Source organism: Schistocerca serialis, chromosome 4, assembly GCF_023864345.2.
Source record: "Schistocerca serialis cubense isolate TAMUIC-IGC-003099 chromosome 4, iqSchSeri2.2, whole genome shotgun sequence".
Lineage (NCBI taxonomy): Eukaryota > Metazoa > Arthropoda > Insecta > Orthoptera > Acrididae > Schistocerca > Schistocerca serialis.
Window position 1 is genome coordinate 22,964,396 of NC_064641.1, and position 576,716 is coordinate 23,541,111.

General features: G+C 43.6%; 1 protein-coding gene and 3 non-coding genes across 4 annotated transcripts; all 4 read left to right on the forward strand.

The window, feature by feature from the left end:
* Positions 1-63,683: 63,683 nt before the first annotated feature.
* LOC126473840 (proton channel OtopLc-like) lies at positions 63,684-318,688 on the forward strand. Its single transcript, XM_050101167.1, is given in 13 exon segments — positions 63,684-63,810; positions 84,240-84,347; positions 96,467-96,581; positions 147,725-147,807; positions 201,553-201,592; positions 207,657-207,846; positions 240,370-240,530; positions 245,946-246,111; positions 282,784-283,031; positions 299,863-299,877; positions 305,621-305,872; positions 312,363-312,497; positions 317,514-318,688. Coding segments are annotated over 12 exon segments (1,848 nt in total). The 5' UTR covers positions 63,684-63,810; positions 84,240-84,258; the 3' UTR covers positions 317,868-318,688.
* Trnat-ugu (transfer RNA threonine (anticodon UGU)) lies at positions 181,039-181,112 on the forward strand. The gene has a single exon. It is a non-coding gene; the product is annotated as a tRNA-Thr (tRNA).
* Trnat-ugu (transfer RNA threonine (anticodon UGU)) lies at positions 278,086-278,160 on the forward strand. The gene has a single exon. It is a non-coding gene; the product is annotated as a tRNA-Thr (tRNA).
* On the forward strand, positions 278,525-278,599 carry Trnat-ugu (transfer RNA threonine (anticodon UGU)). Its single transcript has one exon. It is a non-coding gene; the product is annotated as a tRNA-Thr (tRNA).
* Positions 318,689-576,716: the final 258,028 nt, after the last annotated feature.

Here is a 576,716-nt window from a genome sequence, read left to right on the forward strand (position 1 = left end):
GTCGTCACACGGTGACCCTGGCAGCAATCCACATACGCAGAGGTGTGTTGGTGCATATCAGAGTATGGTGCAGCGAGTAATGGTGCTAATGGTGACTGTGTGTTGAAAATGGCTCAGAGAACTCATATTGATCACGTTATGAGGGGTAGACTACTAGGGCGACTGGAGGCTGGTCAAACACAGCAGGTCGTATCACAGGTCCTCCGTGTGCCACAAAGTGTGATCTAAAGATTATGGCAACGATTCCAGCAGATAGGAAACGTGTCCAGGCGCTACAGTACGGGACGTCCATAGTGTACAACACCACAAGAAGACCGATATCTCACCATCAGTGCCCGTGTACGGCCACGGAGTACTGCAGGTAGCCTTGCTCGGGACCTTACCGCAGCCACTGGAACACTTGTCTCCAAACAGACAGTCTACAGACGAATGAATAGACATGGTTTATTGGTCCGGAGACCTGCATGGTGCATTCCACTGACCCCTGGTCACAGAAGAGCCCGTAAAGCCTGGCGTCAAAAGCACAGTACATGGTCATTGGAACAGTGGTCCCAGGTTATGTTCACGGACGAGTCCAGGTATAGTCTGAACAGTGATTCTCGTCAGGTTTTCATCTGGCGTGTACTAGGAACCAGACACCAACCCCTTAATGTCCTTGAAAGGGACCTGTATGGAGGTCGTGGTTTGATGGTGTGGGGTGGGATTATGATTGGTGCACGTACACCCCTGCATGTCTTTGGCAGAGGAACTGTAACAGGTCAGGTGTATCGGGACGTCATTTTGCACCAGTATGTCCGCCATTTCAGGGGAGCAGTGGGTCCCACCTTCCTCCTGATGGATGATATCGCAAGGCCCCACCGAGCTGCCATCGTGAAGGAGTACCTTGAAACAGGAGATATCAGGCGAATGGAGTGGCCTGCCTGTTCTCCAGACCTAAACCCCATCGAGCACGTCTGGGATGCTCTCGGTCGACGCATCGCTGCACGTCTTCAAACCCGTAGGTCACTTCAGGAGCTGAGACAGGCGTTTTGTAGCACATGTGTTTCGGGACGATTTTCTCAACTTAACAGCAATACCGTGGAAAAAAATGGCTCTGAGCACTATGGGACTTAACATCTATGGTCATCAGTCCCCTAGAACTTACAACTACTTAAACCTAACTAACCTAAGGACAGCACACAACACCCAGCCATCACGAGGCAGAGAAAATCCCTGACCCCGCCGGGAATCGAACCCGGGAACCCGGGCGTGGGATACCGTGGACTAACAGGTCTGTGTCGTGTGTGTTCCCTATGTGTCTATGCTATTAGCACCAGTTTCGTGTAGTGCCACGTTGTCTGGCATCACATTCTGCAATTATTCTTAATTTATGAGCATGAGTATAGATTGTCACAAAATGGTAGGGAATATAAGGATTCAGAGTCTCGGGATGGTATCATTGCATAAAATGTTTTCGGGTTTACACCCTCGTCAAGTGCTTAAAATGCAACGAGCCTGGCCATTGCCAGGTGGAATGACTGCTGACGGGTTGCTGGTACGCTGTTACATAATCTAGCTGCCGGCTGTGACGTCACTGGTGCTCACGACTTGGCCGTATGTAGGCGTGCGTTTCCTGCACGTTCGATGCTCCCGTCGAAACTTGCGATCGCCGGATTCAGCCCCGCGCAGAGCTAAAGGATGCTGTCTCTATTGAGGGTGTTGGCGGTGATTTTCATTTAGGTAGCTGTTTTATTTATACTGTCCCAGCAGAGGTTAGTGCGAGCTGCAACAGAGGTGTCATCAAATTTGATCCGATGACTGATTCTAGAGCACGCCAGTTCGCTCGTGCGAGATTGGCTCGCGCTCACTCCTGAGCAGTGAGAGACCGACCGGCACCTGGCACGAAATGGTAGGGGAAGGGTTAGTGGAGAGGAAGGGAGTAGGAATCGAAAGAAGGTAGCTCAAAACGAGAATCTACTGTCAAAGAGTCAATTCTATGGCACCTAGTATTAGTTCTACGGAGATGTGTCGCTTCACGATAGCTAATTTATACCTTTTATGACAAATTCATTTTCTGAGACTGTCGCATTGATGAGGAATGACAATCTTCTTCTTCTTCCGTTACTGCCTCTCTAGATCCATGGGTAGCCCCTTCGTTGATTACATTTCCCTCCTCTTCTCCAAGAACCTCTTCATTCTTTCTCTTCTTCTCTCCCGCTGTTCTTCAGAGATCTTCAGTGTCCTTTTCTCGTGTCGGCTTCACTGGTGACACTCTAATCTTTTCCTGTATTCTTCTCTGTCGTTGATCTCCGGCATATTGGTCGGTGTATATTTGTGCCACTAATTTTCCTTTCCTTCGACCTTGATCCCCAATTCCAACCAGTCCTTCCGAAGTTCAACAATCCACTTGGTTCCTGTCTTTCCCTTCGTCCACCCTGTTGTTTCCCACACTCTCTTCGTCATTCTGTCCATACTCATCCTAACTACATGTCCAGCAAACCTTGCCCTTATGAGTCTGATTTCCCCGGATATTGTTCTCATCTTCCAGTACAATTCTTCCCTAGGTCTTCGCATCCACCTCCCTCCACCTCGTTTGGGACCCAGTATTTTTCTCTCTTCTATCTCTAGTTGTTCTGCCCCATTTCTTCCTAGTTTCATCGTCTCAGCAGCATATAATACTGCATTCCTCACTGTTGCCTTGTAGTGGCTTATCTTTGCCTCTGTGGATATATTCTTCTTATTGTATATCTGTCTCGTCACATAGAAGGCTGACATCTTCTTTATCCTCTGTTATTCCCTCCTTGCTCCTGTTCCTTCCTGTTATAAATTCTCCCAGGTATTTAAATTTGTCCACAATTTGCACAGTGCCTTCCGGTGTTTCCCAGTCTGCAGTGGTGTTTAATGTCTTCGTCTTGTTATAGACGATCTTCAGTCCCACCTTTCTGGCTACCTTAGTTAAGTTGTCGAGTTGCATGTCTTTGCGTCTTCTTCCGTCTCTGACAATAAAATACAACCTACATTTCTTTTGGTGGCGAAGAATACGGGGCAGCTAAGTATGAAACATGACATTTCTTTCGACTAATGGAGCCTTCTGATGAATGTCACTTTGGACGAAGATTCAGTTGACATCAACTTGTGTTTCGTAGCTATTTTATTCGTTCTACAAACACAGAAACACTCATTGTGGATGAAAACTACTTATTTTCGCCTTTTTTTTTCCTAAAGCACCAATCTTTGGTACCACTTTCTGAGCACTGCTATCTCTAATATAAGAATTTAACTGTTGTTTCTACGTGAACTTCTTTGGGCCGATTTCTCTCTCTTCACTACACAAAAAAGTGGCTAGTTCATAGATCTAGAACAAAAAACTGAAATAACTGCAGCTGAAAAGTTGTGACGTCGTGAAAATTTATGTGTATATTTAAATGGTGTCTGTTCTCCGGGACATGTCCTACAGAGCAGACACCTCTTGTGGTGAAGCGGCTGGTGCATACATTTACGTGAAATAGAGAGTACGGAAAGAAACGAGAGAGGTCGGTGAGAATTCACGACTTCCAGCCGCACAGGGCATTGTGGTATTGGAATGGCGAAAGTTGAAAATTTGTGCCAGAACGGGACTCGAACTCTCATTTACTTCTTCTCATGAGCAGCTGGATTAACCGCTTCGGCCACCCAGAGACTATCATTGACCGACTACTTATCGCACAGTGCAATGTAGCGTTCCTCGTCTATTAACCTCTACTCGCAAGTTGTTGATTTCTGTGGGAGTTGGGACGATATTAATGCATCCGCCCTGAAACAAATGTCAAGGAGCTGTCACGCTCTTACAGAAAAGCCTATATTTGAGTGGTGTTTGTCCGTCGGACACGTCAGCGCTCGTGCTCTCCTAGCCGCCTCCTGAACAGTCTTTTTATAGGGAATCATGAGCTAAAATGGATTTCTCGGGGTACTGTAGTCGATAAAAACCTTTTACGCTCCTTCGTGCGTTGTTCTACAAAGCGCACTGTCTGTCCAATGTAAGACTGGCCACACTCGCAAGGTATCATGTAGATCCTAGGTGTTCAGAGACCTGCGGCATCTTCAATTGGTCTCAATAATTGCTGGATTTTTGGGGGCCTGAAGATCGATTTTCTGTTATCTTCCCAGCAGGAGGCTTATCCTGCCTGATACAGAGCTACAGCAAGGCAAAAAACAAGTTTTTTTTCCCCGCTCCTCTCGATGGTCTTACTATGATTCTTGCTTGACAACACTTTATTTATTAGGTGAACGTTGCAGCCGTCGTTTCTAAAGACGTTGCTTAGGTGGCTCCGCTCATGGGGCAGGCTATCGGCATTTGATATCGTTCCTTGCACGATGTACCAATCTTCACAAAACGGCGCACTTCTGTGACGGGTGATGATGGCTGACGGGGAGCAAGTAGGTAACGGTCTGAGTAGGTTATGTGCGGCCTCTGTGACCAAGGCGTCCATTACGTTTTCGGCGGACGAGGACGTCGAAGAAGGGCAATGCATCGTGTTCTTCTTCGTTGATAGTGAACTGTACGAGGTGCATTCAAGTTCTAAGGCCTCCGATTTTTTTTCTCCGGACCGGAAAGAGATAGAAACATGCGCATTGTTCTAAAATGAGGCCGCATTCATTATCAATACGTCCCAGAGATGGCAGCACCGTACGGCAGATGGAATTTTACCGCCAGCGGCGAGAATGAGAACTGTTTTAAATACTTAAAATGGCGACGGTTTCCTTACTTGAACAGCGTGCAATCATTCGTTTTCTGAATTTGCGTGGTGTGAAACCAATTGAAATTCATCGACAGTTGAAGGAGACATGTGGTGATGGAGTTATGGATGTGTCGAAAGTGCGTTCGTGGGTGCGACAGTTTAATGAAGGCAGAACATCGTGTGACAACAAGCCGAAACAACCTCGGGCTCGCACAAGCCAGTCTGACGACATGATCGAAAAAGTGGAGAGAATTGTTTTGGGGGATCGCCGAATGACTGTTGAACAGATCGCCTCCAGAGTTGGCATTTCTGTGGGTTCTGTGCACACAATCCTGCATGACGACCTGAAAATGCAAAAAGTGTCATCCAGGTGGGTGCCATGAAAGCTGACGGCTGACAACCACACGGCTGCCCGTGTGGCATGTTGCCGAGCAATGTTGACGCGCAACGACAGCACAAATGGGACTTTCTTTTCGTCGGTTGTGACAATGGATGAGACGTGGATGCCATTTTTCAATCCAGAAACAAAGCGCCAGTCAGCTCAATGGAAGCACACAGATTCACCGCCACCAAAAAAATTTCGGGTAACCGTCAGTGCTGAAAAAATGATGGTGTCCATGTTCTGGGACAGCGAGGGCGTAATCCTTACCCATTGCGTTCCAAAGGGCACTACGGTAACAGGTGCATCCTACGAAAATGTTTTGAACAACAAATTCCTTCCTGCACTGCAACAAAAACGTCCGGGAAGGGCTGCGCGTGTGCTGTTTCACCAAGACAATGCACCCGCACATCGAGCTAACGTTACGCAACAGTTTCTTCGTGATAACAACTTTGAAGTGATTCCTCATGCTCCCTACTCACCTGACCTGGCTCCTAGTGACTTTTGGCTTTTTCCAACAATGAAAGACACTCTCCGTGGCCGCACATTCACCAGCCGTGCTGCTATTGCCTCAGCGATTTTCCAGTGGTCAAAACAGACTACTAAAGAAGCCTTCGCCGCTGCCATTGAATCATGGCGTCAGCGTTGTGAAAAATGTGTACGTCTGCAGGGCGATTACGTCGAGAAGTAACGCCAGTTTCATCGATTTCGGATGAGTAGTTAATTAGAAAAAAAATCGGAGGCCTTAGAACTTGAATGCACCTCGTATTTCACTGTTAATGCTATTAAGACGTTACAAAAACTCGTTACGTTTTTCAAATCCGTAGGGCGAAATGGCGAACGTTTCGTCAACGTATCTGAAGAAATAACTGGGCTTTCATGGGGTGGTTTCTAAAGCAATGTTCTCGAAAATCTCCATATAGCAGTTTGCTACAGCTGCAGCTAGCGGGCTTCCTATAGCAACGCCGTCCGTATGTTCGTAATACTGGCCGTTGAGACATAAAAAAAAGACGTAAGAATTTAGTCGATTTTATCAGCCGAATTAACCGGCTTCGACAAAGTGAGATTACGATCAGTTTTGATGTTGTGGTGCTGTTTACGAATGCGTCTATCAAAGAATCTTTAGTCCTAGTACCCCAGTTCTTTGGAAGTGACGTGGTCGAGCTATTTAGGCGTGCTCTTACATCACCTTGTTTCCTATACAACGGCCAGTATTAGGATCAGACGGATGGCGTTGCTATGGGAAACCCGTCTGAATGTAAGTTAGCGAAAATAGCATATCGATATATTTACTCCAGCCAGACATACTTTGGCTGGCCTCTTCTGTTAGCTACCTTACCATGTACATACGGAGCCACTTTAAGATGTGTATGGAAATAGAAACAACCTACCGATAACGTCGAAAGGAATGTAAAAGCTAAACACAGTTTTCACGGAAAGCAATTTTTAGGCAGACTTTTAGTCTGCAGTCTTAGCTGGTTACGTAAACGTCGCAGCCGGATTTTGTGTATTATTCAATAGGCTCGTAAAACTTGGAAAGTCGATTTCTCGAAAATGCTCGCGGCGGCTCTGTGCTAGAGCTGCATTCGTTAGTGTGACTGAGTACTACAATCTGCCGAAAAAAGCGAAAAATCGGTGACGCGACGGATGCATGCTTCCTTTGTTACTGGAGAAGGATGGGCATAGCAGTAATGAACCTCATTGACATTGTAATAAGTACATTTTTCAAAATGAAACTTTACTGCTAGTTGGGTGCAACGCTATTATTTACACTTTCGTTAAGACTTTGCCTGCCGTCCATGTAAACCGCCCGCATCTCGTGGTCGTGCGGTAGCGTTCTCGCTTCCCACGCCCGGGTTCCCGGGTTCGATTCCCGGCGGGGTCAGGGATTTTCTCTGCCTCGTGATGGCTGGGTGTTGTGTGCTGTCCTTAGGTTAGTTAGGTTTAAGTAGTTCTAAGTTCTAGGGGACTTATGACCACAGCAGTTGAGTCCCATAGTGCTCAGAGCCATTTTTTCCATGTAAACCTACTCGTTTCTTAGAATGGCAATCCTTTTAGTGGATTTTCAGTACCTTCTATGAATATGACTAAGACAACATCGAACTTTGATCGTAACGTTTCATGAAAGCCTTAAACTACTTCTACTGGATTACTTATTTACAGCTTCTTTTAATGATTAGTATAATCTTGTTGCTTTCAGTGAACGTTAGGTTAAGGAAAAAATTTAAGTTTCTTGAATTCATAATATTTCTTTGTTACCATTGTCATCCAAATAAGTTACTATTCTTTCAGTACTTGAAAACTAACATGACAAAACATTAGTTATTATACATTTATACATAGTACAATTTGTTTGACGCGATACACTCTGAAATGTGGCTATTTTGCGCTTACTTTAGTTTCTGGAACTATAAAAAAATGTTATATAGTTCGAAAATGAATGAAAAGCTTCTGAAAATTACAGAAATAATTGTTCCAACAATCGTTACATGAAATGAAAATGAGATATATTCACTTAAAATTCGGCACAATTATTCTCACGCAACGTCAGGATCATGATATGAAACGTCGATATCGTCATTATCACTTTCAACAAAATCTTGTTCAAATTTACGTAAAATTTCGTCGTTCCTAAGAGAAAATGATGCCACGCGTTCAATATATGTATGTACTAAACGATCAACTGCTGCCCTCAAGCAACTTGATTCCATACAACAAACATAACCTACTGGTAGGTTTAGAAACTACTTTTGTGCGACCTAGCAACATTTTTTTAGAAAATACTTATCCTTCACTACGCAATAAAAGCTATTTCGTATTTAAAAGCGGGAAAAATCTCACCCGGTCAAATGACGGGATAATGAGTGTACCGAAATTTTCACGTCCCGTCAAAGGACTGTATTGGCAGACTGACCGAAAAGTGTTCGTTATGCGAGCATAAGACTTCATCTACATAATGACAGGCAGTCATAAAAAATTTAAAACCAGATAAATTACTCTTGTCTTCAGTATTAGCAGATATCGCTCACCTTTCAGAACATTTCCAAGAACACCGCCTCCAATACAAACACAAAATGAGTTTTTTCCTTTTTTTCTTTTGGTCCTGGAATACCTTAAGTGTTAAGCAGTATAGGCGATGAGATGGAGGCCTGTGGTAACTATACATGTAATTTTACAGTATCATTGAAGTGCCCCTACCTTGTGGTTATATGCAGCTGGCAACTTTTTTTCCAAAACCACTCATGAGATTTTCATGTTCTCTCGCTCGTTACATACTGAGTATTAGTTCTACAGAAAAAATGAGTGGGACCTTCTGTGTACGAAATTTAACGTAGTTATATATTGTACTGGGATACGTTTTCGATATAGGCCGTGATTTTCGAAATATTCAAGAAAAATTCACGAAACTGATTTTGAAACGAGTTTTCCTTGAATAACTCGAAAACAGTGGTCGCTAGAGAAAACGTATCCTAGAACAAACTTCAAGTACAGTAGAGTCCCGTTAATCCGAACTAATTGGGACCGGACCTTGTTCGGATTACCGATTTATTCGGATTAGCGGGAATTACGATGATGAGTTTCTAGAATGAAGTATACCAAGCAGATAAGTAAGTACACCAGGGTAACAAATGGGAACAAGTGTGGGAACAATGGCTCACTCTCACTCCCTGCCCTTGTTGTTGTGCATTGTTGAGACCTTTGTAGTGTCCGAGGCCAGTGAACTGCCAGTTGGCTCGCAAAGCACTTGGTTATGTTGGTTATCGATCGCTGGCAGGCGTGACAGTTGTATTGTATTCGTTCAGGTGTGGTGGTGTACGTATTTTCGTCATGAGTAAAAACATACAACGCTAACTCTCACAGAAAAACTGAATGCTTTGAAGCGGATAGACATTGGTGAGAATGTATCTAAACTGGCAAAGCAACCATTTGTGATTGGAAGAAGAACCAAGTGAAGCTTGAACAGTCCTGTGCAACGTCTTCGGGAAAAACACTCGAAATTCGACAGACTCTGAAACAGTCCCGGTACGGTTAAGTGGATGAAGCTCTTTTCCTTTGGTGTACGCAGGAAAGAGAAAGGGGAACTCCTTTGAGTGGAGAACTGATTCAGGAGAAGGCTGTTTACCTGAACAAGTTAACGAATAGTGATGAGTCTTTTAGTACAGGTTGGAATCCGTCACCTAACAATTACTGGAGAGGAGCTTTCTTCTGACCGTAGTGCAGCGAAGGAATACTTGGATGAAAACGGCTCTGAGCACTATGGGACTTAACATCTATACTTGGATGAGTTTGAAAGAATAATAAGAGAGGGAAAGTGTTCTCCCCAACAAATTTATATCGCTGACGAGTCTGGCCTTAATTTTAGGGCATTGCCAACAAAAAGCCTGGCATCAAAAGCAGAAGACCGTGCTCCTGGTTTTAAAATGTGCAAAGATCGTGTGACTTTATTAGCGTGTGGCAAGGCTGCTGGTAATCACAAGCTGCCTTTAATGCTGATCGGCAAATCTGCTGGGCCCAGAGCTTTTGAAAACTGCAACATGAAGTCCCTGCCCGTGTATTATCGCAACCAAACAAAATCATGGGTGGATGGTAAGCTGTTCAAAGAAAGGTTTCACGGCCATTTTGTTCCCTCTGTTCGACGGTTTTCCAAGGAAACTTATTTGCTTCCCAGTGCAATCCTTTTGATTGATAACGCTCCATGTCACCCGAGCACTGAGGAATTATGTGATGTAGAAATTGTGCAGAGGTTTTTTCCGCCGAATATTACACCACTCCTACAGCCGATGGACCAGGGCGTAATGCAAACATTAAAACTGATTGACAGAAAACAATTTTTAAGCATGCTGATCCAAGATGGATGTTGTTTATTGGGCCGCTGAGGCATGGCAGAATATTTCAGAAAATACTCTGAGAAAATTGTGGAGAAATCTGTGGACATGTTTTGAATTTCAGGACAACCTAGTTGAAAATGAAGAGGAAGATCTTCTACAAATGATACAGACAATCCCTGGATGTGAAGAAGCTAGTGAAGGAGACGTAGATGAGTGGATGGCAGCAGATGGGGCATGTGTGGAGAACCTTACTGACGCTGATTTAGTTGCTGCTGTGACTCGAGACCAGGAAGAAGTGGACTGCTGTGACAATGAGCCTGAAAGCGACAAGTCCTTGACCTCGGGCTACGTTATTTGGAGCAACAGCCCACCGCTACACCTGCTGATTTGATGTTTATGAGACGATGGGGCAACTATGCGCCATATAACAGACTTTATTCATTACGCCGGAAACAAAAAAGGCTGAGTTTTCGGCATCTAAAAAGTAGGGATAAAATGTCCGCTGTATTTTACTAAATTTGGCAGCTTTTCTTTCATTGTTACGCATTTTTTAAACCTAAAGTTTTGTTGTCAGTTTTTCTAATACATGTTTACTGTACTATGTAAATTAAAATAGTGTGTATGTACAGCAGTTTACCGCACAGTTTTCCATACTTAGACTAACAATTTTCATTTTCTGATTAACCGAACGTTCGTGTTATCGGGGTTCGGATTAGCGGGGACTCTGCTGTATATTAAATTTCCTACAAAAAAGATCCTCTTCATTTTTTTCTGTTGCACTAATAGTTTGCACGTAGCGAGCGAGAGAATATGAAAATCTCGTTCGTGATTTTTGGAGGCGTTGCGGGTTGCATAAAACCAGTAGCTAGGGGCAACTGAATCGCACTGTATGTATACGTAGATTCCTCGCGTGAGTTGAGAGGTGTGGTCCAACGACTGGCACAAATCTGTTTACTATTTTAGAAATCTATAAGAATTCTGCTGATGAACTGATCTCTGCAGCCAAAGAAAGGTAACCGCAAGTTCCGTGGAACGGACGCTGGAGTGCGAGATCATTAATGTGTGTTGCTTTGCAGAGGGACGGCGCGCTACCTGCTGTGCTGAGTGTGTGTGTTGCGGATGTTGAGCAACTGGCGCCGGCCGGCTGTGCTGTTGCAGCTGCCCCTGCCCGCTGTGGCGCGGCGTGCACGTGGTGAGGCTGGAGGGCCGCTGCGTGCAGGCGTGGCCGTGGTCCCCGTCGCTGCACTGCCTCTGGCGCCGAGTCACCGTCCTCAAGATTCTCGGCCGGTGTGTAGGCGCGCGCCCTCTCTGGCTAACGGCGCGGAAGGTGCTCCGGGACACGACAAAAGTCGCGCAAACTCGTGGGTCCTCCTGATCAATCCAGTAGGAAGCTTCAGGCGTCTTCAGTCCGGTAGTTATCTTACTAGATACATGATGGGGATTGACTCCACCAGCAGACGTGGTGAACGAAAGGGTGGATGTAGCAGGGTCGACAGATTGGTAGCGCTAGGGTAGAATACTATACAACTGGCAGAAGTAAAGCTGTGACGACGGGGCGTCAGTCGTGCTTGGGTAGCTCAGTTGGTAAAGCACTTGCCCGCGAAAGGCACAGGTCCCGAGTTCGAGTCTCGGTTCGGCACACTGTTTTAATCTGTCAGGAAGTTTCACTACCCAACACTGTCTCCTATCAGATGAGGACAGTAACCTGTAGCGTGGAACCTTAGGCCAACTGTCGGTGTATAACCGAAACGTACGTCCTTTTCGCTCCAACCCCGCAGTAGCTTAAATTTTTGTCAGCAAGCTTTGGCAACGAACACTGTTAAATCACCTTTTGCAGCAGAAGTGGAGAAGGGACAGGTTAACACATTTCTTAAGCGATCCACGAATAACCAAATGAAACCATGTGGTTCCAGAGACCTTTCCAAGTCTGAAACATCTATGACGTGTATATGCACACTGAAGGGACGAATGAAGCCGGCCGTGGTGGCCGAGCGGTTCTAGGCGCTACAGTCTGGAACTGCGCGACCGCTACCGTCGCAGGTTTGAATCCTGCCACTGGCATCTGCGTGATGTCCTTAGGTTGGTTAGGCTTAAGTAGTTCTAAGTCTAGGGGACTGATGACCTCAGAAGTTAAGTCCCATAGTACTCAGACACATTTGGACGAATGAAAAGGAGTACAAAGGTTGTTGGGTTGTTGTTTCGGGAAAGAGACCAGACAGCGAGGTCATCGGTCTCATCGGATTAGGGAAGGACAGGGAAGGAAGTCGGCCGTGCCCGTTCAAAGGAACCATCCCAGCATTTGCGTGGAGCGATTTCGGGAAATCTCGGAAAACCTAAATCAGGATGGCCAGATGCGTGATTGAACCGTCGTTCTCCCGAATGCGAGTCCAGTGCGCTAGCCACTGCGCCACCTCGCTCGCTGTGTACAAAGGCCAGGATTCGAACTCAGTTCTTGCTCATTAGGCAGGTACGCTAACCACTACGCCACCCTGGGGCAGTGGCTTTGCAAAACCCTTGGGAAGTCTCCCCCCCCCCCAAAACCAAATTCCCATTCACACCTAAGCCCATTTGGTATTCCCTCTAAACTCAATCCAGCAATAGTTAACGTGTCGCTGGAACGAGCATTAGAAAAAGAAAATAGTTAAATCGTAGGGAAAATAAGAAAAGGTGACCCCAAGGGGACATCATTCTAAAATCGTCTAACATAGCATCTGGCCTCGACAATGGCCTCTGTTCGTGGACGAACAGTGCCCGTAAGTTTCTTCAGTTATGCCATACACAACTGAAGCCATCATTGGTGATACGACAACGTAGAGCTATTGAAATGGGATGTTGTTAATTAGTACATTCCTTCCGCTATTCCAAATACACTCGTGCTCATAAATTACCGATAATTGCAGAATGTGGTGCCACACAACGTGGCACTACACAAAACTGGCGCTGATAGCATAGGCACATAGGGAACACAAATGACACAGGTCTGTAAGACCACGGTATTGGTGATAAGTTGAGAAGACCGTCCCGAAACACATGTTCTACAAAACGTTACTGTTTCCTGCGCATGTACCCCAACATCGATATGGGATTGATCATCATGCACACGTACACAGGCCGCACAACGGGTTGGTACACTCTGGATCAGGTGGTCGAGCAGCTGCTGGGGTATAGCCTCCCACTCTTGCACCAGTGCCTGTTGGAGCTCCTGAAGTGTCGTAGGGGTTTGAAGACGTGCAGCGATACGTCGACCGAGAGCATCCCAGACGTGCTCGATGGGGTTTAGGTCTGGAGAACAGGCAGGCCACTAAATTCGCCTGATATCTTCTGTTTCAATGTACTCCTCCAAGATGGCAGGTCGGTGGGGCCGTGCGTTACCATCCATCAGGAGGAAGGTGGAACCCACTGCACCCCTGAAAACGCCGACATACTGGTGCGAAATCACGTCCCGATACACCTGACCTGTTACAGTTCCTCTGTCAAAGACATGCAGGGGTGTACGTGCACCAATCATAATCCCACCCCACACAATCGAACCACGACCTCTGTACAGGTCCCTTTCAAGGACATTAAGGGGTTGGTATGTGGTTCTTGGTTCACGCTAGATGAAAACCCGGCGAGAATCAGTGTTCAGACTATACCTGGACTCGTCCGTGAACATAACCTGGGACCACTGTTCCAATTAGCATGTGCTGTGTTCTGGACACCAAGCTTTACGGGCTCTCCTGTGACCAAGGGTCAGTGGAATGCACCTTGCAGGTCTCTGGGCGAATAAACCATATCTGTTCAGTCGTCTGTAGACTGTGCGTCTGAAGACAACTGTTCCAGTGGCTGCGGTAAGGTCGCGAGCAAGGCTACCTGCAGTACTCCGTGGCCACCTGCGGGCACTGATGGTGAGATATCGGTCTTCTTGTGGTGTTGTACACTGTGGACGACCCGTACTGTAGCAACCGGACACTTTTTCTGTCTGCTGGAATCGTTGCCACTTTGTGGCACACGGAGGGCCCGTGCTACGAACTTCTGTGTTTGACCAGCCTCCAGTCGCCCTAGTATTCTACCACTCATAAGGTCCTCAATGTGTGTTCTCTGAGCCATTTTGAACACACAGTCACCATTAGCACCTCTGAAAACGTCTGGAATGCGTGACACTCATCTCCCGTTTCTGTTTGTTGCAATCTTTTTCACGGCCACTGTTCTTCGCCATGTCACATGGTTGCGACTGGTACATCACTGTTTGTAAACACGCTCAACAGTATGCGTTGGTCGTCTTCATCCTCTTCGTGGTCATGGACACTCCCATTTCTGCCATTGTGTCACGCCTCCACGTTAACCCATCTAACTGCGTTGATTCTGTACAACCGACTGTTACGTGCATACCAATTCACTGCAGTGAATTGCGTCAGTGGTGAATGGTCACGTGGTCGCCTAGCATCGGTTCTGCGACGTCTACAGCGCTGCAAAGCGACGATGTTGCTTTTGAGGCTGTCAGTGTTTTTTCTGGAGAGCAAAGTGTTTTCAGACGAAGAGCAGAATATCCATAAAAGATTATAGAATATGAGGTATGTAAATTTACGAACAGATGAAGAGATTAGCACAGTATAAGAAACACGGAATATTACATCACTCCAGCAGAAAAGACTGACAATTTAAACCCTGGAAGTTATACGAATTAGGGTCAGCGGTCTCTAAAACATCGTCTTCGTCATCATCATAATCATCATTGCCATCAGCCATTTTACATCAGCTGTCGGATACAGGCAATTACTATAGACTTTCCCACGTGTTAACGTCTTTATACGCATTTAAGTTGCCTGTGCAACTCTCTCTCTCTCTCTCTCTCTCTCTCTCTCTCTCTCTCTCTCTCTCTCTCTCCTGTAATAAAATAGAGGACTTTCTCGGTCCACACACTAATCTATTCGTCTGGTTACCAATTCTGCCCATATCCATTTCGTTTTCATTACATTTTTGATGTATGACAGTACAATCTACTCCAGTCCCTATTGTTTTGTATTTCCTAGAATTTTCCAGCATGAATGTATCCGTAGATGGGCAAACAGCCCTCGGATTTCTAACGCGAAAACCATTTAAAAACTATGTCGTACCGCGTTAAGGGAAAACTGGCAATGCACACCGACTAAAGATTCTGCTAACGCACACTTGAATATTATTATTGAAAGTAATATTTAGCTTACCAAAAACACTGCAGGACAAACCTATTCTTCCGTTTAATTATTTTGTTGTCTGTTCACCCGTAGTCTTCAACTGTCTTACGTACAAAAACTCTTAATGTGATTGAATGATATATCCTGATCTTTAATTTGCACTATCTTCTTTTCGAAGTTTTCATTGAACATTATTCCACTAGCGTTACAATTGGCCACTTTTAAAACTGCAGTGCTGCTTTCTGCCATAAGTTGTTTACGTTTACACGTATCATCGAGAAGAGTTTTTCAAATATCTTCCATTAACATGTGATACTTCCTTCTATTCAAGTTGAGTGATTTCAAAACTTCGTTTGGAGTTGTTGAGAATAGCTTTCTTTACATCTATTCTCCTAACGTGACCCTCTTCAGTTCTGATTCAAGCCATATCATTGACATACGTATTCATCGGTATATTCTACGTACGTTCATTTCAGGTTTCCTAAGTAATCCCATTTAATATTATTTTATTACTTTGCGTTCAAAATAAAAAATAGAAAAACTTATGCCTTGGGAAGAAATACGATCAGGGCTGAGCAGATTCCACTGTTACAGCTGGTGTTATATCGGATCAGGTGGTCCATCAACACCTATAACCCAAAAAAGGTACAGATCATGATCGTGTTGTAGGAGTTGTGGCCCATTTTGCAAATAATTGTGTAAAATTTTATTTAAAGTAATCGAGCAATGCATGAACGTGGTATTCATCTGCTCTGAACACCATAAAAACCAACGTTCAGAGCATTAATAACTCTTTTTCCTATCGAACTGACCATATCCCGATATTGTGACGACGCCATATGAACAACGTTTTCCCTATGTACCATCGACCTTCATAGCAAAGTTTGCTAATGCATGTTTGTAGAATGACGCTCAACATGGAGATCGCCGGTTCGAATCTTCGTGCTCGAAGAAATTGTCTCCGCCAGTATTCGGCCGTCGGACGTGATGGCGCACAATTCCTGATCATTAGACTTTACACCATATTCTGTCGTAAGTCATCCAACATGTTCGCAGCGTCTAATAAAGTTATGGCATGTGACAGGAGAAATGTTCAAATAGTGATCAAGGACGAAGGTTGCCGATCAGCATAACTGGGAGGTGGGAGAAATTGGTCTCTTCGACTTACGAAAGGTGCTTCAATGACACAACAAAAACCTAAAGCATGACCACACATTTCGCAAGCAGACGTAACACACTTCAACTGGTTCACAGAACATACCCGTATCTTTACAGGCGTCCGTCATAGTTTCCGGGAGACAGTGTCGAAAGATAAAAGTTTTTGCTGAACATGCTGAACTCTGAAAACAAAGCTATAGCAGAGTGAGATAAACAAGTAGACCGGCTTAGTGGACCAGTCGCACGTGTTTCGCTGAAAAATCGAAAACATGCTGATAAGAAATCCAAGAAAAATGAAATAACACCAGAGAGAAGGCACGAAGGAAATACTACAGTAACGAAGCTTTCTGTAGACAAAATGAAACAATCAATATAGATAAATTATTACATCACGTAGCACGAGTACATTTCACCTCTGTCGAATATTTTGCTGTTAACTTTTTTCAAGATCTAGAGAGAATCAGCAAGATTTTTTCCAGTCTCAGAACGTTCGCAGCTCTGTAGAAGGGAAGTCTTATTGGGAATTCACTTGAAGGTGAAAAGATGGCGAGGAAGCAACAGAGGGAGAGGCGTAAAAATACTTTGATTTAAAAGTAGCGGAGGTAATTTTAAAAGGGTAACAGAGTTACTACACGTCTTATTAACATACTACTATAATCGTACTGAAATCGGCTAAAATATTTATATATTTTAAACGGTTTCAATTTCAACAATTACCTTTTCATGTAGATTACAGTCAATCATTTTGTTAGATACAGGACCAGAAGATGTCTCATCTTCTAGACTTCTGGAGAGCGCATTATATGTTGGGGCAAAGTCAACTGTACTGGAATGACATCCCACAAGAAAAGTAAAAATAATATAATACAGTCGAAGCCTGTCACACACTATAGAGATCTTTCTGTGATATTTGCACAGCGTACGTGCCGAACTGTTACCTCATTTATTATGTTCAATAGTATCACTTTGTTCCATCCGTCGTCTAATGGATCTGACATTTTATCAGTATGGTGCTATGTAGACGTTAAGAAACTAGATGGAGGAGTAGAATCTGTGTGTATTATTGAGTGGTACTAGGGATGGCGTAAAAACCTTAAATCTGTAAACATCGCAGAGGCTATCTTAGTTTAGAAAATGCGGAGCAGTTATTGGAAGAGAGAGGCAGTTAAAGCACACAAAGGGTGGAGTTACGCCTCAAAGGTCGTAGAAAACTGCGATGACGGTGTGGTAGAGTCTCATTTGCGACTATGAGCAGTGTCTGGTTTCACAAGCAGTTCAATACGCCATCTGGTTCAGTGACTCCCGTTAGCCACGGAACAAGTGAAGGAGATACTTCTTTTGTCACATTCTAAGAAAATGTGGCGTGTTCCCATTATTTCTGAATGCGAACGTCAAACGATATACTCATCAATTATCAAAGATGATGAAAAGAAATGCGCAAAGTACGAAAGAAGGCCTATATTTACCGATGGAATCATTTCAGTTGATAATAGGAGACAATAAGGCATAGTAAGTCGTGTTTTAAGGCAATTTGGAGCTGCATTCAGGTATGATTCTTTGATGTTTTAACGATAAATTCGATATCGGTATACAGAGATGACACTTCAGGTTTGAGTCGAAATTTCCCCTAACACAATATAGATTGCAGCCTTCTACATAATTACTCTCAGAAACTTGTTAGCTGGGACAGGGGAAAGGGAGAAGCTAGGGTAATTTTTAAATTTATTATTTACACTCACACTGCAAGTCCGAAGGTATTTCCTGCCGTATCAATAGTGTATTTTCATTTGCTGTTTGAATCACGTTACAATGTCTCTGAGCACCTTCCGTTACAAATTTTTTATGCTTTATAGAAATAAGTTTGCTAACCAAGTTTATTTTTAGCAATAGATCTTAGTCCGCCTTGGTAGTTCTAGTATTAATTAGTTCCTTGCAAAGTAGGTAAGAGAGTGACATTTGTGCATAGTACAGTAGTGTGCAACACTGCCATTTCCTAGATGCTAATGCCGTAATTCACAAATAGTTTTTATCGCAAGGCTAACGTAATTGGCCGTACTGACTGATACATCCATCACAAATCTAATCCTTGGAAGAACGGGTGTTGTGCTTTATTTCAAAGCCACGGAACATTTTTAGTCCATGTGACTATGCTCTGCTACAAACGACAAGTGCAGTTTCTTAATTTGTTATTTCAAAATTTAACATCTCAAGGCCTTAAATATAATTATACAGGGTGTAACAAAAATGTACGGTATAAATTGCAGCACACATTCCTCACAGATAGACAGTGAAATTATGTTATGGGAACATGAGTCTGGGAACGCTTTGTTCCCGTCTTACTAATCATTTTCTCATGGGAAACACAAGGAACAGAACTTAACCAGCATTTTACATGCAGCTCTTTCTCACAGGAGATGTCCAATATGCTCTCCGTGGGCATGCAAGAGCGTGCCGCCTTAGTGAATCTCGCATGCGCTGATTTATCCCTGGAGTATTATGTTGGCTTCGCAGCCTTACATAATGGGGCGCGGACACGGAACATCTTGTACTGGGGTTCCGTGCACCAGAGCTTTAAAATGCCCCCACAAATAAAAGTCCAGTGGGTTTAGGGCCGGAGAGCGTGGAGGCCAGGCAAATTGGTCCATCTCTGCCCATCCATGCGTCAGCGAATCTGTTATTCGGAAGCCGATGGACCTTAACACTAAAATGACGAGGTACTCCATCGTGCATGAAATACAAAAAATGGTTCAAATGGCTCTGAGCACTATGGGACTTAACATCTGTGGTCATCAGTCCCCTAGAACTTAGAACTACTTAAACCTAACTAACCTAAGGACATCACACACATCCATGCCCGAGGCAGAATTCGAACCTGCGACCGTAGCAGTCGCGCGGTTCCGGACTGAGCGTCTAGAACCGCGACACCACCGCGGCCGGCCATGAAATACATGTTTTGTCGCACAGCTAAAGGCATATCTGATAAAATATCAGGTAGAACATTCTCTACGTAATTGTGATAGCTCTGGCGATGAGCTTGGGTGGAAGAAAGTGAGGCCAAACAGTCACCAACAATGCTGGCCCAAACATTGGCAGAAAGTCTTTGCTGATGAATTGCCTCAACAGTTGCGTGAGACTTGACGCCTGCCGATACATACCGATTGTGAAAAGTTACAACCTGATCTCGTTGAAACGACGCCTCATCTGTGAACAGAACCGTTGCACTAAAACAAGGGTGACCGTCGTCGTCGTCTCAGCGGCGGCGGCGGCGGCGGCGGCTGGTACTGGTATCCGAGTTTTCATTTCTCTCCTGAGATTTCCTTTGTCACGGTTCAGGCGTGGAAGTGTCGTTGATGGCTTAGCAATCCAATCCTAGCGTGGAACAGGCGGCCAGAGACGTTACAGCTGATGGAAGGTGGGCTGAGCCTGGAGGAGTTTACGTCTCCGGCGTTTGTCATCCTCCATCCTTCGACGTTCCAGCTCAAAGTTTTGAAGAGCATTTGAGGTAACTGAGAGCCAGCGACTTCGATCTTCTGCTGTTGTGGACCAGTTACTCGGATCGATGTTCAAGTTTTTCAGATTTTTCTTGTACTGATCCTTATAACGTTTGAGAGGGGCACCTCGTGGCCTTTTACCTGTGCCCTCTTCGCTGTACAGCATTTGGCGTGGAAGTCTGTCATTTTTCATCCACTGGACATGTCCGAGTTGATGCCCCATGATAAGAGCTTCCATGGTTCAAATGGCTCTGGGCACTATGGGACTCAACTTCTGAGGTCATTAGTCCCCTAGAACTTAGAACTAGTTACACCTAACTAACCTAAGGACATCACAAACATCCATGCCCGAGGCAGGATTCGAACCTGGGACCGTAGCGGTCTTGCGGTTCCAGACTGCAGCGCCTTTAACCGCACGGCCACTTCAGCCGGTGAGCTTCCATGCTATACTTGTTTTCTACGATCCAGAAAATGCCTTTGACACAGTTCCCAGAGAAGCCATGTGGATGGTCTTAAAACGCTTCGGCTGCCCTGAACATTTTGTTGACTTGATTGAAGCTCTCCACGATGATATAACTGGACAGGTCCTCTCCCAGAATGAAACAACTGGTGAATTCCCAATATCAAGTGGGTTTAAACAAGGATGCGTTCTTGCACCAATGTTATTTGCATTGTATGTGGCAGCTATGCTTTACGAGACATCCGTAAACAATGCAGGAATAGAACTAAAGTACAGGTTGGATGGAGGATTATTCAACCAGTGCAGACTCCATTCAAAAAGGTTCACCAGTACCACTCGTGTGACAGAGCTGCAGTACGCTGATGACAATGCTTCAGCAGCTCATTCACCTGCAGAGTTGCAGCTGTCAGTTGATTCCTTCAGCAGGGCGTACGAACGATTTGGTCTCTCCGTCAATATTCCAAAGACAAAGGTGATGGCGCAGCCAACTCCTGGCTCCTCCGTTCCTGACTTGAGCATATCCATTTATGATACACCCTTGGAACAAGTGGACCATTTCCTCTACCTAGGAAGCATACTGTCATCTAACTGCTCATCTGCAAAAGATGTGGAGAATAGATTACGTGCTGCCCATGTAGCATTTGGACGTCTTACAAAGTGTGTCTTCCTGAATAAAGACCTAACACTGTACACCAAACTGATGGTGTACAAAGCTGTAGTCATTTCTACCCTGCTATATGGTCGCGAAACCTGGACGTTATATTGCTGTGACCTGAAGAAACTAGAACGCTTCAACCAACAGAAGCTAAAATATATCATGAACCTGAAATGGGATGACTTCATATCCAACACGGCTGTTCTTGAGAAAGCAAAACAAGGGTGATACTTCGCTGAATAAACCATTCGCAGAATAATACGCGTGCAGGAAAAATCAGATAGTGCCTGCACACGCTGTAATCTCTATGCATACAGCTGGCCCTCGCCCGCATCTCGTGGTCGTGCGGTAGCGTTCTCGCTTCCCACGCCCGGGTTCCCGGGTTCGATTCCCGGCGGGGTCAGGGATTTTCTCTGCCTTGTGATGGCTGGGTGTTGTGTGCTGTCCTTAGGTTAATTAGGTTTAAGTAGTTCTAAGTTCTAGGGGACTGATGACCATAGATGTTAAGTCCCATAGTGCTTAGAGCCATTTGAACCAGCTGGCCCTCGCGTAACACTCGCCAGACGGTCGTGTGACTAACATTTCGCATTGCAGCTACACGTCTTGAACTAGCACTGGGGTCGTCGTCAAGTGCACGAAGAACTTCCGCCTTCCGATGAGGTTCGTCCTGAAAATATCTCCCGGTACTAGCGTAGAGCGTTATCACCATTGCTGTCAGCTAATTCACACATCAAAACGGGCATCTGCCATCTCTCAGTTTGTGTACACTGCCATTGCACGAGCCAAGTCTGTGATTAACTATACATAATAACCCGTGTGGCTGCGACGGTCGTACGGATCGCTCGAAAATTTGATAATACTGTCAGTGACCTAGCCGGCCTTGTGACCGAGCGGTTCTAGGCGCTTCAGTTTGGAACCGCGCGACCGCTACGGTCGTAGGTTCGAATCCTGCCTCGGGCATGGATGTTTGTGATGTCCTAGGTTATGTAGCTTTAAGTAGTTCTAAGTTCAAGCGGACCGATGACCTCAGATGCTAAGTCCCATACTGCTCAGAGCCATTTGAACCATTTTTGCCAGTGACCTAAGTCCCATGGTGACAGAGACATGTAAAACAAAACACTGGCGGTGCGAAACGTAACCAGACGTCACCAAGAGTGCATGTGCCCCATGATTCCAAAGTGCTGTTCTTGTATGTTTCCCATGATTGACGAGTTTGGAGAAAGTGAGTTGTAACATGGAAATAAATTGTTTCCAGACCCATGCTCACATAATATAATTTCTTCGTCTACATATGAGGCATATGGACTGAAATTTGTGACGTACATTTTAGTTGCACTCTGTATTTACGAGATATAAAGAAGGCTAGTGGAAGATAGATGATACATTATCTTGCAATGTTAACTTCCAGATCGAGACTCGAAATTAGCACCAAAATTTTCTTGACGACCGCGAACAGTCAGAATGTTTTAAAATTGGGTGATTCACTCTCTGTGCCTATTTTGCGGCTGTACCTTGCTTGTGTTTTTACTAATCTTACTTGCGTAAAATGTTTGTTAACAGATATATTTTAACAGCTGCTGACTGCTTTACTTCGTGCGCAACTGCCTCACCAGATCTGTATATCTCAAATTCGGCAGTTCCGTGTTACCTGGTTTAACTACTGCGACCTTTTTAGTACTGAAAGCAACGCTGCACTCTCTGTTCTGGAATTCTGTAGCAACATCGAAACAGTTTGATTTCCGTATCGATAGTTTGTCGGATACAGGTGCGGTGCGGTGCTGCGCTTCCACCTCGTTGAGCAGAACTTAAACTGTTTCAGGCTGCGACCCTAAATTCTCGCTGGTCTGTTTCAGGTCGAGTGGTCAGGTCTCGCAATCGCCACTGCCTCACGTCGCCGTGGTGACTCATTATGCTTCTCAATATTTTCTGAATACCTTGCAGGTGGCACAGCATAATAGCGTGTACGGTGCGAGAGACATCGACGAATCGTTCCGCCGAGTTTTAATTCATTTTCCATTCTGTTGCATTCTCCAAGTTATTTTACACAAAACAGAATATATTAAGCCATTTCAGTTGCAGAGGAACGTGGTCCAGTAATCAATTTTTCTTTGCATGTTTACTACTTTAAGTAAAGGGAAAAAGACAATTGTACTAAAGTTGTCTTCATGCTTGCGTTTGATCGGAGACTGCGCGCCAGCGTGTATTATAAGCAACTGACGGAAAAACATACGAAAAACTTATTACCGCTCTGGAAAAAGTAGGTACCATTGGCATAAAAACACAGGAAACTGGACTGAAACTCTGCAGTTTCCTCCATGATGAAACCCCGTTAGCGATCAGTGATTTATGCTACTGGACAAGTAAATGACGTGACGTATATATCCGAAGGATTTAATCTTCAGTATACGATCGAATCCTTTTGACATAGTACATAAACAATATTTTGACCACAAACTGAGTTGTCATCAGTACTGTGGGATTTCTCATTTTTTTTCTCTCTTCAGGGCTTCCCCATTACTACTCTGAACAAATAGATTCGTAACTGCTTTGCTCTCGATATGTCGAATCCTCCCAGCTGTTTCTCTCTCTCTCTCTCGCTCTCTCTCTCTCTCTAAAGGTTCCCCACTGCTCCACAGTGACTTAATATGTAGAGGATTCCTCAGTGGTTCGACCTCTAAATCACAGGCTTACCAATGCTTCGAACAACATTTAGAGGACCAAGCGCGAAGATGGAGTTGTCACCACAAGAGACTCGCATTTTGGAAGACAGGTCAAATTTCTATATGGCCATCCAGTGCAGGTTTTCCGTAGTTAAGGTAAACGACTGAACAGTTCCCATGCGAAGACCAAGGCCAGTCTCTCTGATTATCCTTTCACAAATCAGAATACATGATCCACCTCTACACACCCCGTAGTAGACAGGATTTTAAACTCTAAACTTCCTTTTTGCATGCAGGGGCTTCTCCACTGCTCCACACTCATTTCACATGGCCGCGCGGGATTAGCCGAGCGGTCTGAGGGGCTGCAATCATGGACTGTGCGGCTGATCCCGTCGGAGGTTAGAGTCCTTCCTCGGGCAGGGGTGTGTGTGTGTTTGTCCTTAGAATAATGTAGGTTAAGTAGTGTGTAAGCTTAGGGACTGATGACCTTAGCAATTAAGTCCCATAAGATTTCACACACAGTTGAACATTTTTCTTCACTTCACATGTGTGGGTGCCCCATTCTTTCACCCTCGTTTCATATCCGCGAAATTTCCCATGCTACGACCCAATTCCGTATCTATGACCTTCTACATGCTTTACGCTTACTTCACATGTGTGGTCTTCCCAAGTGCTTCGCCTTCCAAACTCTTGGGCTTCCCTTCTGCTTCCAGGTCATTAAGTATCTGTGGAATTCCCCATTATTTCGTCCTTAATCAAAGTGCTTGGACTTTGCAAATATTCTGCACTCATACTATATTCGTTGTCTTTCCTCTTGCTTGCCCTCTACATCCATGGTTTTCGCCTCTGCTTCCGATTCTATCTGGACCTTCCCACTGTTTCACCCGCAGTCTACACTTTTCGGCTTCAGCACTTCTTCACTCTCATTGTATCCGCGAAGTTCGCGTTGATTCGGACTCTAAATCCAGTGCTCCCCGAGCTGCGAGATTCAAGCACACCTTACGTTGGCCTTACACCTCCTGTCGTTACAAGTGGCAGTTATGCTTCAGATTCCACATAATGCCTTCTGGCATCAGTGCATTAGCACACAGGATGTTACTACGGCTGTTGGCGGAATATTATACATATCTGGCATAGAAATTCGTCCACTTGGCAGTGAACACGCAATACATTAAATGCTTCTAGAAATTAAGAATAATTACTTGTAGTAGTTGTTGTTCTTGTTGCTGTTGTTGTGGTCTTCAGTCCGGAGACAGGTTTGATGCAGCTCTCCATCGTAATCTATCCTGTGCAAGCTTCTTCATCTCCCAGTACCTACTGCAACCTACATCCTTCTGAATCTGCTTACTCTATTCATCTCTTGGTCTCCCTCTGCGATTCTTACCCTCCACGCTGCCCTCCAATACTAAATTGGTGATCCCTTGATGTCTCAGAACATGTCCTACCAACCGATCCCTTCTTCTAGTCAAGTTGTGCCACAAATTTCTCTCCTCCCCAATTCTATTTAATACCTCCTCATTAGTTATGTGATCTACCCATCTAATCTTCAGCATTCTTCTGTAGCACAACATTTCGAAAGCTTCTACGCTCTTCTTGTCTAAACTATTTATCGTCCAAGCTTTACTTCCATACATGGCCACACAAGCTCTTCTCCCCAATTCTATTCAATACCTCCTCCTTAGTTATGTGATATACCCATCTAATCTTCAGCATTCTTCTGTAGCACAACATTTCGAAACCTTCTATGCTCTTCTTGTCTAAACTATTTATCGTCCAAGCTTTACTTCATGGCTACACTCCATACAAATACTTCCAGAATCGACTCCCTGACACTTAAATCTATACAAGATGTTAACAAATTTCTCTTCTTCAGAAACGCTTTCCTTGCCATTCCCATTCTACATTTTATATCCTCTCTACTTCGACCATCATCAGTTATTTTGCTCCCAAATAGCAAAACTCGTTTACTACTTTAAGTGTCTCATTTCCTAATCTAATTCCCTCAGCATCACCCGTCTTAATTAGACTACATTCCATTATCCTCGGTTTACCCTTGTTGATGTTCATCTTACATCCTCAACGATTATTTCAAGTAATTCTACAGAATTTCTTTGGATTTTCGCAAAGAATTTAGTTGTTTCCTGATGATGGCCGAAGAAGCCGAACCCCGGTTCCTAACCAAATAAATATAATTTTGCAAACCATTAGGAAGTGTTTCCTGTTTAATAGTGCTATCATATTCTTCAGGCACCGATGAAAATTTCAATCAATTATTTTAGTTTTATTGACATGGCGATCTGCGTAACTTTGATATCTGTACGTCTGTTGGTAGTGTGTTCTAGGTGAGGGATTTGTGTCCAGAATTAACTGAAAAGGAAGTGATGTGAGAAAGCATACTTGATGGAATTGGGACGGGCCAAGAAGTCGTATGTAAGGTGGTGGAGACGTGTAAGAGTGTAGGTATGCAAGAACTGGTTGTGTTAAAGTCCTAATTTGGAAACAGAAGAGACACAGTACCTTACATGCGATTGCAGGCTTTCTCGGCGTATCTACATGACTACTCTGCAATTCACATTTAAGTGCTTGGCAGAGGGTTCGTCGAACCACAATCATACTATCTCTCTACCATTCCACTCCCGAACAGCGCGCGGGAAAAACAAACACCTGATTTCTCTTATTTTATTTTGATGATCATTCCTACCTATGTAGGTTGGGCTCAACAAAATATTTTCTCATTCGGAAGAGAAAGTTGGTGACTGAAAACCGTCTTTGCTGTAATGACTTCTATCCCAATTCGCGTATCGTATCTGCCACACTCTCTCACCTACTGCGTGATAATACAAAACGAGCTGCCCTTTTTTGCACCCTTTCGATGTCCTCCGTCAATCCCACCTGGTAAGCATCCCACACCGCGCAGCAATATTCTAACAGAGGACGAACGAGTGTAGTGTAAGCTGTCTCTTTAGTCGACATGTTGCATCTTCTAAGTGTCCTGCCAATGAAACGCAACCTTTGGCTCGCCTTCCCCACAATATTATCTATGTGGTCTTTCCAACTGAAGTTGTTCGTAATTTTAACACCCAGGTAGTTAGTTGTATTGACAGCCTTGAGAATTGTACTATATATCGAGTAATCGAATTCCAACGGATTTCTTTTGGAACTCATGTCGATCACCCCACACTTTTCGTTATTTAGCGTCAACTGCCACCTGCCACACCATACAGCAATCCTTTCTAAATCGCTTTGCAACTGATACTGGTCTTCGGATGACCTTACTAGACGGTAAATTACAGCATCATCTGCGAACAACCTAAGAGAACTGCTCAGATTGTCACCCAGGTCATTTATATAGATCAGGAACAGCAGAGGTCCCAGGACGCTTCCCTGGGGAACACCTGATATCACTTCAGTTTTACTCGATGATTTGCCGTCTATTACTACGAACTGCGACCTTCCTGACAGGAAATCACGAATCCAGGAGCACAACTGAGACGATACCCCATAGGCCCGCAGCTCGATTAGAAGTCGCTTGTGAGGAACAGTGTCAAAAGCTTCCCGGAAATCTAGAAATACGGAATCAGCTTGAGATCCCCTGTCGATAGCGGCCATTACTTCGTGGGAATAAAGAGCTAGCTGCGTTGCACGAGAGCGATGTTTTCTATGAAATCTTCACGGGTTATCAGCCGAATGGCGTCCTCTTCTTGTCGCAACGTTTCAATGGATTGCGTCCAAGATGCTACTACAGGCGGGTGTAAAATGAATGTGTGCAACGGAGAATAATAAACGCTAAAATGAAGATTTGACTCTGTCTGACTAGCCCCTGAAGCAGCTCTTACGACCTCTTACTTCTATGAATTACAACCTAAACATAAATGAATGATGAAGGCAGCTACTCCTACTAAATGGTAAACGTGGTTCCTGCTTATATATATTTGTTGTTGATTAAAAAAAAACCTTTATGTCGAAAAGTTTACATGTCGTAAGTAAAATTACTAACAAATTGCCCAACTCTGCCCGTTATTATGACTGCACGATCTAGTGTCAATAACGCGAAATGGCTGACATCATGTACGTACCAAACACTAGAAGACACTACTTTCAAAGCCGATCTACGGTGGCGTGGCACTTCAGTGGAAATGAACTAACGTCACCACAGCTGTTTAGCTTTTATAGCCCTAATAAGCCGAAGCAATTTGCGATATCACCGTGTGTACTGCGTCTGGTGCGTCGAAGTGATGGTTCTCGTACTCGGCTGCGACGATGGAAGAACTCCAGCCACAAAGAAACTATTTCAAACACTAGGACGGTAGAAGGCGGTCCTCTGACTAATATACTCTAATACTGTCTTCTCCTCTGTGTGTTCTACAGACGAGAAAGGCAACTCCTAGCCACGAGGACGGAGTTCAGATAACGTCTCCACGTAAGTATAGGCAGAGCAAGTGCTCTCAATTACTGAACGCTGCGTAGTCAACGACGACTTCCAACGCAGACGTGAAGTCCAGAACCGTATAGGTTCACAACAGTACAGTTCCTGTTGTAACTACACTCCTGGAAATTGAAATAAGAACACCGTGAATTCATTGTCCCAGGAAGGGGAAACTTTATTGACACATTCCTGGCGTCAGATACATCACATGATCACACTGACAGAACCACAGGCACATAGACACAGGCAACAGAGCATGCACAATGTCGGCACTAGTACAGTGTATATCCACCTTTCGCAGCAGTGCAGGCTGCTATTCTCCCATGGAGACGACCGTAGAGATGCTGGATGTAGTCCTGTGGAACGGCTTGCCATGCCATTTCCACCTGGCGCCTCAGTTGGACCAGCGTTCGTGCTGGACGTGCAGACCGCGTGAGACGACGCTTCATCCAGTCCCAAACATGCTCAATGGGGGACAGATCCGGAGATCTTGCTGGCCAGGGTAGTTGACTTACACCTTCTAGAGCACGTTGGGTGGCACGGGATACATGCGGACGTGCATTGTCCTGTTGGAACAGCAAGTTCCCTTGCCGGTCTAGGAATGGTAGAACGATGGGTTCGATGACGGTTTGGATGTACCGTGCACTATTCAGTGTCCCCTCGGCGATCACCAGTGGTGTACGGCCAGTGTAGGAGATCGCTCCCCACACCATGATGCCGGGTGTTGGCCCTGTGTGCCTCGGTCGTATGCAGTCCTGATTGTGGCGCTCACCTGCACGGCGCCAAACACGCACACGACCATCATTGGCACCAAGGCAGAAGCGACTCTCATCGCTGAAGACGACACGTCTCCATTCGTCCCTCCATTCACGCCTGTCGCGACACCACTGGAGGCGGGCTGCACGATGTTGGGGCGTGAGCGGAAGACGGCCTAACGGTGTGCGGGACCGTAGCCCAGCTTCATGGAGACGGTTGCGAATGGTCCTCGCCGATACCCCAGGAGCAACAGTGTCCCTAATTTGCTGGGAAGTGGCGGTGCGGTCCCCTACGGCACTGCGTAGGATCCTACGGTCTTGGCGTGCATCCGTGCGTCGCTGCGGTCCGGTCCCAGGTCGACGGGCACGTGCACCTTCCGCCGACCACTGGCGACAACATCGATGTACTGTGGAGACCTCACGCCCCACGTGTTGAGCAATTCGGCGGTACGTCCACCCGGCCTCCCGCATGCCCACTATACGCCCTCGCTCAAAGTCCGTCAACTGCAGATACGGTTCACGTCCACGCTGTCGCGGCATGCTACCAGTGTTAAAGACTGCGATGGAGCTCCGTATGCCACGGAAAACTGGCTGACACTGACGGCGGCGGTGCACAAATGCTGCGCAGCTAGCGCCATTCGACGGCCAACACCGCGGTTCCTGGTGTTTCCGCTGTGCCGTGCGTGTGATCATTGCTTGTACAGCCCTCTCGCAGTGTCCGGAGCAAGTATGGTGGGTCTGACACACCGGTGTCAATGTGTTCTTTTTTCCATTTCCAGGAGTGTATAAACTCTCCTGAGAGCAAAGACGTCAAGTCTGTCTGTACCAACAAAGCTGATACCGAGCGACAGTCAAACACGGACGCTCACAACGGAAGGCCCCCGTCTCTGCAACGCTGGCTTCCCAGCAAGGCTCGGCTTCCCACCATCGTAATTCCGAAAACGAATCAAATTCCCGAAACCACGGAATATTCTCCCTCTCTATAGATTCTTCCGAACGCCGACCAACCATATTTTAGTCTTTTGTCATCCAGCGCGGAAAGTTTGCGAGGAAAAACCTATACTATTACAATGGTACGCTTCTGTGTAAAAATCCTTGGAAATAACCCAGCCTGCGTGGTTCCCGAGGTGTCGCTTTCTCGTTGCTCTCAGCGGCGTCCAAGATTTCCGTAGATACGAAGTATAATCCTTCCCGTCTGGGTACAGCCGGTCCGTCGCGACTATATTGTGCCCCTGCGCTCAGGTGTCCCAACGTCCTTCTAGCTACATCCTGTTTTTAAGCAGGACCAACACACCTGTGTGGACCTTCCACCCAGGTCCTGAGTTCCGGCTGCTGTTTCATTTCCACTGGCGTTCCAGCTTCTACTAGTATAGCCAATCATTCATTACGCCATTCTGATGATGGAGGCACTCCTTCACCTTTCACGCAATAAGAGTTAACAATTATTTACAAGGCGTAACTGATCATGTCAGTCTCCTTTATATATTAATATATACGATGTACAACCTATCACGTGATACCTAATTGTTTTTGTTTTGGTTGGCAGGAGAGCCAACACCGTGTTACTAGATGAGGCCGAAAGGCACGGGTTTTAGCTCACGCAGGCTGGCGTGAGGTCTGGAACAGGACAAGGAAATTAGAATTTAGAAAAACGGACGTAGCTGGTGGAATACTTAACTTCAATCCGTTAATGAAGAACGTCGGTCTTGACGGTACATGATTCACAATATCAATAGTAACTGATAATGGCGCCTTGCTAGGTCGTAGCAAATGACGTAGCTGAAGGCTATGCTAAACTATCGTCTCGGCAAATGAGAGCGTATTTTGTCAGTGAACCATCGCTAGCAAAGTCGGATGTACAACTGGGGCGAGTGCTAGGAAGTCTCTCTAGACCTGCCGTGTGGCGGCGCTCGGTCTGCAATCACTGTTAGTGGCGACACGCGGGTCCGACGTATACTGACGGACCGCGGCCGATTTAAAGGCTACCACCTAGCAAGTGTTGTGTCTGGCGGTGACACCACAGTTTTTGTAGATGACGGGAAAGTACGTGGATGAGTTCTTGTAAGGTGCGAAATTATAGCCACCTTACATGCGTATCCATCGTCTTGAGGCCTGAAGATGATAGATACGCAATCCATTGAAACGTTGCGACTAGAAGACGACGCCACTCGGCTGATAAACCGTAAAGATTTCGGAGTAGGTTACAGTTCATAGGATGGGTAAAGTGAAGTCGTAGGGCACGGTTGGCTGGAAGACTCCGAAGAGCAGGTTCAGCACCCTAAATGGAAACGTTTTCCCTATTTTCCGTGACCCCAGGCACGTTTCCATGGCGAAACTCAAGTGCCGTGCGTGTAACTGTATCTATTATGTGACAGTAATTGTGTGTGTGTAGTGTAGTGTCGTGATGGTGTTGAATGATGATGAGAAAGAGGAGAGGATGAAACACAGTGTCGGCACAAAGCCATCTCATCTTTAGTAACACAAAGGGGACCCGTGAGCTGAGCGCCACGATCAAACGGACAGCGTCAAATACCCCCACTTCACGGTAGGCTGCGGAGGGATTCGGAATTCAGTGCAGGACCTCTCGTCTCCCTGCCGGCAAAGTAATGGATAGGTATCAGAAATGGTGCCAAGGTTTGCGTGTGGAAGGCGCCAGGAAAAGGGCATTGAGCGTGTGGCGATATAAAGAGTGTGGAGCGTGTTGACGAGTGGTGTGGCATCGGGCTAGAGACCTCGTGGCTGGCGCAGCATCTCGGCTAGCCTCTGCCGTGCTCTGCTGGGCTCTGCCACTGGGTGACGTGTTGCGGCAGCCCCACGGCCAGGCTGACCGCCCACAGACGGCTAAATTGAGGGGACAGCCGCCAGCCGGCCGGCCACAGCGGACGCTCGCCATTTAGTGACAGCTGGCGGACACACACTGGCCGCTGGGAGGCGCGGGGGCGCAGCCGCTCCACAGCCAGTGTCCCCGCCGCTGTCTGTTGGAGATGAGAAGAGAGCAAGGGACAGGTTGAGAGCTGACCGGTGTCTAATGTTTCATCTTAAGGTAGCAATGTTAAGAATTTGCACGAAGCTGTTTTCCCGGCAGGGCTGTTTCATTACGCATCAGGCGATATAATGTGGCGACAACAGTTAACCTGCGGAATATACACTGAGGTAACAAAACTCGTTTGCATTCGGCTGATTCATGTGAAAGTAAACAATCTCCTAGGACTCAAACCCAGAAAGGTAAAAATCAGCGTTCGATTCTCAGTTTGTCAAAAAGTATTATTTTGCCTGCAAATTTAACTGACATAATTTGTTTCCACTATACAGAGTGGTCTTTTGATCGTGACTGGGCGAAATATCTCACGAAATAAGCGTCAAACGAAAAAACTACAGAGAACGAAACTTGTCTAGCTTGAAGGGGCAGACCAGATGGCGCTATGGTTGGCCCGCTAGATGGCGCTGCCATAGGTCAAACGGATATCAACTACGTTTTTTTTTTCAAAATAGGAACCCCCGTTTTTATTACGCATTCGTGTAGTACGTAAAGAAATATGAATGTTTTAGTTGACCCACTTTTTTCCCTTTGTGATAGATGGCGCTGTATTAGTCACAAACATATGGCCCACGGTTTTAGACGAACAGTTAGTAACAGGTAGGTTTTTTAAATCAAAATAAAGAAAGTAGGTACGTTCCAACACTTTATTTTGGTTGTTCCACTGTGATACATGAACCTTCGTGAACTTACCATTTCTGAGAACGCATGCTGTTACTGAGTGATTACCTGTGAATACCACATTAATGCAATAAATGCTCAAAATGATGTCCGTCAACTTTAATGCGTTTGGCAATAAGTGTGACGACATTCCTCTCAACAGCGAGTAGTTCGCCTTCCGTAATGTTCGCACATGCACTGACAATGCGCTGACACATGTTGTCAGGCGTTGTCGGTGGATCACGATAGCAAATATCCTTCAAGTTTCCCCGCAGAAAGAAATCCGGGGACGTCAGATCCGGTGAACGTGCGGTCCATGGTATGGTGCTTCGACGACCAATCCACCTGTCATGAAATATGCTATTCAATACCGCTTCAACCGCTTACGAGCTATGTGCCGGACATCCATCATGTTGGAAGAACATCGCCATTCTGTCATGCAGTGAAACATTTTCTAGTAACATCGGTTGAACATGACGTAGGAAATCAGTATACAATGCACCATATAGATTGCCATGGGGGCCAATTATTCTTCCTCCCATAACGCCGCACCATACATTAACCCGCCAAGGTCGCTGATGTTCCACTTGTCGCAGCCATAGTGGATTTTCCATAGCCCAATAGTGCATATTACGCCAGCTTACGTTACAGCTGTTGGTGAATGACGCTTCGTCGCTAAATAGAACGCGTGCAAAAAATCTCTCACCGTCCTGTAATTTCTCTTGTCCCCAGTGGCAGAACTGTACACGACGTTCAAAGTCGTCGCCATGCAGTTCCTGGTGCATAGAAATATAGTACGGATGCAATAGATGTTGATTTAGCATTGTCAACACCGACGTTTTTGGGATTCCCGATTCTCGCGCAATTTGTCTGCTGCTGATGTGCGGATTAGCCGCGACAGCAGCTAAAACACCTACTTGGGCATCATCATTTGTTGCAGGTCGTGGTTGACATGTGGCTGAACACTTGCTGTTTCCTTAGATAACGTAACTATTCGGCGAACGGTCCGGACTCTTGGATGATGTCGTCCAGGATACCGAGCAGCATTAATAGCACACGCCCGTGGCTATTTTGATCACAATAACCATACATCAACACGATACTGGTCTTTCCGCAATTGGTAAACGGTCCATTTTAACACGGGTAATGTATCACGAAGCAAATACCGTCCGCACTGGCGGAATGTTACGTGATACCACGTACTTACACGTTTGTGACTATTACAGCGCCATCTATCACAAAGCGAAAAAAGTGGTCCAACTAAAACATTCATATTTCTTTACGTACTACACGAATATGTAATAAAAAATGGGGGTTCCTATTTTAAAAAAACGCAGTTGATACCCGTTTGACCTATGGCAGCGCCATCTAGCGTCCAACCGTAGCGCCATCTGGTTTCCCCCTTCAAGCTAGACAAGTTTCGTTGTTTGTAGTTTTTTCGTTTGATGCTTATTTCGTGAGATATTTGGCCTGGTCACTATCAATGGACCACCTTGTGTATGCTCCTGAAGATACGGTACAAATGATACTCTATGGAAAAGAGTTGGCTATAAGTTGTTTTCTACTTTACATTAATCATATTGACTGCACTGTAAAATAACGAAAAATTTTTTGTACTAATATAGAAGAAATCCAAACTGGATGAGTTTGCTAAAACGTACGTCTAATTTATGAAGAAATATACAAGACGTTAAAATCATAACCAATCGCTAACAAAAAAAAAGTGAATTTTAATGAAACAAAGAAATTGGCGTGGTTTAGAATGGATACAGCACAACAGACAATATGAACGAAATTGTATAAAGAAACAATGAGTATAAATTAGCGTTTGACCTGGGATTCGTCGATTTTATGAATCTTCTTGACTCAATCAAATCTGTACTAAAACAAAGTACTGATTCATCTGTGTTAGCGATACACTGAAACAGAAGCATAACAGATAAAAAGCAAGCGTTCAGTGCATAGTGCTGTGGAATGTGGAAAAAACCGTAAATTGGTGTTCATAACAAGAACAACAACACCAAAAATGCAACAGGAGAGTAATATGTAAGAAACTGTCCACGCAACCTGCCACTGATGATGCCTTGCAGAAAATAAAGGCGAAACGCGTATGGCACTAAAATTGTGTTTTATTCAGTTGCTGTCAGACGGTCCATAAGTGAAAATTATCAATATACCGTAGATAAAAAATTACTCATCTCCGGGAGACGTCACGCTACTACGGTGAAACTCCGCCGCTAGTCTTCCTAATGGCCTCAGTTTGACAACCGAGCACTGGGTCCCGGGTTCGATTGCCGGCGGCATTAGGGATGTCTACCTGCGTCGAGATGACTGGGTGTTTTTGTCCTCATCATTTCATCATCATTCATGAAATTGGCGAGACCAGACTGAGGAAAGGTTGGCAATTTGTACGGGCGGTGATAACGGAGCAGTTGAGCGCCCCAAAAGCCAAACATCATCAAATTAGAAGGAAGGTCAGCGTTGACCGTAATATTGATGATTTATTGATAGCAAAATCGATTTTTCAATCACATAGTGATCATCTTCAGTGTTGTGGTGTACAAATTAAACTCATAGGCCCTGGTATCGAGTTGTTATCAGTAACCAAAGCCTATGAAACGTTGTCGTGAGTTATTGTGATAGTATCTTAGCTTTGGTTACTGATAATAACTCGATACCAGTGCCTATGAGTTTAATTTGTACACCACAACACTGAAGATGATCACCATGTGATTGAAAAATCGATTTTGCTATCAATAAATCATCAGTATTACGACCAACGCTGACCTTCCTTCTAATTTCACGTATATGATCGTTGTGCACACAGCACTCCATGGAGTCGCTAGTCAACCAAACATCGTCATCATCATCAGTCTGACGAGGAAGAGACCGCACGGATTTCTTCACGTATTCCATAAAAAGTTGTTCAAATGGCTCTGAGCACTATGGGACTTAACATCTGAGGTCATCAGTCCCCTAGAACTTAGAACTACTTAAACCTAACTAACCTAAGGACATCACACACATCCATGCCCGAGGCAGGATTCGAACCTGCGACCGTAGTGGTCGCGCGGTTCCAGACTGAAGCGCCTAGAGCCGCTCGGCCACCGCGGCCGGCAATGTATTCCATACCCAGCTGAAACTGCTCGCTGATACCTTCACCAGGGAAGATGAATGGAATATTCCAGAATTTGAAACACGAACAGCTGCTAGCATGAGTTTCTTAGAAGTAGATACCTTAGGGGTTGCGAAGCAACTCAAATCACTTGATACGGGCAAGTCTTCAGGTCCAGATTGTATACCGATTACGTTCCTTTCAGATTACGCTGATACAATAGCTCCCTACTTAGCAATCATATACAACCGCTCGCTCACCGATAGATCTGTACCTACAGATTGGAAAATTGCGCAGGTCGCACCAGTGTTTAAGAAGGGTAGTAGGAGTAATCCATCGAACTACAGACCTATATCATTGACGTCGGTTTGCAGTAGGGTTTTGGAGCATATATTGTATTCAAATATTATGAATCACCTCGAAGAGAACGATCTATTGATACGTAATCAGCATGGTTTCAGAAAACATCGTTCTTGTGCAACACAGCTAGCTCTTTATTCGCACGAAGTAATGGCCGCTATCGACAGGGGATCTCAAGTTGATTCCGTATTTCTAGATTTCCGGAAAGCTTTTGACACCGTTCGTCACAAGCGACTTCTAATCAAGCTGCGGGCCTATGGGGTATCGTCTCAGTTGTGCGACTGGATTCGTAATTTCCTGTCAGGAAGGTCGCGGTTCGTAGTAATAGACGGCAAATCATCGAGTAAAACTGAACTGATATCAGGTGTTGCCCAGGGAAGCGTCCTGGGACCTCTGCTCTTCCTGATCTATATAAATGACCTGGGTGACAATCTGAGCAGTTCTCTTAGGTTGTTCGCAGATAATGCTGTAATTTACCGTCTAGTAGGGTCAACCGAAGACCAGTATCAGTTGCAAAGCGATTTAGAAAAGTTTGCTGTATGGTGTGGCAGGTGGCAGTTGACGCTAAATAACGAAAAGTGTGATGTGATCCACATGAGTTCCAAAAGAAATCCGTTGGAATTCGATTACTCAATAGATAGTAAAATTCTCAAGGCTGTCAATTCAACTAAGTACCTGGGTGTTAAAATTACGAACAACTTCAGTTGGAAAGACCACATAGATAATATTGTGGGGAAGGCGAGCCAAAGGTTGCGCTTCATTGGCAGGACACTTAGAAAATGCAACAAGTCCACTAAAGAGACAGCTTACACTACACTCGTTCGTCCTCTGTTAGAATATTGCTGCGCGGTGTGGGATCCTTACCAGGTGGGATTGACGGAGGACATCGAAAGGGTGCAAAAAAGGGCAGCTCGTTTTGTATTATCACGTAGTAGGGAAGTGAGTGTGGCAGATATGATACGCGAATTGGGGTGGAAGTCATTACAGCAAAGACGTTTTGCGTCGCGGCGAGATCTATTTACGAAATTTCAGTCACCAACTTTCTGTTCCGAATGCGAAAATATTTTGTTCAGCCCAACCTACATAGGTAGGAATGATCATGAAAATAAAATAAGAGAAATCAGAGCTCGAACAGAAAGGTTTAGGTGTTCGTTTTTCCCGCGCGCTGTTCGGGAGTGGAATGGTAGGGAGATAGTATGATTTTGGTTCGACGAACCCTCTGCCAAGCACTTAAATGTGAATTGCAGTGTAGTCATGCAGATGTAGATGATTACACTCTGGTGATAAAAACCATGGGACAGCGATATGTACGCATAGATAAGGCGCTAGTACGGCGTACACAAAGTACAAAAGGGTAGTGTAGTGGTGGAGCTGACAATTTTACTCAGGTGATTCATGTGCAAAGGTTTCCGACGTGGTTATGGCCGCACGACCGGAGTTAACAGAGTTTGTACGCGGAACGGTACTTGTAGCTAGACGCATGGCACAATCGATATCGGAAATCGTTAGGGAATTCAATACTCCGAGTGTACCAAGTTTCAGACATTGTCACCGCGGACACGGCAGTGGCCGACGACCATCACTTACCGACCGAGAGCAGCGGCGTTTGCTTAGAGTTGCCAGTGCTAACAGACAAACAGCACTGCTTGAAATGACCGCAAAAATCAATCTGGGACAGTGCGGTGAAGTGTGGCTGTAATGGGCTATGGCAGCAGACCACCTAAGCCTTTGCTAACAGCACAATATCGCCTGCAGCGCCTCTCTTGGGCTTTTGGTCATATCGGTTGGACCCTAGACGACTGGAAAACGATGGACTGGTCAGGTAAGTCCGGATTTCAGGTGGCAGGAGCTGATGATAGGATTCGAGTATGATGCAGACCCCACGATGCCAGGACTTTAGTTGTCAATAAGGCACTGTGCAAGCCGTTGGTAGGTCCATAACGGTGTGGACTATGTTCACATCGAATGGACTGGGTTCTCTGGTCCACCTGAAGCGATCATTGACTAGAAATGGCTATGTTCGGCGGGTTGGAGACAATTTATGGGCTTTATGTTCCCTAATAATGATGGAATTTCTATGGATGACAATGTTCCATGTCATCGTTCCAAAATCGTTCGTGATTGGTTTGAAGAACATTCTGGACAATTCGAGCGAATGATTTGGCCACCCAACTCACTCGGTATGAATGGTATCTAATATTTATGAGATATAATCGTGAGGTCAGTTCGTGTACAAAATCCTGCACGGCTAACACTTTCGCAATTACGAACGTCTATAGAGGCAGTATGATTCACCATTTCCGCAGGGGTCTTTCAACGACTTGCTGGGTCCAAGCCATGCCATGCCGTGCTGCTGCAGTGCGCCGGGCAAAATGAGGTCCGAGACGATATTAGGAGGCAGCCCATGACTTTTGTCACATAAAGCGTAAATCGCAACGAGAACGATTATCTACTCCGGAAAATGAATTATACGAGTAGAACATGCACCGAATACTTTTTAGTGTTGGTGTCGTCCTTATGGGAACTGTCCATAATATGCATAAGTGAGAGGTGTTTGCGTAATTTACAATATTTATTTCTGACGGACATGGACTAATTTCCGTGAATACAAACAAAGGGCTATTAACTGAACATCTGGTAGGGAACAGTATGGAAATAAGGATGGCTCTACTGCTGCTGTTACCGCCACTTTTCCTATGGAGTGTGCCAAAACATTTGTAGAGACTGAAACAGTTACACAGGGGATGGGAGCATGGTATCACCTGCTGCAGGGTGCGAGCATGTTTAAACACGTTGTGAAACAAAAACAAAGGGAGTCGCGGGAAAAAAAGCAATCACATGTGTACACAATTTGTTAGAAATTCGCTCTATTAAAGAAAATAACTTTTTCAAGACGAACAAGTGCGCATTGTTGGTATTAATCAACACAATAAAAATCCATTAAGTGAAATACAATACAAGTGCATTGTATTGGCACGGACACCTCTGGAATGAGTGGATAGCGCAGTCCACATGGGCATAGCACTCAAACCTATTCACAAAATCTATGTGCCGGCTGCAGTCAGAATGGAAAAGCAAAATGAAGTAATTTACTCTTCATAACCATAACATCGTAAATAATAAGAAGCTCTTCCAAGTGAGCGCAGCGGATTGTAATAGCAATGAGATCCCCGACCGAAAAGCACGTAATTATCTCGATAGCTGCAGCTAGAATGTAGACACCGCGCTTAAAGAAAAACAGGGCTTCTAAAGAAACATTAGCTCAGACTCCAAAAGTATTGACAGACAGGAGAGAAGTGCAGAAATTTGACTACCGTGAATTGAACTCCTGCTGCAAAGCATCTGATTGAATGAATATATCGAAAGAGTACGTCTGAGACATGTCACAAGTGTGACTACCTACTAGTCCAGAGAACTACGCAAGCTATTTCTATCACCACAGTTAATGTTCACTAAATGATGTTCCATGAACGCTACAGTGTCCATACATGTAGACATCTGAGAGTCTCGTTGGAAATGAAAGAGCAGTGTCACGTTAATGTGTTAATAAACGAGGCAAAAAAGGAGACCCATTTTAAGATAAAGTCCAACTCTTTCACAGTTCGACATATAGTTGCGACTTAAGCATCAGCAAAATTCTCTCTCTCATAGGAGGTAGTTTGTGCTGTGGTCCGCATTCGAACTTTATATGTGGGTGTCCCACACTTGGCAGTAGTAGCTGACTCAGCAGCTCCTGGAAGGCAAGGATAGTCTAGCTGAAATGGAACCAACCGTAGTAAAAGACATCTGTGTTCATCTTCAATCAATGCAAAGTTTTAAACGTTCCTTCTCGCTCGTGTCTCTTGCCCTATACCAATCCGACTACTTTAAAAACAGCCTCACATCCGGCCATTAGACTGGAAGACGAGCGCCGCAAACATTCGGTACACCGTCTCTAAACTGTTTGTAGTATCTCCTCCATCAAATCAAATCATCAATCAAATCTGGACAACAATCTGAAGTTAAAAACGAATCAAGACACACAAAAATAAACCACAAGTTTCCACTGGAACAAATGGTATTTCTTTTCTTCCGCGAGACTTGACGAGCACCGCCTCATTGTTATCAAACACTTTTCTTCGACTAGCTGATATCTCCACGTTATAATGTGAGATATTTCTGATTTCATCCAGTATAAATGGACCTGAAAGCTTGCGACTGTGAAAACAATAGGTTTGTTTATAAATAACTCATTTGCCACCAGTCACGCTTTTCTTTATTTAATTTTTCGCACGACGCGTTTCGGGAAATGATTTCCATTTTCATGTGCGTTTTTTGTGTTTGTTATATCATTCCTATGTGATATTGTCGATGTGTGAGATTCTGCTTCATTTCGTTGACTTTACAGCAATGTATAAGAAAACACGCGATTTTTAGTTTGTTGTCGATCTTTTTATGAAGTTAGTGGCGAAATTTAGAAGAATTTGTACTTACAGTTTCCTGACGGTCCATTTGTGCAGAGTTTCACACACACTAAACATCACACACAACTTTTTGTACACTTTAAAACATCGAAAACATTTTGCATAAACAAAACAATGACACAGATGTTCTTACATGTAGTAGGCAGAGATGACATTATAGGACTTCCACAAAGTATGATATGCTTTTGTACAGAGGTCTCCATAATAAATAAAGGACATAAAAGGGATTTGCTAGAAGATCTAGAGGTATATTCACATTACAGAAAATATGAAGATAAAATATTAAACGAAAATCTTCAAAGTGAATTAGTGATTTTCTTCAGTTGTTTCGATAGTACACTTACGTAAATAAAAAAGTAACACATAGAAATAAGCACAGTTGTCAAACAGACATAAGTAAATTATGTTCCAAATTGTTATGGTAAATAACCTCTGTACAGAAGCATAGCATACTCTGTGGAAGACCTATAATGTCATCTCTCTTGACTACTTGGAGGAACATCTGTGTAACTGTTTTCTTTTATACAAAATGTTTTCGATGTTTAAAAGTGTACAAGTTGTGTGTGATGTTTAGTGTGTGGGAGACTGCACAAATGGACCATAAGGAAACTGTTAGTAAAAATTCTTCTAAATTTCGCCACCAACTTCACAAAAAGATCGACAACCAACTAAAAATCGCGTGTTTTCTTATACATTGCAGTAAAGTCAACGAAATGAAGCAGAATCTCACACATCGACAATATCACATAGGAATGACATAATAAACACAAAAAACCCACTTGAAAAGCGGAATCATTTCCCGAAACTCGTCGTGCGAAAAATAAAATAAAGAAAATCGTGACTGGTAGCACATGAGTTATTTGTAAACAAACCTATTATGAGATATCTGCCCACCTAGGAAATGCTCATTCACTGAGTCGTTGCCTTTTCCACAAAGAAGGTGGAAAACGATCTTACTCATCATGGATGATCACTCACATCCAACTTCATGCACTAATCAACTTTTAAAACCTCAGTTCCACTTCACGGGGCCATCTACTCCTGTCCTACCCTCGCGATGGCTGCCATTTTACTTGTGAGTTTCGCGAACTCGTAATGACTCTACGAAATTATTAAACAGTTAAGTCTTTCAGCCAGCCTAAATAAGGAGCAGTACGTAGGCATCTTCATTTTTCTGCAACGGGTGTCGGAAAACACCGTTAGTCGTGGGAAATCACAAACATTTCAGGCAGCGATGTAGGCTCCGACCGCAACCCATTTAGGAGGATTAGAAAAAGACCGGCTCCTTAACTGCACGGTGGAAAACACCACCTTCCCCCCTCTAGAAACTGCATCTGGGGGGACCGAGCGAGGTGGCGCAGTAGTTAGCGCATTGGACTCTCATTCGGAAGGACAACGGTTCAAACCCGCGTCCGGCCATATTGATTTAGGTATTCCGTGATTTTCCTATATGGCTTCAGGCAAATGCCGGGATGGTTCCTTTGAAAGCGCACGGCCGACTTTCTTCGCCGTCCTTACATAGTCCTCCGATGGGACCGATGACCTCGCTGTTTGGTCCCCTCCCCCACATCAACCAACCAACCAGCCAACCAACCAGCCTCTGGGGGACACAATAGTCACCCGACAGGAATGGCCATAGAATGAAATATTACGAGCTGGCAGCTTTAAAATACTAGAACTGGCAGAAATCTAGCTCGCAGGTAACTCAATTCATTATTTTTAACAGCACAATTTCAGACGTATAGCGTTGAGTAATAGTGTTCTGCATTTCCTCAGATACCCTGCATTTCGCCCTGCATGCATTTCTGGCCTCGTGACTGAGAACACCAGTGAAATAACCATTAAAAGCTGTCCACTACGGTGAAAATCACGCACCACAGGGCTAAAAAATACGTACTGTTCTGCTACTCCTTCATAACGAACCAAGTTACAGGAATGGAAATCATGCCAATTGACGTCCCCCTGTTAGGGAGACATTTGCTTCACATACGCTGCCTGACAAAGGAAAAATGAAGCACTCGGATGCGAAGGAGAAAAAGAAATTTTATGGGTTGAGTGGATATGTGCCGTTATTTCAATGATTACAAAATGGTCAAATTTACAGAGAACTTCAGAATAGGAGCGGACTTATTCGTACGATGTTCCTGCCGCTCTGGCCTGAATTTATGCAATACTTCAGATGGAACGGATGTCATAAGGGCGTGGTATCCTCTCGTGAGGCGATTTGGCCCAGAAGTGTTGTAACTGGTCTTTGATATCCTTGCATGGAGTTGACCTTCTATTGGGAACAGATACGGGGATCTTTCCGGCCACGGGAATACCTCAGCGTCATGCAGACGGCTCCTAGAGAGACGGTGTCGCGAATGTACGAGGGCTATATTGTTGCGAAATTGCAGCGCGACTCTTTCGCATGACAGGTAACACATGAGGATGCAGAATGTATGTGCTGTAACACTGTGCCGTCACAGTTCCCTCGTTCACTACCAGCCATAACCTGAAATCATACCCAATGGTTCCCCACACCATGACACAGGTGTCCTTCTCCAAAACATCGGGAAAACCGCATCTTTCCCTGAATTGCCACCATTCTCGCCGACGATGGTCATCCGGGACAGTGCAGAACTCTGCAGTAGAACTTTTACACAATAATATAATCTAAATCAGTGGAAGAGAACTATTTAATGCACAGAAGTTCACTCTGGACTGCTGTAGCTAATAGTTTATAGATCAGGCTCTCGTACTGAATAACATTTTGACATTTTTACTGTGCGACGATCATCCGTTAACAGCCGGCCGGTGTGGCCGAGTGGTTCTAGACGCTACAGTCTGGAACCGCGCGACCGCTACGGTCGCATGTTCGAATCCTGCCTCGGGCATGGATGTGTGTGATGTCCTTAGGTTAGTTAGGTTTACGTAGTTCTAAGTTCTAAGGGGCTGATGACCTCAGAAGTTAAATCCCATAGTGCTCAGAGACATTTGAACCATCTGTTAATATTGGGGCATAGAACGGCGGCAACTAAAAGTCGATTAGAGTTGGCGATGAACTGCGACAGGAGCTGTGCTGGCAATGAACTGTAGCTCTGAAATCTCCAAAGATTCGTACTGTGCCAATCGGTTTTAGAACTTTCACGACTGACGTTGCCCATTGCCTACTGGTAATGGATTCTATAATACCACACTATCCTAGGCGATCTAGTTCCTCTTTTGCTTTATACTTTAACGCAAAGAGAATATTGCGAACTTTGCAGGACTTTGGCACTGTGTTAGGTGTAAGCGTGCTGTGTACATTGTAATCTCTAATACTACTTATTGCTTCTGAAAAAACTATTATAATATTTTGGCAAAACTTTTTGCAAATTTTTACTGGAACATTAGTGTGAATCTGTCCGCTGCTTTATGAGCTGTGAAGCCTGCCATATCGAAAGGATCAAGGGCCAGAAAATTTCTTGCTTTCTGTGAACAGACAACTTGTAACGTTTTTCAAATAAATAAAGAGAAAACTTTACGATTATGTTTAATGAATGTATGAACTGTAGAATGGATACAGCACTCGGAATATCGTGTAGCGTGTTGTAATTGCACGTGGTGTACTTACTCTGTATTATTGTTAGCAAAACTTAATACTAATCTATGAACAATGCAACTTCCAGTACCAATAAAGAAATACAGTCACTGCAAAAAACATTCAGCGCCTTAGACACTGAATCATCTGGCCCTGTTCAAAACTGATAACTTTGGTCGCTGCGCTCATAACAATAAATTAAATCGCCTTACCTTTAAAGCAGCGATGGATTAACGCGATATTTTCTGTCTCTCATGAAAAACAAAACTTGCTAGGTACAGGGTCAGCGAAGTGCAATGCTCGTCATAATACTGGGGATATGCAAATAAAATTCTTTTGGCTGATAAACGAGAACATTTAAGAAAATCAACTCCTTTAAAAAAGATATGATGTGGACAGGGAGGCGGTACCGATTGTGGTGAATTACTAACACTGATTTTTTTTTTTTTTTTTTTTTTTTTAAGTGAAATTCTGTTGGAAGTTAACTTAATCTTTTCAAAAACATCTGACAATTGAAGTTAGGTTACTCACAATTGATTCACCAACAATGAGATTTAAACAGCAAGTATTATCTAACTTCGCCGGCCAGTGTGGCCGAGCGGTTCTAGGCGCTACAGTCTGGAGCCGCGCGACCGCTACGGCCGCAGGTTCAGATCCTGCCTCGGGCATGGGTGTGTGTGATGTCGTTAGGTTAGTTAGGTTTAAGTAGTTCTACGTTCTAGGGGACTGATGATATCAGAAGTTAAGTCCCATAGTGCTCAGAGGCATTTGAACCATTACCTAACGCCACTAATCCAACATAAATGCAAATCATCAAATTACATGTAGCTTTGTTAACAAGTCTTAGAAGCATTACAAAAGTGAAATATCTAAGTAGCCATTTTATCAAAACTGTTTACGTGCATTCTGGGGTTACTCAACAATTACAAATTATCAGCCACCTCATCTATACTAAAGCACTGGCAGAAACAGAAATCATAATTATTTAACGTCTATACCTTGCTAGCATGAAGACGTCTGCTTCCATGTTCAACAATACTGAAATACCTAAATTAATGTAAGAGTTGGTGGCTTCACACTGCACTCCACAAAAACTGCCTACTCCATCGTGTATCCCTCACAGACAGCTAGCTACCTACAATTGTGCGCCCAGCGTTCACTTACTCCAACACTAGCAGTATCTCTGGGTCTGCGATATAAAGGCTATCAAAGACATACATTGTTTAAAAAAACACACTCAGGTGCCACATACAAATGTGCTCCAGTATACTCCTTTCAAACAGTAATTCTGGCTTATTTGGTAAATTACTTGTAACCAAAATCGTAAACATGGATGAGAATCAGCAACTGTGTAAATCTCAAGAGTTTGAAAAAATCAGCCAACCAGTTGCAAAACAAAGGTTTATTATCCCTTGACCTAGGTTTCGATATTTCTAAAAATATTTACTTCCGAAGGAGTGGGCCTTGTTACATCACTTAATGGCACATTTGAATAAATGAAGCCAAGCAGCTCATGTATAAAATTGACAAAAACAAGAATTATCCCAAGCCATAGCAGCCAGATCACATTTAGCGTACTTCGGAATTAATGCCCACTGGTAAATGTCCACTAGCAGAGGCTCTTGTCAACATAAAATAATAATAGGTGTGTGAGGATAAAATATTTGCGTGAGTTAAGTGTACATCATGCCACAGACAAAGAAACTGACATTTGCTGGATTTTGCTGGCCGCTGTTGCTAAATAGCGAAGTATGAAATTCATTTAATTCTGGCCAATTCGATTCCTTGTACGCCTGTACTTAAGTAAAGAACTCACGAGCGTGTGTCAATTTGGAATTATAATGGCAATTCATTACCTCTGAGTGTCACAGATATAGCTTTGTCATTTACAGAAAAAAAGAGGATTCACTTTGCTTCTTGCCCATGAGATTTTATTGACCGGATCATGTTCGTCGTGAACATCAACAGAATTTTTATTATGAGTCACTTTTGTGTGCCTCCCTCACTACATTGCCTGATGTGCTTTGTTTTGCACACTTTGGATTTGCAATCAGACTTTTTACAGTAAGTGTGGGGTGTATTGTAAAATAGTGTGCCGGCCGGGTTAGCCGAGTGCTTCTAGGTGCTACAATCTGAAACCGCTCGACCTCTCCGGTCGCAGGTTCGAATCCTGCCGTGGGCATGGATGTGTGTGATGTCCTTAGGTTAGTTAGGTTTAAGTAGTTCTAAGTTCTAGGGGACTGATGACCTCAGAAGTTAAGGCCCATAGTGCTCAGAGCCATTTGAACCGTTTGCAGAATAGTGTCTTCATGCCTGTGGTTAACCCTCCAGCCTACAAATGATCTTAATTTCCCTCCATTGGATCTATTTACTACCTGTTGTTTGTCTCTGCTTCCCTGTGACATATGCGGATGTCCACGCACATGGCTTGACAATGCCGGCCGCTTATGCATCGTAAAAACAGAAGCGTCTTTCCACTGAAGCGCCTATGCTGTTTCGAGCGTTTGCTCATGTGCTCAGATTAAAGACAAACAGTGTTCCAATGACAGATTCGTTAAACTAAGCAGGTCTTCTTTCTATGTATCATCGTGTGAGTGCATCATAAGCATGCCACGAATGAGAGAATCAGCATAAGACTTTTCATATTGTCGTTTTCACACTGAAACTTGTAGCCTGTAGATAAACCGTGTAACTGTGCTATCCTCACTTTGTAACGTTGATTTGGTTACTTACAGCTTAGAAAAACTTTATGCCTGATTGCCATACCATGTACGATTTCAAAATTTTGGAATATCAGAGTCACTGAATCTATTTCAGTACACAGTGTTTGGTCTAATATGAATACATCAGGCCCATATTTTTCAATAACAAGTGTTCTGCGCCCAACATAACGTGATTCTTCGTGTGTGATAAAATGTTCGTCATAAAATGAAGTTAGGCTTCAGTTTTCCGGTCGAAAAACCAGAAATGGTTGCGGCAGCATCTGAAAATTTCCTTGGGCAGTTTCCTTTTCTGCTTAAAGTTTTGAGAGTCTTGTTACCAGTAGTTTTTCTATAATAGACGACTCCTGGAGAAGCGGCATCATCGGCTGCAGTACATGGGCTTTGAGCCATTTTTGAGAAATAAAGTCACAGCAGTATACGAAATTTTTAGAAATCTTCCTGAAAAGAAAACGGAGTTAGCAGTCCACAAATATTAAAGAACAATTCTAAATTAAGTGCAAGTCAGTTTAATCTGTTGCCCCAAAAATTGTCCTTATGCCTTTGCAGTCGCTAAATATGTTGTTTGCCTTTTAGTAGCCGTCAATTATATGTAGAATTGGCGGAAATCTTTTGAAAATCCTAGGTCGTACTCGTCGCCAGTTTTGTGCTGTAATTCCCGCGAATACTTGGTGCCGGTTTTATGTTGTAATTCCCATGAATATTCGTCGCCATTTTGAACGTTGTATTCACTAAAAGAAGTCTGATGCCCAAGATACACGGCAGGGAGAAGCGAAGCCCATGCCACAGAGAAGTATTTGCTGTACGAAGGTAGGTTGCCTGTACACTTCCAACTGGTGTGATCACACAACGGTTATGTCTGTAAGACAAGTTATGTGGGCAGCAACGAAATTTTTGGATAACGCATAAATATGTCGTCATTTACGCCCACCATCGTGGTAGCGACTGTTCGGAACTTCATGGCGCCAAGGCTGAAGACAGCCTGGCTGGTACTGCCCTCTGTAGCTATCGCTGTGTATCTTGTGTCAATTTGATCACAGCAGAAACATCTTTTTTGTTTCACGATGTAGTTTTTCCTTTTTTAGTTGTAGAAGTTCTGTAAGGTCTTCTATTTCCTGCTCACTTGAATCTTCGTATATACAAATCTCTAGCCACTTTACAGGTTGCTAGATATCGATATCATATTCTTGAAATCTAAGATCCCTAAGTTCGTATTTAGTTTTCGAGAATAACGTAGTCTAATAAGTTCATCAGACAAAATGTCAGCTGCATCCTTAACAAAGGGACTGTAGCTAGTGTATAATTGATGCCTGGCAGTCATATGATACCAGTATTTTACTGTGAAGAAAGTCGCAGCAGTGAAGGGATCTGTCTAAACAAGTCGGTTGTATGGAATGAGTGGTTCAATATGCAAACTACAGCATGACAGAAAGAGGCTGTCAGGTTTGGATACAACATGAATGAAGTTGCCTGTTATGTTGGTGATCAATCCAGAGTGTCCAACGAATCTAGAACGAATGGAACAGCACTGGCAACAAACATGGTGTAACAAGCTTGGTAGTAGACGAGTATCATGCCTTGTCAATGAGAACTGTTTCAAACCCTACAGGAATTGCTACATTCGGTGAATCCATTTGCATCTGAATCAGTTTGCGAGCGAACACTGACGGCCTGCGAAAAGGTGAATCATTTTTCCCAGCTATGTGACTTGGAAATGAGCACGCACCACCTTACTGCTAGTCAGACCGTGGCTAGCTGCAGTCGTGATTCGATCTTGCCTTCCTAGACACAATGAGGTAGACAGGTGTGTGATAGATTAAGGATGGAAGAGGGTAGCACAACTCTACTTAAATGAGAGTCACTACAGTCTCAATAAAATACGTGTATTTTGGTAAAGACCCAAAAACATATTAACAATGAAGCTCGTAAAGTTGAACTAGGTAAAAAGACACTGAAATAAGTAGGTAAAGAGTCTAATCATACTAAAAGATTAGTAACATGAATCTGTGCTGAAAGAATTTGAAGAAGAAGAAGAAGAAGAAGAAGAAGAAGAATAAGAAGAAGAAGAAGCTGAATTTATGTGGCCGCACACCCGAAATTAAAGGAGCTGTGCTGAGAAAGTTTCAAAAACCTGCATGAAGTTAGCAATATCAACTTCGGTTAGTAAACATGCCCTCCCAGGGGAAAGACATTTTCCGAGGGCAGGGGTTCGCAGTCATCTTTAGACCATGCATATAAACCCACATCTGCAGCCACTTCAGTATCGGTCCGTTCCACGACTTTGATGAAATGCTTCTCTAAGCACAGGGAGGCTAGCCCACATGCTGCATCTGTACTAGACGTTTCGCCCACTCCTCCAGATGGCTCTGAGCACTATGGGACTTAACTTCTGAGGTCATCAGTCCCCTAGAACGTATAACTACTTAAAGCTAACTAACCTAAGGACATCACACACATCCATGCCCGAAGCAGGATTCGAACCTGCGACTGTAGCGGTCGCTAGCGGCTCCAGACTGTAGCGCCTAGAACCGCTCGGCCACTCTGGCCGGCCCCACTCCTCCACTTGATACTGTCTTACCGAGACCACCACCAGTTACTGTGGCAGTGTTGTTGCAGAAATAGTATCTACACTGTCTACATCAGAAGCTCATCCAAATTCTGAGTCTTCTCCGTGCTCTTGTGTAATATCTTCGTAGCATTTCATTAGATAATCAGCCAGAACGTCATTTGCTGTAGGACATGAAGTCATTCTTGTCGTTCTAAATAAATGCTCATGAACGTCAAAAGCGGTATTACACACATTAGAGAACACTTTGTGCAACTCTTTGTCGTAATAAATCCAAGCAAATGGGTTTTACCATCCGTTATGCTATGACCTGCCCGACGGTTTCTTGACACTTCTTGCTGATGTACTGCAGCAAATGGCAGAAGACACATTCTCGGGTTTCTTATTTTTTGGCTGAATCTGGTTTCCGCTGTTGTCGGTGTTAGTATTATCCACGACAAATGTATCACGAATTTCTCCATAGCTTTGCAAAAACAGACATAATGTCTGATGGGATAACCGCAATCACTGTTTTTTCCAATGTTCATTATAACCCGTCTTGATTGCAAAAAATGTTTAATCACTTGACCGGTTTCGGTTCATCTACTACCATCTTCAGATCTGTAATTTCGGTTACAGGAGTAACCCGTCCATATACAACCACCTTCACATGTGATTAAACATTTTTTGCAATCAAGACGGGTTATAAATAACATTTATCCATAGCGATTAGGAAATTGTTCGAATTCGAAAGTACGTATAGAAACAAACTCAATATTGCATTTCAGCATTCCACACGCATCCAGTAATCGCGCAATGTTTGAATACTGCGAAAATTTTTCCCTGTGAAGAGCTTTTGCTCCACGCGTCCTGTCAGTAAACCCTCTTCTTTGCACCACCTATTAATGGCTAACACCCCTTCAGTCTACAATATAAGCTCCCGCGTCCTTCAAAGCCATTGTCTCGACAAAAACAAGAAGAAAAAGATGACAATCCCGATTACGTGAAAATTTCACAGAAATCTTAAACGACACCGCTGTTATCTTAAAAACTAATGAGGTAGTCTGTTACAATCGGCTTCCTCGCATCTCGGATTATTCTTTATTATTGCTCAATATTGGCAATCAGATATTTCAAAAAACTTGTTGACGAATGGAGTGGGCGTATTGCAGCGTCTCACTTGTAAAGAAACATGAAAGTTGAAAAGACGAGACTCTACTCACAGTATAGAGCGACTGTTATTCTGGGGAGTGCCTTTGACTTGACGAGAGAAAGGCGGGGAACCAGGGGAGTGTGTTGCTTGGTTGCCTATGCACAAAGACATCTGAAACGCACTGATATGTTATAGAGGCCGGAAATTTTAACTTCCATCTTAGTGTTTTAATAGTTCATTACTTTTTGATAAAGGCAGGTGAGAAATATTTATTTTATTTTATTACACTAAAAATTTACTGTGTGTGGCGCACCGACAAGATTACGTATGTGGTTGTTCGAGCCTCGGCGCATCCACGGAGTCGGTGCGCATGCCCACAGTACGAAATGAATGCGGGCACGAGATACTGCTGACTGACTGCTATTGGCTGCCGCATCACGTGACGTATCCACGTTTCTGCGCATCCAGACGTCACCCGCCAGGCTATACTGTCTCCTGAGGGAAACTATCTTTTTCAGTTCAATACGCTTACCCAAAAGGACTTCATTAAATGGGATATTTGTGTACACTTCTACACTGAAGAGCCAAAGAAACTGATACAGCAGCCTCATATCGTATAGGGCCCCCCGCGCCCACAGATGTGCTGCAACGCGAAGTGGCATGGACTCGACTGATGTCTGAATTTTAACTGACTTTTAACTGACACCATAAATCCTGCAGGGCTGTCCATAAATCAGTAAGAGTACGAGGGGCTGGAGATCTCATCTGAACAGCACGTTACAAGGCATTGCAAATATGCTCAGTAATGTTCATATCTAGGGCACTTCGTGGACAGTGAAAGTGTTTAAACTCAGAAGAGTGTTCCCGGAGCCACCCTGTAGACATTCCGGACGTGTGGAGTGTCGCATTGTCTTGTTGGAATTGTCCAAGTGCGTCGGAGTGCATAATGGACATGAATGGATGCAGGTGATCAGACAGAATGCTTACGAGCGTGTCACCTGTCAGAATCGTGTCTAGACGTACTAAGGGTCAAATATCTCCAACTGCACACGCCTTACACCATTACACCACAAGCTTAAACAGTCCACTGCTGATATGCATGGTCCATGGACCCATGTGGTTTGTCTCCATACCTGTACACATCCATCCGCTCGATACAACTTGAAACGAGACTCGTCCGACCAGGCAAAACGTTTCCAGTCATCAACAGAGCAATGTCGGTGTTGACGGGCCCAGATGAGGCGTAAAGCTTTGTGTTGTGGAGTCGTCAAGGGTGCACGAGTAGGCCTTCGTCTCCGAAAGCCCATATCGATGATGTTTTGTTGAATGGTTCGCACACTGACACTTGTTGACGGCCTCTGAGTCTGTTTAGGTTACACGAACATCCTCAGACAATGTTCCGGCGTTACAGGCCCAGCATTGAAATCAGCTGCAATTTGCAGAAGGGTTGCACTTACGTCACATCCAGCGATTCGGTTCAGTCGTCGTTGGTCCCATTCTTACGGGATTTTTTCCGGCCGCAGCGATGTGGGAGATTTGATGTTTTAATGGATTCCTGATATTCACGGTACATTCGTGAAATGGTCGAAGGGGGAATCCCCACGTCATCGCTACGTCGGAGATGCTGTGTTCCATCGCCCGTGCGGAGACTATAACAGCACGTTCAAACTCTATTAAATCTTGATAACCTGCCATTATAGCAGCAGTAACCGATCTAACAATTGCGTCAGACGCTCGTTGTTTTATACTGAGTAGTCTATTGATAGTAACCGGACCAAATATCTCACGAAATTAGCGTCAAACGAAAAAACTACAAAGAACGAAACTTGTCTAACTTGGCACTATGGTTAGCCCGCTAGATGGCGCTGCCATACGTCAAACGGATATCAACTGCATTTTTTAAATAGTAACCCCCATTTTTATTACATATTCGTGTAGTACGGAAAGAAATATTAATGTTTTAGTTGGACCACTTTTTTCGCTTTGTGATAGATGGCGCTGCAACAGTCATAAACCTATGAGTACGTGGTATCACGTAACATTCCGCCAGTGCGGACGGTATTTGCTTCGTGATACATTACCCGTGTTAAAATGGACCGTTTACCAATTGCGGAAAAGGTCGATATCGTGTTGATGTATGGCTATTGTGATCAAAATGCGCAACGGGCGTGTGCTATGTATGCTGCTCGGTATCCTGGACGACATCATCCAAGTGTCCGGACCGCTCGCCGGATAGTTACGTTATTTAAGGAAAGAGGAAGTGGTCAGCCACATGTGAAACGTCAGCCACGACCTACAACAAATTATGATGCTCAAGTAGGTGTTTTAGCTGCTGTCGCTGCTAATCCGCACATCAGTAGCAGGCAAACTGCGCGAGAATCGGGAATCTCAAAAGCGTCGGCGTTGAGAATGCTACATCAGCATCGATGGCACCCGTACCATATTTCTATGCACCAGAAATTGCATGGCGACGACTTTGAACGTCGTGTACAGTTCTGCCACTGAGCACAAGAGAAATTACGGGACGATGACAGATTTTTTTGCACGTGTTCTATTTTCCGACGAAGCGTCATTCACCGACACCTCTAACGTAAACTGGCATAATATGCACTATTGGGCAACGGAAAATCCACGATGACTCCGACAAGCGGAAGATCAGCGACCTCGGCGGGTTAATGTATGGTGCAGCATTATGGGAGGAAGGGTAATTGTCCCCATTTTACCGATGGCAATCTAAATGGTGCAATGTATGCTGATTTCCTACGTAATGTTCTACCGATGTTACTACAAGATATTTCACTGAATGACAGAATGGCGATGTACTTACAACATGATGGATGTCCGGCACATAGCTCACGTGCGGTTGAAGCGGTATTGAATAGCATATTTCATGACAGGTGGATTGTCAGGGTCAGGGCAGACACACACGGAACGTGCGAGCTGCCTCCGCGGGCTGCGTGCTCGCTCGCTGGAGAGGTGGGGGCGTCAGCAGCTGTCAGCACGGCGGCGGTCGATGCCTGCGTCGCCTGCCTCGCGCCGCCGCTGACGCGTCCCATTGTCGGCGTCGCCCTCGAACGATGCGTGTGACGTCACGAGGCGGCGTCCTCTCGGCCCGACTGACGTTTCCTGCTGGCCGCAGGCGCTCCACTCTGATAGGTCGCCTCTCTGACCGCTATTCTCGGCTGTGGCCACCAACCTGAAACTTCCAGCCGGTGTGCGATAAAGCCAGTAGCAAACGTCCCTTTTATGCCTCACTTCGCAAAAAAACAAACTGTGCATCCTCATATGGCGACTCTTAACGATTAAAGATCCACTAGCATACGAGACATCGGAACTACTACTCAAACAGTCCCTTCAATACGATCCACGTACTTCGTTGGTTGTACACTACTGGCCATTAAAATTGCTACACCACGAAGATGACGTGCTACAGACGCGAAATTTAACCAACAGGAAGAAGATGCTGTGATATGCAAATCATTAGCTTTTCAGAGCATTCACAGAAGGTTGGCGCCGGTGGCGACACCAACATCATGCTGACATGATGAAAGTTTCCAACCGATTTCTCATACACAAACAGCAGCCGACCGGCGTTGCCTGGTGAAACGTTGTTGTGATGTCGCGTGTAAGGAGGAGAAATGCGTACCATCGCGTTTCCGACTTTGATAAAGGTCGGATTGTAGCGTATCGCGAATGCGGTTTATCGTATCGCGACACTGCTGCTCGGGTTGGTCGACATCCAATGACTGTTAGCAGAATATGGAATCGGTGGGTTCAGGAGGGTAATACGGAACGCCGTGCTGGATCCCAACGGCTTCGTATCATTAGCAGTCGAGATGACAGACATCTTATCCACATGGCTGCAACGGATCGTGCAGCCACGTCTCGATCCCTGAGTCAACAGATGGGGACGTTTGCATGACAACAACCATCTGCACGAACATTTCGACGACATTTGCAGCAGCATGGTCTATCAGCTCGGAGACCACGGCTGCGGTTACCCTTGACGCTGCATCACAGACAGGAGCGCCTGCGATGGTGTACTCAACGGCGAAACTGGGTGCACGGATGGCAAAACGTCATTTTTTCGGATGAATCCAGGTTCTGTTTGCAGCATCGTGATGGTCGCATCCGTGTTTGGCGACATCGCGGTGAACGCACATTGGAAGCGTGTATTCGTCATCGTCATACTGGCGTATCACCCGGCGTGATGGCATGGGGTGCCATTGGTTACACGTCTCGGTCACCTCTTGTTCGCATTGACGGCCCTTTGAACAGTGGACGTTACATTTCAGATGTGCTACGACCCGTGGCTCTACCCTTCATTCGATCCCTGCGAAACCCTACATTTCAGCAGGATAATGCACGACCGCATGTTGCAGGTCCTGTACGAGCTTTCCTGGATACAGAAAATGTTCGACTGCTGCCCTGGCCAGCACATTCTCCAGATCTCTCACCAATTGAAAACGTCTGGTCACTGGTGGCCGAGCAACTGGCTCGTCACAATACGCCAGTCACTACTCTTGATGAACTGTGGTATCGTGTTGAAGCTGCATGGGCAGCTGTACCTGTACACGCCTTCCAAGCTCTGTTTGACTCAATGGCCAGGCGTATCAAGGCCGTTATTACGGCCAGAGGTGGTTGTTCTGGGTACTGATTTCTCAGGATCTATGCACCCAAACTGCATGAAAATGTAATTATATGTCACTTCTAGTATAATATATTTGTCCAGTGAATACCCGTTTATCATCTGCATTTCTTCTTGGTGTAGCAATTTTAATCGCCAGTACTGTACAAAGGGAAGAAATCTGAAGACTATAGTACATGAAAGGAAGAGTAAGTCAATGAGGATGATATGGTAGATACGAAACAGCGAGGACGACTCCACAGAACACTAAATCACTCCAGGCAAATGCTGGGATGTTTCCTTTGAAAGGGCACGGCCGACTTCCTTCCCTAATCCGATGAGACCGATGACCTCGCTGTTTGGTCTCTTCCCCCAAACAACCCAACCATATGCACAGAACACTGAATGACCCAAGTCGAAACAAGGCACCTAAGTCTACGACTATCTCTCACAGTTACTTAGATCCTTGAGAGAGCTAACCATGTCAAAACTATTCCACATCCTATGCGTGACATGAGTCAGTCGAAGTACTCCCACACTTCCAGAAGAACGTAATAACCTCAATTCCAAGTGCTGGTACCTGTGGATACTAACGAATCTTCAGTTACGAGGCCGGTGGCCTGTTAGAGCAAATCTCCTCATCGGCCGCATGAAGGAAAAAAAAAAATCCTTTTTGCGATACGATGGAGTAGGTCACCTGTGAAGTCTACGATATCATTGGCAATAGCGAGATCTCCTAATATGATGACGCATACGGTAGGCGGATTCAAATGGTTGAATAATTTGAAACCCAGTAGGTACATTCACTGTAGATTGCTGTTTCAATTCCTAGTTGAATTAGGGGCAAACAGCTTCCTCGGTAAGCATCTGGATGAGCTCGACTTCCTCTGATTTTGGTCATTTCGCGAGACGTATGTGTAGTGTATGAGGGTGTAATACTCGTATTTTACTTGACGTCTCTTGAGAAGTTTATTCTGGGTCTCTTAGCGGTAAACGTAGCTGCCTCTGTGGTAGAAACTACCACCGAAATTAGATAAGCTTTTCCGTGACCCGCCAGCGTTTGCTAAGCGAAACCGTAGTAGGGACGAACAGTACTGGTTCGACTCTTGTCTGCATCTTACACTAACCGTGCCTGGTAAGTATCTCAGACGGACAAGGCATATTCATCTATAGAGTCTTCTGTAGATTATCTGTGTTATCTATGAGTCTGGCATCTGCATAATCTTTTCCTGTAAATTAGTTTCATGTAGTCATTTCGCTTTAGATCTCTCAAACGAATCCTCAGAGATATTTTACGATTTCTCACTTTTTGCTGTGCCTGATCGCAATTCATGTAACCGAAGCATAATGGGTCGTTCCACCCAGTCATGTGCAATACGTTACGTCTGTTTATTTTCAGCGTTAACTGCTAGAGCTGGACTTCGTGTAGTTTCCTACAACAACCTGTCGCTTCGATAATAGCGTAAGCCACGAACAGCCATGAAGAGGTTCTGATGTTATCCACTAGAACATTTAATCACTCGCTGTCCATAATGGCCTGGAATGGCAAATGACAGAAGGCGGAAATACTGAATTCAGTGTTCCGAAATTGTTCCACCGCCGAACATGGTAATGCTATTCCTCTTCTTAATCGTTGCACGAACGGCGAAATGGCAGATATTGAGATAAGTGATCGCAGAACAGAAAGTAAATTAAAACAGGCTCGATAGTGGAAAGACACGTGGACCGGATGAGATACCAGTGATATCCTACGGAGATTTTTCGTAAGAACGTGGCCTCTGCTAGCAGCAGTTTATCGTAGATCGCTGTAGCAACGAAGGGTACATACCAATTGGAAAAAAAGTACACATAATTTCCGTTAATTAGAAAGATCGTGTAGCCAACGGCCTTACCTCAATGGTAACACCAGTTCCCGTCAGATCACCGAAGTTAAGTGCTGTCGGGCTGGGCTAGCTCTTGGATTGGTGACCATCCGGTCTGCCGAGCGCTGTTGGCAAGCGGGGTGCACTCAGTCCTTGTGAGGCAAACTGAGGAGCTACTTGACTGAGAAGTAGCGGCTCCGGTCTCGGAAACTGACCTACGGCCGGGAGAGCGGTGTGCTGACCACATGCCCCAACATATCCGCATCCAGTGACGCCTGTGGGCTGAGGATGACACGGCGGCCAGTCGGTACCGTTGGGCCTTCCAAGGCCAGTTCGGAGTTTAGTTTTTAGAAAGATAGTCGAACTAATGTACTTGATTGTACAGGGTTATTACAAATGATTGAAGCGATTTCACAGCTCTACAATAACTTTATTATTTGAGATATTTTCACAATGCTTTGCACACACATACAAAAACTCAAAAAGTTTTTTTAGGCATTCACAAATGTTCGATATGTGCCCCTTTAGTGATTCGGCAGACATCAAGCCGATAATCAAGTTCCTCCCACACTCGGCGCAGCATGTCCCCATCTATGTGTTGGAAAGCATCGTTGATGCGAGCTCGCAATTCTGGCGCGTTTCTTGGTAGAGGAGGTTTAAACACTGAATCTTTCACATAACCCCACAGAAAGAAATGGCATGAGGTTAAGTCGGGAGAGCGTGGAAGCCATGACATGAATTGCTGATCATGATCTCCACCCCGACCGATCCATCGGTTTTCCAATCTCCTGTTTAAGAAATGCCGAACATCACGATGGAAGTGCGGTGGAGCACCATCCCGTTGAAAGATGAAGTCGGCGCTGTCGGTCTCCAGTTGTGGCATGAGCCAATTTTCGAGCATGTCCAGATACACGTGTCCTGTAACGTTTTTTTCGCAGAAGAAAAAGGGGCCGTGAACTTTAAACCGTGAGATTGCACAAAACACGTTAACTTTTGGTGAATTGCGAATTTGCTGCGCGAATGCGTGAGGATTCTCTACCGCCCAGATTCGCACATTGTGTCTGTTCACTTCACCATTAAGAAAAAATGTTGCTTCATCACTGAAAACAAGTTTCGCACTGAACGCATCCTCTTCCATGAGCTGTTGCAACCGCGCCGAAAGTTCAAAGCGTTTGACTTTGTCATCGGGTGTCAGGGCTTGTAGCAATTGTAAACGGTGAGGCTTCTGCTTTAGCCTTTTCCGTAAGATTTTCCAAACCGTCGGCTATGGTACGTTTAGCTCCCTGCTTGCTTTATTCGTCGACTTCTGCGGGCTACGCGTGAAACTTGCCCGCACGCGTTCAACCGTTTCTTCGCTCACTGCAGGCCGACCCATTGATTTCCCCTTACAGAGGCATCCAGAAGCTTTAAACTGCGCATACCATCGCCGAATGGAGTTAGCAGTTGGTGGATCTTTGTTGAACTTCGTCTTGAAGTGTCGTTGCGCTGTTATGACTGACTGATGTGAGTGCATTTCAAGCACGACACACGCTTTCTCGGCTCTTGTCGCCATTTTGTCTCACTGCGCTCTCGAGCGCTCTAGCGGCAGAAACCTGAAGTGCGGCTTTAGACGAACAAAACTTTGAGTTTTTCTACGTATATGTAGTGTGTCGTGACCATATGTCAATGAATGGAGCTACAGTGAAATTATGAAATCGCTTCAGTCATTTGTAATAGTCCTGTAGATCTATATTGCTAATGTTAACCTGTGGTGGAATTGCGGAACACGTTATATGATCGCGCGTTCGACATTTTTGAGAACGAAAAGCTCCTCTGTTATAAATCGACGTGGATTCTACAAACAGAGATGTTGTGAAACTCAGCTCGCCCCGTTCGTCCCTGGGATACTCCGCGCCGTAGACAGTGGCTTCTAGGCTGATGCCGTGGTCCTTGACTTTAGAAAGGTATTCGATACAGTTTTAGACTGTCGTCAGATGAACAAAATATGAGCTTACCTAGTATCGGATCAGGCTGCTTATTGGATTCGGGACTTAGAACGCAACATTCCGTTCTACACACAAGAAGATCGACAGACATAAAGGTAAAGGGAACTGCCCATCAGTTACGTTATTGACCTAGTGGGTAACTCGGAGGCTTCTTGGTTCTATTGGCGAACGATGCTGTTGTCTATAGGAACATCGTAACGTGAGAAGACTGTAGTGAAATGCAGAAAAGCTTGTGGATGATCGATGATTGCAAGCACTCGCAGTTAACCCTGAATTTGAATAAAGGAAAGGTGTTCCTCATAAATAGGTTATGGCATCCATAACTTCCCGATTACGCCACAGACAAAAAAGGGGAACAGCAGTGTAAACAGTAAGAATAGTAAAATACCTAGTAGCAACCTCATGGAGCGATCTAAATTTGAATGCACTTTATTTTACAGGTCCCTCTCGATCACACAAACTTTTACACTTTAGTATTACCGGTTTCGGCTATTGTGACCTTCAGATCGTAAAATATTCTGATGTAGTATCAACGTCAAACTAAACATATAGGTACACAGTAAGTGCTCAGACTTTGTCTTCAATTGATACATTTGAATGATCACATTAAACTACTTGCTGATAGAGCAGATGCCAAATTGGGATTCATTGGACGAATCTTAAGGAAATTTAATTCATCGACGAAAGTAGTAGTTTAGAAAACAATAGTTTGTGTTGTGGACTGGCAAGACAGCCAATCCACAGTGACGGGTAACCGAAAGGCACGCGCTTAAACTCACGCAGGCTGGCGTGAGGTCTGAAACAGGATACGTAATGAATGCTATAAAGAAAAGTACGTAGCTGCTGGAATACTTAACTTTAATCCACAATTGGTGAACATTGGTCTTGTTACTGTACATGCTTCATTAGATACATAGCAAAGGATAAATGGCGCCTTGCTAGGTCGTAGCAATTGACTTAGCTGAAGGCTATGCTAACTATCGTCTCGGCAAATGAGAGCGTAATTCTCAGTGAACCTTTCCTAGCAACGTCGTCCGTACAACTGGGGCGAGTGCCAGTACGTCTCTCTAGACCTGCCGTGTGGCGGCGCTCGGTCTGCTATCACTGATAGTGGCGACACGCGGGTCCGACGTATACTAGCGGACCGCGGCCGATTTAAAGGCTACCACCTAGCAAGTGTGGTGTCTGGCGGTGACACCACAGTTTGACCTATTCTTCAGCACTGTTCATTAGTCTGCGGCACTGAGAGAGAGAGAGAAACCAACCAGAAGCGGCACGTTTCGTTACGGGATTCTTTATTCGAAGCGTTACGGAGACGCGCAACAAACTCTAACGCGCTACAAAAGACGCGTAATGCGTTACAGTGACGTTCACTGCTGAAATACAGAGAGCGCACGTTCGTGTAAGAGTCGGACAAACTAATAACTACTGACTTACACGTCTCATTAAATAACCACAACTAGAAAACTGAAGAAATGCATTTTTTTATGTGTGTATTCCACCAGAGCGACAATTTTTTTATTTATTTTATAGTTACGCACCAGTTTAGAGCACATTTTATTTTTAAGAAGCAACTGTACTAAACGAAGCCATCATGAATGATATACAGGGTGACTCTGTGATAATCTTACAAACTTTAAGGGACTATGGAGAACGGTGAATGTGTCAATTTGAGGTAAAGGACCCTGGTCCGCTAACGACAGAGTCGAAAGTTGTAAGCGAAAATCGGTTTGACACCTCTGACAGCTGACTTCTGCTATTGCAAGCTTTTTGCTTTCCATATTTTGGGAGGACGTATGGTCCAAAACAAGAAAAAAAAATCCTGGAAACGTGGGATCTAAAGCGCACACCTTAAGAACGGTGAGCACTTGCTCATACATGCTACTGTGAAACGTACCATTTGCACTGAACAGGGGGTCGTAGCTTTTAAGGTACCAATTTTAGAGCCTAAATTGATACAATTACCCTTCTCGGTCATTCCTGAAAGGTCGTAAAATGATGATGGAATTACTCGGGGTCACGGGGCCATTAAGTATGATAATATTTTTCTCATACATAGATATTTCAGACCAAAAGACAGCTCTAAATTTTACATTAATTACACGCAATCAGACTACATCTTTGGCATACAAACAGAACAGTAGTACGGTAGTTGTGCAGTTACATGATCGATATGACAAAGAGAAATGTCGGAGTTCGTAAATAATGTGAACGCATCCGTAAATGTAAGTAAGTATTGCCTAGAAAAGCAACAAATGTATACTTTAGTACTAGATGTTTGTTTATAATGGTTTGATTTTAAACATTTACAGCTTAAAAATAAAGCACGCTCTAAACTGGTAACCCAAAAATCAAATGACACCAAAAAGAACGAATTACAGGTCTGGTGGAATGAAAACGTAACACACAGCGCTTTTATACATTTATTGAAGCTGTGGAACAATATACAGGGTGGTCCATTGATCGTGACCGGGCCAAATATCTCACGGAAATAAGCGTCAAACGAAAAAACTACAAAGAACGAAACTTGTCTAGCTTGAAGGGGGAAACCAGATGGCGCTATGGTTGGCCCGCTAGATGGCGCTGCCATAAGTCAAACGGATATCAACTGCGTTTGTTAAAATAAGAACCCACATTTGTATTACATATTCGTGTAGTACGTAAAGAAATGTGAATGTTTTAGTTGGACCACTTTTTTCGCTTTGTGATAGATGGCGCTGTAATAGTCACAAACACATGGCTCACAATTTTAGACGAACAGTTTGTAACAGGTAGATTTTTTAAATTAAAATACAGAACGTAGGTACGTTTGAACATTTTATTTCGGTTGTTCCAATGTGATACATGTACCTTTGTGAACTTATCATTTCTGAGAACGCATGGTGTTACAGCGTGATTACCTGTAAATACCGCATTAATGCAATAAATGCTCAAAATGATGTCCGTCAACCTCAGTGCCTTTGACAGCACGTCTAACGACATTCCTCTCAACAGCGAGTAGTTCGCCTTCCGTAATGTTGGCAGACGAGTTGACAATGCGCTGACGCATGTTGTCAGACGTTGTCGGTGGATCACGATAGCAAATATCCTTCAACTTACCCCACAGAAAGATATCCGGGGACGTCAGATCCGGCGAAGGTGCGGGCCACGGTATGGTGCTTCGACGACCTATCCACCTGTCATGAAATATGCTATTCAATACCGCTTCAACCGCACGTGAGCTATGTGCCGGACATCCATCATGTTGGAAGTACATTGCCATTCTGTCATGCAGTGAAACATCTTGTAGTAACATCGGTAGAACAAAACGTAGGAAATCAGCATACACTGCACCATTTAGATTGCCATCGATAAAGTAGGGGCCAATTATCCTTCCTCGCAAAATGCCGCACCATACATTAACTCGCCAAGGTCGCTGATGTTCCACTTGTCGCCGCCATCGTGGATTTTCCGTTGCCCAATAGTGCATATTATGCCGGTTTACGTTATCGCTGTTGGTGAATGACGCTTAGTCGCAAAATGGAACGCGTGCAAAAAATCTGTCATCGTCCAATAATTTCTCTTGCGCCCAGTGGCAGAACTGTACACGACGTTCAAAGTCGTCGCCATGCAATTCCTGGTGCATAGAAATATGGTACGGGTGCAGTCGATGTTGATGTAGCATTCTCAACACTTACGTTTTTGAAATTCCCGATTCTCGCTCAGTTTCTCTGCTACTGATGTGCGGATTAGCCGCGACAGCAGCTGAAACACCTACTTGCGCATCATTATTTGTTGCAGGTCGTAGTTGACGTTTCACATGTGGCTGAACACTTCCTGTTTCCTTAAATAACATAAGTATCCGGCTAACGGTCCGGACACTTATATGATGTCGTCCAGGATACCGAGCAGCATACATATGCATCACGAAGTAAATACCGTCCGCACTGGCGGAATGTTGCGTGATACCACGTACTTATACGTTTGTGACTATTACAGCGCCATCTATCACAAAGCGAAAAAAGTGGTCCAACTAAAACATTCATATTTCTTTACGTACTACACGACTATGTAATAAAAAATAGGGGTTCCTATTTTAAAAAAAACGCAGTTGCTATCCGTTTGACCTATGGCAGCGTCATCTAGCGGGCCAACCGTAGCGCCATCTGATTTCCCCCTTCAAGCTAGACAAGTTTCGTTCTTTGTAGTTTTTTCGTTTGATGCTTATTTCATGAGGTATTCGGCCCGGTTACTATGAGTGGACCACCCCGTATACCATAAATATTAAAAATATCTGAGAAACTCAAGCTTATATCGATATTCATCGACAATCATTGTTCTAGCGTTCCTTTCGTGTATGGTGCAGGGAAGAGGGGAAAGTATAGCGGCAGCAGACGTGACACCGCTACGCACTGTGAAGTACTTCCTGAGTGGCAGTTGCAGATGAAATCTGAGATTGTCAAGTTGGAGCACGCGATCTATTTTGAAAAATACATACATTGACGGTTTACCTGTTTCGGCTGCGATGAGTCATCATCAGGACCAGGATCCCGTCACGAAAGTAATAAATAGGGTACGTAGTCACGTAGCACCCATCATGGTTGTTTAAAATAAGCCTTTGAGTGACCACGTTGGGCGATACGTGACTACGTGAAGTGTAACTTTTGTAACGAGATCCTGGTTCTGATGATGAGTCATAATGGACGAAACCAGAAGACGTTCACAAGGCCACTAAATGTGACAAAGATATTTGTGAATGAAAAAAAAGGTAAATGTAGTAGAGTGCCGTGGTTGGAGCTGCACGTGATTACAGTGGGGGTGTTGCTGTTGTTGTTGCAGCGGGTGGCCGGGCGGCGCGACGTGCGCCGTGGTGGGCGGCGTGGGCGTGCCGGAGGCGCCGCAGCTGCCGTCGCCGGCGTCGCAGAGCGCCGTGCTCGTCAGCGCGGAGAGCCTGTCCCAGTCGCAGTCGTCGCCGTCTCGTCAGCTGACGGCGCTCAACCGCAGCCTCTCCTCGGGCGCGGCCTCCCCCACCCACCAGGCGCCCGCCATCCCCGTCAAGAACTCGTCGCCCTCCGGGTGGGTACCTCGGTAGTGCGGACCATTTACCGTCACTGCACGGACAACACCGTAGAGACAGACAGCATTAGTAGTGGTAGCATGTCAGGCAACAGCGCCACGGGCGAACGCGTGCTGGCGTAGAATAAGGAGTAAATATAAAGTACTGAACTGATCTAATGATTTTCTTGCAAGATGCTCCTCCTCAGCACGTATAATTTGTCTCTTTGTTAGATATGCTTATACAGGGCGTTCCATCGATCCTGACCAGCCGAAAGATCTTTAGGTTCAGAATCAAAATAAAAAGAACTTGACAGTCTCTTCGGGTTTGCTGCCGGATCCTAAAATCAACTTGACTCGATATTTCGGCGATCCAACTGGTCGCCACCTTCAGGAAAATATTGAGTCAAGTTGATTTTAGGATCTGGCAGCAAACCCGAAGAGCCTTTCAAGACTTATTACGCCGGGAAAGCCTACGTAATCAAAATAAAAAGGAGTCTGCATAAAGCAAATGTCGTTCAGCCACCATCGAGACAATGACCAGCTTGATTGCTTTTCTTGCAACTTCGTCCACTAGCAAGATATGAACAACAGTAATCTACTTCCTCTCCACTGGTGTTAGAAAATCTTCCTCAACATAACACTAAAAATTTAGAAAACATCGCTAATGTTAAAACCAGCTTGTTAGTTCTCACAGGATATACTGCAGACCATGGTGAAGGGCGAGAAGCTGATACCATATTCCTAGATTTCTGAAAAGCGTTTGACACAATGCCCCCCAGACCCCCCACCACTCCCGGCGACTGTTAGTGGATGTTCGTTTTTATCCCGCCTGGATACGCAGCGCGTGGGTCTGTTCCTGTTTTTTTCCCCTTTATTGTGATTTCATTCCCTTGCCCCAAATGGGCAGGGGAGGGCTGTCAGCGGCACAATCCGCCGCTCTTCAGCCAAGTGACGTGACAACTAAGACAAGAATAAAATGTTACATATAAGGCAATAAAAAAGGGGAACATAAATAGAGTAAGGGGAGATAATGGAGGTAAAAATACACTGACATGGAGACGTTCATGGGGGGACAAATAAAAAAAACTCATCATAAAGTTAAAGAAACACAGTTGGCGATTCTTAAAACAGAAAGAAGACACTGAATGCACATGCACATGCAGAGGTTAAAAGTTGGCCACAGTATTAAAAACACTCCGGAACAACACACTTAAAACCCACTTGGAGCACACATGGGGAAGTATAAAATTGCCAGGTGGGACCTGCCAAGGGAGAGGCCAGAGAGGATAGAAAAGGAGGGGAGAGCAAGGGGCAGCAGGGGAGGTGGCGGGATGAAGAGAGTAGGGGCGTCAGTGGGAGAGGCAGTAGACTGGTGGGGCAGGAGATGAAGAGGGAAGACAAGGCAGGAGGGAGTGCAGAGACACTGAAGGGGAGCACAAGAGGGAGGGGCGGAGTAGGAGGGGGAAGCCGATCAGGAGAAGGGAGGGGGAGGAGAGGGAGCCATGAGGAGGAGGAGGCAGGAAGATGGGGTTAGAGGTGGTAGGAAGGGCAGATGTCAGGACGAAGCTTATCATCCAGGAGGGGTAGACAGTGGAAGTTGTGTTGGGAAAGGAGGTGGTGGGTGTGGAGATGGAGAGAGGGTCTAACATTCTGTGTGGTTTCTGCGACTGTTCTAAGTCGTGTCTCCCTACCACTTTCATGCAACGACCCTCTGAGGGTGTTTTTTAGGGAATTGACTGGTTTGAACCTGGGACCTGTTGCTGGTAAGGAGATGCCAGACCACCCATGACATGCAGAGTTCAGAAGAGTTCAGTGAGACTAGCGATAATCAAATACTTAATGATTTCAGCGTCAGCTCCACTGCACTCCCTGTAAAAGAATCTTAATACTAACTAAATTTAGTGGAAGGGGTTCAAGGCTTTCCTATTTTTGGTTTAGTTCCTATTTTTAGTTATTTTTAGTTTAGTAGTCGAAAAAGCAGTTAAGTTTACCATTGGAATTTTTATTCTACTCACAAAACATTGTTTATAAATTGTACTATTCATAAAAAGGGAATGTTTTAATACAGGATGATAAAAACTGCGTTCAACAAAAATGTGAACGAATATTCCCTGAATGGGTTTCCAAGTTCCACAATGGGTCGAAGGATGACCTATGCCGTATCACATCTATAATCTAGGTTTAAATTAAGTTTCACAAAAGAGAAAACTATCAAAATGGTCTACAGTGACCCTCAATTATCTTTAATTACTTATTTAACTTGTCGTAAATTACAGTGGCTGATGTGGCTTCTGAGTAACTATACAGGGTGATTCAAAAAGAATACCACAACTTTAAAAATGTGTATTTAATGAAAGAAACATAATATAACCTTCTGTTATACATCATTACAAAGAGTATTTAAAAAGGTTTTTTTTCACTCAAAAACAATTTCAGAGATGTTCAATATGGCCCCCTCCAGACACTCGAGCAATATCAACCCGATACTCCAACTCGTTCCACACTCTCTGTAGCATATCAGGCGTAACAGTTTGGATAGCTGCTGTTATTTCTCGTTTCAAATCATCAATGGTGGCTGGGAGAGGTGGCCGAAACACCATATCCTTAACATACCCCCATAAGAAAAAATCGCAGGGGGTAAGATCAGGGCTTCTTGGAGGCCAGTGATGAAGTGCTCTGTCACGGGCTGCCTGGCGGCCGATCCATCGCCTTGGGTAGTTGACGTTCAGGTTTCATAACTAACCTTTTTCGTAGGACTCTCCATACAGTTGATTGTGGAATTTGCAGCTCTCTGCTAGCTCTGCGAGTCAATTTTCCTGGGCTGCGAACAAATGCTTGCTGGATGCGTGCTACATTTTCATCACTCGTTCTCTGCCGTCCAGAACTTTTCCCTTTGCACAAACACCCATTCTCTATAAACTGTTTATACCAACGTTTAATACACCACCTATCAGGAGGTTTAACACCATACTTCGTTCGAAATGCACGCTGAACAACTGTCGTCGATTCACTTCTGCCGTACTCAATAACACAAAAAGCTTTCTGTTGAGCGGTCGCCATCTTAGCATCAACTGACGCTGACGCTGATGCTTAGTCAACAGCGTCTCAAGCGAACAAATGTACAACTAAATGAAACTTTATAGCTCCCTTAATTCGCCGACAGATAGTGCTTAGCTCTGCCTTTTGTCGTTGCAGAGTTTTAAATTCCTAAAGTTGTGGTATTCTTTTTGAATCACCCTGTATAACAGAAAAATCATCACATTTCAAATTTTAACTTACGTAGCAAATGTGAATACCATGAGCTTTAATTGACGATCGATACTAGTATTCCGTAAAAAGGGGATGTAACAGATGAGACTTCTGCAGTTCTCAGTGAAGCCTTATGGCGGCACTGCGTGCGTTCATTACCATGTCGGTGTTTAGGCAGCGTCAGGGGGCGGCGGGCGAAGCAGCTCCACACACCTCGCCGTCTCGGAAGCAACTCTCTCCTAACTTCTCCTTACTGCAATTTACCGAAGTTGGTTTTAAAAAAGCTATCTGGCTGTGTTTTCAACTGACCAGTCAGGGTCTCAATGTTAACCTTAAGCTCCGCCTACAAAAATTCTGTATATCCAATGAGAAACGTTATACTTTTCGTCGTGGCGCAATGTTTTTAACGTTTGCAACGTAACAGAGACGCGAAGAAATCTCACGCTAAAACTTGCAGCTGGTGTGGCCCTTTTAGTGTTATCGTAAGATCTATACTGTTCTTCTGGAGGGCTCTAGCTTTTAACATGGGCTGGGGGGTGGTTTCGGCGGTCAGCTGGCGACGTGGGTGTCCGTCCCTTATCGTAGGGCCTCCTAGCCTACACGATTCTGCTCTCAGCTCTGTTCTTGTTTCTCCCCTCGGAACTGCGTCTGTTTCATGGTGGGGAGGTATGACATGCATTTAGGCGTTCTTGTGATAGTCTGTGGTATTCCATTTGCTCACTCGTTGATCGTATTACTTTGGATAATTTAATGTCAGGAGTTATTCGGAACTATGTGACATACTGTCGGATTTGCTATCATGTCACGGTTTTCATGGAAGGTGTTGGATTTGCCTGACACCTTACAAGGGTGGGACACAGCGGCAAAGGCGCAGCAACGGGTTGGGGGTGGAGAGGAAGAGAGACACCAGGGGGTGAGGGGATCAAGGCGGCGGACAATATATAGTGTGCGGATGTGTTCAAGGAAAAGGAGAAGGTGGGGGAAGGGGATGAGGTCGTAGAGGATGCGCGTGGGGGATGGAAGGCGGACGCGGAAGGCGAGGCAGAGCGCGTGGCGTTCGAGGATTTGGAGGGCTTTATAGAACCGGGGAGGGGCGGAAACCCAAGCTTTTTTTTTTGTCATCGGTCTACTGACTGGTTTGATGGGGCCCGCCACGAATTCCTTTCCTGTGCTAACCTCTTCATCTCACAGTAGCACATGCAACCTACGTCCTCAATTATTTGTTTGACGTATTCCAATCTCTGTCTTCCTCTACAGTTTTTGCCCTCTATAGCTCCCTCTAGTACCACGGAAGTCATTCCCTCATGTCTTAGCAGATGTCCTATCATCCTGTCCCTTCTCCTTATCAGTGTTTTCCACATATTCCTTTCCTCTCCGATTCTGCGTAGAACCTCCTCATTCCTTACCTTATCAGTCCACCTAATTTTCAACATTCGTCTATAGCACCACATCTCAAATGCTTCGATTCTCTTCTGTTCCGGTTTTCCCACAGTCCATGTTTCACTACCATACAATGCTGTACTCCAGACGTACATCCTCAGAAATTTCTTCCTCAAATTAAGGCCGGTATTTGATATTAGTAGACTTCTCTTGGCCAGAAATCCCTTTCTTGCCATAGCGAGTCTGCTTTTGATGTCTTCCTTGCTCCGTCCGTCATTGGCTATTTTACTCCCTAGGTAGCAGAATTCCTTAACTTCATTGACTTCGTGACCATCAATCCTGATGTTAAGTTTCGCGCTGTTCTCATTTCTACTACTTCTCATTACCTTCGTCTTTCTCCGATTTACTCTCAAACCACACTGTGTACTCATTACACTGTTCATTCCGTTCAGCGTATCATTTAATTCTTCTTCACTTTCACTCAGCATAGCAATGTCATCAGCGAATCGTATCATTGATATCCTTTCACCTTGTATTTTAATTCCACTCCTGAACCTTTCTTTTATTTCCATCATTGCTTCCTCGATGTACAGATTGAAGAGTAGGGGCGAAAGGCTACAGCCTTGTCTTACACCCTTCTTAATACGAGCACTTCGTTCTTGATCGTCCACTCTTATTATTCTCTCCTGGTTGTTGCACATATTGTATATGACCCGTCTCTCCCTATAACTTACCCCTACTTTTTTCAGAATCTCGAACAGCTTGCACCATTTTATATTGTCGAACGCTTTTTCCAGGTCGACAAATCCTATGAAAGTCTTGATTTTTCTTTAGCCTTGCTTCCATTATTAGCCGTAACGTCAGAATTGCCTCTCTCGTCCCTTTACTTTTCCTAAAACCAAACTGATCGTCACCTAGCGCATTCTCAATTTTCTTTTCCATTCTTCTGTATATTATTCTTGTAAGCAGCTTCGATGCATGAGCTGTTAAGGTGATTGTGCGATAATTCTCGCACTTGCCAGCTCTTGCCGTCTTCGGAATTTTCCGAAAGTCAGATGGTATGTCGCCAGACTCATATATTCTACACACCAACGTGAATAGTCGTTTTGTTGCCACTTCCCCCAGCTACGCTGGTATAACAGAGTATGGGGCGGATCAAGGATTTGTAGGTGTGAAGGATGGTAGAAGGATGCAGACCCCACGTCCGGCCGGACAGGAGTTTCAGGAGGCGGAGGCGGTTGTGAGCTTTGTGTTGGATGGTAAGGAGATGGGGAGTCCAGGTGAGGTGGCGGTCGAGGGTGATGTGCTCCTGTGAACTGCTTCTGTAATATAGCTTGAGAGTGAAGGAAGCGAGTAGGAGCAGGAGAAGTGAAGCACTTCGGTACTGCATTTAACTTTATCCATTTTACTAAAGTTAAAAACACAAGTAAATAAATGCATACATAACTTTGGCTAGGACGAGTGCATAGGTGTGAGGCCGTAGTCCATGTCGGATCAAAGTCTCAATAGCAAGCTGGCGCAGTCGGTAGTAGGAGCGATGTTTGCGGGCCGACTGCTCTTGATGAAATGGGCGGAAATCAAGACGGCACTCGCTGAGCTCCACAGCGTCGGCCAGAGGGCTCTGTGGTCGGCGTAGTCAGTCTTCTCTCGTAGTGCCAACTTACGAGAGCGTGCACCTACGTTGTGGATCGTTAACCATCGACGCCACAGTTCGAGCATTCGGAATAGGTTCGGAGGTACGGTAGTCGCTCAAAGATTTATTAAGTAACAGAAACCACAGAAAGCTTTTTACAATGTTGACTGGAATACTCTCTTTCAAATTATGAAGGTGGCAGGGGTAAAATACAGGGAGCGAAAGGCTATTTACAATTTGTACAGAAACCAGATGGCATTTATAAGAGTCGAGGGGCATGAAAGGGAAGCAGCGGCTGGGAAGGGAGTGAGAAAGGGTTGTAGCCTATCCCCGATGTTATTCAATCTGTATATTCAGCAAGCAGTAAAGGGAACAAAAGAAAAATTCGGATTAGGTATTAAAATCCGTGGAGAAGAAATAAAAACTTTGAGGTTCGCCGATGACATTGTAATTCTGTCAGAGGCAGCAAAGGACTTCGAAGAGCAGTTGAACGGAGTGGACAGTGTCTTGAAAGGAGGATATAAGATGAACACCAACAAAAGCAAAACGAGGATAATGGAATGTAGTCGAATTAAATCGGGTGATGCTGAGGGAATTAGATTATGGAATGAGACACTTAAAGCAGTAAAGGAGTTTTGCTATTTAGGGAGCAAATTAACTGATGATGGTCGAAGTAGAGAGGATATAAAATGTAGACTGGCAATGGCAAGGAAATCGTTTCTGAAGAAGAGAAATTTGTTAACATCGAGTATAGATTTAAGTGTCAGGAAGTCGTTTCTGAAAGTATTTGTATGGTGTGTAGCCATGTATGGATGTGAAACATGGACGATAAATAGTTTGGAGAAGAAGAGAATAGAAGGTTTCGAAATATGGTGCTACAGAAGAATGCTGAAGATTAGATGGGTAGATCACATAACTAATGAGGAGGTATTGAATAGGATTGGGGAGAAGAGAAATTTGTGACACAACTTGACTGGAAGAAGGGATCGCTTGGTAGGGAATATTCTGAGGCATCAAGGGATCACCAATGTAGTATTGGAGGGCGCCGTGGAGGGTAAAAATTGTAGAGGGAGACCAAGAGATGAATACACTAAACAGATTCAGAAGGACGTAGGTTGCAGTAAGTACTGGGAAATGAAGCTTGCACAGGACAGAGTAGCATGGAGAGCTGCATCAAACCAGTCTCAGGACTGAAGACCACAACAACAGAAACCACTACGTAGTCCTGGATGGCGAGTGCTCGTCAGAGACACCGGTAAGTGTCGTCATTGTGTGACTGTAGGAACACACAAGATCTTTTAGAATTTCTGTTTGGTGTGTTCAAAGGCAGCTTGCACTAATGTAGAAAAATGTAAGTTAATGTAGATTACATCAGTAGGAAAAACAATCAATAATCTTAGAAAACAGTATTAATGTTATGTTCCTTGACACAGTAACTACGGTTAGATAAGTGGCGTACCGGTACAAAACGATATGAAATGGAACGTCCAAGTAAGGTCAGTAGCAGGGAAGACTTATACCAAATGCCGAGATGGTTCCTTCCCCATCCTCCCTCAGTCTGATCTTTTGCTCCGTGTCTGATGACCTCGTTATCGACGGAGCGTCAGACTCTCATCTTCCTTCCTTGAGTGACTGTCCACTCCGGCAAGAGGATCATTCACACTACCCTGAGTTCCTTCACTCTGCACTGGTACACAGTCAACTCAGTCATTTGTGTTACGATCTTAATAGCGTCATATTTACTTCTACGGTACCCTGTGATACGCTTCGGAACAGGTTTTAACTTGAAGAAGTTGTTTAGGGAACAAAAACTGTAGAATGCTATTTGAAAACGACGTATTGCTGTTCATATCTTCGTAACGACCAAACATACATCAAAGACAACAATGCTGGTAAAAGTCCTCCTGGTAGCTGAACAACATTTCATTGACTTTTTTTTATTTTTATAAGGACAATATGAATTGTATGAATATCAAGAGCTCAGATAGCAACCCTGTTCTAAGCAAAGAAGGGAAGGCAGAAAGGTGGAAGGAGTATATAGAGGGTTTATACAAGGGCGATGTACTTGAGGACAATACTATGGAAATGGAAGAGGATGTAGATGAAGATGAAATGGCAGATATGATACTGCGTGAAGAGTTTGACAGAGCACTGAAAGACCTGAGTCGAAACAAGGCCCCAGGAGTAGACAACATTCCATTAGAACTACTGACGGCCTTGGGAGAGCCAGTCCTGACAAAACTCTACCATCTGGTGAGCAAGATGTATGAGACAGGCGAGATGCCCTCAGACTTCAAGAAGAATATAATAATTCCAATCCCAAAGAAAGCAGGTGTTGACAGATTTGAAAATTATCGAACTATCAGTTTAATAAGTCAAAGCTGCAAACTACTAACGCCAATTCTTTACTACGAATGGAAAAACTGGTAGAAGCGGACCTCGGGGAAGATCAGTTTGGATTCCGCAGAAATGTTGGAACACGTGAGGCAATACTAACCTTACGACTTATCTTAGAAGAAAGGTTAAGGAAAGGCAAAACTACGTTTCTAGCATTTGCAGACTTACAGAAAGCTTTTGACAATGTTGACTGGAATACTCTCTTTCACATTATGAAGGTGGCAGGGGTAAAATACAGGGAGCGAAAGGCTATTTACAATTTGTACAGAAACCAGATGGCAGTTATAAGAGTCGAGGGGCATGAAAGGGAAGCAGTGGTTGGGAAGGGAGTGAGACAGGGTTGTAGCCTCTCCCCGATGTTATTCAATCTGTATATTGAGCAAGCAGTAAAGGAAACAAAAGAAAAATTCGGAGTAGGTATTAAAATTCATGGAGAAGAAATACAAATACTGAGGTTTGTCAATGACATTGTAATTGTGTCAGAGACATCAAAGTACTTGGAAGAGCAGTTGAATGGAATGGACAGTGTCTTGAAAGGAGGATATAAGATGAACATCAACAAAAGCAAAACGAGGATAATGGAATGTAGTCAAATTAAATCGGGTGATGCTGAGGGGATTAGATTAGTAAATGAGACACTTAAAGCAGTAAAGGAGTTTTGCTATTTAGGGAGCAAAATAACTGATGATGGTCGAAGTAGAGAGGATATAAAATGTAGATTGGCAATGGCAAGGAAATCGTTTCTGAAGAAGAGAAATTTGTTAACATCGCGTATAGATTTAAGTGTCAGGAAGTCGTTTCTGAAAGTATTTGTATGGAGTGTAGCCATGTATGGAAGTGAAACATGGACGATAACTAGTATGGACAAGAAGAGAATAGAAGCTTTCGAAATGTGGTGCTACAGAAGAATGCTGAAGATAAGGTGGGTAGATCACGTAACTAATGAGGAGGTATTGAATAAAATTGGGGAGAAGAGAAATTTGTGGAGTAACTTGACTAGAAGAAGGGATCGGTTGGTAGAACATGTTCTAAGGCATCGAGGGATCACCAATTTAGTATTGGAGGGCAGCGTGAAGGGTAAAAATCGTAGAGGAAGACCAAGAGATGAATACACTAAGCAGATTCAGAAGGATGTAGGTTGCAGTAGGTACTGGGAGATGAAGACGCTTGCACAGGATAGAGTAGCATGGAGAGCTGCATCAAACCAGTCTCAGGACTGAAGACCACAACAACAACAACAACAACAACAATGTCGTTAGGAGCGGTCAAGATAAATAAGACATCGTATGTACAACTTTGTTGAAACGTGATACCAGATTCTGTGGACCATCTTCTGGCACTGGGGAAAAGGTCGTTTTAGCATCTAGTTCTCTGCTGTATTAGTAGTAGTTGCCTTAATATTAAGTAGGCTAACACCAGTGTTTGTTACATGGCAAAAAGTATGATTCAAATGCCTCTCAGCCCCATGGGACTTAACATCTGAGGTCATCAGTCCCCCAGAACTTAGAACTACTTAAACCTAACTAACCTAAAAACATCACACACATCCTTGCCCAAGGCAGGATTCGAACCTGCGACCGTAGCGGTCGCGCGGTTCCACACTGAAGCGCCTAGAACCGCTCGGCCAAACCGGCCGGCGCAAAAGGTATGTTCGGCTACTTAAGTTAATATCAGACTACTATGTTTAATACAGTAGAAAGCAAGATGTTAAAACAGCAATCTTTGTAGTGCCAGAATCTGGCTCACATATACGGAAACTAGTATGATATTACAATAAAGTTTTACAGCAGCTGATGAAATATATTAAGATTTTTTTTTTTTTTTTAATTCTGTATTAATGTACAAATGGAAGTGAGCGTTGTGGGACGGGAGTCCCCCATTCGGGGAAGTTCGGCCGCCGAGGCAAAGTATTTATTGCATTCGACGCCACATTGGGCGACTTGCGCTTCGGAGATGGGGATGAAATGATGATAACACAACACCCAGTCCCTGAGCGGAGGAAATATTGTGCCCCAACCAGGAATCGAACCCGGGTCCCTTGGCGATTAATGTACAGATAAATCGCCACAGGTCATGTATTATGTGACTTACAAATAGTTTCGTCCCACTCACCGCCGGCCGTTGTGGCCGAGCGGTTCTAGGCGCTTCAGTCTGGAACCGCGCGACCGCTACGTTCGCAGGTCAGAATTCTGCCGCGGGCATGGATGTGTGTGATGTCCTTAGGTTAGTTAGGTTTAAGTAGTTCTAAGTTTTAGGGGACTGATGATCTCAGAAGTTAAGTCCCATAGTACTCAGAGCCATTTGAACCATTTTCCCACTCAACACAAATGCCAACCAAAATTAATGTGAGCTGTTCTGGCAGATGCTCTACATTTCTGTCGTGATGTCACATTATTGTAGTAAAACTAAAAAATAAATCCTGTGACACAAGACCATAACTACAATGATCGTTGCATTTTAGATACACAGGGTGGTCCATTGATCGTGACCGGGCCAAATATCTCACGAAATAAGCGTCAAACGAAAAAACTAAAAGAACGAAACTTGTCTAGCTTGAAGGGGGAAACCAGATGGCGCTATGGTTGTCCCGCTAGATGGAGCTGCCATAGATCAAACGGATATCAACTGCGTTTTTTTTTTAAATAGGAACTCCTATTTTTATTACATATTCGTGTACTACGTAAAGAAATATGAATGTTTTAGTTGGCCCACTTTTTTCGCTTTGTGATACATGGCGCTGTAGTAGTAACAAACATATGGCTCACAATTTTAGACTAACAGTTGGTAACAGGTAGGTTATTTAAATTAAAATACAGAACGTATGTACCTTTGAACATTTTATTTCTGTTGTTCCAATGTGATACATGTACCTTTGTGAACTTAGCATTTCTGAGAACGCATGCTGTTACAGCGTGATTACCTGTAAATACCACATTAATGCAATAAATGCTCAAAACGATGTCCGTCAACCTCAATGCATTTGGCAATACGTGTAACGACATTGCTCTCAGCAGCGAGTACTTCGCCTTCCGTAATGTTTGCACATGCACTGACAATGCGCTGACGCATGTTATCGGTGGATCACGATAGCAAATATCCTTCAACTTTCCCTACAGAAAGAAATCCGGGGACGTAATATCCGGTGAACGTGCGGGCCATAGTATGGTGCTTCGACGACCAATCCACCTGTAATGAAAAATGCTATTCAATACCGCTTCAACCGCACGCGAGCTATGTGCCGGACATCCATCATGTTGTAAGTACATCGCCATTCTGTTATGCAGTGTACATCCTGTAGTAACATCGGTAGAACATTACGTAGGAAATCAGCATACATAGCACCATTTAGATTGCCATCGATAGAATGGGGGCCAATTATCCTTCCTCCCATAATGCCACACCGTACATTAACCCTCCAAGGTGGCTGATGTTGCACTTTCCGCAGCCATCGCGGATTCTCTGTTGCCCAGTAGTGCATATTATGCCGGTTTACGTTACCGCTGTTGGTGAATGACGCTTCGTCGCTAAATAGAACGCGTGCAAAAGATCTGTCATCGTCCCGTAATTTCTCTTGTGCCCAGTGGCAGAACTGTACACGACGCTCAAAGTCGTCGCAATGCAATTCCTGGTGATTAGAAATATGGTACGGGTGCAGTCGATGTTGATGTAGGATTCTCAACACCGACGTTTTTGAGATTCCCGATTCTTGCGCAATTTGTCTGCTACTGATGTGCGGATTAGCCGCGACAGCAGTTAAAACACCTACTTGGGCATCATCATTTGTTGCAGGTCGTAGTTGACGTTTCACATGTGGCTGAACACTTCCTGTTTCCTTAAATAACATAAGTATCCGGCTAACGGTCCGGACACTTGGATGATGTCGTCCAGGATACCGAGCAGCATACATAGCACACGCCCGTTGGGCAGTTTGATCAATAACAGCCATACATCAACACGATATCGACCTTTTCCACTATTGGTAAACGGTCCATTTTAACACGGGTAATGTATCACGAAGCAAATACCGTTCGCACTGGCGGAATGTTACGTGATACCACGTACTTATACGTTTGTGACTATTACAGCGCCATCTATCACAAAGCAAAAAAAGTGGTCCAACTAAAACCTTCATATTTCTTTAAGTACTACACGAATATGTAATAAAAAGTGGGGGTTCCTATTTAAAAAAAACGAGGTTGATATCTGTTCGACCTATGGCAGCCCACGCGGCTGCTACGGTCGCAGGTTTGAATCCTGCCTCGGACATGGATGTGTGTGGTGTTCTTAGGTTAGATAGGTTCCAGTAATTCTGAAGACCTCAGATGTTAAGTCCCATAGTGCTCAGAGCCATTTGAACCTATGGCAGCGCCATCTAGCGGGCCAACCATAGCGCCATCTGGTTTCCCCCTTCAAATTAGACGAGTTCCGTTCTTCGTAGTTTTTTTTGTTTGATGCTTATTTCGTGAGATATTCGACCCGGTCACTATCAAGGGACCACCCTATATATATATATATATATATATATATATATATATATATATATATATATATATATATATATATACACGATTCAGTTTCAAACAATTAAATTATAGCTAGGGATATGACACGTGAATGGTCATTGTCACGAGAGTAACGAAAAGGTATAAATTACTTAGTAAGATTCTACTGTAACAGAAATGTAGAAATAGAGGACAGCACAAAATTTTCTGTACATCTGATGGAAAAATTCACTGGTGGCGATTAAAATCGCAAAATCAGGAAGGATAGAAAATAACGAAATTTTACTTACTGCAGCTATGCAGTATACTACGATGACGTACGATTAGTTCTTTATGTCGTTTGCGAGTGTAAGGAGTGGGAAATTCAGTACACAGAGCTGCCACGTCTGTCACCAACATTGGGTCTTACGCATCTGGGCATCGCGTAGAATTTAGTTCTGCTAACAAATACGAAATTCTTTCCCTTTCCAACTCTGTGTCAGAGTTCATCAATCATAGTAGCTGCCTTTTGGTGGTATGCAAGTTTCTCCGAAGCCTGTGTCCAGTTGTTTTCAGTTAGTGAAAAATCTGGAGAACTTCCCATCCAACATCCCCTGCATCGAAGTAAGTCAAGACAACACGAGAAACATGTCGTCACCCGTTATATTGTTGAAAGATACGTCACAGAGATCTCCAAATTAGAGCACAGCCACCGATCTTACTTTTCTACTTACCAGCTGTTCGAACCATCAGATCCAGTGCAATCTGGCAACGTTAGTTCTTCTCGGAACATCTGTACACTCACACGATCATCTCGATGCTACTCGTAGAACGAAGACTCTTGTGTAAAAGACTCTGAGCCCAGTGCAGTCATAGAGCACACCACCGTTTCCGCAACTCTCTGCTCACCGATGTGGCTGTACCATCCTGCAAGGCCGAACGAACAAAATGTGTTTCCTCTCGGGCGCTACTCGCGTGGAGACATTAAGCTCCTGCGTTACTTTCTGTATGGTCGTCCTAAAACCATCGACTTCATATCTGCACCAGAGTCGTGTGTCCCAGACCAATGCAAGCAACGACAGCGCAGAGCGTTAAACTGTGCTACCGACAGGGCACGATTCTGGCCCTGGCGAATGCTGACTCATGCTTGTTGACGTCTCACCTCATTTCATGAGGCACAACACCATCTTCTCACAAAAAATGAACATTCTAATGCCATTTCTGAATGAAAATCCTACTCTGTTATCTTTGCCCCTACACAGAATGTAGACGGCATTAACTCTTGGCCACTTACTGCGTTTACACTGGAATGAAAATCCTTGCATAGACAAGCATGCAGCAGACTTCATGCCAGTTTGACGATCGTTGTACTCCACGTTTTACATCGTTGCAATTTTAATGATCATGAGTATTGATGCACTCGATCATAATGTTCTTCCTGCAATTATCTCGGGTAGGATGCAGGCTCTTAACCTGCTCTGCATAAGCTTCTACACTGAGCTACTTAATTTTTCATTAACTCAATAAAAACAGTTTTACGGCAGTTTACTGAATGCATAAATACCTGGACTAACCACCACCACCATCATGACCATCATCAATTTGGCACCCGCTGCTGAATTGAAGCCTTTCCTAAATGTCTCCTCACCTTAAACTCTTCCGCTCTATGTACCCATGTTGGTTTCCTATATTTTTAATTTCATCCATTCACCACCTGTAAGGTCATCGTTTCCGTTTTCTCTTGAATATTGCAGTACAATATCTTTATCAGAAGTATCTGGGTACCTATTAGTGGACATTAATATGGGGTATGTCCACCCTTCGCCGTTATGACGGCACGAAATTTACTGCTGGGAACACTTCTGATGAGATGTCTGAATGTCTGTGGAGGAACGCAGTGTAATGATGATTCTGTAGGTCCCCGAACTGTTCCTCTGCAGTTTGCAGCACACAGTGCTTTAAACTGTGTTCGTTGTTGTTGTTGTGGTCTTCAGTCCTGAGACTGGTTTGATGCAGCTCTCCATGCTACTCTATCCTGTGCAAGCTTCTTCATCTCCCAGTACCTACTGCAACCTACATCCTTCTGAATCTGCTTAGTGTATTCATGTCTTGGTCTCCCTCTACGATTTTTACCCTCCACGCTGCCCTCCAATGCTAAATTTGTGATCCCTTGATGCCTCAGAACATGTCCTACCAACCGATCCCTTCTTCCAGTCAAGTTGAGCCACAAACTTCTCTTCTCCCCAATCCTATTCAACACCTCCTCATTAGTTATGTGATCTACCCATCTAATCTTCAGCATTCTTCTGTAGCACCACATTTCGAAAGCTTCTATTCTCTTCTTGTCCAAACTAGTTATCGTCCATGTTTCACTTCCATACATGGCTACACTCCATACAAATACTTTCAGAAACGACTTCCTGACACTTAAATCTATACTCGATGTTAACAAATTTCTCTTCTTCAGAAACGCTTTCCTTGCCATTGACAGTCTACATTTTATATCCTCTCTACTTCGACCATCATCAGTTATTTTACTCCCTAAATAGCAAAACTCCTTTACTACTTTAAGTGTCTCATTTCCTAATCTAATTCCCTCAGCATCACCCGATTTAATTTGACTACATCCCATTATCCTCGTTTTGCTTTTGTTGATGTTCATCTTATATCCTCCTTTCAAGACACTGTCCATTCCCTTCAACTGCTCTTCCAAGTCCTTTGCTGCCTCTGACAGAATTACAATGTCATCGGCGAACCTCAAAGTTTTTACTGCTTCTCCATGAATTTTAATACCTAATCCGAATTGTTCTTTTGCTTCCTTTACTGCTTGCTCAATATACAGATTGAATAACATCGGGGAGAGGCTACAACCCAGTCTCACTCCTTTCCCAACCACTGCTTCCCTTTCATGCCCCTCGACTCTTATAACTGCCATCTGGTTTCTGTACAAATTGTAAATAGCCTTTCGCTCCCTGTATTTTACCCCTACCACTTTCAGAATTTGAAAGAGAGTATTCCAGTTAACATTGTCAAAAGCTTTCTGTAAGTCTACAAATGCTAGAAACGTAGGTTTGCCTTTTCTTAACCTTTCTTCTAAGATAAGTCGTAAGGTTAGTATTGCCTCACGTGTTCAAACATTTCTGCGGAATCCAAACTGATCTTCCCCGAGGTCCGCTTCTACCAGTTTTTCCATTCGTATCCTTCCTTATGTAGCGTTTCCTGAATTGTAATAAGGGAACCGCACTCTAATCAAGAAAAATACACTCATGCTCTGACACCACCTCCTCCATATTTCCGTCGGCACTACACATGATGGCAGGTGACGTTCTCGAGGTATTCGCCAAACCCTAACCTGTACATCGGATGGCCGCAGAGTAAAGCACGACTCATCACTCATCTCCAAACATCCACTGTCCAGTGGCATCGCGAGGTGTCCAAGCCTTTCTCACTCTTCAATTTATTCCATTTGCTGCCCCTTCAACCGTTCTATCCAAGTACAGTAAATGCAAAAGCTGATCACCTGGCTCTGTAGGTTCTTTGTTAATGTCCACTATTTTCTTTTCCCTGTGTCCATTGTATACTGTTGTAGCCATAATGTCTCATTTCTGACACATCTATTTTCTTCCCAATTCGATTCAGCAAATCTTCGTTAATTATCCGATCTACCTATCAAAGCTGCACAAGCTTTCTGTAGCTCCACATTTCGAAAGCTGTTATTTTTTCTTTGTCTTTATTGTTTATCATCCATATTTCACTTTCACTCCAGATAAATACTGTCAGAAAATACTTACTAACACTTAAAGCCATATTAAATGTTAAATTATATTCTATTTTTCGGAAATGTTTTTCTTGCTATTGCCAGTCTGCGATGTTATAACGTCTCCACTTTGCCCATCGTCAGTTATCGCGCTGCCAAAATTGCTAAACTCAGTTACTTCCTGTAGTTTCTCATTGCCTTGTATAATTCACACTTTAGCAGTCCGTTTTGCATCCTACACCACGCAAGTAACGAGCAGCCCTTAGTGGCTCGCCATCACAGTTTTCTTTATCTTAAATGTCTTTGTGCCTAATGCCCTTTTGGCATATTTATTATTTTATAAATGACATATAAGTACTGCCAGTCTTTAACGATGATTCCGTACTTATACCCTATCATACGTTTTTAGTCATAATTCTGTGACCATGTTATAGAATATAGACCATTCTCTGTTTTAAATTCTGAGGAAGACACTCCTAGCAGTGTTGAAACCAGGTTAATTTGTTAAAAATAGTGACCGAGGGCTGTTTTTTTTTTTTTTCAGTTGTAACTATTCACAGTCTCTGAACGTGAAGCCATGTATTTTTTTTTTAATTTTGTTGTTCATCTTACAACAGATTTTCTATAGAGTATTATTCCTTTCGGCTAATCTTCCACATCCTTTGACTCTCTGAAAGAACTACAATGTCATTGACAAACCTTCTTATTTCTGAACTTTATTCTCCTTTCCAAATATTTCTTTGGCCTCGTTTACTGCCTACTCGTTGTACATACTGAATAACGTGGCTTATAGGATACAACGTCATCTCACTCCCCTCTCAGTGCCTGCCTCCCTTCCACGTCTTTCGATTCGTAATTGCAACCTGGTTTCTGTGCCATTTGCAGATAATATTTTCCTTTCTGTATTTAATCCTTTCCATCTTATGAATTTTCAAGAATATATACCAATCAATATCATAGAAAGCATTCTTTAAATTTGTTGTTGTTGATGTTGTTGTCTTCAGTCCAGAGAGTGGTTTGATGGAGCTCTCCATGCTGCTCTATCCTGTGCAAGCTTCTTCATCTCCCAGTACCTACTGCAACCTACATCCTTCTGAATCTGCTTAGTGTATTCATCTCTTGGTCTCCCTCTACGATTTTTACCCTCCACGCTGCCCTCCAATGCTAAATTGGTGATCCCTTGATGCCTCAGAACATGTCCTGCCAACCGATCCCTTCTTCTAGTCAAGTTGTGCCACAAACTCCTCTTCTCCCCAATTCTATTCAATACATCCTCATTAGTTATGTAATCTACCCATCTCATCTTCAGCATTCTTCTGTAGCACCACATTTCAAAGGTTCTATTCTCTTCTTGTCTAATCTATTTATCGTCCATGTTTCACTTCCATACATGCCTACACTCCATACAAATACTTTCAGAAACGACTTCCTGACGCTTAAATCAATACTCGATGTCAACAAATTTTTCTTCTTCAGAAACGCTTTCCTTGCCGTTGCCAGCCTACATTTTATATCCTCTCTACTTCGACCATCATCAGTTATTTTAGTCCCCAAATAGCAAAACTCCTTTACTACTGTAAGTGTCTCATTTGCTAATATAATTCCCTCAGCATCACCCGACTTAATTCTACTAGATGCAATTATCCTCGTTTTGCTTTTGTTGATATTCATCTTATATACTCCTTTCATGACACTGTCCATTCCGTTCAACTGCTCTTCCAAGTCCTTTGCTGTCTCTGACATAATTACAATGTCATCGCCGAACCTGAAAGTTTTTATTTCTTGCCCATGGATTTCAATACCTACTACGAACTTTTCTTTTGTTTCCTTTATTGCTTGCTCAATATACAGACTTCATAGCATCGGGGAGAGGCTACAATCCTGTCTCACTCCCTTCCCAACCACTGCTTCTCTTTCATGCCCCTCGACTCTTATAACTGCCATCTGGTTTCTATACAAATTGTAAATAGCCGCCGGCCGCGGTGGTGTAGCGGTTCTAGGCGCTCAGTCCGGAACCGCGAGACTGCTACGGTCGCAGGTTCGAATCCTGCCTCGGGCATGGATGTGTGTGATGTCCTTAGGTTAGTTAGGTTTAAGTAGTTCTAAGTTCTATGGGACTGATGACCACAGATGTTAAGTCCCATAGTGCTCAGAGCCATTTTTTTTTGTAAATAGCCTTTCGCTCCCTGTATTTTATCCCTGCCACCTTCTTTATTAAATTTACAGGTGGTGTAATCAGTAGAAATTAAAATTTTTGTCCATGCCCCCCCCCCCCCTCCCTCTAGAACAGGGGCGGGCAAACGTTGCACGCGGCTCACGAGCACACAGCGCTGCACGTGTGCTGCTCGTGTGCAGGCGTCGACCGGGGCTGTGGCGACAGCCGGCAGGTTGTGGCAGTGCAGTACCAGGCTAAGCTGTGGACGTTGAAGCGAAGGGACCACTACGTAGTGAACGTTGTATTTCAAGAACCGGAAAATGCAGAGTGAATCAAGGAAACTGAGGATTGGAGATTTGCTATCTTTTAAAAAGGAATGGGAGAAGCATTTTTTTCTCTGTGCAAAAACGTGAAAATTGGAAATGTATAATATGTGACATTATTCTGGCTGGTCAACGGAAGTTTAATATTGAACGCCATTATAATAAATTTCAGTATGTTGCCGTTCTTGGTGCAATAGAAGAGGAACTTCTCAAGCGATTTGGGGATATATCTTACTTATCCCAAGGTTTTGAATAGTTCTCGAGACAATCTGCTGTTTCTATAGATGATATTCATCCCAGTTTGCAAATGGAATTAATAGATCTACAGCGAAATTCTCGTCTGAGAGACAAGTTCCTTTTGGCAAGACGTGTAACAGATTTTTATCACGACTTTCCACAGCAAGAGTTTCCTCGTCTCCATCGTGAAGCCATAAAGATAATGTCAATGTTTGGCTCGACATACGTTTGTGAGAGATTTTTTTCTGTTATGAAAGTCTCGGTTAAGAGCAAACATCAGTAATGAAAATTTGCGTAACTGTTTGCGTTCGTCTGTATGTAGAAATTTTGTTGCAGACGTTAAACGTATTGTAAACTCCACCTGTGATAATTAAAATAAAACGTATCGTAGGTAATAGGTACTCTTTCAAACCACGATTACTTTCAAGCACTCCTACTAACCTTATTCTTTCATTCAATAACGCAGGCCAGGAAACAAGACGCATTACAAAGGGAGAAGCGGTGCGACGGTATGGCGGGGAGGGGAGAGAAGCGGGTGGCCAGCTTGCCCCTGTGTGCGCGCAGAACACCTGTTAACTGCACTCGTGCATGTGCACCGCACACGTGCAGAATTCCTGCCCGCCACTGCTCTAGAATTTAAAGGGCGCGCGCGCGCGCGCGCGCGCGCGCGCGCACACACACACACACACACACACACACACGCACACACACACACACACACACACACACACACAACACTGCAGTGTTGTGGACTGGACGAGGTGTGCAGTGATTGGCTGGCTGGCTTTTAGCTCTAGGATGTGTCTGAGCGGCGCGCTCGCTGGCCTTGTTGCAGGTTGCCCTCGCCCACCACGATGATGTCCCCGGTCCTCTACAGCACGGCGGCGCTGAAGAGGCCCTCCAGGATCGACCAGCTGCAGGGCGAGTGGCGCCAGATGGGCACGTGAGTACTCCACTACCTCCCTACCACAAGAAATACTGCCAATAGCGCCCCGATGCCGCTCACATCCCAGCCCGCAACACCCAAACAGTTATTCTGATACACCTTTTCTTTTCACAAAATGTTCTGTTGCATCCTGAAATCACAAACATCTCTGTGCGCACTATTAATCTTGTCACAACTGTTACAGACAACTTCCTTACAGATCTTTCACTACTACTGCTATTCCTTCTTAACTCCGATACTTACAAGGGAACCTCCCCATCGCATCCCCCTCAGATTTAGTTACAAACTGACACAGTGGATAGGCCTTGAAAAACTGAACACAGATCAATCGAGAAAACAGGAAGAAGTTGTTTGGAACTATGAAAAAATAAGCAAAATATATAAACTGAGTAGTCCATGTGCAAGATAGGCAACATCAAGGACAATGACAGCTGATGAGCGCCGTGGTCTCGTGGTTAGAGTGAGCAACTGCAAAACGAAAGGTCCGTGGTTCGACTCCTCCCTCGAGCGAAAATTTTACTTTCTTTATTTTCACAAAGTTACGATCTGTCCGTTCATTCATTGACGTCTCTGTTCACTGTAATAAGTTTAGTGTCTGTGTTTTGCGACCGCACCGCAAAACCGTGCGATTAGTAGTCGAAAGGACGTGCCTGTCCAATGGAAACCGAAAACATTTGATCGCAAGGTCATAGGTCAACCGATTCCTCCACAGGAAAACACGTCTGATATATTCTTTACGACACTGGTGACGGCATGTGCGTCACATGACAGGAATATGTTGTCGACCCACCTAACCTGCACACTTGGCGAATGGGTAAAAAGATTCTTCTACCTTGCCCGATTTAGGTTTTCTTGTGGATGTGATAATCACTCCAAAAAAAGTGATGAAAACATAAGAGTTTGTCACATAAACTGCATCAAGTGAATGCAACAGTTTCACAGTCGCACAGTTTTCCCTGTGCTCTGTCAAAATATATGTGTTTTACGTTTTCAAATGTTTCCGTGTGTAGACCGTCAAATCCTGCATATGTCCAAGCAAATCTGAACATGTCCTGGAATTTTGGAGAGCGAAGTTGATAATGTGTGAATGCCTGAAGTTTGATAATTGTCTGAAAATAAAAAATTAAAATTTTCACCCGATACAGGATTTGAACCAAGGACCTGTCGTTCTATAGCTGCTCACGCTAACCACGGGACCACGGCGCTCGTAAGCTAACACTATCCTTGATGTTGCCTACCTTGCGCATGGACTACTCAGTTTGTATATTTTGCTTATTTTTTTCATAGTTCCACACAACTTCTTCCTGTTTTCTCGATTGATCCGTCTTCAGTTTTTCAAGGCCTATCCCTGTGCCAACTTATAACTAAATCTGAGGGGGGTGCGATGGGGAGGTTCCCTTGTTAGGAAGTTAATATTTAAGTAACCACAGAAACTCTCACGGCGAATTTGTTGTATAAAGTGGTCACTCTAGCCGAGCGGTCTTGGGCGCTGCAGTCATGGACTGTGCGGCTGGTCCCGGCGGAGGTTCGAGTTCTCCCTCGGGCATGGGTGAGTGTGTTTGTCCTTAGGATAATTTAGGTTAGGTAGTGTGTAAGCTTGGGGACTGATGACCTTAGCAGTTAAGTCCCATAAGACTTCACACACAATTGAACATTTTAACTACTGTAAACATGCGTGATTCTGACAATTTGCGACGTTGCCTTCGCCAGGAAAGCAGCCGACTCTAGAAGAAATAAGGGGTGTAGTACAGTGGTAAACGACACTCCGACATCTGTAAGATTGCGTTATACAGGATGTTTCAAAAAGACAACATCACGAAGATGTGCTACAGACGAGAAATTTAACCAACAAGAAGAAGATGCTGTGATATGCGAATGATTAGCTTTTCAGAGCATTCACCAAAGGTTGACGCCGGTGGCGACACCTACAACGTGCTGACATAAGGAAAGTTACCAACCGATTTCTCATACACAAACAGCAGTTGACCGGCGTTGCCCGGTGAAACGTTGTTGTGATGCCTCGTGTAAGGAGAAGAAATGCGTACCGTCACGTTTACGACATTGATAAAGGTCTGATTGTGGCCTATCGCGATTGCGGTTTATCGTATCGCGACATTGCTGCTCGCGTTGGTCGAGATCCAATGACTGTTAGCAGAATATAGAATCGGTGGGTTCAGGAGGGTAATACGGAGCGCCGTGCTGGATCCCAACGGCCTCGTTTCACTAGCAATCGAGATGACAGGCATCTCATCCGCATGGCTTTAATGGATCGTGCAGCCACGTCTCGATCCCTGAGTCAACAGATGGGCACGTTTGCAAGACAACAACCATTTGCACCAACTGTTCGACGACGTTTGCAGCAGCATGAACTATCAGCTCGGAGAGCACGGCTGCGGTTACCCTTGACGCTGCATCACAGACAGGAGCGCCTGTGATGGTGTACTCTACGACGAACCGGGGTCCACGAATGGCAAAACATCACTTTTTCTGATGAATCCAGGGTTTGTCTACAGCATCATGATGGTTGCAAACGTGTTTGGCGCCATCGCGGTGAACGCACATTGGAAGTTTGTATTCGTCATCGCCATACAGGCGTCTCACCCGGCGTGATGGTATGGGGTGCCATTGGTTACACGTCTCGGTCACCTCTTGTTCGCATTGACGGCACTTTGAACAGTGGACATTACATTTCAGATGTGTGACGACCCGTAGCTCTACCCTTCATTTGATCCCTGCGAAACCCTACATTTCAGCAGGATAATGCACGACCGCATGTTGCAGGTCCAGTACGGGCCTTTCTGGATAGAGAAAATGTTCGACTGATGGCCTGGCCAGCACATTCTCCAGACCTGTCACCAACTGAAAGCTTTTAGCCAATGGTTGCCGAGCAACTGGGTCGTCACAATACGCCAGTCACTACTCTTGATGAACTGTGGTATCGTGTTGAAGCTGCATGGGCAGCTGTACCTGTACACGCCATCCAAGCTCTGTTTGACTCAATGCCCAGGCGTATCAGGGCCGTTATTATGGACAGAGGTGGTTGTTCTGGGTACTGATTTCTCAGGATCTATGCACCCAGATTGCGTGAAAACGTAATCACATGTCAGTTCTAGTAAAATATATGTCCAATGAATACCCGTTTATCATCTGAATTTCTTCTTGGTGTAGCAATTTTAATGGCCAATAGTGTAATATTGTGCAAATTACCTATCGCTGCGCCTCGGATCGGATATTGGAGAAACAAATACATAGTCTAGTTTATATTAACAGCCGCTAGATATAGTTGTCTTCTGTTCTGCTTGCTAACCTTCATATGTTTAAAATGCCTACTCCGCAGTAGAAATTATTTTGTGTTCTCCAGTTTGCGAAGTGCAATTCCGTGGTTACAGTGAAATGACGTTTCAGGTTGAGGTATCCAACCGATCCTCCGAATGGGTTGAACATTCTCAGATGGTATCGAGAGTTTCTAGGTACAGCAAGTGTATGGAAAGGAAAGAGTCCTGACCGCCCTCGTGTTCCTGAAGAAAATGTTGCACGAATTCAAACTGCCTTCCAACGTACTCCTTCAAAATTAGCTCGTCTTGCCAGTCGGGAGTTACAGCTACCTACAGCATGTTTTGAGATGTCGGTTGGTTATGAAGCCGTGCAAGCTATAGCTATTACAAGTTCTGCGTCCTGATGACAAACGCAAACGTGTGGCATTTCGTAACGAGATTCTTGACGATGCTAACACTTTCGCACAACGCATCATGTTCAGTGACGAAGCGACTTTCCAATTTAGTGGTCAGGCAAAAAAACACAATGTTCGAATTTGGGGCCTGCAGAACCCACATGCAGCCATTGAGCATGTACAAGATTCGGCCGAAGTGAATGTCTTTTGTGTGATAGCCCCATCATCTGTTTAGAGTCCATTCTTCTTTGGTGGAAACAGGGTTAACGGTCAGCCGCATCTCGCTATGTTACAAAACTGGTTGCTTCCGAGGCTGCACGAAGACAAGTTCATTTTTCAACAAGACGGGGCACCCCGTCACTGGAGTTGCCAAGAGCGGGAATATCTGCATGAAACTCTACCGGACAGTTGGATTGGTCGTCAAGGGGCTGGGCGACTTAGCATGTCTCAGCTGGGCTCCACGGTCGCCGGATTTGACACCCTTTGACTTCTTCCTGTGGTGTTTCGTTAAAGACCAGCACTCCGACAGAACGTGGAAAGTTGAAGAACCGAATCCGTACTGCCGTAACATCAGTGACGAAGGACATGCTTGCCAGAGTATGGGGGAGGGGTGGGGGGGAATTTGAATATCGATGTGATATTGTTCGTGTCACTGATGGAGAACATATTAAACATCCGTAATCTGAACTTGAGAGGTTCGTTAATATGTGTGGGAAGTTTCATATTCGTATGTCTTAAAGTTTAATAAATATTTGCATTCGAAATACGTATATTCTTTTTGAAACACAATGTACTTCGACCACCAGCGCTTTCCTGACAAAGACAATAGTGATTATTGTCGAAAGCGAGAAATTTTTATTGTGAATTAACCCTTTTACTACCAATTTTTTTTTGGAGGGGAAGACCTAAATGTGTAGCTATATTCATTAGTGTCTTAGTAAGAAGTAACAATATTTCCCGGATTTCGGAGACAACTGTGCAAAAACCACGAAACCTATAAAAAGAGTCTCATATCAGTGGCTAGAACATCTTTGCAAGTTTATAACTCACATTACAGGTTTTCATTGTCGGCACCATATGTTACGCGGAAAACGTCAATAATTGTGTGCAACTCATTGACACGAGTTGTCTGGGAAGGCGCGACAGCAACCCGCCTCGCGTTTGTAGGCGCGCACTAATTCAATGCCCCGATACGGAGCGGAGAACTGACAGTGAAACTTGAAGACAGAATAACTTACAAGTGTAAGCTATAACTATAAGAATCCTCGAAACCATTAACAGGCTTTTCTTATCCAATGGAAAATAGATACATAGCAATAACATGAAGCCGATTCCCCTTGATTCCCTCGATTCCCGGCGGGGCCAGGGATTTTCGTTGCCTCGTGATGGCTGGGTGCTGTGTGCTGTCCTTAGGTTAGTTATGTTTAAGTAGTTCTAAGTTCTAGGGGACTGATGACCATAGATGTTAAGTCCCATAGTGCTCAGAGCCAGAGCCCCTTGATCCCCTTGCTTCCCTGATAATCTGCCGTGGAACGCATACTACAGAACGATAGTGAAACATTGAACGCGACGAATGCACGGAGAGCAGTTCACGGAGTTGCCATTTTTGTCTCTGATTGCCCTTATATTCAGCTGAAATAATTTCACTCACGTGAAGTCAATAGATGCAATGAACATGAAATCAGTGAAGCTGGAGTGAAATGAAATGTCACTGAAATAACTCTCAAAATGGTTAACTCCCAGTGCAATGACTATGTCATGCCTAAGGAAATTCCGTGCCACACCGACCTTGAATCTGTGTTTCCTGTTTATCGCGAGCACCCGCCTTAACAAATGTTCAGCTGTGTGTGAAATCTTATGGGACTTAACTGGTAAGGTCATCAGTCTCTAAGCTTACGCACGACTTAACCTAAATTATCCTAAGGCCAAACACACACACTCATGCCCGAGGGAGGACTCGAACCTCCGCCGGGATCAGCCGCCCCGCCTTAACCATTAGGCTATTTGATCACGCCTCCCCGCCTGTCTATTCTTCTGGTGGCCTTATTCCGGAGTGTACAACCGTTTAATATTGTTGGAAAGCAGTATGAGGAAAACCGGTGACGACGAATGTTTTTCTTTAGTCACGGCCTATTCACTCCCGATTACTACTTTCCTTCCTTTTATTAATTCATAATTCTAAATCTGTAGTGCATAGCCTGTGGTTTTTCCTTACATAGCTGTACCACTCCTCGACCAAAAAGGTCTACCTCGTTTAAAATTCTACATGTTCCTAATCTTTTTCCCTCAGCTGTGAACTTTCAATTTCCTCAGTCTTTGCTAAGGACACTATGCAGATCCCAATGGACGGATAGCTTATACTGGGACCATTCATACTCTGGCTGTGTTTAATTAAAGCTTGATCTTCTATTTTCGTTTTGTACGTGAAAGATCCTGAGTCTAATTCTGAAAGTTTCCTTTAAATTAATTTTTTGTTCTATTTTGAACTCGTACTGCCTTGGTTGTAACTTTGCTGTTGTTTAGCTTTCGATGACTGTGTGTATTTCCAACCGCGAGAGAAACCAAATACATCAGCCTGCGAGAATACAACAAGAATTAATGGCCTTGTTTTATAATCTTACTAAAAAAATGTGCAAACTGATTAAGTCCTGAACTTTGCTGTTAATCTCTTTAGTTAAACAAAGTGGTCCTTGTGTGTTACAAGATCTGCCTAATAACACTTTTCAAGCAATGTTCTCTGTAACGTTGGTAATTTTCGTAGCAAACTGATGCTGAAAAGAAAATGTCTTTCCTCGTAGTGTAATTGCTTGGGAACACAGTACTTGCTGCTTTCTGTGCGCCAGCTACAAATTTCGAAATACAGTTGTTGAGAACTTAGTGCAATGGTCCAGACAACAAGTAAACTATTTCATATAGATCATTGAGTTTCCTTTAGTTTACGTCTATGGTCACAAACGTTTTGTTAACAGATTACCGATTTCGGTCTTCAATGACCATCATCAGATCTGTTTCATAAAAACAAAGTCCTAATGTACCGCAGCCATAGTGGCATCGTCAAATGTTAAATGCGGAATCAGCACCAACATCGTGCCGGCCGGTATGGCCGAGCGGTTCTAGGCGCTTCAGTCTGGAACCGCGTGAACGCTACGGTCGCAGGTTCGAATCCTGCATCGGGCATGGATGTGTGTGATGTCCTTAGGTTACTTAGGTTTAAGTAGTTCTAAGTTCTAGGGGACTGATGACCACAGATGTTAAGTCCCATAGTGGTCAGAGCCATTTGAACCATTTTGAACCAACATCGTCAAATACATATAAATAACATCATACGCACGAGTCATGTTGCCAGTAGACTTTGTTTCTATGAAACAGATCTGATGATGGTCATTGAAGACCGATCGGACCATACTTTTAGAACAGCCCTCGTATGTTAAGTCATTTAGGTCAGATAGGTACCAGACAGAAAATAACAGAAATACTTGTGGCACGTTGATATTTGTCTTATGACTTTCCTTATAACTCGAAATGAGAACTTCTGTGATAGATCATAAATATTCAGTATTTCTATGCAAAAATCAGCATGCAGAAAGATACAGTTCACTTGAATTAGATCAAGTAATGGCGTTACAACAATTTCCTTTTGCATTTGAACGTCGAATGCTCATAAAGAATGAACTGAAAAGTTAAAAACTGTGAAGACGGAATTGTTGAGAAGAGTGGCTGAATGGGCATATATAAGATGATACGATATCAAAAAGAAGAACGAATCTAATGGTATTTAAGTGATAATATATATAAGAGAAAACTGATGCAAAATCCTACACGGATACACACAAGAGAGACATCAAATGGCTTTACGAAGGAGCAACCAAACAAATGTTTTGGAAACAAGACATGAATGGGCGAAGGTCTTTAGAGGTACTCTAACCGCTACTCATTAAAATTGTGGGGTAGGTTACTTAAGTGACGTACCTCGACACGTTTGCAAGTACACTTAGTACACCAGCAGCTTGGCAGTGCTACAAGCGACGACAGCTGGTCCAGTGGAAGCCAGCTTGTCGTGGCACAGACTAATGTTATCCTCTGAGAGGATTTACGATTTTGACCGTGCGCGTATATCTAACGGATAAAGGAATCGGACAGTAATTTTGACTGTGGTGAATTTAACAGAAAAACTAAACAGGCTTTAAACTTTGGGGATGAACGAAAGTAGTAAACTTCATATACGAATGAAAAATCGAACGGTCGCCAGCCCAATTAGGCACATTAACTTGAAAATATATGTTCACGAATATTGAATATTTGTTGTTGAAGTGACTTTCATTAAGATTCCCTTTGAATAGCACATTGGATACAAACGGATACAGGGCAATATAAGCTGTGGGTAGCAGTAGTTACCAGTAATGCACAAAGCAGTAATCATAGAAAGCAAAATTGTACCCAACTCACAATAATAACAATTACAATCACGATCATTACGTAATTCAGTACTGAGATGTTACTGCAGGAAGCACCGAACTAAAGTTGGACACGGAGGGCTTCTAACTTAAGTGACATGTAACAACCAGTAATAAAACTAAATAATACCACAATTACACTGTTCATACTCCCATTTATAGAAATGTATCAAATTTCCTTAGTAGAAATAATAATCCAGTTATCTTTCTAATATGAGAAGAATATGATGGGGACAAACAAACTGATATTGTATCACTAGGCGAACTCTGATTATTTCAGTAGCAAAATTCAATCAAATTCAATTTAATTCTTTGCTTCACTTGGAATAGTTCATGGTTTTATTCTTTTCAAGGCAAATTATTCAACACTGAATTCTCAATTAACTTCAAAAATTCGTTCATGATAGTATTGTGTTGTATGTTAACTGTGGGCCTAGACACGACGGAGAGGCTCCGTTCCCGCCGCAGCCGCAGTGGTCCACAACCCCACGACGACTACCGCAGTCCACTTCACCCCTCCAGCGCCCCACACCGAACCACTCCTTCAGGGTTATTGTGCAGTTCGGCCCCCGGTGGACCCCCCCCAGGGAACGTCTCACACCAGACGAGTGTAACTTCTATGTTTGCGTACGTGGAGAACTTGTTTGCGCAGCAATCGCTGACGTAGTGTAGCTGAGGCGGAATAAGACCGCACGGCTAACCGGGCGGGCTTCATGATAGTAATCAAAGCTAAATTAAGTGTCAAATGAGTGTAACTTATTTGCCTTTTTTTTAATCACCTGTGAAGCAGGTGTTTTAAACAATAACATTTTTACATTGTGACACTGAATTTTTGCAAAACGATACTTTGCAATAAACTGAGATCACTTCAGCAACATGCTAACTAACTACAACTCTTGCTAAACCTTGCACATTTAACAAACATAGTTCATTTGAAATAGGATACTCGGTTTTGCGAACACTTAGGAGGGGATCCTGCATAGGTTCATGATCAGGATAAAAGTTAGGGCTCTAAACACAGGTTTATAGCACTTGGATTGTTATTAAAACCGCTCACACAAATTAACTGGTCCATGCTCTGATACATATCTGTATGCATTAAGTTGGTGGAGCAGTGGCGAAGTAGTGGTGGCAAGCGACTTGGCGGCTAACTGTACTCACGGCTCTTGATGTTTGAATGCTCTGTACAATTTCTTCTTGGCGACGGATTTTTACTGTGTTAGAGCCTTTCGTTATTGCTGAGAGTACCATGCAACAGCCAAATCCACATCCGAGGCAAAATACCTTGCAAAGCGGCTTCCGATTGCCTCCTTTGGCACCGTCGATGTGCTCCGTGCAACGGCTAGCCACTGACTGCGTGCCGTTCCCACCAAGGAGCCGCCTAGTTCGACCGCCAAGACCACCTTTCACATCGCGCCGAGCCACTTCCGTTCACGAGGGACTTCCCTACGTCTTTTCTATATTACAAACACAAATGTCCTGTGCATGAACCAGCTTCCAAATATACAAAGTTTGTCTTCTAAATATACACATATTATAAAATTTCATTATTTTAAAAATCATTTACCTTTTTCCCTATATACACTACTGGTCATTAAAATTGCTACACCACGAAGATGACGTGCTACCGACGCGAAACTTAACCGACAGGAAGAAGGTGCTGTGATACGCAAATGATTAGCTGTTCAAAGCATTCACACAAGGTTGGCGACGGTGGCGACACCTACAACGTGCTGACATGAGAAAAGTTTCCAACCGATTTCTCATACACAAACAGCAGTTGACCGGCGTTGCCCGGTGAAACGTTGTTTTGATGCCTCGTGGAAGGAGGAGAAATGCATACCATCACGTTTCCAACTTTGATAAAGGTCGGATTGTAGCCTATCGGGATTGCGGTTTATTGTATCGCGACGTTGCTGCTCGCGTTGGTCGAGATCGAATGACTGTTAGCAGAATATGGAATCGGTGGGTTCAGGACGGTAATACGGAACGCCGTGCTGGATCCCAACGGCCTCGTATCACTAGCAGTCGAGATGACAGGCATCTTATCCGCATGGCTGTAACGCATCGTGCAGCCACATCTCGATCCCCGAGACAACAGATGGGGACGTTTGCAAAACAACAACCATTTGCTCGAACAGTTCGACGACGTTTGCAGTAGCTTAGACTATCAGTTCGGAGACCGTGGCTGCGGTTACCCTTGACGCTGCATCACAGACAGAAGCGCCTGCGATGGTGTACTCAGCGACGAACCTGGGTGCAAGAATGGCAAAACATCATTTTTTCGGATGAATCCAGGTTCTGTTCACAGCATCATGATGGTCGCATGTGTGTTTGGCGACATCGCGGTGAACGCACATTGGAAGCGTGTATTCGTCATCGCCATACTGGCGTATCAGCCGGTGTGATGGTATGGGGTGCCTTTGGTGACACGTCTCGGTCACCTCTTGTTCGCATTGACGGCACTTTGAACAGTGGACGTTACATTTCAAGCGTGTTACGACCCGTGACTCTACCCTTCATTCGATCGCTGCGAAGCCCTACATATCAGCAGGATAATGCACGACCGCATGTTTCAGGTCCTGTACGGGCCTTTCTGGATAGAGAAAATGATCGACTGCTGCCCTGGCCAGCACATTCTCGAGATCTCTCACCAATTGAAAACTTCTGGTCAATGGTGGCCGACCAACTGGCTCGTCACAATACTCCAGTCACTACTCTTGATGAACTGTGGTATCGTGTTGAAGCTGCATGGGCAGCTGTACCTTTACATGCTATCCAAGTCTCGCGTCCGTCGGTCGTCGTAATTTAATATATATATTATTATTGTTATTATTATTTTTGATTGTTGCCGACTTACGTGGTGGGCCTTAATAAAAATTATATTTAAGTTAAACAATGTAATAAACTTTTCATATAAATTTCCTCGGCTAGTCAGTTGACTTTAAAGCAAAAGATCTTTAGTTATTAATTACAATTGCGGCCCACACACGCGCGAGAGTATTTTCTTACCTCCGTTAACCATTGTATTGTAGTCAGAGTCCTGGCTCTGGGTCTCGGCTATGCTACTGAAAATAAGAATCTTAAAGCTAAGTATTTCTGCAACTTCGTGCGGCTGTGGAGAAAAGTTAATATTATGCTAATAGCGGGCGAGTTTTCCGCTTCCGCTAATTTTTCATAAGTTAATATCGCCACGTAATGGCGTCGTTGGCTGCATCGGCCGCTGCGATTGTTGAGCTGTAAATTACTTGAATGCAGGTTAATTCAAGGAAGGCGGACATGAAATCGGGATCACCTCTTACAAATTAAAAGTGCACAATAATATTAAATCAGTATATTATATGCTTAACTCATACAAATATGCTTACATTTGTCAGCACTCGCAAGATGTCCCTCTAGACACATTCAAGACAAAAGAAGAAGTGAAGTCGACTAAAAAAATTAACAAAAGAGCGTATCTTGTCGTCTCTTTAGATCATTCTGTCATAAATTATTTCTTTGCAATCTAAACCTACACAGAGAAATTATTATTTTACGGCTACATGATAAAAAAAATCTCTTACAAATTATGAATGTCTTCTTTATAAATAATTTAAAGTCTTTTCGTAATATGGCACTGGGGACGCTATACAAGCTCTGTTTGACTCAATGCCCAGGAGTATCAAGGCCGTTATTACGGCCAGAGGTGGTTGTTCTGGGTACTGATTTCTGAGGATCTATGCACGCAAATTGCGTGAAAATGTAATCACGTGGCAGTTCTTTTATAATACATTTGTCCAATGAATACCCGTTTATCATCTGCATTTCTTCATGGTGTAGCAGTTTTAATGCCCAGTAGTGTACATCACAGTGCTTCTAAATCGATGACCTTAACTAACAAAGAATATACACACCCTAATCGTAGATACACAGTTGCCTAATATAAACGTGCCACTATTCGATGTTAGTGTTACACCCTGGACTGTGCTGATGCGTGGTGGTGCGTGTTGCAGGGACGCCCTGACGACCACGCTGTCGGCGCTGTACGGCAAGCTGCTGGTCGTCATGGGCATCGCCTTCCCCATGGCGGAGGTCATCTCCACCTACATACCGCCATCCTTCTACGAGGTACGTATGAGCGTCGCACATCCCTGATAACAAGTGCGAGCTGTCCAGGCGTTTGTGTCGGAAAGTCGTCACCGCCACATTTTACTCCAGACCCGTTAGTCAGGTGGAAAATGTCTGCATAGGTAAACTTTCGCATTAAATCTTGCTAAGACCTCACTAAAACGAAGAGTCATAGTGCAAAGCCACACCATCAAGGGACGGCTGACCGAGCGGTCTCGGGCGCCTTGCCACGGTTCGCGCGGCTCCCTCCGTCGAAGGTTCGAGTCCTCCCTCGGGTATGGGTGTGTGTGTTGTCCTTAGCGTAAGTAAGTCTAATTTAGATTAAGTAGTGTGTAAGCTTAGGGACCGATGACATAAGCAGTTTGGTCCCATAGAATCTTACCACAAATTTCCATTTCCAAGGGACGGCGATAAAATTTTAGAACTAATTAAACTGAAGAAAATGAAGCAGTCCACGCTAAAAATTACTTGAGAAACTTAAGTAATTAAAGGGTGGGAAAATGTACATATCAGTGTTCTGTGTTACTTTCTTCGTGTATGGGCCCACAGCGTTGACGTACTTTCCGAATGATGAAACCATTTCTTTACACAGGATGACCCATGTTGCATCAGATTTCACTTTAAATTAATAACCACTTTTATGCTGTAGCTATCTTCAAACGACTGCACCAACAATGCCATCAAAAATATTAAAAAGGAAAACAGTTCGTTCTTCTTCTTCGTCTTCTTTCGATTGGGCTAGCTAAGGACCACGATATTCAACTTTTCAGCCTGGACAGGGACTTGATGTTTGCCCAGTAATCCTGCATTCTCTGGCTTTGTTTCTCGTTTCTCTCTCTTGTCAGCCGGCCGCTGTAGCCGAGCGTTTCTAGGCACTTCAGTCCGGAACCGCCCTGCTGCTACGGTCGCAGGTTCGAATCCTGCCTCGGGCATGGATGTGTGTGATGTCCTTAGGTTAGGTTTAAGCAGTTCTAAGTTCTAGGCGACTGATGACCTCAGAAGTTAAGTCGCATAGTGCTCAGAGCCATTTGAACCATTTTTCTTGACTTCTATCAGCCATGGTGTCACGGTCTTCCTGCTCTTCCAGTAGTTGAGAAGTCGGTTGGTCGGTCTTATTGGGTCCACCTTTGTGATATGTCCGTAGAAAGCGAGACCTCTCTTTCAGAGTACATCTGTGATTTTCTCGATATGACTGTATGGCTCCTGGTATGATTGTCTTCTGTACTCACCATCTGTTTTGATCGGTCCCAGAATCTTTCTCATGGCCTTCCTGTCCTGAATCTCTAGTTTATCAGTCATCGCTTTCCTGTTCAGATTCAAGCATTCTGAGGCATACAGGGCTTCAGGGTGGATAACTGTTTGGTAGTGTTTTGGTTTGGAATTGCGAGATAGGCATTTCTTATTATAGATGTTCTTGGTTAATCTATACGCTAATTGTAACTTATTAATCCGAGTTGCTAGTGCTGTTTCTCCGATACATTAGGTTCCAACCATTCTCCTAGATACTTCAGTCTACATCTACATCTACATGGATACTCTGCAAATCACATTTAAGTGCCTGGCAGAGGGTTCATCGAACCATCTTCGCAATTATTCCAATCTCGTATAGTGCGCGGAAAGAATGAACACCTATATCTTTCCGTACGAGCTGTGATTTCCCTCATTTTATCGTCGTTATCGTTCCTTCCAATGTAGGTCGGTGTCAACAAAATATTTTTTTATTCTGAGGAGAAAGTTGGTGATGGGCATTTTATGAAAAGATTCCGTCGCAACGAGGTACGCCTTTCTTTTAATGATGTCCAGCCCAAATCCTGTATCATTTCTGTGACACTCTCTCACATATTTCGCGATAACACAGTACGTGCTGCCTTTATTTGAACTTTTTCGACGTACTCCGTTAGTCCTATCTGGTACGGATCCCACACCGCGCAGCAGTATTCTAAAAGAGGACGGGAGAGCGTAATCTGTCAGTTTCTCAGTCTGACCTTGTTCCAGCTCTAGTTCACTGGGAGTATCGCTGATGTTGGTGAGCTATATTCTCTTTTCTAGTGACAATTGAAGTCCTACCTTGGCAGCCTGGAGTTTGAGCGTATTGAGCTGCTTTACTTCTACTTCCACTGAGATTGCTGTAAGTGCCAGATCATCTGCGAAAGCTAAACACTCTACTACTAGCCCCTTCCGTTTGTGTCCCAGGTAAATACCGGTCGGTATATTTTGTACTTCCATTTCTTTTCGCCACTCTCTGATCACCTTGTCCAGTGCACAGTTGAAGAGAAGAGGTGAAAGCCCATCTCCCTCTCTAGCTCTTGTCTTTATCTCAAAGCTTTCTAAAAGTGTTCCTCTACGTTTTACTCGGGATCTAGTGTTAGTCAGGGTCTTTTGGATAAGGCTGTGGGTTTTCTGGTCCAGGCCAATTTCCTGCAAAATTCTCATAAGAGTAGCTCTGTCGATTGAATCGTACGCTTTCTTGAAGTCAACAAAAGTAACTACGTTTTGTTTATTCGCTAGTTTAATTTGACTTTATACTGGCTTGAAGTTAAGGATCTGTTCAGCACAAGAACGACCTTTTCTGAAACCACCCTGATAATCTCCAGGTTTGGGGTCCAATTTAGGTTCAGCTCTGTTCAATAATGCTTTAGATAATATCTTATAGATGACTGCTACCAATGAGATCCATCCGTAATTGTTGATATCAGTCAAATCACCCATCTTGTGTAAGGGATGGGTCAGAGCATACGTCCAGTCATCTGGTAACTTCTCAGTATCCCAAATGTATCTCACTCAACTAGCTGATTGCTTTGTCTCCAGCCTACTGTTCTGTAAAATTGTGTTTATTTCGTCACGAAACGGCTTTCGGCTTGTCAGGCCATCTTCAGGTGACAGCTGATTGTTGCAAACACGCCTAAACATTATGTGCTGTTTACACGGGGATTATTGTACAGAAGAAACAAAAATGACAAAGTGTTTACATAGGAAAAAATACACTTTCTATGGAAACATTCCGTCATTTTTATGTCTTCTGTGCAACAATATCTGTGTTCGTGATCAAATAAACTCGGTATGGCAGAACATTAGGAAACGTTTTCCTTTTTAATGTTATTATCATGCTCTGCCAAGGAAAGACGGAAAATTCATTTAACGTTAATACCATCACAGTTTACTTTTTTTTATCTTGATCTGAACATGTCATCATATTTGCTCCAGTCTTGTAGAAATGAGCAGCTCGTAAATTACCTGGAAATTTATCTTCTAATAAGAAACAAAACATATTTCTCATTGCGTTGGGAGTCACTTCAAACATTCTACGAATAATCTTTATCTAGCCTGACTACACTAAAAAACTTCTAAAATTACGTTACAAATACCTTTCGAAAAACAAAGATGATTCCACAGAATGGATAAAACCATAAGGCTGAATTCTGACATTTCGTTTTACAGCACGACAGGTTCAGAACCGACTTCCGCCATCAAGTGGCAAACACTTATTAATGTAAGAAACATGTGTACATTAAATGCGAGAGACGTTTTGTTTATGTTGTACAATAAAGTTCCAAGATATTTAGCTCTATTACGATTATCGTATTCATCGAGATACAGCACCGCAGACTGCTCCAATCGATACAGAAGCATGTTATGTATCCGAACTTGTGATTGCGTGTCGGCAGCCATAAACAGGGAACAAGTTGAGTCTGCTAGTTGTTCGCTGTTTACGGTAGCAGACACGCGATCGTAAGTTCGAATTCACAACACGCTGCTGCTACATCTCCATAAATGGGACAGTCGTAATAGAGCCATAAAGCTCATCTGTTTTACGTAAAACGTAAAGAATCGTCGCTATGCGTTTAATGTGCGCGCGTTTCTCATATTAACAGGTAACAGCCACATTATTTAAAATTTAAATTCTGCTGTTGCTACATCCATGAAGGTATATATACATATATATATATAATCTCAAGTTTATGTCTTTGTTCTTATCTACATGCAATATTATGTAGAAGAGTGTTTACCTCTGCAACGACTGAATGGTCACTCCGTCATTCCATACTGCCCTGTTGTTTGCTGTAGTGTTATGATGTCCGCAGTGTACCGAAGTTTCTTACTGCTGAATACTATCGTGAATAGAGCGACGGAGTTCCCAACTGGGACAATATTATCGGTTCCGAAAGTAATGTAATAAATGTACTTCGAGCAGTGATACGATACATAATACACTCCTGGAAATGGAAAAAAGAACACATTGACACCGGTGTGTCAGACCCACCATACTTGCTCCGGACACTGCGAGAGGGCTGTACAAGCAATGATCACACGCACGGCACAGCGGACACACCAGGAACCGCGGTGTTGGCCGTCGAATGGCGCTAGCTGCGCAGCATTTGTGCACCGCCGCCGTCAGTGTCAGCCAGTTTGCCGTGGCATACGGAGCTCCATCGCAGTCTTTAACACTGGTAGCATGCCGCGACAGCGTGGACGTGAACCGTATGTGCAGTTGACGGACTTTGAGCGAGGGCGTATAGTGGGCATGCGGGACGCCGGGTGGACGTACCGCCGAATTGCTCAACACGTGGGGCGTGAGGTCTCCACAGTACATCGATGTTGTCGCCAGTGGTCGGCGGAAGGTGCACGTGCCCGTCGACCTGGGACCGGACCGCAGCGACGCACGGATGCACGCCAAGACCGTAGGATCCTACGCAGTGCCGTAGGGGACCGCACCGCCACTTCCCAGGAAATTAGGGACACTGTTGCTCCTGGGGTATCGGCGAGGACCATTCGCAACCGTCTCCATGAAGCTGGGCTACGGTCCCGCACACCGTTAGGCCGTCTTCCGCTCACGCCCCAACATCGTGCAGCCCGCCTCCAGTGGTGTCGCGACAGGCGTGAATGGAGGGACGAATGGAGACGTGTCGTCTTCAGCGATGAGAGTCGCTTCTGCCTTGGTGCCAATGATGGTCGTATGCGTGTTTGGCGCCGTGCAGGTGAGCGCCACAATCAGGACTGCATACGACCGAGGCACACAGGGCCAACACCCGGCATCATGGTGTGGGGAGCGATCTCCTACACTGGCCGTACACCACTGGTGATCGTCGAGGGGACACTGAATAGTGCACGGTACATCCAAACCGTCATCGAACCCATCGTTCTACCATTCCTAGACCGGCAAGGGAACTTGCTGTTCCAACAGGACAATGCACGTCCGCATGTATCCCGTGCCACCCAACGTGCTCTAGAAGGTGTAAGTCAACTACCCTGGCCAGCAAGATCTCCAGATCTGTCCCCCATTGAGCATGTTTGGGACTGGATGAAGCGTCGTCTCACGCGGTCTGCACGTCCAGCACGAACGCTGGTCCAACTGAGGCGCCAGGTGGAAATGGCATGGCAAGCCGTTCCACAGGACTACATCCAGCATCTCTACGATCGTCTCCATGGGAGAATAGCAGCCTGCATTGCTGCGAAAGGTGGATATACACTGTACTAGTGCCGACATTGTGCATGCTCTGTTGCCTGTGTCTATGTGCCTGTGGTTCTGTCAGTGTGATCATGTGATGTATCTGACCCCAGAAATGTGTCAATAAAGTTTCCCCTTCCTGGGACAATGAATTCACGGTGTTCTTATTTCAATTTCCAGGAGTGTATATATGAATATTTAAAGGAGACTGACTTTGACACGTACGCCTTGTAAATAATTGCTAACGCTTATTGCATAAAAGGTGACGGAGTGTCTTCATTATAAAAACGGCGTAATGAACGATTGCTTATACTAGTAGACGTTGAAACGTCAGTGGAGATGAAACGGCAGGCGGAACTCAAGTTCTGGGTGGAAGGCCGGCACAGGTGTTGGTCCTGCTTAAAACCAGGAAGTAGCTAGACGGACGTCATGGCACCTGAGCTCTGGAGCACAATAGAGGGTGACAGCCGGCAGCTATTGTAGTAGGGCTGGAATGATAACTGGATAATACTTCCGAACTCTTGGACGCAGGTGAGAGGAACGAAGAAGCTGCATCTCGGAAACCACGCAGGCTGGGTTATTTCCTAGGATTTTTACTCAGAAGCGTACCATTGTACGAGTATAGGTTTTTCCTCGCAAACTTTCCGAGCTGGACGACAAAAGACTAAAATATGGTTGATCGGCGTTCGGAAGAATCTGTGGAGAGGGAGAATATTCCGTGGTTTCGGGAATATGATTCGTTTTCGGAATTACGAAGGTGGGGAGCTGAGCCTTGCTGGGAAGCCAGCGGTGGAGAGACGAGGTCTTCCGTTGTGAGCGCCCGTGTGTGACGGTCGCTCGATATCAGCTTTGTTGGTACAGACGGATTTGCTGTCTTTGTTCTCAGCAGAGTTTATAGTTAGAACAGTCAGGCACTGTACTGTTGCGATCCTAGACGATTCTGGACTTTACCTCCAGGTTGGAAGTCGTCGTTGAGTACGCAGCGTTCAGTAATTGAGAGCACTTCCTCTGCCTGTACTTACGTTGAGACGTTGTCTGAGCTCTGTCCTAGTGGCTGGGAGTTCGCGTTTCTCGTCTACAGAACACAGAGAGGAGAAGACAGTGTCAGAGTATAGTAGTCAGAGGACCGCCTTCTGCCGTCCTAGTGTTTGAAAGAGTTTATTTGTGGCTGGAGTTCTTCCATCGTCGCAGACGAGTACGAGAACCATCACTTCGACGCACCGGACGCAGTACATAAGGTGAAATCGCAAATGGCTTCGGCTTATTAAGGCTATAAAAGCTAAACAGCCGTGATCACGTTGGTTTATTTCCTCTGAGGTTCCACACCACCGTAGATTATCTTTGAAAGTAGTGTCTTCTAGTGTTTGGTACGTAGATGATGTCAGTCATTTGGCGTTATAGATATTATATCGCGCAGTCATAATAAGGGGCAGAGTGGGTAATCGATCAGTAATTTTACTCAGAATATGTAAAATTTGTAATTTAAAGGCTTTTTTAATCTACAATAAATATATAAGCAGCAACAAAGTTAATCATTCAGCAGTATTAGTTGCCTTAATCATTCATTTATGTTTAGGTTGAAATTATATGTTAAAGTCCATTAAGAGTTCCTAAGATCTGCTTCAGGGGGTAGTCAGACAGGGCCATATCTTCATTTTAGCGTTTATTACTTTCCGTTGTGCACATTTATTTTTAAATCCGTCTCAAATAGCATCTTGGAAACTATTGGGGTTGTCTCTCCTTGATGTGGTAAGCTACAAGGCAGTAGAACAATTAAGCAAGGAATGTACCAGTGATTTGACTTATCTACACAGGACGAGTAATAATGCGTTTGTGCAACATTACAGTAGGAGGATAATGACAATGATGATTATAGGTAAATGATTATTAACGGTGCAGCACTACCGATTCGGGCAAGATGTTCTTTTGTCAGTTTAATTATAGAAAATTACCTCTCTTGAAATAGTTATGAAGTAACAGCATCTTCTGTACTGATTATTATTTACATTCTGAAGGAACATTTATTTTCTTGTGTTATTTAGCTCAAATGGAATATGTGACACACAGATCTAATATAATTTGAATATTTGTAGCCAGTTACTTACTCTTGATTGCGGTTACTGTAATATATTTAAATCTGGTGCAGCTACTAGCATGGGGACCCAGAAACTAATTTATTGGTAGATTCAGGTCGTCATTGAACATTTTAATCGTAACACTATGTGGGAAACACTTAACTTCATAACACATGAAATTTTAAACAACCATTTCAGTAAGAAAAATTTTTGAACTTAATACATTAATCATCCATTATGAAAACTATGTGCAGTATTTCAAAACTTATGCTCACCAAATAATTACATACTTTATAATTCTACAAAATTTATTAATTTTTTTAAAAGCAATAATTGCTTTTCAGTTCAGTACAACAGAATACTCGAGTTCATTGTAGCACTTGGGATAGGCTCCTGTCTAGGTAAATGACAGAATAAAATACGGTGACTCAATACAAAGTTTACAGAATACAAAGTTTACAGAATACAAAGTTTACAGAATACAAAGTTTACAGAATACAAAGTTTACAGAATACAAAGTTTACAGAATACAAAGTTTACAGAATACAAAGTTTACAGAATACAAAGTTTACAGAATACAAAGTTTACAGAATACAAAGTTTACAGAATACAAAGTTCACAGAATACAAAATTTCAAGTGATGGTTCAGATGGCTCTGAGCACTATGGGACATAATATCAGAGGTCATCAGTCCCCTAGAACTTAGAACTACTTAAACCTAACTAACCTAAGGACATCACACACATCCATGCCTGGGGCAGGATTCGAACCTGCGACCGTGGCGGTCATGCGGTTCCAGACTGAAGCGCCTAGAACTGCTCGGCCACACCAGCTGCCACAAAGATTGCTGAGCACAAAGATTGCTGAGCACAAAGATTGCAAAGCACAAAGATTGCAAAGCACAAAGATTGCAAAGCACAAAATTATTGTTGTAAACGAAACTGCAGAACTGGAACATGCAGTGATACAGTACTCAACTGATGATTTGAGCTGAACGTGGTGGCATCATCAATCTGCTAGGCTATTCAAAAAAGGTTGGCAAAAGTATTCATAGCACTTCCTGTGTGACAAGCTCTGAAAATCCTCTTCTTAGCGTCGGATTTTCATAGCACCGAGCTAACCAAAGTACGCCATGACTATTAAGCCACATTAATTCCGCATCTGAAGCTGTATTATATAATCTTGAAGTCCTTCTCGCCTCTTTCAGTTCACAAGATGTGCGCTCTTTGCCTGCTAGCCACCGCCTGACTCACGGCACACAAGAGTCTTACAGTTCGACTGCCAGATCGACATCTCTATTCTCGCCTAGCCAGTTCCGTTGTGGAGGGACTTCTCTCCAAGTTTTACATTATTACTAATTTACTTTCTCTATGCATGAACCAAGTTTACAATTAAATTTTTAGCTTTTGCATTCTTTTACAGCACATTAATTTTGAAATTATGTTCATAGACTAATTACAATTACATAAATTATGTTAAATAAAAAATAAAACATTTACATCGATGCTACATAAAAGAGCATAATTGTACAGGAGTCACATCAGGTAAAAACAAAAATAATTTAGATAAGACCAATATAGGTAATTGCGATAATTGTGCGACAATTTGACTTTTGGAAGGCATTAGATTCAGTTCTGCACTGCCAGCTAATGAACGTAATACGAGAGTACAGGATATGAGACGAGTTGTGTAAATGGACTGAAGATTACCTAGAGAACAGAACTCAGAATTTCATTGTAAACAGACATACGCTTGTTCCAGGGGTTGGAAGTTGACCCTCCACATAAACAGATGTAACGTATTGCTCATAAATAGACAGAAATATCAATTAATGTACGATTGCACCATTGCAGAACAATCATTGGAAGCAGTCGCTTTCACAAAACATCAAGAAGTATTCGTACGGAACGATTTTAAGTGGAACGACCACATAAAATAAATCACGAGTAAGGCAGATTCCAGACTGAGATTCAGTGGAAGAACTCTGAGGAAATAGGGTACGCCCACAAAGGAGGCAGCTCACAGAAGCCTCGTTCGACAAGTAGTTGCACATTGATCTTCAGTCTTGGATCCGCAACAACTAGGGTTGACAGAGAAATTAGAAGAATATCCAGAGAAGTGCAGAGCGTTTCGTTACAGGTTCATTTAGTAAGCGCGACGGGGTGTCAGAGATGCTCAGCCAGTTCCACTGGCATGCGCTGCGATCTGCAACAGGGTGGGGTTTACTACTGGTTTCGTGAACACACGCTCCTAAAAAAAGAAACGTTAAATTTATTTCTTACCCCTAGATATATGTCGCAGAAAGACCATAAAGGTACAATCAAAGAGAATCGAAATCACACGTCGGATTACCAACAGTTTTTTTTCCTGCGGATCACTCGCATATACAGGGTGTCCCAGCTATCTTGTCCACCCACAATATCTCTGGAACAATAACAGCTATTGGAAAACGACTTTCACCGGTATCAATGTAGGGCTTGGGCCCATGAATGTACATATTTGGAAACATTCTAAAACGAAAGAATATGTGTTTTTTAACACAAACTTATGTTTTTTTTAAATGGCCCTCCTATATTTTTTCTTCAGCAATCCATAGCATGACAAAGCACATACACAATGGCGTTGATTGCATCGCAATATTCCCATTACATCCCGAGATATTGAGACGCGAAGTTGACGCTTGAAACACCCGACATGCGCTGCTAGCGCACGTCCTGAGGCTCAGGCGTGAACCCCATGCTGCCCGTAATCGCGATGTGATTGACAAGCGTAATGACACTTCCATACTTATCAAGAAGTCCGAAACGAATAATACGGTCTGCTGCCATCCTGCATTAACGTCGTACATTCCAGCAAATATTTATCCCATAGGCTAGTGGTGATGCGGTTCTGTAACATATCTGTGTACCGCAACGTTAGTCACAAAGTTAACTTCGCTTATCGTTAATCCGTTACTAAAAAGGTAATGCCATTCAACGTTAAAACTTTACTTTACTGTAGATCTAGCGCAAGTGACACTTAATCATTCACTCGTAATAGTAAAATTCATGTTGATGGTTTTAGTGAAACGAGCAAGTGGACTAAAAGTTTTACCGTTGTTTCGGACCTCTTGACAAGCATGGAGGTGTGATTACACATGTCAATCGCATCGCGATTACGGGCAGCATGGGGTTCACGCCTGAGCCTCAGGACGTGCGCTAGCAGCGCATGTCCGGTGTTTCAAGCGTCAACTTCGCGTCTCAATATCTCGGGATGTAATGGGAATATTGCGATGCAATCAACGCCATTGTGTATGTGCTTTGTCATGCTATGGATTGCTGAAGAAAAAATATAGGAGGTCCATTTAAAAAAACGTAAGTTTGTGTTAAAAAACACATATGCTTTCGTTTTAGAATGTTTTCCAATATGTACATTCATGGGCCCCAGCCCTACATTGATACCGGTGAAAGTCGTTTTCCAATAGCTGTTATTGTTCCAGAGATATTTTGGGTGGACAAGATATCTGGGACACGCTGTATAACAGAAAAGGGAGAGGTGTCAGCGATACATAAAGTACCATCCGCCACATACTGTTAAGTGACTCGCAGAGTGTAGATGCAGATGCAGCAGCTTAAGTTTATGCACGCTGGGGATCCAGTCCATTTCTACGACTTTTACAACAGTACCGAACACAAACGCTTTATAAGAGGTGTACTGGTCGAGGACGTCCAGTAGTTTGATAAATGTGACCCTAACATTTCTGGCTAAGGGTACATCTAATTTGGTGTAATGCACACGGATAGACAACGTGCATAAGTTGCAGGAGCGTTTGACAGGGCGGCCAGATGTGTCCACTGAAGTTTTTGACTGTTTGCAAAAGGGGGCTGAAACATGTGCAGGAATGAGATACATTAAGGACCTCCTCTAGTGTCAACACATAGACAGCTGTCACAGAATATAATGGCTTATATCTCGACAAGTGTTTGTTTCCGCATGTACGTTTGTAGAACTATGTTTTCCAGTTTTAACCTGTACTGTTTACTGTGAAAATTCGTATGCAAAGCTAAAGGGCGAAATTAATTTTCGCGTGATGTGTCACAGCCAAGTAACACATATCGATGAAACATGGACCATATAGGAAGACTTGTTCTGTAAATAAAACTGCCTTTTCCTGCTGCTCGTTACTTTATTTGTGCCATACGCGTTTCGCCTTCTCCTGTTCTAAGTCATCATCAGTGGGACCTATAATGATACAGTTTTGTTACTTTTAGATTATTAAGCAGTTCACGTCGCGATTTATTTATTTATTTTCGTTTTTAAAAAAAGTAATTACTTATGATTTGCTGATCTGCTTTTCCTCACACCTGGTCTGGAGGTCGCACTACCACTTTTATCACTGCCATATAGTCACCTCTTTGTGTTCTCGCCTTCCACGCACTGTTCACCATGTTTCTCACTCTTTTTTGTGGTCGACTATTGTTCTTTTCTCACTCGACACAACTATTTCGTCGTACACTGTTATTGCGACTCCATTAAGTGTTTCATCTTCTTTGGTGTGCTTACCTATTTGTTGCCAACCTAACGAAGTATGTTTTCGAGATTAACTTTTATTTGTTATTGTGGGGGCGGGGGGGGGGGGGGGGGGGTTTGGTACTAGCTGTTAGCTTCACGAGTGGTTGAAAACTTTGTTTGACTTTTCGTTTCAGTATTCTGCAGAGGGGTTCATGGATGAGTGAGTGTAAAGATGTTGGGTTCTATTATTATTATATTGGACAGTATTACTATATTAATACTTTTTGTGAACTTTATTCTATTATTTTATCTATTAGTGTAAATAATGAATTGCTTGGCATGTGTACTTGGTCATTCAACAGGATTTTCCCCTCTGCTTTGCTTTTCTGTATGTGGTAATTTCCTTGCAGGTTATTTACAAAACAAGTATTTATATAGCCGGCTGAAGTGGCTGACCGGTTCTAGGCGCTTCAGTCTGGAACCGCGCTACCGCTACTGTCGCAGGTTCGAATCCTGCCTCGGGCATGGATTTGTGTGAAGTCCTTAGGTTAGTTCGGTTTAAGTAGTTCTAAGTTCTAGGCGACTGATGACCTCAGCTGTTAAGTCCCATAGTGCTCAGAGCCATTTGAACCAAGTATTTATACGCTTGTTGTGGAGGACAGCCACAGATACAAACTTGTTACATGGGAAGAATTGCTACAGTATAGTGCAGAAAGTATCTGAAGAAAATACGCAATGAGACGAAAAAAATGACGCTTCTATTCGAAGACAATAATTCACTTAAATTCATGATGGTCTTCTGGACATTGCAAATGGCGGGACATGGCAGGTCGACGCAACTACTACGATCCGCAGCGTTCTGCCATACTGGCCGTAAGGTTGGCAATGACTTCTTGTGGCAGTGCGTTCCATTCCTCAACCAGCGCGGTTGGCTACTGTCTGTTGATAGTTGGTGCATCTATAAATGCCGTAACACATCTCTCCAACGATTCCCACACGTGCTCGAGGTGGTTTAAATTCGAGGGGAGCGGGCAGCCCAATCCATTCACCGAATACCCTCTCGTTCGCGGAGCTGCTCCATCAGCGCTGTTCCATATGGTCGCACATTGTCATCCATAAAAATGAAGACAGTGGTCCGAATGCAGCCCTGAAAAGACGCAGGTGAGGAGGACTACAGCGTGACAACAATGTTGACTGGTGACTGTACCGTGATCAGAGATTTGGGGGTCAGTATGCCCGTGCAGAATTATGTCTCCCAACTACTATAACACGTGAACCACCAAAACGATTATGATCGGAGGTGTTCCTGGGTGCAGTTAATGTTCCCACCTCTCGCCTTATTGAGAGTACGTCAAGAATTGTCGAACATGTTCATTTTGGTGTTCCAGCTGTTATAGTGTGGGAGGGCTAATTTTGCGCGGTTGTTCCTTCGCGTTTCCACTTCACAGTCACATCACTACAGTCAGCTTGGGCAGCTTCAGAAGGGTTGTAATTTCCGTGTTGGATTTGTTACTCGGGAGACTAGTCCAAATTTGAAGTGGCTGAGCTCCCCTGACGAATCCAATTCGCTTGTACTGCTTCTTTAGTGAGAACACAATACTCCCACAATGGCGGGTCCACCACGTTTCACACTGCTTGGGGTTATGCGGATACTTTTGATTAAATAATATACACTCCTGGAAATGGAAAAAAGAACACATTGACACCGGCGTGTCAGACCCACCATACTTGCTCCGGACACTGCGAGAGGGCTGTACAAGCAATGATCACATGCACGGCACAGCGGACACACTAGGAACCGCGGTGTTGGCCGTCGAATGGCGCTAGCTGCGCAGCATTTGTGCACCGCCGCCGTCAGTGTCAGCCAGTTTGCCGTGGCATACGGAGCTCCATCGCAGTCTTTAACACTGGTAGCATGCCGCGACAGCGTGGACGTGAACCGTATGTGCAGCTGACGGACTTTGAGCGAGGGCGTATAGTGGGCATGCGGGAGGCCAGGTGGACGTACCGCCGAATTGCTCAACACGTGGGGCGTGAGGTCTCCACAGTACATCGATGTTGTCGCCAGTGGTCGGCGGAAGGTGCACGTGCCCGTCGACCTGGGACCGGACCGCAGCGACGTACGGATGCACGCCAAGACCGTAGGATCCTACGCAGTGCGGTAGGGGACCACACCGCCACTTCCCAGCAAATTAGGGACACTGTTGCTCCTGGGGTATCGGCGAGGACCATTCGCAACCGTCTCCATGAAGCTGGGCTACGGTCCCGCACACCGTTAGGCCGTCTTCCGCTCACGCCTCAACATCGTGCAGCCCGCCTCCAGTGGTGTCGCGACAGGCGTGAATGGAGGGACGAATGGAGACGTGTCGTCTTCAGCGATGGGAGTCGCTTCTGCCTTGGTGCCAATGATGGTCGTATGCGTGTTTGGCGCCGTGCAGGTGAGCGCCACAATCAGGACTGCATACGACCGAGGCACACAGGGCCAACACCCGGCATCATGGTGTGGGGAGCGATCTCCTACACTGGCCGTACACCACTGGTGATCGTCGAGGGGACACTGAATAGTGCACGGTACATCCAAACCGTCATCGAACCCATCGTTCTACCATTCCTAGACCGGCAAGGGAACTTGCTGTTCCAACAGGACAATGCACGTCCGCATGTATTCCGTGCCACCCAACGTGCTCTAGAGGGTGTAAGTCAACTACCCTGGCCAGCAAGATCTCCGGATCTGTCCCCCATTGAGCATGTTTGGGACTGGATGAAGCGTCGTCTCACGCGGTCTGCACTTCCAGCACGAACGCTGGTGCAACTGAGGCGCCAGGTGGAAATGGCATGGCAAGCCGTTCCACAGGACTGCATCCAGCATCTCTACGAACGTCTCCATGGGAGAATAGCAGCCTGCATTGCTGCGAAAGGTGGATATACACTGTACTAGTGCCGACATTGTGTATGCTCTGTTGCCTGTGTCTATGTGCCTGTGGTTCTGTCAGTGTGATCATGTGATGTATCTGACCCCAGGAATGTGTCAATAAAGTTTCCCCTTCCTGGGACAATGAATTCACGGTGTTCTTATTTCAATTTCCAGGAGTGTATATTGCTGACAACAGTATATATACTGCTGCAAAAAAAAAATAGTACACCTGGAATGACGTAGTCGATTTTGATCCCATGACTGCATATGCCACCTGGGGGATATTCGAGGTACTGATGATGGTTCCAGTGTCCCCTGTCAATAGTGTAGCGGCACCACCATTTAGGATAGGGAAAGTTAGTTTTGTGCAATATTCTGAGTGCAGAAGTTACAGCCAGGCACAGGCTGGTTGACAGTAAGTTACACTGACCAGCGGTTGCAAAGTAGAAGGGAGGCCACAGGGCCATCAAACTGCTGAAAAGAGTAAATGCAGCAGTTTGCATGCCGTAAGTTGCAGGCAGAAGGGGCCCACTGGCACAACCCAGGTGTTGTGCATACGTGACTTGAAGCAGTGCGTTAGCAAAAGAGAGGCACACAGCCGCATATAAATAGGTGCCGGTTTCCTAACAAGGCATTCAAGTGTGACAGCTCTCTTGCATGGCAGGGCATGGCATGGCACACCATGGGTTACACACAGCAGCAGATGGGGGGCCACCATTCCAGTCCATGGCAGATCGTTGGTTCGACCCTCTGAAGCCGACACGGGGTCCATAACCAGCCAGCCAGTTTTGGACCAATCCACGGCTTGTTACCGCAGGCAGTCATCTTGGCTTTCAACACACGATCGAGGTATCCCGAGGCGAGGACCACAGATTCGGATGCCAGATCACAGGCGCTTGTTGTCGCAGCGATCTCAGCTATGTCAGCGAGGAAGGATGCAGCGGGCCGCTCTGGGGCTCCCAGCGGAGCAGCGCTGAGTCAGTGGGGAAGAAGACGGCTGAGCTGGTTGCAGGCACAGCCCTGATGATATGGTCCTACATGGCCAACAGACAGTAGCACATTGCACTGGGTTGCTGGGGTGGTGGCCTCAGCATTGTGGGACCCTGTCACATGGACCGCGTGAATGGGGCACTGTAGTGGATCATGGCTGAGTTTCAATATAGCACCTCCTGCACCATGCACTACAACAGGTACCTAGTGGCACAGCTACCAGAGAGGCATCCATGTCTATCCTTAAGCAGGGAATGCTTGCAGCCACAAGGGTCAGTGTGGTGCAGATTTGTGAAGCAAGCAGGGAACCACGCCACGAAGACACTCGCGCTTCCTTCAGCCAACTGGGAGAGTTTGGAAGGGGTAAGATTGTGGCGTTACGAGTGGCGCTATGATCCTTTCGGAGAATTGCCACAGATGTTGGAGGTGCTGGGTCAGCTGTGCCACGATGCTGGTGTCAGTGGTCACGTGAACATTCTCACACCAGTTGATGAAGTTCTGGACGTCCACCCAACACATACCAGTATCGTAGTATGGTAAGGATAGCAGTGGCAGATCGTACAGCTACCACAGCACAGATAAGAGGGCTTGTGAGCCCAGATGTGTCAACACGAACTATTGTGAACCAGATATTAGCAATGAGAGTACAGGTGCAGACACTTGTATCCCGTCTTCCACTCACGCCACAGCATCGAAATGCACGGATCGTCTGGAGCCTTAAGTGTTCTTCAGCAATGACAGTAGATTCCACTGCACCCAAGTGATGGCCATTTGCATGTATGACGTAGAGTTGGTGAGCGCTGTCTTGAAGAGTGCATTTGTCCGAGAGACACTGGCCCCACCTCTGTATGTGCAGAATGTTGTTAGATCTATTCCTCTCTGTTCTTGCAACAGGAAGGTGATGTGTTGTTCCAACAGGACAATGCTCGCTCATACGCTGCCCATAAAACTCAACTTACTCTGCAAGACGTGCAGCAACTTCCCTGGCCAGGAACATCTCCAGATTTGCCTCCAACAGACCACGTGTGGGGATGTGATAGGACAAAAAGTGCTTGTGCGACTCATCAACCAACTGTTGCAAAACTACATGAATAGATGGAGCAGCCACAGAATGACGTACCCCCCAAAACAGTATTCTCCATCTGTACGATCCAGTGCATGCTGGAGTCAGTGCTTGGATTGCCGCCCTCGGAGACTACACCAGTTCTTTCACCATGGGTCAATACGTGGTACCTCAGAGACAGCAAAGGACTTGGAAGAGCAGTTGAACGGAATGGACAGTGTCTTGAAAGGAGAGTATAAGATGAACATCAACAGAAGAAAAACGAAGATAATGGAATGTCTAATTAAGTTGGGTAATGCTGAGGGAATTAGATTAGGAAATGAAACGCTTAAAGTAGGAAAGGGGTTTTGCTATTTGAGGAGCAAAATAACTGATGATGGTCGAAGTAGAGAGGATATAAAATGTAGACTGGAAATGCCAAGGAAAGCGTTTCTGAAGAAGAGAAATTTGTTAACATCGAGTATAGATGTGTCAGGAAGTCGTTTCTGAAAGTATTTGTATGGAGTGTAGCCATGTATGGAAGTGAAACATGGACGATAAATAGTATAGACAAGAAGAGAATAGAAGCTATCGAAATGTGGTGCTACAGAAGAATGCTGAAGGTTACATGGGTAGATCACATAACTAATGAGGAGGTATTGAATAGAATTGGGGAGAAGAGGAGTTTGTGGCACAACTTGACAAGAAGAAGGGACCGGTTGGTAGGACATGTTCTGAGGCTTTAAGAGATCACAAATTTAGCATTGGAGGGCAGTGTGGAGGGTAAAGATCGTAGAGGGAGACCAAGAGATGAATACACTAAGCAGATTCAGAAGGATCTAGGTTGCAGTAAGCACTGGGAGATAAAGAAGCTTGCACAGGATAGGGTAGCATGGAGAGCTGCATCAAATCAGTCTTTGGACTGAAGACAACAACAACAACAGAACCGATTGTGGTATTTATCTGTAAATGTAAACATTTCATGTACTCCATATGCACCGTTGCAACAACGATTCTTGATTGAACTGTGATCCTCTAAAAGCGTGTAAAAAATTTTCTGGCAGTCTATTTTTTGTCCATTTGATTTCTGGCTCTCACAAAAACCATGTCTTTTTTTTCAGTTTGTTTGCTTGCTACTTAGAGCAGGTGTTACGTGAGGTCAAAGGGTCGGAAGAAAAGAGTTTGTAGCGTCGTAATAGAATAACACAGCAATTTATCACTGAGTGTCTCTTTTAAGTGGTTTCAGTATTTAATGTGGTTGTTACGTAATTAGTTTATGCGCTTTTGTTCCCAACCCCCGCCTCCCCCCCTTCCCTCCCCTCCCCTCTGGCCACAGCCCCCGCATGAAGCTTCGCCCAGTATGCGGCTACACCGTGCCTCATTAATCCGTTCGGCAGCGACAATTACCGGTTGCCACGGTAGCGGATTTTGTAAACTTGCGTGCAGGCAGAAGTCATAAATGTTGTGTTAGTTGGAACAATGCGCGAGCGCGTAGCATAAATTGGAGCGGTGCGTGCTCGCGAGGGGGAGCGGGATTAATCGAGTGTCATTGTGTGATGGCGACCCACGGCGCAATTAAACGCCAAATTGAGCTCCGCTATCGACCTGGCGCGCCCGTTTCCGCGTGCGCTCTGTTGCCATTTCCAGCACGGGGGAGGGGGGGGGGGGAGGGAGGGAGGGACACACGCAAAATCACGGGCGGTGTGTCCGCGATCAGTCCGTGCGCCGGCGTGAAGGACTGCTTCCGTTAGTAAAACGACCGCACGCTTCATTCGCCGATATCTGCAGAGTGGCGGCACGCTGATATACTCCATGTCCGCTGCAGGGCACTGCAATCTGATATTTTCTTTCTGCACAAAACAATGACAGCGGCGCAACTGCCACTGTGATTTATTTTGTGGCGAATCTGTTGCATAGGGATGGGGCGAAAGTCGCTGCTTCAGTGAGGTTACCGTAATTGGAAAGCGGAAAACTGTGGCACTCAGGAACGAGATTTACGCGAATTAAAATCTGGCTAGCGGGAGGGGCTCCGAAAAGATTAATGATATGCGTCTTTTCATGAGTTTTAAATCTGTACGCTTTCAACTCTTCTATGCATGATCAGCAAAACAGGAAAAAAAGACGTACTGGATGAACCCGTTTGCTTTCAGAGGTGTAAAAGTTTCAAAAGCATGCCTGGACATGTGCTTAGTAATGAAAGGCAGAGTGAAAGAAAATGAAGCTGGCTTCTTAGCATTCGTTGACCTTGAGAAACCGTTTGACAGTGTAAGGCAGAATAAGATACACAGACGAATAAGCTACAACTCTTACTAAACCCGAGTGACAGTGATGGTAGTACGTCACAAATTTTAATGGTCTTGATCTCAACATAAGAACAACTAGATGATAACTGTCTCAGCTGACTAGCAGTGGTTCGACACTGGACTCGCATTCGGGAGGACGACGGTTCAATCCCGCGTCCGGCCATCCTGATTTAGGTTTTCCGTGATTTCCCTAAATCACTCCAGGCAAATGCCGGGATGGTTCCTCTGAAAGGGCACGGCCGACTTCCTTCCCCATCCTTCCCTAATCCGATGAGACCGATGACCACGCTGTCTGATCTCCTTCCCCAACCAACCAACCAATCAGCTGACTAGCAACCATCCTCAGACCTTACACTCTAAGACAAAAGACTTATCATGAAGATATTGTACAGGATGGGCGTATGGGCAGGCGGTGGGCATTGTGAAATGAATAGGGTAATTTTTAAATAGAGGCCATTTATTGGCGAAAGCATGTTGAAAAGGGGCTACATAGGCCTAGGGAGGTGAGGGTGAGCCAGAGCGTAGAGTTTGGCGAAACATAGTTAGCAAAGCTAACGAAAATTGTTGTCTGCCAAAACTAAGTCCACAGTGCCGCAGCACCGGGAGAAGCGGGGGATGTTCAATGGTACAGGGGGCGCATCCGAATCGCGGGTGAGCAAGATTACAGGAGAGCGGGCCCGGCGACGGGCGGCCGGGTACATTCGACGCTCCACGCGGCTTCCTCCGCCCTGATTGGTCGGAATCGAGAAAACCGCGCGGGTGGCATGGAATTTTCCAGAGCGTCGCGACGCCTGGGGCGGCGTTACCTCGTCAGCAAGTGAGGGAGGCGCGTGGCCAAGGTGCTCTTCCTCGGTGCTGACTTCCTGTTGCTAAACCGTGGGACGAGAGAATTTACAGGCAGCTAACACTGCCGGCTGTGGCTTGGCAGTAAAGGTAAAATGAAGTTACCGTTTGAAAGCTCATCTAATAAAGTAAAATCCCCTATTGTCTGGTTCATCCTTTACAATATTATCCAAATGGAATGGATATCAGTATGCGTAATTTAGATATACACACACACAAACAAACGATTAGAACTCCAGAAAAATCGAATGATTTATTCAAGATGAAACGTCCCCTTTGAACAATTATACATGACTGTGCTTAAACTGACACACAATATTTTGTTAGCGCAACGCAATCTGACTTTCAAAATTCCCTACAAAAGAATGGCCCTGACTAACATTAAACTATACCTTTCACAAATCACTTACCTCACAAAAATCTTCGCTGCTCAAGCTACTGCAATACAGCGAGCGCCACTACTGCCAGCTAAATAAAAGATTCAAACTATGGAAGGCACTAACTACTGATAGGGATAGTTAGCAAATGAAAGATATTAATATAGAACAAACAATGTATTTACCTTGATATCATCATATATAAATATAGCAGTTCATGACAAATTTCAAAACTCCGCCAACTCTCTCCCCACATCCACCACTGCTGGCGGCTCACCTCCAACTGCGCAACGCTACGCGCTGTTCACATCCAGCTGCCGTTGCCCATCACTACAATGGCGAGTATTACAACAATGCAAAGCAGCCACAGACTGCACACAGCACAGCCAGTGATTTTCATACAGAGGTGGCGTTACCAAAAAAAAAAAAACCTAAACAGCCTACTTACACCTATCGTGAACTCAACCAGCTCCCTTCCCTGCCCAGTAGCAGTAAATGTATACCAGGCCCTGATCCGGCCAGTAATGGAGTATGCGTGCCCTGTCTGGGGATACGCGGCAAAGCAGCACCTGGAAAAACTCCAGAGGCTGCAGAACCGCGCCCTCAGAAGGCCACTGCACCTACCTCTTGGATTCCCCTCAGACGACTTGCACGCCGCAGCCGAAATACCACTCCTGAGAGTGCGTTTCCAGGATCTGGCAAGGGCCTTCTATGAGGGTTCTTCCAGATCCGGAAACGCACTCATCCACTCCCTAGATCGGTATGACATGTCCCGCGATAAGCATAAGCGCCCTATGACGATCTTCGACGATTAAGTCGAAGAGAAAATCCCAATACCCAATCCCTAATTCAGTTCCTTCCCATATACCACCAATCTTTTCGCCTACCTCAGGCAAGTAACAGACTCACTCTCAACAATCATCACAAATCACAGACACCAAAAAACTATAGAAAAATCACACACACACGTTCACAGGGGAGTAAAAGCCGAAAGGCTACAAACTCCCCCTCACGCTTCCCCAAAGAGGGGAAAGTAATAGATGAGAGCAGCAGCAGGGACCTCACTGCAGGTCCCCATTTGGCTGGCTGGTCGAATCCAGATTTGTGTGGCATTTGGATGCGACAGTGGCCTGATGATGGACTGCATGGGAACACGAGGGCAGGCAATACTAGTCGCGTCAAGGTTTATAGCGACTTCGTCTCACGAACACGATAGATGATCGTGGTATATTGCATACTGTAACCCTTTCGTATCTGCACCTAGCATCTCAGAAAAACTAATGGACTCACGGAAAAACTCTGTCGTTCAGCACCACTGACCAGAAACAAAGCAGCAATCGGTCTAAGAAATTACCGGCCCAAGCGTAGGCTGCCGTTAACAGCACAACAAAAAAGGTTGCCATTGTGGACTACTGATGGATGGCATCGGATAGTGCTCAGTGATGAACTGTTGTTCTGCAGTACCACAGATCGGCATAGTCGACGAATATGGCACGACTTAAGGAGAGGTTCCATTCTTCCAACATTCTGGAGACGCACGGCAATGTTACCCTGCTGTCTTGGTGTGGGGAGCTATCGAGTATGTCTTCAGTTCACAGCTGTTGGTGATTGAGGGTACTCTGTTGGCGCAACGATATTTCACATCATGCGTCCTCATCGGTCCCCTATCATTTTACAGTATCTTGGTGACATTTTTCAAGAGAATAATGCTCGTAAAGACTTGACTCGTTTCTTTATAGCTGTATTCGTGATACTGGGGTCATCCCATGGCCAGAAAGAACAGGACATGTGTATGAACAGCCTCAACTCCATCCCAGTGGCTGTATCCAGGGTATCAATAACCAGTTAAAACAGACGTGGACCAGCTTGACTCAGAAGAGGTTACAATGCCTTTCTGGCACGCTTCCCAACCGCATCCAAAAGAGAGGATCCTTTATTGTATGATTATATGATAGCGGAACAAACACTGGTAGCAGTTACTTCTGTAAAATATCTGCGAGTATGCGTGCGGAACGATTTGAAGTGGAATGATCATATAAAATTAATTGTTGGTAAGGCGGGTACCAGGTTGAGATTCATTGGGAGAGTGCTTAGAAAATGTAGTCCGTTAACAAAGGAGGTGGCTTACAGAACACTCGTTCGACCTATACTTGAGTATTGCTCATCAGTGTGGGATCCGTACCAGGTCGGTCTGACGGAGGAGATAGAGAAGATCCAAAGAAGAGCGGCGCGTTTCGTCACAGGGTTATTTGGTATGCGTGATAACGTTACGGAGATGTTTAGCAAACTCAAGTGGCAGACTCTGCAAGAGAGGCGCTCTGCATCGCGGTGTAGCTTGCTCGCCAGGTTTCGAGAGGGTGCGTTTCTGGATGAGGTATCTAATATATTGCTTCCTCCTACTTATACCTCCCGAGGAGATCACGAATGTAAAATTAGAGAGATTAGAGCGCGCACGGAGGCTTTCAGACAGTCGTTCTTCCCGCGAACCATACGCGACTGGAACAGGAAAGGGAGGTAATGACAGTGGCACGTAAAGTGCCCTCCGCCACACACCGTTGGGTGGCTTGCGGAGTATAAATGTAGATGTAGATGTAGATCATCATGCTATTACGTGGGCTCATACTGCACAAGTCTTCTGATTTTGAGTCGATTTTGTAATCACTGAAGTAACATCCCATGCTTTTTCAGCTCGTTAACTTCTATTTCGTTTCCTTCATTCCATCTTGGTTCTTTACTTTCATGTAAGGCTTTGTACTGCTTTGAAAGAAGCTACTTTTGTCTCAATGTTGTAGTATCTTTGAACAGACGTAGGTAACGACAGTGGTCTTTGATTCTGTACAGTCTCACCCTGCTTGTAAACAGGAGCAAAATGCGCTGTGTTCCAGTTGAGCGCCTACATCATTCAGTCATTATCACTATGACGCGATACCATATCCGGAAAACATTTATGTTAACGTCACCATCGTTGTCAAAAGGGTCTAGAGCCAACAGTCCACGACAGAGGGGGAGGGAGGGGAGGGAGGGGGGGTTATGAAAGGTACACAATAACGTAAGCGGCGTTGTGTATGCTTTGGGTGCTCAAAATTTTGACTGACCTCTGAGCTCTATCTTTAGTTTTTTTAGGATGGCTACAGCAGTGTGAATGAAAATAGCGTGAACGCCTCAAGCGAGGTGAAAATAGCTTCTAGGAGCTGTGACAGGGCGTTTACAAACACAGCCGGCGGCGCAGCGGCAAACACGGCAGCGCTGTTTGATCTCTGGCCAGACAGGGGGCGCTCTTGTCTTCCGGCAACGTGCCTGCGTCCTGATCAGAAGTCAGTAGACTGGAGCCACACCGCTAGCGGAAATCACTGGACTTATAACGCGATATACTGCTCGGATTTCACTTTAGGACGTATAAATCCGGTGGCGCTTCACGAAACATTGAGGAGTGGAGAGACCGGTAAACCAGTGTTTGCGGCCTACATGCTTGCGCAGAACGCGCAAATACCCTACTGGTCATTAAAATTGCTACACAAAGAAGAAATGAAGATGATCAACGGGTATTCACTGAACAAATATATTATAGTAGAACTGACATGTGATTATATTTTCACGCAATTTGGGTGCATAGATACTGAGAAATCAGTACCCAGAACAACCATCTCTGGCCGTAATAACGGCCTTGATACGCCTGGGCATTGAGTCAAACAGAGCTTGGATGGCGTATACAGGTACAGCTGCCCATGCAGCTTCAACACGATACCGCAGTTCATCAAAAGTAGTGACTGGCGTATTGTGACGAGCCAGTTGCTCGGCCACCATTGACCAGGCGTTTTCAGTTGGTGAGAGATATGGAGAATGTGCTGGCCAGGGCAGCAGTCGAACGAACATTTTCTGTATCCAGAAAGGCTCATTCAGGACCTGCAACATGCGGTCGTGCATTATCCTGCTGAGATGTAGGGTTTTGCAGGGATCGAATGAAGGGTAGAGCCACGGGTCGTAACACATCTCAAATGTAACGTCCACTGTTCAAAGAGCCGTCAATGCGAACAAGAGGTGATCCAAACGAATAACCAATGGCACCCCATACCATCACGCCGGGTGATACGCCGGTATGGCGATGACGAATTCACGCTTCCAATGTGCGTTCACCGCGATATCGCCAAACACGGATGTGACCATCATGATGCTGTGAACAGAACCTGAATTCATCCGAAAAAATGGCGTTTTGCCATTCGTGCACTCAGGTTCGTCGTCGAGTACACCACCGCAGGCGCTCCTGTCTGTGATGCAGCGTAAAGGGTAACCGCAGCCATGGTCTCACAGCTGTTCGTGAAGGTGGTTGTTGTCTTGCAAACGTCCCCATCTGTTGACTCAGGGATCGAGAGGTGGCTGCACGATCCGTTACAGCCATGCGGATAAGATGCCTCTCATCTCGACTGCTAGTGATACGAGGCCCTTGGGATCCAGCACGGCGTTCCGTATTACCCTCCTGAAACCACCGATTCCATAATCTGGTAACAGTCATTGGATCTCGACCAACGCGAGCAGCAATGTCGCGATACGGTAAACCGCAATCGCGATAGGCTACAATCCGACCTTTATCAAAGTCGTAAACGTGATGGTACGCATTTCTCCTCGTTGCACGAGGCATCACAACAACGTTTCACCAGGCAACGCCAGTCAACTGCTGTTTGTGTGTGAGAAATCGGTTGGAACCTTTCCTCATGTCAGCACGTTGTAGGTGTCGCCACCGGCGCCAACCTTGTGTGAATGCTCTGAAAAGGTAACCATTTGCATATCACAGAATCTTCTTCCTCTCGGTTAAATTTCGCGTCTGTAGCACGTCGTCTTCGTGGTGTAGAAATTTTAATGCCCAGTAGTGTAGCTCTTGGTATAGTCCAATGGATTCGTGACGAAGTTTCTGTATCCTGGGTGCCAGAAAACTGCGATAAGGAATGCCTGTAATTAAGACACTGCACTGCTCCTTGCGCGCTGTTAACTTAGTCTTAAGGCAGAAATTAACAGCTCATCATGAGGTTGAATGGCTGAAGGTACAGACTACAAGAGGTTAAGCCCATAGTTATTAACAGCGTGATACGAGTAAAGAATTGTACTTCTATGCGAAAAACAACTTCAAACGTCTGAATACTTTACAAATGGGTTAATGTGTCAGATATTTGACTTTCAGCATGTAAGAGAAAAGAAGTTAAGCAAAATTAACTTTTTATACCTGGGATTCGCAGTCATGTAGAACTTCATAAGACACATCATATTTACGCCAGTGACTGTAACACTTTATTTCACGATTGCAATTTCGGCCTTAGGCCTATATCAAGTGAAGATGTTATGGCTCTTAAGCCATGTCAACCTAAAATGAGCTGACACATTGATATGTCGTTGTCAGTGTATTTAACGGTAATGACAACCACATATAAATGTGTCAGCTCATTTCAGGTTGACGTGGCCTAATAGGCATAACATTTTCACTTGATAATGGCCTAAGGCCGAAACTGCAATCGTGAAATAAAGAAAGTGTTACAGACAGTGGCGTAAATATGATGCCTTTTATGAATTTAAGGAAAAGTTTGAAATTATACTTAGTTTGTTGGAAGTCGCTACGTGCTGCCATTACGAAACAGTTGATCAACAGAAAAAAATTTGGGTGGTTTGCTATTCATTTTACACAAAAGGTAGTTTTTCAGGCATGTAATGTTTATGACGTCATCTCTCCTGGACTATGTGTCGTGAAATGACATAATTTTGCAGTTACATTCAGCGGTATATGTGGATACTGCGTGGAAACTCCATTACGAATAGAGTCAGTGGCAAGGAAGTAATAAATTAAAACTCCGTGGTTAATGCTGACGTTTTACTGCATGAGCACTGTGGCAAGCAATTATCTTTATCCCTTTTGTGATTTCGTAACAATTTGAAATTATGTGTAAAGTACGATAGAAGTCGCTCAGTGTCCATGTATTCTGAGCGACGTCAGTTGAGCTGTCGCAAGATAAACACACAGTTTGTAAATGTAATACTTGTCTTAGTGCGTTAAACTTTTAACATAAGCTTATATCTCTTAACACATAGAGTATGAAGCAATTTCAGATTTTTTAAAATTCTGTCAGTAATTACGCTAAATATTGAAAATCGAAATTTTCAGCCCCTACGCTGCAACTAGTACCAGACTCCGGATTCCGTGATAGCGCTTTTAATACAGATTCCGCGTTCTGTGATAGCGTTTTAGTAGCATGGGTAATGTCACTTCAGCCAGCCGAAGAAAACTCAGAATCCTTGTTTATGTGGCGTGTCGTTCTGGAACTTTTTCTTTCATCTTTTGAGTGGTGTGTGCCTAGATCTTTCTTTAAGCTGTGAAGGAACGAGTGTGTAAACCATTTTGAAATATTGTGTTTCAGCTTCCTACCGTAAATGTGTGGCAAGAATGTAAGAACGAACAGCGTTTGCTTCATTCTTTCTCAGTAATATCAATCATGCTTCTGGACTTAGGTTGAAATCACTTTGAACGTGTTCGGAAATTCCAGTTACAAACTTCTAGCACTTGCACCGGGCAGTGAGTACATACTACACTCCTCGAAATGGAAAAAAAAACACATTGACACCGGTGTGTCAGACCCACCATACTTGCTCCGGACACTGCGAGAGGGCTGTACAAGCAATGATCACACGCACGGCACAGCGGACACACCAGGAACCGCGGTGTTGGCCGTCGAATGGCGCTAGCTGCGCAGCATTTGTGCACCGCCGCCGTCAGTGTCAGCCAGTTTGCCGTGGCATACGGAGCTCCATCGCAGTCTTTAAGGCCGGTATTACACTATCAAATTTCTTTGTCAAAGATTTGATCAAAGATGTGATCCAATATTCCGTCCAATATATTTGACAAAGATCTTTGACGTAGCGCTACAAGGGGTTTTACACTGTCATCAAATTTTTCGTCAAAGTTCAAGATGGCTGACAACAACTTGTTACTAACCGCAGCAGTTCTACGTACTCCAATTGCATTGTGTGCACATGCGGAAAAGAAGTGGGGGGAGAAAATGGAACCATACATACGAGGTTGACAGTCTTAAAAGTCCTGGGATTACAACTTGATAATAAATTCGGTTGGGAGGAGCACACCACAGAACTGCAGAAACGCCTTAACAAATCTGTATTTGCAATTCGAGTGTTAGCAGACATAGGCAACATAAAAATGAAAAAGCTTGCATACTTTCATTCCATAATGTCATATGGGATAATATTTTGGGGTAAATCTTGAAGTCAAACAAAAGTTTTCAAGGTCCAAAAGCGTGTAATACGTATTATTTGTGGAGTAAATTCACGGACCTCCTGCAGAAACCTGTTCAAAGAACTGGGTACTTCAGATTCTTGCATTGGTACTGGGGGGGAAATAAGAAAGAAAATGAAACTGTTGGCGGGCTAGAAGTACAGTGAGACTGTCGTTTGGACGTACGAGATTTGCAGGTTAGCTTTTTTTGTTTTATATTTCATGCCTAGATACTTCCGTAGAGATATTGTTGCATGTGGATCATTATATGTAATGATTATTACAATACATGCAACGATATGTTTGTACAGTTATCTAGGCATGAGAAACAAACAAACAAAAACTATAACTCTCGTAGGCCCAAATGACAGAGTCTCACTATACTTCCGGCTCGCAGGTTAACTACTGCCTCTCAGTATATTTAATTCTTAATAAAATTTGTCGTAAATAATATAACTCTTTTTCCAACAAACAACTCAGTTCATACATACAATACCAGCAACAAAAATGATCTGCACAAGGACTCAAAAGCACTTACTTTAGTTCAAAAAGGGGTCCACTACTCAGGAACACTCATCTTCAATAATTTGCCAGGAAACATAAAACATTTAGTTAGAAATAAAGATCAGTTTAAAAGGAGCCTGAAAGACTTACTACTGGCCAACTCCTTCAACTCCATTGGTGAAATTTTTGATAGAAACAAATGGTGTATTTATTCATACCATTAGTATTTTTATTTCAGCTTAAAAAAAAATCGACATGTTCCACATCCACGAGGATCTCCTCAGCACGGATCTATGGAACGAAAAACTAATCTAATCTGGGTGAAGCCGTGGGTTTTACGACGACACGATAAAAGCATTCAACAAAACTTGTTACGTGAGCTTACAGTGGAAGACGTAAAGTCGTACATCAATTACTTAATAATGGATGAGCATACATTTCTGTATGTGCTCAGTGAAGTGTATCCTCATATCACAAAGTACAATATTCACTTAAGAACTGCTACATCTTCAGAAGACAGGCTCACTGTAACACTCCGATTCCTTGCTACAGGAGAGGGTTAGGTTAGGTTAGGTTAGGTTAGGTTAGGTTAGGTCAGGTCTCCAATCTTCTTAATCTATTCTTTATTCAGGGTGCCTCACGTTGTAAAGCGCCTCATAAGCTTCAGACATCTCTATTAATTCTGTCGTTGTCGGCCACACCAATTGTATTTACCGGCAATGGTTATAAAAACACTACAGATGACAGAACGCTGCAGCGATGCTAGCGCTCCGCGTGGTAACATGTCACATTGCAGTGAACAGAAGACAAGCGATTTCTTTGATCAAATATACGGCCTCGGCCTAGATTTGATCGAATATTGGACGACATTTGTCAAAGATCCCTATTACACTATCAAATATCTTTGACAAAGATATTGGACAAAGATATTGGACAAAGAAATTTGATAGTGTAATACCGGCCTAACACTGGTAGCATGCCGCGACAGTGTGGACGTGAACCGTATGTGCAGTTGACGGACTTCGAGAGAGGGCGTATAGTGGGCATGCGGGAGGCCGGGTGGACGTACCGCCGAATTGCTCAACACGTGGGGCGTGAGGTCTCCACAGTACATCGATGTTATCGCCAGTGGTCGGCGGAAGGTGCACGTGCCCGTCGACCTGGGACCGGACCGCAGCGACGCACGGATGCACGCCAAGACCGTAGGATCCTACGCAGTGCCGTAGGGGACCGCACCGCCACTTCCCAGGAAATTAGGGACACTGTTGCTCCTGGGGTATCGGCGAGGACCATTCGCAACCGTCTCCATGAAGCTGGGCTACGGTCCCGCACACCGTTAGGCCGTCTTCCGCTCACGCCCCAACATCGTGCAGCCCGCCTCCAGTGGTGTCGCGACAGGCGTGAATGGAGGGACGAATGGAGACGTGTCGTCTTCAGCGATGAGAGTCGCTTCTGCCTTGGTGCCAATGATGGTCGTATGCGTGTTTGGCGCTGTGCAGGTGAGCGCCACAATCAGGACTGCATACGACCGAGGCACACAGGGCCAACACCCGGCATCATGGTGTGGGGAGCGATCTCCTACACTGGCCGTACACCACTGGTGATCGTCGAGGGGACACTGAATAGTGCACGGTACATCCAAACCGTCATCGAACCCATCGTTCTACCATTCCTAGACCGGCAAGGGAACTTGCTGTTCCAACAGGACAATGCACGTCCGCATGTATCCCGTGCCACCCAACGTGCTCTAGAAGGTGTAAGTCAACTACCCTGGCCAGCAAGATCTCCGGATCTGTCCCCCATTGAGCATGTTTGGGACTGGATGAAGCGTCGTCTCACGCGGTCTGCACGTCCAGCACGAACGCTGGTCCAACTGAGGCGCCAGGTGGAAATGGCATGGCAAGCCGTTCCACAGGACTACATCCAGCATCTCTACGATCGTCTCCATGGGAGAATAGCAGCCTGCATTGCTGCGAAAGGTGGATATACACTGTACTAGTGCCGACATTGTGCATGCTCTGTTGCCTGTGTCTATGTGCCTGTGGTTCTGTCAGTGTGATCATGTGATGTATCTGACCCCAGGAATGTGTCAATAAAGTTTCCCCTTCCTGGGACAATGAATTCACGGTGTTCTTATTTCAATTTCCAAGAGTGTATTTCGAATAGGAACGCACCTACTTCAGCCGTTCGAAAACATTTTTAGAAGGTAGGTTTCCGGATATGGGTTTCTATTCGAAATATTATGTACTCACTACCTTCTAGAAGTATGTAACGCGTGGATCAGTATCAAGGCAACATAAAGCAGACGTCACTTTCGCTTCAAGTGTACTATACACTTGGGTATGGAAACGATTGTCTTTTTATTGTAAACACACAAATAAAGAAGGAGAACCTTCATCTACCATTTCGAATTTAGGGAAGGAATGTGGAACGGATGTTCCATTCAGAATCGCAACTGGGTTTTCGTTCTTTGTGACAAGCTCGCGTTATGCCTCGTGTAAGAATAACAAGGGAAGAAGAAGAAGAAGAAGAAGAAGAAGAAGAAGAAGAAGAGGACGAGGAGGAGGAGGAGGAGAAAGAAGAAACGTCCACCTGCAGGTGGCATTATTAGTCGGCGGCAGGATCGCGGGCTATTGAGACTATCGTTCGCTGTTCTGCGATACTGCTTAGAATTAGCAGAGATACTATTACTGTCATGCGAATATGAAATCGATGACTTTACAAAGGGCAAGTCTACGCCCTGGAGGATCTCTGCTCCTCCACGTAACAAACGCACTAGAGGGTAGACATAATCCTACTCTTCGCTCCAATGTGCACGATCTTATAGATACGTCACGATCCTAAATTCAGGAAACGGGTTGTCCATACGTACAGGATGACGATGTCTCGAACACCACGGATTGGCAGCATGGCGACCATTGTTTGCAGTTTTCCTCTACGAGGCAGTAGAGAGAGGCGCACCGACAGTGGTTACGACCGACAACACCACCACACGAGTGGCACTCCGTCGTCTTTTCAGATGAGTTCTGATTTTGGATACAGTTCCGTGCTGGATATATTCGTATGTGGAGGCATCGGGGAACGGTCATTGTCACATTGCATTTGTCGTCGTCATAAGAGCCTGATGGTAGGGGGCGCCACTGGATACACAAAAGGATCTTAGGCTGTAATTCGGACAATTTTGACGTGTTAAGGACTGTAGCTTTGCTCTATCTTCGAGGTCGTCATCTTTCAACACGATAAGGCAAGACCGCATGTTACCTGTGCTGTCCTGAGAACCACCTTACAGAGGACGTTGAAATGCCTCCGCCAGCACGTTCTCCAGATCTCTGATTCACCGAAAACATCTCGTCTGCTGTAAGAAAGCCACCACTCTTCAGACACAAAAATTGATGAACTGTGGCCTGGAGTTCAAGCAATATTGGATGACTTACACGTATCCGTTATCCAGGCTCAGTTCTGCTTGGTACCTAAAGAGGTTAGAACTATGATTGACGCCAGGTGTGGCACATCTGTGCACGTTGTTTCGTAACTTATATTATTATTATTTACTATAAATAAATTACTCATATTTTTCTCTTTTTCTATTTTGCTTGATGGCTAATGATCAAAATGCGCTTCCTATTAATTGAGCCAGAGCTGTCTGGGTGTAGAAGAAAGTACCAGAATGAGTCTGAGGTCGGTTTCTGGCGGAAAAGTTAGGTCATATAGCAGTGAACGAGTTAATAAAAGCTTACCTGTTACGCTTTTCGTTCGAGAGCACGAACTTAAAACTAAAGCCTGAACTTCATGAAAGAGAATCGATGTGACACAGGCGGTATTATTTTAAGCACTTTTCAACCGTTGCGCTAATGCGAAACGCCGGCTGGCTGGCTGAGATCCATTATCAGAGTTCGGTTCTTTTTCGTTAAAATGTTTTGAGACACCATTCAGAAGTATTTGGAACTGGAATGATTCGGAGAAGATTATCGTCGTCCCGACCAACGTTTTTTAACGTGTCTTTCATTCCCTACTGATGAGAACAGAGCAGGCTGTATTAATTTACCTTTCGCAGTACGTAGCTGGTGTCAGCCAAAACAATTATTCCAAGTTTATAGCAAAACACAAAGAATAATCAGTACTCCACGAGCGACTGGGCAGCGCTGCTGCATGTCAGAGCGGTGCTCGTGCTGATGCACTGGTTGGTCTCTGTGTTTTACTGTCCCTGTTAATACACATCGTAAAACAAACGTCGCACTAAACTAATCTGAGACCACTCTATAAAAAATTGTTCAGATGGCTCTGAGCACAATGGGACTTAACATCTGAGGTCATCAGTCCCCTAGAACTTAGAACTAATTAAACCTAACTAACCTAAGGACATCACACACATCCATGTCCGAGGCAGGATTCGAACCTGCGACCGTAGCAGCGTCGTGATTCCGGAATGAAGCGCCTAGAACCGCTCGGCCATACCCGCTGGCCCGAGACCACTCTATAGAATATACACGAAGAATTCCACCAATATTCATTTTGTTTGTAATGGGCAACAAACAGAGGCTTTCCGCCGACAATACGCGTAGCATGAAAGATGTGACGAACAATAATTGTTTCGGCTGACTCCGGCTACACACTGCAAAATGGAAATTACAGATACCTCCCGAAATACCAGACAAAAACTTGATGACTTGGGGAGAAAAGGAAATTACCACTCCAGAAAACCATAAAAACCCCCATAAATATCAACGTGAAGAGGTTTACAATGAAATACCAGCTATCAGAAAGTACATTCTTTAGCTGTTGAAGACCAACAAATGGATGTGAAACACTCTCGGTTCCTGAATGTACAATTAGTATCACCGATGATGTTCTGAGATGAAAAAGCAGTAGGATTTGGTCAATCAAATTATTCGAACACAGTATATTGAAGGCAAATATGCTGCAATAGCTCAGTACAGGAATGAGAGAATTCTATAAACAGCCCTCAGACAGGCGTAAAAGTACTGTGGTATGGTTGTTTTCGCTGCAGTAGTAGCTCAGTACAGTGTCCCATTTACTGGACTCGTACGTGAGGTTCATATCGGACAGCTCTTCTTTAGTAGACTTATCTGTACTGATGTGTATCGCTGCTGACAAACAGACGCACCGCTGGACAGTAGAGACAGAACCGAGCAGTACTGAATACAAAATTGAAAGCAAAGAGTAAAATGGACAGTTCTGTTGCCAACAAGAAAACTACCATGAGTGAATGGACCAAATTTGTTTCCAAACTTGATAGACAGCGTATACCAGCCTCATTTGCACTGTTGTGTAAATAGTTTCTCTGCAATACCAACAGAAGGAAATATTGTCGCTATCGAGGTATTCGCCTCCAGTTGCTCTAGTCATGTGTAGTCAAGGTGTCAGATGTCTGATCGATTTTGACTGCTTAATGGCTACGTTAAAGCCTTACATCACGCAAAAAAGTCATACTGACTGAATAATGATTTAGAGCTGCCAGTATTGTGAATAATGATGAGTCTAAATAGCGTTCACATTTCGCACTGACTTTATATGAAAATGCGGCAATGCTTTGTAATTGATAAATGTGTATGGGAAGGGTGAATCGTCCTAATCTCGTTTCCTCGCCCTCTCTGCCCCTCTCCCATCTCCCCCCCTCTCTCTCTGCCCCTCTCCCATCTACATCTACATCCATACTCCGCAAGCCACCCGACGGTGTGTGGCGGAGGGTACCTAGAGTACCTCTACCGGTTCTCCCTTCTATTCCAGTCTCGTATTGTTCGTGGAAAGAAAGATTGTCGGTATGCCTCTGTGTGGGCTCTAATCTCTCTGATGTTATGCTCATGGCCTCTTCGCGAGATCTACGTAGGAGGCAGCAATATACTGCTTGACTCCTCGGTGAAGGTATGTTCTCGAAACTTCAACAAAAGCCTGTACCGAGCTACTGAGCGTCTCTCCTGCAGAGTCTTCCACTGGAGTTTATCATCTCCGTAACGCTTTCGCGATTACTAAATGATCCTGTAACGAAGCGCGCTGCTCTCCCTTGGATCTTCTCCATCTCTTCTATCAACCCTATCTGGTACAGATCCCCACCTCTCTCTCTCTCTCTCTGCCCCTCTCCCATCTTCCCCCCTCCCTCTCTGCCCCTCTCCCATCTTCCCCCTCTCTTTGTCTATCTTCACTTCCTCTCTCCTCTCTCTGAACATCTCCTGCTTCCCCAGAATCTGTGGCCATATCCTCTCTCTCCCCCCCCCCCTCCTCTCTCTCTCTCTCTCTCTCTCTCTCTCTCTCTCTCTCTCTCTCTCTGCCTGCCTATCTGTCCTCCCTCCCCCCCCTTCCATGCACTTTCCTTTCTGACCTTGAGCTTTTGTTCATTGTTATTGCCAACGAAATCTTGATGGGAATTGAAGTCTTCAAACGAGAATATCTTAGGTTAGTCTTTACCCTGACTGTTACTGATACCGAATGAATCAAGTTTACTGTTACCAGTCACTGTTTATTCATCTCCACGACGCTTTCGAAGTTGTAAAACTGCATCATCAGGTGGATTTACACTTGTTAGTATGACGTATGTGTGTGTTAAGATTTTTGGGGGTACCTGTGGCACTGCCTCCAGTGGTCACAGGTTCCTTTCAATGTCGTAACACATCACATGTGTACGGTCATATTTTGTAAACAGACGACATCTTTATTTACAAAGCTGTTCAGCTCGGTCGTTACCGCTCGTTCTGAAATGTTGTTACGCATATGCAGTGCAGTTACGCGAACATTGAAACTGTGGCTGACGTGAAGAGGTTTGAGTATCGAAAATTGTGAGATGTTAATCTAATCCGTGCCTCGAGGCTCCCGTGTCTTAGCGCGGATCACACTCGCAGCAGCGACCAAAATCCGCGTACTAACAGGCAAATACACCGCCTCCAACTGGTAGTAACAGTTTCCGGTGATATATCGACAACAAAAAAAACAGGAGTACAGTTCAAAGTCAACAGGAAAAAAAACATATAAAAAAAAACAGTCTCAAGCTTCCACGTAAACAAATATAGTGCACTGTCTTCTACTAAACCTTTCCCAGTCGGCCTCGTTCATTAGAACACCACTGTCTATTGGCTCCACGTTCTGATATACAGGGTGACTCATGTGCCCCTACTGATGTCGCTTCATACAACCCACAATGCTGTATGGGTATCTGACCTTCAGAAACCACACGCGAGAGTTTGGTATTCTCTCGCTAGCTACGCGGAGATTGTTAGTCCTAAAGGGAAAAAATGTACAGGACATTTTTGTAAGAAATTTAATGTAGTTAAATTTTATTGGGACACGTTTCACTGAAGGCCATGGTTTTCGAGTTCCTCAAGAATAGCGTACGAAGGTGATGTTCAAATTCACCTCCACACTCATCCCTCACCAGCCAGGATTTCTGATATGTTGTTGCACTCCATCCTACCACTATGCTAACTACTGCCAATATTCCAACGTTTCTTATCTCTATTGATTGGGCTATTACGCCACCAGCATAGTCGGCTGTTTCATTAACATTATTAATTTATTCGTGCCATCGATTGTAACTAATCAAAAATTACTTTTGTAAACATTACGCTAAACATTATTCCTTTGACCATTCGATCCAACCAAACCCTTACAAGAACAACGGTTTCGTTGTCAGAAGGTCTGACGAATACAATGATGAAATTATTTTATGCTATTAAAATTCAAAAACTTCTTAGGTAAAATTAACATAAATTTCAGTTTTATAATTTGTAAGTGCCCGACTAAGGCAGTGGCATAGTAAGGACAGCCAATGAACACCAAAACAGGTCGAATGTTCGAAACAATTGGCGCAGTCGCAAATACGTGTACAGTGATAGGGAGGGAGTGCCATGCACAACATACTACGAGGATGGTTTGAAAAGTTCTCGGAACTTTTTTATTTTTCAATGTTCTCTCCTTGTAGATTAATGCACTTGGTCCAACGTTGTTCCAGAGCCTTGATCCCATCTCGAAAATGAGTTTCCTCCGGGCCTGCAAAATAGTTATCAATTCCGGCTATCAGTTCTTCGTTTCATGTGAATCTTCGTCCACCAAAAAAAAATTTTCAGTTTTGGGAAGAGATGGAAGTCTCACGGAGCTATACCAGCTGAATAACGCAGGTGTGGCAACAATTCATTTTTTAGTTCGTGTGATTTTGCCATGCCAACGACATTTGTATTTGATCCAACTGCAAGAGCCGCGACACCCATCTTGCAGATAATTTTTTCATTTCTAATTCTTCAGTTAAAGTGTGAAATGCCCTTTCAGATGACATATGGCAAGCGTGAGCAATTTCGCGTACTTTCAATCGGCGATCCTCCATGACCATTTCCTGCACTTTTGCAATGATTTCTGGAGTAGTGACACATCTTGGCCGACCACTGCGCGAATCATCGTCTAAGCTCTCCCGACCAAATTTAAATTCATTTGTCCACTTGGCAACAGTTGAATATGAAGGATGGTTCAAATGGCTCTGAGCACTATGAGACTTAACTGCTGAGGTCATCAGTCCTCTAGGACTTAGAACTACTTAAACCTAACTAACCTAAGGACATCGCACACATCCATGCCCGAGGCAGAATTCGAACCTGCGACCGTAGCGGTCGCGCGGTTTCAGACTGAAGTGCGTAGAACCGCTCGGCCACAATGTCCAGCCTACAAAACTCTCACGCGTGGTTTTTTTGGGCTGAGTAAAACGACATCGGTATTGGCAGCTGAATAACCATGTATGGTTCTCTGCCTACCCAGCAAGTGTAAGCTCACTTACAGACAAAACACACCTTGAAAACCTGGAAGTCCAGCCCGAAATCCACGACCGTGCAGGGCAGCGCACTTCCGGAATCCCTTAGCTTTCCGCACTGCAAGAAAACACTTGGTTTCTGATAATTTCTGGAATACAACCACGAAGATACCACCACCTCTCCGGAGAGCTCCGGACCTCTCTACACCTCACGAGAACTACCGGCAGACTGCTCGATATCGCCAGCTGCAAACCGCTCCACGAAACTAATCCCTGGGCCTTTCAACCAGTCAGACTCCAATTTCTGCTCCCGCTAACAGAGCCCTTCCTTTACGATGCTGCTTCCTGACAATATTATAAGAATTTGTCGTTGCAGAGGGCATTGGAAAACACCGAATGTTCTGGAGAAATTACTCGTCCTTAACATCAGCTCCGACTGTGACCCACTTATGACGCTTAGGGAAAACCATGCCGACAGAAACTCTCTTCCCCTTGCAATCCGAAGGGCTACCACAAATGGGCAGGGAGAAAATTAGATGTTACAATATGCGAGACATGCTGAGAAGTAGTGCCTGCAATTTTTTTTATTCTGTTCTCGTTATTGGTTGATGTATTACATGCCGTGCATATTACTCGGCCTACTTTCTCGCTGTGATGACGTAAGTTGAAGCTGTCTGCCTCTAGAGGGCTCTGGATTGTAGCTTGTAACGTGGCAGCGTGCAACGTAACTACACTGCTGGCCACCGTAAATGCAACACCCTGAAGGAAGCATCCGAATCAAGTGAAATTTACACCATGAGTTTGGAGCGATGAGATATGCAACTGATTAGAATTTCAGCGCAGACGCCCATCACGCGCGCCTGTGGCGCCACCTCATAGCGCCATTTAAGGCTTGGCGATTTCGACGAGTGTACGTTCGGCACGTGTGTTTACCTTGTTTCACAAGACGATCAGGTATGCCTCGTAGACAACAGCGAACATCGTTTGATCAAGTATCCGAGTTCGACAGAGGAAGGATAGTGGCTTACCGAGATTGTGGATTATCATACAGAGAAATCGCTAGTCGTGTTGGACGAAACCAAACAACTGTAATGCGGATATGTGACCGTTGGATGCTGGAGGGTACGACGGACCGAAGTGGTCGATCGCATTCACCTCGGTGCACCACTGCACGTGCTGATAGGCAAATTGTGCGCATGGCAGTGACGGATCGCTCAGTGACATCCCGAACCATAGCACAGCACATTGCGTCTGTAACGCATCATTCAGTGTCTGCGCGTACCATTTGACGCCGTTTACAGCAGAGTGGTCTGTCCGCAAGACGTCCATTGCTTCGTCTACAATTGACGCAGAACCACAGACGTTTCCGTCGCCAATGGTGTGATGACAGACGGATGTGGACGGCAGAATGGAATGACGTTGTCTTTACTGACGAGGCACGCTTCTGTCTGCAGCACCACGATGGTCGGATTCGAGTGTGGAGACACCGTGGAGAGAGGATGATGGACAGCTGCATTATGCACCGCCACACTGGTCTTGCACCGGGTATTATGGTATGGGGCGGTATTGGATATTACTCTCGCACGCCTCTAGTACGCATTGCCGGTACTTTAAATAGCCGACGCTACATATCCGAGGTGCTGGAGCCAGTTGTCCTTCCTTACCTTCAGGGCTCGGCCACAGCCATATTTCAACAGGATAATGCGCGACCACACGTGGCACGCATTGTCAAAAGGTTCTTCGTCAATAACCAGATTGAATTGCTTCCCTGGCCAGCTCGCTCTCCGGATCTTTCGCCGATAGAAAACATGTGGTCTATGGTTGCTCAACGAGTGACCCAGATTACATCCCCAGCTGCCACACCAGATGATCTTCGGCAACGTGTGGAAGCTGCTTGGGCTGCTGTACCCCAGGAACACATTCAACGTCTCTTTGACTCAATGCCGAGACGTGTGGCAGCGGTGATCTCCAACAATGGCGGCTACTCTGGCTACTGATTCTGGCAGGAACCACATGTCACAGACGTCTGTAAACGTAATCATTTGATACTTGGTCAACGTGTTATCTACAAAATAAATTTTGTTGTGCTACCTCTTGTCTTTCTTGGTGTTGCATTAACGGTGGCCAGCAGTGTATATCGGTGCGTGAGAAACACCGTACTGCAATCGAGTTTCTAACCGCAAAAAATGTGTCTCCAATTCACGGTCATAGAAGAATGAAAGCTGCGTACGATAATGATTGTATCGACGTCACTAACGTGTGACGTTGAGCCGTTCGTGCTCAAAATGAAAGAAACGGTGGTGCTGACCTCAGTAGGTGTGACAGAGCTAGGAGCTAACGACCCCGTACAGCAACAGGCGAGACTCACCGGAATTGGGCTCTTCAACTCATGAGAGAAACAGCTCTCATGTAAGTCTGGGATACCACAAGAACGTGTACAGGCCAACACTGCCGAACTGCGGTACATAAAACTGTGGGTGCCTCGAATGCTCACTCCTGATATGAAACAGAAGAGATTGGGCTTCTGTGAACAATTTCTTCGGCGTTTTGATCGTGAGCGTGATGGGTATCTTTACAACACTGATAGGTGATCAAAGCTGGGATCATCATTTTGATCCAGGAAACAAGAGAGCATCAGTGGAGTTCAAGTTTGAGACAATGCCATCAACAGCAAAGTCACAGAGTTCTGGGACGTTTGAGGTCTGGCGCATTTGGAATCAATGTCTAAAGGCACCTCCGTAAACTGTACAAGGTACTGCTATCAACGAATTGATCCCTCGTTTCGAGAAATATGTTCGTCGCTATGGTGAATATGTAGAGAAATAAATGTGTAGACTTGAAGAATAAAGATGTGGAATGTTAATAAAATTTGTTTTATTTAATATGTTTCAAGACCTTTTAACATTAAAAAATTCAGAGGCATTACTTTTAGCTCGTCCTCGCATTAAATCATGGTATATCCTCAGTAACATAATATATTGTACTATTTGTACCTCCTTAGCAGTTTCGAAACGAGATTGTAAATTGCATATCTCTTACAGGGCATATGCGGACTCTGACCATAATTTATTGGCTATGAATTGCAGATTAAAACTGAAGAATTTACACAAAAAGGAAGAAAATTAAGAAGATACTTAAATAGACTGAAAGATCCAGAGGTTGCTGAGAGTTTCAGAGGGAGCATTAGGCAACGACTGACACAGACAGGAAGTAACAGAACAGAAGGTGAACGGATAGATACAAGAGATGAAATGGTGAAGGGAGCAGTGGTGCAAACCGGTAATAAGACAAGGGCTAGATTCCTAAATAACACAGAAGGTATTGAATTTAATAGACTAAATGAGAAAAATATAAAAATGCCGCGGATGAAGTAGGTGAAGGAGAGTAAAATGAGATCCACATAGAGTGAAAAATGGGTAAGCAGAAATGACTGCAGGACAAATGCATTGAACCAGCCTTCGGACTGAAGGTCACAATAACTACTACGTCTTCAGAGCATCGATACTTCGAAAGAAATTTTTGGTCAAGCTCTACATTTATGTGTAGCATAAGTGGCATCAAGAGCTGCTGTACCCATAATTCATCAATGCTGGCATGCTGTACGCAACTTCAGAAATTCGTTTTTTCTCGTCAGGATAAACTATTCGTTTTATCCACTTAAAAATCGCCAGTTGTATGGTTTTCCCCTTCCGTTTCTTTTTTACAGCGTGTGTGTGACGTGCGCTCGAACATTTCACTAGATCTGTCTCTTTCTCATTGGTGCTGTAAGTAAATAGTATGAAAAGAAACTGGGCGAAAAATGAAACACTACAAAGCTGACCATTTAGGCTACTGGCAAGGCAATACAATTTCGGACGGCCAGTAACACAGACCGTGGGATGCCGCGGGCGAGGAGGGAGCGAGGGCAATGAGTACTTCTCCGCTATCCGCTCCACCACTAGCAGATACTTCAATCTGTTGCCTGCTGTACGTATCTGTTACGATCATTCTGCAGACATGGTCAGATAGTAAAAATCTTATCCATATTGCAAGACGGAGTATGGTGTTGGGGTGTGATAATGTGAAGAAATCGATCTTGTCTCATCAAAATACGGCAGTGTGCGCATAAGCACTCGTGTCACTGTGGAAAAACCAAACAATTATAAAAATCGTGTCTCTTGCCCAAAGATTAGATTAGATTCAGTTTTCGTTCCGAAGGCCGAAAAAATGATATGATTTTCGTGTGTGTGGAACATATCAGAAAGCATAAAAAACATGAAGTATTTGAATACAATACTTACTTCCCTGATCATTTGTCAGGAGATTTTCAAAATAGCTGAATACAGGACAGTAAACTGGAACAGCTAATATTTACAGAATTAATATACTATCAGAATGAAACATTGTTATGCATTAATAAATTTATCATACACAAAATTCCTAATCTTGACTGTTGTGGCCAAGTGTTGTCAAAACTGAAATCTAACATTTTTACTAGCTGGCCTAACAGTCTCTATTAAGATATTCAGCTATAGAGTAAACGGAGTTGCCTATCATAAAGTCTTTCAAACTCTTTACACCGTGCTTTATCTGAAACCAGGGTTGTAATGGTTGCTGGCAATTTATTGAAAATGCGTGTTCCTGAATTTTGGAGACCTTTTTGGTCCAAGGTAACTGATTTTCGGTCTTTATGTAGATTGTTCTTATATGTAGTATTGATTTTATGTAATGAGCTATTGGTTCGAAATAGAGATATAGTACTTCCAACAAATTTCATTAAGCAATAAATATACTGAGAAGAAGTGGTTGGAATACAAAGTTCCTTGAACAGGTTTCTACACGATGTTCTTGAATTTACACCAGAAATGATTCTAATTACACGCTTTTGCACACTAAAAATTTTTGCTAGGTTTGATGAATTGCCCCCGAATATGATCCCGTATGACATAACAAATGAAAGTAAGCAACGTATGCAAATTTATTTACATTTATATCTCCTACATCTGACATAATCGTCACGGCAAATACATACTTGTTTAGGCGCTTAAGCAATTCTGTGGTATGCCCTTCCCAACTGAATTCATTATCGAGTTGTAATACCAGAAATTTAACACTGTCGACCTCTTCGGTCTGCACGTCTCCATATACAGGGTGATTCAAAAAGAATACCACAACTTTAGGAATTTAAAACTCTGCAACGACAAAAGGCAGAGCTAAGCACTATCTGTCGGCGAATTAAGGGAGCTATAAAGTTTCATTTAGTTGTACATTTGTTCGCTTGAGGCGCTGTCGACTAGGCGTCAGCGTCAGTTGATGCTAAGATGGCGACCACTCAACAGAAAGCTTTTTGTGTTATTGAGTACGGCAGCAGTGAATCGACGACAGTTGTTCAGCGTGTTTATACCAACGTTTAATACACCACCTATCAGGAGGTTTAACACCATACTTCGTTCGAAATGTACGCATCCAGCAAGCATTTGTTCGCAGCCTGTGAGAGAGCACTTCATCACTGGCCTCCAAGAAGCCCTGATCTTACCCCCTGCGATTTTTTCTTATGGGGGTATGTTAAGGACATGGTGTTTCGGTCACCTCTCCCAGCCACCATTGACGATTTGAAACGAGAAATAACAGCAGCTATCCAAACTGTTACGCCTGATATGCTACAGAGAGTGTGGAACGAGTTGGAGTATCGGGTTGATATTGCTCGAGTGTCTGGAGGGGGCCATATTGAACATCTCTGAACTTGTTTTTGAGTGAAAAAAAACCTTTTTAAATACTCTTTGTAATGATGTATAACAGAAGGTTATATTATGTTTCTTTCATTAAATACACGTTTTTAAAGTTGTGGTATTCTTCTTGAATCACCCTGTATTATACACATGCTGGAAGGAACGCAGTTCCAAACCCATAATTAAATGAACATAGCCCACATCTCGTGGTCGTGCGGTAGCGTTCTCGCTTCCCACGCCCGGGTTCCCGGGTTCGATTCCCGGCGGGGTCAGGGATTTTCTCTGCCTCGTGATGGCTGGGTGTTGTGTGATGTCTTTAGGTTAGTTAGGTTTAAGTAGTTCTAAGTTCTAGGGGACTGATGACCATGGATGTTAAGTCCCATAGTGCTCAGAGCCATTTGAACCATTTGAACCTTGGCTTGGTCAGTGTTTCAACTCGTCGTCAGGTTCTCTTCTACGTGGCGCAGGACGTCCTCTTCAAAGTTGAGAGTGCTGTACGTCTATGGAGCACCACAGTCAACCCTCCTGATTGCGAACGTATCAGTGTCTTGCAGTTACAATCACAATTTACAGTGTACGTTCGCGCCTTGAGGCAGGAGGTTTGAAAGTTATCCTCTCATCTAACTTATTTTACATCAAGCAGTATAATTCTCGACATGGCTTTCTCTCCCCGATGTGATTCAATCTGTATATTGAGCAAGCAGTAAAGGAAACAAAAGAAAAATTCGGAGTAGGTATTAAAATTCATGGAGAAGAAGTAAAAACTTTGAGGTTCGCCGATGACATTGTAATTCTGTCAGAGACAGCAAAGGACTTGGAAGAGCAGTTGAACGGAATGGACAGTGTCTTGAAAGGAGGATATAAGATGAACATCAACAAAAGCAAAACGAGGATAATGGAATGTAGTCAAATTAAATCGGGTGATGCTGAGGGAATTAGATTAGGAAATGAGACACTTAAAGTAGTAAAGGAGTTTTGCTATTTGGGGAGCAAAATAACTGATGATGGTCGAAGTAGAGAGGATATAAAATGTAGACTGGCAATGGCAAGGAAATCGTTTCTGAAGAAGAGAAATTTGTTAACATCGAGTATAGATTTGAGTGTCGGGAAGTTGTTTCTGAATGTATTTGTATGCAGTGTAGCCATGTATAGAAGCGAAACATGGACGATAACTAGTTTGGACAGGAATAGAATAGAAGCTTTCGAAATGTGGTGCTACAGAAGAATGCTGAAGATAAGGTGGGTAGATCACGTAACTAATGAGGTATTGAATAGGATTGGGGAGAAGAGAAGTTTGTGGCACAACTTGACTAGAAGAAGGGATCGGTTGGTAGGACACGCTTTGAGGCATCAAGGGATCACAAATTTAGCATTGGAGGGCAGCGTGGAGGGTAAAAATCGTAGAGGGAGACCAAGAGATGAATACACTAAGCAGATTCAGAAGGATGTAGGTTGCAGTAGGTACTGGGAGATGAAGAAGCTTGCACAGGATAGAGTAGTATGGAGAGCTGCATCAAACCAGTCTCAGGACTGAAGACGACAACAACAACATGGGTTTCTTATCAAAACTTCATCTACTAACTCCCCTCTACAATCTCATGAAGCCTATAGTAGGAATTGCGAAAGTACTGTCTATATTTTTTAACCACCATCCGCAACACCACCACCTGCACTATACACTTCAATTTTCCATATTGAAAATGATTCGAATTTGGTTCATTTTCACTAGATGTGGGTTGTACGTTAGTTCAGAGTCGTCATCGCATAAAAACACGGGAGTAACATTCTCATACTAGAAACTAGTAATGTATCACCTTTTCGCACTGAGCGCATATTGTTTGTTAGTATTATGCTGGCAATAGTATCCGCCAATAGGGGGCATTACATTACTGCTTTCAGGTATAAGAATGTTCTCGGGCGTTTTTGTGAGATAATGCAGCCAAAATAATGTGCCTGCCCTTTTCTTACGATCCACGAGGAGTACTGAAAACGAGCGGATCTGCGGGACATGTTTGGTACAGAAAATTATCTTATAGTGTATTGCAGCTGAAGGTGTTGAGGATGCTGATTGTAACAAAAAAAACTGTTTCTCGTTCCACGGCATGGGCCTCACAAAAAATTTGAACAAATTGTAATGTTATAGTACAAATATTATTTTCCTATAGTGAAAAGGCTCCTCGATGGCACTGCAATACATTTATGTTGCGCAAACTACTTTATGGTGTCCGGGGAAGGGTACTTCGTGTGTCTCCACCACTTCCCATTTTTGCTGTCCCATTCGTGAATGATGCGCGGGAAGAACGACTAATTTGCCTTCACCGTCTTTTCACTGGATAAACAGAACAGGAAGTAATACACCGATAAGCCAAAACGTAATGACCCTGCACACCATGACACTGCAGGCCGCGTGATGGCGTTGCGGGTACATAACGTGGTTAACAAAATTACGTAAGTGGAGCAGATAAGGATGGGGGATCACTCTAGCGAAGATATGGGGTACCAATGGGGAAATCCATCGAGGTAAGCGGCGTTGACGAAGAACAGATTATAATTTGAGCAGAGCCTGTGGACGAGTATCTCGAAAACGGTGCAGTTCGTCGAATGTTCCCGTGCTACTGTCGTGAACATTTACGGAAAGAGGTAGCAGGGCAGTGAAACTACCACTAGGCGTTAAATGGTTGGACGTCCACGACTCTTCACAGAACAAAGGGTTTGGAGGGTTGTCTGCTCTGTAAAGTAGGACAGATGGTGGTCTGCGGCATTTCTACCGAAAGAGCAAATGGTTCAAATGGCTCTGAGGACTATGGGACTTAACATCTGAGGTCATCAGTCCCCTAGAACTAGTTAAAGCTAACTAACCTAAGGACATCACACACATCCATGCCCGAGGCAGGATTCGAACCTGCGACCGTAGCGGTCGCATGGTTCCAGACTGTAGCGCCTAGAACCGCTTGGCCACTCGGGCCGGTCCGAAAGAGCACAATGCTGGTACACGCACAAGTGTTTTGGAGCACACCCTTCATAATACATAATTGAACGTACATAATTGAACATGGAGCTCTGCAGAAGATCACCCGTAAGTGTTCACATGCTGATCAATAGACATCGTCAGTTAAGATGACAGTGGCACATGCGGATCCATAGACATCGTCAGTTAAGATGACAGTGGGCACGGGACCATCGGGATTCGACCATCGATCAATGGAAACTTGTCACCTCTTCTGGTGTACCACATTTTTCCTACACTAGGTCAATGGTCGTCTCCACAACTCCGCCATAGAAATGAACAGCGGCTCGAAACTTGCAGCGTGCAACAGACACAGTTTCGGTGGGAGCATTGTTATGCTATGGGACAAATTCTCCTGCGCTTTCACGGGACCTATGGTAGTAATCGAAGACACTCTGACAGCTGCGAACCACCTACATCCCTTCATGCTTGATGTCTTCCTCGACTGTGATGTCATGTTTCATCAGTATAATATTCCCGGTCTCAGAGCCAGAACCGTGCGACACTGCTTTGAAGAGCTTCATAGTGAACTTAAGTTGATACCTCGGCCACCAAATTCACTTGATTTAATTCCTATGGAGCCTATCTGGGTAGCTATCGGGCGCCATCACCGTGTACGCAAATCAGCGGCCCGTTATTCACACGAATTGCGTGGCATATGTGTGGTAACGAGCGAGTCGTGGCGCCCTGAAAATGTTCTACAATTTTCAAGTTCAGAGTTGGCGGCCACCGCGTGATGCCGCACAACGGCCGGACCACGGGGTCCAGATGACCGCGCGGCTGTGGCTTCCATGGTGACGCTGTGTCGATGAAAGAGACATGCCAGGGGTGCCAAAATTGGCGGACCTTTTGAAACCTTAATGACAGACATTTCAATAGTTCACACAGAAATTAATAGTAGCCAGAGGAATCGTGATACCTTAAAAAGAAACAAGTACATTACCATTATTTGCACAACGATTCTGATGGTGTAATTAGATTTTCAATATCTTTATTAGTTTAAATTTTAGTATCTGATTGTAAATTACACAAGCAAGGAATATCCAAAATCTAAACGGTTCATCCGATTTTGTCGATCGACGTGTCTTTAGAAAGCTATTAGTGTAAACCTAAATCGGTATGAATTACAGGCATGTAACTTCAATAGTACATTAGGTTTTGGAGGTGAAAGTGGCCTATTACTATTGATTGCGTCAGGCCATAACTAATCCACAGTTACACGAAAAAACGGTAGCAGCGTGTTTATTAATGTACTTATTCGTCTTTGTCCTTGTTTATATCCGACATATACTATTCATGAAGAAACTGGTTAAATATTTACTGTGTTTTAGTAAGCTCAGAGACATTAGGCTACTAGCCCACTTTTGTTTCTATTCCTTTGATATGTGTTTATTTGATTTGTTTATGTATTTAATAATGTGTGTTAGAGCCTGTTTATGGTCCAACTGTAGGAATATTTATTTAAGATCAAGCTATTTAAATGTAAATCCAGTATTTCGTATGTATTTTAATATGAAACTTCCTGGCAGATTAAAACTGTGTGCCCGACCGAGACTCGAACTCGGGATCTTTGCCTTTCGCGGGCAAGTGCTCTACCAACTGAGCTACCGAAGCACGACTCACGCCCGGTACTCACAGCTTTACTTCTGCCAGTACCTCGTCTCCTACCTTCCAAACTTTACAGAAGCTCTCCTGCGAACCTTGCAGAACTAGCACTCCTGAAAGAAAGGATATTGCGGAGACATGGCTTAGGCACAAATCTCATTCTGGAAACATCCCCCAGGCTGTGGCTAAGCCATGTCTCCGCAATATCCTTTCTTTCAGGAGTGCTAGTTCTGCAAGGTTCGCAGGAGAGCTTCTGTAAAGTTTGGAAGGTAGGAGGTGAGGTACTGGCAGAAGTAAAGCTGTGAGTACCGGTCGTGAGTCGTGCTTCGGTAGCTCAGATGGTAGAGCACTTGCCCGCGAGAGGCAAAGGTCCCGAGTTCGAGTCTCGGTCGGGCACACAGTTTTAATCTGCCAGGAAGTTTCATATCAGCGCACACTCCGCTGCAGAGTGAAAATCTCATTCTGGTATTTCAATATGTTTGTGAGTGTGTGGGAGCGCTCCAGCCAATCACAGTGCTCGTTAATGGAGAGTATGGCAGAGGACACGGGAGGTGCTGGAAGGAGAGTGCTGGATGGGAAACAGCGATGGGGAGTCGCGGGAAAGACTTGGAGATTGGAGCAGTTTGCGCGTGGTCGCGGGTGATAGAAATATTTCGTGGTGCCGACTTGTGCAAATGTGAGATTTCCGTGGCTTCTGCAGTGAAGACGTAATATGCATTTAGAAGTGAATATCTCACGAGCTTTGTTGTTGTTCATAACTAATTACGTGAAGTAGGAATCTATTGGTTCCCTATTTTTTTTTATTTAATTGCTGGACCATCGACTCCAATAAGTGTTTCACAGTAATAAAGGGCATTCTTAAAGGTATTTCTGCTATCGTACTCATCATTTAAAGTCATTAAAATAGTACCCACAGATTTTATTTAATTGCAATCTTTCATTTATAAATGTCTATGTTACGTTCAAAATTCCCAATTGCCGAGTGATAGGAACCTTTGACCATTCGATTCATGTGTATATTGATGTTGTATATTGTAGACTCAGCAGTATTTGGCTTGTAATGCGGCAACTACGTGTCCCAGCCCCTAGACAACGAAACCAGCCAAAACTTCTAATATTCCAATTTTGAGTCTGTACGTATGTAGTTTAGGGCCATCACCACACATTTATTTATTTGAAAGTCAGCACAGGTGTGTGGACACCTAATGCCACGTATCTCCACAAACCTACCAACAAACTATCGGATCCCTGTACACAGAGTCAGTGATGTACTTCGTTCCAAAGATGGACAAGCAAGCTATTAACCAGGCGGTCATAATGTTCTGACTCATTACCGTATTCTGGTCGACATCTCTAGGAACATACATTGTTGGAGTTACTGTAGTAAACCATAACGTAGCACGCCCGGCTAGCCGCGCCTCTTAACGTGCTGCTTCCCGAGCGGGAAGGCGTGCTGGTCCCTGGCACGAAACCGCCCGGCGGATTGGTGGCGAGGTCCTGTGTGCCTGGCAGCCTGTGGATGGTTCTTATGGCGGTTTCCATCTGCCTCGGTGATCGTTGGCTGGTTCCCCTTATTCCGCGTCAGTTACACTATGTCGGCGATTGCGCCGCTAACGCTATCTCCATGTACCCGTACACCATAATTACTCTACCACGCGTACATTGGGGTTACACTCGTCCGGCGTGAGAAGTTACTTGGGGCTCCACTGGGGGCCGAACGGCACAATAACCCTGGGTTCGATGTGGGGCGACGGTGATGTGGGTGGACTACTGTGGCCTGTTACAGGGTTGTGGACTACTAAGGGCTGCGGTGGGGTTAAGCCTCTCCGTCGTTTCTAGGTCCCCAGTTCCATACACAAGCATAACGTGATACACAACTGATGTCTTGTAGCAAATCAGATTGGAATTGGCTGGGCATCTCTGTGAGTCTTTGGCGCTTCCTGAATGAACTTCGAACGAAACGCACTGCTCTTCGTTGGATCTTCTCTATTTTTTCTGTCGTTCTTACCTAACGAGGTTAACAATACATATCAGTCGAATAAGGGTTTCGTGCGATGCCTTCTTCGTGAGCGGGTTAGGCTACACTTCCTGGGGATTCTTGCAAAGAATATGTCTAGCATCCGCATTTCTTATAACAGATCATGCTATCGTTTTACTTTAAATTGCTTCGTACACGTGCTCTCAGATATCAAATTCAAGTGAATACTTCCAGTAATTGAATGATAACCGAGCAATTATAAGGTAACGGCTTTTTCAGGCTGTTTATGCACAAGTTCTTACTCTATTTTATGGTAAAGGGCAACCACCAATCCATGCACCATACGTCGATACTCTGCAGGTGTTTCTGACTTTCTGCTACATTTTTCTTACGTCGTGACTTACCTCCGTACAGAACCAAAAAATGGCTCTGAGCACTATGGGACTTAACATCTGAGGTCATCAGCCTCCTAGAACTTAGAACTACTTAAACCTAACTAACCTAAGGACATCACAAACATCCATGCCGGAGGCAGGATTCGAACCTGCGATCGTAGCGGTCGCGCGGTTTCAGACTGTAGCGCCTAGAACTCCTCGGCCACTCCGGCCGGCCATACAGAACCACCATCCGCGGAAAGTCTCATGAAACTTCCGACGTTAGCTACTAGATGATTCATATATACTGATAAAATGAAAGGTCCTAATGCAGTCCCTTGTGGTACACCAGTAATCATTTTTACGTCTGAAGCTTTTTCTCTGCCGTGAATAACATGCTGCGCTAACAGAATGAGATTTTCACTCTGCAGCGGAGTGTGCGCTGATATGAAACTTCCTGGCTGATTAAAACTGTGTGTCTGACCGAGACTCGAACTCGAGACCTTTGCCTTTCGCGGGCAACTGCTCTACCTACTGAACTGCCCAAGCACTACTCACGCCGCGTCCTCACAGCTTTACTTCTGCCAGTACCTCGTCTCCTACCTTCCAAACTTTACAGAAGCTCTCCTGCGAACCTTGCAGAACTTGCATTCCTGAAAGAAAGGATATTGCGGAGACATGGCTTAGCAACAGCCTGGGGAATGTTTCCAGAGCACTTGCCCGCGAAAGACGAAGGTTTCGAGTTCGAGTCTCGGTCCGGCAAACAGTTTTAATCTTCCAGGAAGTTTCATATCGGCACACACTCCGCTGCAGAGTGAAAATCTCATTCTGGAAACATCCCCCAGGCTGTGGCTAAGCTATGTCTCCGCAGTATCCTTTCTTTCAAGAGTGCTAGTTCTGCAAGGTTCGTAGGAGAGCTTCTGTAAAGATTGGAAGGTAGGAGACGAGGTACTGATAGAAGTAAAGCTCTGAGAACGGGGCGTGAGTCGTGCTTGGGTAGCTCAGTTTGTAGACCACTTGGCCGCGAAAGGGAAAGGTCCCGAGTTCGAGTCTCGGTACGGCACACAATTTTAATCTGTCAGGAAGTTTCATGCTGTGGTAAATTTGCAAGGGAAGTTTTCCATCCAGTCACAAACCAAGTCTGATAATCCGTACGCTCGTATTTTGTACATAAAGCGATCGTGTGGGACAGCCTCTAACGCTTTCCGGAATTCAGAGAACTGTCTGCGTCAATCTGAGCATCGGCATCTAGCGCCTTGTGGGCCTCGTAGACGAACAGGGCGAGTTGGGTTTCATACGATGGTTGTTTACATCAGTATTCTTCCTTTCACTCACACTCTTTAGCTGGTCCGGCGATGGAAATCTGGAATTGCCTGCCACTCGGCTCGCAGCTGGGAACAGCGGGAATCTGCGAACAGGTTTGTGCTGGCTGAGCGGCGGCGCTGATGTGGTGTGCTTTGCTGTGTGTTGCAGGGCTTTTACCTGTACCTGTACTTCGGCAGCATGGTCTTCCTCATCTACATGTACGCGATGCTGCTGCGAGAGAGGGCGTCCCAGTCCGTGGCCAGCTCCTTCAGTAAGTCACTCGCTGCTCATTCTGCTTACAAGTGTGTCACTTCTTCGAGGAACAAAGGAGGAGTTGACCGGTACTGCGTTGATATTTCGAGTGGAAAGTAGCACGATAATTCCTGCAAATTTTCACCAATTATTTTCTCAAGATATGCGTTTTAGAAAGAGAGCAATTTGTTAACATCAAATACGAAATTAAGTAGTAGGAAGTCTGTGATATGAAATGTCGTGTAGCTAGGGCCTCCCTTCGGGTAGACTCGTCGCCTGGTGCAAGTCTTTTGATCTGACGCCACTTCGGCGACTTACCCGTCGATGAATATCAGATGATGATGATGATGATGATGATGATGATGATGATGGCACACCATCCAGTCCCTGATCGGATAAAATCTCCGACCCATCCTTAAGGTGGTTTCTAGACGCCAAACTGGCACGTGATAGCTTCCCAGAAGTGTTACATCGCGTTGAGATCAGGCAAATGGGATTGTTAAGACATCAACGTGATCTCACTGAAACTGTAACACCCCACCCGTCACTTAGCTGGTTTTGGCGTGTGTTCACCGCAACTAATTGACTAACAGATCAACAGAGAGTGCAAAACTGCCGCAATATCGGATAATGCAAAAAAGTAATTTGGCCCTGTGACTCCTGATTGAACTGCGGTGGCAGTGTTGGCATAAATTTATTCAGAATTGATCACTTTTAATTAAAAAGGGGTGCACATTGATGTTATATTCAGCTATTGAACGCCAGATGCAAACGTTGAACATAAAATTAATTAAGAAAGTGACCTGGGATTTCAACTACTTGATTGAAAACAGATGCAGTCGATTAGCACAGATTGATTTTAACTCACGACCTTCAATCATCACATTACATGACTCTCCTAACAGGCAGTGGTAATAAATTGCGTTTGCATGGAGTAAAGCTCGATAACTTAAAAGTAATTCCTATCTACTGACCCAGGCGTAATGCGAAGTGCGAGAAGAATTCTACAATACACGGCCCATGAAACCCTCTTGGAAACTTTACCGACGTGATCCAACAAATTAATCAGTGGCCGGAGCGGGCGCAATATCACCGAATACAGCGTGGCGGAGCGGCGTCGTTGTGCAGACGTCGGCCGATCTCGTGGTGCTGCAAGGCTGCGCTCGTCTATTCATTCCTAGCTATCTTGCTCAGTATATAGCTGAACCAAACCTTCATATCTCCAAGCTCAATCGTTCCATTTGCTAAGTCCTAACCTGCAGAGATGCTCACTCTTTCTCAGGCAAGCTGAGTAAAGAACGGCACGTCCGCACTCTAGGCAAACTGGGAATGGAAGACCTCTATGGAGATCTCTCACAGTCCGCTCTTCGCCTCGGTTTAACCCCCCACCCCCCCCCCCCCCCCCCCCCCTGCCCAGCAAAATCACTTACGCCAAGTCGCGTTAATTACGCGTCGCTTCCCAGCGCCAACCAATGCCTGCTCTGGGAAGTGAACAAATTCCCACAAAATTTCCCTTCCTCTCAACCTCTGCTATTTCGCTCCTCCCAGGCCACCCATCAAGGTTAGCATCTGCACAAACACCAATTTTCCGGAATTCTGACTCCCAGGAGAGTACTTCAAATTTCTTGGTTCTACGTTCCCATTGGAGGCCGGTATATTTCATACTGTCGCTGATTTGCTTTAGGCTCTGTGGGCCGTGAATTCACCGTGAAGTTGCTATTGTCATGAACACGCATATTTTGACCTCTGTTGACCGCTCCAGCGTAGCTTTGCACGGCTTTCTCGCATGTTTCACAGAAAACGGGACGACGGACATTTATCAACAGGTGTAAAGTTCTCCGTCTCTTTCCCAGTACACCAGCATGGAGTCGGGGTCAACCACCCACTCACTGTCACTCATCTTAAAGCGGCTGGAGGCCGCGCCGCGTTACTGCTTTCTCAGAGCTTGAGCCGCCCTAAGCTGCCTATTGTCACTTCCCTTTGCCGTTCCCCAGCCAGCCACGTCGACTCTAAATGCATCCCTGGGGTAAACTAGAGTCCAGTAAATTGACTCGTTTCCACAAAGTTTTCATGTCGTGTGAATTACCTTAAAACCATCGCCCGACATTAATTATTCCAATACGTCCATACTAGACCCTCTACAAGATGCATTGTGCCTCGTCAGTCATTTTTTGTTCAGCCCTACTGTTCGCTCAACGTGGGTTAGGTGATCTTTAATGACTTCATGTAAGGGGCATAGTTCTTGCCATTTTACAAAACCACTGAAAAATGATTCTGGCTTTGTAACAGCGACAATTATCCTATCGGAAGAAGCCATTGTCGTCGGGGAAAGACATAAATCATGAAGGATGTTGCAGTGGTGCCTTCGATTACTACCAAAGATCACTTGGAAGCCCAGGTGAATGTGCTACATTGCACAATACTGCCCAAACCGGCCTCCGACCGTCATGCGCTGCATATTTCGGTCGAGTAGCCGTTCGTCTGGATTTTGGCGCGTCCGATCACGAACTCCGACCTGGTGCAACAATAAGCGTGATTCATTCGACCAGGCCATACGTTTCCATTCATCCATGGTCCATTGTCGATGGTCCCCTACCCATTTCAATCGCAGCTGACGATGTTGTTGGGTCGACGCGGTAACATGTAGGGGTTGTTTGCTGCAGAGACCCATGTTCAAACAATGTGCAGTGAACGGTGTGCTCTGAAACACTTGTCCCCGGTCCAACACCGTACTCTGTCGGCAGATTACCCAAACATCGCCGCCCATCCTACTTTACAGAGTGAGCAAGCCTTCGAGCCCCACGTTCTGCGATGAAGCGTGGACGTGTGGTCGGCATACAGTCTGGTAATGGACAGTGGTCATAATGTTTTGGCGCATCAGTGTATATTCATCTTCAAGTCTTAGTAAATGTTTGCATCGTGGTTACACGACGATTGCATTGACGAAATTATCTTGTTGTAAAAGGGGTGCTTGTCTTTCACACATTCCCTTTCGGTCTTTTCCGTCTAAAAACGTGTGTTCTTTGCGGTTGGGAAACTGGGTTTACGCTAGCTTTACGATGCGTATCTTAAACCAGTATCTTTTTTAATAGTGTAAGGTTTGACGTCGGAGTCTGTCAGATCTGTTCAGCAAAAGACAGGTTATACTGTGCCAATGTATGAATGTTGACCACTTGCCTTGCAGCCGAAATATTATCAGCTATATAAATGGATCCTCAAACTAATTTCGAAAAATTTAAACCAAAATATATGTTGGGTGAAAACAAGTGAGTGAGTGCAGTGGACAAATACACCATGTGCTTCGCTAAACGCAGAGTTCTCACAAAACTATGATGCAGCACAAAAAATGTCTTTCCCACAGCTTGGATGAGAGGGTACTAGATTCTCATGTTACTAACAAGGTTATGCCGGAAGGAATACTTCTGTGGCTGACTTCCACGCCAGTCACTTTCGTACGATCTTAGATAAGTCATGCTAAAATAGGAAATGGTCAGGAGGAGGTCGACGAGACCAGAAAAACCCATAGTGGCTTCCAGAAACGCACTTTCCATACGCTGTTTAGTTTATAATAAAAAAAAGCTGACCTGCATGAAGGAGCGTCGTATACAGCTGTAATGAAAAGCGAAAGGGATCGCGTTACTTCATGGCATGATTCTAAAACACAGACACACACACGCACACACAGACACACACCCGCACACACAGACACACACACGCGCACACGGACGCGCGCGCACACGGGCACGCGCGCACACGGACACACGCGCGCACACGGACACACGCGCGCACACGGACACACGCGCGCACACGGACACACGCGCGCACACGGACACACGCGCGCACACGGACACACGCGCGCACACGGACACACGCGCGCACACGGACACACGCGCGCACACGGACACACGCGCGCACACGGACACACGCGCGCACACGGACACACGCGCGCACACGGACACACGCGCGCACACGGACACACGCGCGCACACGGACACACGCGCGCACACGGACACACGCGCGCACACGGACACACGCGCGCACACGGACACACGCGCGCACACGGACACACGCGCGCACACGGACACACGCGCGCACACGGACACACGCGCGCACACGGACACACGCGCGCACACGGACACACGCGCGCACACGGACACACGCGCGCACACGGACACACGCGCGCACACGGACACACGCGCGCACACGGACACACGCGCGCACACGGACACACGCGCGCACACGGACACACGCGCGCACACGGACACACGCGCGCACACGGACACACGCGCGCACACGGACACACGCGCGCACACGGACACACGCGCGCACACGGACACACGCGCGCACACGGACACACGCGCGCACACGGACACACGCGCGCACACGGACACACGCGCGCACACGGACACACGCGCGCACACGGACACACACACACACACACACACACACACACACACACACAAACAGAGCGCGGGTTCACTTCCCGGCCGGGTCAGAGATTTTCTCCGCTCGGGAATTGGGTGTTGTGTTGTCCTCATAATCCTTTCATCATCATCATCGACATGCAGGTCGCTCACTGTGACGTCAAATTAGCAGACTTGCAACTCGGCGGCCGAACTTCCCGAGGGGGGGCTCCCAGCCATCGATGCCATTATATCATTCAGTGTAGTTGCCAACAACATGAGTGATAAAAATAATTTTAAATATGTTTATGATGTTGTTAAACTGGATTACAAGGAAAACCACGGCAGTTACGGTTACCATTGAAGATGATTTAAACTATCTACTGGTATAGTTACATAGATGGCATAATATGCATGGTAGATGAACCTAAAAATAAAAGACAGCAGTTACACAAAGACATAAATACTGTACACAAGAAACATAAAACTGACAACAGAAGAAGAGCAGGTACACCCACTCAGCTTTCTAGACTCAACCGTAAGAAAAGACGTATCTCACATACAGAGAAGACTCTCAACATGTGACACTATCTTAAATGCAACCTCGAAACTTCCGCACAGTCATCAGAAACAGGACGCAGCGAGGTACGTGTGAAACAGACTGGACAGGATTCCCCTAATCATTTCTGACTGCCAAAAGGAGCTGGCCACTATAAAACAAATAGCATTAAAAATAGATAAGAAGAAACTCTAGTAGACGAACTAAACTGGAAAATAGAGACATACTAATGGAAAAATCTAACCAAACCAGTCTGGAACAGAGCGACCGCTACGGCCGCAGGTTCGAATCCTGCCTCGGGCATGGATGTGTATGATGTCCTTAGGTTAGTTACGTTTAAGTAGTTCTAAGTTCTAGGGGACTGATGACCTCAGACGTTGAGTCCCATAGTGCTCAGAGCCATTTGAACCATTTTTAACCAAACCACATCCACATATACAACCTGCACAACCACAAGACAAATGCATACAAATGACCTACCATAACAATTCACACGTAAAATATTAAAAAAAAGTATAAATATTGCTTAAAAAACGAGCAACTCAGTACATAAGCGGAGTTAAAAACTGAAATCAAGCGAAGAGAGAGACCAATATCTGGTATCTATCAGCTCAGTTTAGGGATTGTGAAAAAATACACATTGGGATGACTGACAGGACATTTGATATAAGATATAGAGAACACAACAGAACATTGAAATCCTGTATAAATCATTCAACATCGGCAGACTATCTAAAACAGGAATGCGACAGACCAAGCACTAACGAAAAGGACTGGAGAAGCAAAGGAGTCAATAAAGTCAGACACGCCCTCCCTTTCCAAGAATATTTCCATATACACAAAGCGTTAAAAAAGCTGATATGCTCGATGACCAAATAAATACTGGAAACAAAAAACTGTATAAGATAATTGAAAAACTCGCATGAAAAAGAAAAGGGCCTTTTGCATCCTTCACCCTCTCCAACTCAGCTTCCCCCCCCCCCTCCCCTTAACACCTCACCCCAATTTCATTTCACTTCGTGCCCCCTTCATCTGTTCCTCGAACTCCCTCTCCATCACACTACTAAGCACTTATATTCACTCATCTTTGCTTCTCGTTCCCCCAACAACTCACAACAACAAAAAAAAGAACAACTCCATCACTATTCCTTGGTTACTCTTACACAGTATATAAATACATAGCAACATAATTAAACAGAATCACACACACATAACTAACTATAGAGGAAGAAAAAGCAAAAAGTACAGATCAAAGACAAATTAGTGGCAATGTTGCCGACAGTAAAAAACACAATACACACTTAGAGGTATAGAAATAAATAGTGAATAGTAGTGTACGAAAAAGAGTGCTGTCTAAAACATAAAAAATGTTTAGTTCTGCAAAGCAGAGAAAAATTAGACCACGTGTTTCAGGGTCTGGTGAAAAAAGAAACCAAAGACGTACTAACAGATGGCATTTCCAGATATGGAAGAAAAACCAATCAAATTACCGTAACAAAAAGACAACATTTTACTAACGAATTTTTTTTATCTAAAAAACACATCAAATTTAAATTTATTCAATTACAGACCAACGATGATGCTTTAATTCAATAAAGCGAAACGTGTCTGATGAGAAAACACCCATTTTTTGTAGTTGTTACGACGAAACAAAGTTACCCTCTGGAAATGTATTATTCTCATCGTCGGGGTTAAGTCATGTCGAATTTTTTGAGCGTCATCGTATACGCCGTTGAGTGTAGATGTTAATTATTGCCGGCCGCGGTGGCCGAGCGGTTCTAGGCGCTGCAGTCTCGAACCGCGCGACCGCTACGGTCGCTGGTTCGAATCCTGCCTCGGGCATGGCTGTGTGAGATGTCCTTAGGTCTAAGTAGTTCTAAGTCTAGGGGACTGATGACCTCAGATGTTAAGTCCCATAGTGCTCAGAGCCATTTGAACCGTTTTTTTTTGTTGTTAATTATTTCACAACTGCAAGTTCGGGTCTTGGCCCTATCAAATGATACTGCGAAAGGTCAACGAATACAAGAAATGAAGCGAAGTGTGTATGTACAGAATTGCACAAACATGTCATGTAGACAGTAGTGAGTTACAAAAATAGTGAAAATTACATGTCACTTACATTTTGCTGTAGCACATGTCAGACTTTAAAATCCTCCGACGCATACACGTCATCGTCAGAACGAAGCATTTTCAGTGTAGAAATACAGTTACATAAAACGAGCACGAAGATCTGTGTTTTTATTTTTTTTTGGTCATCAGTCTACTGACTGGTTTGATGCGGCCCGCCACGAATTCCTTTCCTGTGCTAACTTCTTCATCTCACAGTAGCACTTGCAACCTACGTCCTCAATTATTTGCTTGACGTATTCCAATCTCTGTCTTCCTCTACAGTTTTTGCCCTCTACAGCTCCCTCTAGTACCATGGAAGTCATTCCCTCATGTCTTAGCAGATGTCCTATCATCCTGTCCCTTCTCCTTATCAGTGTTTTCCACATATTCCTTTCGTCTCTGATTCTGCGTAGAACCTCCTCATTCCTTACCTTATCAGTCCACCTAATTTTCAACATTCGTCTATAGCACCACATCTCAAATGCTTCGATTATCTTCTGTTCCGGTTTTCCCACAGTCCATGTTTCACTACCATACAATGCTGTACTCCAGACGTACATCCTCAGAAATTTCTACCTCAAATTAAGGCCGGTATTTGATATTAGTAGACTTCTCTTGGCCAGAAATGCCTTTTTTGCCATAGCGAGTCTGCTTTTGATGTCCTCTTTGCTCCGTCCGTCATTGGTTATTTTACTGCCTAGGTAGCAGAATTCCTTAACTTCATTGACTTTGTGACCATCAATCCTGATGTTAAGTTTCTCGCTGTTCTCATTTCTACTACTTCTCATTACCTTCGTCTTTCTCCGATTTACTCTCAAACCATACTGTGTACTCATTAGACTGTTCATTCCGTTCAGCGTATCATTTAATTCTTCTTCACTTTCACTCAGGATAGCAATGTCATCAGCAAATCGTATCATTGTTACCCTTTCACCTTGTATTTTAATTCCACTCCTGAACATTTCTTTTATTTCCATCATTGCTTCCTTGATGTACAGATTGAAGAGTAGGGGCGAAAGGCTACAGCCTTGTCTTACACCCTTCTTAATACGAGCACTTCGTTCTTGATCGTCCACTCTTATTATTCCCTCTTGGTTGTTGTACATATTGTATATGACCCGTCTCTCCCTATAGCTTACCCCTACTTTTTTCAGAATCTCGAACAGCTTGCACCATTTTATATTGTCGAACGCTTTTTCCAGGTCGACAAATCCTATGAAAGTGTCTGGATTTTTCTTTAGCCTTGCTTCCATTATTAGCCGTAACGTCAGAATTGCCTCTCTCGTCCCTTTACTTTTCCTAAAGCCAAACTGATCGTCACCTAGCGCATTCTTAATTTTCTTTTCCATTCTTCTGTATATTATTCTTGTAAGCAGCTTCGATGCATGAGCTGTTAAGCTGATTGTGCGATAATTCTCGCACTTGTCAGCTCTTGCCGTCTTCGGAATTGTGTGGATGATGCTTTTCCGAAAGTCAGATGGTATATCGCCAGACTCATATATTCTACACACCAACGTGAATAGTCGTTATGTTGCCACTTCCCCCAATGATTTTAGAAATTCTGATGGAATGTTATCTATCCCTTCTGCCTTATTTGACCGTAAGTCCTCCAAAGCTCTCTTAAATTCCGATTCTAATACTGGATCCCCTATCTCTTCTAAATCGACTCCTGTTTCTTCTTCCTTCACATCAGACAAATCTTCACCCTCATAGAGGCTTTCAATGTATTCTTTCCACCTATCTGCTCTCTCCTCTGCATTTAACAGTGGAATTCCCCTTTGCACTCTTAATGTTACCACCGTTGCTCTTAATGTCACCAAAGGTTGTTTTGACTCTCCTGTATGCTGAGTCTGTCCCTCCGACAATCGTATCTTTTTCGATGTCTTCACATTTTTCCTGCAGCCATTTCGTCTTAGCTTCCCTGCACTTCCTATTTATTTCATTCCTCAGCGACTTGTATTTCTGTATTCCTGATTTTTCCCGGAACATGTTTGTACTTCCTCCTTTCATCAATCAACTCAAGTATTTCTTCTGTTACCCATGCTTTCTTCGCAGCTACCTTATTTGTACCTATGTTTTCCTTCCCAACTTCTGTGATGGCCCTTTTTAGAGATGTCCATTCGTCTTCAACTGTACTGCCTACTGCGCTATTCCTTATTGCTGTATCTATAGCGTTAGAGAACTTCAAACGTATCTCGTCATTCCTTAGTACTTCCGTATCCCACTTCTTTGCGTATTGATTCTTCCTGACTAATGTCTTGAACTTCAGCCTACTCTTCATCACTACTATATTGTGATCTGAGTCTATATCTGCTCCTGGGTACGCCTTACAATCCAGTATCTGATTTCGGAATCTCTGTCTGACCATGATGTAATCTAGTTGAAATCTTCCCGTATCTCCCGGCCTTTTCCAAGTATACCCCCTCCTCTTGTGATTCTTGACCAGGGTATTCGCTATTACTAGCTGAAACTTGTTACAGAACTCAATTAGTCTTTCTCCTCTTTCATTCCTTGTCCCAAGCCCATATTTTCCTGTAACCGTTTCTTCTACTCCTTCCCCTACAACTGCATTCCAGTCGCCCATGAGTATTAGATTTTCGTCCCCCTTTACATACTGCATTACCCTTTCAATATCCTCATACACTTTCTCTATCTGTTCATCTTCAGCTTGCGACGTCGGCATGTATACCTGAACTATCGCTGTCGGTGTTGGTCTGCTGTCGATTCTTATTATAACAACCCGGTCACTGAATTGTTCACAGTAACACACCCTCTGCCCTACATTCCTATTCATAACGAATCCTATACCTGTTATACCATTTTCTGCTGCTGTTGATATTACCCGATACTCATCTGACCAGAAATCCTTGTCTTCCTTCCACTTCACTTCACTGACCCCTACTATATCTAGATTGAGCCTTTGCATTTCCCTTTTCAGATTTTCTAGTTTCCCTACCACGTTCAAGCTTCTGACATTCCACGCCCCGACTCGTAGAACGTAATCCTTTCGTTGATTATTCAATCTTTTCACATGGTAACCTCCCCCTTGGCAGTCCCCTCCCAGAGATCCGAATGGTTGACTATTCCGGAATCTTTTGCCAATGGAGAGATCATCATGACACTTCTTCAATTACAGGCCACATGTCCTGTGGATACACGTTACGTGTCTTTAATGCAGTGGTTTTCATTGCCTTTTGCATTCTCATGTCGTTGATCATTGCTGATTCTTCCGCCTTTAGGGGCAATTTCCCACCCCTAGGACAAGAGAGTGCCCTGAACCTCTATCCGTTCCTCCGCCCTCTTTGACAAGGCCGTTGGCAGAATGAGGCTGACTTCTTATGCCGGAAGTCTTCGGCCGCCAATGCTGATTATTTATCAAAATTTAGGCAGTGGCGGGGATCGAACCGGGGACCGAAGACGTTTTGATTATGAATCAAAGCCGTTACCCTTAGACCACGGGTTAAAAACCCGTGTATCATGATGCAAATTAGGTGTACTGTTACCAATGTTAACAGCCTGCGTGGAAATCACTATAAATCAGTGTTCTAACACACTGTTTACCTGTGAACTGAGCCCACTGGAGCGAAAACACATTCACAGATCATACTCCAGATACTGTAGTCCAGTTACAGTAGCACCTTCGAAGAAAGGTGACGCTGACGCCTAGTCAACAGCGCCTCAAGCGAACAAATGTACAACTAAATGAAACTTTATATCTCCCTTCATTCGCCGACAGATATTGCTTAGCTCTGCCTTTTGTCGTTGGAGAGTTTTAAATTCCTAAAGTTGTGGTATTCTTTTTCAATCACCCTGTACAATCTGGACCGGAGGCCTTGCCTTTATTAAGTGATTGAAGCTGATTTGCTACACTAAGGATATCTAATTCTATGTTTCTCATCTTGGCAGTTGTTGTTGATTGGAATTCAGGAATATTTACTTCGTCCTCTTTGGTGAAGGTGTTTCGGAAAACCGTGTTTAATAACTCTGCTTTGGTGGCACTGTCAACAGTGACTTCAGCGTTATTATCGCGCATTGAAGATACTCATTGCGTCATGCCACTGGTGTGCTTTATGTATGAGCAGAATCTCTTTGGGTTTTCTGCCACATTCCGAGTCAGTTTCGTTGTGGAAATTATTAAAAGCATCTCGCATTGAAGTACGCGCTATATTTCGAACTTCTGCAAAACTTTGCCAATCTTGGGGATTTTACGTTCTTTTAAATTTGGCATGCTCTTTTCGTTATTTCTACAACAGCGATCTGACGCTTGTATGTAGGTGTAACCACAACGGCGGGGTATCTGTTGAGAGGCCAGACAAATGTGTGGTACCTGAAGAGGGGCAGCAGCCTTTTCAGTAGTTGCAGCGGCAACAGTCTAGATGATTGACTGATCTGGCCTTGTAACATTAACCAAAACGGCCGTAATTTTTTACCGAGGACATGCTGCTTTACTGTATGTTTAAATGATGATGGCGTACTCTTTAGTAAAATATTCCGGAGGTAAAATAGTCCCCCATTCGGATCTCCGGGCGGGGACTACTCAAGAGGACGTCGTTATCAGGAGAAAGAAAGAAAACTGGCGTTCTACGAATCGGAGCGTGGAATGTCAGATCCCTTAATCCGGCAGGTAGGTTAGAAAATTTAGAAATGGAAGTGGATAGGTTAAAGTTAGATATAGTGGGAATTAGTGAAGTTCGGTGGCAGGAGGAACACAGGTGAATACAGGGTTATAAATACAAAATCAAATAGGGCTAAAGCAGGAGTAGGTTTAATAATGAATCAAAAACTAGGTGTGCGGGTAAGCTACTAGCTGTTTGTAAACAGCATAGTGAAAGCATTATTGTCGCCAAGATAGACACGAAGCCCACACCTACTACAGTAGTACAAGTTTATATGCCAACTAGCTCCGCAGATGACGAAGAGACTGAAGAAATGTATGATGACATAAAAGAAATTATTGAGATAGTGAAGGGAGACGAAAATTTAATAGTCAGGGGTGACTGGAATTCGGTAGTAGGAAAAGGGAGAGAACGAAACGTAGTAGGTGAATATGGATTGGGGCTAAGAAATGAAAGAGGAAGCCGCCTGGTAGAATTTTGCACAGAGCACAACTTAATCGTAGCTGACACTTGGTTCAAGAATCATATAAGAAGGCTGTATACATGGAAGAACCCTGGAGATACTAGAAGGTATCAGATAGATTATATAATGGTAAGACAGAGATTTTAGAAGCAGGTTTTAAATTGTACGACATTTCCAGGGTCAGATGTGGACTCTGACCACAATTTATTTGTTATGAAGTGTAGAGTAAAACTGAAGAAACTACGAAAATGTGGGAATTTGAGGAGATGGGACCTGGATAAACTGATAGAACCAGAGGTTGCAGAGTATTTCAGAGAGAGAGATAGGGTACGATTGACAAATACAGGGGAAAGAAATACAGTAGAAGAAGAATCGGTAGCTTTGAGAGATAAAATAGTGCAGGCAGCAGAGGCTCAAGCAGGTAAAAATATGAGGGCTAGTAGAAATGCTTGGGCAACAGAAGAGGTATTGAATGTAATTGATGAAATCAGAAAATATAAAATTGCAGTAAATGAAGCAGGCGAAAAGGAATACAAACGTCACAAAAATGAGGTCGACAGGAAGTGCAAAATAGCTAAGCAGGGATGGCTAAAGGACAAAGTAAGGATGTTGTGGAACGCATCACTAGGGGTAAGATAGATACTAACTACAGGAAAATTGAAGAGACCTTTGGAGAAATGAATATCAAGAGTTGAGATGGAAATCCAGTTCTAAGCACAGAAGGGAAAGCAGAAAGTTGGAAGTAGGATATAACGGGTCTATACAAGGGTGATGTACTTGAGGACAATATTATGGAAATGGAAGAAATGTAGATGAAGATGAAATGGGAGATATGATACTGCGTGAAGAGTTTGACAGGGCACTGAAAGATCTGAGTCGAAACAAGGCCCCGGGAGTAGATAAAATTCCATTAGAACCACTGACAGCCTTGGGAGAGCCAGTCCTGACAAAACTCTACCATCTGGTGAGCAAGATGTATGAGACATGTGATATACTCTCAGATTTCAAGAAGAATACAAGAATTCCAATCCCAAAGAAAGCAGGTGTTGACAGGTGTGAAAATTACCGAACTATCAGTTTAATAAGTCACGGCTTAAAAATACTAACACGAATTCTTTAGAGACGAATGGAAAAACTGGTAGAAAGATCAGTTTGGATTCCGTAGAAAAGTTGGAACACGTGAGGCAATACTGACCCTACGATTTATCTTAGAAAATAGGTTAAGGAAAGGCAAAGCTACGTTTCTAGTATTTCTAGACTTGGAGAAAGGTTTTGACAATGCTCACTGGAATACTCTCTTTCAAATTCTAAAGGTGGTAGGGTTCAAATACAGGGAACGATAGGCTATTTAGCCGGCCGAGGTTGCCGAGCGGTTCTAGGCGCTTCAGTCCGGAACTGCGCGACTGCTACGGTCGCTGGTTCCAATCCTGCCTCGGGCATGGGTGTGTGTGATGTCCTTAGGTTAGTTAGGTTTACGTAGTTCTAAGTTCTAGGGGACAGACGACCTCCGATGTTAAGTTCCATAGTGCTCAGAGCCAATTTGAACCATTTTTGAAAGGCTATTTACAATTTGTACAGAAACCATACGACCGTTATAAGAGTCAAAGGGCATGAAAGGGAAGCAGTGGTTCGGAATGGAGTGAGACAGGGTGATAGCCTATCCCCGATATTATTCAATCTATATACTGAGCAAGCAGTAAGCGAAACAAAAGAAAAATTTGTAGTAGGAATTAAAATAGGAATTAAAATTCATGGAGAAGAAATTTAAACTTTGAGGTATGCCGATGACATTGTACTTTTATCAGAGACAGTAAAGGACCTCGAAGAGCAATTGAACGGAGTGGACAGTGGCTTGAAATTGAGAATATAAGATGAACATCAACAAAAACAAAACAAAGATAATAGAATGTAGTTGAATTAAATATGGCGTTGGTGAGGGAATTAGATTAGGTAATGAGACTTAAATTAGTAGATGAGTTCTGTTATTTGGGGAGCAAAATAAGTGATGTTGGTCGAAGTAGAGAGGATATAAAATGTAGACTGGCAATGGCAAGGAAAACGTTTCTGAAGAAGAGAAGTTTGTTAACATCGAGTATAGATTTAAGTGTCAGGGTGTCGTTCCTGAACGTATTTGTAAGGGGTATAGCCATGTATGGAAGTGAATCTTGGACGATAAATAGTTTAGACAAGAAAAGAATAGAGGCTTTCGAAATGTGGTGCTACAGAAGAATGCTGAAGATTACATGGATAGACCACGTAAATAATTAGGAGGTATTGAATAGAATCGGGAAGAAGAGGAATATGTGGCACAACTTGACGAGAAGAAGGAATGGGTTGGTTGTACATGTTCTGAGGCATCAAGGGATCACCAATTTAGCACTGGAGGGCAGCGTGGAGGGTAAAAATCGTAGAGGGAGACCAAGAGATGAATACACTAAGCAGATTCAGAAGGATGTAGGCTGCTGTAGGTACTGGGAAATGAAGAAGCTTGCACAGGATAGAGTAGCATGCAGAGCTGCATCAAACTAGTCTCTGGACTGAAGACCGCAACAACATCGTGTCTCTCAATTATCGTTGATATTATCTCTTTGAAATCATTCCACATAATTTCTACGCTTACATGATCAGATCGGAAGGAGTGCAGAATGTCTCTTGAAAAGGCGTTAAGAACACTTTTACCGGCTTTTTTAAGTGGATATACTTTGAGTTTCGTTTTTATGGTTGTAGGTTTTACGGTATTCAGCCTAGCAGCAACTGCCTTGTGGTCCCTAATTCCTGTATTCGTCACGACAATTCCTGTTTGTACAGGATTGCTTGTTGCTAAGAGGTCAAGTATGCTGTGTGTGTGTGTGTGTGTGTGTGTGTGTGTGTGTGTCATGGGATTTTTACATTTGAGTTCCAAATCTTGTTAAAGTTTAATGACCACATTCGTGTCAAAAAATGTTGGTACTGCATAGAGATACCTTGCTGTCGTGCACCCAAATCAACTCATATCGCCATCACCACTACCGACTGAATGAACTGAAATACATCACCCGCAGTAATTGTTTATTTATCCTAAATTTCCTGGTGCCAGGTTACTTAGATTAGCCTAAGGGGCCCTCCGGAAAATGTAATTCGGAAGCGACGCGGTAAGAAGCGAGATCTCATCAGCGCCGGAAATAAACCTGTGGCTGGCTGGGAGGCGGTCGTAATGCTATTGGCGCTCCACCACGCGGGGGTGTGTTTCGGCGGCGCCGCCCCCGCGCAAACAGCCGCCTCGCGGCCACGTGTCGCACACCGCGCTATTCGATTTGCCGACGTCGCTGACGAGATTCTCGCTCCGACCCGAGAATCGAATTAGGCGCACCTAGCAGAGACCTCGTTGCCGCCTTCCGCGCCGCTGATCCGCAGACAGGATGCTTCTCGGCGCCACACGCGCTGGTTGCCGGAGCGGCTCTCGGGTGGCTGGAGGCAGACTCTGCAAGGGCTGACGCACTCGTCACGCTGGAAACAGCGAGCACGCTAGTGCCACTAAATGTGACTGGTGTGAGTGTTTGGGGGACAATATCAGCATTTGGTGTACTTGGACCATATGTTTTTGAAGGAACGATGACCGCAGATAACAGTGACAGGAGATGTTGTCGTTGTTGTTGTTGTTGTCGTTGTTGTTGTTGTGGTCTTCAGTCCTGAGACTGCTTTGGTGCAGCTCTCCATGCTACTCTATCCTGTGCAAGCTTCTTCATCTCCCAGTGCTTACTGCAACCTACATCCTTCTGAATCTGCTTAGTGTATTCATCTCTCGGTCTCCCTCTACGATTTTTACCCTCCAAAGCTAAATTTGTGATCCCTTGATGCCTCAGAACATGTCCTACCAACCGGTCCCTTCTTCTTGTCAAGTTGTGCCACAAACTCCTCTTCTCCCCAATTCTGTCCGATACCTCCTCATTAGTTATGTGATCTACCTATCTAATCTTCAGCTTTATTCTGTAGCACGACATTTCGAAAGCTTCTATTCTCTTCTTGTCCCCAACTATTTATCGTCCATGTTTCACTTCCATACATGGCTACACTCCATACAAATACTTTCAGAAACGGCTTCCTGACACATCTATACTCGATGTTAACAAATTCCTCTTCTTCAGAAACGCTTTCCTCGCCATTGCCCGTCTACAGTTTATATCCTCTCTGCTTCGGCCATCATCAGTTATTTTGCTCACCAAATAGCAAAACTCCTTTCGTTTTGCTTTTGTTGATGTTCATCTTATATCCTCCTTTCAAGACACTGTCCCTTCCGTCCAACTGCTCTTCCAAGTCCTTTGCTGTCTCTGACAGAATTACAATGTCATCGGCGAACCTCAAAGTTTTTATTTTTTCTCCGTGGTTTTTAATACCTACTCCGAATTGTTCTGTTCCTTCCTTTATTGCTTGCTCAATATACAGATTGAATAACATCCGGGAGAGGCTACAACCTTGTCTCACTCGCTTCCCAACCACTGCTTTCCTTTCATGTCCCTCGACTCTCATAAGTGCCATCTGGTTTCTGTACAAATTGTAATAGCCTTTCGCTCCCTGTATTTTACCCCTGCCACCTATAGAATTTGAAAGAGAGTATTCCAGTCAAGATTGTCAAAAGCTTTCTCTAAGTCTACAAATGCTAGAAACGTAGGTTTGCCTTTTGTTAATCTTTCTTCTAAGATAAGTCGTAAGGTCAGTATTGCCTCACGTGTTCCAACATTTCTACGGAATCCAAACTGATCTTCCCCGAGGTCGGCTTCTACCAGTTTTTCCATTCGTCTGTAAAGAATTTGCTTTAGTATTTTGCATCTGTGACTTATGAAACTGACAGCTCGGTAATTTTCACATGTTTCAACACCTGCTTACTTTGGGATTGGAATTATTATATTCTTCTTGAAGTCTGAGGGTATTTCGCCTGTCTCATGCATCTTGCACACCAGACGGTAGAGTTTTGTCAGGACTGGCTCTCCCAAGGCTGTCAGTAGTTCTAAGGGAGTGTTGTCTACTCCCGGGGCCTTGTTTCGACTCAGGTCTTTCAGTGCTCTGTCAAACTCTTCACGCAGTATCGTATCTCCTATTTCATCTTTATCTACATTCTGTTCCATTTATGTAATATTGTCCTCAAGAACATCGCCCTTGTATAGACCCTCTATATACTCCTTCCAGCTTTCTGCTTTCCCTTCTTTGCTTAGAACTGGGTTTCCATCTGAGCTCTTGATATTCATACAAGTGGCTCTCTTTTCTCCAAAGCTCTCTTTAATTTTCCTGACAGGAGATACAATTTTGGAAATGCATCAGAATTAGCGGCACTAGGATTTACCACGTGTGCTGAAAACTTTCAAGAAATTTTCTTTCAACACGATAGTGCTCCACGACATTATGCCACTGCCGCCCGCTGTTATTTAAACTGAACTTTTCAAAGAAAAATGATTGGTCGAAGGGCAGATATAGACATGACTCCACGTTCACCAGACACCACGCCCTTGGATTTAGGCACTACTTTGAGGAAATCGGGGAATGAAACAGCAGTGTACTACAGGGATCGATATTTGGTCCGCTCTTGTTATATGGGGTGTTCGGTAGTTCCTGTTACAGACTTATGGATTGGTTAAAAACAGACTTAGTTGCAATTTTAGTTCATTTTTCAACTACGCGTTTCGCCTTATTTAGGCATCTTCAGTTTGATCTTAATTTGGCGTTTCTTAGAACGATCTTCTAGACAGTGTAGCCAAAGGGCATCGTCGAATACATCAGGCCAACATCGCATCTGGATATCTAGAAAAGTTTTTACTGAGTTTAACGAAGGCGATGTTGGCCTGATGTATTCGACGACGCCCTTTGGCTACACTGCCTAAAGGATCGTTCTAAGAAATACCAAATTAAGATCAACCTGAAGATGCCTAAATAAGACGAAACACGTAGTTGAAAAATAAACTAAAATTGCAACCAAGACTGTTTTTAACCAATACTGTTAAGCACTGGTTTGCTGTATGCCGCGTATGGATTGAAATAATTTCTATATACTTACAGGACTTGCAGAGCGGAATTATTACATAATATTTTGAATAGGAGCACTTATCCGGAACCGTACCGCTGCCATTATATTACGGCTTCACTTCAGATGCGTAAAGCGACCTACTGTGCTTTCAATCAAGCTAACTGGCCCTGCATACTTGTTCTTGCTACAAAACTTATTGGACCAGTTGTTTGGAGCTGTGCCGCTGAATGTCCGTTAGGAAACGTGGTTTCAGTGTGATGGCGCAGCGCCTTAGTGGTGAAAAGTGGATTGACGGAGGAGGTCAAACCGCGTGGCTGCCGCTGTCGCCGGACTTAACTCCTATGGACTACCATTTGCGAGGTCGTATGCAAAGTTTAACTTACGAGACTGCTGTAAATACGGAGGAAAATCTGCTGGCACGAATTCTGCACGCTGCTCTAGAAACTGAACAGGCACCAGGTGTGATGGAGAGTGTCGTGAATCACAGTAGAGCCGCGATAATACGTCTAACAACACTTTATTACATAGTCACAGAACATACCATATAACAAGTCAAAGATACACTGTCCTAAGAGTAAACAAACAGTCTCTCACTTGCGAGAAGTACATCACTCTGTGACATCCTCCCCACCCTGGTCGACCTCCAAAGGTACGGCCAGCTGCACAGGACGACTAATGATGTGACCTTCTGGTGTCCGGAGTATTATCGTCCTTACCCTGCCGTCTCTTCCTGGTAGTACCTTTTCTATCCTGGCCTCCTTCCACATATGTCGCGGACGAAGGTCCTCTTGGATCAGCACGATGTCACCAGGGCGAAAGGGGATGACTCGTCCCGATGGGCGTTTAACTTCATGGTAGTTCCGGAGCTCCAATAGGTATTCGTTAACCCAACGGTTCCAAAAACTGTCACAGAGTTGCTGTCTCAGTCGGAATTCCTTTGTTAAATTCGTGCCCGCTGAAGGCTCTGGTCCCGTCGGAATAGTCGTAAGTTTTTCTCCCGTCAGAAAATGGGATGGTGTGTGTGCACCACAATCGTCTGCTGGTGTGATGGGCCTGGAGTTCACCACGGCTTCAATACTGATCAAGGTGGTGTTCAGTTGGTTCCTCAGTGAGCTTTGCGAGTGCCAATACCTTCCGTAGGCAACGCTTTATAGTGCCCACCATTCTTTCCCGCCATCCTCCCCAACAAGCCGCACGGGAGACAATGAATTTCCAAGTAATACCGTGGTGGGCGAGGAACTGATAAGATTTTGTGGTGGTTAATGCCTTCCAAAGTTGGGCTAGTTCCATAATCGTGGCGTGGAATGTTTTCGCGTTATCTGTATATATCGTTAAAGCGCTAAGCGAACAGCTACAATAGCAGTACACAGCGGCAATAATGTAATCAGTTGCCTTTACAAATGGCACTACAAAACATGTTGCGTGATAATTCAATTGAGCTTAGCTGTGTATGATGGCGGTTGTCGTCGAAGAGCTTCTTGCGTGGTGTAACAAATCGCTGCAGTAAACCCCGTCGTAGTATTGCCGCGTGACGTGCGTCCAGAATTCGGTTCACTACGACAATCGTGGAATTGTCTCGGGCAAAGTCTCTCCCGGGTTTCGGCACCAAATTCTTATGTCGTGAATCACAGTAGAGCCGCGATAATACGTCTAACAACACTTTATTACATAGTCACAGAACATACCATATAACAAGTCAAAGATACATTGTCCTAAGAGTAAACAAACAGTCTCTCACTTGCGAGAAGTACATCACTCTGTGACAGAGAGTGTGCAGCAGAACATGCTTCGTAGTTACGACGTCTGTAACGACGTTGGTAGTCGCCACATCGAGCCGCTATTGGAATGTGTCGGTACTGTTCTGTACGTACAGTACGCTCGGTTTTAGAGTAATGTAAACACGCAATGTTTAGGTGTTAGTACAAACAAATGTGCTTAAGTGAGAAGTGGATGTTCCATTATGCTTCCATTCGAACTGTTACATAATAATTGTACTGCGTCATGCGTCATTCAGTACTTCAAGCAGAAGTGGACGCTTTATGGATCTGAACTGAAACCGTCGTAGAACAGAAATAGTACGCTCAGAACTTGCGTTCCTATTCAAAATATCATGTGGTTACTCCTTTCTAAATGTCCTAGAAGTCTGAAAGAGAAATTTCCTAACATCCTGTATGTGTCTAGAATGATACTTTGTCTGCAGCGGAGTATGCGCTGATGTGAAACTTCCTGGCAGATTAAAACTGTGTGCCGGACCGAGACTCGAAGACGGGACCTTTGCCTTTCGCGAACAAGTGCTCTGCCAACTGAGCTACCCAAGCTTGCACGCGACAGGCAAAGGTCCCGAGTTCGAGTCTCGGTCCGGCGCACAGTTTTAATCTGCCAGGAAGTTTTTCATCCTGTATGTGGTCGTAAATGACCTTCCATGATCAGTCCAACAAGAAAGATTAGTTGGATTCTTTCAAAGCTCAAGTATTCTAACCAGGCCTAATGAAATAACTTCAGTGCGTGAAAATATCAATAGTATTTCCTTCAAAAGGTGATGACTAGTTCTTTTCAAATAAACTGTCACTGAATTTAGATTAAACTCATTACGTGCGGTTCACTACTGCACAAGGCATGGCCGCAGTGTTGGACATATTGCACGGGGGTGAATCAATAAATGAAACACAGTACTCTAAATTCTTACGTGTTCGTATTCATAAGAAGCTGAACTGCAAATCTCATGTTACAGTTCTTCTTAAACATCTAAGCCCCGCTACTTTCGCATTACGCATAATATAAGACTTTTAAGACGAGTATATCAAAAATTTACTTACGTTTCCTACTTTCATCTACTAATGTGTTAGAAGGAGAACTGACTGACACTATCCATCAGTCAGTATGGCACAGAAGGGAGTAACTAATTCAACCATACAAAATTTAATGAATAAACTTTGAACACAAAGTTGAATCATATCTATTTGAAAACCCTTTCTATAACTAGGTGGCCATTTCTCTCTTAAACTGTCCTCTAACACACTGAGATTATTTTTATGCTCATTTCTCTTGATCAAATAGCCGATCACTGTCAATGCATAATAAATCGATTCAGGATTTAGTACCTCCAGTGATCCTTTATTTTTATTGCCATCTTTCCAATTTTCTCTATTCTTTTAGTATGGTGAAGGGACTGCACAGTTGGGAGCTTACGAGTTGGCTTGCAAAATATGAGTCCGTTTAAGAGGAAATGGCTACGTTCAAAATGTGCAGAGTCAGAGGATGTCTCAATCTCAGGTAACCAAACCGGCATTTAGCCTGCCCATCCCATAGACTCAGGGCAGGACAAAGGACGATTCTTTCTGCCCGAAAAACGCAACATTGAAAAACTGCATGTTGGCTTTTCACTCGGGTTCTTCGGCCGACGTCTGTTCGATGAATTTCGTGACGTTTCGCCAACACGAGTGGCTGGCATTGCCAAAGCTTCACCCTCCATTGCTAGTGGTGGAGTCGAGCTCGTGGCGCGCCAATGTCCGAGGGCTTTTCCGTGGTCATTTCCGGTGCGGTTCTCCTCTTGCTACCTGCAACGGTCGTTTGCTGCAGCACGGAAATCCAGGATTTGTTCACTTTGAGGTTTTCTTCTTTCTTGTTGAAGCTATTCTCATGGTTATATATTTCTACAGCTTCTCTGAACAAGCTGGTGTGATAGCTCTTCTCCACAGCCAGAACTTTTGTGTCGGCGAATTTTACTATGTGGTCAGCCTCATACCGCGCGTTCTCTGCCGCGGCCGATTTCTCCACCTGCCCCAACTTGCAATGCCGCTTGTATTCGGCGATCCTGGTTTTGATTGATCGTTCAGTCATTCCAACATAAACTTTTCCACCTGTGCATGGTATGCGGTACATTCCCGACATTACAAGTGAGTCCCTTTTCTCCTTTGCCGACATGAGAAACTGTGTGATCATCTCTGTCTTTACTCCGTGTTTGCACAACATATGGCTGATACTTTCCGTCACTGTGTGAATGTGTAGTAGAAAGGCCGTACCTGACATTTCTTTGTCCGATGTGTCGCTGGAACACGTGTTTGATTCTGTTACAGTCATATAATAACTGGTGGAGTACCCATTTTGCGGCTCACATATTCGTCTTCCTCGCGTTACGGGCATATTAAGCGTGCTTCCTTTCTGGCTCGGGTGATGATTTGACAGTTTGTGACGGTATCAGTCCGTATGTGTCAGTTATCGATACACGCTGTGTCCCAGGTTTTCACCGTCCCTTGTGTCCAGCATACCTAGAAAGGGTGGCTGTTTGTGCTTTTCTACTTCCATGGTAAATTTTATGTTGGCATGGACGCTGTATTAGGAATTAACGATGTTGTATTAAGTGTCTACGGGTAGGAGATTTGCAGATTGTACCGACGCCTTGACCAACGAGGGAACGAGAAAGCGCGACTTACGTCTTCTCTCGCCTTTCTGTCGCGGTGACGGGATGAACGGGGCTACAGCGAAGCTTTGAAACTTAAACGTTGCTTCTCCTCTCTGTAGGTCACCAGAGATCGGACTTCAGCATCATAGGAGTACCCAAAAAAGGGACCACCAGAACTCCACACTATTCGACACAAGTCTTTCTGAATTTGTGTGTGTGTGTGTGTGTGTGTGTGTGTGTGTGTGTGTGAGAGAGAGAGAGAGAGAGAGAGAGAGAGAGAGAGAGAGAGAGAGAGAGAGAGGGGGGGGGGAGGGAGGTAGGGAGAACGCAGTCAACGTTAAATCAGTGTATTCGGAGAAAAACGTAACTTAGGAAAACATTTAAATAGTCAGAATGTTTTCGTCGAGACCTCGTAATTGTGATGCGCGGTACATCCACACAGTTAACTAACTTTGTGAACATTTTGACAGTGTTGCGACTGGTCGGAGATGAAAGAAATTTCTCCCACGTGTTGTCTATAAAACAATTGAAAGACTTATCCATTTTTGTTGGTGCTGCAGCCATCCGCAAGGTAAAGCAGAAAAGCCTGGTTGAGAAAAAACCTAGTCTGTTAAAGTTCTTCATTATTATTTTTTAGGAAAACAGCAGCATTGTGGTTTAGATCTTCTGTAAAACATTTGAATGGACAAGGATGTTATTGAAAATTTTCTCGTATGTGACGAAACATGGGGTGTGTACGGCATATTTTAGACCCTCAGACTGAACACCAAATTCAGTGAAGTCACACGTCGAACTCCCCAAATTCCAAGAAAACCACAAAGAGGAAATCCGCGATCAAGACAATACTCACCTGGTTTATCGACCGATAAATGATTGATTGAGAAGAGTTAATGTCCCCACCACCACTATCATTATCATCGTCGCTATCAACAGCCGCAGCATCCACTGCTCGATAACGGCGTCGCGCAGGGCTGTCCATGCATTGCAATACTCAGCTGTACGCACCCATTCTACTAGTATGCGTTTCCGAATGTCATCTGCCTACTTCCCATTCAGGTGCATCTTCCATAAAGGTCCATTTCTATCGAAGAACATCCTTCGTCCACATAACATTTAGTCTGTAATGAGTTTCGGTGTTCTTTACTTCAGTTTATATTACCTCCTTACTGACCTTCAGTTCGATGATGACCTTGCATTCACAATGCACATATTAAATTTCACAGAACAGTCAATGAGGACGGCTGTACAATTTTCATGAATTATCGTGTGTAGAACAGCAAATGGTTGCATATTCAGACGATGTGTTGATTAAATGCTCGCAGACACTGGTTTCATTCAGATAACATCGCACACACTGTGTATTTAAGCAAAAGGGCTATCATAAAGTGATTATCGAGTACCACTGATTAGACTACTGTCATAATTTTTGTATAGCTTTTGCACAACACTTTTTATATAAAGGACGTCCCAAATCGTAACATTCTTTCTCTGAGTAATGATATTTCTCAGTAAATACGTTCTGTAATAGTTACTTATAAATATTTCAACACGACCTTCAACAGTCTATGAACACTTAAACCACTTCTCACGACTACGAATTATTAATATCCTCTACTATAACTTCATGCGCCAAAACGTCGTTACTATCTGTTCTCACTGTCCTTCAATTGCCTCCGTTCTCTGTAAATCGCATTATAAGACAGATGTTGATGGCGTTGAGACAGCAACCAGTCACAGAGTTATTTTAAGTTCCTTAATTAAAAAGGTACCGTTATCGGTTTCGAACCATTACAATTCATCCTCAGACGGCTTTCATGCTTTCATTAGAACGGGTGGTGCACCAGATGTGTAAAAAAAATTGTATGCTATACCGATGCTTTACGCCTTGGGTATCAGAATATCGTTCATCCCACATCCCATTTGAGAATTGAATAAGCAACAGAGGTAGAAGATAGTAGTGGTACCAGAGTTGAAACTTCCCAGCAGATCAAAACTGTGTGCCGGACCGAGACTCGAACTCGGGACTTTTGCCTTTTGGGAGCAAGTGCTTTGCCACCTGAGCTACCCAAGCACGACTCACGACCCGTCCTCACAGCATTACTTCTGCCAGTACCTCGTCTCCTACCTTCCAAACTTCGCAGAAGCTCTCCTGCATACCTTGCAGGACTAGCACTCCTGGACGAAAGGATATCCTTGGGTAGCTCAGTTGGTAGAGCACTTGCCCGCGAAAGGCAAAGGTCCCGAGTTCGAGCCTCCGTCCGGCACACAGTTTTAATCTTTCAGGAAGTTTCATACCAGCGCACACTCCGCTGCAGAGTGAAAATTTCAGTCTGGCACCAAAGTTACCCTCTGCTACACTATCAAATCAGAAGTATCTGGAAATCTATTAATAAACATTAATGTCGGATGTGACCTTCATGGCGACGTAAACTCTGCTGTGGACACTTTCAATCAGATCTGTGAATGCCTGTGGAGCAATGGGAGCCCATCATGTTGGATGCCGGGGTGCTGAGCGACGTCGAGGTTCTAACTCGTGTCAAAACCGCCCCATTGGGTTCAGTTCGGGATTCTGGTCAGGTCACTCCATTTCAGGAATGTTATTGTCCACAAACCGTTGCCTCAGATACGCTCTTTGAGGACAGGGTGCATTGTCATGCTGGAACATCGACTACGACTTATTACTCGACTGTAAGCAGTACAAGTTTAGCGTTTTCTTAACCGCATGGAGGAGACCACAAGGGAAGCAAAAAAAGAAAATCCCATACCACAACTCCTCCTCCTCCGTACTTCACTCTTGGAACCACACATGATGGCAGGTAGCAATCTCGGGACATTCACCAACCGCAAACTTTCCCGTCGGATTGCTACAGGGTGTAGCGTGATTTATCGTCCCAAATCACTCGTTTACCAGTCATCCATTTTCCAGTGGCATCACTCTTTACACCGCCTTGTCGCTTAGCATGAACTGCACGAATATCTACACCTACACCCATACTCCGCAAGCCACCTGACGGTGTGTGGCGGAGGGTACCTTGAGTACCTTTATCGGTTCTCCCTTCTATTCCAGTCTCGTATTGTTCGTGGAAAGAAAGATTGTCGGTATGCCTCTATGTGGGCTCTAATCTCTCTGATTTCATCCTCACGGTCTCTTCGCGGGATATACGTAGGAGAGGGCACTGCTTGAATCCTCGGTGAAGGTATGTTCCCGAAACTTCAACAAAAGCCCGTACCGAGCTACTGAGCGTCTCTCCTGCAGAGTCTTCCACTGGAGTTTATCTATCATTTCCGTAACGCTTTCGCAATTACTAAATGATCGTGTAAGGAAGCGCGCTATTCTCCGTTGGATCTCCTCTATCTCTTCTATCAACGCTATCTGGTACGGATCCCACACTCGTCAGCAATATTCAAGCAGTGGGCGAACAAGTGTACTGTAACTTACTTCCTTTGTTCTCGGATTGCATTTCCTTAGGATTCTTCCAATGAATCTCAGTCTGGAATCTGTTTTACCGACGATCAACTTTATGTGATCATTCCATTTTAAATCACTGCTAAGGCGTACTCCCAGATAATTTATGGAATTAACTGCTTCCAGTTGCTGACGTGCTATATTGTAGCTAAATGATAAAGGATCTTTCTTTGTATGTATTCGCAGAACATTACAAGTGTCTACATTGAGATTCGATTGCCATTCCCTGCACCATGTGTCAATTCGCTTCAGATCCTCCTGCATTTCAGTACAACTTTCCATTGTTACAACCTCTCGATACACCACAGCATCATCTGCAAAAAGCCTCAGTGAACTTCCTATGTCATCCACAAGGTCATTTATGTATATTGTGAATAGCAACGGTCCTACGACACTCCCCTGCGGCACACCTGAAATCACTCTTACTTCGGAAGACTTCTCTCCATTGAGAGTGACATGCTGCGTCCTGTTATCTAGGAACTCCTCAATCCAATCACACAATTGGTCTGATAGTCCATATGCTCTTACTTTGTTCATTAAACGACTGTGGGGAACTGTATCGAACGCCTTGCGGAAGTCAAGAAACACTGCATCTACCTCTGAGTCTCGTGGACGAGTAGCGCGAGCTGGGTTTCACACGATCGTCTTTTTCGAAGCCCACGCTGATTCCTACAGAGTAGATTTCTAGTCTCCAGAAAAATCATTATAGATCGACGTTAGAGATATAGGTCTATAGTGCTGCACATCTGTTCGACGTCCCTTCTTGAAAACGGGGATTACCTGTGCCCTTTTCCAATCCTTAGGAACGCTACGCTCTTCTAGAGACCTACGGTACACCGCTGCAAGAAGGGGTGGCAAGTTCCTTCGCGTACTCTGTGTAAAATCGAACTGGTATACCATCAGGTCCAGCGGCCTTTCCTCTTTTGAGCGATTGTAATTGTTTGTCTATCCCTCTGTCGTCTATTTCGATATCTACCATTTTGTGATCTGTGCGACAATCTAGAGAAGGAACTACAGTGCAGTCTTCCTCTGTGAAACAGCTTTGGAAAAAGACATTTAGTATTTCGGCCCTTAGTCTGTCATCCTCTGTTTCAGTACCGTTTTGGTCACAGAGTGTCTGGACATTTTGTTTTGATCCAGCTACCGCTGTGACATAAGAGCAAAATTTCTTAGGATTTTCTGCCAAGTCAGTACATAGAACTTTACACCTTTCGGGACATTCACCAACCGCAAACGTTCCCATCTGATTGCTACAGGATGTTGCGTGATTTATCGCCCCAAATCACTCGTTTCCAGTCAACCACTCTTCGTTGGTATCAGTCTATACACCACCTTGTCGCTTAGCATCAACTGCAGAAATACGTGGCTTCTGAGCAGCTGCTCGATCACTGTAGCTCATTTTTCTCGACCTTCCCTAAGCATAGTGATTGTACTGCTGGTAGGAATTTGGAACTCACGAGTCATTCCTTCCGCTGATTTCACGGGATTTCTTACGATCACCATCCACTTCATTCTACAGTACCTGCCTGTCAGTACATGAGGTCTGCTTAGTCTTGATTTAGTTGTGGTTGGTGTTGTGGTGGCAGAAGAGCCAACACCGTGTTACTAGAGGAGGCCGAAATGCACGCGTTTTAGCTCACGCAGGCTGGCGTGAGGAGGGAAGAACCATACTGACGTGAGGCGTGGAACATGACAAGGAATTAGAATTCAGAAAGCGGACGTAATTAATTTGATACTTAACTTTAATCCATTAATGATGAACGTCGCTCTTGACGGTACATGATTCACATTATGGTCTGTTCAGAATTCATTCTAATTACTGAATATGGCGCCTTGCTAGGTCTTAGCAAAAGACGTAGCTGAAGGCTATGCTGAACTGTCGTCTCTGAAATTGAGAGCGTCTGTAGACAGTGAACCTACGCTAGCAAAGTCGGCTGTACAACTGGGGCGACTACTGGGGAGTCTCTCTAGACTAGACCTGCCGTATGGCGGCGCTCGGTCTGCAATCACTGATAGTGGCGATACGCGGGTCCGAGGTCTACAAACGGACCGCGGCCGATGTAAAGGCTAATTTTTTTGGTCATCAGTCTACTGACTGGTTTGATGCGGCCCGCCACGAATTCCTTTCCTGTGCTAACCTCTTCATCTCACAGTAGCACTTGCAACCTACGTCCTCAATTATTTGCTTGACGTATTCCAATCTCTGTCTTCCTTTACAGTTTTTGCCCTCTACAGCTCCCTCTAGTACCATGGAAGCCATTCCCTCATGTCTTAGCAGATGTCCTATCATCCTGTCCCTTCTCCTTATGAGTGTTTTCCACATATTCCTTTCCTCTCCGATTCTGCGTAGAACCTCCTCATTCCTTACCTTATCAGTCCACCTAATTTTCAACATTCGTCTATAGCACCACATCTCAAATGCTTCGATTCTCTTCTGTTCCGGTTTTCCCACAGTCCATGTTTCACTATCATACAATGCTGTACTCCCGACGTACATCCTCAGAAATTTCTTCCTCAAATTAAGGCCGGTATTTGATATTAGTAGACTTACCTTGGCCAGAAATGCCTTTTTTGCCATAGCGAGTCTGCTTTTGATGTCCTCCTTGCTCTGTCCGTCATTGGTTATTTTACTGCCTAGGTAGCAGAATTCCTCAACTTCATTGACTTCGTGACCATCAATCCTGATGTTAAGTTTCTCGCTGTTCTCATTTCTACTACTTCTCATTACCTTCGTCTTTCTCCGACTTACTCTCAAACCATACTGTGTACTCATTAGACTGTTCATTCCGTTCAGCGTATCATTTAATTCTTCTTCACTTTCACTCAGGATAGGAATGTCATCAGCAAATCGTATCATTGATATCCTTTCACCTTGTATTTTAATTCCACTCCTGAACATTTCTTTTATTTCTATCATTGCGTCCTCGATGTACAGATTGAAGAGTAGGAGCGAAAGGCTACAACCTTGTCTTACACCCTTCTTAATACGAGCACTTCGTTCTTGATGGTCCACTCTTATTATTCACTCTTGGTTGTTGTACATATTGTATATGACCCGTCTCTCCCTATAGCTTACCCCTAGTTTTTTCAGAATCTCGAACAGCTTGCACCATTTTATATTGTCGAACGCTTTTTCCAGGTCGACAAATCCTATGAAAGTGTCTTGATTTTTCTTTAGCCTTGCTTCCGTTATTAGCCGTAACGTCAGAATTGCCTCTCTCGTCCCTTTACTTTTCCTAAAGCCAAACTGATCGTCACCTAGCGCATTCTCAATTTTCTTTTCCATTCTTCTGTATATTATTCTTGTAAGCAGCTTCGATGCATGAGCTGTTAAGCTGATTGTGCGATAATTCTCGCACTTGTCAGCTCTTGCCGTCTTCGGAATTGTGTGGATGATGCTTTTCCGAAAGTCAGATGGTATGTCGCCAGACTCATATATTCTACACACCAACGTGAATAGTCGTTTTGTTACCACTTCCCCCAATGATTTTAGAAATTCTGATGGAATGTTATTTATCCCTTCTGCCTTATTTGGCCGTAAGTCCTCCAAAGCTCTTTTAAATTCCGATTCTAATACTGGATCCCCTATCTCTTCTAAATCGACTCCTCTGTCTTCCTCTATCACGTCAGACAAATCTTCACCATCATAGAGGCTTTCAATGTATTCTTTCCACCTATCTGCTCTCTCCTCTGCATTTAACAGTGGAATTCCCGTTGCACTCTTAATGTTACCACCGTTGCTTTTAATGTCTCCAAAGGTTGTTTTGACTTTCCTGTATGCTGAGTCTGTCCTTCCGACAATCATATCTTTTTCGATGTCTTCACATTTTTCCTGCAGCCATTTCATCTTAGCTTCCCTGCACTTCCTATTTATTTCATTCCTCAGCGACTTGTATTTTTGTATTCCTGATTTTTCCCGGAACATGTTTGTACTTCCTCCTTTCATCAATCAACTGAAGTATTTCTTCTGTTACCCATGGTTTCTTCGCAGCTACCTTCTTTGTACCTATGTTTTCCTTCCCAACTTCTGTGATGGCCCTTTTTAGAGATGTCCATTCTTCTTCAACTGTACTGCCTACTGCGCTATTCCTTATTGCTGTATCTATGGCGTTAGAGAACTTCAAACGTATCTCGTCATTCCTTAGTACTTCCGTATCCCACTTCTTTGCGTATTAATTCTTCCTGACTAATGTCTTGAACTTCAGCCTACTCTTCATCACTACTATATTGTGATCTGAGTCTATATCTGCTCCTGGGTACGCCTTACAATCCAGTATCTGATTTCGGAATCTCTGTCTGACCATGATATAATCTAATTGAAATCTTCCCGTATCTCCCGGCCTTTTCCAAGTATACCTCCTCCTCTTGTGATTCTTGAACAGGGTATTCGCTATTACTAGCTGAAACATGTTACAGAACTCAATTAGTGTTTCTCCTTTTTCATTCGTTGTCCCAAGCCCATATTCTCCTGTAACCTTTTCTTCTACTCCTTCCAATCGCCCATGACTATTATATTTCCGTCCCCCTTAACATACTGCATTACCCTTTCAATATCCTCATACACTTTCTCTATCTGTTTATCTTCAGCTTGCGACGTCGGCATGTATACCTGAACTATCGTTGTCGGTGTTGGTCTGCTGTCGATTCTGATTAGAACAACCCGGTCACTGAACTGTTCACAGTAACACACCCTCTGCCCTACCTTCCTATTCATAACGAATCCTACACCTGTTATACCATTTTCTGCTGCTGTTGATATTACCCGATACTCATCTGACCAGAAATCCATGTCTTCCTTCCACTTCACTTCACTGACCCCTACTATATCTAGATTGAGCCTTTGCATTTCCATTTTCAGATTTTCTAGTTTCCCTACCACGTTCAAGCTTCTGACATTCCACGCCCCGACTCGTAGAACGTTATCCTTTCGTTGATTATTCAATCTTTTTCTCATGGTAACCTCCCCCTTGGCAGTCCCCTCCCGGAGATCCGAATGGGGGACTATTCCGGAATCTTTTGCCAATGGAGAGATCATCATGACACTTCTTCAATTACAGGCCACATGTCCTGTGGATACACGTTACGTGTCTTCAATGCAGTGGTTTCCATTGCCTTCTGCATCCTCATGTCGTTGATCATTGCTGATTCTTCCGCCTTATGGGGCAATTTCCCACCCCTAGGACAAGAGAGTGCCCTGAACCTCTATCCGCTCCTCCACCCTCTTTGACAAGGCCGTTGGCAGAATGAGGCTGACTTCTTATGCCGGAAGTCTTCGGCCGTCAATGCTGATTATTTATCAAAATTTAGGCAGTGGCGGGGATCGAACCGGGGACCGAAGAAGTTTTGATTATGAATCAAAGACGCTACCCCTAGACCACGAGTAAGATTTAAAGGCCGTACCACCCAGCAAATGTGGTGTGTGGCGGTGACACCACAGTTGTCCCTGCGTTTTAACTTCAGAGTGACATCACCAACACTCGACTTGGCCATCTTTAGAAGGGTTGAAATGTCCCTGACGGATTTGTTAGACGGGTGACGTCCTGTGACTAGTCCACAGTTGAAGTCACTGACCTCTCCTGACCGACTCACTACTGCTTCTCTACTGTCGCACAGTACCTCCCATCTCCGTGTGGATGCCGAAAGAAAGAAGTGCACCACACTGTGCTCTCAGGTTTTCTCCCGCCCTCTGGTTTCCGCGCCGGCTGTAGAGCCCGCTAACGAGGCCGGAAGCGGCTGGCTGCTGCGCGACGCACCCCAGCCGGCCTCTCCCCTCGCGGCCACGTGCGTGCGCATATCCCCAGCCCCGCACGTGTTCCGGCTGCCGCCCTACCTGCGCAGCCGGGGTTATTTTTTGCGTCACCAAATTAGCTGCTCCTGCTGCCGTTGCCACCGTCACCGCACGTCTCGGGCCCTCGCCGGCTGTACTGGGTGCTCAGACGTGCCCGCACCCCAGCAGAAGCCTCTCATACATATGGAGCGGACTTCTTACGGCCGCCGACAGGTTTATTGAAATTCTGGAGGGCGGCTTCCTACACCGTCGACGGGCGTGGCGTTCTCCCTCGCTTCCCGGCACGTCCCGTTTCTTGTGGCTTCCCCCTTCCCAGGGGCGACGCCAGCTACGCTCTCTTCCTGCCGCCCGGTTCGGGGACCAGCGGCACTCACACGGAGCCTTGTGGGTTCCCTGGTCCGTCCCCTTAAGACGAGTAGCCAGGACACTGCGACCCCATCGATTTCGGCGGGCTTTGGCGTATTAGTCGGGGGCCATTCCAAAGCATGTCCTAAGAAAAAGGTTTGGGCCATTACTTGTTGTTTAAAACAATTGATTGCGAATGTCATGTCGTAAAACGAGCCTTGAATAATCGACAAAAGACAACTGACACCATCGATGGGCTATATCCCCTGCTATTGCGTATGCCAGAGATAGCTCCCAGCATTCGGCTGAAAGAGGCTTTGGTTCAAAAATGGTTCAAATGGCTCTGAGCACTATGGGACTTAACATCTATGGTCATCAGTCCCCTATAACTTAGAACTACTTAAACCTAACTAACCTAAGGACGTCACACAACACCCAGTCATCACGATGCAGGGAAAATCCCTGACACCGCCGGGAATCGAACCCGGGACCCCGTGCTCGGGAAGCGAGAACGCTACCGCGAGACCACGAGCTGCGGACGAGGCTTTGGTCCGGGCTGGAGATGACGACCTGGTCTTCAGATGATGTTAAACATGTTGTGGTCTGGGCCTGAAAGGCTGTTTTCAAGGGAACGTTTTTGCCCAGTTTGCTGATGCCTCCCAGCACTTGGAGGAAATAAACAACTTTCGAGAATATATACGAAGACAGTAATTTATTCTGGAAAGAACAGTTACTGTCTATGACCATGCTGCTTTTCCCTGGAATAAATGATGGCTAACTGACAACGTCAGCTGCCGACAGGTGTTGTTGATATACCTCGATGTGGACAGTAACTGTTCTTTCGAGAACAAGTTACTGTCTTTATATATATAGTTAAAGGCTACCCAGCCATTCCTTCGTCTGTGCGAATGCGCACAGGTTGCCCAAACTCTTACGGGAATCGTCAAAGCGTGCGCGAGTAACGAGTGGGTGGGCAAATGTCTATAAGGTACAATACAGATGTAGAATTGTGGAAAGTTGGGAATGTGAGTCTCACGGGAAGCGTGCAATGGATAAGTCCCTGTAGTCGCGCTAGTCATCTGTGTCCTCGGTGGCTCAGATGGATAGAGCGTCTGCCATGTAAGCAGGGGATCCCGGGTTCGAGTCCCGGTCGGGGCACACCTTTTCAGCTGTCCACATCGAGGTATATCAACAACACCTGTCGGCAGCTGAGGTTGTGAGTTAGTCACCATTTAACTTTTGAGAAGTTAAGGCAAGGACCAGTACTTTGCAGGGCAGTACTATTAATGGGAGCGCTAAGTGGCATCTTGAAATACGCTCATTGGTCTCCTGAATGAGGCTGGCAGTAAGGCCTAAACGAATCCGCTTGTGAATAAGCTGCAAAAAAAAATCGATTTTTTGTTTTTCATCTTACATCGATGTTCACGTTTTTTTTTAAAAAGAATAGTAGTTAAAATAATTGAATTGGACATCGGGAAGTTGGTTTTTAAACAACTTAAAGACCTTTCGGTATGCAGCCACCTTGAAAGTACCTTTCAGATGTAGACTCAGGAAAGTTTCCAGATGTGTTGGAAAATATGGCTTGCGACAATACTGTAAAAGTTAAAAAGCTAGAATGTGTTGGACATGTGCAAAAGAGGATAGGCACAAGTTTACGTAAACTAAGGAAGAAATGAAAGGGAAAAGAGCTCGGCGATGGCAACGTTTATGTGGTCGTCTCACTAAGCAAGAGGTGGACAGGTTGCAGCTCTATTATTGTTCAGCCATAAGAAGGAATCAGAGTGACATAGAGGCCATGAGGATAGCAGTTTCTTCTTCCACAAAACTTCTACAGATGACAACCCACAACACACACTCTGTGACATTGGTGTAGACTCATGGTGTTGCTACAGGAAAGCACTTGCAAATGGTGACGTTTATGTTCACCATCACTCCCTGTTATCTGCAATATTAGAAGCAATTAAGGAAGCTAAGTCACAGTAAACTATTGTCACAGTCGTCATTTTTATCTGTTTTCCGTCTTTCCCTTAGTTGCTCTAAATTCTTGGAAGTATGTACGTCTATGCAACTAAATGAAGGCAGTTTGTTCATTCGCATACGCGTTTCGCTTCTTTTATTTGGGAAACATCATCAGTGGTGATGTCCAGTGCTGTTAACATATGTATGTGGTCCTGGAGATGTATTTGATAGTTTTCATACTCCAGCTGGCCGATTTCTGACAAAATGGGAATGAATGTTTCAACTAGGACACAAAAAAATTACAGAGAGAACAGACACTGTTTCAATCATCTGATATTGGAACGCCTGCCAAAAGCAGCGTCTTTTCGACTTAAAACTATGCAATAGATGTGTTATATGCTGTTATTTGTTTTAACGATGGAGCGGTAAGCAGACGTGAAGTTCTAGAACGCTAAGAACATATTCTCGGTTCTGTAGGAAACAGTCACTGATACTATGAGAGGGCTGAAACTGAAAAGTCGGCTCTTGAGGCAACTACAGACGCCACAGTAAGAACAGGAACAAGAAAAGGAAGACAGAAGATGAGGAACACGTGAATCAAGAAGATAATGTAGATGGAATGTATTAGGAACAACGGTGTTGAGTCATAAATCAGATGTAGTTTCGAACTGAATTTCCTGTGAATTAAATTTTCTGACTTGTGAGTTTTATGCACGAATCATCTATTTGAACAAGAGGTCTGAAATTTTTCGGATGTTTCAGTGTAACTCTTTTGGAGAAAACTATACTGTAGATACTAGTGAACTATCAACAGGGAGATAAACATACACATTGATTAATTATAAAAAAGTAAAGTTAATATTGAGTATAAGATGTAAATATTTACAGAATAAAAGTTTGTGACTAAAATGACGTGATTGTAGTCCACTTTTTAGCAGACATGTTGTTAATGTGTACTTACAGTTTCAAGAATCTAAGTAACATAGTGCGTAGGTTCCAAGTATAGATGAACAATGTTAAAAAATATATCGGCTCAACCACTCGTTTATAGTGTAAAACACTAAGATTGACGCGTTTCGGAAGTCAAGCTTCCATCATCAGAATAATAAAAAGTAAAAGAACCTGTTAAAACTCGCTAAAGTGGAACATGCACCAGGCACAATAAAATTGATAATAAAATTAAAACATCGTGGCTACTTCCCTTGTTGCAGCCGTGTCTTCCAAGGTGCATCTCCACATAGTCGTCAAAATATAAAAAACTCTAAAATGGTGTCGCCTATAGTGTTCAACATCTAACCACATGGCTCTCTCCTCTATCGTCGTAAACCGCCCGTGCGTCTTCGTTGATACCACACACCTCGTAGCCAAACACGACACTGAAACGCGAGTGAGCTCACGCGCGAGTAAACAAGGAAGACACAGAGATGTCTATACAAAGAGATAACGTATACATGATCCAAGGACCTCATGAAATGATGGTATCCTGCCAATTGCTAAAAATGTATACGTTATCTGTTTGTATAGACATCTCTGTGACTTCCTTGTTTACTTGCGCGTGAGCTCACTCGCGTTTCAGTGCCGTGTTTGGCTACGAGGTGTGTGGTATCAACGAAGACGCACGGGCGGTTTACGACGGTAGAGGGGAGAGCCATGTGGTTAGATGTTGAACTCCATAGGCGACACCATTTTAGAGTTTTTTATATTTTGACGACTATGTGGAGATGCACCTTGGAAGACACGGCTGCAACAAGGGAAGTAGCCACGATGTTTTAATTTTATTATCAATTTTATTGTGCCTGGTGCATGTTCCATTTTAGCGAGTTTTAACAGGTTCTTTTACTTTTTATTATTCTGATGATGGAAGCTTGACTTCCGAAACGCGTCAATCTTAGTGTTTTACACTATAAACAAGTGGTTGAGCTGATATATTTTTTAACATTGACATTCACAACCACGACTTCTCATCCAGTATGGATAAAATCATAAGTGAACAAATAAAAAATGTAATACACTGATTTTCAAAAAAATTATAATAAAGTCAATCTAAGGACGACTAACACGGAGACTGCATTGGATGAAAGCACATGGAATCCGCTATTAGAATGCGCGCAGAATAACGTGGCTAGCAAATATGCAGTCAGCAGGGCACACACTTGGAGAGGAGTATTAGGGGGGGGGGGGGGGGGGAGGGTTGTGGACACACTCTGCAGTGGAAGTGCCAAGCACTGGAAGGGAAGTGCCATTCTAAGCTGATGCCTACGCTCACATTTTTCGTAAATATTAAGTGAAACACCTCGACACCCACACTTGCATTGTGGCCATTCAAAAATATCTACTATCACATCTGCTTCGTTATTATCTAAAAAGAATTTCGTCGAAAATGCAATAAAAGCTGCAATTAGTTTCGCCTAGCTTATTACTCATTTGTCACTTTCAGAATAGTGTCATGAGTGGTGAATTTTGAGTAGAACCTACATTTTTATTGTTGCCGAGTCAAAACTTGCTTCTTTTACCAAAACACGACGGAGGTTACACAATGAGACCCATTGTGCAGATGCAACTGCAAGAGAATTCTGAAACGGCGGTTTATTAACCTTATTAAGTGAGGAACTGAGGAAAAATAAGCTCAGGAGCTCATGAAAAGCCACATAAAAACCACAAATGCTGGTGTGGCCGAGCGGTTCTAGGCGCTTCAGTCTGGAACCGCGCGACCGCTACGGTCGCAGGTTCGAATCCTGCCTCGGGCATGGATGTGTGTGATGTCGTTAGGTTAGTTAGGTTTAAGTAGTTCTAAGTTCTAGGGGACTGATGACCTCTGATGTTAAGTCCCATAGTGCTCAGAGCTGATTGAACTATTTTGCATTACCCCGGACGACCATTGTTTGTTCAAAATGGGGACGACGTGGATAAAGGTCGCCTTCCTCAAATGTTGTGGACAGGCACAGCGATGTCGCTCCTAGCGTTATGGTCTGGAGAGCCATCGGCTATGACTTCAGATCACGGCCGGCAGTGACTGACGGAACTCCGGTGGCAAAAATGTGTGCCACGGACATCCTGCGTCCTCTTGTGTTACTTCATCTACATCTACATCTACATTTATACTCCGCAAGCCACCCAACGGTGAGTGGCGGAGGGCACTTTACGTGCCACTGTCATTACCTCCCTTTCCTGTTCCAGTCGCGTATGGTTCGCGGGAAGAACGACTGTCTGAAAGCCTCCGTGCGCGCTCTAATCTCTCTAATTTTACATTCGTGATCTCCTCGGGAGGTATAAGTAGGGGGAAACAATATATTCGACACCTCATCCAGAAACGCACCCTCTCGAAACCTGGCGAGCAAGCTACACCGCGATGCAGAGCGCCTCTCTTGCAGAGTCTGCCACTTGAGTTTGTTAAACATCTCCGTAACGCTATCACGGTTACCAAATAACCCTGTGACGAAACGCGCCGCTCTTCTTTGGATCTTCTCTATCTCCTCCGTCAACCCGATCTGGTACGGATCTCACACTGATGAGCAATACTCAAGTATAAGTCGAACGAGTGTTTTGTAAGCCACCTCCTTTGTTGATGGACTACATTTTCTAAGGACTCTCCCAATGAATCTCAACCTGGCACCCGCCTTACCAACAATTAATTTTATATGATCATTCTACTTCAAATCGTTCCGCACGCATACTCCCAGATATTTTACAGAAGTAACTGCTACCAGTGTTTGTTCCGCTATCACATAATCATACAATAAAGGATCCTTCTTTCTATGTATTCGCAATACATTACATTTGTCTATGTTAAGGGGCAGTTGCCACTCCCTGCACCAAGTGCCTATCCGCTGCAGATGTTCCTGCATTTCGCTACTATTTTCTAATGCTGCAACTTCTCTGTATACTACAGCATCATCCGCGAAAAGCCGCATGGAACTTCCGACACTATCTACTAGGTCATTTATATATATTGTGAAAAGCAATGGTTCCACAACACTCCCCTGTGGCACGCCAGAGGTTACTTTAACGTCTGTAGACGTCTCTCCATTGATAACAACATGCTGTGTTCTGTTTGCTAAAAACTCTTCAATCCAGCCACACAGCTGGTCTGATAACCCGTAGGCTCTTACTTTGTTTATCAGGCGACAGTGCGGAACTGTATCGAACGCCTTCCGGAAGTCAAGAAAAATAGCATCTACCTGGAAGCCTGTATCTAATATTTTCTGGGTCTCATGAACAAATAAAGTGAGTTGCGTCTCACACGATCGCTGTTTCCGGAATCCATGTTGATTCCTACAGAGTAGATTCTGGGTTTCCAAAAACGACATGATACGCGAGCAAAAAACATGTTCTAAAATTCTACAACAGATCGATGTCAGAGATATAGGTCTATAGCTTTGCGCATCTGCTCGACGACCCTTCTTGAAGACTGGGACTACCTGTGCTCTTTTCCAATCATTTGGAACCTTCCGTTCCTCTAGATACTTGCGGTACACGGCTGTTAGAAGGGGGGCAAGTTCTTTCGCGTACTCTGTGCTGAATCGTATTGGTATCCCGTCAGGTCCAGTGGACTTCCCTCTGTTGAGTGATTCCAGTTGCTTTTCCATTCCTTGGACACTTATTTCGATGTCAGCCATTCCCATGCGACATAATCGTGATGACATTTTTCAACAGAAAAATGCTCGTTCACACATGCCACACTGTCTGTTAACTGTCTTCGTGATTGTGAGCTACTCCTGTAGCCAGCAATAATCCCAGATCTGTTCCCGATAGAACACGTGTGGCACCACTCGGATGTCAACTTCGTCCCAATGCCATTTCCGCGATATCAATAACCGTCTACAACAGTTGTGGGACAGCGTGCCTCAGGAGAGGATACAATGACTTTATGGCGCCGTTCCCGACCCAATCTGTGCGTTCGTCCAGGCTAGAGTGGGAGCAAAGTCATTCTGACAAGTGGGCTCACACTACCAAATTCGTTATAAATTTGACACGCTCTTGCAATCACTCAAATAACATCACATGCCCTCGCTACCCGTGCAGTTCCATTTCGTTTCCTCCTCCGCCTCCGGCAGTTTTATTCTTTTTGTCAGGCAGTGTAGTATTGGTTACAAACTGAGACTCTTAAGGGATGAGCGGTTTTTTACTAACAAATTTATCCTATACTATATCTACAGTTATATCCACTGAGATCTTGATAAAATATCAACTAGCTGTCACGGCCGGCAACTAGCTATTAATATAGAGAAATGCAAAGTTACGGACGTCAAGAAGTATAAAAACATGGGAAACAGAACGCAATGCCCTCAGCATACGAAGGGAGAGATTATGGCAATAGGAACTCAGTGCTGATGGTCAATTTACGGTACAAGGAACGTCAATGCTCCAGAATGTTCGGTTCAATCCCACGTCCGGCCATCCTGATTTAAGTTTTCCGTGATTTCCCTATATCACTTCAGGCAAATGCCGGGATGGTTCCTTTGAAAGGGCACGGCCGATTTCCTTCCCCATCCTTCCCTAACCCGAGCTTGTGCTCCGTCTCTAATGACCTCGTTGTCGATGGGACGTTAAACACTAAGAATGTTCGAAAACAGTATAATACGTCTTACTTTATGCCACGCTTGCTGCAAGAAGCACCTATACGTTGTGGCCGAGCGATTCTAGGCGCTTCAGTCCGGAACCGCGCTATTACTACTGTCGCAGGTTGGAATCCGGCCTCTGGCACGGATGTATGTGATGTCCTTAGGTTCAAGTAGTTCTAAGCCTAGGGGACTGATGACCTCAGATATTGAGTTCCATAGTGCTCAGAGCCATTTGAACCAAACACCTATATTGGAGGACTCTATTGTGTCAATGGAAAGGAGCAGAATGTCGACCTCTTTTTCTTGGCTGTCTCAACAGATGAAGTACGAAGAGTGGACTATAGTATAACTGTTCTGACATGTACGAGTTTATGGGTTTAAATGTCTACGATGGCTGGTTGAATCCCTGCTCAGACGCAAAAAAGGTCAGCCGTCAACAGACAGAGACTAAACGTTCTAACTTCAGCCATTAACAGTTTACTTGCAGGAAATTCCAATTAATATGGCAGAGTTAAGATTAGGATATTTCTAATGATCTTAAATATTCTTACTAGGGGATAGAATATTGGCTCAAAATCTTTACAGGTCTGTAGCTTAAAGTAATAACCAACATAAATTTCTTAACCAGGTATGTGACTAAAAAACTCCCATCCATAACGAACCACCAGCAGCGACTACCACCAATCTACAGGGATCATGAATATCGAAATTGGAAAACTTCTTATCAATCATATCGAAGTACTTGTTTTTTGAAACTTCCTGCCAGGTTAAAACTGTTTTAATCTGCCAGGAAGTTTCATATCAGCGCACACACCGCTGCAGAGAGAAAGTCTCATTCTGGATACTTGTTTGTTGTTAGTTACTGATTTTTTTCCCTTTCTCTTAGATCATTCATTTTATGGCAAGTGAGTTGCGTAAATTTAAAGTACTGAATTCACTATATAAAGTTCATAATACGAGGGTTGTCCAGAAAGTAAGTCCGGTCGGTCGCGAAATGGAAACCACAGTGAAAACCAGAAACTTTTATTTGCAACAGTTAGATATACCTTCCACCTAGTTCTCGACATAGTGGCCGTTCCAACTTCGAGTTTCGTCGTAATTCTGTATCAGCTTTCGAATATCCTCTTCACAGAAAGCTGCCGCCTGTCCTTTCGGCCAGTTATCTTCACTGGTCTGCAGCTCGTTGTCTGTGGAAAATTTTTGTCTTCATAGCCAGCGATTCTTGTGAGCAGAGATGAGACTCAGGGGGAGCCAATTACGGGCTGTATTGTGAGTGGTCAAACACATCTCATCGGAAACGCTGCAGGAGCGTCTTCATTGCCCCTGCAGTGTGCGGCCGAGAATTGGCATGAAGGAGCAACTGCTCGACAGTTGTGTTATGTGGGCTGCGTCACACAGGCGAAATCTCTAACCAGGCTCTCATACTTGGCGGGAGACGCTTTTCCCTACGCATCTTCACGTGCTCACTGTTCACTCAAAACTGAAAAGAGCGACGCGACACTATCGACGGGCATACTAAAGACACTGCCCAACACATCTGTGCAAAGCTTTACCGGATTTTCCCAGTGGTTTCCATTTCGCGACCGATCTGAACTTGCTTTCTGGACAAACCTCGTATCACAATAAAAGCTATTAAAGACTGATTTGATCATTAGGAAGGAGGTTAACGTACCGTCGAATTATATGTCATTAGCCACACAGTGCCTGTTATTGATGGACAATCATGTGGATGGAAAGGAGACGTAGTTTACGCTAAGATACCATTGCAGTATTTAGCAGATGTCGCCGATATGGACAGTGCAGTCGCTGGAAATAGAGTCGCATTTGGCATGAAGGATGCCAAGATCACAGCCCGATCTGGTTCTCCGTGGTTTCTTACATCACTCGGTGCGAATGCTGGCAAAGTTCCACTGAAAAAGTAATGGCAGATCTCCTATACTTTTATTGCTCAATCTGAGGCTTTTCTCTCGCCTTGTTTTTTTAATTTTTTCCCACAGTCCTTGCGAATGCTCTCCATACTCGCCCACTGTGTTAACCACAGCCCTACCTCTCCATGCCATTTAATACGGAGTTATAACTCACTCGCATGATAGTGGGTTGGAAATTGGGATGCGACGTTGTAAAACGAATCATTCCGGTATTGGCGTGAAATGATGAACTGAAGATCAATTTTTTTTTCATAACTCTAGACGTACGGGAATTTTAAACCTGCTGCTTCCGTATTACCCAGTTCGTAGTTTTGTTAAGCGCGATTTAATAACAAGGCCAAATTTTTCGAGGAACTGTGCAGTACCTTTCACGTAATTCAGACGTCATATCCCTGGAACTGGGTGTTGTGACTGGCGGTGCATGTGTTCCAGATTGCCTTGAAGGCATAACGCAGCCGTAGGGGACCCCACGGCAGCCACTCACAGTCTGAACAGAGGGACGCCTTGTGACCCTGCCCTTGCCCCTCCACTGCGTATGAAAGCCACGACTGTGGCGTGTCCCTTCCGGTGCAGCCCGTTTTGTCACACGTAGGTTTCTTTTTCCGGCAACCAACGGCACGAATTCTATGTGGGTGGCGTCTGACTTTACGTTTTAAGGAGCAGTTAGACACGATGGCTGTAGCATGAGCTGATGTGACAAGCGTTAATGGATTAATACGAGGGTTGGCTCAAAAGTAGTGACTCCACCTTCGTAACTCTTCAACAGTTGGCGGCATAGGTATGCGGCAGGTACGGGCTTATACCGTAGCCTCTTCCCTGCAGCTCCAGTTGGCGGGAAGCCTTAGCACTGAACGGTTGTGTTGTTGCAGTGTAAAGTATGGAACCCTGCGCAGACGGTCGGTCAATGCGTTTTAAGCAACGTGCAGTCATTGAATTCGTGACAGCAGAAGGTGTCACCGCAAAGGAGATTCATCAGAGAATGAAAGCAGTTTATGGTGATTGTGTTGACGTTAGTACTGTGCGTCGTTGGGCGAGTAAGTTTAAAGATGTTGATGCGGGAACATCTGACGTGTGAGACAAACAAAGAGCTGGACGTCCTGTCGCAGCAACCACCGGGTTTCACAAGCAAAAGTTTGACAGATTGATTCAGGACGATCGTCTTACCACTCAGAGAAAAATCGCAAGCACGATCGGCATTTCACGAGAACGTGTGGGTCACATTATTGGTTTACTTGGCTATCGAAAGATTGTGCACGATGGGTGCCTGAATGCCGACTCCTGAAATGAAAACACACAGACTTGAAATTTGCCAGGAACTCCTCTCGCGTTATGAGAATGAAGACGCCAAGCACTCACATCAACATAATCACCATAAACTACTTTCATTCTCTGATGAATCCCCTTTGGGGTGCCATCTTCTGCTGTCAAGAATTCAATGACTGCACGTTGCTTAAATCGCATTGACCGACCATCTACGCAGGGTTCCGTACTTTACACTGTAACAACACAACCGTTCAATGCTAAGGCTTGCCGCCAACTGGAGCTGTAGCGAAGAGGCTGCGGAACAAGCCAGTACCTGCCGCAGACCAATGCTGCCAACTGTTGAAGAGTTACGAAGGTGGAGTCATAACTTTTCAGTCAGCCCTCGTATTTCCCTCGTTATTCTTGTTCAGTCGTTAACGCAGACAGTGCAGAGAGAGGTGTTCGGACACCTACATTAGTACAATGAAATTCTCACATAAGTACTTGGCAGAGGGTTCATCGAACCACTCTGAGTACTTCTCTACCCCTCCACTCTCGAATAGCACGTGGGAGAAACGAACACCTAGAACTTTGCGTGCGAGATCTGATTTCTCTTACGTTTTTACGATAATCATTTCTCCATGTGTAGATGAGAATCAACAAACTAGTTCGACATTCGGACGAGAAAGAGGGCGACTGAATTTAGTCAAAAGTTCTTGAGGCAATCAAAAAGCCTTTGTTTTGATTGTCCCCACCCAAACTCATGTATCATGTCCTTGACAGCCTCTCCCTTATTTCGCGATAATACAAAACTATTTTCGATTTCCCCCGTCAATCGTTTCTGGTAATGCTCTCATACTGCATCGCAGTACTCTAGAAGAGGACGGGCAAGCGTACTGTATACAGCCTCTGCAGCAGATTTGTTGCGTCTTCTACGTGTTCTGCCAATGAAACGCAGTTTTTGTTTCACCTTTTCCAGAAAATTGTCTATGTGATTGTCCTTCTTTAAGTTGTTCGTAATTTTAGTCCCTAGGTGTTAAGTTCCATCCACAGCCTCTACATTTGTGTGATTAATCGTGTAACCGAAATTTAAAAGATTCAGTTTAGTATTCATGTAGAGCGCCTTAGATTCTAAAAATAAATTGCCGCGCTTCACACCATACAGATATCTTGTATAATTCATCTTTCACTTAGTTTTGATCTTCTTATGACTTTACAAGACGATAAGCGACAGCATCATCTGCAAATATTCTAAGAAGGCCTCTCAAATAGTCTCGTAAATAGTCTACATAGATCAGAAACAACAGAGGGCGACCCTTCGGGAATACTACACATCATTTCTGTCTTACTCGATCACGTGCCGTCAATTACTAGGAACTGTGACCCTCCTCACAGAAAATCAGGAATACAGTGGCATAACAAAGACAATACTCTATAGACATAGATCTGACAAGAAATCGCTTGTGAGGAACAGTGTCAAGAGTCTCCCGAAATTGTAGAAATACGGAATCATTTAGCATCCCCTGACATCACTAATTAGTTCGTTTGAATAAACAGCCAGTTCTGTTTCATAAGAAACGACGTTCTCTGAATTCGTGTTGTGTCTCAATAGATAGTTTCCTTCGAAGTATTTCACGATTTTGGAACACATTATATGTTCAAAAATACCGCAAGGCGTCGCTTGCCTTACTCATAAAAATATCTCCGACTGACGCTAGATGTTATGGTCTTTGCATAAAGAAATGTGTAGCATTCTCAGTAGCCTTCAAATCGTGAGTTATATCCTTAATTTTTTATTAATGGAAATTTGTGGTAAGAACTATGGGACCAAACTGCTGAGGTCATCGGTCCTTAGGCTTAACACTACTCAATCAAAACTAAACTAACTTACGCTAAGGACAACACACACACTCATGCCCGAGGGAGGACTCAAACCTCCGACGGGGGGAGCCGCGCGAACTGTAACAAGACGCCTCAGACTGCACGGCTGCCCCGCGCGGCTATTTATGAAATTCTTCGTACATCCGTAGTTGAAATGGAGGACAGTGGGACGTCAGCTGTGATAAATTTACATTAAAAATGAAGAAATTCCTCGAGCTGTATTTAAGGTATCGATTTTATTTTGGCAACTAGTTTCAAGGTTGTAACAACGTCATCTTCAGGCCCGATACTACTTATGGAATGTCTATATGGGTGACAGACAGCAACCGTGCAACATGTCACCCGTATAGACGTCCCATAAGTAGTATCGGGCCTGAAGATGACGTTGTGACAACGTTGAAACTAGTTGCCAAAATAAAATCGACACCTTAAATACAGCTGGAGGAATTTCTTCATTTTTAATATAAATTTATGAAATTAGTGAATTTACTCATGGCACTTTTGTTCCCTAAGTCTACGGTCACTTTCAGAACTCAAATTAATAATCAAATAAACTAATTTAATAATGTTGAACCTTGAGTTGCAGGTGTAATCATGTATTACCACACAAAAATAATAACGGTGAATAGCTGAGGGAGTATGAATGAGAACTGTGCCGTATTTAAGTTTACAACGATAATGACAAGTTTCTATTCATCGTTTTATAACAACGAGCTGCTAAATCTTACAAAAAAAACATAAATCAGAAAAAATAATGCTCGATTGGGAACGCATTAATTGCGGTGGAAACTATAGAAATTCTCCCCTTAATTAATCCCTTTAGAACGCAATCTGACATCGTTTACATGAATCTACTCTGAGGCCCAACTCCCTTCAAATGGAATCAGCTACTACCAGGTACACCACAAACTATGGCTCACGGAGAACAGGGAGCTGTGAATATTATTTCACAAGCTTACGCTGATTCAGCAATACTTCGCCCTTTCGCGTTGATTCAGGCGGCAGCAGAAAACGAGGAGCGGCGCGCTTCGGCAGCTGTAAGGTAGTGACGGTTCAACGAAAATCTGCAAACTATGTGGACTGACATTCTGATTATTAGAACTTGGGAAACTTCCATACCAGGGCCGTTAAATTCTGGCAAATTACAGTGCGGGGTGCACCCGTTCGCTGGTCTGGCCAAACAAATTTAACTCACAGGCACGACAGTGCGTGCTGGAACTGTCAGCGTCAGACGGCCGACTCCAGAAGAATAAATTCACCCTCCTGGCACACGATATGTCCGATATGATGTGCAGTTCCATTGTCGGTACAGTTGGGAATTGCCACTGGCTCTTAATCCATCACAAGTTGCTGACCACAAGTCTCACACACTAGGGAAAGACCTGAAGTTCTCCACCAGTGGAGGACGAAAAGACGAAGGGGCAAAGCATCACAAACACTTTCTGTGGTGTCACCGCCAGACACCACACTTGCTAGGTGGTAGCCTTTAAATCGGCCGCGGTCCATTTGTATACGTCGGATCCGCGTGTCGCCACTGTCAGTGATTGCAGACCGAGCGCCGCCACACGGCAGGTCTAGAGAGACTTCCTAGCATTCGCCCCAGTTGTACAGCAGACTTTGCTAGCGATGCTACACTGACAAATACGCTCTCATTGGCCGAGACGATAGTTAGCATAGCCTTCAGCTACGTCATTTGCTACGACCTAGCAAGGCGCCATTACCGGTTTATATTGAGATTGTTATTAATGTATCAACAAGAGCGATGTTCTCCAATTATGGATTAAAGTTAAGTATTCCAAGATCTTCGTACTTTATTTGCAATTCTCAAGACATTGTCCTGTTCCAGACCTCACGCCAGTCTGCGTGAGCTTAAACGCGTGCTTTTCGGCTACCCGTCACTGTGGATTGGCTGTCTTGCCAGTCCACAACAGTTTGTGGCGCAGTCGGTAGGACGTCTCTCTAGACCTGCCGTGTGCCGGCGCTCGGTCTGCAATCACTGACAGTGGCGACACGCGGGTCCGACGTATACTAATGGACCGCGGCCGATTTAAAGGCTACCACCTAGCAAGTGTGGTGTCTGGCGGTGACACCACGCTTTCCACCAAGCCTAGGTACGGAAGCCGAATTAGCAAGGGCAAAAAAAATAGCGTCTCCAAGTTGTACAAATCAGTCGAACTATCCTCTACTCATTGAATCTCCTCTCTTGACTATTCCGCTGGCCTGGTAGCCAATGCAGACACAGCACCGGGGGTCCCACGTTGAGGGAGCAAGCCTCTGCTTTGCATTTCCTGAAAGGAGCCAATCAGCGTCTCAGAGTTTCTCTCGTCCGAAAAAAGAAGATTTTAGATTAGGGAGGCGTCGTTCTCAAGGTAAACATGGCCATGTTTCGACAAAAATCATCTACCTAGACAGGACCACAGTCGCTGATTTACGGAGAGACCTAATCTTTCCAGGCCGATCATTTCCAATTTCTGAACGAAGGCTGTTACGCCTCACAGACAGTCGTGCCCGTAAAATATCCGTTTTTGCCGCTCGCCAAAACAACCTGGCGACTTCTTGGCTTCGGGGCAATTACAGTCCTGACTCCACTAAACAGGTGCACCAGTCACTCAGTCCGTATCGTCCCAGCTTCTAAAATGAGAATGCTTGGAGTTTTATGACCATCCCACTATTTGCACGGAAGCTCAGATTACAGCAGTCTCCTTTAAATGGCTTCCTCCAGACACTTTCCGTTAACTGGCCACCTTCGCGACGATCTGTCGCCTGGCTCGGGTAAAATGTTTTGTGAACCGGAGCCCGCCTACTCCGACCCTAAGTGGGAAGAGGAGAGTGCCACGGCTTGAAGTCCTCCTACGGTACAATTCAGACAGCGCAGCTTCCCAGAGTCACTCACACAGCCAGGTCACTGGGCACAGCATTTATGGCCCTCAGTACATCTTTCTCCCTATTCTCTGTTGTCTCCACTATGGCTCGTCGGGTAAAAGATCTTCACAGGCTGTTGTTGTTGTTGTGGTCTTCAGTCCTGAGACTGGTTTGATGCAGCTCTCCATGCTACTCTATCCTGTGCAAGCTTCTTCATCTCCCAGTACCTACTGCAACCTACATCCTTCTGAATCTGCTTAGAGTATTGATCTCTTGGTCTCCCTCCACGATTTTTACCCTCCACGCTACCCTCCAATGCTAAATTTGTGATCCCTTGATGCCTCAAAACATGTCCTACCAACCGATCTCTTCTTCTAGTCAAGTTGTGCCACAAACTCCTCTTCTCCCCAATCCTATTCAATACCTCCTCATTAGTTACGTGATCTACCCACCTTATCTTCAGCATTCTTCTGTAGCACCACATTTCGAAAGCTTCTATTCTCTTCTTGTCCAAACTGGTTATCGTCCATGTTTCACTTCCATACATGGCTACACTCCATACAAATACTTTCAGAAACGACTTCCTGACACTTAAATCTATACTCGATGTTAACAAATTTCTCTTCTTCAGAAACGATTTCCTTGCAATTGCCAGTCTACATTTTATATCCTCTCTACTTCGACCATCATCAGTTATTTTACTCCCTAAATAGCAAAACTCCTTTACTACTTTAAGTGTCTTCCAAGTCCTTTGCTGTCTCTGACAGAATTACAATGTCATCGGCGAACCTCAAAGTTTTTATTTCTTCTCCATGGATTTTAATACCTACTCCGAATTTTTCTTTTGTTTCCTTTACTGCTTGCTCAATATACAGATTGAATAACATCGGGGACAGGCCACAACCCTGTCTCACTCCTTTCCCAACCACTGCTTCCCTTTCATGCCCCTCGACTCTTATAACTGCCATCTGGTTTCTGTACAAATTGTAAATAGCCTTTCGCTCCCTGTATTTTACCCCTGCCACCTTCAGAATTTGAAAGAGAGTATTCCAGTTAACGTTGTCAAAAGCTTTCTCTAAGTCTACAAATGCTAGAAACGTAGGTTTGCCTTTTCTTAGTCTTTCTTCTAAGATAAGTCGTAAGGTTAGTATTGCCTCACGTGTTTCAACATTTCTACGGAATCCAAACTGATCGTCCCCGAGGTCCGCTTCTACCAGTTTTCCAATTCGTCTGTAAAGAATTCGCGTTAGTATTTTGCAGCTGTGACTTATTAAACTGATAGTTCGGTAATTTTCACATCTGTCAACACCTGCTTTCTTTGGGATTGGAATTATTATATTCTTCTTGAAGTCTGTGGGTATTTCGCCTGTCTCATACATCTTGCTCACCAGATGGTAGAGTTTTGTCATGACTGGCTCTCCCAAGGCCATCAGTAGTTCTAATGGAATGTTGTCTACTCCCGGGGCCTTGTTTCGACTCAGGTCTTTCACTGCTCTGTCAAACTCTTCACTCAGTATCTTATCTCCCATTTCATCTTCATCTACATCCTCTTCCATTTCCATAATATTGTCCTCAAGTACATCGCCCTTGTATAAACCCTCTATATACTCCTTCCACCTTTCTGCCTTCCCTTTTTTGCTTAGAACTGGGTTGCCATCTGAGCTCTTGATACTCATATAAGTGGTTCTCTTATCTCCAAAGGTCTCTTTAATTTTCCTGTTGGCAGTATCTATCTTACCCCTAGTGAGACAAGCCTTTACATCCTTACATTTGTCCTCTAGCCATCCCTGCTTAGCCATTTTGCACTTCCTGTCGATCTCATTTTTGAGACGTTTGTATTCCTTTTTGCCTGCTTCATTTACTGCACTTTTATATTTTCTGATTTCATCAATTAAATTAAATATATGTTCTGTTACCCAAGGATTTCTATTAGCCCTCGTCTTTTTACCTACTTGATCCTCTGCTGTCTTCACTACTTCATCCCTCAGAGCTACCCATTCTTCATCTACTGTATTTCTTTCCCCCATGCCTGTCAATTGTTCCCTTATGCTTTCCCTGAAACTCTGTACAACCTATGGTTCTTTCAGTTTATCCAGGTCCCATCTCCTTAAATTCCTGCCTTTTTGCAGTTTCTTCAGTTTCAATCTGCAGCTCATAACCAATATATTGTGGTCAGAATCCACATCTGCCCCTGGAAATGTCTTACAATTTAATTCACAGGCTACACATGCAATTATATGAACATTCTACCCCCAGTTTCCTCATGCAAAGAGTCATATACCAAACATAGCAAGTGTAGTACTGCGGAACACCGAGGTCATTGTGTAAAATTTGAATATTTATTTGACAGACAGTGTTGTTAAAGTGAAAGAGTGTCAGGTTGCCACTCATTACTACTGCAGATCGATGTCAATAATATGAATTTGTAATTCAGTGGTTTACCTGTATTTTATTTCTTGTGTATTTGTGCAGTCTCTGCAGATTTCCAGTCCCTAGGTACGGAACTTTCGTCGAGTTAGGACGAGATGGAAAGTAATACCTCTTAATTCTTTCTGTTAAAATTCTTAAAGCTTTCCAAATAAAACAAACTTTACTGACATTCAAAATCTTTATTACTCATGTCCTTGAATTTATTTCTCAACACAATCACCCTGGCGACGATCACATTTCTCTGAACGAAAGACCAGGTTGTTGATGCCGTCACTGTAGAATGTTTGACGTTGCTGACGAAACCACAATCTCACCCCCGTTTGTACCGCTTCATCGCTGTCCAAGTGAAGTCCTCCACGGTATTCTTTGAGTTTTGGATACAGATGAAAATCGGATGGGACACAGTCGGGGCTGTATGGAGGCTGATCGATGACAGCGACCCCAAGGCGTCGGATTGTTGCGGATATCGCGGCGCTCGTGTGTGGTCTAGGCTTTTCATGCAGAAGGAGAAGGTGTCCCATGTGTGGACAACTTTTCTACCGTTAGAAACTCGATTACAGCATGTTGTTTATCACTCACCGTCATACACTGTGTGATCAAAAGTATCCGGACACCTGGATGAAAATGGCTTACAAGTTTGTGGCGCCCTCCATCGGTAACGCTGGAATTCAATGCGGTGTTGGCCCACCGTTAGCCTCGATGACAGCTTGCACTCTCGCAGGCATACGTTCAATCAGGTGCTGTGAGGGGTCTTTGGGAATGGCAGAACATTCTTCACGGAGTGCTGCACCGAGGAGAGGTATCGATGTCGGTCGGTGAGGCCTGGCACGAAGTTGGCGTTCCAAAATATCCCAAAGATGTTCTATAGGGTTTACTTCAGGACTCTGTGCAGGCCAGTCAATTACAGGGATGTTACTGTCGTGTAACCACTCCGCTACAGGCTGTGCAGTAAGAACAGGTGCTCGATTGTGTTGAAAGATGCAATAGCCATCCCCTATTGATCTTTAACAGTGGGAAGCAAGAAGGTTCTTAAAACATCAACGTACGCCTGTGCTGTGATAGTAGCACGCTAATCAACAAGGGGTGCAAGTCCCCTCCATGAGAAACACGACCACACCATAACACTGCAGCCTCCGAATTTTAGTGTTGGCACTACACACGCTGGCAGATGACGTTCACCGGGCATTCGCCACACCATACCATCTGATCGCCACATTCTGTACCGTGATTCGTCGCATCCACGCAACGTGTTTCCACTGTTCAATCGTCCAATGTTTACGCTCCGTACACGAAGCGAGGGGTCGTCAGGTGTTTACCGACGTGATGTGTGGCTTATGAGCAGCCGCTCGACCATCAAATAAAAGTTTAATTAGAAGGAAGGTCAGCGTTGGCCGTAATATTGATGGTTTATTGGTAGCAAAATCGATTTTCAATCACATAGTGATCATGTTCCAGTGCTGTGGTGTACAAATTAAACTCATAGACAGTGTGATCGCTTCTCTGTTTGGGTTACTTGATAACTCGATAGCAGTGTCTATGAGTTTAATTTGTACACCACAGCACTGGAACATGATCACTATGTGATTGAAAATCGATTTTTCTATCAATAAACCATCAATATTACGGCCAACGCTGACCTTCCTTTTAATTTAACATATATGGTCGTTGTGCACACAGCACTCCATGGAGTCGCCAATCAATAAAATCCAAGTTTTCTCACCTCCCGCCTAACTGCCATAGTACTTGCAGCGGACCCTGATGTAGTTTGGAATTCCTGTGTGACGGTCTGGATAGATGTCTGCATAGTACACATTACGATCCTCTTCAACTGTCGGCGGTCTCTGTCAGTCAACAGACGAGGTCGGCCTGTACGCTTTTGTGCTGTACGTGTCCCTTCACGTTTCCACTTCACTATCACATCGGAAACAGTTGACCAGAGATGTTTAGGAGTGTGGAAATCTCGCATACAGAAGTATAACACAAGTGACACCCAGTCACCTGACCACGATCGAAGTCCGTGAGTTCCGTGGTACGCCCCATTCTGTTCTCTCATGATGTCTGATGACTACTGAGGTCCCTGATATGGAATACCTGGCGGTAGGTGGCAGCACAACGCACCTAATATCAAAAACGTATGGTTTTGGGAGTGCCCGGACACTTTTGATCACATAGTGTAGTTGCTTTACACGCCACCATGTTACACGTTACAATTCGGAACGTTCTAGCGGGAGAGGGTTGCAGCTTTCGCCAGCAAAGCGGGAATGTCGACTGAGCAATACGCATGACATGTTATATCTCAACCGATATTGAGAACAATGAAAATTTGGGAGACCTTAATTTTCAGCTCGGCGTAGAATATGACCGCTAAGCGTGGAGCTATTACATCACCATACTCCGATATGAACTCATCAGGTACACGTTTTGGACCGCAAGACTTGTCTTTATTAAGTGACTCGTTGCTTCCCTACACCGAGGGTATATACTTCTATGTAGAACTACCAGTGACAGTCATCTGATAGGTCTCTTTCATGTAATACAGTGTCTGTACAACATTCCTCCTTATCACAGCTTCCATTTCCATGGTCGTATACAGATTACGTCCGAATCATCACTGTCTTTCTGACAGCACTGTACTGCTTGCCTGCAGTGCAGATAAACTTCAGTAACTGCACTGTGCAACAGAATTAAAGGATCACTTGTTCGAATCCCCGTAATTATCTCCCATTATGACACACTAATTCATAATTTGGCTCAAGGAAGCCTAACCTTATGCTGTAATGGTGCTAAAGTGTAGCGTCCTGCGACGTCACCCCCCCTCCCCCCCCCCACCCCCAACCCCCGCCCCCGGGCTCGACGACGCTTCAAACAGTCGATGTGTGCCCAAAAAAAAAAAAAAAAAAAAAAGTCAGAGCTCAGTATTTCATGTGATGAGGAAATGTGTTAATGTCCCAGTGGCATCACATTTCACCACAATTGTGCTCAGTACCGCCGTGGATGTATTGCCCCATTTGAAGGTCGTCGTGTCCTGTTTTACATCTATCTCACCCCCCTTCCTTTGATGCCTCCACGATAGAACGGCGACGGCTCTGGGGCAATGGAGGTCACACCGCGATGCCCAGCTTTGAAATCACGCGGTTTTTCTATGAGTGGCAGCGGAAAACGTTTCAAACACACCGAAGCCCAGAAAAGACACGAGAAGGCTTCGGAGGGTGGCATGAATGGCGGCAATGGAACCATCCCCACTCCTTGGGGCGTTGATTGCCTCACAGTTTGCGATCGGAAACGACATTTAGGAGTGTGATGAGCAACGGGAAGACATTCTCGGCCATTTTTGATACTGATATTGTAACTAACCTGTTTCTATGGGTTATTACGTTATTATTGGGAATGAAAAAGCTTATTGATTGTGAAATTAACGTGAGATGGTTAGGGTCGCCACCGATTCTAATCATACAACTAATTAAAGGTTTGGCTGAATCGGAAAATAAATCATTTTGAACACAGACAAAAACGCATAAAAATGCATACGTTGTGATGTCGCTCATAGGGGATGCGGTGTAATTAATAGTACTGCCCGTGCACTGTTCACGAGAATCAAACATTTAAAATAAAATAGAACATGCATGAACACTGTGCAGAAGATCAGCTCCCAGCAACACACCTGAAAATAAGATTTGATCTAAGGCATTTGTTTTAAAATAAAAGGGGAAACTAATTACTGGACCTGTGCGTAAGGAAACGCGTTGGATATGCTAACGGGAAAGCTATGAGGTGAGTGGCTTAGGTGCAAAAACGTAACCTCAGAATACAAGAGAAAATTGTGGATAAAATCATTTATTCCTAAGATATGGATGTGAGGCTTGTACACAATTCCTGATAACATTAATTCCTAAAACATTTAAGAAAAGCATCGATACATTCACCGTTATAATCTACACCTAAAATCATTGGTGTGAATCATTCATACAACTGCTGTTGCCTGATAACTGATCGCAATAACTCGTGAATCGGTACACGTTTCGCAGTACACCCGCGTGCCCACGTGGTTTGTGGAGACGCAATTTCTAAGAATCGTGGCCAAGTTGCAACAATATCACATCACACAGTTGTGAAAAGTTTACATTCTTTAAAGCAAACATGAGATCGGACAGTTAGTGATGATGGTAGCCCAACAAACTCTAATGCTCAACCACGTGGTCGGCTCCCCACGGACGAAAGATACATAAAGCAAGGAAAATTTACGAGAAGGCAAAGCTATTAATATTTAGAAAAATAAAAGCTTATACAGGCACAGCTGAAGGCAAACAGACATTCATACAGAAGCGAGTGCTCACTTCTTATCGACACCTTTGTGTGGGGCTCTTCCGGCGGATCCAAGTCTGCTATAGAAATTTACTAAAAGAAAAATCTGCCAAAGTTTTGCATTCCTTGCTGCGACAAGGCAAAGCAATCTTTCAGAGCTGAAAAGCGAGACCAAAAGCTAACAGCTCTCCCCTCGCCAAGTAACAACGCGCCACGCGGTCAGTCTAACTCACACTTCTTCGACTTGAGCACAGCTGTGGACGCTTCCCGTACCGGCGGCAGACTGCCCCCTTTTTCTTCTCCAGCCTCTTCCACGCTCCACGTGGCCCAGAAAACCCAAAGATGTCATTTCCGCCACCAACCTAACGTAGGTGAATTTCTCACAAGTAGCGCAAATCTCGTTGCCTACTTGACCACTACGAGAGTTGGCTATTCTGTACAACTGCTGCTGAATCTGTATGACTATCGCAGACTTTCTGCAGCAGACTACGCCACCGTCTAGCAACCTGACACACAACCACATTCATTCATTCAATCACACCACTGTGAGAGTTATGGGAAAAAAGAAACAAGGAAAAGAAAGAGAAATGCTAGTGAAAATGGGCTACCGGACTAATGAAAGGTTGCTACAGAACCCTTTCATCATCTTCCTGACGCTTCATCTTTCTCTACAGACATCGTGGGCTACCAACCCCATCGAATGTGACCTCACCACTTTGGAGTGCAGTGCAGCTGCATGTTATCCACTGGTGTACACGGTGGAACCACAAGGGACAGTTCAATACCATTCTACGATATCTGAACGTGAATCGAAGCAGAAAAGGTTCTTCCGCTTTTTCAGTGGTCCTGTTTCACACCCTGTTATGACGTGATCGCAGAGCGATGCAACACTGACACATGCACTAATAAAACAGCAAAGGGTCGTTCTAAGGTCCCATAGTTCGGCAGTACCCTCGGTGTTACACCCTCTCCCCCAAGATTATTGAGAATCTTAAAAATGTGCCTTACATTTAAAGGAAGGCAACTGGCACCGAAGGCGTACCAAGTGGTTGCCTACCTGCAGGCAACTAGCACTATTTCGAAGGCTTTCTCTGTAAAGGCACATTTTTAAAAATCTCGATATATGAAGGTGGGTGTCACCAAGGGTTTTGCCGAACTGCGGGGTCTCGGAGAGATCCTTTCCCATTTTATACATGCATGTAACACTGTCACAGCCCTCCGTTATCGTGTCACAGCAGTGTGTGAAAACAGGAGCACTGAAGAAGCATAAGACCCCTTTGCTGCTTCGGATCAAGTTCAAATTTCGTCAAAAGGTTTTGAACAGACCCTAGTGGTTCCATCCTGTACAGGAGAGAATAAACTGATGTTGTACTGCGCTCCAAAGGGGTCTCGCATTCGGGAGGATGATGGTTCAATCCCGCATCCGGACATCCTGATTTAGGTTTTTCCCGATTTACCTAAATCGCGCCAGGCAAATGCCGAGATGGTCCCTTTGGAAGGACACAGCTGACTTCCTTCCCCATCCTTCCCTAATCCGATGAGACCGATGACCTCGCTGTTTGGTCTCTTCACCAAACAACCCAACCGAATCCTCCAAAAGGGTGAGATCACATTTAATCTCACGATGTCCTTAAAGAAGCGTTGGAGCGTCATGGAGATGTCAGCTATGTCGAAGGTTGTCCAGAACGTCTTCCTCGCTCATCACATTGCCAATTGTCGTTTTCGATCGCAAATATGTGCGAATCAACGTGCCAAGGAAAGGCTGTGGTTTCAATGACGACCTTTATGCCACCCTCTGAGATTTTTCTGAGTCGATTCTGAACAGCAATGTGTCTGAAATAATTTCCTCTGCCACTCGTAAGAAAACCATGTGATTTATACGCTGGGTGTCGCAGATACGACCTCAATCCCAAATGTGACAAAAGAGGGGCTGAAATGTGCCACATGCACGGTGTCGTTGAGCAGAATTGTGCTGAAATCCACTTAACTCCATAGATGAAGTGAGCTTCGGCCTTTTTTTCGCACGTGTCGCCACCTTACTGTTTTGAGGCATCGCCGAGCTCGAGCATAACGTCGCATGGCGCCAGAATTTTGTATCATTACGGAGGAAAGTTGTAGCCACCTTTGAGTCAAATTTCGAACTTAATCGTTTCGAGAAAGTGATCGTTCAATTATATTGCGAAGTCTAATAGAGCAAGTTTGAAAATAACGTTAAATAAGAATTATAGTAAGACAATAGTAATGTATTATCAACACGTCAAACAGAAAATTTTGCAAGTTAATAATAAAGCCGTAGGACAAGTTGTTCTGTTTTTGTTCTTAGAGCAGTTGAGGGTAACTGCTTTTGGTAAAAACTATGCTGTATGGGGACAAAAAGAGAAAAACCCGGAAGGACGGGAGGAAATAAAATGTGTGTAATGCTGTTTCAGTGGTTAAAACTCGTGCTAAAGTTGCAAAGAACTTGGCAGTTTCAGCCCGCTCATCAGTATGACGTTGCGCTCCTTCTCGCCTGGATGCATGCCCTGATTGGATTGCCTAGGGTGCCATAAACCCGTTTTATCCTTTTCTCAGGGAGGCTCACCCACAACTGCCGTAACAGGCCCGTGATATCCTGGCCACTGGCGGTGGGACAGAGTTCACATCAGAGACACTCTCATACGTGTTATGTCAGAGACACATCTGCAGAAAACATATCAGTTTACACTGATGCGCTCAACCCATGCATCTCGCGTAATACTGTGGACGAACAAGTCCTAAGCACTACCACACCAGTTGTTAAATTCAAATACTAGAAGGGCTGCTGTTGACAGCCAGTCAGCACAAAGGACATTTATGATAGGTCCACACGCACGCCGTATAATTGCTTTTTGCAAATCTGCTCACTTCAGAAAAATATTTATTTATTACGTGAGAAATGGTCAATACGCTGAATGAATGGGAGTGTATTTGTGTACTCTTTTTACAGAGACGCAGAAACATTGTTGTTGCAGCGACATTGTTGTCGTAGAGGGGCGAAGTAGTTTCAGTTCAGTGATTGATAAGACATAGTTCAGCCCTTAGTCACAACCGAGCACAGTCTTGTAAATGTTCAAATCTGATATCGTAGTTTCACCGGTAACACACTGATTTGCGTCCACTGCAGACGCGAAAACTGTCAGAGTTCATCAAAGGAAGGACTGCACTGTAGTTCCTTCTCTAAATTGTCGCGCAGATGACAAAATGCTAGATATCGAAATAGACGACAGAGTGATAGAGAAACAGTTAAAATCGCTCAAGGCCGCTGGACCTGATGGGATACCAGTTCGATTTTACACAGAGTACGCGAAGGAACTTGCCCCCTTCTTGCAGCGGTGTACCGTTGGTCTCTAGAAAAGCGTAGCGTTCCAATGGATTGGAAAAGGGCACAGGTCATCCCCGATTTCAAGAAGGGACGTCGAACACATGTGCACAACTATAGACCTATATCTCTAACTTCGATCAGTTGTAGAATTTTGGAACACGTATTATGTTCGAGTATAATGACTTTCCTGGAGACTAGAAATCTACTCTGTAAAAATCAGGATGGGTTTCGAAAAAGACGATCGTGTGAAACCCAGCTCGCGCTATTCGTCCACGAGACTCAGAGGGCCATAGACACGGGTTCCCAGGTAGATGCCGTGTTTCTTGACTTCCGCAAGGCGTTCGATACAGTTCCCCACAGTCGTTTAATGAACAAAGTAAGAGCATGTGGACTATCAGACCAGTTGTGTGATTGGATTGAAGAGTTCCTAGATAACAGAATGCAGCATGTCATTCTCAATGGAGAGAAGTCTTCCGAAGCAAGAGTGATTTCAGGTGTGCCGCAGGGGAGTGCCGTAGGGCCGTTGCTATTCACAATATACATAAATGACCTTGTGGATGACATCGGAAGTTCACTGAGGCTTTTTGCGGATGATGCTGTGGTATATCGAGAGGTTGTAACAATGGAAAATCGTACTGAAATGCAGGAGGATCTGCAGCGAATTGACGCATGGTGCAGGGAATGGCAATTGAATCTCAATGTAGACAAGTGTAATGTGCTGCGAATACAAAGAAAGATAGATCGTTTATCATATAGGTACAAAATAGCAGGTCAGCAACTGGAAGCAGTTAATTCCATAAATTATCTGGCAGTACGCAGTAGGAGTGATTTAAAATGGAATGATCATATAAAGTTGATCGTTGGTAACGTGGTAACGCAGATGCCAGACTGAGATTCATTGGAAGAATCCTAAGGAAATGCAATCCGAAAACAAAGGAAGTAAGTTACAGTACGCTTGTTCACCCACTGCTCGAATACTGCTCAGCAGTGTGGGATTCGGACCAGATAGGGTTGACGGAGGAGATAGAGAAGATGCAACGGAGTGCAGCGCGCTTCGTTACAGGATCATTTAATAATTGCGAAAGCATTGCGGAGATGATAGATAAACTGCAGTGGAAGACTCTGCAGGAGAGACGCTCAGTAGCTCGGTGCGGGCTATTGTTGAAGTTTCGAGAACATACCTTCACCGAGGAGTCAAGGAGTATGTTGCTCCGCCGGCCGCGGTGGTCTAGCGGTTCTAGGCGCGCAGTCCGGAACCACGGGACTGCTACGGTCGCAGTTTCGAATCCTCGGGCATGGATGTGTGTGATGTCCTTAGGTTAGTTCGGTTTAAGTAGTTCTAAGTTCTAGGGGACTGATGACCACAGTAGTTAAGTCCCATAGTGCTCAGAGCCATTTGAACGATTTTAGTATGTTGCTTCCTCCTACGTATATCTCGCGAAGAGACCGTGAGGATAAAAACAGAGAGTTTAGAGCCCACACAGAAGCATACCGACAATCCTTCTTTCCACGAACATTACGAGACTGGAATGGAAGGGAGAACCGATAGAGGTACTCAAGGTACCCTCCGCCACACACCGTCAGGTGGCTTGCGGAGTATGGATGTAGATGTAGATGTAGAAATCAGTACAAAACACATATTAATGTAAAGTATTTATCCGTGTCTTTACGCACGGAAAACCAACGTCTCCCCCATGCCGTCACGTCAGAAATCAGAGTTTCTTGTTCGTCGGCGCCCTACTACTCGATTGTTCAACTTCGACAGTCGAAAACAGGCACTTAATGCCATTGGAAGATACGTACAGATACACTGAAATATAAACATTGTCATCAAGTCACGGTCCAGTCTGGCTGGTTCCAAGTACTTCAGCTGTAATTGGAGATGTCACTGGGTCAGCGTGGGAATGCAAGGGGTTGTCCGACAATGTGCATGGAATGGTTTGGTCTGAAACTCTTTCGGCTGCACCATTATTGTACTCTGTCAGCCGCTTATGTCAGCATAATTCCTCATTTGCGGCCTGTATGGTTACTATAATGTTTCCCATTCATATCTGCTAGGCTTACATAGTTTCATTATCACGTTGCAACACCACCATAGGCGGCGCTCATAAATTTTGGCTCGTCAGTATATTCGTAGACGTTAACTTGCTGTTTTTCTGAGAGTGGTGTGTGGGTGTGCCCGGCAGAGCGGACGCAGACGCAGAGCTCGGTGTCTGTGGACTCTGGGTCGGAGGAGAGCGGCGACACGCGCCAGCACACGGACACCGAGCTGAGCACGGCGGCCGGCAGCCAGGGCCGCGGCCGCTCCGCCACGCCGCTGCGCCAGCAGGCCACGCACCTGCCGCAGCACCACTACGGTTCCTTCTACCTGCGCATGGGCGCCGTCGGTGAGTCGCCAGCCGCTCCCCACTGCACAGCCACGCGCCACGTCTGCCCGAGCAGCACTACAGCAATTTGCACCTCCGCATGGTCGCTGTTGGTGAATCACCCTCTGCTCCCTAGAGAGCCTGTATAGGGAGAGAGTGGCCAACCGGACGATACGGCGGCCATTTCTCTTCCAAACTGCGGGCGGGACTTTTGAATGGAGTAGTGGAGTACACACTCACCTAATCAAAAGCAAAAGATAATATGGCGAAATCATTCGTTAAATGCCTTTCTTTACAGCTATAATATACTCATAGTAGCCTACTACGTACAGCACAGAAAAATTTGGTACAGTGGCTGTAAAAATTATTCGTTACTTGCATCTATCCCCTTTTAAGTTCGTCTACTAGACATATTGCAATGAAAGTAACGTAAATAAAAAAATATATTGTATAGCATTTGTTTTGTATCGGAAGTGCATACCGCTAAAGATTTAACGTACCTATATTACGTCAGATGAATGAAAGTCGTAAGCAGTTGTTTATTTGTGACATGCAAAATGTGTGAGACGCAATAGAACTTCTTGTCACGTCTTCAAACTTTTTGCATGTCACAAGTAAATAACTGCTTACGACTTTCTTTCATATATATATATATATATATATATATATATATTATTCTGAGTCGTGGTCACCTTTCTGCTCATACGGCAAAGACTACCAAATCCACCGGTTAGTCCCTCAACCGTTAGGGGTAAAACTCAATGGGACTCGGGGCAAGTAAGGCTAGCAACCTCCTTCCCTGGTACTTTAAATGTGATGCTGCCAACAATCCAAAATGCCTCGGACCTTTGGAGGTGACGGAGTCCCACCTCTTACTGACAAACCAGGGACTCCTAACATACGACTTGGCAATTTTGAAGTAATAGGCTTAACATCAGAAGACGCACCAATGTTAGCACTGAATAGGGGATCATGGAGGAATTTTATAAGGGGGACTATGCTCCAGACTGAACGCTGAAAGGCATAATCAGTCTTAAATGATGATGATGATGATGATGATGATGATGATGATGATGACTGAATACCTCTTGTAGATAACAAACGAAAAAATTACAAAAATCAGGTAATGTTAAATCTAGGCTGCTGTAATAACTACCAAATATATCAAGAAAATTACCGTATCACTTCTACCCCACAGTAAGTAGGCCTATTAAAAACTGTCTTCAAGAGTACCTACAATTATTTACTACGAATAATGTTTCCAGCAACCACGACAAAATGAAGACAGAAATCTGGGATACTTCCTGCCCTAACAGCATTAATGAAATGGTTATAAAACTACAATCACATTACTGGAATTACTAACAGTGGCCTAGAAATCAAATGACACTCGTGGAAATCTTCAATACAGTACCGGTACTGTTAAAAAAAAAAAAACCTTATGACACTGAAGGACGTAATTACGACGTCTGCAGCTTAGCAAAACTCTTACACATTATATACACAATCCCATTTTTAATTCTATGTTTTTAAGAATAATGTGTTATAATAATTTTCACACAGCCAATTTACATGTCTCTTTTCAAATTTAACTATGTATATTGCAAGTTGTTTTATATGTAGTAAAAAGCAAAAACGACTTCCTCCGCATAAATAAGAGTATTTGGTTGGTTTCCACTAGGCTCCTCTTTGATTTATGTCAGCCCTGTTGACTGCGACTGCCCACTGCTTTCGTTTTTCTTCGTTGCGTGGAAATGTTAACATGCGAAATCCACCTTCTCCTCTATTGGAACAAACAAATGCAGCACAACCTGGCATCGTTTACGAACGTCTGCAGAACGAATTACAGATGTCAAAAACAATACTGTACAATTCCTAACGTGTTTACTTTAAACATGTAGGCCTACCGACGTCATCACAAAACGCTTCATTATTTCAACTCGTATTTAAGATCGAAAACGCTAATTACGTACTAAAAACGATATACAACTAAATCGAACATACATGCACAACCCATAACAAGTCTCTCAATAATTCAAATACCTTTTAATCGTTTCCAGAAGTCCTCTGAACTTCAACTCAAAAGCACGGCGAACATAGGAAGCGCGGGAGACGTTTGGCGCCATTTTTCTGCCACAGCTAATCAACCAATCAGAATCGTTCAAATGGCTCTGAGCACTATGGGGCTTAACTTCTGAGGTCATCAGTCTCCTAGAACTTAGAACTACTTAAACCTAACTAACCTAAGGACATCACACACATCCATGCACGAGGCAGGATTCGAGCCTGCGACCATAGCGGTCGCGCGGTTGCAGACTCTAGCGCCTAGAACCGCTCGGCCACTACGGCCGGCTAATCAACCAAACACGGGCAACTTCACCTATGGCCACTCTCCCCGTATACAGGCTCTTTACTGTACCCTACTACATATCTTACCGACAATCATTCTTCCCACGGACTATTTGCGAGTGGAACAGTTTTGGAGGGATAGGATAGTGGTACCGAAAGTACCCTCCGCCACACACCATTATGTGGCTTGCGGAGTATGGTATGGATGTAGATGCTGCAGCATCACTATGCCTCCTGCTACCTGCAAATGGATGCTGCCATCGAGGCAGCTATTACTCCATACTATATAGGCACGTCTATCATAGCAACACTATGGCTGTTTCTACCTGCAGTCGGGTGCCATCACTGCGGTATATGTATGTGCATCTACCACAGCTACATATGGCTCTTTCTACATGCACGTGGGTGCTATCAGTCAGTGACCCACCACTCTCAAGTACATATCTGCACCTGATGCATCTCCACTATGGCTCCTTTTACCTGTACATGCATACCATCAGTGAGTAACTGTCACCTAGCATCAGCCACACTATAAATGTCATTCCCATAGAAATTTATGATTACATGCATGCATGTCTGAAGCGACAGACAGTGTCACTGAGGATTACAGTGCTGGCACACATTTTGCAATTACGCAGTGACGTGAACTGTTACCAACAAGTGAAAATTTCTGCCAGGCCAGCTGAGCATGCCAGCTAGACCAATCCAAACTTCCATATGCCATATAGTCACAACCTTATGCTCGCACAATTCGTGATTCTCTGTTTGGTCCTGGGGGGTGAGCTCGGATAGTCAAGCTGGTTAAGGCAACTGCTCATGATACGTGGGAAATCTGGATCTGGAAGCCAGTCTGGCAGAAATTTTCATCGGTCACAAACAGCTGACGTCAATGCATCATCACGGTATACGAATCTATTACCATAGAAGTTTTTATATTTTATTTTATACATGTTTACTAGCTGAGCGCCAACGGCCTTGATGCAGTAGCAACACCAGTTCCCAGCAGATCACCTAAGTCGTGCACTGTCGGGCTGAGCTAGCACTGCTGGCAAGTGGGATGCACTCAGCCGTTGTTAGGCAAACTGAGGAGCTACTTGATTGAGAAATAGCGGCTCCGTCTCTAAATCTGGCATACGGTCGGGTGAGCGGTGTGCTGACCACATGCCCCTCCATATCCACATCCAGTGACCCCTGCGGGCTGAGGATGACACGGCGGCCGGTTGGTACCGTTAGGCCTTCCAAAGCCTGTTCGGACGGAGTTCGGCATTTTAGTTTTACTAACTGAGCAGTAACAAGAATTTTATTTATTTATTTATTTATATGTTTATTTCATTAACAGTACAAAGTAACCCACTGTCTTGAAATGTAAGGTGGGTTGGATGCTTCTGAATCTAATAACAAAGACCTCTCATTGTTTCAGTCTCATTGGTGTATAGTAGTTAATGCTTTTTTAAATAATATAAAGAACAAGTAACAAAAATGTTGGTAATCTTTCCGTGAGTTTCCTTTGCTGGTGCTGTGGTACTTTTGTTAGTGACATAGACAGTGGGGCCTCTAAAATTCGAACGCCGTGAAGACGGTCTGCGGCAAACATCACATTGGGAGGAAGTGTGCTATGTACTTAGATAGGCTAATGATTAGCTTTTCAGGACAAATCCGCGTAGTAGGGGTAATACTATGTACAGTCTGTATATAAAGATTCGTGGAGAGCACTTCTCATTCAGAAATGGATTTTGAATGTCGTTCGTTTGTATGATGATTATTTTATCCTTCATGTAAGAAGGAGAAGCGTCTATGAGTATGTCTCGAAATGCGACAGTGCCAGGACTTTGGCCTGTAGAGAATGAGGTCTATCGCTCTACGATATTACTGTTCATGTTGGCCAGGAGGCCAAACTCAACACCTTGCAGGATATTAATTGTTTCACCTAAACATCACAGCTCTAACATGGAGAACCTTACAGTCATATCACGTACTTTGAGTCACGAATTGGACTTCTTTGCAACATAACCAGTAAACACACACACACACACACACACACACACACACACACACACACACACACTCTATATGATGACACATGAAGCTCCACGGCCTGTCAGCAGAGCCACCATTGTACCGACTTTTCCTGACACATCATTCGGTACAGCCGACTGCAGCACTGGACATAAGAATGTCGTCACATCGTCTTTTCAGATGAGTCCCGGTTCTGCATTCAGCATCAGAGAGGATGCTGTGGAGTCTCCAAGGATATCAAAGTCTACCAAATTGTATTCGTCATCGTTATAAGGGGGAAACATCTGAGGTGATGGAAAATGGAAATGAGCGTTTGGCGTCATTGGCCGGGAGGCCCCTTACGAGGCAGGTCCGGCCGTCCTGGTGCAGGTCTTATTACATTCGACGCCACATGGGGCGACCTGCGCGCCGGATGGGGATGAGATGATGATGAAGACAGCATACAACACCGAGTTCCTGAGCGGAGAAAATCTCCGACCAAGACGGGAATCGAATCCGGGCCCTTAGGACGGCAATCCGTCACGCTGACCACTCAGCTATCGGGGAGGACATCTGAGGTGATGACGTGGGTTAACGCTGGGTACTTCACAACATCGCCTGTGGTTGATACAGCCGTTGATTCGGCGAGCAGTCGCTGTACTCGTGATGTGCTAGGCCTGGCAGGTGTGAGCTGACTTCGAGGCACTGCGCACCCATATCCGTGCTACAAGCGCAGTTCGACTTGACATCCAGCTGGGTTAGAGCCATTGCTGCTGCCACTAGTGGTAACTCTGTGCACTAAATTTCGCACTCTGTATACCTGCATATAGCAAGCAAATTTGTGTTTTCTTCCTACTATGATGCATATGCACGATAACTAAATATTCGTTATCTCCTATCGTTCCTGGTGTTCGTTTCAATTGCCATCACTGAAATTGTAAGGTCTACATTGTCGGCCGAGAAACACAGAAAACACCAAAATTAGGTTTTTTGTAGACAATCTTTGGAATGTAGTGGTGATTAATTTGAAAACAATACGTAAGTAAAATTCACGGTGATAATTGTTGTTGTTTCATAAGCCATGCTCTACAGTTCTCATACATTCTATGAATGGTATTGTGGCCAACACCACGAGTTTCTGAAATACACAACTTCATTCACTACCAGTTTCAGCCTACTTTAACCTCTTCAGATACCCACTATTCAATAACTGTCACAATTATGAAAGTTGAGAGGCACCCACGTGCCTTGCTCATACTGTGGCATCAAGCAGTCAGGCCTGCAAGATGAGTTGTCTGCCAAGCGAGTGGATTCATTCTTATTTATCGAGTAACATGAACTCTCGTACTCACAATTAAGTCATTAATCAACCTCCTGTATGAATAATACGCAACGGAAACGCACATCTGACTATCAGTAATTTACAGAACTCTGACTGTTCACTACGCACTGGCAATACCACATTTTCTTTTTGTCTTTTATTTAACGGCATTTATCAACACGTGGCCACCGCACTGAATATGGATGGCGCACACATTATAAATTCGGGACATCATGACAACATACAATTCGAAGGAAAAGTCCACCAATCTTTTTCTTTTCACTATCTTATTTATTCCGATAAATTCTATAACCTAAGCACACAAATTCTATAACCTACAACAATAACACTTGAGAAATTCCGCCCAGTGAGCATGGCTAAAACACCTACTTGGGCACCATCACTTGTTGCAGGTCGTGGTCGACTTCACATGTGGCTGAAAACTTCCTGTTTCCTTAAGCAACGTAACTAACCGGCGAACGGTCCGGACACTTGGATGATGTCGTCCAGGGTACCGAGCACCGTACATAGCACACGCCCGCTGGGCATTTTGATCACAATAGCCATACATCAACACGATATCGACCTTTTCCGCAATTGTTAAACGTTCCATTTCAACACGGGTAATGTATCACGAAGCAAATACCGTCCGCACTGGCGCAATGTTACGTGACACCACGTACTTATACGTTTGTGACTATTAGAGCGCCATCTATCAGAAAGCGAAGAAAGTGGTCTAACTAAAACATTCATATTACTTTAGGTACTACACGAATATGTAATAAAAATATGTAATAAAAAACATTCTTGGTAGCGCCATCTAGCGGGCCAACCATAGCGCCCTCTGGTTTCCCCCTTCAAGTTAGACGAGTTTCGTTCTTTGTAGTTTTTTCGTTTGGTGCTTATTTCATGAGATATTTGGCCCGGTCACTATCAATGGACCACCCTGTATACGGCACAAGGTTTGAGCTTCAAGCTATACAGAACGCAGGTGCTGCAAGTCGTTCTGGGGAGTGATAAACAACAACAAGAACATGGAGGGTTTTGTGAATTCATATTGGGCGTAGAAATGATTAACAACTCCCGTTCGTGTTTCGTGCTCAGTGATGAGGCTGCGTTCCGTTTTTGTGGAAAAATGAAACGTTACAACCTGAGAATATAGGCTACATAGTAGTCAAGTACCGTAATAGAGCACGAATGACTCTCTCCTAAGCTTTCTGTGTTTATCTTCGTTTACGGATAGAAGATTTACGGCTGAGCCATTACTCTTGGCTTCTCCTACTTATTTTAACTAATCGTACTTCATTTATTACAGATTATCTTCATCGTAGAGTCGGGCAGTCTTTCGATTTAGATCGTGTGATTTGCTATGGGCTGCTTTGTGAACTACCTTGCGAATGCTACAAACGGTATCGATTAAGTAATCGATTTGCGTTCATAGGTTCATAATTCTGTTTCGCGCAGTTACACGACTCCGAGAGAGTCGTCAGCGCGTTCGCTTGCTTTCGGACCAGCCTCCCACTGCAGGCGTGTCGCCCGGCTGGCATTGATGGCCCGCACTTCACTTGTGATGGATGCTCTGCGCTACCATCTACAACCGGCGTAGCTGTTGACCTATGTCGTTTTTTTTTTCCGGCGCATCGGGCTCTCCACAATCTACGGTCGCAACTCAGTCTCTACACGACTTACCATCAAAAGTTAATAATCTCCCGTACCGAGATGTAGAGGTAACATTACAATGCTCTGTCATTGATTTCCGTTCACCTGTATAGCAACAAGCGTCATTTACGTTATCTGATCAAAAGTATTTAGATAGCTACCAATGGTCATTAATGTGGGGTGTGACGGCGCTTCGCCTTTTCGACGGCTTGAACTCTGGTGGAGAGAATGTCAGTTAAGTGTCCAAACCTCTCTGGAGGGATGGCAGTCCACTCATCAAGAGAGGAAATGAGAGAAGGTGGTGATGTTGGACACTAGGGTCTGGTGCGAAGACGACGCTCGAAATCCATCCCAGAGGTCTACCATTGGGTTCATGCCGGGATACTGGGCTGGCCAGTCCATCTTTGGGATGTTACTGTCCGCAAACCATTCCAGAAACTGCTTCATGATAGGGTGGATTGTTAAGTTGACACAATGAGTCGTCGTCTTAGAACTGTTCCTCTATTTTGTGCATTACACAATGCTCTAAAATGTGTTCACATCGGTCCCCATGTAGCGTTTCTTTAAGCTCAATAAGAGGATGACACCCTAACCACGATAAACGTCCCCATACCGTAACACCACCTCCTCCATATTTCACTGTTGGCAGCAACAGCGCTAGTAACTAACGTTCTTCAGCCAATCGCCAGACCCAAACCCTTCCAATGGATTGCCACAGATAACAGATAGATACATCTCTGCACATATCTCGTTTCCAGTCATCCACTGATCATTGGCGTCGCCCTCTACACCGCCTCAAATGTCACTTGGTACTCGCCACAGAAATTTGTGTCCCCAGAGGAGTGCTCGGCCACAGTACCCAGTTGTTTTTAACTCCCTGTCCTCAGTCATTCTGCTAGCTCGACTGCTGATAACACTTGAGAGCTCACGAATTATTGCTTCCGCTAGTTTCACGCGACATTTTTACAACTACCCACCGCAAAACTCGACGGTTCCTCTCCATCAGTACGAGGTGCATTCAAGTTCTAAGGCCTCCGATTTTTTTTCCTAATTAACTACTCACCCGAAATCGATGAAACTGGCGTTACTTCTCGACGTAATCACCCTGCAGACGTACACATTTTTCACAACGCTGACGCCATGATTCCATGGCAGCGGCGAAGGCTTCTTTAGGAGTCTGTTTTGACCCCTGGAAAATCGCTGAGGCAATAGCAGCATGGCTGGTGAATGTGCGGCCACGGAGAGTCTCTTTCATTGTTGGAAAAAGTCAAAAGTCACTAGGAGCCAGGTCAGGTGAGTAGGGAGCATGAGGAATCACTTCAAAGTTGTTACCAGGAATAAACTGTTGCGTAACGTTAGCTCGATGTGGGGGTGCGTTGTCTTGGTGAAACAGCACACGCGCAGCCCTTCCCGGACGTTTTTGTTGCAGTGCAGGAAGGAGTTTGTTCTTCAAAACATTTTCGTAGGATGCACCTGTTACCGTAGTGCCCTTTGGAACGCAATGGGTAAGGATTACGCCCTCTCTGTCCCAGAACATGGACACCATCATTTTTTCAGCACTGACGGTTACCCGAAATTTTTTTGGTGGCGGTGAATCTGTGTGCTTCCATTGAGCTGACTGGCGCTTTGTTTCTGGATTGAAAAATGGCATCCACGTCTCATCCATTGTCACAACCGACGAAACGAAAGTCCCATTCGTGCTGTCGTTGCGCGTCAACATTGCTCGGCAACATGCCACACGGGCAGCCGTGTGGTCGTCCGTCAGCATTCGTGGCACCCACCTGGATGACACTTTTCGCATTTTCAGGTCGTCATGCAGGATTGTGTGCACAGAACCCACAGAAATGCCAACTCTGGAGGCGATCTGTTCAACAGTCATTCGGCGATCCCCCAAAACAATTCTCTTCACTTTCTCGATCATGTCGTCAGACCGGCTTGTGCGAGCCCAAGGTTGTTTCGGTTTGTTGTCACACGATGTTCTGCCTTCATTAAACTGTCGCACCCACGAACGCACTTTCGACACATCCATAACTCCATCACCACATGCCTCCTTCAACTGTCGATGAATTTCAGTTGGTTTCACACCACGCAAATTCAGAAAACGAATGATTGCACGCTGTTCAAGTAAGGAAAACGTCGCCATTTTAAGTATTTAAAACAGTTCTCATTCTCGCCGCTGGCGGTAAAATTCCATCTGCCGTATGGTGCTGCCATCTCTGGGACGTATTGACAATGAACGCGGCCTCATTGTAAAACAATGCGCATGTTTCTATCTCTTTCCAGTCCGGAGAAAAAAAAATCGGAGGCCTTAGAACTTGAATGCACCTCGTACATCAGACCGCTTGGTCTTGCTTTACATGTGCTTGTTCCTTGGCGTTTGTACTTCACAATCATACAATCAACAGTCGAGTTCCTCACATTTAAAAGAGTTCAAATGTGTGATGGATTCGCTACTCTGGTGACACCCAATGACCTGTCCACGTTCGAGGTCACTGAGCTTTCCAGACTTGATCAATTCTTCTGTTGCTGCTCCTCTACTGACAGCACACTACTCCTCACTTCCTTTTATACTGGCGGGTACGCCTCTGGTGACATCTAGTGGTCAGTTACGGTCTACATACGACTGCCTGGACACTTTCGATCAGATAGTGTACCACACAACTGTAATAGACAGTAAACTGAATAGTGCTCCAGTAGTCAAGAGATTCCATTCCGCAAATACCAACCACTTCTTTTTCTTTTCCCTATATTACATACCTAAACGGGGTCGGAATCGCTCACATCGAATTTGGCATTGTCAATATTTGACAGTGACTGACTGCTCTACCTGTCGCCATCCTCCTACCTCTGGCACGGGAAACTCTGACCCCAGTTGTCTGCGTATGTGTTTTCCGTGTGAAAGTGTGTGACTTTCTGTGAAGATTGGAAGGTAGGAGACGAGGTACCGGCAGAAGTAAAGCTGTGAGGACGGGGCGTGAGTCGTGCTCGGCTAGGTCAGACGGTGGACCATCTGCCGGCGAAAGGCAAAGGTCGCGAGTTCGAGTCTCGGTCCGGAACACAGTTCCAATCTGCAAACAACATCCGTTTCCCAAATGTTAGCAAATCGAGTAACTGGGGCGGGACGTGAGTGCCAGCCGGTTATTTACCTAGTCTATATGGAAAGACGCCTGAAAACCACATCCACACTGGCCGTCGTTAATCCACCGACACGCCTGCCCGAATTCCTGAAGTGGCGTGCTAACACGTGCACATATCCGGGGAAGAACACTGTATACTACGACGTATACTAACTCTCACGGAGATCATTAGTAAAACTAATTAAGAGGCTCTCACGAGAAAATTCATCTCACACTTACTGCTGTCGCACGCATCGTCTCCCTAGGCCCCTTGTCCGAGCTTCCGTTTGCTATCCAGCAAGGGGTTTTGCCTATTGGCTGCTCCTTTCACCAACCCTGGTTCCCTTCTACAGCTTTTCCATTGGTCGATATTGTTCTTTATTATTATAATCTTTCGTTTCGGTCTTCATTCCAGAGACTGGTTTGATGCAGCTCTCCATGCTACTCTATCCTGTGCAAGCTTCTGCATCTCCCAGTACCTACTGCAACCTACATCCTTCTGAATCTGCTTAGAGTATCTATCTCTTGGTCTCCCTCTACGATTTTTACCCTCCACGCTGCCCTCCAATGCTAAATTTGCGATCCCTTGCTGCCTCAGAACATGTCCTACCAACCGATCCCTTCCTGTAGTCAGTTTGTGCCACAAACTCCTCTTCTCCCCAATTCTATTCAGTACCTCCTCATTAGTTATGTGATCTACCCACCTTATCTTCAGCATTCTTCTGTAGCACCACATTTCCAAAGCTTCTACTCTCTTCTTGTCCAAACTAGTTACCGTCCATGTTTCACTTCCATACATGGCTACACTCCATACAAATACTTTCAGAAATGATTTCCTGACACTTAAATCAATACTCGATGTTAACAAATTTCTCTTCTTCAGAAACGCTTTCCTTGCCATTGCCATTCTACATTTTATATCCTCTCTACTTCGACCATCATCAGTTATTTTGCTCCCCAAATAGCAAAACTCCTTTACTACTTTAAGTGTCTCATTTCCTAATCCAATTCCCTCAGCATCACCCGACTTAATTCGACTACATTCCATTATCCTTCTTTTGCTTTTGTTGATGTTCATCTTATATCCTCCTTTCATGACACTGTCCATTCCGTTCAACTGCTCTTCCAAGTCCTTTGCTGTCTCTGACACAATTACAATGTCATCGGCGAACCTCAAAGTTTTTATTTCTTCTCCATGGATTTTAATACCTACTCCGAATTTTTCTTTTGTTTCCTTTACTGCCTGCTCAATATACAGATTGAATAACATCGGGGAGAGGCTACAACCCTGTCTCACTCCCTTCCCAACCACTGCTTCCCTTTCATGTCCCTCTACTCTTATAACTGCCATCTGGTTTCTGTACAAATTGTAAATAGCCTTTCGCTCCCTGTATTTTACCCCTGTCACCTTCAGAATTTGAAAGAGAGTGTTCCAGTCAACATTGTCAAAAGCTTTCTCTACGTCTACAAATGCTAGAAACGTAGGTTTGCCTTTCCTTAATCTTTCTTCTAAGCTGTTTTACTAGAGTGTTTGATAAGTACCCTGTGAGTGCTGACGTCACCACTGACCCTCTCTCCTCAAAGCACAGCGTAGAAGCTTATAAGTACACCGAACACACAAGTTTAACTCTCACAAAATTGTAAATACAATCCGGTTTTTCATGTTAGTGTATTTATTAGTTTAATAAACAAATCTTCCTTTATTTAAAAACATAACACTTTATGAAATACATAACGTAAAGGCGTAACCTATCACTGACTTCAGACGAACGATTAGGAGACTGGCTTTTCATAACCGCTTTTTGTTGACAGTGGAAAAAAATCTTAGAATCGCTTTCTGAAAATTTTTGTTTTTAGTAACTCAACATTACACCGACATAGAGTTTCCTCTAAATCATATAGGAGTATATTGTTTCTAAAGTTACCATCCCTTTTTTGCCGACCGGTGTGGCCGTGCGCTTCTAGGCGCTTTAGTCTGGAACCGCGTGACCGCTACGGTCGCAGGTTCGAATCCTGCCTCGGGCATGGATGTGTGTGATGTCCTTAGGTTGGTTAGGTTTAAGTAGTTCTAAGTTCTAGGGGAATGATGACCACAGATGTTAAGTCCCATAGTGCTCAGAGCCATTTGAACCATTACCATCCCTTTTCCTGACACATATTAGACGTACAGAGGTGAATGAGGTATCGTTAGAACGACTTTTAACGGGTTCTGACACGGCATAAAAACTTGCTATTTTTGGCAAATTGTAACACAAAAGACACTTCTAACTATGATAGGCAACAAGCAAATCACGGATGCTCAGCTTCATAGCTACATTTTACGAAGCTAACTTACTAATCGCGAATAAGAGACTCGTTTTTCATATTATCTTATTACAAATACCATAGTTCTTTTAAAGTATTTATTAACTGGATTATTTTGTGTACAGAATAGATACTAAACGTGACCACTGCGGTTGTTCATTACCTCTGTCCCCCATACAAGCTAACTTTTCTAAGTGCATATACCTTCCGAAATGACAAACACATGTCATTGTCCCCTTGAATTGTAATTTACGTATTGCAACTACCATCTAACGGGTTTACTGTAATTGAAAATGTTTGTCGAATTATGAGATCCTGATGACACTACCTCACCCCTGCCCTTCGTACAAGCCGGGACAAACATTTGCGAATGCAAAATACATTTTTGGACACTTGGAAATAAATTCACAATTATTGTTTCACGTCGCTCTGTTAATTTTTAAGAAGTTTTGTGTTCATTCCTACAACTTTCCGTATCCCAGCAACTGGACTTGTTGCTAATACTGTCATAATTTAAAACTATAAAAGTGCGGAAGTTTCGCTCAGGTCGTCTGGTCGATATTATTTTGCCTAAATTCGTTGGTTTTATCCAAAAATATCTAATTGCCAGCACAAGTGTACACTATGGCATTTCAAGCATTGTTTTTTTTTTCATACCTATTTTCTTCTCTGCCAGTGACTTTTTGATTAGTTGGTAATACATTGCCTTGTAAAAATCGATTCTCTTCTTTACAATAACTTCGTTCTTGCTCTCGAATTTTTATTTCATTATTAGACCCTTATGACCCCCTAAATCAGCTTGGAGACTGTGCGTGAGAGCTGGAACAGTACCAGGATTCAACCTGCGTTTTGGAGGGTGCTCACTTTTCAAATCCCTTTCATAATCCGAATCTGCAAAATATATTGAGCATACAGAAGCATTAGCAACTGAAATAGAATCAGCACGTTTAGAAGAACTTACTCATTTTTGTTTCGTATCACTGTTCTTACGAAGTACATTACGTAACTTGTTTCCAAACTTTTTTCGTTGCCTCGAGTGCTTAGTACGCAGAACGAGATATTATTTTTCACAGAAAACAATTCAAAGCATTCTCTCAGAAACTCTCACTACACTGATAACTATTGCGTAACTCTGCACTTTATTGTCAATGAACTATGACGCTGTTACAAGGGGTGTCCCATTTATCTTGGCCAAGCCCAATAACATTTTCTCCAGAAACAAAATAAAATAAAAATATGTGTAGCAAGTGTTGTTCAGGTGAGGGACAAGAACAAGCGTGATTGCCGTGGACCTCAACACCTCTCCGATATAGCGGTCGCTTTGGAATATCTGTTTAATTCCTCTACAGCGCATGGTCCACAAGGTCCGCATAAGAGCCTGTAGATGCCCGCCACATTGCATGCGTCTACGAACTTCGATAGGAATCCGGCGACGTCTACGTTGGTGAAGCCGGGAGATTAATTAGCACTCGCATATCGGAGCATGGACGCTACATACGTCTGGGGCAATATATTGTAAATCACCTATAGCAGTTCGCCACAAGGACTGCAGCCGCTGTATCAATTTTCAAGAACCTCGCGTGGCTTGCGAAAATCAGTCACGATCGAAATAATTAGACGTATTGGCAGCATGAACAGGTAGGACAGCTACAGGTAGGTTACAGTACGCTTGTTCGCCCACTGCTTGAATACTGCTCAGCGGTGTGGGATCCGTACCAGATAGGGTTGATAGAAGAGATAGAGAAGATCCAACGGAGAGCAGCGCGCTTCGTTACAGGATCATTTAGTAATCATGAAAGCGTTACGGAGATGATAGATAAACTCCAGTGGAAGACTCTGCAGGAGAGACGCTCAGTAGCTCGGTACGGGCTTTTGTTAAAGTGTCGAGAACATACCTTCACCGAAGAGTCCAGCAGTATATTGCTCCCTCCTACGTATATCTCGCGAAGAGACCATGAGGATAAAATCAGAGAGATTAGAGCCCACACAGAAGCATACCGACAATCCTTCTTTCCACGAACAATACGAGACTGGAATGCAAGGGAGAACCGATAGAGGTACTCAGGGTACCCTCCGCCACACACCGTCAGGTGGCTTGCGGAGTATGGATGTAGATGTAGATACGAGTCGTAGAAAGGTTGGCTACCAGCGATCCCAGTCCATCGGGCCACACTTGTTCGCCTGCGAGCAGCTCCACATGACCCGCGTTCAACAGTATACAGTGTTATCCACCGAACACCTGCCAAACTACTGCAGGCAGTAGCATACCATACAGCCAACTCTCCATAGCAGGCTTTACTTTAAACTAACAATGTCATCCCAGAATGCATCCAATTGACAACAGAACTAAGACAATATATATGGGAACACCTCCATCAGTATTCGGTAGTTGGTCACCCTGAAGATGATCACTGCAGAGGCGATCGAAACGTCGGCATTTTGCCTATTTTAATATTTCAGAATGATGCGATCTAAAACCGACAATGGTTTTATTCAAACTGACACTGGCGAAAAGAGCCTCCGAACTTATACTAAGTAAGTGCTTTATTTGCAGATTTGTGAGGAAACGCGGTTAATATACCCTACTGGCCATTACAATTGCTACACCACGAAGATGACGTGCTACGGACACGACATTTAACCGACAGGAAGAAGATACTGTGATATGCAAATGATTAGCTTTTCAGAGCATTCACACAAGGTTGGCGCCGGTGGCGAAAACTGCAACGCGCTGACATGAGGAAAGTTTCCAACCGATTTCTCATAAACAAACAGCAGTTGACCGGCGTTACCTGGTGAAACGTTGTTGTGGTGCCTCGTGTAAGGAGGAGACATGCGTACCATCACGTTTCCGACTTTGATAAAGGTCGGATTGTAGCCTATCGCGATTGCGGTTTGTCATATCGCGACATTGCTGCTCGGGTTGGTCGAGATCCAATGACTTTAGCAGAATATGGAATCGGTGGGTTCAGGAGGGTAATACGGAACGCCGTGCTGGATCCCAACGGCCTCGTATCTCTAGCAGTTGAGATGACAGGCATCTTATCCGCACGACTGTAACGGATCGTGCACCCACGTCTCGATCCCTGAGTCAACAGATGGGGACGTTTGAAAGACAACAATCATCTGCACGAACAGTTCGACGACGTTTTCAGCAGCATGGACTATCAGCTCGGAGACCGTGGCCGTGGTTACCCTCGACGCTGCATCACAGACAGGAGCGCCTTCGATGGTGTACTCAACGACGAACCTGGGTGCACGAATGGATAAACGTCATTTTTTCGGATGAATCCAGGTTCTGTTTACAGCATCATGATGGTCGCATCCGTGTTTGGCGACATCATGGTGAACGCACATTGGAAGCGTGTATTCGTCATCGCCATACTGGCGTATCACCCGGCGTGATGGTATGGGCTGCCATTGGTTACACGTCTCGGTCACCTCTTGTTCGCATTGACGGCACTTTGAACAGTGGACGTTACATTTCAGATGTGTTACGACCCGTGGCTCTACCCTTCATTCGACCCCTGCGAAACGCTACATTTCAGCAGGATAATGCACGACCGCATGTTGCAGGTCCTGTACGGGCCTTTCTGCATACGGAAAATGTTCGACTGCTACTCTGACCAGGACATTCTCCAGATCTCTCACCAATTGAAAACGTCTGGTCACTGGTGTCCGAGCAACTGGCTCGTCACAATACGCCACTCTTGATGAACTGTGGTATCGTGTTGAAGCTGCATGGGCAGCTGTACCTGTACACGCCATTCGAGCTCTGTTTGGCTCAATGCCCAGATGTATCTAGGCCGTTATTACGGCCAGAGGTGGTTGTTCTGGGTGCTGATTTCTCAGGATCTGTGCACGCAAATTGCGTGTAAATGTAATCACATGTCAGTTGTAGTATAATATATTTGTCCAATAAATACCCGTTTATCATCTGCATTCCTTCTCGGTGTAGCAACTTTAAAGGCCGGTATTGTATTTATTGTGCAGTACATTGAATTTTCAAAACAAATCTGATTTTTCCCTCGTCGTCTGTTCATTTAGCTAGTCGGGCAAAATTCTTGTCAGTTTTGCATAGGCTGCGAAAGGCAGAACACGTCAGAGAGAGCAATGCGCTTTGTGAATGTACAAGCGGCTCTGGCGAGATTCAAACTCTTTCGCAGCTTTTGTGAAAACAGCAGTTTCGGGGACTTCCGCGGGCGCTCCCGAAGCGCTATTCAGACTCGGCAAATGGGAGGGGAAGATGAGGCACTCCGCCTTGAACGGGCCTGAATAGCACTCTGATGAGCACAAGTCTGCCGAGAAAATAGTCTATTGCCCGGTGAAAGACGCTTCCGAAGAGGAGGGCGGGGAAAGTCGATAGCGGTGAGGTGTTGGGGGGGGGGGGGGGGGGGTGGAACAGCCTGGCTGCCTGCCTGCCGCCTGCGAGGAGAAAACGCGAGGCGCTGCTCAGGTGAGAGGGGCGAGCCGATAAGGGGCGAGAAAATGGAGGAGGAGGTGGCTTTTTCCCAATAAAGGTGGACGCGAATTCATGCAAATATTAAACGACGTTTGCTCACATAATGCATATTTCTTCAAGCGTAAAGAGTACATTTCAGATGTTTCTTTCAGACGAGAGACAAGAAAAATATTCCGAATTCCTTGTACTTGTCAGGGAATGAAAATAGATTTGAAATTTTACGGCAAGAAAGAGCAGACACACAGAATCTGCTTATAGAAATCGCACTTTCGCCGATTGTCTTTTTTCTTTTTTTTTCATTTTCGTAAACCAGGAAAGGTTTTTCATTCCGAGATGGTAAATTTTCTTTATTCAGTCCACAAAAATATTTCGAGTGGAAAGATTGCTCCCTGCCATACCGCATCGAGTTGCAGCGTCAGATTCATTCATATCTTCGTTTGTAAATGGCAGTATACACCGTCAGCCCAAAATGTTTCGAGACTAACTTAGCAAGAAATGGTGGGTTTGATGCTGAAAGTGTTACACGTATTCTCCCCTTACTTGAAAACAATCCACTGAACGTTCTACAACAGAGCGAAACTGCCAGAAATTCCTTGTCTGGGATATTCTGGGATATTGTCCCATCCGCAAATGACGGTTTTTGAATTTCGGTTATGTCGTCACAGCGTTGCCGCTTCGTGTGAATTTCTGCACTTTATCGTATTGATAACATCAAGTCTGTGCACCCATAACGATTTTTTTCCAAAAAAATAAAAAATTGTCCGATTTTGCTTTACAGTCGAGACGCGGCAGGTCTCCATACGTCGTCGCTTTTGTTCGGAAATCAAGTGGTGCAGGACAAACTTTGCAAACACTATTCTCTTGTTCGAAACGTTGTAAAGAATATCTTGGACACCTGATCGCTTTCGGGAAGACAGCGGTTCAAACACGCGGACGACCATCCTGATTTAGGTTTTCCATTATTTCCCTAAATCGCTTCAGGCGAATGCTGGCAGGTTTCCTTTGAAGAAAAAAGAAAAAAAAAAAAAAGACACGGCCGGTTTCCTTCCCTAATACGAGCCGGCCGGTGTGGGCGAGCGGTTCTAGGCGCTTCAGACCGCGCGACCTGCCTCGGGCATGGATGTGTGTGATGTCCTTAGATTAGTTAGGTTTAAGTAGTTCTAAGTTCGAGGGGACTGATGACCTCAGATGTTAAGTCCCATAGTGCTCAGAGCCACTTTTGAACCTAATCCGAGCTTGTGCTCCGTCTCTAATAACCTCGTTGTCGACGGGACATTAAACACTAATCTCCCCCCCTCCCCCTTCCTCCTCCACCTCTCCTGCTCCTGTGTTTCCGTAGTGGCAGGTTGAGCTGCTTTCAAGGTTGCTGCGGAGATAGGGGCAGACAGCCTGGAAGGAAAATTTGTACACCTCTGCACTGCACACGTGCACACCCCGCCACACCACGTGCCATCTGAACTTCTGTCTAAGTTTCTGGCCACCAAACCACTCTCCATCTGTAGCCCGAGATGACAACTTAGGCAAATCACGTCGCACCCAAAACAGTGCAGAGAGTAAAACACAAGGAACTGAGGCAGCCGATCACTCGTCCGTCAACATCTAACTGAAGTTGTTCGTAATTTTAACACCCAGGTACTTGGTTGAATTGACAGCCTTGAGAATTGTACTATTTATCGAGTAATCAAATTCCAACGGATTTCTTTTGGAACCCGTGTGGATCACCTCACACTTTTCGTTATTTAGCGTCAACTGCCACCTGCCACACCATACAGCAATCTTTTCAAAATCGCTTTGCAACTGATACTGGTCTTGGGATGACCTTACTAGACGGTAAGTTACAGCATCATCTGCGAACAACCTAAGAGAACTGCTCAGATTGTCACCCACGTAATTTACATAGATCAGGAACAGCAGAGGTCCCAGGACGCTTCCCTGGGCAACACCTGATATCACTTCAATTTTACTCGATGATTTTCCGTCTATCACTACGAACTGCGACCTTCGTGACAGGAAATCACGAATCCAGTCGCACAACTGAGACGATACCCCGTAGGCCCGCAGCTTGATTAGAAGTCGCTTGTGAGGAACGGTGTCAAAAGCTTTCCGGAAATCTAGAAATACGGAATCAACTTGAGATCCGCTGTCGATAGCGGCCATTACTTCGTGCGACTAAAGAGCTAGCTGCGTTGAACAAGAACGATGTTTTCTGAAACCATGCTGATTACGTATCAATAGATCGTTCCTTTCGAGGTGATTCATAATGTTTGAATACAGTATATGCTCCAATACCCTACTGCAAACCGACGTCAATGATATAGGTCTGTAGTTCGATGGATTATTCCTACTACCCTTCTTAAACACTGGTGCGACCTGCGCAATTTTCCAGTCTGTAGGTGCCGATCTATCGGTGAGCGAGCAGTTGTATATGATTGCTAAGTAGGGAGCTATTGTATCAGCGTAATCTGAAAGGAACCTAATCGGTATACAATCTGAATCTGAAGACTTGCCCGTATCAAGCGATTTGAGTTGCTTCGCAACCCTTAAGGTATCTACACTCCTGGAGATGGAAAAAAGAGCACATTGACACCGGTGTGTCAGACCCACCATACTTGCTCCGGACACTGCGAGAGGGCTGTACATGCAATGATCACACGCACGGCACAGCGGACACACCAGGAACCGCGGTGTTGGCCGTCGAATGGCGCTAGCTGCGCAGCATTTGTGCACCGCCGCCGTCAGTGTCAGCCAGTTTGCCGTGGCATACGGAGCTCCATCGCAGTCTTTAACACTGGTAGCATGCCGCGACAGCGTGGACGTGAACCGTATGTGCAGTTGACGGACTTTGAGCGAGGGCGTATAGTGGGCATGCGGGAGGCCGGGTGGACGTACCGCCGAATTGCTCAACACGTGGGGCGTGAGGTCTCCACAGTACATCGATGTTGTCGCCAGTGGTCGGCGGAAGGTGCACGTGCCCGTCGACCTGGGACCGGACCGCAGCGACGCACGGATGCACGCCAAGACCGTAGGATCCTACGCAGTGCCGTAGGGGACCGCACCGCCACTTCCCAGCAAATTAGGGACACTGTTGCTCCTGGGGTATCGGCGAGGACCATTCGCAACCGTCTCCATGAAGCTGGGCTACGGTCCCGCACACCGTTAGGCCGTCTTCCGCTCACGCCCCAACATCGTGCAGCCCGCCTCCAGTGGTGTCGCGACAGGCGTGAATGGAGGGACGAATGGAGACGTGTCGTCTTCAGCGATGAGAGTCGCTTCTGCCTTGGTGCCAATGATGGTCGTATGCGTGTTTGGCGCCGTGCAGGTGAGCGCCACAATCAGGACTGCATACGACCGAGGCACACAGGGCCAACACCCGGCATCATGGTGTGGGGAGCGATCTCCTACACTGGCCGTACACCACTGGTGATCGTCGAGGGTACACTGAATAGTGCACGGTACATCCAAACCGTCATCGAACCCATCGTTCTACCATTCCTAGACCGGCAAGGGAACTTGCTGTTCCAACAGGACAATGCACGTCCGCATGTATCCCGTGCCACCCAACGTGCTCTAGAAGGTGTAAGTCAACTACCCTGGCCAGCAAGATCTCCGGATCTGTCCCCCATTGAGCATGTTTGGGACTGGATGAAGCGTCGTCTCACGCGGTCTGCACGTCCAGCACGAACGCTGGTCCAACTGAGGCGCCAGGTGGAAATGGCATGGCAATCCGCTCCACAGGACTACATCCAGCATCTCTACGATCATCTCCATGGGAGAATAGCAGCCTGCATTGCTGCCAAAGGTGGATATACACTGTACTAGTGCCGACATTGTGCATGCTCTGTTGCCTGTGTCTATGTGCCTGTGGTTCTGTCAGTGTGATCATGTGATGTATCTGACCCCAGGAATGTGTCAATAAAGTTTCCCCTTCCTGGGACAATGAATTCACGGTGTTCTTATTTCAATTTCCAGGAGTGTACTTCTAAGAAACTCATGCTAGCAGCTGTTCGTGTTTCAAATTCTGGAATATCCATTGCGGATTCCGGCCGTGGCTGAAGTTACAGTTGCAGTAGCTCGGGAATCCCGTCCAGCACACACACAGGCCTAGCCCACCGATACGAACAACATCGGCTGCTGTGCCTGTCCGAAACTCCACAGACTCGTCCGCTCCTTGCACCGCAGCAGCGGTGCTGGCCTGCAGTTAATACCATTCGCTGCAGCTGACTAACCTCTTGCGTGTCGCGGCTCCCAAGCTCGGAGCAGCGCTTCTGCGTATCAGACGCTGCCAACCACGTCCTCTTAACAAACTAGAAGCTCCACAGCAGCGTATCTGCAGCTGGCTCGAAGAGGAGGAAGCTAACAATTCCACGAAATTGAATTTCACGGCACAAATTACACTGAGGTGACAAAAGTCGTGGGATAGTCATATGCACGTATACAGATGGCGATAATACCGTGTACACAATTTACAAAAGGGCAATGCATTGGTGGAACTGTCTTTTGTACTCTGGCGATTCGTGTGAAAAGTTATCTGATGTGATTATGGCCGCACGACAGTAGTAAACATACTCTGAACGAACAATGGTAGCTGGATTTAGACCCATGGAACATTCCATTTCGGAAATCATTAGAGAATTCAATATTCTGAAATCCATAGCGTCAAGAATGTGAAAGGATAACAGTTACCTCTCACCACACACTACGCACTGGCCGACGGCCTTCACTTAATGACCGAGAGCAGCGGCGTTTGAGTAGTGTTGTCAGTGCTGGCAGACAAGCAACACTGCGTGAAATGGCTGCAGAAATCACTGTCGGACCTACGACGGACATATCCGTTAGGACAGTGAGGCGAAATAAGACGTTACTGGGCTATGGCAGCAGACGAGCGACGCGACTGCCTTTGCTAACAGCACTACATCGTCTGGAGCTCGTCTCCTGGACTGCTGAGCTTAACAGTTGGACCACAGGTGACTGGAGAACCGTGGCCTGGTCACATGAGTCCAGATTTCAGTTGGTAAGAACTGATGGTAGGGATTCGAGTGCGGCGCAGACCTCGCGAAGCCATGCACCGAAGTTGTCAACAAGACACTGTGCTGGAACCGCGTGACCCCTACGGTCGCAGGTCCCAATTCTGCCTCGGGCATGTATGTGTGTGATGTACTTAGGTTATACACGGGCCGCTGAAACATTGCACTTGACGTTTGCGTATGAAGTTGGTAGCGTAACAGAGTAACAAGTGAAGAACGATAGGCGCTAGGCGTTCAGCGTGGGGCGCCAGCCAATCACAACGCAGCGAGCACTGCTGTTACTCACGTGCTGTGACGTCAAAGTTGCCGCGTTGCCGGCTTTGTTTAGTGAATGTGGTTCAAATGGCTCTGAGCACTACGGCACTTAACATCTATGGTCATCAGTCCCCTAGAACTTAGAACTACTTAAACCTAACTAACCTAAGGACACAACACCCAGCCATCACGAGGCAGAGAAAATCCCTGACCCCGCCGGGAATCGAACCCGGGAACCCGGGCGTGGGAAGCGAGAACGCTACCGCACGACCACGAGATGCGGGCAGTGAATGTGTATAAAACGTGAATTGTATGTTGTTTACCGCGTGTTTTCGTTGTACTGTGTGCTATATCGTTGTGACTTTTGTTACGTTGTGAGTGTACATACCTGGAAAATGCCACCGAAAAGACTTCGTTCACCCAGTGACAATCCTTTGCGTCGAGGGGTGCCGCTAAACAGCCAGGCACTGGAGTTACTACGCAGAACTCGTGAGTTTTACGAGCAGGAGAAAAACTACGTAAGCATTCATGGACAGCCATCAATTCCTGCCGATAAAGTGGTGGAACGTACGTCGAAAACTCTTGGTATTAGTTCAAGAACCGTAGTAAGTAAGGGAGTATTACTACAAAACTTGGAAGATACTGAAGTGAGCCGTAATGATTCCGAGCTGTCTGGATCAAATAATACATTTTTATCAACCCCGGGAAAGAAGACAAAGCGGCCTAGTCCTATCGCAGATTCAGATTCTTTCCAGACTGATGCAATTCGTAGGCATGTTTATGCTTACTACAGCAGAAAAGAGTATCCGACTGTAGCTAACTTATTAATCTCTTTAAAAGAAAGTGAACTCTTCTGGGGTGGTAAAACATCACTAAAATTTGTGCAAAAAAATGTGGGTTTCCGTTACAAAACGCTAGACGGACGCAAAGTACTGTTAGAGAGGGCACATATGGTTACCGCTCGTAGCATTTTCTTGCACAAAATTGTGGGCAGAGACATTCATTCCATAATTTGGCTATACGAAACGTGGGTTAATGCCGGGGAAACTGTCAGTAAATGTTGGACGGATAACACACCCAGCAGTAGCGGCCATCAGCCGACGGGAAGAGGAGCTAGATTAATTGTGGTCCACGTAGGCTCCTCCAGGGGTTTTGTCCCTGAAGCACTTTTAGTTTTTAGATCAAAAAAGACTGGTGATTACCATGAAGATATGGATCACACACGATTTGTTGAGTGGTTCAGGAACCTTTTAAAACAATTTCCTGTCCCTACAGCAATTGTAATGGACAATGCTCCATATCATTCGGTGATACAGAACAAAGCCCCAACCACAAATGATCGGAAAGAAGTTATGGTGCAGTGGTTACAGGCTCGAAATATTGCAGCGGATATGAGTATGACAAAGGTTCTGTTGTATTCTCTTGTTAAAGAAAATAAGCCTTCGACATCTACATATGTAATAGACGAAATTGCCAAGGAACAGGGTCATACTGTAATAAGGCTGCCACCATATGACTGCCATTTCAACCCTATTGAGTTAATATGGAGTGATGTAAAAATGTATTTAAGGAACAACAAGAAGTCCTTTACAATAACAGAGGTGGAAAAGCTGTTGCGGGAAGTTCTTGTGACTGTGGATGGTGCCTCATGGAGAAAAAAAATTAGAGTACGTCGAGAAGCTTATACGAGCAGCACAGACAATAGAAGGCATTATCAGTGGCCATGAACAATTAATGATTTGTCCTGCTGATGACGACGATGAAGACGGTTTTGGCGACAGTGGCGATGGCGAGCTGGATGGAATTGCGCCATTATCGCTGTAAATTGGTGATTGAAAAATTACTAATATTCGTTATTTATTGCAATCTCGGTTATTATTTATCTTCTAAACTACGTACATTATTGATTTCAAAGTACCAGTCGTCAGATGCTTGTTTTTTGTATTTCTTTGCTCCGTTATAGAAAGGGTGCGCATTGCTATGCTTTCACATGCATTATTATACGGTTGTTTACGTCCTGTCATTGTAGTACAACTAAAAACGAGTTTTTATATACACTGTAATTGCTCAATCGCTTGCATTTACGAGACGGGACGGAAAATTGTATCGTCTGCTGTGTGTATAGAGGCTGCTATTGCAACATCGCTATTACAGTATAGCCAACATAACTAGACAAAAAGCGAACTGTCAAGTGCAATGTTTCGCCGGTGGAGGTATAGTTAGGTTTAAGTAGTTCTAAGTGTAGTGGGTTGATGACCTCAGATGTTAAGCCCCATAGTGCTCAGAGCCATCGCCTGGGTCCTCTCGTCCAGCCGAGCCGATCATTGACTGGAAATGGTTATGTTGTCTACTTGGTGACCATCTGCAGCCGTTCATGGACTTCATGTTCCCAAACAGCAATGCGCCACGTCACTGAGCCACAATTACTCACGATTCGTTTGAAGATCATTCTCGACTATTCGAGCGAATGATTCGGCCATCTACAGCGCCCCACATGAACCCCATCGGTCGTTTATAGGACAGAATCGAGAGGCCAGTTCGTGCACAAAATCCTGCACCGGCAACACTTTCGCAATTACTAACAGCTATAGAGGCAGGACGGCTCAATATTTCTGCTTGGGACTTCCAAAGACTTGTTGAGTCCATGGCATGTCGGGTTGGTGCACTACGTAGGGAACAGAGGCCCGACACGAAATAGAACGTATCCCTTGAGTTTGGGGCCTCAATGTATTACATTAAGCCCGCTTCCCACCGATACCATGAAGTATGTAAAACGAGATGACTTGACTGGTGTAGCGTAGTTTGCTTGGGGAGCACGAATAAAATTAAGAGAACGTTAAATAAGTGACTACCATCATTTTCATATAACTTCAGCTATGTAAGCAGCACACACGAGGAAAGTAATTCGGAGGTAGGAATGTTATGCGTTCCATATAGAATTGACGTTTGAAGTGACACATATGATGGCAATGATGAGAGCACATTGTGATGTAAGTAACGTGTGTACAACCAATGTAAATGTTGTATTCGAATTGTATGTGTGTGTGTGTGTGTGTGTGTGTGTGTGTGTGTGTGTGTGTGTGAAAGAGAGAGAGAGAGATTCAGTATATATTGGAGGCTGGCTAACAAATAAAATAAAAAACTAAGAAAAAAGCACACATGATCTACAGCACTCCTCTTGTGAGTCTTAGCACGCACCGTGATGCGTTGTTGGGTCTCATTGCCGCAGTTCTCTGTCGTGCACACTCTATCGCAGCCTTCTCCGCCGTGTCACACAAAGAATTACATCGACATCTAGGTCTGAATCAAGGAAATGCAGAAAGCTGAGTCACGTGGTCGGCTGCTTTAGGGAATTTGATCCGCTTTTCAGTAATAGTTACACTGATTCACGAGGAAGATTTTTGCATTAAATTCATAAGTATTTCGTACAAAACTATGATGAATTAAATTTAAGGCTTGAAAACGATGCCGCTACTGTCTAGTGAACAGTCGTCGTAACGAGAGAGAGAGAGAGAGAGAGAGAGAGAGAGAGAGAGAGAGAGAGAGAGAGACGACAAACGTCATTAAAAAATAAATATACTGGGAAGCAGTAGTTAGTGTCCCTAATTCCTTAAACAGCCCTCTGCAGGACGTTCTTGAGTTTAAACTACAAATAATTTGTACTACACTTTTTTGGGCTCGGAAAACTTCAGTTCTGCTTGATAAGTTACTGAAGGAAATAATCCCATATGACATATAGCATAGCACGCTAGCTTCTTTATTTTTATATCACTTATGTCTGACAACATTCGCATAGCAAATAGATTTTTTAGGCGGTTCAGCAGTTTTGTGGTATGTCCCTGCCAATTAAATTTATTATCAGGCCGTAATCCCAAGGAAGCCACCTGTCAGCTTTTTCTGTCTGCTTGTCATATTTTAGACATGTTGTGGCACAAACCTTTTACAAGTACTGAAGTGCATATAGAATGTTTTTTCCGGGTTTGGTGACAGAGAATTGGGTAGGAACCATTTATTAATGTCCACGAAAATTTATTAGCCGATCATTCTAAGACTACACCTGGTTACTTGATTCACTATTCACTGCAATGTTTGGATCATCTCCGAACGAAACAAACTTGGTACCCGGTAATGTTACTGATGAAAAGTCATTGATACATACAACAAATAGTAAGGGCCCTGAGATGGGACCTTGGAGGATACCAAATGTTATTGGTTCCCAGTTGGGTGATGCCTGATAGCACAATGCACATCTCTTTCCTATTGACACTTTTTGTTTTCTGTCAGGTAGGTAACCCAACATACGACATCTGACCCAGGCGAGGATGGTGTAAGTTTCGCTGCCTATCTTAAGGGGCATGTAACATTTTGCGGGCTAGTTGTATTTGGCCCTCCCTGTACGAGTTCCTAAATCACTTGTGTCACAGTTCGAATTGCTCTCATGAGTCCAGCACAGTCTGCTGGGCAGCTCAGCACTGACAGTAAGTACGAAGGACGTTCAGTAAGTAATGGAACACGTTTTTTTTCCTGAAATCAGGTTGGTTTTATTCGAAATTCCAATACGCCATATTATTCGCCATTCTGTTGGCTACAAAACCCTGTTTTCAACATAATCTCCATTCAGTGCGACGGTCTTAGACCACCTTACTGGGACAGCCTGTATGCTTGCGTGGTACCACGCTACTGGTCGACGATGGAGCCAACGCGTTATTTCATCAACAACTGCTCTGCTGCCCGCAGAGTGCATCGTTCATTCGTTATGATCTTCTGTTGGGCGGCGAGAAACCATGTGGTCACACACCTTTGAGTATCCCCAACTCGTGGATGAGTGTGTCAGCATTACCAACACACACGTCCATTTGTGCAGCGAGGTGACTGATTGTGACCCATCGATCACCTCGAATGAGTGCCCGCACTTTTCTGCACTGCAGACGTCACAGCTGTGTCCGGCCTCCCAGCTCGCGTGAGACCGGACAGGTTTGCGACCTTGTTGCGATGACGACAGATTCTTGCCCAACGACTCACCGTGCTTTTACTCGTTGCCAGCTCTCCGTAGACACTCTGAAAGCGCTCATGAATATCAGCGAGGCTCCAGTTTTCCGCCAAAAGGAACTGAGTGTCAGCGCTCTGCCTGCATCTTCGATCATAGATACTAAAGTGCGCGTCATTTATGTTGGCGGCCGAGTTTAGGTTCGTTCTGCGCATCTGACGTCACAAAACACAGTCAGCCAATGAACAGAGAACGACGTTGCCAGATCTCGACTGCAGTGCATAGCTTGGACGAGTGTCTTCAGTTTTAGAAACGTTCAGTCACAAATAACGTAATAGAACAAAAGCAATGTCTTGATAGCAGACATTCTTTTATAGTAAGTTTGGAAAAAGCATTCTTTATACCAATTGCTTCATATTCTATTAATTAATTAAACCAAACAAGCAATAAGACTCCTAATTCAGGCGATAGCAAGGAAAGGTGTTTGTATCAATCTCACGAACCGCTTTTTCGCAATAAAGAACAGCGGTAATTGTTTATTTCCTATTGTACTTCGACGAAGCGTGGGTAATTCATAGTCATACCAACAGTGTTTGTCAGTATTTTGCGTGACGTGTTATAGTTCTCATGGCATTCTGTAGTCAGAGTAGCTGCGTTAGCGTTACGGTGAAGGTGTTAGGCTTCTACGCGAAAGGTTATGAGTTCAAACCTTATGTGCTGCTTAATATTTTCATTATTTAAAAACAATATCTAAGTGCCTTACTTCACTAATTATATTCGTTTGAATGCAATTTTTTTTTGAAATTTCTAGTGCTTTGTCTCTTCATTAACCCTTTCGCTGCTGCAGACACGTAATCCCCGCATGGTGTTCCCACTGCTTTGACACGCTTATCATTCGATTTCACAAAAACTATTTGGCCCAAAAATTTGGTTTTACGCGTCTTCTTGACTGATACCTTCCCCCCATAAATGACTTAATTTTGTTTCGATGTTCAATGCAGTTATTATGCAGTAATTATGTAGTAATTTTATATGAAAATTAGGTATCTTGTCCACGTCTCATTCTCAACATTGTGGCAACTAAAATCGACCATATGGAAAGTATACTCTATGGACTTATACCTCTGCAAACTCTTCAAAATTCATGCAATGGTTTACTATATTTAATGCTGCATAATAACTACATTGAACATCGAAACAAAATTGAGTCATTTATGGGGGTAAGGTATCAGTCAAGAAGATATGTAAAAATCTAATTTTTGGGCCAAATAGTTTTTGTGGAATCGAATGATAAGAGTGTCAAAGCAGTCGGAACGCGATGTGTCTGCACAGGCGAGCAGTGCAGTGACAAAATCGCGCACAGCGCGGAATGCAGGGAGCACGTCTTTGTAGCAGCGAAAGGGTTAATGCGGCCGTGATGGCTTTACTTCATGAACTGCGCGCTCCCCCCTAAACGTAAGCTTGCGAACTATGCTATACTATGGCTCTGCTTCTCTTGGCGCGTACAACTGGCAACGCAGCAATCTCCCGCGTCTGGGCGGGCATGCGCGAGCCGCCAAGATAAAAGAATTGAACTGTAGTAGACTGGCCTTGCTGTGCAGAAGCTATAGGGCTGGTGTGGCTCCAACATAAACCACGTGACTATTGGCAAAACGTGGCGGGATTTCAAATCAGCGGTCTGCCATCCTGTGTGTGTATCGTATTTTACCTACATTTCTCAATTGACTGCCAAACGCTTCCAACAAAAATTACTTTTTTATTTGCGAAAAATTATGCCAGAACTACATTTGACCTGGATTTGTTCACAGTACCATTTATAAAATCTAACAAATACATCGAACACCACTCTGGTGGGCAGCGCGACGAAATTACTATAAACTATCAATTAAAGTTAAATGTCGTTAAAATTCTTTTAAACAGTAAGTGTGGGCTCGTGTCAAAACTTTAAACATTGGATTCGCCGCGTTTTGAGCTCTAGTCACTTATAAAAGAAAATGGGATATGGGGATTATGTCAACGATAGGTGCCAAAGTTGTCGACTTTAGAAGCAGGTCCATTTTAGAATATCAATTTTAGGTGCACTTCAAAGGTTCAGCTCCCACTATTTTTACAAAAGTTTAAACTATTAGTTAAAAAAAATGATATTTTAGATGAAAGGTGAGACTTTGAAGTTTCAGAAAATAATTTTGGAGCCTACATTTATTTAATAGCATTAGAAGGTAGAAAAAAATTCTATTCATGTGTCGACCATAGGTGCTCTTACCGTATTATAATCTCACTTGTATATACAAAAAGACGCGTATGTGCAGATGGCTTAGTTTTTCCGTTTCATGGCCTGTATCCAAAGCTGCCTTCGGTTTTCATCCTTAGGGAACCTATGAGTAGGAACGAGAAACAGTTATACTTACTTCTGTAACCTAATTGTCACAGATACTTTCCAAAATGTAATATGAGTCTGACTTTACAGGCATCACATTCAACACTTTAATTTACCTGATACTCTATTTCAATTGTAAGAAACATACGAAAGTCCCTTCAGCAGATTTTAATAAACGCATCTGCACTATCATAGAAACACACGTGAAATGTAATGCCATTTCCCCCGACAAAACGCAGAGTACAGCCATAAGCGCAACACGATACAACCATACTTTGCCAACATTCATGTGGCTCCAGCCCAGAGATGTTGGAGCCACGAAAATGACGTCAGGGCCAGTCTATTATATTTATGGTCGAAGGCCTGGATGCGCCTGCTACAGACGCCATTTTTAAGGTATGTCGCGACCTATCGGAACTTTATGAAACTATAGGGGCTGAAGCGGGAATATGCCACAGTGTTCCACAACAAATGCTGTATTTTTTCAAGCGAAACTGGCCGGGAAAAAGTATCTACATCTACATCCATACACGGCAAGCCACCTGACGGTGTTTGGTGGAGGGTACCTTGAGTACCTCTATCGGTTCTCCCTTCTATTCCAGTCTCGTATGGTTCGTGGAAAGAAGCATTGCCGGTTTGCCTCTGTGTGGCCTCTAATCTCTCTCACTTTATCTCATGGTCTCTTCGCAAGATATACGTAGGAGGGAGCAATATACTGCTTGACTCCTCGGTGAAGGTATGTTCTCGAAACTTCACCGTACCGAGCTACTGAGCGTCTCTCCTGCAGAGTCTTCCACTGGAGTTTATCAATCATCTCCGTAACGCTTTCGCGATTACTAAATGATCCTGTAACGAAGCGCGCTGCTCTCCGTTGGATCTTCTCTATCTCTGCTATCAACCCTATCTGGTACGGATCCCACACTGCTGAGCAGTATTCAAGCAGTGGGTGAACAAGCGTACTGTAACCTACTTCCTTTGTTTTCGGATTGCATTTCCTTAGGATTCTTCCAATGAATCTCTGTCTGGCATCTGCTTTACCGACGATCAACTTTATATGATCATTCCATTTTAAATCACTCCTAATGCGTACTGCCAGATAATTTATGGAATTAACTGCTTCGGCCGGCCGAAGTGGCCGTGCGGTTAAAGGCGCTGCAGTCTGGAACCGCAAGACCGCTACGGTCGCAGGTTCGAATCCTGCCTCGGGCATGGATGTTTGTGATGTCCTTAGGTTAGTTAGGTTTAACTAGTTCTAAGTTCTAGGGGACTAATGACCTCAGCAGTTGAGTCCCATAGTGCTCAGAGCCATTTGAACCAATTAACTGCTTCGAGTTGCTAACCTGCTATATAGTAGCTAAATGATCTTTCTTTCTGTGTATTCGCAGCACATTACACTTGTTTACATTGAGATTCAATTGCCATTCCCTGCACCATGCGTCAATTCGCTGCAGATCCTCCTGCATTTCGGTACAATTTTCCATTGTTACAACCTCTCGATATACCACAGCATCACCCGCAAAAAGCCTCAGTGAACTTCCGATGTCACCTACAAGGTCATTTATGTATATTGTGAATAGCAACGATCCTACGACACTACCCTGCGGCACACCTGAAATCACTCTTACTTCGGAAGACTTCTCTCCATTGAGAATGACATGCTGCGTTCTGTTATCTAGGAAATCTTCAATCCAATCACACAATTGGTCTGATAGTCCATATGCTCTTACTTTGTTTATGAAACGACTGTGGGGAACTGTATCGAACGCCTTGCGGAAGTCAAGAAACACGGCATCTACCTGGGAACCCGTGTCTATGGCCCTCTGAGTCTCGCGGACGAATAGCGCGAGCTGGGTTTCACACGATCGTCTTTTTCGAAACCGATGCTGACTCCTACAGAGTAGATTTCTAGCCTCCAGAAAAGTCATTATATTCGAACATAATACGTGTTCCAAAATTCTACAACTGATCGACGTTAGAGATATAAGTCTATAGTTCTGCACATCTGTTCGACGTCCCTTCTAGAAAACGGGGATGACCTGTGCCCTTTTCCAATCCATTGAAACGCTACGCTCTTCTAGAGACCTACGGTACACCGCTGCAAGAAGGGGGGGCAAGTTCCTTCTCGTACTCTGTGTAAAATCGAACTGGTATCCCATCAGGTCCAGCGGCCTTTCGTCTTTTGAGCGATTTTAATTGTTTCTCTATACCTCTGTCATCTATTTCGATATCTACCATTTTGTGATATGTGCGACAATCTAGAGAAGGAACTACAGTGCTGTCTTCCTCTGTGAAACAGCTTTGGAAAAAGACATTTAGTATCTCGGCCTTTAGTCTGTCATCCTCTGTTTCAGTACCATTTTGGTCACAGAGTGTCTGGAGATTTTGTTTTGATCCACCTACGGCTTTGACATAAGACCAGAGTTTCTTAGGATTTTCTGCCAAGTCAGTACATAGAACTTTACTTTCGAATTCATTGAACGCCTCTCGCATAGCCCTCCTCACACTACATTTCGCTTCGCGTAATTTTTGTTTGTCTGCGAGGTTTTGGCTATGTTTATGTTTGCTGTGAAGTTCCCTTTGCTTCCGCAGCAGTTTTCTAACTCGGTTGTTGTACCATTGTATGTAGCATTACTTGTCGAATCCTTCCGTACTTGGCTGGTGGCCATGTGTGAAGTAGTGACCTTGGTGCCCACAGCGTTCGGCATCGGCAGCATGATCTACTCGGGGCTGGAGTTCGGCCAGTACTTCGAGCTGGAGCGCAACACCAAGTGCCATAACGTGCTGCTGGCGCTGACCCCGGCGACGCGGATGGCCTTCATCTTCATCCAGATGTACTTCATATTCCTCAACAACGAGGTGAGTCCACTGACAGCGAAGTCTTGTGTAGGCGGCCACTCCAGCCTCAACCTCGCTTCGAGGCGCGTACAAGTAACACGAGTACATATACCAACCAGCCCCTTCTATATGACTTTGTCTGTGCTAACAAGGGAACCTCCCCATCGCACCCCCCCTCAGATTTAGTTATAATTTGGCACAGTGGATAAGCCTTGAAAAACTGAACACAGGTCAATCGAGAAAACAGGAAGAAGTTGTGTGGAACTATGAAAAAATAAGCAAAATATACTAACTGAGTAGTCCATGGGCAACATAGACAACATCAAGGGTGATATCAGCACAGGCGCGCCGTGGTCCTGTGGTTAGCGTGAACGGCTGCGAAGCGAGAGGTCCTTGGTTCAAGTCTTCCCTCGAGCGAAAATTTTACTTACTTTATTTTCGCAAAGTTATGCTTTGTCCGTTCGTTCATTGACGTCTCTGTTCACTGTAATAAGTTCAGTGTCTGTGTGTTGCGACCGCACCGCAAAAGCGTGCGATCAGTAGACGAAAGGACGTGCCTCTCCAATGGGAACCGAAAACATTTGATCGCAAGGTCATAGGTCAACCGATTCCTCCACAGGAAAACACGTCTGATATATTCTACACGACACAAGTGACGGCATGTGCGTCACATGACAGGAATATGTTGTCGACCCACCTAACTTGCACACTTGTCGAATGGGTAAAATGATTCTTCTACCTTGCCCGATTTAGGTTTTCTTGTGGATGTGATAATCACACTTATGTTTTCATCACTTTTTTGGAAGTGTGTCACATAAACTGCAACAAATGAATGTAACAGTTTCACAGTCGCACAGTTTTCTCTGTGCTCTGCCAAAACATATGTTTTTAACGTTTTCAAATTTTTCCGTGTGTAGACCGTCAAATCCTGCATATGTCCAAGCAAATCTGAACATGTCCTGGAATTTTGGAGAGCGAAGTTGATTATGTGTGAGTGCCTGAACTCTGATGATTGTCTGAAAATAAAAAAAAATTCACTCAATTCCGACTTGAACCATGGACCTCTCGTTCCGCAGCTGCTCACGCTAACCACGGTGCCACGGCACTCCTGCGCTCACATCCTCCTTGATGTTGCCTATGTTGCCCATGGACCACTCAGTTTGTATATTTTGCTTATTTTTTTCGTAGTTCTACACAACTTCTTCCTGTTTTCTCGATTGATCTGTGTTCGGTTTTTCAAGGCCTATCCACTGTGCCAACTTATAACTAAATCTGAGGGGGGTGCGATGGGGAGGTTCCCTTGTTAGATGCATTTCGTGCTTTCACCTAACTTCACACGCACGTTTATGTCTTCCTTAATCCTTCGTTTCTGTCGATTTGCTTTGAAATTTACTGCTTCCCTGTGCAAGATAACAATTTCCTTGCTAATGTGTTCCCCTGAATTCTACATTTACGTTCTATTTACACATCAGGATACATGTTAGCTAATATAATTGCGATTTTGCACAGAGCAGCTTCATCCTCGGAACGCAGTCCGCAGAAACGACACAGCGTAAGTAAAGTGGTATAAGAAGTGTGTGGCTGCTGCTTTTCTTCAACTAATTTAACTCAAAGCCACAGAGATTAACCACTATTATCGATTATAAATCATTTTCAATACATATTCTCCATGTAATCTTAACAGACTTACAACATTCATCTCTTCTGCCCGAAAAGAATTCATTACAGGAAGAGTTTTTTCCACCTTTAATGAATCGTGTTTCAAATTAGAAACTAAACTCAGAGCGAACGACAGAATGTACGTTACTGGAGATATTCCACATTCTTCTGTGCAGTGTATTTCTTTTACGTAACTGTGTCGTATATTTTAAGTACCGTTTTAGCTAACCCCAATAGTGAATATCGGTGAAAAATATTTTCTTAATTGCTTAGAAATTACCTCTACACATTACGTTTTAAGTACGCGCTGTGAATACCGCACTAAGCCCATGTTAGAAACCCTCAAAGTAAACACTGAATGAGAAACACTGAACAGATTTGTATGCTGGAAGCCATTAGTATGTAAACAGACATTTGTATTTCTATCTTATGAGCACATACTGTTGTTCGAACTTACATCTGCTTAATCTCAGAACCCACATTTGTATCATTAGGGTATGTCGTCACACTGACATTCAAATCGTCTTTTGCAGTTACAAAATATAGACGTCCGATTTCAATGAAAACAGTAGTGAAAGATGTGAGAAAAATCACAGAATGAATGTTAATGAAGTTATTGCACATTTCTACACGTTTGACTTATGTAAGTGGCTAGATAGCCTTGAAATCAATAAAAATTGCCGATATTGATATTGTAATGCAATCACAAGAGAATGCCAAAGTTTATTAGGAAACTAAATTTAGCCAGTAGTGAGTTTAAAGAAGGAAATTGCCGTTTCGAAGTCACAGTATCACGTTTATGAATTCGATCGTATATGTGTGTAAAGCACGTTGCCGTTTTCCGCTGCCATATTGTTCACTACCTTTCGCTGAATATTACCGAAGGGAATTATGTATGTTGCAGATACTTATGAGCTACATTTCTTCAGTATTTACAATATCACATTCCTGTTAACTACCGGTATATCAACATTTATTACGCACTCCCTCGCCATAGTTGTTACATATCATCTTGCAAGTCCAGGAATAGAATATTTCTCCTGAGAAGACCACATGACGGACGAGTTACATTCTTGTGAAAACATCACTTATTTCCCTTATAAATAGATATTCACCGGGGCAAGTCCCATTTTTCTACTCTCTTAAAACAAGTGTTCCTACAAACAAAGAGTACTTGAATCCCATAAATTTAGCTTGAGTTTCACGCTGCATCTATGTATTTCACTAATGTGCCATTGTATCATATTCGCCAATGATGAGATTGTCACTTAAGGTGTTTGATCACACGGCATAGCCTACAAGGAGAAGATTCACACTAACAAGGGGAGGCCACTACGTTTGGAACGCGGATTTACTTCAGACTTCGTACACTCGTAGTACTCCATTAGGACAACAAAATGTGTAAGCAGTAGCGCGTACTTCTCAAACGTTACTGAGAAAATCTCAAGATAATTTCGGTCGTCAAATATGTAACTGTGCGTGGCCGTTTTTACCAGGAAGCGGCGGCAGCCGAGTGGGTAGCGTTCAAGACCCGTAATCGCTGGATCGAGTTCCGTTCGTAATTTTTTTATTTTTTACACAGTAATTTTCTTTACTATTTACATTATAATTGATATAATGGGAAAAATACGTGAAATCGGATGAGCTTTTATTAACTTTACAATGTTATTTGGCAGCCTACAAATTTTTATCATCACAAATAATATAATATTCATAACTATCGATTAGTAAACGACCAAACGCATAAAGTGATACTGAAAATGTATGCTTTTTTGTGTCTTCAAAATTGTTCGTATTTATTCGAAAAAGAACGAGAAATTGCTTCTCGTGAAGATGCTGTTAAAATACACTCGATACTGCATGACCAATTATCAGTGCCGATATTTGAGGAAATGCTGCGTTATGCATGGTTTGCTTCCAAATTAACGGCTGAAAGAAAGGTTTCTGAAAATGTTAACGAGGTTTGTTTTTCCACCGAAAACCTCAAAAGACCTTGCGTTTGCGGAAACAGCATTTATTCAATGCAGCTGGTGCCGTTTAACTTTGTTTTCCATGTTTTTCACGAAACATACCATCCTGCCATTGTACTTGTAATGTCGAAAGGGACGATTAATTGTACATCTTTCGAAAGCCGTCTGTGCCGGTCAAAACTTGGAGGTAACAAGTAGTTTCGGGTTCCTTCCAGGTATAAGGGATTTCTCAAATCACGGACAAGCATACATTTTCAGTCTCACTTTATGCGTTTGGTCGTTTACTAGTCGATAGTTATGAATATTACATTATTTGAGACAATAAAAATTTGTAGACTGCCAAATAACATTGTAAATTTAATAAAAGAGTTCATCCGATTAGCCGGCCGCGGTGGTCTCGCGGTTCTAGGCGCGCAGTCCGGAACCGTGCGACTGCTACGGTCGCAGGCTCGAATCCTGCCTCGGGCATGGATGTGTGTGATGTCCTTAGGTTAGTTAGGTTTAAGTAGTTCTAAGTTCTAGAGGACTGATGACCACAGCTGTTAAGTCCCATAGTGCTCAGAGCCATTTGAACCATTTTTTTCATCCGATTACACGTATTTTTCCCACTATATCAATTGTAATGTAAATAGTAAAGAAAGTGACTGTGTTGAAAATAGAAAAAACTGACGAACGGGACTCGATCCAGCGATCCGGCGATTACGGGGCTTGAACGCTACCCACCTTTTTTTCTTTTCTTTTTTTTTCTTTTTTTTAATTTCGTTCGATATAGTTCGTTGCGTCTGGTCTGGGCGGACGTCCTGAGACATCCGTTTAAGTTCGTTGTTGATCAATTAACTCAGTTTTTTTTAATATTATTACGGAGGGCAGGTAACCCTCTGACCGTACACACTGAGCTACCGTGCCAGCGAAGTACGCGCTACTGCTTACTCATTTTGTTGTCCTAATGGAGTACCACGAGTGTGCGAAGTTTGCAGTAAATCCGCGTTCCAAACGAACGTCGCGACCTCCCCTTGTAAGTGTTTATTGAGTCCTGCAGCTTTCGGAACAGTAGTAAGTACCAAAGCCGCTGTTTTAACGAGAACTATTTGTGTGAGCTGAATGTCACCTCTTCTTTACATTTGCATATTGTAAACAGTAAAGGCCTTACATTACCCATTAGATATACTCGCGAAACTGCCTTTACATTTCTCGATTCAATCCCTTTAAGAGTGACGTGTTGAGTTCTTCAAAAATTACGGTTGATGACAACTTTCAGCTATCGCATTTTGAACACGGTTAATGATGTCACGTACTGCCCGCTGGAAATCAAGCAAATAATTTCTCTGGCAGCAAAGTTTTATGTTGGAAACGAAACAGTCGCGTGGTTTACAACCAATCATTCTCTTTTCACAAGCTGCGATATCGTCGCGAAAAAACAGTGACCCGTATATGTAATAAGTTTCCTTTAATTTACGTCTATGGTCACAAACTATTTGTTAACAGATTACCAGTTTCGGTCTTTAATGACCATCATCAGATCTGTTTCATAAAAACAAAGTCCTAATGCGCTGTAGCCATAGTGGCCTCGTCAAATGGCTGCAGTACATTAGGACTTTGTTTTTATGAAACAGGTCTGATGATGGTCATTAAAGACCGAAACCGGTAATCTGTTAACAATAAGTTTGTGACCATAGACGTAAATTAGAGGAAACTTCATAATTTTATTATTGATATAAAACAGCAGTGTAGTTAGAATCTGAGATTCAGAGATTGTGCGTGGCCTGAGCAGTCTTTTATTTGTCGGCGACAGGACTCGCTGCTGCAGCAGATGAAGGTGTACAAGCACCGCGCCCTCGCCCGCTTCGGCCTGATGCACATGATCGGCACCAACCTCTCCGTCTGGCTCAACGTGCTCATCCAGGAGACCAAGCACGAGATCCTCACCTTCTACAGCCCCGAGAACAAGACGCTCGGCATCCAGCACCGCCTGCGTGAGTATGCACTCTGTTTTCACATAATCTGGCTCCTTGCCAGTGACAAAATGTACCGACTAAATTCAAACGACATAGAACGGATGGATGTATAACAGCCTATAATGTCCCTGTCCCAATTAAATATTTTCGCTGATGGCGGTGATCATCATCATCCTACATCTACATCTACATACATACTCCGCAATCCACCATACGGTGCGTGGCGGAGGGTTCTCTTATCACAACTGGTATCTTCTCTCCCTGTTCCACTCCCAAACAGAACGAGGGAAAAATGACTGCCTATATGCCTCTGTACGATCCCCAATCTCTCTTATATTATCTTTGTGGTCTTCCCGCGAAATGTAAGTTGGCGGTAGCGAAATTGTAGTGCAGTCAGCCTCAAATGCTGGTTCTCTGAATTTCCTCAGTAGCGATTCACGAAAAGAACGCCTCCTTTCCTCTAGAGACTCCCACCCGAGTTCCTGAAGCATTTCCGTAACACTCGCGTGATGATCAAACCTACCAGTAACAAATCTAGCATCCCGACTCTGAATTGCTTCTATGTCCTCCCTCAATCCGACCTGATAGGGATCCCAAATGCTCGAGCAGTACTCAAGAATAGGTCGTATTAGTGTTTTATAAGCGGTCTCCTTTACAGATGAACCACATCTTCCCAAAATTCTACCAATGAACCGAAGACGACCATCCGCCTTCTTCACAACTGCCATTACATGCTTGTCCCACTTCATATCGCTCTGCAATGTCCCCCCAAATATTTAATCGACGTGACTGTGTCAAGCGCTACACTACTAATGGAGTATTCAAACATTACAGGATTCTTTTTCCTGCATTAATTTACATTTATCTATATTTAGAGTTAGCTGCCATTCTTTACACCAACCACAAATCCTGTCCAAGTCATCTCGTATCCTCCTACAGTCACTCAACGACGACACCTTCCCGTACACCACAGCATCATCAGCAAACAGCCGCACATTGCTATCCACCCTATCCAAATGATCATTTATGTAGATAGAAAACAACAGCGGACCTACCTCCTCCTCCTCCTCTTCTTCTTCTTCTTCTTGTTCTACTACTACTACTATCGCTACCACCACCGTTTCTCGGCACTGCCACTGACTGCTTGAAACACAAGCCTCCCCATCTTCTCGAGTCTTCCGGATGCTTTCTTCCTCTTCTTTTAGCCATTTTTCCCTTGCCCTTCCCCTGTGTCTTTTCATCCTCATTTCGTGCATCTTTCTAGGCATCGTCGTCATATTCGTTCCCTTTATACAGTCATCCCAGTTGAAACTTTTTCCTTTAATCTCGTCTTCGAGGATTCCTTATGTTCTATCTCCATAACAAGCTGTACATATATGCTCTACCCCGCAAGCGACCTCACGATGTGTAGCGTAGAATACCTCTAGTGCCACTACCCCTTTCCTCCTCTTCCGTTCCATTCATGAAGAACAATCGTCGCTGAAATTTCGTATGAGCTCTAATTTCGTCATGCACATGATCATTTCAAGGGAGGTGTATGGGAGGATCTAAAGTGTATCCCAGCTCTTCATCAACCTACGCGGCTGCCACTGAAGCTTTTGCGCTTACTAAATTATCCCGTGACGAAAAGTGCCGCTCTTCGTTGGACTTCCTCCTTTAATACTTCTTACTAAGGTTCCCAGAGGGGGGAACAGTACTCAAGAATCGGTCCGACAACTGTTTCGTAAGCGACTTCTTTCGTGGATGAATTACAGTTTCTAAAGATTTTCCAATGAATCTGAGCCTCGCATCTGCTATTTCTACTGCTTGTCCCATGTCGTCACTCCACCTTGACTCGACCTGTACGCTACCTTCTAAATATTTTACGGTTGTTACTGTCCTCACTGATGTTTTGCCAATAGCGTAATCGAGCTGTACTGGATCTTTTCATTATTTACGTGCAATATGTCAAATTCATTTATTTTTAACCCCCTGCACAAATCATCGATCCTCTGCAGGTGTTTCTGCATTTTCTCACAACCTTGAGACCTTGCTATATATATCATCATCGCCTGCAAAAAGCCTCATAGATCTTCTGTCGTTATCCAGCAGATTATTTCAGAGTATATACATTCCTAGAAGTAAACCGTCAAGGTCTGTGTTCAGATGCTCCAGGCTGTAATATGGGTGTACCGAGAGGTTGTAGTGGTAGTTGTCACCGTCAATCACATGGCGCTCAAGAGGCCTCCTATATGTGGACCCTCTGTTTTGGCTCTTCAGGCAGTGATGTGCTCAGTTTAGAGATGAACAGTGCTTTCTTGGGTACAACCATACTTTATTTACGAGTACTTGCTCCTTTACAACAACTTCAGTATAATGAACAGGAATCGCGGGGCATGCGGAATAGTGGACGGATGTACTGACGGACTGCTGTACATGTTAGGTACAATGTATCGGTGATGTGTCGTTGCTGCCAACACTGGTCTGTGGAACATTTCACACACCTGTAGACCAGGTTCTGGACGTCCGCGTTGTACAGACGCAGGTGAAAATCGACTCGTGTTGCGAGCAGCACTGAACATCATCACGTGGCATGTGCAGTGTCATCAGGGAGCGTGGCGACTCTGGTGTCGTGAAAGCAGTTGATTCATTGATGCGAGTTGGTTCTGCCTGTAAGCGTGTGGTGAACCTGCACGTGTAAGGCGATACGTGCCGAGCTGCCTGTTCCGTAGTGCGTTCGCCCACGACACACAAATCCCGTCCAAGACTTCATGGTATGGGAAGTCACCAGTTACAACTTGCGGTCACTTTCGGTGTTCCTGCAATATAAAGCAACCAGTGCCCGCTATACTTCACAGGCTGTTAGCCCCGTACTATTGCCATTTTTTCGACAGGAAACTGGTGCGCTTTTTCAGCAAGACAATACACGTCCACAAACAGCTGCTGCGGTGCAACGTGTTCTTCGTGGTGTACATCAACTGTCCTGGCCAGTAAGACCACCAGATCTCTCATCAATTGAACACTTATGGGGCATGATGACGCGGGAACTTACCGCTTCTCCAGGGCCTGCAAGAACCACTGCCGAATTGCAACAACAGGTGCGTGACGCTTGGGACAGACACGATTTTGCTGCTGCCATAGGGGGAGGGGGGTGGAGAGGGGGAGCACACTGTGTACTGATGCAACTGTGTGTGTACCCTTCAATGTGTTGTGTGTGTTTCATTTGGTCTGAATTTGTTACCAAATCGTCATACACTCTTAGAATGATAAACTACCTGTTACCTCACTTGTCAATAAAAGACCTTGTCCTTGATAGTGTTGCATTTTTTTGTAGCAGTGAATATTATAAACAGTGATTGCTCAACAATACTCGCTGGCGTACTTCAGAAATAATCTGTATATCAGTCTATTTCATCCCGTTAAGAATAACGTATTGAGCTCTAAGCATTAGAAAGTCCCGTGTCCAGTGGCAATTGTGGTCCCATACACAGTAATTTCGTATTCTGTTCACTAAGCGACATTGCAGAACTGTATACTATGCATTCCGGAAGTCAGGAAATAATTAACCAACCTTAGCGCCTTTGTCTACGACACTCATATCTCTTCCATCTTTCTTCCATCTCTCTGACATCTCAAAAACTTCATTTCACTTACTCGCATTTTACTTTCTTCTTCTCTCCTTCATAATCCAGATGCCTCAAGAGTACAACAGAATTGGCACGTAATACGTTCAGTAAACCAGCCCCTTATTTTTCTGGGGGACCTCTTTACTATCTACGTTATTTCCTCCATTTCGCTGTATTATACTACCCAGGTACTTGTGAAACTTTCCGCCGATTTCAGATGCGCCCCGTTCAGTGTCACCTTTGTCATCACTTACGGTTTTTGATATATAACACAAAGCGTTTCAGCAATTTATTCGCATTGCTGCCATTCACATTGTACGATGGTTGAATGAAAACTAATGCCTCCACCTTCGTTAACTGGGTTTGAGTGGGAATATTTTAATAAACCAAACGCATAAATAATTCTTAGAATGTGATCTTTAATTACCAATATTCGCTCTTCCACATAATCGCCAGCCAATTGGATACATTTCTGCCAACGATGGACAAGTTTTCTGAAGCAGTCACGGAAGAAGTCGACACTCTGTTTCCGCAACCACAGTCTCACAGTCCCCTCAACGTCTTCATCAGAAGCACAACGATGTCCCCGCAGATCGTCTTTCATTGTCTGGAACAGATGAAAGTCAGACGGTACTAAATCTGGTCTGTATGGAGGATACCGTAGGGTGGTGAGATTCAGTCTCTGAAGTTCTGCTGTGGTGGCACGTCAAAGTGTGTGGTTTGGCACTGTCATGCTGCAATAATGTGACCCACACGTTCTTGTGAAATGCCGATTGTGCTTGCAGTTTCTCGCTGAACGATACGACGCTCGTCCTGAATCAGTCTGTCAACGTTTTGCTTGTGAAACTCGGTGGTTGCTGTCACAGGACGTCCAACTCTGCCATTCAGGTGAAATGATCCTGCCTCAGCATCTTTAAACTTACTCGCCCAACGACGCACAGTACTCACATCAACACAATTAGCGACTGCGCCATCTCGCTCGTTCACTGCTAAGGCTTCCCGCCAACCGGAGCTGTAGGGAAGAGGCTACGGAATAAGCCAGTACCTGCCGCATACCAATGCTGCCAACTGTTGAAGAGCTACGAAGGTGGAGGCATTACTTTTTAGTCAACCCTCGTATACGTTGTCTACGTGTTGTCCTGCTTTCTTTGCTTGGCAGCTGTATTTCTTTATTTTTAAGTTACTGTGCCGCTTCCATTGGGCAAAAAACCTTGAAACCAGAAAAATATGGCTGCAGGACAACAGAAGAAGAGCAACACACTTACAGACATGACATACGATACCAATGTTAATAGTAGCAATGCGAATAAACCTGAAACGCGTCGTACTATGTATGAAAAAATGTAACTTGTGCGGTGTTTTATTATTGAAATCATTGTCGTGCTTAATTATTTGTATTTTTCTGCTACCAATCACATTTATTTACATTAAGTTTAATTATTAATTATTTCACACATTAACGGTAGCATGGCTATGCTTAATAATAATAATAATAATAATAATAATAATAATAATGGTTCTGCCTTGCTCTGAACCCACTATCCGACATGCTAAATGATACAAATTATGGATACAATATTACTGGAACATACCTACACAAAATCACACATTTGCTATACATGGATGATCTAAAACTACTGGCAGCAACTAATCAACAACTCAACCAATTACTAAAGATAACAGAAGTATTCAGCAATGATATAAATATGGCCTTTGGAACAGACAAATGTAAGAAAAATAGCATACTCAACGGAAAACACACTAAACAAGAAGATTACGTATTGGATAACCACAGCGACTGCATAGAAGCGATGGAAAAACAGATGCCTATAAATATCTAGGATACAGACAAAAAATAGGAATAGATAATACAAATATTAAAGAAGAACTAAAAGAAAAATATAGACAAAGACTAACAAAAATACTGAAAACAGAACTGACAGCAAGAAACAAGACAAAAGCTATAAATACTTACGCTATACCAATATTGACCTACTCATTTGGAGTAGTGCAATGGAGTAACATAGAGCTAGAAGCACTCAATACACTTACACGATCACAATGCCACAAATATAGAATACATCACATACATTCAGCAACTGAATGATTCACATTAAGCAGAAAGGAAGTAGGAAGGGGATTTATCGACGTAAAAAACCTACATTATGGACAGGTAGACAATTTAAGAAAATTCTTTCTAGAACGAGCAGAAACTAGCAAAATACACAAAGCAATCACTCATATAAATACATTGGCTACACCACTGCAATTTCATAACCACTTCTACAACCCTTTAGATAACATAACATCAACAGATACGAAGAAAGTAAATTGGAAAAAGAAAACACTACATGGCAAGCACCCGTATCATCTAACACAGCCACACATCGATCAAGACGCATCCAACACATGGCTAAGTAAAGGCATTATATACAGTGAGATGGAAGGATTCATGATTGCAATACAGGATCAAACAATAAACACAAGATATTACAGCAAGCATATTACTAAAGATCCCAATACCACAACAGATAAATGCCGACTTTGCAAACAACAAATAGAAACAGTAGATCACATCACAAGCGGATGTACAATACTAGCAAATGCAGAATACCCCAGAAGACATGACAATGTAGCAAAAATAATACATCAACAACTTGCCTTACAACATAAACTTATAAAACAATATGTTCCCACATACAAGTATGCACCACAAAATGTACTGGAGAATGATGAATACAAATTATACTGGAACAGAACCATTATAACAGATAAAACAACACCACATAACAAACCTGACGTCATATGCACCCATAAAAAGAAGAAATTAACACTACTAATCGAAATATCCATACCCAATACAACAAATATACAGAAGAAAACAGGAGAAAAAAATTGAAAAATACATTCAACTGGCTGAGGAAGTCAAGGACATGTGGCATCAGGATAAAGTTGACATTATACCAATTATACTATCAACTACAGGAGTCATACCACACAATATCCACCAGTACATCAACGCAATACAGCTACATCCAAACTTATATACACAACTACAGAAATCTGTAATTACTGATACATGTTCAATTACCCGAAAGTTCCTAAATGCAGTGTAACATATACCGTACAGTTAAAAGGAAGTCACGCTTGATCAAGGTCCGCGTCACCTTCCATTTTTAACCAGACATAACGTCTGAGACAAGAAAGAAATAATAATAATGAGAAACTTAGGAGAAACTGGCTAGTTAATGCTACAGAGAGATAGCTGAGACCTCAACGGAGAACTGTTCGCACAGTAGCATTTGAGGAGCTGGTACTGGATCGTGTGGGAGACGATTCATCAATAAGCATCGTGTTGTGACCGAAAGGTCAGTGCGTCACCTTTTGGCGTTGCAAGCGGTCAGCACCTATCTGTTGTAAGGTCAGCTCTGAAAAGTGAGATGGCTGTGAGTCCTATGGTACGGACGTCCGTACTGTGGCCGGCTAGTTGAGAAAATCTTTGTAAGAAGGGAAATCACAAGGCACCAACACCGAAGTTCAATAGTTACAAGTTTTCTGTCTTTGAGCATCAGCATCTACACAAGATGGACGGAAGTGGCCCAGCGGTACTGCGCTAAAAATTCAAGTCCTGCCAGAGATATAGTACTGCCAGTGCTGACTGTGCAAAGGTGGGATGCAAATATGCAAAGTTTTTCATTACTGGTCGGAAATCGGTCGTCACAGGTTCGGGCCACCTATGACTGGCGGCGACGGAACTATCTGTTCAAAACAACACAGAGTTTCACGAGCTAGGATCTTTCTTCTCTATGTTCCCATGAGATGGCGACGGGCGACCAGTCCCACGTCACAGATTTCCGAGAGCATCACGGAAGTATCCAAAGAGTGCTCGTCTCCCTTCACGTGTCGCCTTAGGGAGGGTTCCCTGCCTCTTTTGGCATATATAATATCAGCTGTTTGTTGGGGCTGGCCTGACTTGTTACTTCTCCTTCGCCGTAGAGGGGACCGCCTGCTTGAATGCCCTTTGTTCGGCAGACTCAAGCGTAGGAGATTGCCGGGTTGTGTGTTCGCACGAATGTAAGCTAACAAGCATTTGCTTACAGCAGACCTTATACATGTACGTGGGAACCATAAAGTAACCAATAGAGGCTCATCCTCCAAGGTAACGGTTGTCTTCAGCAGCACCTGAGCAGTTCCAGCTATGGAACTGTAGTCGATGGTATCTACAGGAAGAGTGTCAGTCTTTCTACTGTCTTCTTATCTATCTCAGTTCGTACTTCTGGTTCCTCTTCTTCCATATTAACATACAGACCGGTGTGCCCATACAGACGATACGTCACCTTATAAGTTGGCGTTTGGATACATGGCAAGGTGAGTGGGATGTTAGTGATAGGGGACGTAGACTGCACAACTTCCTCCCTGACATAAGGGAGCGGTTGAGAATGAGACATATCGATCCCAGCCGCGGTATGGTACATTTCTTAACTGGACACGGGCCTTATCCCACTCACTTAAACCGCGTGAGTCTGAGGCACACCTACATGCACATGCGGGGAAGTGTGTTCCCCAGAACACACTGTCTTCTTCTGCGGGCAATACGCGACCAATAGACATACACTACACTTAGATTACACAGATACAGACATAGATATATACACAGCAATAAGAGACGAAGAACAATGGGCACAATTAAACGCACTGACAAACAGTATTTCAAAAACAACACATGAAGAGTATATGCGGACACGACATTACAGACATGCCTATGTGCAGCGTAACAGCAATCTCCAGAGGATGGACAGCGATACCCACAGTGACAGCGAAAATAGTGACAATGGGGAGGAAGCTGAGATGTGACAGTAAATAAGCAAATTGCTGGCAATCTAGCCAAGAAAACACCAAATGCTGTACATGGATGCGCACCTAAAGTATTAATGCATAGTATTAGTAATAAATAGGATAAGCAACATTATTAGTCTACTAATAGCCATTGTGTGTGTGTGTGTGTGTGTGTGTGTGTGTGTGTGTGTGTGTGTGTGAGTGACTGGCGGTCAACGGCTCGAAGAAACCATTCCGAGGTATTCACATTCGGTGATGGTACTAACAAATCTCTCATCTATCCTATCTTCTTTTTATATTCTTCTTAAAAAACAACAAAATTTTATTTGTATTTCAATCTTAAATTATTGTTATTTTGAAAAGTATCATTTTTTGTAAATGTTGTAGATAAAACAAAAGAAGAGAAAACTGATGAAAAACGAAAATTGTAAGATGTAAGACCTGTTTTAAACATGAGGTAACAGGTCTATAATTTGGCAATAAATAAAATAAATAAATAAATAAATAAATAAATAAATATTAACATCAGCGGCTGCAATCGCAGGTGGGGGCAACCCGTCAGCTGGTCTGAGCAATGCACACTTCTCACATACAGAGTGGACGATCCTGGCGGGATAGCAATTGCGTAAACAGTGTGTACAAGCAGTTCAGCCAAATTATTTTTTCAACTCAGTCACTACTTCGAGCAACTACTGTGAGCTTATTATGGCAGTGGTGTAAGGCGTAGGTCTGACTCGTTTCAAAATGGTTCGCATGGCTCTGAGCACTATGGGACTTAACATATGAGGTCATCAGTCCCTTAGACCTAGAACTACTTAAACCTAACCAACCTAAAGACGTCACACACATCCATACCCGAGGTAGGATTCGAACCTGCGACCGTAGCAGCAGCGCGGTTCCGGACTGAAGCGCCTAGAACCGCTCGGCCACAAAGGTCAGCCTGACTCGTTTACGTCAAGAAAGAACGAAATATTTATTTTCGACCATTAATTCTCAAAGTACTGAGTTCTGAATCTTCTACAATCTGTATAATTTTGGCATAACGATTCGGGTCAATATCAGCGATTTCCTGTCTTTTCACATTCGCTGAGTGACGTGAAGAATGGCTATCTATATTCGTCCACATGCACTCTATTCGTTCTTACATTGTTCTCATGATCCCTAGACGAAATATATAATATTGGCAGCAAAAATGAAGTATAATATTCCTCAAATACCAGATTTCTACATTCCCCTGACAGGGGTTTCGCGAGAACCATGACGCCTCTAAAGCGAAGGTTCCCTGGGTATTAATGTTACACTTCCTTATGGGCTACACGACCTAATGCGATTCTAGTAGCGAAACTCTGAATTATTCATCGTAGGTATCTTTTAGAAATTGAATAAATCGCACCAGATCGGATAAAGACTTACCTGAGGGGTTATAGAATTGAACGTATACATCAAGTACTAAGGATCGTAATGATGTGCTGACTTTATTATGGATGAAAATATAGTAAGAGATAATAATACGCAGTTTGGTATGATGGAAGAACAGCGTGATAATTATTGAACTATAGAGAGAAGAAAGTAAATTAGGTACAAACTATGGCGTGCACACACTTTATTGAACATGTAAACGTCACTACAGATATTCGGATGTAGGTTATCACGTGTTCGATATGCCTGCCATCCTTAGTGATGACGTGACGAAGACGAATAGCGAAATTCTGCAGGACCCGCTGAAGTGTTGGATTATCGATGCAGTCGATGACTTCCTGAATGGCTATTTTCAGCTCAAAAATGGTTTTGAAGTTATAGCTGTACACCTTGTCTCTAATATAGCCCCACAAAAAAGAGTCGCAAGGTGTTCAGATCCGGAGAATATGGCGGCCAATCGAGGGCCATGCCAGTGTCCTCTGAGTACCCCAGAGCCAGAATGCGGTGTCCAAAGTGCTCCTCCAGGACACCAAACACTCTCCTGCCTCGATGGGGTCGAGTATGAAGCACATCTTGTCGAAATTAGTGTCGCCTTGGATAATGGGGATGAAATCATCTTCCAAAACCTTCATGTACCGTTCGGTAGTCCCCGTGCCATCAAGGAATAACGCACCGATTATTCCGTGACTGGACGTTGCACACGACACAGTCAGCTGTTTGAGGGTGAATATACTTCTCGATCGCGAAATGCGGTATCTCAGTCCCGAAAATGCGCTATTTTAGCTTATTGACGAACCCATCCAAATGAAATTGGGCTTCGCCGCTATACCATACGATATTTGCATCGCAGTCCTGTTCGTCAATCCTGTGGACTGTTGATGAAACCCAACCGTTGTTCCATGGCTCTGGGGCTTAATGGATGATGGGTTTGAATTGTATATGGGAAAAGTTGCAGGTCTTCAACAAAAATTTATCGCAGTGCCTCCCTGTTGATTCCTATCTGTTGTGCAGCTAGTCTGACTGGGGCTGGTTTGAAACGCAGCAAGTGTGTTCTCGATGTTTTCAGGCGTTTTCACCCTTTTTGGTCGATCGACATCGCCAACACTGTCATTACGAACGCCGCCCATCCTCTCAAACTTGCGAATTAAATTCTTGATTGTGAGTACACTTGGACCGTTTGTCTTCTGCTTGAATTCGTTCGCAAACTTACTTTGAGCCGCAGGTGGGCTGTTATTTCCCGCATAGTAGACCTTCACAAGTGCTATACGGTCAGGCACGCTGTTCCATGACATTTTCACGTGCAAATGGCCGACAACAACAACGGGCGTGCGCATGCGCATACTAATTCCCATCATGCCCCGTGGCTAACCGTGAAGGGAGAAAAGCTGCCGCGAGAGTCAACTGCCGTGAACAACTTGTTAAAGACGACAGTAGCGTATTGTTAAAGATGATGGACGGGCTGCAATGCAGCAGGTGACTCAGCAGTTCCGTCCAGGACAACGAGTGCTGAGTACCAAAGCCCTTGAAAGCTACCACCTTGTAATGCGGTACAGAAACCACTGGTCTGAAAGACTACCTTACGGTTGCAGCTCAGCCTCTTCCGGCTGCTATGTTGCTGGCTGGCCGGTTGTGGCTGCAGAATTCTTTGTCCGCGAAACTGCGAAAAGGGTTCTCTGGATCCACTGCTCGACACCTTTCGTACGGTACTTCCATATCAGCGGACCAGCCTGCGGCTAGCTGACAGCCTGAGACGACACCTGCGGTATGCTGAGACAGCAGTAGCCGTCGGCGGCATCGACCTTGTTGATACAAATCATTTTGCGAGTGCGACTGAAAGTCGTGAGTGAGGTGTAGAACATTTTTAATGATTTTTTATTATGATTATAAAAAATGTGATAGGTCACAAAAAGTAGCCACTGCATGTTAATGGAACACCTTTTATTTTCTCACTGCGTTTCGGGTGTGGCCCGTCAGATGACCTGGTAAGTTAATAACACATTTTTCAATTACAAATGTGTATACGTGCAGAAACGTATTTGTACGGGCACAACAGTTTTTAACCAAAGTTCAACAATTTTTTTTTTTTTGCGGAATTACGTACCACAATGCGTATGATACAACGCTCTGACAAAGAAATATTTCGACTTACAGTACATGAAGTTAGTATACTCACGTAACTACATAGCCAGCTAGCAGACGAATGAATATAGCGGTTCCCAACTCCGCGTAAGTTAACTCGCTTAAGCTGGACGCACGTGAGCAGTGAGGCTGCAGCTCACCAGTAGATTACTTTTTCATAAGATTCATGGCTCTGAGCACTATGGGACCTAACTTCTGAGGTCATCAGTCCCCTAGAACTTAGAACTACTTAAACCTAACTAACCTAAGGACAGCACACACATCCATGCCCGAGGCAGGATTCAAACCTGCGACCGTAGCGGTCACGCGGTTTCAGACTGTAGCGCTTAGAACCGCTCGGCCACTACGGCGGCTCACAAGATTTTGCATTACAAATAGACCTTTTTACGAATTTTAAAGTGGCGTGTGATCCATTCCATCGTACAGGCATAGTAAAACACATTTAAAACAAATGGTAAAAGAGAAAAATAAGAGTAAAAAGTTTAAATCTACGTACAAAAGCGCAGTTACAAAGTAAATTGTATTGTTGGTCACTGTGTGTGCCGGCCGCTATGGACGAGCGGTTTTAGGCACTTCTGCTGCACCGGTCGCAGGTTCGAATTCTGCCTCGGGCATGGATGTGTGTGATGTCCTTAGGTTAGTTAGGTTTAAGTAGTTTCAAGTTCTAGGGGACTGATGACCTCAGATGTTAAGTCGCATAGTGCTTAGAGCCATTTGAACAATTTCAAAGTCAGTACCACCATTAGACAGATTATTTGAACGTCAACATTTTCATCAGTCACTGCATATAAATGTACTTCACCTTTATAACTGTTTCTTCCTCCCTCGCGCATTTCGCCAGTTTATATCTGTTGTTTTTTTAAGAAGGGATGACATGAAAAGAGGATAATGTGTTTTACCCGACGCTCCCGTGAAAGTTTTACTAGTTGGATACTGGATTTGGGATTTAGTAATTGCACTAAAATTTAGCTCAAATGGATCAGTTATTAAGAAGCATCTTTCTTACGCAACGGCGTTAAGTGTGTGGGAGTAATCTTATTAAGAAAATGATAGCAGTCATGCAATTGCCTGTTCAAGGGATGCCTTGACCGTGTTATTTGAAACTGAAATAATGACAGGATAATTTGAAGGCATCGAACTGTTGAAATCCCCAAACTAAACGTTCGAGGAGACGAGATTGTTAGATATTTTGACCATGCAATTGGCACCAACGGCACCGACAATGTCTGCTGGTGAAATGCATCTCTGTTATCGGCATATGGTGACTGTCCCACAGACAATCTACAAGTGTAATAAGAAACATGGATAATTATTTAATATAGTGGTGATTAATGTTAGTAAAATTATTGGAACAATCGACTGATTTAACTTAAATATATTTTACGATTGTGTTACTGTTAACACATTACGAAGTGGTTACCGCAACTGTAACGGAAAGGGCGTCTAGTCATAACTAGGGGTAAAACAGTAATGTCTCTCCTTCGCAGCAGCGAGGTAGGCGTTTATGTAAACAAAATACGTCACAGAGAGTTAACAACCGTTAACCGCAGCTCGTCGCTGCTCTGTCGATATGGGGTGTTAAAACTTTCCTTTGAATGGGACGACAAACCCATGCCAAGCACATTTATATATGACAAATATATTCTAACTCCATAACATCAGTTGAAGCAAACTTTGAATGTGTCCATGTAAAATGACATCGCAGACACATTTTAACCAACTAAATTCCGAACATTTTGAATTAACATGAGGACAGGTGAATATGTGGACCAGTCAGAAGCAATATGTTTCTTGCAGGGGAAACTGGACTATTCTCTGTTAGTATGCGCGTAAGGTCTGGAAGAGGGAAGGGGATGGTGGGAAGCAGAGATAATGGTACCAGAAGTACCCTCCCCCACTCACCGTAAGTTGGCTTGCGGAATACTGATGTAGATACACACATCTCAAGGTTCAAAATGGTTCAAATGGCTCTGACCACTATGGGACTCAACTTCTGAGGTCATTAGTCCCCTAGAACTTAGAACTAGTTAAACCTAACTAACCTAAGGACATCACACACATCCAAGCCCGAGGCAGGATTCGAACCTGCGACCGTAGCGGTCTCGCGGTTCCAGACTGCAGTGCCCAGAACCGCACGGCCACTTCGGCCGGCTACATCTCAAGGAACTATCTGAAAAAGAGTGCCTTATTTGGCTTTTGTTTTAGAGCCAAAACACTGTGGCATAGATGCTGCTACTGAAAGCAGCCAGGGTCACTCACGATAACCTAGTCATGCCAGACCCCAAGCCCTCAATTCCGTCCGGTAGAGTCTTGATAACGCTCTCTGGAAGATGGCGGTAAGAGTTTATATTGCCCATCACACTCTCTATCGTATCTGTAAGGCAGTGTTATATAACTGGGTTTTGTCTGTGCTTTGTGGATTACAAATTCTTCAGTTCCTTGCTCAAAAATGTTTCAGCACATCTTTATGACAGATGGGTCCTTATTTTATTACGTATCTTAGAAAATAGTCGGTACGTTTTGTAGAAACTTGATTAAACTGAATTGCTTACGCTTATAAAACGAATGGAGTCAAAGGACATAAAACGTTAAGATACAATGAGCTGGAAGTTAAGAGACAGCTGTCAGCAAACCTAAGATAATGCACTTACAGTTTAACGTGGACGCACAACCACGGCGCAACTTGGCACTTTCCACTTTAGGACACCATTGTCAGAGAAAAAAAAAGGAAGAGGGAAAAAAATCAGTTCGATTTGCAGTACTTTGGTTCCCCGCATAGCCTCCTGTTGATACGAGATGAAAACGTGTCAAGCGAGTGTAAATGATAAATCTGCAACGTAACTAATACATTGCGACAAAGGAAAAACAAATTCATGCCACGCAGAGATTCCTATCCATCTGTCCTGCTTTCCAGAAGCAGGCCTTAGCCATTACCTGACCTGAACACGCCCCTCGAACTGTCATTGTCAATGATATTTCCCAGTGATTCCGTTGATTTCAGTGTAGCTAATTTAGTCAATTTAATTAAGATGGTTCATACTGGGTGAGAAAACGAAAATTGTCCCGGAAAATATTTACAATAAGACTGACATGGGACTAAACCTTGTTAATAAATATCACAGGAGACGCTGGAAACGACCTTCGTTTACGTCGATGCAGCACTGTGCTCAGTTTATGAAACTGTGAGACATGCCATACTGCATCAGACGTTCGATTAAACATTGGGACTGAGAAAGAGAAATATCTCTGTAAATGAAGCCTAATAATATTAATCAAAGCTAGTTTGTTAACTTAATAAAATCCAGCAATTACTTTGCAAATGAAACTGATTCTTTCTATGTTCCTGTGGAATTACGTAAAAATGCTCCATTTTTGACCGAAAAGAGCAAAGACATATTTTAAACTTTACAGCACTGAAAACTTGAGTGCTTCCTATTTCGAGCAGAAATTAATTTCATATACATTCCGATGTGACTCTAGAATAAAATTCACTTTGTTTATGCCTTTTGGTATTACATCCAGGGTTGCTCAAGCCAATGTTAACCCGAGCAGCGGCTAATGTGGTTTTAGCGTTAGAAATTAATCTGTAACTCAAAGATAACATTTGATTGAGAATTATTCTTGCTATTGGACTTCGTAAAACGCAAGTGACTTCTCGCAAACTGAAAGATTAGGGGTTCCTCTTTAACATGAAATGGAATTCTGAATAATTGAAAAACAAAGATTCACCAAACAACATAAGCATTCGCCCGCACACCTACTGGCTACATTTACTAAGGATAAGATAGAGAAAAGGTTTTTGAAAATCATGCACAGAATTTAAATAGCACTTAATTATTATTTAGTAATAAACATTAACACTTATGTTACATTATCAGTGTTCCACATAGGCAACGAAACCATCATACCGATAATTCAGCAGTTGCGGTACGTAAAAAATTTTGTAATCTAATAATCTAGAAGTGCTGCAAAATAATAATGGGAGACTGGAACGCCATTGTGGGAGAAGGGAAAGAGGGAAACATAGTAGGCAGTCATGGTCTTGGAAAGAGAAATGACAGAGGTGAATGGTTAATTGACTTCTGCAGGGAAAGGCAGCTGATAGCGGCAAACACATGGTTCAAGAACCATAAGGGGAGGCTCTACACTTGGAAATCACCAGGGGATAAATACAGAAACCAAATCGATTTTATACTGTAGAAGAAAGATACAGGAATGGAATCAAGAAGGTGCACACATTACCAGGTGCAGATATTAATAGTGACCACAACTTACTTATGGCAGAAATAGAAATAAGAATGAAAAAACTGAAAAAGGCGACAATGGTGAAGAAGTGGGATCTAGAGAAGATAAGGTTCAACAAAGAACAAATTACAGAAATGCTGTCTCGGGACTTTCTAAACACATTACGAGACAAAGAAGCACCTGATAATGCCAACGAGTACTGGAATATGCTGAAAGAAGGAATCATTAAAGCAGGATAGCAAAATATAGGATATGTAAAAGGGAAAAGGTCAAAAAAACCATGGGTCACACAAGAAATGATTTCCAAGATGGAGGAGAGAAGAAAATTGAAAAACAAGAACACTGAAGATGCAAGAAAGATATACCGAAGGTTAAATAACGATCTGCGAAGAGAAACAGAGCAGGCTAGGAAAAAATGGCTAAAAGAGGAATGTGATGAAATTGAAGAACTGGACAGGAAGGGAAGATACGACTTACTATACAACAGAGTAAAGACTATGACATGGGAACAAAACAGAGCAGGAAGTGCTACTATGGAAATTTTGAGTAAAGACGAAGAGGTAGTGTACGAAGATCGTGACGATGTCCTCCAGAGATGGGAAGAATATATAAAAGAGCTGTATGACACAAATAGCAAACCAGAAACTCTGGAACTTGAATCACACAACAGTGTAAGTGATGAAAAGAAAGGACCGACCATCATAATGGAAGAAGTAAAGTCTGTCATTGCTGTAATGAAAAATGGCAAAGCAGTAGGTACAGATACAATACCGGGAGAAATACTAAAATGCTTGAACCACAATGGAATAAGAGAAATATTGAGGTTATGTAATAAAATATATGACAGTGGTGAATGGCCTGAGGACTTTTTGACAACAGTAATGATTCCATTACCGAAAAAACAAGGACCCAAGAAATGCAGCGAGCACAGGACAATCACCCCCATTTCACATGCAGCCTAAGTGATGTTAAGAATAATTACTAAAAGACACGAAAAAGTAATAGAGGAGAATCTCGGCGAGGAGCAGTTTGGCTTTAGTCGGAATACGGGCACCAGAGATGCCATAGGGCTCCTACGAATCTTGGGAGAAAGGTTTATTGAAAAAGGAAGAGACCTATATATGTGCTTCATCGATCTAGAAAGGGCATTTGACAATGTGGTTTGGGACAAGCTGGCGACTATTATGAGGGAAAAGAGAGTGGACTGGAAAACCAGAAGACTTATAAACTCATTATACCTTAATCAAAACGTTTCAGTTAAAGTGAGAGGAGAAAGTGCAAACTGGATCAGACTAGGGAAAGCCGGCCGCGATGGCCGTGCGGTTCTGGCGCTGCAGTCCGGAACCGCGGGACTACTACGGTCGGAGGTTGGAATCCTGCCTCGGGCATGGGTGTTTGTGATGTCCTTAGGTTAGTTAGGTTTAAGTAGTTCTAAGTTCTAGGGGACTTATGACCTAAGATGTTGAGTCCCATAGTGCTCAGAGCCATTTGAACCATTTTTGAACTAGGAAAAGAAGTAAGACAAAGATGCTGTTTATCACCTACTCTTTTCAACCTGTACTTGCAAAATATGATTGACCAATGCTCATTAGATGTCAAAGGAGTAGAAATTGGAGGAAGAAGAGTAGGGTGCTTGAGATTAGCTGATGACATGGTCCTTCTAGCCACAGGGGAAAAAGAATTACAGGATTTGGTGGCCACCATTGCAACTAATGGAAAAAATATGGAATGAAAATTAACACAAATGAAACAAAAGTATTGGCAATAGGAGGAAATAAGGAAATAAAAACTGTGCTGAATGGAGAAACACTAGAACAGGTGCAAAATTTTAAGTATCTTGGAAGCAGGATAGACACCGACTGGAAGTGCACCACAGAAATTAAAACACGGATAGCAATGGAAAAAGAGGCGTTTTATAAGAAAAGGAGAATCTTCTGCAGCGGTCTGGACAGAGAACTCAGAAAGAGACTCATAAAACGTCTTGTATGGAGTGTTCTTCTATACGGCGCTGAAACATGGACTATGAGGAAAAAAGACAGACAAAGGCTGGAGGATTTTGAGATCTGGACATGGCGGAAGATGGAAAGAATAAGTTGGATGGACAGAGTAAAAAATGAAGAGGTACTGAGAAGAGTGGGAGAGAAAAGACAGTTACTAGATGTAATAAAGAGAAGAAAAAGAAATTGGATTCGGTATGTATTAAGAAAGAATGACGGACTGATAAAAACAGTTTTAGAAGGTTATGTAGAAGGGAAAAGGAAGCGAGGAAGGAAGAGATTCCAGATACTGGATGACATGATGGACGGTACAACATACAGCAGCCTTAAGAGGGAAGCAATGGATCGCAGAAAATGGAGAGGCAAAGGACCTGCTAATATAGCAGATAACTGATGATGATGAATAATCCAGAAGTATGATGATCGGAGTTTCTGAGTCTCTTAATATCTGATAATAATGCGAATGATTCTCCGAATGTCTGACTGAAACTCGGAGAATAGAATATAAAAAATGAATGTGTACTCCGCCTTAAATATTAAACAGTCTTTCAAGGAGGTTCATGCCTCACTAAGAGTAAAAATCATTCATCACTGATCCGAAGTTTCCATATATACTGCGTGAATGAGTTAGTCTTATTATTACATACTAACAATAAAGAAGGAGGTAGCACAATGTATTGCGGTTCTGACTGACGGATAGCAGCAACTGCGTTTTTATTATTCTGTTGTCGGCCCCTGATAGCTGAGTGGTCTGCACGACGGAATGTCACACCTAACGGCCCGGGTTCGATTCCCAGCTGCGTCTGAGATTTTCTCCGTTCAGGGACTGGGTGTTGTGTTGTCATAATCATCATCATTTCATCCCCATCGACACGCAAGTCGCCGGCGTGGCGTCAACTCGAAAGACTTGCACCAGGCGAACGGTCTACCCGACGGGAGGCCCTAGCCACACGACATTTCCATTTACATTGTTCTATTGTAGTTCTTCCTATGCGTGACGATCATTTGAGTACTTCTGTACTTCCAATTTGCGGCACAGGTAAAAACCATAGGGAGGTAGACCAGGCGGTAGAGGTGACCAGAAGATTTCACTGCCTGTGCTGTGTGTTACATCTCATGCTCTCATGACAAGGATATATATGCAATGTATGATGTTGCTCCTTGCTGCTGGAAATATCCATACATTCGTTCATCTTTGGTGAGGTGGTCCACGCATGGATTAAACAGTTGCTGGACATACAGGTTAGCAATAACAGCATAGTGGAAGAACGGTGTTACGAAAAGACACCAGACTTTGTACAGCAAACACCAATCTTGGTATTATGCAACGACTATTCAAAGTACTGCTGGGGATTTTCTGATGCATAAACGCGCATGTTCTGTGAGTTTACTTACTCTTACTGGTTCAACCAGGCCTCACGTGAAGAAATCAAAAACTGAGGTTCCAAAAGTCATGATTTTCCACTTCACTTAAAATCAACGCCAAAGCCCAAAACGCGGTATTTCGTCTAGACACATTAACTCACACACAACGTTTAGACATGAAGACCTCTTAATTCACACTTGGATAGATAAACGGCGTTGAAGTTTCCTTCGGTCTTGCAATGTTTGCTCGTGTTCCAACTCTTTTGGGATTTTTTTTTTCTCTTCAGTGCCCGTTTGGCACCATTTAGTCACTGAAGTTTAAAACATGTCCCTCTGGTTGGCAGGCATGTGGGTACCTCTAATGAACCTCTGTCTCTCAATAAGTCTATACCCAGACCTATCCACCACTTTAATGCTAGTACTATCAAAATCTTCAAACAATTTGGAGAGCCCATATTGATGGCCAACAAATGGAGGAACTTAATTCATTATGTGATCATTTGCCCGTCCAAATGCGATAGTCATTTTCTGACATCCTTTCTTCTCGACTACGACCCATCTTACTGGGTAACAATTACTGAACTATAAGCAAAAACGTAAATTAGTTACAACCTACGGCGTGCATACACTTCATTCAACATGAAATGTCACTACATATATTCGGATTTACGTTATGATATGTTCGATATGCCTGCCATCCTTGGCAATATTGTGGCGCAGACGAATAGCGAAATTCTGCATGACCCTCTGAAGTGTCGGGACATCGATGCTGTCGATGACCTCCTGGATGGCCGTTTCAGCTCAGAAATGGTTTTGTGGTTATTCCTGTACACCTTGTTTTGAATGTAGCCCCACAAAAACGAATCACACGTGTTCAGATCCGGAGAACATGACGGCCAATCGAGATCCATGCCAGTAGCCTCTGGGTACCCCAGTGCCAGAATGCCGTCCACAAAGTGCTCCTCAAAGACATCAGACACACCCCTGCTTCGATGCGGTCGAGCTCCGTCTCGCATTAATCAAATCTCGTCCAAATCAGGGTAATTTTGGATAATGGGGACGAAATAAGTTCCAAAACCTTCACGTACCGTAGGGTAGGCACCGTACCATCAAGGAATTTCGCACCGATTATTCCGTAACTGGACATTGCACACCACACGCTCATCCGTTGAGAGTGAAGAGACTTCTCGATCGCGAAATGCGGGTTCTCGGTTCCCCAAAGGTACCAGTTTTGCTTATTGACGAGCCCATCCAAATGAAAGTTGGCTTTGTCGCTAAACCAAACTACATCGACATCAAAGTCCTGTTCGTCAGTTCTGTGGACAGTAGAGTTGGCGAAACACAACCGCTGTTCCATGGCCCTGGGGCTTAATGGTTGGTGGGTTTGAATTGTGTATGGGAAGAGATGGATATCTTCAACAACAATTTGTCACAGTGTCCCTGTTGATTCCTATCTGTTGTGCAGCTCGTCTGATCGATTTCCTGGGGCTAGTTTGAAACATAGCAAGTGTCTTCTCGATGTTTTCAGGCGTTTTCATCCTTTTTGGTCGACCGACATTGTCAACACTTTCATCACGAACATTCTGGATTCTTAGCACATTTGGACCGCTTGTCTTCTCCTTGATTTCGGTCGCAAACTTCCTTTGAGCCGCATAGGAACTGTTGTTGCTCGCATAGTAGGCTTTCACAACCGCTATACGTTAAGGCACGCTGTTCCATTATATTTTCACGTGCAAATGGCCGATAACAATCATGCCCCGCCGCAAACTATGCAGTTCGAACGTCCTAACGCAAACTGTGCAGTAGTTACGGCGATTTTATTTCATATATAGTTCAATAATTGTCCCCCTGCACTATGGTGATCCCATATAACCCGTTGGCTCTTGCACAGCATTTAATGCCTTGACTTGTGTCAGTGGCATAGATTCACATTACCGCCTGATACCACGTCTAGGCAATCTAAAGCATTCCAAAGCAACTAGTCTGCTCTTTTAAGGGGATAATTAATAATTGTCCCAGGCGCTTATATAAGACAAAACGGCAGCTATTGCCAAATATCATCAGGGTACTTAGAAACACGAAACTGAAAAAGGTGTCAAGCAAGGAAGTTCCATATCAACAACGCTTGTTAGTTTTCTTTAGCTATAATCATATGAGCCCCAACAAAAACAAATTTATTTTAAGCACTTTCACAAAATTGTCCATCATCATAGTAAGCAATGAATACAAGAAGAATCGATAGAAAGTAAACAATCATATTAAGGTGTTTTTTTTTCAGTTTGGAAGCGCTGGGACAAGCAGTTTTCGACAACCCATCATTTCATGAGATGTAGTTGTAAGCAATTTCGCATTTTTCTTACAAGGGGAGGCCGCCAACTGTGAAATTCAGATCCGATTCATACTGCGCGTAATAAAAGCTCATGGCCAGAGGTGTAATGTGGCAAAGCACCAAGATGCACTTCTCAGCCGTTGTCGAGAAAATCGACAGTTAAAAGAAACCGTTGCGGTGAAATACTCTCTACGATTAATAATTCTCTACAGCGTCGAGGTGCAGCGGTAAGCGCTCGGGTTCGTAAAGTCGTTTGTCTTGGAAAAACTGGCGACTTCGAACATCATTATGTTTTCCGCAAACAAAGTCGTATTTCACAAATGTTAATTAATTGTCTTCATAATGTTAATCATGTATAGTTAACGGAAGACGTAGAAACGATATTCCGAAACGAATAAGTATAGCGTAAGTCAAACGTTCGAATTAGAATAGAGACCCCACGAACACAAATTTGCTGTGGCAGGTATGAAATATAAACTCCGTTACTCGCTCGTTACACTTTAAGGACAGATGCTGAACGGGCCGAAACGAGCCGCCTTATAACAGCGTAGTTGCCTGCTAACTTCGAAAGAAGGTAGATGCGGCCCCTAGCGCAACTTATAACATCGTCGAAAATCAGTGCGGACGTGAGAGCTTTGGTACACCCTGTTAAACAAACAGAAAATTGGAGGCGGTACAATTGGAGAGCGACCCACCTTCACCAACATGCATAAGCAATTCATCAATAGTTTATACCTGAATTACAAAAAACTAATAATAAAAAAAATTGCATGGCGCGAGATTTGATCCGGCAACCTTCGGATTATGAACTCGAGCGCTTACCGCTGTGCCACGACGCTGTAGAAAATTATTAATCGTAGAGAGTATTTCACCGCAACGGTTTCTATTAACTGTCTATTTTCTCGACAACGGCTGAGAAGTGCATCTTGGTGCTTTGCCACATTACACCTCTGGCCATGAGCTTTTATTATGCGCAGTATGACACGAATCTGAATTTCACAATTGGCGGCCTCCCCTAGTTAAACGCAGTTCGACATCTTGAAACGCCCATGACCCCAGAGGCCTAAAACAAATTACAGTGCTAAATAACAAGCAAAGGTGGGCCCTCAGTGTAATATATTTACACAAAAAGTACGTACTGCTACGTGGCTTCACTTCGAAACCAATCATACAGTAGTGGAAATCAGTATAAAGGCAGGGTTCCTAGAAAAGTAGTAGCAAAATGTGTGAAGCATACATGTATCGAATTTATTGTAAAAGTAGTAGATACATATAACACACAAAACAATCATGACAGAATTACATAGTTCCTTTCATAACATGAGTAGCAAAATGGGGCATTTGTATTTCCTGGCTGGCGTTTGGTGTAAAGGTACACACTGTCCTGTTGTGTTATTGCGCTGTTAGTACATTGTCCAACATCCGTTCTTCCTAATTACCTCAAAAATTCTCTTCGGAATTGATTGTTAGGGTTTCTAGTTCTCGCTGTGACATTGTCGCCCACGCTTCTCACATCGTTATTTTCAACTCACATGCGGCCTCAGATTGCCTTCCATTGCGATAAATAATCCTTCAAAGTATTTCCCAGAGGTTTTCCACGGGATACGTACAGTCCAGGGCAAGACCTCGATATCTTAATCTTTAGATCACTTTTTGGTTGTAGCAGAAACATGCAAGATGCATTGTTCAGACATTAGATTTTCGCCCCCTGGGTACTTACATTCTAATCAGTTCTGTCTCTAGCATCTTTGTGGACATGTTAGAGTTCATTACAGTGTTCAGAAAGGCAATGCGTTTTTTACCTTTAGCGCAGAACGCTGTTGAAATCATAACACGTCCAGCACCAAAATTTCTGCTCGTTCTTACCTGCTGCGCTGTTCTCACTTGCAGCCAACAATATTGAAATCTATCCGCCCCATCTAAATTAAACTTCTTCTCATCAATGAAGATCTCTTTACGCCAATATGAAATCGGCACACTCCAGTATAGCCTCTTAACGTTTGGGTGTTAGAGCAGGTTTCTGTAGTTGTTTCTTGAATGCAAGACGTTTGTCAGGTGAGAAAATTTGTCGTACACGTCTGGCAGATACTAGTGACTGTAATTCAGCTACACGTTGAGAAAATTAACGGTTTGTGGCCCTTGCTTTGCGCAAAAGTAACCACTTCGGTGCGTCAGGTATCTTCTACTTTGCCCATGTTATCCGTTCTGTCAGTAATGTGCGCCGAGGCTACCGAAAATATCAATAACTATGTGAATGGTTCAACTTTTTGGATTAGAGTATCTCATTTCCTTGTGCGCACCGATTTTTGCTTTTTCCTCACATGCTAACATTTTTCCGCGTGGAATCGTCACAGTTGTGATTTGTGTACAGAACACTTGAACACTCGATGTCTCCGATGGTGTTCATTTCCTGTCTGCAATTTTGTTCCGTACGCGAACACCGCACAGAGCTATTTGCCTTTATATCCATTTGCACCCTCTACCACCTGAATCGTTGATATACTTCCGAAATCAAATGCGATACAACTTGACTGTATCTGTCAATATTCTGGATCTTATACTACTGCATATGCACTGTGGGCATCTATCCCAACGGATAATGTTAATTTTTCTAAAAATAACCATGTCTTTATACCGATTTCCACTACTATAAAACAGTAGTACAAACTCAAATTTACGTTACAGTACTATTACATAGTGCAACGGCCTTGCCGCAGTGGATACACCGGTTCCCGTGAGATCACCGAAGTTAAGCGCTGTCGAGTGTGGTCGGCACTTGGATGGGTGACCATCCAGGCCGCCATGCGCTGTTGCCATTTTTCGGGGTGCAGTCAGCCTCGTGAAGCCAATTGAGGAGCTACTCGACCGAATAGTAGCGGCTTCGGTCAAGAATACCATCATAACGACCGGGAGAGCGGTGTGCTGACCCCACGCCCCTCCTATCCGCATCCTCCACTGAGGATGACACGGCGGACGGATGGTCCCGGTAGGCCACTCGTGGCCTGAAGACGGAGTGCTTTACTATTACGTACAGGGCTATTCAAAAAGAAGGAAAGAATTTCAAACATTTATTGTTTCCAATCTACAAAAAATAGAAACACAATTCCAACGTTCCTGGAAAGAGAAAAATTAAAATTTTTATGCGTTCAGTGTGAGCATCATGTGTTACCCAACAAACATCAAAACAGTGTCTCATTTTCTGCCACACACGAAGCAGCTTGCCTGTCGCTATAGAAATCACAGCTTCAACAACGCGATGTTGCACGCTTTTAAGTACGTCAGGCATGGGGGGAATGAATACCCGGTCTTTTACGTAACCCCACAGATAATTGTCACAAGGTGTCAAGTCTGGAGACGTCGGCGGCCACAATCATTTAAGTTCATCTCCTGCTTCTCCCAGGTTTCCAGACCTGACACCTTGTGACAATCATCTGTGGGGTTACGTAAAAGACCGGGTCTTCATTCCCCCTATGACTGACGTACTTAAAAGTGTGGAACATCGCTTGGTTGAAGCTGTGATTTCTATAGCGACTGGCCAGCTGCTTCGTGTGTGGCAGAAAATGAAGCACCGTTTTCACACTTGTCGTGTAACACAGGGTGCTCACACTGAATGCATAAAAATTTGAACTTTCCTCTTTCCAGGGACGTTGAAAGTGTGTATTTTGGAAGCAATGAATGTTTGAAATTTGTTCCTTCTTTTTAATAGTCCTGTGTACTTACTTTCGCTGTCAGTTATCTCCTCAATACGATCGCTATAAAAAAAAACCACGTGTCCCAACCTCCTACCATCACGTAGCGCAATCACCGCTCCGACAGTTGCATTCAGTGACTCCTGCAATGCCCTATCTTCATAGCAGTTCCTCAGTGTACCACTAGATGTCTTTTTCCAAAGCTGTTTCACAGAGGAAGACTGCACTGTAGTTCCTTCTCTAGATTGTCGCACAGATGACAAAATGGTAGATATCGAAATAGACGACAGGGGGATAGAGAAACAATTAAAATCGCTCAAAAGAGGAAAGGCCGCTGGAACTGATGGGATACCAGTTCGATTTTACATATAGTACGCGAAGGAACTTGCCCCCCTTCTTGCAGCGGTGTACCGTAGGTCTCTAGAAGAGCGTAGCGTTCCAAAGGATTGGAAAAGGGCACAGGTCATCCCCGTTTTCAAGAAGGGTCGTCGAACAGATGTGCAGAACTATAGACGTACACTCCTGGAAATGGAAAAAGGAACACATTGACACCGGTGTGTCAGACCCACCATATTTGCTCCGGACACTGCGAGAGGGCTGTACAAGCAATGATCACACGCACGGCACAGCGGACACACCAGGAACCGCGGTGTTGGCCGTCGAATGGCGCTAGCTGCGCAGCATTTGTGCACCGCCGCCGTCAGTGTCAGCCAGTTTGCCGTGGCATACGGAGCTCCATCGCAGTCTTTAACACTGGTAGCATGCCGCGACAGCGTGGACGTGAACCGTATGTGCAGTTGACGGACTTTGAGCGAGGGCGTATAGTGGGCATGCGGGAGGCCGGGTGGACGTACCGCCGAATTGCTCAATACGTGGGGCGTGAGGTCTCCACAGTACATCGATGTTGTCGCCAGTGGTCGGCGGAAGGTGCACGTGCCCGTCGACCTGGGACCGGACCGCAGCGACGCACGGATGCACGCCAAGACCGTAGGATCCTACGCAGTGCCGTAGGGGACCGCACCGCCACTTCCCAGCAAATTAGGGACACTGTTGCTCCTGGGGTATCGGCGAGGACCATTCGCAACCGTCTCCATGAAGCTGGGCTACGGTCCCGCACACTGCTAGGCCGTCTTCCGCTGACGCCCCAACGTCGTGCAGCCCGCCTCCAGTGGTGTCGCGACAGGCGTGAATGGAGGGACGAATGGAGACGTGTCGTCTTCAGCGATGAGAGTCGCTTCTGCCTTGGTGCCAATGATGGTCGTATGCGTGTTTGGCGCCGTGCAGGTGAGCGCCACAATCAGGACTGCATACGACCGAGGCACACAGGGCCAACACTCGGCATCATGGTGTGGGGAGCGATCTCCTACACTGGCCGTACACCACTGGTGATCGTCGAGGGGACGCTGAATAGTGCACGGTACATCCAAACCGTCATCGAACCCATCGTTCTACCATTCCTAGACCGGCAAGGGAACTTGCTGTTCCAACAGGACAATGCACGTCCGCATGTATCCCGTGCCACCCAACGTGCTCTAGAAGGTGTAAGTCAACTACCCTGGCCAGCAAGATCTCCGGATCTGTCCCCCACTGAGCTTGTTTGGGACTGGATGAAGCGTCGTCTCACGCGGTCTGCACGTCCAGCACGAACGCTGGTCCAACTGAGGCGCCAGGTGGAAATGGCATGGCAAGCCGTTCCACAGGACTACATCCAGCATCTCTACGATCGTCTCCATGGGAGAATAGCAGCCTGCATTGCTGCGAAAGGTGGATATACACTGTACTAGTGCCGACATTGTGCATGCTCTGTTGCCTGTGTCTATGTGCCTGTGGTTCTGTCAGTGTGATCATGTGATGTATCTGACCCCAGGAATGTGTCAATAAAGTTTCCCCTTCCTGGGACAATGAATTCACGGTGTTCTTATTTCAATTTCCAGGAGTGTATATCTCTAACGTCGATCAGTTGTAGAATTTCGGAACACGTATTATGTTCGAGTATAATGACTTTTCTGGAGACTAGAAATCTACTCTGTAGGAATCAGCATGGGTTTCGAAGAAGACGGTCGTGTGAAACCCAGCTCGCGCTATTCGTCCACGAGACTCAGAGGGCCATAGACACGGGTTCACAGGTAGATGCCGTGTTTCTTGACTTCCGCAAGGCGTTCGATACAGTTCCTCACAGTCGTTTAATGAACAAAGTAAGAGCATATGGACTGTCAGACCAATTGTGTGATTGGATTGAGGAGATCCTAGATAACAGGACGCAGCATGTCATTCTCAATGGAGAGAAGTCTTCCGAAGTAAGAGTGATTTCAGGTGTGCCGCTGGGGAGTGTCGTAGGACCGTTGCTATTCACAATATTCATAAATGACCTTGTAGGTGACATCGGAAGTTCACTGAGGCTTTTTGCAGATGATGCTGTAGTATATCGAGAGGTTGTAACAATGGAAAATTGTACTGAAATGCAGGAGGATCTGCAGCGAATTGACGCATGGTGTAGGGAATGGCAATTGAATCTCAATGTAGACAAGTGTAATGTGCTGCGAATACATAGAAAGATAGATCCCTTATCATTTAGCTATAAAATAGCAGGTCAGGAACTGGAAGCAGTTAATTCCATAAATTATCTGGGAGTACGCATTAGGAGTGATTTAAAATGAAATGATCATATAAAGTTGATCGTCGGTAAAGCAGATGCCAGACAGATTCATTGGAAGAATCCTAAGGAAGTGCAATCCGAAAACAAAGGATGTAGGTTACAGTACGCTTGTTCGCCCACTGCTTGAATACTGCTCAGCAGTGTGGGATCCATACCAGATAGGGTTGATAGAAGAGATAGAGAAGATCCAACGGAGAGCAGCGCGCTTCGTTACAGGATCATTTAGCAATCGCGAAAGCGTTACGGAGATGATAGATAAACTCCAGTGGAAGACTCTGCAGGAGAGACGCTCAGTAGCTTGGTACGGGCTTTTGTTAAAGTTTCGAGAACATACCTTCACTGAAGAGTCAAGCAGTATATTGCTCCCTCCTACGTATATCTCGCGAAGAGACCATGAGGATAAAATCAGAGAGATTAGAGCCCAGACAGATGCATACCGACAATCCTTCTTTCCACGAAGAATACGAGACTGGAATAGAAGGGGGAACCGATAGAGGTACTCAGGGTACCCTCCGCCACACACCGTCAGGTGGCTTGCGGAGTATGGGTGTAGATGTAGATGTAGATGTCTCAATGTTGCAGAAGCATCGATGATTTCATGCTAAAGACACTGGCACTTCAAAGGTGGTTTCAAGCAGAAACCACTGGTACTCAAAGGCTTAACTCGATAAAACGAAGACTATATAACTGTTAATGAATCTTACCTGAACCCCCTTAGTTTGCTGGTGTAGTTTCGGTATTTCCCTTTAGTAAGGTTATGAATGGAAGAACACAAAGTAGAGGTGAAAATCAGTTATAAAAAATTAAAATAATCCACCAATATTCTTCACTTCACTTCGTATCGTTTGGCGCCCGTACAGACCGTGAGGATATGATTAGAGTAATCCACCTAATTTCACATCATAGGGATTTTATAATTGACACGTACGTGATATGCTTGAGCACAATACGAATATGTGCTACTGACGATGGGCACTATGCCCGAGTACCTGTCAGGCTAATAAATATTTTACACGCCGATCGTGGTGTACATGCAGACCTTGGTGACGTCTTTTAATAGACTAATAAGAGACAGTGTAACACTACGCTCGGGCGCACGATACTCTTTAAAGTCTGTACTATGGTAAGTTGACGGGCTTCACCTTAAGAGAAAGGATTTTTGTATAGATGTTGACCGCGTGTACCTGAATGGAGGCAAATCAGACTTACACCCACTCAGTAACAACAATGATACGTCAATCAATTCCGGAGTGCAACCACACGTCAGGACGGACAAGAAACAACACAGCAGATGCTACCAAATTGTTAATAATACGGTCGCCAGCCTAATTAGGCATTAATTGAGTTTCTTCCCTGTACAAGTTGATGTACGTTCATACAAAACTACATGTAATAATACTGCATAATATGGTAAATTTTAGAACCAGAAAATGTACTGAACTGATAATTTTACTTTCTGTACTAATATGGATAAACCACAAATACACAACAATACACTATAATGTTTACTACAAACTTCGTACTGTGTATTGATCTGATTAAAATCGGGCATAGGTTACCCTAGAAATAGCACTTTCGAAACACACATACAATGTCAATTTTGAAAAAGGTAAAACACTGATAAATTTTGGTTTTACATTGATTTTAACTTTGCTGGTCAAATCAGTTCAGTACACTTCAGAATTCAAATGAATAGAGGAGAAAAAGGGGGGAGGGGGGGACCCTGAAACTGTTATGATCACTGTATTGAAAATTTTAATTATTGAAATCATTAAACACTCAAGATTTCCAATATATGATTTACTACTCTTTTTATCTTATTTCCTGCTCATTTAATTACCAAATAATTAAACTTCATTACTAAAACCAATTTCAACATTATCTTCCAACTTTGTCAGACCTATATTATTCGTCTATTATTTCGTTAACAACAAAGTTCTTTAAACATCATTCTAACATAGCTAGGTCTGCAGGTAATTATTATTAACATAAATTTTAATTCTTCATCTCGGGACACTCGGATTGCACAACATGTGGAAAGGACCCTGTCTAGGTTAGTTCTGAGGATAATTAACTGATAGGACAGTTCTAGTAAAATTTAAGTTGTTATTCAACAGTATGGAACAAAAGTAACACTGGTCCACACGAATATAGTACTAAAAGTTTCAACCTGTTCGTATCGATGCGGCGGTCGGCAGGCGGCGAGATGGCGAGGCACAGAGCACACATACAATCACAGCTATGGCTCTTGATGTATCGGCACTTTGCTTCTTCTTAGCGTCGCAATACTTTTCCGTTTAGTGCCTATGGAATATTGCCATGCTGTATAGGCGTCGGAAACGGCACTTCCGAGGCTCGACGAAACCACGTTTTCCAGGAGAGCCTCCTCGATCCAGAACGTGTTTCTCAGACCGATGCCCAACTCCGACTACTACTGCTGAGCCCGTTATGCCGTGCAGCGCCCGTGTGCATTTTCCCGCGCTCGCCTGCCATCCACCTTTTACCGCTCCCTTACAGACAGGGTATTCACCCGAGGTTTTGCATTCTACATATCCTAATACATTACCTACGTATGGACCAGGCGCACAATTACAATTTTAACATCTTACAATAGTTTCAACGTTTCTTACATTTCAATTCTGTTATAATATTGCTTGAAATTTGGCATAAACATTAATATTCACATCGAAAGTTGTTTATAGTTTCTTTAACACAATGGCAAGAAAAGAAAAAGAAATGAAATCAGAACATCGATTACACTAATTTATCGAAAATCAGAAGAAAAAATTATTATATGTACAATAGTACAGCATTGTTGTTGTTACAACAGCACAGATGATTTTAAGCTGTCGTTCTTCCGGTGCTTCATCCGTGATCCTCAAGAATCTCTAATAAATGAGATTAAAGTACTCCCTGGCACGACGTTAATAGCGCTTCGTAGAGTGTAGATAGAGACGCAATATTTTCCCGTGACCCTGATCCTGCGCCGCACAGCATCATGGGCGCTGCTTTGGTGCCCTGCGGACTCTGCGGTTTTAGGCAGAGATCTTCCGAGACCACACCGTAACGCGAGCAGAGGCTCCAGTTGCCCGGGCGCGTCTCGTCCTTGAAAACGATCCCTCTGTCGAGATGAGCAGGTTTCGACCCGATTGGGCGCAGCGCGCTTTGCCGTTAGAGCCACCACTGTCAATGACTGGCTGACCATAACAGCACATTTAATGATATTAACAACTCGAGGCGTACTGCGAAGCGCGTTTTCTTAAACGAACTGGACAGAACAGGAAATAATTTTAGCTCTTATATAGTAACAATTTACTTCCCCTTATTGTTATAAATGTGCCGAAGGTATATATGACGGTAGTATCTGTTCCCGAGAGAACAGTTACCGTGGATGACCATGCAGCTTTGCTGGAAATGAAATGATAATTAAATGGGCACCCTAGCTATAAACAGGCGTTGATGTACTTCATTGGGGACATGTTGAAAATGTGTGCCCCGACCGGGACTCGAACCCTGGATCTCCTGCTTACATGGCAGACGCTCTATCCATCTGAGCCACCGCAGGCACAGAGGATAGTGCGTCTGCAGGGACTTACCCCTTGCACGCTCCCTATTGGGCGCACTACGAATGTAGTGGTGTGGTCATGTTGGGAATGTGGATCTCACGGGGAGCGTGCAAGGGATAAGTCCCTGCAGACGCACTTTCCTCTGTGCCTGCGGTGGCTCAGGTGGATAGAGCGTCTGCCATGTAAGCAGGAGATCCCGGGTTCGAGTCCCGGTCGGGGCACACATTTTCAACATTTCCCCAATGAAGTACATCAACGCCTGTTTGCAGCTAGGGTGTCCATTTAATTATCATTTCATTTCTAGCAAAGCTGCATGGTCATCCACGGTAACTTCTTTCGGGAACAGATACTACCGTCATATATAGTTAAAATATGGATTTCCCGGCCATTGACCTTCTTGTACGAACGCACACGCTATGCCTGAACTCGTACGGGACTTGGTAGATTAATCTGCCACGAGTAATCAGTATGATGGGCAAACATCTATTAGGCGCACTACGAATGTAGTTGTGTGGACATGTTGGGAATGTGGATCTCACGGGGAGCGTGCAAGGGATAAGTCGCTGCAGACACACCATCCTCTTTGCCCGCGGTGGCTCAGATGGATAGAGCGTCTGCCATGTAAGCAGGATATCCCGGGTTCGAATCCCGGTCGGGGCACACATTTTCAGCATGTCCCCAATGAAGTACATCAATGCCTGTTTGCACCTAGGGTGTCCATTTAATTATCATTTAATGTGCCGAAGGTTTTGTAATTTCCAGTCTGAGGAAGTCTGTTGCAGCTCCCGTAGCTTCAGCCGACTCGCTTTATATGTTTATGTCGAAAATGTCACAGAAATCTGATCCCTTGTTACACTGGCAAATGAAATAGAAAAAAAGACACAACTTTTTAGAAAGATGGGCTGACTAACCACAGAAATTAAGAGCCGGCCACATTGACTCGTCTAAAAAATCTTCACCCCAGCATCTTGGCAAGTATTCCTGAAACTTCACAATATTTAAGTAATCACGTTACTTTCCTATAATTGTCACCTAAAATAGAGGAAATATGGTTAATCAGTTTACGATCCTGTCTTAAGCATAAAAACGGAATTCAGTCGCAATAACGTACACTGTTGACCATATGGCACAGTATACAGCCGCTTTTGGAAATTCAGACAATTTCATGGGAGTTAAGAATACAAATTATAATGCTTTTAATAGACACGTCACACATCAGTCCGTTGCAGCCATCGAAAGTGTACCAAGGCACTACACCTCCGCAATTTTTTTTTCTTCGTAATGGAGTCTTCGGTTTGTTCGTCTCGCCAGCCAGCTCCCTTTTTTCCTCCCCTAATTAATCTTGTGGGAGTCTACAACACTATAAGAAACAAAAGAAAGCTACATCTGTTCTCTGTGAATCACTACAAACCGTGTCGCTGAAGCTGTTTTTTATTCCACCATATACTGGAGGTTCGTAAACAGATTGTAACAAGATATACAGCGTCTTTCTTAGACTTTCTACCAGTTACAAGTTTTCAGCACTTACATTCCACTCTCTAGCCAATTAGTCAAACCTGTGACCATTCGCACCGCTATTCTCTTTATATGTCCCACCTTATAAACTTGAGGAGTATTAAAGTACAGATCAAACAAGTATTTTGCATGCAGCCTTTTTTGTAGATAAACTGCGCTTTTCAGTATCATCCCAATGAATCAATGCCTACCATTTGCTTTACCTTCTGCATATAGTCACTCACTGTTGCTCTCAATTATTTATAAGACAAAATACTGTAGTTACGATTAAGTAACCTTCCCTAGTGTTTGTATAACACAGAGTTGGTAAATATATTAAATTTGCAGATCAATTCGAAGTATTACAGCTCCATTTTCAATGCGATTTGATGAGAAATAACCGAAGGATGAACTCTCAGTAGATGAAGGGTGACGTATAGGAACGCCTTCTCAGTAACTGGTCCTATTGAAATGGGAGGTATCAAATTACCAGGATGCATTGAGCTGCCTAGTTGGAACGCATATGCATCCTCTGCATACATTGGGCATTTCCCAGATATGTAACAGTTATATTATGTGTGTCTGTATTTATGGAATGTAGGTGAATTTAATGGGTTTGTGTACTGTGTAGCTTCTAGGCGCGCAGTCCGGAACCGCGCGACTGCTACGGTCGCAGGTTCGAATCTTGCCTCGGGCATGGATGTGTGTGATGTCCTTAGGTTAGTTAGGTTTAGCTAGTTCTAAGTTATAGGGGACTGATGACCACAGATGCCAAATCCCATAGTGCTCAGAACCATTTGAACCATTTTTTTGTACTGTGTAGCTTTTTGTTTCTTTTGTGTGATGACGAAGGAAGCAGGGAGAAGATGAAACTTGGGGCCGGAACATAGCCTACTCCTTCCTTGCGATGGCCACTTGGCACCTCATCACACTCTTTAACACAATATGAATGCATATACGTTATCAAGCGAAAGTCTGCCAACATCCTGCATGTGCTATAAAAGTATTCAACAGTTGCATACATACACATTGCGTTAAAGTGTGTGACGTGGCGCGAAGTGGACATCACAATGGAAGCAGACAGATGGATACTAACAAAAAAAGCCGCCCATACTGTCACCAGCCAGCGCCCAACATTATCCTTGAAATAGATATGTAACTTCGGGAAAACCATCTGAAGATAGGCCTGAAAAGGTTCGAAGCGGTTCATGGAATAATAAATAACTATTTTTTTAAAAAGAGTGAATGGTTGCAGTTTTATGTATTTACATGGAATAAACAGTCACGGCTTCTAAAACATCCGTAATGGGTGAGCTTAATCAGTAGCCTACTCGATCTATTTAGCAAAATCCTCCTACACTTCAGTCGTTGCGAGTGTAGTTCGTGGCCACACACAGGATGCGTGCTCTCCCCACATCACTTTCTTTCTTTCCTCATTCGCGGCTATTTCTCCTCGAACAGGAGACGCTGCTGTTGCTGCTATGTAGTGAAGCCATTTGATAATAAAGGAAAGGAAAAACGTGGCAAGCAAAGAGTTTGCAGTGGAAGAGATTTGCTTCGCAGTATCGCAGATGAAGAAATGCCCATAGCTTTTAAGGTTTGCATTTTAGAGACCACGTTTCCAGACTTCTTTACTTCGAATGATCGCTCCTGTCATGTCCCTGAATATCGCCCATTCCTCTTGGGACACACTATGTTGTTGTTGTTGTTGTCGTTGTTGTCTTCAGTCCTGAGACTGGTTTGATTCGGCTCTCCATGCTACTCTATCCTGTGCAAGCTCGTTCATGTCCCAGTACCTACTGCAACCTACATCCTTCTGAATCTGTTTAGTGTATTCATCTCTTGGCCTCCCTCTACGATTTCTATCCTCCACACTCCCCTCCAATACTAAATTGGTGATCCCTTGATGCCTCATAGTATGCCCCACCAACCGATCCCTACTCCTAGTCAAGTAGTGCCACAAATTTCCCTTCTTTCCAATTCTATTCAATACCTCCTCATTAGTTACATGATCTACCCATCTAATCTTCAGCATTCTTCTGTAGCACCACATTTCGAAAGCTTGTATTCTCTTCTTGTCCAAACTATTTATCGTCCATGTTTCACTTCCATACATGGCTACACTCCATACAAATACTTGCAGAAACGACTTCCTGACACTTAAATCTATACTCGATGTTAACAAATTTCTCTTCTTCAGAAACGATTTCCTTGCCATTGCCAGTCTACATTTTATATCCTCTCTACTTCGACCACCATCAGTTATTTTACTCCCTAAATAGCAAAACTCCTTTACTACTTTAAGTGTCTCATTTCCTAATCTAATTCCCTCAGCATCACCCGATTTAATTTGACTATATTCCATTATCCTCGTTTTGCTTTTGTTGATGTCCATCTTATATCCTCCTTTCAAGACACTGTCCATTCCGTTCAACTGCTCTTCCAAGTCCTTTGCTGTCTCTGACAGAATTAGAATATCATCGGCGAACCTCAGAATTTTTATTTCTTCTCCGTGGATTTTAATTCCTACTCCGAATTTTTCTTTTTTTTTCCCTTTACTGCTTGCTCAATATACAGAGTGAATAACTTCTGGGATGGGCTGCAAGCCTGTCTCACTCCCTTCCCAACCACTGCTTCCCTTTCATGTCTCTCGACTCCTATAACTGTCGTCTGGTTTCTGTACAAATTGTAAATAGTCTTTCTATCCCTGTATTTTACCCCTGTCACCTTCAGAATTTGAAAGAGAGTATTCCAGTCAAAACTACTAAAAGCTTTCTCTAAGTCTACAGATGTTAGAATCGTAGATTTGCGTTTCCGTAATCTATTTCCTAAGATATGTCGTAGGGTCAGTATTGCCTCACGTGTTCCAACATTTCTACGGAATCCAAACTGATCTTCCCCGAGGTATGCTTCTATCAGTTTTTCCATTCGTCTGTAAAGAATTCGCGTTAGTACTTTGCAACCGTGACTTATTATACTGATAGTTCGGTAGTTTTCACATCTGTCAACACCTGCTTTCTTTGGGATTGGAATTATTACATTCTTCTTGAATCTGAGGGTATTTCGCCTCTCTGATACATCTTGCTCACCAGATGGTAGAGTTTTCTTAGAACGGGCTCTCCCAAGGCCGTCAATAGTTCTAATGGAATGTTGTCTACTCCCAGGGCCTTGTTTTGACTTAGGTCTTCCAGTGCTGGACACACTATATAGAAAACAAGAACATCACACTTGTCTGATACACTCCTGACGATAACCCTGTCTCCGGTGACAACACCATCTGTCAAGCTTGTTGTGTTACGGTGGCGAGGCAGTGGGCAGTTGAAGGTGCAGCAGGCCCTCTCGGTGTGCAGTGAAGCTGGCGGCGGTGACGTCGGGCGGCGGGGTGCTGTCCGGGCACGGCGCGGAGGCGGCGGGGGCGCACCACCGCGTCGCGCGCGGCCTCAAGGGCCCGCACCACATCTACGAGTGCCGGCGCACCAACATCATGGGCTCGCTGGTCCAGGACGCCTCGCCCTTCCTCTTCCCCTGCACCATCGAGTACAGCCTCATCTGCGCCGCCATCCTCTACGTCATGTGGAAGAACATCAGCCGCCTGCAGGTCAGTGGCCGCCTCTGCGCGTCTCGCGCCGCACTGTGTAAGGTAAAGTTATGCCCGGCCCGAAGCGGTTGCTTTTGAGCACCATAGTGGTTTTACTGGATGACACGCCCGCTAAACACACTGGGCAGTACAAGTGATTAGGATTGTGTAAAATGCCAAATAAGGCATCGGTCAGTTCACTTCAAATTTGTAATTTATTGTACTTTAATAACACCTTTAAACCAAAACGGCACACAGCCGAACCTTTACAACTACGAGTTTCAAAGTCCAATTCTTTCACGGCCTCGAAACAAGAAATCTTAAAAAGCAACAAGATAAAGTGACTGAAGACATGCAGTTAAAATTGCAAGTGATCAAAACGTCAGTATAAATTTGAAAGCACAGAATAATGTAGATAGAGAAGTAAAAATTGACACACATGACGGAATGAGATGGGGTTTTATTAGAACAAAAAAAAGTATTGCTAGACGCGTGAAAGATCTCTTGCGCGCGTCGTTTGTTGATGGTCGTGTGCTCAGCCGCCACTTTCGTCATGCTTGGCCTCCCAGGTCCCCAGACCTCAGTCCGTGCGATTATTGGCTTTGGGGTTACCTGAAGTCGCAAGTGTGTCGTGATCGACCGACACCTCTAGGGATGCTGAAAGACAACATCCGACCCCAATGCCTCACCATAACTCCGGACATGCTTTACAGTGCTGTTCACAACATTATTCCACGATTACAGCTATTGTTGAGGAATGATAGTGGACATAGTGAGCATTTCCTGTAAAGAACATCATCTTTGCTTTGTCTTACTTAGTTAAGCCAATTATTGCTATTCTGATCAGATGAAGCGCCATCTGTCGGACATTTTTTGAACTTTTGTATTTTTTTGGTTCTAATAAAACCCCGTGTCATTTCAAGCATGTGTGTCAATTTGTACCTCTCTATCTACGTTATTCCGTGATTTATTCAGTTTTCAAATACTGACTTTCTGATCACCTGGTATATCGCAGCTAGGCGGAAAGCCTCAAGGCAAAGTGGATGGAACAAACATATACAAGGTTGCTACACAAACGGCTGAACGCCTCGATTAAATTTCAAAATTTTATAATATATTACCATAACCTTTTAAGGCAGAAGGCCACAATATTTTCGCTTAAGGGAAATTTTCAGAATAAGCTTTAAGCGGCTGAAGGCCCACAATTGATGTACATAAAACACAATAATTTTTTTTTCTTTTAAAGAAAGAATTGGCTATAATAGATTACCAACAGACCATTAAACACCTATGAAAAGGAAAGTAAAAACAACGGCACTGACACGGCTCCAGAGAGAGAGAGTGTGTGTGGGGGGCGGGGGGGGGGGGGGAGGGGCGAGCCTGTCAAAAAAAATGGTTCAAATGGCTCTGAGCACTATGGGACTTAACATCTGAGGTCATCAGTCCCCTAGAACTTAGAACTACTTAAACCTAACTAACCTAAGGACATCACACACATCCATGGCCGAGGCAGGATTCGAACCTGCGACCGTAGCGCGGTTCCAAACTGACGCGCTTAGAACCGCACGGCCACACCGGCCGGCGCGAGCCTGTCCTCGAAACATTAACGTTCACGCAGGTGAGAGAGGTGGTGGGCCCAACTACACCTGATCCGTCAGTAACCCTACCAAGAGACAGTCACGGACCGACCGACCAAACGACTTGCTAGCCACCAATCAGTACATAAAAACTCAAAGATTAAAAACTGTTATGGACGTGATTATCCACAATGAAATATGGAAATATGTATTACGCTGGCAAAACTACACACCATGATGGACAGCGACAACAGGTGAGGAAAGGACGCTGCCTGAAATTACGTTAGTGGCCAGGCCAGGTAACCGGAACACTAACGTCCACAAGGCAGAAAATCCCGCTGGTGCACTTGAATTGTAGTGAACCAATATAGTTAATTCCATCCGACGGCGGTTCGATTTCACCGCTACAAAAAACACTCGGTGCTGCTCACAGGAAAAGCTCCCCAACAGCGAACCACCGAAACGAACGACACAACATGAACGGTCGTGGCTTGGGTACTTAACACACCACTCAACTCTGACGTCCTGGGTCGGTGAGCCACGAAGCTCGTAGTGACTGAACAGTTCCACACGCGCTCCGTCACTGCGCAGGGACCGCCAGCGGACCCAGCCGACTGCGCTGCAGGGAGATATCCTCCCTGGTCCGCACCAGCCGACCTACTGCCCTCTGAATGTCAACATCTAAAATAGTCGTCAGTGGAAATAACACCGACTACACACACAACCTGACAAACAGTTGCACGAAGAACAGTAACATCACAAATTGAATCCGCCTTGATGAAAACACCTTGTCATTCGTTTATGTCTTTATTATCTCAAACTAGTTTCCGCGACAAATATCACCATCATCAGTGTTTTTTTTTAATCTAAAACATGCATAAGATGGCATGGTTGTACAAACACAGTAAAACATTATTACATTTTTACAATTCGTCTTTTGAAATATACTTTTCTATTGATACTTTCATACTACCTTATTTATTGTATGTTACAGCATGTTTTATGCAATTATTGGCGCTGTTTGCGACATATTTTCTGTGCACATTTTTTCTGTTGCCGTCTTTTTAGTTAGCGAACATCATGTCATCTGCAACCATGTGAGCGGCTGTTAGTAAGCAAATACTCAAAGGTGAACTTCGTACGTCAGCAGTATATACTTGGGGTTGTGGTAGTGTTGTGGAAACGAGTTATTTTGGTGTGTATTGAGCTGCTGCTTAGCTATTCGTGTACTCACGTTCGTTGGACGGTATGCGGCTGCTTTTATACAAAGAAAAACAAAACTCTAGCACTTTGTCTCTGATCCAGACTATTACGCCATCTTGCTGTTCGCGTGAGTCGCGAGAGGTGTATCGTAAGTGGCGAGAAAGGCTATGAAAAACTGTAGCGCGAATTACTAAGACTTCTGTCCATTATTTATGTCTCTGTGTGTGATGGGGAGGTGGTTCTTTTGCGTGTGTGTGCTTTCTGTTCTGTGTCCTTGGTCAGTTCTCTCAGAGCGGTAAAGAGTGTGTTGTTGCAGAGTGTTGTGTTTTCATTTATTAAATTTTTCCCTTCGACTATAGCCTTCTGTATGTAGTAATTTTCTTCTATTGTTAGTTGTCGGTATAGATTGTTGCTGTTTCCCAGAATGCGTAGATCGTTAATTCCTCGAAGACCTGAACGATAGACCGAGCGGGGTGGCGCAGTGGTTAGACACTGGACTCGCATTCGGGAGGACGACGGTTCAATCCCGCGTCCGGCCATCCTGATTTAGGTTTTCCGTGATTTCCCTAAATCACTCCAGGCAAATGCCGGGATGGTTCCTCTGAAAGGGCACGGCCGACTTCCTTCCCAATCCTTCCCTAATCCGATGAGACCGATGACCACGCTGTCTGGTCTCCTTCCCCAAACCAACCAACCAACCAACCTGAACGATACCCAACAGTAACTAAACACGCACGACGACAAATCGGGAGCCGATGGCGCGCGCACACACACACACACACACACACACACACACACACACACACACACACACACACACACCACGTTCGACCGACAATCCACCAAGACCGTGCCCGGCTCAAGTGATGTGGGACGGCAATGTTCGGGCGATCCTTGTCGGCGCAGACCTCACAGCTCCAAGCCGACTGAACTAGTGCTGCATTGCAACTCCCCCACTGGCAGGTCCGGACTGCGCTCCAGACACGTTCCAACTGATTGGCAGACACGAAGTCGCGAAACTGCTTACGACAGACAACGACCGGGAACTAATAGCAGTCGAGCAACGATACTACGAGCGCCGGTCACGGTCAGGCAGAGCAGCAACTCAGATACAGTAGTAATTTAAATTAACTTAGTGAGGCGGAAGTAAGTTAAAAACAGGGTGTAAAATACATGATCTACATCTACATCTACATCTACGTTTATACTCCGCAAGCCACCCAACGGTGTGTGGCGGAGGCACTTTACGTGCCACTGTCATTACCTCCCTTTCCTGTTCCAGTCGCGTATGGTTCGCGGGAAGAACGATTGCCGGAAAGCCTCCGTGCGCGCTCTAATCTCTCTAATTTTACACTCGTGATCTCCTCGGGAGGTATAAGTAGGGGGAAGCAATATATTCGATACCTCATCCAGAAACGCACCCTTTCGAAACCTGGCGAGCAAGCTACACCGCGATGCAGAGCGCCTCTCTTGCAGAGTCTGCCACTTGAGTTTATTAAACATCTCCGTAACGCTATCAGGCTTACCAAATAACCCTGTGACGAAAGGAACCGTTCTTCTTTGGATCTTATCTCCTCTGTCAACCCGATCTGGTACAGATCCCACACTGATGAGCAATACTCAAGTATAGGTCGAACGAGTGTTTTGTAAGCCACCTCCTTTGTTGATGGACTACATTTTCTAAGGACTCTCCCAATGAGTCTCAACCAGGCACCCGCCTTACAAACAATTAATTTTATATGATCATTCCACTTCAAATCGTTCCCCACGCATACTCCCAGATATTTTACAGAAGTAACTGTTACCAGTGTTTGTTCCGCTATCATATAATCATACAATAAAGGATCCTTCTTTCTATGTATTCGCAATACATTACATTTGTCTATGTTAAAGGTCAGTTGCCACTCCCTGCACCAAGTGCCTATCCGCTGCAGATCTTTCTGCATTACGCTGCAATTTTCTAATGCTGCAACTTCTCTGTATACTACAGCAACATCCGCGAAAAGCCGCATGGAACTTCCGACAATATCTACTAGGTAATTTATACAGGGTGAGTCACCTAACGTTACCGCTGGATATATTTCGTAAACCACATAAAATACTGACGAATCGATTCCACAGACCGAACGTGAGGAGAGGGGCTAGTGTAATTGGTTAATACAAACCATAAAAAAATTCACGGAAGTATGTTTTTTAACACAATCCTACGTTTTTTTGAATGGAACCACGTTAGTTTTGTTAGCACATCTGAACATATAAACAAATACGTAATCAGTGCCGTTTGTTTCATTGTAAAATGTTAATTACATCTGGAGATATTGTAACCTAAAGTTGACGCTTGAGTAACACTCCTCCGCTGTTCGATCGTGTGGTATCGGAGAGCACCGAATTACGTAGGGATCCAAAGGGAACGGTGACGGACCTTAGGTACAGAAGAGACTGGAACAGCACATTACGTCCACATGCTAACACCTTTTTATTGGTCTTTTTCACTGACGCACATGTACGTTACCATGAGCGGTGAGGCACACGTACACACGTGGTTTCCGTTTTCAATTACGGAGTGGAATAGAGTGTGTTCCGACATGTCAGGCCAATAGATGTTCAATGTGGTGGCCATCATTTGCTGCACACAATTGCAATCTCTGGCGTAATGAATGTCGTACACGCCGCAGTACATCTGGTGTAATGTCGCCGCAGGCTGCCACAATACGTTGTTTCATATCCTCTGGGGTTGTAGGCACATCACGGTACACATTCTCCTTTAACATACCCCACAGAAAGAAGTCCACAGGTGTAAGATCAGGAGAACGGGCTGGCCAATTTATGCGTCCTCCACGTCCTATGAAACGCCCGTCGAACGTGTACCTCACCCGTCATTGTAATGTACACGTGCGTCAGTGAAAAAGACCAATAAAAAGGTGTTAGCATGTGGACGTAATGTGCTGTTCCAGTCTCTTCTGTACCTAAGGTCCATCACCGTTCCCTTTGGATCCCTACGTAATTCGGTGCTCTCCGATACACACCATCTAACAGCGGAGGAGTTGTACTCAAGCGTCAACGTTAGGTTACAATATCTCCGGATGTAATTAACATTTTCCAATGCAACAAACGGCACTGATTACGTATTTGTTTATATGTTCAGATGTGCTAACAAAACTAACGTGGTTCCATTTAAAAAAAACGTAGGTTTGTGTTAAAAAACATACTTCCGTGAATTTTTTTATGGTTTGTATTAACCAATTACACTAGCCCCTCTCCTCACGTTCGGTCTGTGGAATCGATTCGTCAGTATTTGATGTGGTTTACGAAATATATCCAGCGGTAACGTTGCCCGGATGTGTTGGGTAGTGTCTCTAGCATACCCGTCGATCGTGTCGCGTCGCTCTTTTCAGTTTTGAGCGAACAGTGACCACGTAAATATGCGTAGGGAACAGCGTTTCCCGCCAAGTATGAGGGCCTGGTTAGAGATTTCGCCTGTGTCATGCAGCCCACATAACACAACTGTCCAGCAGTTCCTTCTTCATGCCAATTTTCGGCCGCACACTGCAGGGGCAATGAAGACGATCCTACAGCGTTTCCGATGAGAAGTGTTTGATCACCCACGATGCAGTCCGTAACTGGCTCCCCCTGAGTCTCATCTCTGCTCACAAGAATCGCTGGCTATGAAGACAAAATTTTTCCACAGACAACGAGCTGCAGACCAGTGCAGGTAACTGGCCGAAATCACAGGCGGCTGCTTTCTATGACGAGGATATTGAAAAGTTGATACAACAGTACGACAAAACTCGAAGTTGGAGCGGCGACTACGTAGAGAAGTAGGTGGAAGGTGTACCTAACTGTTGTAAATAAAACGTTTCTGGTTTTCACTGTGGTTTCCATTTCGCGACCGATCAGAACTTACTTTCTGGACAACCCTCGTATTCGCATTAAATTAGGCGATGCACAAGCACTCAAATGACGAATCAAGGACTCAGAAGACGAATCAAGACACAGAATTTAGTAGATGAGCTTTTCTATTTCGACAGTAAAATATCAGACGAAAGACGGAAGAAGAGAGGACGTATAATGCAGTCTGCCAATACCAAGAAGAGTATTTCTGAAAAAGATAAATTTATTAACAAGGAATATAAATTTAAGTTGGTTGGTTGGTTTTTGGGGAAGGAGACCAGACAGCGTGGTCATCGGTCTCATCGGATTAGGGAAGGATGGGGAAGAAAGTCGGCCGTGCCCTTTCAGAGGAACCATCCCGGCATTTGCCTGGAGTGATTTAGGGAAATCACGGAAAACCTAAATCAGGATGGCCGGACGCGGGATTGAACCGTCGTCCTTCCGAATGCGAGTCCAGTGTCGAACCACTGCGCCACCTCGCTCGGTTATATAAATTTAAGTGCTAGGAAGTATTTTCTGTAGGTAATCGCGTGGAGAGTACCATTATGAGGAAGTGAAAGTGATGATAAACAGTTCAGCAAAGAAGAGAACAGAGCTCCTTAAATTTGGTGGTACAGAAGAATGCCAAAGATTAGATAGCTGACCACTGGATTTGTAGTCGGTTAGCACCCAGTGAGCTGTCGAGCCAATTGGGGAATCGTACGTCTCTGGATGTGTAGTCTGGAGTCGCCTGTCTTTCGATGTTGTTCTATTCTATTTAACGCTTTTTATTTAACTTGAAACTTCTAACGTCTAAGGTTTAGGGGACAAACGAGTGTAAACAGCTGAGGCATCAAGCTCATGACTGGTTACTGTAGTCACCTTTTCAGATAACAGTAAGAACAACTATGGTTGCGTAGTATACTAAACACATGAATACTATCCTTTATATCTTACATTACGGTTTCTAATTAGAATAGGTATGATACGTACTGTTGCTATGGGGAGACACTGTCGGTATGAAATAAGTTGTGTGTACCTCTTATTGTGCATTGCATAAATGAAAATCTGGCCGCCCACACCGCGTCCGAAAACAGAAATTGCCAACAGGCACAATGGTAGGTGAGACTCGAGTTTTACTAAAACCGACAAGGATCCAATGTATAATATTATTTAGGTTAAACTTAATTATCAGAAGTGGTGAAGGTATATGTGCATTAGTTTGGGGTTTAACTGCAGGTTCTTATCTATTTTTTTCTTTTTGTAAGTCATCAACGTTCGTCAATTTCATGATTATTTCTTTTATTGTTATATTACTATTACTGTTATTAGAATTATAAACACAGAAAATATCACCAATTTCTGCACTTAACATTACACTATTTAGTAACAAAACACCATTAAAACAGGTGTTTGTAAGACCTGTTGCAGGGAAGTAGACTGCAGTTCAGGTAAATTAATAGGCTCAATAAATGGAAAACATGAATAGAAATGTAATAAGGAAAAGAAAATGAAATTCGCTTCCGTGAAGAGATAAATCTTCCTTCTTTTTGTAAAGGAGCGAAATCCCATATTCTTAAATATCTGAATTTCTTTAACTAAAACGTCTTATTCTTCAAAAACTGAGTTATAGAGCTGATTGTGATGTGAAAGCTAATCGTTATCAACTTTTCTTTATCTTAGCAAAACAGCGAGGAAGGAGGTCTCATTATTCTATGCTTTGGTCGCAGTTAGAATAATGCAGGATGTCTATCTAAAGTGATCAACATATTTCTCAAGGAACATCCTAGTCTCGTGTAGATGTTAATAGGATGCTTCCACACTTAAATGTCAACCTTCTTTCAGAAATCAACTTAGCCACTGACCCCGCAAAGCTGTTGCATTGCTAATAACGGCACATATGGTTGGTGCGTGGGTAAACGTCAAATATGCACATTAAACAACGATTAACTAATCAGTAATTTAAAATATGACCATTACTCTACCACTGTTCACCCAGTCGATCTTTTCCACTACCCTAAATGCAAAAACTGGTTGTATGGCTGACTAGTTAATTGCTATTAATTTGTTTTTGAAATATTAGTTATACGTTATTTTAATCTCAGTATAATTAGCTATAATTCGTTGTTGACTTTTATCTGCACTAGACGTAGGCAGTGCAGTGTCGACAGCAGAACGGAAGGGCATCAGCTATGTTCAACGCATACGTATTATCTCTCTCCATTTTACTCCCGTTTAGGTATGTGAAAACTCCATGGACTGCCGCTGCGAATTATTTTGGTGACACGGAATGCCCTTCCCTCCCTCGTCGTTAGGCTATGAATTTCCCACTACTATTATGAAGTCAAATGGAAGCTGTAGCGTAGACGAACAAGTCATCAGTACATAAACGTAATATGAATAAATGCCTTGATTTCGGTTAGACCAAGAAAAAGTCTTGCTCAAAATCTATTACTGTTAGCAAAGTGATAAATCAGACCAATTGTGTCAGTCTGTAACTCCATCCATGACTTGCAAAAAGTCTTGTATGCTATACCGACTTCCGAAGTAAGTTCATCTTCTGGTTGATTAAGATCTTTTTTGAAAGCAGCTAGTGAACATTTTAATTAAAGTACATTATTATAACATTGTTCCAGTTTGGAGAGATGTCAGATCTCCTGCAGACATTACGAAAACAGAATGAGATTTTCACTCTGCAGCGGAGTGTGCGCTGATATGAAACTTCCTGGCAGATTAAAGCTGTGTGCCGGACCGAGACTCGAACTCGGGACCTTTGCCTTTCGCGGGCAAGTGCTCTACCAACTGAGCTACCCAAGCACGACTCACGCCCCGTCCTCACAGCTTTACTTCTGCCAGTATCTCGTCTCCTACCTTCCAAACTTTACAGAAGCTCTCCTGTGATCCCTGCAGAACTAGCACTCTTGAAAGAAAGTATATTGCGGAGACATGGCTTAGCCACAGCCTGGGGGATGTTTCCAGAATGAGATTTTCACTCTGCAGCTCAGTTGGTAGAGAACTTGTCCACGAAAGGCAAAGGTCCCGAGTTCGAGTCTCGGTCCGGCACACAGTTTCAATCTGTCAGGAAGTTTCATTTCAGCGCACACTCCACTGCAGAGTGAAAATCTCGTTCTGGAAACATCCCCCAGGCTGTGGCTAAGCCATGTCTCCGCAATATACTTTCTTTCAAGAGTGCTAGTTCTGCAGGGATCACAGGAGAGCTTCTGTAAAGTTTGGAATGTAGGAGACGAGATACTGGCAGAAGTACAGCTGCGAGGACGGGGCGTGAGTCGTGCTTCGGTAGCTCAGATGGTAGAGCACTTGCCCGCAAAAGTCAAAGGTCCAGAGTTCGAGTCTCGGCCCAGCACACAGCTTTAATCTGCCAGGAAGTTTCATTACGAAAACAGTCTCTCAAGTTCATTCTGTATTAATTAGCCTCCTGTCTCAAATATTCCTATTGAGACAGCGTCATCACTTGGAGCCTTCCTTTTCTTCATGCCTCGAATATCTTGACAGACTAGGTCTAGAACTACCTTTGGAATTTCATTGTTTTAAATCTCAATAAATTTGTTTCTCTCATTCATCTGTCGAACTGTAGAAATATTTAAAGACTTTCTAGAATGCTTGTACAGCTTTCCTCTTCTCAGTTACTGAAACTTATATTATGTTATTCACATGAACTATGCTGTTACCTTACATAACTCTCCGTTTTGTCTGCTTCGCACCCTCGTTGTTTCCAATTGATTCTCTTGCCACACTTTCATTCACCTCTTCGCCTCCTCCTGGAGGAGGTTTAACGTCCTCTACAAGAGATTTGCGAATAGTCATGTTTAAGTCTACATATTCTATCATGTTCTAGCTGTTATCTTGAAACTACAACTGTGTCTTTAACAGCTGTCTTGTTCCATTTGAGGTTTCTCTACTTCTGCTTTCTTCCTACATGTAACATTTCTTGCCACTTACATAAATACCTCTATTTAAGAACTGATTCTTTCGTCTTCGTAATGCATTATTTTTCTTGAGATTATGAACGTGTTACATAATGCAATCTGATACGCTTTTGAAATACATACTTCTATCGTGAGTGACTAACATGTTTATCTGTAGTTATATCTATTTGTAATCTGTTTCTTGCAAGTGTATGGTCTCTTGTAGATAAAAATTGATTTAGAACCATAGCATCCTGATCGGTTTATATGCCGTTCGACAAAACGTAGTCAGTTTCATTCGTAGTTACATTTGGCCTGTGGTATGTTCACCAAAATACACTTGGCATCAAACATACAAATCTGATTGGAAGAGGACCACCTACCACCGAAAGTAGTTGCTGTTATGAGGTGGTCAGCTGGGACACAGTAACTATATGCAGCGTTGTCACAGGGCCAGATGGTGGTTCGCCTAAGAATATGGAAAAATATATAGCAACACAGACTAACAGCAATTTTCAGTAATGTATTAACAGAAACCTTACGTTTTTTAACTGTAGGGTGAAGACTTAGCATGACAATGGAGTTCAGTGTTCGCTTGCATTGATTTGTCTGTAAATATACCCACTGAACGATGACTAACATCGCTTATAGGATCTCCAATTTGGCTCTTCTTGGCGATGACTGTTGAGTCCTTTGACACTCACTGAGACACTGTTCTGATGCTGTCTTGAGGTCCTGCGCTGATGCTGGGGAGAATAGAGCCGTTTGTCTGCTTATATCAATGCTTGGCGGAAGCATATCGACTTGGGAACTGTTTGTGTGACGTAAGGTAAATCCATGACGCAGACCTTGCCGTGTGCGGCCCCTGTGGAGTTCAGCCTGAACTCTGTTGCGCTTGAGTCTTAGGCAACTCACCGGTCTTCTAAGTATTTCTGTTTCTCCTATCATCCAGAGACCACAACAGTCTGCGTCAGATCAGTTTTTTTGTTTTCTTTTGAAACGACTTTTTAAGGTCGAACATGTTCCCCTCCTCAGAAAATTCTGCTAACGTCTTTTGCGGCAGCATACCCCTAGTTCCCCACAGCGCAGTCACTCTCTAATAGCCTGCTATTAAAATTCACCTTTATCATTTTATAGTGGGCTTGAGTTTCATTCATTGAGTAAATGTTGCTCCATATGATAAAAATAAATGATAAAAATAAATTTGTAGTTTATTGTTATAAGTAAAAATTTATGATTGGGTTGAATCCATTAATCACAGACAAATTGCTAATGTACCTTCTATAGATCCCAAATAAAGTGGCACTCATGGATGTGGAACAAGTCAAAAAAGTCTTAAATATTTTTATAAGGTAATGACAAAATCTCTCAAAACAGTTACACTGAGTAGACAAAAGTCATGGGATAGCGATATGCACATGTACATATGGCGGTTGTATCGCTTACACAAGGTATATTAGGTCAGTGCATTAGTGGAGCTGTTATCTGTGGTCATATGAATCATGTGACAAGGTTACGGACTTGATAATGGACGCATGAGGCGTATTAACGGACTTTGGACGCAGAATGGTAATTCGAGCTGGACGCTTGGGACATTTCATTTCGAAAATAGTTGCGAAATTCAATATTCCGAGGTCCACAGTGTCAAGAGTGTGCCGAGAATACCAAATTTGAGTCATCATCTCACAACACGGGCAACGCAGTGGGCGACGGCCTTCACATGACGACCTAAGTGCTAAAAGGCAAACAACACTGTGTGAAGTAACTGCAGGAATCAATGTGGGACGTTCGAGGAGCATATCCGTTAGGTCAGTGTGGCGAAATTTGGCGTTAGTGGACTATGTGGTCAGACGACAACGCACGTGCCTTTGCTAATAGCACATCATCTGCAGCGCTCCTGGGCTCTTGATCATACTAGTTGGACCGTAGACGGCAGGAAAACCGTTGCCTGGTGAAATGAGTCCGGATTTCAGTTGGTAAAAGCTGACGGTAGGTTTAGAGCTTAGCGGAGACCCCACGAAATCATGGTCCATAGTTGGCAAACAAGGCACTTTGCGAGCTGGTAGTGACTCCATAATGGTGCGGGCTGTGTTTATATGGAATGGACTGGGTCCTCTGGGGAAACTGAACCCATCATTGACTGGAAATGGTAATGTTCTGCTACTTGGAAACCATTTGCAGCCATTCATGGGCATCATGCACCCAAACAACGACGGAACTTTTATAGATGACAATGCTACATTTTATCAGGCCACAGTTGTTCACGACTGTCTCCAGAAAAGTCATTATACTCGAACATAATACGTGTTCCAAAATTCTACAACTGATCGACGTTAGAGATATAGGTCTATAGTTCTGGAACCGCGCGACCGCTACGGTTGCTGGTTCGAATCCTGCCTCGGGAATGGATGTGTGTGATGTCCTTAGGTTAGTTAGGTTTAAGTGGTTTTAAGTTCTAGGGGACTGATGACCTCAGATGTTAAGTCCCATAGTGCTGAGAACCATTTTTTCTATAGTTCTGCACATCTGTTCGACGTCCCTTCTTGAAAACGGGGATGACCTGTGCCCTTTGCCAATCTTTTGGAAGACTACGCTCTTCTAGAGACTTACGGTAGACCGGTGCAAGAACGGGGCAAGTTCCTTCGCGTACTCTGTGTAGAATCGAACTGGTATCCCATCAGGTCCAGCGGTCTTTCCTCTTTTGAGCGATCTTAATTGTTTCTCTATCCCTCTGTCGTCTATTTCGATATCTACTATTTTGTCACCTGTGCGACAATCTAGAGAACGAACTACAGTGCAGTCTTCCTCTGTGAAACAGCTTTGGCAAAAGACATTTAGTGTTTCGGCCTTTAGTCTGTCATCCTCTGTTTCAGTACCATTTTCGTCACAGAGTGTCTGGACATTTTGTTGTTTTGATCCACCTACCGCTTTGACGTAAGACCAAAATTTCTTACGATTTTCTGCCAAGTCAGTACATAGAACTTTACTTTCGAATTCGTTGAACGACTCTCGCATATCCCTCCTCACACTACATTTCGCTTCGTGTAATTTTTGTTTGTCTACAAGGCTTTGGCTATGATTATCTTTGCTGTGAAGTTCCCTTTGCTTCCGTAGCAGTTTTCTATATCGGTTGTTGTACCACGGTGACACTTTTCCATCTCTTACAATCTTCCTTGGCACATACTCATCTAACGCATATTGAACGATGGTTTTGAACTTTGTCCACTGATCCTCAACACTATCTGTAGTTGAGATAACACTTTTGTGTTGAGCCGTCAAGTACTCTGAAATCTGCTTTTTGTCGCTTTTGCTAAACATAAAAATCTTCCTACCTTTTTTAATATTTCTATTTACGCCTGAAATCACCGATGCTGTAACCGCTTTATGATCGCTGATTCCCCGTTCTGCTTTACTTGATTTAAATAGTTCGGGTCTGTTTGTCACCAGAGGGTCTAATATGTTATCGCCACGAGTCGGTTCTCTGTTTAACTGCTCAATGTAATTTTCAGATAATGGACTCAAAAATATTTCACTGGATTCTTTGTGTCTGCCACCCGTTATAAACGTTTGAGTCTCCCAGTGTACATCCGGCAAATTAAAATCTCCACCCAGAACTATAACATGGTGGGGAAATCTACTCCAAATATTTTCCAAATTATCCTTCAGGTGCTCTGCCACAACAGCTGTTGAGCCAGGGGGCCTATAGAGACATCCAATTACCATGTCTGAGCCTGCTTTAACCCTGACCTTCACCCAAATTATTTCGCATTTCGGATCTCCGTCAATTTCCTTCGATACTATTGCACTTTTTATCGCTATAAACACGCCTCTCCCTTCACTGTCCAGCCCGTCTCCGCGGTATACCTTCCCGTCTGAGTTTAGAATTTCATTACTGTTTACATCTGGTTTCAGTCAACTTTCTGTCCCTAGTACTGTGTGGGCATTGTGACTGTTTATTAATGAGAGCAGTTCTGGTACCTTTCTATAGACGCTCCAGCAGTTTGCAATTAGCACATTAATACTGTCATTCCCTGTTGCGTTTTGCCTACTACTGCCTTGCCGCGTCTCAGGAGGCGTCTTGTTGGGCCTAGGGAGGGAATTCCGTAACCTAAAAAACCCACATGTGCACTCCACACGTACTCCGCTACCCTTGTAACCGCTTCGTGCGTGTAGTGCACGCCTGACCTATTCAGGGGCACCCTACATTTCTCCACCCGATAGCAGTTCGAGCGAATGATTTGACCACTCGCAAGGGGAAGGCCTGAGACACGGCCAACCGATTTGGCTCAGATTTGGCAGGTCGCTTGTGTACAACCTAAAACGAAGGAATCTGAGACATTGTGGGTCAACACCCCCGCGTTTTTTAGAAAATCACCCCTAAAGGTTATGACGAGCAATCGACTCAAAATTGGGGGGATAGACAGATAATTGTAAACAGAGCAATTTTCATCGTCAGGTATGGGGTCCACAGACTCATACATTTTCAGAAATCGAGGAAAGAAACTTTTACAACTGCCGCATCTGTACCCACATGGTAAACGCTTTTCGCCGACAGCGCAATGGTTAAGGTCTCTCGCTGGGAATCGGATAACCTTAGCGGATGTTATTCTTTTCGTTTGTATTTTTCCATATCTCAAATGATAGGGATAGGAGGGTTAATAAGATAAGTAAATCAATAAGGTAGGCAAATAAATTTCTCAAACCTCTTGGGATAGTAAACAGCTAAAATGTTACTCCAGTTCACTTTACAATGGTTCTTCCAGTCACTGTTACGTGTCCTCACTTTTCTTCGATCAACTAGATGGATGGTACTAGTCATATAAACATTCGAAACAAATATACTCACGGCACCAAGAACATCTAATGTATGCAATCATTCGACAACTACACTGTTCATTCCGAAGAGTCGGCGGAAAACAAACTTGGTTTACATTTTAAAATATGTCTTTTTCGGGAATTAATTTTGATGCGCACCACGCATACGATATCGTCGCCTGAAAAATCGGTGCTGAAAGTTGGTTATGAATTATGCTGTGAATAGTCGTTGCATCCGTGCGGTTGTGCAATTCCCGCTTGGTTTCCAGAAGCACACTGCAATTCCGAAGCCCGGAAATAAAGTTTCTTCGAGATTCGAGCCCGGGTTCTCCGATTCCCAGCCAGTTACCTTGGCCGTTGCTCTATCGGTACTGTCGACGAAAAGCGTTTACCATGTGGGTACAGAAGTGGCAGTTGTAAAAGTTTCTTACCTCGATTTCTGGAAAAGTATGCGTTTTCGGACCCCATACCCGATGAAGAATATTGCTCTATTTACAATTATGTATCGATCCCCCCAATTTTGAGTCGATTGCTCGTCATAACCTTTAGGGGTGATTTTCTCAAAAACGCGGGGGTGTTGACCCAAAATGTCTCAGATTCCTTCGTTTTAAGTTGTACACAAGCGACCTGCCAAATTTGAGCCGAATCGGTTGGCCGTGTCTGAGGCCTCCCCCTTGTCAGATCTGCCGAGATGAGTCCCATCGAACAATTATGGGACATTACCGAGAGGCCAGTTCTCGCTAATCCTGCATCGGCAACGCTTTTGCAATTATGGCTGGCTATAGAGGCAATGTGGCTCAAGATTTCTGCAGGGGAGTGCCAGCCGACTTGTTGAGTCCACATTACGCCGAGTTGCTTCGCTACGCCCAGCAAGGGAGGTCCGATACAATATTCTGATGCATCCCATTACTTTTTTCGCTTAAGATACTGATTGCGTGTGGAGCTCTGGTGTAGAGCGGATGTTTGCCTGCGGCGCTCGCGCGGTGGGCAGGAGAACAAACGCGAGTGCGGCCAGAGCGGGGAGACGCCGTCCTTGCGCAGTTACGGTGTGTCTGTGTGGCGCCGGCGGCGGTGCTGTAGCCGCATTCTAGCGAAGGACAGCGGCGGCGGCGGCGGCGGCGGCGCGGAGAAAGTTGTCCGGCTCCCAGCTGGCTGCAGCTGCATAACCGCCGGCGGCGGCGCGTCGCAACTGAGCCGGCATTGGCATTACGGCGGACCGGCCCGAATCAACCTGCCAGTGGACGGGCGTTATGTCAACGTTTCGTAACCGACATTACGTTGCTCGTGGGAAGCGACAGGTCGCGTCCGTTGAAAACCTGCTACATACCACCATCTGCGAGGAAGATCGCGTCTGAAGTTCAAGACCGAGTGAGCTACGTTGCTGGCACAGAAAATAACGTGATAAATGACCGAAACAGTGCTGAGCTGCAGTAGCATGTTTGAAGTCTTCCATGTCGTCAGACAACTGCTTTTCAGGTACGTTTTCAGCTTAAGATGTTCGATGGTGGTTCAAAGAGTCACTTAAAAAAATGATGTGCAGCCAGTTGGAAAATTACGACCTCCAGTTTTGCAGCCAAGGCTTTGCACGTCTACATCTACATCTACGTGATTACTCTGCTACTCACAATAAAGTGCCTGGCAGAGGATTCAATGAACCACCTTCAAGCTGTCTCTCTATCGTTCCACTCATGAACGGCACGCTGGAAAAACGAGCACTTAAATTTTTCTGTGCGAACCCTGATTTCTCTTATTTCTCCCTATGTAAGTGGGTGCCAACAGAATGTTTCCGCGATCGGAGGAGGAAACTGAAATTTCATGGGAAGATCCCGTCGCAACGAAAAACGCCTTTGTTTTAATGATTGCCACTCCAATTCACGTATCATGTCTGTGACACTATCTCCCAAATTTCGCGATAATACAAAACGAGCTGCCCTTCTTTGTACTTTTTCGATGTCATCCGTCAGTCCCACCTGATGCGCATCCCACACCGCACAGCAATACTCCAGAATAGGGCGTACAAGCGTGGTGTAACCTGTCTCTTTGGTAGACCTGTTGCACCTTCTAAATGTTCTGCCAACGAATCACAGTCTTTGGTTTGCTCTACCCACAATATTATCTATGTGATTGTTCCAATTTAGGTTATTTGTAATTGTAATCCGTATGTATGTAGTTGAATTTACAGCCTTCATATTTGTGTGACTTATCGCGTAATCGAAATTTAGCTGATTTCTTTTAGTACTCATGTGAATAGCTTCACACTTTTCCTTATTCAGGGTCAATTGCCACTTTTCGCACCATACAATCTTATTTAATTGATTTTGCAATTCGTTTTGATAATCTGATGACTTTACAAGACGGTAAATGACAGTATCATCTGCAAACAGTCTAAGACGGCTACTCAGATTGTCTCCTATTTCATTAATATAGATCAGGAACAATAGAGGGCCTATAACACTTCCTTAGGGAATGCCGGATATTACTTATGTTTTACTCGATGACTTTCCATCTATTACTACGTACTGTGACATTTCTGACAGGAAATCACGAATCCAGTCGCACAACTGAGGCGATACTCCGTAGGCACGCAGTTTGGTTAGAAGACGCTTTTGAGGAACGGTGTCGAAAGCCTTCTGGAAATCTAAAAATATGGAATCAATTTGACGTCCCCTGTCGATAGCACTTATTACTTCATGAGTATAAAGAGCTAGTTGTGTTTCACAAGAACGATATCTTCTGAATCCGTGCTGACTGTGTGTCAATAAATCGTTTTCTTCGAGGTACTTCATAATGTTCGAATACAGTATATGTTCAAAACCCTACTGCAAATCGACGTTAGTGATATGGGCCTGTAATTCACCGGATTACTCCTACTTCCCTTTTTGGGTATTGGTGTGACTTGAGCAATTTTCCAGTCTTTAGGTACCGATCTCTCTGTGAGTGAGTGGTTGCACCTAATTGCTAAATATGGAGCTATTTTATCAGCATACTCTGAGAGGAACCTGACTGGTATACAATCTGGACTGGAGGCCTTGCCGCCGGCCGAAGTGGCTGTGCGGTTAAAGGCGCTGCAGTCTGGAACGGCAAGACCGCTACGGTCGCAGGTTCGAATCCTGCCTCGGGCATGGATGTTTGCGATGTCCTTAGGTTAGTTAGGTTTAACTAGTTCTAAGTTCTAGGGGAGTAATGACCTCAGCAGTTGAGTACCATAGTGCTCAGAGCCATTTGAACCATTTTTTGGAGGCCTTGCCTTTATTAAGTGAGGATATCTACTTATATGTTTCTCATCTTGGCAGTTGTTCTTGATTGAAATACAGGATTATTTCCTTCGTATTCTTTGGTGAAGACGTGTGCTAAGCTTTGTTATCCCGCAAGAAAGGGAACCTTTGGTCAACTTTCCACACCGTTTGTACACCTACTCTCCGCAAGCTACCTTACGGTGTGCGGCAGAGTGTAAGATGTCTACACTTGTCACAGCATTCTTTCCTGTTACAGTTGCGAATAGCGTGCGGAAAGAACAACTGTTATTAAGTCTACATGTGAGCTTGATACCTCAATTTTACCTACATGGTCGTTTCGCGAGTTATACATGGCAGGAATCAATACATTGGTTTTCTCTTCTAGGAGCGGTTTAACACTAAAACACACGGTGATGCAGAACGCCTGTCTCTCAGTGTCTGCTACAGGAGTTAACTAAAAAAACTCTCTGTACCGATTTCGAACTTACTAAAGGAAAAGATACGAAACGCGTTCCTATTCTTCAGATCATCTCATTTCCTCTATGAATCCCACCTGGTGCGGATCCCAGAAAGACCAGCAATAACAAAGTATTTGTAGAACTAGGGTTTTGTAGGTTACCTCCGTTGAGGTAGAACAACGCTTCCTGAGGCTTGTTCGAATGAAAAGTTCCGACATCTACCTTACCTGCAATTTTTTTACTTGGTCGTTCTATTTAAAATAGCCCCTTCGTGTACTCCTACGTATTTAATGGCTATAACTGCTTCCAGGTACTTTTGTGCAATCGTACAATCATAGAATAATGAACCTTTCTGTTTATTTATCCGCAATACGGAATATACACACATCGAAGCGCCAAAGAAATTGGTATAGGCATGCGTATTCAAATACAGAGATATGTAAACAGGCAGAACACGGCGCTGTGGTCAGCAATGCCTATGTAAGACAACAAGTGTCTGGCGCAGTTGTTAGATCGGTTACTGCCGCTACAATGGCAGCGTATCAAGATTTAACAGAGTTTGAACGTGTTGTTATAGTCGGCGCACGAGCGATTGACACAGCATCTCCGAGGTAGCGATGAAGTGGGGTTTTTCCCGTACGAACATTGCACAAGTCTACCGTGAATATTAGGAATCAGGTGAAACATCGAATCTCCGACAACGTTGCTACCGGAAAAAGATCCTGCAAGAACGGGACCAACGACGAGTGAAGAGAATCGCTCAAAGTGACAAAAGTGCAACCCTTCCGCAGAATGCTGTAGCTTTCAACGCTGGGCCATCAACAAGTGTCAGCATGCGAACTATTCAACGAAACGTCATCGATATTGGATTTCAGAGCCGAAGGCCCACTCGTGTACCCTTGATGACTGCACAACACAAAGCTTTACGCCTCGCCTGGGCCCGTCAACACCGACATTGGACTGTTGATGACTGGAAACATGTTGCCTAGTCGGACGAGTTTCGTTTGAAATTGTATCGAGCGGATTGACGTATATGGGTACGGAGACAGTTTCATGAATTCATGGACCCCGCATGTCTGCAGGATACTGTTCGTGTTGGCAGACGCTCTGTAACGGTGTGGGGCGTGCGCAGTTGGAGAGATATGGAACCCCTAATACGTTTGGATACGACTCTGACAGGTGACACGTACGTAAGCATCCTGTCTGATAACCTGCATCCATTCACATCCGTTGTGCAATCCAACGGACTTGGGCAATTCCAGCAGGACAATGCGACACCCCACTCATCCAGAACAGCTACAGAGTAGCTCCAGGAACACTCTTATGAGTTTTAACACGTCCACTGGCCACCAGAATCCCCAAACATGAACATTATTGACCATATCTGGGATCCTTGCAACGTGCTGTTGAGAAGAGATCTCCACTCCTCGTACTGTTACGGATTTATGGACAGTCGTGCAGGATTCATGGCGTCACTTCCCTCCAGCACTACTTCATACATTAGTCTAGTTCATGCCACGTCGTGTTACGGCAGCTCTGCGCACTCGCGATGGCCCTCACGATATTAGGCGGGTGTATCAGGTTCTTTAGTTCTTAAGTATATATATGAGAGAGAAGTATATATAGAGAAGTATATATAGAGAAGTATATGTATGAGAGAGAAGACTAATGACCCAGTAACACTCAATTGGGGTAAGCCTGAAGTTACTTTTATGAATGAAATTTCTATCCTTTGAGGATGATATGTTATGCTGTGTTCGCTAGGAACTCTTCGTCCAGTCACGGAGCTGGTCTGATATTCCGTACGCTCGAATTTTGGTCATTAGCCGAGAGCACGATATGTTTGGATCAGTGTGGCTGCAGCTGCTGAGCACTTAACAGTAAAAGACATCACATTGGAAGCAAGAAAAATTTCCAGTATTTTTTTAGTACCGGCCACTCTTTGTCTGACAGTGAATCAGTATGTTGAGCAAATGTCTGCACTGCTCGGAAAAGTCTGTCCTCTTCCCTCTACGGCTTTGATATGGTTGGGAGAGTTTAGTAAACTTGAAACTTCATCTTTGCCGACCCTTTCTCCTGAAATTAATAAAGTGGAGGAAGAGCAATATGTGCAATACCACCAGTAAAATATATCTTGGGGCAGCTATTTCACAAACTTGTTAGATAATTTTAGAATGAGGCAGCTTTATTTGTCAGTTTTACTACGTTCCTTGACTGAGGAGTAGACACCGTATCGTATCTCTTCGACAATGGAAAAGTTCAGTAGTTAGAAAGTTTATGAAGCACGATATAACCGAAAAAGCAACTACACCGCTGCAGTCATGTTACAGAATAATTATTGCGTGTTACTCAGTCGGGTGTGCTACGTGGAACAAAGACATGACTCCAACTGTAAACGCAATGACAGAGACTTGACAGTTGTTTTCTTCGTAACGTCCGTTTTAACACATACGCAGCTGATATTCCAGGGTATTCCAGCATTTCGGCAGAGGTTACCTCTCTCCTCGAATTATGTAAACTGCTGCCAGGAGACCACGGGTATGTTGTCTTTATGTCCTGGCGAGATATCCTGAAGTGGACTTCGTACCGGTGGAAGCTGTGAGTGGTTTGTACCTCAATTATTATCTGAATCTTGAAGGTTTGATCTAGAGGAGACGTTGTTTGCAACAGCAGATGGACGGTTGAGGTGAACAGTTCGTTCCGATATGTGGCTGCAAAGGCAGTGTCATTAGCAAACTGAAGGAGATGGACAAGAGAATGGATATAAGGGTGTAAACTTGGCACATCTAGATTGGGTTCGTGATACGTTGATTTTGGGAATTGCTGTTCGTTTACAGCAGGATGTCAGTCTGGGGCTGCATGGCCAGCGCTACGTAATATGTAGAAATGACATGGAAAAAGGATTTCTGGAAGCAAGTGGAAATATGACGTAACTGAGGAGCCGATAAGAGGGCATAGGTTGGATGGGAGTATTGTCAGGTGAACATTGTGGTGGTTAGGATAAAGGTTGTTGTGCCTGTGGTGCAGATTTAGTACAGATAGAAACTGATAACCACACAGTTGAGCGCCCCACAAACCAAACACCATCATCATTAACCATTTGGCTATCCGAACACGACTCACGGCCAGAACCAAACTTCCGTGTGTCGCCAACCATGCGTCGACGTATCCATTATGTATACACCTGTACAAGTCAGACGTTGCACTTGAAAGTCGCTTACCCCGTATCAGCAGAGAAATACGATATTGCACTGCCTGTGTTATTCTGAATTACGATGCCAAGGAACTTCCCATCGTAATCGGAATAACACAGGCACTGGAATATCGTCTTTCCAGTTCCACCACTCTGTCATGATAACGGGTCACATGCAAAGGAAATACGTTGTGAACGCACAGGCATAAACAGCACGGAAAGCACAAAAGCAACGACTTTGGCCGACACCTGGGGCTTTCCTCACGAGTTGTGCGCTGCTCTGCCGGCAGATCTCGTGCGGCACGGGCAGCGGCGGGGTTCGCGCGGGGCAGCCGCCGGGCGCCGGGCTGGCGCACCAGGCGTACAAGCGGCCGCCCCACCACTACTCGGTGGACTGCGCGCGCGCCCACAAGGGGCTCTTCGTCGGCATCCTGGTGCTGGTGCTCACCATCATCTCGCTCATCCTCTTCTTCGTGCTCATCTCCAAGCCCGAGTTCGTCGGCCTCGCCGTCATGGAGGTCAACATCTGCGAGCTCACGCTCTACACCACCACCACCGTCGCCACGCTCGTTGGCATGGTCCAAGTAAGCACAAACCGCCTTAATAATTTTATTTATTTTTGTGTGACGCACACCTATAGCGGACCTTAATTTTTATTGTTGATGACAAACATTAGTCCGTACTTTTACACACATAAAAAAAAAGTTTTGCATCACCTCGGTTCCGAGAGTTACGGAACCTGTACAGAAAATTGGAATAGAGATCAACATAAACATCATTTCTACCCTTTTTATTGCTCATGAAAACCACACATTGCATGTTGTACCAAAATACACGGAGACCTTCAGAGGTGGTGGTCCATATTGCTGTACACACCGGTACCTCTAATACCCAGTAGCACGTCCTCTTGCATTGATGCATGCCTGTAATCGTCGTGGCATACTATCCACAAGTTCATCAAGGCACTGTTGGTCCAGATTGTCCAATTCCTTAACGATGATTCGGTGTAGATTCCCTCAGAGTGGTTGGTGGGTTACGTCATCCGTAAACAGCCCAGTTCAATCTATCCCAGGCAAGTTCGATTAGGATTCATGTCAGGAGAACAGGCTGGCCACTCGAGTCGAGCGAGGATTAGCCGAGCGGTCTGAGGCGCTGCAGTCATGGACTGCGCGGATCGTCCCGGCGGAGGTTCGAGTCCTCCCTCGGGCATGGGTGTGTGTGTTTGTCCTTAGGATAATTTAGGTTAAGTTGTGTAAGCTTAGGGACTGATGACGTTAGCAGTTAAGTCCCATAAGGTTTCACACACAATTGAACATTTACTCGAGCGATGTCATTATCCTGGAGGAAGTCATTCACAAGATGTGCACGATTGGGGCGCGAATTGTCGTCCATGAGACGAATGCCTCGTCAATACGATGCCGATATGTTTGTACTATCGGTCGGACGACGGCATTCACGTATCGTACAGCCGTTACGGCGCCTTCCATGACCACCAGCGGCGTACGTCAGCCGCACATAATGCCACCCCAAAACATCAGGGAACCTTCACCTTGCTACACTCGTTGGACAGTGTGTCTAAGGCGTTCAGCCTGACCGGATTGCGTCCAAACACGTCTCCGACGATTGTCTGGTTGGAGGCATATGCGACACTTATCGGTGAAGAGGACGTGATGCCAAACCTGAGCGATCCATTCGGCATGTACTGGTGTTATACGGGCAGCGATCTGTCAGCACCGGTTGAACCTCAATGTGTGGCTGCTCGTGGAACCAATCATCTTTCCTCAACACCTCACCGGCGAGGCATACACTATGTGATCAAAACTATCCGGACACCCCAAAAAACATACGTTTTTCATATTAGGTTCATTGTGCAGCCAGGTTCTCCATATCAACGACCTGAGTAGTCACTAGCCACCGTGAGAAAGCAGAATGGGGCGCTCCGCGGAACTCACGGACTTCGAGCATGGTCAGGTGATTGGGTGTCACTTTCCTCATACGTCCTTACGCCAGATTTCCACACTCCTAAACATCCCTAGGTCCACTCTTTCTGATATGATAGTGAAGTGGAAACTTGAAGGGACACGTACAACAAGAAAGCGTACAGGCCGACCTCATCTGTTGACTGACAGAGACAGCCGACAGTTGAAGAGGGTCGTAATGTGTAATAGCCACATATCTATGCAGACCATCAGGATGTGCTATGACAGTTAGGCGGGCGGTGACAAAACTTGGATTTCATGGTCGACCGGCTGCTCATAATCCACGCATCACGCCGGTAAATGCCAAACGACGCCTCACTTTGTGTAAGGAGCGTAAACATTGGACCATTGAACAGTGGAAAAACGTTGTGTGGAGTGAAGAATCACGGTACACAATGTGACGATCCGATGGCAGGAAGTGGGTATGGCGAATGCCCGGTGAACATCTGCCAGCGTGTGTAGTGCCAACGGTAAAATTCGGAGGCGGTGGTGTTATGGTGTTTCATGAAAGGGACTTGCACCCCTTGTTGTTTTGCGTGGCACTATCTCAGCACAGGCCTACATTGATGTTTTAAGCACCTTCTTGCATACCACTGTTGAAGAGCAATTTGGGGAGGGTGATTGCATCTTTCAACACGATCGAACACCTGTTCATAATGCACGACCTGTGGCGCAGTGGTTACACGACAATAACATCCCTGTAATGGACTGGCCTGCACAGAGTCCTGACCTGAATACTACAGAACACCTTTGGGATGTTTTGGAAGGCCGACTTCGTGGCAGGCCTCATCGACCGACATCGATACCTCTCCTCAGTGCAGGACTCCATGAAGAGTGGGCTGCCATTCCCCAAGAAACCTTCCAGCACCTGACTGAACGTACGCCTGCGAGAGTCGAAGCTGTCATCAAGGCTAGGGGTGGTCCAACACCGTACTGAATTCCAGAATTACCGATGGAGGGCGCCACGAACTTGTAACTCATTTTCAGCCAGGTGTCAGGATACTTCTGATCACATAGTGTACCTGCTGTCTCATTCAGACGAAATATTACAAATGGGTGAGACTTTGAAAACACGCTATTCTACACAAAGGTCAAAAAAATGGTTCAAATGGCTCTGAGCACTATGGGACTTAACATCTTAGGTCATCAGTCCCCTAGAACTTAGAACTACTGAAACCTAACTAACCTAAGGACATCACACAACACCCAGCCATCACGAGGCAGAGAAAATCCCCGACCCCGCCGGGAATCGAAACCGGGAACCCGGGCGTGGGAAGCGATACACAAAGGTCAGTGCATAGTGATATACACTAGCTGACAAAAAGTATCCGGACACCCCTATGTGACGCTGACTTGCCAATTAGACGTCGCCAGAGGCGGACCCGCCAGTATAAAGGGAAGTGGGAACTATTCTGTTGTAAGTACAGAAGCAGAGATGGGAGAATGCGTCGATCTGGAGAGCTCAGTGACTTCATACACAAGTAACAAATCCACCAGGGACATTACAACCCACCTCGTGCTGCCCACGTTTACTGTCGATAATGTGATTGTGGAGTGGACACGCGAAGGAACTACCACAGCTAACCAAGACCAGACAGACCTGATGTATGGCACTGATGGACAGGAATCGTGAAGAATCGCGGAAGGTAGTTGTAGAGGATCACACGAAATCAGTGGAAGGAATGGGTTTTGAGTTCTAAAGTGTTACCAGCCGTCTAGCCGGCACAGTGATTGTGCTTAGGGAGTTAAAAATAATGGGGTACAAAGATTTAGCAGTTCCTTACGAGCCACAGATTTCCGTCGTCAAGGCTGAGCTACGTTTGAGGTGGTGTAAACAGCGACGCAAATAGACTCTGGATGAGCGTAAACGCGTGATTGGGAGTGGCGTATCACGCTGCAGCTTATAGTGATCTGACAGAGGGGTTTAGATTTCGCAAATGGCCAAAAAACGTTATCACCTATCATCTGTACTTCCAACAGTGAAGTATGGAGGAGGTAGTGTTATAGAATGGGGTTACTTATCGTGGTTAGGGTATGTTTCTCTTATTGCGCTTAAGAAAACACTACGTGCCGTAGTATGTGAACACAATTTACAGCATTTGTACCGCTTACAGCAGAGGAATTGTTCGGAAACGGTGTCTGCATTAGCATGAGAAAGCACTCCGTCATAAGGCAGAATCTGTCAGAGAATTGTTTGTGGACAGTGACACTCCTGAAATGGACTAGTCAGCACGAAGTCCCGAAATGAACACTATGAAACACCTTTGAGATGAATTAACTTTTCATAACTGGAATTCACTGTCATGTAAAATTTTTTTGAAAGACATCATGTTTACGCCAGTGACTGTTAAACTTTTTATTTCTACTATTGCAACTTCGGCCTTAGGACATTATCAAGTGTAGCTGAAATACAGAATGTCTTGTGTAGGAGCGTGCTGCTCATCAAGGAAGTGCGTGAGGTTGTGTGGGGCAATATTAGGACCTTTGCGATATTAATTGTGCTGTATTAAAAACCTACGACGAAATAAACAATCTTTACTAATTTAACATTAAAAGTAGGCAACATACAAAATTACACTATGTAGAAAATAAGACCTACAGTTATGTAAAACGATGTAAAACCTTCACGTATCTTAACTACGATGTTTTTTTAAAAAACCTATAACGAAATAAGTTATATCCTGTTCCTACACCCTTCTAACATTAAGAGTAGGTTATGTAAGAAATTATAGTATGGTCCATCATTGTAAAACGAGTATATAAATCCATGCTTGCTACTACAGTCGCTGGACTGCAATGGCTCTGTACTCAGAACAAGAATATTATCTGCAATCCGTTTACGCGCCAAAACGGCTACCAGTAGCCTGCAAACAGTCGTTCGCTGCTGTGGTTTAGTGCAAAAGTTACTAGTAATGGTGGAACAAACATGTGTATGTACAGTCTGTGCTGTTTTACGATATACAGACATGTGTGCTCTCACTACTTAGTAGGGTTACGAATATATATAACAGCAAATGACAACGAAGCACAGGCACTGGACTCGGCGACTTGCAAACCTAAGGTGTGGTACAGGTACGTCGATGATACTTTCGTGGTGTGGAGCCACGGTGAAGAACAGCTCGGTGAATTCCTGAGACACTTGAACAGCCTCCATGCCAACATAACATTTACCATGGAAGTAGGAAAGGACAAGAAACTGCCATTTCTAGATGTGCTGGTCACAAGGGATGGCGAAAACCTGGGACACAGCGTGTATCGAAAACCGTCACACACGGACCGATACCTGCACAAACTGTCAAACCACCACCCGAGCCAGAAAAGAGGCATGATTAGTACGCTCGTAACGAGAGCAGGACGAATACGTGAGCTGCAACACCAAAACGAGAAATGCGACACCTGGAAACTGTCCTGAGGAGCAATGAGTACTCCACAAATTATATTAGAAGTGTAACAGAGCCAAACACTCGGCGAAGTAAGGAACCAGAAGAAGAAATGTCGGGTACGGCCTTTCTGCCATACATTCCCAGAGTGACGGACAGAATCGGCCGTATATTGCGCAAACATGGCGTAAAGACGATTTTCAAACCGACAAGGAAGATCAAAGAGTGTCTTAGATCGACGAAGGAGAAAAGAGACCCACTTGCAATGTCGGGAATATACCGTATACCATGCACATGCGGAAAAGTTTATGTCGGAATGACTGGACGATCAATTAACACCAGGATCAAAGAGCATAAGCGACACTGCAGGTTGGGGCAGCTGGAGAAATCGGCCGTGGCGGAGCACGCACTGAATGAGACCGACCACGTAATAAAATTCGCCGACACGGAAGTTCTGGCTGTAGAGAAGCACTATCACACGCGCTTGTTCAGAGAAGCTGTAGAAATACAAAAACACGCGAACAGTTTCAACAAGAAAGAGGAAAGCCTTAAGGTAAACGGATCCTGGCTTCCCGTACTGCAGCGAACGACCGTCGCAGGTAGCAAGAGGAGAACCGCACCGGAAATGACCGCGGAGAAGCCCTCGGACGTTGGCGCGCCAGGTACATATAGTCTGCGCCCGCGAGCTCGGCTCCAGTTCACCACCGGCAATGGAGGGTGAAGCTTTGACAATGCCAGCCACTCGTGCTGGCGAAACGTCAGAAAAATCATTAGATGAACGTCGGCCGAAGAACCCGAGACAGAAGCCAATAGGCAGTTTGTCACATGTAAATGTGTCGGTGTGTATAAAGTTGCCATGGCTTAAAGCCAAAACATGTAAGTAAACATGCTTGCATAGCTGCATTTTTCAAATTGCGTAATCGGCCGAATATCAAAATACACAACGATTTTTGTGAAATATTTTATAAACATTTTGTAATACAGCTGAACTTGATAAAGGCGTAAGACTGAAATTGCAATAGTGGAAATAAAATGTTTGACTATGAAGGGCGTAAACATGATGCCTTTCAAAAAACCTATGGGATAAGTTAGCACGCTGGCTTTGCTGCAGACACCAGCGTCCAGCGTCACCACCATCTGTGGTTTCTGCTCTTGAGGAAGAATGGGATGCCACCCCTCAACTGACATTCAGACGCCTCACTGAAGGTGTCCCCAGAACAGTGCAAACCGTCATATAGGCGAAGGGTGCATCCTTCCTTGTTAGTGTCAGTAATAGGTGTCTGGATATTTTTGAACAGATAACGTACGTAATTAGCCACAGAGACTTGTAATTTTCCGCTTTAATGTGGTTGTAGCTGCCTGGAGCATTCCCTTCGAAAATTTACAAATCCCTACCGGGTACTAGCGGCAAATCAAGTATAGAATTCCGAGACAGTTAGTGGAGCGTGCTCAAATGGTCACCAAGTATAAGCTTCACTCGTGACGGGTCAAGTCTTGCTTTGGAAGCATAGTCCACCAGACAGTTACTATCTGTTAGACAGTTTCATTATCGAGTACTATGTGCTGTTAATATTTCGTTGTGGATTTTAACCAGGTTTCAGCCAAGTCTAAAAGTAATTGCTGCAAGGCACATTGTTCTTTTGGATACTGTCTTCACTCATAGACGGTTAAGGCACCAAAATATGTCGCTATTGTTTTTCGTTCACGATTGACAGGTTCGCCAACTGAAGTACGACGGCTGTCGCAACCTGGAGCTGGACAACATCCTGCTGGTGGGGGCGCAGACCGGCATGTTCATCTACAGCACGTTCACCATCATCGGTGGCCACTTCACCATCGAGAAGAACACGGTGAGCTACGCGTGGCTGCACGAGTACCGTCCTATGAATTAAAAGTAGCGGTTCTCAGCAGCGTGAATGATGCGGAAAGAGTGATCAGTGAGAAGAGGTTGTGCAACATAGAAAACAGACATCAGGTCACATAGGTGCACATAAGAACTGAATGACATTTTCACTTTGCAGAGGAGTGTGCACTGATATGAAACTTCCTGGCAGATTAAAACTGTGTGCCGGACCGAGACTCGAACTCGGGACCTTTGCCTTTCGGAGGCAAGTGCTCTACCTACTGAGCTACCCAGGCACGTCTCACGCCCCATCCTCATTCTGGAAACATGCCCCAGGCTGTGGCTAAGCCATGTCTCCGCAATATCCTTACTTTCAGGAGTGCTAGTTCTGCAAGGTTCGCAGGAGAGCTTCTGTAAAGTTTGGAAGGTAGGAGACGAGATACTGGCAGAAGTAAAGCTGTGAGACCGGGCGTGAGTCGTGCTTCGGTAGCTCAGATGGTAGAGCACTTGCCCGCGAAAGGCAAAGGTCCCGAGTTCGAGTCTCGGCCCGGCACACAGTTTTAATCTGCCAGGAAGTTTCACATAAGAACTGTTTGACGGGGTCATGAAATACCTATTTAAAATCGTGACAGACGAAATCCAACTGCAGCTTAATATTCTGCCGATGTTAAAGGAAGATACGTTCGAATATATCGTCTTTATAGCCTTGTATACTCTTTCTTGTTGCTGGTGAAAACGCTTTTTGTAATTTAACCGATTAATCACGTTCGTAAGACACCTATGTAATGTACATATATAGTAGCCTAGATGGCTAACGCATCCATAGAAATTATTCACAAGACACTTCAGACCAACAATATATTAGTTATATGACTCATTAACAAACCAAAAAGTAGGAATTTTTGTTGTGTACGTAAAGTTGATGCAACATTATGCACGATTACCTGTCAACTGAATTTACGATTACGAGACGATAATCACTGCTGGTTCATTTTTACGACAGAACTCAAACTCTGTACTTATACATTCGTATTCGAGAAGCCACCTTGCGTTGTATAGCGTAGGGTACTTCAGGTACACTACCATTCCTGCCATTTCCTATTCCATAAGCTTCCTACGAGCATGAATTTCTCTGCCGTAATCACTTCCCGATTTTTTTTAAAAAAAAAATTCTTTTTAAAATTCAGTCTTGATCGCACCACGTATGCTACAAGAACATAGGTGACGAGATTCGGTCATATCACATGACCATCATCAGACCTGTAATTTAATTTAGAAAGTAATAGAAACCTTACTAGATTGACAATAAAATATGCCAAATGTTTATAAGGATAAAATACAATAAGACTTGTTATACCCGTGGCATCCTTCGAAGATGGTGGGTGGAGCACTCTTCTCAGCTGCTGTGATGTCAACTGGTGCCAGCAAGTGACGGGCATACTCTTAAATACGAAGATGCTCCGCCTACCTCTTTTCCCTCTACCTCACGTGAACCAATCAGTGTAGGACGGGTTCACATAATCGTCAAAACGTAAAAACAAAGTACAATAATAACATAAAAATAGTTATGTGTATAATATCTCATTACAAGTGTATGTAGTGTCATACCACTCGGCAGTTGATCATTCCATTATTACATATATCACCAGTCGCAAATAAAGTTAATATAAGGCAGACAGACTGAATCTAGCATAGGTGTATACTTGCAGTCGAGTCACAACTCACATATCGATATGATGCCGCAATGCCAAACGTTCACAACATCGGTGACTTTGAAACCATTGTGGTAGTACCACAGTAGCCCATAGAGGGCACATCGTCTGTACAGTTATTTTAAAGCTTTTTGATATTTTATACAATATTTAAGTACTTCCATAGTTGTACAGAGTTATTTTATATATAATTATTTTTGTGTTATTATTGTACTTTGTTGTTTTTTTTTTTTTTTTTTTCGTTTTGACGATTATGTGAACCCGTTTTACACTGACTGGTTGACGTGAGGTAAAGGGAGAAGAAACAAATCCAGCAGTACACATCTGAAATTGCTTCGATGTCTTACTTTAAAACAACTTGCTCAGGTCCCAAAACACACGGAACTACTCAAGAATGGATTGCACTATAGTTTCCATGCGCGTTCTCCTTTACACATGGACTACACTTTGCTAAAATTCGCAAAATAAACTTAAGTCGATCATTCGCCTACCCTACTGCAATCCTTACGTGCTCGTTACATTTCATATCGCGTTGTAAAATGACACGTAGATATTTCCACGCCGTGACTGTGCTGACCGGCGCGATACTAATGCTGTATTCGTACATTACGGAATTGTTTATCCTACTCTCCTTCATTAACTTGCATTTTTCTATCTATAGAGCACAATGCCACTGATTACACCAACTAGAAATTTTGTCTAAGTCCTCTTGTATCATCCTACAGTCACTCAAGGACGACACCTTCACATACATACAGCATCATCAGCAAACAGGTCTAGACTGCTGCTCACAATGTCCCTCATATCATTTATGTATATAAAGTACAAAAACGGTTCTGTGACACTTCCCTGGGGTAGCCGTGCAGTCTGGAGCATCTTGTTGTGGTTCGCGCGGCTCCCCTGTCGGAGTTTCGAGTCCTCCCTCGGGCATGGGTGTGTGTGTTGTCCTTAGCATAAGTTAGTTTATGTTGGATTAAGTATTGCGTAAGCCTAGGGACCGATGACCTCAACAGTTTGGTCCAACAGTCCTTACCACAAATTTCCAATTTGAGTTTTGGAGTCTATGGAAGTGATATATTGCCAGTATCAATTGTAACAGGATGACCGGAGCGGGTGACATGGTCGGAGTTGTAGGGCGTGGCTGGGTAGAAGAAGGTGGCTGTTTTCAGCAATCTACCTCTTTATTGTTGGTTCTTCGAATACATTTTCCGGTAGCTCAGCCCCACCGCTCGTGTCGTGGTGGATACGTGCTGATGCACGCAGCCCTGGGGAACGCGACGTCGCGCTCGGTCAGCGGCTGCGCAGGCGGTAGGAGGTTAGTGGCACGAGGCTCGGGCCTGCTTGCCTGCCTCCTGCAGATGCTGCAGCTCGTGATGACGCCGGGAGTCGCCGGTGCAGCATTGGGCAATGCCCTCTACTGGCCGGTCCTCGGGGTTGGTTCAAATGGCTCTGAGCTCTATGGGACTTAACATCTGAGGTCATCAGTCCCCTGGAACTTAGAGCTACTTAAACCTAACTAACCTAAGGATATCACACACATCCATGCCCGAGGCAGGATTCGAACCTGCGACCACAGCGGTCTCGCGGTTCCAGACTGTAGCGCCTAGTACCGCTGGGCCACACCGCCCGGCGGTCCTCGGGGACAGCGTCACAGAAGACGACGACGTAACAGCGACCAAACGCCCAGTCGGTCGAACAGAATGCCGACGCCCATCTCTGATGCCCTTAAATAGTACAGACCGCTGCTGAATCCGCCAGTTACGCGGCGGCATGTTTATTAGAATGTTCTCAATGAGTTGGTTAATGCAACCGTGCCAGACGCAGCCCGCACCTGCATAATTCTGCTAATGCTGAATTCTGGCTGTTGATGGCTGCCGTGCACGTACACACATACCGACACTCGTTGCAAAACTGTGTCACCTGCATAACGCACCGGCCAGCCTTCGTCTGCCGTCTGCCGTGACGCTGGCGCATCGCGCACTGAAACACACTAAATCACAATTTCGCACCATATTTCCTAAAAATAACCCCTTGTCCTCTACACACTGGCGATAATAGGCAAAACCTTTGAGTCTCGGAACGAATGAAATGTCTGTCGAGATAATGAAGTCTGTACGGAACGCTCAGAGCCCGAGTCCTCCCCGCACTTGGCACTCGGTCAGCAGTTCGGTCTTAGGCGTCTTGTCACGGTTCGCGTGGCTCCCCCTGCCGGAGGTTCGAGTCCTCCCTCGGGCATGTGTATGTGCGTGTGTGTGTGTGTGTGTGTGTGTGTGTGTGTGTGTGTGTGTGTGTGTGTGTGTTGTCCTTAGCATAAGTTAGTTTAAGTTGGATTAAGTAGTGCGTAAGCCTAGGGACAGATGACATCACCAGTTTGGTCCAACAGTCCTTACCACAAATTTCCAAATTGAGTTTTGGAGCCGGCCGGTGTGGCCGAGCGGTTCTAGGCGCTTCAGTCTGGAACCGCGCGACCGCTACGGTCGCAGGTTCGAATCCTGCCTCGGGCATGGATGTGTGTGATGTCCTTAGGTTAGTTAGGATTAAGCAGTTGTGCGTTCTAGGGGACTGATGACCTCAGATGTTAAGTCCCATAGTGCTCAGAGCCAATTGAACATTTTTTTTTTTTTTGTGTTTTGGAGTCTATGGAAGCGATATCTTGACAGTATCAAAAAACCGTCGAGTCCCGGAACGGATGAAATGTCTATCAAGATTAGCAGTGCTCGAGTCCTACCCGCATTTGGCCAGTTTACTTGTTGTACCAAAAAAAAAAAAAAAAAAAAAAAAAAAAAAAAAAAAAAAAAAAATGTTCAAATGTGTGTGAAATCTTATGGGACTTAACTGCTAAGGTCATCAGTCCCTAAGCTTAGACATTACTTCATCTAAATTATCCTCAGGACAAACGCACATACCCATGACCGAGCGAGGTGGCGCAGTGGTTAGCACACTGGACTCGCATTCGGCAGGACGACGGTTTAATTCCGCGTCTGGCCATCGTGATTTTGGTTTCCCGTCATTTCCCTAAATCGCTCCAGCAAATGCCGGGATGGTTCCTTTGAAAGGGCACGGCCGACATCCTTCCCTAAACCGATGAGACCGATGACCTCGCTGTCTGGTCTCCTTCCCGAAAAAAAAAACAACCCAACAGCAACACATAGCCATGCCCGAGGGAGGACTCGAACCTCCGCCGGGACCAGCCGCACAGTCCATGACCGCAGCGCCTCGGACCGCTCGGCTAGTCCCGCGCGGCTACTTGTTGTACCGCTGTTGCTGTGGTCTGAGCGCCAGCTGAGGCGGAGTTGTGGCTCGGCCCGCAGGTGCTGGTGCTCATCACGGCGCTGGCGTCGCTGGTGCAGACGACGTGCCAGACCATGTTCGTGCTGGACGCATCACGGCGCTCGTGCGCCACGCCGGACCAGATCCGGCGCAAGCCGGGCCGCGAGCTGGTCACCTTCCTGCTGGTCACCAACCTCGCCATGTGGGCCATCAACACGCTGGAGAAGTCGCGCGCCGAGTCGCACCCCATCCAGCTGCACTTCTATGGGCTCTGGGCGTGGACCATCATCACGCACGTCTCCATGCCGCTCGCCATCTTCTACCGCTTCCACTCGACCGTCTGCCTCTGCGAGATCTGGAAGCGCGCATACAAGATGAAGCCCACCTACATGTAACCACTCCTCCGGCGTCACTTCCTCGCGCAACAGGCTGCCGCCATCTTCACTTCTCACGCGAGGGTGTCGCGGCGCGTGTGACGCTCCTCGGGGACCGATTAGGTGTAGGCCTGTATCTCGTTGGGATGTCACTGCAGCCCCCCTAACAGTATTGTGGGAATACGTGTGTTCTGCTGGACAGTATCAGCATTCATTGCCAGGCCCATAACGACTATAAGTAACTAGTCCCAGTGAAGAATTCGGCTGCTCTAAAGCATCTTCCATATGGCAAAACTAACATCGGAGTGCAATACTGGTACACTCACTTGGCGTACTGCTAGCCACTCCCGCTTTGGCAGCAACTGTATCAGTAGAGAGAGAGACAGCGCATCTTGATTATAATACGGGCCTTACAGGAATTTTCAGGCGTAACTTTTTCTCCACGTCGAGTGGTAATGTATACAAACCTAGCGGATAAACAATAGATCTGCCACGGTTTTTACCTGTCTACGGGGAACGTAAAGCAACTGAGGACTTTTTTAGCTTCTCGGCAACAGCCGCAGAGGGCTACGGCCTCATACGCTACAGCATGAGTTTTGGACGGATTTATGCGACATTTTTCTCTTACCTTACAAGCATATTACCTCATATCTGCAAGTATTCAGTGGGAACAACAGAAAATTATAATTTTTCATACAACCATTTTGAAATATTTTTCGTAGTGACTTGTAACATCATCTTCGTTTTAGACCGTTTTTCATTCGGGTGCTGTTCAGATGTAGCGAACAGTCATCGTGGAGTACGTTAATTATTTTTGACATATTTACGTACTTTAAGGTACTAGTATCCCCTATCTATGATATTCTAAATGCTCATGTGTTCATTGAAATGTTACCTGAAGAAGTGTCAATGCTCACATTTCCTCTATGTTCTATATCAATCATACTCTGTTAGTAAGTAAGTGTTACTTTCTCTAGTACTAGGTGGAACTACAGTGGTCCGTAAAGTATTTCGTGACAAAGCAACTAATCGCCTCCTGAAATGAAAAACTGTGTGAGTGAATTGTGTGAGCAAAGGATTGAATGGCTCAGTGTAAGAAAGCAGAGTTTTCTTCTGCACACGCGAACTTTTGAGAAGAGCACAAATTTTACTATAACAACAATTATGAACCTTATAAAGCAAAACCGCGTGCCTGTTGATTAATGCATGTCTGTGTGTGCGTGAATGTTGAGATTAGTATCAGAGGCAATCCTTAGTGTGATTAAGCCTATCGTGGCTTTCTTTGCTGCTATTTTGAACCCTTCAGTAACTGTGACCGAACTTAGCGAAAACTAAACGTGAGAATAACTGTCTTTTTCGTAAAATAAAAATTGTGTATGGCAGATAATTATTAATAGTACATTCTTCGCGGCTTAACGACGTAAGTGAAAGCATACATTTTACCTTCTTAGTATCTGTTGTATACTGCCGAGCTTTGCACATCATGTCGATCGAGCGAGGTGGCGCAATGGTTAGCACACTGGACTCGCATTCGGGAGGACGACGGTTCAATCCCGCGTCCGGCAATCCTGATTTAGGTTTTCCGCGAATTCCCTAAATCGTTCCAGGCTAATACCGAGATGGTCCCTTTGAAAGGGCACGGCCGACTTCCTACCCGATCCTTTCCTAATCTCATGAGACCGATGACCTCGCTGTCTGGTCTCCTCCCCCAAAAACAACCCAGCCCAACAGCTTGTCGGCGATCCCGTAGAGGTTGGATAGTATATTGCTCACAGCCCTGCATTACCCACTACAAAATAACAAGTATTCTCGTCTTTAACAATAGTAAGATAGCGGTGATCATGACGACGAGTAAGGGAGATATTTCCGACACACTATGAAATTCCTATAATGTGTAGCATTACTGACGCAGGAGGTTGTGGATTTTTATGATACGCACGGGCCTGGCTCCATATCTGGTAAGATAGCGTGAGGACTGTTACAGAGGATCCAGTTCCAATTCCTGGTACCATCAAAAAGATTTCTCCCCCTCGATGTACATATGGAGCGATCTTCATTCACACTTATAGGGACAATAGTGGAACGCTTGAAATATTAGAAGAGGTGCCAGTTTGGAACGCAAACGAAAATGGCAAGGAGAGGAGCTAGCTGACAATGTGAGACTCCAGTACTGTCAGCGGTTGACATGTTAGCGAGAGTAGATAACAGCGGACGGGCGGGAGCTACTGCGAATGAAGTGAGCAATAGTGGCAGGATCTTCTATTTTATTTTTTCCTCTTAATCTCAGTGTAAGCACGACCATTCTGTTTGCGTCCTGAACCTGTAATAGTAGCAGCGGAGGAAGTAATTCGCTGCAATCCGTACTGATTGCGAGAAACAGTAGGTGACATCCTTCCCAGTTTTGAGTTAACCATTACTTAAAAAACAAGGAGGATGGACCAGATGTGCAGTGAGTTCATGCGTTGGAGTAGCTGTTGTTTGTCTAGGACTTCAGTAGTATTGCCAGATGGTATTTCCAAAAAATAAAAAAATAGGGACTGATGATTTAAAAAATCGGCGGGACAATAACATTCAGTATGGGACTAGCAAAACAAGAGCACGTAAACGTTCAGTCATTAGATATGTTTCCTTATATTATGAACAGTGTTGGTACACTGGTAAAGCTGTATTCAGAAATAATGTTCTGTTCATCAAAAGGCTGGTAACAAAAAAACTCCGACACGCTTCAGCATAAATCGACGAGGAATTTGAACATGAATAAGCGTCTCTTAACGTGTATAGTCAAAATTTAGGCTATGTGCGCAGAGTCAGTAGTTTTGAGGCCACTTAGGATGAACACACCCGATATAGCAATAAAACAATCAGCAACAAGTTGCTACGCACGCATGTGCGACAACAAAACCGGTTTTTGATGGTCTGTAGTCGCGAAGTTAGTCAGGTATTCTCCCGCTGTCACTGTCAAGATGAATCAGCAAACCATGGAATCGCCGGCTTCTGGTGGCCATTGGGCTAAGCCGCCAATACGTTGTAGAGGATGTCACAGATTCGAATGTGGCCTCGCTGATGGATGTGTGTGTTCGCCCTTGTGTCTGTCATGACGCGTAAAGTAGATTGTCAGTACCACGAGTGAGTATTTTTGCGAAAACTAATAGCTGAAAATCAGGACTGGTGATTAAAAGAAATCAGCCGTCAGCCCTGAAACCTCCTACCGCACCGTAATCTAATTTTCTTACTTGCCGCTTTCGACGTATTCAAAAACTCGTTTCGGAACTGAATTCTATTGGACCATTTTTAAAGTGAATAACCATTATATTCAGAATTATTAGCGACGCCCAAAACTCGGGACATTCGGCGTAAAGCTCAAGCAGGACGTGACACAATATACCTAAAAATCTGGATATCACGCTAAACTCGACAAATTTAGCTACACTAAAATCCTCGTACCTTGACAGTGATTTATGGGGTGCAGCCCAGATTCGAGTAAGGAAATTCGTTTCCTAATATTCGGTTCACACATACAACGAGAAACATACAGGGATGAGTTAACAGGTGTCACAGACTGTACGAGAGCTTGGCGAATATTCTCTACGACACAGTTTAAAGCCATGTAAGACCGATTCGACTAAAGGTTCGGGCTGAGATGCCGTTCTCGATCTCTGAAAGTAATCACTGACGTTTCGTTCCCATTTGTGGGGCACAGTGGCTCGAGAGCTTTCGATGCAGTTACCGATTTATCTCTGAAGATGACTCCCATGCGGGGGGACGAAACATCATGGACTAGTCTCATAAGTCGACAACGGCTGCTCAGACCGGGAATTATAACTGAAGTAGGTTTACTTTATATTACTTAAGTTTCAGAAATAAACTGCTTTCAGCAGTATATGACCTTTTCTTTTTATTTACAGGGGCACGACCGGTTTCGTGATATCAAATCACATCTTCAGGTATACATCTACAATATAGGAAACATACAGCCCACATTATGATAAAAGCCGGATAACTATCCTAATAATCTGTAATCTGTGACAACCAATGTGAAATACTCACCTGTTAGTAAAACATTAAGCCCCTGATACTGGAAGGCGGGTCACTCAACCTTCTCAAAATAAGGTGCTGTCACCTACAACAAACAGGGCATCATAGATCGAATTAATCAGTTGGATAATTGAAATTTTGAAAGCGCGTTTACCTACAACGAAAAGAGCAAAATAAGAAAACAAAAAAGGTGAAAAGTCTCAGCTAGCAACATTGACAATCCATGGTTAAGAAAATTCACTTCACACTAGGAAGCGCGGAGATCAACCATCCGATCGACTCATCGTGCAGGCCTATACTGCTGGTCAGATGCTCCTGTTTGTCACTGCCAGTGCACACACAACGGGGAAAATTACAAACATTTTCGCGCGTATCCATCATGGGAATGACTGAGGCCCCCCTTACACAGCACAACGGTACAAACTACAAAATAATTCAGCTTAAAAAAACGTTAAAACCAAGTAGACCAGGCGCAAGACCAATAACCAAGCAGTCAAAAAACTGATTATGTCCTTGAAAGGTAATCAGAGTTAGTGTGTGGTGATGTCTTAACTCTGTCTGATATTATCTGAGAGATCCATGTCTAGCAGTGGATAATTGTGATTGAAAAAATGGGGAACAAAGCCGAATAGTCGTAAATTAACATTTAATTGTGGCTGTCAACACTGCTGCCACGTGATTTCGCTTCTGTTCCTGCAACGAGTGTTAGCCGTGATAGTGCAATGGACTCTAGCCGTGGAGGTCAGTTTCAATCCCAGATGGGAGCAAAGATTTTTTTTTTCGCTCCAGTCCCTCGAGAACGACCCATCCAGCCTGATATCAAACGAATACCGGTGATCTTTCCTGGTCATTACTCCACCTGTAGTGAGGCCACGAGCTTGCGCCACAGATTTTACCTTTTGACCCGAACCAAACGAAGTGGCAAAGTGGTAAGTCATTCGACTTGTATTCGAGAGGGCGGTGCTTCAAATTCCCAGTTTGGACGTCCAGATTTAGTTTTTTCGTGGTTTCCGTAATTCGCTTAAGGGGGGTAGGACGTCAAACAGGCCGACTTGGAGCAGGAGAGGCATCACAGGACATTTTAATTTCCACTGTCTATACTTTTACAAATACATTCATAAAACTTTGTGAGCATCACCAGAAAGGATTCAGGATTCACACTCATTGCAGTGGAAGTTCGAAAACATAACAAAATAAATTTTTTTGCGTGTGAAAATTCATCATTTTTTCACTTACTGATGGCTGCATTTGTTGCTATAGGTACATTTTTCTTCATAAGTTAGAGAGATTCTTCGATGAATTTTGCCCAGAATACATACCATACTTACAGGCGCATGAAACTCTAGAATTTATTTCATTTATGAGAAAACGAATGAGCTGTTGTATTTTAAACTTCATGTTTAGAAAAAACACAAATTTTGTAGTTAATTACCTCAGTTTTAACCACAGTTTTTAATAGATTTCGAAAATTCTAGAGTTTCATACACCTTTAAGTATGGTTTGTATGCTGTGCAAAATTCATCGAAGAATCTCTCTTATTTATGAAGAAAAGTGTACCTATAGCAACAAATGCTGCCATTAGTAAGTGAAGAAATGATGAAATTTCACATGTAAAAAAATTATTTCGTTATGTTTCACAGCTTCCACTGCTAAGAGTGTGAATTCTGAATCCTTCCTGGTCATGCTGACAAAGTTTTATAAATTTATTTGTAAAAGTATAGACAGTGGAAATTGAAATGTCCTGTGGTGCCTCTCCTGCTCCAAGTCAGCCCGTTTGACGTCCTACACCCCTTAAGGTGAATGCTGAGCATGGCAAGCCCGATTTCTTTCCCCGTCCTTCCCCCGTCCTTGTGCTCCGTCTAAAATGATTACGTCTTCGACGGGACGTTAAACCCCCAATCTTTCTTCCTTCTTGCTTTGGTACGTGACTTGCCAGTGTTCTTCAAGGGGCTTTCTCGTCTCTGTCAGTACACACTACGGGACTGAGTACCAATGAGAAAATAAGCGTATAATAGCGAGAGTGGTGCCTCAGCTGCAATTGCTACCTTTTGAAATGGAGACCACGGAACACTGAATCGACGCTTAGGGGTGCAGGAAACTAAATAGCGGCAAGAGATGTTCCACGGCTGCTCCAGCTCTCCCACATTGTTGCGATGCCTCGCCGACAGCCACTGGAGAGCGTAGACAGTTCTCAAGCTTTGTACCACTTCAGTGCAGCTCGAGTGCACCTCCTGAGGAGGTGTGAGGAGGCAGTAGAGGTTGAGGGTGAGAATGCGGCGTGGCTCGCTCGCCGGTGGCGTATTGACCTGTGCTATGAATAACGGGCCGCTTTATCGAGCGCGCCAGCCTCTGTACGTAGGCCTGCCTTGCCTACACGTGCCGCGGGCACGGTCGTTTACCTGGGCGGCCACGTGCTTGCGCGTCGCCAAACCCGCGGCCGCGCACTCGGCACACAGCAGCCTATCGATTATCGAGGTTAATGCGGTCTCTAATCTTCACGGGTGACGGATAAACGCGGGTTACGTGGAACACCTTAATCTGAAACAGTCGATCTGTTATAATTCGAACTTCAAGGAACTTAACAAAAAGTTGGAATAATTCAGAGTTCGTTTTAACGACAGTCTGACCAGGGTGGAATCCAGAAATAATCGAAATAAGAATTTAAGTTTAAAAAATAGTACTGTCGTAAAAACAGATTTCTTTTGCTAGTGTGCCATCACTCACCAGCGGGCAATCCTTCAGTGCCGAGAAAAACAACGAATGTGTGAGCGTACAACCTTCGACAGTTCTCTCTCTCTGTCTCTCTCTCTCTCTCTCTCTCTCTCTCTCTCTCTCTCTCTCTCTCTCTCTCTCTACCTCGGCTCACTCACTTCAACAGGAGTTCTTCAGGAGGCGGCATCGTTTCCTGCCTCGTTCTCGGCAGTCTTATCTTACTGCTTCAGTATCGTCGACAGCGAGGATGACAGGATCCCAAAACTTTTCGCTATATCCTTTCTTTCCAGTTCACATGCCACGGACTCAATAACCTGCTTCTTTTCAGCGGAAGTTTACACACTTTTACGTCTTTGAAGTCACGTTTTATGACCGCTATGTGTAGTAAATTATGCGAACAGACGGCTGGTCGCGAAGAGTAGAACCACAAAAGAATTTGCAAAACAGTTCGAATTCCGAGGGTTGAGTAGCCACGTACTTCGAATAAAAAAATGTTAGCGGGCTGGTCCGGCATGACAATCGCTCCGATCTTTTGAGTTCACTGAAACGCATAGGATTTCTTCAGTTTATCGAGGATTTTTCAAGGGACTATACAGGTAGTTTGACTTAGAGAGAGATTCGATTTATCGAGACATGAATTAGCTCGAGTCGGATGTACGTACTGTATTAACTAAACATGCCACATTTAAAAGTCTACTACATTACTTACGCGTCACTCGATTCGAACAAGGGGTTGGAAATAGCGGTCTTCAGCTCTTAGGAAAAGCGGCAGGCAAACATATAGACAGGAAATTATCCCACAACATATTACAGCGGTAGAGTACCCGCATTTACCTGAAGATAAAATGAGGAACAATCACGGTTTCCACTAACTTTCAGAAGATCAGCTTCATCACTTTCTCATGACCTTTCCACTACTCCTCTAGTTAAAGTCTTGACCTTTGGAAAATGTGCGTGGTACAATGACACAAATATTTTACTGAACCTGGAAGCCGGTTGAAATGATAGCTGAATGTAATTATCCCTACATCACTTTAATTTGTGTTGACACGAATAATGTAGTTTTGTATGACTAACAGTACACAGTTCAGTAAATGCTACAGTCATCTCTCACCTAGAATGGGGTATGGCTATTTTCAGATATATTTATCATTAAATCATTTAAAATACAATTTTTTGTAACATATTAGTGATATGGAAACTTACAGTTTCCCTTAAGACAATATAACAATCATGAAAGTACAAAATTTGTGTTAAATTTCACGGTTAAAGATTGTGTTTGTTTCTTAGCTAAACTTCTAACTGCAACATCTAAACTTCATCTTCATCCTTTGCCTTTCCTGCAATTATTCTTTTTTATCTTTGAGCTCTTATTCCTAGGATTGTTCTCATTTAAGACTGGTCACTTTATTTTCATGAGATTTCTTCCTTTTTAAGACTTGTAATTTTTTGATGAAGCATTTTTTCACATTCATTACCATTGATTTTATAGTGCCACATTCAGTTGTTTCTCACTATTAGGTTAGCTGCCAAACAGTTTTACTGCGTTGTAAACACGTCTTTATGCGACAACTGTATCATCTTCTAAATTTTCACCTGAAACTTCTTTGCTAAGAGAAAATCCACTTTCAACTGCAGCATTTCCATGAAACTTGCATTACAGCTACTGTATGAATCTGAAGAAGTCATGGTTTACACGTTGCAGTAAATTCAGCAGAAAACGATGAAGTTTGTCCTTCTTAGTACTGTTTTTTTACTTGTTTTTCAGAATATTCACATAAGTTAAAATATTCTCTCTTCAATACGTCAGCTGTTGATGGAGTATTTTTTTTTTTTTTTTTTTTTACACACACATTTTTCCAATGCAATCGATACTCCAGAATTTCTCAAACTGGAGCTCTGCATAACTAAAGGTCAGAAATATAAGCCACCCTTGACAATCTTTAGTTTCAAAGAGCGCTTCTCAGCCAAAATTTTCAGTACAGATTTTGAAAAATACCTGTACAGTATTATGTTTTGTTAAATGTACTGCTGGATGCAACGTTTTTGGCCGTAGTGTCAACTTGCTACTCCCTCCTAGAACCGCACTCGACTGACTCATAGAACACAATTCAGGACCAGTCACTTAATTTCCATAATTTTTGATTACTTCCATGACCATTTGTTCATTTTCATTACATTTTCATGACTTTCATATCCAATAGGCACCATGAAACGGAAAAGTATTGCAGGCATGTCCACTGGTGAGGTTGGGGCGTGAAAAACGTGAGTCAAATGCAAGATACTGCATTCTAAACCAAAATATTAATTCTACACACAACTGAATAATTCAGATTCCTTTGTTTTTCGTAAATCGCTGAACTACGCGTGGATAATCCGTACCCAAATAATTGCTTCTTACTGGCGACAAACGTCCGCTTTCATCGACATAAGTAACGAACCAAACAAGTACATAACAGGAAAACACACTTTTTTACAATTATTTCACTAATTACTCAATTTTGCGACCCTAGGTTTTGGGTTATCGGCCCATTTTCCGCACTAATAAGAAACCGTTGTGTGCGTAATGGTACAAACAAAATACCAAAGAATTTACAATTAACAAAGAATTTAATTGCTAATACTAAAGATATATCTAATAAGGTTCACAGTTGTAGAGCACTAAAGTAAAGAACTGTCAAATAGTGAGGACATGTTACCAAAAACGGACAGACAGACAGTCAGTAAGGTTTGGAGGCATCGAGAAGTGGGAAGCAGCTGAAGTCGTTTCGTTCATTTAGCTACAGTTTGGATCGGTTATTGTGGTACCTGTTTCTCTGCAGTATTTCAAATGGAGAATGAAGAATGGAGACTGTTCTGTCCATTGTACTCAGAGTAGTGTGTTCGTACATCCACTACATAACTGTGTCTCGATTCCAGACAGTGCTGCGCAAATGTTTGGCCTATAGACTCCAGCTTCTGTGGCGCTCTGTAAGTCTGGAGCACACTAATATACTGGTATTTACTATGTAGAACGAGCGACACTCATTACAAGTGATGTTATAGACTCCACTTATTTTCATAGGAGACTGTGGTTAAAGAAATTTTCACTTGTTGTTTCCTTGGTATAAGGGTCACATAATACTTCTTTATCTTCAGAATAATGCCTATTTTGATATACAATCTGCCAACATTTGGTTATAAACATATTTTTCTGACATTCATTAGGGCACTATTGGGAGATATATTAGTGTTTCAGACTGGTTTTCTAGCTTTTTCATAATAGTATTGTCCGTAAGACTGTGCTGGTGTCCGTTTTTTACAACTATTATTTTAATGGTGTGTAGTTACTGTCCAAAATTAGTAGTAGACATAGGAACAAACAATCCATTTCTTCCTTCGTCATTGTGTCTAAACAATCCAGATACGTGTCTGAAATGAGATGGTAGTATTCACCTCGACCGTAGTAAACGCCAAAGTGTTCGTAGGCGAGCACACGGTTTCTGGATTCAGCATTATTACTGTTGTTCGTACAGCAGCTGATGTTACTATAACCATTTTGAAAGTCTTTTTTTTACTAATCAATAGTCGCGAAAGTTTCTGAATGAATTTAGATTGCGGGGGCGTGATTACAATTATCTATAAGAGAGGAGGAAATGCATGGACAGTATTGAATGATATGTTTTTATTGGGGAAGCACAGACTTGTTCCTTTGACCGGTTTACTAAATGAATCATTTACCTTCCCATGAATTTGTGTTTGCCACGAGCACCACATACCTAGTTACTTTCCATGAATTTTGATATGCACATTTCACGTGGATTAATAACAACAAATAGCGAACGCAGTCGACCTCCGTTTCCCCTCCCCCTACTCCGCCACCCCTCCGGCATGAGTTCAGCTTGTCAACCATTGTCAGCCCGATGGCTGTATTTTTTGACTCCTGAAGCTGCTGCATGTGTACTAGGAAAACAACTCATAAATCGTAGTTTACTGTTCTTCTTCATAACTGTAGTTCAGCAATATTAGGCTCTGTATAGCCTAATAGCAAGTGACTACTGACATTACTAGTAATGAATTCTATAAACGCTTTGGAAAGTTTCGACTAAAATGTAGATGACACTACGATCTTTGAGTGGAACTGAATTCTGTTGACTTCCTATAACCGGCGTATATCCAAAGGGCGTGTTCACAAAGTAATACTGGACACTGTTATCTAATTACTGTAACAGAAGATAAACTGCATCCAACAATCGAGTGCGAAGTTGATTATCCGTATGAAATTTTCACGGCTGACCAATAAAACAAACTACTGTTTTTCATCTTAAAATATTAGTCTCTTAAGAACGCTACGAGTTTAGTGCATGTCAGACATCGAGGAACCGATACATTAAAACACTAATACTGCAGATTAATTGATGTGTATACTGCAGCTTAGGAAGCTACGTAGGACTGCCTTCTGATGCTAATGCTACTGCTGAGGTTTGTTCCTTGTATCTGAATATGTACGAATGTATGTCTGGATGTCCATGTGCTTTATGAACATATCGTCTGTACTTCTAATGCCCTACTTCGTCTATTTAAGCCACTATAGCACGAGTCCTTTCGGTGCTTAGTGATCCCGAGCGGTATGCGTGTTCTACTCTTGTGGGTCACTTTTGCTGGTAAGTCAGCTATTCCTAAGCACATCTCAGGCTTTTTCCTGTAGACGATTCTCTTTCCAACTTCTAGAACATAGCATGACGGAGCGTCCAGATGGCTATTCTGGCAACACCGTAACGCTGTCATTTCAAACAAACTCAGGTAGCACCTTAATACACTCGTAACAACAGTTTTCCTCCCAGAACTGTAATCGTCTGGACCCATGTTCGACTAACGACTTTTGTTTTCTTTTGTCAGATACTAATTTATGAATTTTTAAGTTATCTGAAGCCTAAAAAGTAGTTATTCTGGGTGAAATACATTCCAAATATTACTATTGAACTAAACATTCGAATACTTCAATCGAAAAATGTTAACGAAAGTGAATTAATGTCCCAATGACTTAGCATCGGAGTAACAAGATTTTCCTCTCTTGAAAATATTTCGCAAAATTACTTTCTGTTAATTCACCTCAGGGACACGCAAATGTTGCCGATTGGTTTCAGTTATGCTCTGAACTCCACTGTTGCTTGTCTCACATTCCTACAAAGATCTACAAAAGTTCCATAGTCTAGTCGTAGTTTCATAAACTGCTGAAAAATTCAGCATCCAATTTTTTTTAAAACCTGCAGCAGCATATTTTTAGACAATTGTATAGCATGAGTCATTAGAACAATGAAGAGCGAACGCCTCTGTTAACGCAACCCGCTTTGCGGCGGACATGTAGCCGCGTAGCTTCACAGAAAGCTTAAGCTGAAAAGTCTGATTTGCTCAAGAATGGTAACAATAAAGAATAATCTTGCAGATTACTTTTGTAATGACCGAGGGAATTCTGAGAGGGTGCGAAACACCAAAAAAAAAAAAAAAAAACTGAGCTCTGTTAAAATAACTGGTAGTAGTCATAGCCTGTAGTGCTCCAGGTTACTGGAAAACGATAAGTTCTTGCTTGTCACAAATATAAACAAAGTAATATATGTTTCACATTATTTTCATATACTCCAGCTAACACATTTTAAGACTGAAGAAGAAAAATTAAGACATATTGCAAGTAGCGTACTTCACCCATTCGTCTATTTGCTTTTCCCAAGCAATAAACTATAGTCTTAAGCACTTCTAAATACAATCTTTGTAAGTAACAATAATAACGCACTGCACCAGTCATAATACGCTGTAACCACATTGACAGTTTTGGTTTTGTCTTCCTCTCATTGGCACGAAATACACAGTACAAAACTTTCGGAAGGAACTCAATGGGATCAATGTAGTGTGTTCAAAACCAATTAATTTTTAAACAAATGGAGTAGCCAGCTACCTACATTCATTTTAGTCATATTAAGTGCACAACATTTTCTTAGAACAATCAGTAGGACGCTCGTTCTGGGACCAGCGTATTTTGATACCAACGTTTTTACGTAGCTATGTAATGTAACCTGAACGCATTTTATACGCAGAATTACAAATTCTCTCAGACATTTGTATCTTTGCCTAAACTGGCGCAGTACAATATTTCTTTTCGGCGTCATTTATGGCTGGCCGTAGCGTACAAATAATGATTCCTATTTTCAAAGGCTTACAGACTGACTTTCAACAACAGGTAGTTTTTACAGTTGTAAGGATTCTTTCATATTTCTATATACATTCCACCTTTTTGTGAGCTTATAACAACCTGAGATAAAAAAACACAATAATTTTCTGAGGCAACTAGGGGTTATTATTCAAGACGATATTGTACCATGAAATAGGATTTCATATCTCTCTGAAGGTTTAAAAGCTAAAATAATGTTGATATCACATAAGATATTTGTCTTGGTGTACAAAAATAGAATGAAATGCTGCTGCTTAATATATTAATTACATTTTTAAGTTGTTCCATTCATCTTCACTTGTAATGTTCTTCGCTTCTCATGATTTTCGCACTTCTAAGCTACACATTACATATCGTTATGGATTAACTATCACATGTAAAAAAAACTTTTTATATAGAAGTAAATGTTGAATAGTAAATAAGTTCATGTATATTATGTAAGTTATTCGTGAAGTGTGTTATTATTCAATAATTTGTTTTCTTAGAAAACAAAATATATATTCAACCAGAAACCTAGCATTATGCCTTGTTAAAATTAAAATTGGTTGCTCGTGTATAATTCGTTGCGATTTTCATAAAATATTTTATAAATGTTAGCTACTTTATCAGTATTTGTAGACTATAGCGATTACTCCGTGGAAATTATTTTGTTACGTCGTATTGTGGCAAAATGACCTCGGGCATCTGCTCAGAAAGGAAAAATTTTAGGTAATTTATTGCTAAACTCTTGAGAAGAATTTTATATAATTCATCCTAGTCTAGTAATAATGTTATATTTATGCCAAGCATTTAAACTCGATGTGTGTTATTTGAATATAGTTTTACACAGTAGTTTTGTGTCTTTGTAAATATATATACTTTGAATTATTGTTGACAACCAGAGTCAGAATGTAAATGCATTTTTTAATTAAGCTGCAACATCTGTTCAATTATGTGACAATATATGTCGCACAATCTGCATTTCTGTTCAAAAAATATGTACCTTGTAACTATACGTGAACAGTCTGTAGAAATAAAAGAATTAACGGAATATTATACCATGAGGATACCCCGTAAGTAACTTCCGTATATTTTGGAGATTTGGTAAATGAATCGAGGATGTTCTGTGTACGTTACAAATTTTGCTGACGGAGAAGAGGGAAAGGCCAGAGTACTTCGTACACACAACAGTTTTCTAAGACCATCCAATACAGGTATAATAGTGTTGTCTGTGCGTACAGAGAGATAGAATAATTCCCGTAACACAGTTTCAGTTCATAGAAGCAGCTTGATGAATACGATTAAGTTTTATCAAACGACAGAACGACAGGTTAACAACTTTTTATCTTGCTCTCGTAGACTTCTACATGTTCTCTGTCTGTGTTAGGAAGTGTAAGATTTTTTTACCTGGTTTGGTGAAGACGGCATTGTTACAATACTGGCATGACGTGTTCTACACGTGTCTTTTAAATCCGAATAATGGAATATACAGCGTGTTCTAGACGTAGGACAAGCGCTCTTATGTTTTAATGTATTTACAGCCCATGTTTACTAACCTTCTTATCTTGTTTTGGTGTAAGGTAAGGCTTGTCGGTGTTTTTTGGGACACATTGTATAACTAACAAAAAGTGACTGTTAAAGCAGATTAGCTCTCAGCTGTGACAAATATGTGGAATATATGGATGCAGATACACATTTACATTAATATTTGGACTTCTGTAATTGTTTCCCATCGACTTAATCTTAAGAAAACTGGTTTTCCAGCGGCCATTCACGCTGCAATTCCACGCAAACCCGGAAAAGGACGGGAACATCGATGACGGCCAACTTGTGTTAACGAGATAGGCAGAAGGGATAGCCAGTAGTAACTAATATGTACGATGTGCTGGAAAGTGCGCAATTACATTCTGCGAAGTCCGCAGCTCATGGTCTTGCGGTAGCGTTCTAGCTTCCCGCGCACGGGTTCCCGGGTTCGATTCCCGGTGGGGTCAGGGATTTTCTCTGCCTCGTGATGGCTGGGCGTCGTGTGTCTTTCATCATCATTGACTCGTAAGTCGCCGAAGTGGCGTCAACTAAAAAGGACTTGCAATACGGGGGCCGAACTTCCCCGCAGGGGCCTCCCGGTCAACAATGCCATACGATCATTTCATTCTGAAAAATACCAAATTTTGGTTCTCCTTTGAATCTCTTGTAGCGTCTGCCTCTGGATTTTCATGAGCTCCCCCCCCCCCGCCCCCCCCGCCCCCCCCGCCCCCTCCCCGCCCCCCCCGGCTCTCTCTCTCTCTCTCTCTCTCTCTCTCTCTCTCTCTCTCTCTCTCTCTCTCTCTCTCTTTCCCCCTCCCCTCTTCCTCGCCCTCCTCTCCTATAATCCGTCCTGGTAAGGACCCGGACGGTCGAGCAATAAGCAAAATCCACTTCTTCCGTGGATAAATTGCACTTCCTTAAGATTCTTCCTATGAACCTCAGCCTGACGTCGGCTTTTACTACAACTAGCTCTACCTGGTCAATCAGCGACTCAGGACTTCTACTCCTAGGTATTTTACAGTTATTAATGTTTCCAGTGATTAACGTGACCGGTTACTTAGACCAATACGCCTATATAAGCGCAATAAGAAATATTTAATTACGTTGGGGATGAAATGCCAGTCCCTGCATTAATCGTCGATACTCTGCCGGTGTTTCTGCATCTCACTCCAGTCCTCTGCAACCTTTCAGTAGACAACAGCCTAATATCCTCGAGCAACCTCAAGGAGCTCTTGATTTATAAACTACGTGGTGTGTATACCCGCGCGGGGTAGCCGTGCGGTCCAGGGCGCCATGTCACGGTCCTCGCCCCCCCCCCCCCCCCCCTCCAGTGGGAGGTTCAAGTCCTCCCTCGGGCATGGGTGTGTGTGTTGTCCTTCGCGTAAGTTAGTGTAAGTTAGATTAAGTAGTGTGTAAGTCTAGGGGCCGAAGACCTCAGCAGTTTGGTTCCATAGTCCTTACCACTAATTTCCAATTTCCCAAAACATTATGCTGCTGACCGAGAGACAGAATCCCGCCTGGTGGCTATAAGGAAAGATTGGAAAGGGTATCGTTCAAATGGTTCAAATGGCTCTGAGCACTATGGGACTTAACATCTCAGGTCATTAGTCCCCTAGAACTTAGAACTACTTAAACCTAACTAACCTAAGGACATCACACACACCCATGCCCGAGGCAGGATTCGAACCTGCGACCGTAGCGGTCACGCGGTTCCAGACTGAAGCGCCTTTAACCGCATGGCCACACCGTCCGGCAGAGGATATCGGGATATTACAGAATTGTGCTCCTTACATCATTACTGCAAAACTGAGAGACAAATTAAAGAACAAATTTTTTATTAAGAACATTATAGGTGCCAAAGCAGGGGACTAACTGGTTAAAAGCGCTAATAAGAAAATATTTGTTTCAAACGCCATTAATAATTGTGCAATACGTTGTATTTGTGATAAACCAAGTACAGCAATACAGCGATAATGTTTTAACTAGTAGAACTGTAGTCTCGTAACTTTTGAAGTTTTACAAGAGAATAACAACATGAAATAAAAAAAATTTGTCAGTATTGATTCCTGTTTCTTACACAACTCCAATCTTGGGATCGGACGTTACAAAGGTCACTGTAGAACCCTCTGTGTTGTTGAGGAAAAAATGGCAATATCGTCAGCAGGTCTTTCTGTTTTGCAATTGATAAAACATGGCTGTTCTTTCAGATGAAGTATCGCACGGCATACATCGATCATGTTCTTTCACATTTTGATTACATCGACATTTTTTCCATTCTTCTGTTTTAGACTAAGAATTTTTAATACCTACAGATGTATTAGTATGGTACAACTTGATAAAACAGCTTTTTTACTTTTTTTACTAGTTTCGAAACTCAGGTCATCTCCTTCCATTATAAGTAAATCTATCCATACAAATAAAACTTGCATGCACTCTGCTTAGCGAACCACGTAAACTATGCATCAGCTCAGTGGAGGAGACGTTAAAGCATAGCACTTGACACTACAGAGAGAGGCACTGCTTGGCTGTAAGACCATGAGCCAACTAGTAATGATCTTCTCCGTGATTTGGCACTTAGAACAAGCCTAGGGATATACAATAGAGCACCGAGAACACAATCGCACTCAAAACGCGTTTTGTGAAAAACGGTACTTTGTACGTTTGATATGTCCACTTTCTTACTGCCGGACATAAAGATAATGCGCTTTGAAGATGTACATTCCCCCGACAGGTGTGTAAACGACGTAGAGTTTCAATTCTACCTGATACCTGGAACGGCCACCTAAGTGCATTAGTGTTGCCTGTTAGGTTATACGAGGTGCATTCAAGTTCTAAGGCCTCCGATTTTTTTTTCTCCGGATTGGAAAGAGATAGAAACATGCGCATTGTTTCAAAATGAGGCCGCGTTCATTGTCAATACGTCCCAGAGATGGCAGCACCGTATGGCAGATGGAATTTTACCACCGGCAGCGAGAGTGAGAACTGTTTTAAATACTTAAAATGGCCACGTTTTCCTTACTTGAACAGTGTTCAATCATTCATTTCCTGAATTTGCGTGGTGTGAAACCAATTGAAATTCATCGACAGTTGAAGGAGAGATGTGGTGATGGAGTTATGGATGTGTCGAAAGTGCGTTCGTGGGTGCGACAGTTTAATGAAGGCAGAACATCGTATGACAACAAACCGAAACAACCTTGGTCTGACGACATGATCGAGAAAGTGGAGATAATTGTTTAGGGGGATCGCCGAATGACTGTTGAAAAGATCGTCTCCAGAGTTGGCATTTCTGTGGGTTCTGTGCACACAATCCTGCATGACGACCTGAAAATGCGAAAAGTGTCATCTAGGTGGGTGCCACGAATGCTGACGGACGACCACACGGCTGCCCGTGTGGCATGTTGCCGAGCAATGTTGACGCGCAACGACAGCACGAATGGGACTTTCTTTTCGTCGGTTGTGACAATGGATGAGACGTGGATGCCATTTTTCAATCCAGAAACAAAGCGCCAGTCAGCTCAATGGAAGCACACAGATTCACCGCCACCAAAAAAATTTCGGGTAACCGCCAGTGCTGAAAAAATGATGGTGTCCATGTTCTGGGACAGCGAGGGCGTAATCTTTACCCATTGCGCTCCAAAGGGCACTACGGTAACAGGTGCATCCTACGAAAATGTTTTGAAGAACAAATTCCTTCCTGCACTGCAACAAAAACGTCCGGGTAGGGCTGCGCGTGTGCTGTTTCACCGAGACAACGCACCCGCACATCGAGCTAACGTTACGCAACAGTTTCTTCGTGATAACAACTTTGAAGTGATTCCTCATGCTCCCTACTCACCAGACCTGGCTCCTAGTGACTTTTGGCTTTTTCCAATAATGAAAGACACTCTCCGTGGCCGCACATTCACCAGCCGTGCTACTATTGCCTCAGCGATTTTCCAGTGGTCAAAACAGACTCCTAAAGAAGCCTTCGCCGCTGCCATGGAATCATGGCGTCAGCGTTGTGAAAAATGTGTACATCTGCAGGGCGATTACGTCGAGAAGTAAGGCCAGTTTCATCGATTTCGGGTGAGTAGTTAATTAGAAAAAAATCGGAGGCCTTATAACTTGAATGCATCTCGTATTAGCGGCGTGATCAGCGTCATATGTTGAATGATCTCTGTGAAGGACACGAAGATGCCGTGAACGCATGAGACAACGCTATTTACACATGGCAGACGCCTCTTTTTGGACAGGCTGGTCGAATCATGCAATATCCAGAATTTTGAGGCATTTTGAAGTGATAGGGATCGATGCTGTACTGTAAGAGCATGTTCGTCGCCAAGGTTACGGGCGACCACGCCATCCCAGTTCAAGCAGTGGACTCCGTACTCATCATCATCAGTTATCTGCTATATTAGCAGGTCCTTTGCCTCTCCATTTTCTGCGATCCATTGCTTCCTTCTTAAGGCTGCTGTATGTTGTACAATCCATCATGTCATCCAGTATCTGGAATCTCTTCCTTCCTCGCTTCCTTTTCTCTTCTACATAACCTTCTAAAACTGTTTTTATCAGTCCGTCATTCTTTCTTAATATATGCCCAATCCAATTTCTTTTTCTTCTCTTTATTACATCTAGTAACTGTCTTTTCTCTCCCACTCTTCTCAGTACCTCTTCATTTTTTACTCTGTCCATCCAACTTATTCTTTCCATCTTCCGCCATCTCCAGATCTCAAAATCCTCCAGCCTTTGTCTGTCTTTTTTCCTCATAGTCCATGTTTCAGCGCCGTATAGAAGAACACTCCATACAAGACATTTTATGAGTCTCTTTCTGAAAAAATGGTTCAAATGGCTCTGAGCACTATGGGACTCAACTGCTGTGGTCATAAGTCCCCTAGAACTTAGAACTACTTAAACCTAACTAACCTAAGGACAGCACACAACACCCAGCCATCACGAGGCAGAGAAAATCCCTGACCCCGCCGGGAATCGAACCCGGGAACCCGGGCGTGGGAAGCGAGAACGCTACCGCAGGAGTCTCTTTCTGAGTTCTCTGTCCAGACCGCTGCAGAAGATTCTCCTTTTCTTATAAAACGCCTCTTTTGCCATTGCTATCCTTGTTTTAATTTCTGTGGTGCACTTCCTGTCGGTGTCTATCCTACTTCCAAGATACTTAAAATTTTGCACCTGTTCTAGTGTTTCTCCATTCAGCACAGTTTTTATTTCCTTATTTCCTCCTATTGCCAATACTTTTGTTTTATTTGTGTTAATTTTCATTCCATATTTTTTTCCGTTAGTTGCAATGGTGTCCACCAAATCCTGTAATTCTTTTCCCCTGTGGCTAGAAGTACCATGTCATCAGCAAATCTCAAACACCCTACTCTTCTTCCTCCAATTTCTACTCCTTTGTCATCTAATGAGCATTGGTCAATCATATTTTCCAAATACAGGTTGATAGGAGTAGGTGATAAACAGCATCCTTGTCTTACTCCTTTCCCTAGTCTGATCCAGTTTGTACTTTCTCCTCTCGCTTTAACTGAAACTTTTTGATTAAGGTATAATGAGTTTATAAGTCTTCTGGTTTTCCAGTCCACTCTCTTTTCCCTCATAATAGTCGCCAGCTTGTCCCAAACCACATTGTCAAATGCCTTTTCTAAATCGATGAAGCTCATATATAGGTCTCTTCCTTTTTCAATAAACCTTTCTCCCAAGATTCGTAGGAGCCCTATGGCATCTCTGGTGCCCATATTCCGACTAAAGCCAAACTGCTCCTCGCCGAGATTCTCCTCCATTACTTTTTCAAGTCTTTTATTAATTATTCTTAACATCACTTTGGCTGCATGTGAAATGAGGCTGATTGTCCTGTGCTCGCTGCATTTCTTGGTTCCTTGTTCTTTCGGTAATGGAATCATTACTGTTGTCGAAAAGTCCTCAGGCCATTCACCACTGTCATATATTTTATTACATAACCTCAATATTTCTCTTATTCCATTGTGGTTCAAGCATTTTAGTATTTCTCCCGGTATTGTATCTGTACCTACTGCTTTGCCATTTTTCATTGCAGCAATGGCAGACTTTACTTCTTCCATTATGATGGTCAGTCCTTTTCTTCATCACTTACACTGTTGTGTGATTCAAGTTCCAGAGTTTCTGGTTTGCTATTTGTGTCATATAGCTCTTTTATATATTCTTCCCACCTCTGGAGGACATCGTCACGATCTTTGTACACTACCTCTTCGTCTTCACTCAAAATTTCCATAGTAGCACTTCCTGCTCTGTTTTGTTCCCATGTCATAGTCTTTACTCTGTTGTATAGTAAGTTGTATCTTCCCTCCGTACTACATGCTGTGTTATCCCCCATCATTAGTCGGAGGCCGGCAGCAGCCGCAGTAGGGAATTACCCGTCCCAAGCGCAGGCTGCCATTGACACCACAACACACACGGCGGCTTTTGGAGTGGTGCCCTGACCGGGAAGCATCGACTTCTCATGAATGGCATCACACTGTGGTAAGCAATACATCTTGGTTCTGCACTATCCCAGATGACCATTGTCGACGAGGATGACGGCGACTTGGGGAGAGGTCCCACATTTCCAACGGTTTTGAGATGTCCAGCAGTGTTACTCAGCATCGGGTATGACATCAGGTAACGACTGGTAGGGACAGAGAAACTCTGATGGTACAACGGTACGTCACATACATTCCGCGTCCCCAAAATCTGTATATTGAGTAAGCAGTAAAGGAAACAAAAGGAAAACTCGGAGTAGGTATTAAAATCCATAGAGAAGAAATAAAAACTTTGAGGTTCGCCGATGACATTGTAATCCTGTCAGAGACAGCAAAGGACCTGGTAGAGAAGTTGAACGGAATGGACAGTGTCTTGAAAGGAGGATATAAGATGAACATCAACAAAAGCAAAACGAGGATAATGGAATGTAGTCGAATTAAATCGGGTGATGCTGAGGGAATTAGATTAGTAAATGAGACACTTAAAGTAGTAAACGAGTTTCGCTATTTGGGGAGCAAAATAACTGATGATGGTCGAAGTAGAGAAGATGTAAAATGTAGACTGGCAATGGCAAGGACAGCGTTTCTGAAGAAGAGAAATTTGTTAACATCGATTATAGATTTAAGTATAAGGAAGTCGTTTCTGAAAGTATTTGTATGGAGTGTAGCCATGTATGGAAACGTGGACGATAAATAGTTTAGACAAGAAGAGAATAGAAACTTTCGAAATGTGGTGCTACAGAAGAATACTGCAGATTAGATGGGTAAATCACATACCAAATGCCGGCCGAAGTGGCCGTGCGGTTCTAGGCGCTGCAGTCTGGAACCGCGAGACCGCTACGGTCGCCGGTTCGAATCCTGCCTCGGGCATGGATGTGTGTGATGTCCTTAGGTTAGTTAGGTTTAAGTAGTTGTAAGTTCTAGGGGACTGATGACCTCAGATGTTAAGTCCCATAGTGCTCAGAGCCATTTGAACCACATAACTAATGAGGAAGTATTGAATAGAATTGGGGAAAAGAGGAGTTTGTGGCACAACTTGACGAGAAGAAGGGACCGGTTGGTAGGACATGTTTGAGGGATCAAGGGATCACAAATTTAGCATTGGAGGGCAGCGTGGAGGGTAAAAATTGTAGAGTGAGACCAAGAGATGAATACACTAAGCTGATTCATGAGGATGTAGGTTGGAGTAGGTACTGGGAGATGAAGAAACTTGCACAGGGTAGGGTAGCATGGAGAGCTGCATCAAACCAGTCTCAGGACTGAAGACCACAACAACACACTTATTACCTCTCACGCAACAGTATCGTGATGCCATTTTTCAACAGGACAACGCACGTCCACACACAGCACGCGTGTCTATGAACTGTCTGCGTCTTGTTGAGGCACTCTTGTGGCCAGAAAGGTCTTTACATCTGTCCCTGGTAGAATATATGATTGATCAGCTGGACCTAAATTCCGTCCCAATGTCAGTGTAGACTATCTCGAGGACCAATTACAACCATTTTGGGCCAGCTTGCCTCAGGAGAGAGTACAAAGGCTTTGATACTCTCCCTAAAGGAATCAGTCATGCATCTAGGCGAGAGGCAGTGCATCGTCATATTGATAAGTGGGCCAAGGTCTTTGTAAATTTTATCCAGAGTATCACTGAAATAACACCACGTACCCTGTGAAACAGCGATGTTTTGTTTCGTTTCCTCATTCCATTCTGGGTGCTTCACATAAGGATTAATAAAGAACCTGTTTCTGGCAATGTACCGTGTGGGCCTAAAATTAGTTTGAAGCTAGGGTTATTTGAAAATCTTTGGTTTCACCGTACGCATAAAAAATGTAAAGTGGGAGCAATTACCAGTTCGTGTTGTAATTATAACATCAGATACTATTTTCGTCTGACTGCAGCGAGGAACAGGTATTTCCGCATCTAATGAGAGGCACCCACATGCCTTTCTCATGCTGTGGCATCAAGCAGTCAGGCCTGCAAGATGAGTGGTCTGCCAAGCGAGTGGATTCATTCTTATTTATCGAGTAACATGAACTCTCGTACTCTCAATTAAGTTACAAATTATCCTCCTGTATGAATAATACGCAACGGAAACGCACATCTGACTATCAGTGATTTACGGAACTCTCACTGTTCACTACGCACTGGCATTACCACATTTTCTTTTTTTGTCTTTTATTTAATGGCTTTTATCAACACGTGGCCACCGCACTGAATATGAATGGCGCACACATTATAAATTCGGGACATCATGACAACATGCAATTCGAAGGAAAAGTCCATCAATCTTTTTCTTTTCACTATCTTATTTATTCCGATAAATTCTATAACCTAAACACACAAATTCTATAACCTACAACAATAACACATGAGAAATTCCGCCCAGTGGGCATGGCTTTACATTGGTGAATCTCTGTATTATGGTCTCGTAATTATTTAACGCTACAGTGCACTTTCTGGATAGGATGGTGGATCTTTTATTATTTCTCACACTTCGACTCTCACAATCATCATCACGAACCTTTCCTCCAGACCGAGCAGTACAAAAGGAACACGCATAACCCACTAATCTTTTGAAACTAGCTTGCTACTCTCCCATACAAACCACACGTACTTAAATTACATGACATACACCACACTACAACATGAAATACTACACAGAGAATGGTCACAACATTATCACTTTCAGCTTTGCCACTTCAATTAATATTTATCCCAGTTTCACACGACACTGCCCCACTTCGTAATTATACTTTCCTACTATGAACTCTGGAGATATTTGCACGTCTTCCTGTGCAGTGCAAGCCAAGTGGCGTTGCTGGATAGACGGCTGACTCACCTTGCTTCTCTCTCAGAGTATTATAGTTTGAATCAAGCGTCACACGGAAGCACAACACGCAAGGTAATATTAAGAACATATTCATCACTCTCGAGTCCTCAACTGATACCATGGACGAGTACTTCTCTTTATCCTTTGTCTCATATACAGTTTGAGACTCTCACTGTACTCACCACGTGGAAGTACTCGTCTCTAATTTCAAGTCCTGCACGCACCATTTTTTAAATATTACAACTTATGGTACACACGCTATTTCTTAAATATTTCAACTTATCATACACACGCTAGTAATTCAGCTTAAGTTAAGCACACGGAAGTATTTCAACTTATTGCTACACGTGGTTTCATTGTGACCGTTGGTCACTTCCAAAGATTACTACGATCCCATTAATATTACCTGCCTGACATTTAATTCTCCCCACAAAAGTTCCTGAAATAGAGAAATTATTATTTCAAGCTACTCTTAAATATTCCACATGTATACCATGTCTCCACTCTTTTGTCTTTACGGAGCACAACTAAGACAGGTCTTAACAGCACAAGATCCAGCGGCAGAGTGCCGAAACATGGCCGTTATTCAGGTCCTCTCGCACCTCTGCTGAAGTGGGGGATCACCTTGCTACTGTATTGGTCAGCCACATTTCAGGCGCTCAAAGCTCAGGTCGAATTTCATCTCTTTGGTTCCACCGAAGGTGGCCAAAGGATCGTCTCAAAGATGATCATATATTCACATTCACTATCTGCAGTTAGCAGACGACCATACATTCATTCATTTCAGAGATCTCACCAAACTGGATGTAGGGATATACTTTGTGGGAGTGCACATGTGATCAATTAAATAAATAAATTGTCATTCATTCCCACACTGGTATCTGGCTTCGCTGTATTAATTGAAATTGAGTTATTTTACAAAAAAAAATGTGTTGTTCTGACAAAAATAGTGAAATATGTTGTACCTACTTTCAATGTCAGGCGGTACTGTACCCTTTCACTAAGAGTGAAAAATCTCTGCTGATGTGCGGTATTAATGGTGGCATGTGGATGCTCATCAGCCCAGATCTGTTTTGGATGTTCATGATACTGTCTTGGATAAAACTAGCCTTGTCTGTGCACAAGAAACTGTGGACCATTCCCACATTGTGCAAGTATCCATCGGCAGAAAGCAACCCGGGCTCAAAAGCAACATGCGATCAGGACTTTCACACTATGTACATGATAATGTACTACAGTCCTTCGTGTTATTTCCGCCATATCGTGGCGGCCGAAACGCATTCCTTTGCAGCAGTCGTTTTAGTATTTACGCCTGGCGTTGCGTCCTCTTGTTGTAATACGTTCCTCCACTTGTGGTGGTCACACTGCCACCCGTGCATTGCCATTAACCAGAACGTAAATGAGGTGGATGTCTGCCATTTCTTCTTTTCAAAATGTGTCTCAAGTAATGGCACGTAAACTCAAAATTGCCTGTTCACTGTGTGAGCAGGATCCTAGAGTGTAAGGCAGTGATAAGTGTTTATGCTGCAGCCTCGCTACTCGCATAGCACAAACCTCGCCCCATATTCTCATTCAAAATTTAGGACAAGAACCACCAGAACGTCTCAGAAACGCCTAAAACTACCCTTACGCGCCACTTTAGGGACCAATACCATAACACACACACACACACAAAACACCAAGCACAAGGCTACACACTGAAAACACACACACACACACTCGTGGTTTTCTTCACTTTACACTGTACAGATTGAATAACATTGGGGATATGCTACAACCCTGTCTCACTCTCTTCTCAGCTACTTCTTTCCTCTCAAGCCCTTCGGCTCATACAACTGCAGTGTGCTTTCTCTACAAGTCGTCTACAGGTTTTCGCTCTCTGCTCTACTACCTTCAGAATTTCAAAAATTTATTCCAGTCAACACTGCCAAAAGCTTTGTCTAAATCAGAAAATGCTATAATGGAGGTTTGCCATCCTGTACATCTTTGCCAGCTTGCACTTTCTATTAATCCCTTTTATTTTAGACCTCTGACTTCCTTTTCTCCTGCTTCATTTGCTGTATTTTTATACTGTCTCCTTTTATCAATTAAATCTAGTAACTCCTGTATTATGGTTGGATTTCTCCTTTCTACTCTTTGATTCTCTGCTGCATTAGGTATGTATTTCTCAAGGGCCCACGTTCTCCTTCTAATGTGTTGCTTAACCTCTTTCACTCAGTCGGCCTCTAATGCTCCTTTTCAAACTCGCAATAATCTCTGTTTCTTTCTACTTACCCAGGTTGAGACCTGGGTAAGTAGAAAGAAACAGAGATTATTGCTAGTTTGAAAAGGAGCATTAGAGGCCGACTGAGAGAAAGAGGTTACTTCGCCTTACTTTGCTGTTTTTCTGCAATTTATTTCATTTTAATCTGTAGTTCATAACTAATATATTACGGTGAGAGTCGTCACCTGCCTCTGGAAATGTTCTGCAGTTTAAAATTTGGTTTCGAGCTCTCTGTTTGAAACCATCCAGAATCTCAGGATCTCTTCCATGTACACAACCATCTTTCATCATTTTTATCCAAGTGTTACCAATGATTAAACTGTGTTCGTTGCAGAATTCTACCTGGCGGCTTACCCTTTCGTTCCTTTCACCAATCCATGTTCTACTACTTTTCCTTCTCTTCGTTTTCCTACTATCGAATTCCAGCCCCTTATTACAATTAAATTTTAATCTTCCTGAAATATTTTAATGGTTTCTTTTATCTCGTGATACATCTTTCAGTCTATTTGTCTTCTGTGGATCTAAGAGACGTATAAATTTGTAATGAAAATAATCAGTCGTGATCGCAAATGATATTTTATTTCAAATGGCTCAAATGGTTCAAATGGCTCTGAGCACTATGGGACTTAACATCTTAGGTCATCAGTCCCCTAGAACTTAGAACTACTTAAACCTATCTAACCTAAGGACATCACACACATCCATGCCCGAGGCAGGATTCGAACCTGCGACCGTAGCAGTCCCAGACTGAAGCGCCTAGAACCGCACGGCCACCGCGGCCAGCTATTTTATTTCATGATAGGCTTGTACAGAGCAGTGGCTGACACCATTGGTGACACGCGTAGACGATGAGCAGGGATGTCATAAATGCCGCGAGGCACCAGTCAACTGGTAAAGCAGCTGACAGCTGTTGCCTTCTGGCGTATACTCTCTCTTCTCTCATTGTTGTCCTCTCTCGCAACAGGTTGTGGTTGTAGAGGTTATTGTCTCATTTGGACATTTCCTCCTCTGTTTTGAATTGCGTTTGATGTGCTGTTCTTGTGTTGCTTGCTTTTCTTTGTGAGAGTTTTTTCTTTTTCCTATTCTGCTACTGCCGGAGTAGCGATTTGGGTCTTTTGTGTCTGTCTCTTTGTTGGTCATATTGCCCAAGTGTGTTGATTAGGTCGTTCTGCGAGTTCTGCGCCGTGGCATAGAAGGCTTCCGCCAAGGCGCGGATACGCATGATTAGTGGTTCAATGTCTGCAGCTTCATGTAAGTCTGCCGTGGGGAAGCGCGTGAGGGCGTGCAGAGCCTGTCTGTTCTGTATTTTTTGTAGGCGGTCTACCGTCGATCTGGCCGCGTAACCCCATACAGGGCACGCGTATTCCAGTATCGGTCGAATGGGACTTCGGTAGACCCCTACTCTCTTCCGGGATCTAGAGAACTGCTCTGGTTCAATACAGGGGAGAGGACCCGCATCTTAGCGTGTCCTTTTCCGCGAAGCTCCTCTATGTGACACTTCCATGTCAAGCGCCTATCAAGTGTGACGCCAACGTATTTCGCAGAGTTTCTGCATGGCAGGTTTTGGCCCTGCAATCGCAGCAGCTGGTATGGTTATCTTGGAGGGCGGCGATTGCCGCGGCGTCTGGTGAGCAGCAAGGCTTCCGTTTTATCGGAGTTGATAGTGATGCGCCACTGCTTAGCCCAGTTTTTCGTTCTGTTTAGGGCGGTTTGCAGACGCCTGATAACCAGGTTGCTGTTTGTTCAAACAAATTTCGGGCTTGCAGCCGGTCGTCGTTCAATACTTCGCACGATATTTCAACTGGGCACCTGCCAGTCATCTTCAGGTGAGCCGTCGCAGACTGGCGAAAACGTTTTTTTTTTTTCTTTATTGTATTTCAATTCCCCATCGGGGCAGGCTGGCAGCAGCATATGCGCTGCTCTTCAGCCGAAAGACACAGAACAAATAAGAGAAGACATTTAAAAATAACAAAGAAGAGAATATGGCGAACATAGATATAAAAAAGGGGGAACATCATGGAAGGCAATAGACAAAAAAACGGGGTGACCGTAAAATGGAGATAAAAAAACTGTGAAAATGTTTAAAAGTAGCACACACAAAAAGCCACACACTGCAACAATTAAAAGAACACAAGGCACAGTATGACTGGAGCACAAAAGGTATCGACGGATGGCGTAGCACATAACAAACACTGACGGCGAACCTCAAGGCAGTACACAATTAAAATCACACCTCGTGATGCACAGGAGAAACAGCTCTAAACACAACACTGATGTGGTGGCACACTGACAATGATCAAAACAGAGGATCTGCCAGGCGCTAGGAGATGAGGGAGACTGGAAGAAGGGAGGGAGGGAGATGAGCGGGGGGCGCACTGAAGAGGGCCAGGTAGGGAGGGATGTGGGAAGGAAAGAGGCAAGTATGGGGTGCAGGGTCTCAGGGGATGGGGGGGAGAAAGAGGAAAATCCGCTTCGGGAGAAGGAGGGAAGAGGAAAAAAGGGGCCCCTGGGGAGGGGGGGGGGTGGAACAAGGCCAGGTTATAGTTGGAAGGAAGGGTAGACATCACGGCGAAGTTCGTCATCCCAGGAGGGGCCATGATGAAGGAGATGGAGGGTGTGGAGGTGGAGAGAGGGAGGGAGGGATACAGCGATAGAGGCGCGGCAACGGGCGGGGGGTGGAGAGGAAGGATAAAACCAGAGGGTAGGGGGGATCAAACCTACGGACAACGTAAAGGGTGCGGAGATGTTGGAGGAACAGGAGAAGGTGGGGGAAGGGGATCAGTTCATACAGGAGCCGTGTGGGGGAAGGAAGGCAGATACGGAAGGCAAGGTGGAGCGCATGGCGTTCAAGGATTTGGAGGACCTTGTAAAAGCGGGTGGGGGCGAAAACGTCGTCCATTCCGCAATATATAGCGTACTGTAACTATTCTGCGCATACGTCAAAAACTTGATATTTGAACCACACTGTCCGCCGGCAGCGCCCTCGCTGGTGAAATAGTGGAACTCAGTCGCCCTCTACGTTGCTGTTTGCCATGGCCGTCGACGCACTCTGTCTTCGATTTGAGCAAATCGTGGAGATGATGGGATTCCATGCACTGTCCAGCTGGTAGCCGCTGTCACGGTTGAACAGATTTTCCGCCAGTCGTATTTCTACGGATTCTTTAATAATGGAGTCCCAGAAAGACGTTGCTGTGGACAAAATCATTGTTTTCTCATACTCCATTGAATGTCCAGTAGAAATACAATGTTCAGCAATAGCGGACTTGCTTGGCTGCAAAAGGCGGGTGTAACGTTGATGTTCAGTGCAGCGTTCTTTCACGGTGCGTGTGGTTTGACCTATGTAAGCCATACCACATTGGCACGGTGTCTTGTAAATTCCGGCCTTTCGTAGTAACAGATTGTCCTTAACTGATCCCACAAGGTAAGCAATCTTCGATGGTGGGCGGAAAACTACTTTTACCTTAAATTTTCGGAGGATTCTTGCTATTTTAAACGAAGTGTTGCCAACGAAAGGAAGAAAAGCTAAAGATTGTTCCGGCATGTTCTCCTCTTTATTCACTTCCTGCTTCCTAGTTTTAACTGTTAGTGCCCTGTTAATCTGCCGGATGGAATACCCATTTTCGCTGAACACGTTCTTGAGGTAAACTATCTAGATCTGAAGCAGTATGAGCTCTATGAACAAGTGTTTTAAGCAAACTCATGGTTTACGATGGGTGATGGCAACTCGATGCTTGCAGGTACAAATCAGTATGAGTGGGTTTCCGGTAAACTGAATGCCCTATAGAACCATCATTCTTCCTTCGAACCAGGACGTTCAAGAAAGGCAAACAACCATCTTTCTCTATTTCCATGGTGAACAGGATGTTGCTATGAATGGAGTTGAGGTGATGTAGAAACTCCATTAATTTATCTTCTCCATGAGGCCACACTATGAAAGTGTCATCCACATACCGCCAAAAAACTATTGGCTTCAGGGCAGCTGATTCAAGCGCTCTCTCTTCAAAATCCTCCATAAAAAGGTTGGCCACCAAAGGAGACAGGGGCCTACCCATGGCGACACCGTCAGTCTGTTCAGGTTGCTGTTCGTCGAACAGGAGAAGACTGCAGTGTCATCCGCATATTGCGTGGTGTGTCCATGCTGGGTCGTAGGGATGTCAGCCGTGTAAACACTGAAGACGACGGATCCCAGGACCGAACCTTGGGGCACGCCTGCGCTGATTCTTCTCTTGGTCGACAGGGATCCATCGGTCTTGACTGAGAAAGTCATACCGGGGAAGACTAGCAGTAGCGTGAAGTCGTCTTCGTCTTCTGTTTCGAGAAATACGGCCAGTTCTCGGCCGACTGTTGCGACGTGTTCTCTGTCCTGAACTTCTGCTGGTTTGAATTCTTTTCGAACACGTCCGCTAGCGCGTTGGCTTTGTCGATTGCGCTGAACTGCAGTCCACGTTCGCCATGCGGTGGCATATTCGCTCGTCTTTTCGTGAACTGCCCTGTGGCTTTATACAGCAGCTCTGTTCATTGTCTACGCGAGTCAACCATTGGTATCATCCTCTGGTCTGTAGATGATCTACTAAGACTGGAACCGGTCACCAGTAGTAAAATAAAAACATTTGCGTTCACGACTGATTATTTGCATTAGAATAAGGTACATCGCTGCTGTGCCTAACAAAATTTCTAAAATCATAACTATAAAATGTGTACTACTCTGAATTTGTTGGCTTCGTCTCTATCGTAGGTTATATAATTCGTTCCGTATGCTGCTCATAGTAGATAAATCGCGTACGGGTAGGCAAATGGCAAGGCGATCACTCGCGATAAGCGGGAATTCCGAGTTAAAGTACCTGTCCGGCACAAATTTTCATTGTCGTCGTTCCAATTTACAGCTAAGGGTTATCTATATTCTCAACTGCGAATACATTTAAGGTACATTGTATCGTAATTCGGAATAACACAAGAACTGCAATAGTGTATTTCTTTTTTAAATTATTATTGCAAAAGAATATAACAGAGAATGTTGTGTGCTATACTACTATAGTTCACTTCTTTTATCTTGGTGGCTCGCGCATGCCCGCCCAGACGCGGGAGATTGCTGCGTTGCCAGTTGCACACGCCAAGAGAAGCAGAGCCATAGTATAGCATAGTTCGCAAGCTTACGTGTAGGGGGGAGCGCGCAGTTCATGAAGTAAAGCCACCACGGCCGCATTAACCCTTTCGCCGCTACAAAGACGTGCTCCCCGCATTCCGCGCTGTGCGCGATTTTGTCACTGCACTGCTCGCCTGTGCAGACACATGGTGTTCCCACTGCTTTGACACACTTATCATTCGATTCCACAAAAACTATTTGGGCCAAAAATTAGATTTGTACACATCTTCTTGACTGATACCTTCCCCCCATAAATGACTTAATTTTGTTTCGATGTTCAACACAGTTATTATGCAGCATTAAATATAGTAAACCATTGCACGAAATTTTGAAGAAGAGTTTGCAGAGGTAAAAGTCCATACTGTATACTTTCCGTATGGTCGATTTTAGTTGCCACAATGTTGAGAACGAAATGTGGAGAAGATACCTAAATTTCATATAAAATTTACTGTATAACAATATCTCATTAAATTTAAGTACCACATAAGTATCGTATGTAATATTGAGAAATATTCCATCTTTCGCGACTGTAACAAAAGTTCTTTTTACACCAGGCACGTTTGGCTTTATTTTAAAGCACTTCAATCGATCAAAAGGAAGTAGACAAAATACATTAAACAAAACTGTGGACTTACAAAAACATTAGGACTTGAATATACCGTCCATCAGTGAAGTGCTTTGAGCTATGTCAAATATAATTTTTGTGTGTGGCACACACAAACAGCATTTATTTGCTAAAATACTGATCTGCCAACACAAACGTTGAATATTGTGTTACCGCAGCACAAAACTACGAAAGATGACTTGGCAATGGAGGAGACAAAATACAGTCTTCTTATGATGCTTCAAAAGAGAGAAACGCGTCTGGTCTAAATAAATCCCTAATTACAGTTGCAGAAGAGGAATATATTTCAATACCATTGGTAAAACTGCGACTGTGGAACAAAAACAAGAAAGAGAACATGAGTACCATTGTGTATGTGCCATACCTTTCATTGATTGAAGTGCTTTAAAATAAAGCCAGACGTGCTCAGTGTAAATAAAACTTTTGTTACAGTCGCGAAAGACGGAATATTTCTCATTATTACATACGACACCTATGTGATACTTAAATTAAATGAAATTTTGTTATACAGTAAATTTTATATGAAATTTAGGTATCTTGTCCACATTCCATTCTCAACATTGTGGCAACTAAAATCGACCATACGGAAAGTATACGCTATGGACTTTTACCTCTGCAAACTCTTCAAAATTTCGTGCAATAGTTTACTACATTTAATGCTGCACAATAACTGCGTTAACATCGAAACAAAATTAAGTCATTTATGGGGGGGGGGGGGGGGGGGGTTGGAATCAGTCAAGAAGATGTGTAAAAATCAAATTTTTGGACCAAATGGTTTTTGTGAAATCGAATGATAAGTGTGTCAAAGCAGTGGGAACACCATGTGTCTGCACAGGCGAGCAGTGCAGTGATGACAAAATCGCACACAGCACGGAATGCGGGGAGCACGTGTCTGCAGCAGCGAAAGGGTTAATGAAGAGACAAAGCACTAGAAATTTCAAAAAACTGCATTCAAACGAATAAAATTTGTGAAGTAAGACACTACGATATTGTTTTTAAATAAAGAAAATATTAAACACTAAGCATGCTTTGAACTCACCTCATTTCAGAAGTTAGCTCCATGAGGATTCTAACATGTCACGCAAAATACTGACAAACACTGTTGGTATAACTATGAATTACTCACGCTTCGTCGAAGTACAATAGGAAATAAACAATTACCGCTGTTCTTTATTGCGAAAAAGCGGTTCGTGAGATTGATACAAACACCTTTCCTTGCCATCGCCTGAATTAAGAGTCTTATTGCTTGTTTGCTTTAATTAATTAATAGAATATGAAGCAATTGGTATAAAGAATGCTTTTTCCAAACTTTCTATAAAAGAAAGTCTGCTATCAAGACATTGATTTTGTTCGATTACTTTATTTATGACTGAACGTTTCTGAAACTGAAGACACTCGTCCATGCTCTGCACTGCAGTCGAGCTCTGGCAACGTCGTCCTCTGTTCATTGGCTGGCTGTGTTTTGTGACGTCAGATGCGCAGAACGAACCTAAACTCGGCCGCCAACATAAATGACGCCCGCTTTAGTCATTTCTGTGATTAATATCCTATATCGACTTCAGTTAGTTTGACTTCAATATTAATTTCAGTAGCGCAAGATGGATCGTAACTGTACCTAAGCTCTGCTATGCGGTAAGCGCAATTCTCGATTGCGCTAGCATTATTGGCCCATAAATACTTCATACTGTTCGCAGCGGTTACGGATTTCGCTGTTGCGCTGCTGTTACATGATCATATGCCTGTGCAACATTAACAGGTGTTCATCAGCACATAAATAAAACAATAAATAAAGTGCTATCGCGGAAATGATTTGCTTCAAGTCAGGCCGGGGCTATGTCACGGACTGGGAGGGAAATCGCTTTTGTGCTACTCAAAGTAAACATTCCAGCATTCCTCGTAAGTAAGTGAAAACACCCGAAACCCAGGTCTGGATGACAGGGCGGGGATTCGAACATCGCTCCTTCCGAGTGCACGTTTAGTGCATTAAGCAAGTACGTAGATCAATCGTTACTTGAATATTTTGCACATGTTTCAGTGCCTTCAAAATTAAATAGGGCTGCATAATATGTGGCAATGCATTGGTTAAGCAAATTTTGAAAACACTAGAACACTGAGAAACACTGAGCAGGCAAGTCTGTCCCACAACTTGGATGCCTCACAAAAAAATGGTTCAAATGGCTCAGAGCACTATGGGACTCAACTGCTGTGGTCATAAGTCCCCTAGAAATTAGAACTACTTCCTAAGTAACCTAAGGACATCACACACATCCATGCCCGAGGCAGGATTCGAACCTGCGACCGTAGCGGTCGTGCGTTTCCAGACTGTAGCGCGTTTAACCGCTCGGCCAGGATGCCTCACACTGCCACATAATTTTAGTGCCTGGATAAGATGATGTAAATCAATTTATTGCACACACAGTGTGCAGAGCTCCTCATATTGAACTAGAGCGACTTTAAAAACACTTACGCTTTTTCGTTAGTCAGGTTGACAGCCGGATTCACCGTTGTTTAAACAATGAATTTGTTTCCCGAGGATCCTGACCGGCTTCTTGGCTCATTAGTAACCTGCGAATTGCTTTCTGCTTTTGAACGAGAGGGTCACGAACTATAAAAGTTGGGCCGCAACACGATGATGCATGGCTCCGCCTACTAGGCCGGGAGACGCAGACGCACATAACGGAGGGTTGTACCCTCTGCAGTGGGCGAAGTTCTAGCGCAGCTGGGGCGCTTCTCCTTCTTACATGAAGATTGGTGTGGGATGTCATGACGGTTTGATGTTTGCTTGACTTTTGTGCTGGTTTTTTTTTTTTTTTTTTTTTTTTTTGAAGGGGTGAAAGGATAGTTAGAGCGATAGTAGAGGAGGTAGGGAAAACGAATGGCCCAATTGACTGGCTAGCGTGGTTTTATAAGATTACAGAAGAGTAGAAGAGTGTGGAAAACGAATGGCCCATTGGCTAGTCGGGAACTATTTAGTGATAGAGTAAAGCATGGGCGGGCAAACGTTGCACGCGGCTCATGAGCGCACAGCGCTGCACGTGTGCTGCTCGCGTGCAGTCGTCGAATGGGGCTGTGGCTACAGCCGGCAGGTCGTGGCAGTGCAGTGCCGGGCTAAGCTGTGGACGCTGAAGTGAAGCGACCACTACGTAGTGAACATTGTATTTCAATAGCCGGAAAATGCAGAGTGAATCAAGGAAACTGAGAATTGGAGATTTGCTATCTTTTAAAAAGGAATGGGAGAAGCACTTTTTTCTCTGTGCAAAAACGTGAAAATTGGAAATGTGTAATATGTGTCAGTATTCTGGCTGGCGAGCGGAAGTTTAATATTGAACGCCATTATAATAAATTTCAGTATGTTGCCGCTCTTGGTGCAATAAAAGAGGAACTTCTCAAGCTATTTGGGGATATATCTTACTTATCCCAAGGTTTTGAATAGTTCTCGAGACAATCTGCTGTTTCTATAGATGATATTCATCCCAGTTTGCAAATGGAATTAATAGATCTACAGCGTAATTCTCGTCTGAGAGACAAGTTCCTTTTGGCAAGACGTGTAATAGATTTTTATCACGACTTTCCACAGCAAGAGTTTCCTCGTCTCCATCGTGAAGCCGTGAAGATAATGTCAATGTTTGGCTCGACATACGTTTGTGAGAGATTTTTTTCTGTTATGAAAGTCTCGGTTAAGAGCAAACATCAGCAATGAAAATTTACGTAACTGTTTGCGTTTGTCTGTATGTAGAAATTTTGTTGCAGACATTAAACGTATTGTAAACTCCACCTGTGATAATTAAATAAAACGTATCGTAGGTAACAGGTACTCTTTCAAACCACGATTACTTTCAAGCACTCCTACTAACCTTATTCCTTCATTCAATAAAGCAGGCCAGGAAACAAGACGCATTACAAAGGAAGGAGCGGACAGAAGGATTGGTGGGGATGGGAGAGAAGCGGGTGGCCAGCTTGCCCCTGTGTGCGCGCAGAACACCTGTTAACTGCACACGTGCATGTGCACCGCACACGTGCAGAATTCTTGCCCGCCCCTGGAGTAAAGGATAGGAGGAAGAACAGCATAAGTTGAAAGAAAACGAAAGGCCATTTTCCTGGCCTCTTCTTCTTCTTCTTGGCGGCATCTTTAGATGGTGGTGGCAGACAATCTTGAGGTGGTGGAGTGGGGGGGGGGGGAAGAAAGAGAAAGAAGTCTGAGAGTGACAGATGAAGAAGTGAGAAAAGGAGAGCCTGTCGTGATTAGGCCGGTAGTGGGGAGGGTGTGGGGCTGATGGGGGTCGCATTCTGTGGAGGGTGGATGACATGACTAGGGGAGATGAGTCGATGATATGAGAGAGAGTAGTCGACATGAAGTGAGGTGGCTAGTGTGTGCGAAGTCATGGGGGGCGGAATAGCAGGTCAGGCCATCGAGTGGTGGTTAGACGATGGACACGGGTGCCCAATGAAAGGATTAAGGGATTAGGAGAGTGACGGGTTTGTTGGTAAAAGGAAGTAGCTGCGGAGAGGATGCGGGTGCGAAGTAGAGGCACCTCGGCCAGGATGTGGAGCTCTTGGGTTGGGAAGTCGAAGGGGAGGTGGAGGGCACGCCGGAGAGCCCGGTTCTGGACGGTTTGGAGTCGGCGGAGGCGGGTGGGGGCAGCATTGCCCCAGGCCGGGAGACAGTCCCGAAGGAACCACGTTGCCAAATAGTTTGCCGCCGGACAGTATAGCTAACGGTCGCGATGGCTAACTGTGGACGGCAGGTCCTGCGTTCTCAAGCGAGGGAATTTGATGTTCATGTGCGGGATTACTTTGAAAGTGAGAGGCGTAATGAAGGACCTATTCTCCCTGTGTCAAAAGTAGTGTAACGAACAGCCGATGCGCTTGGTATTGGGACTGCTACAGTGAAACGTGTGACTAAGCCTTGATAGTGGTGAGAAAGACTTTAAAAGCCAGGTAAACGTAGAAAGCGTACGAAGCTTTTAATCAGTGTGCTATTCGGGACCGTATTGCCGGCCGCGGTGGTCTCGCGGTTCTAGGCGCGCAGTTCGGAACCGCGCGACTGCTACGGTCGCAGGTTCGAATCCTGCCTCGGGCATGGATGTGTGTGATGTCTTTAGGTCAGTTAGGTTTAAGTAGTTCTAAGTTCTAGGGGACTGATGACCACAGCTGTTAAGTCCCATAGTGCTCAGAGCCATTTGAATCATTTTTTTTTTTTTTTTTTTTGGGACCGTATTTACAATTATTTCTGTAAATGTGAATCACCAACTAGGAAAAAACTTATTATTTATTTCTAGTTTCTGCTAACAGTTTTTTTTAATTTTATGTTTAATCTAACATAATACAACCTGTTTTGTACATGTTCTGTTCTTCACGCATTTATACATACATACTAGACTTGGCCACTGTTTCTATGTTTCGATACAGTGTATCGATACGTGGAACTGTTTCAGTGTTTCGGAACGGCTGTGGTTCACTGTTTCGAAACAGTGCTGTTTCATTCCGCCCCTGTTTCGGTTAACCGCACCAGATTCGATCTCGAGCCAGACACAGAAACTGTATCGTTGTTTCAAAATAAGGCTATTTCAGTCCACCTGCGCTTGGAACGGACTAATTGCATCGAAACAGTGATGTTTCATTTCGCTCTGTGTCGTACGAGATTCGGGCTCGGCACAGATACTGAAACACAACATAACACTTCACGAAACACTTTCAAGAGTGTCGAATTCTTTTTGACAAGCAATAGAATGAAGCTTAAGATATCCGAAGATAAAGCTTCGTTTCTAGCTGACTGTCCTATTACGAAATGGCGTAACATCTGCTTTATAAACACTAACCAAACAATGAAACAACGCATACTATTCCCATTCAAAATAATAAATATGTGAAAATCATTTGCTTAATTACACTTTTTTTTATAACAAACGCTTCTCTTTTCATGTACAGTAATCGTATTAAGAGACGCAAGTAAGCCTACAACATTTTGAATAAAAAAAGGCTTAGAGTGACAGTTATTAGACATATACATAAAATTGACCTAGGATTAGTTTTAAGCAATCTGTTTGACATATCACTGATAGTGTAATGGTGAACGGGAAGGGCTGGGAAGCATGGTGACTTTATAGTAAAGGTTCGAAACACCTTGAAAGACAAAAATTTTTTCTGTTATATTTTGTTATTTATTCGAATTGTTTGGCGTTATTTGTGAGTCTGTAGTCACTGTGCCTATTATCCACAATGATTCCCTTTGTGTGCATGGAAATTTGCAGGATGGGTATATTACCCATACTAACGGAATGTGGGAATCCCAGTAGCATATCCGTTGTTTCTGCAGTTTGCTCCTACCTCCAGTTCCGTTCGTGGTGGTTCTTCTGTCTTCAGTATGGCTGTCCTCAGCCAATTGAAAAGTATGAAACTCACACAACACGAAAGCAGCGCATTTGTTGCAGGAAATACGAAACTGCCAACACGCCCAGGTGATAGTTTCATACTTTCTGCGAAATGATTAGCGCTCTCGCACCTCATTTGTGTTTATATGGACGTACTTATACTGTAGACATTCAAGATGATTAAATGTGTACGTTTATTAGATTACAAAACACAAACTGTTTTACTGTTTCGAAACAGCGTATCGAAACACTACAATGTACTGTTTCATTTGTTTCCAAACTGTTAAGTGTTTCACTTTGCCCATCTCTAATACATACAGAGAAATGTTACTTAAAAACAAACAGTCTTAAACTAGATTAGTCTAGAACTCTTTGTCCATTGCCATTGTTTGTCGCTGTAGCGGCTGGTGTGACACTAGGGGTGGGGGGGGGGGGGGGAAGGGGGGCTAGAAATCTAAATCAGTGATGTCTTCTGCTGGTTTTCTTCCTTGTGGTTGACTACGTATGATATCACAGCCTGTATAGGATGCAGATAGATTTGCATCAGTTATATGTTACAAAAATAGTGTGAAAGGCTTTTATACGACAGTTGACCACATACGATTTCATAATCTTGCTGCTTCGCTTGCATCACTGGTGTAATGGCGGAGCTGTTGCTTGAAATTACACTAATGTATATTGTATTTTGTCACTGACACGGTTCACAAACATAGCCATTATGGCCGAAAATAATAAAAAACTTATTCTTTCTTTTCATGAAGCAGTGCTGTTTTCCGGCGGTAATACGTCGCCTTCTTCGGTTCTGAATTCTTTAGTCTTCAGATGTTCTATTCAACAATCGTAAATTTGTAATGCAGAGGACGGACATAGTAATTCTGCGCTGCAGTTTCCTCAGAAAAATGTGCACTATTGACTTTCACAAAGTCATATTTACGGATGAGACCTGGATTAATACAAGCCACAGTGTTTCACGCATTTGGACTGACGACACGAGTTCTTCGGTTTTACGACATCCAACCGGGAAAGGTGGCAGATGAATTGTTTGCCACGCTGGAGCAAGCGCAGGATTATAAACGGTGCTTTGCGTGCTTTCGCTTCGAAAAAGTCGGGAGACTTGCCTGAAGAAATGAATGACGCTAGTTACGTCTCATGGTTTCAGCATAAACTTCTTCCAAACACTTCTCCCGCGTCTAATATAATGATAGCTAATGCACCTTATCCTTCTACTCACAAGGGAACCTCCTCATCGCACCCCCCTCAGATTTAGTTATAAGTTGGCACAGTGGATAGGCCTTGAAAAACTGAACGCAGATCAATCGAGAAAACAAGAAGAAGTTGTGTGGAACTATGAAAAAAATAGCAAAATATACAAACTGAGTAGTCCATGCGCAACATGGGCAACATCAAGGATGAAGTGAGCTCAGGAGCGTCGTGTTCCCGTGGTTAGCGTGAGCAGCTGCGGTTCAAGAGGTCCTTGGTTCAAGTCTACCCTCGAGTAAAGAGTTTATTTTTTTTATTTTCAGACAATTATTGTCCGTCCGTCCGTCCGATGCGAGGTAACTGCGCCGTAGCATGAGGATGGTACACCTAAACAAACATCGAAACACACGACGTCAGACGACAACAGCGCACGGAAGAGGAGTATTCCTGCTAACGAGGCTCCCTGGCTGGCAGTTGACTGTTCGCTACTTTGGACGGAAGTGCATTAAATACGTGGGATGTATTCCGTGGGCAATATGAATCCAGCAAATATATCTCGCGACTTCAATAACAAGGTCAATGAATATTTTTCCAACTGTAAGTTTGCGGTGCCGTCGCAAAACATAGACACTAAACTTATTAGAGTGAACAGAGACGTCAATGAACGAACGGACAGATCATAACTTTGCGAAAATAAAGGAAGAAAAACTTTGACACGAGGGAAGATTTGAATCAATGATCTCTCGCTCCGCAGTTTCTCACGGTAACCACGGGACCACGGCGCTCCTAAGCTCACGGTAACCTTGATGTTGCCTATCTTGCACATGGACTACTCAGTTTGTATACTTTGCTTATTTTTTTCGTAGTTTCACACAACTTCTTCCTGTTTTCTCGAATGATCTGTGTTCAGTTTTTCAAGGCCTATGCACTGTGCCAACTTATAACTAAACCTGAGGGGGGTGCGATGGGGAGGTTCCCTTGTCAGGTGGACAAAGCGACGACTACGTCAAATAGAAAAGACGATTTGTTAAGTTGGTTGCAGCGACATAATTCCTTGCACTGCTGAAATGAAAAAGGCAGAGCTGCTTCAGCTTGGTAAGCTTAACAAACCACAGACGCTTGTATACACGGTCTACGAAATCGCTAGAGCTGCTGGTGACAACGTTATTCGTTTGCCACCGTTCCATTGCACGTACAATGTGACTGAGCTTATTTGGGCTCAAGTGAAAGGAAATGTAGCAAGAAATAACATGTGACCACCTTTCTCACAAAGCGAGGTGTTGAAATTGCTTTATCAAGCAAGTTACACAAGGTATGTGGAGATCCGCGGTTCTAAATAAGAAAAAAGATCATTGAAGACGCTTAGGATATAGGAGGAATTGTGGAGAACCATATGGAAAACATTATTGTTAATCTTGGTGAAGCAGATGACGATACAAGTGCCAGCAGCAGCTCTGAGGAAGAGATTTCAGCTGATCATGAAATTTACAGCTCCTGCTCCGCCTACGAGAATCTCGGCATCTCTCCTTTACTGGATTAACGCAGTACATGGTGAGTTCACAACTGACCCGCCAGGTTAGCCGAGAGCGCTAATGCGCTGATTCCTGGACTCGGGTAGGCGCGCCGGCCCCGGATCGAATCCGCCCGGCGGCTTAATGACGGAGGCCGGTGTGCCGGCCAGCCTGGATGTGGTTTTTACGCGGTTTTCCACATCCCACTAGGCGAATACCAGGCTGGTCCCCACGTCACGGCGCGACTGCTACGGTCGCAGGTTCGAATCCTGCCTCGGGCATGGATGCGTGTGATGTCCTTAGGTTAGTTAGGTTTAAGTAGTTCGAAGTTCTAGGGGACTGATGACCACAGATGTAAAGTCCCATAGTGCTCAGAGCCATTTGAACCATTTGAACCCACGTCTCGGCTTGAAGACATCTGAACACATTCGCACTATTCCATGGATTACACTAGACACAGACAGTTGGGGTACACTAATTCTGTCCTGGGAGATGGCAGGAAGGGCATCCAGCCACCCCTTCAATTAACCTTGCCAAATCCGATCAACCATTGTGGGAAAAAGGCACAAGCAAAAGAGAAGAAAAAGAAAGGTGGTGAGTTCACAATTCAGTTATTCTTATTCAACATTCTCATGCAGAAACATGAACTGCCTTCTTATGTAAAGTAAAAATTTCGGGAAACTTATTTCGGCATATATCACGAGTATTTGTTACATTTATTTTAGGGTAAGATTTTAATATACGATAGAACTTTATAATATTCTTTGACGCTTAACTATCGCAGTTTGAAAGTGATTCCATGATAGAATATGTATTACAAGAACGATCAGTGATAATTTTAGCAAAAGGTAATTAATATGTTTCTATAACTATTTACTCTCTGGTATTGCTTTATTTAATCCTTAGTTTCTTAAGACACGTGCATGTATGTTTCTGAACTTGTTTATAAGGTTTATTACGTATATAAAAGGCAGACTAGCAATGGCAAAAAGCACATTCCTGGCCAAGGAAAGGCTACTAATATCAAATATCGGCCTTAATTTGAGGAAGAAATTTCTGAGAATGTACGTCTGGAGTACAGAATTGTAGTGAAACTGGATTGTGGGAAAAGTGAAACAGAAGAGAATGGAAGCATTTGAGACGTGGTGCTATAGACAAATGTTGAAAATTAGGTGGACTGATAAGGTAAGGAATGAGGAGGTTCTGCGCAGAATCGGAGAGGAAAGGAATATGCGGAAAACACTGATAAGGAGAAGGGACATGATGACATTCTGTTAAGTTATCAGGGAATGACTGCAATGGTACTAGAGGAAGCTGTAGAGGGCAAAAACTGTAGAGGAAGACAGGGGTTGGAATACAGCCAGCAAGTAATTGAGGGCGTAGATTGCAAGTGCTACTCTGACATGAAAAGGTTAGCACAGGAGAGGAATTCGTGGCGGGCAGCATCAAACGTCAGAAGACTGATAAAAGAAAAAAATACAGCTCTTTTCACAGCTTCGCCGGCCGCGGTGGTCTAGCGGTTCTAGGCGCGCAGTCCGGAACCGCGCGACTGCTACGGGCGCAGGTTCGAATCGTGCCTCGGGCATGGACGTTTGTGATGTCCTTAGGCTAGTTAAGTTTAAGTAGTTCTAAATTCTAGGGGACTGATGACCACAGATGTTAAGTCCCATAGTGCTCAGAGCCATCTGAACCATTTTTTTTCACAGCTTAATTCGAACTGCCGAACGGAAGCATACAATGACACAATTATTATTAATTAACATTGGAAATTTAAAGAATAATAAGTCACGAATCTTGAATTCTATCATGGTAGCAATTCACTTTGTAGCTAAATATACTTCACTAATAACGTTTCTTGCACGTGATATGAAACAAAACAAAAATGAAAGGAAAGACACACCATCTGTCCTGCCGTATGTGTGTTATGGAATCAAATTCCATGGTGATAAAATAAAACGAAGTAAATTATTGAGTATGAACTTGGTGATTGCTGTTTTGTTCAGGTGCACAAGCACAGCTATTCAGGCGCGTGTTTCAACAAAGCTGAGTGAAGGAACTGTGTCAGCTGTTGTCGCTTGTCTGACATAACCGGCAAAAGTGCACCGCGCAACCGAAAGCGCGCATGCGCAGAACAACGTTCGCGCTTGACTTACTCTACCGGTACCTCAAGAATAATACACTCCTGGAAATGGAAAAAAGAACACATTGACACCGGTGTGTCAGACTCACCATACTTGCTCCGGACACTGCGAGAGGGCTGTACAAGCAATGATCACACGCACGGTACAGCGGACACACCAGGAACCGCGGTGTTGGCCGTCGAATGGCGCTAGCTGCGCAGCATTTGTGCACCGCCGCCGTCAGTGTCAGCCAGTTTGCCGTGGCATACGGAGCTCCATCGCAGTCTTTAACACTGGTAGCATGCCGCGACAGCGTGGACGTGAACCGTATGTGCAGTTGACGGACATTGAGCGAGGGCGTATAGTGGGCATGCTGGAGGCCGGGTGGACGTACCGCCGAATTGCTCAACACGTGGGGCGTGAGGTCTCCACAGTACATCGATGTTGTCGCCAGTGGTCGGCGGAAGGTGCACGTGCCCGTCGACCTGGGACCGGACCGCAGCGACGCACGGATGCACGCCAAGACCGTAGGATACTACGCAGTGCCGTAGGGGACCGCACCGCCACTTCCCAGCAAATTAGGGACACTGTTGCTCCTGGGGTATCGGCGAGGACCATTCACAACCGTCTCCATGAAGCTGGGCTACAGTCCCGCACACCGTTAGGCCGTCTTCCGCTCACGCCCCAACATCGTGCAGCCCGCCTCCAGTGGTGTCGCGACAGGCGTGAATGGAGGGACGAATGGAGACGTGTTGTCTTCAGCGATGAGAGTCGCTTCTACCTTGGTGCCAATGATGGTCGTATGCGTGTTTGGCGCCGTGGAGGTGAGCGCCACAATCAGGACTGCATACGACCGAGGCACACAGGGCCAACACCCGGCATCATGGTGTGGGGAGCGATCTCCTACACTGGCTGTACACCACTGGTGATCGTCGAGGGGACAGTGAATAGTGCACGGTACATCCAAACCGTCATCGAACCCATCGTTCTACCATTCCTAGACCGGCAAGGGAACTTGCTGTTCCAACAGGACAATGCACGTCCGCATGTATCCCGTGCCACCCAACGTGCTCTAGAAGGTGTAAGTCAACTACCCTGGCCAGCAAGATCTCCGGATCTGTCCCCCATTGAGCATGTTTGGGACTGGATGAAGCGTCGTCTCACGCGGTCTGCACGTCCAGCACGAACGCTGGTCCAACTGAGGCGCCAGGTGGAAATGGCATGGCAAGCCGTTCCACAGGACTACATCCAGCATCTCTACGATCGTCTCCATGGGAGAATAGCAGCCTGCATTGCTGCGAAAGGTGGATATACACTGTACTAGTGCCGACATTGTGCATGCTCTGTTGCCTGTGTCTATGTGCCTGTGGTTCTGTCAGTGTGATCATGTGATGTATCTGACCCCAGGAATGTATCAATAAAGTTTCCCCTTCCTGGGACAATGAATTCACGGTGTTCTTATTTCAATTTCCAGGAGTGTATAAAGAAGAATGGAAAAGAAAAGTGAGAATGCGCTAGGTGACGATCAGTTTGGCTTTAGGAAAAGTAAGGGGACGACAGAGGCAATTCTGACGTTACGGCTAATAATGGAAGCAAGGCTAAAGAAAAATCAAGACACTTTCATAGGATTTGTCGACCTGGAAAAAGTGTTCGACAATATAAAATGGTGCAAGCTGTTCGAGATTCTGAAAAAGTAGGGGTAAGCTATAGGGAGAGACGGGTCATATACAATATGTACAACAACCAAGAGGGAATAATAAGAGTGGGCGATCAAGAACGAAGTGCTCCTGTTAAGAAGGGTGTAAGGCAAGCCTGTAGTCTTTCGCCCCTACTCTTCAATCTGTACATCGAGGAAGCAATGATGGAAATAAAAGAAAGGTTCAGGAGTGAAATTAAAATACAAGGTGAAAGGATATCAATGATACGATTCGCTGATGACATTGCTATCCTGAGTGAAAGTGAAGAAGAATTAAACGACCTGCTGAACGGAATGAACAGTCTAATGAGTACACAGTATGGTTTGAGAGTAAATCGGAGAAAGACGAAGGTAATGAGAAGTAGTAGAAATGAGAACAGCGAGAAACTTAACATCAGGATTGATGGTCACGAAGTCAATGAAGTTAAGGAATTCTGCTACCTAGGCAGTAAAATAACCAATGACGGACGGAGCAAGGAGGACATCAAAAGCAGATTCGCTATGGCAAAAAAAGGCATTTTGGGCCAAGAGAAGTCTACTAATATCAAATACCGGCCTTAATTTGAGGAAGAAATTTCTGAGGATGTACGTCTGGAGTACAGCATTGTATGGTAGTGAAACATGGACTGTGGGAAAACCGGAACAGAAGAGAATCGAAGCATTTGAGATGTGGTGCTATAGACGAATGTTGAAAATTAGGTGGACTGATAAGGTAAGGAATGAGGAGGTTCTACGCAGAATCGGAGAGGAAAGGAATATGTGGAAAACACTGATAAGGAGAAGGGACAGGATGATAGGACATCTGCTAAGACATGAGGGAATGACTTCCGCGGTACTAGAGGGAGCTGTAGAGGGCAAAAACTGTAGAGGAAGACAGAGATTGGAATACGTCAAGCAAATAATTGAGGACGTAGGTTGCAAGTGCTACTCTGAGATGAAGAGGTTAGCACAGGAAAGGAATTCGTGGCGGGCCGCATCAAACCAGTCAGTAGACTGATGACCAAAAAACCGGTCTGCTGCCGCAGCCGGCGCTCAACGCCGATTGGCGCAAGCATCAGGGATCATAGTATTTCGGCTCGACTTTAGATGGAACGCTGCTTATTGTGGAGCAGACAAGAAATGACACATGTAGCTGACGCCGCATAGATATTGGTCTCAGGGAAATATGCTGGCTAAGACGCTGGTATGGGTGACCGTGGTGGCCTAGCGGTTATAGCACTAGAATACGGCCCTGGGAGTCCCCTTTTTGATACCAGATGGTGGAGAGGAGAATCCTAGTTCATGACCCTCCAGGACGGCCACAGCTCCATTCAGTCTGCTATCAAATGAGTAGCGGAGCCCGCTCCCAGGGTCGCGGCGAGGTCACACCAATAGTCCTGTCACGGGATTGTGCAGCAGACTAAAGCGGTCGTCACATGAGCCGTGGAATCAAGGTCCGGCGGTCTGACTTGATCTCTACCGTGCTGCAGAACGACCCGACTTCTGCATGCCGTCAACACCGACTCAAAGGAAGGCCTCGGCGCTTGTTGGTGACGTCACGTCAGCTAGGCACGGCGAACGCCAGGTCTGTTGCAGGCAGAAACGCCTGGGCGTGCTTATCAATATAAATCTCTTATTTTTGGACATAATGTTTGGTATTGTTTTGGTTTCTGCAGTTTTATTTAGATGAAAGATTTTCTTACTATCGTAAAGCTACAAATGAAGATCATAGTTCTGTATTACTGAATCCTGTCGAAACAAACGTAGATCAATATGAGAAGATGCTTTGCCCCATTGCAAGCTTCGGAGATTTTGCATTCAAGTAACTATATTTACTTGATCCATTTTGTTATCGAAACTTACCCCAACCCCCTTACAATTAACTGGTTTCTTTTATTTATTTATTTATTTATTTTCGTTTGACATCGTCACTGGAAATGTGAACTAATTTACATATGTAAATGTCCAGCTGTTGCCAGTCATTAGATTACAGTCGTTTTCAACGAAAGGAATTCTAAACAGGAAACAAAATAGCTCCCTACATCGAAAATACTGCTGAGCTTAAACTTTTTTAAACATGCACATTAGAAAAGATAAATATTCCCCTCTTGCAACTGAAAGGAGAAACTTTATAAGATAAAAAAAAATTATTTGATAAAACACGTATCTCTCTTTTGCCTCTTCTTCTGTCCCCCACCCCCTCCCCCAACGTGTACAATCGCAAGATATTTCATTAACATTCAGTGCTCCTCACCCCACAGTCAACCAAGATACATAAAGAAGAGCACCAACATGTCCGCAGTTTCTTGTAAAAGCAACCCAGTACAAACGTAACGTCCTCAGATTTACAAATAAGGTAATAAATAAGCACGAATTCTGTTGGTGCTGGACCATGAAGTTGTTTTTGTATCTCAATCCTTAAAACAGGTGGAAATTTAACTTCAGGAGTACACTATTTGTTAGGAAGTGTAATGAATTGCACAATTAATTGATTGCAGAAATCTCTGAGAACAATGTGTGTTGGTCAACTACCGCCAATAGTTTCACATTTTCCTGTGTCAGAGAGGGAGACACCACCATTATGAGTATGCCTGCAACAGACCTGGCGTTCGCCGTGCCTAGCTGACGTGACGTCACGAACAAGCGCCGAGGCCTTCCTTTGAGTCGGTGTTGATGCCGTACGCGTGCCCTGACTTGATATACGCGATCGCAGCGCGCTCCAGCGGCAGTTTTCGGCTCTACACAGTTCGTTTACGAATTGAACAGGCGTAAAATTCCTATGTTAGCTCTAATAAAACGCTCAGATCGATGAACATGTTAGAAGGCAAAACGGAAAGTTTCGTGTCCAGTCAGTAAGGACATCAGCTTATATGAAAATTCCTTTACAAACAGTGCAATAAAAATTCACTCCAATCTTCCGCGGAAGGCGAAATTATTTCATCATTCTCACTTTTACTAAAAAGTCTTTACTGCTTTATCACTGTTTCTATTCAGTAACACAGTTTTCAATACCTGGAATACGCCACTTTAAATAAGAAAGCACAAAATATCTTACTGCAAGTAGTGGGAAGTCTATGGCAGACAAAGCCAATCGAACAAACACACGCTTGAGAGAGAGCGTACTTACATAATATCGGATAGTGTGCTATTAAGTTAATAAGAAAGTCTTAGAACTTGTTGGAAAACAAGACGATGAGTAAAAAAAACGTAGGAATATAGTGTAAAACGATCCTACGCATATTTTGCAACTCTGCGCCTCTATTCATTACACTGTGCTGAACTTCCCTAATACGCCTCCTTGTCTTGTATGTTACTAAATTCTGAAGGCTTAAACAGCAATTATGTTATTACAAGATATTTGATTATAACACATCACACCAAGAATAATGTGTTTTTGCTGTATCTTCGATGGGCCTTTACTTGAAACGGCATACTTTCATAACACGCAAGCTACAATTAAAAAATTCTTTAACCACCAATGAGCACGTTGAGGTAGAAGCCGCGTAGGGTAAAAACCCGCACCGAGTTTTTAAATTGACCGTCATCCGTTCACGTGGGAAATTTGTCTTATTGTAACGTATTGTTCCATGAAAGTCCGTCCCTGCAAATCCCTCCAGAGATGACAAGTAGTCTGTTTTTGGAGCTTTGCGCCTCAACTAGTAAAAATGGAACCCTCTTAGCATCGCTTTGTTGTCCGTCCGTGTGTCTGTCTGTCTCTCCGACTGTTAAAAACCCTTTTTCTCTGGAATGAAATTTATCTTACATGCTGAGGTCTATGATTCCTTGGCGGTGTAAAAAATTGAAACTTTTAACTCAGTACAATTACATGTCATATTTTGATACTCGGAAACACACACATCGAAGCCTATAAGGTACTCTCCTTAAGCTAGAGTCATGAAATTTGACGGAAACTGAAAATTTGTAATTATATCAGTCAAAATATTTTTCGTCCTTTCTTATCAGATTGACTGTCGATGCATCTGTTAAAACCTCTCTTTTTTTCACGAACGGATAGATGTATCAAGTTGATTTTTATGTTACATACTAAGGTCTACGGTCTATTGGCGGTGGCATACTAAACTTTAGCTTCTAAGTCAATGTAGTCAAATAGTACAGACATTTATGTCACATATTTTGCTATCGCAAACACAGTGGTGAAAACCTATAGGGTACCTGGAAAGAAATAAGGTTTCGTAGTACAAGTAAAGGAAAAAATCCGATAATTGTTAATTTGTAATTATACCACACAAAAACACTTTTTTGTGATTTGTTATCCGATGTCAGATTTGAAATTAAGACAGTCGGTAGTTCTGCATTCGGGATGATAGATTTAAATAAGAACAAAAAGGCAAGATCGAAATTTTGTAGCCTTTATGCCCTTGATAATATTTGAGAAGAGCAGAGGACGTATCATCATAGGACTTCACACACATTCAGCACACCACTTCCTCGCTCCATCCGTAACAATGGGAAACAACACGCTGCCTAACTACAGTGAAATCATCAGACACAGACATTACTGAGATACCTCGGTAAGAAAAGAACACGAGTTGTTTGTAAGTTTCGGATGTGCCTAGAATAACCGCGAAAATGAGTTTTAACGATCGGAAAAGGTATACTGCCTAGCCGCATTTTAATAACGATTGTTGACTATACAAAGTTTTGAAGCTAATATCGCCTTGAATATGCCGATGTCATGGCGACCAATTTGTTTTAAACCGTAATAATATTACTAACGAACGAACGTGAGAAATACAACATAGCCGAAGCTTAGGAAAACAACAGCAAAAGCGACAGATGATGCAATGAAGTAAAGTTCGGTTCTTAAGCGTCTTACGACTGCCTCCTTAATTAATCCTTACCTCTAGAAAGACACAGTGTGCTTAGATTTAATTTTAGTTCTGTCTATTTAATTATGTTTAATAATTAAACCTCCTTAAAACCAAAATGATTCAGTCTAACTGAAATATTTAATTACGCCGGAGAGACGTATATTACTTGAAACGTACCAGTGTGTCGAAAAGGTAATCTATTAGATCCTTATTAGACACTGATCGAGAGGAAAAAAGAACCTACGGTTCAAGGTCTGGTCGGTCATAAAGTAACGGAATACATGGGCCAGAATGTACAAGGACATTTATTGTGATGTATTCAAAGGAATTGCACAGTTTTCTGAGTGGGGTATTTATTTATTTATCTAACTTTAATGTGTGTCAACTTCTGTTTCATTTCAAATGCATTATCCAGGAATACGTAAGGCACACAAAGTAATTACAATGAACAAAAATAAATCTACAGTCTTTTACAGTAAAGAATCAAACATCATTAAGCTGACTGACACTTGCGCAAAGATGTTTCTGATTAGGGAGCTGCAAACGAAATACGAACAAAAAATACTCTGCAAAAGCACGGGCTGGTGAAAGTACTATTTTTACCTATGCGGGTAACAAGAAGAACGTGACAGAAAAAAATATCCATAGTAAATATAGGAAAGCAGTAACAAAATAACATTCAACGAGAAAAAAACATATCGAAAATGCCCTAAGTGAGACTAAAAACGAGAAAAGTGGATTTGACGTTTTCAGTCAGCAACTCAATACTTCCCGCAATCGACAATGAAGACGTGAAAATAAGAAAACATGAATAATATCTTTCTTAATAATAAACACTATAAATGTTCAATAATTCATAGACAACTGCATCGTCAACATAAAACGGAATACATTCCACAACAGAGAATTTTAAACTCATATAGAAAAAAGACTGCGCCGTTACTACAATTTTCTTTACGTTTAGACGACTGGAGTGTATTAGCATTATTTCTTGCTTTTCTTTTATTCACGGAAAGCTGATTTACACGAATTCCACTTCATATCAAGTAGGGACAGCAGTTTCTCGCTCATTACATTATTTTAAATATGCAGTCAGCACACTAAGTAACAGCTGTTACAAATAACAGAACGTAGTACATGGTCTTCAAGACTTGTTTACACTAAAATAACTGTCATTGTTGAATACGTGAACGAAATGTACTATGACGGCCAAATCGTAACGGATATATAAAATTATTAATTCATTTAACAAAAGTATCTCAAGATTAGACATATATTACGCAGCAATTACTACAAATTGCACAAATAACTACGTAAGAGACATTAAACTCTTACCTTCAATCCGATTACTAGTTTTTTAATGACATTCAACTGTTCTTACATCACGTATTTAGTCCCGTATTTTCTCGTTGCCGTAATATATTGTGTTAGAGCCTTCTTCAACTGTTCGTTCGGTTTATGGAAATGTGCAATAAAAGACATAAATATCGCTGTATGTTTCCATCAAATTATCAGCATTTTTTTGTTCCGAATCTGTCTCCGATCGTCACGAACGCCAAACTTACATTTTCTTCTGCGAAGTTATTTGAGAAAACAACAAGAACAATATCTTTGACTCAAACTATAAGGTAGGAAAATCTATGGAGAGAGTGTCCAGATGTGCAGAACTGAATTTCGACTTAGGGCCTGAGTGTGGTAGTAACAATTATTAACTATCATCGCTGTTACTAATAAGTAAATGTGTCAAAATAGGACAGACATGAGTAATATTAAAATTTCGGCCTTAGCATATACTGTAAACAGAATAGTCATACCAATATCACGTAACTGTTACTTCTGTTTGATGTAAGGGACATGCGCAGTTCACTACACTCATTTCGTACCTGTAGATATTCCTATTAGAGTTGGGCAACACGATTCTTTTTCCCGATTCGATTCCTACGATTCAATCTCACATTGCGAATCGATTCCGACGACTCGTTCACGATTCTTTCACGATTCATTCTAGTCTACGATGGCACGATTCTTACGGAATGCAAAAAGTTGGTAGGACATGTCTTACATTGTCAATGGGGTTAGAGTCGAACTGTGTCATGATAAGATATGCCAGAAATAGTTTATTTATGAGTAAACATGCATACGACGTTACAAGTGTGATTCTCGATTTATACGTGTAATGCCTTAATTGATGAAAGGTCACGTTTGATTTGATTGCAATTATTGTTTTGTTTCAGTATGCCAGCCAAGAGGAGTCGATTTGTGCGAAAGGTGGTGCAAAATTACGTGGTAAGCCAGTTTGGTTGTGTGGCTTGAACGCATTTAACTACAGACGTCTGTTTTATAGTAACAAAATGTAGCAGAGAGGCAGACGTGGTTTGGTTCATATCATCCTCTATTTTTCTGTGCTAAGATGTCTTTCCAAGTCCACATCACCCTTGTAATTCATAACACAGCTGACAGCCCTCCCACACAGCAAATTTAGCTTAACTTTCATTTCTTCTAAATCCAAAGCATAGGTATTTTACTTTTAATTTATCTGAGAACTTCCTGCTGTCACTAATATTTACGTGAGAAGACGACATACTTCTAAACAGTAGGATTCAATCGTATACAGCGACATTACTTCACTAAAATTAATATGAATCTGAACACAATAACATTCGAAAACTCGAACTTGAAATTCTTAATTAAAAAGCTTTTGTTTAAAGACGGTATTACACGGCGATCCGCCAAGAAAGGTATTGGTTAGAGAGCCTATATTCTCTCTATATAGGCTCTGTAATATTGGTCTACTGCGACAGCCATTTGGTGGCAGCACTGGTGGAACTAACAGAATTAGCAAATTAGCGGTGAAGTAATGTCGCTGTATACGGTTGTATCCTACGAGATGGCGTTATAAAAACATGTGAAATAGCGTTTTTATAATATAAAATTGCGTTTTTACGAACGGAATTATGTAGGATATATATATTTTGTAAAATTGACTTTTTACGAAAGAATGGAACTATGTAGGTGAACTCAAAAAGCAAAAACCAGTCTAAGTACAAAATTTCATCCAAATCGTTAGGGCCGTTTTCGAGATACGCTAAATATAATACATAATCCAAGTGCTATTGCTCGTGAGTAAAGAAGGTGTGTGTGTTTTGCATTGCATCTGCACGTATTTATTCATCATACTTGGATTTCTTGATTTTAATCGTATGTATTGGGAGCTGTGTACTCGCTGTATATCGCTTCTGTCATCACTAGTTCGTGTATTACTCGCGCAAACTAAGCTGACGTCGGCGCGGTGGCAGATGGTAGCGACAGTAAATGGGAAATGCCTTTACGCTCGTTCCCGTCGGCCACCGCCATGTGTCAGCTTGGTTTTCACGACTAATATTACGGCCCACGAACTTCGTCTGTTCGTTCCGATTTTCCTTTGTTCACACGCATCCTCCACTTGACTGCCATCTGGCGGTCGTAATCATTCGGCACGACTCGGCATGATTCGGAAGTTGCCTTCGAAGCATAGCGTACTAACAAGGGAACCTCCCCATCGCACCCCCCTCAGATTTAGTTACAGGTTGGCAGAGTGGATAGGCCTTGAAAAACTGAACACAGATCAATCTAGAAAACAGGAAGAAGTTATGTGGAACTATAAAAAAATTAGCAAACTATACGAACTGAGTAGTCCACGTGCAACATATGCAACTTCAAGAGTAATTTGCAGTCGGGAGCGCCGTGGTCCTGCGGTTAGCGCGAGCAGCTGTGGAGTGACAGGTCCTTGGTCTCGAGTAAAAATTTTAATTTTTTGTTTTCAGACAATTATTATCTGTCCGACCGATGCGATCACTTTTTTGAGAGTGATAATCACATCCACAGGAAAACCTAAATCGGGCAAGGTAGAAGAATCTTTTTACCCACTCGCCAAGTGTGCAAGTTAGGCGGGTCGACAACATATTACTGTCATGTGACGCACATGCCGTCAACAGTATCGTATAGAATATATCAGACGTGTTTTCCTGTGGAGGAATCGGTTGACCAATGACCTTGCGATGAAATGTTTTCTGTTCCCATTGGAGAGGCACGTCCTTCCGTCTACTAATCGCACGGTTTTGCGGTGCGGTCGCAAAACACAGACACTAAACTTATTACAGTGAACAGAGACGTCAATGAACGAACGGACAGATCATAGCTTTGCGAAAATAAAGAAAGTAAATTTTTTACTCAGGGAAGGACTTGAACCATGGACCTCTCATTCCGCAGCTGCTCACGCTAACCACAGGACCACAGCACTCCTGACTGCAAAATACCCTTGAAGTTGCATATGTTGCACGTGGACTACTCAGTTCGTATATTTTGCTAACTTTTTCATAGCTCCACACAACTTCTTCCTGTTTTCTCGATTGATCTGTGTTAAGTTTTTCAAGGCCTATCCACTGTTCCAACTTCTAGCTAAATCTGAGGGGAGTGCGATGGGGAGGTTCCCTTGTAAGAATCGATGAATCGTTGGAACTTGGAATCGTCACGACTCGGAAACACGCAATCGTTCTTACGATTCTTTTGAACGACGATTCGTCGGTATCACGATTCGATTCTTACGATTCTTTATTTAGAGTCGTTCAAATGAACGACTCATTCACGAATCGCCACAACTCTAATTCCTATTATGTTGCTCAAAGTGAAATACCCCACACAGGAAAAATGGGTAGCAATCATGGAGGTAAGAATAAGGGGAGATGGCGCTACGTATCCCTGCCGTACTACATTTTGAAGCCATGGGGGCGTGGCTCGCTGCCATGACACTCTGACCAAAACATTGCCAATGTGCTATAGCGTTGCGTGTATTACAGTCGCTAATTGCAGCATATACGCATGTAACGTCATCAGATTGGTTGTTTCAAAGTTTTTGTTTCAAATAAAATCTCGTAAAGGCGAAATTCCACGTTTCTTCTGATTAAAAATAGTTTTTAATGTAATATTACGAATAGCTAGCCTTAAATGTAAACGATACAATTTTGTTAATTCAGTAATAAACGTGTATCACAAACTAAATAATAGAAACTGAAAACTAAATTAGCTATACCCTCCCTCCAAAGCCCCATAAATACCTCTTTTTTGTAATACATACTGGGACATTTCAGTTACGTTACACTACTGGGAAACACTGTTCATTACCACCAATATTTACTGAAATACTGTACATAGAATGGCAAATCTACACAGTGTCCTGTTTAGGCCTATACTTTACGCCAGTTAATGTAGTGTTAGCTTTTAATTTGGTACATGATGAAGACAAAGTGAGTTACTCAACACTTCGATTATCGACGATATGTAGGTATTATACTGAAACGTGAACTTGAAAACTAAGAATTTAATTCTTTCAATTAACATACCTTTTGCAAATGTTTTGGGTGTGTAGGGAAAACTGATGGTACAGCATTTTCTCGGAGCCTTACTGTTGAAAGGGAAGTTCGGTCTATGTCCTCTTCTCGGAAATCTAAAATCATACAGGAGAAAAAATCACACTTAACGAGACAACTTACACATGAAATGTTATTCCCTTCGATTTCGCATCACAATCAGAACGATTCGTACATCCGAACACCACACAAGTCACTATAATAGCGCAAAATCCTTCCAAAAGCGAGCGACAAGCCTATGCACACAAGCTTACAGCAGCAATGTTTTAGTCGGATTGAGATGGCTACCCTCGGTTTCACATAGCTTCACAGCTGTGACGTCACGGCGTCTCCCTCTATTCCATGGTAGCAATATCCCCTGGAGTTGGTTCGTAGCTTCCCCCCACCACACACGAACGATCTACGTACCAGTTTCTACTAGTATTACGAACTCGTGAAGTTCTGCTATGGAAAATGATTTTTTAGCAGTAGTGGTATTTGATCTCTATAAAACGAGGTGACGAAAGTCATGCCATTGCGGTATGTACATACACAGAAGGCGGTAGTACCGCGTACTCTAGATATAAAAGAGTAGTGCATTCGCGGAGCTGTCATTTGTATTCAGGTGATTCACGTGAAAAGGCTAGCCGACATGATTATGGCCGCCCGACGCAAATTAACAGACTTAGAACGTGGAATGATAGTTGGAGCTGTCCGCATGGGAAACTCCATTACGGACATCGTTATATGATTCAGTATTACGAGATCCACAATGTCAAGGGCGTGCCGAGAATACCAAAGGTCCGGTATTATGATCACCACGGACACAACAGTGGTCGACGGCTTTCACTTAACGAGCGTTTCGTAGAGTTACGGGTGCTAAGAGACAAGCAACACTGTGTGAAGTTGAGAGGCACCCACATGCCTTGCTCATACCATGGCATCAAGCAGTCAGGACTGCAAGATGAGTGGTTTGTCAAGCGAGTGGATTCATTCATATTTATCGAGTAACATGAACTCTCGTACTCACAATTAAGTTACAAATTATCCTCCTATATGAATAATACGCAACGGAAACCCACATCTGACTATCAGTAATTTACAGAACTCTGACTGTTCACCACGCACTGGCAATACCACATTTTCTTTTATTTAACGGCTTTTATCAACACGTGGCCATCGCACTGAATATGAATGGCGCACACATCATAAATTCGGGACATCATGACAACACACAATTCGAAGGAAAAGGCCACCAATCTTTTTCTTTTACTATCTTATTTATTCCGATAAATTCTATAACCTAAACGCACAAATTCTATAACCTACAACAATAACACATGAGAAATTCCGCCCAGTGGGCATGGCTTTACATTGGCGAGTCTCTATATTATGGTCTCGTAATTATTTAACGCTACAGTGCACTTTCTGGATAGGATGGTGGATCTTTTATTATTTCTCACACTTCGTCTCTCACAATCATCATCACGAAACTTTCCTCCAGACCAAGCAGTACAAAAGGAACACGCATAACCCACTACCTCTGAAACTACCTTGCTACTCTCCCATGCAAACCACACGTACTTAAATTACATGACATACACCACACTACAACATGAAATACTACACAGGGAATAGTCACAACATTCTCACTTTCAGCTTTCCCACTTCAATTAATATTTATCCCAGTTTCACACGACACTGCCTCACTTCGTAATTCTACTTTGCTACTATGAACTCTGGAGATATATGCACGTCTTCCTGTGCAATGCAAGCCAAGTGGCGTTGCTGGATAGACGGCTGACTCACCTTGCTTCTCTCTCAGAGTATTATAGTTTGAATCAAGCGTCACACGGAAACATATTTCGCAAAGTAATATTAAGAACATATTCATCACACACACGAGTCCTCAACTGATACCATGGACGAGTACTTCTCTTTATCCTTTGTCTCATACACAGATTGAGACTCACACAGTACTCACCACGGTGGAAGTACTCGCCTCTAATTTCAAGTCCTGCACACGCCATTTCTTAAATATTTCCAACTTATAGTACACACGCTAGTAATTCAGCTTAACTCAAGCACTCAGAAGTATTTCAACTTATTGCTACACGTAGTTTGATTGTGACCGTTGGTCACTTCCGAAGATTACTACGATCCCATTAATATTACCTGCCTGACATTTAATTCTCCCCACAAAAGTTCCTGGAATAGAGAAACTATTATTTCAAACTACTCTTAAATATTCCACATGCATACCATGTTTCCACTCTTTTGTCTTTACGTAGCACACCTAAGACAGGTCTTAACAGCACAAAATCCATCGGCAGAGTGCCGAAACATGGCTGTTCTTCAGGTCATCTCGCACCTCTGTCGAGGTGGGGGAAGACCATGCTACCGTATTGGTCAGCCACATTTCAGGCGCTCAAAGCTCAGGTAAATTTCATCTCTTTGGTCCCACCAAAGGTGGCCAAAGGATCGTCTCAAAGATGATCATATATTCACATTCACTATCTGCAGTTAGCAGGCGACCGTACATTCATTCATTTCACAGATCTCACCAAATTGGATGTAGGGATTTATTTTGTGGGAGTGCCGTGTGATCAATTAAATAAATAAATTGTCATTCTTTCCCACACTGGTATCCGGCTTCGCTGCATTAATTGAAATTGAGTTGTTATTAGAAAAAAATGTGTTGTTCTGACAAAAATAATGAAGTATGTTGTACCTATTTTCAATGTCGGGCGGTACTGTACCATTTCAAAGTAACGGCAGTAATCAGTGTGGGATGTACCAACGTTTCCGTTAGGGCAGTGCGACGAAGTTTGGCTTTAATCGACAGCAGAAGACGAGACCAAAGCGAGGGCCTTTGCTAATAGCAGGACATGGCCTGCAGCATCTCTCCTGGCATTGTGACCATAACGGTTGGACCCTAGATGACTGGGAAACCGTGGTCTGGTTAGGCACCATTATGTTGTTGGCTGTGTTTACACGGAACAGACTGCATCTCCTGATCCAACGGATACAGTTCCCCACTGTCGCCTGATAAACAAAGTAAGAGCCTACGGTTTATCAGACCAGCTGTGTGGCTGGATTGAAGAGTTTTTAGCAAACAGAACACAGCATGTTGTTCTCAATGGAGAGACGTCTACAGACGTTAAAGTAACCTCTGGCGTGCCTCAGGGGAGTGTTATAGGACCATTGTTTTTAACAATATATATAAATTACCTAGTAGATAGTGTCGGAATTTCCATGCGGCTTTTCGCGGATGATGCTGTAGTATACAGAGAAGTTGGAGCATTAGAAAATTGCAGCGAAATGCAGGAAGATCTGCAGCGGATAGGCACTTGGTGCAGGGAGTGGCAACTACCCCTTAACATAGACAAATTTAATGTATTGCGAATACATAGAAAGAAGGATCCTTTATTGTATGATTATATGATAGCGGAACAAACACTGGTAGCAGTTACTGCTCTAAAATATCTGGGAGTATGCGTGCGGAACGATTTGAAGTGGAATGATCACATAAAATTAATTTTTGGTAAGGCGGGTGCCAGGTTGAGGTTCATTGGGAGAGTCCTCAGAAAACGTAGTCCATCAACAAAGGAGGTGGCTTACAAAACACTCGTTCGACCTATACTTGAGTATTGCTCATCAGTGTGGGATCCGTACCAGATCGGGTTGACGGAGGAGATAGAGAAGATCCAAAGAAGAGCGGCGCGTTTCGTCACAGAGTTATTTGGTAAGTCTGATAGCGTTACGGAGATGTTTAGCAAACTCAAGTGGCAGACTATGCAACAAGAGAGGCGCTCTGCATCGCGGTGTAGCTTGGTCGCCAGGTTTCGAGAGGGTGCGTTCCTGGATGAGGTATCGAATATATTGCTTCCCCCTACTTATACCTCCCGAGGAGATCACGAATGTAAAATTAGAGAGATTCGAGTGCGCACGGAGGCTTTCCGGCAGCCGTTCTTCCCGCGAACCATACGCTACTGGAACAGGAAAGGGAGGTAATGACAGTGGCACGTAAAGTGCCCTCCGTCACACACCGTTGGGTAGCTTGCGTAGTATAAATGTAGATGTAGAATCGATCATTGACTGGAACTGGTTATGTTCTGCTACTTAGAGACCGTTTGCAGCGGGGTCGTGGACTTTGTTCCCAAACAATGATGTAATTTTTGCAGGTGCCACTGTACCATGTCACCCGGCCACCGTTATTCGCGATTGGTTTGAAGGACGTTCTGGAGAGTCCGAGCTCTGGACATGACCACCATTGACCATTTAATGGAAATAATCGAGAAGTCAGCTCGTGCACAAAATTCGGCACCGGGTACACTTTGATACACTTGATACACTTGATACACTTTGATACAGGCAACTTGATTCAATATTTCTGCATGGGACTTCGAACGACTTGTTGAGTCCATGCTGCGTCGAGTTACTGCACTACGCCGAGCAACAGCAGGTTGGACACGATATAAGGAGGTATCCTGTGAGTTTTGTCACTTCAATGTATATCCGCTAATGCCTGAAAAATGTACAGACATCAAAAAAACCTATGCATCACCTCGGTTCCGAGAGTTACGGAACCTGTACAGAAAATTGGAATAAAGATCAAAATAAACTTCATTTCCGCCCCTTTTATTGCTCATGAAAACCACACATTGCGTGTTATAGCACCATACAGCGAGACCTTCAGAGGTGGTGGTCCAGACGGCTGTACACACCGGTACCTCTAATACCCAGTGGCACGTCCTCTTCCATTGATGCATGCCTGTATTCGTCGTGGCATACTATCCACAAGTTCATCAAGGTACTGTTGGTCCAGATTGTCCCACTCCTCAACGCGATTCGGTGTAGATCCCTCAGAGTGATTGGTGGGTTGCGTCGTCCATAAACAGCCCTTTTCAATCTATCCCAGGCATATTCGATAGGGTTCATATCTACAGAGCAGGCTGGCCACTCTAGTCGAGCGAGGTCGTTATCCTGAAGGAAGTCATTCACAAGATGTGCACGATGAAGGTGCGAATTGTCGTCCATGCAGACGAATGCCTCGCCAAGATGCTGCCGATATGGTTGCACTATCGGTCGGCTGATGCCATTCATGTCTCGTACAGCCGTTACGGTGCCTCCCATGACCACCAGCGGCGTACGTCAACCCCACGTAACACCATCCCAGAGCAGCAGCGAACCTCCACCTTGCTGAACTCGGTGGACAGTGTGTGTAAGGCGTTGAGCCTGACCGGGTTGCCTCCAAACACGCCTCCAACGATTGTCTGGTTCAAGGCATATGCGACACTTATCGGTGAAAAGAACGCGATGCCAATCCTGAGAAGTCCATTCGGCATGTTGTTGGGCCTATCAGTACTGCGCTGCATGGTGTCGTGGTTGCAAACGTGGACCTCGCCATGGACGTCGGGAGTGAAGTGGCACGTGATGCAGCCTATTGCGCACAGTTTGAGTCGTAACACGACGTACTGTGGCTACATGAAAAGCATTATTCAACATGATAGCGTTGCTGTCAGGGTTCCTCCGAGCAATAATCCGTAGGTAGCGGTCACCCACTGCAGTAGTAGCCTTTGGGCGGCCTGAGCGAGGCATGTCATCGACCCTGTCTCTCTGGGTATCTCCTCCATGTCCGAACAACATCACTTTGGTTCACCCCGCGACTGGACACTTCCCTTGCTGAGAGTCCTTCCTGGCACAAACTAACAATGCGGACGCGATCGAACATCGGCATTGACCTTCTAGGCGTCGTTGTACTACAGACAACACGAGCCGTGTATCTCCTTCCTGGTGGAATGACTGGAACTGATCGGCTATCGGACCCCCTCCGTCTAATAGGCGCTGCTCATGCATGGTTGTTTCCATCTTTAGGCGGGTTTAGTGACATTTCTGAACAGTCAAAGGGACTGTGTCTGTGATACAATATCCACAGTCAACGTCTGTATTCAGTAGTTCTGGGAACTGGGATGGTGCAAAACTTTTTTTGACGTGTGTAAAAAATGCGGGTAACTCAAATTTTTAAAGTTTCTTTTGTAACGCGTTTTCTGGGAATTGTAAGCTATGTTACACAACAAATTATATTTTTTGTCGTCACCAAGTAGGTTCGGTACATCTTTCCTATCTGCTAATATAATTCATTTTTCAATTTCTAGTTTTGCAGCTATTTATACAATGGTTTTGCAATCTCGATGTATCTACAGAAAAATCAAAAGCAACACTACTGAAACTTCCTGGCAGATTAAAACTGTGTGCCCGACCGAGACTTGAAATCGGGACCTTTGCCTTTCGCGGGCAAACTGAGCCACCGAAGCACGACTCACGCCCGGTACTCACAGCTTTACTTCTGCCAGTACCTCGTCTCCTACCTTCCAAAAGGTAGGCAAAGGTCCCGAGTTCGAGTCTCGGTCGGGCACACAGTTTTAATCTGCCAGGAAGTTTCATATCAGCGCACACTCCGCTGCACAGTGAAAATATCATTCAGCAACACTAATGGTTTCCAGTCTCTTGTTGTTAACTGTATGAAGGAAGGGGGCCTACAGTAGGCTAATAACTGTAGAATAAGTATGACCTAGATATTTGCATTAAAATGTTCACTTAACATTGCCTCATTCTTTCTATGAGTTAAAAACATTAATGACTTACGCAGCTGTTTCACCAATAATTCGGAGTCAGTAACTGGAGCACAGTGTAATGTGGCTACTGCTATGAACTTCCTACGAATTTCTATTTCTGCCGCACAAGTCTCAAAATGCTAATCACTGCAACATCTGAGGATGTCAATGTTTTTATTTCTGTGTTCCTTCTTCACATACGTGGCAACTCCATCTTCAACTGCACTTTTCAGTGTGATTTGCGCTTTCTGAATAACTATAAAAATCAAAATGTTCAAATGTGTGTGAAATCTTATGGGACTTAACTGCTAAGGTCACCAGTCCCTAAGCTTACACACTAAATTACCCTAAGGTCAAACACACACACCCATGCCCGAGGGAGGACTCGAACCTCCGCCGGGACGAGCCACACAGTCCATGACTGCAGCGCCTGAGACCGCTCGGCTAATCCCGGGCGGCGAGTAACTTTAACTTGTGATGTGAAGATCTTACCCCTAGTGGGCGAAGCGGAACGAAACAAAACTACACAATCAAGCTTAATAAATACAAAAACGAGTCGCAGTTAATCATCCATATTGCCGCACAGGCGCGATCCGTCGCATTCGAATCGTTTAGACTGCATGGGTATTTTGAAAAATCTACGATCGATCGCTGCGGTCTCCAATTTTCCTAATATGTGAGATCAACGGATATATTGCTGCTCCTGGCATGCTGAATCGTGCGGATGCCATTATTCGTGCCGACCGGGGTATCACAACTCCATAATTTGCTCTACAGTTGTCGGTCAGCATTGGAAGTGCGTCTGCAATGATCGAGACTCTCGGATTTTCGAGGAGGTGATCACGATGTTGTTGATGTTGTTGTTGTTGTTGTTGTTGTTGTGGTATTCAGTCCTGAGACTGGTTTGATGCAGCTCTAAATGCTACTCTATCCTGTGCAAGCTTCTTCATCTCCCAGTACTTACTGCAGCCTACATCCTTCTGAATCTGCTAAGTGTATTCATCTCTTAGTCTCCCTCTACGATTTTTACCCTCCAGCTTCCCTCCAATACTAAACTGGTGATCTCTTGATGCCTCAGAACATGTCCTACCATCCGATTCCTTCTCCTAGACAAGTTGTGCCACAAATTCCTCTTCTCCACAATTCTATTCAGTACCTCCTCATTAGTTACACGATCTACCCATCTAATCTTCAACGTTCTTCTGTAGCGGCACATTTCAAAAGCTTTTATTCTCTTCTTGCCTAAACTATTTATCATCCATGTTCCACATCCACACATGGCTACACTCCATACAAACACTGTGAGAAAAGACTTCCTGGCACTTAAATCAATACTCGATGTTAACAAATTTCTCTTCTTCAGAAACGCTTTCCTTGCCACTGCCAGTCTACATTTTATATCCTCTCTACTTCGACCATCATCAGTTATTTTTCTCCCCAAATAGCAAAACTCCTTTACTACTTTAAGTGTCTCATTTCCTAATCTAATTCCCTCAGCATCACCCGATTTAATTCGACTACATTCCATTATCCTCGTTTTGCTTTTGTTGATGTTCATCTTATACCCTCCTTTCAAGATACTGTACATTCCGTTCAACTGCTCTTCCAAGTCCTTTGCTGTCTCTGACAGAATTACAATGTGATCGGCGAACCTCAAAGTTTTTATTTCTTCTCCATGGATTTTAATACCTACTCGGAACTTTTCTTTTGTTTCCTTTACTGCTTCCTGAATATTCAGATTGAATAACATCGGGGAGAAGCTACAACCCTGTCTCACTCCCTCCCAACCACTGCTTCCCTTTCATGCCCCTCGACTCTTATAACTGCCATCTGCTTTCTGTACAAATTGTAAATAGCCTTTCGCTCCCTGTATTTTACCCCTGCCACCTTCAGAATTTGAAAGAGAGTATTCCAGTCAACATTGTCAAAAGCTTTCTCTAAGTCTACAAATGCTAGAAACGTATGGGTTCCACGAATTGTCACAGAGGACTACAAGATTCAAAGTGAAGTCAATTCATCAGAATTGCTGGAACCTTTTGAGACCGATAGAGAGACCTTTCTGTCACGGATCGTTACAAGGGACGAAAGCTGGGTGCACCACTTTGCGCCGGAAACAAGCAGTCAGTCCATGGAGTGGCGTAATCTTCATTCATTACAATAGAAGAAATTCAAGACAACCCCTTTGCCGCAAAAGTCATGGTGACAGTGTTCTGGGATTGTGATGGCGTCATTCTCGTGGATGTGACGCCAGCAGAGTCAACCAGTAATTCAGAGACATACGTGAAGACTGAATAAGCCCACGAACCGATTCCGTCGTGTTCAATCGGAAATTAATCGAGCAGAAATCTCGCTCCAAAACGATAATCACGCCCACACACAAGTCTGAGAACCCGGGAACACATCGCCAAATCGGGTTGGACATCATTGCCAAATCCACCCTACAGTCCTGAGCTGGCACCTTCGGACTTCCATATCTTTGGGCCACTTAACGATTACCTACGGGGAACACTTTGAAGATGACGGGAGTGTTAGTCATGCAGTAAAAACGTGGCTACGCCTACAAGACAAGAGCTTTTACCGGCAGAGAATACACGCTCTTCAACAACGTTGGTGTGCGGCCATAGAAGATGATGGAGACTACGTAGAAAAATAGGATATGGACAAGACTTGATGCATATTGCCACCAAATTCCGACTCTTAACAATGAATGCGAATGGAAAAACTGGTAGAAGCCGACCTCGGGGAAGATCAGCTTGGATTCCGTAGAAATATTGGAACACGTTAAATCTCCCCACGTAAAATATTTCACCGCAACCTCTCAACAGAAAATGTTAACATAAATAATATTCACGTTAAGTGTAACCTCCCCACAAAATAAATAAAAATGAATATTATTTGGTTAATGATTCTAATTTTTATGTAACCTCACAAAAAAACTTAATTAATAATAATAATAATAAAATGATTCTATTTTTTGTGTAACCTCTGAACAAAATTGGTTCCCATTTAATGTACCCACAAAATTCTTTTCTCATTTAATATAAGCCCGAAACAGAAAAATTCCTAAACCTCGTAATAGAAAATAAATTCAGTAACCTGGTAAAATTTGGACGACAGCAGTGCTGCGTCATGGCCCTGTAAGATCATTCTGAATAAAAAGCAAAATTTCTCACCTCGATAAAGTCGGCAACTATCTGCTCTTACAATAGCTCTTTTCCGGCACAGCTCTGTGCAATGCTGTCCTATACATTTGTTATTTATGAAAGGAAGCAAATGATTTTTCTTTTGCAACAATCGGAATGATCAAGCATTAAAAAAAATATTAAATTCTTTAAATTGAAATGAATGCTTGTTAGAAATTAGACAAAGGTTATTATTAGGACATTTTTAAAAGATTTACATGTGAGTTTACATAATATTACTAGACATGCGTGAGGTTGCTTTTTACCTTATACAATAATACCCAGGCTCCGGCATCGCTGCACCGCGACCGGCCCAGCCAACATGATACACCAGACAGGAGTGACAAGCGCAGACAGGCGACTGCTCGCTAGCAACAACTTGCTGCTACTGCCACACAGTTCCTACTGCAGTCAGCACTGCTCTTTGGTCTCAGATTCTCTTATAGCTTACATATCGCAGGCAGCACATACCTCTTACATAACCCTCCACTGGGGGGGCAAAAATTTGGCAACGATGGTGAGTCAATTGGACTTGCCATGAGCAACAAATTTTTCTAAAATCTACTTAATTAACTAAGTTGACAGTCACAAAGTATATACATATATATAAGTACAGAACATAAAATGAAATAGAGTGCACATGCACTGAGTACAGAACATATCAAGAAATCACAAAATATATACACAATTTTTCTTAATTAAGTAAGTTCACAGTCACAGAGTATATACATATATATAAGTGCATAACATGAAATGAAATGTAATGCACATGCACTGAGTACAGAACATATCAAGCAATGACATAATGTATACGCAACGAGTACAAAACATATTAACAAATGACATAAAGTGCATATGCACTGTAGTATTTTTTTGTTACCATTTTACTAGAACTAGGATAGGAAAGGGAAGGATTGCATCATGGTTGTAGCACATTAGGTTACACATAGCTGCACTGAAAGTCCATATCTTTCTACAGAAGCACAACACCAAGTGAGACAATCTGAAGTTCTCCTCCCTGAAGTATTAATCAGTGTAGCCAAGACACTGAAATGTCGTATTAATATTCCATGTTATCATTTTGATAGTACATTAGGTACACCAAACAGTGGAACCATAGTAACATCTCCATTGTTCAAGATGGTGGACACCACGATATGTCAACACTACACTCATTCACCAACGTAGAATTAGTGCAGAAACCAAATATAGTGCTCCATGATCATAAGGATAGACAGGACAAACGTATATTGCAGTAATTTCTGATAATTAGGTCAGAAGGTGAAGGACATTAAGTCTCATGCTAGTCATCATTGAGAATTACACTAGTCTATCAACCAATTTGACTAATTGTTGGCACTCATCGCCTAGTTACTGAACACTTCTGTACTATGTATAAAGTATTACAGAATAATGTCCATAAATCATCTGATTACAGTGAACATTGGCACTCATTGGCCAGTTACAAACCATTTTTATACATTATTTAAAAGTGATCATTCAAAGCAAGAGTTAATTAATGGCATACCATGTATATAATTCATCTAGTTATAGTAATCATTGGCACTCATTGGCCAGTTACAAACCACCAGAAGTCATCATTCAAAACAGGAGCTAATTATGGCATAGTATTAGCATAATTCACCTAGTTATAGTAATCATTGGCACTGATTGGCCAGTTACAAACCATCAGAAGTCATCATTGAAAACAGGAGCTAATGAATGTAGCATCAAGCTACTGGTATTCATATATAGTAGCATGTAAATGACATAATACAAAATAAAAATAAGATACAGGGCATTCATTGGCCAGTTACTAAACATACAGCAAGTATTGAATAGTACAAAACATTTTTCATCATTCAAGTGACATACAACATATTTAAAATAATTATTGGCACTCATTGGCCAGTTACAAAGTATTCATATATTTTTATAAAACCTTATTCAGAAGTTATCATTCAAAATGAGAGTTAATTATTGGCATAGTATTTATAGAGTATAACAAAAATATTATTTACAGAAATTATTGGCATAGTATTAATGCATTATTACAAAGCATCATTCAGTATTACTTAGAACTCATCATTTAAGTGACATAGGACATATTGAAAATGTAACACACTGTCTATTAATCAAGGTCTGTGATTAGAAAGCATCATTCAGTATTACTCAGAACTAATCATTCCAGTGACATAGGACATATTGAAAATGTAACATACTGTAACTATTACTCAAGGTCTGTGATTAGAAAACATCATTCAGTATTACTCAGAACTAATCATTCCAGTGACATAGGACATATTGAAAATGTAACACACTGTAACTATTATTCAAGGTCTGTGATTAGAAAACATCATTCAGTATTACTCAGAACTCTCTTAAACTAGTAGCATTATTTGGGACCGGTAATACATTTTTTTTTCGAGCAATGCATTGCGTTGGGATCGATAATTAATTGGTGGGGCATGAAAATATTTGCTTTTGACTTATTGCTGCAAATGAGAATAGGTAACGTCATTCGTCATGAGTCAGCTGTAGCAAGGTAATGAAACAAGTAGAGTATATGTGATCACATTCATGAATGACACACACAAATGAGTAAAAAGAATGCAAGTACTAGAACAGGTTTAATGATTAACTGCTTATAGCATATTAATTTCGTGAATAGCTTCTCCTAGAAAAAATACAAAATGGATTATTAAGCTGAAAGAAGAAACGCATATTATGCTGAAAAGTAGTGAACTTCGAATTAACAGGTAATGAAATGTGTATTGTACTCTAGCTGTCCTTTCCAAAACCTCCAGTCATTATACCATGCGACATAAGACATACTGTCAAAACGAACTGCAACAAATACTTAAATAACTGCATAGCATTTCTTAACTAACAGTAAATATATAAACTTCATCATTATTCTCATCTGCAAAGAAAAACTTAAAAGTGGTGCGTTTAGTGGCCATATAAAATTTATCACTATCATCACCTGTAAACAAAAACTTCATTATTCATATCAACATAACTTCATTATTATCATCACCTGCAAAGAAAAACTTCATTATTCATATTACCATATTCTTCATCACTATTCATCATCATTAATTATCATCTGCAAAAAGACACTTCATTATTCATTATTCATATTACCATATACTTCATACAGCTATTCATAGTATAGAGTTCCTTATTTCTAGCATATTTCATCACTAAAACTAAGATGTGTAGTTCTGTTTAACAGCCTGCATCAATCGCCTCGTATTCTGAAAGAAAAAATTAGTTAAGACTGCTATCATACGATGTGTATAGTATATTCATGTTAATGTTTGTTAATTCTGATCCATTTACTCTTCGTGACGAGGTATTGCATCTTCTTTCGTTCATTCCGAAGGTGAAATTCCCATTTCATAGTAATCCACTGTGGTTTGTTTCATTTATTTCATTTACACGTTATTGCTTTCTGAAAATGATTAACAATGATTAATGTCTTGCATTTAAATCATATACCCATTAAATAAAAACTGGTTTCTAGTGGTATAATTAAGCATACAGCATAGCATGACTGAAAACGTAATATGTCAAAAACACAGACAGTGTGCAGGTGCAAAAATGTACACCGAGTATCATAATGTAGTAGCAAAAAAATGTAAAATAGTCACGATTTTGAGATATCATAAGGCAAAAATGTCAAAGTCAACTGGTGTTTGTTATATCTTAAAGATTTCATAGTGCATACAAAGAAACAGGAAAACAATCATACATACATCAAAAATGGAAAATGTGCACGGTCTGATGTGTAACATCTACATCTACATCTACATTTATACTCCGCAAGCCACCCAACGGTGTGTGACGGAGGGCACTTTACGTGCCACTGTCATTACCTCCCTTTCCTGTTCCAGTCGCGTATGGTTCGCGGGAAGAACGACTGTCTGAAAGCCTCCGTGCGCGCTCTAATCTCTCTAATTTTACATTCGTGATCTCCTCGGGAGGTATAAGTAGGGGGAAGCAATATATTCGATACCTCATCCAGAAACGCACCCTCTCGAAACCTGGCGAGCAAGCTACACCGCGATGCAGAGCGCCTCTCTTGCAGAGTCTGCCACTTGAGTTTATTAAACATCTCCGTAACGCTATCACGGTTACCAAATAACCCTGTGACGAAACGCGCCGCTCTTCTTTGGATCTTCTCTATCTCCTCCGTCAAACCGATCTGGTACGGATCCCACACTGATGAGCAATACTCAAGTATAGGTCGAACGAGTGTTTTGTAAGCCACCTCCTTTGTTGATGGACTACATTTTCTAAGCACTCTCCCAATGAATCTCAACCTGGTACCCGATTTACCAACAATTAATTTTATATGATCATTCCACTTCAAATCGTTCCGCACGCATACTCCCAGATATTTTACAGAAGTAACTGCTACCAGTGTTTGTTCCGCTATCATATAATCATACAATAAAGGATCCTTCTTTCTATGTATTCGCAATACATTACATTTGTCTGTGTTAAGGGTCAGTTGCCACTCCCTGCACCAAGTGCCTATCCGCTGCAGATCTTCCTGCATTTCGCTACAATTTTCTAATGCTCCAACTTCTCTGTATACTACAGCATCATCCGCGAAAAGCCGCATGGAACTTCCGACACTATCTACTAGGTCATTTATATATATTGTGAAAAGCAATGGTCCCATAACACTCCCCTGTGGCACGCCAGAGGTTACTTTAACGTCTGTAGACGTCTCTCCATTGATAACAACATGCTGTGTTCTGTTTGCTAAAAACTCTTCAATCCAGCCACACAGCTGGTCTGATATTCCGTAGGCTCTTACTTTGTTTATCAGGCGACAGTGCGGAACTGTATCGAACGCCTTCCGGAAGTCAAGAAAAATAGCATCTACCTGGGAGCCTGTATCTAATATTTTCTGGGTCTCATGAACAAATAAAGCGAGTTGGGTCTCACACGATCGCTGTTTCCGGAATCCATGTTGATTCCTACATAGTAGATTCTGGGTTTCCAAAAACGACATGATACTCGAGCAAAAAACATGTTCTAAAATCCTACAACAGATCGACGTCAGAGATATAGGTCTATAGTTTTGCGCATCTGCTCGACGACCCTTCTTGAAGACTGGGACTATCTGTGCTCTTTTCCAATCATTTGGAACCCTCCGTTCCTCTTAGAAGGGGGGCAAGTTCTTTCGCGTACTCTGTGTAGAATCGAATTGGTATCCCGTCAGGTCCAGTGGACTTTCCTCTATTGAGTGATTCCAGTTGCTTTTCTATTCTTTGGACACTTATTTCGATGTCAGCCATTTTTTCGTTTGTGCGAGGATTGAGAGAAGGAACTGCAGTGCGGTCTTCCTCTGTGAAACAGCTTTGGAAAAAGGTATTTAGTATTTCAGCTTTACGCGTGTCATCCTCTGTTTCAATGCCATCATCATCCCGTAGTGTCTGGATATGCTGTTTCGAGCCACTTACTGATTTAACGACAAGAAAGGCGACCTGCTAACCTTACGTTGCCAAGAAAAAATACGATAGTCATCAGTAAGTAGTCACATAAATATAAATGCAAAAGTGGTCATAAAATATGTAAGTTTATCTGGAAAAATGTGCACGGTCTGATGTGTAACGACAAGAAAAGCGGCCTGCTAACCTTACCTTGCCGGGCACTTGCCAGGAAAAAATACGATAATCATCAGTAAGTGTTCATATAAATATAAATGCATAAGTGGTCATATAAAAATCAGGAAATGGCATTACAGTGTGATAAATCATAAAGTATGTTCATTCAATAAAGGGTTTAATATTGGTGACATGGTAATTGCCTTTACTATTTCTGGTTCTCAGAGTTTCGACGTGTACTACATTGGGGTGAGGAATGCTGCGAATTCTATATGGACCTGCGTATAGAAGCTCAAATTTACTACATCTACTCTTTCCTCTGTTAGATAAATAGTGTGTACGCACTAGTATCTTCTGTCCAATGTCAAAGTCACGGCGTGTACAAACCTGTTTTTGATGTCTTCTCCGGCGCTCTACGGCACGTTTGATGTTGTTTAGCGCAATGTCAATTATTTCATGGTGTCGTAGTCGACGAGATGTAGGAAAGGACACTAATTCTTTAATTTTGTTAGGTGGTTCAACATTTTTCAGTATAACAGTAGGAGATAGCATAGTAGATTCATTTGGTATGGAATTAATTTCATCCTGGAATGAGAGTATTTGTGTGTCGCAATCAATGTCTTTTATGGCAGTATATTCTACACAGTTTACCAATTTCTCTCATTAATCGTTCACAAGGGTTCGAAGAAGCATGATACTTGGATATATAGATCGGAGAAATGTTTCTTGTTCGTAACATACGTGTCCATATAGCAGATCGAAATTGTGGTCCATTGTCGGAAATTACTTTCAATACATGCCCTACATGAAATGAAAAATGTTTTACAAATGCTTTCGAAACAGATTTAGCAGTAGCTTTGCGTAACGGAGTGAAGGTAACAAATTTTTAAGTGAGTTCAACAGGGACAAAGATGTAGCAAAAACCTCTATTAGTTCTGGGAATCGGACCAAAAATGTCTACAGCGGCCATGTGTCTCAATTTAACAGGTACAATGGGATGTAACGGAGGAATATGTGAAATTGTGTCTGACTTAGCTTTCTGGCAGATTTTACATGACGCTAAAACTCGTCGAATACGTTTCTCCATGTTGGTAAAATAATAGTTCTGTCTCAGTACTAGAAAACATTTTCTGGCTCCATAATGTGCGTAACTTAAATGAGTATACCAAATTAATTTGTTAACAAGCTCGTCAGGAATGCATAGTAACCAGTTATTGCTGTCAGGGTGAGAGCGGCGAAACAAAATATTATTGCGTACAGTGTAATGGTTTCTAATGGTAACATTATTCCTATCTTGCCAAAGGTGTTTTATTTATTTCCATACGTTGTCTTTACTCTGCTCTTGTGCTATGTCTCGTAATGACGACGAAATGAAATTTTCAAATGCAACTTGTTGAATATACATGACGCTGAAATTTGCTTTGCAGAAGTTGGTTGCGATGTCTTGCTGATTGTTGCTGAGAGAACGGGATAGTGCGTCTGCTACAATATTTTGTGTACCGGGAATGTGAACAATTGTAAAATTAAATTCTTGTAAATAAAATTTCCATCTGCTTAATCTGTCGTGTGTAAATTTAGCGGAAAGTAAAAACTGTATAGCTCTATGATCTGTGTAAACGGTAGTGTGTCTTCCATAAAGAAAATGCCTAAATCTCGTAAATGCCCATACAACACATAATGTTTCAAGTTCTGTAACAGAATAATTGCGTTCAGCAGGTGACAGAATGCGACTCGCAAAGGCGATGTTTTTAATTACTGTAGAACCATCTTCTTCAATTTCCTGAAAAATGTGTACGCCTAAAGCGGTGTTAGAACTGTCGGTAGCAATGGAAAAATTTCTAGTAAGATCTGGATGTGATAAAAGTGGTGTATTCAACAAAGCTTCTTTCAGATTCACAAATTCAGAATATGCTTGCCTATCCCAGGACTAAATAGTGTTTTTACCCGTCAATTGACATAATCTAGGGGTGTCTAAAGCAGGGTAATGAATAAATTTACGAAAAAAGTCAATTAAACCCAAAAAGCTGCGTAGTTGTTTCTTCGTCATAGGAACAGTAATGTCACGTAAAGCTTGAAGTTTTTCCGGATCAGGCGCAATGCCTTCTGCTGAAATTACATGTCCAAGAAATTTTGTAGAAGTTTTGCCAAAGTGCGATTTGCTAAGATTAACTGTGAGTCCTTGTGCACGAAAAGTTCGTAACAGTTGTTCAAGAATCAGATTGTGTTCAGACCAGTTAGCTTCTGCAATAAGAATGTCGTCTACATACGTTGTGATTCTGTCCTTTAATTCAAAAGTGTGTATCGGATGTCGTCAAAACTAATGACATTTTCGTGAACAAGATTCTGTGTGTCAAAAGTATTGCTTGCGTTGCTGGAAGATACAACATGTACTGTATCTAGTCAAATTTTTTCTCACGTGCTATTATTTGCGGGAGGACGCTGTGGCATTTCGACTATTTGTACTGTTCTGTTATTTCTTCCTGACGTATTACGTTCGGGATGATATCTACTGTCTGGTTCATTCATGATAATCTGTTGTTGCGGATGATTCTGCTGCTGGTAAGACCGACTGTTATTAAACGTACGCTGAAAATTGTGCTCATTACCTTTATGTCTGTCTTGATAATCATTGCTATATGGCGCATTGCGATAGGAATTGAAATGATGTGTTTTCTGTACGTAGTTATTTCCTTGTTGCTGTGTGTTACTATTTGTTGGAGCTGATGCTATACGTGTAGGTGGCGAAACATTAAAGCTTGGTTGACCTTGTGCATTACATTGTTGGTTAGGTATGCTAACCGGTTGGTTTTGTCGCTGTTGCGAAGAAAAACTTCTATTGTTACCAAAATGTGTGATAATTTTACACATACTGATGATTAAAATTTTTCTTGGTCTGTTATTAAAGTTCTTGTGGTTGTCATTTCTGGAGCGTATAATGATAACTGTCACTTTCGGTAAAACTTAGTGACATCGGGTTTTCTTTACACGTTTCTTAATCCTAGATAGAGTGATAGTTGAAGAGCTGTTTTGATAGATATAAAGGATAGTAGAAGAGAAGGCAGCAGTGCAGGAAACTAAAGGTGAAATAGCACTACTACGGCTCGGGGCCCTGTGCACGCTACAGTACATATTCATTAAAGCGTAATGAGTCCCCTGAGGTTAATTACGCGCTGCAAATAAATTTCAGTTTCTGCGTAACAGACAATGCCGGTAAAAATTCAAAAACAAGTTGTTGTATCCAGTCCAATACTAGTTTCTACATTACAGGCAATGGCGGTGAAAGTCGTATCCAGTTCAAAGCGTGTACCTGTGCTCTGTCATTATCGAATACCTTAGATTTTTTTACGGATAAAAATTGCTCGTAATCAACGTTATCGTCACTGAATAGTTGAACAGGTTCAGGATTGCATGAGAATCTGTTTGTCTGTTTCACTTCGTATTCTAAGCCACGTAGTCTCTGTAAATTCCCTAAGTTACACTTGCTGTGTGAGTGTGTCAAATGTTCGGAATGTGGCGTATGCTGTGCCGTGTTATTGACTGAAATATTTTTATCTCTGTCACCTCTTGCTGTAAAGTCGACAATTTTCTACGTAATGTATTATTAGACGAATCTATCTCACTGATAGTCTGCTGTAAATTTTGGAATTCAGGTGTTTGATTAAACGAAATCGGTGAAGTATCGTCTGTTTTGCTGTCATTATTACTTTCAATAACATCAATACGACTGGCCAATTCATCATATTTTTCAGTCAGTATTTTTACCTGATCATCGTTTTTAGTGTCACAAGCATTAATCTGTTTTTGTATTTTACGTGTGGTTTCGTTCAATTTTTTACGTCTGCTTTGATGACATCGGAATCCTGTATTAGTTCTAATTGTTCAAGTCTGTCGGTCACTGTCTGAAAGTGTACTGTGTGTTTAGCTGTTTTTGATTTAAGATCGGAAATTTCATCACGCAATTCGGTGTTAAACTGTTTGATAGTATTAATTTCGTCTGATACTGTAGCAATATTGTTGTCTACGTATGTTTTTGCTTTCGTAAACAATTTACGTTTATCTTCCTGTCTCTGTGCGGTAATTGTTTCCATGACTTGTCGCTTTACTTTATTCTGTTCCTGTATAAATTTACAGAAACGCGTTTCACTGTTTTGTAGGTGATGATTAAAACGTTCGTCAATTTGACGGTTTTGTTGATCGAATTTCGCGTCCACTTTTGCATCCAGTGTGCGCGAAAGTTCTGCTGCCATTAATTTAAACTCGTCGCGTAACTGTGTTGCGTTTTCAGAGCATTGTTTACCGACTGCACTAATTTCGTCTCTAAGTGATTTAGTTGTATCTGCATGTCTATTATTTAATTCTTGTGCCACAGATCTAATTTCTTCACTACTGTTTCTAGCACAAGCCTTAATTTCCTCACGTAATTGTTCCTTAGTATCATGACGCTGCGCGGCAGCGGCTGTAACCTCTTCACTAAGCTGTCTGGAATTGTTGTCTAGTTTTTCATTAATTTCGTTAATAAGTTGTTTGTGATTGTAGTCTTGTCTTTCATTCTGCCATAATTTGATCCAAGTCAATATTACCTACTCTATTCTCTGTGCTGTTTGATGACGTACCTGCAATTGTCACGTTATGTGTAACCATTTGGTCATTCTGTGATTCTCGAAAATGTTTCCCAATCGTATATGCACTGTTAGTCACTACCTCGGAATCAAATAAATCTGCCGTACTTTGAGTACACTGTTCATTTTCGTTAGAAAAATGTATCTGTTCACAATTCAAATTTTGCAAATCGGGTGTGTTAAACTGGGCAGCGTTCATTGTATCGGAACGTGCCGCGTCATCAATTGTTACATTTACTCTGGAAATAATTGCATTTGCTCGCTCATCATTAGCATTAAAATCATTACTAGTGATCGGTATGCACCGATTGTCTGTAAATGGAGCATTATCGCTATTACACTGAGTGTCGCGATGTGCTGCTAAGAGTTTTTCGCGGCATTTTTTTACAAATGAAAATTAAGCACAAATGAAACAAAGGCAAAGCGAAATGAAACAAACAATTACAACAAAGAGCAATAAATTGCCGATGATCTGTGAAAGAAAGAGTGACAAATTAGTAAATGTGTTGCGCCAGATGCAAACTACATTTAAGTAAATAAGAGCAGAGATATGACTACTTCTCAGAAATTCACAAAGGAAATCCGATCCTGGCCGGTTGTCGCCAAGTGTAACCTCCCCACGTAAAATATTTCACCGTAACCTCTCAACAGAAAATGTTAACATAAATAATATTCACGTTAAGTGTAACCTCCCCACAAAATAAATAAAAATGAATATTATTTGGTTAATGATTCTAATTTTTGTGTAACCTCACAAAAAAACTTAATTAATAATAATAATAATATGATTCTATTTTTTGTGTAACCTCTGAACAAAATTGGTTCCCATTTCATGTACCCACAAAATTCTTTTCTCATTTAATATAAGCTCGAAACAGAAAAATTCCTAAACCTCGTAATAAAAAATAAATTCAGTAACCTGGTAAAATTTGGACGACAGCAGTGCTGCGTCATGGCCCTGTAAGATCATTCAGAATAAAAAAGCAAAAATTCTCACCTCGATAAAGTCGGCAACTATCTGCTCTTACAATAGCTCTTTTCCGGCACAGCTCTGTGCAATGCTGGCCTATACATTTGTTATTTACGAAACGAAGCAAATGATTTTTCTTTTGCAAGAATCGGAATGATCATGTATTTAAAAAAATATTAAATTCTTTAAATTGAAATGAATGCTTGTTAGAAATTAGACAAAGGTTATTATTAGGACATTTTTAAAAGATTTACTTGTGAGTTTACATAATATTACTAGATATGCGCGAGGCTGCTTGTTTACCTTATACAATAATACTCAGGCTCTGGCATCGCTGCACCGTGACTGGGCCAGCCAACACGATACACCAGACCAGACCAGAGCAGACAAGCGACTGCTCGCTAGCAACAACTTACTGCTACAGCTACACAGTTCGAACTGCAGTCAACACTGCTCTTTGGTCTCAGATTCTCTTATAGCTTACATATCGCAGGCAGCACATACCTCTTACAACGTGAGGGAATACAGACCGTAAGACTTATCTTAGAAGATAGATTAAGGAAAGGCAAACCTACGTTTCTAGTATTTGTAGGCTTAGAGAAAGCTGCAACGTCCCCTTAGAAAAATTATACATGACTGTGCTTAAACTGACACACAGTATTTTTAGCGCAACCCAATCTGACTTTCAAAAATCCCTACAAAAGAATGGCCCTGACTAACATTAACCTACACCTTTCACAATTCACTTACCTCACCAAAAATCTACGTTACTCGAACTACTGCAATACAGCGAGTGCCACTACTGCCAGCTAAATAAAAGATTCAAACTACTGAAGGCACTAACTACTGATAGGCATAGTTAGCAAATGAAAGATTTTGATAGAGAACAAACAATGTATTTACCTTAATAGTGTTCAAAAGTCATAATATATATAGCAGTTCATGGCCGAAAGACTTTGATAGAGAACAAACGATGTATTTACCTTAATAGTGTTCAAAAGTCATAATATATATAGCAGTTCATGACCTCCAGTCTTACAAATTTCAAAACTCCGCCATTTCTCTCTCCATATCCACCACTGCTGGCGGCTCACCTCCAACTGCAGAACACTACGCGCTGTTAACAGCCAACTGCCCAACACTACAATGGCCAACAACAAGGCAAACCAGCCACAGACTGCACAGCCAGTGATTTTCATACAGACCGCTACGTGGCGTTACCAATATAAAAACCCTAAACAGCCTACTTACAAAGCTTTTGACAATGTTGACTGGAATACTCTCTTTCAAATTCTAAAGGCGGCAGGGGTAAAATACAGGGAGTGAAAGACTATTTACAATTTGTACAGAAACCAGATGGCAGTTATAAGAGTCGGGGGGGATGAAAGGGAGGCAGTGGTTGCGAAGGGAGTGAGATAGAGCTGTAGCCTCTCCCAAACGTTATTCAATCTGTATATTGAGCAAACAGTAAAGGAAACAACAGAGAAATTCGGAGTAGGTGGTGGTGGTGGTGGTTAGTGTTTAACGTCCCGTCGACAACGAGGTCATTAGAGACGGAGCGCAAGCTCGGGTTAGGGAAGGATTGGGAAGGAAATCGGCCGTGCCCTTTCAGACGAACCATCCCGGCATTTGCCTGAAACGATTTAGGGAAATCACGGAAAACCTAAATCACGATGGCTGGAGATGGGATTGAACCGTCGTCCTCCCGAATGCGAGTCCAGTGTGCTAACCACTGCGCCACTTCGCTCGGTCGGAGTAGGTATTAAAATCCATGTAGAAGAAATAAAAACTTTGAGGTTCGCCGATGACATTGTAATTCTGTCAGAGACAGCATGGGACTTGGAAGAGCAGCAGTTGAACGGAATGGACAGTGTCTTGATAGGAGGATATAAGATGAACATCAACAAAAGCTAAACGAGGATAATGAAATGCAGTCGAATTAAGTCGGGTGATGCTGAGGGAATTAGATTAGGAAATGAGACACTTAAAGTAGTAAAAGGAGTTTTGCTGTATGAGGAGCAAAATAACTTATGATGGTCGAAGTAGAGAGGATATAAAATGTAGGCTGGCAATGGCAAGGAAAGTGTTTCTGAAGAAGAGAATTGTGTTAACATCGAGTATAGATTTAAGTGTCAGGAAGTCGTTTCTGAAAGTATTTGTATGGAGTGTAACCATGTACGGAAGTGAAACATGGACGATAAATAATTTGGACAAGAAGAGAATAGAAAATTTCGAAATGTGGTGCTATGGAAGAATGCTGAAGATTAGATGGATAGATAACATAACTAATGAAAGAAGGGATCGATTGGTAGGACGTGTTCTGAGGCATCATTGAGATCACCAATTTAGTATTGGAGAGCAGCGTGGAGGGTAAAAGTCGTAGAGGGAGACCGAGGGATGAATACACCAAGCAGATTCAGAAGGATGTAGGTTGCAATAGGTACTGGGAGATGAAGAAGCTTGCACAGGATAGAGTAGCATGGGGAGCTGCATCAATTCAGTCTCTGGACTGAAGACTACAACAACAACAACAATAAATATGTTCGGAGAAAGAAAAGTGAAGCATTGCTTATTGAACAACGTTCGTAGAAGTACAACTAGACAAGTGCGAGGTATCGTGTGCGAATGTCGTGAAGAGAGAGGAGTTCTCTTTTGGATCCTGTCAGACCGGCCCTTGTGACTGCCGAGTGCCCAGACGGGAGCCCCCCCTGGGCGCCTGGTGGCTGGCCTTTCATCGCGGCGCTCTCCCCGCCTCCCACACTGGCTCCCTGGCGGCGTTGAACCTTGCGGCGCGCTGGTGCCCCCGGACTCGGCTGCCAGATAGCGGCCGCCCGTGCTCCTCCTTTTTGGCCGCTTGCCTCGCTGGCCGGGCCCGATATTAACATATCTGGCGCCGCGCCGCGCAAGAGCTCCGCTGTCTGCCTCTCTGCAGCTCACGTGACGCAGGCCCGCCTCGGCGGCGAGCTCCGTGTGATGTCTCGCGGTGACCGCTGACCGGACCCCATTACGCGGCTCGCTTACACTCCATGCGCGAAAACACCGACCCCTTTGTACTAGCCGCCACCGCTGACAAGGGGAGGCCGCCAATTGTGAAATTCAGATTCGATTCATACTGCGTATAATAAAAGCTCATGCCCAGAGGTGTAATGTGGCAAAGCACCAAGATGCACTTCTCAGCCGTATCGAGAAAATCGACAGTTAAAAGAAACCGTTGCGGTGAAATACTCTCTACGATTAATAATTTTCTATAGCGTCGTGGCGCAACGGTAAGCGCTCGGTTTCGTAATCCTAAGGTCGCCGGATCGAATCTCGCGCCATGCAACATTCTTTTTTTATTATTAGCTTTTTGTAATTCATATATATATATATACTATTAATGAATTGCTTACGCATGTTGGTGAAGGCGGATCGTTCTCCAATTGTACCGCCTCCATTTTTCCGTTTGTTTAACAGGGTGTACCAAAGCTCTCACGTCCGCACTGATTTTCGACGATGTTATAAGTTGCGCTAGGGACCGCATCTACCTTCTTTCGAAGTTAGCAAGCAACTACGCTGTTATGCGGCGGCTCGTTTCGGCCCATTCAACATCTGTCCTTCAAGTGTAACGAGCGAGTAACGGAGTTTATATTTCATACCTGCCACAGCAAATTTGTGTTCGTGGGGTTTCTACTCTAATTCGAAAGTTTGACTTACGCTATACGTATTCGTTTCGGAATATCGTTTCTACGTCTTCCGTTAACTATACGTGGTTAACATTATGAAGACAATTAATAACATTTGTGAAATTACAACTTTGTTTGCGGAAAACATAACGATGTTCGAAGTCGCCAGTTTTTCCACGACAAACGACTTTCAACAACTTATTATTATATGCCTAACTGTTGCAACTGATTGCCGGCAATTATATATATATATATATATATATATATATATATATATATATGTGTGTGTGTGTGTGTGTGTGTGTGTGTGTGTGTGTGTGTGTGTGTATACACACATTTGAATTACAAAAAACAAATACTAAAAAAAAAAAATGGTCGCATGGCGCGAGATTCGATCCGGCGACCTTCGGATTACGAACCTGAGCGCTTACCGCTGCGCCACGACGCTGTAGAAAGCTATTAATCGTAGAGAGTGTTTCACCGCAACGGTTTCTTTTAACTGTCGATTTTCTCGACAACGGCTGAGAAGTGCATCTTGGTGCTTTGCCACATTACACCTCTGGTCATGAGCTTTTATTATGCGCAGTATGAATTGAATCTGAATTTCACAATTGGCGGCCTCTCCTTGTGAGACGGAAAGCTTTCAGAGGGGTGCCAGCCGTGAAAAACTGCTTCTGTCTGCATTAAATAAATAAAGTTGCGTCGTATTGTACGCCGCGAGACCTCGCGATCCTTCTCTGCGGACAATGACATATTTCATAGCGATTAAAATTCTTCTGGCTATTATGTCGCGTCATTGCTAAAAACTAACAACAATACTAAACTAAAACCGACGTTTCGTCCGAATTGCAACGGCCTTCCCCAGGGCACGACTGGTTTTGTATGGGGATAGGTGCTTCTATTTATTACAGACTATCGATGTCTGACGTCACTTGTAAAACTTTTAATTGGCCCTCTAATATGGTTGGCTAGTCATGACGTAAGGGAAGATGGAAGGAAAGAGGCTATTCACCTCTACATCTACATCTCCATCTACATGATTACTCTGCAATTCACATTTAAGTGCTTAGCAGAGGGTTCATCGAACCACAATCATACTATCTCTCTACCATTCCACTCCCGAACAGCGCGCGGGAAAAACGAAAACCTAAACAAATGGTTCAAATGGCTCTGAGCACTATGTGACTTAACTTCTGAGGTCATCAGTCGCCTAGAACTTAGAACTAATTAAACCTAACTAACCTAAGGACATCACACACATCCATGCCCGAGGCAGGATTCGAACCTGCGACCGGAGCGGTCGCTCGGTTCCAGACTGTAACGCCTAGAACCGCTCGGCCACTCCGGCCGCCGAAAACCTAAACCTTTCTTTCGAGCTCTGATTGCTCTTATTTTATTTTGATGATCATTCCTACCTATGTAGGTTGGGCTCAATAAAATATTTTCGCATTCGGAAGAGAAAGTTGGTGACTGAAATTTCGTAAATAGATCTCGCCGCGACGAAAAACGTCTTTGCTTCAATGACTTCCATCCCAACTCGTGTATCATATCTGCCAGACTCTCTCCCCTATGACGTGATAATACAAAGCGAGCTGCCCTTTTTTTGCACCCTTTCGATGCCCTCCGTAAATCCCACCTGATAAGGATCCCACACCGCGCAGCAATATTCTAAAAGAGGACGAACGAGTGTAGTGTAAGCTGTCTCTGTAGTGGACTTGTTGCATCTTCTAAGTGTCCTGCCAATGAAACGCAACCTTTGGCTCGCATTCCCCACAATATTATCTGTGTGGTCTTTCCAACTGAAGTTTTTCGTAATTTTAACACCCAGGTACTTAGTTGAATTGACAGCCTTGAGAATTGTAGTATTTATCGAGTAATCGAATTCCAACGGATTTCTTTTGGAACACGTATGGATCACCTCATACTTTTCGTTATTTAGCGTCAACTGCCACCTGCCACACCATACAGCAATCTTTTCCAAACCGCTTTGCAACTGATACTGGTCTTCGGATGACCTTACTAGACGGTAAATTACAGCACCATCTGCGAACAACCTAAGAGAACTGCTCAGATTGTCACCCAGGTCGTTTATATAGATCAGGAACAGCAGAGTTCCCAGGACGCTTCCCTGGGGAACACCTGACAACACTTCAGTTTTACTCGATGATTTGCCATCTATTAGTATGAACTGCGACCTTCATGACAGGAAATCACGAATCCAGTCGCACAACTGAGACGATACCCCATAGGCCCGCAGCATGCGCGCACGCGCGCGTGGCTGTCCATGTGGTCAACGATTGGTAGCTGTCCGCCAATCAGCGTTCGGCTTCTGGTCGGCAAGTATTCCTCCTGGTGTGCGCGGAAGTGGACTGACAGTTGCTCTAGAGCTGTTTGTGCAGATACGTCCGTGTCCAGTGTAGCTTCTGCCCCGCGACCACTGGCGGCCCGTTGTACTGGGATGGCCGGCAGCCAGGATGATGGGAGTTTGTAGCCATCTTCTCTGTTGATGTTGTCAGGCAACGCACACTAATCGGTACCTGCATGCGGAGAACCACCACCACCCAGAACAAAAGTATTCTGTTCTGCATACGTTAACTGCCGAGCCTACCGGATAAGCGATGAAAATAACATCAAAGAAGAATTAAAGGAGCTACAACACACGTTTCGCGCCAACGGCTACGATGACAACGTAGAAGAAAGATTAAGAAAAGGCAAACCTACGTTTCTAGCATTTGTAGACTTAGAGAAAGCTTTTGACACCGTTAACTGGAATACTCTCTTTCAAATTTCGAAGGTGGCAGGGGAAAATACAGGGAGCGAAAGGCTATCTACAATTTGTACAGAAAGCAGATGGCAGTTATAAGAGTCGAGGGGCATGAAAGGGAAGCAGTGGTTGGGTAAGGAGCGAGACAGGGTTGTAGCCTCTCTACGATGTTATTCAATCTGTATATTGAGCAAGCAGTAAAGGAAACAAAAGAAAAATTCGGAGTAGGTATTAAAATTCATGGAGATGAAGTAAAAACTTTGAGGTTCGCCGATGACATTGTAATTCTGTCAGAGACAGCAAAGGACTTGGAAGAGCAGTTGAACGGAATGGACAGTGTCTTGAAAGGAGGATATAAGATGAACATCAACGAAACCAAAACGAGGATAATGGAATGTAGTCAAATTAAATCGGGTGATGCTGAGGGGATTAGATTAGGAAATGAGACACTTCAAGTAGTAAAGGAGTTTTGCTATTAGGGGAGTAAAATAACTGATGATGGTCGAAGTAGAGAGGATATAAAATGTAGACTGCGAATGGCAAAGAAAGCGTTTCTGAAGAAGAGAAATTTGTTAACATCGAGTGTAGATTTAAGTGTCAGGAGGTCGTTTCAGAAAGTGTTTGTATGGAGTGTAGCCATGTATGGAAGTGAAACATGGATGATAAATAGTTTGGACAAGAAGAGAGTAGAAGCTTTCGAAATGTGGTGCTACAGAATAATGCTGAAGATTAGATGGGTAGATGACATAACTAATGAGGAGCTATTGAATAGATTTGGACAGAAGAGAAATTTGTGGCACAACTTGACTAGAAGAAGGGATCGGTTGGTAGGGCATATTCTGAGGCATCAAGGGATCACCAATTTAGTATTGGAGGGCAGCTAGGAGGGTAAAAATCGTAGAGGGAGACCAAGAAGTGAATACACTAAACAGATGAAGAATGATGTAGGTTGCAGTAAGTACTGGTAGATGAAGAAGCTTGCACAGGATAGAGTAGCATGGAGAGCCGCATCAAACCAGTCGCTGGACTGAAGACCACAACAACAACAGGTGAAATTTGAAAGCAATCGAAAGCAGTAAAGGATACTTACACTTTTTCAACCCTTCTGCTTTCCTCCCTGCTGAGGAGTGATTAAACGGCAGTGCACCATTAACATCTGCGCGAATAAAACGGTAAGAGGTCCGACCAAGATATCCAGCTCGGCAATACTATCGGTGTCGCGCACGCAACTTTATTCAGCCCTTTCGAAATGTAACAGTCAGAAATTTCGACATCGAAGCGGGCTGATGGCTGCTCCTGCGCTTGAGATTTAGGCAACCAGTTCGACACCCTTGGACGGTGTTTGCCTACCTTCAGGCGCGATCATGTTCAGTGGGGATGCAGCTCCACAACGTCCTTAGAGAAGAGCTGCGGGTTGGAACGTGCGACGGGGTCAGCAGTGGCAACGGATGTCAAGAACACATTCCTACTGCTCATCGCACTCAAACTATCGTTTTCGACAACCTAATGTGTGGGAATCAACGTCCCAGGGAAAGGGGAGGTTTCACTGACGCCCTTTATACCAATCCCTGAGGCCTATTCGTGTATGTCTGATAGGCGGTGTGCCTGAAATGTTTCCTTCAGCCACCCATAAGAAAACCGAATGATTTCAACGCTGAATCTGACCTCCATCACAGAGATGTCAAATGAATGGGTGAAATGTGAGTAAGAGAGGTTGTGAAGACCTTCTCATTGTGTAAAACGTCCACGGTAGCGGCACGTAATGTCCCTAGCAGCGGTCCCGCCGATGGTAGAGTCTGTCACTTATTGGCTACACTTTGCACATGTGAACAACGATAATTTTCGCAATTAAATAAGTCCTAGATGACGATAATCAAATAAACTAAAATTGTGCACGTTGTTAATTCTAAAGCGCTACACTTACAGAAGAGTGTGAACAATATTGAACAAATTTTGTTGGGCAGCCGGGCGGTGTGGTCGAGCGGTTCTAGGCGCTTCAGTCTGGAGCCGCGCGACCGCTACGGCCGCAGGTTCGAATCCTGCCTCGGGCATGGATGTGTGTGATGTCCTTAGGTTAGTTAGGTTTAAGTAGTTCTAAGTTCTAGGGTACTGGTGACCCATAGTACTCAGAGCCATTTGAACCGTTTTTGTTGGACAAACCATCGCTGTTCTTCCATTGCGTTGTCATATAAAATCGTTACTTTGTTAACGGAAAAAAGTGTGGAGGAAACAACTCTAGAAGGAGATCAAGGCTTGAATATGCAAACAGCAGACTGCTCTTTATTCAATTCTTTCGGAGGGATGTGTCACTTTTGATCTACTTCATTGTTGATTCACGCACAATATTCATCAAAAAGTTTGTGTCGGATATAAGAAGCAAGATGTCAAGACTTTCATTGTTTTTAATTTAAGGGGCTCCGGAAAGGCTCAAAATCATGAAAAGTTCAATTTTTACTTTTTTGTGTTTTCTGAATCTGCAGACTATTACCTTTTTATAGATATATAATTTATTCAATTCCGAAGACTACAACTATTTTTAAATTTTTTTTGAAATGTGTTCTACATGGGCGTGACCCACTGTGGCGCTGTTAAACTGCTGTCAAATGGTGATATTATTAATGTCCGTGTTCATCAGGTACATTTTAGTGATGTGAGATAAAGTATGTGTTGTGGCTAACCTGTGATGGTTCAATATATATCGCTGGTGTGATTGTCGATTGTCTCATGTTTATTTACTCTGTCGTTATCTCGAAAATATTCGTAATTAATTCTGTTTCTTGAGTCTCTGTTTTGTTGAAGTATAATAATGAGTAAAAGTAAAGTTATTAGAAATCCTCTGAAGGCTTTTAAGAAAAGGAGAAATGTTGGAAAGCCAAAGGAATGTGTTATTACTGTAAACAATAAAGACGATAACCAAGTGAGTGAACCTAACCTCTCAAGTACACCTGCCCATAGCAGTCAAAGTGGGAAAGAGAATACTTCACAGAAGAAGCTTGGTTCAATGAGTGAAAACTATGAATGTTTTATGGGCGAATCGGATGTGAATGAAACATTTGATATGTCGGTTCTCAAAGGAATTTTTTCAAACTGTGTAAGATGTATTCATTGTAGTGAAGTTGGTCTGGAACTCTCCATAATAAAGCACATAGGACTAGCTAGTGAAATACAACTGAAATGTGATAAGTGTAGCCGGCCGAAGTGGCCGTGCGGTTAAAGGCGCTGCAGTCTGGAACCGCAAGACCGCTACGGTCGCAGGTTCGAATCCTGCCTCGGGCATGGATGTTTGTGATGTCCTTAGGTTAGTTAGGTTTAACTAGTTCTAAGTTCTAGGGGACTAATGACCTCAGCAGTTGAGTCCCATAGTGCTCAGAGCCATTTGAACCATTTGTGATAAGTGTTCACACATGACCACCGTTTGGAACAGTGTTGTAGTAACTGCAACTGAAGAAAATGGTAGCAAAATCTACGAACACAACAACGAGCGATGCTTGCTTTAGACAAGGAACGCCTTCGGGCTGCAGACATGGCTGTAAAGAGTCTAGAAATACAAGCAAGAGTAAACAGGAGGAGGAACAAGAGGAAGCTGGAGGAGGAGTTTGCAGAGGATGAAGATAATCCATCCTATGGACCTGGAATGCACTAAAAAGTTAATCCAATCTTTGTCGCTCGATTCCCAAAACTTTTATTTTCTCATACTAATTACATGTTTTCTAAGGATCTTCCAAACATATTTGTTTCAAACTTTCAGTAAATGTTACACAGTACCTTCTGCATAATTTAACACAGCCTTTTTCCAAAAAACTGTATATTTTTGAATATATAAATAAAAAATTGCAAAAAAATGTTGTGAATTTTCATTACAATTGAAAAAAAATCATCTTTAATAACTGAACCAAAATTTTGTAAAATCCCTGTGTTAAGTTGTAGCCCATATTCCAATAAATAATCTGTAAAAAGTTCAACTTCCTACCTCAAATACTTTGTGAGGAAAGATGTAATTTATAAGCGTTATTTTAACATTGCAAGTATAGGGCGTTCCGGAGCCCCTTAAAGAAAAGTTATAGAGCTAGCTAATTACAACAAATCTATTTCCATACAGAAATCATAGAAAATAGTTCGGAGTACTTGAGAAAAAGAAGGAACAGACTGAATCAATAAATCGTTAATTTGGTAACGGAAAAAGTGTGGAGGCAACAATTCTTGAACGAGATCAAGGCCTGAATATGTAAACAGGTTCAATTGGTTGTAAGTTGCACTAGATATGCGCTGGTGAACAGGCTTGCACTGTGTATACTGGCAAGAAGAGGTACATCAAACCAGTTTTCAAACGGGAGAGTATAGCAGTAACAATATTTGATAGGATTTTTGAAAATCAGAGATTACTTACATCTAGTATCTTTCGAAGAATCGACAAAGGAAGATCTCAGACAGCTGGAGTGGGCATGATGTGGATGCACCGCGCATCTACCTTGTAACACCACAACACAGTGGATTATCGATTTTTCGTTTCAATGTATGGTTAGGATTGCGTTTATTTTTCTGTAATGTTTCTGCTGTGAATATTTTTATTAATGTTATTTCATTCAACGAGCTGTATGTCAATACATTAATGATAAATGTTTAAAGTATTGTATGTAGACACGCTAGAATAGTCAAGGGTGTAACATTTTCTGTAAGACTGTCGATCAGGAGGTCAGGAGGCTTCATTAATGTTGTTGGAGATGCAGCCATTGCATTGCGTCACTAGACTGCTTCTGGTTCAGATGTAAAACGGATTACAGTCAAAGTGTGCTGATGCGCGTGCTTATAATGGTGTTGAAATGATCGTCGTTGTGTTGCAGTGAGAAGATTTTGTATGGACTGGTAGTATTTCAAATGATATAGGCACAGTACAAAACTTCAAGAGCTTAACTGGAAACAAAACGTTCTGTGCGCCCAATGCCGTAAAATCGACGCCATGAGGGAGCCTGTACCATTTATTGCTACATAATATTATCCGCCGAAGCACCTAGGAAGAGTCAGCAGAAAATAAGGTCTAACCAGATTATCGTATGAGTTTGTATAGACATTCCAGCGTTTAGAACCGCTATTTTTTTAAATTATAGTTTTTCATTGCGATAGTAATTGTTATGTTTCATCCTCAACATTTTCCGTGATAGGATCCTTCCCTTCCTTAAGTGAAATTACGAGTTGTATTAAGAGACAGAAACTTATTTAAAGGAGTGAACAATGATTTAATAACATTTTTCGTGATCAGTTTGAAAGAGTCGAAGTTTATGACAATGGTTTGTGTTAACTGCTCACAACTGAGCAACAGTTAAATAATACTGACAGTGTGATCTATGTTTTCTGAAAACGAAAAGTAATAACCTTGATTTCTTGGAAAGACTATTCGAAGGGTATTTTACAAAAGTAACAGGTCATGCTCAGATTAACCGTGGAATGGTACCCTTCGTCGATGCGACGAACACGCAAGGATGTTTACTGGACTGAGCCGCAGTATTACTGCCTAGCGTCGTGCGCGCTCAGCTATGCTTCGAGTGACTAGTAGTCTACGTGACCTTGGCAGGAACAGTCGGCGGCACGCAGACCCTGGTGAGTTCCCTTCAATACTTTAGATGTCGGTTCGTCGTTAGTAGCAGTAAGAGAAGAAACCATATTCGTCAGAGCGTATAATGGATAGCATTACAGAATAAAATTCCTTTGTTGATATGTCGAAGGGGTAGCAGTAACAGCGCACATTTACTAGAAGTAGTGTGGTTCCATTAGTAAATTCGTCACATCTTTTGGTAGTAATAACAACACTCTTCACTTTGTCTGTAGAACATGGCTTCGAGTAGAAGATGCTTGGATGATGACGAAATTAGAGCACTTTTAGAAGAACATTTTTGGCGACGTGATGTCGTCGGAGGAAGAGGACTCTGAAGATGAGTTGTTGAACGTGTCTGTAGTGTCTGTAGTATAGAGAGAAGTTTGCAGCATTAGAAAAGTGCAGCGAAATGCAGAAAGATCTGCAGCGGATAGGCACTTGGTGCAGGGAGTGGCAACTGACCCTTAACATAGACAAATGTAATGTATTGCGAATACATAGAAAGAAGGATCGTTTATCGTATGATTATATGATAGCGGAACAAACATTGATAGCAGTTACTTCTGTAAAATATGTGGGAGTATGCGTGCGGAACGATCTGAAGTGGAATGATCATATAAATTGTTGGTAAGGCGGGTACCAGGTTGAGATTCATTGGGAGAGTCCTTAGAAAATGTAGTCCATCAACAAAGGAAATGGTTCTGAGCACTATGGGACGTAACATCTGTGGTCATCAGTCCCCTAGAACTTAGAACTACTTAAACCTAACTAACCTAAGGACATCACACACATCCAAGCCCGAGGCAGGATTCGAACCTGCGACCGTAGCAGTCGCGCGGCTCCGGACTGCGCGCCTAGAACCGCTAGACCACCGCGGCCGGCATCATCAACAAAGGAGGTGGCTTACAAAACACTCGTTCTACCTATACTTGAGTATTGCTCATCAGTGTGGGATCCGTGCCAGATCGGGTTGACGGAGGAGATAGAGAAGATCCAAAGAAGAGCGACGCGTTTCGTCACAGGGTTATTTGGTAACCGTCATAGCGTTACGGAGATGTTTTGCAAACTCATGTGGCAGACTCTGCAAGAGAGGCGCTCTGCATCGCGGTGTAGCTTGCTGTCCAGCTTTCGAGAGGGTGCGTTTCTGGATGAGGTATCGAATATATTGCTTCCCCCTACTTATACCTCCCGAGGAGATCACGAATGTAAAATTAGAGAGATTCGAGCGCGCACGGAGGCTTTCAGACAGTCGTTCTTCCCGCGAACCATACGCGACTGGAACAGAAAAGGGAGGTAATGACAGTGGCACGTAAAGTGCCCTCCGCCACACACCGTTGGGTGGCTTGTGGAGTTTAAATGTAGATGTAGATGTAGAGGAGGCTGACCCTAACTATGAGCCCTCCTCGAGTTCAGAGTCAGATGGAGATGAGACCAATCGTCGACCCATCGACGACGTAGAACAGGAAATAGCAAACCACATCATTCACGCCTCAACCTCAACTTCTGAATCGATGCAGAAAAACAAACGAACAGGACGTCATAAAAAAGGGTATCTGAAACTAACAGCTCAACCATTGCATCACCTCTTGTGTCATCTGAGAAGAGTGAAATTCTTAGTACCTGGAAAGGTGGTAGCTACAGCAGGAAGACAACACCTATCAAACAACCGGGAAAAACGACGAAGAATAATGTGATTCACTTCACTCCAGGCCCTGCAGGTCACGCGAAAAATGCACAAAGTCGACGTCAGAGTTTTCATTTATTGTTTACTTCAAATATGTTGGACGGAATGATTACTTACACCCACGATGAAATACAAACACAACGTTCTCAATACAAAGATTCGCCTAGCTTCACAAAAGAAGTAACAAATGCTGAATTCGAGTCCCTGTTTGGATTGCTTTTGATGAGTGCTGCTAGAAAGGACAATAACATGTCTGTTGACGTTCTTTTTGATACAACGAGGTCCGGAGAAAGATATCGAGCCACAATGTCATCATCAAGATTCAAGTTTCTCATAAATTGCTTGCGATTCGATGACAAAGAAACGAGAGCAGAAAGGCGAAAGATAGACAGATCGGCTCTTTTGTCTGCCATATGGGACCCATTCCTTATAAATTGTAAAAGCAACTACAGACCAAGCTCTTATGTTACTATTGACAAGCAGCTGGTTGGATTTCGAGGCCGTTGTCCTTTCAAGATGTACCTTCCATAGAAACCCAATAAGTACGGGGTTAAAATTTTCATGATATGTGATCATTCAACAAGCTACATGTTCAATGCTGAAATATACACCGACAAAACAACGCTCCCAAGAGAACTGTCCTTTAGCGAATTCATCACTACTAAACTTATGGAGCCTCTAAGCAATTCTAACCGTAACTTGACGTGTGACATCTGGTTCAGTAGCTTACCTCTTGCAAAGACCTTACTCACCAGTCATGGAATAACTATGCTTGCGACAATAAAGAAAAATAAGCGAGAACTACCGAAGGATTTTACAGGTCCCAAGTTCATGAACTGGTTCAAGTTTCTTCTTGTTTTCCGAGGACATCACCGCAGTTTCGTTCAAACCAACCAGGAAAAATAAAATGGTTATTCTTATTTCTACGATGCATTATGACAACAGCATAAATGAAGAAACTGGCAAACCACAAATTGTAATGAATTATAATTTTACAAAAGCAGCAGTGGATACCTTGGACCAAGTATGCAATAATATGAATTGTGGTAGAAAAACTAGACGTTGGTCCCTCTCCCTCTTCTATAGCATGGTGAACATAGCTATTCACAACTCCTATATCATCTATGTTGCCAATCTTCCGAATAACAAAGAGCACCTACAAAGTTTGCATTCGCCATGACATTGGCTGACGAATTGATGTCGCCTTGGATGCACAATCCGATTCACACAACCAGTCCCACGATTGCTCAACAGTATGATATGCAGATGCCTGAATCTGATGCAACCAACTGATAATAGCCACCAACAACCTATCCAACAACCTAGTCGTCTTCATGGCGATAGAAAAATACACTCCTGGAAATGGAAAAAAGAACACATTGACACCGGTGTGTCAGACCCACCATACTTGCTCCGGACACTGCGAGAGGGCTGTACAAGCAATGATCACACGCACGGCACAGCGGACACACCAGGAACCGCGGTGTTGGCCGTCGAATGGCGCTAGCTGCGCAGCATTTGTGCACCGCCGCCGTCAGTGTCAGCCAGTTTGCTGTGGCATACGGAGCTCCATCGCAGTCTTTAACACTGGTAGCATGCCGCGACAGCGTGGACGTGAACCGTATGTGCAGTTGACGGACTTTGAGCGAGGGCGTATAGTGGGCATGCGGGAGGCCGGGTGGACGTACCGCCGAATTGCTCAACACGTGGGGCGTGAGGTCTCCACAGTACATCGATGTTGTCGCCAGTGGTCGGCGGAAGGTGCACGTGCCCGTCGACCTGGGACCGGACCGTAGCGACGCACCGATGCACGCCAAGACCGTAGGATCCTACGCAGTGCCGTAGGGGACCGCACCGCCACTTCCCAGCAAATTAGGGACACTGTTGCTCCTGGGGTATCGGCGAGGACGATTCGCAACCGTCTCCATGAAGCTGGGCTACGGTCCCGCACACCGTTAGGCCGTCTTCCGCTCACGCCCCAACATCGTGCAGCCCGCCTCCAGTGGTGTCGCGACAGGCGTGAATGGAGGGACGAATGGAGACGTGTCGTCTTCAGCGATGAGAGTCGCTTCTGCCTTGGTGCCAATGATGGTCGTATGCGTGTTTGGCGCAGTGCAGGTGAGCGCCACGATCAGGACTGCATACGACCGAGGCACACAGGGCCAACACCCGGCATCATGGTGTGGGGAGCGATCTCCTACACTGGCCGTACACCACTGGTGATCGTCGAGGGGACACTGAATAGTGCACGGTACATCCAAACCGTCATCGAACCCATCGTTCTACCATTCCTGGACCGACAAGGGAACTTGCTGTTCCAACAGGACAATGCACGTCCGCATGTATCCCGTGCCACCCAACGTGCTCTAGAAGGTGTAAGTCAACTACCCTGGCCAGCAAGATCTCCGGATCTGTCCCCCATTGAGCATGTTTGGGACTGGATGAAGCGTCGTCTCACGCGGTCTGCACGTCCAGAACGAACGCTGATCCAACTGAGGCGCCAGGTGGAAATGGCATGGCAAGCCGTTCCACAGGACTACATCCAGCATCTCTACGATCGTCTCCATGGGAGAATAGCAGCCTGCATTGCTGCGAAAGGTGGATATACACTGTACTAGTGCCGACATTGTGCATGCTCTGTTGCCAGTGTCTATGTGCCTGTGGTTCTGTCAGTGTGATCATGTGAAGTATCTGACCCCAGGAATGTGTCAATAAAGTTTCCCCTTCCTGGGACAATGAATTCACGGTGTTCTTATTTCAATTTCCAGGAGTGTATGTGCATACTGTCCTTACGAAAAACGAAGAATGACAAAATCAGTATGCGAAAAGTGCAATAAAAATATTTGTGGGGATCATAAACACATGCTTTGTGGAGATTGCTTGGCTTCTTTGTGAGCTCTGATATATATATATATATATGTGATATATATATGTGATATTTGTGTACTCGTAATTTACCGAGACTGATTTGCTGTAGTAGTATGTAAAGTACACGCTCGAAAGCATTCATTTGCTAGTCTTCAGTTCACGAACACGCATGGTGAGGAGCCCCTGAAGAATAGGTGTTTCTTTTTCTTTCTAAATCTCTATATAGTAATATGTTACTTTTATTCTTACAGAATTACTCTGATTGTTGCAGTGGAATCTGTTGTAATGATTATTGTTACAGAGTTATATTGTTCTTTTCTTACAGATTTTCAAGTGATTGTTGCCCAAGAGACAGAAGAAATTTAATTGTATGCTCTTACATTAATAAACATCGAACCAAACCTACTTCTGAAATAGTTCTTTACCCATATCCTCATATTAGTATTCGTTTGAACCCTTCTTATTTTGAAATTTTGATATGTTATTGATTGTAAATGAGTATTACATACATTCCGAGGCCCAAATCTACATAAATTGCTGTTACTGTTGATTAAACACATGAAAAGCGGTGGTGTTCGTCGAATCGACGAATGGGTAGGAGTGATCGTCAAAAATTCTTGGGTGGCATTCCAGGGTTCAATGATTTTAACAGTCGTCAGTACTGCCACGTTTTCAGTGATAGCTGTTAGGCATTTTTTAAAACATTGCACTTAAATACATAGGTTGGAACTAAAATAGTGGCAACACTGGTGTAGAGACACTGTATAATGGAATCTACTATTGCCGCTGATAGCACACGTTGTTGACATACCTACCTTACCTCTGAGCAATGGACTCGCCCGTCCCACGTCACCGGCTTGCGCACAATCAATGGAAACACAGTCACTTGTGAGCGACCGGTCTAACGTAACGGTGTCACTATGTTTTCGTAACAGGAACAACGGAGTTGGATCAAGATTGAATGTGCCAGAGGTCGTACAGCTCGAGTGTCATCTAGGTGTTCAAGAGGTGTGCGGGGAATCGGTTTTGCCGTACAGAACAGTGGCACGTTGGCTAAAAGCCTTCAACGAAGGTCGGCAAACTGTGGTAGACATGCATCGGGCAGGTCGTCCTAGCGTCTCTGAACAAGACGTGTATGCTGTTGCCGCGTTAGTGGACAGTGATCGAAGCCATGCGATTCGTGAGTCCCCCACGAAACCGGATCAGCGCATACGACTGTGCTTCGCATCCGGAAGAAACGCCTGGGCATGCGAAAAACTGCATCACGATGGGTTCCGCATGACTTGACGGAAATGCAGAAATTGATGCGTTACGACGCTGCTCAGACGCACTTTGAGCACTATGAGCGCGAAGGAGAGGCTTTCTTATGCCGTATCGTAACACTGGATGAGACATAGGCCACATCGTAAGAGCCAAATCTGAAACGCCAATACAACGAATGGCGTCATTATGGGTCGTCGCGAAGGTCGGAAGTGTGTCAGAGCCTCAGTATGGTGAAAGATATGGTGATTCTCGTGTACGACTGTGATGGTGTTATCCTAACGCATTACATTCCTCCAGGGCAGGCCGTCAATGCACAGTATTACTGTTCGCTTTTGGAGCGTCACCTGTGACCAGCTTTGCGAAAGAAGCGGCGACACTTTCTACGCAAGCCACCCATCATTTTGCACGACAATGCGCGGGCGCACACAGCGCAAGCTGTGGCTGCTCTGTTTGGCGGATGGGACTAGGATGTACTGTACTATCCACCATGCTCCTCGGACTTAAGTCCATGTGACTTTTATTTGATTCCGACGATGAAGGAACCACCATGGCATTCGCTTCAGAACTGTTCCAGAGATTCGACAGGCAGTAGACCGCTCCATTCGCACCATCAACAGAGCAGGCTCTGCTAACGGTATGCTACGGCTTCCACATCGCTGGCAACGGTTCTACATAAGGCTTGTGACTTGTTTGAAGGACAGTAACATGTGCAAACATGTAACTCTTTTCTTTCGGTTGTGAATAAATAGTTGGCTCTATTTAAGTTCCAACCCTTGTAGACAGGGCATTACCTTTCAACTGTCAAAACATGAATGCTAGTTTTTAATTTTACATTCTTTGTTACTTTTTAACGAAATTAATGTCTTAAGCAATGCAGTAAGCATTACGCAACAGTTATTGCTAAAATCACTGCACCAGAAAATATATTCAATTATTGCTCCATCTTCGAAGCCAATATAGAAGAGCAAATGTAAACACATTCCTATGCAAGTACGCTGCTGGCAGCCAACATTAAGCATTAAGGTGAGTAAAGTCGTAATATTCTGCTGGGCGCGACCATTTCGCTAATGAGAATTTAATGGGCAGTACCAGCGCTTTGAGCAGCTATTCTGTTTAACAGCCATAAAAGAAAATTTGCTTTCGCTGTAGCATTTGCATTTCATAGCTGTGTCAATGAATTGTAAGAAGATGAGTAGCGTCGCGTACTAATAATAAAGCGAGCTGAGTTACGTTGCTATTGTCACTATTAGAGCTGGGATTTTTGCATATTTGCATGATAGTGCATATAAATGCATATTTAAGGAGTTATTGCATATATAAGTAACTTTTATATATTTATGCATATATTTTACTTTTGCAGCAATGATTCTTCAAATACAAGTATTTTACCACAATAGTTTAAGAAGAAGAGTAAGATCTGAGCAAATTTCTCTTTCATTGCTGTGTTTGTGTAGAATTACTTCTCTGCCGTATTTGTTGTTGTTGTTGTTGTCTTCAGTCCCGAGACTGGTTTGATGCAGCTCTCCATCCTACTCTATCCTGTGCAAGCTTCTACTTCTCCCAGTACTTACTGCAAACTACATCCTTCTGAATCTGCTTAGTGTATTCATCTCTTGGTCTCCCTCTACGATTTTTACCCTCCACGCTGCCCTCCAATGCTAAATTTGTGATCCCTTGATGCCTCAGAACATGTCCTACCAACAGATCCCTTCTTCTTGTAAAGTTGTGCCACAAACTCCTCTTCTCCCCAATTCTATTCAATACCTCCTCATTAGTTATGTGATCTACCCATCTAATCTTCAGCATTCTTCTGTAGCACCACATTTCGAAAGCTTCTATTCTCTTCTTGTCCAAACTATTTATCGTCCATGTTTCACTTCCATACATGGCTACACTCCATGCAAATACTTTCAGAAACGACTTCCTCAGACTTAAATCTATACCCGATGTTAACAAATTTCTCTTCCTCAGAAACGCTTTCCTTGCCATTGCCGGTCTACATTTTATATCCTCTCTACTTCGACCATCATCAGCTATTTTGCTCCACAAATAGCAAAACTCCTTTACTACTTTAAGTGTCTCATTTCCTAATCTACTTCCCTCAGCATCACCCGACTTAATTCGACTACATTCCATTATCCTCGTTTTGCTTTTGTTGATGTTCATCTTATATCCTCCTTTCAAGACACTGTCCATTCCGCTCAACAGCTCTTCCAAGTTCTTTGCTGTCTCTGACAGAATTACAATGTCATTGGCGAACCTCAACGTTTTTCTTCCTTCTCCATGGACTTTAATACCTACTTCGAATTTTTGTTTTGTTTCCTTTACTGCTTGCTCAATATACAGATTGAATAACATCGGGGACAGGCTACAACCCTGTCTCACTCCCTTCCTAACCGCTGCTTCCCTTTCATGCCCCTCGACTCTTATAACTGCCATCTGGTTTCTGTACAAATTGTAAATAGCTTTTCGCTCCCTGTATTTTACCCCTGCCACCTTCAGAATTTGAAAGAGAGTATTCCATTCAACATTGTCAAAAGCTTTCTCTAAGTCTACAAATGCCAGAAATGTAGTTTTGCCTTTCCTTAATCTATTTTTCTAAGATAAGTCGTAGGGCCAGTATTGCCTCACGTGTTCCAACATTTCTGCGGAATCCAAACTGATCTTCCCCGAGGTCGGCTTCTACCAGTTTTTCCATTCGTCTGTAAAGAATTCGCGTTAGTATTTTGCAGCTGTGACTTATTAAACTGATAGTTCGGTAATTTTCACGTCTGTCAACACCTGCTTTCTTTGGGATTGGAATTATTATATTCTTCTTAAAGTCTGTGGGTATTTCGCCTGTTTCATACATCTTGCTCACCAGATGGTAGAGTTTTGTCAGGACTGGATCTCCCAAGGCCGTCAGTAGTTCTAATGGAATGTTGTCTAGTCCCGGGGCCTTGTTTCGACTCAGGTCTTTCAGTGCTCTGTCAAACTCTTCACGCAGTATCACATCTCCCATTTTATCTTCATCTACCTTCTCTTCCATTTCTATAATATTGTCCTCAAGTACATCGCCCTTGTATAGACCCTCTATATACTCCTTCCACCCTTCTGCTTTCCCTTCTTTGCTTAGACCTGGGTTTCCATCTGACTTCTTGATTTTCATACAAGTGGCTCTCTTTTCTCCAAAGGTCTCTTTAATTTTCCTGTAGGCAGTATCTATCTTACCTCTAGTGAGATAAGCCTCTACATCCTTACATTTGTCCTCTAGCCATCCCTGCTTAGCCATTTGCACTTACTGTCGATCTCATTTACGAGACGTTTGTATTCCTTTTTGCCTGCTTCACTTACTGCTTTTTTGTATTTTCTCCTTTCATCAATTAAATTCAGTATCTGTTCTGTTACCCAAGGATTTCTACTAACGCTCGTCTTTTTACCTACTTGATCCTCTGCTGCCTTGACTATTTAATTCCTCAAAGCTACCCATTCTTCTTCTACTGTATTTCTTTCCCCCATTCCTGTCAATTGTTCCCTTATGCTCTCCCTGAAACTCTGTACAACCTCTGGTTTAGTCGGTTTATCCAGGTCCCATCTCCTTAATTTCCCACCTTTTTGCAGATTCTTCAGTTTTACTCCACAGTTCATAAACTGACTCTATACCATTGTTACAGGTGCCCTGTGATAAGAAATTCCAAATTACACAACATTTACAAACAGCTGCTCATAGAAATGCTGCTAATAAAAATATGTCCAACATCCAGACAACCTTACCAGCAGCATTTTCTGCAAGCAGAAGTGAATATGATGGCAATGATAATTTTTCGAAAGATCTCTGCAAAGCTTTAGTTTCAGCAATATCGCTTTCAATAAATTAAATAATGTAGAATTTCGATCATCACGAGGTGGGGAACATGGATGGATGCAGCTTTGTATCACAGTGAGCATTTAGAAAACGTGAAAAGGGATCTGGACGTGATGGACAGAAACGAAACAGCAAGTATCCCAGCTGCAATCAGTGCTTGCAATGAGGAGAGTCTCCAGAGTAAATTAGTGTTTATTAGGACCTATTTCAGTACTCTCCCAGCCACAATCTCACGTTTGAAAGAAAAAGCAATGCTCCTATTTTGTGCCCTTGAGGTCTACGAAACAGCTGTCGTTGGAGCCATACCGGGAGAAATAGGAAAGTGTCTTCGCAACAGAATTGAGAAAACTTAAGCAAGGAATCCAGGTTTAATGTTTCTTCGGGATGTGAATAAGGTGTTACAAGGAGAATTTGAAAAATAGCTTAATGGTTATTCTGTAAGTAATATAGCCTCTTTTCAGTACTGTCCTGTGACTTTATGTGATGTAGAGAGATCTTTCTCTTCGTATATAAACAATTTAAGTGACAGAAGGAAATCGTTTCTTCCAGAAAACTGTGAAAAATATTTAATTGTTTATTGCAATAAAAGCAACTGATGCTAAAATAGACTAAGAGAAAGAGACAAACAGACAGTAATAAATAGCAACTTTGTTAATTAATATTTTAAGAATAATTGTATAATCAGATTACTTTAGGAGGATTAAAACATTTGAGAAATTGAAATAACGAATTTTACTTAGTATTTTAAAGTTTTTAGAGCGTATTTATCAGATTTTTAATGCATAGATGCATGCATATGTTCATACTTTTTAGTGCCTATAAATCCGAGCCCTAGTCATTATTATAATATTTCGGTATACTTGAGCTGCTCGTGCAGCGAACTGGCGACCAAGTCTGTTTCAGTTAACTGCATATTTACGAACAGGAAATCAGAACAACTGACTAATGAAATTTCAGATCGACCACTGAATAATATTCCATTTATCTGAGACTTTGTTTATCGTCAGTAGTAGAAAAGTGGGTTAATGACGAATCGGTTATAACATCCGCTACATCACTACAGGCTAATTTTACTCTGTATCAGATGCCTCATTCCATATTGCAAGGACCTTAGGAAAACGTGTCGCTACGAACAAAGTGTAGTACGGGAGTGAGGGTGTTATAACCTCAACAAATCATGTAATTCGATTTAGTATTCGTCTCAATGATAGTGCTTCAGTGTTGCCGCAGCTCTCTGTAGGCGCTTAATGTTTTCGTCTGTAGCCGTTTGCTCTTCACAGCTGAAAGCTGGCAACAGCGATGCCAACTGTCTGTTATCTACTATGGTAAAAGTACATAGAAAGCAAAATTAGAAAGCTACAGTATAACAAGAATTACGTCGATAATGACTATATTCGAAAATATAACATCGATGTATGAATATTGCCATTATCCCCGAAAGAAATCGATATTTCAGATACATCGTTGCCATCTATACTTACGTGCCTAGCACTGTAGGCAATAATCTTTTAACTGATGCTATGGTGACAACCGCTTAGTGGCACAGAATAAATATTCTTATCTGTGGAACACTTTCTAGACTGGGAAGACATTGTTCGTCAGTCTTTCAGAGTGAGCCAGGAATAACAATACTTACCTCAGCTGCCTCTGTGCTGTCATTTCTGCCCCTACCTCTGGGATTTGACTAGTCAACACCTGCTGATTGCAGACGTGATCATTCAGTGCCAGATCAAACCGGAAATGGTGCATTCGTGACGTCGGGAAGCAGCGTTTCAACGGACGAGACATCTGTTGCATTATGCATGATCCACGGGCCTTCCTGTAAAACTTTAAATTGTTTGGGATGGAGCCCTTTTGGGCACGCCCATGAGCACAGAGCGTTAACCTTTCGTTTAACTTCTTTGAAATGTAAAGTGGCTTCGAAATTATTATGCGTCGTAAGAAGCTTTCAGAAGAATGATTTTAATCGTCACTCATCGTAAGAGCAGCACAGTTAATAACTGTACGTACCATACAGTTGTGGCCTGAAAAATTACTACTACTTCGAAAATGGAGAATTTATTGAAGGGGGGAACCAGATTCAGTTCCTCCCTACAATGATATCTCATCGTTTCTCATGCTGCTGGTTCATCAGAAGAAACAAAATCAGAAACGTGCAGGCAAACTTAGAAACCAAGACGCTAAATTTCATAACACTACTAACAACAGATTTGTGTACGGAAAATATAGACGTGTGAGCTTACAAATACAGGGTGATTTTTTCTACCGTGTATAAACCCTAGGGATTGATTGATGGGAAGATACGGAACAAAAATGGTCTAATGATGTTATGTCCGAAAATGCATGGTTTCCATGCTAGAGACCATTTATTCAATCGTATTTTGTTACAGAGTCTGCGGTCTAATACGCGCTGTACCATGCAGCCACAATTACTGTACGAATGGTTTCCTCCCAGAGGGTGGCATTGTTCCTCGTACGCCATGTCCTAGCACTCTCTCCTACCATAGCAATTGGTAATGTTGTGTCCGATTCACTTAACCTGCTGACTCACCTTGCAGTGGATGTGCTACAGCGTTGTTTTCAGTAGTTCCATATTCGAATAGAGAGCTTGCAGACAAGATGTTTAGTTACGGAAAGACGGCCGGAGTGGCCGTGCGGTTCTAGGCGTTACAGTCTGGAACCGCGTGACCGATACGGTCGCAGGTTCGAATCCTGCCTCGGCCATAGATGTGTGTGATGCCCTTAGGTTAGTTCGCTTTAAGTAGTTCTAAGTTCTAGGGGAATGATGATCTCAGAATTGAAGTCCCATAGTGCTCAGAGCCACTTGAACCATTTGAGTTACGGATAGGCAAATGGCAACGGGCGGGGGGCAGCTAGGTTGTATCAGGAGACATATCCCCGCCGACAGCAACCACACCATTCAATGTTTGAAACAGTTTCTCGTCGTCTGTCTGAGCCAGGGTCGTTTCACGAAGCAGAAAATCATGAAGGCCGTACCCGAAAGCTTTGGAGAGAGACTTGGAGGAAAACGTGATTAACACTGTAGAAGGCGACCGGTGTGTCAGTACCAGGCATTTGGCCCGCCAGTACAGGGTAAGCCAGACCACCGTGTGGAACATTCTCCATGCCAACAGTTGCTACCCTTATCACTTAGTGTGCAGGGCTTACAAGCGACAGACGTTCCACATCGGGAGGAGTTTTGCCACTGGTTTCTCCACCAGACAACCACGGTTCCGGGATTTGTGTCATCCACCCTATTCACAGATGAGGCCACTTTTACGCGGAGTGGCGCCTTCAACTTTCATAGCAGTCATCTGTGAAATAGTATGCAAAACCCCCATGGTATGGTGACAGCGAATCATCAGCAACCGTGCAGCCGGAATCTGTGGGCCGTGATAATTTGTAACCTCCCCCTCACTTATCGACCTTAATGACAGTGAAAAATTAAACCGCGTGTACCTAATGGAAATTTGGGAAAAGCAATCGTCACCGAAGTTGATTTGTCGGTAAAGAGGGAGGACAGGGTTACATCTAAATGAAAGGAAAAATGCAAGTGAAACTGGTGGAAATTAATTTTGAAAAGGGTTAAAGTTAATAAAGAAAGTAAATGTGCGGCCGTTACGTTAACAATTAACTAGCGGTAATTAGATATTTGAAATTTGGGGGAAATTACGGTCGCCAGTCCTATGGACAATTACTATAATAACTGAAAAAGAAAGGTTATTACACATATAATTAGCACTAGAAGCGTGGCAACTGAAGGTTGACACGTGTAGTGTGAAAACTGAAAGTTTGTCAGAAGTAATAAATTTCGCTACACTCTGACTTAATTTAGCAAAAGAATTAATAAAACCGGGAAATCGAAAGTTAATTTAGTGACTGAAGTTAATAGTGAGCTTTCTTTCTGAAGCACATCGAAATTCAGTAAAATACGGTTAGTCTTGGACTACCTCAACAACCAATTCAAAAGCTACTTGAATCTACGCAATTTAGAAATAAGAGATTTAACTTTGAACTTGAATTAAATGATTCTGAACAATTAACAATAGTAAAATTTAGTACGTACCAAGCTGAGCTGCAGTCACAGGTAAGCTAAAATACGGTAACAAAACTCGCACTCTTAATTTGTGCTTGTGTAATCTAAATATTGTAGCCAGCTATGAATACTTTAACTGAACTTTGAAATTGAAGCAGTGAAATCGAATTATATTACTTTAATGCTGGCGTTTGAATTTCAACGACACTCGAGTTCATTTCGGAAAAGGAAGGGACCCTGCTTGGCAATGCAATTGGGACAATGAGCAACAAAGGTTCATGCTCAGTTGCTGTAATTTTGTGATGCAACAATTTTAAAAGCTGAGGTCTGCCTTACAGTTCTGAAACTTTACGTGCTTCCAGTCTTCCTTGTTGGTTGATTGAAGGTTTGAAGTCGCCGATCGAGGAGGTGGCGACAGTCACTCATTGTCGGCCGTCGCTGTTGCAGAAGCTGGATGTTGGCGCGCCTTCTTCTCGACACGGTCACCAGCCGAAACGGGCTCTTGGTGAGCACCAGCTAATGCTTCCCGTCCGCGACACCATGTCAGAAACTATCATCGCAAGTGCTGCCAAACCCCGAAAGCGCGGCAACTCGCGGGAGCTTCACACCTCACACCTGCTCCACTCGCTACTCCAGGCAGACTCCCCCTGCCCGCGCTCCACGCGACAGAGTTAACACTACCAAAGATCCTAAACACTCTGGTTCTCCACACGACCTATCGACGTATTCGTTCGATAGCATAGTTTTCCCTAGGCAAGACCCAGCGTAAAAATACCAATAATATTTACAAAACAACCAATTATACATCGACATAAATGCATATATATATATATATATATATATATATATATATATATATATATATATATATATACAAACAGTAAAACAATTACAATATATAAAGAGACAGAAATGTCATATCTTGAGGTAACAAAACAAGGAAAAAAATTATAGTACAATAGATGGAAAAGGAGGATATGCATTTCCGGCGCTACAAATTGGTGACTGTATTTGGGGACCAGTCTTCCTTCCACGTCGCCTAACACACCAGAATTATCGGCGTTCTTTGCGGGTGACTTTGCCTTTCCTGCTGAAAGAAGTGCCACATGTGATTCGAAGAGTTATGAGGCTGCTACATAATGGTGTGCCAGCCCACTTTGCCATTAACGTCCGGTCGCATCTCTGTTGTGTCTTCCCTGGTCGGTGGATCGGACGAGGAGGTCCAGTTGCAAGGCTGCTCGTTCACCGGACCTCAACCCGTGCCACTTCTGGTTATGGGACCACCTGAAAAGTATCGTGTACGCAGAACCTATTCCAGATGCGGAGACACTGGAGCAGCGTATTCATGCTTCCTTTGACACTGTTCGGATGCAGCCTGGCCGATGTGAACGTATGACACAGAACATGCTAGGGCGCGTACACGCATGGGTCGACGCACCTGGAAACCATTTTCAACACATACTGTAACTGCGGCTGCGTGGTACAGCCCGTATTAGACCACAGTCTCTGTAACAATGAATGACTGAATAAATGATCTGTAGCATAATAAACATGCGTTTTCGGACATAAGTTCGTTAGACCTTCCCTATCCTCTCATCGATCAGTTCTTAGAGTTTTTACACGGTGGAAAAAATCAACCTGTGTAGACGACAGTGTACCTATCTATCTCTAACTATGTAGACTTCAAATGCTGCCTGTGTCGGAAAACTGAGATTCGTGAGCTTACAAACATACACTACTGGCCATTACAATTGCTACACGTAGAAGAAATGCAGATGATAAACGGGTATTCATTGGACAAATACAGGGTGAGTCACCTAACGTTACCGCTGGATATATTTCGTAAACCACATCAAATACTGACGAACCGATTCCACAGACCGAACGTGAGGAGAGGGGCTAGTGTAATTGGTTAATACAAACCATTAAAAAATGCACAGAAGTATGTTTTTTAACATAAACCTGCGTTATTTTAAATGGAACCCCGTTAGTTTTGTTAGCACATCTGAACATACAAACAAATACGTAATCAGTGCCGTTTGTTGCATTGTAAAATGTTAATTACATCCGGAGATATTGTAACCTAAAGTTGACGCTTGAAACCTCCGACCTTCAGTTGCGTGTTGTAACAAAAAGGGGCACGGTCGGCGAGCAGCATCTGCAGGGACATCTTTACGATAACGACCGTGTTTACGAGTGTGGCTGTAGTGCACTGTTGTGGTTTGGTCTAGCTGTCGCAGTGTCCGCATGTAGCGCTTGATGCTATTGTTATTCTGCATTCGTCTCCGCACGCAGACCAACTTTAGTACACCGTGTTACCAGACGTCTGTGATAGTGTAGTGTTGTAGGAACTATGACCATAGTGTATTCGAACTCTGAAAAGGCGGAGATGATACTCATCTATGGCGAGTGTCGACGAAATGCAGCTGAAGCCTGCAGGGTGTATGCAGAACGGTATCCGGACAGAGAGCATCCAACGTGCCGCACATTGCAAAACATCTATCGCCAACTGTATGCAACAGGTATGGTCGTAGCACGCAAACGGGTCCGTAACAGGCCCGTCACAGGAGAAGCGGGTGCAGTTGGTGTGTTAGCTGCTGTTGCCATGAACCCACACATGAGTACACGGGACATTGCGAGAGCTGGTGGACTGAGTCAAAGTAGTGTCATGCGCATACTGCATCGTCACCGCTTTCACCCGTTTCATGTGTCGCCACATCAGCAATTACATGGTGATGACTTTAATCATCGAGTGCAATTCTGTCAATGGGCATTAACAGACAATGCGTTGCAGTTCTGTCTGTTTACCGATGAAGCGGTTTTCACAAACCACGGGGCAGTGAACCTACGGAACATGCATTACTGATCCGTTTACAATTCTCGCTGGCTCTGACAGGTAGAGCGACAGCGACCGTGGACTGTAAATGTATGGTGCGGAGTCATTGGCGACCACCTCATTGGTCCTCACTTCATTGCAGGGGCCCAAACAGCTGCAACATACATCGCGTTTCTACAGAATGATCTGCCAACGTTGCTCGAAAATGTCCCACTGGAAACGCGTCGAAGTATGTGGTATCAGCATGATGGTGCACCTGCACATTCCGGAATTAACACTAGGCTGACCCTTGACAGGATGTTCGACGGGCGTTTCATAGGACGTGGAGGACGCATAAATTGGCCAGCCCGTTCTCGTGATCTTACACCTCTGGACTTCTTTCTGTGGGGTACGTTAAAGGAGAATGTGTACCGTGATGTGCCTACAACCCCAGAGGATATGAAAAAACGTATTGTGGCAGCCTGCGGCGACATTACACCGGATGTACTGCGGCGTGTACGACATTCATTACGCCAGAGATTGCAATTGCGTGCAGCAAATGATGGCCACCACATTGAACATCTATTGGCCTGACATGTCGGGACACACTCTATTCTACTCCGTAATTGAAAACGAAAACCACGTGTGTACGTGTACCTCACCCCTCATGGTAATGTACATGTGCGTCAGTGAGAAAGACCAATAAAAAGGTGTTAGCATGTGGACGTAATGTGCTGTTCCAGTCTCTTCTGTACCTAAGGTCCATCACCGTTCCCTTTGGATGCCTACGTAATTCGGTGCTCTCCGATACGCACGATCGAACAGCGGAGGAATGGTACTCAAGCGTCAACTTTAGGTTACAATATCTCCGGATGTAATTAACATTTTACAATGCAACAAACGGCACTGATTATGTATTTGTTTGTATGTTCAGATGTGCTAACAAAAATAACGGGGTTCCATTTAAAAAAACGTAGGTCTGTGTTAAAAAACATACTTCCGTGCATTTTTTATGGTTTGTATTAAGCAATTACACTAGCCCCTCTCCTCACGTTCGGTCTGTGGAATCGATTCGTCAGTATTTGATGTGGTTTACGAAATATATCGAGCGGTAATGTTAGGTGACTCACCCTGTATATTATACTAGGACTGACATGTGATTACATTTTCATGCAATTTGGGTGCATAGACCCTGAGAAATCAGTACCCAGAACGACCACCTCTGCACGTATTAACGGCCTTGATACGTCTCGTAAAACTATCGGGCGATGATAGTCGATCCACTGAAATTTATCACATTTTTAAATGAGTCCGAAAAGTGGATTTCGCGCAACTAAGAACAAGCTTTCTTTGCTAAATAAATAGAGAAACATTAAAAGTACGGGCAGTACTGTAAATTTTAGATATATGGCAAATTATTTAATTGTTTCTCACTATTTACACCTATAAATCTGATAACTGAGGAAAACCATAGAAATTATTATCTATAAAAAAATTATCCCCCCCCCCTGCCCCCCCCCCCCCCCCCCCCCCCCCGATGAACCATGGACCTTGCCGTTGGAGGGGAGGCTTGCGTGCCTCAGCGACACAGATGGCCGTACCGTAGGTGCAACCACAACGGAGGGGTATCTGTTGAGAGGCCAGACAAACGTGTGGTTCCTAAAGAGGGGCAGCAACCTTTTCAGTAGTTGCAGGGGCAACGGTCTGGATGATTGACTGATCTGGCCTTGTAACACTAACCAAAACGGCCTTGCTGTGCTGGTACTGCGAACGGCTGAAAGCAAGGGGAAACTACGGCCGTAATTTTTCCCGATGGCATGCAGCTTTACTGTATAGTTATAGGAAATATAGAAGGGGGGGGGGGGGAAGGGGAGGCTTGCAACTGCAGAGAAGTCTGCGCACGGACGCGCTGTTTACATTCGACAGTCCATGCAAAAGCTTGTATCCACAAAACCTGCACGGTTTTAGAAAGCATCGCTTATGCGAAACTCAGCTTGCCCTTCTCTCACATGAGATCCAGCGATCCATGGATGTAGGATAACAGATGGGTACCACATTCCTATATTTCCGTAAACTATTTGACACGTTGCCACACTGTCAACTGTTAAAGAAGGTACAAGCGTACAGGATGGATTCTCCGTATGTGAGTGGCTTGTGAAGTAACAGTAGCGGCCAGTGTTCATCAGAGGTAAGGCTGTCGTCAGGAGTGCCTCAGGGAAGTGTGATACGACCGCTGTTACTTTCTACATACAAAAACCATCTGGCCGACAGGCAGAGCAGCAATCTGCACCCACCTACACAGGGAGAAATGCTCATCACGATAAACTAAGAGAAATCAGGGCTCGCACGGAAAAATTTATGTGCTCGTTTTTCCCGCGTGCCGTTCGAGAGTGGAACGGTAGAGAGAAAGCATGAAGGTGGTTCATTGAACCCTCTGCCAGGCACTTTATTGTGAATACCAGAGTAATCACGTAGATGTAGATATAGATGTTTGGTGGTGATGCAGTGGTGTATGAGAAGGTGTCGTCGTTCAGTGACTGTAGGAGGAGACAAGATGACTTAGATTAAATTATCAGTTCCTTTGATGAACGGCAACTATCTCTAAATGTAGGAAAAGCTAAGTTAATGCGGATGAGTAGGAAAAACAAACCCACAATGTTCGAATACATTATTAGTAGTGAGCTGCATAATACAGACATGTCGTTTAAATGTGTAGGCATAACGTTGCAAACCGATATGAAATGGGACGAGTATGTGAGGGTCGTGGAAGGGAAGATGAATGGTCGACCGAGGTTTATTGGGAGAATTTTAGGAAAGAGGGGGTCAACTGTAAAGGAGACCGCATATAGGACGCTTCTGAGAACTTTTCTTAACCACTGCTCGAATGTCTGTGATCCGCACCTCTGCAGTCCGGAACCGCGGGACTGGTACGGTCGCAGGTTCGAATCCTGCGTCGGGCATGGGTGTGTGTGGTGTCCTTAGGTTAGTTAGGTTTAAGTAGTTCTAAGTTCTAGGGGACTTATGACCTAAGATGTTGAGTCCCATAGTGCTCAGAGCCATTTGAACCCATTTTGATCCGCACCGGGTCGGATTGGAGGGAGACATCGAAGCAATTCAGATGCGAGATGCTAGATTTGTTGCCGGTAAGTTCGATCAGCATGCAAGTGTTACATACATGCTTCGGGAGCTCGAGTGGGAATCCTTGGAGGGCAATCGACGTCCTCTTCGAGGAGCACTACTGAGAAAACTTGGAGAACCGGCAACCGAGGCTGACTGCAGAGCGAGTCTCCTGACACCAGCGTAAGTTCCGTGTAGGGACCGTGAAGGTAAGATCAGAGAGATTGCAGGTTGTACGGAGACATATAGACAGTCATTTCCTCCTTGCTCTATCCGCGGTTGGAACAGAAAAAGAACAGACTAATACACTACTGGCCATTAAAATTGCTACACCACGAAGATCACGTGCTACAGACGCGAAATTTAACCGACAGGAAGAAGGTGCTGTGATATGCAAATGATTAGCTTTTCAGAGCATTCAAACAAGGTTGGCGCCAGTGGCGGCACCTACAACGTGCTGCCGTGAGGAAAGTTTCCAACCGATTTCTCATACACAATCAGCAGCTGACCGGCGTTGCCTGGTGAAACGTTGTTGTGATGCCCCGTGTAAGGAGGAGACATGCGTAGCATCACGTTTCCGACTTTGGTAAAGGTCGGATTGCAGCCTATCGCGATTGCGGTTTATCGTATCGCGACATTGCCGCTCGCGTTGGTCGACATCCCATGACTGTTAGCACAATATGGAATCGGTGGGTCCAGGAGGTAATACGGAACGCCGTGCTGGATCCCGACGGTCTCGTATCACTAGCAGTCGAGATGACAGGCATCTTATCCGCATGGCTGTAACAGATCGTGCAGCCACGTCTCGATCCCTGAGTCATCAGATGGGGACGTTTGCAGGACAACAACCATCTGCACGAACAGTTCGACGACGTTTGCAGCAGCATGGACTATCAGCTCGGAGACCGTGGCTGCGGTAACCCTCAACGCTGCATCACAGACAGGAGCGCCTGCGTTTGTGTGCTCAACGACGAACCTGGGTGCACGAATGGCAAAACGTCGTTTTTTCGGATGAATCCAGGTTCTGTTTACAACATCATGATGGTCGCATCAGTGTTTGGCGACATCGCAGTGAACGCACATTGGACGCGTGAAGTCGTCATCGCCATACTGGCGTATCACCGGGCGTGATGGTTTGGGGTGCCATTGGTTACACGTCTCGGTCACCTCTTGTTCGCATTGACGACACTTTGAACAGTGAACGTTACATTTCAGATGTGTTACGACCCGTGGCTCTACCCTTCATTCGATCCCTGCGAAACCCCACATTTCAGCAGGATAATGCCCGATCTCATGTTGGAGTTCCTGTGCGGGCCTTTCTGGATACAGAAAATGTTCGACTGCTGCCCTGGCCACCACATTGTGGCCAGATCTCTCACCAACTGAAAACGTCTGGTCAGTGGTGGCAGAGCAACCGGCTCGCCACAATACGCCAGTCACTACTCTTGATGAACTGTGGTATCGTGTTGAAGCTGCATGGGCAGCTGTACCTGTACACGCCATCCAAGCTCTGTGTGACTCAATGCCCAGGCGTATCAAGGCCGTTATTACGGCCAGAGGTGGTTGTTCTGGGTACTGATTTCTCGGGATCTATGCACCCAAATTGCGTGAAAATGTAATCACATGTCAGTTCTAGTATAATATATTTGTCCAATGAATACCCGTTTATCATCTGCATTTCTTCTTGGTGTAGCAATTTTAATGGCCAGTAGTGTAGTAGTACCTATGTTAGCTTGTGAAGTATGTACATAGATGTAGATTATGGAACCGGTTTTTGCGACATTCTGTGTTTCATGATAACATGTCTACAAGACATCTTTTTCTTAACGATATTGGACGAGCAGTAGGACGGCTCGAAGAGGGTCAAAGTGTCAGTATTGTGGCTACAGTAACGGGTGTTCCCAAAAGTATCATCTCGAGATTAAAAGAGGACAATGAAGGTTGGAAATGCTATGTGACACCATACCGGTCGCCGTAGACGGACCACCACACCGCAACAGGATCGATACGTAGCCCTAGCGGCGAAAACGAACAGACACAACACTTCTAGCAAGATCGATGCAGATCTTGCAACCGCTACCGCCACACGTGTCTGTGCCAGAACCATTTTGCAGCGGTGAAGTCAGCCTGATTTGTGTGGTAGGTGGCCTGTTGATGTATCCCACTTCAACCACGCCATCGTCGACACGGAATTTGTTGGTGTACAGACATGCTGGTTGAGGTCGGCAAGAGCCGTCCAGAGTGATGTACCCCGACGAATCTCGCTGCACTGTGGCACGTGATGCTGGCCACCAGTTACAGTGGAGAGAGAGGAGTACCTTATACACTCATGAACACGGAATACTCATGAACGTCATGGATAAGGTCTAGGCGTTATGGTGCGGGCAGGCATAACACTCAATGACCGTACACCGCTACATATCTTTGCTAGAGGTACCGTTCCAGCACAGCGGTATTGCAGGGAGATTATTGTGGATCATGTCCGGCTGTTTAGGGGGTGTGGCAGGTCGCGACGTTCTGCTTTTGGACAATGACCCCCCTCCCCCCCTCCCCCCCCCCCCCCCCCCCCCCCCCCCCCCCCCCCCCCCCCCCCCCCCCCCCCCCCCCCGCCGCAAACGGACCGCTGACGTGTCGGATGCAATGGAAGGTGGAGATATTGAACGTATGGAATGGCCTGCGTACTCCACGGACCTATCCCCTATAGATGTACAGCATGCCTGGGCTACTACTAGCAGATGTGTGTCTCAACGAACAACCGCTTACCGGACCGTGGAATAACTGAAAACCGCCTTGAGGGAGGAGTGGGATAGTATCCCCCAAGGACTCGTCAACAGTTTGGTAGCCAGCAAGAATAATAGGTGCAAAATGTACGTTAGTGACTGAGGAGGGCGTATTGTTACTCAGAATCCGATATTGACCCTCACGTTGGGAATTTGACCTCTGCCAAACATGAACCTTATTTATATCTGTTCTTCCGCTTTCCCGTGTAGTGAAACCTGTACCATTTTCCGTTATAAATATACCACCCCATCTCTAATCCGTATGTATTGTCCTTCATGTCGTCCATCATTGCCTCTGATTCAAAATGGTTCAAATGGCTCTGAGCACTATGGGACTTAACATCTGAGGTCATCAGTCCCCTAGACTTATAGCTACGTAAACCTAACTAACCTACGGACATCACACACATCCATGCCCGAGGCAGGATTCGAACCTGCGACCGTAAGCAGTCGCGCGGCTCGGGACTGAAGCGCCTGGAACCGCTCCGTCACCGCGGCCGCCGGGCCTCTGATTATTTCTGTCCAACAATGTTTCTGTTCCTTAGCAACTCTCAAGCAGTTTAATTTTGCAGGTACATACAGTGCTGTACGTAGATTACGTGTGTGAAATATGTTGCGAATAGAACTCGTACTTTAACACGACATCCTATTGAAAGCTTAAATCAGCTTGACAGGAGCATGTGGAGGGCCAGTTTCGCACTATGCTCCACAGACAGGGTTGTCTCTGGTCTTCCACCGGCCGCTAAAGTGACCACGTGACCGGCAAAACCCTTCCGTTTTGGTCAGCACAATACCTGCTCGTTTCTCACTGCCGCTTTCAGCGTCGAGTGCAGAATTAAAGCTTACCCCAGAATAAATAAATGTTGGACCATACCTGTCACTGAAGAGCCAGTAGCCTCATTTGAAGCGGAAAATATGGACAATTACGCATGTGAATACGCGCCTTCGGTATTCGCATTGGCTGGTTCAAATGGCTCTGAGCACTATGGGACTTAACATCTATGGTCATCAGTCCCCTAGAACTTAGAACTAATTAAACCTAACTAACCTAAGGACAGCACACAACACCCAGCCATCACGAGGCAGAGAAAATCCCTGACCCCGCCGGGAATCGAACCCGGGAACCCGGGCGTGGGAAGCGAGAACGCTACCGCACGACCACGAGATGCGGGCAGTATTCGCATTACTTTAAAAGTTATTGCAACTTAAATGTACAAATAATTCTTGAGCTGTAAAAGTAAATATCTCGGCAATGCATTGTACGATAGCAACAAACGAGGTGTCTAAGGATACATCTCGTAAAACTGTATCGGGCGATGATAGTCGATACACTGAAATTATCCATATTTTTAAATGAGGTCGTAAAGTGGATTTCGGGCAATTGAAAACAGCCTTTCTTTGCTAAATAAATAGAGAAACATTAAAATTAGGGGCTGTACTGTGAACTTTAGACATATAGCAAATTATTTAATTTGTAATTTAAATTGTTTCTCACTGTTTATCCCTATAAATCCGAAAACGGAGGAAAACCATAGAAATTATTGTTTATAAGCAAACTATGGTAGATAAAGGAAAACTGATAACATCATAATATATCTCGGAAAATTTCAGTATGATTTAATGTATCGTACGGGTATAAATTTTAAAATTTAGAACTTCAGCAAGTTTCACGTTCAGTACTTTAACATCAGCGGTGGTTGACCGAGGTTTCCTGGGTGAACACCGGCAATTTGGACAGGATTCTATGTTCGGACGCCGTTGGAGATGGTCAGGTTGTGTTAGTGTGTGTTAGGAGAAAGTTTTATCTAATGAGCGGTGAAACAGTCGCTACCTAGTTCGTGTGCGTGAATTATTCATAATTCCTACTTTCGGACATAGACATTTTTCGGCAGCTGATGAAATTGTAACTTATCGGGTTACATGTAGTACAAGCCGCATTTAAAAGGTTTCAGTGTGTAGCCATCGTGGAATTTATAGTTAGATGTACTGTCGAACTCTAATGGTTTTCTAAATATAACTCACGCAATTAACCGTGGTTTATCCAATCACCTCCAAGATCTTAAGAACCTCGGTCAGGCTGTGAAATTAATTTATTGTGAGCTGTGATTTTCGATTTTTCTAAGTTCTTATTGGAAATAAAATCGAATTTGTGAAGGTTTAAAAAATACGTGTGTGCATGCGTGATTTTGCGTAGCAAATCCTGCTGCGTTCATATTAAATACGTTTGTGGAACATTGGGTACATTGCAACGAATGTGAGTTGACTCCCTATAGACGAAATGTAGCCAAACTTGTAAGTCCAACGACATTTATGGTGCCCCATTGAAGTGTTTGTGCTGTGTAGTGTGTGAGTAAACCTGCAAGCTTCCTTCTTTCTTTTGTAATCAAGACTTTAATAAAAATGACAAGGTAATTTTAATCAGCACATACGGAGGAGCCGTGATCTAAATAACGATCGATTTATTCATTCTTAACATCACAAGACAAAAAATGGTTAAACAAACGTCACAGAAACATTTTTATTTGACAAATGCTTTCACTAATAAGGGGTCTATGGTGGACAAAGTGATCAGCTGGGGACAATCACACGACACTAACCAGAACACTAATCGGTTTCCAGAATGAGATTTTCACTCTGCAGCGGAGTGTGCGCTGATACGAAACTTCGCGGCAGATTAAAACTGTGTGCCGGACCGAGACTCGAACTCGGGACCTTTGCCTTTCGCGGGCAAGTGCTCTACCATCAGAGCTACCGACGCACGACTCACGCCCGGTACTCATAGCTTTAATTCTGCCAGTATCTCGTCTCCTACCTTCCAAACTTTACAGAAGCTCTCCTGCGAACCTTGCAGAACTAGCACTCCTGAAAGAAAGGATACTGCGGAGACATAGCTTAGCCACAGCCTGGGGGATGTTTCCAGAATGAGATTTTCACTCTGCAGCGGAGTGTGCGCTGATATGAAACTTCCTGCCAGATTAAAACTGTGTGCCCGACCGAGACTCGAACTCGGGACCCTTGCCTTTCGCGGGCAAGTGCTCTACCATCTGAGCTTCTGTAAAGTTTGGAAGGTAGGAGACGAGATACTGGCAGAAGTAAAGCTGTGAGTACCGGGCGTGAGTCGTGCTTCGGTAGCTCAGATGGTAGAGCACTTGCCCGCGAAAGGCAAAGGTCCCGAGTTCGAGTCTCGGTCGGGCACACAGTTTTAATCTGCTAGGAAGTTTCGTTACTAATCGGTTTATCTGACTTCAAACACGTAAATCCAGGGTGTGGCACAAAAACTACTCCGCCATCAAGCATCTATACTCTAGTATTCCAAAAAGGAAAATAAGGTTCGAAAGAACAGGGTGCTGAGAAACATATATTGTAGCCCTACGCCGGAGCAGCGAATACTTTACCCTCCCGCTGGTCAGCGCAGCACACCACGATGCGTTCGGAGACTGAAGTCATGGACGGCCGCAATCTGTTATTAATGGCGCGCGCGCGAAAAATGCAAGTATGCGGTCTCGCGTTCGGCTAATTCGGAACGCAAGAACTTCCCTATGAGCCTCTGAAACCCCAGTGGATTCCATTGTGCAGGTGGACCCGTTTGCTGGTCTGCCAAACCAATTTGACTCCGTCGAACGACTATGAGTGACGGAATATGTCAAATGTTTAGACAACCGACTCAAGACAAATAAGTAGACTCACACATTACTCGTTGTGTGCGTGATGCTAGAAGCAACACCTCTGATGGTTCAGAAGGTGACTGTTCATAGGCTCTAACAAAGGAACCTCCCCATCGCACCCCCGTCAGATTTAGTTATAAGTTGGCACACTGGATAGGCCTTGAAAAACTGGACACAGATCAATCGAGAAACCAGGAAGAATTTGTGTGGAACTATGAAAAAAAATAAGCAAAATATACAAACTAAGTAGTCCATGTTGAAGATATCCAACATGAAGGTTAGTGTGAGCTCAGGAGCGCCATGGTCCCGTGGTTAGCGTGAGCAGCTACAGAACGACGGGTCCTAGGTTCAAGTCTGCCTTCGAGTGAGAAGTATACTTTTTTATTTTCGATAAGTTCTGTCCGTTCGTTCATTGACGTCTCTGTTCACTGTAATAAGTTTAGTGTCTGTGTTTTGCGACCGCACCGCTAAACCGTGCGATTAGTAGACGAAAGGACGTGCCTCTCCAATGGGAACCGAAAACATTTGATCGCAAGGTCATAGGTCAACCGATTCCTCCACAGGAAAACACGTCCGATATATTCTATACGACACTGGGGTCGGCATGTGCGTCACATGACAGGAATATGTTGTCGACCCACCTAACTTGTACACTTGACGAATGGGTAAAAACATTCTTCTACCTTGCCCGATTTAGGTTTTCTTGTGGATGTGATAATCACTCCCAAAAAAGTGATGAAAACATAAGAGTTTGTCACATAAACTGAAAATAAAAAAATTAAACTTTTCACTCGAGGGAAGACTTGAACCAAGGACCTCTCATTCCGTAGGTGCTCACGCTAACCACGGGACCACGGCGCTCATGAGCACGCACTATCCTTGATGTTGCATATGTTGCACATGGACTACTCAGTTTGTATATTTTGCTTATTTTTTTTGATAGTTCCACACAACTTCTTCCTGTTTTCTCGATTGATCTGTATTCAGTTTTTCAAGGCCTATCCACTGTGCCAACTTATAACTAAATCTGAGGGGGGTGCGATGGAGAGGTTCCCTTGTAAGTGGCAGACTAGCAAAGGACACAACTCTCACCATTTAGGTAGAGGGAGGAGGAGGAGGAGATTACTGTTTAACGTCCCGTCGACAACGAGGTCATTAGAGACGGAGCGCAAGCTAGGATTAGGGAAGGATGGGGAAGGAAATCGGCCGTGCCCTTTCTAAGGAACCATCCCGACATTTGCCTGAAGCGATTTAGGGAAATCACGGATAACCTAAATCAGGATGGCCGGACGCGGGATTGAACCGTCGTCCTCCCGAATACGAGTCCAGTTTGCTAACCACTGCGCCACCTCGCGCTGTCCATTTAGGTAGAGACCTGCAGTTCTTTATTAGCGAAGCGCCAGTACAAGAGTGACCACTGGTAGTACTGGTAGAGTTGGTATAGAAAGAAACATAAACGAATGTGCGAGACAGAAACTGGGGGCCGACTACTCTTTGTTTTTTTTTCTTTTTTTGTAGATAATTAGGACTGGACAATATTCAGTGTTACTCCACTGTGTATTTTATAACCTTACAGAATACAAACCGCATTTTATAAGTAATAAAAATTAGTTGATCGCGTAACTTCTGCGCTTTTTTGTAACCAAAGCAATTAATTACTTTTAATGCAAGGGCAGTTTACATGCGCAAACATAAGAAATATCTATAGTAGTTATTTTATACTCAGAGGAACGGTCTTCACCAAGGTCAAAGGCAATGAGAAATGTGAAAGTGTTTATGAATAAAAGAAACATATTTTATACAATTTAGACGAAGTATTGAAGCGATATTTCATATATTTTTCTTGCTGTTTTCTTTTGTTTACATTTTTATTGAGGAAATTGCGTTTCCTAGGGCTATATTATAAATCTGTATTTTTTCATTATTTCTACTACGAAATCCTTCTGTTTCACATCCAAATCAATTATTTCTGAATAAAAGTTGAACTAAACATTGACAGTTTCAATTTTGTTGTAAATGCTGTTTACTTTTAAGTTTTTTTTTTTTAATCTTATGGGACTTAACTGCCAAGGTCATCAGTCCCTGAGCTTAACACTATTTAACCTAAATTATACTAAGGACAAATATACACAACCGTGTACGAGGGAGGATTTGAACCTCCGCTGGGACCAGCCGCACAGTTACTTTTAAGTAATAGATAGTATGATACCTATGTACAACAAAAATGTACCGTAGGTTACATGGCCCTCTATGTATCCTCATCAGTTTCTAGACGCTTCACTGCTTCTGGTTTTTAAGGCAATTCATTAAAAGACACCGATCGCATATGCAAGGAAAACCATCGTTATGAATTAACGCCCGATAGGTGTGCAATATACAGCTAATGAGGGCACAACTTTAACTTACCAAACCTACTGGGAGGACTATGTAGCGTACTGTGATATTCCTGGCTGTGTCCGCCAGTATTTTGTCTTGCTAGAAGCTGGCCGTGATGTAGCTTGATACATATGAAGTGGTATATGATACAAAAGTGGAGTGAGGTACAAACTGCAGATGGTACAGTACGTACTAGTCCCGTGGAAGAGTTCGCCAATTGTACTGAACTTGCTTCTGATTGGTCTATACTTTCTGGTGCTAGGTGCCAAAACGCCTAATTTCTCTTATTAATTCTTTATATACTTTTAATTGTATTTAACCGAGTTTTCAGTTTGACGATCTCTCATGGTTACCCTACGAGTCTACCGCTTTTGTTTATCAAATTTCAAAAAATGGCTCTGAGCACTATGGGACTTAACTTCTGTGGTCATCAGTCCCCTAGAACTTAGAACTACTTAAACCTAACTAACCTAAGGACATCACACACATCCATGCCCGAGGCAGGATTCGAACCTCCGACCGTAGCAGTCGCGCGGTTCCGGACTGAGCGCCTTAACCGCGAGACCACCGCGGCCGGCATCAAATTTCACTAGTTATGGGAAATATAAGAGTACGATACTACATCCAAAGTGCTTTGGACACCTTCGGGTCGATTTGGCGCGCCTGGGAGACGAAGTACTTCGGCTGCGCTAGTCAGACTGTTTCGGGCGTTCTTCAAATGGCTCTGAGCACTATGCGACTTAACTTCTGAGGTCATCAGTCGCCTAGAACTTAGAACTAATTAAACCTTACTAACCTAAGGACATCACACACATCCATGCCCGAGGCAGGATTCGAACATGCGACCGTAGCGGTCGCTCGCTTCCAGACTGTAGCGCCTAGAACCGCACGGGGCGTTCTTCAGCGCTGGACTGGACGTGTATCTCTGCTTCGAACGGACATGTCGTACTCTATATCGGAAATTGACAGAAAAGTTGTAAGTAGGCTGTTTAGGTTTTTATATTGGTAACGCCACGTAGCACTCTGTATGAAAATCACTGGCTGTGCTGTGTGCTGTCTGTAGCTGGTTTGCATTGTTGTTGGCCATTGTAGTGTTGGGTAGTTGGATGTGAACAGCGCGTAGCGTTGAGCAGTTGGAGGTGAGCCGCCAGCAGTGGTGGATGTGGGGAGAGAGATGGCGGAGTTTTGAAATTTGTAAGACTGGATGTCATGAACTGCTATATATATTATGACTTTTGAACACTAGTAAGGTAAATACATTGTTTGCTCTCTATCAAAATCTTTCATTTGCTAACTATGCCTATCAGTAGTTAGTGCCTTCAGTAGTTCGAATCTTTTATTTAGATGGCAGTAGTGGCACTCGCTGTATTGCAGTAGTTTGAGTAACGAAGATTTTTGTGAGGTAAGTGATTTGTGAAATGTATAGGTTATTGTTAGTCAGGGCCATTCTTTTGTAGGGATTTTTGAAAGTCAGATTGCGTTGCGCTAAAAATATTGTGTGTCAGTTTAAACACAGTCATGTATAATTTTTCTAAGGGGACGTTTCAAAGTTACCGTACTATTAAGAAAGCTATGTCAAGTCTTGTAGAAGACAGTGTAAAAAGTGATTATTTAAAATATAAACAAACAGGTCACATTAATGAGAGGTGTTGCGTGCCATCATTGTCAGTACCACAGATGTTGCCCTCTTAGATACAGAGACTAACCTGGGCAACTGCCATCCCATAGCACAATCACAGGTTCAAGTTCGAGATGACAGAATAGCGGCCTCCGCCGAAGAAGATCCCACGACCGACGAACTGTCTTCTGCACTGAGGGCACAACTTTAGAAGACGACAGGTTGGTGGAGAGAACGCTTGGGGACTCTTATTCAATCTCTCCAGATCTCTACAGCATCCAGATCTGGCTTCCAATACGACAAAGTATAAATTTTAAAATACACTGAATGGTTCTTTCAGTCTACATCCGACTGCGCACCATTTCGAAACTTGCTAGCAGATTGAAACTGTGTGCTGGACAGAAACTCAAAGCTAGAGCCTTATCTGCTGGAAGCAACGCTTTTAGCGAGTGAGTTATCCAGACGGAACTCCCTTTTCGCTCTCAAAGCTCAACTTCCCCTAGCACCTGTCTTTTAATTTCTAAACTTCAAACAAGTTCTCCCATATCCCTAGTGTCCTAGAACTCCCAGCATAAGGGATACTGGGGACAAGTGCATTTACCATAGCTGCTTCTGTATTCGGCAAGCTACTGTGGAGTATATGGCAGAAGGTATGTCCCACTGCTCCGATTGTTACGGCCTTTAAACGTGCTATTTTGTCTAAAACTGACATGGTGATGGTTCAAATGGCTCTGAGCACTATGGGACTCAACCGTTGAGGTCATTAGTCCCCTAGAGCTTAGAACTAGTTAAACCTAACTAACCTAAGGACATCACAAACATCCACGCCCGAGGCAGGATTCGAACCTGCGACCGTAGCGGTCTTGCGGTTCCAGACTGCAGCGCCTTTGACCGCACGGCCACTTCGGCCGGCTCTGACGTGGTGAGACCGTGGCCATGAACAATTAATGTAAGTTGATTCTTACAAAGAAGAAGACAGCAATCAGCCACTATTAATATTGCTATTTATTTAAGTAACTAGCGAACTGTCAAGTTCATCATCAGACGACTGTTCACAAGATTTACAAGGTGCACTTTACATAATCGTCAGTTTTCGATTTTTGTTCTTCAACTGTGGCAAAATGTTCTTGGTGTGTTTGTGCCATCGAAAATTCCGCCCAATTTAGTTGTGAAGTTGCAATATTGTATTTTTCAAACATTCCAAACGTATTGTTGTATTTGTAAAACTGCAGTCTTTGTGTCAACTTCACATGTGGCAAATACTTTTTGGTGTGTGTGCGTGTGTGCTGCTTTGCACAATATTGTGATGTGCAAATCATATAAGTGCTGCACATATTTTGGAATATTTGAAAATGAAACGTCCCCTTTTTGAAGAATTATACAAGACAGTGCTTTACCTGACACACAATATTTATTAGCGCAACGCAATCTGACTTTCAATAATCCCTACAAAAGAATGGCCCTGTCTAGTATTAACCTATACGTTTCACAAATCACTTACCTCACAAAAATCTTCGCTACTCGAACTACTGCAATACAGCGAGCGCCACTACTGCCAGCTAAATAAAAGATTCAAACTAAGGAAGGCACTAACTACTGATAGGCATAGTTAGCAAATGAAAGATTTTAATAGAGAACAAACACTGTATTTACCTTAATAGTCATATTATATATAGCAGTTCATGACAATCTTACAAATTTCAAAACTCCGCCATCTCTCTCCCCACATCCATCACTGCTGGCGGCTCACCTCCAACTGCGCAACGCTACGCGCTGTTCACATCCAGCTGCCGCTGCCCAACACTACAATGGCAGACAACAATGCAAACTAGCCACAGACTGCACACAGCACAGCCAGTGATTTTCATACAGAGCGCTACGTAACGTTGCCAATAAGAAAACATAAACAGCCTACTTACAAAAAATACAAAATTGTGCGGAATTTATGATGGCACCAACACACTAAGAACATTTTGCCACAGTGGAAGAATAAAAATCGAAAACTGACGATTGTGTAAAGTGCATCTTGTAAATCTTGTGAACAACCGTCTGATGATGAACTTGTCAGTTCGAAACCGGTCACGGCGCTGGTTGTTGTCTTCTTTGTAATTCGTCTAATCCTGTGTTCACAATCTCCATATGGACCATATTTAGTGGGTTGCAGTATATGACTAGATACATCATTTCAGTTGGTTCTAGAAACTTTGTAAGTATGTTTTCGCGGTATACTTTGCGTATATCTTCAAGCGTCGACCATTTCAGTTCTGTCAGCGTTTCCATGATATTCTGCAATGAGTCCAACAGACATGTGACCATTTATTCTTTGTATGAGTTCAATATCCCCTGTTAGTGCTGTTTGGTATGGGTCCCACACTAGAGCAATATTCTAGGACTAGTCGGACGAGTACTCTGTACACCACAGTCTCCTTGCTAGCGTTAGACCAATGAAACAAAGTCTGTCAGACTGAGCCTATGTCATCGTTTCATTTCATATCCCTATAAATTTTACATCGAGGTTTTTGTACGAATCGACCGATTACAGCTGTCACTCACCACGATATTGTTATCAGAGGATACTAGGTACTTCCATTTTGTGACGTGCACAGTTTTAAGTTTGTGAACATTTAAAACAAGTTGCGAGTCTCTGCACGATTTTGAAAATTTATCAAATTTAGACTTAATATCTGAGCAGATCCTTTTAGACAGTACTGTATTACCGTTAACTGCGACGTCCACGAAAGTATGAGGGTGCTACCAATATTGTGCGCAAGGTCATTGATATGTAGCATCAACAATCAGGGACACAGCACGCCTCCTGGCGCACACCCGTGGTTAATTCCACATCCGTCGCTGAATCTCCATGTCTGGTAGCATGATGGATCCTTTCTATCTAAATATTTTTAATACAGACTCAAATTTCTCATGATCCCACTTACGATCGTACTTTTTATAGCAAGCATAAATGTAATGAAATACTTATCGCAAATCGGGAAATACTGCAACTAGCTGATAGATTCGATGTTTTCGGAATCGACGCTGGTTGGCACGGAGGATTCATTCTGTTCGAGGTACCTCATTACGCTTGAGCGCAGAATATGTCCTACGATTCTACACAATTGGATGTAAATAGTATTTAACGGTAATTTTTTGGTTCACTTCTGCCGTCCTTCTCGTAGACGAGTGTGATTTGTGCTTTCTTGAGACTACTGGGCAAGGGAAATGTTACCTGAATGTATCTTTCGCTCTGCAGTGGACAGACAGAACTGAAGCTATGGCGGCTCAAATTATCTGAGTGCCTAAGAGCGTTTCCCACAAAAGACGAGTTGGTGTAGTCCATTTTAGACCACACTCTACTAGGAAGTTCAAGCTCTAGGTTTCCTACCAATTCCTCAAACTGCTTAGCACGGTTTGTTCGTTTTAGTCGATGGGACGTTAAATACTGAGCTTGCTTCTTAGTTGCCTTCGAGTTGTTCACGATTAATACATTATGGTCGTCGAAATCTATTGGATCGCAGAGTATGACCAGTCCCTGTAAGTCACATAACCACTATTTTTCACGGCAGGTGCTAATATTTGCGTCTGGTCATCCTTATTCTATGTGGTTCCTTTAGTTCATTTGAAGTGAATGCTTGGCTGATTCCTTCAAATGCCACAACTTCTTTTTTGTCTGTCCACGCTCAACCACACTACCAGATAAAAAAGTTTATGGACATCCCTATGAAATGCAGAATTTACCGCTAAATGCCACGAGAGGCGGTCCCGCCAATAGGAAAGTAGGCGAGGAATATAGTGTGTCAGTGGAGAACCAGTAGCAGCAGAGTGAGTCTGTCGGGAGAGCTGACTGACATCAAACGTTGGCTAGTCACTGGAAGTGAGCCGAGTAATAAACCTATCACGGATATTTCGGCTGCCCATATCGAGTGTAGCTGATGCGATTCTGAAGTGGAACGTGGAGGAACACTCACAGTTAAACAGAGACCAGGTAAATTTCATGTCCAGGGACCATCGAGCACTGCGAAAGGTGACTGTAAAAAAATCTCACGAAATCCGCGGAAGGAATGACTAGAGAACTGCAAAGTGCTACCGGCAGTCCAGCTAGCACAATGACTGTGCGCAGGGGCGTAAAAAGAATGGGGTACAGTGTTCGAGCAGCGCCTCATAAGCCACATACGAGGTGCGGCTAGAAAAAAACCGGACTGATGCTGGAAAAAACATTTATTTACAATTATTTACAATTTCATGTTATCTCCTTCAATGTACTCTCCTCCTCGGTCTCTACACCGCTCCATACGAATATTCCACTGTTCATAGCAATGCTGCAGATCATTTTCGGTAAGTCCATACATTACTTCCGTCGCTTTTTCTTTTACTGCTTCAACAGTCTCAAATCTAGTTCCTTTCAAAGCTGACTTAACTTCAGGGAAAAGAAAAAAGTCACAGGGGGCCAAATCAGGTGAGTAGGGTGGATGATCTAAGATGGGAATGTTGTGTTTTGCCAAAAACGTCTTCACTGACAACGCACTGTGAGCTGGGGCATTGTCTTGGTGAAGGATCCATGACTTTTTTCTCCACAAATCGTTCCGTTTTCTCCGTACTCGCTCACGTAGGGTAGCCAGGACGCTAATGTAGTAATGCTGATTCACTGTTTGTCCCTCTGGTACGCAATCAATGTGCACAATCCCTTTGATGTCAAAAAAACAGTCATCATTGCCTTGAATTTCGATTTTGACATTCGTGCTTTTTTTGTCGTGGAGAACCAGGAGTTTTCCAATGCATCGATTGGCGTTTAGTTTCGGGATCGTAAGTAAAAAACCACGATTCATCGCAAGTAATAACATTTTGTAAGAAGGTGGGATCACTTTCAATGTTTTCCAGGATGTCAGAACAAATCATTCTTCGGCGTTCCTTCTGTTCAATTGTGAGACACTTTGGAACCATTTTTGAACACACTTTGTTCATGTTGAAACTTTCATGAAGAATCTGCCTAACACTTTCCTTGTCAACTCCTGTTAACTCAGACACTGCTCTGATTGTTAAACGGCGATCTTGTCGAACAAGTTTACCGATTTTTTCAATGTTTGCATCAGTTTTTGCTGACAATGGTCTGCCAGTGCGAGTGTCATCACTGGTGTCTTCGCGGCCATCTTTAAATCGTTTAAACCACTCAAACACTTGGGTTCGCGATAAACAATCATCGCCGTACACTTGTTGTAACATTACAAACGCTTCACTTGCAGATTTTCCTAGTTTGAAACAAAATTTGATGTTAACACACTGTTCTTTCTGTACACTCAACATTTTCCGACGCACAGACAAAACGTCAACTACTTAAAACAGACGCCACGGGCAGACTGAGTGCAGGAGGCATATGAAACTCGAGCAGTAGGCGGAGCGAGAGTCACGTGACAGGCCACGCGACTTTCAGCCTTATTGCATTCGTTTTATTGTTTCACCAGTACTAGTCCGGTTTTTTTCTAGCCACACCTAGTATAACTATAGCCAGTGTTAAGTGACTCTTGAGGTGGCGTAAAGAGCGAAGTCGCTGGACGGTGGACGTCTGGAAACGGTGATTTAGAGTGACGAGTTAGCTGTATCCTGTGACAATTCGACGGAATCTTGATCCAATAAATTGCCATCAGCCATATGTATTGTAGATACTTATTTTATGAACTTCTTATAAGCAACCAGTTTCGGCGTTCATTGATGCCATCTCCAGGCTCCTGTACAATGAGTAGAACAAAAGTACTATTATAAAAGTATAGAATATGCGTAAACAATTGACAGGTATCTATATTAACTATGTAAGTGGCTAAAAAGGACATATTGTATATCATTAAAACTATATGTAACATTAGGACAAACATGCTTCTGCATATGTCATGCTGTTATTAATAGTTTTCCCTGTTTTACTCGAATATAGCATAAAAGATGAACGTATGTATACGTTATTGTTCATAAATCCGTAATACACAGATGTAGTAGGCCATACATCACAATAGTCAAATGTACTGCGTACAATCATATGCCCAGTGGAAGATTTTTTTTTTAAAATCATTAACTAATATAAATGAATAATAAAATACGTTAAAATAGAAAAACTGTGACATAACCATGTCAGAATACATAAGTTACGTACGTGTAGCTTAGGTCATGTTATGTGTGGTAGGATAAACAACTACCGCAATATTAACGATAAGAAGCATAAAAAAGTTTGTCTTAAAACCCAATTGCATTCACGAATTAAATCAATGCAATCGTACTATAAAAATCATCAAATATCTGGCCCCATAGGCACCACATTGGAACTCCTATGTAAGACCACCTCGTGGTGTGCTGAGTGGATTAATGCAATGACAGAGGCTGCCTCATATAGTCAAAGTGAAGAAAAAAAGGTTCTCTATCTCTATATATCAAAAAATGTCTACAATACATACGGCTGTTGATAAATTATTGTATCAAGAAATACGTCAGCCGTTGTCCCACAGTCAAAAAAATGGTTCAAATACCTCTGAGCACTATGGGACTTAACATCTGTGGTCATCAGTCCCCTAGAACTTAGAACTACTTAAACCTAACTAACCTAAGGACAGCACACACATCCATGCCCGAGGCAGGATTCGAACCTGCGACCGTAGCGGTCACGGGGTTCCAGACTGAAGCGCCTAGAACCGCACGGCCACACCGGTCGGCTGTCCCAGAGTCCATAATGGATCAGCAAAGATTCGACGGAATAGTTTCGGTTGACGAAAGCCTGGAAAGTCTTACCTGCCATCATGTGTAAGTATGGAGGAGGTGGTATTACGGTACGAAGGAGTTTTTCGTGATTATTGCGCATATGAAAACGCTAAATGCTGAAGGCTATGAACGCATTTTACAGTACTGGTAGTTGGTACAGTAGAGGATTAGTTCAGAGACGATGATTACTTCTATCAGCACGAAAATGCTCCCTGTCGTAAATCAGCGCCTATGAGGGAATGGTTTGTGGGTTAATTCCTGAAATGGACCGGCCTGCCAAGAGACCCGACATGAACGCACTGGACACCGTTTGGGATGAGTTAGGATGTCTGCTTCACTTCAGCCCGCAATGTGCCTGTGAAACCTCCCCCTTGAAAAATTAATGAATTCCTGTGCTGGTAAACCCTTTACGTTATTTGATTTTCAAACAGCTGAGCAAAACTGAACGTACTCAGACATTTTTCTCTTTACTTATTCCGATCATCACTAAACTGACACACAATACTTTTAGCGCAACGCAACCTGACTTTCAATAATCCCTACAAAAGAATGGCCCTGGATAACAATAACCTATACCTTTCATAAATCACTTACCTCACAAAAATCTTCGTTATTCGAACTACTGCAATACAGCGAGCGCCAATACTGCCAGCTAAATAAAGGATTCTAACTACTGAAGCCACTAACTACTGATGGGCATAGTTAGCAAATGAAAGATTTTGATAGAGAACTAACAATGTATTTACCTTAATAGTGTTCAAAAGTCATCATATATATATATATATATATATATATATATATATATATATATATATATATATATATATCAGTTCATAACTTCCAGTCTTACAAATTTCGTTTTTCTGACGGACACACGTCCAGATCGTCCGCTCTTAAAACTCTGCCATCTCTCTCCCCACATCCATTACTGCTGGCGGCTCACCTCCAACTGTGCAACGCAACGCGCTGTTAACAGCCAACTGCCCAACACCACAATAGCGAGTATTACAACAATGGCAACCAGCCACAGACTGCACACAGCACAGCCAGTGATTTTCATACACAGCGCTACGTGGCGATACCTATAAAAAAACCTAAACAGCCTACTTACACCTTCTGTGGTTTCGACTCTTGCCGAAGGTGGGGCTGCCGTTCCTCCATAGACATTCAGACACCTCACTGAAAGAGTCCCCAGCAGAGATAAAGCCGCCGTAAAGGCGGAAAGTGGACACAACCCGTACTAATCTCCACCAACAGGTGTCCGAGTAAGTTCGATCGGGTAGTTAGCAACCGACTGGGCGTCGATGGGACTTCAGAGCCCTGGACATCACCATTCACAGAGGAGGACAGGAATGGTGTGGGAGGGACAGTCTGAGACGCAGATGCGCTGAGAACCAGTAGGCTGCCAAAAGTGCGGGGGAGGGTCCGGGACGGGGGTGGGTTATGGGTGAGCCCGGCTGGTATTGATTTGCCAGCCGAGGCGTCGAGGTCCAGGCCGGGCCAGGCCGGGCAGCTGAGACGGCGCGGCGCGCCGCGACGCCGCTGGGCGCTCGCAGCTCGCAGCTCGCAGCCACACCTCGCGGGCCACGCAGCCGCCGCCGGCGTCGGCGTCGGCGTCGGCGTCGGCGTCGCCAGTGTGCTGCGTTGCCAAGTGAGGCCGCGGGGGCGGGGCACGCTTTCCACCCCCGCCAGAGGCCGCTGGCCCGCGGGGAGCACCGGCAGCGGAGGACGCGGTGCGGACCCCCTCTCGAGCGCCTCTTACAAGCGCCTCTACACGGGCGGCCTTCCTCTAGCCTCAGTCCACTACTAGTCCCGAGTGAGACGGCTGCAGCACCTCTGGCGTTTTATTCCTCCACCTCTGGTCGGTTTCGTTTACAAGCCACTGTCAAAGTTTCATGTGTTATAAGAGCTGACTGCTGTGCAGTTTATCATCTGAGCAGTGATCGTAAGGTTATGAGGAACCACCCTTCTTGCCGGCCCGAGTGGCCGAGCAGTTCTAGGCGCTACAGTCTGGAACCGTGCGACCGCTACGGTCGCAGGTTCGAATCCTGCCCCAGGCATGGATGTCTGTGATGTCCTTAGGTTTCAGTAGTTCTAAGTTCTAGGGGACTGATGACCTCAGCTACGGTCGCAGGTTCGAATCCTGCCCCGGGCATGGACGTCTGTGATGTCCTTAGGTTTCGGTAGTTCTAAGTTCTAGGGGACTGATGACCTCAGCAGCTAAGTCCCATAGTGCTCAGAGCCACCTAGCCTTCATTCGATCCCTACGAAACACTACATTTCAGCAGGATAATGCGCGACCGCATGTTGCAGGTCCTGTACGGGCCTTTTTGGATACAGAAAATGTTCGACTGCAGCCCTAGCCAACACGTTCTCCGAATCTCTCACCAATTGAAAACGTCTGGTCAATGGTGGCCGAGCAACTGGCTCGTCACAATACGCCAGTCACTACTCTTGATGAACTGTGGTATCGTGTTGGAGCTGCATGGGCAGCTGTACCTGTACACGCCATCCAAGCTCTGTTTGATTCAATGACCAGGCGTATCAAGGCCGTTATTGCGGCCAGAGGTTCTGGGCAACTGGCTCGTCACAATACGCCAGTCACTACTCTTGATGAACTGTGGTATCGTGTTGGAGCTGCATGGGCAACTGTACCTGTACACGCCATCCAAGCTCAGTTTCATTCAATGCCCAGGCGTATCAAGGCCGTTATTGTGGCCAGAGGTGGTTGATCTGGGAACTGATTTCTCAGGATCTATGCACCCAAATTGCGGGAAAATGTAATCACATGTCAGTTCTAGTATAATACACTCCTGGAAATGGAAAAAAGAACACACTGACACCGGTGTGTCAGACCCACCATACTTGCTCCGGACACTGCGAGAGGGCTGTACAAGCAATGATCACACGCACGGCACAGCGGACACACCAGGAACCGCGGTGTTGGCCGTCGAATGGCGCTAGCTGCGCAGCATTTGTGCACCGCCGCCGTCAGTGTCAGCCAGTTTGCCGTGGCATACTGAGCTCCATCGCAGTCTTTAACACTGGTAGCATGCCGCGACAGCGTGGACGTGAACCGTATGTGCAGTTGACGGACTTTGAGCGAGGGCGTATAGTGGGCATGCGGGAGGCCGGGTGGACGTACCGCCGAATTGCTCAACACGTGGGGCGTGAGGTCTCCACAGTACATCGATGTTGTCGCCAGTGGTCGGCGGAAGGTGCACGTGCCCGTCGACCTGGGACCGGACCGCAGCGACGCACGGATGCACGCCAAGACCGTTGGATCCTACGCAGTGCCGTAGGGGACCGCACCGCCACTTCCCAGCAAATTAGGGACACTGTTGCTCCTGGGGTATCGGCGGGGACCATTCGCAACCGTCTCCATGAAGCTGGACTACGGTCCCGCACACCGTTAGGCCGTCTTCCGCTCACGCCCCAACATCGTGCAGCCCGCCTCCAGTGGTGTCGCGACAGGCGTGAATGGAGGGACGAATGGAGACGTGTCGTCTTCAGCTATGAGAGTCGCTTCTGCCTTGGTGCCAATGATGGTCGTATGCGTGTTTGGCGCCGTGCAGGTGAGCGCCACAATCAGGACTGCATACGACCGAGGCACACAGGGCCAACACCCGGCATCATGGTGTGGGGAGCGATCTCCTACACTGGCCGTACACCACTAGTGATCGTCGAGGGGACACTGAATAGTGCACGGTACATCCAAACCGTCATCGAACCCATCGTTCTACCATTCCTAGACCGGCAAGGGAACTTGCTGTTCCAACAGGACAATGCACGTCCGCATGTATCCCGTGCCACCCAACGTGCTCTAGAAGGTGTAAGTCAACTACCCTGGCCAGCAAGATCTCCGGATCTGTCCCCCATTGAGCATGTTTGGGACTGGATGAAGCGTCGTCTCACGCGGTCTGCACGTCCAGCACGAACGCTGGTCCAACTGAGGCGCCAGGTGGAAATGGCATGGTAAGCCGTTCCACAGGACTACATCCAGCATCTCTACGATCGTCTCCATGGGAGAATAGCAGCCTGCATTGCTGCGAAAGGTGGATATACACTGTACTAGTGCCGACATTGTGCATGCTCTGTTGCCTGTGTCTATGTGCCTGTGGTTCTGTCAGTGTGATCATGTGATGTATCTGACCCCAGGAATGTGGCAATAAAGTTTCCCCTTCCTGGGACAATGAATTCACGGTGTTCTTATTTCAATTTCCAGGAGTGTATATTTGTCAAATGAATACCCGTTTATGATCTTCATTTCTTCTTGGTGTAGCAATTTTAACGGCCGGTAGTGTATATAGACAGTTCATCCATCTCGGGACTCGAGAATTTAGACCATTTTTGCCTGTTATCGAAATTGATGCCGGCAAGGTATCACATCCAGAATTCCTAGATTGTCGAGATCGTTCTAGGGGCAATAAAATAAATGCGGCGTTTAGTCACGCAGGAGGCAGCCGACCATTGTTATAATAATCAGTAGTTCTGCATTCAGACTGACAAGGTCACAATGATAAAAGTCAAACATCAGGCAGGGAATGACGTCACTGCTAATATGACACGTTTTGGAATTTATCCATTATCAGGTATGCACGAGCGTCTACTGCACGTTGCATATGACTTTCAAGCTGTATGTCAAACAAACAATCGCAGACAAATATGCGAATGTTTGTAATAGACTAGTATACGAATGTTTGTTGCAGACACAACTTGAAACACCATGTCTATGTGCAGTAATCGCTCCTAGATATCTGATGATGGATAAATTCCGAAAGGCGTCATATGTGCAATAAGCTCATTCCTTGCCCGATGTTTGACTTTTACCACTGCGACCCAGTCAGCCTGAATGCAGAACTACCGATTGTTTTAGTTTCACCCAAGTTTGATCTCAGATACCACAAAACAAATGTTCTTTTCTCATGATGTAGTTAAGAATTGACAATTTTCGGATTCTTTACTTTTGGTTTTTGCCAAATTTCATGATTCTAGGTCAACGGGAAAGACACTATATGTTTTAATGAGCGAGTTGTCGGCTATCAAAATGTGTGATCTAAACGGCTTTTGGTTGCATTGACCTAGAAGCTTGCATTTATTACACCAGGAAGGGCCAATAAACCTTAGTATGTGACATAAATTTCAAATTGATATTCTATCAATTTATGAGAAAGAAGTGACTAAAATGTGTTGCGCGTGATATAATTACATACGAGGGTTGGAACTTAAATAGTGGCAACTACTTATTCACAACCGATACAAAAGAGTTACTTGTTTGCACCTGTTGCTGTCTCTCAAAGCAGCCACCAGCGTTGTGTAGAACCCGTTGCCAGTGATGTGGAAGGCGTAGTATACCGTTAGCAGAGCCTGTTCTGTTGATGGTGCGAATGGAGCGGTCTACTGCCTGTCGAATCTCTCGCACCCCTGCGTAGAGATACGTCGTTTAAAGTTTTTTTTCAGTTGTAGTTCCGTTTATATGAAGACAGGACACGCTGCGGAAGTAATCTAAAATAGCCACGAGGTACCAAATGTCTTATGATTCACAGATAAACATGAAGAATGTAACAGTGTCTGCCAAATATCAAAGAAACTGAAGATTTCCATCAGCGGAATTGTCACGACAATACACCTGCATCGAGATACAGGCTCCTGTGATGATCATCCTCGCTCACAAGGGGAGGCCGCCAATTGTGAAATTCAGATTCGATTCATACTGTGCACGATAAAAGCTCATCGCCAGAGGTGTAATGTGGCAAAGCACCAAGATGCACTTCTCAGCCGTTGTCGAGAAAATCGACAGTTAAAAGAAACCGTTCCGGTGAAATACTCTCTACGATTAATAATTTTCTACAGCGTCGTGGCAAATAGCAGCGCCGTGGTCTCGTGGTAACGTGAGCAGCTGCGGAACGAAAGGTCCTTGGTTCAAATCTTCCATCGAGTGAAAACATTTCCCAGATGACGGTATGGACACGTTGCCCAACGAGCCTCACTGGTCTCCTCCTGTCGGCATACTCGCCGGTCTCACTGTCAGCCCCAGTGATGATCTCGGATGTTCCGGCCCAGTTCCATTATATACGGTACTTCTTTCTGGAACTCAGTTATCTACGCCTCACCTTACCAAGACAGCTTTTACTCAAGACAAAGGCAGTATACAATGTCCTCCAATTAGGTCGTCCACCTAACCCGATTGAACTAAAGTTCCCCCAGGTTGACTGGCGTCATGTATGGCGCGCGGTGTTCGCCTGTTACCTTGACACGAATGTTCAATCTGTCTGGTACATGTCAATAGTAAGCAAATCAACCAATTTCGCCTTCATCGTATCCACCTCGCCCAATCACCTCTATGTTCCACGTGTGGAGTGCCAGACAATGATGAACATCGGTTTGTTTGCGGACCGGCGGCGGAGGTTTGGCACTTGGTTCGACGTATTGTGGCTTTTCTAACGCGGGACATTCCGGATCGGATTACTCCCCTTTCATTATTATTTCCGGAACGTGACTATTTTCCTCGGACAAAGACCAATGCTGTAAATTGGATTAGCGGACATGCCATTCACTACTTATTTGGACAAACTGTAGACTCTGTACTCGATTTTTGGACATACCTCAATGACCGTCATTATGTCGTTGTCCGGCACCCAAAATACAGACAATTTTTCTCGAACTTCCTTGGGAGTGCTTTCCACGAGCCACCTCGCAGCTGGAATGTGTTAAGCCAAGAGAGAAGAAGGTTTCCTGTTTGAACCAATGAACATTTCTGAACAATTGAACGGAACACATCAATTTCGAGAAGACGTGACTCAACATATTACCAGCGGGGCGCAGAAGGCCTCTGATCAATTACACAAAAAAAAAAAAATAAAGTAAAATAAATAACTATAAAACAAAAAAAATTAAAATAAAATTCAAAAAACAAAAAAAAAAAAAGCGGTAAGCGCTCTGGTTCGTAATCCGAAGGACGCCGGATCGAGTCTCGCGCCATGCAATTTTTTTTTATTATTAGTTTTTCGAAATTCATATATATATATATATATACACTCCTGGAAATGGAAAAAAGAACACGTTGACACCGGTGTGTCAGACCCACCATACTTGCTCCGGACACTGCGAGAGGGCTGTACAAGCAATGATCACACGCACGGCACAGCGGACACACTAGGAACCGCGGTGTTGGCCGTCGAATGGCGCTAGCTGCGCAGCATTTGTGCACCGCCGCCGTCAGTGTCAGCCAGTTTGCCGTCGCATACGGAACTCCATCGCAGTCTTTAACACTGGTAGCATGCCGCGACAGCGTGGACGTGAACCGTATGTGCAGTTGACGGACTTTGAGCGAGGGCGTATAGTGGGCATGCGGGAGGCCGGGTGGACGTACCGCCGAATTGCTCAACACGTGGGGCGTGAGGTCTCCACAGTACATCGATGTTGTCGCCAGTGGTCGGCGGAAGGTGCACGTGCCCGTCGACCTGGGACCGGACCGCAGCGACGCACGGATGCACACCAAGACCGTAGGATCCTACGCAGTGCCGTAGGGGACCGCACCGCCACTTCCCAGCAAATTAGGGACACTGTTGCTCCTGGGGTATCGGCGAGGACCATTCGCAACCGTCTCCATGAAGCTGGGCTACGGTCCCGCACACCGTTAGGCCGTCTTCCGCTCACGCCCCAACATCGTGCAGCCCGCCTCCAGTGGTGTCGCGACAGGCGTGAATGGAGGGACGAATGGAGACGTGTCGTCTTCAGCGATGAGAGTCGCTTCTGCCTTGGTGCCAATGATGGTCGTATGCGTGTTGGCGCCGTGCAGGTGAGCGCCACAATCAGGACTGCATACGACCGAGGCACACAGGGCCAACACCCGGCATCATGGTGTGGGGAGCGATCTCCTACACTGGCCGTACACCACTGGTGATCGTCGAGGGGACACTGAATAGTGCACGGTACATCCAAACCGTCATCGAACCCATCGTTCTACCATTCCTAGACCGGCAAGGGAACTTGCTGTTCCAACAGGACAATGCACGTCCGCATGTATCCCGTGCCACCCAACGTGCTCTAGAAGGTGTAAGTCAACTACCCTGGCCAGCAAGATCTCCGGATCTGTCCCCCATTGAGAATGTTTGGGACTGGATGAAGCGTCGTCTCACGCGGTCTGCACGTCCAGCACGAACGCTGGTCCAACTGAGGCGCCAGGTGGAAATGGCATGGCAAGCCGTTCCACAGGACTACATCCAGCATCTCTACGATCGTCTCCATGGGAGAATAGCAGCCTGCATTGCTGCGAAAGGTGGATATACACTGTACTAGTGCCGACATTGTGCATGCTCTGTTGCCTGTGTCTATGTGCCTGTGGTTCTGTCAGTGTGATCATGTGATGTATCTGACCCCAGGAATGTGTCAATAAAGTTTCCCCTTCCTGGGACAATGAATTCACGGTGTTCTTATTTCAATTTCCAGGAGTGTATATATATATATATATATATATATATATATATATATATATATACTATTAATGAATTGCTTATGCATGTTGGTGAAGGCGGATCGCTCTCCAATTGTACCGCCTCCATTTTTCCGTTTTTTTAACAGGGTGTACCAAAGCTCTCCCGTCCGCACTGATTTTCGACGATTTTGTAGGTTGCGCTAGGGACCGAATCTACCTTCTTTCGAAGTTTGCAGGCAACTACGCTGTTATGCGGCGGCTCGTTTCGGCCCATTCAACATCTGTCCTTCAAGTGTAACGAGCGAGTAACGGAGTTTATATTTCATACCGGCCACAGCAAATTTGTGTTCGTGGGGTCTCTATTCTAATTCGAACGTTTCACTTACGCTATACGTATTCGTTTGGGAATATCGTCTATACGTCTTCCGTTAACTATGCGCGGTTAACATTATGAAGACAATTAATAACATTTGTGAAATACAACTTTCTTTGCGGAAAACATAATGATGTTCGAAGTCGCCAGTTTTTCCACGACAAACGACTTTCAACAACTTATTATATGCATAATTGTTGCAACTGATTGCCGGGAATTATATATATATATATATATATATATATATATATATATATATATATATATATATATTTGAATTACAAAAAATAAATACTAAAAAAATATCCGAGGTTCGCCGGATCGAATCTCGCGCCAAGATTCGATCCGGCGATCTTCGGATTACGAACCCCCGAGCGCTTACCGCTGCGCCACGACGCTGTAGAAAATTATTAATCGTAGAGAGTATTTCACGGCAACGGTTTCTTTTAACTGTCGATTTTCTCGACAACGGCTGAGAAGTGCATCTTGGTGCTTTGCCACATTACACCTCTGGCCATGAGCTTTTATTATGCGCAGTAGGAATCGAATCTGAATTTCACAATTGACGGCCTCCCCTTGTCAGAAACACCCATGAAAATGACTGAACGCCAGTAAAAGTATTTGGTAGTGACCAGCAAACGTAACAGATTCACAACTGTCCGTGAACTGACTGCTGAAAGAAACACAAACTAGGTATGTACCAGTGAGTGAGTCAACAGCGAGACGGTGCTTGGCAGAAAGCTAGCTCCAGGCTTGTGTAGCAGCAAGGAAGCCGTTGTTGCGCCCTGTTAACAAGAAGAAAAGGCTTCAATGGACTACGGCGCACCAGCATTGGACAGCAGGGGATTGTGAATGAGTCTTATGAACTGCTGAATCCAAGTTCGAAGTACGTGGAAGTAAAAGTCGTCAATCATAAGTCGTTTACCCCATGAAAGCTTGAATGCTCAGTGTATAATTCCAGCTGCGAAACCTGGAGGGGATTCTGTGATGGTATGGGGGAATATGGAGGGGATTTGGTGAAAGTAGATTAACTATGAATGGAAAGAATTATCATGTCATTCAGCAGTCACACGCTAAGTCATCTGGTTAGCGTCTCATTGGGAAAGCGTTTGCCTTGCGGCAAGAAAATGACCCAAGACATTCATCCCGCTTCTGTCAGAACTATATGAAGTCTCTAGAGGGCCAGAAAACTGTGAAAAAAGTGGAATAGCCTCTCTAGTCCCCTGACTGTACCCTAAGCGAGCTACTATGAGATGAGCTGAACAGGAGGACCGAAACACGGGGAATAATGAGTGGGGACACATTTGTGGGAGGTCCTGCAGCATAATAGAGACTAATCCCAACTGAAACCTAGCAAAATTAAACCATCGCATCCCCCGAGTATACAAAACAATAACTACAGCAAAGAGTGAATATTTTGAGGGATATAAAATTTAATAGCTGCATTTATCTGTGCATTGTTTGAGCTTAATAAACATTTATAAAACAATAAAATGCAATTCTATAATTTATTTACTTTTAATTGTGGATAATCACTTGGCGTTTCCAAACTTATGGATGGTAGTGTATGACGAGCAGTATTTGTTTCGGCTGACTCCAGCTACAAATTGCAGAAACGTAGTTCCAAATATCTGTCGAAACGCCAGACAAAAGGATCCTGACGACTCTTAGGACATGCTCCCGGTGTCAAGATGGTGTGAAGATGAATCGTTAATACACTGTCGTTTAAAAAATACAACTACTGTGCCTCGTTGTCTTATCTAGACTTAGAAATATGAGGACATATATCAAACATTGCCTTAGCTTGGTGATCCAAGAAACTGACAGTGCCATCTGCATAGAAACCATGACTGGTTCAATTACAATACAAAGATAACTTTCATTCTGTAAAACAACTGCTCGCTGGTGATATTCTCTCGTCGTATTTGTTGCTCGTTCTTCATGGGTCCCGTCGCATCCTCATCATTTTTCGGGGTACTCAGCCCCCAGTATAAGATGCTGGATGACAATCCAGATGTTATTTATCATCCAGTACTATGAAACATTTTCAAACACGCTGAGTAATAAAAGAAATTTCTCTGAATGTTCCCGTTTTTCTATTGCTCAGCAGTGGTCTCATATTTCATACACCCTCCTTCGATATGATTTAATACTTTCGGGGGAATAAAAAGGGGTGTAAACGGACCATTACACCCGTCGGAAAGCAATTCTTGAGACAAGGGTTCATTTGATGAAAATAGATAGCGCTTCGCAAAACGATCGTTTCTCAGAGAAAGAAATCTTTGGTAGCTTCAAGTGCCGTATGAAACTAGGGACGTGTTCTTAAGAGTGATTGTCAGCGGGCAGCTGCCGCACCAACTGTCAATCCCTTGCGGGTCTTCCGGCAGTTCGCTAATCTTCCGGGTTGAAACCTGCTTAGCGTCGACCTGTCTTCAGTCTCACATTGCTTCTTTTCCAATTACAAAAATGGCTCTGAGCACTATGGGAGTTAACATCTGAGGTCATCAGTTCCCTGGAACTTAGAACTACTTAAACCTAACTAACCTAAGGACATCACACGCATCCATGCCCGAGGCAAGATTCGAACCTGCGGTCGTAGCGGTCGCTCGGTACCGGATTGAAGCGCTTAGAACCCCTCGGTCATAGCGGCCAGCCATGCCAGCTGTCCGAGATCAGGGAGAAATATATGTCAATTACGCCGCACTATTCATCACACGTGGTACTATTTCTTCAACGACGATGCGACCGTATCTATATCTACACACTCGGTCAACGTCAGTCCATCAGTGCGCCAGAGCATATGCCGTCAGAAGCTGACAAAGGGACTGAGACCATATACTTATGTAAACTTAAATGTCTAAATATAGTTTCAAAACTTGGTCAGAGCGTGAAAGACCATGAAATTGTCAAATATTATAAATCTAAACATAACTCACTAATTAGTTACTTCAGAAATCATGTTTTTGTAAACTACTAAGAGGCGCGCAGTATTAAAGCTACGAACTTCCACTTTCCAACTTAAATACAATTTATCACGAAAACACGGAATATTAAACTTACAAAGTTCAACTGCTGTATCTAGGTTTCGTTTATCATAAAAACGCCTGGTAAAAACTTCCAAGAAGATACTTCATCACCTTTTTGAGTTTTTAAGAAGAAAGAAAATTTTTTACTTAAATTTTGTAAAACTGATTAGATTAACTAATCTGTTATTAAGCTACAAAAAGCGAAGGTGACAGCACTACATTCATTATATGCAATAATGAAAATGTACCAAATCTCAAGATAATATTATATAGCTTCAAGGTGCAAAGACAGTTCAGTTTGGAAAATTCTGCAGTTCGAAATTTAAGGGCTATCGGGCTAAGAATTTTACAGAACATAGAGTACCTAGGTAGTTGTAAAAAAATTGAGATCTCATTAGTCTTCAACTAATGATATAAATAATTTTGTAGTCGTAAAGGGTGCTGGCAGGGCATTGCTACCAACGTTAGAAGCAGTTTTGAAGCAAGTGTTCCCTTCGAGGTCCGCGCCGAGCATATATACATAACGTGGTGTCTCCACCTGATAAGTCAGGCGATCGTTGTCAGTCAGACGGGAATGTTCTGCGCTTCGCCGTATATCTGTTCGCAACCGCTTAAGCCTCGGATGGCATTAATAACGGCTACCATTATTGTGTTTCGGTCGAATGATATATCGCATATAACTGGCGAAACTGCGTAAAAGTGAACTTAGTTGTATCATGAACTTATCCGGAAAACCGTGTTCTGTTTTGTATGCCGCTCGCTATATTATAGAAAAAAGCGGGGGAAGTGACCAAAATCATTCTCCACTTTTAAGGCGAGCAACTAACTTCTCGTAAATGGAAATAAACAGTATAAATTGTCTCTTAACTGTTTCGAGTGCTGAATACGATAGGACAAGCTTTAATGTTTTTTTTTATATTTAACCTTATGCGTATGATCATTGATCGTAATATACTGTTTCGTTAAACGACAGTAGACTGATTTATCGTCGTAGTTCCTGACTCTTTTACAATTTCCTTAGGGAGCTAGAACATTTTGCTTGAGTTTAGGGGAGCTGGGGAGCGGAAAGAAGACCACGAATACTACTTACTCCATCTCTTTCTGGCTGTCCGCGCTAATAGTTTTCAGGCCCTTGTAAAAGGCTGTGATATTTAAAAACTGTACAAGCCTACCAAACACCACAACTTACAAAAGTAGAGAACAAACAACATAATTTTTTTTTTCCCACGACTGCATAAAATGAATCGAATGGCGGTGGTAAATTCCTATGGGACCAAACTGCTGAGGTAATCGGTCCCTAGGCTTACACACAACTTAACTGAACTTAAACTAACTTACGCTAAGGACACCACACACATACACGCCCGTGCCAGAGGGAGGACTCGAATCTCCGCCGGGAGGAATCACACGAACCGCGGCTACCCGTGCGGCAAAACGAATCGAGTGTTACACTGATAGCTTTACATATTTAGTAGAAAGTATGATATACAATACGACCTAAAAGAAAAAAGTCGCAATAAACAGAAGAGACAGCATTTTGCTTCTTGTAGACAAGAGAAATTTTAAAAAATTGCACTCGAAATCAAACAAAATATTACGTCAATAGCACTCTAACGAAATTAAACTCAAAATATGTACCAAGAAATGACGTCACGCTTGTCGTTACCGTTATGTCCTTGTCCAAAGCCAACCGCTAGCATCACAAATAACTGTTGATCCTTTGCAACTGTACCTTGCATTGTGTCTTGTTCCCGTTCCATTCACATACAGTGTGGCGCGGGGAAGAATGTTTGCTTAAACGCCTCTGCACACTGTCTAATTAATCGAATCTTGCCTGTACGACCTCTACAGGAGCGCTATGTTTCGCTTTGTGGCATATTTATAGATTTCTCACTTATCAACGGTTCTCGGAACTTTGTAGTTAGGCCCCCCGGGATAGTTCAGTTCTTACTTCAGGCGTTATAAGTAGGCTGTTTTAGGTTTTTATGTTGGTAACAGGTATAGGTTAGTGTTAGTCAGGGCCATTCTTTTGTAGGGATGATTGAAAATCAGATTGCTTTGTGCTAAAAATATTGTGTGTCAGTTTATTGATGATCTGAATAAGTAAAGAGAGAAATGTCTGAGTACATTCAGTTTTGCTCAGCTGTTTGAAAATCAAATAACGTAAGAGTTTTTCCAGCACTGTCATTTATAGATTTTTTTCTAAGGGGACGTTTCAGCGTCTGCCCGCTCAGGTTTTTTAGCATTTGGGTGACGCTCTCCAGTGGGTCAGACATACCTGCGACCACACGTTAGTGTTATTTGGTATAGCTCTGTGCACTCCAGCAATATTCTAACATGGATCACACGAGTTTTTAACGCCTTTTTAGAGTAACTGCATTTGGCAGTATCCTAGAAATGAATCGAAGTCTCCCAGCTGCTTGATCTACAACTGAACCTATGTGATCATCCCGTTTCATATCCACAAAAATTGTTATACCCGGAGATTTGTATGAGGTGACTTATTTCAGTTGTAATTCACTGATGTTTTAATTACATGAAACTATGTTTCTAATTTTTGTGACGGACACAATTTTTATTTGTGAATTCAGCTCTAATTCATTGATGTTTTAATTAATGAATCTATAATGTGAGTGTAGACTTCGCCAGAAGATGATGAGTATGTCACTCGTCGAAACGTCGCTGTTTGAAGACACCGCCACCCGGCTGGAAGCCCGAGAACTCTTCGCCACCTAATGAATCTATGTTTCTGATTTTTGTGACGGTCCCAATTTTTTATTTTTGAACGTTTGAAACAAATTCTCTATTTTTGTACCACTTCGAAATATCTATATTATCAATACCTGAGCCGGCCGAAGTGGCCGTGCGGTTAAAGGCGCTGCAGTCTGGAACCGCAAGACCGCTACGGTCGCAGGTTCGAATCCTGCCTCGGGCATGGATGTTTGTAGTGTCCTTAGGTTAGTTAGGTTTAACTAGTTCTAAGTTCTAGGGGACTAATGACCTCAGCAGTTGAGTCCCATAGTGCTCAGAGCCATCAATACCTGAGTGGACTTTCATGTACTTTTTTCAGGCAGTTCTTTGTTATAGATAAGTTCAATACCTGTGATGATGCTGAGGTTAATGTTAATGTTGTCAGGAAGGCCATTGATGTACAAAATGAAGAGGAAAGGTGTTAATACTTGTAAGTAGGCTGTTTAGGTTCTTATATTGGTAACGCCACGTAGCGCTCTGTGTGAAAATCACTGGCTGTGCTGTGTGCAGTCTGTGGCTAGTTTGCATTGTTGTCTGCCATTGTAGTGTTGGGCAGCTGGATGTTAACAGCGCGTAGCGTTGCGCAGTTGGAGGTGAGCCGCCAGCAGTGGTGGATATGGGGAAGTGAGATGGCCGATTTTTGAGAATGGATAATCTGGAGGTGTGTCCATCAGAAACAGTACATTTGTAAGAATGGATGTCATGAACTGCTATATATATTATGACTATTAAGGTAAATACATTGTTTGTTCTCTATTAAAATCTTTCATTTGCTAACTATGCCTATCAGTAGTTAGTGCCTTCCGTAGTTTGAATCTTTTATTTAGCTGGCAGTAGTAGCGCTCGCTGTATTGCAATAGTTCGAGTAACGGAGATTTTTGTGAGGTAAGTGATTTGTGAAACGTATAGGTTAATTTAGTCAGGGCCATTCTCTTGTAGGGATTACTGAAAGTCAGATTGCGTTGCGCTAAGAAAATATTGTGTGTCAGTTTAAGCACAGTCATGTATAATTTTTCTAAGGGGACGGAGGTGAGCCGCCAGCAGTGGTGGATGTGGGGAGAGAGATGGCAGAGTTTTGAGAGTGGATGATCTGGAGATGTGTCCATCAAATCCAGTACATTTGTAAGACTGGATGTCATGAACTGATATATATATTATGACTTTTGAACACTATTAAGGTAAATACATTGTTTGTTATCTATCAAAACCTTTCATCTGCTGACTATGCCGATCAGTAGTTGGTGCCTTCAGTAGTTAGAATCTTTTATTTAGCTGGCAGTAGTGGCGCTCGCTGTATTGCAGTAGTTCGAGTAACGAAGATTTTTGTGAGGTAAGTGATTTGTGAATGGTATAGGTTAATGTTAGTCAGGGCCATTCTTTTGTAGGGATTATTGAAAGTCAGATTGCGTTGCGCTGAAAATATTGTGTGTCAATTTAAGGTTGATCAGAATAGGTAAAGAGCGAAATGTTTGAGTACGTTCAGTTCTGCTCAGCTGTTTGAAAATCAATTAATGTAAGAGGTTTATCAGCACAGTAATTCATAAATTTTACTGAGGGGACGTTTCATACTCTACCATGGGACATGCCCCAAGTTACTTCTTCATCTGTTGGCGACTCTCAGTCGAAAATAACATGCAGCGTCCTATCTGTTTCATATACGTTAGGTAACAAGAGTAGTTGAAGCAACTAAAATAAAAATACACATAAAACAGGAAAACATAAATCAATTTTTTTACAAACGGTTTTTTTGTGCATTCGATTGTATTTTAGATTACGGTTCAGAAATCCGATGACGGACTACGGGAAGAGTGTACCAAATACCAGACAGTGTTAGTCGGATGGAGAAGGGAGAAGACAGTTCATTTTAATTTAGTAGTGGAGCGGGTTGGAGGAAACGAAGTACAATGTCTTACAAAATAAAAATCAAAGCCATTGGAAAAATGTGCTTATTAATCACTAAACATTCCCGCACTACCACTTCATATTGGGTACTTACTAATTAGAATGTATTTAAGTGACAGAGCATAGTTTGTATGACATTTGTAATTAATATTTGGCGTTATTCACGTAAGGTTCCTATTCGCGCTGATACTCTATATATTCACCTTTTAGTAAGGTTTTAGAAGAAAAAAATATCTTGGCAAATTGCAGGTATAAACCAACAGGAAGTATTTAGAACCAGGAGCATCTTGCATTTCCCACCGCAAGGAGGAAAGAGGCGAGGGGCGAAATACGTTTGAGATTTCTCATCGAAGGCTCACAGTACACTTGCTACTATCCAATATCCATTGCGTGCTGGGCTTTCTCCAAACTGATAGTGAATCTATATGCCTTCTGTGTGGTGGGGGAGAAAGTTAGTTCATCTTACGAACGTCATAATTCATATGCTATTGAAGGGAGGGAGCGTACTTGGATTCGGACTGTGACCGCTGAGGGCGTTTTGTTGCAATACGGCAGATCGCTGGTGTATGGCACCACGTTGCGTTTCTTCACATCCATCGTGGTTCCTAGTTATCCTACTGAAGGAACTGAGTTTTCCATCTGACATCTAATGACGACGAAGTTATTAGAGACGAAGTTGAAGGATGAGGAAGATACCAGTCGCGTCCTTTTTGTAGGGAACCATCCCGGCGTTTGCCCTCAGCGATTTAGGGAAACCATGAAAACCATAATTTTATTTGGTTGAACGGAGATTAGAATCGCTATGCTCCCGAATGTGAGTCGAGTGTTTTACCATTGGCCCACCTCGGTGACGAATACTCTTCCTGCTGTTTCTGCCACGCTTCAGTGATATTAAAATTGTAGCAATAACAATGGGAGCAGTTTTATTCATTTTAAGAGTATATTGGACACGTCTTGTTATTACAATTGAAGAAGCAACAAAAATAACATTATTTACATATATTTACATACGTACAGTTCTAGTTTGACAAGGAGGGTGCTGGTAGCAGGCCGTGGCCTTATATTAGGAACCACACTAAAATTTGCCTGACGTAATTTAAGGGAACCACCGTATACCTAAATCAGGATGGTCGGGTGAAGATTGGAGCCTCCATCCTCCTCAATACAAGCCCAGTCTGTTTAAAACTGTGATATCGCATTCAGCTTCCCCCTAATGTACAATACTGTTTTACAAAGAAGTTGTTTAATAATGTGAAAGGTTGGTACTACGCAATTAATTCATTTCTCACTCTCAGCTCTGCACACTCTATACACCGTATACACACATTGCTTCGTAATATTACACTAAATACATTATTAGTCGACGTTAAGAGCACAGTGACGATGCCAATTTTCCACTTTGTGTACCCCTGCTTCCCATTTGGCATCCTGAAAAATTCAGTCCGCGTCCCTTTATAACGAGTGAGATGTTGGGCTAAGAAAGAAGACAGGGTGCTAGTATTAGACACTACGGACCTCTGGGAATAAGTTTTCCAGAAAATAAAAGAAAAAAAGTAGGAAAAGTTATAGTGTCAAAGTGTTCAGTGAAATGAAAGATGTTTTATCGCTATTATTATCTACCTGTGTTATACTTCTTTACCAAATCGCTACTCTGTGTTATCTAAGTAATCCTTGAATGTATATAATATATTGGTATTTTGCCAAAAACTGACATTTTTAGAACGCGGCTGTGTAAAAAGTACAGGTTCATTCTTTCAGAGAAGTAAACAGCAACCAGCCACTTTCAATAATTATATTTATTTACATCAATAGCGCCGTTATCGGTTTCGAAACGACAGGTTCACTATCAGAGGGCTGTTCACGTTAAGATACAGATTTCTTGCTGTTCCATTGGTTTTCACTTTTGATTCCCCCTTGGGGTGAAAAATTCTTATAATGGTGGTACCCCGCAACCCCTATAACCAAAAAATAATGTAAGAAACGGTCTATTTAATTGTATTTGTACCTAATGACGATTGAAAACAATGTAAACAAATCATGAAAGTGAAATTGTTTTACTTTTAAGTTACTTACGCCGAAAATCTTGCGCCATTACTTTGCAATGCTGACTGCTCGTGTTCGTGCGGTAGTGAAGACTATATGAATCACTCTTTTATGTATATATGTACGCATACAGTGTAAAGTACCACACGTAAACATCAAATATTTTTGGGACATGGAAAGATGTGTACAAATATGGTGATATTACAACTATAACAGTACCTAAAATTTCTCTCTGAAATGTTTCAATATGTACATTCATGTGACAGCAGAAAGTTCCCAATGAGAAAAAGTTTCATTCATGTTCAATGAGAACTGATTATAGTTAAGATAAACAAGTAAAGAAGCAAGTTTGTTAGAAAATGTTACTGAAATGACAGTATGTAAATACTATGGTATACACTGGAAACAAATTAACTGATGAGATACAGATATACGTAAATAAATATTACGACAGTGGAAATTATATTAAAATCTGATAATTAGTTGGGAGTTTAAATTAATTAGACTATTGTAATACTGCACGACCAAGCAAGCTATTATATTTTATGCACTGTGTCATGTTGGGTTAGTGTGTGCATGTTATTATTGTCAAAGGGAGCAGTGTTTATGTCTCAGACTGGTAAGCAGATGAATGAAATTTTGGAGAAAGGATGCTGGCCAACTCAGTCTGTTCATTGAGGAGATTATGTGGTGATTTGCTCTTACGTAAGTACATCTGAATCTCTTCAAGTGGATTCCCAAAGCTAGCTTCCTCGACATGATGCAATACCAGGATGTCGTCTTCAAAGCACTTCACAGTGGTTTGCAGAGTACAGATGTAGATGTAGATGTTTTGTATAGATCCCATTCTTGGTGGTTCACTACGGATTTGTCATCTGTCGGAACTGTTCGAAACTTCGCACACGTACAGAAGAAAGACAAATCTGAAACACCTAGGAGGATATTTTCCTATGCATACTACAGACTAAAAAAAATCAGGGCATTATTTACTGACCAACTCTTGTAATAACGTAATTAGTCAATACAATAATGTCGCATGGTTCTGAGAATGAGCGACGTATGCACGGTACTACTGACGTGTAGAGATGGGGGATCCGCTCCTGAACTGATTCATAGAGTTGAATCTTTCAAAGGAGTGAACAATCAGTGATTCAGAAAAAAAGACCGCATCGGAGTTCGTCTCTACTAGATATTGTTCTTCGTAGTAATACTGATAATGGCGCCTTGCTAGGTCGTAGCAAATGACGTAGCTGAAGGCTATGCTAAACTATCGTCTCGGCAAATGAGAACGTAAGTAGGCAGTGAACCATCGCTAGCAAAGTCGGCTGTACAACTGGGGCGAGTGCTAGGAAAACTCTCTAGACCTGCCGTGTGGCGGCGCTCGGTCTGCAATCACTGATAGTGGCGACACGCGGGTCCGACGTATACTAACGGACCGCGGCCGATTTAAAGGCTACCACCTAGCAAGTGTGGTGTCTGGCGGTGACACCACAAATACCGCTATGTATATTACAATATTATGTTATGTATACATCATTTGTTTTTATTTTATTTTTATTTGTTTAAACTGATCAGATTAGGTTCCTGATGACTCCTCTCACTATAGGATTTTTATTATGGACACTCGAATTTACGCTCGCTTTAATTACGAGCGAACCGATAAACGTATCGCAAAATGTGATACACCAATATTTTCCTTGTTTTATTCTGCGTAAGGCTATATGCAGCACTTTAGTCTTACAGTCAAATTTATATATTTTTTTTCTTATTCTGGTACGGATTTTGCGATTTTAGGCGTCTTTGGAAGGAAACGTTCACTTTAAAAATATATGGCTTGCGATGTATTTGTACGAAGTTAATGAAATTTTAATACATTATAGCCAAATATATTGTTAATGTAAATCTCAAGTTACAACATTTTACGATCACCCAAAAAACCACGATAGTGCAAAATAAATCAATAATCAAAAACTTTGTCATATCGTGGAAATTTCAATAAACAATACAAAATTCTTACTCATTATCTGTGTTACTTCAAAATAGGATCAAATAAGATCAAAATACAGGTATAATACTGGAATAAACCAAGTTTAAAGGGCAATGTGCCTTCCATTTATTTTCTATTGTGAATGAATTGTGAGTCATGAAAAAGAGCTAGTTCATTTCAGGGAGGGAACAGTCCTGATCCGATCTCTGAAAAGAACAGTTTTGCCCATCTCTACTGACGTGGCGCAGTGCTGAAAACACTCAACTTCCTTTCGGAAAGACTAGGCTTCAAATTTCTGCCTCGTCATCCTGTCTTAGTTCTTCCATCGCTTCCCAATATCCCTTAATACGAATATTGGATGCTTCCTTAAAGAAGTCTGCGATGGCTTTCCTTCCTCATCCTTGTCAATCCGAAATTGTCAAACTGACCTCGATGTCAAATTGACTTTAAATGCTACACCTTCCAATATTTTATGTGGCAAAATTAACCCTGTCATGTAAATGTTGTTCTGATCTAATTAACAACATCCCTTTCGTTGTCTGTCCATATCAAACTGGCACGTACGCACCTACTCAGGCTGCTGCGATGTACGTTATTTGCAGTCCGCTAAAAATATCGACTGTATTACATGAAGGGCTTATTTCAATAGTGGTACAAGTCTACTTTTGTTCATTTTGAGATACAGAGTCCTAAAGTTAAATGAGGGCTGAAAAATCTGCTGTTGAGATGCCAGAAATATTCAAGCATATGGCTTCTTGCTAGAGATGAACCTTTCTTTCTGTTTGTTGGGACCATTAATGTCAGAAGCATTATAGACAGAAATGTGGAGGTAATGGACTTGTACCACTATTGAAGTAAGCCCTTCACATAATGATTGTCTCCCAGTACAAACAATCTGCAAAGGTGTCTGTAGAAATGTGAAGTAGATACTTAAAGAATCAAGTGTGTTTACAAATGCAACTGTATGTTTGCCTTTACTTTCAGTACAGTCTGCGTTTACTTTCAATGCAAGTGACAGAATGTAGTTAAGGAAAACTTCCGGCATAGCATACCTCCTCGCATATCATCCTAATATTGATTACTTTTAATTTTTGTGTTTTCTTCAATGCTTTGGCTCATAGTCATTTCTTTGGATGTATTTGTCAATCATAAATCTGTAATACATCCCATTAGGCATGGAACTTATAAGTAAGGAAAGTATTAGTGAGCCTGATACCGTTTAGTTGATGTTGTAATTAAGCACGAAATCGCACTATGAGGGACAGTCAAACGAAAACCGAACACTCGCCATCACCTTACGCATTAAGACATTTATCCCACTGTCAGACGAGAATATGGATTCCTGTATCGTAGAACACGGTAGGTCGCTAACGTATCCATAAACGCACCCACTGTTGCACTTTCTCATCCGAATGAAACCGAAGCCCACGTACGTCTTTCTTCAGTCTCCAAAGACGTGAAATCACGCAGTGAAAGATCAGCGCTGTACCGAGGATGTTGCAGTGTGGACGCGAATATTATCGTGCAATAGGATGATTCTGTTCGACAGCATTCCTGTGCATTTTGGCTTTATGGTGCCTCGTATTTTCTGCAAAATGTCTTCATACCAAGGCGCGCTGGTTGTGGTTCTACTCTCGAGGAACTCGTGTAGCAGAGGTCCACTGCAGTCGAAGAAGATAATCATCATGACCTTACCGGAAGCTGTGTGAACAGCTCTGGATTTCTTTGGCGGGGGAGATGTGGGATGCTCACGCTGTTGACTTTGCCGATTTCCGTCGGGATGTCGGACGGAATCATCCTGTTGTACGATAAAGTCTACCCCCACTCTGCCGATAAGACAACGGCTACCACTTAGCGATTTCACTGGGACACACTTTAACATCCTCCGTACAGCGGAGACCTTTCACCTTGTGATTTCAACTTCTGTGGCGACTTGAAGAAAAAGATTCTTGGACGTCGGATTCAGTCGGACGAGAGTGAGCAATAGTCAGCGCAGCTGTGGAGTGGATCCTGCGGTAGCCGACAGAGAGGTTTTTTTTTATTTTTTTTATTTTTTTTATTTTTTTTAGTAGTAGTAGTAGCCATCAGTCTTATTACTGGTTTGATGCGGCACGCCAAAAATTCCTCTCCTCTTCATCTCAGAAGAGTAACACATGCAACCTACGTCCTCAGTTATTTGACGGGTGTACGCCATACTCCATACTGTGTCACCCTCCACAGTTTTCACCCTCTACAGCTCCCTCTAGTACAATAGATGTTACTGTCTGGTATCCAAACAGATGGCCTATCATCCTGTCCCTTCTACTTATCAGTGTTTTCCACATATTCCTTTCCTCTCAGATTTTGCGCAGAACGTCCTCATTGCTTACCTTATCAGCCCACCTAATTTTCAACATTCATCTGTAGCACCATACCTCAAATGCTTCGATTCTCTTCTGTTCCGGTTTTCCCACAGTCCATGTTTCACTACCGTAGAATTCTGTGCTCCAAACGTACATTCTTAGACATTTCTTCCTCAAACTAAGGCCTATATTTGATACCAGTACACTTCTCTTGGTCAGGAATTCACTTTTTGCCAGTGCTAGTCTGTTTTTGATGTCCTCCTTGCCCCGTGCGTCATGGGTCATTTTAGTGTCTAGGTAACACAGTTCCTTAACTTCATCTACTTCGTGACAGTCAGTCCTGACGTAAGGTTTCTCGCTGTTCCCATTTCTGCTATTTCTCATTACTTTCGTCTTTCTTCGCTCTGCTCTCAATCCATATTCTGTACCCATTACATTATTCATTCCATTTAACAGAGCCTGTAATTCTTTTTCGCTTTCACTTATGGTAGCAATGTCATCAGCGAACATTATCGTTGAACTACTTTTACCTTGAATTTTAATTCTACTCTTGAACCTTTCTTTGACTTAAATTATTAACCACTGCATTAAAGATACATAATGTGTATTCGCTGTGCATGTGGCCTGCAACTGAAAAGGTGTCACGATGGTCCCTCTATTGGCAAAAGATTCTGGAATAGTCCTCCATTCGGATCTCCGAGAGGGAACTGCCAAGGGGGAAGTTACCATGAGAAAAAGATTGAATAATCAACGAAAGGATAACGTTCTACGAGTCGGGGCGTGGAATCACTGTATAGACTGAACAGTAGGGGTGAAAGATTACGTCTCTGTCTTAACCCTTTTGAACCCGAGCACTCCGTCTTTGTCTTATAGTCTTCTAGTTCCCTTTTTTTTCCATGTACATATTGCGTATTACTCCTATTATTCTCGAAATTTCAAACATCTTGGATCATTTGACACTGGCGATCGCTTTTTCCAGGTCAACACATCCTATGAACTTGTCTTGATTTATCTTTAGTCTTGCTTCCATTATCGACCGCAACGTCAGAACTGTCCCTATGGTGCCTTTAACTTTGCTAAAGCCAAACTGATCGTCATCTAACACATTCTCAATTTTCTTTTTGATTCTTCTCTATATTATTCTTGATAGCAACTTGGATGCGTGAGTTGTTAATCTGATTGTGCGATAATTCAGGCACTTGAAAGCTTTTACTGTCTTCGGAATTTTGTGGATGATATTTTTCCGAAAGTTGATGGTATATCGCCAGACTCACACATTCTGCACACCAACGTGAACAGTCGTTTTCTTGCTACTTCTCCAATGTTTTTAGAAATTCTGATGGAATGCTATCTATCCCTTCTGTCTTATTTGATCTTAAGTCTACCAATGCTCTGTTACATTCTGATTCTAATAATGGGTACCCTATCTCTTCTAAATCGAATCCTGTTCTGCGTCTAACAGTGGAACTCCCCTTGCACTCTTAAAATTATTTCCCTTACTCTTAATTTCACCGAAGGTTTTTGTTTTTTGTTTTTCTAGATACTGAGTCAGTCCTTCCGACTATAATTTCCGATTTCTTCACATTTCTCATGGGTCCATTTCGCCTTAGCTTCCCTGCACTTCCTATTTATTTCATTCCTCAGCGATTTGTGTTTCTGTATTCTTGAGTTTTGCTGAACATTTTTGTACTTCGTTCTTTCATCCGTCAACTGAAGTATGTCTTCTGCTACCCACGTTTCCTCGCAGTTTTTTTTACAACTTCTGTGATTGTCCTTCTTAGAGTTGTCAGTTCCTCTGAACTTCAACTGAATTGCCTACTGAGCTGTTCCTGATGTTAAGTTTCTTACTGTCCTCAAAATGTTGTTGTATCCATAGCCTTAGAGAACTTCAAGCTCATCTCTTCATTTCGTACCCCACTTCTTTGGGTTTTGATTCTCCCTGACTAATCTCTTAAACTACAGGCTACTCTCCATCACTGCTGAATTGTGATCTGAGGCAATACTTGCTCCTGGGTAAGGCTTACAATCCAATATCTGAGTTCGGAACCTCTGTGAGTGTGATGTAATACAACTTGAATCTTCCCGTATGTCCCGCCGTTTTCCAAGTGTACATCCTCCTCTTGTGGCTCTTGAACAGAGTAATCGCTATTACGTGCGGAAATTTATTTACAGAACACAATTAGTCTTTCTCCTCCCACATTCCTAGTACCACGCCCATATTCTCCCCTTACCCTTTCTTCTACTCCTTACCCTATAACTGCTTTCCAGTCCCCCACGACAATTTTCATCTCCCTTAACGTACTTAATTACCCGCTCAATATCCTCTCAATCTTTCTGTACCTCTTCATCTTTAGCTTTCTACGTCGGCATGTATACCTGAACTATCGTTTTCGGTGTTTGTTTGCTGTCGATTCCGATGAGAACAACCCTATCAGTGAACTATTCACAGCAACACACACTCTGCCCTACCTTTGTATTTATAACGAATCCTACTCCCATTATACCACTTTCTGCTGCTGTTGATATTACCCTATGTTGATATTACCCTATACTCATCTGACCATAAATCCTTGTCTTCTTTCCATTTCCCTTCATTGACTCCCGCTGTAGCTGGAGTGAGGCTTTGCATTTACCTTTCAGGTTTCATAGCTTCTCTGCAACGTTCGTACTTCTGGCATTCCACGCCCCGACCCGCAGAACGTTATCCTTTCGTTGATTATTCAATCTTTTTCTCATGGTAACCTCCGCCTTGGCCGTTCCGTCTCGGAGATCCGAATGGAGGACTATTGCAGAATTTTTTGCCAATTGAGAGATCATCGTGACACTTTTTCAGTTGCAGGCGACATCCACTGTGGATACACACTATGTATCTTTAATGCAGTGACTTCCTACGTCCTCTGCACCATCGTGCCGTTGATCATTGCTGATTATTCCACCTTTCGGTGCAGTTTCCCACCCCATTACGATACAGGAATTGACCTTCTCGTTTCCCTGTGAGATGAATGGCTTAATGCCTGTTGTGATGACAGGTGTTCGCTTCTCTTTTGACTGCACTCATACTTGTGGTTTCGCGCTTAAGTACAACATAAAGTAAACGGTCTCAGACATATTAATCCTTTCCTCACTTATTCCACGCCAAATGGGACGGATTACAGATTTATGATACACAATTACGTCTTTGACGACTTGAAGAAAGACATTCGTGGACGTATGTTTCAGCCGGACGAGAAAGTGTATGAGTGGGTGCGGTTGTGGATCCTTCAGCGACCGACTGTCTTCTGCGAAACAGGAATTGATGGTCTCCTTTGCCGGCAAGTACCTGTAAATGTCTTGACGTGTGTGATTACTTTTGAATGGAAACGTTGCATGGTCCCGAGTTGACGGGTGTTCTATTTTCGTTTGACTAAAAAACTCTGAAGTCCGCCCGAACAGGCTATGAAGGCCCAAAGGTACCGATCGGCCGCCGTGCCATCCTCAGTCCATAGGCGTTACTGGATGCGGGCATGGATGGCATGTGGTCAGCACACCGCTCTCTCGGCCGTATGTCAGTTTCCGAGACCGGAGCCGCTACTTCTCAATCAAATGGCTCCTCACTTTGCCTCACAAGGGCTGAAGGAACCCTGCTTGCCAACAGCGCTCGGCAGACCGGACGGTCGCCCATCCAACGACTAGCCCAATCCAACAGCGCTTAACTTCGGTGATATGACGGGAACCGGTATTACCACTGCGGCAAGGCCATTGGCTTCTCGTTGAACTGCCCTTATAATTCCTTGACTACAGCTTGGAAATATCTGTAGTCATAGGTCTTTGTGGCACCACCTCGTGCATCCCATGTTTTTTGATTCTCTCACAATACATGTAGAAGATTAACCACTACAGAAGATATTGAGAGGTTTGTGAAGTTAAATTCGACGCGCACCGTCCCGGAGAACACAATACGCGCAGAACGTCAACCACTACCGAAGATATGAACAGGTTTGTGAAGTTAAATTCGATGCAGCCCAGGTGTAGCTAGCAGAAAGTGAGTTGGTTAGGCAGTATAGATATGAGACTCATTCCACAGGGAATTTAGTTCACATACTATTTCTCTCACTCCCCTTTAGGATTTCGTTTTTTTTTTCAAAAAAACACTTGAGGAGAACATCATGGTGCTTAATTAAACGACGTCAAGACTGAGTTCCATCCGTGCTCTTAACCATTCGTTCTTCTGCTGCGTTACTAATGACCCTGACATTGACAAATCATTAATCTTTAATGTTGCTGTTCTTGCTAAAGAGGGAAAAATAAAAATGCCTTTTTCTTCCTTTCGTAACTCTGAAACCAAATGAGATCCGTTTGATTAGTTGTTGTGGTCTTCACTCCAGAGACACGTTTGATGCAGCTCTCCATGCTACTCTATCCTGTGCAAGCTTCTTCATCTCCCAGTACCTCCTGCAACCTACATCCTTCTGAATCTGCTTGGTGTATTCATCTCTTGGTCTCCCTCAACGATTTTTACCCTCCACGCTGCCCTCCAATACTAAACTGGTGGTCCCTTGATGCTTCAGAATATGCCCTACCAACCGACCCCTTCTTCTAGTCAAGTTGTGCCACAAATTTCTCTTATCTCCAATTCTATTCAATACCTTCTCATTAGTTATGTGATCTACCCTTCTAATCTTCAGCATTTCAAAAGCTTCTATTCTCTTCCTGTCTAAACTATTTATCGTCCGCATTTCACTTAAATACATGGCTACACTCCATACAAATACCTTCAGAAACGACTTCCTGGCACTTAAATCTATACTCGATGTTAACCAATTTCTCTTCTTCAGAAACGCTTTCCTTGCCATTGCCAGTCTACATTTTATATCCTCTCTACTTCGACCATCATCAGTTATTTTGCTCCCCAAACAGCAAAACTCCTTTACTACTTTAAGTGTCTCATTCCCTAATCTAATTCCCTCAGAATCACCCGGCTTAATTCGACTATATTCCATTATCCTCGTTTTGCTTTTGTTGATGTTCATCTTATATCCTCTTTTCAAGACACTGTCCATTCCATTCAACTGCTCTTCTAAGTCCTTTGCTGTCTCTGACAGCATTACAATGTCATCGGCGAACCGCAAAGTTTTTATTTCCTCTCCATGGATTTTACTACCAACTCCGAATTTTTCTTTTGTTTCTTTCACTGCTTGCTCAATATACAGATTGAATAACATCGGGGAGAGGCTACAACCCTGTCTCACTCCCTTCCCAACCACTGCTTCCCGTTCATGTCCATCGACTCTTATGACTGCCATCTGGTTTCTGCACAAATTGTAAATAGCCTTTCGCTCCCTGTATTTTACCCGTGCCACCTTCAGAATTTGAAAGAGAGTATTCCAGTCAACATTGTCAAAAGCTTTCTCTAAGTCTACAAATGCTAGAAACGTAGGTTTGCCTTTCCTCAATCTTTCTTCTAAGATCAGTCGTAGGGTCAGTATTGCCTCACGTGTTCATATATTTCTACGGAATCCAAACTGATCTTCCCCAAGGTTGGCTTCTACCAGTTTTTCCATTCGTCTGTAAAGAATTCGCGTTAGTATTTTGCAGCCGTGACTTATTAAACTGATAGTTCAGTAATTTTCACATTTGCCAACACCTGCTTTCTTTGGGATTGGAATTATTATATTCTTCTTGAAGTCTGAGGGTATTTCGCCTGTCTCATACATCTCGCTCACCAGATGGTAGAGTTTTGTCAGGACTGGCACTCCCGAGGCCGTCAGTAGTTCTAATGGAATGTTGTCTGCTCCCAGCGCCTTGTTTCGACTCAGGTCTTTCAGTGCTCTGTCAAACTCTTCACGCAGTATCGTATCTCCCATTTCATCTTCATCTGCATCCTCTTCCATTTCCATAATATTGCCCTCAAGTACATCGCCCTTGTATAGACCCTCTATATACTCCTTCCACCTTTCTGCTTTCCCTTCTTTGCTTAGAACTGGGTTTCCATCTTAGCTCTTGATATTCATGCAAATGGTTCTTTTTCTGCAAAAGTTTCTTCAATTTTCCTGAAGGCAGTATCTATCTTACCCCTAGTGAGGTAAGCCTCTATATCCTTACATTTGTCCTGTAGCCATCCCTGCTTAGCCATTTTGCACTTCCTGTCGATGTCATTTTTTAGACGTTTTTATTCCTTTTTGCCTGCTTCATTCACTGCATTTTTATATTTTCTCCTTTTCTCAATTAAATTCAATATTTCTTCTGTTACCCAAGGATTTCTACTAGCCCTCGTCTTTTTACCTAATTGATCCTCTGCTGCCTTCACTACTTCATCCCTCAAAGCTACCCATTCTTTTTCTACTGTATTTCTTTCCCCCATTTGTGACAATTGTTCCCTTATGCTCTCCCTGAAACTCTGTACAACCTCTGGTTTAATCAGTTTCTCCAATTCCCATCTCCTTAAATACCCACCTTTTTGCAGTTTCTTCAGTTTTAATCTGTAGCTCATAACCAATAGATTGTGGTCAGAGTCCACACCTGCCCCTGAAAATGTCTTACAATTTAATACCTTGTTCCTAAATCTCTGTCTTACCATTATATAATCTATCTGATACACAAATAGCTTTCGAAAAACAAAGAAGATTCCACAGAATCGATAAGACCATACGGCTGAATTCTGACATTTGATTTTACAGCACGACAGGTTTAGAACCGACGTCCACTATCAAGTGACAGAAACCTATTAATGTAAGAAACATGCGTACATTAAATACGACGAACGCATTGTTTATGTTTTACATAAAACTACCAAGATATTTGGCTGTATTAGGATTATCGCATTTATAGAGATACAGCACCGCAGACTGCTCGAATCAATACAGAAGGATGTTGTGTATCGGAACTTGTGATTGCGTGTCGGCAGCCACAGACAGGGAACAACTTGAGTCTGCTGGTTGTTCCCTGTTTACGACAGGAGACACGCGATCGTAATTTCGGATTCACAACACGCTGCTGCTACGACTCCATAAATGGGACAATCGTAATAGAGCCATAAAGTTTATCTGTTTTACGTAAAACGTAAAGAATCGTCACAATACGTTTAATGTGAGCGCGTTTCTCATATTAACAGGTACCAGCCACAATTATTTAAAATTTAAGTTATGCTTTAGCTACGTTCATGAAGGTATATATAATGGCCCTCTCATCTTTCATTCCCGACCCAAGAGGGCAGAGAGAGCTGTTGCAGAGTGAGCTTTCTTACCACCAAATGCCATTGTAATGGGTGTAGAGCGATGCAGTTCCCAAATGGGGTAATACTGTCAGTTCCGAAAGTAATCTAATAACCAAGGGGAACTTCGAGCAAACCTTGGTCCAAATCGAAGGACGACAGGTAAGATACAGGGTATTTCGAAAATCATCTCAAGTTCTTTCGCGAGATACTATTGTCAAAACTAGGAGAAAAGGTCGCGGGTAAATATAACTACGGAAGAACGAAGATACATTTCCGCTCAATTATTTCAATAAACCCAATAACTGACATCTAATTCCGTGTAGATAATATAATACCGTGGTTACAGTTGACTAAGCAGAGGAATAGTACAATATTGGTAAATATGTCAAGTTTTGTGTCCGTTCTCATCTACATGCAATATTCTGCAGGGAACTGATGACCTCAGATGTAGTCCCATAGTGCTCAGAGTCATTTGAACCAATTTTTTGATGTTCTTGCTAAAGAGGGAAATATAAAATTGGCTTTTTCTTCCTTTCGTAACTCTGAAACAGAATGGGATGCGACACGTTTGATTTACAGAGGAGAATCGTGCAGAAGAGCTGCCTGTAAGTAACTCCAGTCGGTCTCTTTTGCGGTCACGCGGGCTGCTCCAGCCTCCTGCAACCGTCGGCCGTCCCCACTGTTAATTAACGCAGCAGGACGATCTGCTGGCAGTCATTAGTCTCAGCCTGTCTTCCTTGTCGCCTGCTGCAAACATTCAGTCTCTCTGACAGCCAGCCGCGGCAAGGGAAAAAAAGCGCTGACTGAGCGGAAACAGATTTTGGGTATTTAGCTCGCAGCTAGGGTTGCTGGCCGGGGATGCGGCTTCCTGTAATACTGGGGACTGTCGCTCCAGAATGATGCGGTGACACTCCAAAGAAATAGAGCGAGCGACGAGACACAGATGTTCATGTAACATTCTGGAGTGAGAGCATTAAAATCTCCATTCCGTCACTTAGACTTACGTTTCTATAGTTTATATATACAGTACTCGCCATTAAAATTGCTACACACAAAGATGACGTGCTACAGACGCGAAATTTAACCGACAGGAAGAAGATGCTGTGATATGCAAATTATTAGCTATTCAGAGCATTCACACAAGGTTGGCGCCGGTAGCGACACCTACTACGTGCTGACATGAGGAAAGTAACCAACCGATTTCTCATATAGAAACAGCACTTGACCGGCGTTGCGTGGTGAAACGTTTTTGTGATGCCTCTAGTATGGAGGCGAAATGCGTACCTTCACGTTTCCGACTTTGATAAAGGTCGGATTGTGGCCTATCGCGATTGCGGTTTGTCGTATCGCGACATTGCTGCTCGCGTTGGTCGAGATCCAATGACTGTTAGCAGAATATGGAATCGGTGGGTTCAGGAGGGTAATACGGAACGCCGTGCTGGATCCCAACGGCCTCGTATCACTAGCAGTCGAGATGACAGGCATCTTATCCGCATGGCTGAAACGGATCGTGCAGCCACGTCTCGATCCATGAGTCAACAGATGGGGACGTTTGCAAGACAACAACCATCTCCACGAACAGTTCGACGCCGTTTGCAGCAGCATGGACTATCAGCTCGGAGACCGTGGCTGTGGTTACCCTTGACACTGCATCACAGACAGGAGCGACTGCGATGGTGTACTCAACGACGAACCTGGGAACCTGGGTGCACGAATGGCAAATCGTCATTTTTTCGGATGAATCCAGGTTCTGTTTACAGCATCATGATGGTCGCATGCGTGTTCGGTGACCGCACATTGGAAGCGTGTATTCGTCGTCTCCATACCGGCGTATCACCCGGCGTGATGGTGTGGGGTCCCATTGGCTACACGTCTTGGTCACCTCTTGTTCGCATTGAGGGCACTTTGAACAGTGGACGTTACATTTCGGATGTGTTACGGCCCGTGGTTCTACCCTTCATTCGATCCCTGCGAAACCCTACATTTCAGCAGGATAATGCAAGACCGTATGTTGCAGGTCCTGTACGGGCCTTTGTGGACACAGAAAATGTTCGACTGCTGTCCTGGCCATCACATTGTCCAGATCTCTCACCAATTGAAAACGTCTGCTCAATGGTGGCCGAGCAACTGGCTCGTCACAATACGCCAGTCACTACTCTTGATGAACTGTGGTATCGTGTTGAAGCTGCATGGGCAGCTGTACCTGTACACGCCATCCAAGCTTTGTTTGACTCAATGCCCAGGCTTATCAAGGCCGTTATTACGGCCAGAGGTGGTTGTTCTGGGTACTGATTTTTCAGGATCTATCCACCCAAATAGCGTGACAATGTAATCACATGTCAGTTCTAGTATAACTTATATGTCCAATGAATACCCATTTAGCATCTGCATTTCCTCTTGGTGTAGCAATTTTATTGGCCAGTAGTGTATGTTTGAAAGCAAGTGCCGCGGTGCTTCCTTTGTAAAATGACACGTGCCATTTACTTCAACCCAAGATTATGCTACAGTGACTTCACCGTCGCGTCGATGCTAAACGCGGCTATTGTGATTCGTTAGTAGAGCTGCGCCCTACCAAAACTACAGTTCGGTAATCTTCATACAGCACATTAATGACGTACTAGGGGCCTTCAATAATGAAACACTTTTTTTTTTCTCGGGCACTTTCTGTTGAAAAAAATGCGAAATTTGTTGTGGGACGTCGTGGAGTATTCCCACTTCAGCCCCTATAGTTCCGTGAAGTTCCCATAAATGGCGGCGCTATTACGTAACCTTAAAAAGGGCCTGTGTAACGGAGGTGCCTTCCAAGCAAGGAGCTGTCATTGATCACACGACTCTGCAAAACGGGTGCTTATCCACCCACACTTCATGGTCTCCCGAAGGTACATAAAACCACAGGTGCCGTTGAGACCGATTGTGAGTGCCATGGGATCTCCAACACAAGAGGTGGCCAGATATCTCGCCTGCTTGCTGCAACCACACACTGGCAGAACGGACAGTTGCATTAAAAACTCGGCGCATGTTATCGAAAAACTGAGGGAGATTAACGTCAGCCAAAGTGGTATTCTTGTGAACTTCGATGTAGGGTCATTGTTTACCATGGTGCCTGTAAATGAAGCTATTTCATATATAGCAGATACTTTTCCGACTGATATAGTGGCTTTATTTAAACACTGCCTGACGACAACTTATTTCCAGTATAACAACGAGTTTTACGAACAGATCGACGGGGTGGCGGTAGGAAACCCTCTCAGCCCAGCTGATGCCAATTTATTTATGGAGATCTTCGAACAGCGAGCGCTGTAGACTGCCAGTAAAAAGCCTGCTAAATGGTACCGCTATGTTGATGACACATTTGTAGTGTGGAAGAAGAGCTGGATATCTTCTTGGTGCATCTGAACAGTATTAACCTGAAGATACAGTTTACGATGGAGAAAGAGAGAAACGGTCAACTCAATTTCCTGGATGTGACGGTAATTAAACGGGTGGATGGGACGCTGGGCCACAAGGTATATAGAAAGAACACTCACACGGATCGATACCTCCACAAAAAATCTAACCATCATCCTAGGCAAAAAAGAGGTGTCATGAAAACTTTGGTGGAGAGAGCCAACAAAATCTGCGAGCCGGTTTACATACAAGATGAACTAAATCACTTACAGTCAGCTTTCATGAAAAACGAATTACCAGAAAGGAAATTGTTCGAGCCCTCCATCAAAGACGAAAAGAAGCCAGAAGTCCAGAGCAACAACGGTCACCTACTGCAAACGTTTTCCTACCGTTCATTAATAAAGTCACGGAATGTATCGCGAAATTTCTGGCCAAGTGTGGGATCGAAACAATCTTCAGACCCACCAAGAAGATTAAGGAATATTTAAGAACTGCAAAAGACGGCCGACACCCCCTAGCAACACCTGGGGTATACAAAATTCCATGCAGTTGTGGACAAGTGTATATTGGAACAACGAAAAGAAGTGTAAGCACTCGCTTAGCCGAACATAAAACAAACTGTCGCTTAGGACACATTGAAAAATCGGCCGTAGCTGAGCAAGTTTTTCGAGATGAGAATCACGAAATTAAATTTAATGAGACAAGCGTTCTAGCACCAACATCGCATTATCATGTGCGCATGTATAGAGAAGCAATAGAGATTCACAAACACCGTAACAATTTTAATAGAAAAGCGGAAGTATTGAAGTTAGACATAATATGGATGTCGACGTTGTGCCAGCAGAATAACAATCGATTACTCTTAATCGAGAATGATGACGCCTTCCAAAGATAGGCATACCGTCGGCATCACGTGACGAACGGTGGTACCCTCTATGCGCTCTATAAATGCTAGAGTACCTGGAGCCTCAGCGGCAGTAGCCGGACGACCTCACAAGATGTCTCCCGCAGATGGACACGAAACGTCAGGTAGAAATTTTATACATCGACGACGGCCTCTCAGCCCGGAAGTTTCAACTGAAGAGCTGTTATTGAGTTTCTTTTGGAGGGAAACCAGAGTACCATAGATATTCACAAGCGCTTGCAGAATGTCTACGCAGACCTGGCGGTGAACAAAAGCACGGTGAGTCGCCGGGCGAGGCGTCTGTCATCATTGCAGCAAGACCGCGAAAACCTGTACGGTCTCTCGCGTGCCGTTCTGCTGCACAGAGCTGTGACTCCTGCAGTCTTATACTTAGCAAATTGAAGAAACGACTTCAGCGTGTTCATCGCTACGAAATGGAAACAAACTACTTTTTCTCCACGACAACGTAAGGCTTCATACGAGTCTGCCACCAGAGAGGAGCTCACTAAACTTCCTCCTCAACCCTACAGCTCGGATCTCGCACCTTCCGACTCCATATGTTTTGCCCAATGAAAGGTGCACTCTGCGGTAAACAGTACATGGATAATGCAGAGATTGCTGATGCAACAAGACGTTGAACAATAGGGTTTTGTAGAAAAAGAGTGTATTGGAATCCTGAATAAAAACCTGCTTTCAGAAGAAGATTATTTCATCAGAATGGTACTGGCAGAAGTAGGGCTGTGAGGACGGGGTGCTGGTCGTGCTTGGGTAGCTCAGTTGGGAGAGCACTTGCCCGCGAAAGGCAAAGGTTCCGAGTTCGAGTCTCCGTCCGGCACGCAGTTTTAATCTACCAGGAAGTTTCATTATTTCATCTCTTATTGAACGCCCCACGTAGTAAATGGTAGGATTAACGGTAGTGTTGGCACCATTGGTAGGGAAAGAAACAAAAACGAATTTATGACAGAGAAACAGGGGTCCGATGACTACTCTTTGTTTATTGTCAGTTTTGCACATAAACAGAACAGTACATCGTTCAGTGTTAGTCCACTGTGTATTTCATAGCCTTACAAAAGGTAAATTTCGTTTTATAAGTAAGAAAAACTAGTTGGTAGCGTAACTTCTGCACTTTTGCGTAACCAAAGCAGTTACTTTTGAAGCAAGTACAGTTCACATGTACAGACAGAAAGACATGTGTGTAATTATTGTCATTATGTACTCAATGCAATGTTCTTCGTCATGACCAAAGACAAGAGTTTTCTGCTATTATAGATAAGTGCGATGTTTGATTTTGAATAACAGAAACATGTTTTATATAACCTAGCCGAAGTATAGAAGCGATGTTTGACATGGTTTTGTTTTGCGATTTTTTTTTAATTTTATAAAATCTGAAGTAAACATTGACAATATCAGTTCCGCTCGAAATCTGTTTATTTTTGTGTGACAGCCAGAAGATAACTATGAACTGCAAAAGTGTTCTTAGGATACGCGGCCCTTCATATATTCTCACTCACTTTCCAGACGATTCATCGCTTCCGGTTACTAGGGGAATCTAGTCAGACGCTGGTAGCACACGGAAAGAATGTGATCGAAATGAGGTTACGGCTGATAGGTATGCAACACACATAACACACAGATAACACGCGTAGGGTGTTAACCTATTAAGGGGCTCCGGAACGCCCTATACTTGCAATGTTAAAATAACGCTTATAAATTACATCTTTCCTCACAAAGTATTTGAGGTAGGAAGTTGAACTTTTATAGATTATTTATGGGAATATGGGCTACAACTTAACACAGGGATTTTACAAAATTTTAGTTCAGTTATTAAAGATGATTTTTTTTCAATTGTAATGAAAATTCACAACATTTTTTGCAATTTTTTATTTATATATTCAAAAATATACAGTTTTTTGGAAAAAGGCTGTGTTAAATAATGCAGAAGGTACTGTGTAATATTTACTGAAAGTTTGAAACAAATATGTTTGGAAGATCCTTAGAAAACATGTAATTAGTATGAGAAAATAAAAGTTTTGGGAATCGAGCGACAAAGATTGGATTAACTTTTTAGTGCATTCCAGGTCCATAGGATGGATTATCTTCATCCTCTGCAAACTCCTCCTCCAGCTTCCTCTTGTTCCTCCTCCTGTTTACTCTTGCTTGTATTTCTAGACTCTTTACAGCCCTGTCTGCAGCCCGAAGGCGTTCCTTGTCTAAAGCAAGCATCGCTCGTTGTTGTGTTCGTAGATTTTGCTACCATTTTCTTCAGTTGCAGTTACTGCAACACTGTTCCAAAAGGTGGTCATGTATGAACACTTATCACATTTCAGTTGTATTTCACTAGCAAGTCCTACGTGCTTTATTATGGAGGTTCCAGACCAACTTCACTACAATGAATACATCTTACACAGTTTGAAAAAATTCCTTTGAGAACCGACATATCAAATATTTCATTCACATCCGATTCGCCCATAAAACATTCATAGTTTTCACTCATTGAACCAAGATTCTTCTGTGAAGTATTTTCTTTCCCACTTTGACTGCTATGGGCAGCTGTACTTGAGAGGTTAGGTTCACTCACTTGGTTATCGTCTTTATTGTTTACAGTAATAACACATACCTTTGGCTTTCCAACATTTCTCCTTTTCTTAAAAGCCTTCAGAGGATTTCTAATAACTTTACTTTTACTCATTATTATACTTCAACAAAACAGAGACTCAAGAAACAGAATTAATTACGAATATTTTCGAGATAACGACAGAGTAAATAAACATGAAACAATCGACAATGACACCAGCGATATATATTGAACCATCACAGGTTAGCCACAACACATACTTTATCTCACATCACTAAAATGTACCTGATGAACACGGACGTTAATAATAACACCATTTGACAGCAGTTTAACAGCGCCACAGTGGGTCACGCCCATGTAGAACACATTTCAAAAAAAATTTTAAAATAGTTGTAGTCTTCGGAATTGAATAAATTACATATCTATTAAAAGGTAATAGTCTGCAGATTCAGAAAACGCAAAAAAGTAAAAATTGAACTTTTCATGATTTTGAGCCTTTCCGGAGCCCCTTAAGACCAGTAGCCAGGACACTGCCACCCCATCGATTTCGGCGGGCTTTGGCGTATTAGTCGGGGGCCATTCCAAAGCGTGTCCTAAGAGAAAGGTTTGGGCCATGACTTGTTGTTTAAAACAATTGATTGCTAATGTCATGACGTAAAACGAGTCTTGAATAATCGAAAAAAGACAACTGACACCATCGGTGGGCTGTATCCTCTGCTATTGCGTATGCCAGAGATAGTTCCCAGCATTCGGCTGCAAGAGGCTTTGGGCCGGGCTGGAGATGACGACCTGGTCTTCAGATGACGTTAAACATGTTATGGTCTGGGCCTGAAAGGCTGTTTTCAAGGGAACGTTTTTGCCCAGTTTGCTGATGTTTCCCAGCACTTGGTGGAAATAAACAACTTTTGAGAATACATACGAAGACAGTAATTTGTTCTAGAAACAACAGTTCCTGTCGATGACCATGCAGCTTTTCCCTGGAATAAATGATGACAGACTGACAACGTCAGCTGCCGACAGGTGTTGTTGATATACCTCGATGTGGACAGTAACTGTTCTTTCGAGAACAAGTTACTGTCTTCATATACAGGGTTATTACAAATGATTGAAGCGATTTCACAGCTCTACAATAACTTTATTATTCGAGATATTTTCACAATGCTTTGCACACACACACACAAAAACTCAAAACGTTTTTTTAGGCATTCACAAATGTTCGATATGTGCCCCTTTAGTGATTCGGCAGACATCAAGCTGATAATCAAGTTCCTCACACACTCGGCGCAGTTCTGGCACGTTTCGTGGTAGAGGTGGTGTAAACACTGAATCTTTCACATAACCCCACAGAAAGAAATCGCACGGGGTTAAGTCGGGAGAGCGTGGAGGCCGTGACACGAATTGCTGATCATGATCTCCACCACGACCGATCCATCGGTTTTCCAATCTCCTGTTTAAGAAATGCCGAACATCATGATGGAAGTGCGGTGGAGCACCATCCTGTTGAAAGATGAAGTCGGCGCTGTCGGTCTCCAGTTGTGGCGTGAGCCAATTTTCCAGCATGTCCAGATACACGTGTCCTGTAACGTTTTTTTCGCAGAAGAAAAAGGGGCCGAAACTTTAAACCGTGAGATTGCACAAAACGCGTTAACTTTTGGTGAATTGCGAATTTGCTGCACGAATGCGTGAGGATTCTCTACCGCTCAGATTTGCACATTGTGTCTGTTCACTTCACCATTAAGAAAAAAATGTTGCTTCATCACTGAAAACAAGTTTCACACTGAACGCATCCTCTTCCATGAGCTGTTGCAACCGCGCCGAAAATTCAAAGCGTTTGACTTTGTCATCGGGTGTCAGGGCTTGTAGCAATTGTAAACGGTAAGGCTTCTGCTTTAGCCTTTTCCGTAAGATTTTCCAAACCGTCGGCTGTGGTACGTTTAGCTCCCTGCTTGCTTTATTCGTCGACTTCCGCGGGCTACGCGTGAAACTTGCCCGCACGCGTTCAACCGTTTCTTCGCTCACTGCAGGCCGACCCGTTGATTTCCCCTTACAGAGGCATCCAGAAGCTTTAAACTGCGCATACCATCGCCGAATGGAGTTAGCAGTTGGTGGATGTTTGTTGAACTTCGTCCTGAATTGTCGTTGCACTGGTATGACTGACTGATGTGAGTGCATTTCAAGCACGACATACGCTTTCTCGGCTCCTGTCGCCATTTTGTCTCATTGCCCTCTCGAGCGCTCTGGCGGCAGAAACCTGAAGTGCGGCTTCAGCCGAACAAAACTTTGAGTTTTTCTACGTATCTGTAGTGTGTCGTGACCATATGTCAATGAGTGGAGCTACAGTGAATTTATGAAAGCGCTTCAATCATTTGTAATAGCCCTGTAAATACAGTTCCAACTTGAATCAATGGCCCACAATAACATTTAATATTTGGTTATACATAATTCGTTATACATAATCATACTCAGTCCCTGTATAAGTAGTTCGTGCATCACAGGTATAGACCATACAGTTTCTCTACAGAAAAAAATGAAAATTGGCAGTCAAAAATAAATTCTAATTGTATATGCGTATCGATGCGCTCCAGAGGGATCTGCAGCAGATCAACAAAAAAAAAATCTCGAAGACCGCACTGAATGCCGGAATAAAATCGCAAATGTGAAGTTTGAGGAAAGAACATTGCGCCAGCCTGGTAAAAAATGGTCAGAAGAACGGAAGAAGGAGCATTCTGAGAGGATGAAGAGTTTTTGGGAAGCAAAGAAGCAAAACGCCCGGAGATGAAATTTTGAATTCAAGTTCAATCGCTCTCCTAAAGGAAAACAATCGTTATAATAATAATACAAATGCTTGCCGGACACTTTAGCACCACTGCGTCGTGATGAAGCTGTCTGTTTCGTTAGCCACGTAGCAGGGTCATTCGCCTTTCACCCCTGTAGTTTATCGTAGAAAGTATGACGCCTGCTGAAGGCTAAGGTTCAGAATTATAAGCGTCTTTTTGACGAACTCTCAATCAGTAATATGTATGCAATAAAAGAAAATAAATAATAATATTTTAAACTTTTTATTCTCATCAAATAAAAAAAATGTTATAAGTGCTTAGAGAATAAACGTTCCGTGTCATGGAGTAATTATTACTAGAATTACATAACATTGTAGCTTATTCTTCGACCATAAATATAATAGACTGGCCCTGACGTCATTTTGGTGGCTCCAACATCTCTGGGCTGAAGTCATGTGAATGTTGGCAAAACATGGTTGTTTCGTGTTGCGCTTATGGCTGTACTCAGCGTTTTGTCGAGGGAAATGGCATTACATTTCACGTGTAAGTGTTTCTAAGATAGTGCAGATGCGTTTATTCAAATCTGCTGAAGTGACTTTTATATGTTTTTTCCACTTGAAAGAGAGTATCACGTAAATTAAAGTGTTGAAAGTGATGCCTGCAGAGTCAGACTCATATTACATTTTAGAAAGTATCTGTGATAAATCAGTTACAGAAGTAAGTATAACTGTTTCTCGGTCCTACTCATAGGTTCCCTAAGGATGAAAACCGAAGGCAGCTTTGGATACAGGCCCTGAAACGGAAAAACTTTAAGACATCTGCAAATACGCGCCTTTTTGTACATACAAGAGGGATTATAATAAGGTAAGAGCACCTGTAGTCGACACATGAAGAGAATTTTTTTTGCATCTTCTAATACTACTAAATAAATGTAGGCTCCATAATTATTTTCTGAAACTTCAAAGTCTCACCTTTCATCTTTTTTTAAAAGTGATAGTTTCAACATTTTTAAAAATAGTGGGAACTCAACCTTTGAAGTGCACCTAAAATTGGTACTCTAAAATAGACCTCCTTAAGTCGGCAATTTTGGCACCTATAGTTGACATAATTCCCATATCCCATTTTCTTTTATAAGTGTCTAGAGCTCAAAACGCGGCGAATCCAATGCTTAAAGTTTTGACGCGAGCCCACTCTTACTGTTTAAAATAAGTTTAACGACAATTTACTTTAATTGATAGTTTACAGTAATTTCGTCCCGCTGCCCACCAGAGTGGCGTTCGATGTATTTGTTAGATTTTATAAATGGTACTGTGAACAAATCCAGCTCAAATGTAGTTCTGGCATAATTTTTCGCAAATAAAAAAGTAATTTTTGTTGGAAGCGTTTGGCAGTCAATTCAGAAATGTGGGTAAAATGCGATACACACATAGGATGGCAGACCGCTGATTTGAAATCCCGCCACGTTTTGCCAACAGTCACGTGGTTTATGTTGGAGCCACACCAGCCCTAAAGCTTCTGCACAGCAAGGCCAGTCTACTAGTATCTGTGGTCGAAGAGCTTATTGCACATTAAAGACGTGGTATTGTAACCTCCCCCTTCCTAATCGGCTGACTGTATTGCGATATAACTGACCGTGACCGCAGATTCCTATTGGAATTTTACAGTGAGTAAGGCTATCGTTGCCGAAGGAAAATAACACCGGTTCGATGGAGGAAAGTGTGCAACAGACTCTTCTGAAGGAAGAATCTATTCTAAACTTAAGCTAAATTTAGATGATAATTTTGAAATGGTTGGAGTATAGTGCAACCGCTCAAGAACCGCACGGCTGGAAAAAGGGTACCACGTAATATTTACTACAAAAATCACTGATAATACAATACACTGATTAGCTAAAACGAGGATAATTAAATGGTCGCCAGCCCGCTAGGGCAACGAATCTCCAGAATCCTGAAAAAAGTAATGGCAAAGAAATTTAAGCAAACAATCACTGGCGTGGCAACAGAAGGTTTTCACGCTTTTCCACAGCACAACAGTTCACGAGAAAATAAACGAATCAGAAAGCACTGAGTTTGCAGTTACTTATTCGGAAATACTAAATTTTGAAAGTGACGTTAAATAAGTGACTGGCTTAAGTTGAACTTTATTATGTAGAAAAATAACTTTCAGTAACCTCTGTGTAACGTAATGCAAAATTTGAAAAAAGCAAAGCAATTTACTTTTGATTATTGAAAGACTGAACTAAACTTCCTTTAAGCAATTGAGCAATTCATTTTACTTTCAAAAATAACAACAATAAACTACATACCAAACCAGCAAAAGTCACTCGCTAAGCTAAATACAGGATAAATGAAATTGCGCACTCTTAATTTGAGCTGTATTTTTGGTTATTAGTTTTGCCACAAAAATTTGCTTTACTTTATGTAGCCTCTGTTATGCGATATAAGAATGAACAGTTACTGAGGCAGAAATTTAGGCTGAAACTGGCTGTAAATAGTTAATCTTTGATATTTTTACGACACTCTGTGATTGCATGGAAAGGAAAGGGACCCTGCTTCGTTCAAAATGGTTCAAATGGTTCTGAGCACTACGGGACTTAACATCTGAGGTCATCAGTCCCCTAGAACTTAGAACTACTTAAACCTAACTAACCTAAGGACATCACACACATCCATGCCCGAGGCAGGATTCGAACCTGCGACCGTAGCGGCCGCGCGGTTCCAGACTGAAGCGCCTAGGACCCTGCTTGGTAATAATGTCTAAGAATAATGTCAACACAGGTGCCCTACAAGTTTTAACTACTGCAAGTTATTATTCAATTTATTTTTATTTATTTTTTTTATTTATTGATTTATTTAACCTGGCAAGATTAGGGCCATCAGGCCCTCTCTTACATCTAACCAGGCATTCTACTTATTTTACATTCATATGTTTTAGTAGGCATGTTAAACTACATCTAGTACAAAAAGTGAAATAAACAATTTGAAAGGTACACCTGGAAAAATACATACATATAGAGTTTATATTCTTAGGTCACAAGTACTGTTATAATTAGACATTATTGAAGAGACAGATTTTAGATAGGAGTGCCGGCAGCACGGAGTATGAGGGAGACTCATGGTGAAGGGAGGAGAAGAATAGAGACATGATGAAACATAATTAAGGAAATATAAAGGAAAAGAAGATTGCGTGGCTAATAGAGAAAGATGAAGAGGAAGGCATCTCAGGAGCAAGATAGGAGACGCTAGCTTTGCTATTTGACAGATGAGGGGATTGTCCTTGTACATTAATTTTGTGGAGAACTTTGTGAGGATGATAGTAGGAAATGCTTCAACTTCTTCTTAAAAGCAGCAGGAGATCGAATTTTGCGCAAGGTAAGGGGCAGTTTGTTCCATAGGCGGACAGCGGCAACTGAGAAGGAGTTTGCAAAAGTTTTTGTTTTGTGAGTGGGCACAGTTAGGATACCAAATAAGAGTGACCTCGTGTTTCGATTATGATGACATGACAGGTTTTTAATCTCTGAAGCAAGGTACTGGGGTGCTTGCGCGATGAGGAGTCGGTGGAGTAGACATAGAGTGTGGTAGTCACGCAATTTTTCCGGCCGCAGCCACCCTAGCTCGGAGTATGAAGCACTAACATGATCATATCGGCGAATGTTGCAGGTGTAACGCACACAGGCATTCATGGTTAGCTCTAGCCGTCTTTTGTTTTCACTACTCATGCCTTGTTGAATCACATGACAATAGTGGAGGTTCGGTAGAACGAGTGCTTGCACGAGCTGGCGTTTCAAGTCCTGTGGAAATATGTTCCGAAACTTTTTGAGAGCATAGAGACAAGCAGACGTCTTTCGGCACACTGCGACTGTATTCTCCGCCCAGTTGAGATGCTCATCCAAAGTTACACCCAAGTTCTTCACTGTTTTCTGATATGGTATTGGAGTACCGTCGAGCAGAATAGGAGGTAGCCGTTCGCGGAAATCTGAACTTATTAATTTCTGATGGGCTATTAAGATTACTTGCTTCTTTTTTGCATTTAGTTTAAGCCCCAGGTTTTTCGCCCATCTCACTACTGAAGACAGATCATCATTCATCTGAGCTATTGCAGTGTTTACATCTTCAGGTCTGACGCTTAGGTAGAGCTGGAGGTCGTCGGCATAGAAATGATATTTACAGGAGGACAGAACCGACGAAATATCGTTGACATATAAAGAAAACAAAAGTGGTCCTAAGACTGATCCTTGTGGCACTCCCGAGGAAACATGTTTCCAGGAAGATTTTTCATTTACGCAGACAACACATTGCTGTCTGTCTTTTAAGTAGCTTTCAAACCATCTCATTGCACTATCAGAGAAATTAAGCTGTTGCATTTTTCTGAGCAATATGTCAAAGTTAACAGTGTCAAAAGCTTTGCTGAAGTCCAGTAGCGTCAATATTGTTGCCTTTCGATTGTCGATGGCATATTTCAGGTCATCAGTTACTTTAATTAGAGCAGTGTTTGTGCTGTGATGTTTACGGAAACCGGATTGAAATTTGTCATATAGGCTGAATTCATGCAAGTGTTCAGTGATTTGGTCATGAACAATATATTCAAGTGCTTTGGAAACAGCAGGCAGTATGCTAATTGGTCGGTAATCACTAGGCAGTTGCGGGTTTTCGATCTTAGGGATGGGTCGAATTAGGCTTCTTTTCCATGCAGTAGGATATATTCCGTTCACGAGGGAAAAATTAAATATGTCAGTTAAGACAGGTACTAAGATATCGGCAACATTCTTAATCATGGTTATACCGATACTGTCGTTGCCTATTGCATCAGAAGAGATTCTCATTATTGCTTTTCTTGCCGTATTTGTTGTTACATGTTTTAGATGGAAGGTATCGTTGTTAGTTATCCTGTTTGGGGATTCTTGTGGACGGTAATTATCAGCTGTGCTGGTATTCAGAGGTGCAGAGAAGAATTCATTTAATTCGTTAGCAGACACATGAAAAGTAGTTTCCGATTTTGCCTTTCCGACCCCCAAGCTACGGAGATTCTTCCATAGAGTCGTGGGCGTCAGATCGCTGCATACAAGGGAGCGAGCGTGCCTGATTTTAGCATTGCGAATGCATTGTTTCACTCTGTTCCGTAGCTTTCTATATTCTTCGAAACGCTCGGGTTTCGGATCTGCCTTGAAACGCCTGTGGGCAGCATCCCTATTAGTCATCATTTGACGTAATTCAGCTGTCAGCCATGGAGCAGGAGATTTTCTTACACGGATTGTGCGCACAGGTGCATGTTTGTCATAGAGGGCAGTGAGTTTATCACCAAGGTCATTAATTTTGCCGTCGATTGTGGGTTTTCTGATTATTTGATGCCATAGGATTTCTGAGCAATCGGCTGTTAGAGCGTCAAGGTCAATACGTTTCATGTTCCTACAAGTTATGTAACGCGATTTGATCCTTGGGGGCTGCACAGAGTAGGCCAGGAATATTACATCATGTGCTGAGAGGCCAGTGGCCGATGTTTGACCAACATCTCTTACTTTGTCAGTCTGTTTCGTTGCGATTACGTCTATAAGAGTATGACTGTGCGCCGTATGGTGTGTAGGTTGTAATGGAAGAATGTTCATGCTATTGCAACTAAACAGTCTTCTTAGGTTTATTGCGGAGGGAGTGTCTCTTAGCAGGTCTATGTTCAAGTCACCCATTACGATGACATGTTCGTATTGACACTGAAGTGAATGTAATTCCGACTGGAATGAACTCATTGAGCTTATTTTTGGCGGCTTGTACACGACGCCAGTCAAGAATTTCCGACTTTGTATATTTATTTCAATGAACATGAATTCAGCCTCTTTTTCATCAGCAGGATTTGACGTACATAAGACTTTCGCTTTGAGATCTGTTCGTATATACGCGCCGACCCCGCCACCTCGCTTTTTTGATCTGTCTGCCCTAAGAAATGTGTACCCTAGGAGATGAAAAGATGCAGAGGATATGTGTGGTTTCAACCATGTTTCGGATAAGAGGATTACGTGGTAGTTTAGTTGGTTGAAGAGGAGGCTAAGTTCTTCGTAATGCGCAGGTAAAGACTGGATGTTGCAGTGAGCTGCTAAAATCTCTGACGCGTTCCGCCGAGCAGCCTGTAGTAGGGTGGCAGACTGGTTTGTCCCTTTGTTAGGCACTACCTGCCGCGAGGGGCACTGGCCGCTGCTTCCGCCAAGTGACATACCACAGGGGTGTCCGAGATTTTGCACGCCCTGTTTGTGACACCGCGAGTGCCGAAAGAAAGGTGCCTGCTAAAGATTTCCTGAGGTTGCGGGAGTATAGATAATGGATTAGTGGTATTCTGTGCAAGGAGAATATGACCAAAATAGTGACGGCTGTGTGTCACTGTGTATCCTCTGTCGTACGAGGAGAAATGTAATTAGCGTATTTGAAACAGCTTAGGGTGGAAATAAGGGAGAAGGGAGTGATTTAAGAGGCCGATGCTGCCAGCAGAGAGAAGTAAGCTTAGTAATTAATAGATTATCGTAGGAAGCTAGAATTAAATTGAAATTTAATAAAGTGAAACTGGTAGTGATTATCGTAGGAAGCTACAATTAGATTGAAATTTGCTAAAGTGATACTGATAGTGATTTTTGTTATGAACAATTTAAACCGAAGAGATGGGTGATTAATGAACTAAAGGAGAGACTAATAATTGCAATAGAACTATTTCAGAATGGAAGAGAATAAACTGAGAAAATGAAAAAAGAATTAGCAGTAACTAAAATTAAGTAATGGTTAGAGCTACAGACACAAAAAAATAGTGAAAAGTTAATACAGTTACAAAAACAATTAGTTGAAGGTACAAATATGGGTATAATTAAAAAATTAATACAATTACAAGACTATATCTGAGTATTGGGGCTGTTACAATTGCAAATGGTGTTAAGTTTGCACTTTTGGCTCGAGTAGCTTCACTTAATACTATTCAGTTCTGTCATGTTTGTGACTGTCTTCTTTCCAGCTGCTGTCTTAATGATTACTCTGCCATCCTGAGTCTACACATTCTGAAGACCGAAATGGGATATGGCCGTTCGTGTGTCAGATCTTCCCTTATTGTAAGCCCTGTCCTTGCTAACTTCTTCTTCTGGGTAAAGATCTCTGCCCTTTTTCGGTACGAAACAAATTTAATTATAATTGGACGAGGTTTGGTGGCACCTGGTAATTTTCGTCCCACCCGATGGCTCCTGTCAATGTCTGCCTTGGTCACTTCAACACCTAATTTTTCACGTGCAACTTGTATAAGCAGGTTGTCCGTGTCTTCTTCCTTATTTTCTACTACTCCAAACAGTCGTAGACTATTTCGCCTTTGGTACTGTTCTAGTTCGTCAGTTGCGGCAGATAGTTTGACTTCCAACTCTCGTGCCTTTTTCTCGTATTCAGACACAGACTTTTTTAGTGCTGTAATTTCGGCAGTATTGGCCTCAACAGTTTCACGCATTTTGGCCAATACTGCTGCCGTTACAGTATCTGATATAGTGCCTGCTATCAGATCGAGATTGTTTTTATCGCGAAGCGCAGCGTTTACCTCAGAGCGGACCAGCTCCGCTATACCGGGAGCCGCGGCCGCACCTTCCGCCAAGAGCGGGCCCGCCGCACCTGCTGCTTCCCCGCTGCTGGACGCGCTGCTGTTCACTCTTCTGTTTACCATTTTCTCGAAGATATTGGCGGAGCACAGAAAAAAAATAGCACTACTGCACAGAACACTGTTGTTTTCACGATTTCCACTTGTACTAGACAACACCACCTGCGAGAACACCTTCGAATTCAACTAAATTTCGCGAGCCGAACTTAACACGTGTTACACTGCAGCCGCCATGACACATTTGTGAAAGAAATGTTGCTGGACAAAGCCTCTACATTACCATGTTTCTCAGCTAACAGCCTTACGATGTTGTAGCTGTGCGGACGACAAAGAATGTAGCGGACGACAATGCTGAGCTGCCGTTGTTGCTGCTGCTCGATGAGAAGAGCCCCGAGTCGTTCCCAGAGCCACGCATAATTACGGGACAGGCAAAAGTTGGAATTGCAGCTTCCTCCGCCTGTCCACTCCTACCCTGCTCTCGATACTCGCAGCTTAACGAATCAGGTGCGTCGGCATTGGTGCGAGCATAGCTGCACACCGCATCGGCGGGAGCGCCCAACAAACACCTCCGCACTCTGTCATCACTCAAGCTGCTCCGCCTACCCCGCGCCCGCAATGCAACAGATACTCTCCACACCCAAAGATAAACAACGGTAGACCTACTGCCATTTCGTCGTTGCTACCGATACATTTCAATAAAGTTCCCTTGGCGATTACCCAGCAATTTACAATATTTTCATTGTAATTACATTCAGTTACACAGAGTCAAAATTAAATACACTAGTACATAAAAAATGGTTCAAATGGCTCTGAGCACTATGGGACTTAACACCTGTGGTCACCAGTCCCCTAGAACTTAGAACTACTTAAACCTAACTAACCTATGAACATCACACACATCCATGCCCGAGGCAGGATTCGAACCTGCGACCGTAGCGGTCACGCGGTTCCAGACTGAAGCGCCTAGAACCGCACGGCCACACCGGCCGGCACTAGTGCATAGATTACGTATTAAATACATTTTCAGTAATACAGCTGACGGCTTCAGAATAAAAAGTACAGTGCAAAGTTATCAACGGATATTAAACGGCGAAAATATTGGACGCTGCAGCAGGTATTTTATCGGCATTTTCGGTGTTACAGTATCATACGAAGTACACTACTGGCCATTACAATTGCTACACCAAGAAGAAATGCAGATGACAAACGGGTATTCACTGGACAAATATGTTATACTAGAACTGACATGTGATTACATTTTCACGCAGTTTGGGTGCATAGATCCTGACAAATCAGTACCCAGAACAACCACCTCTGGCCGTAATAACGGCCTTGATACGCCTGGGCATTCAGTCAAACAGAGCTTGGATGGCGTGTACAGGTACAGCTGCCCATGCAGCATCAACACGATACCACAGTTCATCAAGAGTAGTGACTGGCGTATTGCGACGAGCCAGTTACTCGGCCACCATTGACCAGACGTTTTCAATTGGTGAGAGATCTGGACAATGTGCTGGCCAGGACAGCAGTCGAACATTTTCTGTATACACACAAAGGCCCGTACAGGACCTGCAACATGCGGTCGTGCGTTATCCAGCTGAAATGTAGGGTTTCGCAGGGATCGAAAGAAGGCTAGAGCCACGGGTCATAACACATCTGAAATGTAACGTCCACTGTTCAAAGTGCTGTCAATGCGAACAAGAGGTGACAGAGACGTGTAACCAATGGCACTCCATACCATCACGCCGGATGATACGTCAGTATGGCGATGACGAATACACGCTTCCAATGTGCGTTCACCGAACACGGATGCGACCATCATGAGGCTGTAATCAGAACCTGGATTCATCAGAAAAAATGACGTTTCGCCGTTCGTCCACCCAGGTTCGTCGTTGAGTACACCATCGCAGGCGCTGCTATCTGTGGTGCAGCGTCAAGGGTAATCGCGGCTATCGTCTCCGAGCTGATAGTCCATGCTGCTGCAAACGTCGTCTAACTGTTCATGCAGATGGTTGTTGTCTTGCAAACGTCCCCATCTGTTGACTCAGGGATCGAGACGTGGCTGCACGATCCGTTACAGCCATGCGGATAAGATGCCTGTCATCTCGACTGCTAGTGATATGGGATCCAGCCGTTGGGATCCAGCACGGCGTTCCGTATTACCCTCCTGAAACCACCAATTCCATATTCTGCCAACAGTCATTGGATCTCGACCAACGCGAGCAGCAGTGTCGCGATACGATAAATCGCAATCGCGATAGGCTACAATCCAACATTTATCAAAGTCGGAAACGTGATGGTACGCATTTCTCCTCCTTACACGAGGCATCACAAGAACGTTTCACCAAGTCTGTGTATGAGAAATGGGTTGGAAACTTTCCCCATGTCAACACGTTGTAGGTGTCGCCACCGGCGCCAACCTTGTGTGAATGCCATGAAAAGAAAATCATTTGCTTATCACAGCATCTTCTTGATGTTGGTTAAATTTCGCGTCTGTAGCACGTCATCTTCGTGGTGTAGCAATTTTAATGGCCAGTAGTGTATATAAAAGCTATTTTGTGAATTATTTATAAAGGACGTGAAAAAGTAAATCGGTTGTAATGTACCGCTGCTACGTGTATATCAAGAATACGGTTGCAAAAGAGTAGAAGATAATTTTGGTACTTGTTATTCAGTAACACTGAGAAGAAAAGTTCTTATTTTAAAATATAGATACGGTCCGAGGAAGGAAGACGTACAGAAGAAAGTGGCTACGAAACGACGTCGGAAGGGTGTTACCCTCTTGGTGAAAATAAAACTAAGTAAGAAAATAAAAGAAACTTTACAGACATCTAACGAAATACGAGGATCCTAAACATGACTCGTAGGTCAGGTGTATCGACTAACGTATGCCTAACCTTCCGAGGTCAGTCACATCGTTGTATCATTACCTACACTTACGCCAAGAAATAATACAGTTTAGCCCGCAACTTTCGTGATGGCCCCCGAGGAAATTGCTGGTCACGGGTTTCCCCAGCAAGGCGAGCGATGTGGAACGAATACCATTAACGCGGATTCGTCATGCAGATGCGGTGTTGTAGTGTGGGGCGCACCCAGTTCTTAGCGCTGAACACTGACCGGACGAAAAAGGAAACAGAGTGTTATCAGATGGGCGAGTCACTCCTCTCACAATTGCCAAACAGCAGTAATTACACTGATCAGTCTCCGCCTGTGATTAATTAATAGGCTATGGCTGATCAGTAACATTCAACAAATCCTGCTGTGGGGCTCATTGAAACAAATGGATTATGGACTGTTGCACAGATTAATATTACTCGACTACTACTCTGGAAGATTAATCTCTCGCATTAATTGCTAGATTATTTACATACGAGGGTTGGAACTTTAATAGTGGCAACTATTTATTTACAGCTCGTACAAAAAAGATACGTGTTTCAAAGTTTTACTGACGTTCAAAGTAGTCACCAGCATTGTGTATAACCCGTTGCCAGCGATGTGGAAATCGTATGATACTCTTAGCAGTGCCAGTTGTGTTGACAGTTCGAGCTGCGCGGTCTATTGCCCGAGGAATTTGTAGCAGTTCTGAAGCGAATGCCATGAAGTGTTTCCTTCAGTTTATAAATCGAGTTGAACTCACGAGGGTTTAATTCAGGGGAGTGCAGCAGGTGGTATAGGACTTAGCAGCCTCATGAGTCAAACAAATCAGTAACAGCTTGCTCTGTCTCTATGTTGTTCACTTTCGGAACACAACCTACGATCAAATTAGAGTCAGAAGTGATGACACTTTCTGCAGGACTTGACTATCATTTTGCAGGACAATACTCAAGCACGTACAGTGCAAACCTTTGCTGATTTGTTTGATTGATAGAGTTGCTAAGTGCTGTCCCACCTACTGCTCTCCCCTGACTTAAGCCCTCGTGAGTTCAACTCGATTTATAAACTGAAGGAAACACTTCACGGCATCCGCTTCATAACTGCTACAAATTCATCGGGCAATAGGCCGCGCAGCTCGAACTGTCAACACAACTGGCACTGCTAAGAGTATCCTACGACTTCCATATCGCCGGCAACGGGTTATACACAATGCTGGTGACTACTTTGAAGGTCATTAAAACATTGAAACATATATCTATTTTGCACAGTTGTAAATAAATAGTTGCCACTACTAAAGTTCCAACCCCCGTATATGCTCTGGATTGAAGACATTACTTCCATCCTTCTTACGTGGTATACAAGCAATTTTGTAACCACCGCTGATTCTCATAGGTATACTTCGTTCATCGTAAGATTAAACCTGATGTAAACAAACACAAACGCGGTGTCTGTTCAGCATTCGTAGCTTTCGTACACTGGTGTTGTTCCGCTCTTGGTATTGGGTCCAACTTATGTATTAGATATCTTATTACAGTGTCACTGTAAATGAAACTTTAAGACATTCTGATATATTAACACCCATCAAACGTTTTCTTAATCATACATTAGCAACGTAATTTTTATTTCAAAAATCGTTTACAGTCACAGTCTCTGTAAGACTTATGCTCCGACTGTCTCGCTGTCCACACGTACCGTAAAAATGAATGACACTGCTTTCCGCTTCGTAGTAAAACACGCGATCGGGACACCGTTAATAGCTAGAAAAAAAGTTGTTCTTAATGTTTTACAGAAGGTTCTAGAGGAAAATGAACTTTGACTTTTTTAGAGCAACATTATACAAATTCTCGTATGTAAATACACCTATGCTCATAAATTAAGGATAATTGCAGAATGTGAGGGAACACACACGACACAGATCTGTAAGTCCACGGTATTGGTGATGAGTTTAGAAAACCGTCCCGAAGCAAATGTGCTACAAAGCGCCACTGTTCCCTGCGCATGTACCCCGACATCAATATGGGATATGATCACCATGCACACGTACACAGGCCGCGCAACTGATTGGTATACTCTGGATCAGGTGTTCGAGCAGCTGCTGGGGTATAGCCTCCCATTGTTGCACCAGTGCCTGTCGGAGCTCCTGAAGTGTCGTAGGGGTTTGAAGACGTGCAGCGATACGTCGACCGAGAGCATCCCAGATGTGCTCGATGGGGTTTAGGTCTGGAGAACAGGCAGGCCACTGCATTCGCCTGATATCTTCTGTTTCAAGGTACTCCTCCACGATGGCTGCTCGGTGGGGCCGTGCGTTATCATCCATCAGGAGGAAGGTGGGACCCACTGCACCCCTGAAAAGGCAGACATACTGGTGCAAAATGACGTCCCGATACACCTGACCTGTTACAGTTCCGCTGTGAAAGACATGCAGGGGTGTACGTGTACCAATCATAATCCCACCCCACACCATCAAACCACGACCTCCATACAGGTCCCTTTCAAGGACATTTAGGAGTTGGTATCTGGTTCCTGGTTGACGCCAGATGAAAATCCGGTGAGAATCGCTGTTCAAACTATACTTGGACTCGTCCGTGAACATAATCTGGTACCACTGTTCCAGTGACCATGTTCTGTGTTCTTGACACCAGGCTTTACGGGCTCTCCTGTGACCAGGGATCAGTGGAATGCACCTTGCAGGTCTCCGGGCGAATAAACCATGTCTGTTCAGTCGTCTGTAGACTGTGTGTCTGGAGACAACTGTTCCAGTGGCCGCGGTAACGTCCCCAGCAAGGCTACCTGCAGTACTCCGTGGCCGTCTGCGGGCACTCATGATGAGATATCGGTCTTCTTGTGGTATTGTACACTGTGGACGTCCCGTACTGTAGGGCCTGGACACGTTTCCTGTCTGCTGGAACCGTTGCCATAATCTTGAGATCACACTTTGTGGCACACGGAGGGCCCGTGCTACGACCTGCTGTGTTAGACCAGCCTCCAGCCGCCCTAGTATTCTACCCCTCATAACGTCATCAATGTGTGTTCTTTGAGCCATTTTCAACACACAGTCACCATTAGCACCTCTGAAAACGTCTGCACACTTACTCGCTGCACCGTACTCCGACGTGCACCAACACACCTCTGCGTATGTGGACTGCTGCCAGCGCCACCGTGGGACGACCGCAGGTCAAATGCCCCGCATGGTCATACCCCGAGGTGATTTAAATCCGCAAACCGCCCACCAGAGCGTTGTTTCACCATGTACCGGCATTATCCTTAATAATGAGCATGAGTGTGTAAATGCATCAGTCGAAAGTGTCTGCTTGGGGTAATGAATAACAGCACAGTCTGATAGTCAAAGGTGCTTACTTGCGGCGGTTCAAGACCCGATAAAGGCCACAATTTTCTTCTTGTTCCGTTTGAACTCCTAATTCGTGAAATATACGGTAATTAACTCATATTTAATCATAATTTTTTCGAGAAAAATGCATGTCTTCTAATTACATGTCGCAGGCAAAATTCTGATTTTCATTCGAAATACACATTCTGAACTATCGATATTTTATAAAATATTGTTAAAGATTTTTAAATTAAGAAAACATTGCACAATTGAATTTTTTGGAGAAAAATCGGATACCATTTGTTTGAATATGCCTATTGTTTTAAAAGACAGATGTGGTCTCACACAAGCCAGAGTAATAAGCGTCTTAGAAACATGCAAAACAACTTTCACGGCGTCGAGCACACAGTACAAAAGCTGCATTTTCACAGTTGTCACCTAAATACTGGAATCTGAGCCCAACAGAACTGATCTGGAGCCAAGTTAAGGGGTCTGTTGTGAGAAATAACAAGAGATTGAAGCTGCAAAACATACTGAACTACTATAATGCACAAAGCTTTGTGACACGCTACTACAGGACGATGGCGAAATGCAGAACAGGACGTCATAAGAGAGGAAGAGCAAGTGTGGACTGTTTGGTGGTTTTTGCTAATGGCTTCGCTATCAACGTCGCAGTATTCCTGACAGTCCGATAAGCTCAGAGATAACCAGACGACTGACGATAATACCTTCAGTAGCTTCAATATTTAACTACATTGTGAAATCGCAGCAGTGCACTTTTACGCCGCACATAACTCATTCAGAAAAATTACCCTTGTTAAAGTCAGGAATTTTCATCACTATTGTTTTTGAAACTTCCTGGCAGATTAAAACTGTGTGCCGGACCGAGATTCGAACTCAGGACCTTTGCCTATCGCGGGCAAGTGCTCTACCAACTGAGCTACCCAAATACGGCGACTCACGCCCCGTCCTCACAGCTTTACTTCTGCCAGTATCTCGTCTCCTACCTTCCAAACTTTACAGAAGCTCTCCGGCGAACCTTGCAGAACTAGCACTTCTGAAAGACGGGATATTGTGGAAACATGGCTTAGCCACAGCGTGGGGGGAGGGGGGGGGTGTTATGGAAGGTAGGAGACGAGGCACTGACAGAATTGAAGCTGTGAGGACGGCGCTTGAGTCATGCTTGGGTAGCTCACATGAAACCAGCATGGTAGATCAGGGTAGTCGGTCAGAGAGCTGGGTGCTCTCTGTAATAAAAAAAACTGAGTGATGGGATAAACAACGAACTTCAACGGATGTAATGTGACGTCCGCTACGACCAAACACAATGAAAAAAATGAAAAAAACGGCGATAGAGCACTTGCCTGCGAAAGGCAAAGGTTCCGAGTTGGAGTCTCGGTCCGGCACAAAGTTTTAATCCGCCACAAAATTTCATATCAGCGCATACTCCGCTGCAGAGTGAAAATCTCACACTACACTTTTTAATTACAATACTATGTTAGCTACGCTCGAGAACATGTCATTTCTTCCATCCGATCGCCTAAGAAGTCTATCGCCTGAGATTTGCCATTATTACCTTGTGTTTAAAAATAAAATGACATTCAGAGCTATATTGTTCTCATCTCGTCTCTTTTTACGTCTGTAATGCAAATGTTTGCGTGACTGCAAGTTGCCTGGACCGGGTGGGTGGCCACTGCTGCCAAGATAAATGCCCCGTATTGCAGCTGAGTCGATGTACGCCTGACTCACAGCATAAAACCTATTCTAACTATCGGACTTCAGTCCGGTCGAGACAGCTTGAAACGAAATCCAGTGAGATTCCAGCAAACGCGGAAAAATACGTAGTGTAATGTTTACATGAGGTTTATTCTTATGATGAACGGAGTGTAATGGATGGGGAGAGGAAAGACTCTGATAACAGGGCTGCTCATTGGTAAGAAATTGCGTACACAGTAATCATCATAAAAATTGCATCTGTTTTTAATTAATCTTACACGGCCAAATCATGATGAGACAAAGGCACAATATGTCATTCCACCGCGGAAGTCTAAGTGATGGGATGTGACTGTTACTGACTCAAGTAACTGATTAGCGGTAACCAGTAACCCACTCCCAAGTCTTTAAAGAATGTTACTCCCATGTGTAAAGTAGCTTCAAGCGTCAGGTTAATCCGGAAATGGGTTAACGCTTTAAATATTTTCCTCCTAAGCTGTGTGTCAGACAATGAATTCTGTAGTTATCTGCAGTGCTGTATGTGGACAGTGTCTGAAAATTGTGTAGCGAGTAGAAATAACAAATTAAAATGTAATGCTTGATGCTGAAGTTTTACCGCATGGCAACGAACGTGTAGTAAGCAAGAAGCTGTTTTCTTTTCTGGGTTGAAGTAATAGCCTAGATCGCAGTAATATGTTATTAACAACTTGAGACAATGAGCACTGTAAAAACAAGATCAACAGAGCTACAGAAGGTTTGGTGAGTAAGGAAAATGTAATGAGAAGACGCGATGTAGCGTTCACCCATCTGGCAGCTGTTGGCGGCTCCTCGGATGTTAAGGCGGCAACACAATCGTAAACTGTGCTGGTGGTAACTGCAGAGCCATGGGTTAAATTTTCATCAGTTAGTGCAGTTAAATGCTAGTTGTATGTCACATTATGCCAGCAAGTACATAAAAATAAAAAAATAAAAAGTTTTGTTCTTTTGCTTATCGGTTGGAAACTATTAAGAACGAAATCTTTGTAACTCATACCAGTGCCACTAGCTGTCTCTTCATCTTCTCTCAAGTTCGAAGCACACTTATTTTAACGTGAAACTTATCTGTAACTACACTGACGGAAAAAATTTCCAACTCCAAGAATGAGTTGTGTAAGACAAACGAAAGTTGGTGGGCGTATTACATTACTGGCCATTCAAATTGCTACACCACGAAGATGACGTGCCACAGACGCGAAATTTAACCGACGGGTAGAAGATGCTGTGATATGCAAATGATTAGCTTTTCAGAGCACTCACACAAGATTGGCGCCGGTGGCGACACCTACAACGTGCTGACATGAGGAAAGTTTCCAACCGATTTCTCATACACAAACAGTAGTCGACCGGCGTTCCCTGGTGAAACGTTGTTGTGATGCCTCGTGTAAGGAGAAGAAATGTGTACCATCACGTTTCCGACTTTGATAAAGGTCGGATGGTAAACTATCGCGATTGCCTATCTGGTACGGATCCCACACTGCTGAGCAGTATTCAAGCAGTGGGCGAGCAAGCGTACTGTAACCTACTTCCTTTGTTTTAGGATTGCATTTCCTTAGGATTCTTCCAATGAATCTCAGTCTGGCATCTGCTTTACCGACGATCAACTTTATATGATCATTCCATTTTAAATCACTCCTAATGCGTACTCCCAGATAATTTATGGAATTAACTGCTTCCAGTTGCTAACCTGCTATATTGTAGCTAAATGATAAGGCATCTATCTTTCTATGTATTCGCAGCACATTACACTTGGCTACATTGAGATTCAATTGCCATTCCCTGCACCATGCGTCAATTCGCTGCAGATCCTCCTGCATTTCAGTACAATTTTCCATTGTTACAATATGGAACATTATCGAACGAAAACTGCAGCGTCATCCATAATCTAGATTAAGAGTCCCTGTATTTACCGAGCACGTGCAACAGGCATCGAACTGAAGTGATGTCTGGCAGCTGTACGACACAATTCACGCACTTTTGCTTGCATGTACTCCACATTCCGGCGGCTATACCGGTTATCAATGTACTGGCATCTCACATTTGGAATGACTTTCTTCGCGCTTACGTTAACCTGTGATCTTATAACTTTAATTACTCAAATATGTTACCGTAGCAAACGTATTCCCGAAATTGCATTACTCTACATTAATTATTTCTTGGGGTTGGAATTTTTATTTCCATGAGTTTATTTTCCTGTTTATACAGTGTGTTGGAAAAAGGTGCCGAATACTTTGAGAGGTTGTAGTACTCATGGAAACAAGAAAAAAAAGTCTAGTAAACATGGATCCGAGAACGCATACTTTTGTCGATCAGTTGTAGAATTTTGGAACACGTATTATGTTCCAGTATAAAGACTTTTCTGGAGACTAGAAATCTACTCTGTAGGAATCAACATTGGTTTCGAAAAAGACGATCATGTGAAACCCAGCTCGCGCTATTCGTCCACGAGACTCAGAGGGCCATAGACATGGGTTCCCAGGTAGATGCCGTGTTTCTTGACTTCCGCAAGGCGTTTGGTACAGTTCCCCACATTCGTTTAATGAACAAAGTAAGCTCATATGTACTATCAGAAAAAATGTGTGAAATTTTATGGGACTTAACTGCGAAGGTCATCAGTCCCTAAGCTTACACACTACTTAACCTAAATTATCCTAAGGACAAACACACACACCCATGCCCGAGGGAGGACTCGGAATAGCAGACCAATTGTGTGGTTGGATTGAAGAGTTCGTAGATAACAGAACGCAGCATGTCATTCTCAATGGAGAGAAGTTTTTCGAAGTATATCAAGAGATTGTAACAGTGGTAAAATGCACTGAAATGCAGGAGGATCTGCAAGGAATTGACGCATGGTGCAGGGAATGGCAATTGAATCTCATTGTAGACAAGTGTAATGTGCTGCGAATACACAGAAAGAAAGATCCTTTATCATTTAGCTTCAATATAGCAGGTCAGCAAGTGGAAGCAGTTAATTCCATTAATTATCTGGGAGTAGGCAAGAGGAGTAATCTGAAATGGAATGACCATATAACATTAATCGTCGGTAAAGCAGATGCCAGACTGAGATTCATTGGAAGAATCGTAGGTAAATGCAGTCCGAAAACAAAGGAAGTGGGTTACAGTGCACTTGTTCGCCCACTGCTTGAATACTGCTCACCGGTGTGGGATCCGTACCAGATAGGGTTGATAGAAGAGATAGAGAAGATCCAAAGGCGAGCAGCGCACTTCGTTACAGGACCATTTAGTAATCGCGGAAGCGTTACGGAGATGATAGATAAACTCCAGTGGAAGAGTCTGCAAGAGAAACGTTCAGTAGCTCGGTACGGGCTTTCGTTGAAGTTTCGAGAACATACCTTCTCCGAGGAGTCAAGCAGTATATTGCTACCTCCTACATATATCTCGCGAAGAGACCATGAGGATAAAATCAGAGAGATTAGAGCCCACACAGAGGCATGCCGATAATCTTTCTTTCCACTAACAGTTCGAGACTGGAATAGAAGGGAGAACCGATAGAGGTACTCAAGGTACCATCCGCCACACACCGTCAGGTGGCTTGCGGTGTATGGATGTAGATGTAGATGTTATAATTTTGTATTGACATTCAGTAGTATAGATATATACTTTCTGCAAAAACTGTTGCGAATACAGTTAGTTGTAAGGAAATAATAAATTAAAACCTCATGCCCGATGTTGGATTTTTACTTCTTGAAGGGCGATAATGTTGTGAACAATAGATTTTTTTCCTTTCATAGTTTTTTTTGAGAGTTATCAGTGAGAAAAAGTTTCGAAAACTTTTGAAATTATTTGTAAAGTTTATTGGAAGTCGCTAAATGTTCTCATTCACACACACACACACACACACACACACACACACACACACACACACAGACGCTTTCTATCTTCAATAGCTGTCTTACTGTGTTAAATCGTTAACATAAGATTACATCTATACATCATTATTATAACAGCATGTTAAATTTTAATCCGTTCATTAGTTACATGATATAACGAGAATCAAATTCTTGTTGCCCATGGAAGTCCTTAGGTAGACAGTCTGCAACTCGGAACCTGTGACCGTTTTAGCCGTGCAGTAACACACTGAGGCGACGAAAGTCATAGGGTTGCGATACGCACGTATACAGATGGCAGTAGTCTCGCATACACAAGGTATAAAAGGGCAGAGCATTGGACAAGCTGTCACTTGTACTCAAGTGATTCATGTGAAAAGGTTTCCGACGTCATTACGGCCGCACGACGAAAATTAACAGCTTTTGAACGCGGATTGGAAGTTGGAGCTAGACGAATGACACATTTCGTTTCGGATAATCGTCAGGGAATTCAGCATTCCGAGATCTGTAGTGTCAAGAGTGTGCCGAGAATACAACATTTCAGGCATTACCTCTCACTACGCGCTACGCAGTAGCCGATGACCGAGAGCTGCGGCGTTTGCGTGGAGTTGTCGGTGCTAACAGACAAGCAACACTGCGTTAAATAAACACAGGAAGCAATGTAGAACATACGAAGAAAGGATACGAGTGAGGGCAGATCCCACGAAGCCATTGACCCAAGTTGTCAAGAAGGCACTCTGCAAGCTGTTAGTACCTGCATAATGATATGGGCTGTTTACATGGAATGGACTGGACCCTCTGGTCTAGCTGAACCGATCATTGACTGGAAATGGTTGTGGTCGGCTACGTGGAGACAGTTTTCTCCATTCATGGACTTCATGTTCTCAATCAACGATGGAGTATTTATGATGACAAACATACAGTGTAGGCTTTCATGGCCGGTGTTGTCTTCAGTTGAAACTTCCGGGCTGAGAGACCGTGGTCGATGTACAAAATTTCCACCTAAAGTTTCGTCTCCATCTGCGGGAGACATCTTCTGAGGTCGTCCGGCAACTGCCACTGAGGCTCCAGGTGCTGTCGCATTTATAGAGCGCATAGAGGCCACCACCGTTCGTCACGTGGTTTTCAAATGTTCCTTTCCAATTTAACTCTCACACCACGTAGCTCCTTTCTTTAAGGAGACTTCAAAACGGTATTCAAATGCAACAACAATTGCAGAAATAGCAGCTTTCTTCTGCACCACTCTTCTGAGAGTTTCACGATTTTCTGCTTTATCTTATCATCCAGACAGTCATTTTTAATAATCCTACAAGGACAATAAAAATCTGGCTTGAAAAATTTCCCACGTTGAATTCTCGTTCTTCCAATAGTTGATGTACAAGGAAAAAAACTACGTCCAACAATTCAACAGATGTCTCCCGATCCTGAGTACAAGCCTCCACTTCATCAGGAAACAATATCTGCAGGTGAGCAACGGAATTGTCATGTAAACTTCTCCAAAACACATGTAATTCCTCCCGAGTAAGATTTGCAATCCCATCTACTTTAACCTTTTGACGTAGTTCATTTGCTATCACAGGGTGCTTCTGGCATTCAAGAATGATGTAGTATTGTTCAGAAAATTTAGTGGAGCCTTCCTTTTCCGTGTCAGTGGCGTAATGGTTTATACTGGCTATGCAAAAATGCATAAATGGTCTCAGCAGAAGTAGGTACTTAAAAGCTTGTCATTGCAAACTTCGAGACCATAATATGTTGTAGTTCTCAAAACAATCATTAACTTAGGCCTAAAATTGGTTCAAACATTCTGTTTATAAACTATCAGCACAGTGTTACCAAAGCTTCTATGATGAGAATGCTCCATGTCGGGTTGACAGAGGAGATAGAGAAGATCCAAAGAAGAGCGGCGCGTTTCGTCACAGGGTTATTTGGTAAGCGCGATAGCGTTGCGGAGATGTTTAGCAAACTCAAGTGGCAGACTCTGCAAGAGAGGCGCTCTGCATCGCGGTGTAGCTTGCTCGCCAGGTTTCGAGAGGGTGCGTTTCCGGCTGAGGTATCGAATATATTGCTTCCCCCTACTTATACCTCTCGAGGAGATCACGAATGTAAAATTAGAGAGATTAGAGCGCGCACGGAGGCTTTCCGGCAGTCGTTCTTCCCGCGAACCATACGCGACTGGAACAGGAAAGGGAGGTAGTGACAGTGGCACGTAAAGTGATCTCCGCCACACACCGTTGGATGGCTTGCAGAGTATAAATGTAGATATAGATGTAGATGTAGTTGTGTGAGGACTGCAGAATTTGTAACGGCACGGACGTTTTCAGAATGCGAGCATATCTCAATTTCACGAAAGGTATTGTTAAGCAACTGAACGGTAATACACTGCGTTTCAATTTGCTTTTAAGTTAATTGACTTGTAAAACAGACTCAGCTTCCATGGAGACGTCAGTTGTGTCAGGTCTTCTCGCTAACAGTACCTGTCTAGAACTTACGTCTTGTTCGAAAACGAAAGCCGTTGAACATTTTTCGACAACTGGTTTCCAGAAGTCTTCTCCTATCGGCTTTCGCCATGTAGCCAATCTCTTTGGTCTCCCTACGCATATTCGTCCCTCGTTCTAACAAAGTGTAACAACAACGAATCTGTACTGTTATATATATATAAGTAATTCTTTTCATCTGATTTTACGATAAGCTTGTGTAATTGATGTTCTGATTTCATTTCTTTTTGTTTCATGCCATTATGTTAAGGAAACTGTAAATAAGTTTCAATGTGAATATTAATGTTTATGTCAAATGTTAAGTAATATTGTAATAGAATTGAAATGTAACAAATGTTGAGACTGTTGTAAGATGTTTAAAATTGTAACTGTGCGTCTGGTCCATACGCAGGCAATGTGTTAGGATATCTAGAATGCAAGACCTCGGGTGAATACCCTGTCTGTAAGGGAGCGGTAAAAGGTGGATGGCAGGCGAGCGCGGGAAAATGCACACGGGCGCTGCACGGCACAACGGGCCCAGCAGTAGTAGTCGGAGTTGGGCATTGGTCTGAGCAACACGTTCTGGAGCGAGGAGGCTCTCCTGGAATACGTAGCTTCACTGAGCCTCGGGTATGCCGTCCCAATGCCCACACAGCTTGGCAAAATTCCAGAGGCACTAAATTGAAAAGTATTGCGACGCTAAGAAGAATTAAAGTGCCGATACGTCAAGAGCCATAGCTGTGGTTGTGTGTGTGCTCTGTGCCCCACCATCTCGCCGCACGCCAACCGCCGCATCGATACTAGCAGGTTGAAACTTTTAGTACTGTATTCGTATGGATCAAAGAGTGAACTGTGTTTGTTTGGTGGAAAAAAACCTAAATTTTACCAGAACTTTTCCATCATTTAATTATCCTCACAACTAACCTAGACAGGGTCCTTTCCAAACGTTGTGCAATCCAAGTGTCCTGAAATGAAAATTAAAATTTGTGTTAATAATAATTATTTGCAGAACTAGCTGTATTAGAATGGTGTTTAAAGAAATGTTTTGTTAATGAACCAGTAAATGAATTGCGAAGGTCTAACGAAGTCGAAAGATAACTTTAGTACTGATATAGTAATGAAGTTTATTATTTCGAGACAGATTTAAAGGCATTTAAATGAGCAGTAAATAAGATGAAAAGAGTAGTAACTTATATAATGGAAATCTTGAATGAATAAGAAATTCAGTAATCATTTTTTTTTAATACAGCGATCATAGCAGTTTCAGGGTCCCCCCTTCATTCATCTGAATTCTGGAGGGTTCTAAATTGGTTTGACCAGCAAAGGTTAAAGTCAATATAAAAGTCAAAATTTATCAGTGTTTTATCTTTATCAAAATTGACATTTTGTGTGTGGCATGAAAGTACAATTTGGAGGGTAACCTATTCCAGATTTTAATCAGATTGATAGAAAAAAATGTTCAAATGTGTGTGAAATCTTATGGGACTTAACTGCTAAGGTCATCAGTCCCTAAGCTTACACACTACTTAAACTAAATTATCCTAAGGACAAACACACACACCCATGCCCGAGGGAGGACTCGAACCTCCGCCGGGAGATTGATAGACAGTATAAAATTTTGTAGTAAACATTATAGTGTAGTGTTATGTATTAATGATTTTCCATATCAGTACAGAATGTGAAACTATCAGTTCAATAGATTTTCTGGTTCTAAAATTCTACTATATTATGCAGTGTTACAAGTTGTTGTTTTGCATGAATATATACCAACTTGTACAGGGAAGAAACTCAGTTAATGCCTAATTAGGCTGGCGACCGTATTATTGTCACATTGGTAGCATCTTCTGGTTTATTTTTGATCCATCCTGACGTGTGATTGCATTTCGAACTTACTTGACGGATCACTGTTATTACAGAGTGGATGTAAGTCTGATTTGCCACCATTCAGGTACACGCGGTCGATATCTATACCAAAATCCTTTCTCATAAGGTGAATCCCGCTCACTTACCATAGCACAGGCTTTAACGAGTACTGTGTCAGGGATTACAACAGGAACGACTGGAAAACATGGCTGTTAAGCCTACTGGTAGAATCGAATTCTGTGTTGGCACTTTTTGCAGATGGTACTAGTGTTCTAATAAATCATATCGGAGAGACAGCAACAGAAGATCGATTATATTTTCCAAAGAAATGTTAAGCGGTTCTCTGTATATGGTCGTACTGTAGCAAGACTCCGGCTCCCTGACAGCGACAGTTATACGAGGTGCATTCAAGTTCTAAGGCCTCCGATTTTTTTTCTAATTAACTACTCAACCGAAATCGATGAAACTGGCGTTACTTCTCGACGTAATCGCCCTGAAGACGTACACATTTTTCACAACGCTGACGCCATGATTCCATGGCAGCGGCGAAGGCTTCTTTAGGAGTCTGTTTTGACCACTGGAAAATCGCTGAGGCAATAACAGCACGGCTGGTGAATGTGCGGCCACGGAGAGTGTCTTTCATTGTTGGAAAAAGCCAAAAGTCACCAGGAGCCAGGTCAGGTGAGTAGGGAGCATGAGGAATAGCTTCAAAGTTGTTATCACGAAGAAACTGTTGCGTAACGTTAGCTTGATGTGCGGGTGCGTTGTCTTGGTGAAACAGCACACGCGCAGCCCTTCCCGGACCTTTTTGTTGCAGTGCAGGAAGGAATTTGTTCTTCAAAACGTTTTTGTAGGATTCACCTGTTACCGTAGTGCCCTTTGGAACTCAATGGGTAAGGATTACGCCCTCGCTGTCCCAGAACATGGACGCCATCATTTTTTCAGCACTGACGGTTACCCGAAATTTTTTTGGTGGCGGTGACTGTGTTTGCTTCCATTGAGCTGACTGGCGCTTTGTTTCTGGATTAAAAAATGGCATCCACGTCTCATCCATTGTCACAACCGACGAAAAGAAAGTCCCATTCATGCTGTCCTTGCACGTCAACATTGTTCGGCAACATGCCACATGGGCAGCCGTGTGTTCGTCCGTCAGCATTCGTGGTGCCCACCTGGATGACACTTTCCGCATTTTCAGGTCGTCGTGCAGGATTGTGTGCACAGAACCCACAGAAATGCCAACTCTGGAGGCGATCTGTTCAACAGTCATTCGGCGATCCCCCAAAACAATTCTCTCCACTTTCTCGATCATGTCGTCAGACCGGCTTGTGCGAGCCCGAGGTTGTTTCGATTTGTTGTCACACGATGTTCTGCCTTCATTAAACTGTCGCAACCACGAACGCACTTTCGACACATCCATAACTCCATCACCGCATGCCTCCTTCAACTGTCGATGAATTTCAGTTGGTTTCACACCACGCAAATTCAGAAAACGAATGATTGCACGCTGTTCAAGTAAGGAAAATGTCGCCATTTTAAGTATTTAAAACAGTTCTCATTCTCGCCGCTGGCGGTAAAATTCCGGGGAAACAGGAAGAAGTTGTGTGGAACTATGAAAAAAATAAGCAAAATATACAAACTGAGTAGTCTATGCTCAACGTACATAACATAAAGGATAGTACTACGTCAATAGCGGCGTGGTCCTGTGGTTTGCGTGAGCAGCTATGAAACTAGAGGTCCTTGGTTCGAATCTTCCTCCGAGTGAAAATTTAAATTTTTTATTTTCAGACAATTATCAAAGTTCAGGCACACACAGACAATCAACTTCACTCTCCAACATTCCAGGACATGTTCAGATTTGCTTGGACATATGCAGGATTTGACGGTCTACACACGGAAAAATTTCAAAACGTTAAAAACATATGTTTTGACAGAGCACAGGGAAAACTGTGCGACTGTTGCAGTCATTTGTTGCAGTTTATGTGACAAACTCTTATGTTTTCATCACTTTTTTGAGAGTGATTATCACATCCACAAGAAAACCTAAATCGGGCGAGGTAGAAGAATGTTTTTACCCATTCGCCAAGTGTACAAGTTAGGTGGGTCGACAACATATTCCTGTCATGTGACGCACATGCCGTCACCAGTGTCGTATAGAATATATCAGAGGTGTTTTCCTGTGGAGGAATCGGTTGACCTATGACCTTGCGATCAAATGTTTTCGGTTCCCATTGGAGAGGCACGTCCTTTCGTCTACTAATCGCACGGTTTTGCGGTTCGGTCGCAAAACACAGACACTAAACTTATTACAGTGAACAGAGACGTCAATGAACGAACGGACAGATCATAACTTTGCGAAAATAAAGAAATTAAATTTTTCACTCGAGGGAGGACTTGAAGCAAGGATTTCTCGTTACACTGCTGCTCACGCTAACCACGGGACCAAGGCGCTCCTGATCTCACATTGTGCTTGATGTTGCATATGTTGCACATAGACTACTCAGTTTGTATATTTTGCTTATTTTTTTCATAGTTCCACTCAACTTCTTCCTGTTTTCTCAATTGATCTGTTTTCAGTTTTTCAAGGCCTATCCACTGTGCCAACTTATAACTAAATCTGAGGGGGGTGCGATGGGGAGGTTCCCTTGTAAGATGACAACGGTCTTGTCGCAATAGTAACACCTGTTCTCGCCAAAACACCGAAATTGAGCGCCATCGGGCTTGGCTAGCACTTGGATGCCTGAGTCTGCCGAGCGCTCTTGGTAAGCGGGTTGCACTCAGCCCCTGTGATCACAATTTAACAGCTGCTTGACAGAGAAGTAGCGGTTCCGGTCACGAAAACTTACAACGGCCGGGAGAGCAGTGGGCTCACCACATGCCCCACCATACCCGCATTCAGTGTCGCCTACCAGCAGGGGATGACGCTGCCGTCTGTCGGTAACGCTGGACTTTTCGAAGCTTCTTCGGACGGAGTTAAGAGATACTAAGGTAAATGGGTGTAAGAAATGAGACGAAATGCCATTACTGTGCTTCGAACCATCAGAGACCTCGTGTCCCACATGCCAAAATACTCAGAGGATGCCCCTGAAACACCTACTAAATTATAGGTTTCAGGAATTACTGCAACCAATCGCCGTTTATTTATTCAAGACCGGTTTCGAATCGCCTGGCGATTCATCATCGGATGATACAATTTACTTTTGAGTATTGTGGGGGGGTCGTGCATTCAGAGCAGTGCCTGCCACAAGAACAAAAACAATGGACGACCGTCACAATACTGCAAACTAAATTGTATCATCTGATGATGAATGGCCAGGCGATTCGAAACCGGTCATGAACAAATAAAAAATGAAGAAAAAACGGCGACTGGTTGCAGTAATTCCTGAAACCTTTAACAATACAGTCGAAGTGTTCCAAATTCAGAATGGATAAAAGTTTTACTACTAAACTATGTCGGTGGAATTCACCCCAAAATGAGGATTTGCTGGATGGCCATCATTTTGGCTTCAAGAAAAGGTAAAGGCTCCACAGAGGCACACTGATGAAAAATCAAAACTCATTCATAGGATTTGTCGACCTGGAAAAAGTGCGCTGCAATGTAAAATGGCGCAAAAAGTCCGAAATTCCGAGAAAAATAGGAGTAAACAATAAGGAAATACGGGTAATGTACAACATGTACCAGAACGAAGTGGGAACAATAAGAGTGGAAGACCAAGAAATAAGTACGTGAATTAAAAAAGGTGTAAGGTAGAGATGCAATCTTTGATCTCTACTGTTCAAACTGCACATCGAAGAAGCTATCAATCAAATAAAAGAAAGGTTTACGAGTGGGATTAATCTTCAGGGTGAAAGGATATCAATTATAAAACTCACTAATGGCATTGATATCCTCAGTGAAGCTGAAGAAGAATTACAGGAGCTGTTGAATGGAATGAACGGTTTACTGAGATTTGAAATAAAACAGTTTTGGTTACAATTTATTCTTAATAATAAGAAGTGGTGTAATTTCAAGAAATGAGAATTAGTGAATTAGGGAGAATATGAATAAAATACTTTCTTGGTTGTAATTTATTGTCAAACTTCAGATCCATAATACTGAAAACATGCTGGCCATCATTCAGTAGTACTTCACCAACAAACAGCTAATACACTCCCACTATACTACTCAATGTAAACGTTTTCAACTTTATGGAGGTGAAATTTTATGTTTTACTGACGCCTTCTGGCCAAATGTCAACGTTAATCTGCAACAACATGTAACCTTGTTATCTCTACTTTCCTCCTCCAGAAGACGTTTTTATAAACGTTGAAACGATGGCAGAGGGGCTAAAATAAACGTTCCATTTTGCAACTTACTGGTTGTTTATTGTTTCTTTACGAAGAAACGCGGTAGCGTTCTCGCTTCCCGCGCCCGGGTTCGATTCCCGGCGGGGTCAGGGATTTTCTCTGCCTCGTGATGACTGGGTGTTGTGTGATGTCCTTAGGTTAGTTTGGTTTAAGTAGTTCTAAGTTCTAGGGGACTGATGACCATAGATGTTGTCCCATAGTGCTCAGAGCCATTTTTTTTTTTTTTTTTTTTTTTTTTTTTTTTTACGAAGAAACACGGAAGTAATGAGAAGCAGCAGAAATGAGAGTATCGAGAATCTTAATATCAAAGTTAGTGAACACGAAGTAGATCAAATTAAGAAATTACGCTACCTCGTAAGAAAAATAACCCGTGACCGACCTAGTAAGGAGGACATAAAAAACAGGCTGCCACAAGGAAAGCGGGCAGTCCTGACCGAAACAAATGTATAACATAAGCCTTAATCTGAGGACTAAATTTCTGACAACAGACGTTTGGAGCACAGCATTGTGTGGTAAAGAATCGTGGACTGTGGAAAAACCGGAGTTGAAAAGAAATGCTGCGTTTGAGATGTGGTGTTCCAGAATAACGTTGCAAACTAGGTAGGCTGGTAAGGTAAGAAATGTGGTTTTCCGCAGAATCGGCGAGGGAAAAACATCTGGAAACAGTGACGAGAAAAAGATACAGCATGAGATGACATGTGTTAAGACACCAGGGAATAACTTCCATGGTTCTAGAGAGAGGTGCAGAGGGTAAAAACTGTACGAGAAGACAGGGATTGGAATACCTCCAAGAAAGAACTGAGGACCTAGGTTGCAAGTGCTACTCTGAGATGAAGAGGCTGGACACAGGAAGGGAATTCGTGACAGGGATGGGAAAAACCCACCGCCACAAACTAACACCGATATTTTAGTTCCGAATAATCGATATTTTTCGGTATCTGTTCGACCTCAGTTACATTCGGTGTTTATTTTTTGCTAATAACCGGTTAAAAACCGAAATACGTATGAATTAGCCATGGCAACAGGGCAAAATTTTTTTTTTTTTTAAAAAAACGCGTTACTTTTATTCCTGAAATTCCCGCCGCTTTGGAATATTGCGTTGTAACAGAAAAGGAGAAAAGCTATTAGTGCTATTTTAATAACAAAGCCGATACAAATGAGCAACAAACACCGGCCATACGAATTGGTAGATCGTTGCTGAGACAACAGCGTACCTGTTACCATTGTGGCGTGGCCTATTAGACGGTACGCGTGCACACGCAGTGTGAAAGACTTGCCAAATCCATATGGCAGTTTCTCGTTGTCGTCGTTGGACATCACAAAATGGCACCATCCCTAGTCTCGAAGTACTGTACAGTATTTTATGAAGTGCAGTGTCACTGAAGTGAAATGCTTTAAAAGAGCCACAACAACCTTGCGAAATCATATGAGACGAAAACGAAAGACGTAACAATTCATTCATAGCTTACGATAAAAATAGTGCTTAACATCCCCCAGGCTGTGGCTAAGCCGCAATATCCTTTCTTTCAGGAGTGCTAGTTCTGCAAGGTTTGCAGGAGAGCTTCCGTAAAGTTTGGAAGGTAGGAGACGAGGTACTGGCAGAAGTAAAGCTCTGTAGACGGGGCGTGAGTCGTGCTTGGGTAACTCAGTTGGTAGATCACTTGCGCGCGAAAGGCAAAGGCCCCGAGTTCGAGTCTCGGTCCAGCACACAGCTTTAATCTGCCAGGAAGTTTCATATCAGCGCACACTCCGCTGCAGAGTGAAAATCTCATTCTGAAAATAGAACGTAGGTGATCTGCTGTTTTGTGTGTACATCATATGCTTTTATCTACTTGTAGCCCTTGAGAAAGGACAAATTAACGCGAAAAACAGATTTTTTAGTTTCCACCCTCCAGCAATGACTTTCGTAATGCCCAAATAGTGGTATGATCCTCGAATACCTCATTGTTTTTGACATGAATTTCCAAATATTCGTGTCTTTAGAGGAAAACCAATTTTTTGTAGTATTCAACCACATGTCACTTGTCAAGAAAAGCTGCGAACGATGGACGGAATAAGTTTTCTTTTATTTGTCTATTTAATTTAATATTTTGGTTCTATGTATCTCGAAACTGAGTGAGTCAAAACTTTTCAATCGTTCTTTGATATCTATTTCTATTATAGGAAATAACAGGAATAAAAAAACAGAAAATTGGTTATTCCAGAAGGCGGTTACTTTAGAGGTGCATTACTTGTTGGGTTAAACTGGCGATGTAAAACATCGATATAACCGAAAAACGGTTGTTTCAGTGACAACCGCCATTTGTTCGATATCTATTTGTATTATAGGAAATAACAGGAATAAAAAAAGCAGAAAATCGGTTATTCCAGAAGGCGGTTACTTTGGAGCGGCATTACTAGTTGGGTTGAACTGGCGATGTAAAACATCGATATATCCGAAAAACGGTTGTTTCAGCGACAACCGCCATTTGTTCAATATCTATTTGTATTATAGGGAATAACAGGAATAAAAAAAAAACAGAAAATCGGTTATTCCAGAAGGCGGTTACTGTGGAGCGACATTACTAGTTGGGTTAAACTGGCGACGTAAAAACATCGATATAACCGAAAAACAGTTGTTTCAGCGACAACCGCCATCCCTTATTCGTGGCGGGCTGCATCAAACCAGTCAGAAGACAGATGGGTAAGAAAGGAAAAAGCTCGCACGCGACGATGTCTAGCCCGGGCGTTGTTTCCTCCGACACGTTGTCACCTTTAGGAGTTCACTGGCGGTCCCATTACCCGCCAAGGCAGCTGCCCTAGACGGGGGGCTGGCGGTGTGATATCGCGGGGCTGAAGCCAGCTGGGGGCGGCAGCTGCGCCTGGCGCTCATTAGGGCCACCACCCCCACGTAACGCCCACCAGCTGCCGCAGCACACACCCCGCACCACCCCAAAAAACTGCACGCCTTCTGCCGGCTGAGGCCGCGTTATATACGTCCGTGCTGCCTACCCCACCCGAAGATGTAGTGGTATCAACTGCTGCACTGTTGAAGAAAACACTTCCGGGAACGTGTGCGCGTCGTCATCTTGTTTTGTGGGCCAATATTTAGACCAATATAGTAAGTGCTCGTTACCACGTAGGTGTGCACTGAGGAGACAAAAGTTGTGTGATACCTGCTAATAAGGTGTTGGACCTACTTTTGCCCGTCCTGTCGTGGACCCAACAAGTCATTGGAAGCCCATGGAGACCTACTGAGCCATGTTGTAGCCGTCCATAATTGCGGAACTGTTGCCGGAGCACGATTTTGTGCACGAACTGACTACTCGATTGCGTCCCAAAATGTTCGAAGAGGTTCATGTCCAGAGATGTGAGTGGCCGAATGATACACTCAAATTGTTCAGAATCCTCTCCAACCAAATCGCGAGCAGTTGTGGCCCGGTGACAGTGTACATTATCATCCTTAAAAATTCCACCGCTGTTTAGGAATATGAAGTCCATGAATTGCTGCCAGTGATCTCCAAGTAGCCGAAAATGACCATTTCCAGTCAATGATCGGTTCAGTTTGGCTAGAGGACCCAGTCCATTCCATGTAAACTCAGCCCACACCATCATGGAGCCACAGCCAGTTTGCACAGTGCATTGTTGACAACTTGGGTCCATGGCTTCAAATGGTTCAAATGGCTCTGAGCACTATGGGACTTAACATCTGAGGTCAGCAGTGCCCTAGAACTTAGAACTATTTAAACCTAACTAAACTAAGGACATCATACACATCCATGCCCAAGGCAGGATTCGAACCTGCGACCGTAGCAGCCGCGTGGTTCTGGACTGAAGCGCCTAGAACCGCTCGGCCACCGCGGCCGGCATGGCTTCCCGGGACTGCGCCACACTCTAATCCTACACAGCTCTTATCAACTGAAATCGGGACTCATCTCACCAGAGCACGGTTTTCTAGTCGTCTAGCATCCAACAGTTACTGTCACAACCAGAGGTGAGGCGCTGCAGGTTATGTAGTGCTGTTAGCAAAGACACTCTCGTCGGTCGTCTGCTGCCATTGCCCATTGACGCCTAATTTCGCCCTCCTGTCCTGCCGCATACTTTCTCCGTACGTACCAAATGGATTTCTGTGGCTATTTCATGCAGTTTTGCTTGTCTGTTAGCACTGACAACTCTACGCGAACGCCGCTGCTCTCGGTCGTTAAGTGAACATCGTCGACCACTGCGTTGTGAGAGGTAATGACAGAAATTTGGTGTTATCGGCACACTTGCGGCGAGGCGGATAATAATTCGCTATCTTTTTTCGTGCTGTTCACTGCAAAAGTTAGACCTACCTCAGTACGGCATCAGTTCACCATCCCATTTCTCTGCATACGTATGTACTGTTCAGATGGCTTAAAAGCAGCGTTGATGAAAACGTCGCTGATACTTACGTAGCAAAGTTCACATAAACTCTAGTAGCCAGCATTCCTGTAAATTCCTTACAATAATTTTCAGGCGAAAGGTGGTTGCTTCTCTCCTTCAGTAAAATGTCAAAATTCCAATACAAGTCTTTTTATTGCCTTTAGCTCCAATGAAAAAACCTGCTATCAAGCCCACATCTAATTAACTAACAAAACTACTGTTCACAGTTCATGTAATCCAGATAACACGCAGAGCAACCAGAAATGTACATAAGTCCGATCCGAATAATTACGCGATCTCACAGTCAATACTCTGCTACTGTATATGAGTTTCACACTATCCTTTTCAGTGGATTTTTAGTAAAGAAACTGCTCGCCAAAAATATTCCGTATATGTATACGAAACATGGCAAGCGGAATTTACACACAGACCGAAAGTTCTCACGCTGTTATCTTTCCAACAAACCAATTCCAAAACTTCCAACTTTCACCAGTCTGTCCATAAATAGAACTGCCTTCACGGCAACACAATCTGGACGTGAGAAACCAATTACTTCTTCATTTTACACATAATGAAGACTGAAACGTTGAACATGACCTGCAAGTCCAATAGCTCACTACCGATCGCACTGAATGCTGCTTTACCACAGCATATTTATCTAGCAGGGCGCGGGAACTGCTTAACTATGATTGGCTGATAAGTCTGACTGACCAATCAGAATGATCCTTCTAGATCATTCTCACAGCAAAACTTACCTTAGACAATCACTAAACAGAAAGTCATTCCAAATGCAAATACTAATATAATGTTTAACAAAACCAAATGAAAAGGAAATTAATCTTCGAATAAATTTAGAAAACGATAGTAAGTACTAAGTACACTTGGACATGTGTCATCAGCAAAGTGGGCTCAAATATCTTTCCCGCACTATGATTACGTAATGTATTATATAAAATTAACCTTGAAATTTAACGCATGTTCCACAAACACACACTCATTCACTATCATTTATTCCCACAACAATATAAGACACAAATAAAATTTTGTCTGAATTTTATATTACGAAAATGAAAAATAATTAAAGTTTTGTAATTAAATCTTAAATAAATAACTCTACACAGTGAGAGTTCTGGTTATGTTTTCAAATGATAACAAAGATAAACTGTTACAGCTCCTAACTGTACTTATGTCCCTAAGTGTCAGTTTTTGACTTTTTAATTAATTTTCTCTATCTCCGAATCTCTATCTCCGAATCCCCCCCATGAACCATGGACCTTGCCGTTGGTGGGGAGGCTTGCGTGCCTCAGCGATACAGATGGCCGTACCGTAGGTGCAACCACAACGGAGGGGTATCTGTTGAGAGGCCAGACAAACATGTGGTTCCTGAAGAGGGGCAGCAGCCTTTTCAGTAGTTGCAGGGGCAACAGTCTGGATGATTGACTGATCTAACTTGTAACATTAACCAAAACGGCCTTACTGTGCTGGTACTGCGAACGGCTGAAAGCAAGGGGAAACTAAAGCCGTAATTTTTCCCGAGGACATGCAGCTTTACTGTATGATTAAATGATGATGGCGTCCTCTTGGGTAAAATATTCCGGAGGTAAAATAGTCCCCCATTCGGATCTCCGGGCGGGGACTACTCAGGAGGACGTCGTTATCAGGAGAAAGAAAACTGGCGTTCTACGGATCGGAGCGTGGAATGTCAGATCCCTTAATCGGGCAGGTAGGTTAGAAAATTTAAAAATGGAAATGGATAGGTTAAAGTTAGATATAGTGGGAATTAGTGAAGTTCGGTGGCAGGAGGAACAAGACTTTTGGTCAGGTGATTACAGGGTTATAAATACAAAATCAAATAGGGGTAATGCAGGAGTAGATTTAATAATAAATTAAAAAATAGGAGTGCGGGTAAGCTACTACAAACAGCATAGTGAATGTATTATTGTGGCCAAGATAGACACAAAGCCCATGCCTACTACAGTAGTACCAGTTTATATGCCAACTAGCTCTGCAGATGTTGAAGAAATAGATGAAATGTATGACGAGATAAAAGAAATTATTCAGGTAGTGAAGGGAGACGAAAATTTAATAGTCATGGGTGACTGGAATTCGTCAGTAGGAAAAGGGAGAGAAGGAAACATAGTAGATGAATATGGATTGGGGCTAAGAAATGAAAGAGCAAGCTGCCTGGTAGAGTTTTGCACAGAGCATAACTTAATCATAGCTAACACTTGGTTCAAGAATCATAAAAGAAGGTTGTATACATGGAAGAATCCTGGAGATACTAAAAGGTATCAGATAGATTATATAATGGTAAGACAGAGATTTAGGAACCAGGTTTTAAATTGTAAGACATTTCAAGGGGCAGATTTGGATTCTGGCCACAATCTATTGGTTATGAACTGCAGATTGAAACTGAAGAAACTGCAAAAAGGTGGGAATTTAAGTAGATGGGACCTGGATAAACTGAAAGAACCAGAGGTTGTAGAGAGTTTCAGGGAGAGCATAAGGGAACAATTGACAGGAATGGGGAAAAGAAATACAGTAGAAGAAGAATGGGTAACTCTGAGGGATGAAGTAGTGAAGGCAGCAGAGGATCAAGTAGGTAAAAAGACGAGGGCTAGTAGAAATCCTTGGGTAACAGAAGAAATATTGAATTTAATTGATGAAAGGAGAAAATATAAAAATGCAGTAAACGAAGCAGGCAAAAAGGAATACAAACGTCTCGAAAATGATATCGACAGGAAGTGCAAAATAGCTAAGCAGGGATGGCTAGAGGACAAATGTAAGGATGTAGAGGCTTGTCTCACTAGGGGTAAGATAGATACTGCCTACAGAAAAAATAAAGAGACCTTTGGAGAGAAGAGAACCACTTGTATGAATATCAAGAGCTCAGATGGCAACCCAGTTCTAAGCAAAGAAGGGAAGGCAGAAAGGTGGAATGAGTATATAGAGGGTTTATACAAGGGCGATGTACTTCTACACAGAGTACGCGAAAGAACTTGCCCCCCTTCTAACAGCCGTGTACCGCAAGTCTCTAGAGGAACGGAGGGTTCCAAATGATTGGAAAAGAGCACAGATAGTCCCAGTCTTCAAGAAGGGTCGTCGAGCAGATGCGCAAAACTATAGACCTATATCTCTTACGTCGATCTCTTGTAGAATTTTAGAACATGTTTTTTGCTCGAGTATCATGTCATTTCTGGAAACCCAGAATCTACTATGTACGAATCAACATGGATTCCGGAAACAGCGATCGTGTGAGACCCAACTCGCCTTATTTGTTCATGAGACCCAGAAAATATTAGATACAGGCTCCCAGGTAGATGCTATTTTTCTTGACTTCCGGAAGGCGTTCGATACAGTTCCGCACTGTCGCCTGATAAGCAAAGTAAGAGCCTACGGAATATCAGACCAGCTGTGTGGCTGGATTGAAGAGTTTTTAGCAAACAGAACACAGCATGTTGTTATCAATGGAGAGACGTCTACAGACGTTAAAGTAAGTTCTGGCGTGCCACAGGGGAGTGTTATGGGACCATTGCTTTTCACAATATATATAAATGACTTAGTAGATAGTGTCGGAAGTTCCATGCGGCTTTTCGCGGATGATGCTGTAGTATACAGAGAAGTTGCAGCATTAGAAAATTGTAGCGAAATGCAGGAAGATCTGCAGCGGATAGGCACTTGGTGCAGGGAGTGGCAACTGACCCTTAACATAGACAAATGTAATGTATTGCGAATACATAGAAAGAAGGATCCTTTATTGTATGATTATATGATAGCGGAACAAACACTGGTAGCAGTTACGTCTGTAAAATATCTGGGAGTATGCGTGCGGAACGATTTGAAGTGGAATGATCATATAAAATTAATTGTTGGTAAGGCGGGTACCAGGTTGAGATTCATTGGGAGAGTGCTTAGAAAATGTAGTCCATCAACAAAGGAGGTGGCTTACAAAACACTCGTTCGACCTATACTTGAGTATTGCTCATCAGTGTGGGATCCGTACCAGGTCGAGTTGACGGAGGAGATAGAGAAGATCCAAAGAAGAGCGGCGCGTTTCGTCACCGGGTTATTTGGTAACCGTGATAGCGTTACGGAGATGTTTAATAAACTCAAGTGGCAGACTCTGCAAGAGAGGCGCTCTGCATCGCGGTGTAGCTTGCTCGCCAGGTTTCGAGAGGGTGTGTTTCTGGATGAGGTATCGAATATATTGCTTCCCCCTACTTATACCTCCCGAGGAGATCACGAATGTAAAATTAGAGAGATTAGAGCGCGCACGGAGGCTTTCAGACAGTCGTTCTTCCCGCGAACCATACGCGACTGGAACAGGAAAGGGAGGTAATGACAGTGGCTCGTAAAGTGCCCTCCGCCACACACCGTTGGGTGGCTTGCGGAGTATCAATGTAGATGTAGATGTAGATGTAGATGAGGACAATATTATGGAAATGGAAGAGGATGTAGATGAAGACGAAATGGGAGATACGATACTGCGTGAAGAGTTTGACAGAGCACTGAAAGACCTGAGTCGAAACAAGGTCCCGGGAGTAGACAACATTCCATTAGAACTACTGATGGCCTCGGGAGAGCCAGTCCTGACAAAATTCTACCATCTGGTGAGCACGATGTATGAGACAGGCGAAATACCCTCAGACTTCAAGAAGAATATAATAATTCCAATCCCAAAGAAAGCAGGTTTTGACAGATGTGAAAATTACCGAACTATCAGTTTAATAAGTCACAGCTGCAAAATACTAAAACGAATTCTTTACAGACGAATGGAAAAACTGATAGAAGCCGACCTCGGGGAAGATAAGGTTGGATTCCGTAGAAATGTTGGAACACGTGAGGCAATACTGACCTTACGACTTATCTTAGAAGAAAGATTAAGAAAAGGCAAACCTACGTTTCTAGCATTTGTAGACTTAGAGAAAGCTTTTGACAATGTTAACTGGAATACTCTCTTTCAAATTATGAAGGTGGCAGGGGTAAAATACAGGGAGCGAAAGACTTTTTACAATTTGTACAGAAACCAGATGGCAGTTATAAGAGTCGAGGGACATGAAAGGGAAGCAGTGGTTGGGAAAGGAGTGAGACAGGGTTGTAGCCTCTCCCCGATGTTATTCAATCTGTATATTGAGCAAGCAGTAAAGGAAACATAAGAAAAATTCGGAGTAGGTATTAAAATTCATGGAGAAGAAGTAAAAACTTTGAGGTTCGCCGATGACATTGTAATTCTGTCAGAGACAGCAAAGGACTTGGAAGAGCAGTTGAACGGAATGGACAGTGTCTTGAAAGGAGGATATAACATGAACATCAACAAAAGCAAAACTAGGATAATGGAATGTAGTCAAATTAAGTCGGGTGATGCTGAGGGAATTAGATTAGGAAATGAGACACTTAAAGTAGTAAAGGAGTATTGCTATTTAGGGAGTAAAATAACCAATGATGGTCGAAGTAGAGAGGATATAAAATATAGACTGGCAATGGTAAGGAAAGCGTTTCTCAAGAAGAGAAATTTGTTAACATCGAGTATAGATTTAAGTGTCAGGAAGTCGTTTATGGCAGTATTTGTATGGAGTGTAGCCATGTATGGAAGTGAAACATGGACGATAACTAGTTTGGACAAGAAGAGAATAGAAGCTTTCGAAATGTGGTGCTACAGAAGAATGCTGAAGATAAGGTGGGTAGATCACGTAACTAATGAGGAGGTACTGAATAGGATTGGGGAGAAGAGCAGTTTGTGGCACAACTTGACTAGAAGAAGGGATCGGTCGGTAGGACATGTTTTGAGGCATCAAGGGGTCACAAATTTAGCATTGGAGGGCAGCGTGGAGGGTAAAAATCATATAGGGAGACCAAGAGATGAATACACTAAGCAGATTCAGAAGGATGTAGGTTGCAGTAGGTACTGGGAGATGAAGAAGCTTGCACAGGATAGAGTAGCATGGAGAGCTGCATCAAACCAGTCTCAGGACTGAAGACAACAACAACAACAACAATCTCCGAATCTTCTCTTGAATAACAAAAAACTAGCGTACCGATTTCGAACAAGATTGAATTATATTTAGTACAGTTTATTTAGATTCATATGTGGTTTGAATATAATCTCGTGATAAGTGACACGCTGGCTCGTTCACACGCTGCAGTAGCAACAGGTGCACATGACTCATTGCTAGGACACAACTTGCGGTCTCCTTCACAGCCCCCGGCTCCAATACTGCTGGTTGTACTGCAATGTAGCTTAATGCAATAATTTCTATCGTGCATTAACTCGCGACATCACACACTCTGCCCGCCCCGGGTAGCTGAGTGGTCAGCGCGACAGACTGTCGATCCTAAGAGCCCGGGTTCGATTCCCGGCTGGGTCGGAGATTTTCTCCGCTCAGGGACTGGGTGTTGTGTTGTCCTAATCATCATCCTTTGATCCCCATCGACGCGCAAGTCGCCGAAGTAGCCGGCACGGTAGCTCAGCGTGTTCGGTCAGATGGTTAGCTGCCCTCTGTAATAAAAAAACTGAGTGAACGGACCAGTAATGAACTTCAACGGGCGTCAGGTGCCGTCCGCCACGAACAATTGCAACGAATTATAACGAACAAAAAACGAGATTACAAAAAAAAAAAAGTGAAGTGGCGTCAAATCGAAAGACTTGCACCAGGCGAGCGGTCTTCCCGACGGGAGGCCCTCGTCACACGGCATTATTATCACACACTCTTGACACAGCGGGTCTCGGGATATTGAATTCCCTGACGATTCCCGAAAAAGAATGTCCCATGTGCCTGGCTCCAACTAGCATTCCGCTTTCAACGTCTGTTAATTCCCGCACTTTTATACCTTGTGTACGCGACAGTACCACGATACGTATATTTGTTGATCGTCATCCCGTGAGTTTTGTATTTACTATTGGGAGAGCGTCACGTCCAAACCTTACATACTATTGCCAGAGGACTTGTGTATGATCGTTCTACTTCATATCCTTACAAAGAGTCACACATATGTGATAGGGGTAAAATATTCCATATATGTATGCGAAACATGGCACGCGGAATTTACACACAGACCGAAAGTTCACACGTACTTATCTTTCCAACAAACCAATTGCATAGGTCACTATGTTTTTTCGTTTAACGAAGCGCACAGTTTTACATTTCTGAATGTTAAAAGCCAATCACCTATCTTTGCACCACTCTGTAATCTTGTCAGGACCCAACTCAATATTTGTGCAGATTTTTTCAAGTAGTACTTCAGTTTACATAACTGCTTCATCTGAGAAAAGTCTAAGGTTACCATTTATGTTGTTTGCTATGTCGTTGTGATATTACACTTACATAAGGGCCCCACCATACCTCTCTGGGGCACGCCTCTAGTTATTTCTGTATCTGTCGATGACTCTCCATCCAAAATAACATTCTGCGTCCTCCTTAAGAAAAAATCTTCAATCTAGTCATAAATTTCGCGTGATATTCCACATGGCGGTACTGTTTATATTAAGCGTACGTGTGGCAGTGAGCCAAATGTTGCTTCTCTATTCCGATCTTGAATTACACAGGAAAAGGAATGTAAACTCACTATGGTGTTAAAAGCAAATTAGGTTGTTTATAAATGTTACAAATGTGGTACACAAATTGGGAAGTAAAATCTTTTACAAACTCATTCTGATATCGATGTAACAGAACACTCAATATCTATAGTTGTTGTGGTCTTCAGCCCGAAGACTGGTTTGATGCAGCTCTCCATGAAACTCTATCCTGTGCGACCCTCTTCATCTCTGAGAAACTACTGGAACTTACATCTTTCTGAATCTGCTTACTGTATTCACCCCTCGGTGGCCCTTGCGGTTTTTGGCACACACACTTCCCTCCAATACTAAACTGATAAACTCTTAGTGTCTCAGAATGTGTCCTATCAACCGATTCCTTCTTTTGGTCAAGTTGTGCCACAAATTTCTGATCTCCCCAATTCTGTTCAGTATTTCCACATTAGTTACGTCATCGACCCATCTAATCTTCAGCATTCCTCTGTAGTACCACATTTCGAATGTTTCTGTACTTTTTTTCTATCTAAACTATTTATCGTTCGCATTTCACTTCCACACATGGCTACACTCCAGACAAATACCTTCAGAAAAGATTTCCTAACACTTACATCTATATGCAATGTTAACAAATTTCTCTTCTTCAGAAACGCTTTCCTTGCCATTGCCAGTCTACATTTTACATCCTCTCTACTTCAACCATCATCAGTTATTTCCCACCCCAAATAGCAAAACTCCTTTACTACTCTCATTTCCTAATCTAATTCGCTCAGAATCACCTGATTTGATTCGACTACATTCCGTTACCCTCGTTTTGCTTTTGTTGATGTTCATCTTATATCCTCCTTTCAAGACACTGTCCATTCCGTTTAACTGCTCTTCCAAGTCCTTTGCTGTCTCTGACAAAATCACAGTGTCATCGGCAAACTTCAAAGTTTTTATTTCTTCTCCCTGGACTTTAATTCCTATTCCTACTTGTTCAATACACATACTGAAAAACATCGGGAATACCGTACAACCCTCTCTCACTCCCTTCTCTACCTTTTCAAGCTCCTCGACTCTTATTACTGCCGTCTGTTTTCTGTACAAGCTGTAACAACCTTTCACAGAGAGTATTCCAGTCAACATTATCAAAAGCTTTCTCTAAGTCTAAAAATGTTATAAATGTAGTTTTGCCTTCCTTTAACCTATCTTCTAAAATAAGTCGTAGGGTCAGTATTGCCTCGCGTGTTCCTACATTTTTCCGGAATCCAAATTGATCTCCTCCTAGATTGGCTTCTACCAGTTTTTCCATTCTTCTACAAAGAATTCGTGTTAGTAATTTGCAAACGTAGACTTATTGCAATCATAGTTCCGTAATTTTCACACCTGTTAGCAATTGCTTTCTTTGGAATTGGAATTACTACATTCCTCTTGATGACTGAGGATCTTTTACTTGTCTCTTATATTTTGCACACCAGATGGAAGAGTTCTGTCATGGCTGTCTCTTACAAGGTTAACAGTAGTTCTGACGGAATGTCATCTACCCCAGGTGCCCTTCTCGCAGTATCGTATCTCCCATCTCATCTTCATCTGCGTTCTTTTCGCTCTGTTTGTCTCAATGCCCAGGCGTAACAAGGCCGTTATTACGGCCAGAGGTGGTTGTTCTGAGTACTGATTTCTCAGGATCAATGCACCCAAATTGCGTGAAAGTGTAATCACGTGTCAATTCTGGTATAATATATTTGTCCAATGAATTCCCGTTTATCATCTGCATTTCTTCTTGGTGTAGCAATTTTAATGGCAAGTAGTGTACTTTCATATTCATCTCCCTTACGTAAACATTCTGTATACTAAGGATGTCAAATCTTACACCTTTCAGCCGTCTAATTTCCAAATTTATTTTATTTGACTACCAGGCTCGGCGATTTACCACGCCATCTTATGGTCCTGTGTACAGGCAACAATGATACCAGTGCGAAATAGATAACCCAAAAAGAGACGGTGGGGTGTGGTGCTAGTATTATATACAGTGGTAGTATTGAAAACTTAACGATACCAACCAGTACAGAAAGTCCCTTAAGGTTACAGATAAATTAAGGAATAAAATAAGAGAACAGTTGCACACTGTATTAAGTTAAAAGAGTGAGCAATGTATATACGTCATAAAATGTAGTCCATCAACAAAGGAGGTGGGTTACAAAACACTCGACCTATATTTGAGTATTGCTCATCAGTGTGGAATCCGTACCAGGTCGGGTTGAGAGAGGAGATAGAGAAGATCCAAAGAAAAGCGGCACGTTTCGTCACAGGGTTATTTGGCAAGCGTGATTGCGTTACGGAGATGTTTAACAAACTCGAGTGGCAGACTCTGCAAGAGAGGCGCTCTGCATCGCGGTCTAGCTTGTTGACCAGGTTTCGAGAGGGTGCGTTTCTGGATGAGGTGTCGAATATATTGCTTCCCCTTAATTATGAATCCAATGTAATATATCTTAACGAAATCCCACTATACTCCATCCGACTTTTATAATTCCCCACTTTGCTTAGGACTGGTTTAGCGTCTGAGCTCTTGATATTCATACAGCTGCTTCTCCTTTCTCCAAAGGCCTCCTTAATTTTCTTGTAGGTGGTTTTTATCTTTCCCCTATTGAAATACGCTTCCAACTCCTTACATCTGTTCTCTAGCCATTCCTGCTTAACCATTTTGCACTTTTGTCAGTCTCGTTTTTTAAACGTTTGTATTCCCTTTCACCTGCTACATTTTCTACATTTCAAAATTTTCTCCTTTCATTTAAATTCAGTATCTCTTGTGTTACGCAAGGATTTCTACTAGGCGTAGTCTTTTTACCTATTTGCTAATCTGCTGGCCTCGCTGTTTCATCTCTTGAAGCTGCCCATTCGTCTTCTACTGTGTTCCTTTTCCCTTTTCCAGTCAGTCGTTGCCTAATACTCCTTCCGAAACTCTCAATAATCTCTGGTTCTTTCAACTGATCCAAGTTCCATCTCCTCAATTTCCTACCTTTTTTTCCAATTTCTTCAATTTTAATCTGCGGTTCATAACCAATGAATTGTGGTCAGAGTCCACATCTACCGCCGAAAATGTCTTACAATTTAAAATCTGGTTCCGAAATCTCTGTCTAACCATCATGTAATGAAATTGAAACCTGTCGGTGTCCCCAGATCTCTTCTATGTATACAGTCTTCTTTTATTAATCTTAAACCAAGTTTTTACTTCACAATACTGCAACCTGCTGTAGGATCCGTAAATGTCTAACTTTTTAACAATTCCTCAGCGTCTGGCGTCACTACCTTTAATTATCTGGTACCTATACTGTTCTGATCAATGTTAGGAATAAAAATTTACAAATATTTGAATAATGGTATACAGGACGACCACGACATCGAAAATTACACTTTTAAAATTTGTATCTATAATCTGCAATGTCTTCAAAACCATCTCAAAATGCTAATTGTTACCAGAATAATAAATCAACGAACGGAAATTTTACATTTGTTCATTTTGAAACGAGCTATACTATTGTTTATTCTAATATTTTTAAGGGCGATATGTTTTGCACTTTGGCTTCGATCACCAGCGTTCGTTTTCTGTTAGTGTACATCGTTATACTGTGCGAGAAATTGCCTCGCAGCATGCGAGAGAGACTATCACGGAATAGATTGAGACGATAGACAAGGGAGAGAGAGAAATAAATTCCAAGTGCTTACCTGTGGAACGCAGAGACGTACCACATGACATTTCCATCTCTAAACACATTTCGCTGAAAGGAACTAGATACACCGAAATGAAGAGAAATCAATAAAGGTTGATAGACATGAAATAATATCATTTTAATGAATCCATAACCCCTGTTCCATCATTTCATTCTCACTCATTCTATCGGAGAACGTCTTAGCAGTAGTCTTAGGGAAATGCAGGTGGAAAAATTAGTGGCAACCAACGAAAGTTTCAGTTAGTCCCGGAGGCATGTTCAGATAGCCTATTGGGTAGCATGTTGTTGTTATTGTGGTCTTCAGTCTTGAGACTGGTTTGATGCAGCTCTCCATGCTAGACTATCCTGTGCAAGCTTCTTCATCGCCCGGTACCTACTGCAAACTACATCCTTCTGAATCTGCTTAGTGTATTCATCTCTTGGTCTTCCTCTACGATTTTTGCACTCCACGCTGCCCTCCAATACTAAATTGGTGATCCCTTGATGCCTCAGAACATGTCCTACCAATCGATCTCTTCTTCTAGTAAAGTTGTGCCACAAACTCCTCTTCTCCCCAATTCTATTTAGTACCTCCTTATTAGTTATGTGATCTACCCATCTAATCTTCAGCATTCTTCTGTAGCACCACATTTCGAAAGCTTCTATTCTCTTATTGTCCAAACTATTTATCGTCCATGTTTCACTTCCATACATGGCTACACTCCATACAAATACTGCCAGAAACGACTTCCTGACACTTAAATCTATACTCGATGTTAACAAATTTCTCTTCTTCAGAAATGCTTTCCTTGCCATTGCCAGTCTACATTTGATATCCTCTCTACTTCCACCATCATCAGTTATTTTGCTCCTCAAATAGCAAAACTCCTTTATTATTTTAAGTGTCTCATTTCCTAATCTAATTCCCTCAGCGTCATCCGACTTAATTCGACTACATTCCATTATCCTCGTTTTGCTTTTGTTGATGTTCATCTTACATCCTCCTTTCAAGACGCTGTCCATTCCGTTCAACTACTCTTCCAAGTCTTTTGCTGTCTCTCACAGAATTACAATGTCATCGGCGAACCTCAAAATTTTTTATTTCTTCTCTATGGATTTTAATTTCTACTCCGAATTTTTCTTTTGTTTCCTTTACTGCTTGCTCCATATACAGATTGAATAACATCGGGGAGAGGCTACAACCCTGTCTCACGTCTTTCCCAACCACTGCTTCCCTTTCATGTCCCTCGACTCTTATAACTGCCCTCTGGTTTCTGTACAAATTGTAAATATCCTTTCGCTCCCTGTATTTTACCCCTGCCACCTTCAGAATTTGAAAGAGAGTATTCCAGTCAACATTGTCAAAAGCTTTCTCTAAGTTTACAAATGCTACAAACATAGGTTTGTCTTTCCTTAATCCAGCTTCTAAGATAAGTCGTAGGGTCAGTTTGCCTCACGTGTTCCGATATTTCTACGAAATCCAAACTGATCTTCCCCGAGGTCAGCTTCTACTAGTTTTTCCATTTGTCTGTAAAGAATTCGCGTTAGTATTTTGCAGTCCTGACTTATTAAACTGATAGTTCGGTAATTTTCACATATGTTAACACCTGCTTTCTTTGGGATTGGAATTATTATATTCTTGTAACTCTTCAGGCTTTCCCGGCGATCTAATGACATCTTGGGTTGTCGGGTGTTCTGCCGGATATCAGCGTCGTACTTGCACGATATTTCGGTCACGTAGCTCGAGACCTTCATCAGGTGTGACCCGAGACTGCTCCTCGAGTGGACCTGGTCCAGTATTTATGCCTATGGCCTTCCCCCTCCACCAACGGCTGCAGGCGCTTCCTCTGTGGTCCGCGCCCATTCCCTGTGACCTGCGGGAGCGTTGCTGCTCCGTTTTCCGTCCGCTGCGGTTCTAGGTGTTCCCTCTGCGGTCCGCGCCCACCAAACCCGCTCCTGGGGGTTTCATCTACGGTCTGGGGTACCAGGCGTTCCCCCTGCGGTCCGCGCCCGCTCACCACGACCTGTTGGAGCGTTGCCGCTCTGTTTTTCGTCTGCTGCTGCTCTGGATGTTCCCTCTGCGGTCCGCGCCCACCAGTCCCACTTCTGGGTGTTCCATCTTCGGTCTGGTGCTCCTGGCAGTCCGTCAGGGGCTCGTTTACCATCTCCATGTCTCTGGTTCTTCTGTTTGTGTAGTGTTGCAGGTGGCCCCGTTGCTCCTTTAACAATTCCAGAGCCGGATCCCAGGCTCTGCTTAGCTGGTACCCTGTGTCACGATTCATAAGATCGTCAGCCATTTTAATCTCAATCGATTCTCTTATAACACTGTCCCAAAATCTGGGTGTTTGTGCTAGAATCTTGGTATCCTCATACTTCATGGCATGATCTAGTTCTAGACAGCGTTCAGCAATGGCTGACTTAGTCACCTGCCTTAATATAGTGTGCCTGTGATGTTCTTTGCACCTGATCTCCACAGTTCTTGTCGTCTGGCCAATGTAGGACATGCCACATTGACAAGGTATATTGTAAATCCCTGGTTTTCGTAACCCCAGGTCGTCTTTGACACTCCCCAGCAGTCCCCCGATCTTGTTGGATGGACAGAAAACACACTTGATATTGTGTTTACGCAGAATCCTACTGAATCTGGCAGAAATAGAGCCAGCATAGGGCAGATATACCACCTTCCTTGCTTCATCTTGGTCTTCTTCAGGAACCTGTGGTATAGTGGCTGGTCGGAGTGCCCTCTCAATTTGTCTGTCCATGTATCCATTCTTGGAGAAAACTGTTTTGAGACGTTCTATCTCTATCGGTAGATTCTCTTGGTCTGATAGGGTACGTGCTCTGTGGACTAAAGTCTTCAGAACCCCATTCTTCTGTGCAGGGTGGTGACAACTGCTGGCCTGCAGATATATATCAGTGTGTGTATGTTTTCGGTACACACTGTGGCCAATTGATCCATCTGCTTTCCTCTGGACTAGTACATCCAGAAATGACAGCTGGCCATTCTTCTCCAGTTCCATGGTGAACTTGATATTAGGGTGGCATGAGTTAAGATGTTCAAGAAACTCATTGAGCCTGTCCATCCCATGTGGCCAGATGACGAAGGTGTCATCCACATACCTAAAGAAGCATGTGGGTTTAAATGTGGCTGTCTCCAATGCCCTCTCCTCAAAATTCTCCATAAACATGTTGGCAACCACAGGGGACAGTGGGCTGCCCATAGCTACACCTTCAGTTTGCTCGTAATATTGGTTTCTGTACAGGAAATACGTGGATGTCAGTGTATGACTGAACAGGTCCAACAGAGCACCATCAAATTTCTCTGCAATCAGTTCTAGTGAGTCCTTCGGTTGGACCCTGGTGAACAGCGATACCACATCAAAACTAACCATGATGTCCGAATCTGTGATGTGCAGTTGCTTGAGGTGTTGCAGGAAATCTTCTGAGTTGCGGATGTGGTGAATACATTTCCCCACATATGGAGCCAGGAGACCTTTCAGGTACTTGGCTGTTGTGTACGTAGGTGCCCCAATATTACTGACAATAGGACGTAGGGGCACACCCTTCTTGTGTATTTTAGGCAGACCATACAGTCTAGGTGGCACTGGCGCTTTTTCCCGTAGTTGTCTGATGATCTTATCGGACATCCCTGTTTCCTTCAAGAGAGCACTAGTCTTCTTGGCCACCTTGTCCGTGGGGTCACACTCGAGAATTCTGTATGCAGGGTCCTCCAGAAGTTGGCGTACTTTCTCATCATAATCCACTCGCTGCAAGATGACAGTGGAGTTCCCTTTGTCTGCTGGCAGTACCACAATGCTGTTGTCTTCCCGTAGTTTCTTGAGTGCAAGCCTCTCCTCGGTTGTGATGTTCGATTTCGGCGGCCTGGCCTTGGTGAGGGCCCTGCAGGTCTCTCGGCGGACTTCCTCTGCCACATTAGGTGGAAGTGTGGCTGCAACTTGCTCTACTGCACTGACGAAACCTGAAATGGGTACGTTTCTAGGGGTCGTAGCAAAGTTGAGACCCCTGCTGAGTACCTTTAAGGTTGTATCATCAAACTGTATGCCACTCAGATTCGTCACCGTGCGTGTCTCTTCCATCTGCTGTGTTTTCTTGCTCATGCGGTCAAACTTTGCAGATTGGCAAGATGAGGCATTCCTTCTAGCACACTCAGCTAGAGACCAGGAGGCACGGTCTACCCAATCCCAATCTTCTCTTGTTAAGGAAGCTGCCATGTACAGATGAATGTGTAACAGCTCCCTGGCCACAACATCTAACCTGTGGCGCATATCTCGAATCCTCTCTCTCACCAGTGCCATGCTAGCTCTGCGTTTTATCTTGTTCGCCGCTCTGGAGTTGATGTGACGTTTAATTCTGGCAAATACTGATACCACTTCTCCATCTCGACACCTCAGCAAAAAACTGAGAGAACTCAGCATCTTCCCTTTCTTCTGCCGTAGCTTGTCCAGCTTCTTGATATTCTGATACATCTCCTCCCCGTAGAGACTTTTGATGTCATTAGATCGCTGGGAAAGCCTTAAGAGTTACATCAGCCACATTTAAACCCACATGCTTCTTTAGGTATGTGGATGACACCTTCGTGATCTGGCCACATGGGATATACAGGCTCAATGAGTTTCTTGAACATCTTAACTCATGCCACCCTAATATGAAGTTCACCATGGAACTGGAGAAGAATGGCCAGCTGTCATTTCTGGATGTACTAGTCCAGAGGAAAGCAGATGGATCAATTGGCCACAGTGTGTACCGCAAACCTACACACACTGATTTACATCTGCAGGCCAGCGGTTGTCACCACCCTGCACAGAAGAATGGGGTTCTGAAGACTTTAGTCCACAGAGCACGTGCCCTATCAGACCAAGAGAATCTACCCATCGAGATAGAAAGTCTCAAAACAGTTTTCTCCAAGAATGGATACATGGACAGACAAATTGAGAGGGCACTCCGACCAGCCACTATAGCACAGGTTCCTGAAGAAGACCAAGATGAAGCAAGGAAGGTGTCATATCTGCCCTATGCTGGCTCTATTTCTGCCAGAATCAGTAGGATCCTGCGTAAACACAATATCAAGTGTGTTTTCTGTCCATCCAACAAGATCGGGGGACTGCTGGGGAGTGTCAAAGACGACCTGGGGTTACGAAAACCAGGGATTTACAATATACCTTGTCAATGTGGCATGTCCTACATTGGCCAGACGACAAGAACTGTGGAGATCAGGTGCAAAGAACATCACAGGCACACTATATTAAGGCAGGTGACTAAGTCAGCCATTGCTGAACACTGTCTAGAACTAGATCATGCCATGAAGTATGAGGATACCAAGATTCTAGCACAAACACCCAGATTTTGGGACAGTGTTATAAGAGAATCGATTGAGATTAAAATGGCTGACGATCTTATGAATCGTGACACAGGGTACCAGCTAAGCAGAGCCTGGGATCCGGCTCTGGAATTGTTAAAGGAGCAACGGGGCCACCTGCAACACTACACAAACAGAAGAACCAGAGACATGGAGATGGTAAACGAGCCCCTGACGGACTGCCAGGAGCACCAGACCGAAGATGGAACACCCAGAAGTGGGACTGGTGGGCGCGGACCGCAGAGGGAACATCCAGAGCCGCAGCAGACGAAAAACAGAGCGGCAACGCTCCAACAGGTCGTGGTGAGCGGGCGCGGACCGCAGGGGGAACGCCTGGTACCCCAGACCGTAGATGAAACCCCCAGGAGCGGGTTTGGTGGGCGCGGACCGCAGAGGGAACACCTAGAACCGCAGCGGACGGAAAACGGAGCAGCAACACTCCAGCAGGTCACAGCGAATGGGCGCGGACCACAGAGGAAGCGCCTGCAGCCGTTGGTGGAGGGGGAAGGCCATAGGCATAAATACTGGACCAGGTCCACTCGAGGAGCAGTCTCGGGTCACACCTGATGAAGGTCTCGAGCTACGTGACCGAAATATCGTGCAAGTACGACGCTGATATCCGGCAGAACACCCGACAACCCAAGATGTTATTTTATTCTTCTTTAAGTCTGAGGGTACTTCGCCTGTCTCGTACATCTTGTTCACCAGATGGTAGAGTTTTGTCAGGACTGGCTTTCCCAACTTCTAGTGGAATGTTGTCTGCTCCCGGAGCTTTGTTTCGACTCAGATCTTTCAGTGCTGTGTCAAACTCTTCACGCAGTATCGTACCTCCCATTTCATGTACATCCTCTTCCATTTCCATAATATTGTCCTCAAGTACATCGCCCTTGTATAGATCCTCTGTATACTCCTTCCACCTTTCTGCTTTCCCATATTTGCTTAGAACTGGTTTTCCATCTGAGCTCTTGATATTGATACAAGTGGTTCTCTTTTCTAAAGGTCTCTTTAATTTTCCAGTAGGCAGTATCTATCTTACCCCTAGTGAGATAGGCCTCTACATCCTTACATTTGTCCTCTAGCCATCCCTGCTTAGCCATTTTCCACTTCCTGTCGATCTCATTTTAGAGACGTTTGTATTCCTTTTTGCCTGCTTCATTTACGGCATTTTTGTATTTTCTCCTTGCATCAATTAAATTCAATATTTCTTCTGTTACCCAAGGATTTCTACTAGCCCTCGTCTTTTTACCTACTAGATCCTCTGCTGCCCTCTCTACTTCATCCCTCAGAGCTACCCATTCTTCTTCTACTGTATTTCTTTCCCCCATTCTTGTCAATTGTTCCCTTATGCTCTCCCTGAAACTCTGTACAACCTCTGGTTTAGTCAGTTTCTCCATGTCCCATCTTCTTAAATTCGCACCTTTTTGCAGTTTCTTCAGTTTTAATCTACAGTCCATAACCATTAAATTGGGGTCAGAGTACACATCTGCCCCTGGAAATGTCTTATAATTTAAAACCTGGTTCCTAAATCTCTGTCTTACCATTATATAATCTATCTGATACCTTTTAGTATCGCCAGGATTCTTCCATGTATACAACCTTCTTTTATGATTCTTGAACCAAGTGTTAGCTATGGTTAAGTTATGCTCTGTGCAAAATTCTACCAGGCGGCTTCCTCTTTCATTTCTTACCCCCCATCCATATTCACCTACCACGTTTCCTTCTCTCCCTTTTCCTACCATCGAATTCCAGTCACCCATGACTCTTAAATTTTCGTCTTCCTCACTATCTGAATAATTTCTTTTATCTCGTCATACAGTTCATCAATTTCTTCGTCATTTACAGAGCTAGTTGGCCTATAAACTTTTACTACTGTAGTAGGCGTGGGCTTCGTGTCTATCTTGGCCAAAATAATGCGTTCATTCTGCTGTTTGTAGTAGCTTACCCTCACTCCTATTTTTTTATTCATTATTGAACCTTCTCCTGCATTACCTCTATTTGATTTTGTATCACTAACCCTGTAGCAGAGAGAGATATTAAAGCCAGATATGCAAGAGTGCTTCAGTGAAGATCAGAAGATGAGAGAGAGCTACCAGCGGAAATAAAACTGTGACGGAGGTTCGTGAGGCATTCCTTGGTAGTTCAGTTGGTAAGAAATCATTTCCTGCGAAAGGAAAGGTTTCGAGTTGAAATCGAAGTCCATCGTACCATTTTACTCTGCCAGTAGGTTTCAGAACAGCGCACAATGATATGCAGCAGCTTTCTTAAAAACACCTGTTTTCCCGAGAAATGTTAAGTACTCATCGCAAAAGCAAGTGAAGATCTAACACAAAACTCAAGTTACCGCCGGATGAGGCATTTTTGAATCTTATGCAAAGTATTTGGAAAGGTCTTAATGAAGAAACACCACTCAGTGAATATCAGGCAATTTGTACACGACAGCTTAGTTTCAGAGAAAGCTGTATGGAAAAGTCCAACTTGTCAGAGTTACGAAGCACATATCCAAGAACTTTCTCTCCCCATGCCAGCTGCAGCAGTTTTTCTAAGCGTGGAGAGAGCTTAGGATAAGGTGTGGAGAAAGGTCTCATAGCAAGCCAAATTAAATAACACAACTTGCAATTGTTACGTGAAGCTGATACAGACCTTGCTCCAAGTACGGAGAATGTAACTGAAATTCGAAAGATTAAACGCACACACAAAAACGGCGACAGCTGGCATACCACAGGGATCAGTTTATTTAATGTGTGCGTGAACGACAGTCCCTTGAAAGGTAATGTGATCCTGTGATTTGAGCCCAACTGTGTGACGACGAAGATTTATGTACAAGTGGATTACTCCAAACAGCAAATATAGGGAGACGCCAGTCACATTCACAACTTACACTCACGGAAATATGCAGCAGACAAACAAAATTAAAGGAAATCCAAAACATGAAGGAACAAATCCGTTACAATTAAAGGGCCAAGACTGGAAATTATATTACAGATATCTTGACAAAGAATAAACTAGGAAAAATAATGTAGTACTTAGGAGTTACTTCTGATTCCAACCTAGTACTTGAACAGCACACATTTGAGAAAAAGAAACAAAACCGCGGGAATGACGAAATCCCTACTAACTTTCTTTCTGATGAAAAAACTGAAGATCAAAATTAGAGTCATACGTTTCATCCAGCCATTAAATATGACGGCTTCTCGTGCAAAATGTTTAGCGTCCCAGAGGTTTCTAGAAATTTAGGCATCCATGATCAACTCTAAACTGAACAAGACGAGAGATGGTCAAAGACAGGTACAGGGAGCTACATGATAAATTAACTGTAATTTTTTTACTCTGCTATTCACAATAAAGTGCCTGGCAGAGGGTTCAATGAACCACCTTCAAGCTGTCTCTCTACCGTTCCACTCGCGAACGACGGGCGGGAAAAACGAGCACTTAAATTTTTCTGTGCGAGCTCTGATTTCTCTTATTTTATCGTGATGATCATTTCTCCCTATGTAGGTGGATGCCAACAGAATGCATTCGCAATTGCAGAAGAAAACTGGTGATTGAAATTTCATGAGAAGATCCCGTCGCAACGAAAAACGTCTTTGTTTTAATGATTGCCACTCCAATTCACGTATCATGTCTGTGACACTGTCTCCCCTATTTCGGGATAATAGAAAACGAGCTGCCCTCCTCTGTACTTTTTTGATGTCATTCGTCAGTCCCAACCGATGCGGATCCCACACTGCACAGCAATACTCCAGAATAGGGCGGACAAGCGTGGTGTAAGCAGTCTCTTTAGTACACCTGTTGCACCTTCTAAGTGTTATGCCAATGAATCGCAGTCTTTGGTTTGCTCTGCCCACAATATTATCTATGTGATCGTTTCAATTTAGGTTATTTGTAATTGTAATCCATAAGTATTTAGTTGAATTTACAGCCTTCAGATTTGTGTGACTTACCGAGTAATCGAAATTTAGCTGCTTTCTTTTAGTACTCATGTGAATAACTTCACACTTTTCCTTATTCAGGGTCAATTGCCACTTTTCGCACCATACAGATATCTTCTCTAAATCATTTTCCAAGTCATCTTGGTCATCTGATGACTTTACAAGACGGTAAATGACAGCAAACATTATAAGACATTTACTCAGATTGTCTCCTATGTCGTTAATATAGATCAGGAACAATAGAGGGCCGATACAACGTCCTTGGGGAACGCCGGATATTACTTCTGTTTTACTCGATGACTTTACGTCTGTTACTACGAACTGTGACCTTTCTGACAGGAAATCACGAATCCAGTCGCACAACTGAGGCGGTACTCCGTAGGCACGCAGTTTGGTTAGAAGACGCTTGTGAGGAACGGTGTCGAAAGCCTTCTGGAAATCTAAAAATATGGAATCAATTTGACATCCCCTGTCGATATCACTTAGTACTTCATGAGTATAAAGAGTTAGTTGTGTTTCACAAGAACGATATTTTCTGAAACCGTGCTGACTATGTGTCAATAAATCGTTTTCTTCGAGGTATTTCATAATGTTCGAATACAGTATATGTTCCAAAACCCTACTGCAAATTGACATTGGTGCTATAGGCCTGTAATTCAGCGGATTACTCCTACTTCCCTTTTTTGGATATTCGTGTGACTTGAGCAATTTTCCAGTCTTTAGGTACGTATCTTTCTGTGAGCGAGTGGTTGTATATAATTGCTAAATATGCAGCTATTTTGACAGCATACTCTGAGGAACCTGACTGGTATGCAATCTGGACCCGAGGCCTTGCCTATATTAAATGAATTATGCTGCTTCGTTACTCCGAGGCTATCTACTATGTTTCTCATTTTCGCAGTTGTTCTTCTTTGGAATTCAGGAATATTTACTTCGTCTTCTTTAGTGAAGGAGTTTCGGAAAACCATGTTTAATAACTCTACTTTAGTGGCACTGTCATCAGTAACTTCACCGTTGTTATCCCGCAGTGAAGGTATTGATTGAGTCTTGCCACTGGTGTGCTTTATGTATGACCAGAATTTCTTTGGGTTTTCTGCCAGATTTCGAGACAGAATTTCGTTGTGGGAATTATTAAAAGCATCTCGCATTGAAGTACGCGCCATATTTCGAACTTCTGTAAGACTTTGCCAATCTTGGGGATTTTGTAAATTTGACATGCTTTTCTCGTTGTTTCTGCAACAACAATCCGACCCGTTTTGTGTACCATGGGGGATCCGTACCACAACTTATTAATTTATGTGGTATATATCTCTCAATTGCTGTCGATACTATCTCTTTGAAAACATTCCACAACCTTTCTACACTTACATGATTAGATGTGAAGGAGTGATGACTGTCTCTTAAAAAGGCGTTAAGACTATTTTTACTAGCTTTTTTAAATAGATATACTTTGCGTTTCTTTTTGATGGTTGTAGGTGTTACGGTATTCAGCCTATCACACATCTTCGACACGCACTGGACACCTAACAACAACAGCAGCATCGGTTTTTGATTCCTAGATTCTTAATAGACTAAGTAAAAATAATCAAACAGCAAAAAGGAAGAGAAACCTAAACTGCAAAAAAGAAGGGAAAGACTAACTGATCTCAAGTTCCTACAACGGATTCGATGCGATATTTAGTACGAGCATCAGTACCAACACCTGCCACAAGATAATGTGTGCGTAAGTATTTTCAAATATTTTATAGACAAAAGAACTCACAGTCTCTTAAGTAAGATCGTGCTCGGGATTATACACACATGGTAGAAGATATGGCCTTAGTTCTTCCACAGTCCAACAGAGGAAGCATTTGTCCTTAATGTAACGGCCAGAAAGCATTAGTTTACTTTGAATTCTTAACTGAGATACACAAGAAGAATCATGAGTGCAGATTACGCGTCGCGTTTTGAGACTGTGTTTCTCTCTGGGCACCTCAAATTTCAAAAACGAGTCATCCCGTGGTGTGTAAACATATGGGGAAATCAAAGTGGGTAAAAGTTTACGGATTTGTTAAAAAACGATTGCAACTTTGAGGGATGTGGCTCAATCGATAAAAAGACACAAAAAGCGTAAAAAAATGAACCTTACCCCGTTTCGGTAACTCTTTCTTGACATTGCGTGAGGCGCAAGCAAAATTCACTTTGAAACAGCTGTCAACGCAGATTCGACGGATTTGGAGGTCTCTTTCACGTGAATAAGCAGAACATTTTGTTTCAAGCATGCCACGGAGATGACAAGAAATTATCGACGTGCGAGTGACTGGACGTATTATTAATTGTAACTGTATTTTTGTTTTGTTCTTATATAATACAGTAATGGCCATTAAAATTGCTACACCAAGAAGAAATGCAGATGATAAATGGGTATTCATTGGACAAATATATTACACTAGAACTGACACGTGATTACATTTTCACGGAATTCGGGTGCATAGACTCTGAGAAATCAGTACCCAGAACAACCACCTCTGGCCGTAATAACGGCATTAATACGCCTGGGCATTGAGTCGAACAGAGCTTCAATAGCGTGTACAGGTACAGCTGCCCATGCAGCTTCAACACGATACCACAGTTCATCAATAGTAGTGACTGGCGTACTGTGACGAGCCAGTTGCTCGGCCACCATTGACCAGACGTTTTCAATTCGTGAGAGATCTGGAGAATGTGCTGGCCAGGGCAGCAGTCGAACATTTTCTGTATCCAGAAAGGCCCGTACAGGACCTGCAACATGCGGTCGTGCATTATCCTGCTGAAATGTAGGGTTTCGCAGGGATCGAACGAAGGGTAGAGCCACGGGTCGTAACACATCTGAAATGTAACGTCCACTGTTCAAAGTGCCGTCAATGCGAACAAGAGGTGAGCGAAACGAGTAACCAATGGCACCCCGTACAATCACCCGAGGCATCACAACAACGTTTCACCAAGCAACGCCGGTCAACTGCTGTTCGTGTATGAGAAATCTGTTGGAAACTTTCCTCATGTCAGCACGTTGTAGGTGTCGCCACCGGCGCCAAACTTGTGTGGATGCTCTGAAAAGCTAATCATTTGCATATCACAGCATCTTCTTCCTGTCGGTTGAATGTCGCGTCTGTAGCACGTCATCTTCGTGGTGTAGCAATTCTAATGGCCAATAGTGTATATGTAGATAACTTTCATTATTTTGACAAATTAATTTTTCTAATTATTAACACAACCTCTATCTTACTTAACTGACTGTATTTAGGATACGAGGCGAAATATGGAAGTATACTATTTTCCTTGATCAAATTCAGTATAGAACCAGAAACAAGCGTAAGAGTTTCATATTTCAATCTCCAACCAAAATAGGCCTTGGAATAAATTTTATTCTTTCTGTACGCATCATTATTACAATGTGTTTTTATAAGCTTTTCTTTCAGTAAAAGTACTCATCCACTATTATTTTTCCTTAATAGCCATCAATGTGAAAAGAAGTTATTCTATACTTTCAAGAACGTCAGAATAAAACAATACTGATACCTCTTTCATGTCAGAACTGCTGACAGGCCTATGCAAGATGTACGGCACATGTGAAATAGCCTCATACTTCAAGTCGAATGTAGTAATTTCAATTCCAAAGAAAGCAAGTGTGAAAATAACTGAAGTGTCAGTTTTATAAATCATGGTTGCAAGATACTAACACGAATTCTTTACCGAAGATTGGAAAAGCCGGTAGAAGCAGACCTTGGGGGAAGATCAGTTTGGATTCGTGAGAAATACAGAAAGTGCGAGCCTCTTCTGACCCTACGAATTGTCTTAGAAGATAGGTTAAGAAAAGACAACCTTACATTTATGGTATTTGTAGACTTAGAGGAAGCTTTTGACAATCTTGACTGTAATACTCTCTTTGAAATACAGGAGGCGAAAGGCTATTTACAGCTTGTACAGAAACCAGACGGCAGTTATAAGAGTCGGGGGGGGGGGGGGGGGGGAGGGAGGGGGGGGGATGGGGAAGAGGGGGGGGGGGCATGAAAGGGAAGCAGTGATTGAAAGGGGAGTTAGACAGGGTTGTAACCAATGTTATGCAATCTCTACATTGAACAAGCAGTAAAAGACCAAGGAAAAGTTGAAAAATTATACATGACTGTGCTTAAACTGACACACAATATTTTTAGCGCAACGCAATCTGACTTTCAAAAATCCCTACAAAAGAATGGCCCTGACTAACATTAGCCTGTACGTTTCACAAATCACTTACTTGACAAAAATCTTCGTTACTCGAACTACTGCAATACAGCGAGCGCCACTACTGCCAGCCAAATAAAAGATTCGAACTACTGAAGGCACTAACTACTGATAGGCATAGTTAGTAAATGAAAGATTTTCATAGATAACAAACAATGTATTTACCTTAATAGTGTTCAAAATTCATAATATATATATCTCAGTCCATGATATCCAATATCACAAATTCCGCCATTTCTCTCCCCACATCCACCACTGCTGGCGGCTCACCTCCAACTGCACAACGCTACGCCCAACACTACAATGGCAGACAACAATGTAAACTAGCCACAGACTGCACACAGCACAGCCAGTGATTTTCATACAGAGCGCTACGTGGCGTTTTGTTGTAAGATAATCTCTGTGGAAGTGTCGTAGTTATCGTCCTCCGAAAGCTAAGTTCTGCAGAAGTCAATGTACTTACCTCATGATAAAAAAAAATAGAAATGCTTTGCGTATAGATATTACTTATTACGCTTATTGCCGTGATGAAGAAAGTACTGTGCTGTAACGTATTGTTTTGCTACAGAAAAGGCTGTGTCATTGTGGTTTTACCACGAAAGTTACTACTAAAACATGTTTTCCTTTCCAGAACAATTCAGAAAAACTGTGCAGATATAAAACAGATACATCGCAAAAGCAACCATGTCAATTGTGTCACACATTAGTAGCGTCGTGATATAATCGTGTAGCTGTCAAAGAAACCAAATGCTAAGTTATCTTTAATCCCACAGAAAGTACTTCAAATAAAGAATGTCTTTTCAAGTAAATCAAAATGTTGCATGAAAAGCTCATTAGCGGTGCCGGTATATTTTCTAAGTATGTGAGCCTTATGGTCGTTACATGATCGTGCAACTAACAAGCAAGAATGTACAAATAATAACATTGTGTCGTCTGTTCACTATAACAATGCACTCGTAAATACTGTCTAGATATGTTCCCTAGGTTTTAGACTGGATAGTTAACTTCAAAACATTGTTGCATGTCAACAGTTTCTCAGTGTGACAAATTGTACTAGTAACGTGAAGTGAAAAATTTAATGGCAAAGACTACGTTAACGGCAGATTATCTCTCAATAAACGATTTTACATGTGAAAAGTAAGAGTTTGACAGAGCACTGAAAGACCTGAGTCGAAACAAGGCCCCGGGAGTAGACAACATTCCATTAGAACTACTGATGGCCTTGGGAGAGCCAGTCATGACAAAACTCTACCATCTGGTGAGCAAGATGTATGAGACAGGCGAAATACCCACATACTTCTAGAAGAATATAATAATTCCAGTCCCAAAGAAAGCAGGTGTTGACAGATATGAAAATTACCGAACTATCAGTTTAATAAGTCACAGCTACAAAATACTAACACGAATTTTTTACAGACGAAAAAACTGGTAGAAGCCGACCTCGGGGAAGATCAGTTTGGACTCCGTAGACATGTTGGAACACGTGAGGCAATACTAACCTTACGAGTTATCTTAGAAGAAAGATTAAGAAAAGGCAAACCTACGTTTCTAGCATTTGTAGACTTAGAGAAAGCTTTTGACAACGTTAACTGGAATACTCTCTTTCAAATTCTGAAAATGGCAGGGGTAAAATACAAGGAGCGAAAGGCTATTTACAATTTGTACAGAAACCAGATGGCAGTTATAAGAGTCGAGGGACATGAAAGGAAAGCAGTGGTTGGGAAAGGAGTGAGACAGGGTTGTAGCCTCTCCCCGATGTTATTCAATCTGTATATTGAGCAAGCAGTAAAGGAAACAAAAGAAAAATTCGGAGTAGGTATTAAAATTCATGGAGAAGTAAAAACTTTGAGGTTCGCCGATGACATTGTAATTCTGTCAGAGACAGCAAAGGACTTGGAAGAGCAGTTGAACGGAATGGACAGTGTCTTGAAAGGAGGATATAAGATGAACATCAACAAAAGCAAAACGAGGATAAGGGAATGTAGTCAAATTAAATCGGGTGATACTGAGGGAATTAGATTAGGAAATGAGACACTTAAAGTAGTAAAGGAGTTTTGCTATTTAGGGAGTAAAATAACTGATGATGGTCGAAGTAGAGAGGATATAAAATGTAGACTGGCAATGGCGAGGAAATCGTTTCTGGGGAAGAGAAATCTGTTAACATCGAGTATAGACTTAAGTGTCAGGAAGTCGTTTCTGAAAGTATGTGTATGGAGTGTAGCCATGTATGAATGTGAAACATGGACGATGAATAGTTTGGACAAGAAGAGAATAGAAGCTTTCGAAATGTGGTGCTACAGAAGAATGCTGAAGATAAGGTGGGTAGATCACGTAACTAATGAGGAGGTATTGAATAGGATTGGGGAGAAGAGAAGTTTGTGGCACAACTTGACTAGAAGAAGGGATCGGTTGGTAGGACATGTTTTGAGGAATCAAGGGATCACAAATTTAGCATTGGAGAGCAGCGTGGAGGGTAAAAATCGTAGAGGGAGACAAAGAGATGAATACACTAATCAGATTCAGAAGGATGTAGGTTGCAGTAGGTACTGGGAGATGAAGAAGCTTCCACAGGATAGAGTAGCATGGAGAGCTGCATCAAACCAGTCTCAGGACTGAAGACCACAACAACAACAAACATATGAAATGTGGTGTAAGCCTTTACTCTTCCTAGTAAGCAGAGTTTCAACTTCAACGCAATTATCATGTGGTATACGTCTTTAAAGAATACTGGAATTTTTCTCAAGGTTAGCGTCTATGTTATTTTTCTCTGAGCCAGCCGGCGCACGTGGCTGCGTGCGGTGCGAATCATTGTATGTCTCTTTGTTGGCGCGCGTCGTTATTGGGATTAGGAGACCTAACTTCTACAAATTCACCTTGACGAGAAGGCCCTGCCCTGTTTGAATCCCGCCAGTTCTGATGAAATTCAGGTCTGTCGTTATGATTATATCGTCTGTCGTCACGTCGGTAGTTTCTGTAGTTTCTTTATTGTCGGTTACGTGGTGGAGAATTTCTCCCTGAATCGTAACTGTGCGCTGGACCGTTGCGTCTTAAGTTATTCTGTCTCCCTTGATAATAATAGTTCTGGTGGCCATATTGTCTGTTTCTATGATTGTCTCTGTCACCTTCATTACTACAGAGTGCGATCTTTCTCTGTAACGATTATTCTGCCAACGGTTGTCATACAGGTGGTGTCTGTTTTGGTCACGATTTGCGTTGTAAGAATAGCCTTGTCGTGTCCAGTTATTGTTTCTGTCGTCACGGAATTGTGACGGATTTGACCTGTAGTGATTGTTTTCCTGTTTTCGCATCCCGCGACTGTCTGTGTCAATTTCTAATTCTTGTAAGAGTCCCTGAAAAGCTTCAATGTCGTCTTTGCAACGTCCTGCCAAAATAATATGTCGTAAATGTTCAGGCAATTTGATTAAGCAAATGCGGATGAGTTCTGAGGGGCTGTAAGGGTTTGACAGGTACTAATTCTTGTGCAACATGTCTTCAAAATATTTCACAAGACTGGAAAATTCAGATTGTTCGAAATGTTTCATCATTATGATGCTATGTTTTACTCGGTCTTGTGTAGCTTGAGACCAATATGCTGAGAGGAAGGCATGATAAAATTCTCCTTCACTGTGACAATCGTGAATGACCGATCGCATTCTTTCAGCTGGTTCATTCTCTAAGCAGCCACATATAAATTCTAATCTGTGCTCTAATGACCAGTTGGGAGGAAAACAATGAGAGAATTGATGAAGCCACGCTTGTGGATGAATGTCGTTGCCAGAATTATTAAATGTTTTGAATTTACGTGTCGTAATGAACAGCTTATAGTCAAAATCATCGTGTCGGCGAGTCGCACATCGCTCATTGTTACGTCGTGTCCGTTCCATCTCAAAATTCGGTGCACCTTGCCAATTTCTTTCATAATTTCCGAAATGCCCTGTGTTATTATTTAGTGGCTGTTCCGTATTTCTATGTCCCTCTTCCCGTGTTGGAGCGCGAGTGTCCTCTGAAATATGTAATTCTTATATTACTTGTGCCAGCTGATCTTGTACTTCCCGGATTTCTCTTTTGTGTTGCGTATTAATTTGATTCTGATTTTGTTTGAATTTCTTAATTTGTTCATACTCTTCTGTGTCAGTGAAGGCTACAGGTCTTTTGTCACTCAGATCATCATCCACCTTTGTAGATAAGTTAGTGAACTGATCTGAAAAAATGGTTCAAATGGCTCTGAGCACTATGGGACTTAACATCTATGGTCATCAGTCCCCTAGAACTTAGAACTACTTAAACCTAACTAACCTAAGGACATCACACAACACCCAGCCATCACGAGGCAGAGAAAATCCCTGACCCCGCCGGGAATCGAACCCGGGAACCCGGGTGTGGGAAGCGAGAACGCTACCGCACGACCACGAGATGCGGGCAACTGATCTGAAAGTTCGGCTACTTTACCTGATAGTGAAATTATTTCCCCTGTGTGTTTTTCTGAACCAAGTTTCAGAGTGTCCATTTGTGTTGAAATCGTATCTACTGTGTCCTTTAAGTTTTCCAGAGTTTTTGCAAGTTGCGTAACCGAATCGGTAGATGCAACTGAGTCAATTTTAGCTTGCGAGGTGTCATGATTTTCATGAACAATAGTTTGCAGGTCTTTTATGGCTGCTTCGTGATTCTGTAATGTATTTTCATGCCGCGAAAAAATAGGTTGGAAATGCTCACAAATTTGTGTTTTTACGTCATACAGACTTTTTGGCATTTCGATTCGATTTTATGTAACTCAGTAGTTAAATCTTCACGTGTTTGTTCAAGATTATGTTCCACTGAGTCTAACTTTTGAAGCTTTTGTTCCATTGCGTCTAACTGTTGCTGTGTTTGTCTCTGGTGTTGTTCCATTGTGTCTAACTTTTGAAGATTTTCTTCCATTGTGTCTAACTTTTGAAGATTTTGTCCCATTTGTTTCTGATTTTGTTCAATCGTTGTGCCTAACTTTTGTAGCCTTTGTCCCATTTGTTGCATTAACTGTAATAACAATGCACTGGTATCTGAAACATGTTCCTCAGTGCTTTTCGGCAGTGAAGTTGCACCGGCAACATTCACATTTTGACAAGCAGAAAATGATTCTGGACTTATTTGAGAAAACGGTGAGGACCCAAAACTTGAATCTGCAGTATTTGCAAGATTGTGTTCTGTCATTCCCGATTCCTGAGGTAGGCTGTTGCCGACCGATCGATCGATAATGCTTCCCTGTTCACTAACTGTTTCACTGTCTACACCATTGTTTGCCACCCGCTCCATTTCCCTATGCACAATTACCAAATTACTATGTTGAACATTAGTTAATTCATTACACAGTGGCTCTAACACACTGCTTTCGTCTTCACTGTCATTTCTCAGTTTACTTTGGAGCCTAGTATTACGTTTTTCACACGCCATAATTGTCACAATATTTCACACGATAACACAGAAAAGCACAATTTGAAGAGCAAAAATAAGAAAACACATTAGCATAGCACAGAAAATAATATCTAGTTAATTGCAAGCGCAGCTGCGAAATACTTGGTGCAAATCTACATGCATGCCACAACTGTTTTACTGTACAACAATGAAAGACTGCAACTACAAAGGAGATTCTCTCTACAATTACGCGCTAGCAATAAACAAAAGCTACACTATTTACACAAACTACAAGAAAAAATCAGAAGATTCCAGTGAGGTATCCTCGGCTAAGGGTCGACATATGGAACGTCCCCTTAGAAAAATTATACATGACTGTGCTTAAACTGGCACAGAATATTTTTAGCGCAATCTGACTTTCAAAAATCCTTACAAAAGAATGGCCCTGACTAACATTAACCTATACGTTCCACAAATCACTTACCTCAGAAAAATCTTCGTTACTCGAACTACTGCAATACAACGAGTGCCACTACTGCCAGCTAAATAAAAGATTCAAACTACTGAAGGCACTAACTACTGATAGTCATAGTTAGTAAATGAAAGATTTTGATAGAGAACAAGCAATGTATTTACCTTAATAGTGTTCAAAAGTTATAATGTATATATCAGTCCATGATATCAAATATTACAAATTCCACCATTTCTCTCCCCACATCCACCACTGCTGGCGGCTCACCTCCAACTGCACAACGCTACGCGCTGTTCACATCCAGCTGCCCAACACTACAATGGCAGACAACAATGCAAACTAGCCACAGACTGCACACAGCACAGCCAGTGATTTTCATACAGAGCGCTACGTGGCGTTACCAATACGAAAACCTAAACAGCCTACTTACAAAGTTCATGGACAAGAAGTATAAAATTTGAGGTTTGCGATGACATTGTAATTCTGTCAGAGACAGAATAGTACCTGGAAGAGCAGTTGAACGGAATGGACGGTGTCTTGAAAGGAGAATGTAAGATGAACATCAACAAAATCAAAAGGAGGATAATGGAATGTTGTTCAATTAATTCAGGTGATGGAACGGTATCAGATTAGGAATCGAGACACTTAATGTATTATACGAATTTTGCTGTTTGGATAGCAAATTAACTGACGACGGCCGGAGTGGAGAGGCTATATAAAATGTAGACTGGCAACGGCAACAAAAACATTTCTGAAAAAGAGAAGTTTGGTTACATCGAGTATAGATTTAAGTGTTAGGAAGTCGTTTCTGAAAGTATTTGTCTGGAGTGCAGCCATGTGTGGAAGGGAAACGTGGACGATGAACAGTTTAGACAAAAAGAGAATAGAAGGTTTCAAAATGTGATGGTACAGAAGAATGCTGAAGATTAGGTGGATCTATCATGTGACTAATCTGGAAGTACTGAATAGGATTGGGGAGACAAGAAACTTATGGTACACCTTGACGAAACGAAGGGATCGGTTGATAGGACACATTCTGAGACATCAAGGGATCACCAATATGGCATTGGAGGGACGTTTTGGAGGTAAAAATCATAGAGGGAGACCAAGAAGTGAATACAGTATGCAGATTCAGAAAGTTGTGGGTTGTAGTAGTTATTCGAAGATGAAGAGTGCCGCTATAAAATAAGAGAGATATATGTTCTGCCCCCTTATCGTTACACATTTGTCTAAAAGATCAAGCTTTCTGAGGACGAATTTTAAAAACGTTCACCTCATGTATGAGGCTTTGCAGTACTTGATTCAGATCAACACTGAAATGAGGCGAAGCAAGTGCTTCTTTACGGATAATGCAATTCGTCCACATTATTTCAAGAATTTTACCGCTAATAAGGGGTTGTAAGACCACTGTAACGCCCCTATATGGATCGCGCACTGTCAGTACACACGCGAACACTGTGAACACAGTTAATTTCAATTTTTGTTTCAAAGTTTTCCATTATTTTGAACATAAATGGTTCAAAATGGCTCTGAGCACAATGGGACTTAACATCTATTGTCATCAGTCCCCTAGAACTTAGAACTACTTAAACCTAACTAACCTAAGGACATCACCCAGTCATAACGAGGCAGAGAAAATCCCTAACCCCGCCGGGAATCGAACCCGGGAACCCGGGCGCGGGAAGCGAGAACGCTACCGCACGACCACGAGATGCGGACACTTTGAACATCTCTTTGCCTGGCGTTGCAGCACTTATTTCCTTACAAAAAAGAAAATGTTCTAAGATTTTGTTACATTTTTCATCAACAAATCGCCTTTTGCAGATCAAATGAGCATCTCTGTTGCTCTCAATGGCCTCATTAAATTACTAACAAAAATCCCTTCCTCTAATTTGTTCACGAAGACCTATTACTGAAGGGATTCTTAACTCATTTTAAATCGATGATTAATTGTAGTGACAGACAAAGGAATAAGCAAAAGCTGTTTTGCTATGGGGGCTCTACAAGCATAATGGATGCCATGTCGTAGCACACGGCAGAAATAGATCTTCTGCAATCGCACGGGCTTTCTTACAGTTTGCCACTCTGTAGGACGCTAGGTGTGCTTTATTCGAGATTTCCGCCTGCTTAGAAAATGATGATTTTTTTGTTCTCTCGTTTGACTTAGATTTACAAAAAAAATATTCTCTTGTTTCGACCACGTCATTATTATGAATACGTGCTAAATGACTTAATTTTATAGGTAGCATACGTACAACAGAAAGTGCTCTCAAACACAAAACAAACTGAGGAAGTTCTTCACTGTTCACAAGAGTGTACATGAAACCAAAATCTAGGTAGCTACTGTCGCATTTTCTATACTTGCGTTTGCTATCGTTCTTGCCATTTTCTTTGTTGTCCACAGCAAGTTCTCGCTTTTTACTTCCACTTGACATATTCCTAGTGCGTCTGTAGCACTGATTCTTCTGCCGAAAGTGCGATTTGGTTTCAAAGGAACTTGACAGTGGCTTACTGCATTAATAATTGCAGTATTTGATTTACAATGTTTTTGCGATTCAGTTATCGCTCATAGCAGTCGTTGCAGACTTACTGCAAAGATATTGAGTTATTATCGTGGCTAAATAGCTAAAAGGTGTCATGCTTGAAGAAGAAGAAATAACAACATAGTTAATTTTGCGCCAGTCTGTGAAATACCTAGAAAGTGTTCTTTGATTTTCAACTGTGCCGACCAATCAACTGACAGACTGCCTCCTTAGCAATACAGGGGAGCATCAGTTTCAAGAGTGTACTCGTGTGTGCCGGCCGTGTAGCCGAGCGGTTCTAGGCGCTACAGTCTGGAACCGCGCAACCGCTACGGTCGCATATTCGAATCCTGCCTCAGGCATGGATGTGTGTGATGTCGTTAGGTTCGTTATGTGTAAGTAGTTCTACGTTCTAAGGGACTGATGACCTCCTAAGTTAAGTCCCATAGTGCTCAGAGCCATTTGAACAATTTTTGAACTGAAACTTCCTGGCAGATTAAAACTGTGTGCCCGACCGAGACTCGAACTCGGGACCTTTGCCTTTCGCGGGCAAGTGCTCTACCAACTGAGCTACCGAAGCACGACTCACGCCTGGTACTCACAGCTTTACTTCTGCCAGTACCTCGTCTCCCACCTTCCAAACTTTACAGAAGCTCTCCTTTCTTTCAGGAGTGCTAGTTCTGCAAGGTTCGCAGGAGAGCTTCTGTAAAGTTTGGAAGGTGGGAGACGAGGTACTGGCAGAGGTAAAGCTGTGAGTACCGGGCGTGAGTCGTGCTTCGGTAGCTCAGTTGGTAGAGCACTTGCCCGCGAAAGGCAAAGGTCCCGAGTTCGAGTCTCAGTCGGGCACACAGTTTTAATCTGCCAGGAAGTTTCATATCAGCGCACACTCCGCTGCAGAGTGAAAATCTCATTCTGGAATTTTTGAACTCGTGCGCTCTGCGTGGTTGGAGGTTGGTTGCCCTTTGGAGGCCGGTGCCCGTGGGTGCTGTATTGCACAGTGAGGTGATGGTCTGCACCTAGGTTGTCTACTAGCTGTGCACACTGGCAATACGGCCTTGCTGATCATTCATAGCGACCGCGTGTTTCAAGCGTAACTGTTATCCTGATTCGCATCGCCAAGTTACTTGTATAACTTCCATGCGTCGGATGAGTGTCTCACATATGGAGATTCGGTCTTAGTATCTTTGTGGCGAAAGTATGTTTCGAAGCTGAGTATAGAAACTGCTTCCCATTAATTCTTCCTAATGGTAGTACCATCAGTTCTGCCACACTCTCAATCAATGGACTTTCGTCAATATTTTGTGATTTGTAAGGACTATAAATGTTCTTACTTGTGGAGCACTTCTGCTACATATACTAATGTAACTAAGCCACATTCGGTGAATCAATTAAGTCTAGAAATACGATAAAACCCACTACGTTTTGCTATCGTAGGGAGATTAAAACGACAGCCGCAGAAGCATTTAAGCAATCATTCTTCCTGCGCTTCTTACGTGAACGGAATCGAAAGAAGTCATACTATGGGAACTACCCTCTGCCATGCACTTCAGAATACTTTGCAGCCTGGAGATGAACATGTAGATGTAGCTGTAAGGCTATAGCCTCGATGCAATATTTGTGCAACTACTACACACGAAGTCCAAATCTGTCAAAGTATTCTGCGTGATGGTGGATGCATTTGCTTTTCTTTTTACTCCGAATATTCTCAAATTTCATCTATTTTTATTTACACACGACTTCGTTATCTCTCTGTGACTGACCCGTGAACTACATCACAATCATTCGATCTGTCGAAATCGACTAACATTAAGTGTCTTCACCTTAATCTGTTTGGTTTTCTTCATTGAGTTCTGTCTTTATCCTAAGTAAACTATTACAACTGGTTTAGGTCAAGTTGCGTGTCTGGGGTGAAGAAGTGTATGAGCATGTCTGCAAATAAGAATTTTTAAGATAATATTTTAATTTCTTATTCTAGTACAAACTTTTTAATCATTAGACTTAAGACGGACGTTTCAAGATTCGATGTATGTACCCAAAGAAGTCTATTATTGTTTTCACCTTTTTCTTTTGATGCGCGCCTTCTAAACTGTGACAGAATCTCACCCCAGAATTAGTCGAGTTGATGCATTGTGGTCACTCAACCGTCAGGCTGCATTCGAGGAGTTTAATGTGTTATGAGAGTGTCATCTGCTTTGAATGAATCCTATATAAGTTAGCGAGTGACTATCTGTTCATCTTTCGTGCGTTGTTACGAGTTGGCTCGCTTACAACATCGAATATTTTTTATCGAAGACCACTGATGATGAGGTCAAGTTGTGTCTTCACATCGTCATGATGTAAGGGGCATGACTGAGACCAAGCTTTAAACTAAAACCCCATAGAAACGTTTGCTTGTGAAGATGATCACATACGTTGGGAGAGAAAAAATAAAACATTGTCTAGTAAGAATTTCCGCTGACCCGTATAGCTGCAGCTACCGACAGCAAACCAGATCCATTCTAGCGACAATTGAGGAGAAACACCGGGAACTGCTACCAGAAGCAAAACAATCCACTAAAGCAGCTTAAGATACGATCGACTGGGAGATGATTTCTCCGATTCTCCCATCCTTCCATATTCTTCTGATCTTGCGATCTTAAACATTTACTTCTTCCGTTCTCTGTATAGTCTTCTGGATCAGTTCATAGACAACGATGATACTTCTCAGCCGGCCGCTGTGGCCGAGTGGTTCTAGACGCTTCAGTCTGGAACCGCTCGACCGCTACGGTCGCAGGTTCGAATCCTGCCTCGGGCATGGATGTGTGTGATGTCCTTAGGTTAGTTAGGTTTAAGTAAGTCCCATAGTGCTCAGAGCCATTTGAACCATTTGATACTTTTCAATTTTTCCTGGCGAATTCTTCAAATCGATAGCAAAAATCTTCTGCAGCAGTGGACTGGAGATGTTAATCCAAACCTGTAACAGCGTCAGCGACGATGAAGGATAACAAGCTGGTCATTAATATATGTTTGCTACCGGTCAAAATAAATCTGTCGAAGCTTGGAATCAAAACAGTAATTCCAGTACATGACTGCAGTGCAGAAAGAGTTTTAGTTTCGCAGATAGGTCCTGGCAGAACAGCAGGTAGCTCTTCCGTTGCGTCACTGATACGTGGAGACGATGCGTTAAGTACTTGTTGTGTGAAGGGAGGCACGTAGGAGTCTGCTTGTAGCAAAAGAGAAGAGGAGGTACGTGCGTCTACCGTTTGCCTGGTCACGTCCAAACAGTTACAGCGCGCGGCGGTTTTAAGTAGTGAAAAAAGTTGCTGTTGGACAACTGGAAAGTTTAAAGACCTCTCGGAAGCGCGCTCATGAGAGCCAGAGAGAAAGGTGTGCAGGAATGGAGATGAAAGCACCCGCAAATTTTTCAAATTAACCGTCCCTGACGTGATTTAAGGAAACTATAGAAAATCTAAACCACGAATATCGTAAGAAGATTCGAACTGTATTCCTCCAGAATACTAGCCCACTGTCCTAAAAGAGCTGCGCCTTACTGACTAAATCACACGGAAACAGTCGTAGCTAGGTGCTTCCGATCTCATTTCTTACTGTGGGGGCGAAGGACGTTACTATAATTAAGAACTCACGGGGGTGTTTTAGGTCAAACGGAAGGATCCTCTTGGACTTTCGAGGAATGTACAGTAGAGCTACTCAAAAAAAAAAAGTTCTGTGTTCGATTAAAAGCATAAATTAATTTTTCCTGAAGCTTTTTACGGGTTGATTCAAAATGAATATGCGGGTTTTATTGCTTTGTAGCATTTCTTATATTCAACTTACAACTATAAATTGTACATCAAATGAAATAGCAACTCAGACAGTTTTGTTTGTATATCTTTACGCAAAGGGAAGAGTATGGAATAACCAAGCGTAACTGAAGAACGCGTTGAACGAGCGAGAGCGTTTCACGCGGAGACACAAGAAACCCCTTGGGAAAGCTAGTCGTGAATTAGCAATTCCAGTGAGTCTGTGTGGAAACTTTTAACAAGACGCTTAAACTACGTCCTTATCGTTTTCAGTTCGTACAAGTTCTAAAGCCTGCAGACTATAGTTTACGTGCCAACATTGCAATAGAAATGTTTCTGCATGACGATGAAGAACTTCTGGATCGTGTCGTCTTCAGTGACGAATCGACACATCGCACATACAGTATGTGCGCAACTGGGGGTCACCCAGTGCATTCAGTCATTCTATTCACGTTGTAATACTATTAAATGTTTCCTAACAGTTTTCACTGTTTAAAACATTGCGGGAGTGTATTCGTTATTTATTTCATAAAGGGTCAGGTTAAGTGAACTGAGTGCGTGCCACTTCCTTTGTGTGTCGAACAACGTCGTCATAATGCAGTTGTGCTATACTAGGAAGCGAGAAAAGGCTTTGTAACTTTTATGCTCCCGCTGTAACACTATATACCTTTTGTTGATTCATTTTGCTTTCTGTTTTGTTCAACATTCCATCGTTGAGCTTCTGTAATTATTCTATGATTACTTCGGTAATGTATAAAAATGTGTACTTTTTTCTTTGTAGAAACTGTGATGCCCTGGTTTAATCATATGTAATGTATTGTCTTTATTATTTAAATTCTTTGTCTCATTTGGAGGGGACAAAACTTACTGTATATAATTGTGGTTTCTGTGTGAATAATTTTTTTGTAGAAATACCAATATGTGTAACTGATCTATTTTATTTAATATTTTTGGTTGCTGTTATGTAATTGCTTATTCTCACTTAGTGTTATTAATTATTTTGTATGTAAAAGGTGGTGTTGTTTCCCTCGGGAACGGAACTGTGTAGCGCGCGCAAGATGTGGTTGGCATGGATGGAAAGGTGGAACAAAGAGTCAGTCGGAGACGAGATACTGAACCGCTAACAGCTCATGTAAAGGGTGTGATTTGTGCTGGTGCCGAGAGGGGCTTTTAGTGCCGTTTTAATATGCGTTAAAGCCTCGGGTGAATGGAGTAATATGCTGGAAATACTCTGAAATTAATATGTCAGCTCATTGGATATTTCAGTGTGCTCAAATATAAGGTAGTTTATACCATCAGGGTCCTTCCCATGTTAAAGTGCTTACCGAGTATCCTAATTCAAAGAATATCAAAGCCCAGTGTGTTATATTAAAAGGCCTCTTTAAAACATTAAAAGTTTTGGTTAAAATTAATGTGGATAAAGAATGTGCCACGCTAACTGCTTGTTGGAGTAAATTTTGCAATCAAAGTTGTTGCTTAAAAAACTATGGGTTTTCAAAGAATTATCGAAAATAATCAGATAAATTCAATTAGGTCTTAAAATAATCTGCGTTTACTTCAAAGCTAATAGAATGCTTACTCATACTGAGGCTACAAAATTTTGTTCAAATTGGTTGAAATGGCTCTGAGCACTATGAGACTCAACTGCTGAGGTCATTAGTCCCCTAGAACTTAGAACTAGTTAAACCTAACTAACCTAAGGACATCACAAACATCCATGCCCGAGGCAGGATTCGAACCTGCGACCGTAGTAGTCTTGCGGTTCCAGACTGCAGCGCCTTTAACCGCATGGCCACTTCGGCCGGCAAAATTTTGTTCAGTAAATGAATAATACAACTTGTTGTCAACTGTACCAGGTGAGTCCATGCCTGATGTTTTATGTTAACTTGTGTCTTACTGCAGTAACAGATCAAATTACTGATGAAAGTTTCATGGTTATGTTTGCTAAAATAAGGATCCCACGTGCATAAGAAAGTCCATATCATTAGTGTAATAAGACCTACAGTTTGTTTATTGATCTCACTAGTAGCGCCGGCCGGGGTAGCCGAGCGGTTCTAGGCGCTACAGTCTGGAACCGCGCGACCGCTACGGTCGCAGGTTCAAATCCTGCCTCGGACATGGATGTGTGTGATGTCCTTAGGTTAGTTAGGTTTAAGTAGTTCTAAGTTCTAGGGGAGTGATGATCTCAGAAGTTAAGTCCCATAGTGCTCAGAGCCATTTACTTTTTTTCACTAGTAGCAAACATTTGATAGATAGACCATTTGTTATGATTACAGAAACTGCTTACAGTCATAGATCAGTGAGAAAGCGTTTGTCAGTGCATTTCATTTAAATTTTATTCTAAGTAAAAAGGTATTTAGCTGAGAGAGACTTAATCTATGTCCAATTTATGATTCTATGGTGAGTATTAATAGTAATATTGTCGAGACCATCCAGTTTGACTAAGCACTGAAGACTGTAGTGTGTGTCAGCGTCTGCTGTACTTAGGCAAATAGTTTGTTCTGCTCAGACTATCAGCTCCAACCTTATCGTTAATACACGCTTGTGCTAGAGTTCATTGCACTCTCATGTGGCAAGGTATAGGCTGTGCCTCTCCATTAAAGTTACTCATATCCATTTTTATTGAATAGGAATGTTACTCATTCTCATGCCTAATCAGGCCGGCGACAGTTTTCTTTATCATTTGTACTGTGTGGATAGGTAAATTTTGCTTGTTACCGTTTAAACATTTACGTAATTCTGACTTTCCGATCGGATAAGCCACTTCCGTTAGGTACATCGCGGTCAACATAACAAAATTCCTTCCAGAGGGTAACACTGATGTGCTTCTTTATACTATAATTGCTTTGACGAATAATTTCGTGATACAATATGCCTCCAGTTCTGAGGTTATGTTATAACAGTAGCGGACGGTAGTGTTATACCACATTATTTAGTGGTAAACAAATAGTCCTTTCTCCAATCTATACTAGTTCTTTAAGTAGCGCAACTCACTATGACCTATCAATTTTCCTGTCCACATCTGAAAAGTGTATTCTGATACCGTGAGCAGCACTTTGTAATCTCCATCTGTATTTTATTGGTAATAGTGCGCATTATTTTTTTTCTACTGAATATCATGTCATTGAATTAATGTTGCTGATTTGTTGCACCAATGTACCACAAGTTCAAGGTATGTTACGGATAAATGCCATAAAATCTCACTATTCTTTTACTCATTAACAGTACCTACTGCACCCTACTGATAATGATTAGAGTAAATTTCCTTTACTTCACGTCTATGGTCACAAATTTTTATGCCATCAGACTACCGGTTTCGGCCTATAATGACCATCTTCAGATCTGTTGAAACAAAAATGTGTCCAAATATACAGGAGCCATAGTGGCATCGTCAAATGCAAAAATGCTGGCGCTGATTTTGTGTTTAGCATTTGACGATGCCACCGTGGCTCCCGTATATTAGGACACGTTTTTACAAAGCAGATCTGAAGACGGTCATTATAGACCGAAACCGGTAGTCTGCTGACACAAAAATTAGTGACCACAGACGTGAAGTAAAGGAAATTTAATCATTAATTAATCAAACTGCTAGGTGGCTCGCTTAACTTTCTTGTTTCTTGGGAAAAACAAGCTGAAATTTTTAAGGCGGCCATTTGGTACAAATGGCGATTCAAGTCAAGGATTCTTACATAAATAACGTCTCTTGTTCAATAACCTTGCATAAATGACGAATTTAACTGAGGCTACCCTGTAGTTTTAACAGGAGTAAAGTTTCAACTTGAATAATAGAAGGGATAGGTCGATAGAACACTTCTTGAGCCATTAAAGAACCGTCAATTTGGTAATGGAGGAAAGTGTTGGGTGGGGCGAGAACGGGGAGACGGAGGGTAAAAATTACAGAGGCTTCACTGCGGTAAGAATTTTCAACTGGGTACTGCTTACAGTTGTGCATTTGTGCAGACGTGAAGACTCTAGCAAAGAAATGATTAGGGTGGCCAGCATCAAACCGGTCTTCGGAGTAAAGTCCACAAAAACACCATCATTTCCGGCCGTGAAAAATTGCAGTTTATAGATGTCATTTGTGAATCTAAGTATCAATAACAATTATAACACAGCACACAACGAATCAGAATTTCGTTGAATACCATGAAGGACATCATCTCCCGATCTATAGGTGCGCAACTACCTGTTGGAGCCACACGTGTAGCATAAAAGAATACGAGGTGTGGCTAGAAAAAAACCGGACTAGTACTGGTGAAACAATAAAACGAATGCAATAAGGCTGAAAGTCGCGTGGCCTGTCACGTGACTCTCGCTCCGCCTACTGCTCAAGTTTCATCTGCCTCCTGCACTCAGTCTGCCCGTGGCGTCTGTTTTAAGTAGTTGACGTTTTGTCTGTGCGGCGGAAAATGTTGAGTGTACAGAAAGAACAGCGTGTTAACATCAAATTTTGTTTCAAACTAGGAAAATCTGCAAGTGAAACGTTTGTAATGTTACAACAAGTGTACGGCGATGATTGTTTATCGCGAACACAAGTGTTTGAGTGGTTTAAACGATTTAAAGATGGCCGCGAAGACACCAGTGATGACACTCGCACTGGCAGACCATTGTCAGCAAAAACTGATGCAAACATTGAAAAAATCGGTAAACTTGTTCGACAAGACAACAAGTCAACTCCTGTTAACTCAGACACTGCTCTGATTGTTAAACGGCGATCTTGTCGAACAAGTTTACCGATTTTTTCAATGTTTGCATCAGTTTTTGCTGACAATGGCCTGCTAGTGCGAGTGTCATCACTGGTGTCTTCGCGGCCATCTTTAAATCGTTTAAACCACTCAAACACTTGTGTTCGCGATAAACAATCATCGCCGTACACTTGTTGTAACATTACAAACGTTTCACTTGCAGATTTTCCTAGTTTGAAGCAAAATTTGATGTTAACACGCTGTTCTTTCTGTACACTCAACATTTTCCGACGCACAGACAAAACGTCAACTGCTTAAAACAGACGCCACGGGCAGACCGAGTGCAGGAGGCAGATGAAACTCGAGCAGTAGGCGGAGCGAGAGTTACGTGACAGGCCACGCGACTTTCAGCCTTATTGCATACGTTTTATTGTTTCACCAGTACTAGTCCGGTTTTTTTCTAGCCACACCTCGTATATCCTTTTACCTCTTTATTCGGAGCTGATGCATCGTAAACAAAAATAATTGGACACACTATGACTCCCCATTCGACTGTAATATTAGATATCAACAATGGGAAGTCCAGGATGGATTTTCTTAACATTCACTCCAGATATTAGGTTAGATTGGTTATAGTTTTGGTCCCATAGGCCTATAGTGGCGAGATACTCTAGGTAATTCTGCATGTAATAAAAAAGGAATACACAACACATGTTTACGAAAGAAGAGGTAAATAAATGTAAATGTTGTGTGACTAGGGCTTCCTGTCGTGTAGATAGTTCGCCGTGTACAAGTCTACCGATTTGACGCCACTTCGGAGACTTGCGTGTCGATGGGGATGAAATGATGATGATTAAGATAACACAACACCCAGGACTCAGCCGGGAATCGAACCCGGGCCGTTAGGATTGACATTCTGTCGCGCTGACCACTTTTTTTTCATTTTGTTCAATATCGCTCGTTGCATTTGGTCTGGGCGAACGTCACATGACATCCGTTCGAGTTGATCGTTGATTGCTTTACTCAGTTTTTTATTACAGAGGGCGAGCAGCCCTCCGACCGAACACGCTGAGCTACCATCCCGGCGTAATAACTATTTGCGTTGTCCAGAAACCACTCAGCTACCGGGGGCGGACGGAAGAAGAGGTATGGTTGTGTTACTTGCACAGATGCTAAGAGAAGTGGGGTCACAGATCAGTTTTACGGCTGCTGGCAGGGTTTTGAAAGTGTGAGTTCCTGAATAACAACTTTCTTGACCGAAGTAAGTGTCGTTAAGTGTTACGAAGATTACAACCGACTCCGTAGCTGAGGTTGGTAACCCACACATGTGCAATGCCGCTCGAATCGGAGGTAAGCCAGTTCGAATCCTGGTGTTGGATGTAACCTTCACTGCCAGTGTTTGGTCGGCAAGAGGAGGAGAGGTGGTAGCGTAAAGTTTCTGATCATCAGTCTTTGCGCCAGTGTCCTGGATTACGAGGTGCATTCAAATTCTAAGGCCTCCGATTTTTTTTTCTCCGGACTGGAAAGAGATAGAAACATGCGCATTGTTTTAAAATGAGGCCGCGTTCATTGTCAATACGTCCCAGGGATGGCAGCACCGTATGGCAATGGAATTTTACCACCAGTTGCGAGAATGAGAACTGTTTTAAATACTTAAAATGGCGACGTTTTCCTTACTTGAACATCGTGCAATCATTCGTTTTCTGAACTTGCGTGGTGTGAAACCAATTGAAATTCATCGACAGTTGAAGGAGACATGTGGTGATGGAGTTATGGATGTGTCGAAAGTGCGTTCGTGGGTGCGACAGTTTAATGAAGACAGAACATCGTGTGACGACAACCCGAAACAACCTCGGGCTCGCACAAGCCGGTCTGACGACATGATCGAGAAAGTGGAGATAATTGTTTTGGGGGATCGCCGAATGACTGTTGAACAGATCGCCTCCAGAGTTGGCATTTCTGTGGGTTCTGTGCACACAATCCTGCATGACGACCTGAAAATGCGAAAAGTGTCATCCAGGTGGGTGCCACGAATGCTGATGGACGACCACACGGCTGCCCGTATGGCATGTTGCCAAGCAATGTTGACGCACAACGACAGCACGAATGGGACTTTCTTTTCGTCGGTTGTGAAAATGGATGAGACGTGGATGCCATTTTTCAATCCAGAAACAAAGCGCCAGTCAGCTCAATGGAAGCACACAGATTCACCGCCACCAAAAAAAATTCGGGTAACCGCCAGTGCTGAAAAAATGATGGTGTCCATGTTCTGGGACAGCGAGGGCGTAATCCTTACCCACTGCGTTCCAAAGGGCACTATGGTAACAGGTGCATCCTACGAAAATGTTTCGAAGAACAAATTCCTTCCTGCACTGCAACAAAAACGTCCGGGAAGGGCTGCGCGTGTGCTGTTTCACCGAGACAACGCACCCGCACATCGAGCCAACGTTACGCAACAGTTTCTTCGTGATAACAACTTTAAAGTGATTCCTCGTGCTCCCTACTCACCTGACCTGGCTCCTAGTGACTTTTGGCTTTTTCCAACAATGAAAGACACTCTCCGTGGCCGCACATTCACCAGCCGTGCTGCTATTGCCTCAGCGATTTTCCAGTGGTCAAAACAGACTCCTAAAGAAGCCTTCGCCGCTGCCATGGAATCATGGCGTCAGCGTTGTGAAAAATGTGTACGTCTGCAGAGCGATTACGTCGAGAAGTAACGCCAGTTTCATCGATTTCGGGTGAGTAGTTAATTAGAAAAAAAATCGGAGGCCTTAGAACTTGAATGCACCTCGTACATTCCAAATCTCTGTGTGGTGTCTCATGAAGTGCGGGCAAGTGAAGCTGTTGATGGTGACCCGTCGGTAGATATCAATCATTTTTGATTCCATGAACGTTGTTGGTTTGAAAAAGAGATACATTACTTACGACGAATTTCATTAAGGTCATTATACTGGGAAAGATATTTTAGTATCCCAATTTCATGAACAGGCCTCTCCAGGACTTTCTTGTGTTCACACCACAAATGAATCGTATTAGACATTTCGGACACGGCATATTTAACCGACGTTAAGTTCGGCGACCGTCTTGGTGCTATTCGGGAGGGGTAGGCTATGTGACGGCACCAGGTTTTACTCTCTCCCTTCTCTCCGCATAGAAGGCAAACATAATACTACACTATACGAGCATACGCTACACTCACTCACACTCTAGAGACACACATACGACACAACTGTCACATATCCACCAACGAAAGGAGCCAAAGTGCTCGGAGAGGTATACTGTTTCCGATAGGCGGCTGAACCAACTCGTCGGATATCGCAGCCAACAATGCGTTACAGCATTTGCATTTTACGTTCATGAAGAGTATTGTTGTATTTAGTTTCGATTCCATGAACGGTGTTGATTTGAAAAAGATACACATTGCTTACGACGAATTTTATTAAGGTCAGTATATCGGGAAGCAGATTTTAGTATCCCCAATTCATGAGCAGGCCTCTCCAGGAATTTCTTGTGCTCGTATCATACGTTTTGGACACGGAAAAATTTCAGCTTGGCTTGATGAGTTAGCGCAAAAAATTCTCAATCTTACCAAAACTTACATAAATACGAGGGCGTGGTGGAAAGAAATGTCTCATTTTATTTTACGTATAAGTTCTTAAGGATTTTTAAGTAAAAGAAATGTTATTCATGTCGACATATTTATTTTCAAAAGTTGTCACCCTGGCTACGAACATATTTCTCCCAACGAGAGACTGGTTTGATGATACCGTCACTGTGGAATGTTTTACTATGTTGACGGAGCTACAAACTCACCTGTGCTTTCACCGCTTCAGCACTATCGAAGCGAAATCCTCGAAGGTGTTAAATCTTACCAAAACTTAAAAGGTGCACGACTTTGCTTCTGACGTTTTTTCCCCAACATTTGAGGCTTTAATGAAACAAATTGGTTACACAAGTATCATTCGAAGTATTTTCCATCGTTGGCCACTATTTTCTCCCATCTTTCGGGCAGTGTATGAATCCCGCGTGGAAAAAATTGTACATTTTTGAAGCGATCCACGAATCGATACAATTTGTGCCTTTCTTCATGAGATCGGAGGTGCTGGCAGCCAGACCATGCGCCATTGATCTAAACAGGTGATAGAGGGAGCAATGTCCGGAGAATACGGCGGCTGGGGTAGGACCTCCCATTTCAACGTTACGAACTACGTTTTGACCTCTTTTGCAACGTGGGGTCAAGCGTTGTCGTGCTGCAAAATCACTTTATCGTGTCTCTCGCTGTATTGTGGCCGTTTGTCTTTTAATGCTCTGCTCAAACGCTTTAATTGCGTTCGATAACTAGCGCCTGTGATTGTTTCACTTGGTTTTAACGTCTCATAGTACACGACGCCGAGCTGGTCCCACCAAATGCACACCATGATCTTGGAGCCGTGAATATTCGGTTTGGCCGTCGACGTGGAAGCATGACCGGGGTATCCCCATGATTTTTTGCGTTTAGCGTTATCGTAATGAGCCCATTTTTCGTCCCCGGTCACAATGCGATGCAGAAATCACTTACGTTTTTACCTCTCATGCAACTGTTCACAAACAAACGCCGTTCAAACGTCTCTTGGTTTCAGCTCACACGGGACCCAAGTTCCTTCTTTCTTAATGTTGCCCATAGCCTTGAGACGTTTTGAAATGGCTTGCTGTCACTCCCACTAATCGTGCCAATTCTACTTGAGTTTGAAGTGAGTCTTGGCAATGACTGCAATTCTGCATCTTCGAAAACCTTCTCTCTTCTACCACAATGCCGGTCTACAACGTTAAAATCACCGTCCTTGAAGCGTTGAAACCACTCACGACACGTTCTTTCACTAATAGCGTCCTTAACCATACCTAATCATTCAATCAGACTCAGCCGCTGTTTTCTTCATATTGAAACAAAACAGTAACGCCTGCCGCAAATGACGAGAATTAAGCTCGTAAACTGACATTTTCAATCAAGAACAACTTTATGATGCATACGGAAATCGACTAATGTTTGAATGAGGTTATGTTGTCGAGATCCAAGCTAACTGCCTGACGTCTGCGATCTGTTTCTTTCGATACTAGTAGACTGGCCTTGCTGTGCAGAAGCTACAGGGCTGGTGTGGCTCCAACATCATCGACGTGACTGTTGGCAAAGCGTGGCGGGATTTCAAATCAGCGGTCTGCCATCCTATGTGTGTATCGTATTTTACCCACATTTCTCAATTGACTGCCAAAAGCTTCCAACAAAAATTCCTTTTTTGTTTGCGAAAAATTATGTCACAGCTACATTTGACCTGGACTTGTTCACAGTACCATTTATAAAATCTAACAAATACATCGAACGTCCCTCTGGTGGGCAGCGGGTCGAAATTACTATAAACTATCAATTAAAGTAAAATGTCGTTAAAATTCTTTTAAACAGTAAGAGTGGGCTCGTGTCAAAACTTTAAACATTGGATTCGCCGCGTTTTGAGCTCTAGTCACTTATAAAAGAAAATGGGATATGGGAATTATGTCAACTATAGGTGCCAAAAATGTCGACTTTAGGAGCAGGTCCATTTTAGAGTATCAGTTTTAGGTGCACAACGGTTCAGTTCCTACTATATTTACTATGATATTTTAAATGAAAGGTGAGACTTTGAAGTTTCAGAAAATAATTTGGGAGCCTACATTTATTTAATAGTATTAGAAGGAAGAAAAAAATTCTCTTCATGTGTCGACTATAGGTGCTCTTACCTTATTATAATCTCACTTGTATACACAAAAAGGCGCGTATGTGCAGATGGCTTAAAGTTTTTCATTTCAGGGTCTGTATACAAAGCTGCCTTCGGTTTTCATCCTTAGGCAACCTATGAGTAGGAACGAGAAACAGTTATACTTCCTTCTGTAACCGAATTATCACAGGTAGTTTCCAAAATGTTATATGAATCTGACTTTACAGGAATCACTTTCAACACTTTAATTTACGTGATATTCTTATTTCAAGTGTAAAAAACATATAAAAGTCACGTCAGCAGATTATAATAACCGCGTCTGCACTATCATAGAAACACTTACACGTGAAATGTAATGCCATTTCCCCCGACAAAACGCTGAGTACAGCCATAAGCGCAACACGAAACAACCATGTTTTGCCAACATTCACGTGACTTTAGCCCGGAGATGTTGGAGCCATGATAATGACGTTAGGGCCAGTCTATTATATTTATGGTCGAAGACCGCTGCTTACCGTTGTCGCCACCTGTCGGCAAACGGCGAAAGCAAAGTTGTGCACCTTGTACATAAATACGAGGTATTAGTGGAATGTAAAGTCTCCTTTTATTTTACATTAAAGCTCTCAAGGATTTTTAAGTAAAATAAATGTTATTAACATTCTACATCTGTATTCTTCATGTCTACATATTTATTTCCCAACGTTGGCACCCTGGCTACGAACAGATCACAGATCAGCACTATCGAAGCGAGATCCTCGAAGGTGTTCTTTTAAGCTTTGGAAAGATACGAAAATCGGACGGGGGCAAATGGCGACTGGAGGATGGTAGGTGACAAGGAACCCAAGGCATCGGATTGTTGCACATGTAGCAGCGCTCCTGTGTGGTCTGGCATTGTGATGCTGAAGGAAAGGGTGGTCCACATGTGGCCAGACTCCTCGAATTCGAAACTCGATTACGGGACGCTGTTTCCCACGCACCGACATAGTTAAATTACACTCCGCCATGTTACTCGCTACAATTCGGAGCTCTCTGGCGGCAGAGGTCTGCAAACATGTAGACACGAACAATAACGGTGTAGAATGTTAACTGCGTTTATTTTATTTAAAAAAACCTTAACTGTTTTCATATAATAATTCCAATCCCAAAGAAAGCAGGCGTAGACAAATGTGAAAATTACCGAACTATCAGTGTAATAAGTCACACCTGCAAAATAGTAACGCGAATTCTTTACAGACGAATGGAAAAACTGGTAGAAGCCAACCTCGAGGAAGATCAGTTTGGATTCCGTAGAAATGTTGGAACACGTGAGCAATACTGACCCTATGACTTATCTTAGAAGAAAGATTAAGGAAAGGCTAATCCTACGTTTCTAGCATTCGTAGACTTAGAGAAAGCTTTTGACACTGTTGACTGGACTACTCTCTTTCAAATTCTGAAGGTGGCAGGGGTAAAATACAGGGAGTGAAAGGCTATTTACAGCTTGTACTGAAACCAGATGGCAGTTATAAGAGTCGAGGGGCATGAAAGGGAAGCAGTGGTTTGGAAGGGAGTGAGACAGGGTTGTAGCCTCTTCCCGATATTATTCAATCTGTATATTGAGCAGTAAAGGAAACAAAAGAAAAGTTCGGAGTAGGTATTAAAATCCACGTAGAAGAAATAAAAAATTTTGAGGTTCGCTGATGACATTGTAATTCTGTCAGAGACAGCAAAGGACTTGGAAGAGCAGTTGAACGGAATGGACAGTGTCTTGAAAGGAGGGTATAAGATGAACATCAACAAAAGCAAAACGAGGATAATGGAATGTAGTCGAATTAAGTCGGGTGATGCTGAGGGAATTAGATTAGGAAATGAGACACTTAAAGTAGTAAAGGAGTTTTGCTATTTTGGGAGCAAAATAACTGATGATGGTCGAAGTAGACAGGATATAAAATATAGACTGGCAATGGCAAGGAAAGCGTTTCTGAAAATGAGAAATTTGTTAACATCGAGTATAGATTTAAGTGTCAGTAAGTTGTTTCTGAAAGCATTTTTATGGAGTCTAGCCATGTATGGAAGTGAAACGTGGATGACAAAGAGTTTAGACAAGAAGAGAATAGAAGCTTTCGAAATGTGGTGCTACAGAAGAATGTTGAAGCTGAGATGGGTAGATCACATAACTAATGAGCAGGTATTGAATAGAATTTGGGACAAGAGGAGTTTGTGGCACAAGTTGACTAGAAGAAAGGACCGGTTGGTAGGACATGTTCAGAGTCATCGAGAGATCACCAATTTAGCACTGGAGGGCAGCGTGGAGGGTAAAAATCGTAGAGGGAGACCAAGAGATGAATACACTAAGCAGATTCAGAAGGATGTAGGCTTCATTAGGTACTGAGAGATGAAGAATCTTGCACAGGACAGAGTAGCATGGAGAGCTGCATCAAACAGTCTCAGGACTGAAGACCACAACAACAACAAGAGTTTTCACATTAAAAAATTCGGAGGCATTACTTCTCAGTGCGCCCTCGTAAATAAAACGGGAGGGAGGCCTGTGGAGAGACGTCAAGCAGAAAGGGAAGGAGCCCTCTGAATAGGACTTTCTTCTACCTGGCTGACAACAGAGCCGAAGTTTTTGGACATAATGGACGCGTCGCGCGGGCGAGTGGATGTGCGCGCGCGGCGTCGCCGATCAATACGCAGCGGCGTGCGTGCGTGCGGCCCGTGCGTGGCCCGGCCGGCCCGTGCGTGAGGCGGCGCCACGCAGTCTGCGGCGCTCGCGTCGCCATGGCGACGCCAGGCCTGCCAACCGCGCAGCACCAGCCGCCCCCGCCGCCCGCCAGATGGCGCCGGCTGCGCCGTTGCGAAACCTCGCCCACCGCCGTCGCGACGCCATCCAGACGGCACGGCGCCGCTGGTGTTCGGTGCGTTTCGCCCGGCCTTCGGAGGCCGTCCGTGAAAACAGCGCTGTCCGTCCACGAGACTCAGAGGGCCATAGACACGGGTTCCAAGGTAGATGCCGTGTTTCTTGACTTCCGCAAGGCGTTCGTAAATGACCCTATGAATGACATCGGAAGTTCACTGAGGTTTTTTGCAGATGATGCTGTGGTATATCGAGAGGTTGTAACAATGGAAAATTGTACTGACATGCAGGAGGACCTGCAACGAATTGACGCATGGTGCAGGGATTGGGAATTGAATCTCAATGTAGACAAGTGTAATGTGCTGCGAATACATAGAAAGAAAGATGCTTTATCATTTAGCTACAATACAGCTGGTCAGCAACTGGAAGCAGTTAATTCCATAAATTATCTGGGAGTAGGCATCAGGAGTGATTTAAAATGGAATGATCAAATAAAGTTGATCGTCGGTAAAGCATATACCAGACTGAGATTCATTGGAAGAATCCTAAGGAAATGCAATCCGAAAACAAAGGAAGTAGGTTACAGTACCGCTTGTTCGCCTACTGCTTGAATACTGCTCAGCAATGTGGGATCCGTACCAGATAGGGTTGATAGAAGAGATAGAGAAGATCCAAAGGCGAGCAGCGGGCTTCGTTACAGAATCATTTAGTAATCGCGAAAGCATTACGGAAATGATAGATAAACTCCAGTGGAAGACTCTGCAGGAGAGACGCTCAGTAGATCGGTACGGGCTTTTGTTGAAGTTTCGAGAACATACCGTCACCGAGGAGTCACGCAGTGTAGTGCCGTCTCCTACTTATATCTCGCGAAGAGACCATGAGGATAAAATTAGAGAGATTACAACCCACACAGAGGCATACCGACAACCCTTCTTTCCACGAACAATACGAGACTGTAATAGAAGGGAGAACGGATGGAGGTACTCAAGGTACCCTCCGCCACACACCGTCAGGTGGCATGCGGAATATGGATGTAGATGTAGATGTAGAAGTCGAATACGAATGACTCAACAGCTGTAGATGCAGCGTTCCTCGAAAGAAGTCACGCCCTGCGTGAACCAACAATACGGCATTCCTTTTCGACGACTTCTTCTTTCTTGTTAACTCGCTGACCTAATGAAGTCATTTTCACTAGTAAGGAAGAGCAATTGTCAACGTATAAAATGAAGGATTAACCATATTTAAGAAGTTTTAGCATATTGCAGCCCCGTCAGCAACTGTGGTAGACTAATATTTTACGGAATGCGCGTCAGTTGCGCAAATTTTCTGGTCTCTACCAGGTTTCACCTAAATTAATCTAGCCTTTTTCAGAAGCATAAAATTACTATTAGCCACCTTTAGTGAATTAGCAGTCTAGTTAAAAGTTGATTAACTCTCTTCAGTAAAGTGTTGATTTCTTAGGATGGATAGGATGTGTGACTGCCGTGTACGGACGCAAGAGGAGCTGGCCACTGTTCGCGAACAGCTGAACGTGTTGATGGCCGCGGTCAGCCGTCTCCAGGCTGCTGCCTCGGAGTGTAGCGGCAGTGGGGAGTCTGGTGCGTCACATGGTACACCCCAGGTGTTACATGCTTCAACCACTGTCCCTGCTGTCGAGACGTCTTCGCGGGTACCGGGCGCAGTTGGGTCACCCTCTCCCCAAGAGGAGTGGCGGGTTCAGCGGCGTTCGCGGCGCACGAGGCGGAGGGTCAATGTGGAGGCTGGCCGTGTGGCATCGCCCGCTCTGCCTGTGAGTGGACATGTGGCCGCTCCTTCAGCAAGGTCCGAGCAGGCACACGGGGGGAGGGGTTTATTAGTTATTGGGAGCTCCAACGTTAGGCGGGTGATGGAGCCCCTTAGGGAAATAGTGGAAAGGTCGGGGAAGAAGGCCAGTGTTCACTCTGTCTGCTCGCCGGGGGGTCTCATCCGAGATGTGGAGGAGGCCCTGCCGGCGACGATACAGAGCACTGGGTGCACCCGACTACAAATTGTTGCTCACGTCGGCACCAATGACTCCTGCCGTCTGGGTTCAGAGGTCATCCTCAGTTCGTACAGGCGGTTGGCGGTGTTGGTGAAGGCGGAAAGCCTCGCTCGCGGGGTGGAATCAGAGCTAACTATTTGTAATACCGTTCCCACAACCGATCGCGGTCCTCTGGTTTGGAGCCGAGTAGAAGGCTTAAACCAGAGGCTCAGACGATTCTGTGGAGATCTGGGGTGCAAATTTTTCGACCTCCGCTATCGGGTGGAGAAAAGTAGGTTCCTCCTGAATACGTCAGGCGTGCACTACACGCAGGAAGCGGCTACAGGGGTAGCGGAGTATGTGTGGAGTGCACATGTGGGTTTTTTAGGTTACAGAATTCCCTCCCTAGGCCCGACAAGACGCCTCCTGAGACGTGGCAAGGTAGGAGTAGGCAAAATGCAACAGGGAATAACAATATTAATGTGCTAATAGTAAACTGCAGGAGTGTCTACAGAAAGGTCCCAGAACTGCTCTCATTAATAAACGGTCACAACGCCCACATAGTACTAGGGACCGAAAGTTGGCTGAAACCACATGTAAACAGTAATGAAATTCTAAACTCAGACTGGAATGTATACCGCGGAGACAGGCTGGACATCGACGGGGGAGGCGTGTTTATAGCGATAAAAAGTGCAATTGTATCGAAGGAAATTGGCGGAGATCCGAAATGTGAAATCATTTGAGTGAAGGTCACAGTTAAAGCAGGCTCAAACATGGTAATTCGCTGTCTCTATAGGCCCCTGGCTCAGCAGCTGTTGTGGCAGAGCACCTGAAGGAGAATTTGGAATATATTTCGAGTAGATTTCCCGATCAGGTTATAGTTCCGGGTGGAGATTTTAATTTGCCGGATATAGACTGGTAGACTCAAACATTTATAACGAGTGTCAGGGACAAAGAATCTAGTGAAATTTTTTTAAGTGCATTGTCTGAAAACTACCTTGAGCAATTAAGCAGAGAACCGACTCGTGGCGATAACGTATTAGACCTTCTGGTCACAAACAGACCCGAACTATTTGAAACAGTTAACGCAGAACAGGAAATCAGCGATCATAAAGCGGTTACTGCATCAATGATTTAAGCGGTAAATAAAAATATTAAAAAAGGTAGGAATATTTTTCTGTTTAGGAAAAGTGGCAAAAGTTTTGTCTCAAGTACAGATAGTGTTCAGGATCAGTGGACAAAGTTCAAAACCATCGCACAATATGCGTTAGATGAGTATGTGCCAACCGAGTTAGAAAACTGCTGCGGAAGCAAAGGGAACTTCACAGGAAACATAAACATAGCCATAGCTTGCAGGCAAACAGATATTACGCGAAGCGAAATGTGGTGTGAGGTGGGTCTAACATTCTGCGTGGTGTCTGTTGTAATATATCGTGTCTCCCTACCACTTTCTCGCAACGACGCTCTGAGCGTGTTTTTTAGGGAATTGACTAGTTTGAACCTGGGACCTGTTGCTGGTAAGGTGACACCAGACCACACATGGCATGTAGAATTCAAAAGAGTTCAGTGAGACTAGCGATGATATAATCAAATACTTCATGATTTCAGCGTCAGCTACACTGCACTCCCTGTAAAAGAATCTTAATACTAACTAAATTTAGTGGAAGGGGTTCAAGGCTTTCCTATTTTTAACTAGCTGGTAAATTAACGTCTAAAAAGCAGTTAAGTTTACCATTGGAAATTTTATTCTACTCACAAAACATTGTTTATAAATTGCACTATTGATAAAAGGAAATATTTTAATACAGGATGGTAAAAACCAACTGCATTCAACAAAAATGTGAACGAATATTCCCTGAATGGGTTTCCAAGTTCTACAATGGATCGAAGGATGACCTATGCCATATCACATCTATAATCTAGGTTTAAATTAAGTTTCACAAAAGAGAAAACTATCAAATATGGTCTGCAGTGACCCTCAATTATCTTTAACTACTTATCTAACTTGTCGTAAATTACAGTGGCTGATGTGGCTTCTCAATAACTATATAACAGAAAAATCATCGCGTTTCAGATTTTTACTTCAAGTGGCAAATGTGAACACCATGAACTTTAATTGACGATCGACACTAGTATTACGCAAAAAGGGGGTGTAACAGGTGAGACTTCTGCAGTTCTGAGTGAAACTTTATGCGCTGTTATGCGGCATCGCGTGCATTCATTACCTTGTCAGTGTTCGTCAGGGGGCGGCGGCCGGCGCAGCTCCGCTCACCTCGCTGTCTCGTAAGCAACTCTCCCCTAATTTCTCCTTACTACAATTTACCGAAGTTGGTTTAAAAAAACTATCTGGCTGTGTTTTCATGTGACCAATCAGGGTCTCAATGTTAACCTTAAGCTCCGCCTACAAAAATTCTGTCTATCCAATGAGAAACGTTATACTTTTCGTGGTGGGGCAATGTTTTTAAAGTTTGCAACGTAACAGAGACGCGAAAAAGTCTCACGCTAAAACTTACAGCTGGTGTGGTCCTTTTAGTGTTATCGTAAGATCTATACTGTTCTTCTGGAGGGCTCTATCTTTTAACATGGGCTGGGGGATGGTCCTGACGTTAACAGAGACGCGAAAAGGTCTCATGCTAAAACTTGCGGCTGGGGGTGGCCCTTTTTGTGTTATCATAAGATCTATACTGTTCTTTTGGAGGGCTGTAGCTTTTAACATGGGCTGGGGAGGGGGGTGGTCCTGACGTAATAAAGAGGCGAAAAAGTCTCATGCTAAAACTTGTGTCTGGGGTGGTCCTAGCGGTTAGCTGGCGACGTGGGTGTCCGTCCCTTATCGTAGGGCCTTCTCGCTTAACACGGTTCTGCTCTCGGCTTCTGTTATCGATTCTCCCCTCGGAACTGAGTCTGTCTCACAGTGGGAAAGTATGACATGCATTTAGGCGTTCTTGTGTTAGTCTGTGGTATTCCATTTGCTCCCTCGTTACTCGTACTACTTTGGTTAATTTAATGTCACGATTTATTCGGACCTATGTGACATACTACTGGATTTGCTTATCATGTTAGGGTTTTCATGGAAGGTGTTGGATTTGCCTGACATCTTACAAGGGCTATGCGAGAGGCGTTCAATGAATTCGAAATTAAAGATCTATATAGTGACTTGGCAGAAAATCCTAAGAAATTTTGGTCTTATGTCAAAGCGGTAGGTGGATCAAAACAAAATTTCCAGACACTCTGTGACCAAAGTGGTACTGAAACAGAGGATGACAGACTAAATGCCGAAATACTAAATGTCTTTTTCCAAAGCTGTTTCACAGAGGAAAACTGTACTGTAGTTCCTTCTCTAGATTGTTGCACAGATGACAAAATGGTAGATTTCGAGATAGATGACAGAGGGATAGAAAAACAATTAAAATCGCTCAAAAGAGGAATGACCGCTGGACCTGATGGGAGAACAGTTCGATTTTACACAGAGTACGCGAAGGAACTTGCCCTCCTTCTTGCAGCGGTGTACCAAAGGTCTCTAGAAGAGCGTACCGTTTGAAAGGATTGGAAAAGGGCACAGGTCATCCCCGTTTTCAAGAAGGGACGTCGAACAGATGTGCAGAACTATAGACCTACATCTCTAACGTCGATCAGTTGTAGAATTTTGGAACACGTATTATGTTCGAGAATAATGACTTTTCTGGAGACTAGAAATCTACTCTGTAGGAATTAGCATGGGTTCCGAAAACGACGATTGTGTGAAACCGAGCTCGCGCTATTCGTCCACGAGACTCAGAGGGCCATAGACACGGGTTCCCAGGTAGATGCCGTGTTTCTTGACTTCCGCAAGGCGTTCGATACGGTTCCCCACAGTCGTTTAATGATCAAAGTAAGAGCATATGGACTATCAGACCAATTGTGTGATTGGCTTGAAGACTTCCTAGATAACAGAACGCAGCATGTCATTCTCAATCGAGAGAAGTCTTCCGAACTAAGAGCGATTTCATGTGTGCCGCAGGGGAGTGTCCTAGGTCCGTTGCTGTTCACAATATACATAAATGACCTTGTGGATGACATCGGAAGTTCACTGAAGCTTTTTGCGGATGATGCCGTGGTATATCGAGAGGTTGTAACAATGGAAAATTGTACTGACATGCAGGAGGACCTGCAACGAATTGACGCATGGTGCAGGGAATGGCAATTGAAATAAATGTAGACAAGTGTAATGTGCTGCGAATACATAGAAGGAAAGATCCTTTACCATTTAGCTACAATATAGCAGGTCAGCAACTGGAAGCAGTTAATTCCATAAATTATCTGGGTGTACGCATTAGGAGTGATTTAAAATGGAATGATCATATAAATTTGATCGTCGGTAAAACAGATGCCAGACGGAGATTCATTGGAAGAATCCTGAGGAAATGCAATCCGAAAACAAGGGAAGTAGGTTACAGAACGCTTGTTCGCCCACTGCGTGAATACTGCTCAGCAGTGTGGGATATGTACCAGATAGGGTTGGTAGAAGAGATAGAGAAGATCCAACGGAGAGCAGCGGGCTTCGTTACAGGATCATTTAGTAATCGCGAAAGCGTTACGGAGATGATAGATACACTCCAATGGCAGACTCTGCAGGAGAGACGCTCAGTAGCTCGGTACGGGCTTTTGTTGAAGTTTCGAGAACATACCTTCACCGGGGAGTCAAGCAGTATATTGCTCCCTCCTACGTATATCTCGCGAAGAGACCATGAGGATAAAATCGGAGAGATTAGAGCCCACTCAGAGGCATGCCGACAATCCTTCTTTGCACGAACAATACGAGACTGGAATAGAAGGGAGAACCGATAGAGGTACTCAAGGTACCCTCCGCCACACACCGTCAGGTGGCTTGCGGAGTATGGATGTAGATGTAGATGTAGATGTAGATATAGATGTAGAAGTCGAATACGAATGACTCAACAGCTGTTGTTGCAGCGTTCCTCGAGAGAAGGCATGGCCTCCGTGAACCAACAATACAGCATTCCTTCTCGACGACTTCTTTCCTGTTTTCTCGCTGACCTAATGAAGTCATTTTCACTTGTAAGGAAGAGCAATTGTCAACGGAAGGATTAATCATATCTAAGAATTTTTAGCATATTGTAGACCCGTCAGCAACTGTGATAATACTAATATTTTACAGAATCCGCCTCAGTTTCGCAAATTTTCTGGTCTTTACCAGGTTTCGGCTAAATTAATCTAATTACTTTTGAATACATTATGGGACTGGCAGTGATCAATGTCTTACAAATATTTACTATTAAAAAAAGTCTTGATCACGATTGATTTATCAAAGTGACCGGTTTCGACCACTACTATGGTCATCTACAGACGTACAAGTTGTATACAAAGATTTAATTAGAGGGCTACATACATGAAAGAAAATACATAAAGTTATAAAGCTATAAAACGATGAATTACCATTGAGTAGGAACCTCGTTTTGTTGGAGAATCACTACTGGAGAAACCAGTGCATGTATAATGGAGGCTCCGCCCACTTCTGACGGCATGATGTCATTACTAACCAATGAGTTATAAGTCGAATAACAATTCAAAATTTCTTAGTTAAAAGAACATTGTCAATAATTAAAAATAAACACACACTAAACTTAGCTTCTTAAACAGCTATTGTGAATTAAGAAGCGTTAAAAATATTTAAATATGTAGGATAAATGAACTTCCACTTTTGCAACAACTTCGTTAGAAAGAAGCCTGCTGCCACATCTTTGCACTGGCGTTTATCCTCACCATGGCAACAACTAGTCCGCCTATAGACTTTACAACAACGTCAGTGGAAAGAAGACTGCTGTCTCATCTTTGGAACGGCGTCCAACTTTACCATGGCAACCAGCTGGTTCCAAATTGTTCACTAACAGGCTTTGAGAAGGCAACACATGTACTGCCAAGCCAAAGTTCATTTATCCTACAAATTTAAATATTTTCAACGCTTCTTGACAATAACTGTTCAATAAACTAAGTTTAGTGTGTATTTATTTTTAATTCTTGACAATGTTCTATTAACTAAGAAATTTTAAATTGTAGTTCGACTTATAACTCTTTGGTTAGTATTGACATCATCCCATCAGAAGTGGGCGGAGCCTACATTATATATAGTAAGACGTGCACTGGTTTCTCCAGTAGTGATTCTCCAGCAGAAAGAGGTTCCTACTCAATGGTAACTCATCGTTTTATAGCTTCATAACTTTATGTATTTTCTTTAATGTATGTTCCCCTCTAATTAAACCTTTGTATACAACTTGTACGTCTGAAGATGACCACTGTAGTGGTCGAAACCGGTCACCTTGATAAATAAATCGTGATCAAGACTGTTTTTAATAGTAAATAAGTTAATCTAGCCTTCTTCAGAAGCATAAAATTACTGTAAAACGCCAGAGTAAGGCACAGTCAACATTCAAATTAAAACCTGTAGTACCGTTTTAATTCGACATGGTACCACGGTACTATAGGTTTTAATTTTAATGTTGACTGTGCCTTACTGTGGCATGTTATCGTAATTTTATGATTCTGAAGAAGGCTAGATTAATTTAGCCGAAACCTGGTGAAGACCAGAAAATTTGCGCAACTGAGGCGGATTCTGTAAAATATCAAGCATATTTACTGCAAGCATTCGTGGTATATTACACTGAGGTCACGAAAGCCGTGGGATCCCTTGTAATGACGTGTCGAACCTCCTTTTGCCCGGCGTAGTACATCAACTCGACATGGCATGGACTCAACAAGTTGCTGGAAGTCTGCTCCAGAAACATTGAGCCATGCAACCATTGTACCTGTCAATATTTGCGAAAGTGTTGCTCGTGCAGGATGTTGTACAAGAACTGATTTCTTGATTATGTACCATAAATATGCGATGGGATTGATGTGGGGCTACCTGGACGGCCAAATCATTAGCTCGATTGTTCTTCAAACCATACAACTGCGTCGGCTTCCGCGGCAAGAGTCAGTCGACATAAAAGTTTTCTGGGTATGGTACCGCGTCATAATGTATAAAACTACTGCTGCTGGAGAAAACCAACGTTTCTGCCACGGTTGCAGCGGCCTTCTTCTGCGTCTAATTATGCTTTCTAGCACCCTTCAGGAACATGTCCCGCCAGACATATGCGACCTGGTTGATTTGTGCCTGACTTCAACGTACTTCAAATGGCAAGGAAAATACTACGAGCATACAGACGGCGTAGCAATGGGGTCTCCCCTATCTCCGCTGGCAGCCGACATATTCATGGAAGCCTTTGAAGCAACGGCCCTCGGTTCAGCTCCTTTACGCCCACGTTGCTAGTTCAGGTACGTGGACGACACGTTCGTTATATGGCCTCATGGTGAAACGGAGCTACACAAGTTTCAAGAATATTTGAACAATATGCACGGGAAGATACAGTTCACGCTCGAAGTAGAAAAGAATGGAGCTATCCCATTTCTAAACGCCGAAATATATAGGAGAACCTAGGGCACACTGGGGCACAGAGTATATCGCAAGCCTACACATAGAGACAGGTATCTGCACGCCAAATCATACCACCACCCAGCGCAGAAGAACTCTGTCATCCGTTCTTTGACAATCCGTGCGCAGCGCGTAAGCGATGCTCAAAACATCACACCTGAGCTGAAAAGGCTACGCACAACGTTTCTAGCCAAGTCGATAAACACAGACATGTCGAAGAACACAATCAAGAAAGATAAGCAAGAAATAGACAAACTGCAGCCAACAGTGCGTTTAAAAAATGTTCAAATGAGTGTGAAATCTTATGGGACCTAACTGCTCAGGTCATCAGTTCCTAAGCTTACACACTACTTAACCTAAATTATCCTAAGGACAAACACACACATCCATGCCCTAGGGGGGACTCGAACCTCCACCGGGATCAGCCATACAGAGTGCGCTTACCTTATGTGAAAATGTTACTGACCGAATAGGCAAACACCATCGCCGTGTTGGGGTGCAACCTGTCTTCTATAGTGGTTGTAGGATCCAGGACGTGCTAGGCTCCATTAAGGACAAGGTGGATGCATTACATACTGTAGGCGTTTACAAGGTGGAAATCGAATGTGGAGAGGCATACATCGGCGAGACTGGTAGGTCAATAGCAACGCGCATTCGAGAACACCAGCGCTATATTCATCTAGGGTAACACAACAAATCCGCAGTGGCAGAACATCAGCAAGACTGCGAAAAAGAAATAATATTCAGCGAAGCCTCTGTGTTGGCCAAGCAGCCAATTATGACGAAACGCAAAATCAGAGAGGCCATCGAAATACTTCAACACCCTCATAACATGAACAGCGAGGATGGACTCAGGCTTGCCGGCCGGAGTGGCCGAGCGGTTCTAGGCGCTACAGTCTGGAACCGTGCGACCGTTACGGTCGCAGGTTCGAATCCTGCCTCGGGCATGGATGTGTGTGATGTCCTTAGGTTAGTTAGGTTTAAGTAGTTCTAAGTTCTAGGGAACTGATGGCCTCAGCAGTTAAGTCCCATAGTGCTCAGAACCATTTGAACCATTTAACTCAGGCTTGCCCCATCTTGGCTGCCAGCAATAAGAGTCCTACAGATCGCACTGTCAACATGAGGCCCGAGCACTACCGGCGAGTAACGGCCGACGTCCAGCAGCTGGTAAACAGCAGCAAACTTCTCATTCGACGGTGACCACCAATCATGCCACATCACACAAGAGCCAATAGACAACAGAGGTCACGTTCTCCCTCCACCGCAATAACCTATTAAAATAAAGTTCCCTCTCCTTCTTCCTAGAGTGACCAATGAAACGAACAACCTTTTTAAAATTATGACGTAATGGCATGCGCAGTGAACAGTAACAACAAAATATAAAGGACACTGCATAGCTAGAATGCACCATTAGACCCAGAAGAAGGCCACTGCAATCGTGGCCGAAACGTTGGTTTTTCTCCAGCAGCGGTAGTTTTATACATTATGACGCGGTACCATACCCAGAAAACTTTTACGTCGACTTTTTCAAACCAGTCGCGAGCAACTGTGGCGCACTGTCGTCCATACATGAATTGCTGCAAGTGGTCTACATCTACATCTACATCCATACTCCGCAAGCCACCTGACGGTGTGTGGCGGAGGGTACCCTGAGTACCTCTATCGGTTCTCCCTTCTATTCGAGTCTCGTATTGTTCGTGGAAAGAAGGATTGTCGGTATGCTTCTGCGTGGGCTCTAATCTCTCTGATTTTATCCTCATGGTCTCTTCGCGAGATATACGTAGGAGGGAGCAATATACTGCTTGACTCCTCGGTGAAGGTATGTTCTCCAAACTTTAACAAAAGCCCGTACCGAGCTACTGAGCGTCTCTCCTGCAGAGTATTCCACTGTAGTTTATCTATCATCTCCGTAACGCTTTCGCGATTACTAAATGATCCTGTAACGAAGCGCGCTGCTTTCCATTGGATCTTCCCTATCTCTTCTACCAACCCTATCTGGTACGGATCCCACAATGCTGAGCAGTATTCAAGCTGTCGGCGAACAAGCGTACTGTAGTCTACTTCCTTTGTTTTCGGATTGCATTTCCTTAGGATTCTTGCTATGAATCTCAGTCTGGCATCTGCTTTACCCACGATCAACTTTATATGATCATTCCATTTTAAATCACTCCTAATGCGTACTCCCAGATAATTTATGGAATTAACTGCTTCCAGTTGCTGACCTGCTATTTTGTAGCTAAATGATAAGGGATCTATCTTTCTATGTATTCGCAGCACATTACACTTGTCTACATTGAGATTCAATTGCCATTCCCTGCACCATGCGTCAATTCACTGCAGATCCTCCT